This window comes from Haliotis cracherodii, unplaced genomic scaffold (genome assembly GCF_022045235.1).
Source record: "Haliotis cracherodii isolate W230 unplaced genomic scaffold, xgHalCrac1.p SCAF_3, whole genome shotgun sequence".
NCBI classification, from domain to species: domain Eukaryota; kingdom Metazoa; phylum Mollusca; class Gastropoda; order Lepetellida; family Haliotidae; genus Haliotis; species Haliotis cracherodii.
In genome coordinates, this window is record NW_027266286.1 from 58,869,187 (window position 1) to 59,445,902 (window position 576,716).

The window sequence follows — 576,716 nt, forward strand, 5'->3', positions numbered from 1 at the left end:
ATACTGATTTATACTTTGTCCCAAACAAACAAAGCTTCCTTAGGACCACATACTGCCAAAATGAAACTGTCAGTTCCCATTAACTAACATGGCTTATGCCTTGTATGCTATTTGAGTTGCTGTTTGCAAGGCCGCACTCAGCAATATTCCAGCTTTATGAGTTAATGACAATAGATCTGCGTAGACACGTATAGTTCGTTGTTAAGGCCGCATTCGGTATTATTGCACAGACAAGGCATAGGAGTTTTCCCGATTGATGGCCGTCCATGATTTCAACATAACCTGGCCAGGATGTGTTTTGTAGAACGCAAAGATATACAACTAGCACACGGGTTCCTAGAGTAGAGCAGTCAGGGCAAAGGATTCAAAGGCTGCAGATACAAAAGCTCGTGAGTTAAGAAACTAATATCCACATAAATACTTTAAAAAGTAAACTTAGAAATCAAGAATAAAACCAACGCTAAAAGAAATTCTTTTGTAAATTTCCATCTGAAAGAAACACTAAGATACCTATTGGTGTGTGTCTATTATGCTGAAAAGCAAATACAAACTTTACTTACATTTGCTTACAAGAGAAGAAAATAACGGAACACTAAAGGTATAATTCTGTTACACAGGAGAAACGTTTCACGTCAAAATATAAAAGTCACTGGTCAAATCTTAAGAACTGTTCACCATGATTTAGGAACTTTTAGCCTTTCCCTTGGCTTTTTAATTGGAATACAGCGATGACGACAATGGGCTGAGAGCGTTTGTCAGCTACTGGGAGAAATGTCTGGCATGTGAACGTTCAGCAAAATGATGTGCCTTACATCAGATCTCTTGAATAACCCTTACCGATAAAACATGCAACAGTATTAAAAAGGAAAACGGTATGGTATTGTACATGCTGCACGGTGTCTTTCTTTCTGTGTGTGCAGATAACCGTGAGCACCATGTCTAGCCCTCCATGTTGATCACTAGCTTGGCGTTGTCGTGAGTCGCGGGGGGCTGGTACGGAACATGGGCGTAGTTCGGAACATGGGCGTAGTTCGGAACATGGGCGTAGTTCGGAACATGGGCGTAGTTCGCCCCCGCCACCTGGTGGCTTTGGATCACGGTTGTCGTCACGGGGGTTCTTTGGATGATAACTCCTCCCACAGGCTGTGGAAAACAAAATAAATCTATGATTTGGAATTCTATTAATATCAAGAATAATATCAGCTGAGGTCATAAGGTCAGATGAAGAACACAGAACAATATCAAGTAAATTATCTCTAAAGAAAATAATAACAAAATACCTAATATCCAACTCTTATCTGTTCAATGCCACATACTACCAGGCAGGTGCTTTAGCACACCCATGAAGATGCCGGTAGAACAGGTCTTCAGCAACCCATGCTTGCCGTAAAAGGCGACTATGCTTGTCGTAAGAGGCGCCTAACGGGATCGGATGGTCAGGCTCGCTGACTTGGTTGATGCATGTCATCGATCCCAATTGCGTGGATCGATGCTCATGATATTAATCACTGGATTGTCTGGTCCAGACTCGATTATTTACTGACCGCCGTGATATAGCTCGAATATTGCTGAATGCAGTGTTAAACAACAAACCAACCAACTATAGCAGGGACTGATTGTCTGGTCAAGACTGTTTTCACACTGCCATCATTTGACTGGAGTATTGCCTTGTGCTGGGTTAAACAACAAACAAACAAACAATAGCAGAAACTACCAACAACTCAGACTGTCCATATCTCGCTCGTTTTTAAACTGCCTGTGCGCCTCAGTTGTGATTATTCCAGCACAGTCACAAGACACCAAAAAGTGGGCGTCAAACATTGGATCCATGTGGAGAATCAAATCATGGCTATACCCAGCGCCCCTCTCAGATTGCAACGGATATAGCTATAACTTCGCATGGGTTGTTTTGTAGGTTACGTGGGGCTCCCTGTAATTTAAAGCGACTTGGCTGATGTCCTCAATCACGACAAGGTGGGACGTGGCACATAAGGCCACACTTAACTAATTTTATGTTTCAGGGATTTATTCTTGCTTTTCCACACAATGTCGGTCAAAACTGGTTTGGTTTGTTTGTTGTTTGAAGCTGCACTCAGCAATATCCCAGCTATTTGACGGTGGTCTGTACATAATCGCATCTGGATCATACAATCTATTGATTGACATGAGCATCGAACCACACAATTGGGATACAATGACATGCTTGAACCAAGTCATCGACCCTGACCACACGATCCCGTTAGTCGCCTCTTACGACAAGCATAGTCGCCTTTTACGGCAAGTATGGGTGGCTGAAGACCTATTCTACGCCATATCTTCACCAGTAACGTCAAAACCGAACTGGTCCAGACACAATCATCTCTTTCTATACCTATTATTTTAGAGTGTGGACAAAAAGAAACAAAAATGACTGTGGGATGCAATTACCTCATGTCTGCAGGCGAGGATGCCTGACAGGATGGTGCAGACAAGGGTCAGGATCCAAGCGAAGACGAGGACGAGGACGAGGACAATAGCCATGGCGTAGATGCTGTTGATGTCGTCACAGGACATGTCAATGGGCGTTGGGGTAGTGAAGTCATCGGTTCTGCAATGTAAAACAACACAAGTCAGATGACCGGAAGCATCTTGGAGGCCGACCATTTGGAATTCTGGGTGGTGGTGGTGGTTGTTTTGAAGAGGAATGTTCTGTAAATAACTGGGGAAAAAATAATTTGTCCGCTGTACTTGCTGGATGTCCTTAGGAGTAACTACATTTTTCAGTTCCTCGTTTTTAAAAAAAAGTGACTTAAGCTCTCCTGTGTCTTAAAAAATCCTCAACTCCGCCAAATCACAAGGTTGTGTATAAGTCCTTCATTCCTAAACATATCATTTCAAGAAAAATCTTGGGCTTTTAAGTCCTCGCCAGTTGAAATAGAATAACGATATCGTGAAGATTAATTAAAGAATATGGCTGCATGTGTACTAACACTTATAAAGCAAAAAACAAGCCATTCCGCCGATAAGGAATGTTACTGATAGCAATAACAAAAATGTCAAGTGCACTTTTTACTTTCCTCCAGTGGTCAGAATGTGCTCGGATCTGAGCAGAGATTGTGAAGTTTCAAGTTACAAAATGACATTCTATTAACAGGCTCAGTGCTGGTCCTTATGCAGAGAGGGCTGGGGATAGCTTATCTTGAAGACATAACGGAGATCATATTACCAAACAAAACCCAGTGTGTATTGTGTTTAATCTGTCGATATCGAGTTTGAGTGAGTGAGTGAGTGAGTGAGTGAGTGGGTGGGTGGGTGGGTGAGTGAGTGAGTGAGTGAGTGGGTGGGTGGGTGAGTGAGTGAGTGAGTGAGTCAGTGGGGTTTAACGCCTCTTTTAAAAGTATTCCAGTTATATCACGGTGTGTCAGCTTAATGTGGGAGGAAAGTCCGAAGTGATGCAGGTCTCAGACGTTTACCACTCCGGTGAAACCCACGAGCACGACAAACCTAGAAACATAATCAGGGCGAACCGGATTCGAACCCACAATCATAGGTTTCTGGCGTGCCCAAGTGACGCAACTCTGCACAGCGAATCGCGGCGCCTTAGACGACTGGGCCAACCGTGCTCCCTAACAAGCTTGAATATAGCACATCCATCCATCCATCCATCCATCCGCCCGGCGACTTACGTGCACACACACTTGTCTCCTATCGGGGTACACTGGCTGGGGTGAGAGACGGCCATTCCTGCCATGGCCAGGATTCCAACGATGAAGAAGATGCCCATGACGAGAAGGGAGATGATGCTGAACACCATGTGTGTGATGTACTGAAGCACAGATCAGGACAATGTGAGCGTGACGTACTGGCGAGCAGAGAATATGATAATGTGAACGTGACGTACTGGCGAGCAGAGAATATGATAATGTGAACGTGACGTACTGGCGAGCAGAGAACATGACAATGTGAACGTGACGTACTGGCGAGCAGAGAATATGATAATGTGAACGTGACGTACTGGCGAGCAGAGAACATGACAATGTGAACGTGACGTACTGGCGAGCAGAGAACATGACAATGTGAACGTGACGTACTGGCGAGCAGAGAATATGATAATGTGAACGTGACGTACTGGCGAGCAGAGAATATGATAATGTGAACGTGACGTACTGGCGAGCAGAGAATATGATAATGTGAACGTGACGTACTGGCGAGCAGAGAACATGACAATGTGAACGTGACGTACTGGCGAGCAGAGAATATGATAATGTGAACGTGACGTACTGGCGAGCAGAGAATATGATAATGTGAACGTGACGTACTGGCGAGCAGAGAATATGATAATGTGAACGTGACGTACTGGCGAGCAGAGAATATGATAATGTGAACGTGACGTACTGGCGAGCAGAGAACATGAGAATATGTTCTGGGAGAGTGAGTTGGGCGAGTGAGTTGGGCGAGTTAGCCAGTAAAACACATCGGAAGTACTTCAGCCAAGTCGTGACCAGAGGGGTTAGTTTTTTTTTTAAATGACTGTTTTCAGCAATATGGTATTGTTGAAATCGAACCCGGGCATTCCAGCGAACACATTAACCACTAGGCTACCCAACCCCTACCAATGTACATTGAAGTAGAATACAATATATACTAAACGATGTTATAACGAACTCAAAGGGACCACTAGTTTTAGTTCGTTATAACCGTAGTTCATTAAAAGCATATGTACATCAACTGACCGGGACCTAAAAAACAGCACGTTATATCCGTCAGTTCGTAATAAGCGTGTTCGTTAGAAACATAGTTTACTGTACTGGACAAAGGCGTCAGCGAACAATGTGAGAACGTACCACTCCCTTCTGCTTGGTGAAGGCCGAGATGACGCCAATCAGGCCAGGGACGATGTACTGAAACAGTAAGAAACCTTGTAAGGGAAATGGCTTAGAAGTCATTTAATACGGTTGTACAATTGTTGAAATGTTTCAAATATTAGCTAGCTCACAGGGAAACAGAACAAATGTGTTCGTTTGTTGTTGTTGTTTAACGCCTCACTCAGCAATATTCCAGCTACATGACTGCGGACTGGAAATAATCGAGGCTGGACCAGACAATCCAATGATTGACATAAACATCGATCTACCCAGTTGGGATACGATGACATGCATCAACTACAGTAAGTCAGTGAGCCTGGCCATCCGATTCCGTTAGTCGCCTCTTACGACAAGCAGCATGGGTGGCTGATGACCCTATTCTCTACCGGAACTTCACGGGTCAGAAGCAATATTTTCCTACAGTAAAATATTTGTATTCCTATCTCAAGGATTGGTACACAGACGATACGGGGGCATTTCATTCAGTTGAAAATACCTGCACAGTTCCGGTGCACACAGTCCATTCACATAGATAATAGCAACAAAAACACTTTACATATACAAATATCTGGTAGAGGCAGAATACAATGTACGATTCCTTCCCTACCATCATGGGCACGTGTTTATATGAATGGCTATCAAATAGTGATGATACCAGGTGTTCGCAAAAAGGTGGCGTATCCTGCCCCACCAGTGGTAACTGTCACAAAATGTGGCCGCTTAAATACATGTGGTTTTACAAATACTTTAATGTGGTACTTCTGATGTTACATTGGAAAGCTAATCTGTTCACACAAAAAACTCCAAAGAAGGTAAGGATCACCCGATTATTTCATATTACCATACTTAATATGTCGTGGCATGATGAATAACTATGGTAATATGATAGAATCTGGAAAATTAAATTCGCATTTTGGGGGGATGAAGAGGAAATATATTTGGATTACTGAAGGTTGGTTTGGAAGTTGATTAATATTCAGATGCGACTCTGATAGACTTACAGCAAATCCAAGGGCCCATATGGGCGCATCGCCATAGCTGTTGGTGTTGTAATCGCTGTCCAAGCTGCTACTATGGAACTGGTTTCCAAAGTTGCTGTCGCTGTTGCTCATTTTGTTCAACTCTTTGGAGATGATCTTCTCCGCCCTTTTCAGCAACACACTCAGCACAACGCTGAGAATGATCCCTGGAAAGAAACAAGGTGGGTTAGACACCGCAAGATACTGGCTGATGGAGTGAGAATGGTTTTACGCCGCTTTTAGCAATATTCCAGCAATATAACGGCGGGTGGCTGATGGAAGGTGGGTGGGATGGGTAGGCCGTGTGACAGGGGCTGTAGGAAGGTGGGTTGGTGGTGTGGGGTGGTGTGGGGCGAGTAGGCCGTGCGATAGGGGCTGCAGGAAGGTGGGTGGTGTGGGACAGGTTGCTAGCTGTCATTCTTCATAACACTGAATGGCACTTGTGACAAAAACTAATGTAACGAACACTTATAACACTTTATTAATTTATATATAAAGTGTTTTGGTGTTTAATGCTCAGTAAATGTTGGCATATGTGGCATTGTATGAAGTCAACATGCTCACAGTATATTGCAAGTCGTCACTGCTTGGGTAAGGTTTTATAATCAGTGGGGATTTGCAATCTTATTAAATCAAATTTTAGTTTTCGACTGCAAAACAAAGATCTGGGGATATCTCATTACAGGTCACGTCAGAACGACCTTTCGCGATTAACTTGACATTAGCCTATAAGAAAGCAGCTTTCTCGAGCTAAACGGCACTGGTTCCAAAATTGCGACCAGGCTTTGAAAAACATTTTGACATTCTCGATTCAAAATTTAAAATCTGCACTAAAAGCACATTCTGGACTGTCTAACAGAAGGACGAGATTGTATGGGAGTACTTAAAGTCTTTTCCGTTCAAATCTTTATCCCATTGAAGCAACAGACTGAAGATGATTTTTATGGATTCAGTCGCCAAGACCGTAATTGTCGATCGGAATACCCCGTGATAAACCAATGATACCGTTATTAACTTTGATAAGTCTCATGTTGTACATTTTAGAAATCCTAGCGTCCCAAGAATCACAAAACAGTTTTCTGTCGGTAATTCGGCTTTAAGTATTGTTACCTGTTACAGCTACCTGGGTTTATAGTTGACCGAGAATATGGATTATAACGTAATGGCAAAGACTGCGGCCAAATCAGATATCAGATTACTTATTTCCAAGTTTAAGACAATCGGAGGTACGCATTTTAACCCTAAAATGACACTACGGTGAGTACGGTCCTTAGTTACGGCGCATCTGTACGGGGTAACCGTGATATATCTGCTGTTAATGCAGTACACCACAGGGCTTTCAGGGTTGGTTTTAGTCCTGCACCATGGCCGTAGAATATATTTATTTTAAGAAAAATAAATAAATCTAGAATTGCATACAAAAGCAAGTCTAGCCAGCTCAAGCTAGCTCTATCCTGAAATCAGCATAGAGAATATTTTTTATTTTTAGAGTCAAGAAGGATATTGTGTAACATAAGATTTCAGAGACTAAATCTTAGTCTAGGTTTGTTTGAGTGTGTTTTGGGGTGTGGGAAGATATGCACCTAATTTGAGTTTTAATGGGGATACTACCGATTGTCAGACAGTGGGTATGTATAGCTAGACAGTGGTGTCTTTTTAAAAATATGCCTAATCGATTTAACAAGAATGTCATTTTACGGGCGGAAAGACTTGCAGCCCATCACCAGAACTGGAAGGCACGTTTGTCGGCAAAATTGGCCGACCTAAAAAAACATACAGCATATATTCAACCTCACCACTGGTTTACATACGAAAGCTATATCCAGCAAAATACAAGATGTCCTCGTGGAAAAAATATCTGATATGATGGCAGGAACGTTTATGGAAAGATTATGTTCATACTGGCACAAGCAAACTCCTCACGTATATATTTTTTAAAGATAAGTTTTCACAGCAAAAAACCTTGTCAAGAGTTATAAACCCCGGAGTTGCCGATCTGTCTTTACAACACTTAGATGTATTATTGCACCTTTAAGAATCGAAACAGGCAGATATATTAATTTAAAGGTGGAAGAGAGTGCGCTTTAACTGTAATGATCATATTGAAGATGAAAAACATGTTTTATTCCAATGTTCCTTATACGATGATCAAAGATCTTCATCATTTACGAGTATAACGGCTAAAATTTCCAACTTTTCAAACCTGTCAAAAAATGAGAAATTGTGTGTCCTTTTTAAAAGATGAGGTATATGTCGCTGCCAAAACCTGCTTTTAATATTACAACGCAGAAAGCTATTTTCTGTATATATCATCCATTTAGTGTGTGCTGCTATATTATCATTTTTATGTATAAACGTCTATTTATGCATGTTTTTAAGGATGTACAGCGGCGAGACGAAAATAAAATATCTGTCAGATATTTTTTTCTAGGTTGCACGTTAGGAAAACGCATTCCGACTGTCACTTTCCGTATCTGGTAAGCGAAGCTCTGATTGGTCGTTCTGAAGCGACACCTAATGGGATGTCCTCAGGTCTTTGTATCGCGGTAGTGAGACCTAAGATTTGATTTTTAACGAGATTGTGGTGTTTGGGCAATAAAGACTGATCCCTCCACTGTGCCCGTGGCAAAACGCCCGACATACACATTCTTCACACGTTCCAGCCACTGAACACGACCCCATTATTTACAAGGGCTGGGACGGGGTCAAATATCCTACCCGGGTACCCGACACCCTAATATCCCACCCGGACCCTGGAAGTTTCTCAAACTATCGGGAGCAAAGCAACGAAGTGACGGCGGTCTGGTCCAGACAACCATGATTGACACGAGCATATCAACCAAGTCGATTGCCAGATCCCGTCAGTCGCCTGTAACGACAAGCCTATAGTCTCCTTTTCGTCAAGCATGTGTTGCTTTAGACCTGTTCTACCTGGATCTTCACGAGTGTTTAACACGGATATTACGTGCATTTGCTCTGACTCATTCTTCTATCTTTCTCTGTGATTGGCTGAAAGTTCGGAGGTGTGTCTGAATTAGCCAATCGCGGAGAAGATCATGACAATAGTGTCGATGGCAGATGGGCGTGGCAAGTTGAGACAACTAAAACTCCAATTTACTGCATCAAGATTAGCGTCTTGTAGTAAGAAAACTTGAACCTCGAACTAGAAATTCCTCTATATCAACTAGTAACGGTAATTGAAGCATACAAGTTAGAATAGAGCCTACGATAAGATTATGTCTCGGGCACAAACTGCTGACAAGAAACGATAAATCAAGCTCAACACAAGGCAAAACCCTTCAAAATAATTTAACGCCCGTGTATCAGCATTACCCTGTCCACACCCGGGTAGCCAGTGTCCTATGTGTAAGTATGTCATCTCATTGCAGTGTCACAGGAAAGTATTATAGGCAGAAATAACTACGTGGAGAATAAAAAAATCAATAAAAAAAATCACCTGTCATAACGGATAGTTAATTATAGAATAACCCACGAGGTACGAGTGATTACGGAAAATATGTCACGAGTGAAATTAATGTTTTAAGTTCCGAGCTTTAGCGAGGAACTTAAAACATTAATTTCACGAGTGACATATTTTCCGTAATCACTCGTACCGAGTGAGTTATTCTATTTATTACCCATATTCATATTAAAGACATGTTTCAAGAAAAAAACAATCAACTGTCGCCGATCAAGAATCAGCTGTTTTGTATCAATCCGCGTGTGAAAAAACACTGTCCACTCATTCCAACCGCATTACTCAATTAAAGTGTTGTTACGCTTGAAAAATATAGTTCTGTTAAAAAATTGTAAAGATCACATTATTGCAGTTATATTTCTGTCCGATTTACACAGCGTACACTATCTAGCATTAATAAAGAAGACAGGTTTCCAAAAAGGTTCATCAGGTTTTTTAATCAAAGCTTGTTTTGACAAGATCGCGTCACTGACAGACAGCCCCCGTCGTGCATCGGCAGATACATGCATTTCACATTGAGAAGAGGAAACACGGAAAACCTGTCAATTTTTTCATGTGTCATTTGACAAAAATGCCAAAACCTATAACAACAACATAGATGTAATGTACAGAAGTCTTGTTTGTTAGAGAAAAGTTACGAAAAGAAGCTAAACTTTGAAAAGTACGATTGCTGTCACAGTGTCGGAATGAATGACCCGACTTGACCCAGATATGAGACAGCCGAAACCAGGAATGACAAGAGAACCGGTTACAGTTTAATCCGGACAACAAGTTTAATTAACATCGTTTGTGATTTGAGACAAGTGTCACTGATGGGAAACATGGGCATGTGGGATTTCAGGAGGATTTGTCAAACGCGTAGTGGACACAGTCAGATGACGGGAGTTTGTTGATATTTTGATGTGATTCATAATGGTCGAATACCTGTTGATAGACAAACACGGTATCTGGAGATTTGGTGCTAAGCTGTCCGCATTCACGGAGTTCATTTAGTTCAATATCGGACATAGGATCAGCTCACTGGGGTAAGTTTTCCTTTCCTTGTATTTTTAATTATTTTTGTTTTGATTTCAAAACCTCCGAGTTCAGCAAAGTGCGTCGATTTTGCAACCAGATGCTGGTAATCATGTCGCTAAGGTAACACTCTATGCTACCCTTTATCTCCTTCAAAGTAGACAGTTCGAATTCTGAACTGTCTGATGTGCATGAGGAAAAAATAAATTTGCAAAAAATAATGTTGCACCTTTCCTGTGTCATTAACCCTCATAGTCATAATTATGGTCAGCGGACGTCAGTCAGCCTGCATACCGCTCAGCACCGTACTTTGCAGACGTCGCGGTTACGAAAAACGTATACATTGTATAAAAAAGTGTCACGTCCTCATTTCTTCACAGAACGTTACAAAATTGTACGAAATAGTGTATCTTTATGATGTCTTTCGGAAAGTGTAAATGTCGTTGCAAAATGAATTTGTTTTTATTCGCAGGCCATCGTTGAAAGTGTGAGAAGTCATATTTTTCAAGCTTTTCTTACCTTTGTACATTTGTGAACTAAGTTCATGTCAACTTGTCAAGTTTAGACTTTTTCATTGTGTTTTCATTTTCATTGGCAGTTATCGATGTCATCATCATTCACAAAGGCAAACCTGTCTATACAAAGTCCGGTTTTTTGGATTCGGGTGGTCGAAAAATTCATCACACAGCAAGCCCTCTAACACACGCCAACCAGGACTTGGTGGTGATGATCTTGGCGCCCTAGAAACAGTTTCTGGCAACATCACAATCTGAATCGTGGAACTTCAGTCTGGCCATATTCAGTTTTGACAACAAAGACATTAAATGTGTTCAGAGGTTGAATTATACGAATAACTTTTCATGTCAGTCAGATCTCCGTCCGCTTTAACGAGGTCATTTACTTTGACAGGTCTCAAATGGCCAGCCATGTTTGTTTACAAAAGGGGACGTAGTTTTGGTTTTTACTGTAAAATGAAAATCATGTGAAATAAAAGGAAAAATTGATAATGTGTAATCATGTTGTTAATATGAAACTATGTGTCTTGTCTTAAAAATCTCGAATCAGTGAGATTGTAGCACGTAAAACATCTGAAGGGAAAGGCGTGGATTTGTGAATGAATGGGATGAGAGAAAAAAAGTTCCGTTGTCCAATGAAAATTGATCTTTGTTCCACTGACCAATCAGCTTCGAGAATCACTAATTGCACACTGTGCAAATATCAAAAAGTTATTACACTGCATATTTGAGCCTATATGGGTAATAACTTGGTATATCGACCTGATAAAAATGCAAGTGAAGTCCCAAGGCAGGAACTATTTTAATCTCCACTCATCGATTCAATGTCTGATTTCCTAATGAACTATTGATTCACATTCCCAACAAGTGTAGACCCGGGTAATCAGACGTGTGGGTGATTACCTACATAAACATGGCTGCAAATCGTGTGGCTCTGAGGAAGTGAACCGCCCCATTTTTCATACAAACACTATATCCATACACTAGTTTTGATTGTGTGGTGTGTTGTTTACCGCCGCACTCAGCAATATTCCAGGTATATGACGGTGGTCTGTAAATAATCGAGTCTGGACCAGACAATCCAGTGATTGATATCATGAGCAATTGGGATACGATAACATGCATCAACCAAGTCAGCGAGCCAGCCCACCCGATCCCGTTAGTCGCCTCTTACGACAAGCATAGTCCCCTCTTACGACAAGCATAGTCGCCTTTTTCGTACACTATACTTCATTGAGCGAAATTACACCAGTACACGTCGCCTTTCTTAAGACTGACGGCTTATTTCCGAGTAAATATCAAACATTACACAACAAAAACAATGTTTTAGTCACCAAATGCCTGCATAATACGTTTCGTAATCCTATTGTACGATATGTATCATACGGAAACACATGACAATAATCCCTATGAAAAACGTGCCAATGAAAATGATATCTAAAAGCGCAGCGGGTCCACATTGGTAAATGTGGACTACTTAACCACGATCAATGTTTTCATACGGAGTCGAAATCCAACAGCAATTTATTTTTGTCACGTGATCATTCTTTCTTCTGGGTTCAAAGCGTCTTTCCTTTTAGTCCATTCGGCTTCGCTGACATAACAGCTCGGTTTACAGGATAACATGTTTGATAGGCATTACTTAGAAGTTGACGGATGACAAGATAGACACAATTTTTATGGATAACAACTTCTTTAATACTGTAAAAAGGCGACGTTTCGGTATAGATCCTTATACCGTTGTCAATCAAGACTGAATGAGGGACATAGTGCAGAATATATATAGCAAGTGGATGATTAACAATAGAGGATTAACAGTAACAACAAGGGCATACAAGAGTGGGATAACATAGGTAGGTGTGACAACAAAGGGATTATGCTATCACAACACGATGGGCAGAAAACACATAGCTAGAAGCCAATGGGGGCATGAAGCCAATAAACAGGTGATTATTGGTTGATGAGTTCATAGTAGGCGGATGGGATGAAATAGCCTTGATCTCTGTTGATTGATGGCTTGTGGCGGCGAATATGGACTGCTTCTGTTAGTTTTCTTTTGGTGAAGTCATGGAGGTTGTTGGCGAGGATTTGGACGTTGTCCCAGTTGATGATGTGGTTGGGACAGTTGATGATATGGTCCGAGATGGCTGATTTGCTGTCGGATTTGATGGTGGAGGTTTTATGCTCTTTGATTCTGGTGTTGATTGGGCGGGATGTTTCACCTACGTAAGATTGCCCACAGACCTGTAACCCTTAAACCCGAATCAGCGCCCTTCCGCATCGCCCTCCCGTTCATAGGAAAATCCTCCCACATCATCAGCCGCCTCCTCAAACAGCAAGCCAACATCGACACCCACTTCACCAGCTCCAACTCCCTCAACACCCTGCTAAGAGCCTACGGCAGGAACACATCTAAACCCCAAGAGGCTATAGGTGTAGTCTACAAAATTGACTGCAACTGTGGGCAATCTTACGTAGGTGAAACATCCCGCCCAATCAACACCAGAATCAAAGAGCATAAAACCTCCACCATCAAATCCGACAGCAAATCAGCCATCTCGGACCACATCATCAACTGTCCCAACCACATCATCAACTGGGACAACGTCCAAATCCTCGCCAACAACCTCCATGACTTCACCAAAAGAAAACTAACAGAAGCAGTCCATATTCGCCGCCACAAGCCATTAATCAACAGATCAAGGCTATTTCATCCCATCCGCCTACTATGAACTCATCAACCAATAATCACCTGTTTATTGGCTTCATGCCCCCATTGGCTTCTAGCTATGTGTTTTCTGTCCATCGTGTTGTGACAGCATAATCCCTTTGTTGTCACACCTACCTATGTTATCCCACTCTTGTATGCCCTTGTTGTTACTGTTAATCCTCTATTGTTAATCATCCACTTGCTATATATATTCTGCACTATGTCCCTCATTCAGTCTTGCTTGACAACGGTATAAGGATCTATACCGAAACGTCGCCTTTTTACAGTATTAAAGAAGTTGTTATCCATAAAAATTGTGTCTATCTTGTGTCTATCTTGTGTCTATCTCGGTTTACAGGACCTTCTGGATATGGTCGAAGCTATCTTGAACGATACTTGAGTCAGTCAGCCTTCATTATGCCACCCGGTTTTCCACGATTATTTTCCATTGAACACACAATCACGCCACAAAAATAGATATCGAGTAATCATTTACCTGTCGAAACATAAGTTTTGTGATATTCCATGTTCGAATAAAAATATTTTAGAATATGAAAATGATAGTTGAAGGACTAAAGTACAACAGGGATGGGAATTAACCTGGAAGGTGCACTAGCCCGAGTAGTGATAACGTATATAGCAATACCACTCATGATACCACTTCCTGCCCTTATTAAAACAGGCTATTGCTTATTTCCATCTCCGATTCCGCGAGTGGGTGACGTCGGTCAGAATGTATTGGTCAGTTCAGAAGAGGACCCGTGAAGATCCGGGGTAGAATAGGTCTTCGGCAACCCATACTTGTCGTAAGAGGCGACTAACAGGATCGGGTGGTCAGGCTCGCTGACTTGGTTGATGCATGTCATCGTATCCCAATTGCGTGGATCGATGCTCGTGATATCAATCACTGGATTGTATGGTCTAGAATCGATTATTTACAGACCGCCGTAAAATAGCTGGAATATTGCTGAGTGCGGCGTTAAACAACCAACGATCCAAACCAGTCCAGACGAGCAAAGTGACAATACGTCCATCACGACTGCCTATCGGTTACTTCAACCACGTGGTCAGTCTCGGGTCATAAAAGGATAAATACTATTCCTCATTTGCCAAGGATCGCACCTTTGACTAAAGAGTACTATTTTGGTGCTTAAGGAATAGTGAATAGTATACGAAACGTACGTGTTTCTGTATGGTCAGGCAGTAATATTTACAAAGTAAATTTGGTATACAAATTTAGGAAATTCTGATTGGTCGAGAGGTCCCGAAACCTATTCATATTCACTAAATGCACATAAACATGAATTTATATATCATGAAAGCATGTCTTCCCCTAAGTGACAGAACTACGCGATTTTATACAATTTGTGACCGTTCTTCTTAAAAAACGAAATAGAATTAGCTCATATATTACAGGCACGTAGTAATTTCCTAGTCCCAGATGTCGTGTAACGGTTCCCTTTCTCGTTTGTGAACATTGCGTGCCAAATTAACCTTATGTTTTAAAAATAATAAATATCGATAAAAGGGATTGTAAAGAAATTATCAATGACTTGACTATTCTATTGTCCAGGTCTGTATTGTGACGTATGGTAGCTTTACTGGACCGGTAAACCCAGACATACATGCAGGGCACTGTAGAGGATATTTACTTCGCCACCCTGAGAGCAAATAACAATTACGTCATTCTAGCCTGCGCGGTTAACCAACAAAGACATTTCCCAGACTGCCGAGACCGAGACCGAGACCGAGAGGCCGTGTGGGATGTGTTCAATAACATCGCTGGTATTTCAACACAAAACAGAAGACAAGGGCCCTTAAAAAATCCCCGAATGTTGCCCTCGGCCCCACTGGGTCACGACGGACAATATTTGATCGTTATTGTTCCGTTTCACCGGGCCGTGTTCAGCGAGCTCACGCAGAAGCGACGTGCTCCATCTCTGCTTCACAATTACGAAATCTAGCTCGTCTGTCACAACGTGCCTGAAATCTGGCTTTAAAGTAAACTTTAATTACAATGAATTAATGGATGCCACTTCTTAGGAACAAACTGTAAACATGTATCCGTGGTTTAAAAGCAACAAAACCATATGAATAAATATTTTCATGGAACTATTTCACCCCATTCCGTCCCTTCCACACTGCGTCTGGTATATTCCACATGGACCTAAATCAGGTCTGATTACACCATGGACGGCTGATACGATATTTAGCGTCCATTGTTGAAATATAGTTGAAAAGCTGTTTTTCTAGGAACTAACATCCATAAGAACCCTTGACAGATCAGGAAAATACTATTGTTACAGGAAATACAGACATACAACAGGGTTTAAGTAGTGTTTCGTGTGTGTAGGTGTGATAAGATATGCAAACAACAACCTCGGTTTTGAGAACCGGATGCCCATGCTTGTTGACACAAGCTCACCTATCCACTACCAGCTGTGTCGCTCAAGAATCCTTTCGTTCACAAAAACAGAAAAACGACATTCTTTCATAATACTCACCAAAAATTAGCACAATTGCGGAGATAATTCCGTTGGCGTTGTTATGTCCTTTGCTTGCCGCCATGGTTGAAAAGTGCAGTGTTAGCTCTCTATCAGACGTGACTTTTCCAAGAAGTAAGTCGTTGCCAGTGGGCCAGGGAGCTTTATACGCAGGCAGAAAAAGTGCAGCTCCTCACATCGACAGTGACTGGCACGGTGGTGCGGGGAGTTGTAGGAAGCCTGGCCTGCTGGGGCGGTGTGCGCGATGTTTCCGCGAAGTTCGTTGAAAATGTTTTAGCCTCGAGCGTAACTCAGTGCATAGCTTGATTTGCAGACATCAACACATTCATTTAATTAGACTTGCACAAGTCTCTAAGGCAATAACTATTAGTTTAAATCGTAAGTTCTAGATTATGTAAATAATAACAAATTGTCCCTATAAGAGACTGGAGTCTATACTGTCCACATATCTAGACTTGTCATTTAGGAGGATAGAATTACCACACATCCATGGACTTTTCTTTCAGTACAGCCTTGGAGCAAGGCTATGGTTTAATTAAAAAGGGATTTTTCGCTTTTGGACTTATACAAGGATTATAAGCCATGCCAAGAAGTGATGAGAATTATATGACAGACATATCAGTCGTAAATAAAAGTTTAAGAACGTGCATGAAAGTCTATTGGTGACGTGGCTCCATGACGTTATAGAATGGCTTTTTTTGTTTACTGGAGACCTATACAAGGTTGGTTTGTTGTTTAACGCCGCGCTCAGAAATATTCCAGCTGTATGACGGTGGTCTGTAAATAGGCGAGTCTGGACCAGACAATCCAGTGATTGATGTCATGAGCATCGATCCACGCAATTGGGACCGATGACATGCATCAACCAAGTCAGCTAGCCTGACCACCCGATCCCGTTATTCGCCTTTTACGACAAGCATAGTCACCTTTCACGGTAAGCATGGGTTGCTGAAGACCTATTCTACCCCGGAATCTTCACGGGTAACCTATACTAGGAATACTCTAGGGACACCACGTTGCGTGTATCTGTTACTGTCAATTTGTAAAATGCTTGATTCAGTTAGGAAATTTACAAAATGCCTAATTATTTCAGTCAGTTTACAAATTGACTGAGAAATCTTTACCTGGTTTCCAGTCCCAAAATAATAAGTCTATTGTAATGTCATTGGGTCCTTATGAACTTCTCAATACTTGTCAGTCAATCATTCAAATGTATGTAAAAGTCAGTTGGTGAATTGATTGAAATATTTAGTCTTTCGTGAATACCACACTATAGCTAGTCCTACACCATGACCGTATAATAATTTATTTATTTTATGAAAAAAATATTCTAGAAACGCATACAAAAGCAAGTCTAGCCAGCTCAAGCTAGCTCTATTCCACAAATCAGTATAGGGAAATATTTTTATATTTTTAGAGTCAAGAAGAATATTGTGTAATATAAGATTTCAGAGACTGAATGTTCGTCCACACTATAACATGCAGATGGGTTCCACAGCTGATCGCGCGCATGGCTTTGTTGACGTGGTCAGCTTTTCAATATTGCTATTACAGTTATGTATATTACAAGTATTTCATTTTTCATACTGAATATGAGGAGGTAAACACCAGTAGGCAAGTTGTGTGAACTCGTGTTTTGCACATGAATATGTTGGTATGAAGGTAAGAAATAGAATTTATGGATGTCAACTTCCTTGTAATGAGGAACACAACGTTTCGGAGTATGTACTGACTTCTTCATCAGGCAATGAAAAAAGATAATAAAGTTGACATATATAAATTCTCTTCCTTATGTATATCACTTCGTAATGTCTTTCAAAAACCTAAATGAAAGTAGCGTTTGTCAAGAAAGTACTTTGTGGCTAATTGTCAATTGTCAATCTTCATATTATGCAATTGAACAAACTGGTTTGGAACTTGTTCGACCGCTACTCGTTTGAAACAATGCCGGTCCTGAAAAGTATTACTCGTCCATGCGGAACAAGTTGAAAGTCTTTAACAAACTGCTTCAGGCATTTTTATCTTTTCCCCAGTATTTTTCTATAAAAAACACTTGGGATTTGATCATTCTTGCTCCACTTGTGATGTAAGCTGCCTTTGTTATCGCCATGGACCCCCACGTGTTATTGTTGTCACAACCGAGGTCCCAGGGATCTGGGTAGGAACAATGCTTGTACTTCTATTGCGCTCGACTCAAAACACAAGGTGTTCGACTCTATGCAAACAAGGCCGTACTTAACTTATTTTGACAGGGGTGGCTGGGGTGGCTGGGCTAATATTTTGTACAAGTATCACTTGTCACCAACTTGATTCAAATAAAACTGTTTTCTATAAAAAAATCTAGGGGGGCAACTGACCTCACTGCCCCCCGGCTTGCTACGGCACCGGCACAAGGTGTTCGACTCTATACACAATGTGTCCGACTCTATACACAATGTGTCCGACTCCATACACAAGGTGTCCGACTCTATACACAATGTGTCCGACTCTATACACAATGTGTTCGACTCTATACACAATGTGTTCGACTCTATACACAATGTGTTCGACTCTATACACAAGGTGTTCGACTCCATACACAATGTGTTCGACTCTATACACAATGTGTTCGACTCTATACACAAGGTGTCCGACTCCATACACAAGGTGTCCGACTCTATACACAATGTGTCCGACTCTATACACAATGTGTTCGACTCTATACACAATGTGTTCGACTCTATACACAAGGTGTCCGACTCTATACACAATGTGTCGGACTCTATACACAATGTGTCCGACTCCATACACAAGGTGTCCGACTCTATACACAATGTGCCCGACTCTATACACAATGTGTCCGACTATATACACAATGTGTCCGACTCCATACACAAGGTGTCCAACTCTATACACAATGTGTCCGACTCCATACACAAGGTGTTCGACTCTATACACAATGTGTCCGACTATATACACAATGTGTCCGACTCCATACACAAGGTGTCCAACTCTATACACAATGTGTCCGACTCCATACACAAGGTGTTCGACTCTATACACAATGTGTTCGACTCTATACACAAGGTGTCCGACTCCATACACAAGGTGTCCGACTCTATACACAATGTGTCCGACTCTATACACAATGTGTTCGACTCTATACACAAGGTGTCCGACGCTATACACAATGTGTCGGACTCTATACACAATGTGTCCGACTCCATACACAAGGTGTCCGACTCTATACACAATGTGCCCGACTCTATACACAAGGTGTCCGACTCTATACACAATGTGTCCAACTCTATACACAAAGTGTCCGACTCTATACACAATGTGTCCGACTCTATACACAATGTGTCCGACTCCATACACAAGGTGTCCGACTCCATACACAATGTGTCCGACTCCATACACAAGGTGTCCGACTCTATACACAATGTGTCCGACTCTATACACAAGGTGTCCGACTCTATACACAATGTGTTCGACTCCATACACAAGGTGTCCGACTCTATACACAAGGTGTCCGACTCTATACACAAGGTGTCCGACTCTATACACAATGTGTCCGACTCCATACACAAAGTGTCCGACTCCATACACAAGGTTTCCGACTCCATACACAAGGTGTCCGACTCTATACACAAGGTGTCCGACTCTATACACAAGGTGTCCGACTGTATACACAAGGTATTCGACTCTATACACAATGTGTCGGACTCTATACACAATGTGTCTGACTCTATACACAAGGTGTCCGACTCTATACACAATGTGTCCGACTCTATACACAATGTGTCCGACTCTATACACAAGGTGTCCGACTATATACACAAGGTGTCCGACTCTATACACAAGGTGTCCGACTCTATACACAAGGTGTTCGACTCTATACACAATGTGTCCGACTCTATACACAATGTGTCCGACTCCATACACAAGGTGTCCGACTCTATACACAATGTGTTCGACTCCATACACAAGGTGTCCGACTCTATACACAAGGTGTCCGACTCTATACACAAGGTGTCCGACTCTATACACAATGTGTCCGACTCTATACACAATGTGTCCGACTCCATACACAAGGTGTCCGACTCTATACACAATGTGTTCGACTCCATACACAAGGTGTCCGACTCTATACACAAGGTGTCCGACTCTATACACAATGTGTCCGACTCCATACACAAGGTGTCCGACTCTATACACAAGGTGTCCGACTCTATACACAATGTGTCCGACTCTATACACAATGTGTCCGACTCCATACACAAAGTGTCCGACTCCATACACAAGGTTTCCGACTCCATACACAAGGTGTCCGACTCTATACACAAGGTGTCCGACTCTATACACAAGGTGTCCGACTGTATACACAAGGTCTTCGACTCTATACACAATGTGTCGGACTCTATACACAATGTGTCCGACTCTATACACAAGGTGTCCGACTCTATACACAATGTGTCCGACTCTATACACAATGTGTCCGACTCTATACACAAGGTGTCCGACTATATACACAAGGTGTCCGACTCTATACACAAGGTGTCCGACTCTATACACAAGGTGTCCGACTCTATACACAATGTGTCCGACTCTATACACAATGTGTCCGACTCCATACACAAGGTGTCCGACTCTATACACAATGTGTTCGACTCCATACACAAGGTGTCCGACTCTATACACAAGGTGTCCGACTCTATACACAAGGTGTCCGACTCTATACACAATGTGTCCGACTCCATACACAAAGTGTCCGACTCTATACACAAGGTTTCCGACTCCATACACAAGGTTTCCGACTCCATACACAAGGTGTCCGACTCTATACACAAGGTGTCCGACTCTATATACAAGTTGCACGCTCTGAGAGCTAAAATAATACCCCGGGCAGTGGATTAGCGTGAACTCGATTTCCATTCTCTTCTTCCTGAGGAGTATAGAACCCACGCTACCTGTGAATAATCTTGAACGCGGAGTGCAATCCCATTTCACCTCACCTCACTACAACACAAATTACTACTAGTTTATGTCTAGAACTACGACTACTAGTTAATGTTCAGCTTCAGAACTACAGCTTTTGTAACTATACACAGTCTCCGTGGCCTAGTGGTAGAACGTCCGACCGGAGAGCGGAAGGTCCGGGGTTAGATCCCGGGTCGCGTCATACCAAAAGACGTTAAAAGATGGTACTTGTTGTTACCCTGACATTAAGGGGCTAAAACAAGGACTGGTCGGCCCGGAGTCAGTATACTGCGTCTGAGTGCGGTATTCATGTTAAACTACGACGTGGTATCTCATTGTGCTAGCACTATCAATCGGTATCAGTCCGGACCAGTACAAGCAGCCGAACACACACAGGTGCATGCACGTCGCTATGTAAGTGCAATAATTTTGGACGCGACATTAAACCCCATTTCACCTCACCTCACCTGTAACTATAACTGCCACTACTACTCCTATATATGTGGGTCAATTTGTCACGTCAGTATGGGTTTACGCAATGTCATACACAATACTACAGTACAGCCAATATTCGTTATAGTTAGAAGGTTTCTGGGCCAACTTGCACAAAACGACCTTAGCACTAAGACTATTGTAAGCCTATGTTGAAGTATGGGAGTTACGATCATCTTAGCGCTAAGATAGCTTTGAGCAAGTGGGCCTGGTCATATTCAAATATAACCCATTTCGATCTCACACAAATACCAATGCACAAACACAGACGTTCAGTGAGGTCTGTTGTGATTTGAGATCTCGACAACGGTGTTTGAATTGGTTGGTGGTCTCACAGCACAACATGTAAACAGTGAGTGTTCAAACAATCAACACCCGCTATTAATATTAATAGTATCATGTCAATAATGTATATTGATAGATATATGTATACATGTATATCATGAAAATAATTTATATTGATGTATATGTGTATAAATGTATATCATGTCAATAATTTAAATTAATGTATATATGTATATCATGTCAATAACTTATATTGATGTATATATGTATAAATGCATATAATGTCAAAAATGTATATTGATGTATATATGTATAAATGTATATCATGTCCATGATTTATATTAATGTATATATGTATATCATGTCAATAACTTATATTGATGTATATATGTATAAATGCATATAATGTCAAACATATATATTGATGTATATATGTATAAATGTATATCATGTCCATAATTTATATTAATGTATATATGTATATCATGTCAATAACTTATATTGATGTATATATGTATAAATGCATATAATGTCAAACATGTATATTGATGTATATATGTATAAATGTATATCATGTCCATGATTTATATTAATGTATATATGTATATCATGTCAATAACTTATATTGATGTATATATGTATAAATGCATATAATGTAAAACATGTATATTGATGTATATATGTATAAATGTATATCATGTCCATAATTTATATTAATGTATATATGTATATCATGTCAATAACTTATATTGATGTATATATGTATAAATGCATATAATGTCAAAAATGTATATTGATGTATATATGTATAAATGTATATCATGTCCATAATTTATATTAATGTATATATGTATATCATGTCAATAACTTATATTGATGTATGTATGTATAAATGCATATAATGTCAAAAATGTATATTGATGTATATATGTATAAATGTATATCATGTCCATAATTTATATTAATGTATATATGTATAAATGCATATAATGTCAAAAATGTATATTGATGTATATATGTATAAATGTATATCATGTCCATAATTTATATTAATGTATATATGAATATCATGTCAATAACTTATATTGATGTATATATGTATAAATGCATATAATGTCAAAAATGTATATTGATGTATATATGTATAAATGTATATCATGTCCATAATTTATATTAATGTATATATGTATAAATGCATATAATGTCAAAAATGTATATTGATGTATATATGTATAAATGTATATCATGTCCATAATTTATATTAATGTATATATGTATATCATGTCAATAACTTATATTGATGTATATATGTATAAATGCATATAATGTCAAAAATGTATATTGATGTATATATGTATAAATGTATATCATGTCCATAATTTATATTAATGTATATATGTATATCATGTCAATAACTTATATTGATGTATATATGTATAAATGCATATAATGTCAAAAATGTATATTGATGTATATATGTATAAATGTATATCATGTCCATAATTTATATTGATGTATATATGTATAAATGCATATAATGTCAAAAATGTATATTGATATATATATGTATAAATGTATATCATGTCCATAATTTATATTAATGTATATATGTATATCATGTCAATAACTTATATTGATGTATATATGTATAAATGCATATAATGTCAAAAATGTATATTGATGTATATATGTATAAATGTATATCATGTCCATAATTTATATTAATGTATATATGTATATCATGTCAATAACTTATATTGATGTATATATGTATAAATGCATATAATGTCAAACATGTATATTGATGTATATATGTATAAATGTATATCATGTCCATAATTTATATTAATGTATATATGTATAAATGCATATAATGTCAAAAATGTATATTGATGTATATATGTATAAATGTATATCATGTCCATAATTTATATTAATGTATATATGTATATCATGTCAATAACTTATATTGATGTATATATGTATAAATGCATATAATGTCAAAAATGTATATTGATGTATATATGTATAAATGTATATCATGTCCATAATTTATATTAATGTATATATGTATAAATGCATATAAAGTCAAAAATGTATATTGATGTATATATGTATAAATGTATATCATGTCCATAATTTATATTAATGTATATATGTATATCATGTCAATAACTTATATTGATGTATATATGTATAAATGCATATAATGTCAAAAATGTATATTGATGTATATATGTATAAATGTATATCATGTCCATAATTTATATTAATGTATATATGTATATCATGTCAATAACTTATATTGATGGATATATGTATAAATGCATATAATGTCAAAAATGTATATTGATGTATATATGTATAAATGTATATCATGTCCATAATTTATATTGATGTATATATGTATAAATGCATATAATGTCAAAAATGTATATTGATATATATATGTATAAATGTATATCATGTCCATAATTTATATTAATGTATATATGTATATCATGTCAATAACTTATATTGATGTATATATGTATAAATGCATATAATGTCAAAAATGTATATTGATGTATATATGTATAAATGTATATCATGTCCATAATTTATATTAATGTATATATGTATATCATGTCAATAACTTATATTGATGTATATATGTATAAATGCATATAATGTCAAACATGTATATTGATGTATATATGTATAAATGTATATCATGTCCATAATGTATATTAATGTATATATGTATAAATGCATATAATGTCAAAAATGTATATTGATGTATATATGTATAAATGTATATCATGTCCATAATTTATATTAATGTATATATGTATATCATGTCAATAACTTATATTGATGTATATATGTATAAATGCATATAATGTCAAACATGTATATTGATGTATATATGTATAAATGTATATCATGTCCATAATTTATATTAATGTATATATGTATAAATGCATATAATGTCAAAAATGTATATTGATGTATATATGTATAAATGTATATCATGTCCATAATTTATATTAATGTATATATGAATATCATGTCAATAACTTATATTGATGTATATATGTATAAATGCATATAATGTCAAAAATGTATATTGATGTATATATGTATAAATGTATATCATGTCCATAATTTATATTAATGTATATATGTATAAATGCATATAATGTCAAAAATGTATATTGATGTATATATGTATAAATGTATATCATGTCCATAATTTATATTAATGTATATATGTATATCATGTCAATAACTTATATTGATGTATATATGTATAAATGCATATAATGTCAAAAATGTATATTGATGTATATATGTATAAATGTATATAATGTCAATAATTTATATTGATGTATATATGTATAGATTTATATCATGTCAATAATGTATATTGATGTATATGTATATCATGTCAATAATGTATAGTAATGTATATTATGTCAATAATATATATTGATGTATGTATAAATGTGTATTATGACATTTATCTATATTGATGTATATGTGTATAAATGTATATTATGTCAATAATATATATTGATGTATATATGTATAAATGTATATCATGACAGTGATTTATATTGATATATATATGTATATTATGTCAAGAATTGGTATTGATGTATATATGGTTTAAGCATATTTTTATTTCATCACATACATGTAGAATTAAATGGGTATTGGTAAACAATCAACAATGTTTATATTACTACCGCTTCTGACGATTACATATATACATTGGCAGTTTTAATACATAAATAAAGATATATCAAAAATACAAATATCATGTAACAATGTAACAGAAAGGTATAATTGACGTACAGCTCATGTACCACCAACATGCCTGCCATTACGATAAAAGTATAATATTACTTCTTTAAACCCTTTCCCAGTTAACATACTAGTCTTGCATCATGACTGTGGAATATATTTATTTCATGAAAAAATATATCTAGAAACGCATACAAAAGCAAGTCTAGCCAGCTCTAGCTAGCTCTATTCCACATGCAATGATGTTATTGTTAGCCAGCTTCCCCAAATTTGGATTAACATTATGATCTGTTTCTAAATAATGTCCACTATAGTAAAAGAAATACATATCGTTCCTAATATTTGCATATTTGTTACACGTGAACACATAGTGAACAATCTGGTCTATCTGATGTATGTCTATTAACGTTTTACCTTGTCAGTGTTCAAGACACTACTTCCAAGCCTGAGGCGACAACGAATAACTTGGCACATACTAGTGCCAAGATTCATCTCGACGTGAATGTCGGAAACTATTGGGTCTGATATCAAAGTCTTAAATTCATTCAGAGAACGAGCACTGCTGTATTCATCTCGTAGCGAATTGACCGTGTCGGGTTAAAGGTATGTTTGTTTTTTTGTTTGTTGTTGTTTAACGCCGCACTCAGCAATATTCCAGCTATGTGACGGCGGTCTGTAAAATAATCGAGTCTGGACCAGACAATCCAATGAATGACATCATGAGCATCGATCCATGCAATTGCAATCGATGACATGCATCAACCAAGTCAGCGAGGCTGACCACCCGATCCCGTTTGTCGCCTTTTACGACAAGCATAGTCGCCTTTTACGGCAAGTACGGGTTGCTGAAGACCAATTCTATCCCGGAATCTTCACGGGTCCGGGTAAAAAGGATTTAGCATAGTTCTATGTTCTGCAATTAATGTTCTGCAAATTATTACAGTTCCTGAGACTATAAATACTAAAGCCAGACACTGTTCCAGGTATAAGTTCCGAAAGATATTCTGGTACAAGTTGATTATCCATTTTATAAACATTTACTAATTTTAAATACTTTCCTCTTTCTGCCAAAGGGGGCACGCCAGAAACCTATGGTTGTGGGTTTGAATCTCGGTTCGCCCCGATTATGTTTCTATGTTTGTCAGCGCCATACCCGTGCTCGTGGGTTTCACCGAAGTGGTAAACGTCTGAGACCTGCATCACTTCGGGCTTTCCTCCCACATTAAGCTGACACGCCGCGATATAACTGGAATACTGTAAAAAAAAGCGGTGTTAAACCCAACTCACTCACTCACTTTCTGCCAAAGGTCTGATACTGTTTATTTACGATTCGTACCGCAACAGGTACATGAGGTGATTACCGTTAGGATTACGTAGTGTTTATGAATGGCTGTCAAGAGACCAGACGTATCGTCTTAACAAATAATCTGTATACGGTAGGACCTTTCACATAATCTGAGTGATCGCAATAATATTGATTGTGTGTATGATACTTTGAACAAAATTACTTCATCATAACTAATAACGATGTCAATATAGCAGTGAATATTTAGAACTTTTTTTCTCTAAGTCAATATCAAAGCATTGTACAATCTCATTAAAATCAGATCTTAGTTCTCTCTGCCGCGAAACAAAGATCTGAGGATATCCCATTACGGGTCACGTCAAAACGACCTTTCGCGAACTTTGACCGACGACTAAAACGACTAACAAGAAGTCTACATCAGCCAATTAGAAAGCAGCTTTCTCGAGCTTTTCGACACTCGTTTCAACCAGGCGACTTCTATTTCAGACTACGCTTGAAAAATATGTTGACACAGTTCTCGATTACAATCTTGAAACGAACATTCCGGAATATCTAATATATGTTGCGATTGTATGGCAGTGCTTCCCACGTACTGTGCAACGCCCCCTCTGTTCAAATGTTTATCCCACGGAAGCGAGGGACAGACGATAGTTTTGACGGAATCAGTCGTACGGGCCGTAACTGTCGTTCGGGATAACCCGTGTTAACGTTTACGAGGTTGCATGATTAGAAAACACATTCGTACTGTCACTCTCATGATCTGGTAAGCGACGCTTTGAGTGGTCGGATGAAGGGTCGTTCTGACGTGGCCCGTAATGGGATGTCTTCAGATCTTTGTTAAGTGATAGTGAGAACTAAGATCTGATTTTAATCAGATTGCGCATTGTAGAAACCATTGTTCTAAAGATACCGCTGTTGTTATTTGTTTGTGTACTGTAGCAAAATCCACGTTTTCACTAAACTTAGGCTAAAATATTCTTAGAAAGTAAGTTTGATACTCGTCGTTAATGAGATTCACAGAGCGAGCAGACCATATGTCCTGACTGAGACAAAGAACCATTTTCATTCATGGGAAACAATGCTTTTAATGCCCGTGCTATTGTCCCTGCATGGAATAGCCCCTCAATTTCATTGTCTGCCTATAATCCGATTCAGGATAGACAATAAGGTGACAATGATCGAGCAACTATGTTCAGCCGCGTGTGCATGCAGCGTGCATACATGACCAGCACGAACTGAAAGAAAAACACGTGCAGATGTAGAATTTAAAGCCTATTGACAAGGTTACCTCTGAATATTACAGCCCCCCCCCCCCCCCCTGGGACTGTAACCACGTGATCAAAACTTAATGGTGATGTTTATCGCTAAGAAAACTGACATTAATTTTCTTGAGAAGCTCCCTTTGTAATTTCTGTCAGTACTGTAAGTAATATTCCTTATCGGCAGAATGGCTTGTTTTCACGTAGGCCAATCGCTCGGGCCAACCGGAAGTTGGTGTAAATCAGTTAATGTGTGGTAGCATCGATCAACGCGGGTTCACCTGGGTCTTCCAAGGTTTTGTAATGTAACGCAAGCAGTTATTGCAACACGATTTCGTGTTGAGACATGATGCAATGATTGGATTTCTTTGAAAGGTGGTTTTTCCGCGAAGCATAGGCTGTGAACACGTTGTGACATGTCGTGACTTGCCTACCATCCCGTTTCCTGTTTCATTCGAAGACCGGTATAGGTGTGAAGTAACAAAAATTATCTATAAAACATTTGTTACCTCAAACCTGTAAATGAGCATTATACATGCATATTAGTATAACAATTAAATTTTATGGTTTTATTTTTTTCATTAAAAGAGTTCTTATCATTGAGATGTCAAAACATGCGCTTCAAATAAGTAAGGGATGTAAGGGACATAACTCCATCTATTTCTATTTTTATAACAACTCGCTTTTAAGACAAAACGAAAACGGCCGAGTGTGTCACCGTATTAGTTCTATTTTTAGAATATGCACTGTTCAACGTAATCTAGCAGTATAACAGAATTAACACTTTGAGCTCTCTCCTTATAAGTTATGCTAGGCACGCCGTAACACTACCAATCCTGTTGTCGTTTCACTTCCTGGTTGAGGAAATGTGAGGTATAAGTGGGATAAAGTGAGTACACAGAACAAAAAGACCCATTCTAACCATTCCCTGTATCTTATATTTACTAACTAGAATGCTGAGAAATAGGGTCCTCTGCCTATAACACACGAACAGAAGGGTATATATATATATAATCCAGGTGTCGAGCGATGGTAGGCTTGTGAGGGAAGGGAAGTAACTCTCAGCTAATTTTCAGGGTTTCCTTTGGTACATTATACCACAGGACCATGTATAATACACGTTAAGGTTATGGCCTTTGACTTACGTACACCACGGTACCAAAGAGCTTATCACAGGAGCATAACGTTAAACCATGGTCTATAAAACCTCCTCCATTATCCCGTATTGCCCACACTTGGCGTTGTATACTGTGATAAACTCTCGCGTGATTCTCGACAGCGGGGAAGGGCGTCTCCCGTCCATCGATCTACCCAAGTCCATTGAACGACATTCTCAGTGAACAATAAACACTTGACACTGATGAAGATAAACATTTGAGTTTATTAAAGCAATATCATAGACTGCTGAAACTCCCAGGTCCCTTGAAATAGAAGCGATGTAATTTCAAATATTCACTGAACAAAAACATACAATTAAAGAAACACCAGTTGGTATGCTTGGAATGTTTATCTGAAAACAGTGAGTGAGTGAGTATGATTTTACGCCGCTTTTAGCAATATTCCATCAATATCACGGCGGAGGACACCAGAAATGGAACCCGAGTCCTCGGTGTGATATTTTATTTAACACTGATATCACGTGAAAGCTGAGCTTAACGGAGTACTGAGCTAAGCGCACATAAAATATATATTTCTACATTTCATCCTAATACAGTGTTGGTCCTGGGGACAAATTATCTCTGTGCAGTTGTTCAAATGTCCGCCGGTCTAGCAATACACCTCTCACGTTGCCCTACTGACAGGAGCTTGTGTGACTTCAGAAGAAGTTTCACAACTTCATAAATGGAACTGCAAAACTTTAAAAACACAAGTTCAAACCGAAGCAATGCTCTGCGCAGAAAGCCATATACGTCCACGACACAGCTTTTTGTGAAAGAAATGCGAAAACTACACGTCAGACATTAACACTGATAAAGAACTCCACAAAAATGCCACGACTGACCCCCGAGCGGGCCCTGGTAATGATAGAGATGGGAGCCTCCCGTGCCCACATTGATAAAACTTTTGGTTGCTCCCGTGTTGTTGTAACAACCTGATGCAACGTCACAGACAGGCCGGACATGCATCGGACAGACCAAGAACAGGCAGACCCAGGCTAACTACGTCCAATGAAGACATGTCCCCCCATAGATCACATCTGGGATGTCATGGATCGTCGTGTTCGACAGCGACCTCATCCTGTCAACGAGGTCCTGATCCAGGTCCTCCAAGAAGAATGGCCACGTATTCCACGTGACGTCATCAGACAAGTGCGCCGGAGAGTTTTTGCGTGTCTTTGATTGTCATACACGCTATTAATGTGACGTGTCATTGAACTTGAGCGAATTTAGATGGGTGCCCTTTGTCCATTACGCTGAAATCTTGGTTTTTCTACCCCACCTCAATTCAGTCAACAGTCATGTCAATTTCGGATGTTGTATGACAGTCATTAAAATGTTGGTTTCGTTGAGATTTGGATATTTCAAAATGTTTTACATCATGCATCTATCTTTTGGGGAGTTTAAACAAGAGTGATCTAAAACTTTCTTTTGAGTGAGTGAGGTTTTACGCCGCTTTTAGCAATATTCCAGCAATATCACGGCGGGGAACACCAGAAATGGGCTTCACACATTTTACCCATGTCGGGAATCGAACCCGGGTCTTCGGCGGGACGAGCCACGAGGCTACCCGACCGCCCCACTTTCTTTGACCGTCAGTTTAATTCAACAGAACTCCGAATGTGCGAATGAGCATGGAGAGTTAATGCTCACAGTGAACAGTATGTAAATGTTATTCCTCTTGTCATCAGGAATGCTACCTATTTATGGACACAACGCTTCCATGTCACAGCCTCACTATTAACAACGCAAACGGCATTCTGAAACTCCGACCTTATCGAGCGAATGTTTAGCATGCTTTTCATAAAAAGGTCCCCAAATCGCTGTACTATATACTAAAAAGGCTTAATGAGTGAGTGAGTGAGTTGGGTTTAACGCGGCTTTGAACATTATTCCAGTTATATCACGGCGTGTCAGCTTAATGTTGGAGGAAAGCCTGAAGTGATGCAGGTCTTAGACGTTTACCACTTGGGTGAAACCCACGAGCACGGGTATGGTGCTGACAAACCTAGAAACATAATCGGGGCGAACCAGGATTCGATCCCACAATCATAGGATTCTGGCGTGCCCAAGGGACGCAACTCTGCACAGCGCATGAAAAGGCTTAACAACAACAACACAGATACACAATATTACTCGACTTTCAGAGAGAAATTTAAACTTCCGGGCAAGAGATAGATTACACCCATGTTTGAAGCTGGCTAAAAATGAAATAAACAAAACATTGTTATTCGATGGAAATCTATGTGATGGCGATTGGCGATATTACATGCTTCATATCAATGGGTATCTCACAACAGGTGACTGTTTTCAACCTTGTAACGTCAAATCCAATTTTCAAATGTGTACTTTAGTTGCCCGGCAGTTTACCTCCGACTAATTCGCAGACCTAGCAAGTATCATATAAGTCAGTATAAAACGCCACAGTGAATGAATACGTGTAGAACGAGAGAAAACAACAACATTTGAATGTGGGAAAGCCACAGGTCACCCAAGATGCAGACGTTTAATTACCAGTTTGATGAAAGCCAAAAGCACGGTTGAGGTGTTGAAAAACCGAGGATCATAATCGGGACGAATTTTGAAGACGAATCCACGGCCGTGGATCCTGGCAGTTGAGGGACGTAACTTTTGACAGAAAGGTTGGGTATTTTGGACCCATGTTCATTTAAAGAGGAGTTTTATGAGGTGATCTGTAAGATCATATGCAAGATGTACAGACACGCTGATGATGTGACCAATATTATAATATTATATGTATATGCATGTCGACAAACACATTTGTTGCAGCATGATAGCGTGTATCAATTGTGTTGGTGTTGGAGATTTTACGAGCGCTTTAGGAGGGGCCGGATTTCGCACACGCAGTGTCAAGATGCAAGCGATATAGAATCAGCTGAGAAAAAAAGCCAGGTCACCTGGTCACATCTTCCCGACGCAAGGGGAAAGTCCAGTTCCCAACCCAGCTGAACTTGACTGCGATTGTGGAGTTATATTTTGGCTGGATTAACGAGACTATTCATAGTCCAATCGCGGAATCGACTTCCGGTTCATAAATAAATTGGATTTCAACGTGCAGATTTCAGTCGACTGCAGGATTTGAAAAAGATGTGTCGTCAACTTGGCGTTGACAGATATTTCACAAATCTTTTCATGTTATTAATCAAGGTGCTCACGTGATTTGATGTATTTTGCGAGGTGAGATCCGTTTTATTACAATATACATCTTGATCATCGATCAGATCGACTTCACTGGGCGCCGCCATTTTGCTTGAAAGAAACATGATTATTGCAAGTGATACGACAGGTGGAATCTGATTGGTCGATAGAAGGGACATAGATGGGACATAACCCGTAATAGCCATTGGTAGCGCTACGATCGAGCCCAGAAATTCAAGTCCAGTTCGGCAAGAGTGGAAACTGGACTTTAAGATAGATTTCGAAGATGCCTGGTCATTTCAAAACAAGCTTCTGACGAGAAACATCAGTTTTAGTGCTGGAGAGTAATCGACCACATCCTCAGGTGCACTAGAACATGTTGGTGACAAGGTTAGCGTTGTCGTTCGTCTGGGGTTGATACTCCACCTGGAGGGGAGTGTAGCCCATCGGGGCCGTCCGTATCATCCCCGGCTTCAAGCCGTGGACGACGGTGGTGGTCACTGGGGATCTCTGGATGATGATGCCCACGGGCTGTGAAGAAAGTGAAGTACAGAGTGAGTTTGGGTTAAAGCGTCGCTTAGGACAGTTACATCACGACGTGTCAGGCTGGAGACATTTAAGTGATGCAGGTGTTAGGTGTTTAAAACGTTGGTGAAACCAACGAGGCTGAGTATCGCGCGGACAAAGCTAGAAACATAATCAGGGCCAATCGGGATCTCACCCATAATATAACGTTTCTGGCACACCAGGGTCTTCGGCGTGACGAGCGAACCCTTAAACACTAGGCTACCCCACTGCCCAAACGCCTCTTAGAAGATATTCAATCAAACCATATTCCGATGTTTACAGCTGTTCTACTGATGTCGTCGTAGAAACGTGTAAAGGGACCGCTTACCTCGCGTCTGCAGCCGAGCATGCCGGACAGGATAGCGCCGATAAGGGAGAGAACCCATGCTACGACAAAGACGAGAGCGAGAACGATGGTCATGGTGTAGATGCTGCGCATGTCGTCACAAGTCATTGAAACGGGCCCAGAATTCCTGCAAAATTCCATATCACAATCTATCATAATGGACAGTGTATGAAGAGTCTTAAAATTGCCTGTCTCCACGATAATGGTTTGGAATATTATCCTTCTCCTGCAACGTTTTTACAACTAATCCCTACTTTACTCTGTATGAAGGCCAAAGTCCCATATACAAATAACAGTTTACAAGAATATCATTGGCAATATATAAAATTATAAACATTGTTTAACACATACTTTCTTCTTTCATACGCAGGATAAATATACAGGAATAGGGATTTCATTTGTTAAGGATCTTTTGTGGCAATTTTCTTTTTGAATATATGAATATTTATATGAGTGATACATGTCTTTGGTAATTACTAAGGTCATATAGAATGATAAGTAGCACATGCAAGTGAAAAATAACATTCTTCCTTTATACAACGATCACAAAAAGGACACTTTCTCATGCATTTGTCGATTTGTTGTGCCACCTACCTTCATTATTTCTCAATCGTAATGGTCCCCATCTAAACTTCACAATAATATTTTAAAATGTAAATCCCTTATTGCATAAAGATACTTTTCTGTTTCTAACAAACTTTTTTTACATTTTCTTGAGAGGTTATATATCAACCAAGAAATGAGAAGTAAACACAAATGTTTACAGATTAGACTTACGAGCACTGACATTTACTTCCCATGGAGACACACTCGCTGATGTCGGTGGTGGCGAGGCGCAAGAAAGCCAGCAGCCCAACCAGGGAGGACAGCCCCATGACGACGAGCGAAATGATGCTGAACACCATGTGAGCCATGTACTGTAGACAATAGAACACCATGTGAGTGATGTACTGTAAACACTCGAACACCATGTGAGCGGTGGACTGTAGACAGTAGAACACCATGTGAGTGATGTACTGTAGACAATAGAATACATTGTGAGTGATGTACTGTAGACAATAGAACACCATGTGAGCGATGTACTGTGGACACTAGAACACCATGTGAGTGATGTACTGTAGACACTAGAACACCATGTGAGTGATGTACTGTAGACACTAGAACACCATGTGAGTGATGTACTGTAGACAATAGAACACCATGTGAGTGATGTACTGTAGACGCTAGAACACCATGTGAGTGATGTACTGTAGACAATAGAACACCATGTGAGCGATGTACTGTAGACAATAGAACACCATGTGAGCGATGTACTGTAGACAATAGAACACCATGTGATTGATGTACTGTAGACAATAGAACACCATGTGAGCGATGTACTGTAGACAATAGAACACCATGTGAGTGATGTACTGTAGACAATAGAACACCATGTGAGCGATGTACTGTAGACACTAGAACACCATGTGAGTGATGTACTGTAGACAATAGAACACCATGTGAGTGATGTACTGTAGACACTAGAACACCATGTGAGTGATGTACTGTAGACAATAGAACACCATGTGAGCGATGTACTGTAGACAATAGAACACCATGTGATTGATGTACTGTAGACAATAGAACACCATGTGAGTGATGTACTGTAGACAATAGAACACCATGTGAGCGATGTACTGTAGACAATAGAACACCATGTGAGTGATGTACTGTAGACACTAGAACACCATGTGAGCGATGTACTGTAGACAATAGAACACCATGTGATTGATGTACTGTAGACAATAGAACATCATGTGAGTGATGTACTGTAGACAATAGAACACCATGTGAGTGATGTACTGTAGACAATAGAACACCATGTGAGCGATGTACTGTAGACAATAGAACACCATGTGAGTGATGTACTGTAGTATACAGGACACCATATGAATGATGTACTGGAGTATATAAGACACCACGTAAGTGATGTACAGGATTATATAGAATTCAATGTGAGTGATGTACCGTAGACAATAGAATACAATGTGAGCAATGTACTGTAGACAATAGAATACAATGTGAATTATGTACTGTAGACAATAGAATACATTGTGAGTGATGTACTGTAGACAATAGAATACAATGTGAGTGATGTACTGTAGACAATAGAATACAATGTGAGTGATGTACCGTAGACAATAGAATACAATGTGAGCGATGTACTGTAGACAATAGAACACCATGTGAGTGATGTACTGTAGACAATAGAATACAATGTGAGTGATGTACTGTAGACAATAGAATACATTGTGAGTGATGTACTGTAGACAATAGAATACAATGTGAGTGATGTACCGTAGACAATAGAATACAATGTGAGTGATGTACCGTAGACAATAGAATACAATGTTAGTGATGTACTGTTGACAATAGAAACAATGTGAGTGATGTACTGTAGACAATAGAATACATTGTGAGTGATGTACTGTAGACAATAGAATACAATGTGAGTGATGTACCGTAGACAATAGAATACAATGTTAGTGATGTACTGTAGACAATAGAATACAATGTGAGTGATGTACCGTAGACAATAGAATACAATGTTAGTGATGTACTGTAGACAATAGAATACATTGTGAGTGATATACTGTAGACAATAGAATACAATGTGAGTGATGTACTGTAGACAATAGAATACAAAGTTAGTGATGTACCGTAGTTAATAGAAAACAATGTGAGTGATTTACCATAGACAATAGACTATCATGTGAGTTAAGTACTTGGGGTATAGATAACTTTATCCACAGACCCCTGTTTATTTTTTTTAGATTTGTCACAGCGAAAAGTGCTCAGTTGACTCATGTTTCTTTGGATATACCTCAGTACATCATGTAATGTCACCTTTACACAATTCCTCCTTCATGAGTGAGTTGGGTTTAATGCCGCTTTTATCATTATTCCAGTTATATCACAGGTGTCAGCTTAATGTGGGAGGAAAGCCCGAAGTGATGCAGGTCTCAGACGTTTACCACCTCGGTGAAACCCAGGAGCACGGGTATGGTGCTGACAAACCTAGAAACATAATTGGGGCGAACCGGGATGCGAACCCACAATCATAGGTTTCTGGCGTGCCCAAGGGACGCAACTCTGCACAGCGAATCGCGGCGCCTTAGACGACTGGGCCACCCGTGCCCCCCCCCCCCCCCCCCGTGTCGGTTTGTTGTATCGCCCAATACCACCATTCATACACCAACATACACAGGACGGGAAGCAGCACGAGAGTAATCAAAGGTCCCAGAAAGTCGATTTTACATTGATCTGATGTCTAATTTCATAAAATGTTAACATTTCGACTATATCAGTTTGACTTGTATCTTGAACTTACTACTCCTTTCTGTTTGACGAAGGCGGAGATGAAACCAATCAGGCCTGGGACAACGTACTGAAATAGTTGAAGAGCGTGAATCATCAATCTTGCAGGTAACGCCAACCTTCCGTGAAACATCAACCTTCTAGAAACGTCAACATACCGTGAAACGTTAACGTCAACCTTCCGTGAAACATCAACATACCGTGAAACATCAGGGTCAGCCTTCCGTGAAACGTCATCCTACCGTGAAACGTCAACCTTCCGTGAAACATCAACATACCGTGAGGCATCAGGGTCAGCCTTCCGTGAAACGTCATCCTACCGTGAAACGTTAACGTCAACCTTCCGTTAATCACCAACATACCGTGAAGCATCAGGGTCATCCTACCGTGAAACGTCAACCTTCCGTGAAACAGCAACATACCGTAAAATGTCATCCTTCCGTGAAACGTCATCCTTTCCGTGTGATCAAGAATGTCATTACTATTTGTCCGTTTAACCATCGATCTCAGTTGATTGGCTGATTATACTAAGAGTTCGGAAAGACATATCACCTGGGCACAGAGTTGACAAATGACTGAAGGAAAAGGCCAAGGTGGAATTTTTACATTGATTTGTAAGTTTATAAATCCAAACAGAATTCGTGTTTGCATTTGGAGTGAATCTTGTTTAACGTCAGTCAACAATATTCCAGCTATGAAACGTCGGCCTATAATTTGTGTTTGTTTGTTTGTTTGTTTGTTTGTTGTTTAGGGCCGCACTCAGCAATATTCCAGCTATATGACGGTGGTCTGTAAATATTCGAATTTGGACCAGACAACCCAGTGATTGATATCTTGAGCATCGATCCACTCAATTCGGATACGATGACATGCATCAACCAAGTCAGCCAGCCTGACCACGCGATCCCGTTAGTGGCCTCTTACGACAAGCATAGTCACCTTTTACTGCAAGCATGGGTTGTTGAAGGCCTATAACTAATCAGTCTTGTTCAGATAAACCAGTGATCGGTATCATGAGCAATGTCCCATGTCGTCGGGGTATGATGACACGCAATAAAAAAAATTACAGAGTCTGACGACCCGTTCCATATCAATCATCTTTTAAAGCAGAAGATACTGGGGGTCGCTTCTATTCCCGAATCCCCACGGGGATGCGTATACCTTCGTCACAAAATTTACTGTCTATAACGTGGCCATGTTGAACTCACGTGAGCATATTCGATTAAATGTAATTCAAATATAAATACGTTCAGCTAATTTCAACTAACCCAGAACTCTATGACGTCATTGGTACTTATATAGGGCATCAAGAGCGTTTGTAGGAACCCGCAATGAAGGCTCGTAAAGATACGTTATTCCCCTGACACGAATATACAAATATTTGGGTATACGCATAGACTGTGCACTCTTAAACCCAAATGGAAAGTCCCAACATGGTTGTTTTGAACACCCCTAAACCAAATTGGAAATAAATAACGATTGCACAGTACTTACAAACAAGCCAAGCATCCATATCGGCGACGTTGCGTAGGGAGATACGCGTCGATGGCTGGTGGTGTCGACGATGTTGCTGACGTCTCCCTCGTCATTTCTGATGAACTTTCGAAGTAATGCACTCGTCACGCTGCTGATGATAACTCCTGAAGAACACACGGAGGTGCAAGGTCACAATCAACATGAGTGAGTGAGTGAGTTGGGTTTAACGCCGCTTTTAACAGTATATATCACGGCGTGTCAGCTTAATGTGGGAGGAAAGCCCGAAGTGATGCAGGTCTCAGATGTTTACCACTTCGGTGAAACCCAGGAGCACGGGTATGGTGCTGACAAACCTAGAAACCCACAATCATAGGTGTCTGGCGTGCCCAAGGGACGCAATATCGCGGCGGGGGACACCAGTAATGGGCTTCACACATTGTACCCATGTCGGGAATCGAACCCGGGTCTTCGGCGTGACGAGCGAACGCTTTAACCACTAGGCTACCCGACCGCCCCTCAGTAACAATTAGGCATACTGAACCTAAATAATGTAAATTCTTTCAATCTCTTGAGAGGTAAAGTAAGGATAAGATATATGGATGAACAGTTTCTTTATAACAATTAGGAGCAACGTTGCAGGGTAGGTTCTAACACCACACCACATCACTTGCTTGATAACGGTGTTAGAACGTACACCGAGACGCCTCTCCTAATTGTAATTAAGAGGTTGTTCATGAATATATCTCATCCTTGCTTAGTACTCCTACTTGTAAATGCCTCTCATAAACGTTCTGGAGAGGTTATTGGAAACATCTTCCATAGTTGTCATGTGCATGTTCCAGAACACCTCACTATTTCCGGTGTTGGTTGGTTTGTTTGTTTGTTTGTTTGTTTGTTTGTTTGTTTGTTTAACGCCGCACTTAGCAATATTCCAGCTTTATGATGGCGGTCTGAAAATAATCGAGTCTGGATCAGATAATCCAGAGATTGACATCATGAGCATCGATCCATGCATGCAATTTGAATACGATGACAGGCATCAACCAAGTCAGCGAACCAGACACCCGATCCCGTTAGTTGCCTCTTACGAAAAGCATAGTCGCCTTTTACGGAAAGCATGGGTTGCCAGCTCGTGAGTGAATATTGAATATTGCTCATGATATCAATCGCTGGTTTGCATATTCCAGATTAGATTATTGACAGGCCGCCGTCAAGTAGCTGGGATCCTTCTGAATGCGGCATAAAAACACAGTTGACCTTCAGTGCTGGCTGCGCTACAGTACCGGACCGTTTCGTATTCCCTCAAAGGGCAATGTATCTAGGTCACAGATGTGTTTTCCGGTTGCAACCACACAATGACAAGAGAATACTTCCGCAAAATGTCATGAAACATTACATAAGATTTGTTTGTTTGTTTGTTGTTTAACGCCGTACTCAGCAATATTCCTGGTATATGAGTGCGGTCTGTAAATAATCGAGTCTGGACCAGACAATCCAGTGATTGACATCATGAGCATCGACCTACGCGAGCCTGACCAACCGATCCCGAAAGTCACATCAAACGACGAGCATATTCGCCTTTTACGGCAAGCATGGGTTGCTGAAGACCTTTTCCAGCAATAACAGGATGGACTGTACTACACCGGGCCAACCAGGGACCATGGGGATACATTGACAAGAACATCCAGGTCATTGACCCTTGTCACATGGCCCGTTTTAGTCGACTCTTATGTCCAGTGTAGGTAACTGGGCACCCGCGGAGACGCTAGTCTTTCCATACACGTCTATCAGTCACGGATATGTACCGGACTGAGTTACTTTCATTAATCCGTGTCGGACACAGTGATGATTATCGTGTCTTCATTCAGCTGGTTTTAAATCATAATGTTGCCCTTCAAATACAAATAGCATTCAAGACAAGCTTGTGTTATTCCGGGACATTCGTGACCAACTCGTGTTATTCCGGGACAAACCTTGCAGGTTACGGAAAGGGGCGAGTTGTGACGAATGATATAGATATAAATAGGATACTCGTAAATATTTGCAACGTTAATAATGAAAAAAACGTTGAAAAAGGACAGACGCTTCTTTGATTCTCCATATATTACAATAAACACATGCAGAGAATATCATAGAGGTTACCGCATTCCACATTGTTGAAAATAGAAACACTGTGCTTCACGACTCATCCGATAAATATGCAAATGAGATGGTCCAGCATGTACACCTCTTAAGAACTCCATGCACTGATTCAGTGTCTACTTGCTCAATATACGGCTGCCTAACGTTCGCAATAAGTTTAGAAAGGAGTTTATCGATGCGTTTGTCTTTCTGTACATGGCTTCCAGTACTTAGGCACAACATGACAATGGGTGCTTCACTACAGCACTGTATCCATACGCGGTGACAAAAGTGAGTAGGTGAGTGAGTGATTTGGGTTTAGCGCCGCTTTTAACAGTATTCCGGTTATATCACGTGTGTCGGCTTAATGTGGGAGGAAAGCCCGAAGTGATGCAGGTCTCAGACGTTTACCACTTCGGTGAAACCCACGAGCACGGGTAGGGTACTGACAAACCTAGAAACATAATCGGGGCGAACCGGGATTCGAACCCACAATCATAGGTTTCTGGCGTGCCTAAGGGACGCAACTCTGCACAGCGAATCGCGGCGCCTTAACCGACTTGGCCACCCGTGTCCCCAGTACGTGGGTGACAATACGTCTTCAATGTCGATTATTTTATAATTCTGTTTATATGATAAAGAGATTGTTACCCTTGCATATGCTACAGTTACTCTACGGACATACACACTTGGCTAATCCCTACTTCTCTCGCTAGGTGGTGCTGGATTACCAGTGACACTAGGCTTCTTATAAAACACATTGCAAAATATTCCATACACTTCCATTCATGACAATATATTTGCTTTTTTTCCAAATTATATCCATACTTACAGAGGGCATCGCCCTTGAAGATCCGGGTTAGAATTGGTCTTCAGCAACCCATGCTTGTCGTAAGAGGCGACTAACGGGATCGTGTGGTTGGGGGATTTCATTTTATCCCATTTGCGTATATCGATGCTCATGAATCACTAGATTGTCTGGTCCAGAATCGCTTGCTAATAGACCGCCGTCATATAGCTGGAATATTGCTGAGTGTGGCGTTAAAACGAAAGAAACCAAAGAGAAGTACAGGGGCACTGGCGATACGGGCGGCACAGACGTACATTACGTCATACGTCGCTCGCAACAGGTGCGCTCTGACAACTACAGGGACCTTTGTAAAGTAATCAATTAATCGATAATCGAAGATGAGGTAATAAGATAATATTTGTAAATAAATAAAAGCGACAAAAACATATCCATTATCCTATGAAAATGTCCGATAAAAGCAGAAATGTGTTTTCTTTATGTTTTATTACTCATGATAAAAAAAAACAGAAAGAAAGCTTAACTTCCTGTTTCAATAAGGAAAATTACTTTCAACTTATAAGGAAGTTAATATTATCTCGACACTAAAATCTATTATTTAAAATACAGTTAAAATAACCCATTCTGGCATGGACGAGTCGCGATTCAACGGTATAACAGTCACTTTACAATGTAGAACAGTTTGCATTATGAGAAACGATCCCCCTAGATCATCGAAAGGTTAGATCATCGAAAGTGCATTAACATATAATACTGTACTGTTGCACTGTACGAGTGGCGCAGCGCCGTTTTGAAACCGTTTGTGTTTTCACTGTTGGCCTATTTTCTGAATAAAAACGTTCATTAACATCATAAAACTGGATTGCTGCCTCCAGCCTCCAAGTTTATTTAGCTGTCCTTGCAGACGGTAGCCCAGTCTCTGGTCACGCTCAGCTGCGTAGTGTATCATCCGGGTACTCACGGGGAAAAAAACAGTAACAAAGGCAACAACCAGTCCGGAGAATTGCGTTAGATCAGTGTCCCTTTAAAAACAAACAAATTAGTACGTTAAAAGTATACTTGAAAATTTTACTTGAATAATTCCTTTATTACATCCCAGTCGGGCTCCGACTTCGTGTGACACTCACACTGCGTTGTGAATCACCAACATGTTGCTGACGAGGATGTTCTCCATTTTAAAACAAAGCACGATGACGTTTTTCAAGTCTTTATACTCACCGAACACCAAGACTATTATTGATATGATTCCGTTTGCAGTATTTTGTCCATGTCTGGCTGCCATGGTAGGGTACTGCTATGTGTGAGTGGTGCTTCCGCCCGTCCTCCTGGCAAGCTGATCTGATCTGGAAACTGAACCCGGAAAAACAGGGACATACAACCTCACAAACGCCTCGTTATCGTTCGTTTCCGTAACTACGTATATCCCATTCGTCACCACTCGCTTCTTTCCGTAACAAACAAACAGAAAGAAAGAACCCGAGAAGATCTGGGTTAGAATAGGTCTTCAGCAACCCATGCTTGCTGTAAGAGGCGACTAACAGGATCGGTCGGTGAGGTTTGCTGACTTGGTTGTCATCGTATCATCAGTATACTAACGGAAAAAAGTAACGCCCCTACAGACATGGTAACAGGAGACAGAGGGGTGGTGTGGCAACTCAATAACACTGTAAATATCGGGAATGACCACCTTTTGCCTTAATGCGGCACATTCAGGGCACCAGATGCTTGAAAACAGCCTGGGGGTGTTCTTCCAAATCTTAACCAAAGATTGTCCCTACTGAGCTAGTCCGGCTAGTTCTGGTCCTGTCGTTGGCATCGTTGCATCTAACCCAAGACATATTCTATGGGGGAGAGGTCTGGAGAAACAGTCGGTCAGGGCAGTCCAGAAATGTTATGCTGCCTCAAAACGTCTGTTACAACACGTGCAACATGTGTGCGTGGATTTTCCTGCTGCAAACGTGAGGTTACGTCCCTGCATTTAGGTGGAAGGGTAGAACGTGATTTCGAACGATGTCGTCCCGGTAGCGTCACCATCGCCATTACCAACGATGATCCGTGTTCTCCCAAGAGATGTGATGTGTTTGAGTGCTGTTTAACGCCACACTCAGCAAAATTCCATCCACATGACGGCGGTCTGTAAATTATCGAGTCTGGGCCAGACAATCCATTGCCCCGTAACAAGTTTCCAACGGAAAATAACTGATGATAAAATATAACCTCTCGTCTTCTTTCATCCTTTGGCGACATGTGTGGCCAGGTCTTTTACCATATAGTTGCGTTGATGAGCTTGCCAGGATCTTGCCACGAGTTCGAATCCCGGAGCTTGCCACGAGTTCGAATCCCGGATTGGTACTGATTATGATGTCTGGTTTGTTAAGGGATTTGGGCTTTGTTCCTAGACTAAGCTGACAGGCTTGGAAATAATTTAATTTGTGAGGATAAACGGGCTTGATAGAGCGATTTGAGCTTATTAAATTTTCATATTTTCAAATATAAGTTGATAAATTTCAATACGAGAGCGATGACAAACTTTTGAGCTTTCCGTCCTTTATGATGACCATGGCAAGTTGAGTCGATACACGGGCAGCACGATTTGTCAATAAACAGCAGCATGCATTTAACACTTGCATGATAGCTTGTCGTCATATACAATACATTTCTCGTTATCAAAAAAGCTTTCACAAAAACCTTCAACATAAAAGAAGACCGGCACAATATTTACATCTATTCCTATACATGGTTCCCATGGCAATAACGCGTTTCAAGACTTGGTTTATAATAACAAGGGTTAACTGGGTGCTCAAAGGAACCGCTGAGCAGTTCCGTCCCTATTCAAGTTGTACCAGAACCGTTTGTGGTACCAGAACCCAATTATGATCGTGGCTGTGGTCAAGGATGGAATCTCTCAAGCACGCCGTATTCAACCCCAAACCGCACACTCCTGAAAGCCTGATGTATAAATAATTTGAATACTTCAATAACCGATATAATTAATCTCAGCAAACAAAAGTAAAATGGGGAGAGGAACTTTGGGAAGCGCTCATAAAATCCTTAAACAGGGTCAGCAAGACGAAGCTGGAAAGCTTGACGGCGAAATAAAAGCCATTTTATTTTGACAACGAAGGTTGAATTCTTTATACAATACACGATCCAGAGGCGCGCGCGTGCGTGCGTGTGTGTGTGTATGTGTGTGCGCGCGCACGCCTGCACGCACGAATGTGTGTCTACATTCTTTCCATCTTTCTTATATAATGAAATTACAGAGTATTACCTGTTCTAGTGTTCTGTCAGATGCTTTGCTCATCCCTGACATGTTCGTATGGGGGAGAGGTCTGGAGAAATAGGCGGCTGTGGAAGTACAGAAATGTAATACTGCCTTGAAACGTCGACTACAACACGTGCAACATGTGGGCGGGGATTATCCTGCTGCAAAGTGACGTTACGTCCCTGCATTTGCACAAAGGATGCGATCCCGAACGATGTCGTCCCGGTAGCGCACGCCATACTTCGAACGTCAAACGTGGACGACCGATCCGTGGCATGCTGTAGATATTGTGTTCCGATGAACATTAATTTTTTTCCTTTCCTGATCCGTGAAGATTCCGGGATAGAATAGGTCTTCAGCAACCCATACTTGCCGTAAAAGGTGACTAACGGGATCGGGTGGTCAGGATCGCTGACTTGGTTGATGCATGTCATCGATCCCAATTGCGTGGATCGATGGTCATGATATTAATCACTAGATTGTCTGGTCCAGACTCGATTATTTACAGACCGACGTCATATAGCTGGAATATTGCTGAGTGCGACGTAAACCAACCTTTCCTATTTGTAGCATACCCATGGCGCGAAGACGTTGATTTTAAGCAAGCCGTGGCATTGCGTAAGCGTTATTTACGTTCAAACAAAAGTGTTTTATGAGTAACCGATAGCTAAACAATCAGTGTGCGCTGTTCACATTCAAAAACAACGTGTGTGAGTTTCATGCTCCCAACAAACACGCAAACATCTAAATTCTGCGCCGTGCATTAACATGAACGTGCAAATTGTGTTTCACGACCTTTAGGTCGAGGACGTATCTTCATGAATATGTATTAAAAGACGCAATATTTGATATCAGAATAAATCTATTGTTATTGAACTTTATATGAAGCAAAGTGTCTTGTTTCCGTTAGTATTTAGAAGACATTTGTGGACGTCCACATCGCTTTCACGTTCTTCGTTAATTTAGTCTGTCATACACACCCTGAAACAAATATATCTAATACAGCCCTTGCAAGTCTATAATGTTTAGCAAGTCTAGATTACTGCAATATCTGAAAATGAAGTCTCTGGGCTCCTTTTCATTCGATTTGATAACTATAATTTAACATTTTTTCTGTAAAATATATTCATTTCAGGGACTAGATGTTAGTCAACATTACATTTTAAACCTTATTTTATTTAATATAGAATATTGTTTACTAAATGGGAAATACTGTTTATTATGTGTATAAATGTACCTCCTTACTGTACGTAACTTCAAGCCTATCAAGTGTAGTTATGAATATTTGAATATTTAGAGTTGATAGTATTATATAGGGGAGAGAGAGAGAGAGAGAGAGAGAGAGAGAGAGAGAGAGAGAGAGAGAGAGAGAGAGAGAGAGAGAGAGAGAGAGAGAGAGAGAGAGAGAGAGAGAGAGAGAGTTTGTGTTGTCCTATATTACGCATAATGGAAGGTTAATGTCCTTTACTGTGTTCAATATTAACTATGAAATATATTTACTGTAAATGAAACGAATTTGTGATTGTAATACATATATTGTTACAGTACATTTGAAATTAGTATTTGTGGAAAATGAACAGCTGTGTTTTAGTTCGAAACAGCTGTAATTGTGACAAGATAGACAGTCCCCGCAGCAAGTATGCAAGACCACACATCTCTATTCATGCTGGGCAGCGTGTCAGCTTCTGACACAATCGTGGATAATACCCTACATAATATAAGTTTTTCGCTATTTCAAACAGTTTGTAAGCAGTATAGGCTACAAGGCACGTGCGGATATCGTGAGCAACAAACGATATGGTCCTACCTCAAGCAACCCAAGTTAAACAAATATACCCGACGCAACGTGTCTGTGGATTCGGGAGTGGGCATGCTTGCATGTAATTTGAAACTACAGAAGTCTGAGAAAAAACACAGTTCTGATAATGCACCAAAGCGTAATTCATTGCCTAAATTACAATCTGGTAAGTTAACCTGATATCGCACGCACTGCACTCGGCTGATAGACAGGGAAGCCCTTTGTCAAACTGCACTTACAACATCATAATTGTACACTTTTTATTCTATATGTTTTGAATTCACTTCCGAGGTATTTGGAGCAAACATGTATAATTTGGTCGTTAATCATGTGTAAATGGGGACGTTTGAGAAGCAGCAGCAGGCTTTTGAACCAGGTCCCTTATCAAGCATGCATTTTACATTTCGGGTTCTGTTTAAATACCCTTTCATATTACAGTCGCACATTACGGCGCTCCATAGATTTAGGGAACAAAGCCTGGGGCGGATCAACGTATGATGACTTAATAAACCATCTGTACACGTGATGTATTTATCATGGAATGAAAACTTGAAGCAGTTGTACACATGATGTATTTATCATGGAATGAAAACTTGAAGCAGTTGTACACGCGATGTATTTATCATGGAATGAATACTTGGAGCAGTTGTACACACGATGTATTTATCAGGGAATGAAAACTTGAAGCAATTGTACACGCGATGTATTTATCACGGAATGAAAACTTGAAACAGTTGTACACGCGATGTATTTATCATGGAATGAATACTTGGAGCAGTTGTACACGCGATGTATTTATCACGGAATGAAAACTTGAAACAGTTGTACACGCGATGTATTTATCACTGATACTTGTATCATGAGGCCAAGTCTCAAACAGCAGTGAAACTTGAGTGCATCTTCACACTCTGGTGTCACATATTCTCTTTATAACACAAAACATGGAATAAAAACAATAACAGTTTATTTCCTATGATGGAGGGTGGCTATATCAACAATATGTAAACAATGGTATGGAAAACTACCAATACTGACCAGTAAATCACATTTGTCACGGACATCCTCTATCATGTAATGCTGTAGGATGGGTGATACACTAAGGACAAAGGAATGCATAGAACAGGATATATGGGATTACCTATGATATAAAAAAATATAACTGAAAAATATGTGACTAAAGTATGAATATTGTAAATCACAATACATATTTATTTACAACAGAACAAACCTACATTGTCTGTGACTTAATTCAAACATTATATTATGCCATGAAGCCGCGATTGTCTCTCTACACTGAATTGACATATTCGTGAATGAGTGAAACAAATTTTATATCATAGTCGGCAAATGTACATTAATATTATGAAAAATGGAATGAAATTCAGTTGGAGCAGTGGTCGATAGTATGAGCACCTATTCACTCTTCCAGGGTACAAAGACTTAAATTCAGCCTGTGAGTGAGTGAGTATGGTTTTTATGCAGCTTTTAGCAATATTCCAGCAATATCAAGGCTGGTGGCAGGCACCAGAAATGGGCTTCACACATTGTACCCATGTGGGGAATCGAATACTTCAGCACTAGGCTTCCCCACTTTACCTATCAGCAAGTGGCAGGCCAGAGTAGGCCTGTGATCTGCCCTTTCAAGTGTTATTCATATTTGGCAGTCAGTTCAACCAGACAGCGGAAACTTGACGGCTATAATGAAATGTTTGAATGCTATGGAGCTATTCTGCCCAGAATGCCAACATTCATCCCACATAGCAATATCTTCTCTGGCTGACCTTCTGATTTCATATATATATCTAGGAGAGATAACTCCCAGCAGCCTCATTCCTATGTAACTCTTAGGTTCGTGGAGAGTACAAAATGTTCCTACCCAAGATGTCTGCTTTCTAGAAGATCATGTGCTCATGGCCAGAAATAAACTACTTCCAGCTCCACTTCTAAATCCTATATACATCCATCGCTTTCAAATCAATCTCTAATTTTCTCAATTCTCAGGTTGTACTTTTGTTAAAGACAATAAAACAAATTTACAGATACGATACATGATGATCATCATTATGCTTAACAAGACATGGATCACTGTAAATAAACAATACAAATATGGATGTTTTTAGACATATTTAGACAATGAATGGCTATGAAAATTTCACGAAAATTATTCTACAAAAAAGCAATAAACAAATTATAAAGATATTGCATGACTACTTGGATTGCACAATTTACTTCCTGTTGTAATCCTGGACAATGAAACAGGGGAGTACAGCATTGCGAGTGAGTGAGTGTGTTGAGTTTAATGCTGCTTTCAACAGTATTTCAGTTATATCATGGCATGTCAGCTTGGTCTGGGGAGAACAGCGAAGTGATGTGCAGGTCTTAGATGTTTACCACTCTGTCAAAACCAATTAGAACAGAAACCTAATCAGCATCAATCTGGGAATTGAACCCACAACTAAAGGTTTCTGACATGCCTAAGGGATTCAGAGTGAGTGAGTGAGTTGGGTTTAACACAGTATTACAGTTATATCATGGCGTGTCAGCTTAATGTGGGAGGAAAGCCCGAAGTGGTGCAGGTCTCAGACTTTTAACACTTCGGTGAAACCCACGAGCACGGGTATGGTCCTGACAAACCTAGAAATTGGGGCGAACCGGGATTCGAACCCACAATCATAGGTTTCTGGGGTCCCCAAAGGACACAACTCTGCACAGCGAATCGCAGCGCCTTAGACGACTGGGCCACCTGTGCCCCCTAAGGGATTCAGAGAATTGGGGAGGTTCCTCAGACAACTGGACCACCCGTGCCCATGATTGTGTAACACAATAAGAACATCAACATTCTGGTTTTATCCACGTGTGTGTAGAAGTTTGAATACTTAAATTGAGCAACAGTTAAAGAAAGAAATTAAGAAATGATTCATTTTGATAGGCAGTTGTCACGTGCATACACAAATATTTTACTACCAATTATCTGGCCCCAGCGTCACATGATATGCACAAAATACATCACTTTGACGTTTTTGTCTGAAACAATAAAATCATGACACTTTGTCACACAACATGCACAAAGTACAATCAATTTCTCATTATTCATTGAGGAACTTTGCATATTAAAGAGGTTTAACAAGGCAGAAAAAACATGAACGATACATTAAAGTACAAAGACCATCAGGCTGTAGTTCAACATAGGCATTAAATATTTACAATAATTGCAACATTTTACTACAGTACATGAAAAATTAATTCAAGATATTCCAAACCCTGTCTTTATCACATAAACCCATCTAACAACTTAAGCCACAGATTTTTTATTTTTCATTTCACGGGCCCACAGCCCCAACTGAAAAGCAGCTGGAAAAGAAATAAATGAAACAATAAAATATTTATTTTTATTACGTCTCCCGCTAGTAATATAGACCCTATTATAAAATATATAATGTTATATATATATTCCATGTCTACATCACTATCAGTGATTCAAGAAGCCAGCTGCAGTTTTAACTCCACAGCAGATAAATAAATAAATGAATTTATTTTTATTTTTATTTCGACCAACATTGTGTGGAAACGCTTGAATAAATCCGTGAAACATAAAATTACAAAGCAATGGGATATAACAGGCATCTCCTAATTTCTAAACTGATCAAAACTTAAAATGAAATTCATCACAGTCTAAAAAATAAATAGGAACAAAGTCAAAAGAAGGATAGAATAGGTATTTTAGTTTGGCTTCAACTGAACACAGTGAACACTTCATATCTAGTTGAGTATTACCGGGTCACTGTAAGGAAGTTAGCCACACATATCTGTCTGTTCCTTATACCATAACACCACTATGCAGTATGTGATAACACTCTTATCATTCTAACAACCATTGACAAGACAATGTAACATTATACTTCAATAATATCTTTCCATAAGATAATGATTTTTTTATAAAAACTTTAAACAAAATAGTTTTGGCAAGCAAATTTGTACTTTTTTTCATATCTGGTATATATGGCCAACACAATCAGAAAGTAAGTTGGCATGTGTGTGAATGATGTAAATCCTTCTGAACTATCAACAGTACAAACATAAACAATTGAGAAGACTTGGAATATTGAAGACATCGGAGAGATTTTCCTGTTGAAATAGGATCTTAGTGAACTGAATATCCTTTGGCAATATTTATACACATATCTACTACAAGACTGTTATGTACATGAGTGAGTGAGTGAGTGGATTGGGTTATTTGCCTCTTTTACAGAATTCCAGTTATATCATGGCGTGTCAGCTGAATGTGGGAGGAAGCCCGAAGTGATGCAGGTCTCAGACGTTTACCACTTCGGTGAAACCCAGGAGCACGGGTATGGTGCTGACAAACCTAGAAACATACTCGGTGCGAACCTGGATTCGAACCCCCCACAAAAATCCTTCTGTTTTAGGTAACATGCCATTTTGAGATATTGTTACAATGTCTCTTCAATGTAAGTTTTGACAATTTTTTCTGACTAGTTAAATAAAACTGTCAAAAATGTAGGTAAAATGGGCTGGCTATGAGAAACAAAAGTATTCATATTTTGTCCTTTAATTTTTATACACTTATGTACAATTGTAGCACTATAATACTGCTCTTGAGGCGAATTAAATCTTGTTGCACATGCTGATACATGTATAAACAGAAAATCACATAATTGTTGTCACATTCGATGAAGACTTTCCATCAATCGTATGCACATGGCATTGACACGGTGCAGATGGAGAGGTTAGCATGTGGCAGATGGTGGTCACCGGAAGAACTGGATCACGGCTCAACGTTCTTCTCTACATAATATAAGATGCTGGAGTCGATGCACCGTGTTTGAATTGTATTGTTAAAATATAAAGTAACCCGGTGCTCAATAGTGTCAGTTCCTGAAGGCCTTATGGTCTTCAAAGAGACACCAGACCAGTCTCCTGCTCTGATGCCAGGCGCGCCGGACCTTCAAAGGGAGGTAATCCAGAGTGGAGGTACACACTTGTTCCCTGCACAACAAGCACCTGCTGCCCTACTGGGCCCATACTGATGCTGTGGAGGATGTTCAAGACGATATAGATGATGTGGAAGACCATCCGACATTCATATGTTTCAATCCTCATCTACTGTATCATTCCTGTCAGCGCTTGGTGTGGTTGACGTCTGCTTGTTGTTGCTCCAGTCGCCCGAGTTTCGCGAGATTCTGTTTCACCAGTTGGTCGTCAGGGTCCAGCTTCAGAACAGCTTCATAGTGGCGGCGGGCATTGGCAAACTGGCCCTGGGAAACAGACAAGACACTTGAGTTTGATTGAGGTCAACTTGCAGGTTCATGAAACTGGACAGTGAATACCATATTCAACGTAATAAGCACCCAGGGCGCTCTCAAAATAAGAATTAGGGGGCTCTTTTAAGAATATATTTTTGTTGAAAAAAACAGAGTTGAAAGATCGTAAATGTCATGGTTTATGCTGACAGCCTGAAATGATACAAAAGAAAAGTCTGTGCGTATCATACACCACAGATATATATTTCCAGAATTTAACTGCCCGTAATTAAGGGTGCATATAACACATGAGTGCGCACTATACATGAATAAAAAAGTCTTGTGTACATTGACGAATCAGAAGGGGTGCTAATTGGGATTGTTCACCAGCCAATATATTAGCAAATATCGCCGTGGACACGAGTAGTAATTTATTTCAGCAAGTGAATCGTCTTGTATCGAAACAGAGAAAAACGGATAGTGTATTGTATCTTTGAATGAAAACTTACGGTGCACCAATGTATCCTTTCAACCCTAATAACCACACAATTCTAACATTTCACACGTTTTCAAAGAAGTAAAGAAAACACAGCACTGAGACCAACACTAGTACTGTGTACCTACCTTCAGGTGATAGATAGCACCGAGATTCAGATGTGCCTTGGACTTGGAGGCATCAAACTGCAGGGTTTCCTCATAATACTGAAAACAGGATTACACTTGCCGGGTGAAAATGCCAACAATTCAGCAGAAATATGTAAGAATAAGGTGAGCGCAACACAAATGGGGTTCATTCTAAGAAAAGTCAAGTTGCTTACCTGTGCCGCTAGTTCCATCTCCTTCAGATCTTTGTACATGTTGCCAAGATCATAGCTCAACATTGCTCGATAGCCATTGTCCTTTTGGAGAAGAGCAGCTTGGGCCACCGCCTCACGTAGGTAATATACAGCCTGGAGAGAAAGCACTGACAGTTAGACACAAGGGAAGAGCAGTTTGGGCCTCCGTCTCATGTAGATAACAGGGACAGTTAGACACAAGGGAAGAGCAGCTTGGGCCTCCGTCTCATGTAGATAACAGGGACAGTTAGACACAAGGGAAGAGCAGCTTGGGCCACCACCTCATGTAGGTAACAGGGACAGTTAGACACAAGGGAAGAGCAGTTTGGGCCTCCGTCTCATGTAGATAACAGGGACAGTTAGACACAAGGGAAGAGCAGCTTGGGCCACCACCTCATGTAGGTAACAGGGACAGTTAGACACAAGGGAAGAGCAGTTTGGGCCACAGTCTCATGTAGATAACAGGGACAGTTAGACACAAGGGAAGAGCAGTTTGGGCCACAGTCTCATGTAGATAACAGGGACAGTTAGACAATGGGAAGAGCAACTTGGGCCACCACCTCACGTAGGTTACAGGGACAGTTAGACACAAGGGAAGAGCAGCTTGGGCCACCACTTCATGTAGGTAACAGGGACAGTTAGACACAAGGGAAGAGCAGCTTGGGCCACCACCTCACGTAGGTAACAGGGACAGTTAGACACAAGGGAAGAGCAGCTTGGGCCACCACCTCACATAGGTAACAGGGACAGTTAGACACAAGGGAAGAGCAGCTTGGGCCACCGCCTCACATAGGTAACAGGGACAGTTAGACACAAGGGAAGAGCAGCTTGGGCCACCACTTCATGTAGGTAACAGGGACAGTTAGACACAAGGGAAGAGCAGCTTGGGCCACCACCTCACGTAGGTAACAGGGACAGTTAGACACAAGGGAAGAGCAGCTTGGGCCACCACCTCACATAGGTAACAGGGACAGTTAGACACAAGGGAAGAGCAGTTTGGGCCACCACCTCACATAGGTAACAGGGACAGTTAGACACAAGGGAAGAGCAACTTGGGCCACCACCTCATGTAGGTAACAGGGACAGTTAGACACAAGGGAAGAGCAGCTTGGGCCACCACCTCACATAGGTAACAGGGACAGTTAGACACAAGGGAAGAGCAGCTTGGGCCACCACCTCACATAGGTAACAGGGACAGTTAGACACAAGGGAAGAGCAACTTGGGCCACCACCTCATGTAGGTAACAGGGACAGTTAGACACAAGGGAAGAGCAGCTTGGGCCACCACTTCATGTAGGTAACAGGGACAGTTAGACACAAGGGAAGAGCAGCTTGGGCCACCACCTCACATAGGTAACAGGGACAGTTAGACACAAGGGAAGAGCAGCTTGGGCCACCACCTCACGTAGGTAACAGGGACAGTTAGACACAAGGGAAGAGCAGCTTGGGCCACCACCTCACGTAGGTAACAGGGACAGTTAGACACAAGGGAAGACCAGCTTGGGCAACCACTTCATGTAGGTAACAGGGACAGTTAGACACAAGGGAAGAGCAGCTTGGGCCACCACCTCACATAGGTAACAGGGACAGTTAGACACAAGGGAAGACCAGCTTGGGCCACCACCTCACATAGGTAACAGGGACAGTTAGACACAAGAGAAGACCAGCTTGGGCCACCACCTCATGTAGGTAACAGGGACAGTTAGACACAAGAGAAGAGCAGTTTGGGCCACCACTTCATGTAGGTAACAGGGACAGTTAGACACAAGGGAAGAGCAGCTTGGGCCACCGCCTCACGTAGGTTACAGGGACAGTTAGACACAAGGGAAGAGCAGCTTGGGCCACCGCCTCACGTAGGTTACAGGGACAGTTAGACACAAGGGAAGAGCAGCTTGGGCCACCGCCTCACGTAGGTAACAGGGACAGTTAGACACAAGGGAAGAGCAGCTTGGGCCACCGCCTCACGTAGGTTACAGGGACAGTTAGACACAAGGGAAGAGCAGCTTGGGCCACCACTTCATGTAGGTAACAGGGACAGTTAGACACAAGGGAAGAGCAGCTTGGGCCACCACCTCACATAGGTAACAGGGACAGTTAGACACAAGGGAAGAGCAGCTTGGGCCACCACCTCACGTAGGTAACAGGGACAGTTAGACACAAGGGAAGACCAGCTTGGGCCACCACTTCATGTAGGTAACAGGGACAGTTAGACACAAGGGAAGACCAGCTTGGGCCACCACCTCACATAGGTAACAGGGACAGTTAGACACAAGGGAAGAGCAGCTTGGGCCACCACCTCATGTAGGTAACAGGGACAGTTAGACACAAGGGAAGAGCAGCTTGGGCCACCACCTCATGTAGGTAACAGGGACAGTTAGACACAAGGGAAGAGCAGCTTGGGCCACCACTTACCATAGGTAACAGGGACAGTTAGACACAAGGGAAGAGCAACTTGGGCCACCACCTCATGTAGGTAACAGGGACAGTTAGACACAAGGGAAGAGCAGCTTGGGCCACCACTTCATGTAGGTAACAGGGACAGTTAGACACAAGGGAAGAGCAGCTTGGGCCACCACCTCACATAGGTAACAGGGACAGTTAGACACGAGGGAAGAGCAGCTTGGGCCACCACCTCATGTAGGTAACATGGAAAGTTAGACACAAGGGAAGAGCAGCTTGGGCCACCACTTCATGTAGGTAACAGGGACAGTTAGACACAAGGGAAGAGCAGCTTGGGCCACCACCTCATGTAGGTAACAGGGACAGTTAGACACAAGGGAAGAGCAGCTTGGGCCACCACCTCACGTAGGTAACAGGGACAGTTAGACACAAGGGAAGAGCAGCTTGGGCCACCACTTCATGTAGGTAACAGGGACAGTTAGACACAAGGGAAGAGCAGCTTGGGCCACCACCTCACATAGGAAACAGGGACAATTGGACACAAGAGAAGAGCAGCTTGGGCCACCACCTCACATAGGTAACAGGGACAGTTAGACACAAGAGAAGAGCAGCTTGGGCCACCACCTCACATAGGTAACAGGGACAGTTAGACACAAGGGAAGAGCAGCTTGGGCCACCACCTCACATAGGTAACAGGGACAGTTAGACACAAGGGAAGAGCAGCTTGGGCCACCACCTCATGTAGGTAACAGGGACAGTTAGACACAAGGGAAGAGCAGCTTGGGCCACCACTTACCATAGGTAACAGGGACAGTTAGACACAAGGGAAGAGCAACTTGGGCCACCACCTCATGTAGGTAACAGGGACAGTTAGACACAAGGGAAGAGCAACTTGGGCCACCACCTCATGTAGGTAACAGGGACAGTTAGACACAAGGGAAGAGCAGTTTGGGCCACCACCTCATGTAGGTAACAGGGACAGTTAGACACAAGGGAAGAGCAGCTTGGGCCACCACCTCACATAGGTAACAGGGACAGTTAGACATGAGGGAAGAGCAGCTTGGGCCACCACCTCATGTAGGTAACAGGGACAGTTAGACACAAGGGAAGAGCAGCTTGGGCCACCACCTCATGTAGGTAACAGGGACAGTTAGACACAAGGGAAGAGCAGCTTGGGCCACCACCTCACGTAGGTAACAGGGACAGTTAGACACAAGGGAAGAGCAGCTTGGGCCACCACTTCATGTAGGTAACAGGGACAGTTAGACACAAGGGAAGAGCAGCTTGGGCCACCACCTCACATAGGTAACAGGGACAATTGGACACAAGAGAAGAGCAGCTTGGGCCACCACCTCACATAGGTAACAGGGACAGTTAGACACAAGAGAAGAGCAGCTTGGGCCACCACCTCACATAGGTAACAGGGACAGTTAGACACAAGGGAAGAGCAGCTTGGGCCATCACCTCACATCGGTAACAGGGACAGTTAGACACAAGGGAAGAGCAGCTTGGGCCACCACCTCATGTAGATAACAGGGACAGTTAGACACAAGGGAAGAGCAGCTTGGGCCACCACCTCACATAGGTAACAGGGACAGTTAGACACAAGGGAAGAGCAGCTTGGGCCACCACCTCACGTAGGTAACAGGGACAGTTAGACACAAGGGAAGAGCAGCTTGGGCCACCACCTCACATAGGTAACATGGACAGTTAGACACAAGGGAAGAGCAGCTTGGGCCACCACCTCATGTAGGTAACAGGGACAGTTAGACACAAGGGAAGAGCAGCTTGGGCCACCACCTCACATAGGTAACAGGGACAGTTAGACACAAGGGAAGAGCAGCTTGGGCCACCACCTCATGTAGGTAACAGGGACAGTTAGACACAAGGGAAGAGCAGCTTGGGCCACCACTTCATGTAGGTAACAGGGACAGTTAGACACAAGGGAAGAGCAGCTTGGGCCACCACCTCATGTAGGTAACAGGGACAGTTAGACACAAGGGAAGAGCAGCTTGGGCCACCACTTACCATAGGTAACAGGGACAGTTAGACACAAGGGAAGAGCAACTTGGGCCACCACCTCATGTAGGTAACAGGGACAGTTAGACACAAGGGAAGAGCAACTTGAGCCACCACCTCATGTAGGTAACAGGGACAGTTAGACACAAGGGAAGAGCAGTTTGGGCCACCACCTCATGTAGGTAACAGGGACAGTTAGACACAAGGGAAGAGCAGCTTGGGCCACCACCTCACATAGGTAACAGGGACAGTTAGACACAAGGGAAGAGCAGCTTGGGCCACCACCTCACATAGGTAACAGGGACAGTTAGACACAAGGGAAGAGCAGCTTGGGCCACCACCTCATGTAGGTAACAGGGACAGTTAGACACAAGGGAAGAGCAGCTTGGGCCACCACCTCACATAGGTAACAGGGACAGTTAGACACAAGGGAAGAGCAGCTTGGGCCACCACCTCACATAGGTAACAGGGACAGTTAGACACAAGGGAAGAGCAGCTTGGGCCACCACCTCATGTAGGTAACAGGGACAGTTAGACACAAGGGAAGAGCAACTTGGGCCACCACTTCATGTAGGTAACAGGGACAGTTAGACACAAGGGAAGAGCAGCTTGGGCCACCACCTCATGTAGGTAACAGGGACAGTTAGACACAAGGGAAGAGCAGCTTGGGCCACCACCTCATGTAGGTAACAGGGACAGTTAGACACAAGGGAAGAGCAACTTGGGCCACCACCTCATGTAGGTAACAGGGACAGTTAGACACAAGGGAAGAGCAGCTTGGGCCACCACCTCACATAGGTAACAGGGACAGTTAGACACAAGGGAAGAGCAGCTTGGGCCACCACCTCATGTAGGTAACAGGGACAGTTAGACACAAGGGAAGACCAGCTTGGGCCACCACCTCACATAGGTAACAGGGACAGTTAGACACAAGGGAAGAGCAGCTTGGGCCACCACCTCACATAGGTAACAGGGACAGTTAGACACAAGAGAAGAGCAGCTTGGGCCACCACCTCACATAGGTAACAGGGACAGTTAGACACAAGGGAAGAGCAGCTTGGGCCACCACCTCACATAGGTAACAGGGACAGTTAGACACAAGGGAAGAGCAGCTTGGGCCACCACCTTATGTAGGTAACAGGGACAGTTAGACACAAGGGAAGAGCAGCTTGGGCCACCACCTCACATAGGTAACAGGGACAGTTAGACACAAGGGAAGAGCAACTTGGGCCACCACCTCATGTAGGTAACAGGGACAGTTAGACACAAGGGAAGAGCAGCTTGGGCCACCACTTCATGTAGGTAACAGGGACAGTTAGACACAAGGGAAGAGCAGCTTGGGCCACCACCTCACATAGGTAACAGGGACAGTTAGACACGAGGGAAGAGCAGCTTGGGCCACCACCTCATGTAGGTAACATGGAAAGTTAGACACAAGGGAAGAGCAGCTTGGGCCACCACTTCATGTAGGTAACAGGGACAGTTAGACACAAGGGAAGAGCAGCTTGGGCCACCACCTCATGTAGGTAACAGGGACAGTTAGACACAAGGGAAGAGCAGCTTGGGCCACCACCTCACGTAGGTAACAGGGACAGTTAGACACAAGGGAAGAGCAGCTTGGGCCACCACTTCATGTAGGTAACAGGGACAGTTAGACACAAGGGAAGAGCAGCTTGGGCCACCACCTCACATAGGAAACAGGGACAATTGGACACAAGAGAAGAGCAGCTTGGGCCACCACCTCACATAGGTAACAGGGACAGTTAGACACAAGAGAAGAGCAGCTTGGGCCACCACCTCACATAGGTAACAGGGACAGTTAGACACAAGGGAAGAGCAGCTTGGGCCACCACCTCACATAGGTAACAGGGACAGTTAGACACAAGGGAAGAGCAGCTTGGGCCACCACCTCATGTAGGTAACAGGGACAGTTAGACACAAGGGAAGAGCAGCTTGGGCCACCACTTACCATAGGTAACAGGGACAGTTAGACACAAGGGAAGAGCAACTTGGGCCACCACCTCATGTAGGTAACAGGGACAGTTAGACACAAGGGAAGAGCAACTTGGGCCACCACCTCATGTAGGTAACAGGGACAGTTAGACACAAGGGAAGAGCAGTTTGGGCCACCACCTCATGTAGGTAACAGGGACAGTTAGACACAAGGGAAGAGCAGCTTGGGCCACCACCTCACATAGGTAACAGGGACAGTTAGACATGAGGGAAGAGCAGCTTGGGCCACCACCTCATGTAGGTAACAGGGACAGTTAGACACAAGGGAAGAGCAGCTTGGGCCACCACCTCATGTAGGTAACAGGGACAGTTAGACACAAGGGAAGAGCAGCTTGGGCCACCACCTCACGTAGGTAACAGGGACAGTTAGACACAAGGGAAGAGCAGCTTGGGCCACCACTTCATGTAGGTAACAGGGACAGTTAGACACAAGGGAAGAGCAGCTTGGGCCACCACCTCACATAGGTAACAGGGACAATTGGACACAAGAGAAGAGCAGCTTGGGCCACCACCTCACATAGGTAACAGGGACAGTTAGACACAAGAGAAGAGCAGCTTGGGCCACCACCTCACATAGGTAACAGGGACAGTTAGACACAAGGGAAGAGCAGCTTGGGCCATCACCTCACATCGGTAACAGGGACAGTTAGACACAAGGGAAGAGCAGCTTGGGCCACCACCTCATGTAGATAACAGGGACAGTTAGACACAAGGGAAGAGCAGCTTGGGCCACCACCTCACATAGGTAACAGGGACAGTTAGACACAAGGGAAGAGCAGCTTGGGCCACCACCTCATGTAGGTAACAGGGACAGTTAGACACAAGGGAAGAGCAGCTTGGGCCACCACCTCACATAGGTAACAGGGACAGTTAGACACAAGGGAAGAGCAGCTTGGGCCACCACCTCATGTAGGTAACAGGGACAGTTAGACACAAGGGAAGAGCAGCTTGGGCCACCACCTCACATAGGTAACAGGGACAGTTAGACACAAGGGAAGAGCAGCTTGGGCCACCACCTCATGTAGGTAACAGGGACAGTTAGACACAAGGGAAGAGCAGCTTGGGCCACCACTTCATGTAGGTAACAGGGACAGTTAGACACAAGGGAAGAGCAGCTTGGGCCACCACCTCATGTAGGTAACAGGGACAGTTAGACACAAGGGAAGAGCAGCTTGGGCCACCACTTACCATAGGTAACAGGGACAGTTAGACACAAGGGAAGAGCAACTTGGGCCACCACCTCATGTAGGTAACAGGGACAGTTAGACACAAGGGAAGAGCAACTTGAGCCACCACCTCATGTAGGTAACAGGGACAGTTAGACACAAGGGAAGAGCAGTTTGGGCCACCACCTCATGTAGGTAACAGGGACAGTTAGACACAAGGGAAGAGCAGCTTGGGCCACCACCTCACATAGGTAACAGGGACAGTTAGACACAAGGGAAGAGCAGCTTGGGCCACCACCTCACATAGGTAACAGGGACAGTTAGACACAAGGGAAGAGCAGCTTGGGCCACCACCTCATGTAGGTAACAGGGACAGTTAGACACAAGGGAAGAGCAGCTTGGGCCACCACCTCACATAGGTAACAGGGACAGTTAGACACAAGGGAAGAGCAGCTTGGGCCACCACCTCACATAGGTAACAGGGACAGTTAGACACAAGGGAAGAGCAGCTTGGGCCACCACCTCATGTAGGTAACAGGGACAGTTAGACACAAGGGAAGAGCAACTTGGGCCACCACTTCATGTAGGTAACAGGGACAGTTAGACACAAGGGAAGAGCAGCTTGGGCCACCACCTCATGTAAGTAACAGGGACAGTTAGACACAAGGGAAGAGCAGCTTGGGCCACCACCTCATGTAGGTAACAGGGACAGTTAGACACAAGGGAAGAGCAACTTGGGCCACCACCTCATGTAGGTAACAGGGACAGTTAGACACAAGGGAAGAGCAGCTTGGGCCACCACCTCACATAGGTAACAGGGACAGTTAGACACAAGGGAAGAGCAGCTTGGGCCACCACCTCATGTAGGTAACAGGGACAGTTAGACACAAGGGAAGACCAGCTTGGGCCACCACCTCACATAGGTAACAGGGACAGTTAGACACAAGGGAAGAGCAGCTTGGGCCACCACCTCACATAGGTAACAGGGACAGTTAGACACAAGAGAAGAGCAGCTTGGGCCACCACCTCACATAGGTAACAGGGACAGTTAGACACAAGGGAAGAGCAGCTTGGGCCACCACCTCACATAGGTAACAGGGACAGTTAGACACAAGGGAAGAGCAGCTTGGGCCACCACCTCATGTAGGTAACAGGGACAGTTAGACACAAGGGAAGAGCAGCTTGGGCCACCACCTCACATAGGTAACAGGGACAGTTAGACACAAGGGAAGAGCAACTTGGGCCACCACCTCATGTAGGTAACAGGGACAGTTAGACACAAGGGAAGAGCAGTTTGGGCCACCACCTCACATAGGTAACAGGGACAGTTAGACACAAGGGAAGAGCAGCTTGGGCCACCACCTCACATAGGTAACAGGGACAGTTAGACACAAGGGAAGAGCAACTTGGGCCACCACCTCATGTAGGTAACAGGGACAGTTAGACACAAGGGAAGAGCAGCTTGGGCCACCACTTACCATAGGTAACAGGGACAGTTAGACACAAGGGAAGAGCAGCTTGGGCCACCACCTCATGTAGGTAACAGGGACAGTTAGACACAAGGGAAGAGCAGCTTGGGCCACCACTTACCATATGTAACAGGGACAGTTAGACACAAGGGAAGAGCAGCTTGGGCCACCACCTCATGTAGGTAACAGGGACAGTTAGACACAAGAGAAGAGCAGTTTGGGCCACCACCTCACATAGGTAACAGGGACAGTTAGACACAAGGGAAGAGCAGCTTGGGCCACCACCTCACATAGGTAACAGGGACAGTTAGACACAAGGGAAGAGCAGCTTGGGCCTCCGTCTCATGTAGGTAACAGGGACAGTTAGACACAAGGGAAGAGCAGCTTGGGCCACCACCTCACATAGGTAACAGGGACAGTTAGACACAAGGGAAGAGCAGCTTGGGCCACCACCTCACATAGGTAACAGGGACAGTTAGACACAAGGGAAGAGCAACTTGGGCCACCACCTCACATAGGTAACAGGGACAGTTAGACACAAGGGAAGAGCAGCTTGGGCCACCACCTCATGTAGGTAACAGGGACAGTTAGACACAAGGGAAGAGCAACTTGGGCCACCACCTCACATAGGTAACAGGGACAGTTAGACACAAGAGAAGAGCAGCTTGGGCCACCACTTACCATAGGTAACAGGGACAGTTAGACACAAGGGAAGAGCAACTTGGGCCACCATCTCACGTAGGTAACAGGGACAGTTAGACACAAGGGAAGAGCAGCTTGGGCCACCACCTCACATAGGTAACAGGGACAGTTAGACACAAGGGAAGAGCAGCTTGGGCCACCACCTCACATAGGTAACAGGGACAGTTAGACACAAGGGAAGAGCAGCTTGGGCCACCACCTCACATAGGTAACAGGGACAGTTAGACACAAGGGAAGAGCAGCTTGGGCCACCACCTCACATAGGTAACAGGGACAGTTAGACACAAGGGAAGAGCAGCTTGGGCCACCGCTTCACGTAGGTAACAGGGACAGTTAGACACAAGGGAAGAGCAGCTTGGGCCACCACCTCACGTAGGTAACAGGGACAGTTAGACACAAGGGAAGAGCAGCTTGGGCCACCACCTCATGTAGGTAACAGGGACAGTTAGACACAAGGGAAGAGCAGCTTGGGCCACCACCTCATGTAGGTAACAGGGACAGTTAGACACAAGGGAAGAGCAGCTTGGGCCACCACCTCATGTAGGTAACAGGGACAGTTAGACACAAGGGAAGAGCAGCTTGGGCCACCACCTCACGTAGGTAACAGGGACAGTTAGACACAAGGGAAGAGCAGCTTGGGCCACCACCTCATGTAGGTAACAGGGACAGTTAGACACAAGGGAAGAGCAGCTTGGGCCACCACCTCATGTAGGTAACAGGGACAGTTAGACACAAGGGAAGAACGGCTTGGGCCACCACCTACCATAGGTAACAGGGACAGTTAGACACAAGGGAAGAACGGCTTGGGCCACCACCTACCATAGGTAACAGGGACAGTTAGACACAAGGGAAGAACGGCTTGGGCCACCACCTACCATAGGTAACAGGGACAGTTAGACACAAGGGAAGAACGGCTTGGGCCACCACCTACCATAGGTAACAGGGACAGTTAGACACAAGGGAAGAGACATGTACCTCTTTGTATCGTCTTTTGATCCCTGCGATGTTTGCTGCTGCTCGAAGTGCCTCCAAGTGTGAGGGATGATGGGATAGCACTCGCATCGCATACAGTTCCGCCTTGTTCAGCTCATTTTGTCGCATCAGCACATTTGCCTGAAGAAACAAGACACAGCATACAGCCTTGAGGAGGTCACAGGCATTCATTGTGCTGTACGATGTGTCTTCACATGTACCACGTAGTGAATGATAATGTATGTGCTGATCTCTTATGTACTCATGTAGTGTATGATAATGTATGTGCTGATCTCTTATGTACTCATGTAGTGTATGATAATGTATGTGCTGATCTCTCATGTACCACATAGTGCATGATAATGTATGTGCTGATCTCTTATGTACTCACGTAGTGTATGATAATGTATGTGCTGATCTCTCATGTACCACATAGTGTATGATAATGTATGTGCTGATCTCTCATGTACTCATGTAGTGTATGATAATGTATGTGCTGTTCTCTCATGTACCATGTAGTGTATGATAATGTATGTGCTGATCTCTCATGTACCACATAGTGTATGAAAATGTATGTGCTGATCTCTCATGTACCACATAGTGTATGATAATGTATGTGCTGTTCTCTTATGTACCACGTAGTGTATGATAATGTATGTGCTGATCTCTCATGTACCACATAGTGCATGATAATGTATGTGCTGTTCTCTCATGTACCACATAGTGCATGATAATGTATGTGCTGTTCTCTTATGTACTCACGTAGTGTATGATAATGTATGTGCTGATCTCTCATGTACCACATAGTGTATGATAATGTATGTGCTGATCTCTTATGTACCACATAGTGCATGATAATGTATGTGCTGATCTCTTATGTACTCATGTAGTGTATGATAATGTATGTGCTGATCTCTTATGTACTCACGTAGTGTATGATAATGTATGTGCTGATCTCTTATGTACTCACATAGTGTATGATAATGTATGTGCTGTTCTCTTATGTACTCACGTAGTGTATGATAATGTATGTGCTGATCTCTTATGTACTCATGTAGTGTATGATAATGTATGTGCTGATCTCTTATGTACCACATAGTGTATGATAATGTATGTGCTGATCTCTCATGTACCACATAGTGCATGATAATGTATGTGCTGATCTCTTATGTACCACGTAGTGTATGATAATGTATGTGCTGTTCTCTTATGTACTCACGTAGTGTATGATAATGTATGTGCTGATCTCTCATGTACCACGTAGTGTATGATAATGTATGTGCTGATCTCTCATGTACCATGTAGTGTATGATAATGTATGTGCTGATCTCTCATGTACCACATAGTGCATGATAATGTATGTGCTGATCTCTTATGTACCACATAGTGCATGATAATGTATGTGCTGTTCTCTTATGTACCACATAGTGCATGATAATGTATGTGCTGTTCTCTTATGTACCACATAGTGTATGATAATGTATGTGCTGATCTCTCATATACCACATAGTGTATGATAATGTATGTGCTGATCTCTTATGTACCACGTAGTGCATGATAATGTATGTGCTGATCTCTCATGTACCATGTAGTGTATGAAAATGTATGTGCTGATCTCTTATGTACCACGTAGTGTATGATAATGTATGTGCTGATCTCTCATGTACCACATAGTGCATGATAATGTATGTGCTGTTCTCTTATGTACTCACGTAGTGTATGATAATGTATGTGCTGATCTCTCATGTACCATGTAGTGTATGATAATGTATGTGCTGTTCTCTTATGTACTCACGTAGTGTATGATAATGTATGTGCTGATCTCTCATGTACCATGTAGTGTATGATAATGTATGTGCTGTTCTCTTATGTACTCACGTAGTGTATGATAATGTATGTGCTGTTCTCTTATGTACTCATGTAGTGTATGAAAATGTATGTGCTGATCTCTTATGTACCACATAGTGCATGATAATGTATGTGCTGTTCTCTTATGTACTCACGTAGTGTATGATAATGTATGTGCTGATCTCTCATGTACCACATAGTGTATGATAATGTATGTGCTGATCTCTCATGTACCACATAGTGTATGATAATGTATGTGCTGTTCTCTTATGTACTCACGTAGTGTATGATAATGTATGTGCTGATCTCTCATGTACCACATAGTGTATGATAATGTATGTGCTGATCTCTCATGTACCACGTAGTGTATGATAATGTATGTGCTGTTCTCTTATGTACTCACGTAGTGTATGATAATGTATGTGCTGATCTCTCATGTACCACATAGTGTATGATAATGTATGTGCTGTTCTCTTATGTACTCACGTAGTGTATGATAATGTATGTGCTGATCTCTCATGTACCACATAGTGCATGATAATGTATGTGCTGTTCTCTTATGTACCACATAGTGTATGATAATGTATGTGCTGATCTCTCATGTACCACATAGTGTATGAAAATGTATGTGCTGATCTCTCATGTACCACATAGTGCATGATAATGTATGTGCTGTTCTCTTATGTACTCACGTAGTGTATGATAATGTATGTGCTGATCTCTCATGTACCACGTAGTGTATGATAATGTATGTGCTGTTCTCTTATGTACTCACGTAGTGTATGATAATGTATGTGCTGATCTCTCATGTACCATGTAGTGTATGATAATGTATGTGCTGTTCTCTTATGTACTCACGTAGTGTATGATAATGTATGTGCTGATCTCTCATGTACCACATAGTGTATGATAATGTATGTGCTGATCTCTCATATACCACATAGTGTATGATAATGTATGTGCTGTTCTCTTATGTACTCACGTAGTGTATGAAAATGTATGTGCTGATCTCTCATGTACCACATAGTGTATGATAATGTATGTGCTGATCTCTCATGTACCACATAGTGCATGATAATGTATGTGCTGTTCTCTTATGTACTCACGTAGTGTATGATAATGTATGTGCTGTTCTCTCATGTACCATGTAGTGTATGATAATGTATGTGCTGTTCTCTTATGTACCACATAGTGTATGAAAATGTATGTGCTGATCTCTCATGTACCACATAGTGCATGATAATGTATGTGCTGATCTCTTATGTACCACATAGTGCATGATAATGTATGTGCTGTTCTCTTATGTACCACATAGTGCATGATAATGTATGTGCTGTTCTCTTATGTACCACATAGTGCATGATAATGTATGTGCTGATCTCTCATGTACCATGTAGTGTATGATAATGTATGTGCTGTTCTCTTATGTACTCATGTAGTGTATGATAATGTATGTACTGATCTCTTATGTACCACATAGTGCATGATAATGTATGTGCTGTTCTCTTATGTACCACGTAGTGTATGATAATGTATGTGCTGATCTCTCATGTACCATGTAGTGTATGATAATGTATGTGCTGATCTCTTATGTACCACATAGTGCATGATAATGTATGTGCTGATCTCTTATGTACCACGTAGTGTATGATAATGTATGTGCTGATCTCTCATGTACCACATAGTGTATGATAATGTATGTGCTGTTCTCTTATGTACTCATGTAGTGTATGATAATGTATGTGCTGATCTCTCATGTACCACATAGTGTATGATAATGTATGTGCTGATCTCTCATGTACCACGTAGTGTATGATAATGTATGTGCTGATCTCTCATGTACCACATAGTGTATGATAATGTATGTGCTGATCTCTCATGTACCACGTAGTGTATGATAATGTATGTGCTGATCTCTCATGTACCACATAGTGTATGAAAATGTATGTGCTGATCTCTCATGTACCACATAGTGCATGATAATGTATGTGCTGTTCTCTTATGTACTCACGTAGTGTATGATAATGTATGTGCTGATCTCTCATGTACCACGTAGTGTATGATAATGTATGTGCTGTTCTCTTATGTACTCACGTAGTGTATGATAATGTATGTGCTGATCTCTCATGTACCATGTAGTGTATGATAATGTATGTGCTGTTCTCTTATGTACTCACGTAGTGTATGATAATGTATGTGCTGATCTCTCATGTACCACATAGTGTATGATAATGTATGTGCTGTTCTCTTATGTACCACATAGTGTATGATAATGTATGTGCTGTTCTCTTATGTACCACGTAGTGTATGATAATGTATGTGCTGATCTCTTATGTACTCACGTAGTGTATGATAATGTATGTGCTGATCTCTCATGTACCACATAGTGTATGATAATGTATGTGCTGTTCTCTTATGTACCACGTAGTGTATGAAAATGTATGTGCTGATCTCTTATGTACTCACGTAGTGTATGATAATGTATGTGCTGATCTCTCATATACCACATAGTGTATGATAATGTATGTGCTGTTCTCTTATGTACTCACGTAGTGTATGAAAATGTATGTGCTGATCTCTCATGTACCACATAGTGTATGATAATGTATGTGCTGATCTCTCATGTACCACATAGTGCATGATAATGTATGTGCTGTTCTCTTATGTACTCACGTAGTGTATGATAATGTATGTGCTGATCTCTCATGTACCACATAGTGTATGATAATGTATGTGCTGATCTCTCATGTACCACATAGTGTATGATAATGTATGTGCTGATCTCTCATGTACCACATAGTGTATGATAATGTATGTGCTGATCTCTCATGTACCACATAGTGTATGATAATGTATGTGCTGATCTCTTATGTACCACGTAGTGTATGATAATGTATGTGCTGATCTCTCATGTACCACATAGTGTATGATAATGTATGTGCTGATCTCTCATGTACCACATAGTGTATGATAATGTATGTGCTGATCTCTTATGTACCACGTAGTGTATGATAATGTATGTGCTGATCTCTCATGTACCATGTAGTGTATGATAATGTATGTGCTGATCTCTCATGTACCACGTAGTGTATGATAATGTATGTGCTGATCTCTCATGTACCATGTAGTGTATGATAATGTATGTGCTGATCTCTCATGTACCATGTAGTGTATGATAATGTATGTGCTGATCTCTCATGTACCACATAGTGTATGAAAATGTATGTGCTGATCTCTCATGTACCATGTAGTGTATGATAATGTATGTGCTGATCTCTCATGTACCATGTAGTGTATGATAATGTATGTGCTGATCTCTCATGTACCACGTAGTGTATTAAAATGTATGTGCTGATCTCTCATGTACCATGTAGTGTATGAAAATGTATGTGCTGATCTCTCATGTACCACATAGTGTATGATAATGTATGTGCTGATCTCTCATGTACCATGTAGTGTATGATAATGTATGTGCTGATCTCTCATGTACCACATAGTGTATGATAATGTATGTGCTGATCTCTCATGTACCACATAGTGTATGATAATGTATGTGCTGATCTCTTATGTACCACGTAGTGTATGATAATGTATGTGCTGATCTCTCATGTACCATGTAGTGTATGATAATGTATGTGCTGATCTCTCATGTACCACGTAGTGTATGATAATGTATGTGCTGATCTCTCATGTACCATGTAGTGTATGATAATGTATGTGCTGATCTCTCATGTACCATGTAGTGTATGATAATGTATGTGCTGATCTCTCATGTACCACGTAGTGTATGATAATGTATGTGCTGATCTCTCATGTACCACATAGTGTATGAAAATGTATGTGCTGATCTCTCATGTACCACATAGTGTATGATAATGTATGTGCTGATCTCTCATGTACCATGTAGTGTATGATAATGTATGTGCTGATCTCTCATGTACCACGGAGTGTATGATAATGTATGTGCTGATCTCTCATGTACCACATAGTGCATGATAATGTATGTGCTGATCTCTCATGTACCATGTAGTGTATGAAAATGTATGTGCTGATCTCTCATGTACCATGTAGTGTATGAAAATGTATGTGCTGATCTCTCATGTACCACGTAGTGTATGATAATGTATGTGCTGATCTCTCATGTACCACGTAGTGTATGATAATGTATGTGCTGATCTCTTATGTACCACGTAGTGTATGATAATGTATGTGCTGATCTCTTATGTACCACGTAGTGTATGATAATGTATGTGCTGATCTCTTATGTACCACGTAGTGTATGATAATGTATGTGCTGATCTCTCATGTACCACGTAGTGTATGATAATGTATGTGCTGATCTCTCATGTACCACATAGTGTATGATAATGTATGTGCTGATCTCTTATGTACCACGTAGTGTATGATAATGTATGTGCTGATCTCTTATGTACCACGTAGTGTATGATAATGTATGTGCTGATCTCTTATGTACCACGTAGTGTATGATAATGTATGTGCTGATCTCTCATGTACCACGTAGTGTATGATAATGTATGTGCTGATCTCTTATGTACCACGTAGTGTATGATAATGTATGTGCTGATCTCTCATGTACCACGTAGTGTATGATTATTTGTGTGTTTATCTCAAATGTACTCAAGTAGTGTATGATGTCTGTGTTTATTTCATATAGTGTATGATGTCTGTGTTTCTCTTATGTGTACTAGTGTAATATATGATGTCTGTGTTTATTTCATGTAGTGTATGATGTCTGTGTTTATTTCATGTAGTGTATGATGTCTGTGTTTATTTCATGTAGTGTATGATGTCTGTGTTTATCTCACGTGTACTTGCGTAGTGTATGATGTCTGTGTTTATTTCATGTAGTGTATGATGTCTGTGTTTATCTCACGTGTACTTGCGTAGTGTATGATGTCTGTGTTTATTTCATGTAGTGTATGATGTCTGTGTTTATCTCACGTGTATATGCGTAGTGTATGATGTCTGTGTTTATTACATGTGTACTTTTGTAGTGTATGATGTCTGTGTTTATATTGAGTGTACTCGTGTAGTGTATGATGTCTGTGTTTATATCGCATGTAATCGTGTAGTGTATGATGTCTGTGTTTATTTCATGTAGTGTATGATGTCTGTGTTTATCTCACGTGTACTTGCGTAGTGTATGATGTCTGTGTTTATTTCATGTAGTGTATGATGTCTGTGTTTATCTCACGTGTATATGCGTAGTGTATGATGTCTGTGTTTATTACATGTGTACTTTTGTAGTGTATGATGTCTGTGTTTATATTGAGTGTACTCGTGTAGTGTATGATGTCTGTGTTTATTTCATGTAGTGTATGATGTCTGTGTTTATCTCACGTGTACATGCGTAGTGTATGATGTCTGTGTTTATTACATGTGTACTTTTGTAGTGTATGATGTCTGTGTTTATATTGAGTGTACTCGTGTAGTGTATGATGTCTGTGTTTATATCGCATGTAATCGTGTAGTGTATGATGTCTGTGTTTATCTCACGTTTACTTGCGTAGTGTATGTCTGTGTGTTTCATGTAGTGTATGATGTCGGTGTTTATCTCACGTGTACTCGTGTAGTGTCTGATGTCTGTGTTTATTACATGTGTACTCTTGTAGTGTCTGATGTCTCTGTTTATATCGCATGTACTCGTGTAGTGTATGATGTCTGTGTTTATCTCGTGTGTACTCACATAGCGTCTGATGTCTGTGTTTATATCATGTGTACTCTCGTAGTGTCTGATGTCTGTGTTTATTACATGTGTACTCACATAGTGTATGATGATGTCTGTGTCGTTGGGTGACTGGGCCATCAGCTCCTCGTACACGTGTTGGGCCTTTGACATTTGCCCTGAGCGGAAGTACAGCATCGCCAACTGGTCCAGGGTCTTCACGTCCGGCTTGATGGAATTGGAGCTGGACAAATGTATACAGACATTGAGTACATGCCTTAACTTGTTCTGTGATTATTTCTGTGACTAACAGAAACATTCTTTGAGATTCTCACATTAAAGCTGACACGACTCACTCACTCACTCAGTGCACCAGATAGATGCCTCATTGGCATAATGTAGTGATGAAAACTAATCAAATACAGATGGTTTGAAAATTACAACCATATCAAATATGCAGGTAAACAATAGTATACGCTCAGATTTATTGTTACAGTACCTTGTCTATATACTGTAAACAGGGATTTTTTTGCAACCGTTTTATTATTGCGAGTTGCGACTCAATCGCAAAAATTAAAAACGCAAAAATAAGTATAGATAATACATACATACTTTATTCATTGCAACACGTCATCAAATGTTGAAATCATCAACCAGAACTACAAGTTACTCAATAATCAGTATATCAAAAAATTTCTTCAAAACATTGTTAAAATTCTGTTTACTGTATCGGGGATTTCCTTCTGCTTAAATGGGATTATGTCATTTCGTGTTAGCAAAAAATGATTTCCTCCAAATCTTGTATTGTCATTGGCTAATAAAAATGCTCTCAAATTCTCTCATCTGGGTTATGTTTATGTTAGTGACCAAAATCCGAATGTACAACTCAAGGTCTTCAAATGATGGCGGTGCAATGTCATACCAGTACTCATCAATTCTACAGAACCGTGAAGATCTGGGGTAGAATAGGTCTTCAGCAACACATGCTTGCCATAAAAGGTGACTATGCTTGTTGTAAAAGGCGACTAACGGGATCGGGTGGTCAGGCTCGCTGAATTGGTTGATGCAGGTCATCGATCCGATTTGCGTGGATCGATGCTCATGATATCAATCACTGGATTGTCTGGTCCAGACTCGATTATTTTACAGACCGCCATCATATAGCTGGAATATTGCTGAGTGAGGCATTAAACAACAAACAAACAAAAAAACAATTCTACAAAACCGTACTTATAGGTTTGACGAAAATATGTCTTGTACTTGTCAGTCCTGGTAATGACCAGTACTGTACATATATTGTTGAAACATTATCTGGAGCACTGAATTAATATAAACTCATATATATAGAATCTCATCCAATTTGCAATATTAAGAGGTGCAGTGATATAGTTTGGTGGTTAAAGCGTCTGCTCATCATGTCGAAGACTCAGGTTCAATTCCCAAACATGTACAGTGTGCGAAGCCTCTTTCTGGTGTCACCTGGCCACACATTACAGGAAATGTGCTCAAAGCTGCTAAAGAGCCAACTCCCCAATACAGGAACACAATGTAAGAGGATGATAAGACTCACTGCCTCAGGAGCTGCTCTGCTTCGTCCAGTCTCCCGAGTTGTCGAAGACCATCTGCTGCATTGGACATTGCAATGGTGTCCAGCTCATCCAGCTTGTAGGCCTGCTGGTAGTACGACACCGCATCCTTCACCTGGCCTGTACAACAACACTGATTGGTCAGTTAGAGGTATCAAACCAACGGTAACACGGTAGGGCTGGGAAGGGTAACTCGGGTACCCGGGGCGGGTGGGTACTGAGTAGGACCCGGGTACCCACAGGACTACCCGGACCTGTGGTTAGTCACGTGATATATTGTTTAATGACCAAAATCATCTGGAACTCCATGGTTACACTACAAGTCATTAATGTTCGCTTTTCTTTCTGACTATGCACGCATACCTTCTGATTTTTCATATGGTTGAATAAAGATATGACTTAATTCAGCTTCAGTGTATACATGACCAGATTGTTTAATACATGTATCTAAATACGCTTTGGCTATGCTAAAAATGTTCCCAATCAGACATTTTGAGACATCTCCTGGGATCTACAGTGGGTACCCGGGTAGGGTCGTGTAATAGGAGGGGGGTTACCCGGGTAGTAAATTTGGACTCATCCCAGCCCTACTAAGCTGAGATCATGACTAATCTACAACAGGCTATAATATCCATCATGCATCATTATACATCCATGGATGACTATATCTGCAAGTTCAGGTTTATGTCTTGCTCTAAAGGATAAAAAAATGTTTACACTAATCCGGCAAACATTTCTCCTAACAGATCAAACATCAGCTCTATATAAGGCAGATATCAAAGAAATATTTAGCTTAAGAAGTATTTAAAAATTTACTGTAATAAGCACCCTTGGCACTTAGAAATTGACAAAGGGGGGCAATTATATAAAAAATATAACAATCAAATTTGTTGTCAGAGATCATCCGTTAGAGAATCCACTTCCAACACCCACAAAACTAAAATGTTTTCAATAATATTTACAAGTAGTTACATACCCTTTCTTAACTGCTGTATTTACTGTAAAAAGATCTGTAATGTGCACAAAAAAATATGGATTGCCATGTAAATCCTCGGGCTTAATAGTACCGTATAGTACCACAAAGTACTCATAGTATAAAGATGACTTACAGATTGGTCTAAAATTTGGTCAATGGGTGCTTATTGGTACAGGGTGCTTAATACGGCAAACATGGTTTATGCAAAGGTATGAAGCTCAAACTAAAAAAGCTTGTTCCATTTCAGTAAAGACTGATGCAGCAACACATGGCTGAGCATCGGGAGCAGTGCTCACCTTTCCTCAGTAGAAACACTCCATAGTAGTTGTAGGCCTTGGCGAATGATGGCTTCTCCACAATGGCCGTCTTGATGTAGTGTTCTGCCTCCGTCCATCTCTGTTCATCCATCATCATCTTGCCCATCGTCAGCAACGCCTCGATGTTGTGAGCGTCGATGTTCAGCGACTTCTGCACCATCAGCACACCCTCATCTCTCTGACCTCCATTGCTGGACAAATGACAAACACGGAGTTTAACACCGCTTGTAACAATATCTTAGTTATATCATAGTGTATATGCCTAACATCATCTTCTAATCTCCAGGGGTCGCATTTCGGTAAACCTACTCTAAACCCTGGATACACTTCTATGGTGCTTGCAATCTCAAATTACCCGCCATTGATTTTCATTAATATTTTACAGACCAATCAAACATCAAGATAAGGAAGAAGGAAATCAGCAAGGGAGGTAAATATTGTACGTTTTTCAAGATCTGCTCTGGAAAGGCGCACAACCGCCATTTTCAGTCTAAGTCAAAGTCGTTGCCATGGAAACTCAAGCATTATTTATTTTTTTTAAATCCCAAACTATCAAAAGGCACTAGTTCACCACTGGACCTATCTATATGCCAAGTTTGGGTAAGATATCTCTCATGTTTGTTTAGTTCTATTCCAGAAACGAAACATGATGGACTGACAGACAGACAGCACCCATTCCTATATCCCCCTTCCACTTCATGGCAGTGGATAATAATGAGCACCATCCATATCTTGTAAAAGGCCCTTGACAGGAGGGGGATGTAAAGATATTTCATGCTTGAAAGATAAAAAAAAATAATTTCTGTACATCCACCAGACAGCCATTAATCTCCACTGCGTACCCTTCTGAGCCATTAATCTTAAACATACACTTCTCTCGGCCCTGACTTGTCACATTAAGTGTTGTAGCAAGGAGATCTTGCCATATATTATTTTACACATGTATTAAGAAAGATGTTCACACAGTGACAGATGGCACACACTTATAGTCACTCATGACCTTTTACAACTAAGTATACCACAATCGAAGTTCAAATATGATAATAAACAAGGAAGAGAATTTATGGATGTCAATTTCTTTATTATGTAACAAAAATTATATTTTTTGGATAACACTTTCTTAGTTAAGTACAGATTCTCGTACATTTTTTGGTTGAGTCCCTCATTCTTTATTATGAGTGAGTGAGATTGGTTTTACGCCGCTTTTAGCAATATTCCAGCAATATCACGGCAGGGAACACCAGAAATGGGCTTCAGGCATTGTCCCCATGTTGGGATTCGAACCCGGGTCTTCGGCGTGACGAGCGAACACTTTAACCACTAGGCTCCCCGACATTTCACAACATTTCGGAGTATATACTTACTCCTTCATCAGGTGAAAGGATGAATAACCTATTGTTATGTTATTACCTTTGTTGTTCTTACATGTACACATATATGTTCTCTGGCTCATAGCATTCATTCACTTCATGAAGGAGTAAGCAGATACTCCGAACCGTGTCCCTCATAATAAAGAAGTTGACATCCATAAATTCTCTTCCTTATGTGTATCACTTCTAAATGCCTTTCAGAGACTTGATGCTAATGAATGTTTTATAATGTTTCAAACATTGGTAGATTAAAAAGTTATCAAAACAATCAATATACAATGCATGCTGTTATTGAAATGCTCTCTCTTCACTGACAGTACATGTCTTTCTATCATTCAATTACCTATCACTTCCTGGTTCGGCTTATCTATGGGTCATATCATTTTCTTTCGTATTTCAATGGTCAAGTTAATACCTTGGCTTATCTACGGGTTTGGCTTATCTGCGGTCATATACGGTAGGTTTCATTAAACTCTCCAATCAATTTTTTCATCCAAAATACTTCCAATCAAATTTTTGATGAGTCATATTAGATGCCAATTCTTTTGTCAGCACTACTTATGTGAAAGTCACTGTAACAAAATTTGTTTTATCAATAGAATATTCATGTTGCTATTTTATTTTATCAATATCTTGCAGACAATTAGTTAAATTAATGCATGACTCTCTAAATTGTGCTAAAGACTGAGGACAAATGTGGAGTCTGCCATGAGGACTCACTGTCTTCAGGGGCTTGGTGAAACCCAGTGGATCACGGCACCAACACAACAGGATGTGCCTGGTCCTCATCCTGACATGGCAACCCTACAAACTCTGTGTTTGTAACATACCAGGGACCAGTCACTTATAACAGGGGGTGGTTCAGAGGGGTTGCCTCATCCTGACACGGCAACCCTACAAACTCTGTGTTTGTAACATGCCAGGGACCAGTCACTTATCACAGGGGGTGGTTCAGAGGGGTTGCCTCATCCTGACACGGCAACCCTACAAACTCTGTGTTTGTAACATGCCAGGGACCAGTCACTTATCACAGGGGTTGGTTCAGAGGGGTTGCCTCATCCTGACACGGCAACCCTACAAACTCTTGTGTTTGTAACACGCCAGGGACCAGTCACATATCACAGGGGTGGTTGAGAGGGGTTGCCTCATCCTGACACGGCAACCCTACAAACTCTGTGTTTGTAACATGCCAGGGACCAGTCACTTATCACAGGGGTTGGTTCAGAGGGGTTTCATGCAGTAATGTACACAATCTCATTAAAATCAGATCTTAGTTTTCGCTACCGCTAAACAAAGATCTGAGGACATCCCATTACGGGTCACGTCAGAACGACCTTTCGCGAATTTTGAGTGACAAATGAAATGACTGACAAGAAATCGACATTAGCCAATCAGAAGGCAGCTTTCTCGAGCTTTCGACACTAGTTTCAAACTGGCGACTACGCTTCGAAACATATTTTGACGTATTCTCGATAAAAAAATTAAAACTAATAAAAACATTCTGGAATGGCTTATAGATGGCCTAGATTGTGCGGATATAATCATAAGAAGTGTAACTGTCGTTCGGAATACCCCGTGTTAAATATTTCGTGGTTGCATGATTAGAAAACACATTCCGACTGTCACTTTCATGATCTGGTAAGCAACGCTTTGATTGGTTGGATAAAAGGTCGTTCTGATGTGACCCATAAGGGGATGTCCTCAGATCTTTGTTTAGCGATAGCGAGAACTAAGATCTGATTTTAATGAGATTGTAATGTACTGAAAATAATGATCCTCCCCTTATGCTTGTCATATTTTTGGACAACCCTCCCTTTGTCTTTGTACATTTAGCTCTTGACCCTCCCGGAGCAGACAAGAGGAAAATCACTTTGTATTTTATTATAAAATGTCCATTTTTTCATGACCCTCCCCAAATATGTATATAATATTGTATGAGCATTCCCTTAGCGACTGCCACACGTTTTGTTTGTAGTAAGTAGACTCGGTAATCACACTTGACCACAGAGAAGAAACTGGGTTCACCATGGAAATAACTCCAAAGTATGAAACAGATCATTTAGCAGAATTTCTGCTAAAATCACACCGAAAAAATCAATCAGTTATCTCTCATGTATTTAATTAACACAAAAATTTCTCAATGTCATGCAAATTTCAACTTCCACAAACAAATATTGACATGTTTCTGTAAAATTTGATAATTATTTCACAGATTTCATTCAAAAACTCATCATTAACATCTGATACAAACACAAATGTATTCAGTGATCTTGAATGTGACAGTTGTTTACCACAAGATAATGTATGGCCTGGGTTCCTGAAAAGCAGGACTCTCATTAATTGAATCTGACCATTTTCCTGTATGTGGGAGACCACCGCCGGCAGACTCTCATTAAGGCAGGAATCACTGCATTATCATTGATTTGCCATTGGTTGAGTAATTTGTCATCCCTCCTCACAAAGGCAGAAGGCAGTAAGTATCCACCCTGGACACCTAGATCAATATTGGCATAAAGCTCTGGTTGTGGTTCAGTATTCAGGTATAATTGAAGCCAGACAGCACCCTTCGGGGATAGCCACATGACAACACTCACATACATCACATCTGCAGGAACAGGTATTAATACTGGCTAACTGAACCTCAGCAGGAACTGGTATTAATACCAATAAGTACCAGCTAACTGAACCTCAGCAGGAACTGGTATTAATACCAATAAATACCAGCTATCTGAACCTCACCAGGAACTGGTATTAATACCAATAAATACCAGCTATCTGAACATCACCAGGAACTGGTATTAATACCAATAAATACCAGCTATCTGAACATCACCAGGAACTGGTATTAATACCAATAAATACCAGCTATCTGAACATCACCAGGAACGGGTATTAATACCATATTTCAAATCCATATTTAACCAAACTATGACATTCTTCTGTAAATTAATTTTAATGACGATGCTACCATTAACACAAAATTGCTGCAAATGTTATTTGTCGCGAGGCATCACTGCCATAGATTCAATATTTAACCTGTAAATAAACTGACTTATTCCCAAACCCAACAATCAATGACCAGGCTCTAAGAAGACATGCAAGTCATATAACATCAACGCCTTTCTCATTCCCACTTTTACATCCAACCTTTGACCTAGAGTAAGAGACTCCCAGACATATGTTTGATCAAGCAAGGGTGTGAACTCTGATGGGTACAGCTACAACAATTTATAGGACATGCAGGGTCCCTCTCATAGATATGGGGTTTTATCTGAGATCAAAGATGTCAAACTCACAACAGAAGTTGCCCAAGGTTGATGTAAGCTCCTTTGTGATTGGGTAAAAGTTTGAGTGCCATCTTGTACAGGATCTCTGCCTCCGTCTGATTGGTCACCACTGTCCCCAAATTGTTGTAGACACTGGCATGGTAGGGGTAGAGTCTGGAGGAGAAACCAGCGGAGTGAACACAATCATACACACACATACACAGTCGACTTAACCCATTGATGTTTGTTCTTACAAATAACCACACACTGGGAGATCACACCTGGCCTCAATGAGTTTGCCTAATAGTGTACTGGGATAATCATTTTGGGAATGGCTGATTGATATATGCTAGATAATGGCCGTACATATATGTCATACATCCCCAACTCTTTTCATTGTCATACATCCCCAACTCTCTAATCATTGTCATACACCCCCAACTCTCTAATCATTGTCATACATCCCCAACTCTCTATTCATTGTCATACATCCCCAAATCTCTAATCATTGTCATACGTCCCCAACTCTCTAATCATTGTCATACATCCCCAAATCTCTAATCATTGTCATACATCCCCAACTCTCTATTCATTGTAATATGCCCCAACTCTCTAATCATTGTCATACGTCCCCAACTCTCTATTCATTGTCATACATCCCCAACTCTCTAATCATTGTCATACGTCCCCAACTCTCTATTCATTGTCATACATCCCCAACTCTCTAATCATTGTCATACATCCCCAACTCTCTAATCATTGTCATACATCCCCAACTCTCTATTCATTGTCATACATCCCCAACTCTCTAATCATTGTCATACATCCCCAACTCTCTATTCATTGTCATACATCCCCAAATCTCTAATCATTGTCATACGTCCCCAACTCTCTAATCATTGTCATACATCCCCAAATCTCTAATCATTGTCATACATCCCCAACTCTCTATTCATTGTAATATGCCCCAACTCTCTAATCATTGTCATACGTCCCTAACTCTCTATACATTGTCATACATCCCCAACTCTCTATTCATTGTCATACGTCCCCAACTCTCTATTCATTGTCATACACCCCCAACTCTCTAATCATTGTCATACGTCCCCAACTCTCTATTCATTGTCATACATCCCCAAATCTCTAATCATTGTCATACGTCCCCAACTCTCTAATCATTGTCATACATCCCCAACTCTCTATTCATTGTCATATGCCCCAACTCTCTAATCATTGTCATACGTCCCCAACTCTCTAATCATTGTCATACATCCCCAAATCTCTAATCATTGTCATACACCCCCAACTCTCTATTCATTGTCATATGCCCCAACTCTCTAATCATTGTCATACATCCCCAAATCTCTAATCATTGTCATACACCCCCAACTCTCTATTCATTGTCATATGCCCCAACTCTCTAATCATTGTCATACATCCCCAACTCTCTATTCATTGTCATACGTCCCCAACTCTCTAATCATTGTCATACATCCCCAACTCTCTATTCATTGTCATACGTCCCCAACTCTCTAATCATTGTCATACATCCCCAACTCTCTAATCATTGTCATACATCCCCAAATCTCTAATCATTGTCATACACCCCCAACTCTCTAATCATTGTCATACATCCCCAACTCTCTATTCATTGTCATATGCCCCAACTCTCTAATCATTGTCATACATCCCCAACTCTCTAATCATTGTCATACATCCCCAAATCTCTAATCATTGTCATACATCCCCAACTCTCTAATCATTGTCATACATCCCCAACTCTCTAATCATTGTCATACGTCCCCAACTCTCTATTCATTGTCATATGTCCCCAACTCTCTAATCATTGTCAAACGTCCCCAACTCTCTAATCATTGTCATACGTCCCCAACTCTCTATTCATTGTCATACGTCCACAAATCTCTAATCATTGTCATACATCCCCAACTCTCTAATCATTGTCATACATCCCCAACTCTCTAATCATTGTCATACGTCCCCAACTCTCTAATCATTGTCATACACCCCCAACTCTCTAATCATTGTCATACGTCCCCAACTCTCTATTCATTGTCATACATCCCCAACTCTCTAATCATTGTCAAACGTCCCCAACTCTCTAATCATTGTCATACATCCCCAACTCTCTAATCATTGTCATACATCCCCAACTCTCTAATCATTGTCATACATCCCCAACTCTCTAATCATTGTCATCACCCCCCAACTCTCTAATCATTGTCATACGTCCCCAACTCTCTAATCATTGTCATACGTCCCCAACTCTCTAATAATTGTCATACCCCCCAACTCTCTAATCATTGTCATACGTCCCCAACTCTCTAATCATTGTCATACGTCCCCAACTCTCTAATCATTGTCATACATCCCCAACTTTCTAATCATTGTCATACGTCCCCAACTCTCTATTCATTGTCATACATCCCCAACTCTCTAATCATTGTCATACATCCCCAAATCTCTAATCATTGTCATACGTCCCCAACTCTCTAATAATTGTCATACCCCCCAACTCTCTAATCATTGTCATACGTCCCCAACTCTCTAATCATTGTCATACGTCCCCAACTCTCTAATCATTGTCATACGTCCCCAACTCTCTAATCATTGTCATACGTCCCCAACTCTCTAATCATTGTCATACGTCCCCAACTTTCTATTCATTGTCATACGTCCCTAACTCTCTATTCATTGTCATCATCCCCAACTCTCTATTCTTTGTCATACATCCAAACAACATTAACTCATTCTTTGCAAATTTTTAGTTTGGGGATGTTTCTCATTTACTACAAAAACATTTTCTTTTTCTCAAAACTGTTTTTACAATATTTTTGTAACCTTCAGATTATGAAATAACAGTGAAATGCAAACCACTGACTGGAGAGACTTCTTGTAGTGTAGAACAGCTTCCTGGGAGTTGCCGATGTCTTTGAGGTAGTTGCCGTAGTTGTAGTGCACCTTGGCGTTGTCAGGGAGTGTCTTCACGCCAGACCTGTGGAGAGGCGCCGGGTACGTTAACAACATGAAACCAACACCAACAAACTATACTTTGGTTCTAATTCAAAAACAGCAGAATATTTGATGACATTATAAAAGAAAACTTTTGGGTGAGAATTAATATCAGTTGAAAGGAAGAGGTTTATATTTGCCAATGTGTGCCGTCCATGGATAGAGATATTTCATAGTTATTTAAAAGGGTGTTTTATTGCATGGGACAAAACTGTCAGTTCTTTCAATGGCACTGATATCCACTGAACTCTCACTCCTTGTCAATATCATGTCTTTCTCTGTTTCATTTCACTTAGGTTATTACCTCTTAGACAGACACAGCACTTTAACACTGTATTACTACAACGTGTCTCGAGAGTCTTACTCAGAACAGACACATAAAACTCTCAATCATGAACCACGCTGAGGTAATAAACAGCTGCAGGATAATAATACGACACAACGAAACCGGAATTGAAAACTATGTCACAAGCTAACCTGCCAGCTCTCTCCAACAATTTAAGTCATTCAATCATTTTATCAAAAACCGACATCCCAGCTTTTGAAACTATTATCATACAACTATCTCACATTAATAAGAAAATAATAATCATATTGAGTGAATTAAAAAGACATTTCTCTACTTCACATCTAAGTCTACTCAAGTCCAGTCACCGAGTGATGATTCTAGTAATTCTTCAAAATCGTACGTATAAATAAAATAACAAGCATAAGACGTCTTCAAATATTTTGACACGTTTTAAAAATGTGGAAATAATTTTTTCAATAACGTAAGGATTGAAGACAAATATTTTGCAAACAAACAGCCACTGAATCGGAAACTGCAACATCATCACCTGTCCCAATAGGCCTTCCCATCCCTGCACAAGTGCACAAGTGCCCTGCACCTCCACAGCACAAGGGCCCAGTGTTCTATTGTTGGTATAAAAACAAGACATTTTGAACCTTATTCACTTCCCAAACTCAGGTCTTACTGTGCACGTGTCTAAACTTTTTAGCAAATATGCAATTCACTAAGTAAATTGGTAACCATTTAGAAGAGTATTTGCTCACAAAAGTGGACAATGAAGGAGCCGTGTGTCTCAGCTTGTTATCAAGCGGTTGCTGCAGCAACACAACCAGCTGTGAGCCACACTTCACACATACAACCACCCAAAAGACTGGATTTTCATTTACAAAATCTGACAAGTTATACAAAGACATGCTTGAATTTCTTCATGGTCGACGCTAATCAAGGGAAGCAAATGCTTGTCACATCGAGAACAGGAATCTTATAAGCTGTGGCCCTGTACACTTAATCAAAACTGAGATTCTCTGGAGGCAACGCTGTCGTTATTGACACAGGGCATTTACAATGATACTCAGCCTCACCCCATCACAGCTCTGATAATATTTGCATGTTTACTTTCTACCAGTTTCTGTGAGATTGTCTGTGACTGTTTGGGTGGGAGGTGTGCTATGAGATCTGAGGGTACCTGTTACATCTAGCTGACTGTCAATTCAGGAGACAAAAACTGCACATGTACTTTGTACCAGTTTCTGTGAGATTGTCTGTGACTGTTTGGGTGGGAGGTGTGTAGATCTGAGGGTACCTGTTACATCTAGCTGATTGTCAATTCAGGAGACAAAAACTGCACATGTACTTTGTACCAGTTTCTGTGAGATTGTCTGTGACTGTTTGGGTGGGAGGTGTGCTAGTAGATCTGAGGATAACTGTTACATCTAGCTGACTGTCAATTCAGGAGACAAAAACTGCACATGTACTTTGTACCAGTTTCTGTGAGATTGTCTGTGACTGTTTGGGTGGGAGGTGTGTAGATCTGAGGATAACTGTGATAGCTAGCTGACTGTCAATTCAGGAGACAAAAACTGCACATGTACTTTGTACCAGTTTCTGTGAGATTGTCTGTTACTGTTTGGTGGGAGGTGTGCTATGAGATCTGAGGGTACCTGTTACATCTAGCTGACTGTCAATTCAGGAGACAAAAACTGCACATGTACTTTGTACCAGTTTCTGTGAGACTCTCTGTTACTGTTTGGGTGGGAGGTGTGCTATGAGATCTGAGGGTACCTGTTACATCTAGCTGACTGTCAATTCAGGAGACAAAAACTGCACATGTACTTTGTACCAGTTTCTGTGAGACTCTCTGTTACTGTTTGGGTGGGAGGTGTGCTATGAGATCTGAGGGTACCTGTTACATCTAGCTGACTGTCAATTCAGGAGACAAAAACTGCACATGTACTTTGTACCAGTTTCTGTGAGACTCTCTGTTACTGTTTGGGTGGGAGGTGTGCTATGAGATCTGAGGGTACCTGTTACATCTAGCTGACTGTCAATGTCAGGGGGACATACACTGCACATGTACTTTCTACCATTTTCTGTCAGACTGTCTGTGAATAACTGGGTGGCAGTTGTGAAGATCTAAGGGAACCTGTGCTAGCTAGCAGACAGTCTATGCCTTGAGGCGCAAGAACCACACTACACGCCCCACTACAGCTGTAATCACCCATGCATGTTATGTGATAATACCTAATGCCCAGTCTGGTAGTATGGAGGGCCCTTTAACCCCCTCTACACCAAGCAGAAAGACACTATTCTTTTTGTAGATCAATATTAGTTTAGAGTTTTACTTTCCTCTACAAGTCGATACGGAAATAATGGAGTCAAATCATGAGGAGGACTGAAAATACAGATTTTTTGGTCCAGTAAATATTCAGCTACTGTTAATCTGAACTGAAAATGTCAAGCACTGTATGCAATGTGTGATTATAAGAACGCTATATCAGTCTGTCCTTTTCATATACAGGTGAATATCAAAATAATGAAGAGTCAAGATGAAAGGGAAATTGTTAATTATGTACAATTTCTAAACATACAAAATATAGAAAAAGGAAACCAGCCCTATTCTAGTACACTCAAAATGGAAAAATTTGAAATATTTTTCTATAAATGCCAATGACTTAAAGTAGCCTTTTTTATACCTTTTTTCAGATAGGATCAAGCACATAATTACATATGGCTTAAATGAGAAAACAATTGATTTTTTCAACTTATGGCGCATTTCTTTACTGTGAACAAATAATGTAAAATTATTGTTCATATTCATAATGCACCAAATTCACACCCTAGAGCGTGCTCAAAATGCTACATTATTACCCCGTTCAATGGATCAGTGTGTATTCCATTTTCTTTCTCAGCTCCCTAGGGAGTATACAACCCAACCTGCCTGTGAGGTGCTAGAAGGTTAACAGCCACATTACCATGTCAACCTACCAAGTACCCATTCACTGCTGAGCAAACAGAGGCACATTTTGAACAAAGTCACTTGCCTAAGGTGACACCACATGTGCTCCATGTGCTCCATGTGCTCCAGTGTGGGGCAGGGCCAAAGACCTAGAAACTCCTAGGAGTCAAGCTGACGAACGCGGTCAGCCCTCACCAGATCAGTGACCCAAGATGAAACGTTCCCCGTTGTTTTGTACTATCCTTACACACTGCTTCTGTTTGTTGTTTAACGCCGCATTTGGCAATATTCCATCAAAATGACGGCGAGCTGTAAATATTCGAGTCTGAACCAGAAAATCCAGTGATTGATATCATGAGCATCTATCTATGCCATTGCGAAACAATAACATGCATCAACCAAGTTGGCAAGTCTGACCACCTAAGCTCATTAGTCGCCTCTTACGACAAACATAGTCGCCTCATACGACAAGCATAGTCGCCTTTTACGACAAGCATAGTCGCCTTTTACGGCAAGCATGAGTTGCTGAAAGGCTATTGTACCCCAGGTCTTACACACTTCTGAGAAAACTTAGACTAGTTCAATGAATTAGTCATGTGCAAAGAATTAGTCATGTGCATATTAAAATCCGTTTACAAAATCACGAGTTGCTGAAGAGCTATTCTAACCCGAGTCTTACATACTTCTGAGAAAAATCAGATTGGTTCAATGAATTAGTCATGTGCATATTAAAATCATTAATATTGACACATCTTCGCTGTAACACGAAATTTGTCAAGTCCCATTCTCATTTGTATGAACACATCAGAAATTCATTTCAATTACCATAATTAAAAAAGTCCTTGTTCAAATATATTTAATTCATACAACAGAGTTCTCCATTAATCATACAAAATTCCCTAATAGTTAAGCTGATATCAATCCACTTCTTCCGCATCTAATTGCACTACATCCAGGGTGGATGTCCTGTGAAAACACTTGTTCCGTCACCAAGTACCTGTTACCTGGATTACACCTCTACCTGCCCACAGACCCCCCATCCAGGTGTCGCCTTTGATCTATTCAGGTGTGACACTGGTCAACATCACAGTCACCATTACTTCAGGATTATACACAGAATGAGAATATACGGTCGACAAAGCTGGTTTAGTATTTGTCAAACCTTCTTGTGAAAATATTAGACTTGTATGAGAGGGGTTGAAGACCATATCATAATCTTTGGTCAAGAATAACTGTTGGGGTATACAGATGATAACATCACAAGGCAGGGAGGTTTGCCGACCAGTCCTTGTTTTAGCCCCTTAATGCGGACGCCAGACAGGGTGGCAACATGCAACATCTTTCAACATCTTATGGTATGACGCGGTCAGGGATCGAACCCCAGACCTTCTGCTCTCCGGGCGGATGCTCTACCACTAGACCACTATTAGAACACATGCTCATGATATAGTCGGAATCGTACAATCGACTCTGCTTTATGCAGAGATTTCTGTTGGATATGGAGAGGGTTTTGTAGCTTTGTTTATTTGACAATGATACCATAACACTCTTTTTTAACATATCTTAAAAAAGATTATTTACATCCTGGATTGTAAAGATTGTTTGGATAATGATTACACATCCTGTTTGCTGTGTGTCATATGTCAGTGTGTCAACTGAAGTAAGCTTTTGTGTTGCTAACATGCAATATAAATAGCAGTTGTACAAGGTCACCTGCGCAAGTGAAAACAACAATGCCAGTTGATTTCATAGTATGATACTATTCAGCCAGTGCCCCACTCTCTGGCTGATCAAACCAGCTGACTGATCAACACTGTGTTCTGTACAAGATCACCAGTGAGAAGATTTTATAGACAGTTCTCTGACACATTACCTAGAGCACCCAAACAGGGCCCCTGTAAAGTAGAACAGTGTTTTGCTACATGATCCAACTACCACACCTAACAGGGCCTCACGTATGGACAAAGGTCTACATGATCCAATAACCAACCGTAATCGGGCCTCTCAAGGTTCTGATACAACCCTAAAATTCACCCCATAAGGGCCTCTTGATTGACGCTTCTGTTTAAGGTCTTCTAACTCACCTAAACAGGGCCTCTCTAGACATCCAGACAGTGTTTTGCGTCCATGTCTTGGTGGCGAGAATGGCCAGGTATGCAAGCAGGGCCATCATCAGGTGCTTCCTGTTCTCTCGGCATCGTTGCAGCAACACCATCAACCCATACCCCACCAGTAGGCTGAACCCTAGGCTGCAACATCAACAACACGTTTGAGCAATCAAGTCTGACCAACTTCTAAATACACAAAAAATGTTATGGAAGAGCATGCTGTATATTTTATATTGAACATGCAGAAAATCGTAGATGTATTGACAGATGACATCAACACACCATGACATAAGCTCACCTGAACCTCCAGCTCAGTGTGGTACCTAGACTTGCACACATATCTAAGGCAACAATCATTAGTTTAAATAATAATTTCTAGATTATGTAAATAATAAGAACGAGTTATCCCAATAAGAGACTTGAGTCCTTAGATGTACTGTCCACATATCTAGACTTGCCTATTAGGAGGATAGTGGGTGAGTGAGTTGGGCTTAACGCCGCTTTTAACAGTATTCCAGTTATATCATGGTGTGTCAGCTTAATGTGAGAGGAAAGCCTGAAGTGATGCAGGTCTCAGACGTTTACCACTTTGGTGAAACCCACGAACACGGGTATGATGCTGACAAACCTAGAAACATAATCGGGACAAACCGGGATTCGAACCCACAATCATAGGTTTCTGGCGTGCCCAAGGGACGCAACTCTGCACAGCGAATCGCGGCGCCTAAGACAACAGGGCCATCCGTGCCTCCATAGGAGGATAGAATTACTACACATCCATGGCCTTCTCTTTCAGGACAGCCTTGGAGCAAGGCTGAGGGTACCATATATGCTGCGTTGTCTCCGGCAGAATGAAATTCTCTGTTAAAGATCATGTTTTACAAGCTGTGGCCGAAAACATTTCCATTGTTTATTTAAGTCATACATTTTTGACAAATTGCTAATTTTTTCGAAACTTTTGTTTTTGGTTAAACTGCTGAACAGATGAATTGACAACATTGCTCCTACCGGTGACATCAAACTTTGAAACTTTAATTCCTAAAAGTTTAACATTTGCTGTTCCAAATTCAATTTAGCTTGGTTAATCTACAGGTAACCCAGCTCAACATAGAAAACACAGTATGTTTAACTGCAAGACATTCATCATCTATACATATAGATTACACCTGCAGACAAACTATCTATTTCTAACCCGACCAGGCAGCGATGATATACTTTCTAAGGAGGGGACATTTGCTGTAACCAGCTATCAGCAGTGACTGCTAGTTACCCAACAAAGCTGCCCACCTCCAGTCAACATCTAAATGCTGTAATTAGTGTCTTCTTGGGATTTCTTGTCGATTGAGTCCAGATTACGGGATAGATTTTGTCGTTTTTTACCATGCGGAAGATACAAATCTGATCAGACTCGGATTGAAAACGGGAGAATCGTGACGAATTCGGCTGGAAGCAGCTGAATCGGGACCCTTTCTGAACAATATCTGATTGTTTGTGAATTTCCCGCCAGGATCACAGGATCTTGATCAGACTATTGACAAATTTTAATCGGGAATGATCCTATCAAGGACGGCAGTAAAAATCCTGAATGTGTGACTGAGCCCTAACCTATGTCTTGCAGACTGTCTAAAGCCTGAAGAGCCATTATATAAAATAGGTATAGAACCCTAGGATACACAAGTTTCCAAATGAGCAACTTGACTCAGACTGACATCGTAGTTTCGTTACAATACTCACCGCCAAAAGAAAGGTGAAGACCATATATGTTGGTTAATATATGAAGACTACTCACATTTAAGAGATATTAGATTGGTTCGATGCACAAATGAACGTACTGGTATGTTGTGTGAACAGATGCTCATGAATGCATCACATGTGACGTCATAGATCCATGACTCGAGATGCACCATTTGTCTCGTGCAGGATTAGCTTGTGAAGTATGGAAATCATGTGCAGCATATCATGATAAGAATAAAGACACTCTGTGGTACCACTTGACTGATTGTTAGTTTTGTTAATACACATTGGAAACATCTATTTTTAAGGTACAATTGGCGGTCAGGTAGCCTTGTGGTTAAAGCGTTTGCTCATCACGCCGAAGACCCGGGTTTGATTCCTGACATGGGTACAATGTCTGAAGACCGTTTCCGTGATATTGCTGGAATATTGCTAAAAGCGACATAAAACCAAACTCACTCACTCACATACTCTTAACGTACAAACTTCTCTATATGTTTCCATGGTTCACGTTTCTTTTGGTGGTGAGTATACATCAAACCAAGGCTGAAATAAGGCTACAAGCTTATACATAATTAATAAATCAGACCAATTCATTTACAAAATATGCGCATATAAATGTTTATCTTTAATATGAGATAAATGGTTTATCTTATTGGTAAATATATCATCACAACAAAGTAACGGGTTCAAACACATCCGTACACTGAGATTCCTTGGAGATAACAGGGTTTGATGGTCTACCATAAACAAATCAGTAAAGCTCTGATTTAGTCCCCACTCTTCACATAAACACTTAGAAGACCCTCCTGTCTAGTTGAAGTGATTATCCTTCCTTCATTGCCCGCCATATCTCTGATAAATGTTCAAGAATACACTAGCAGGAAATAAGTTTTGGCAAGACTGAGGATGCAGTATTATCCGTACGCGAATGACATCATTGCATCAGGAAACATGAAATGCGGCTGTCAAAATCTAATCTCCTAAACGCATGAGATAAGCATGTATCCTGTTTTTCGGCACACTATCCACTTTGAAAACCAATTGTCAGAATTTGCGTAAATTATCATCAATCTTGCTTTATGCAAGCTCTTTAGAAAAACCAGCACAACAAACAAACAAGCCAAGGGAACAGCCCTCATTATTTACACATAAAACACTCAGAACCAGCAGGTGCCCTTGTGGAGAAGTCAAGCCTATGACAGCTCTGGAAGACATCCTTCATCAATGCTGGACTTAACTGTGACTTTACAACTGATATTAAGGAGGTGTGAGAACTCTAAACAACCTTAATGTGACAAACATTATGGAATGTTTGAGCGCTGCATCCTGAGAGATTAGCAAGCTTACATGAACACACAAGAGGCTGTTTGTATCAACACGTCACACAATCTTGTTGATACTAAATAACATAAGTTAAACCATACAAATTTCACATAAAGACTGGTTAAAAGGCAATCAAATTGTCAACATGGGTGGGGGTGGGGGGGGTGGGGGGGGTGGGGGGGGGTGGGGGACCCACAATGAACACATTATCATGCAAATTGTTTGTAACATAATGTCAAAGGGTTGTATTCTGATTCAAAGGTTGCAACATATTGATTGCATCCCAAGCTAGGTGCCCTGTCAGGTATTCACAATGTTACTACCTGGGAAAGACTGGAGGGACCCAGGTTGAGCATGCAGATCAGTTACATGCTTAACTTATTCCTGTGTTCTGTTAATGTAATACTACAAGCATTAAACAGGTGTGACAAAAGATCAACCGTGCTGTTTTCACATGGTATTAGTTACAATTTGTCCATCAGGTCAGATACTTATACGGTAAATCTCCCATCAGAGACTTTTGTTATACATTATTCTAATGCTGCAGTGACAAAAACAGGCCAGTCTTGTTTTGTAACAACATGTTTCATTGCTAGAATTACAAAATATTAAACATTCTCATTAAAGTTGTTCATGGATCGCTTCCAAAAGGTTTAACATGACATAAGCCAGGGTCTATAAAGGCATGGAGAATAACAAGGCTATAAAAGAGGGTAATACATCCAGGAGTTACATTATGATAACAACCTCATGTTTGCTGAATTCTCTTGCCCCACCACACACACAATGGCCTGATCACCACAGTCCTTGACAGTACTGAGAGTGGTCAGCACTGGTGGACACAAGCTGAAGAGCCAAAGATGATTCTACTCCTCACAGCTCCCATCTAGCACCTGCCTCCCAACCCAGCTCTATCAAACACCTGCCTCCCAACCCAGCTCCATCAAACACCTACCTCCCAACCCAGCTCCCATCTAGCACCTGCCTTCCATCCCAGCTCCCATCAAGCACCTGCCTCCCAATCCAGCTCCATCAAACACTGCCTCCTAACCCAGCTCTATCAAGCACCTACCTCCCAACCCAGCTCTATCAAGCACCTACCTCCCAACCCAGCTCTATCAAGCACCTACCTCCCAACCCAGCTCCATCAAACACCTGCCTCCCATCCCAGCTCCCATCAAGCACCTGCCTCCCAATCCAGCTCCCATCAAGCACCTACCTCCCAACCCAGCTCTATCAAGCACCTACCTCCCAACCCAGCTCCATCAAACACCTGCCTCCCAACCCAGCTCCCATCAAACACCTGCCTCCCAACCCAGCTCTATCAAGCACCTACCTCCTAACCCAGCTCCATCAAACACCTGCCTCCTAACAAAGCTCCCATCAAGCACCTACCTCCCAATCCAGCTCCATCAAACACTGCCTCCTAACCCAGCTCCCATCAAGCACCTGCCTCCCAACCCAGCTCCCATCAAACACCTGCCTCCCAACCCAGCTCTATCAAGCACCTACCTCCCAACCCAGCTCTATCAAGCACCTGCCTCCCAACCCACCTCCCATCAAACACCTGCCTCCCAATCCAGCTCCATCAAACAACTGCCTCCCAACCAGCTCTATCAATCACCTACGTCCTAAACCAGCTCCCATCAAGCACCTGCCTCCCAATCCAGCTCCATCAAACACCTGCCTCCCAATCCAGCTTGAAAAAAACATCTGCCTCCCAACCCAGCTCCATCAAGCACCTACGTCCTAACCCAGCTCCCATCAAGCACCAACCTCCCAACCCAGCTCCCATCAAACACCTGCCTCCTAACAAAGCTCCCATCAAGCACCTGCCTCCCAACCCAGCTCCCATCAAACACCTGCCTCCTAACAAAGCTCCCATCAAGCACCTACCTCCCAATCCAGCTCCATCAAACACTGCCTCCTAACCCAGCTCTATCAAGCACCTACCTCCCAACCCAGCTCTATCAAGCACCTACCTCCCAACCCAGCTCCATCAAACACCTGCCTCCCAACCGATCTCCCATCAAACACCTGCCTCCCAACCCAGCTCTATCAAGCACCTACCTCCCAACCCAGCTCTATCAAGCACCTGCCTCCCAACCCACCTCCCATCAAACACCTGCCTCCCAATCCAGCTCCATCAAACAACTGCCTCCCAACCAGCTCTATCAATCACCTACGTCCTAAACCAGCTCCCATCAAGCACCTGCCTCCCAATCCAGCTCCATCAAACACCTGCCTCCCAATCCAGCTTGAAAAAAACATCTGCCTCCCAACCCAGCTCCATCAAGCACCTACGTCCTAACCCAGCTCCCATCAAGCACCAACCTCCCAACCCAGCTCCCATCAAGCACCTGCCTTCCAACCCAGCTCCCATCAAGCACCTGCCTCCCAACCCAAAATCAAATTCAAAGCATCAGTAAATCAAACTCCCTCTCTCACTCTCTTTAGTGAAAGGTTAATTCTTTCAAACAAATGATAGATCCATATAGATAAAACTAGCCATCACTAGACATAACCTTCATCATTCAACACATGGACACATTCATGTGCTATTCCCTGGGGCAGCACTTCTGACAGACATAGAGGCTCTCTGCTAAGTCTCCCGACACATGAATACCACAGAAATAATCTCCATTTTGTAATCTGATCTTTATATTTTGAGCAGTGGCTGAGTGTTGACAACTTGGGCAGATATCTATTTAGATGACAAGTCACTGGACCCCAGTGTAAGACTGGACACACCACCCCTGGGGCTCTATCAAAAACAAACATCAGCAGAAAAGTTTGTTGTAACTGTCGTCATGCAAAACAACCTTCAAGGTGAAGACATGTATCATGTTTAATTTTGGTTGTATTTAAGGACACCACACATGTGCATCAATAACTGGATATGGTCAAGATTGGTACCACAATATTTGGCTTTGATGGCTGTGTGAGTGGCACAAGTCCCCAAATCACTGTATAATATGTAATCAATGAGAAAATGCTGTGGACTTGGTGTGGGCTTGGTGATGTCAACATAGTCCTAACCTTTGGTTGGACTTTGGTTGGGCTGTATTACAGCTTACATTGCTCCCTAGGTAATCACTAGGTAATGCATAGGTAATCACTAAGTTAGAACCTGTAGCATGCCAAGTCTGCTCCCTAACCATGCATTAGTAATCACTAAGTTAGAACCAGTAGCATGCCAAGTCTGCTCCCTAACCAGGCATAAATAATCACTAAGTTAGTACCAGTAGCAGGCCAAGTCTACTCCCTAACCATGCATAAGTAATCACTAAGTTAGAACCAGTAGCATGCCAAGTCTACTCCCTAACCATGCATAAGTAATCACTAAGTTAGAACCTGTAGCATGCCAAGTCTGCTCCCTAACCATGCATAAGTAATCACTAAGTTAGAACCAGTAGCATGCCAAGTCTGCTCCCTAGCCATGCATTAGTAATCACCTAGTTAGAACCAGTAGCATGCCTAGTCTACTCCCTAACCATGCATAAGTAATCACTAAGTTAGAACCTGTAGCATGCCAAGTCTGCTCCCTAACCATGCATTAGTAATCACTAAGTTAGAACCAGTAGCATGCCAAGTCTGCTCCCTAACCAGGCATAAATAATCACTAAGTTAGTACCAGTAGCAGGCCAAGTCTACTCCCTAACCATGCATAAGTAATCACTAAGTTAGAACCAGTAGGATGCCAAGTCTACTCCCTAACCATGCATAAGTAATCACTAAGTTAGAACCTGTAGCATGCCAAGTCTGCTCCCTAACCATGCATAAGTAATCACTAAGTTAGAACCAGTCGCATGCCAAGTCTGCTCCCTACCCATGCATAAGTAATCACTAAGTGAGCCCCGTCCTCCTAACCATGAGCACATTTTTATGTAAATGTAAACAATAACATGAAAATAAAATCTCATATTACCCAAAACAAGCAAATAAACAAAATGCAATAAAAACATCAAATTTACAAAACTGAATGAAATTTTTTTTATATGCATTTGGAACAGATCAGGAAAGAAGACATTAAAGTTATTTGCATTTTTCTGTCTAGTTGATCTGTACGGTACTCGCCTTGTTCTCGTATTTATTTCCTATGAGTTGAAATTGGCTTTTTGAGTACTAATTGATATAAGGTATATCCCATCTCATACAAATACTCCAATCACTTACAGGTTATATTTTTCTTTTCACGTGTCTGCACCTGCAATCTCATTCTGTCACTGAAGCACTCTTTATAGCACTCTCTCCAGCACGCTCTCCGCCCCCCGGCCTGATCACACCCTGTACGGCTATGCATAGAAGCTTACAAGAAACAGTTTTGCCTCAATGGCTTTTGATAAATTTTCAAATACATCAAGATTGAAAAAGGTTTTGGAGTACAAATCATACAAAAAACTACATTGCCAGGTAGGATTGACAATATGTCTATTGAGGATCAAGTAGGTGCCTCCTGCCCTACATATGTGGGGGAATATGGACTTTATGCACCCACCACTGGCCACAGTTTAGGGCTCCTTACACCAAGGCAGGAACAACTTATTTGATGCCAAGATTTATGCCAAGAAGCAGAAAGCAAAGAACTGATTACAAAGTAGACACAATTTATTGATAACAACTTCTTTATTTACTGAAAAGCGACGTTTCGGTAAAGATCCTTATGCCGTTGTCAAGCTAGGACAATGGTGTAAGGATCTATACCCAAATGACGCCTTTACAGTAAATAAAGAAGTTGTTATCAATAAATTGTGTCTACTTCATCATCCATTACTTCTATGTAACACCTATCAAACAATTTAAGAACCGATAAGATAAATGTTTCTGGGTTGATCTAATGTTTATTTCCTAAAAAACACAGATTTGTTTTGATTTATTTTGTTTAAATTTTTTGCATTAGATTAAAATCAGTAAGGATAAGATCTATGGATGAACAACTTCTTTATTACAGTTAGGAGCGATGTTTCAGTGTAGGTTCTAACATCTTAGTACTCCAACATATAATGAATCCTAAAGAAGTTAGATTTAAATAGGCAAGTAGTGTTATTAAAACAAGAACATAAGCTGGTCTTTCCTACGATACAAGTAATCACTGGAAGTTTTCTATGTCTTAAACATTTGGCACCATACTGAAAACATTTAATAGCTGATAAATATAACGTCTTGACTGTGACATCAGGTGCTGGGAGAGTGGTAATCTCTATGTAGGTGAGGTGAAATGGGTTTTAACGTCGTGTCCAAGATTATTGCACTTATAAAGCGACATGCATGCACGTGTATGTGTGGCTGCTTGTACAAGTCCGGACTAATGCCGATTCATAGTGCAAGCACACTGAGATACCATGCCGCAGTTTAACATGAATACCCCACTCAGACACAGTATACTGACTCCGAGCCGACCAGTCCTTGTTTTAGCCCCTTAATGCCGAGCGCCAGACAGGATAACAACAAGTACCATCTTTTAATGTCTAGCCTCTGACCTTCCACTCTCCGGTCGGATGCTCTACCACTAGACCACGGAGGCGGTCGTAATCTCCATGTACCTGCATTAGGTTATATCATAGGTAATAGCTATGTACATGTGTTATCTTGTTCACTGAACCATGCTGTATTGTCCCAAAATTACAGCTGACAATAATTTACGGCAGCCATGAGAAATTCCTCGATGACAAAGCCGAATTTACAGATATGGGCATTTGATGGAGGGATCAGTACGTGATAACTTTGTAGACCATGCTGCAGGGTAAACACTGCTCTGTGCCTGGATACTTGTGGACAGGGACGACTCTGCTTCCTGTATTGAATACAGGGATTATCTACCCACATAATTTACAAATCAGATAACGCTATTATCATAGAAAACAGAATGTTTTTAGAATTTATTTAGCTGAAGTACCTGCTGTAGGATTTTCCACCTGAATAACATCTCTAACGCATCAGCTGATTTCGTAATTTCAATTCATGTGCTGATTCAATAAAGATATCCTGGTATTTTTTCATTCATTTTTATTCCGGTTTATTACTTTGGGAATAATAAATGTCAGGTGATTAGCCTTAAGTCAGACCTGAGGTGAGGGTTGGAAAGTGGTAGATCTGTGCCAGGTATATGGTACATTGTGAGATTGACAAGAGCTATACAACTGACAGTCACATGTCCCTCGAATAGATACTGCTTCACTAACCACTAATTGTGTATGACAAGGAGACCAATAACACGACTTGTTATCTTACATTTACCAATTCGGCTCTGCTGGCAAACCTATAAGGATGTCGTGTGTTGGCCACACAAAAGCAGTTTTTGTGGAATATATTCAGTACAAAACAACGACTCATTTAACAAGAAGTCAAGCACGTCTCATTCGAGTGTAAGTCAAAGGTAATCATAGGGTTCTCCTGAAAAGTATCTGTGATGGAAAGCGAGAGTAGGTATTAAAGCATGCTTCATCCTTGAATGGAGAGTCACGCAACAGGGGTCCATTACAACATCGGGGCGGTCGGGTAGCCTAGTGGTTAAAGCGTTCGCTCGTCATGCCGAAGACCTGGGTTTGATTCCCGACATGGGTACAATGTGTGAAGCCCATTTATGGTGTCCCCCGCCCTGATATTCCTTGAATATTGCTAAAAGCGGCGTAAAACCATACTCACTCACTCACTCACCATTACAACATCAACATGTTGCTTGCAACATTCAAATACAGATGCAAGGGTTACATAGCGTACACAAGCAGGTATACATTAAACAAATGTCATATTTCGGATAACACTTTCTTAGTAAAGTACAGATTCTCGTACTTTTTGGGGTTGAGTCCCATCCGGGATTCGAACCCACACTGCCAGAGTGAGGCACCTTATCGCCAGCACACAAAGTCAGTGATCTAACCCACTCAACCACCAAGGCTTCCACAAAAATGAAAGTCTGACAACTGGTAGTCCGGATGGGACTCAAACCAAAAAAGGTACTAGAAAGTACTTTACTAAGAAAGCGTTTACCCAAATATAACATTTGTTACATTTGACCACTTTCTAAATGGAATTATGTGTTCACAGGCATATATTTGTACAGGTAAACACATTGTGGTCATTTATGCATAGGCCTTGCAGAAACCTTTATCGATATTGAGTCTCTTGCATGAGTCCGCTTATCGCTAATTACGTCAAATACGATATTCAAAGACATTAACCCTTTAGCCTTGTATCACAAACCTTCAGCTACATGGGTCTTGTGTCTGAGAAGATGACTGAAAATTTGTATTTGTTTATAAATCTAAAAAAACCATCTTCCTCTACAGGTTAAAACAATATATTTACTTTCGGTAAATGGTTCTTCAGAAGAAGTCGAACTTAAAAAAGGAAATTGCAACAATGTCTCCATGTTCCTGCTCGATCCTTCCAGCCCACGGCGATATTTGCTAATATATTGGCAAGTGAACAATCCCAATTAGCACCCCTTCTGATTGATCAATGTACACTTATTTATTTGTGTATAAAACGCACTCATGTGTTATATGCACTCTTAATTATGGGCAATTAAATTCTGTAAAAACATATCTGTCGTATATAAACAGTCAGGCTGTCAGCATAAACAACGAAATTTATCTTTCAACTCTGTTTTTTCCACCAAAATAATATTCTAATAAGAGCCCCCTATTTGTAATTTTGAGAGCACCCTGGGCGCTTATTACGTAGAATACGGTACATATATTTAGACTAAATAAAAAGCTGTCAACGATGGAAATACACACAAGAAAATGTGGACTGTCATGCAGGAAGTGCTTATAAAGATTCCTTTCAAATTGGTCTAGAATTGAGTCAGGGGGCGGTTATTGCTGCAGGACCCTTAATACACCAAATACGGTACATGGTACTACCATAAATCATGAACATAGTCAATATGTGAGCTTTCAGTAACAGGTACAAAAAATGAGAGAAAAACGCCCTCAAAAAGAGTTTGTTAGAAACAGATTAATATTAAACTGGAGCAACTTCAACACATAATTTTTTTAATGAAATAAGCATGTAGTTAGAGGCAGTCATTGTTCACGGAATGTACGAGTTACAATCGATGATATGAAACCAGGTGGTAAAAAACATCCTAAAAGACATGCATGTGTTATCTACCCGTTATCACGGTCAATATAGTGTTTTATAACCAGGAGACTTGACAGGTGTCACATTGGTTGTGGGGGAAAGATAGTCTGACACTGGGTTACCTTAACAGAGTATGAATGCTGGTTAATTCAGCATAGATAACGCTTTCATCTTCGATAATAAATTATAGTTACCTGAGCATGACGGAAAAAGGAGGAGTACCTTCACCCCCAATAAACCCCCTATGGGGTATTCTTAACAGTAAGATCTTTGTAGTACATGTATGTTACATGATGAACTGACGTGGATCATTCAGTGACTTTGCCCCCTGGGGTTTCCCTGTATCCCCAACCCTACACCACTCTACATCTTCTTCATTCAGTGGATCTTACAAGTTTGTGCATAAGTATTAATCATTGTCAGGTGTTTTTAATTTGTATTTGGAGTAAATTGTTTCGGACTTGTAAAGATCATGTTGTGATACAGCTATTAACACTGCAGGATCTTGGTCTCTGTTATGAAGGGTAATACATCTTATATCAGACAACAGGGACTGAGACAATATGGCAATTACGAAGAACAGCGTCACAATGCCACAGCTTGAAGTCTGACTTCTCAAAAGAAAGAGTTTACATTGCATACCTATAACCCCACAAGGCCACACATTCTTAATTTTATGTTTCACAGATTGATTCCTTGTTATTTATTCATTCATTCATTCATTCATTCATTCATTCATTCATTCATTCATTCATTCATTCATTCATTCATTCATTCATTCATTCATTCATTTATTTATTTATTTATATGAAAGTCATTCTGCCATTGAGTTAAAACTGCAGGCGGCCTATTGAATTACTGATAGTGATGTAGACATGGAATTTATACATAACATTTTTTTATTGTATAAGAGGGACTATATTTCTAGCGGGAGACATAATAAAAATAAATACTTTTTTATTTTATTTATCACTTTTCCAGTTGCTTTTCAGTAGGGGGTGGGGCGGTGAGCCTGTGAAACAAAAAATAAAAAGTGTGTGGCCTAAAGAGTAAGTTCATAGAGAACGTCATCGGTGGGCTATATACGACATTATAGTTCTCTCAAGACAGCCTCCAACCAGGGCAACACACTATAATGGTCCAAACACGATTTTTAACCCTAAAACAATCAGGTCAAGAATTATTAAAGAATTCACTGTGAGGTCCTACTTCCCAAGTTACTGCTGTACAGCTTGTTGGAAATGGCACAAATCATGACGGGTGATCGTTTTGTAGTTAGTAGCGGTATTAGATGCCCATGTTATAAAACAATATCACAGGCCTTTTGCATACAGAGCCTGATAACTGTTACAACCTAGGTGCTATGACAGTCATATCGCCTACACTTCAACAAACACCTCTGACAGTCAACAGTACCAGCTAACTTCCTGTCTGGTCCTCAGTAGTTAGAATCATATATACCGGTAGTTACACTCTTGAAGCTACCAATGCTTGGCACTGCAGGTACAAAAAGCTTGTTTGTGTAAATGTTCAAAAGTATATTTTCAAGTCAATTTCATCAAAATTCATCTAAAGGGTATTGTGAGTTTTCTACATTTGAAACAGTCTTAAAAAAATATTTTGCATATATGTATGATTATTTCCATAGACTGTTCAAACATAAGTTCAATTTAGAATTGAAACTACAGTCGTGCCTCGTTTATACGGACACTTGCATCATTTCACAATTCGTCCGTATAAACGAATTTCCGTATAACTGAAACCAGCTTCTTACTGGAAGAGTTACTGATGGTTTCCAAACTTGCCGACTGGTGTTGTTCCTTAAACAGACAAATTTCCCTTTTTTCGTGTGCTGTAACTGCGTGTTGCTTACGTTTCGCTGGTTGACAGGCCACACTCAGTTTGAAATCACAACTTTGACCTCTGACCTCCACAGACGCCATATTTATCGAATGGGATTACATGTACAATAAACAAGCTCGTCTCAAACCTAACTCAGTGTCACTTGGTTAATTGACTCCTCACGAATCAAAGGATTACAACCAGCGGAAGGATTACCACCAGCAGAAGTGTATTGTCCGGGTAAGCGAGACAATTTTGTGGGCATTTCAGTGTTTTGTGTATGAAAATGACAATCCGGTTCCGGAAAATGAATTTTCGTACAAACGGGTAAATTTATATAGTAATTATTTCGTTTTGAACCGGGAACCGAGGTTTCTGGATATCTGAAGTCTGTATAAGCGGGGCATGACTGTATTTGGAATTTGATGTGAACACACTATAGTGTATAGGGAGAGAATATATCACAATGACTATATGACGTAATTGAGTAAAATGTGTAAGTAATATGACTACACTTCTAAATGATGAAGAATTATCTCACCTTGGTAGATACAGGATTCTTTCTGCGACTACAAAACCCACACGGAAGAAGAGATTGGATGCTGGCAGGAAGGGCAACACCAGGAGCACCAACGCCAGGAGCGTCACACTGGGAGAACTGTCATCCTGCAGGGGGAATATCTGCTATTATCACCCTGTCACATGATATCAAGAACTGTCATACTGCAGGGGGAATATCTGCTGTTATCACCCTGTCATGCCATATCAAGAACTGTCATCCTGCAGGGGGAATATCTGCTTTCATCACCCTGTCATGTCACATCAAGAACTGTCATCCTGCAGGGGGAATATCTGCTGTTATCACCCTGTCATGCCATATCAAGAACTGCCATCCTGCAGGGGGAATATCTGCTTTCATCACCCTGTCATGCCATATCAAGAACTGTCATCCTGCAGGGGGAATATCTGCTTTCATCACCCTGTCATGCCATATCAAGAACTGTCATCCTGCAGAGGGAATATCTGCTTTCATCACCCTGTCATGTCATATCAAGAACTGTCATCCTGCAGGGGGAATATCTGCTTTCATCACCCTGTCATGTCATATCAAGAACTGTCATCCTGCAGGGGGAATATCTGCTTTCATCACCCTGTCATGTCATATCAAGAACTGTCATCCTGCAGGGGGAATATCTGCTTTCATCACCCTGTCATGTCATATCAAGAACTGTCATCCTGCAGGGGGTATATCTGCTTTCATCACCCTGTCATGCCATATCAAGAACTGTCATCCTGCAGGGGGAATATCTGCTTTCATCACCCTGTCATGTCATATCAAGAACTGTCATCCTGCAGGGGGAATATCTGCTTTCATCACCCTGTCATGTCATATCAAGAACTGTCATCCTGCAGGGGGAATATCTGCTTTCATCACCCTGTCATGCCATATCAAGAACTGTCATCCTGCAGAGGGAATATCTGCTTTCATCACCCTGTCATGTCATATCAAGAACTGTCATCCTGCAGGGGGAATATCTGCTTTCATCACCCTGTCATGTCATATCAAGAACTGTCATCCTGCAGGGGGAATATCTGCTTTCATCACCCTGTCATGTCATATCAAGAACTGTCATCCTGCAGGGGGAATATCTGCTTTCATCACCCTGTCATGTCATATCAAGAACTGTCATCCTGCAGGGGGTATATCTGCTTTCATCACCCTGTCATGCCATATCAAGAACTGTCATCCTGCAGGGGGAATATCTGCTTTCATCACCCTGTCATGTCATATCAAGAACTGTCATCCTGCAGGGGGAATATCTGCTTTCATCACCCTGTCATGTCATATCAAGAACTGTCATCCTGCAGGGGGAATATCTGCTTTCATCACCCTGTCATGTCATATCAAGAACTGTCATCCTGCAGGGGGTATATCTGCTTTCATCACCCTGTCATGTCATATCAAGAACTGTCATCCTGCAGGGTGAATATCTGCTTTCATCACCCTGTCATGCCATATCAAGAACTGTCATCCTGCAGGGGGAATATCTGCTTTCATCACCCTGTCATGTCATATCAAGAACTGTCATCCTGCAGGGGGAATATCTGCTTTCATCACCCTGTCATGTCATATCAAGAACTGTCATCCTGCAGGGGGAATATCTGCTTTCATCACCCTGTCATGCCATATCAAGAACTGTCATCCTGCAGGGGGAATATCTGCTTTCATCACCCTGTCACGTCATATCAAGAACTGTCATCCTGCAGGGGGAATATCTGCTTTCATCACCCTGTCATGTCATATCAAGAACTGTCATCCTGCAGGGGGAATATATTTGGCATTATAAACCTGCCCTGTGTAGAAATATTTAATATCACGTCTTGTCATATATATATGTCATAGGTGGATCCAGCGAGGTGGTCCAGGGACTTGTACAATTATCTAGGAGAGGATTTTGATATTTTGGACCCCTCCCTTTTAAAAATCCATGATCCGCCCTTGTATATCCAGCATCAGGAGAGAAAATATCTAGCATTATCACCTTTAATTAGATATCTGATATCAAACATACCGGAGATTTAAAGTCTTGGAAGCACTTGTAGCCAATCATGATGAATGTAGCAAACAGCACCAGAGTTGCTAAGTTACGAGGGTCTGCAACTGACTCCACCAATGGGATACTGCCAAGTGTCCAGTCATAACACAGGGTGACCGGTGACAACAGAAGCCAGGAGTTGAAGGCAAACAGGTAGTTGTAGGTCAGAACTCTAAAACACACAGCCAACAGGGTACAGGACCTCAAACCAGTAGTATAATGACACGCATGTACATAACAGGAAGTAAGACTACAACCCTATCTCCTTGAGACGAACTTGAACCAAGAGAATATATGGCAGATACAGTATACAGAACATTAAATACTTAATATGAATTTTAGCTTCACCATACCAAGTTTCAACAAAAGTGAAAACTGAGCTTGTGTGTGGTAGCAAAGTATTCATGGTTTGTTTTAAAGACATATGCCAAATATTCAGCTAATCCTATTCTGAAGCCAGCTGGTACACCCACCGAGTGGTGAGTGAGTCAGAGAAGGATGCTGGGTTGTCTTGCTCCAGGAATTCTGGAAGTTCTCCTGCCATGATCCAGATTCGGAATATCAGGAGGCAGAGAAACTGAAATAAAAGAGCAAACATCAGTGACAGTGAACAAGTAATATCCTACTTTGCTGTCCTAACATCAGTGAACAAGTAATATCATACATTGCTGTCCTAACACAGCACAGACTTGAATAAATGGCGTCACAAAAAGAAACCATGAGGGGAATGAAACCCAAAATTTCAATGCAACCAGCAAACAGCTGGCTAATCCATGTCGTCAGTGTTGAGCAAAGAGGCTAATAACTTCTATATTGCCTTTCAACACACTCTACAGTGGGATCTATAAACTTTTAAACAGAACATGATCAACACGTATTTCCTCAATGTTGAAGATAGTGCCACTGTATCGGTACTTACAGTGGACGTAAGCACCAGGCACCTGACCATCAGGGGACTCATCCTCATCAGGGCTGCCTCACTCCTCTCACTCAGTACCCTGAAAATACATCATGCATTATAACTATATGCTCAGCAATATTCCAGCTATATGATGGCGGTCTGTAAATAATCGAGTCTGGACCAGACAATCCAGTGATTGATATCATGAGCATCGATCCACACAAGTGGGATCGATGACATGCTTCAACCAAGTCAGAGAGCCTGACCACCCGACCCCGTTAGTCGCCTCTTACAACAAGCATAGTCGCCTTTTAAGGCAAGCATGGGTTGCTGAATACCTATTCGACCCCGGATCTTCACGAGTCTATAACCATATGTTAAGTTGTACACATGTCAGATATATTTAAATCCCAAATATCCCTATCACAAGTGGAGCAGTTCTGAGTGGATTGACCATCACTGTAAAAATATAGAATTGAAAGTTTCGGTTTCCAACATTATTTTACTTAAGTTCACAATAACTCTAGCTCTGTATCAAAAATTGCTTTCTAGTTTAGTCATTTTCAGCATCTCTTAACTACCAACAACAATGTTTAGTGTGAGTGAGTGAGATGGGTTTAATGCTGCTTTGAAGAGTATTTCAGTGGTATCACAGAGTGTCTGTTTGATGTGGCAGGACAGCCTGAAGTGATGAAAGTCTTTACCAACACACAGGTTTCCAACATACGAATGTCAGGTCAACAAAGTTGAATATTGTTGCACATACAGAGAACAAAATTGTGTTACATTGTAATAGAAGTGTGATACATGCATGCTCTTATTCCTTCACAGTTTCAACCACACAGGTGAATTCAGCATTAGGCGTGACACAATTCTACACAGTCTTTATTATATGAAACATATTCCTTGTAACAAATGTTATATTTCGGATATCACTTTTTCAGTAAAGTACAGATTCTAGTATACAGATTCAAGTGTAGGTCAAAAGTAATCATATGGTATAACCTGAAAAGCATCTGTGATAGAAAGTGAGAGTAGGTATTAAAGCGTGTTTCATCCTTGCCTGGAGAGTCACACAACAGGGGTCCATTACAACATCAACATGTTGCTTGCAACATTCCAATACAGATGCAAGGGTTACATAGCGTACACAAGCAGGTATACATTAAACAAATGTTATATTTCGGATAACACTTTCTTAGTAAAGTACAGATTCTAGAACTTTTTGGAGTTGAGTCCCATCCGGGATTCAAACCCAGACTGCCAGAGTGTCTAAGGCACCTAATCGCCAGCACACAAAGTCAGCGATCTAATCAACACAGCCACTGAGGCTTTCACAAATAGAAAGTCCGACAACTGGTAGTCCAGATCACATACTTTGTGTACCCCTCTGACAAGTGTAAATGTGTGCTGGCGATTAGGTGCCTCACTCTGGCAGTGTGGGTTTGAATCACAGATGGGACTCAACCCCAAAACGTACTAGAGTCTGTACTTTACTAAGAAAGTGTTATCCCCAAATATAACATTTGTTACATTTGACCACTCTTAAATGGCAATGTGTGTTCATAACATATTCCTTGTTATCTAACCTGATGATTCCTTTCCTGCAGAAGACGGCGACATCTAGCAAGCCACACACACCAATCACCGTCACGCCATGTTCCTTGAACAACATGGCTGCCACTGTACATATCACCATGGCAACTAGCAGCACAGGATGCTTGGTAACTGGGAAATCAGGAGTTTCATAAGCATACTTGACATCAATTGATCTGAAAAATTAAGAAACAATATAGTAATTTTTGGCTTTTCAGTACTCAACATGTTTGATAAAATCATGGAATACATGTACAAGAAAACTAATTTGTAGATGTGATCAAGGGAGAGTGTTTATGGATGTCAACTTCTTTACAAGGAGGAACACAGAGTTTCGGAGTATTGCTTACTTCTTTCAAAGACTTGATAACTATATTAATAATATTCAAACATTTTTCATGAGGGGCAGTCAGGTAGCCTAGTGGTTAAAGCGTTTGCTCATCACGCCGAAGACCTGGGTTCGATTCCCGACATGGGCACAATGTGTGAGGCCCATTTCTGGTGTCCCCTGCTGTGATATTGCTGGAATATTGCTAGAAGGGTGTAAAACCTCACTCACTCACTTTTCATGTCTTCAAATAAGGAACGACATCCTTTACATAGTTGTCGAAATAAGAGTGAGTGAATGAGCTGGGTTTTAACGTCTCTTTTAACATTATTCCTGTTATATCATGGCGTGTCAGCTTAATGTGGGAGGAAAGCCCAGAGTGATGCAGGTCTCAGACGTTTACCACTTTGGATTCGAACCAAGAAAATCGTGGCACGACTGGGCCACCCGTGCCCTCTGCGACATAAGGCACATTTACATTGACAAATAGGAAACAAAGATCACTGGCATAGTAATTTTTTCCATAAATAATAATGTTTGGCATAATTGCAGAGTATGTTTGAACACCAGAACTAACAAGCTGCTCCCGGATTAGTTTAATTCAATGACAACAGAAACATTTGTATAAAATGACAAACAAACCTATTTATACTCATGTTCGTGAAATATATTTTTATCAGTCTTTTCATCAACAGTTCACACTATAGACTCTTTGCCTTTAAAACTCTTCTTATTTATACATTGTGTGCATCTTGTAAAGATGCTACCATGCTACAAAGGGGGCGGTCGGGTAGCCTAGTGGTTAAAGCATTCACTCGTCACGCCGAAGACCCGGGTTCGATTCCCGACATGGGTACAATGTGTGAACCCATTTGTGGTGTCCCCCGCCGTGATATTGCTGGAATATTGCTAAAAGCGGCGTTAAATCATACTTACTCACTTACCCCATGCTACAAAGCATAGTTTGATGAGAGATTACACTGAACGTTGCCAGATGTATGTTACACAAAGGTGCCCTGTGGGATTCAGGGTGAGAACTGTCCCCACCAGCTATGCTGGACATAAGTGTTGATCGGGGGGTCAGGCTTGGTGACTTGGTTCATTACATGTCATCGTACCCCAACAGCTGGGATAATTACCCCTAATATCAATCACTGGACTGTCTGGTTCAGACTCGACAATTTACAGGATGTGCTGATGCAGCTGGAATATCGCTGACTGAAGCATTAACCAAGAAACGTAATAACAGTGAGTTGTGAGATCTTCAGATCGCTTCACACACGATTTCGCAATACGATTTCAGAATGGATTTGTTGACATGGTATTTCTCGTGTTATGTGCACACTGTAATGTCTTTGTGTTGTGGGAAAAAACATCCAAACTCATTATGGGTGTATAATGTGCACCCCTTTCTACCCAACTGTGTTTTTGGGGAAAAACATTTGCATTATACACAAGAAAATATGATAATATAGTGGTTAGCCTAGTGGTTAAAGCGTTCGCTCGTCACGCCGAAGACCCGGGTTCGATTCCCGACATGGGTACAATGTGTGAAGCCCATTTCTGGTGTTCCCCGCCGTGATATTTCAGGAATATTGCTAAAAGCGGCGTAAAACCAAACTCACTCACTCACTGTTTTAAGTCCCCTGTCTATTTGGAAGGTCTTGTGAATTAATCTCTCCCTCAAGTGTCAGTATTACAACCTCTGGGATCATGTTCCCCACAGTTTTCTACTCACTGGCACCCTGTAAGTTCAGTAATTGAGATAATCCATAAACGCTTGACTAAACTTCAAACAAACTTTTCAAGCAGGTCATGTTAATTATATGAACCCATCAGGTAAAATAAATACTAGATTGCTACTATAGTCTGCATTTAATTCCCTCTACATTATGAAGGAGGTTTCCGCCTTTGTTCCTGCAGCCTGCGTACTTGACACTCTGACAGCTGGGATATACACACGGCGTGTAAACAAGTATATGACATAACACCTCCCCTGAACATGGACAGATAGCCCTCTCCAAACACCCTGTATTGTGATACACGGTATTTGACCGGTGTAGCAGCCATTTGAAGCTGTACACACAAGTAATTACATGGCAAAGTGAAAGAGGTTGCTTGTGACAATGTTGTACACTGCTGGTGGCAGTGATCAATCATAGTGTCAGTACCTGCCCCCTGGTATAACACTGTATTCCACCACAGGTGATACGCACAGCCACATGCAGGGCAGGTTAATCCGGCCATTATATACATATTGTTGTTGATGGAATGGGTTTCTGATAGGGGGTGTTCATTACAGAATCATCTGTGTGTTATTGAAAACTTCAGTCAGCTATAGATACACTTAATGATAATAGTTGTCATGGTTGATTTATACTGGTATGTCAATGATAGCCATACATCCAGATTCATAACAGTCTTTATAATCCTAATCAAAAATGAATTACTCGCTGTCTATATTCCATGCTTAGTGAGGTATAGAGGGAGTGCTGTGTGGTTCAGTGTTCCAGTCACAGCATGCTGTGGATGCCTGTGGACCAAGGGTCCTGTGACTTCGGACGTTTGAATAAACAATTAGCCGACACAATGCAGAACACAACCCTTCACAGCAAGTAGCAGCATCGTAGTCTCGTGTTTCACTCCTTACCTTGAACCCCAAGAGCATGGGCCAAATACAAATCAGAAGAAGCCTGTGTATCGTTAGAGGTGATGTGAGGTGAAATGGGATTCAACATCGCCTTCACGATTATGCATGCAGATGTTGTAATGGATCCTGTTTCGTTTACAGATACAAGTTTTACACGTATTGTTGATTTGAGATTGCCGGACCAAGTTTTTGTACTTATCGTCACATGGCCGAAGTAAAGCTGGCTCGTATTGAGCTCGAGTTTTGTCATTAATACAAAGGTATTGCAGATGTGCATGTGTGTGCAACAGTTTAACATGGATAACCCACTCACACAAAGTATACTGACTCCAAAATGACCAGTTCTTGTTTTTAATACTGAGGGACCAATGAAGATCTGGGGTAGAATAGGTCTTCAGCAACCCATAGACTTACGAAGTTGTAGCACAAAGGTGATCGTAACTCTCATACTTTAACATAGACTTACGACAATCGTAGTGCTAAGGTGATCGTAACTCTCATACTTTAACATAGACTTACGACAATCGTAGTGCTAAGGTGATCGGAACTCTCATACTTTAACCTAGACTTACGAAGTTGTAGCACAAAGGTGATCGTAACTCTCATACTTTAACATAGGCTTACAACAATCGTAGCGCTAAGGTGATCATACTTCGCATACTTTAACATAGACTTATGACAGTTGTAGCGCTAAGGTGATCGTATTTCTCATGCTTAAACATAGACTTACAACAGTAGTAGCGCTAAGATGATCGTAACTCTCATACTTTAACATAGACTTATGACAATCGTAGCGCTAAGGTGATCGTAACTCTCATACTTTAACATCGACTTATGACAGCCATAGCGCTAAGGTGATCGTAACTCTCATACTTTAACATAGACTTACAACAGTCGTAACGCTACCATAGCCTCGTGGAACGGGGCCCTGCAGACAAAAGTCATCATGGTCTCCCATCCCAGGTGTCTAATAAAGAACATCGATACCCTGGTACTATCTAATTACATTGATTATCTAAAAGCAATTGTCATTTGCAGAAGAGTCAGAGAATATAGATCACTTCATGTCAGACAGGTCCTTAAAACTTCCCCCATAATATGCTTTCAATCACTTAGAAAGAAATTAATGCAGGAGAACATACACATGCTTCCCAATCTGCATGATCAGAAACATATCTGTTATGAGTTGGGTGGATGGGTAGCCTTGTGGTTAAAGTGTTCACTTGTCACGGCGAAGGCCCTGGTTCAGTTCCCAACATGGATACATTGTGTGAAGCCCACTTCTGGAGTCACCCATCATGATATTACTCAATATTCCTAAAAGCGGCATAAAACCAAACTCACTCACTCACACACAACACACCCTACAGTGCACGATGCAGCTCTAAAGTCTCATGCAGGTGCCCCATGTAATAAATTTACATTTAACAGGGCCTACGTAAGAAGACATTAACTTTATTTGAGAGGCATTCATACGTTGCCTCGTGGTTCTACCTTTGTATCTTATCATACAGAACTCAAAATTGAACATCAATATTAAAGTGATACATACTCACAAGGACGGTTGCCTGGAAATGTTTACGCTTGAAACTCATAAACTACCTGACAGATAATGTATCTCATGTTGTCAGGGACTAGCTGGGCCACATTCCACAAAGCCATTTCAGTTCTAGAGCATCGTAATTATACACACAAAACTTAAGAAGACTGCAGTGTTAAGATCATTACGTACAACAACTGCTTATTCCTAAGAATGGTCTTCAGCACTATGACTTCTTAACTGTCCTACATTAGCACAGATCTGTGATAGTCCAAATGCTATTATTTCTTTGTTGAACAAGGCCCTTTCGTAACTCTGACAAATACGTATGATAGTCTTAGCACTGAGATTGCTTTGTACAATGAGGCCCTGACTTACGATGTCATTGCACAAAGTGTGGCCCTGTTTGTAACCCCCATACTTTAGCACAGGCTTACGATGTCATTGCTCAAAGTGTGGCCCTAATTGTAACCCCCATACTTTAGCACCGACTTCTGATGTCATTGCTCAAAGTGTGCTTACAGTAGAATGTGGCCCTGTTTGTAACTCCCATGCTTTAGCACCGACTTAAGATGCCATTGCTCAAAGTGTGCTTACAGTAGAATGTGGCCCTGTTTGTAACTCCCATACTTTAGCACTGACTTACGATGCCATTGCTCAAAGTGTGCTTACAGTAGAATGTGGCCCTGTTTGTAACTCCCATACTTTAGCACCGACTTACGATGTCATTGCTCAAAGTGTGCTTACAGTAGAATGTGGCCCTGTTTGTAACTCCCATACTTTAGCACAGACTTACAATGCCATTGCTCAAAGTGTGCTTACAGTAGAATGTGGCCCTGTTTGTAACTCCCATACTTTAGCACAGACTTACGATGTCATTGCTCAAAGTGTGCTTACAGCAGAATGTGGCCCTGTTTGTAACTCCCATACTTTAGCACAGACTTACGATGCCATTGCTCAAAGTGTGCTTACAGTAGAATGAGGCCCTGTTTGTAACTCCCATACTTTAGCACAGACTTACGATGCCATTGCTCAAAGTGTGCTTACAGTAGAATGTGGTTCTGTTTGTAACTCCCATACTCTAGCACAGACTTACGATGTCATTGCTCAAAGTGTGCTTACAGTAGAATGTGGTTCTGTTTGTAACTCCCATAATTTATCACCGACTTACGATGTCATTGCTCAAAGTGTGCTTACAGTAGAATGAGGCCCTGTTTGTAACTCCCATACTTTAGCACAGACTTACGATGTCATTGCTCAAAGTGTGCTTACAGTAGAATGTGGTTCTGTTTGTAACTCCCATACTCTAGCACAGACTTACGATGTCATTGCTCAAAGTGTGCTTACAGTAGAATGTGGCCCTGTTTGTAACTCCCATACTTTAGCACAGACTTACGATGTCATTGCTCAAAGAGTGCTTACAGTAGAATGAGGCCCTGTTTGTATTTCCTATATCTTAACACAGATTAACAATATCCACAGGGCCAACAGTGCTCATTAGAATTAGGCCCTGGTAATCTAACATGACTGGATGATGACTTGTAACCCTAAGTACTGTTGTTATGGTAAGAATATGACTTCAGTGATGATGTTAATCAACACTGAGTGTGCCTATAAACGCTCCGGTCTGTCCCTAATCTGGCCATTGTGTGCCTGTCTATAGGCGGGTTATTCAACACCGGGCTTACTGTGTGTCTGTATGGGTCAGTATACCAGGCTGGAAATCATATTGACTTTGTCATCAATAGAAAGTCTTGTCATACAGAAGCACAGGGACACCATAGTGTAGTCTGTCAAAGGATGTAGTGATTTCCATTGACACACGCAGTGTGGACTCATATGCAAGGACATAATATCACACTGGAGAGTGGAGAGAAAGGAATGAACCTAGCTTCATAGTGAAATCTGTTCCAGGGGTGTTTCACAACAAATTGTCGCTTTTAGCCGCTTTTAGACACTTTTAGCAATATTCCAGCAATATCATGGCGGGGAACACCAGAAATGGGCTTCACACATTGTGCCCATGTCTGGAATCGAACTCGGGTCTTTGGGGTGATTTCAGAATAACACTCATGACACAAAACACAGTTGAGAATTTCATCCATATATTTGTCTTTAATCATACGTAGATCAATCCTGATATCATAATCATTAGTGTTAACTGTCTCCTGGACAAATTTCTCACACAACAATCATGAATTTAGAGTTTTTATATCTCCTAAATGTGATGTTCTCCTTCAAGGTAAGATCTATTTGAAGATGGATATGTTCTCTAATTTATTTTAGAAAGACCACTAATGCCATATCTTAATTTGTTTCATTGGTCATTTATATAAAAACTGCTCGCTAAAGTCACATATTAATTGTACTAATTTTCTCCCAAATAAGTACATCCTCCATCAGACCATGAGATCAGAGAAACTGGAATTTTGGCACAGAGTAGAGATAGAGATGCTATCAGCTGGGTTTTTTCTAACTCAAATATTTCCCTCAATCTATCTTGCAGTTGGGACATCGAGATGTCTTATGATTGTACAAGACATCCGCCGATGGCGAGATAGACACAGGATAATGCTGATGATGAAGGTTATATATGTGTGTTAATGCTACTCAAAAGGAAGTTCATGTCACAGCCGGGTGAGTCTGCTGGCTTCTCCTTGATGTAAGACACAGGTGCATTGTCGTAGCTTAGAGCAGTGTTATCAATCATCTACCATTGTTTGCGTGGATTTTAACATTTTCATACTCGGGGGAGGTCCTCATCATGATGTCATGAGTCTTTTAAAGGAATAAAATGGAAATATTATGATTTGGTTATTTTAGGTTTAAAAAAATCAATATATTTCTTGTGTTTTATAATATTGTACAAGCAGAAAAATCAGGTCTGATGTAAAACTTCCAAAAATATTTCTCACTTAAACATGTGGCTCTGATATGTATTTGAAGGAGGCTCTGATATGTATTTGGAGGAGGCTGTGGTATGTATTTGAAGGAGGCTCTGATATGTATTTGGAGGAGGCTCTGATATGTATTTAGAGGAGGCTCTGGTGTGTAATTGAAGGAGGCTCTAATATGTAATTGAAGGAGGCTCTGATATGTATTTGGAGGAGGCTCTGGTATGTATTTGAAGGAGGCTCTGATGAGTATTTGAAGGAGGCTCTGAAGAGTATTTGAAGGAGGCTCTGGTATGTATTTGGAGGAGGCTCTGGTATGTATTTGAAGGAGGCTCTGATATGTATTTGAAGGAGGTTCTAATATGTATTTGGAAGAGGCTCCGACATGTATTTGGAGGAGGCTCCGATATGTATTTGAAGGAGGGTCTAATATGCATTTCGAGAAGGCTCTGATATGTATTGAGAGGAGGCTCTGAAATGTGCTCGGAAGGGAGCTCCAGGATGTATTGAGATGGGTCTGCACTTGAACCAAATAGATAGCCGGCAGGTTCAGACAATGATTGTGTGACAACCAAACACTTGAACAAGTTGGACCTATTTTTGACCCCGTCTCTGGGGCCCTATACAAACAACCCCTACAGAGATACCCTCTTAGCACCTCGATCACATTTCTCTTACAAAATTGGAAAAGATTTGCAAGATATTTTCCTGGTAGCCTTCAACTGGCAGACATCCTGTTTGCTTGACATAGGGGTGCGATATTTCATTAACTTCTGACACGACCTGGGGTTTGGGACAGTTAATGGTGAAACTCGACCCAGAAGGTGTGAGGAGGACGTATACAGGTATGTCACCTCCTCACCTCCCCGTGTTTGATCTTCTTATTACCATCTATTGTTGAAGTACAATGGCTCCTTGTTTACCTTGACTTCCCTCCCCAACTTCATCAGGTAGAACTGCCACATGGAGGCATGTGTTTCATTCACAGACCAACAGGATCTCTCTTCATACTGTATAGCTTATTAGTTATGCATATCTAAAATGAATGTTTTGAGCTGATAGTTTCTTCATCAGGACAGGATATTTCTGTTTGTTCCATATCTTCTTATACAGCCCTATATCTTAAATGTTTACTGGACCCGTGAAGATCCAGGGTATAATAGATCTTCAGCAACCCATGCATCCCGTAAAAGGCGAATATGCTTGTCTAAAGAGGCAACTAATGGGATCGGGTGGTCAGACTCGCTGACTTGGTTGATGCATGTCATCGTATCCCAATGACATGGATCAATGCTCATAATATCAATCACTGGATTGTCTAGTCCAGACTGGTTTATTTACAGACCGCCGTCATACAGCTGGAATATTGCTGAGTGCGGCGTTAAACAACAAACAAACAAATAAAAAATGCTTACTGCCCAGAATTACAATATTTTTACATTATTATTATGACATTATTGAGACATCAAGAAACTGCCACTGATAATACAGAAAGGCAAAGTAAAGTATGTTTTCTTAAACAAAACACATATACCCGCCTAACATACTCTCAAATGCATTTTCTAACTCACATAGAGCACAGATCAATATCATATTCGTTGTTTATTGTCCAATGAAGCTGAAATTCCTATAAAGGTCTGGACTAAACAAACCAGTGATTGATACTAAGAGCAATGTCCCATGCTGTCAGGGTGCGATGACACGTAAACCACCAAGACAAACCACCAACATAAAGTCACTTTGTGAGACAACCAGGTAACAGGCGACCTTTTCTGACAGGATTTGTGGTAGATTTTTCTGTGTGTTTAATGAAAAAATATTTAGCACCTTAAAACTTTTCGACCAGCTACCGGGTACTCACTTGACATAACAGATGAGAGCCAGGAGGAAGAAGATGGCCGCCAGCAGTTCTGCCCTTCCCACAATTCCTGCAACCTGCAACAGGAAACACACATTTGTAATAACGGAAAGCCTTAATAAAGTTTCACATACATAAGCCACTGGAGCTAGCTAGAAAATCAAGTGAAATCTAGATACAATATTTATCGTAACACCATCATCATAAACTATTTTGCAATAAAATTGGGAGAATGTTATCGAATTGCAACACGTTTAGCCTGGAGGATTGTGTGTGTTCATATCTGAACAATTCATAATGTCTCTTATGCTATCATGAGATAGAGGGGACCACAGCATCAACCAACAGTCACTCACTCACTATACGTTAACAAGTATATAATGTAATATTCTGTGTTCATGAATGTTGTTAACATGATGTGAGACCTCATCCTGTCTCCCCATCCCTCACGAACTGAAGCTAGGGGCAACTAAAGGACAAGGACCCCACTGTTTCAATTCTCAAAAGAATTCATGAATACCCCGTTTTTTTACGATCGGAATAAGCCAGCCTTGACCTTCATAAATCCCACAGGTGAGTGGCTCCCTCTACATAATCGGCCTTTAGAAAGGAGTCACAGATCACTGATCCGTGTGATCTGTGTCTGTCACGACGTGCTGTGAGTGAGCGTTGTCAGATCACACACACGGAACATGGGACAGGCGTCATTAGCATAATGTCATAAAGTTGGTTGTCTACATCCGTCAACCCTTCATGCAGTGGCTTAACGCATATCAAATTTCTCCCATTTTTGTGTAGTTTGAATAAATGTCTACAGTGTGATAGTTCAGTTTGATTGAAGCAGAATTATCTCTCACCAAGGAAAAGAAAAGGGCATTACAAATGATAGCAAGCAGTGTTACGTTGTATCATCTTATCTTGATTTTCTAACGGTGATGGGCAGAGATTTAATCTTACACCCATCCAACAGGAACTTGTTAATAGTTTAACCTGTCTACTATAGCTGATACTTCAACCTCGAGGCGAGGGGAGGTGAAATGGGGTTTAACCTGTCCACCATAGCTGATACTTTAACCTCAAGGTGAAGGGAGATGAAATGGGGTTTAACCTGTCCACCATAGCTGATACTTTAACCTCTAGGCGAGGGGAGGTGAAATGGGGTTTAACCTGTCCATCATAGCTGATACTTTAACCTCAAGGTGAAGGGAGGTGAAATGGGGTTTAACCTGTCCACCATAGCTGGTACTTCAACCTCGAGGTGAGGGGAGGTGAAACGGGTTTTAACCTGTCCACCATAGCTGATACTTCAACCTCGAGGTGAGGGGAGGTGAAATGGGGTTTAACCTGTCCACCATAGCTGATACTTTAACCTCAAGGTGAAGGGAGGTGAAATGGGGTTTAACCTGTCCACCAAAGCTGATACTTCAACCTCTAGGTGAAGGGAGGTGAAATGGGGTTTAACCTGTCCACCATAGCTGATACTTCAACCTCGAGGTGAGGGGAGGTGAAATTGGGTTTAACCTGTCCACCATAGCTGATACTTCAACCTCTAGGTGAGGGGAGGTGAAATGGGGTTTAACCTGTCCACTATAGCTGATACTTCAACCTCTAGGTGAGGGGAGGTGAAATGGGGTTTAACCTGTCCACTATAGCTGATACTTCAACCTCTAGGTGAGGGGAGGTGAAATGGGGTTTAACCTGTCCACTATAGCTGATACTTCAACCTCGAGTTGAGGGGAGGTGAAATAGGGTTTAACCTGTCCACTATAGCTGATACTTCAACCTCACCAGTAGAATGCTCTATCCACTAGACCACGGAGGCGATATATACTCAAAAGAACTTGAAGAGCAACTAAATTGTTCATATGAATATAGTTAAACTGTCATAAGCATTCTTTTAAAATTAGGTGTTCTTTTACATCTTTTGAATGGTATGCCGGAATAACGCACAAAATGATAACCACATGTTTGAAAAGGTGTCTTTCTGTTCACAGATGTCCACAGCTCCTACTGACCATGCTACTCGACAAAGTACACACAAAATGCAAGAAACCAATATGAATAAAATTAGTACATTTGCCATGCGAGAATAATCTGTTTATGGCTATAATGCATTTTGAATTGGCACTCTGGGGTGTACATCATGCTCTGATGCCTCTGTAGCGTGAATGAGAATCATTGCATTGTCACGCCCTGGTTCCTGACGACTGTGCACCGTGCTGCTTTCACACACAGGAGTTACTGGGTCAGGCCACGAAGTTTAGGATGCAGGCAAATAGATATTAAAGAGAGATTATTTACAAAAGGCCTTGTATTATTTAATAGGATATAAGAGCCGTATTGCCCGCATGGTGTCTCCTTACGTGACTTTGTTCAAAATATGCCACTGTTCATCTAGAAGGGAATGGGTACCTGGAAGGATAAGATGTATGTGACCGTTAACCTTCTAGCGCCTCACGGGCAGATTTGTTTGTATACTCCCCAGGGAGTTGAGAATGAAAATTGAGTACACTAATCCATTGACTGGCAGAATAATGTTGTGCTTTGAGCATGCTTTAGGGTGTGGAATTGGTGCATTATAGATATGCACATTATAATTAATATGCACATGCATAGGGATGCTGCCTTACTGTTGGCTAATCAGCTCCTACAGACGAAACATCAACAGATTTTCTAACGGTGATGGGCAGAGATTTATTCTTGAGACCATCCAACAGGAACTTGTTAATAGTTTAAACTGTCCACCATAGCTGATACTTTAACCTCGAGGTGAGGGGAGGTGAAATGGGGTTTAACCTGTCCACCATAGCTGATACTTTAACCTCGAGGTGAGGGGAGGTAAAATGGGGTTTAACCTGTCCACCATAGCTGATACTTCAACCTCAAGGTGAGGGGAGGTGAAATGGGGTTTAACCTGTCCACTATAGCTGATACTTCAACCTCTAGGTCAGGGGAGATGAAATGGGGTTTAACCTGTCCACCATAGCTGATACTTCAACCTCTAGGTGAGGGGAGATGAAATGGGGTTTAACGTTCCCATTGGTATACCATGCCACAGTTTAATAGTGTATACCATGAACACCCAACTCAGACACAGTATACTGACTCCGAGCCGACCAGTCCTTGTTTTACGCCTGCAATGCAGATCACCAGCCATGGGCACAACAAGTATCATCTTTTAACGTCTTTTAGTATGACATAGCCAGGGATCGAACCCCAGACCTTTAGCTCTCTGGGCAGACGCTCTACCACTGGATCAAGCCCAGTGGTAATCAGTCAGTAATGACAAGACCTGTTCTCTTACACTGCTGGATGGCTCCCTATATTGAAAGAAGTGAAGTTATCTATGCAACAGAATAGGGTCAATACGGTTACTCTCCAGTAGCCTTGCTCCAAGGCTGTACTAAAAGAAAAGTCCATGGGTGTGTAGTAATTCTATCCTCCTAATTGACAAGTCTAGATATGTGGACAGTACATCTAAGGACGCAAGTCTCTTATAGGGAGAACTTGTTATTATTTACATAATCCAGAAATTATGATTTAAACTAATAATTATTGACTTAGAGACTTATGCAAGTCTAACTCTCCAATTACATCAAGTTTTCCCATATATGAGCCTCTCCCAAGTCAGCTGCCTGCCACGCCCTCCCATCAATATCCTCTGAGAAGTAGTGCTGTCATTGCAAATACGGTCTTCAAGTGTCTATCTTACATCACTGTCATGCTTTATACCATTAGTATAACACAGTTTCTAAGTTGAAACATACAGATAATAATATGCATATGCAGATGTTGGTGATATCAAAATATAGCTTCAAAGTTATTTGAAAATAAAATTTAAGCTTAAATCTTATTGAACCTCTATATACACGTACTGTAGCTAGGCTAGGTGGGTGAGTGAGTTAGTGAGATGGCTGGGTGGATTAATTGGTTACTGGGTGGGTGGGATAGCGGAAACATTGTTGATGGAGGGATGATGGAGGGATGGGATGATTGATGGACGGTTGAATAGATGGATGGATGGTTGAATGGATGGATGGTTGGATGAATGGATAGATAGATGATGGATGGATGGATGGATGGATGGTTGGATGAATGGATAGATAGATGGATGGATGGATGAATGGATAGATAGATGGATGGATGGATGAATGGATAGATGGATGGATGGATGGATGGATGGATGGATGGTTGAATGGATGGATGGATGGATGGATGAATGGATAGATGGATGGATGGATGGATGGATGTTGGGCTAAGGGTTGGGTGGACTGAGGGCTGAACATGTGCATCACAGACTGGATCTGAATGACTGAAAACAACAATGTCACCACACTTGGGTTGAAAATTTATCGAAATTAGGCTATGTACCAGCCAGGTGAACACAGATAAACACCTCAATATTCAAGTCAAGTGGGAAACAAACAAACCCACTAATCATGAAGCCTCAAGTCTCTGTTTGCTCTGTAAGAAGGTGAGGCCCACACTTGACTGAGGCCCCCAGATCTTCACGGGTTTACACACAACTTTCAACAGTATAGAAACCCATATAACACTGATGCAACCTACCATCCATCCATCCATGGCCATCTTAGAATAACAATGATGTTTTAGATGTTGAGTAAACAAGAAATCAGATAAGGATATCTTATCAGAACTATTATTCTGCCAAAAATTACTGAAGATCAATCTTTCAAAACACATTTTGAACTGATATTTTTAGTTTTAAATATCAAATAATGTTAGTATGTCTGTATACTTAGTTTACAACACATCTTTAGGGGACATCTAGTTGATGCAGAGGTCATCCAATAAACTCACTCACTCACACATCCTTAAAAATAACAGCCAGTCCAGCCATGACCGGGAAACTGTCTAAAAGAAGCAGCAACATTCATACAATACAACAGAGATGAACTAGATCTATATCACATCCTACCATTCAACAAACAATCTGAATTCAATTGTAGGCTGAAAACATATTAAATGAACCATTCAGCATTGTCTGTGAAGTCTGCAATGTTTTCCGATGGGCTGTTTATCCCACACACTGAGGTCAGCAAACAACATGACAGAACATGAACATCAATCATATCTCCACAGTCTGTCAACAGTAAACAAACATCGCAGACAAGCGTTATGAATGTTATCACCCAAGATTACATAAAATGTTTAACAATCCTCAATCTACAATATGATGCCTGCTCAGAGTTTGAAGGAAATATTATCTTTGGTTCTCTTCAATTTATTAAAGTTTTTTTCACATTCTTACTTTAACCATGTCCTTTATTATGTTTTATTAGAATTATTTTATTATTCCTCAGTACCAGCTTTCAAACAAAATCCTTTCTCTTAAATGTTGTGTCAAATAGGCTTATTCTCACTAGAGTGAGTGAGTGAGTGAGTGAGTGAGTGAGTGAGTGAATGAGTGAGTGAGTGAGTGAGTGAGCGAGCGAGCGAGCGAGTTGGGTTTAACCCTGTTTTGAACTGCGGCATGTCAGCTTCATGTGGTTGGAAAGCCCGAAGTGATGTTTACCACTTTGGGCTTTTGGGTTGGTCGAATCATTTTACCATCTTCCAATAAAATGTCAAATAACGTTACAAAAATCCTGTGATTGCATGTAAAGAAAAAAACATTTATGAGGAGGGATAGAGCTGGCTTACTACACCATTACCACACAACCTAGTTTACACCCAGTCAGAGTCCCGTGGCCACGCTAATGGCAAGAAATCCCTTCTTTTAACCATCACCATGAAAAGCAATGAACCTTCACTAAGCCTTCAGACAAGGTGCTTCGACATTCTTAAGAGGAAAACCACATTGATACCATGGCTTAACCTTGAAACAGAATTATTACTTCTGGACTTTCAGTGGCCTCTCTCATTTGTTAGCTTACCCAATTGGGTCTTTGCTGTCTGTGTCAACAAAACCTTATCACCAAGTCTCTACAAGAAACATGAACTCATAAGAAAATTGATATGAGGGTATTTTGCCTGTACGAAGATGGTGTGGACAGCTGTGAATTGTGGAACCTTCGACTATCATTGACTGACCTAAGAATGTCCGAGGTGAAATTACAGGGTTGGCGACGGCACACAATGCCCGGTACAATATATGTCTACAACTAATATCATCCCCCATTGACCTCAGTGTGAGACCATCACTTGCCCGACAGCTCCCTACTTTGCTGGGCGCTCTCCGAAAATACCCATCCCCGTGAAAAAGCCATTCATCTTCATAACAAGGACTGGGGGTGGTGATGGATGGATGGATGATAACTGGAGTTTAAATGGTAATAGCTGACTGATCTGTTTCTCTGCCCCACAAGATGTGAAGAAAGGCTGGCTGACCCCTATTGAAGCCACTTGGCCTTGCAAGTATTTGCTGTTAAGATGCTGAGCCTAAGCCCTGGCTGGTATAATTCCCTTATTGTCACCATACTGCTGATGCTACTTGTCACTCAACTAATCCACTTCATGGCACTTGGAACGGTTCACTATAAGACCATCGAACGGACCATCTGTTATATTTATGGAAGAAATTAGAGGTCTTACGACATACATCTCAAAGTTCAAAACATAAGGTTTATTATCAAGGGCACTAAAGATGAACATAATTTTGTAATAATGCTTAATGCTATAACCATAATAACTGTTATTAAACCTTTACTGGTAGTTATTATAGTTTTAAGCACAAAGTATTATAACAAAACTTATGTTGATATTTAACGTACATGATATTATCTCCAAACATTAAGGATAATAAAGAATATATACTAAAGATGTATCATAACTTCTCACATTCACCTTTTTCATAGTTATGTTAAAAAACAGTTAATTTCATATTTTCAAATTTATTACTGATGATAGAGTTATAATAGAGCAGGAGCAGCCACAGATCCCTGGTCACAGATCCCCCATAGATCCCCCAGTCACGGATCCCCCTGTCACAGATCCCCCATGGATCCCCCAGTCACAGATCCCCCAGTCACGAATCCCCCTTTCATGAATCCCCCATGGATACCCCAGTCACGGATCCCCCTGTCACAGATCCCCCATGGATACCCTAGTCACGGATCCCCCAGTCACAGATCCCCTGGGCAGGGATCCCCCGGTCACATATCCTCCGGTCACGTATTTCCAAGTCACGTATCCCCCAGTCACGTATCTCCCAGTCACACATCCCCAGGTCACGGATGCCCCGGTCACATATCCTCCGGTCACGTATTTCCAAGTCACGTATCCCCCAGTCACGTATCCCCCAGTCACACATCCCCCGGTCACAGATGCCCCGGTCACATATCCTCCGGTCATGTATTCCCAAGTCACGTATCCCCCGGTCACAGATCCCCCGGTCATGGATCCCCCGGTCACATATCCTCCGGTCACGTATCCCCAAGTCACGTATCCCCCAGTTACGAATCCCCCAGTCATGAGTCCCCCAGTTGCCGATCCCCCGGTCACGTATCCCCTGGTCACAGTGCCCTCCTCTGTCTGCTTGACAAAGTTAATGTCCAGGCTGCAGACATACAGACACATACTGCAATACCTGCCCAACACAGCTGTCACTTACTCTATGTAACAGCTACTCACAATTGATACATTATTAACATTCCATGATAAAAGTTCTCTCTGAATTCTAGCTTTTTCTCCCAATTATTAGCGCACTGCATACTTCAGTGTATAGGGGCACCATGCATCCAAGTGTTACAATAGCCTTGCCAGCTCTCTGTATTCAGGATTCTGCAGCCGTTCTGTAGTAGCCAACCTATAGACTCTTACTGAATACTGAACATCCAGTGGAAATCGGACTACACATATTTTTAGATTGGGTTGAGTAAATATGTAGTTAAATATTACACTAAAGTCGACAAGGCGGGTCTTTTTATTTCCATAATACTTTCCAAGCTGAACAATGAGTGAGTGAGTGAGTTTTGGTTTTACGCCACTTTTAGCAATATTCCAGCAATATCACGGCAGGGTACACCAGAGTGAGTGAGTATGGTTTTACTCCGCTTTTAGCAATATTCCAGCAATATCACGGCAGGGTACACCAGAGTGAGTGAGTATGGTTTTACGCCGCTTTTAGCAATATTCCAGCAATATCACGGCAGGGAACACCATAAATGGGCTTCACACATTGTACCCATGTCGGGAATCAAACCCGGGTCTTCGGCGTGACGAGCCAACACAGGCTACCCGACCGCCCCTGGGTACACCAGAAATTGGCTTCACACATTGTACCCATGTAGGGAATCGAACCCAGGTCTTCGGCGTGACGATAAGGCAAGAGCCAAACAGCAAAGATAAAGGATAAGTATACAGATTTTGTAAAATATGTCTAGTGTGAGAAGCTAGGATCATTATGAGCAATACGACATCCATGACATTAAATATTTGCTATCTAATTGTGAAGCCAAACAACTATCTAGGTGATGGAAGTCTGATAAATTCTCAAATTGCTGATGTCTCATGTATATCCTTAAAGCTGATGAGGTGAGGTGAGGTGAAATGGGGTTAAACGTCTCGTCCAAGATTATTGCACTTATATAGCGACGTGCATGTAAGTGTGTGTGTGGCTGCTTGTACTAGTCCGGACTGATGCCGATTTATAGTGCTAGCTCACTGAGATACCATGCCGCAGTTTAACATGAATACCCTACTCACGACACAGTATACTGATTCCGAGCCGACCAGTCCTTGTTTTAGCCCCTTAATGCTGAGCGCCAGACAGGGTAACAACAAGTACCATCTTTTAACGTCTTTTGGTATGACGCGGCCAGGGATCGAACCCAGGACCTTCCGCTCTCTGGGCAGACACTCTACCACTAGACCACGGAGGCGGTCTTAAAGCTGAGGATGCAGATGAGACAGTCACATGACATCAGCATCATCAGCGTATTTCATCCATCACATGATCCTCATGTCCAGTAATTCTAAATAAATGTCTGTTAACATTCCCACCTCAATTGACAAATTGTGTGTTTGTTTGTTTGCTTGTTTGTTGTTTAACATGGCACTCAGCAATTCTTTTGCTATATGACAAGGACTAGTACATAATCAAGTCTGGATCAAACAATCCAGTGATTGATATTATGAGCAACGTACACTACCATCAGGTAAAAATGACACACAATCAACCTCGTCACCAAGCCTGACCCCCCGATCCATGTGATCACCTCATACGACCAGCATACGTTGCTGGAACTTGTTCTAACCCTGAATCCCCATAGGGTTCTCGGGTGCAGGGGTGGCCCAGTCATCTAAGGCGCCGCAATTCGCTGTGCAGAGTTGTGTCCCTTGGGCACGCCAGAAACCTATGATTGTGGGTTCGAATCACGGTTTGTCCTGATTATGTTTCTAGGTTTGTCAGCACCATACCTGTGCTCATGGGTTTCACCGAAAATGTAAATGTCTGAGACCTGCATCACTTCGGGCTTTCCTCCCACATTAGGCTGACACGCCATGATATCACTGGAATACTGTTAAAAGCGCCATTAAACCCAATTCACTCACTCACTCACTCCCATAGGGTTCTCAGTGGACAGAATAGAACAAGTACTACAACATCTTATTGATGACACCCACACATGTAATTCAGGAGCGCAGGTTGTACTTCTTGTAACATGCTTTAACGTGTTGACCATGATAGTATGAGCATGGGTGGATACAGCTTTTTTGAAAAGGGGGGTGAACAATTAAGATCTATTTATTGTCTTTGGAGGTAATTTATACAGAAATAAAGATTTTTTTCGAAATAAAAAAAGAGGGGTGGGGGCGCACCCCCGCAACCCCCCTCTGTATCCGCCCATGATGAGACACAACTAAACTAACACAAGGAAGAAGCTATCTTAGTCAGCTGTTATGATTCAGGATAAAAGTCTTATTTTTTACAGAACTCAAACAATTTGAGATGTAAATATTTTTAAAAATAAATCTATACCCATGAACCTCAATCCTGATAGTCACTTAGTCCTGACATATTATCTAGAGAAAGAAACATTATATCGAAACAAGTATCAAAACAAAATAATAACTGCAGGGCATCTTTAAAAGCTTTGTTCAAATTCACCCAAGTCTAAAGTTCTGTATCCTCACATCTATCTTTACTCAGTGCACGCCTTCAACCTATTCATCAATATCAGTGTTTGTCATAACTCATGACAACTTCCTTTTAGACCTGCTCTGTCAGAGAGATGTCGCCACAGTGGTTTGACAAATGGCAACAAAACATGCAGTTAGGATCAGGATCAGCGAACAATGTCTTTCTGTGTTGAAAGGAGACGTCATGTGCCCGAGTGCAGACACTGTCATCATGGCATGCATGGGCGGATACAGCTTTTTTTAAAAGGGAGGGTGCACAATTAAGATCTATTTATTGTCTTTGGTGGTAATTTATACAGAAATAATGATTTTTTTCAAAATAAAAAGGGGGGAGTGCGCACCCCGCTCTGTATCGGCCCATGGCATGGTCCAACACCCACTCCTGCCATTGCCAGCAACAGCGCGCATTTCAAATGATATTCTGATGACCTACAGTGCTAATTGAATGATTCTGTTCCAACAAATGTATTGACCTTTTCAATGAATATCTCTTTTCACCATTTAGCTATATGTACAGTCTATGTACACACCAGTAGTCTATTGAAGAAGAAATATATTGAGATCAGTATATCAGAGTATAAGACAAATTTAGTGTACCATATTTTCTTGAGTATAGAGCGCACCCAAGTATAATGCACACACCCCTCTATATGGGATTCAGTATTTTGGGGAAGAAAATCAAATATTATGTGCTAAAAACATTACACCGTAACCCTTTCAGCGAATTCTGGTAAATGAAAGGATGATAAGAAACATGGTCAGTACAATTTTGAAATTTGAGATAAAAATCACCAGACATGTTGATTTACAGTTTAAATTGTATTGTTTGTTCTGCTAGGCATTGTTTTACATCCAGGTATTGACTATTACTGATTTACTCACCTGAACTACTTCAGATCCTGAGTGGTGAGAACCAAGAAGATAGAAGTCATCAACATCTAATCAAATGTTGATTTTTTTTCAAACATAACACCAAATTGGTAAAATCTTTGACAGTAAGGGATTAAGATTTGAATCACATAGTTGAGTTTTGCAGACTATTCAATCAAGTTCTGAAGTTAATATATATTGTGAAACAGAATGCGTTTTAAGGAAGAGAATATGGATGTATCCTTATGTGTATCACTTCTAAATGCCTTTCAAAGACCATAATGTGTTTTGTTTGGAGGAAATAATATATACTTTTTCATGTTAAAACTGTCTCCTTGTCATTTTCAAAATGTCCACATGTTTTTTGTTTCATAGAGTACTCAATAGCAGCCATCATTCAGCAACGCTTCTCACTCGGTATCATGGCAGCTAGCATTTATAGACTCATCACACTAATAAACAGATACAACCGACCCATATGTAGTCTGTCTTCCAGCATCCAGAGAAAACATTAAATAAAGAATCCAACCCAAGTCTACAATCATTCGGAGTTCTGTTTTAATTTTTTTAATTTTGTAGAGTGAGTGAGTGAGTGAGTTTATGCCACTTTAAGCAATATTCCAGTAATATCATGGCAGGGGACACCAGAAAAGGGCTTCACACATTGTAGGTCGGGAATCGAACCCCGGGTCTTCAGCATGATGAACAGAGGCTTTAACCACTAGGCTACCTGACTGCCCACTATTTTGTAGATACATATTGATAAATCATATAACTGGGACGAAATGTTAGTCTAACCCATTTCTAGAAGAAGAAGAAATGTGTTTCAATCTCTGAATGAAGGATGTGACTTGAACAGTATCTGAGACAGAAGGGGTTTCTCACAACACCCTGTCTACGTGTGTTCTTTGTATGAAAGTCAGCTTATTCAATTCAAGGAATCTCATTTTGTTGTCTTTTTATCCAAATCGTGAACACTGATCTTTATATACATGGCATTATGTTGTAAATATTTCGTATTTCACACGAATAAAGAGTTGTCATTGCACGCACGATCAAAGCTCCTTTATGCCTTCTCATAAAAAAGATTCAACCATGTTTAAACTCTTAACAAATAAATCTACAGTATCTATCACCATTCAAATCAGTGTATGTGTATTTCAAATTTATATGAAAGGTTCCTTGTCAGGCAATCCCCGGCCGGCCGGCCATACTGTCATGCTTTCTGTACTGTTGTACTTTCCTCCGGTGTTGAATAACACTTCAACAACTTAAGAGCTCACATGGAATAAAAGAACAGAGCGTCAGCAAGTGCCGGTGAACATACCTTGACCTTATTTTTAATTCCACAAAGCGATTGTAGAGCTACGACTGTCATAAGTCTATGTTAAAGTATGGGAGTTATGATCATCTTAGCGCTAAGATCGCTTTGTGGAACAGGGCCCAAGGTATACCTGTATGCACACACATCCTCAAATAGTTTCTTGTGTTACTAATATTTATTTTATTAAAGTTTTCATTTTCCTGCAATAAAATGAATAAAACAGGAACAAAATAGTTTAACAAAATTGAAAATCAGGCGAATATATCTACTTTGAATGTGTGTGGAAAATCTGTACCAAACCCTCAATGCTGAGGGCGTTGACCTTCAATAACTGAGTGAGTGAGTACGATTTTACGCCGCTTGTAGCAATATTCCAGCAATATCACGGTGGGGGACACCAGGAATGGGGCTCACACATTGTACCCATGTGGGGAATCGAACCCGGGTCTTCGGTGTGACGGGCGAACGCTTTAACCACTAGGCTACCCGACCGCCCCCTTCAATAACTGTCCCACTACTACAAGAACACCCTTAGAGTTCAACCAATACCTTGTAAATTTATATGTACTTTAGTCCATGTAAGGACATGTCGATGTTCTACTGTCAGCAACATGCTTACCTTTTCAAGAGACACAGGCCACAAATATAAATTTTTACCAAGTAGCCATACGGCTACAAGTATTTTTTTCCAGGTAGCCAGTGGGAAAATCAAGAAGTCAAGCCAATATTGTAGGTAGCCCAATGCGTTTGAAATTATCTTTTATCATATGTACAAGTCATAGCACTAGTCTTGGAATTGGATATTAGTGGAAACTGTACTTGATTTTTGTTATGTATGACTCGAACAATGGTGCAATTTAGGTTACTAGATTATATAGGTATATCCTTGCTTATCCAATGAGTATTGTCAACTGAAATAAAACACTAATTACATTAATATTTCTGTATTTGGGTTCCTTGTCGACGTTCGGAGGAATTTATTGTGAGTATAATTATTAACAGACATCTCTTCCAAGATCAACTATTATTTATTTTTGTGTCTACATATGTGTAGCAATAGAATTTAGTCGCCACAAGATTTTGTTCAAGGTAGTCATTTGGCTACCTCTGAATTTTAGACAATAGACAGATTGAAATTTAGGTCGCATTGGCGACCATTTTAGTTGCAATTTGAGGCCTGAGATATGTTCATGTCTCAAAGTGAAATATTTAATACTCCGGGGGGTGAAATGCATGTCTTGCTCTGTAATATGTTTCTGAAAAAGCGACAAATAATGAATGACAGATTGTAAAAGTTTAACCTGTATCAATGACATGCATGTCTGATCTGCAAAAAGTTTCTGAAAGGGAGTATAAAATGACAGACTGTAAAAGTTTAATCTGTATTTAAATGGTAACAAACATTTTATTTCTTCAATACAATTGCAATTCATCATATTCAGAATGTCATATTCAATGTCTATTCTTCGTATTTAATGTTTGCATATGGTTCAACAAGTTTCAAATATCTTGTCATATTAGAACCAGACCGTGCAGTGGCTGAAAGACAAATTTCTATGGGATTTTGATGGCTTTGTCCACCGATTCAGAACAAGCCATATCCCTATGTGAATCCATGAATATGACCCTGAATATCTTCCAGTGTTAACAGGTAATAAAAATAGGAAAATTCTTTACTGTGTTCGTATATTTGTCAGGTGATCTGTTAATTCTATTCATTCAAGTGTTAACCAAAGACCATACAGATTGCCATTAAATATTGCCAAGTGTTCAGCTTAGTTTAACAGCGTTCATTGAAATCATGGTTTTCTCTGGAGAATGCTGAGAACCACCCAAGCATCAAATGGATTCAGTCCAAGATGCGATTAAACTAACACAATCTTTATGCCATTGAATACTAAAAGACATTCTTAAATGTATTATTATGTACAAAACCTTCCAAATGGCGTGCTGGTTTTCTTGGGGGAATTAGTCAGCAAAGAGATGGAGTAACAATTTTATTTACAAGAACAACAAGAGTTTGCCACTAACGTGGCTATATCCCCTGCCCCTGTTGCAGAATTTATGACATAATTAAATCTAAACAAACCCTAACCTTTTTTAACTGAGGTGGAACTTGTCATGGAAATTGTAGAAAAAAGAAGTCCATCTTGTTGCCAAAAATAAAAATTTCAAAAATTTCTTAATAGCAAAATGCACCAGTTCAACATGTACCTGACCAACCTGCAAAGTTTCAAACGAACCCTACTTTGTTGGGGGGGGGGGGGGGGTGGGGTGGGTGGGATAATAAACAATTTCTTAACTATAGCTGTGGATGCGGCAGAGAGTTGGTACAACCCTCTGGGCTGTGGGAGAGAGGCCTGCTTGATATGAGTGTCAAACCCCTCCTGCTTAACATTTTGCTTCAGTATGCATTTTACAAAAAAATTAGAACAATAAAAAGGAATATGATTGGTTGTTGATACACAATTGGGTGTGCCCTACGGTTAATGAATGGCCAGACAGAGGGGAATACTTAATCCTGTTGGACTGGCACTAACCTTGTTGACATATCTACTGGGTGCTTGGAAAGAGATTAAGGTATCACTATAGATGAGCTTGTATGGGGCTAATCCTTAATGAGTCTAAATTGAAGTATTCGATTGTTATTCTAATATAGATGATGATAGATTTACGTAAATAAAATAGTTAGAGCAAACTATAAAACTATGTAGATAAAACTTTTGTTTTATTGAATAGTATGTCTGGGAGATGGGATCTTGTTACCTAATAGGCTAGTATCTATTTAAAAGTTTTAAATCTATTAAACAATGTTGACATAACTTTTGTCTTATTGAATAGTTTCTCTGGGAGATGAGGTCTTATTACCTTAGGCTAGCATCCCTCTAAAAAGCTATAACTGAAACTACTAATATTTTGTATCTGCATTTTTCCTGGATTAATATGTTTTACTCGCTGTCCTATAATTATATGAAATTTTGTACAAATGTTAAAACATGATAACTTATAAAGCACTTGCTGTGGATCTAATTATTATATGAAAACTTAGTATAAATGTTATATCATGATACATGTCTGTCCATAGTACAATTTTATGAAAAATCCTTAATCTAAATAATTTAGGTGAGAATTTGAACCTGTAAAAGCTCTAACAAGCCTTTTCACTTATAGGATATTTATCATAAAGATTATAGTTTTAGACACCATCTATTTTGGGTCATGTCCAATTTACTGAACTCGAGAATGTATATTTGAATAAATGAGGGTGTCTAGTTTAACACTGAACATGCGGCTCTAAGCCGTTGATCACTGTGGTAAATCTAACAGGCCTGATGGTACATGGTACTGATAGTCACGGGTCATAAAGTGAGCCATTAGGGACTCTCATGCTCCGATCCACGGTGACACTCCCCCTGACTGTGGGACACTGAAGGGTCCAACACCATGGTAATCTGATAACATCCCACTATATGTAAATAGTGCTGACTGTGCCGTAAAACAACATTCACTGAAATAGTGCTGACTGCAGTCTGAAACAAAATTTACTGAAATAGTGCTGACTGTGCCGTAAAACAACATTCAGTGAAATAGTGCTGACTGTGCTGTAAAACAACATTCACTGAAATAGTGCTGACTGTGCCGTAAAACAACATTCACTGAAATAGTGCTGACTGTGCCGTAAAACAACATTCACTGAAATAGTGCTGACTGCAGTCTGAAACAACATTTACTGAAATAGTGCTGACTGTGCCGTAAAACAACATTCAGTGAAATAGTGCTGACTGTGCTGTAAAACAACATTCACTGAAATAGTGCTGACTGTGCCGTAAAACAACATTCACTGAAATAGTGCTGGCTGTGCCGTAAAACAACATTCACTGAAATAGTGCTGACTGTGCCGTAAAACAACATTCACTGAAATAGTGCTGACTGTGCCATAAAACAACATTCACTGAAATAGTGCTGACTGTGCCGTAAAACAACATTCACTGAAATAGTGCTGACTGTGCCATAAAACAACATTCACTGAAAAAGTGCTGACTGTGCTGTAAAACAACATTCACTGAAATAGTGCTGACTGTGCCGTATAACAACATTCACTGAAATAGTGCTGACTGTGCTGTTAAACAACATTCACTGAAATAGTGCTGACTGTGCCGTAAAACAACATTGACTGAAATAGTGCTGACTGTGCTGTTAAACACCATTCACTGAAATAGTGCTGACTGTGCCGTAAAACACCATTCACTGAAATAGTGCTGGCTGTGCCGTAAAACAACATTGACTGAAATAGTGCTGACTGTGCCGTAAAACACCATTCACTGAAATAGTGCTGACTGTGCCGTAAAACAACATTGACTGAAATAGTGCTGACTGTGCTGTTAAACACCATTCACTGAAATAGTGCTGACTGTGCCGTAAAACAACATTGACTGATATAGCGCTGACTGCGCTGTTAAACAACATTCACTTATATAGTGCTGACTGAGGTCTTAATCAATATTCACTGAAATAGTGCTGATTGTGGTCTAAAACAACATTCATTCAGTCTGATGTGCTGAAAGCTGTCTACCTGCATTAAGGTGTGATAACGACAAGGGGAGTATGAATGAGTACTTACTGCCTCGGAGTGTACCGGGTGCACAGCAAACAACAGCCCTGCGGTGATCGAGCACTCTCTTGGGATAGAGAACACGTTCCGACACATGTACGTGAAAAGCATGGAGACAATGGAATGAAGGACGACATTGACGACGTGAAACCATGATGCAGTGCCCTTGCTTAGGCTGTAATCCCATCTGAAACATAACCAAACGGGTTTAATACAACGAAGACATCACCAGGCCTGTCTTGGCCTGCAGGGTCTGTAGAATTAACAAAATGAGCAAATCTTTAAAAACTTGTTGTCAGAAATATCCATGAGATGTGGAATTCGTCGTTATTCATTACAGCTGCATGTTTTGAACTTATAACACTTACTGTTCATCTAAGACTGAAATGTGAAAATAAGGTGGTTTTAGAGGTTTCAGAAAGTGGTTTTCTTTGACCATAGCTATATGTCTTCGACGAGATAAAGACAGGACAAACATATATGATTTGCTTTAAAGATTGAGATTGTCAGCCTTTCACTTGTTTAAGTCTTACTGTATTTTATCCAAAACGTCCAAAACTAACTTGATATTCCCTAACTTTCCCCATTCCTAGAACCAAATCTGTTTGTAAAACTTTTTTATTAGCAGTGGAATGATACAGCGATACATTGTTGTATGTCAATATGAGGCTCTCAATACCAAACATTTATTCACAACCCCTGTATCGTGATACAAACGAAACATTACAAGTTACATTGGTGTAAAAATATTTGTGTATAATAACAGATTAATATACGAAACGAAACTGGTCAAACTACATTTTGCTGTTCAGTGAATATTCACAGTGTTCGCCAGATGACTAACTTGACAAGACTTTTGAAATTCGATCAATAAATCTTTTTCATTTTAATGTTCATTAGTGGGCAGTTGATCCGCTAGTTATTAAACAGTAAATCAGTGAGGGGCTTTGGTGATGTCTTCCCAACACATTTGTAATGAAAACGTTAAAGAGTGTGGTAGTGTTTGTCATGTAATAAGTCTTGACTCAGTAAAGGTCGTGATTCACCTGCAGAAAGAAACAATATTAACTAATGAAATAAAAATACTGTATCGGAATACAAATCATATCGCATTAAGTATCATATAGTGACCACATATATCCACAATATTTCATCTCACACGTCATGCTTGGTGACAGTTTCGAATAGGAGACTGTTGTAAAACAGGGACATTTTACGAAACAACCATAAATTTATATTTCAATCTGTTTTTCCTTGCTGCTGACAAAGTTCAAGTTTCAGTTTTGACAGTCCCCAACACCCTGCTGTGGCAGATTTATTGTTAAAGAGGTTCAGCGCTTCCTGAGGGTCTGCTTGTATTAAACTAGGCCTCAACTCAGCATGAGTCAATTACAAAAACATTTATTGAATCGAGGTGCGCCCAGGAGACGGGAATAAATATGAAAAAAATATTGTCACACACATCCTGACTGTACGTCAACTGAGAGCCTTTGACAGTGAACTGTCAGCGTACTTGGAGGAGCATGCATCCGACACTCAATATGTAGGCAGAGTAAATATATGCACGACTACAATAAGCCGCCCTGTCGGGACACTGGTAACTGGGGTCCCGCTGAGCTGCAACCTGGGAACAGAGGGGACCCTGGTGCTCACTTCAGTCCCCAGTTTGTGCAACACCAGCGGATGTTTCTGTACCTTATGTTGAAGCGAATAAAGGACAAACCAGATGAATAATGAGCAACAAATTGTCAAGAAATATGTTGGTCAGAGTTGTGAAAATTTTGCAATTGAAACCAGATGGTTATTTTACAGTAGTGAGTGAGTTGGGTTTAACGCCTCATTTAACATTATTCCAGTTATATCATGGCGTGTCAGCTTAATGTTGGAGGAAAGTCCGAAGTGATGCGGGCTTCAGACATTTACCACTTTGGTGAATCCCTAGATCACGGTGCTGACAAACCTAGAAACATAATCGGGGCGAACCGGGATTTGAACCCACAACCATAGGGATGCAACTCTGCACAAAAAGCTTTACAATGTATATAGCTGGAAGACATAGCATCTCTTGGGTGAAAAGTTTTACAAAATATATTGTTGGAGGGACATAGCATCTCTTGGGTGAACAGCTTACCGCCACACTCAGAAATATTCCAACTATATGACGGCAGCCAGTAAACAATCAAGCCTAGACAGGACAATCCAGTGACTGATATTATGAGCAACAATCAACACCCTCAGGGCACGTTCACACACCATCAACCAAGTCACCGAGTCTGACCACAGGATCCATTATGAATGTATTTTGTTGTTTAACGCTGCACTCAGCAATATTCCAGGTATATGACGGCGGTCTGTAAATAATCAAGTCTGGACCAGACAAACCATTGATTAATATCATGAGCATGGATCCACGCAATAGGGATCAATGACATGCATCAACCAGGTCAGACAGCGAGCCTGACCATCCGATCCCGTGAGTCGTCTTTTACGACAAGCATAGTCGCCTTTTACAGCAAGCATGTAAAATCTTCATGGGGCACATGGTCCATTAAGTCGCCTATAATGACCAGCATAGATCATAGATTACTGGGGGCCAAATCTATCCCGGAACCCCGGCTAACATCATGGTAGCCAGGAAAGATAGATATAGAGATACAGTATGACTATTCAACCTACTGAAGTATATGATGAATAAGGAATAAATGGTCAGAAAATAACTTGCGTCCACATTGATGAAAGTAATCAGGTGGCCACCATTCCACCATTACAATAGCTGCAGTGAAACTCGTTTCAGAAGAAGATGAGATGGGACTCACGTGTAATACAGGAGGGGGTCGCATTGTCCACTGAGACTGTGTATCTCTACTAGCATCTTGGAACACTTTGATACAATCTTGATGTATGCTCAAGCTTATTCAAACTATTGAAGATGTACAGAGCTGTCAAAGAGTTTCAAGAAGGCTTTGCAAAATATTATGACCTGCAGTGAAGGATAAGATACCTTCTTAAGGACAACAAAGTCTTCACAGCCAAGATTCATATTATGTAAAGACGTAAGATCAGACTATGATATAGGGCTGGGACAGGTAACTCGGGTACTTTGGTCGGGTGGGTTCTCAGTAGGACCCGGGTACCCACAGGACTATCTGGACCCGTGGTTAGTCATGTTATAATGGTTAAATGACAATAACAATAAAATTCCATGGTTACACTAGTACAAGTCGCTAATGTTTGCATTTCATTCTGATTATAGGCACATTCCTTCTGACTTTTATATGTTTGAATAAAGACAACGCTTCAGTCAACTTCAGCGTATACACAATCAGATCGTTTTATACTATATTTAAACACTTTTTGCCAGGGCTCTTGTAAAACAATTCCCAATTGAACATTTTATGACCTACAGCAGATACCCGGGTAGGGGCGGGTAATAGGGGGGCGGGTAGTAAATTTGGTAAAAACTCGTCCCAGCCCTACTACAATATTTTGTATTTTTCTAAGGACTGAACATATTTACATCTCCACATACGGTTTATTTTGTCTACATAGGTAGTTTTATTAAATTATTGTAAAATGTGTTTAATCTTATGCTGAGCAAACACATCCAGTCATTGATGTGTGCCACCGTTTGGTAGTCTAACACAGCTGGGCATAATGTTTAGTATTCATAGTAAGGACCACACAATACAACCACTCCTGGTTCATTTGGTCATGAACATGTGCTTAGTCAGATTTGAGTATGTGCTTTGTTTAAGGTCTTTAACAGGTGCTTAGTCAGGTCTTGAACATGTGCTTAGTCAGGTCTTGAGCATGTGCTTAGTTAGGTCTTGAACATGTGCTTAGTCAGGTACTGAACATGTGCTTGGTCAGGTACTGAACATGTGCTTAATCAGGTACTGAACACGTGCTTAGTCAGGTACTGAACATGTGCTTAATCAGGTACTGAACACGTGCTTAGTCAGGTATTGAACATGTGCTTAGTCAGGTACTGAACATGTGCTTAGTCAGGTACTGAACATGTGCTTAATCAGGTACTGAACATGTGCTTAGTCGGGTATTGAACATGTGCTTGGTCAGGTCTTGGAAATGTGCTTAGTCAGGTACTGAACATGTGCTTATTCAGGTACTGAACACATGCTTAATCAGGTCTGGGAATATGTGCTTAGTTAAGTCTTGGACATGTTCTTAGTTGGGTCTTGAACATATGCTTAGTTAGGTCTTAAACATGTGCTTAGTTAGGTCTTGAACATGTGCTTAGTTGGGTCTTGAACATGTGCTTAGAGAGGTCTTGAATATGTGCTTAGTTAGGTCTTGAATATGTGCTTAGTAAGGTCTTGAACATTTGCTTAGAGAGGTCTTGAATATGTGCTTAGGTAAGTCTTGGACATGTGCTTAGTAAGGTCTTGAACATTTGCTTAGAGAGGTCTTGAATATGTGCTTAGTTAGGTCTTGAACATGTGCTTAATTAGGTCTTGACTATGTGCTTAGAGATGTCTTGAACATGTGGTTAGTTTGGTCTTGAATATGTTTTTAGACTTTCTGTTTTTTTATTGAAAGCATTAACTTCACCTTGTGCTTACTGTGTGTAGGTCAGTTTATTCACATATAACTGTAAGACCACAGCCTCATAGTACAAACAAATTACAAGGTCTCATTTCTTAATAAGATGGCATGATATATACATAGAGACACTGTGTGCTTGATAAAACTTTAATTTTAGATAATGTCTTATTTCGTGTTTTGTGTTTCCAGACTAATAGAATTCAGGGTCTATAAACACAAAATCTGATGATGTACCTTTAAATGTAACGTAACCCCAGCAGCCACGGCAGAGATGGTGATCAATGATAACGTGGTCATGTCCTTTACAGAGATACACGCTATCTACCATTTGGCAGACACTGTTTATTTTCATTGCTGACCTACCCTACATAGTCACTGTTCCTGACAGGGGCTATACTTACCTATCTTCCTCACTTACCTGAAGCACTTTATTACCTATTGGTTGTGGGTGTTTTAATGGATTAGTGTATGTGTATGCACGTGTGTGTTGTTAAACGCAGCACTCAGCAATTGCCAGCATTATGAAAGCACCCTGAAAATAATTAAGCCTGTACCAGATAATGCAGTGATTGATATAATGAGCAGCATTTCACCTGGTTAGGATGATAAGCAATCATCCAAAGCAATAACTATGACAACCTGATCTACTGCTTGGGCCTATTTACCTGGAATCACCACAGGGGGATTAATTCAGTAATCTCCAACTAACCACCTTTTTCTTTACTTAAAACACATCTGTGTCGTCATTCTATTGTTCAAATGCTCCATTTTTTTATACATTATCTTCACCAAAACTGAATTAACTTTCACGGAACTATTTTTGGGACAAGTGAAAGATTTCAAATTTTGCTGGAAATTATCTGCCGCCAGCAGGGTTCCAACCCACATCGTATGATTTGAGGACGTCTAACAATCGACCACGGAAATAGGGACACATGACCATATGGTGTGAAATTAACTATTAAACAGTTTCAAATATTTTCTCAAACCTATTATGTACAAAATAATATGTGTATAATGTTGTCTTACAGCAAGGTACCCATAACAATGTTCACATTTATAGCAATTACATAAACCTTTGACGAGAAAATAAATCAGGTAAAAATATATAACTTTGTTTAGGGCTCTATATTTTTTATAATCCCTGTCAGAATGTATTTACAACACGCAAGCGATTTGTAAAATAGTAATTAAGGACCCCAAGAAATTTTGAAGAGCCGTGTTTTGTTTCATAACATTACAGAAATCTTACCATGTCCAATGAGTCATTTATCATATTCTCCTTATATAAAAAGTTAAAAAGTCAAAAATAACTTTTGAATTATCACCCTACTGTTTACGATCAGTGTAAAAGTGCATTTCTCCCAAGGCACCAGATCATCTGTATAAAGATGCTTGATGACCCAGCATCATTGCATAGGTGTGTCACCCCGGTTGTACGACCTGCGTAACTATTACCTTCCAACACATCAACTCTGACATTGTTGTGTAACTCCATGCTATCAGATCATAGTAGTGTCTGACCACCAACACACTAACTGCAATACATTTCCCATAACCTATGAAGTCCTATCTTATCTACAATCTTCATGACAACAAAGGCTTGTAACCTGACAGATACCTCCTATCTACACAGATGACCGGCAACACTAACTTATATATCAAACAAGGAAGTAATCCCAGCATAAATTCACTTCACCACACAGGTACGTTGACTTGATGGCAACAGACAACAGACCTTTTCCATTTTACAGTACATAGACTTTAGACTTTTGTCAAAATGAATACAGCTTTATGTCTGAATCATTTACCAGCCATGTTGTACAGTGAGGTCCATTTAAGAGGCATTTTTCTATATTTCAGTTTTACAGATCAACCAGCCCAGCGAAGATTTTTAGATTTCTCATAACATTTTTAGCATTAACACAAGGAGAGGACTCATTTGATCAAACTGGTGGTCCATATTTGACAGACAAGCCCAGTTTAGCTGATATCAATTACCTGAAATATGACGCAACTACAGTTCATAACATCCATTGTGGTTAACTCAGCATCCTACTACTTATAACGTACTGCCACTTTTGCCTATAGTATTGTGGGTGTCTTGCCTTCTCCTAGAAACCTTGAGAAAGGTAATACTTTCAAGTGAGAACTCGCAGCCGAGAGGTTTTACATTTTAATTCTAAGACCTAGGTTTTACACTTCAAAGTATAAAACAGCTACCTATGTAATATGCATCTAATGTTGATTTTTAACTTGTTAAATGTCACAATTGTTTTCACATGAAAGTTTCATGACATGAATCGAACCTGCAACCTCACATATCATGTTTAGTATTGTAACCCACTGTTTTTCCACTCAGCCACTGGGGCAGGTGATGAAAGGGTGTTCAATCTTACATGTCATGACTTCAGTTGTCTACATGCTGCATGTGGTCTTTCTCTCACCCACTGTCATTATCTTCAATTTATACTGTCACTTCTATGGTTTCTCTCATTAAATGGTATTTCTTGCATTTAGATAGTTCATAAGTTAGTTTAAACACTCCTTGTTCTATGCAAAAGGATTTTCCCTTGCTCAAAGGTTTAATTTTCTACCAAAACCTCGGAGTCATGTTTCAACTATAACAAATATCATGAGGTAATTGCCCTGCTGTATATCGTATGTTGTGAGATAGTAAGATGTACTTATCGGGTTAAATTAAACAGGATCTACTTTTAACAATGACATCACAATCATGAAAACGATGTCCTAGTTATAAATTCCACAACAGCTGTTGCACAACCAGCCAGAACGGTAAATCCTGTTCCGAATGTTTGTAATATTACTGTATGCACTGTGTGAATAGGTGTGACAGACAATGTGACAGTGCTTAATGGCAGACTCATCTGTCAGAGGGACGAAGGAGCGCCATTCCTGCTGTCACTCTCCTCAATCACACACAGACCTCTCTCTGCTCATCAAGGAGAAACATTACATTTCTAAAACATTTAGGATGTTTCGTCTTTCAGATTTAAGAGATGTTCACAGCAGATAAACAAAGCTGCGATCTGATGTCCTGAAGTCTTATTACTGTGTCTAAATCTTAGTTGTGTTTAATTCTTTCTACCTCATAGTGAGTGAGTGAGTGAGTGAGTATGGTTTTACGCCGCTTTTAGCAATATTCCAGCAATATCACGGCGGGGGACACCAGAAATGGACTTCACACATTGTACCCATGTCGGGAATCGAACCCAGGTCTTTAACCACTAGGCTACCCGACCGCCCCTTCTACCTCATAAGTAGTCCTAGGATTACACACTATAACAAACACCATTGTTTGAACTTAGGATATTTTAGTCTTGTAGATGATTCAGACATGTTAAGCTCACATCTTAGATGTTTATCCCTACAACTGTGAGGGTGATGGAGTAGCCAAGTGCTTACAGTAACAAATGGTACATTTGGGATGACACTCTCTTAGTAAAGTACAAATTCAAGAACATATATGGGTCGAGTCCCATCCAGGATTCGAACCCACATTCACAACAAGACATGCAACACAACGTTACATGTACTACGTGCCTACAATCGGTAACTTTTCTAAAGACTCTGTGACAAAAAGACCACCATTACCGAGGGTCTGATTTCGAGACGAGACTTAATGATGACGCTTGGAGGATGGAGGTACGATTATCTCCTCCTTTGACACTCACTCCTGATACAGAGTCAGTCAAGGGCACTGAGCAACAATGCTATCATGATGATATTGGTGATAGCTACAATTGGAACGCCTTTAAATCAGGATACCAAGAGCATTCGTTGTCTGATATATGTTGAATATAACAAATATTATATTTGTGATAACACTTTCTTAGTGAAGTAAAGTACAGTTCTTGTACTCTTTGGGTCGAGTCCTAACCAGGTTTCGAAACCACACTGCCAGAGTGAGGGACCTAGTCGCCAGCACACAAAGTCAGCGATCTAACCCACCCAGCCACCAAGGCTTCCACAAATTGAAATGCTGACAACTGGTAGTCTAGATCACATACTTTGTGTACCCTCTTTGGGTATGCTTACAGCATTTGTCGAACGTCTGGGTTCCATTACAGACAGGACTACAATGTCTGAAGCCCATATCTATTGATCCCCGCCGAAATATTCCTGGAATATTGCTTTAAAATGATGTAAAATCCAACTGACTCACTCTACAGTTATCAGAGTGCAAATATTCCAACTATATATCACGGAGAGACACTATGCAGTAAAGACCACCATATATAAAATTTCCAATCGAACTCACTGAAGTCTGAATAAGTTAACATTTTTTAATCTTTTTCTTTTTACACCTTTTAAATTGTTCACACAAGTAAACAAAACATGAATGATTTTCTGAACAATTATAAAATGTTCTCCTGAAATAGTTTGGAAGTTAATACCACGCCTTCATTTAATGAAAGGGATATAATGGATCACATCGTAGATTTACATAATCAAAACGGCTAATTCATCAACCTTGCCTTCTGAATCCACCACCACTTGACACATATCAATATGGGATACTTGTCATGCAAATATCCTTCTCACACACGATTACTTTTCAAATGTAGTATTGAAAGTTTGAAGGCATTTAATAAGGGAAATATAACAAATGCCTTCACTAAGTTGGGACGATTTGATGACTAAAGATGTTTTGCTTAAGCAACACTGCAAGCAAGTTATAATAGACTATATTACACCTTCAGTCAGAAGATATTGGACGTATTCCTGTTTGAAGTGTCAGGTTTATAATGACAACGTGATGTGAAAAGGTCTTGCTGACCAGCGTGGTATACAAACAGATATCGTGAAGAGGTCGTGTCACTTGCTTGGGAGACATGATAATGTGCTTAGTTTGGGTCGTGTTTCACGCGCTTTCTCTGTATACATCGGTCAAGGTCACACCTCATACTCAATTGTCATGCGACAATCAAGCAGGGATTTATCAAAGATTCCAAACCAGATGCCCTTGGCAGGCAAATTGGGAAACAACTGTTATTTGTTCAAAATTGGGATTTTTTATAGTTCAGAGGAATTTTAACACTGCATTCATGCAGTCATATGAATAAATTAAGCATTTACAGCCTCTCCAACTTTCCTGGACCTGTTATCACTGGACTACAAGTATCCTTGACCAAGCAATCACATTAGTTATTACTATAGGAACATGAATTAATACAAGGAACTTCATTGGCTGCAGGTTGGGGGCTGAATATTGGACTCTCTAGATAAATCCCCTTCAAGGACATCGCTACTGATTAGACAGTTGTGATTGGATGGGATAAATACTAAAATCTCAATGGTTACTACTTTGAAACGAAATATATTCAACTTTAAGTTTGTTCAATGTTACATTTATGATTTCATTCTTGTACATCCACCAATATTGTACTGTGGGTGAAAAGGCAAATACTGAAAGCTCAATGTTAATATCATAAGCTTTTAATTAATTTTCATGTTTACATTTATATGTTCTCACATGAATAATAGGGGCGGTTGGGTAGCCTAGTGGTTAAAGCGGTCATCACGCCAAAGACCCAGGTTCAATTCCTGATATTGGTACAATGTGTGAAGCCCATTTCTGGTGTCCCCCATTGTGATATTGCTGAAATATTGCTAAAAGCGGTGTAAAACCATACTCACTCACTCACTCGAATAATAACAGATTGTAGTTATAATGGCATCACCTTTTATCTTAATTTCTGCTAAACACAGAATAAACAAAGTAAGTGTTGGTGTTCTAATTCTTATATGGCCAACCTTTTATTTATTACTTGTATCACAGATTGCTCCAAGGTAACAAAGCCCTACCAAAAACATAAACTAGGTTTCATCATTCAACAGTTGTAGTCAAGCAATAGTTGCCAAGGCTCATTTGAAACTCTGGCAAACAAAAGCAAATAAAATACTGTATTCGACGTAATAAGCACCCAGGTCGCTCTCAAAATTAGAAATAGTTGGCTCTTATTAGAATATTGATTAGGTGAAAAAAACAGAGTTGAAAGATAAATTTCATGGTTTATGCTGACAGCCTGAAATGTTTATATACGAGATATATATTCTTCCAGAATTTAATTGCTCATAATTAAGGGTGCATATAACACACGAGTGGGTATTATACACAAATAAATAAGTCTTGTGTACATTGATCAATAGGAAGGGGTGCTAATTGGGATTGTTCACTAGCCAATATATTAGCAAATATCGCCGTGGGCGCTTATTAGAGCGGGGCGCTTATTACGTCGAATACGGTACTTATTAATACTGAAAATATTGTTTATTTCTGTCTTTGAACTGGGACACAGGTTATCACGATCTGCATGTAAAAATACAGCTGACAGCTTGGTGGTAGATATTACTGTTATTCCTATCAATGCTGGCAAGTGACGGTCATTATGAGATCAAACACACCACGTGGGCAGTACAGTGACAAAGAGCTAGCTCATTAAAGGGTAGTTAGCACTGGTTCCTGACAAACCATTGTAGACTGGTTACATAACACACCACAAGAGGTCTAATTGTTTCCCCTGATTAACAAACAGTAGGTAAAGCAGGTTTGTGTGAGCTAATTAACTGGTTTAATGCTACATTGTATTACCTGGAGGTGAAATTAATGTGTTTGATAGTTGTTCATTTATATTCTCTTTTGATCTACCGGGGTCCTCCATTGTGTGACAGTTCAAGTCACATGGTTTAGACATTCATGACATGGAAAAGTGTTTCTATAAACTGGAAGCAAATTTGACACTCACTATCAGATTCAATTCTCATTTAGGATATACTTTTGTCAGATATTTTTAGTCCCTTTTAATTTATATTCTTTTTTATTCATTTTACATATTACAGCATCATTTTTCTTGTTTCTTCTTCTCATAATGTGGTTGCATAGAAGATGGGTGAGGTAATCGCCACCCGTGTGTATCGCCGACACAGTGAAAGAATGATTAAAGAAGTTGTTGCAGGTACAATCAGAATGTTATTCCTTCATCTAAGCCTCAAACATCCATAAAACAACACTCAGTGGTCTGACCTCCCAAACAAGGTCTAATACTATGAACTGATAATATGAAGACAATGAAAGATTAAAGAAGTTGAAATCAATATGTCAAATCTGTCTTCATTGATAGTACAGTTTGTAAAATACCACTTCAAGAAACTGAGAATACTATCACTTGTCACTGATATGTTTTCATCCAGAAGAGAGTTACTCCTTAATGTAGTCCCCACCCCTGGCGTCCATGTTGGTCATACTTTCAAACTGAAAATGTACACAGAGCACCAGATACGCTGTTCATTTGTGTAAAATACACACAATACATCACCATAGCCCAATAACACACTGTGAGTAATAACCATTCATCTGGAGCCCTGGGACACACAGAGAACAGCTGTTACATGGACTCTTCAATTCCTGGCAATTTCAAGTCTATTGAACCCAAACAGTTTTTCAGTGTTAATCAATAAGGCTAGCCAAACAGATGCATAAGCTGGTGGATGAGGTAGTTGGTAGGTTCGTTGTTTAACGACGCACTAAGCAATATTGCAGCTATATGACGGCGGTCTGTAAATAATCGAATCTAGACCAGACAATCCAGTGATTAATATCACGAGCATCGATCCAAGTCCACGAGCCCGACCACCTGATCCCGTTAGTCGCCTCTTACAACAAGCATAGTTGTGGATGAACTGTGGCTTTATTGAGGATTACACCTTAGGCCTGCTACTGATAAAAAAAAACCTTTTTATTGCCAAACACTTATTTCACACTTATTTCTGTTACTGGTAACGTGAATGAAAGCGTTACATATGCAATCAACACGTTTTGCATGGTGCTTCAGTAACATGTGATGTTTACCAGATGTTCACATCAAGGTGAACTGGTGACCGCTTTGTCCACAGAATAACAATACTGTAACAAACGCAATCCGTTGAACTCTGAACGTATTGGAGAGTTTCCAAATATCACGATAATTAAACTGTCACTGTGATTGATGCGGATTGAATATCACATTGATGGATAGAGAATGCTAAACGTTTGCGTTTCGGATATTGTTTGATTCTCCTACTGTGGTATTTTCATCTCTGTCTCGCCATTATCCCGCCTATGAATTCACAGCAGGACTCGTGTGCACACAGACTTAACAAAAGTTACCCATCGCTTCTCTATTACGCGCGCCGTTGACTTACCTGAATGTCAGAACTGTTAGTGGTCTGTACGACTTATGGCTCGAGTTGTCCAACATTGGCCGGCCCCAAAAGTCATTGGTAAATATTTCCGTCCATTCCGACTGTCCATTAACATCAGGATTGTTTTTAATTGCATAGATATCATCATGCACAAAATCTCCATTCAAGCTATTAAGATAGCAACCGCCGGCGACTATGGCTGTCAAAACACACAGAAGAGCATCTATTTGCCCCGCCCATTTTGAAGATTTAACTGTCGGTTTCTTAACAACATTGTTGTTTAACACCATGATTAAACATCGGACATGAAATTACTCAGATAACTTCTCGTCTGAAATGCCTCTACTACATCCAAGAGGAGATTGCACACCATGACATCCAACTCAGTTTATATACACGCTGCCCCCGGCGAGTTCATGTTTTTCAGCCGCGAGCACATGTTGGGTGTTGTCATTGGGTCACGTGACTTTTACGTCACATTCAAAATGGCGACTACCATGCAACTGGCTGCTGCCGCCGCTAGCGGTGATATTTCGGTGAATATTCAATGGAAATAAGCATCTCAAGAAATATTATACTGGCACAATTTATCTCAAAGCTTTATGTGTTTGAAAAAGCGTCACAAATGGTTATGTGACATTTCGATAAGGCTTTATTATCACTCGAAAAATTCAGCTAACTTTTGGTTTCCATGGGAATTACTATGCAACATATGACCTATCTCTATTTTTAGAACGTCACATCGTGGATCAGTGCAGCTGTTTGTCCATCTCAATTTCAAGACTGCCACTACAGTCGGATTTGTTTACAGCGGTGTATTTCTTACTGTTTTGAGCGACGGCGACACAGTAAACAATAACTGATAACGTAAACAGAGCTGATTGATGGCGACAACCCCCTTTTGCTACGCCGAGCTATGTTATTAAAGTGGTACAGGCAATTTAGGATGCCATCAAAATATATATTCTCACCAGTGTATGTCAAACAATTAAATCTATTCTAAAAATACAAGATCTGATCTTAGGGCTTTTTGAAACTTATGTTTCTGGAGAAAGCTCATATATGAGTATTGTAAAACAGCCCAAATTACCGTCACGTTTATTTTGCTAATTTGTTTCCCAGATATCTTCACTCATAGTCTAACTAATGAAACACTTTGGTGACAGTCAGGCATTGAGCGAATTGTGTTAATTAATATTTTGTTTTTTTATAAATGCGAAACCTAGTATCAGTGGTTCATATTGGGAAAGGAGGTCAGGCTAATGTCAATCTGGAGTATCTCTGTTATTTTAGTATTTGTGAAAAATGGCATTTGTCACACAGCACATTGTTAGTCAAAATATATGGTACAGACCATGGAATATATTAATTTATGAAAAAAAATAATCTAGAAATGCATACAAAAGCAAGTCTAGCCAGCTCAAGCTAGCTCTATTCCAGTATTCATATTTACATCAAAGGTTTGAATATATTGTATTTTCATCTTTCCATCCGTAACTTGCAGCAAATCTAAATATAGCTCTTGCAAATGAAATTAAAAACTCAAGGGTATTTGTTTTCCCAAAAGGCCCACTTTTTTTCTGAATAGAGATGGCTGCAGGTGGGCCCACATTTAAGAAAGTCAGTAGTTGTATGATCATTGTGATACTACTAGTATGCAAATCCTCTTTAATACATTGGTTTACCGCTCATTATCATTTTCTAAAATGTTGGCTCACTGCTGCCCTGTCATATATGGTGATCAAAACAAGTGAGCCCACATTTGTATAACCCCAAGCTTTATCAGGTTTATCAAGCCTATGACTGATGACCTCCAACTTTTCCGGGAACTTGTTCCATTTTACAGAAAAACTCATGAATATTAATTAGCCTAGAACCCAATTTAGGGGCGGTGGGATAGCCTCGTGGTTGAAGCGTTTGCTTATCACCCCAAAAACCTGGGTTCATTTCCACACATGGGTACAATGTGTGAAGCCTATTTCTGGTGTCCTCCGAGGTGATATTGCTGGAATATTGCTAAAAGTGAGGTAAAACCATTCTCACTCACTTGTACCAAGTTTTGCAATGTTTGTAGAAGTGTGTTCTGCTTTAAATTTCCAATTTAAAGCCAGGAAACCTACTTTATATTGACAAAATATTAGTTGTTTTTTTAAGTGTTTTGGATGTAGTAAACCAGAGAGTTCAGTTTCGAATGATGGCTTACCTTGCACTTTCGATTAGGCAAGCAGAGTTAGCTCCCTTATCAAACCACTGATAATGCAGTTTTTGTGTTACGTAAACATAAAAACACTAAAACTATTGAGTTAATACAGATACATGTTTGGCATGTTTTATTTAAATAGTCAGATTTCTTTTGTACCACTGACAAGGGGGTAATCAGTTTTAGCGGTGGTATCATGGGATGTTACTGTTTGTATTTTCAGTCAGTTCGTCAGCTACTTGTGCAGGGTGCGGATGTTAACGGCCTGTCGTCCGACGGGATGAGTCCCCTGGCTGTTGCAGCATTCTGGGGCTATGCAGACATCGTGGAGGAACTACTCAAAGCTGGGTGAGGAACCAAGTTTCCAATTCACCTGTTTTGAGATAGACCAAGTATTGCCCAAAGCCAGGTGACATATACAGGGATTACAAAGTCAAGTGTGTGTGTGTGAGTACTGTGTGTGTGTGTGTGTGTGTGTGTCTGGCTGTGTGTGTGCATGCATGTGTGTGTCTGTCTGTTTGTGTATCTGAATGTGTGATGTGTGTGTTTGTCTGAATGTGTGTGTATGTATGTGTCTGTCTCTGTATATTTGGTTATGTTTGTGTGTTTATGTGTGTATGTCTGTGTTTGTTCATGTTTGTGTGTATGTGTGTCTGTCTCTGTGTGTTTGTTTATGTGTGTCAGTGTATATGTGTGTCTGTCTCTGTGTGTTTATTTTGTGTGTTTATGTGTATGTCTGTGTGTTTGTTCATGTTTGTGTGTGTCTGTCTTTGTGTGTGTGTTTATGTGTGTTTGTGTTTGTCTATGTGTGTGTGTTTGTGTGTGAATTTGTTGGTTACAATTTTCTTCACAATTAAACACAGTGTGGCCATACAATATGCAAGATATTACATTATATATCAATAAATCAAAGCATGTATGGATTGGATTAGATGCATTCATTCTGTACCTACTAGTAAATCACAACTGTTACAGTGTTTTGATTTCAAAGTTAGGTGGGTGGGGTTGGGGGATCAAATAGTGATTTATTTGAAATATAGGGTAAGATAGTATTAATCACAGGCCTTTCAAGACTGGGGTCACTCAGTTAGGTAATGTGATTCACAAAGGTCTGACAATTTGATGAACATGCTAATGATAATCACAGTGTGTGAATTGAGCCAGGAGTCGGGAACTGATAAGGTTTCCTTTCATCTAATCATTCTAATCATGACTTTATCAAATGCTGTCGCCACATATCTTATAGTTCAGACATGTTGTTTGTCATCCTAAGACTCAGGCTGTCAACAGTGAACACTACAATTCATGAATGAAAACATGGACCACAGACTACCTTGGAGAAATGGGAAATATCGTTTTGTGTCTTCATAACCAAAAGATATTTCAGCCCAGTTGAAAGTGTCAGTTTGTCAAGTTCTGCAACAGCTTGCCAGAGAGCACCACTTGTCTGCCAAGTTACAGCTGTGAATAATCAAATTAAGTTTGTCAACAAATTCAAATTATTGGAGACTTTTCATCTATTTTTTCTTGTGAGCTCACCAGTGTTTGTTGTTTAACGCCGCACTCAGCAATATTCCAGCTATATGTGGGCAGTCTGTAAATAATCTGACATTCCAGTGATTGACATCATGAGCATCATGAGCATCGATCCACACAATTGATATACAGTGACATGCTTCAACCAAGTCAGCAAGCCTGACCACCCAATCCCGTTCATCGCCTCTTACGACAAGCATGGTCGCCTTTTAAGGCAAGCATGGGTTGCTGAAGACCTAATCTACCCTGGATCTTCACGGGTCGAACTGACCAGTGACTCCCAGACCTCCATACATTGGTTCTGCACTCCCTTCCCTGATCATGTCGCCTTTGACAGTGTCAGGTTTCTGGTCATCCTTCACCATACATGAAGACAGATTCTTTCAGTGGATCTCTATTCACCAGAGCCTTTCTTTAAATACTTTATATCTTCACACAATGAAAAAAGTACATGTTATATACTGGCATTTTTTTTCCTGTCTGGATTAAAGAAGATGTACAAAATGTAAAAAAACATGGAGATCTTAAACCTTTGACATAGAACATGGTGGTCTAGTGGTAGAGCGTGCACCCGGAGAGCGGAAGGTCCGGGGTTCGATCCCTGGCCGCGTCATACCAAAACCCCATTTCACCTCACCTCACCTCATGTGAAAAGATTGTCTTGTCCAGACTCAATTATTTACAGACCTCCGTCATATAGCTGGAATATTGCTGAGTGCAGCATTAAACAACAAAGGAACAAACATATGAAAAGAGTACCAACAATGGTGGAGAAAGGTTGATGTTTGTTCACACTTCAGACAGAAATGTTTTAGACCACTGTGCATACTTGCCATACTGATCATATAAGCATGCAGGAGTTACTTCCCTTTAAGTGTATATCATATATATCAGGCAGTTGTCTGATAATGAAGACCAGTCTCATTGATTGGGGTGATTCATACACTCACATTGTGTCAACAAACCTAACTGAATTTAGATATGTGCCACTGTGGTGACATTTCAGTTTCATGTTGAGGTTTCAGTGTCAGTTTCTGTTGAACAAGTAGGGCAGAGGAACTGACTGTATTATGTGAATCATTTGTTTTGATATAATTTGTTTATTGAAACAATCCAGAAGCTCCCCTTGTGACCAGGATCAAATGCCTGGGCACAAATAAGGTTTATTTCAGTATGTGATACATTCATTGCGATAAAGAGTAACCAATCAGAGGTATTCGTGAACATTTAGTTTTTAATCTCTTTTATTGTAAATGAATAACAGTTCTGGGTATTTTGCTCAAGTGAGCATCGCGATTGCCGAGGTTTCTAATATATTCTGGACAATATCTGGCATGAATGTAGCACATACATTGAGAACTGAAAGAGATAATAAGTCCATTTGTAATGCGCCAAATTCCATTCACCAAGTGAATTATTATTATTATTATTATTATTATTATTACCTCAATCAATGGATCAGTGTGCACTCAATTTTCATTCTCAGCTCCCTGGGGAGTATACAACTTAAGATGCCTATGGGGCGTTAGAAGGCTAAGTCACATTCACATTCACAAATATACGTCTGTTCCAACAGAAATACAAGTTAGCACTAGCCCCAGTTTTGATGACATCAGATGAGACCATAGTCTTCTTTTCTACCTCAACTGCTTCAGATACTGTACAGCATGTGTCAGCCATGCTGTTATAGCCAACATTTCAGGGAATGGTCATTTATCCCCTCACAAAGATACTTGAAGCTCTGGTACACAGCCATTTAGTGGTGTTTGTCTACAACTTTCAGAGCAGACGTCAACCTCCTCAACAGGGGAACACTATGGACGCCACTTCACTGTGCCTCATTCCAAGCTCATGGCAAGGTCATCCTGAAACTGATGCCTTACGAACCAGACCTTTATACAACAGACAACCAGGGCAGGTGGGTTATCAGATCTGTATACAACAGACAACCAGGGCAGGTGGGTTATCAGACCTGTATACAACCAACAACCAGGGCAGGTGGGTTATCAGACCTGTATACAACCGACAACCAGGGCAGGTGGGTTAACAGATCTTTATACAACCGACAACCAGGGCAGGTGGGTTATCAGATCTGTATACAACCGACAACCAGGGCAGGTGGGTTATCAGATCTGTATACAACCGACAACCAGGGCATGTAGGTTATCAGTATACAACGGACAACCAGGGCAGGTGGGTTGTCAGATCTGTATACAACCGACAACCAGGACTGGTTGGTTGTCAGATCTGTATACAACAGACAACCAGGGCAGGTGGGTAATCATATCTGTATACAACAGACAACCAGAGGAGTTGAGTTATCAGATCTGTATACAACCGACAACCAGAGCAGGTGGGTTATCAGATCTGTATACAACGGACAACCAGGGCAGGTGGGTTATCAGATCTGTATACAACGGACAACAAGAGCAGGTGGGTTATCAGATCTGTATACAACGGACAACCAGAGCAGTAGGGTTTTCAGATCTGTGTAAAACAGACAACAATGCCAGGTGGGTAATCATATCTGTACACAACAGACAACCAGGGCAGGTGGGTGATCAGATCTGTATACGATGGACAACCAGAGCAGGTGGGTTATCAGATCTGTATACAACGGACAACCAGAGTGGGTGGGTTATCAGATCAGTATACAACGGACAACTAGGGAAGGTGGGTTATCAGATCTGTATACAACGGACAACAAGGGCAGGTGGGTTATCAGTATACAACCAGGGCAGGTGGGTTATCAGTATACAACGGACAACCAGGGCAGGTGGGTTATCAGATCTGTATACAACAGACAACCAGGGCAGGTGGGTTATCAGTATACAACGGACAACCAGAGCAGGTGGGTTATCAGTATACAACGGACAACCAGGGCAGGTAGGTTATCAGTATACAACAGACAACCAGGGCAGGTGGGTTATCAGATCTGTATACAACCGACAACCAGGACAGGTGGGTTATCAGTGTACAACCGACAACCAGGACAGGTGGGTTATCAGATCTGTATACAACCGACAACCAGGGTAGGTGGGTTATCAGTATACAACGGACAACCAGAGCGGGTTGGTTATCAGATCTGTATACAACGGACAACCAGGGCAGGTGGGTTATCAGATCTGTATACAACCGACAACCAGAGCAGGTGGGTTATCAGTATACAACGGACAACCAGAGCGGGTTGGTTATCAGATCTGTATTCAACGGACAACAAGGGCAGGTGGGTTATCAGTATACAATGGACAACCAGGGCAGGTGGGTTATCAGTATACAATGGACAACCAGGGCAGGTGGGTTATCAGTATACAACCGACAACCAGGGCAGGTGGGTTATCAGATCTGTATACAACGGACAACAAGGGCAGTTGGGTAATCAGTATACAACAGACAACCAGGGCAGGTGGGTTATCAGATCTGTATACAATGGACAACCAGGGCAGGTGGGTTATCAGTATACAACCGACAACCAGGGCAGGTGGGTTATCAGATCTGTATACAACGGACAACAAGGGCAGGTGGGTTATCAGTATACAACAGACAACCAGGGCAGGTGGGTTATCAGTATACAACAGACAACCAGGGCAGGTGGGTTATCAGATCTGTATACAACGGACAACCAGGGCAGGTGGGTTATCAGTATACAACGGACAACCAGGGCAGGTGGGTTATCAGTATACAACGGACAACCAGGGCAGGTGGGTTAACACCAGATTTGATCACACAGATATATTGTAGGTGTAGAGCTCCAACATTGCTAGAGTTAGGCATCAGCAGTTCCGATCACATGGAGATATTGTACATATAGAGCTCCAACAGTGCTAGAGTTAGGAATCAGCAGATCTGATCACATGGAGATATTGTACGTATAGAGTTCCAACAGTGCTAGAGTTAGGCATCAGCAGATCCAATCACATGAAGATATTGTAGGTGTAGAGCTCCAACAGTGCTAGAGTTAGGCATCAACAGATCCAATCACATGGAGATATTGTACATATAGAGCTCCAACAGTGCTAGAGTTAGGAATCAGCAGATCTGATCACATGGAGATATTGTGGCTTTGGAACTCCAACAGTGCTAGAGTTAGGCATCACCAGATCCAATCACATGGAGATATTATGGGTTTGGAACTCCAACAGTGCTGGAGTTAGGCATCACCAGATCCGATCACATGGAGATATTATGGGTTTGGAACTCCAACAGTGCTGGAGTTAGGCATTTGAGCATCAGTATGTAATTGCTTCAGTTAATGGAATGTAAATGAGAATCATTTAAGTGAAGAAATTATTCAAACTGTCTGACATGTTGCGTATTTCTCCTTACAGAACTGCAATAGACTTTGCATCAGCACTGGATTCCATATGGCCATTCTTCGCTGGTAAGGGGAGCCCATATACACTCTCCTTTAGAACAATGTAACAATCTGTGGTGATGTTGCCTTGTATGCCATGTTGTAACCACGACTCGTATCTCAGATTTTGTTTTGGCAAGTTGTATTTGCTGGGTTTAATAGTCAGTTTATAACATTTGCATGTCTACAGGCATCCCTACAATTTTCTTATTTAGTATTTTTCCAAATTTTGATGATATTACTGAAAAGTTGACCGAATGGTTGTTTCACCATATAAGAAAGTACCCAGGATAATTTGTCCTAATTAGGATATAAGTCCTAATTAGTCATATAAAATATGACTTATATTCTCTTTCCATTGGATTATTATAGCTCCTACCTTTAAGGGTAGGGGTATATAGTTATACCACGAAATTCCGTCCCTCTGTCTGTCTGTCCTTCCGAGGACATTTTATTCATGCGATCTCTAACTTGCAAACTACTACACTGATTCTTTTCAAATTTAGTCAACACTTTCTATACCAGTAAGAAAGGTGCAGTGCAACGTTTATTTTGATGTGCATTTTCTGAAAATAAATATGATTCTTTTCATTTTTTAACTTAGAATGTTTTTAATTCAACATTTGTGCGACCTATAACTTAAAAACTACTTCATGGATTCAATTGGGTGTGCAGTTTCATTAAGTGGATTTTCTGAAAATATTGCTTTTATCATGTTTTGAACTTAAGATATGTTGGAGCCAAAGTCAGGGGTATTAGTGAGCCCTGCTCACTTTTTGTCTTGTTTCATTTCATCATTGTACATTTCTGGTGTCTCCCTGACAGAATATTGCTAAAAGCAGGATAAAGCCATACTGACTGACTCATGTCATCATGTTGTATGTTGTGGGTTACAGACATTCATTTACTGTTTCAGCGGCTGGGTGTAAGAGAACTCCCAAGTCAGACCTGATTAGAATGGATGTAATCAAGAAGGTTAGCAGAGGCTATTTTGTCCTAACAGTTACACAGTTCTTATATCAGCAACAACAACGTGTCACTTTTGTACCTGAGAATTCAGAAGTTCATTAGACACTTGATTTCAAGATCTGCTGTAGAATGTATGACCCAGGGAGGAATGGGCATGCAGTGGATATTTTACTGGCGCTTCAATTTGCTGTGCTGTTTTGGTGGTTAATAATCTCCCATGTTATGGGTTTTCAGATGCTTCAGAAACAGTCATAGTTTTCTCTCTAATCACATTGTATTTACAATGTATGTGTGATGCAACACCCCCAGTTATAGTTAGAGTAATCGCGATAAAGGTGACCGTCCGAAAACGTATGACGTCCGAAAACCTCTGATCCGACGATGTAAAATGTTTCTAATAATGTATTAACCTTGCACTTAATTAACCTTTGTCTACAATTCATAAATGATTGTCGACCCGTGAACTGATAGGATTGGGTGGTCAGTCTCGATGACTTGGTTGATGCATGTCATCGTATCTCAATTGCATGGATCGATGCTCATGATATCATATCACTGGATTGTCTGGTCCAGACTCGATTATTTACAGACCGCTGTCATATAGCTGGAATATTGCTGAGTGCAGCGAAAACAACAATCAAACAAATATCTTTGTTTTTGTCATTTTAATGTGAAAACAACTTTAGTAACAAATTTGGGATATTACTCTGGTAGTCTAGACCACATACTTTGTGCCTTGGGAGCTGTGTCAATATACACTTGTCAGAGGGATACACAAAGTATGTGAGCTAGACTACCAGTTGTGAGACTTTCATTCTTCTGGAAGTCTCAGTGGCTGAGTGAGTTAGATCGCTGACTGTGTGGTGCCTCACTCTGTGAGTGTGTTAATTTATCCTTGATGGGACTCAACCCAAAAAGTACTAGAATTTGTACTTAACTGACAAAATGTTATCCCAAATAACATTTGTTACCTTTGACCCCTTTCTAAATGACAACCTTTTGGGGCTCATCCTTGCCCCTTCATCAGAAGTAGCCTGATGTCCTTGCAAACTATAAAGAACTTGTTATCCATAAACGTTTTAAGTCTTTGTGTTCTCCCAACATCACAATGCCTGTAGGCAATCAGAGATTAAGTATTGGAGAAAACACTTTCCCTCGGTTTTGGTAGACAGAGCATGCCCTGGGGAAAGCAGCGCCCTTGGTTTTTCCCTCTCCACAGGGCATGCTCTGTCTACCAAAACCGAGGGAAAGTGTTTTTCCATGCTTATAAACCGAAAAAAGAAACATTTTTATGTTTCGAACATACTTTCCATGAACCTTAGGAAACGCGCGTAAAATATCTGTTGCTGGCGTACGGATCTTGAAAAGGACATTCTAAAATCCAGTGAAGCTTATCAACACCTCTGTAGCCTCGTGGTACACTCACTGGGCTACAAATATGAAGGTTGCAAGTTCGATCCTCGGGAATATAAAGAAAACATTTGTCATTTGATTTTACATTTCAGTACATGTTACAATCTGAATGGAAGTTATATTAATAAAATACCCAGGACATTATATAAAATCCCTGGGATATTATATAAAATCCCAGGGACATTACAACGTCCCTGTTTATGAGATTTAACCCGACTGGAAAGTAAAACCTCACAATAGGTTTGAATGCCTATAGAAGAAAGAAGTCTCTTACTTAATAGCGATCCCAATGAATAGGTTTATAATAAGATGTTATGTTATTTTCTGTCACAGGTATCTCCAGTAGATAGTGGCTTCCCGGCAACTGACCACATCCGGTTCAAGTCCTCTCGACCAGGGTCCGCCTACGTCATGAACACGCAGTCCTTGGCAAACACACACTATACAGATGGGAGAATGGTGAGCTGCTACAAGATCAAGACATGAGACTTTTTATGGAAACAGTTTCATTATTTATTGTCACAATGTTTCAGTGCTACTTCTTGCCCCTTAGTTCACCTGAAGAAGAGTGAGTGAGTTGGGTTTAACGCCGCTTTTAACATTATTCTAGTTATATCACGGCGTGTCAGCTTTAATGTGGGAGGAAAGCCCGTAGTGATGCAGGTCTTAGACATTTACCACTTCGGTGAAACCCACGAGCACGGGTATGGTGCTGACAAACCTTGAAACAAAATCGGGGCGAACCGGGAATCGAACCCACAATCATAGGTTTCTGGTGTGACCAAGGGACGCAACTCTGAAGAAGAAGCAGGTAGTGGTCCAGAAACATCGTTGTAAACAATCAAGAAGTTGTTATCCATAAAAAGTTTCAAGTTTTCATGTTCTTCCAACTTCTAAATCCCTATCAAAACTTTGCTACAAGATGTCCATCAAACAGAAAAAGAAAATAAATAATATTATACTATAGTCACTGTTCATAAGCATCCCGAGTGCCTTTTAAAATCATAAATAGTTAGTTAAGTCTGAGAGTGAGCGGCAGTGCCCAAAATTAGTTGAAACATCCATGAAACTAAAACTGTTTTGATAATAGTTGCTAGGCAATTATATACACCTTCTACACAGCTGTTGTTTTTTAGACAAATCTGTAATATCAACAAGAAAATACAGACTGTCGTGTTAATATTTCTAGGAGGGGGTACTAACAGAATAGTCAAACCGTTTGCAAAGGGGCATTTATTGGAGTTTAGAACACAAGTTTCAAAACTAAGCGTGGCAAAAGATGGACATTGTATGCACTCAAGTCTCATGTCAGATTGAGAGTTGTGGTAATAGTAAAGTTATCTTATTTCAGGCATATGCATCAGTGACTGGGGACGTACTTGCAGGGACACCTGATGATGCATTCCGGGACAGGCGAATAAAGGGGTCTGTGTGGAATAACTGATGGTCAAGCGACTGGACAGCATCCAAGTCATCATCATCTTTGAATATATGCTTGAATATTTAGTCATACCTTCAAGTCAGGCTTCATGCTCACTTTGACTGGACTGCATTATGATATGTTGACAGTGCCCCACTACACATTAGTTATGTCATGAAAAAATGTTGATACCTCGGATGTGAGGTATCAGTCTTACATCACAGTAAAACGTTTCATTGAGAATACCAGACAGCATTTACAATCAGTATTATCTACATTTTCAGAGTTTTATTTATTACAGTGTATTTCCCATGTATTATTTTCGGAAGTATTAAAATATTTTATCACAGATTTATGAATGATTCAAGTTGTCTTTTCCTGGAGCGATTAACTTATCTTTATCTCATGGTGTGATTTTCACCAGCCAAATAGGGAAGCCCATTAGAAGACACTGAAATTTGTATACCTTAGATGTATTATCATTGATTTGCCCTGTCCATTTCCAGGTTTCTCAGTGCGATACAAAGTAGTTGTAGGTTTTACTGAAGTGGTTACTGTCTATTATCCATACCTGCGTCAGGGCGGCCGGGTAGCCCAGTGGTTAAAGCGTTCGCTCGTCACGCCGAAGACCCGGGTTCGATTCCCAACATGGGTACAATGTGTGAAGCCCATTTCTGGTGTCCCTAGCCGTGATATTGCTGGAATATTGCTAAAAGCGGCGTAAAACCATACTCACTCACTCACCCATACCTGCGTCGCTTTGAGCGTTTCTTCCAAATTAAGTAGACATGCTGGCATAAAACTGAAAACAAAGCAGAATCATAACCAGTCATTCACTCACGAGGCAGTTAGAGCAGCAGTTGGTTTTCATATTGTGTACGGGGTTTCAATAGTATCACAGAATGTTGATTTACGTAAGAGGAAAGACCCAAGCGAAACTCGTCGAATAGACCCAAGCGACACTTGTCAAATATTTATTGACCCGTGAAGACCCGGGGTAGAATAGGTCTTCAGCAGCCCATGCTTACCATAAGAGGCAACTAACGGGATCGGGTGGTCAGGCTCGCTGACTTGGTTGAAGCATGTCATTGATCCCAATTGCGTGGATCGATGTTCATGATGTCAATCACTGGATTGTCTGGTCCAGACTTGATTATTTACAGACTGCCGTCATATAGTTGTAATATTGCTGAGTGTGGCGTAAAACAACTAAATCAGATATTTATTGCTCCAGTGAAATCCACGAGTATGCGCAGATCTTCAATCTGAGGATTTGGGTTTAACATCGCTTTGAAAGTTTTCCAGATATATCACGGCATGTCAGCTTAATGTGGGAGGAAAGCTTGTGATGCAGTTCTCTGACGTATACCACTTTGCTGAAACCCATGATGTCTTCCATCCTTGCAAATATTACAAAAAACTGCCAGCCAGAAATGAATACAAACTTGAAACCCAAGTGGCGCAGGAACTTGGAAAAACAGAAACAGCCCTGTAACCACCATTTCCTTAAAAGCATAAAGTCGTAAATAGCACTCTTTACTTTTGAGTCCAAAAATGGTATTTAAGATCCAATATTTACAAAGTCTAAGGATTGTATAAACAAAAGCTGGCAATGAGCGAGTGAGTTGGGCTTGACACCGCTTTTAACAGTATTCCAGTTATATTGCAGCATGTCAGCTTCATGTGGGTGGGAAAGCCTGAAGCGACTGAAGTCGCCTTACACGACTGGGCCACCCGTGCCCCCAACTGACAATGAAGACCAGCCAAGTTTCATAACCACAAAGATGACCGACAAGTGGAAGGATTTGTCAAGATACATGAAACTAACTCAAAGGGCTTTTGGAAGTCCATAGAAGAATATCTAATGTCAATCTCATAATATGAAGTATTCAGGGGTCGTTAACCGAGTTTCGAGTAGTATATTTGTTGATGGGATGAAGGTAACAAGGACTGACAGAGCCTGTTTTTGCTTGCAGGCCACACAGCATATGTTCCTATTGAGAGATTAAGGTTTTTTTAAGAATTTGTTCTTGCCAATGACCTATGCATCCAACACGATTGTTTGAGTCACTGAGTTAGGTTTAACCCTGCTTTTGACAGTATTCCAGTTATATCATAGCGTGTCAGCTTAATGTGAGAGGAAAGCCCGAAGTTAAGGTCTCAGACTTTTACAACACTGGTTGTACCAATGAGCAGGTATATGTGCCCGCAAACCTAGAAACTAGGATCCACAAGGGATGCAACTATAAGGTAATTGCAGCTCCTTATGTGACGGAGACACTTAACACTGCTTTATTCTTTTAATTGTTAATTCTATTTCAACTTGGTCCCTCAGAAAAACAAACACTGTTTTTTTTCGCCTCAGTGACTTTATTAAAGTCAAATATACACGTTTAGTAGATTCTGAAGGAGGGTCCCATTGTACTCTTGATGTAGAGAGCACGGACGTTCTGCCAGTTCTTCTTGAGAAGGGACACCAGGAAGTTGACAGCCAAGTTGATGTTGGTGTACAGCTCTTCCTCCGACATGCTCACGTGGCCAATACACACGGACAAACACAGAACCTGGGCAAAGGGACAACATTCATAGTTAGAAACACTGGAAATGGAAAATCAACTCCCAAGGCCAGATTTTTTGTGTGAAAATCCTGGTCAGGAAGTGCAAAAAGACACTTTACATTACTCTTTCCCACATTTTAAGAGGTGACAGAATCAAATTAAATGTTTCGATGTCTTCACTTAATGAATCAAATGTTTTCATTTCCAAATAACCTCAGAAACTAAAGTTCCCCACATGTAGTGTAAGGTAATACATGCACAATATGTTCACATCATAGGCAACTGGAAATGAAAACAAACCACAACAATGAGCGAGTTGGGTTAAACATGGCTTTGAACAATAGTCCAGTATACCACAGCATGTCAGCTTGATATGAAGGGAGAGACCGAAGTGATGCAGGTCCCTGACATTCACCACACGAGCAAAGCGAACTCATGAGCACGGCTATGGAGAAGACTAGAAACCGATCGGTGCAAACTGGAACTCCCAACCGATGATCATAGATTTCTGGTGTGCCCAAGAGACAACTCTGGGCCACCCATGGCCCTCAATCACAACAAAGATTTCATGCAATGGATTAGTTACCTTCTTCATTTGGAACTTGATGGTGGAGCGGACCTCATCCAGTTTGGAGGGGATGGACTCCTGGTGAGTGAGAGCAGAGGGGAACTTGCCGGCCTTGTTCAGACCTGGGCCCAAGATCCTGGGGATCTGCTTAATCAGAGACTCTGAGGCCAGGAAGGCATCGTACTTCTTTGCTGGAACATTCAAATCAGGATTTAAACAAGACAGCTCAGCATGTTGTCCAAGATATGCTTCCTAGTATTTGAATCTAGGGAGTGACAGTCACTAAATCATTTAACTTATTGGGTTCCAAGGACGACCCCAGACTTCAATGTTTATTTCAGAACTGATTGCAAGATGTTTTGCAATACTTTTTGTGTTGATATTAGGCATTACTTGCAGATCCTTATATTCCTAGTTAAGTCATCATTTGTTACCTCAAATGAGATTTTCTACTGAGCGAGTTGGGTTCAACGCCGCTTTAACAGTATTCCAGTTATATCACGGCGTGTCAGATTAATGTGGGAGGAAAGCCTGAAGAGTGGCAGGTCTCAGACGTTTACCACTTGGGTGAAACCCGGGAGCATGGAAATGGTGCTGACAAACCTAGAAACAATCAAGGTGGACCCGGATTCGAACCCACAGTCATAGGTTTCTGGTGTGTCCAAGGGACGCAACTCTGCACAGCTAATTGCAGTGCCTTAGACAACTGGGCCACCCGTGCCCTTTCAACTATGAAACCACTCCGTCTCCTACATTTTACTATACCTGTACTGTACCTGTGCGAGGTACAGTATGCTCTTAGCACAGAACAGCTGTGTGCACTACAAGCAGTGTACCTGGTTTATCTTTACTACTGCATTTGGGTTTCGTTTTGAAGATATTTGTATCTTGTGACATACTGCTAACATCCTAAGTGATCCAACCTCTGCAACAATGATCACCTACCCAATTTCTTGACCAGTTTCTTGTCCTTGTTCAGCTTCTTCAGCTGGTCTGCGTCCATGCATGGGACTTCATTAGCCTTTGCTTGATCAACGTGGACCTGGTCACCAAGAATGCAGACCTTCATCTTGGGACGGGGCACATGACGTAGCCTTGACGTAAAGAGAGTACCCATGAACATCCACACACAAACAAAAAGGAAACTAACATTTTACTTGGAGATTACAATGTGAAGCACACTGAACAGTTGTCTCATGTTTTAATCCAGGGCTAACTGGGTGGAGAAACACAGCAATATGGACATTTGTCAACATTTACTACATGATATGTCTTTCATAGAGGGCATGGTCTTACACCTTTCAGCAAACTCAAGGTGCCCATGTCAGGGTACACTGAAGGGAATTCCCAAATTGGATGACATAGCTTGTGTCAGATAGACATGGAACGAATAATGGGTAAAGCAAGTTTTCAGAAAAAGATTAACTAGTCCATTTCTGAAATGCTCAAATGATTCAAAAGACTTCACACAATCTTACTTCAAACCAAAAAGATCGGTAACAAACAAACTTGATGAAGCTCTACCTGCACTGTTGACCAAGGAACGGGTAGTCAAGTGAAGCTAAGGACAATGATTGGTCGGCATCAGAGACAAGCTCTGGAGCCTACCCAATTATTTAAAGACCCTGGGTGGAGGTCCCGTCAGGTGGTCTACCCAACTACCCAGCAGTAACATCTGGCTCTTACAACTAATGAAGTATTAGAATGGTTCCTCTCACTTTTAGACATGTTATTTAGACAATTTTCAAATGCATTAATTTTTTTTTTAAATATCACAAGTTACGCCAAAAATGGTCAATGTTATGGCCGTTTCATCAGAATGGAAAATTATCACCGTAATCATCTGTTCTCAGGATAACTTGAGCTAGTTCTTAGGTAAAGGTTTCTCTGGACCAGTGCCAGACCAATCTTAAATGCAGCTATGATCACTGATTCCACCAAGAGCCAGATATCAAAAGTGGGTTACGGCAAACATGTTGCCCAAAGCATACTTGATGGTTCCAGAAAAACGCTTGTCCTTTTGGGGATCATAATTCTTCAATGAAATCTGAAGTTCCACAGATTCCAGAAACTTGCGTTTCTTGCTTTTCGACTTCTGGACCACAGTGCCAATGGATTCTCGCAAGTTGTCTCTGTTGATTTTACTGGAAAACAAAACACACAATATCATGTAGATTGCAACAAATAGCTAAGTCAGAAAATAAATCTCAAATAAGTCAAGGATGGCGATGGATTATGTGGGATCACTTTTTATATAGTCTTCGAAATAAGGAAAGTTTTGGGTCCCTGAGGTAGGCTGCTATAGTATTTGAATCTAGCAGTAGCATGTCTAGGGACATCCTAAAATTTGAACTTATTGATGACATGCAGGATGACAATGATCCCTTAATTTAATTTCACTGCTCATCTGATATGGTATGCTTTTTTTTTAAATTGCCTTGACTTGATCACCAAAACCTCATTCTACCAGTTGACATTATGACCACACGTTTATCACAGTTTAACTACTTTTTATTTCCACCTTATGATGATAGTCTCAAGGTTATACAAACAGTTCTGTTTATATCTTTCATCTGATACCATGACCAAGATCATAGCCTTATCATTGAGACCCGTGAAAATATGGGGTGGAATAGGTCTTCAGAAACCAATGCTTGCCATAAAAGGTGACTAGGCTTGTTGTTTGAGAGGACTAACGGGATCAGGTGGTCAGGCTCCCTGACTTGGTTGATGCATGTCATTGATCACAATTTCAAAGTACTAATTCCAAACCATGTTTGGTCATATGCTAATTCATGCGTTGAAGATCAATATATTGGCAAACAAGGCGCCCGAGGTTTATTTCTGTAGTACCTGTGCCCAAAACGACCTCAACATCAATACTTATCAAAATCCCCAAGTCAATTAATATTTTTCAAGTCTGGTAATCTGCATCTCTAGTATTAATAATTATTCTGAGATGACTTACAGAAATAAAAAATGCTCGAGACTATTAAATCTACTGAAAACGAGGTCAAAAGAAAAATTCTGATATAGATTCAAAGGTATTTTAACTATAGACCTATTAGCATCTATATTTCCTAGTATTGTGCAAGTCTTGGTTTAAACATGTGTTACACCAGATCTATATTTGACTTCCAAGATTGTATATACACTATATGCATGAAATACAGGGAACTACATCAAATTGCATGCCCTCCCGCTGTCAATATATATATGATTAGAATTTAACATCAGTAAAACTGAGACTTTGCGCTTTAATAAATATAAATCGTGTGACGCCTACATGTCACATCCCCAGAAATGCGTCAAATTCTAAGTGAACAAAAACAAATATTACGAACAATTGTAACACATATCGGTGTATAATTCGAATATTAATTTCATCATCTACAACCTTGAGTAAAGCCTAGTCAATAAGACATCAAATTTCTAAGGATGTTCGCAGATTTGTAGAGCCTGTGAAACACACCTCATCTTGACGGAATCCACGCGAGGAAAGAGAGAAGGTGAAGGACGTTACCGATGTCGAAACTTCCGGTTGTGACTTTGCGAGAGTTCCATCGGCCATAGTGTTCTGTGTAATGCACTGTTTCGAAACTATACGCAAAAGATCAACATAAAATGAGTGCTTATGGGTCTGTGGGATTACCTAAAGACTTGGTTAATCATGTATAAGGAGTAAATCTTACAAGAAATGGTAACTGGTGAAAACGACCTGACTCAAATTGTGCCAATGGAGGTAAGTCTATTCGGTGTTAGGCTGTTCACGAAAAACGAAATAACACACTTTCACTCTAATGATCATTTCTGTCATGCTATGAACTTAATGATATATATGGAATATATCAGTTGTAGTAAAATCTGACGAGTTCCGGATGTGATTTAGGTGACCTATTTTACCCTAAACAGATGGCCGTGTTATTTTAGTTTTCAAGGGGGAAGTTCGAGATCAGTACATTTCACAATATCTGACAGTATTTTTTTTATTTATGACCCTGGTCATCTATATTTATTAAAACTTTTTCTTTCATGTGCGTCCATTCTGTATTGGTTTTGTTAGACTAGTAGGTAATATTATTGGAGGACAAGCATCATGATGGTGATAACTGATAAACATGGTAGAATTATTAAAGGGCCAGTATGTCAACATTCAGTATGACAGTATGAAACAACAGCCAATGACCCCCAAGCCTATTCGGTTCTACTTGGTTTTTTTGTGAGTTAAGTTTCTGATATATTGACCGCATCGCAGGTGTACAGTCAATGGACATAGTATTCGTCAATTTAGAAAACTCTCGGCAAAACATGTGGTGAAACACTTCTTTGCTGCGAAGCCTGAAAAGCGAGTATATCCCAGCTGATTCATGTGTACTATATTTAGAATGTTCAAGTCATTTTACAGCCAGCTGATGTCATCTACTTGCCCTAGTTATTGCACAGTCAGCCGGGGGAGTTATGGATTGCAAATCAGCCGAATTGAGCAGCGGGTAACGAGAAACTATTGCAAATGCATCAAAACACTTTAGTAATCACATCGAGCTTCCAAGACTTTTCGCCATAGCCAGGACAACTATTAGCAGTATTATCAGAGAATATGGGTGAGTGGGTCAGTGGAAAATTTGGAACAAATTGGGTGGAAGTAATCATTTGGCATCACAGATGAGGTGGAACATTCACGGGTCATGAAAAAGAACATAAAGGCAACTTAACCAAAAATTACCAACATAATTAATGAGGAAAAGAGGTAATGTTTTGTGAAAAGACTGACCAGAGAAAACTGAAAAGAATTGGATATTGCAGACGAAGAATATGATGTTGGTGCATGATGTAAACTAACAAAAACTTGTAAAAGGATGTAGGGAAAGAAACTGATGGACGGTTATTGACCGCTGCGGAACGTTTATGTTTTCATTGAAGAAAGGACAATGAAATCAACAGTCCCAACATAGTGTGCCTACCCTTGAAAAGGAAGGTTTCTGTTGTGGTGCAGTCCAGGTAGGGGTGCATATGTTATAAAGGTGTCAGAATACTGACAGCGGTCAAAGGCAATATAAATGGTGTAATATATATATATTGACATGCTTGAAAATAATCTCTGGGCTGTTCTTGCATGGCATTTCATCAACAAAGCGCACACCTTCTAGTATAACAATGCTCCTGTTCATGGTTTAGAGTTTATTCGCAAATTGTATTCCACAATTCCAGGATTCATGATGTCATTTGTATGAAGGGCAATTTGACCAAGTTTAATGGAAGGTCATTAAAAATTTCTTTCAAAATTCAATTCTTCAAAGATGCGAAATTTTGTAAACAAACATCGTCCATTTAATATATATGTGTTCATCATGATGGTCCAACACTACCTACCTGAAGTACAATCTCAGCACTCATCATGGTGCTCCACCACTACCTGAAGTACAATCTCAGTTCTCATCATGATGCTCCACCACTACCTGAAGTACAATCTCAGCACTCATGCTGCTGCACCACTACCTACCTGAAGTACAATCTCAGCACTCATCATGATGCTCCCCAACTACCTGAAGTACAATCTCAGCACTCATCATGGTGCTCCACCACTACCTACCTGAAGTACAATCTCAGCTCTCATCATGCTGCTCCACCACTACCTGAAGTACAATCTCAGCACTCATCATGCTGCTCCACCACTACCTGAAGTACAATCTCAGCTCTCATCATGCTGCTCCACCACTACCTGAAGTACAATCTCAGCACTCATCATGATGCTCCACCACTACCTGAAGTACAATCTCAGCACTCATCATGATGCTCCACCACTACCTACCTGAAGTACAATCTCAGCACTCATCATGGTGCTCCACTACCTGAAGTACAATCTCAGCACTCATCATGGTGCTCCACTACCTGAAGTACAATCTCAGCACTCATCATGATGCTCCACTACCTACCTGAAGTACAATCTCAGCACTCATCATGGTGCTCCACCACTACCTACCTGAAGTACAATCTCAGCACTCATCATGATGCTCCACCACCTACCTGAAGTACAATCTCAGCACTCATCATGATGCTCCACCACTACCTGAAGTACAATCTCAGCACTCATCATGATGCTCCACCACTACCTACCTGAAGTACAATCTCAGCTCTCATCGTGCTGCTTCACCACTACCTGAAGTACAATCTCAGCACTCATCATGCTGCTCCACCACTACCTGAAGTACAATCTCAGCACTCATCATGCTGCTCCACCACTACCTGAAGTACAATCTCAGCACTCATCATGATGCTCCACCACTACCTACCTGAAGTACAATCTCAGCACTCATCATGATGCTCCACTACCTACCTGAAGTACAATCTCAGCACTCATCATGCTGCTCCACCACTACCTGAAGTACAATTTCAGCACTCATCGTGCTGCTCCACTACCTGAAGTACAATCTCAGCACTCATCATGATGCTCCACCACCTACCTGAAGTACAATCTCAGCACTCATCATGGTGCTCCACCATTACCTGAAGTACAATCTCAGCACTCATCGTGCTGCTCCACTACCTGAAGTACAATCTCAGCACTCATCATGATGCTCCACCACCTACCTGAAGTACAATCTCAGCACTCATCATGGTGCTCCACCATTACCTGAAGTACAATCTCAGCACTCATCATGATGCTCCACCACCTACCTGAAGTACAATCTCAGCACTCATCATGGTGCTCCACCATTACCTGAAGTACAATCTCAGCACTCATCGTGCTGCTCCACCACCTGAAGTACAATCTCAGCACTCATCATGATGCTCCACCACTACCTGAAGTACAATCTCAGCACTCATCATGATGCTCCGCTACCTGAAGTACAATCTCAGCACTCATCATGGTGCTCCACCACCTGAAGTACAATCTCAGCACTCATCATGATGCTCCACCACTACCTGAAGTACAATCTCAGTTCTCATCATGATGCTCCACTACCTGAAGTACAATCTCAGTTCTCATCATGATGCTCCACCACCTGAAGTACAATCTCAGCACTCATCATGGTGCTCCACTACCTGAAGTACAATCTCAGCACTCATCATGATGCTCCGCTACCTGAAGTACAATCTCAGCACTCATCATGGTGCTCCACCACCTGAAGTACAATCTCAGCACTCATCGTGCTGCTCCACTACCTGAAGTACAATCTCAGCACTCATCATGATGCTCCACCACCTACCTGAAGTACAATCTCAGCACTCATCATGGTGCTCCACCATTACCTGAAGTACAATCTCAGCACTCATCGTGCTGCTCCACCACCTGAAGTACAATCTCAGCACTCATCATGATGCTCCACCACTACCTGAAGTACAATCTCAGTTCTCATCATGATGCTCCACTACCTGAAGTACAATCTCAGTTCTCATCATGATGCTCCACCACCTGAAGTACAATCTCAGCACTCATCATGGTGCTCCACTACCTGAAGTACAATCTCAGCACTCATCATGATGCTCCGCTACCTGAAGTACAATCTCAGCACTCATCATGGTGCTCCACTACCTGAAGTACAATCTCAGCACTCATCAATGATGCTCCACCACTACCTGAAGTACAATCTCAGCACTCATCATGATGCTCCACTACCTGAAGTACAATCTCAGCACTCATCATGATGCTCCACCACTACCTGAAGTACACTCGTCACGATATGGCTGAAATATTGCCGATGTGACGTAAAGCATTACCTCACCTCATGAGATTTTAGGTTCTAGTAAGGGTTTCATTTTGTGGTTTAGTCATCTGTCATAATGTTGTACTCACAAACATTTTTGGTATTATACGGTACATGATTATACCTTGTTTGATTTTTCTCACATTTAAAAGAGCGAGGGATTTTGATGACTTTAACCGGTTCATTTTTCATCTGATAATGGTATACAATGACCATATACAATGGGGTTACATGTACGGCCTCAAACAAATCAAACATGTTTTTCTTAATATGACAGGTCTATTGACATGACATTATTACAAAGCATGATTGTTTATCACATGGATTTACCTAGACCTCCTCAGAGGCCAATATTCTACCTCAAGGTCGAGCAAATGTAGGTAACAATTCCAAAATTGGGATTAGTCATTTTATCATGTTTATTGCTTTGCACAGGTCACTTGCATTTGACTGATGACAGGACCAGCAAGGATGACAGTACAAATAGGCTGTAATGTTTAGTTTTACAATCTTGTATTGAATGAAATGTTAAATACCCCTGAATACTATCTATGCAAATAAGGACTTTTAGAAATTTCCAAATTTCGAACAACATTATCTACTTTTCACTTATCCTGCATTTTTCCTTAATGCATTTACTGCTTGGTGTGGACAGAGAAAGAACTGTATAAGGTCTAGCATAAGAAGTAGTTGTTTCAACTGCTTGAGTTTCAGCTCAAACCCATTTGAATCCTTTGCAGGTTTTGCAACACTATTATTCATTGTGATTGTATTTGTGCTTGTGGTTTGTGCATTAATATTTAACGCCTGGTGGTGGTGTTTACCACTGAAAGTTTCGGGCGTATTGTTGTTCCAATTAGACATCTTGAATTCATTGTGGCCACATGTTTTTGTGTCATGCATTCTGTATTCTTTGTATTGCTTGGTACATCAATTCATTGTCGTACCCTTGCGATATTAGCGTGGTGTTTCACGTTCTTCGTTGAAACTTATTTTTCATTAACCCACATGTCTGGGATTAATAATTATAGCATACTTAATCAGGTGGGAATGCCTTGTGATTACGCTCTGCCATCATTGCAGATACATGCCACGTTGTAGCAAGTGCCGGGGGCACGGGTGGCCCAGTCGTCTAAGGCGCCACGATTCGCTGTGCAGAGTTGCGTCCCTTGGGCACGCCAGAAACTATGATTGTGGGTTCGAATCCCGGTTCGCCCTGATTATGTTTCTAGGTTTGTCAGCACCATACCCATGCTTGTGGGTTTCACCGAAGTGGTAAACATCTGAAACCTGCATCACTTCGGGCTTTCCTCCCACATTAAGCTGACACGCCGCGATATGACTGGAATACTGTTAAAAGCGGTGTTAAACCCAACTCACTCACTCACTGTAGCAAGTGCCACGGAAATAAGTTTGGGTGGGACCCTCATCCATTGTGTCTCAATTGCACCTACCTCTGCACTCAGGCTACTAAGTGTAGATTTTGTCTGCCACTTTCCCCTACAGCTTTCTCGAAATACCACGGAAATACCAGGTATCACAGAAACGTCCGACACAGCAGGGCCAGAAATGTCTAAGTATGATGTCCGATTCGTGCGAGCCTACTACACCCCCACCAGACATGACCATCTCTTTATCAGGTGGAATACCTCCGGCGTCCATCACTATACCTGTCTCTTTCATCAGGGACCATGTCAACCTCCCATGTCAATCACCTATAAGTACCCGGTCCTTCATTGTTGATACGACTCTGAGGGTTATGTCCATCCCTGCTTTGTTGATTTACATGACCTCCTCTTAGACGATGACGCCTGGCATGGTGTGACAACCCTGAGCTCGTCTCTCCCCCAGTGATACCACCTATTCACGGTGTCAGCGGCGCCCCCATGCTACAGGCACCCCCTGGATTCAGACATCCATCCTTTCTCTCGGCGCCTCCCCTGACGCTTCAGCTGCTGTTCATGGATCCATCATGGCTTAAACTTATGCAATGATTTGGCAAGCGATTCTGCAATGCTCTCAGCTTCTACTGGCTCAGACGGCGCCTCCTGTGTATCTTGGTTTCAACTCTAGGTCCCATCTTCTTCGTCATACCTCTCCTGGCTCATCATCCAACAAGTCATCCTGTTCAGGACGCCGTTCCTGGAGCCGCTCTCCAGTCCCGCGCTCTAGAGACTACCACTCCAACTCCTACTCCTATGAGGGTCCCTTCGTCCCTGACTTTGACGATTCACTCTCAGATGTTGACTCCCACCTAGGCCTCAGCCAGGTCCCTGACCATGCTGACTGGCTTGCAGATTGCCTGGCTGCTGTCATTCAATCACTGGGTGCAGACGTGGATAAAAAAGACGTCTGGTCTCATCCAACATCCGTCCCTCCTGATCAGGTAATTAAAGACTTGATATCAGCATTGGACAAAGACTTTGCCCAGCTCCCACTTACCCTCTCTTTCAAGGCGCCTCTTTCACTGTCATGGTGTACTGCAGCTATTTACATATATCACCAAGCCGATTGCCACCTACCCCCATTTTAAGGAATGTCCAGTTTGAGGTGTCCGGTTCTTCCAACTAGTCGATCAACTGGAGCTCCAGTCATGAGTCCAACACATCCCAGGCTGCTGCAACATCCTTCGGATGCCCACTCCAGACCAGAGCTCCCAAGCTAGCTCCCACAGAGTGGAAACTCCATCTGGACATCTTTGATCTTGTCTGTCCATATCTCAGTTACCCCAACATCGACCTGTTTGCCACCAGCCAGAGCCTCCAGTTCCGGGCCTTCATATCTCTGGTGCTGAATCCACAAGCCTGGGCAGTCGACACCCTCAGCGTCCCCTGGGAAGGACTAAAAGCATACGCTTTTCCATCGCCAGTACTCCTTCAAAACTACCAGATTGGCCAAACCTTCATATATGGGACATCATATCCAAGAATCAACTCCCAGGACAGCCGGACAGATCCTTCACCATCCCTCCCCTATCTTTGATAGTGGGCGTTGAAGATGAACAGGAACTCCTACTATGCTTCAATCGACACTCCAAGAAACGTCAAGGATAATGTCACCGCCTTTTCGTCCCGGTATCTACAACATCGCAGGTGGAAGTCAGTTGCAACCGGATCGCCCTATGGCTTTGCACTATGAGGCTGTGGGACTGGATCCTCCGAGAGCCAAATACCCGCATGAGATACCATAAAGCCAACCTTTCAAGCCTACCGGTGTGTGTCACCCCAGACTAGAAGGTTACATGCTGCTCTCATTGGCTCGGTACGTCCGTTCTCTTAATTTCTATTACGGAAATGATATGTGGACATACCTGACTCTCTCCTTCCCTGCTGAGAGTCTATGGAGAGTTTATTGAAGATCACATCTGAAGATAAAGATGCATTAAGGAGTAATGCAGGACAAGTTAAAAAATTTAGCAAACTCTAGATCTTCTTATCCTGTGGTGTGCACATAATGATATTTGCAATAGTGCACACACGGATTTTATGAACTCAGTTATTTTCCACCCTGTGTGTGATGAACTCCCTGACGTACCATTCAACTGACATGAGGGGGCATAACTCAATAAAGATGCCATTTTGAGACTCATGAAGATCCGGGGTAGAATAGGTCTTCAGCAGCCCATACTTGCCATAAAAGGCGACTATGCTTGTCGTATCACTGAACTGATACAGGTAATTCATTCACAGGCGACTATGCTTGTCCTAAGAGGCGACTATGCTTGTCATAAGAGGCGACTAACGGGATCGGGTGGTCAGGCTCATTGACTTCGTTGATGCATGTCATCGATCCCAATTGCGTGGATCGATGCTCATGATATCAATCACTGGAATGTCTGGTCCAGACTCAATTATTTACCGACTGCCGTCATACAGCTGGAATATTGCTGAGTGCGGTGTTAAACAACAAACAAACCAAACCATTTTGAGATGTTCATGAATTCCACAAAACTAGAGTTGATGGGAGTGCTGGACAGATAGACTGCTGTAATAGGAAAGAATCGTGTAGTTCTTAACCTTTTGAGCAGTATAGGAACAAATCAGGTGTTCTTTAATGTCTTTTGAGTAGAATATTTCGTCGTTAGTCAAAATGTGATTTTTTCTGATTACGATCGTAAAATTTTATAGAACACGTTGTGTTTTCAGGGTGTGTGTGTTGCTGATGAGGAGAAGGTCCTCTGCATCATCAGTGACCTGGTGAACGTCACCAAGCCGGGATGCAAGCACACCCTGAATCTGCCAGCATCTACCTCCGTGAGGGAGACGCTGAAGGAGATGGTGAAGATTTGCAACTATGACCCCGAGACTGTCCTCATTCACTATGAAATTTCGCACGGAGGAGGGGATGATGATGTGAGTATACGTGTTGAATGTCAAGTGAATGAGGTGGTCGACTAGTGGTTGAGGAGTTTGCTCATTGTTCGATTCCAGGTTCAATTTCCCATATGGGTATTATGTGTGAAGCACATTTCTTGTGTCCCCGCTATGATATTACTGAAAGTGAGTAAAATCTCTCTCTCACTTCGGCTTTCCTCATGCATTAAATTGACAACTGGAATAATGTTAAAAGAGGAACTCACTCACTCACTCACGCACACACGCTAGCACGCACTCACTCACTCACTCACTCACTTCATTGTGCAAAGTTTGCATCCCTTGGGCACACCAGATACCTGTGATTGTGGCTTCGAATCCTGGCTCGCCTCGATTATGTTTCCAGGTTTGTCAGCAAACGTGGGTTTCACAAGATTGGTAAATGTCTAAGACCTGCATCACTTCGGCTTTCCTCCCGCATTAAGCTGACAACTGGAATAATGTTAAAAGAGGAACTCACTCACTCACTCACTCACTCACTCACTCACTCACTCACCCACCCACCCACCCACCCACCCACTCACTCACTCACTCACTCACTCACTCACTCACTCACTCACTCATAGTACACTCTGCAAAGAATGTTTGCTGATGTACACAACAAAACCTCTATATTGCCATACCGACAATCAGATGATCCTTAACTTCCTTCTATTTTCTATGTCATGGGGGTAGGATGGTCTATAGTGATCGACCACGAAGATCTGCATCACTTGTGGCTTTCCCCCCACATGAAGCTGACATGCCATGATGTATAGGATAAAGCACGCCTCCGAGGTTTGGGTTGAAAGTGTAAAACTAAGAGTGAGGGAAAGCCTGCTAAGACCAAAGGTTGGGCTAGTAGTTCCAAAAGCTTTGGCCAGCAGACCCAAAAGCTTTTGGCACAGACTTGGTGTATTCAAATTTGACCAGTCGATTCTAATGTTTACAAATGATTCTGGCTAGTGTTGGTCTTGTACAATCTTCAACCCCTGCAACAAGGGCTGGCTAAAAAGTTTGATAAGTGGAATTTTTGTCAATGGGAAGAAATATTAACGATTATTGATGTGAAATTGTTGTCATCTATAAGAACTTACTTAAGCTATTGTAATGATATAAAGTTTAGAACAAAACAGACTTGTTATTATCAATAATGTCAATTGTTGAAGATGGAAAGCAACTTTTTTTGTTACTTCTCAAATGTCCACAAAGTAATCCTTCCCTCAACAGGTTATACTGCTCACCAGTGGTGTGAAAAATGTTGATTTCTTCCTGGACTTTCTAGCACATTTGCTGATTGTTACTTCTCTGATATTTTATCGATAATTGATCGATATTTGGTTGGTGATTATCGATCTCTATTATCTATGTCGATAACCGGCCCTACCTACCACATTGCAATCCACAGGTCTACTCCTTCTTTCCCATGACAGGCTTCTCCTCTTGTTCCAGGTGATTCTCAGCAATGTACCAGATAAAGCACTTGGAGCTATCGTAGTTCCAAACATAAGAAAACACTCCTTTACTGTCCACGAGAAGGAAGGAGTGGCACCCAAAAAGATGGAAGTAAGCTGGAATCATCTTGATTCAGATCTAGATCTAGATTTACTTTGCTTTGGAGCTACAGATAGATTTTTGTTAGCTGGTGGCTGGACTGACGAGTGCAACATCTCTCGTCTGTTCATTGATGCTATTCACACACTCATTTAGGCTCAACAAAGTCTAGCTCAGTAAAGTCTAGCTTAACAAAGTCTTGCTCAACAAAGTCTTGCTCAACAAAGTCTTGCTCAACAAAGTCTTGCTCAACAAAGTCTAGCTCATGTGTAGTTAAGCAGACCCCTTTACATCAAAACATGACATTTATTAACAACACTTCGTTGATGTAGAAGAAAGATTGTTTAGAAAAATTGGGAAAAGAGGAATATGTTCATCATTCTTCAGAAGTAGGCACCAATAAATATGTTCTTCAGAAGAAGGCACCGATAAATATGTTCATTAGAAGTAGGCGCCGATAAATATGTTCATTAGAAGTAAGCACCAATAAATATGTTCATTAGAAGTAGGCACCGATAAATATGTTCATTAGTACTTGGCATCAATAAATATGTTCATTAGAAGTAGACACCGATAAATATGTTCATTAGAAGTAGGCACCGATAAATATGTTCATTAGAAGTAGGCACTGATAAATATTTTCATCAGAAGTAAGCACCGATAAATATGTTCATTAGAAGTAGGCACCGATAAATATGTTCATCAGAAGTAGGCACCGATAAATATGTTCATTAGAAGTAGGCACTGATTAATATGTTCATTAGAAGTAAGCACCGATAAATATGTTCATTAGAAGTAGGCACCGATAAATATGTTCACCAGAAGTAAGCACCGATAAAGCCCAACCCCTCACTTTGAAATCTGACAGGACGAGAGTATTGAGACCAGTTGTTCACTGAATATTAAGCAGTTTCATAGTCCTCAAGTCTGAGTGTGAATGATAACATGATAAATATTCAGCTCTGAAATTGAAGTATATTACATTGTGACCTGTATTAGGTTTATATAGCCGCAAGTGGTTTCGTCACCCTGAACATGTATGACCATGTGCTGTGTTTCCCCAGAGCGAGACGTCCACATCTGGCTATGAGAGTCAGGCGTCCAGTAGCACCTCGTACACCAGCGGCGACACCTACACCAGCTACTCATCCACGTCACACACAGACCCCTCCTACTCATATGCTTCAGCTCTCATCAAATCAGACACAGGTGAGAATGTCTCAGCTCTCATTGAATCTGAGACAGGTGAGAATGTCTCAGCTCTCATTGAATCTGAGACAGGTGAGAATGTCTCAGCTCTCATTGAATCTGAGACAGGTGAGAATGTCTCAGCTCTCATTGAATCTGAGACAGGTGAGAATGTCTCAGCTCTCATTGAATCTGACACAGGTAAGAATGTCTCAGCTGTCATTGAATCTGACACAGGTAAGAATGTATCAGCTCTCATTGAATCTGACACAGGTAAGAATGTCTCAGCTGTCATTGAATCTGACACAGGTGAGAATGTCGCAGCTGTCATTGAATCTGACACAGGTGAGAATGTCTCAGCTGTCATTGAATCTGACACAGGTGAGAATGTCTCAGCTGTCATTGAATCTGACACAGGTGAGAATGTCTCAGCTCTCATTGAATCTGACACAGGTAAGAATGTCTCAGCTGTCATTGAATCTGACACAGGTGAGAATGTCTCAGCTCTCATTGAATCTGACACAGGTAAGAATGTCTCAGCTGTCATTGAATCTGACACAGGTGAGAATGTCTCAGCTCTCATTGAATCTGACACAGGTAAGAATGTCTCAGCTGTCATTGAATCTGACACAGGTGAGAATGTCTCAGCTCTCATTGAATCTGACACAGGTAAGAATGTCTCAGCTGTCATTGAATCTGACACAGGTGAGAATGTCTCAGCTCTCATTGAATCTGACACAGGTAAGAATGTCTCAGCTGTCATTGAATCTGACACAGGTGAGAATGTCTCAGCTCTCATTGAATCTGACACAGGTAAGAATGTCTCAGCTGTCATTGAATCTGACACAGGTAAGAATGTCTCAGCTGTCATTGAATCTGACACAGGTGAGAACGCAACTTTTTTCACAGTATACACAGCTCAGGCCCAATATCTTCTTTTATAGCTAAAATGATACAATTATCATTAAACCACCCGCATGTTGTCAGAAATGAGCAAGCTACTGATAATGCCCATATATTGCTTGACGATGCCCGTTGTTAGGTGACGTCATGGGAATAGGGATATGTGACGTCACATTCAATAGTGATGTCATCTGGTTTGTTCTATGACGTTTCCATATTTGTAAAAGTGAACTTCCTGTTAATAGCAGTAAATGTTTCAAAAACGATATTGTTGTTTATTTTTATTTGATAACAAATTCTATCCATTTTAGCTTTAAGCCCTTGATCTTTTGTCATCCGCCCTCCTTCGTCGGGCAGTTAATGGAAGACCTCAAGCTTCTGAAAATGATAATGCCCTGAAAAATAGCGTGACCCTCATAATAATGATCCAGTTGTCGTCAGTAGTTGATATGCCAATAATGACTATTGGCCTGATGACCTGTGCACACAACACAGGCCACATGTCAGGGGAAGTTAAGTTTCTCGGTCTTTGGTCCTGCCCGTCAGAACTGACTAAATATATCACAAGTGATTCTGTGGCATTTTATTGGCTAACCAAGCAATGTATTTTGTATTATGTTTTCCAACTCCAAACAAATTAGGCCATGCCCACTAATGGATGAGAGTTTCCTGATTGGCTGATAATAGAAAGGGTGGGGTTTATATTTCATTATTACACTGATCGATGTCACCGATTGTCTAATTTTATTGACAGTTTTGTGATAATGGTTAAATAAGCAGTTATTGTTGACATATTTAAAGAATTGACTTCAATATCTTTTTGCACGTATTGAGTTATTAACATAAAACACACTTTTCATGCACACTTTGCGTAACTCTGCAGCTACTCAGGTTTACAAAGCCTGCTCACCATATTTTTTGTTTATACCTCAATAAACGCCAAAAATATTGAAGTCAGTTTTTATGTGTGTGTGTTGCAGGGTATGTTGGCCTCGTTAACCAGGCAATGACGTGCTACCTGAACAGCCTACTACAGACCCTGTACATGACGCCAGAGTTCAGGGATGCAATCTACAGGTGACTTACCATCCTTCTTACCACCTCAGGGGCGGTCAGGTAGCCTAGTGTTAAAGCGTTTACTCGTCTAGACGAAGACCAGGGTTCGATTCCCGACATGGGTACAATGTGTGAAGCACATTTCTAGTGTCCCCGCCGTGATATTACTGGAATATTGCTAAAAGCAGCGTAAAACCGTACTCACTCACCCACTCTTACCACTTCAAGTCTTCTCGGGCAGGTTCACAGCAGGCCCTGCTTGTCAACAGAGCCAAGTATAATGTGTCTTTGTACCGCAAGATGTGGATTGTTCATCATGCTTTCAACCACTAGTTTGCCTGACCAACATTTGATAAGTACAAGCCATGATGATATAGCTGGAATATTGCCTATTTCAGTGTAAAACACATTCATTCATTAATCTTTCAATGCTGATTAGTGGGTTCGAATCCCGGTTCGCCCTGATTATGTTTCTAGGTTTGTCAGCACCATACCCGTGCTTGTGGGTTTCACCGAAGTGGTAAACGTCTGAGACCTGCATCACTTCGGGCTTTCCCCCCACATTAAGCTGACACGCCGCGATATAACTGGAATACTGTTAAAAGTGGCGTAAAACCCAACTCACTCACTCAATGCTGATTAATTAACTTTAATCTATTTATGAACTTACTGTTTCAGGTGGGAGTTCAATGGGCGAGATGAGGAGGTTGTGAAGAGTATTCCCTTTCAGCTCCAGAATCTGTTTCTACAACTACAGGTAATGCTGAATGCTAAGTTTACCCTTCCCCAGGTAGAGTGCCCGCAACCACCTGCCTACTTGTTGCAACTTACCAATTATCTCCCCTGAACTCAATCACAGCGGTAGAAACTAACATCTTCAGTCCGCTAGTCCTTATGATGATAAAATATAGCAAAGCCCTTAAAAATAGCACATTTTTACTAGGTCTTATGATACCTTTACTACTGGGCAGTTTGGCAAGGACTATAGGACTAGTGGCAATTTCTATCCCTGCATCATTATGAATCCTAATCTACTAGTTGACCTTGGAGGTGTATCTGGTTAACTGGACACAGATGGACATGATGAACCAGGTCACCACAGTGGAGATGTTATTTCTGTACTTCTAACTTTGTCTGGAGCTGAAACCTGCTTTTTTTTTGTATCCTCAGCCGATCCATATGCCGTTACTAAGATCTATTGACAAGATGCTGACTTGATCTTGTTTTGTTGTAGACAAGTAAGAAGAAGTCGGTGGAGACGACGGACTTGACCCGCAGCTTTGGCTGGGACAGCAGTGAAGGTTAGTAATAGACACTTGACTGTTTGATGTGTATGGAAGTTTGACTGTTTGATGTGTATGGAAGTTTGACTGGTTTGATGTTTGACTGTTTGATGTGTATGGAAGTTTGACTGTTTGATCTGTACGGAGGTTTGACTGGTTTCATGTGTATGGAGGTTTGACTGGTTTCATGTGTATGGAAGTTTGACTGATGTGTATGGAGGGTTGATGTGTATAGAGGTTTGACTTGTTTGATGTCTATGGAGGTTTGACTTGTTTGATGTGTATGGAGGTTTGACTGTTTGATGTGTATGGAGGTTTGACTGTTTGATGTGTATGGCAGTTTGACTGGTTTGATGTGTATGGAGGTTTGACTGTTTGATGTGTATAGAGGTCTGACTGTTTGATGTGTATGGAAGTTTGACAGTTTGATGTGTATGGAAGTTTGACAGTTTGATGTGTATGGCGGTTTGACTGTTTGATGTGTATGGAGGTTTGACTATTTGATGTGTATGGAGGCTTGACTGGTTTGATGTGTATGAAGGTTTGACTGTTTGATGTGTGCAGAGGTTTGACTGTTTGATCTGTTCAGAGGTTTGACTGTTTGATGTGTATGGAGGTTTGACTGTTTGATCTGTACAGAGGTTTGACGGTTTGATATGTGCGGAGGTTTGACTGGTGTGATGTGTATGGAGGTTTGACTGATTTGATGTGTATGGAGGTTTGACTGGTTTGATGTGTATGGAGGTTTGACTGTCTTATGTGTATGGAGGTTTGACTGGTTTGATGTGTACAGAGCTTTGACTGGTTTGATGTGTACAGAGCTTTGCCTGGTTTGATGTGTATGACGGTTGACTGCGTTTGATGTTCCAGTGTGGCAGCAGCATGATGTACAGGAGCTGTGTCGAGTTATGTTTGATGCCCTGGAACACACGTGGAAGAATACAGACCAAGCCCATCTCATCAACCACCTCTACCAGGGCAAGCTCAAGGACTATGTCAAATGTCTCGAAGTAAGTCATACAACATTACCTATTGAGCATTCAGTTTAAAGTTACATGGTTTGCTAGACAGATATCTGAGAGTTTATTTTGAATACAGCATTACCAGCCTTCAGAATTGATTAAGTCAAGGGGGGCAGGGGTGGCCCAGTCATCTAAGGCGCCTCGATTCTTTTGATAACTCATCTTGAGCACCATTCCCTGCCTGTTGACATTGTGTATGTGCTTGATTTGATCACTTGATTTCAGTGTGGTTATGAAAGTGCTCGCACCGACGCCTACCTAGACATTCCCCTTGTTATCCGGCCATTTGGATCCAACCAGGTGCATGGAAGTGTGGTAAGTACCGCTTGGCAGTTCACTTAAAGAAAAGAAAATCATTTTCTTGAGATATGGTTTATGATGATATTTTTTAGTATGGCACTGCAACCAAACATTTGTTGCATATTACCAAACTGTCTGACAGTATATATGTATGGGTGACCATTTGTTTCATTCCAGGAACAAGCACTGGATGCGTTTGTTCAGCCCGAGATCCTGGATTGCAGCAATCAGTATTTCTGTGAACGTTGCAACAAGAAGTGCAATGCCCATAAGGTATTTCTCATTATTCAATCTGACTAATTTTTGTATATATTTTCTTTTGGATGACTCATTGTTCACTTCTGAAGTCCTTCCTTTGAAAGCATATCGTAATATGAAAAAGCCTGCGATAATTGCCACATGGCAAACATCTCTAAAACTAAGATTGTTGAAGCCGGAAGACACTACACCTGTAATAACAATGACCCCTTGCAAGGTAGTTATTTACAATACTTACAAGACATGAAGAGTTGACCGCCTCCGTGGTCTAGTGGTAGAGCGTCTGCCCAGAGAACGTAAGATCAAGGGTTCGATCCCCGGCTGCATCATACCAAAAGACGTTAAAAGATGGTACTTGTTGTTACCCTGTCTGGCACTCGGCATGAAGAGGCTAAAACAAGGACTGGTCAGCTCGAAGTCAGTATACTTTGTCTGAGTTGGGTACTCATGTTAAACTGCGGCATGGTATCTCAGTGTGCTAGCACTATAAATCCGCATCAGTCTGGATGCATCCACGTCGCTATATAAGTGCAATAATATTGGATGCGACATTACACCCCATTTCACCTCACCTCACATGAAGCGTCATTATATTACTACATTATATAACAAAAACTGGTTAGTGTGGGAGATCTGTCAGTCGGGATCACTCTCTTGGAGTGACAGAAGTGAATTCATTTGGCTCAGCTGCAACTATAGTGTTTCACGGGGTCACGTGGTACCTGCCATAATAGGTCACGTCAGTAGGTCAGTGCGTATATTCAATGATAATATAACTATGAGGTTTTTTTCTTTAATCTTTTTATTAATATCGCTACTAATACGGGTATGTCACAAGGAATGAATTTAAGGAGTTAAATGCAATGAGTCACCCCAGAGAATAATTATCCTCAATTACTTATAAATTACTGCTCAGTAATAAAAATGTATAAATGATTAGTGTGGTAGAAACGTCTGGATGATCGTAGCTCCTGTACCTTAATATAGGCTTATGATAGTTGTTGCGCTATGATCGTGGGGAATTGGACCCTTTTCACTTTAAGATCCAAGCCCCTCCTTCTAAATATCAAATGGTCAATCCTGAAGGACCCTGGATTGCATTGTGAGGGATGGTCAGTATTAGACTCAGAATTTATTATTGACATTAGATGAACTTTAGAAACTTAATATGTCCAAAGGGACATTGTGATAGAATGCTTCAATGAGATGATGTGTTTTGTTTCCAGGGTTTGAAGTTTGTGTCATTTCCCTACCTCCTAACACTACAGTTGAAAAGGTTTGACTTTGATTATGCAACAATGCACCGCATCAAACTCAACGACAGGTGAGTATTATCAACCATCGGATCAGTTTTGTGATGTGTGGTCTGTTAATTGATTCTCATACTCATGATGATTAATTATGTGGGCTCTCATCCATAATTTTCTCTGACGGTGAAGGTCCGGGTTAGAGTTGGTCTTCAGCAACCCATATTTGTTGTAAATAGTGACTGACGGGGTCGGGTGGTCAGGGTCGCTGACTTGGTATGATGCATGTCAGCATATTCCAATTTTGAAGATCGATGTTCATCCTGTCAATCACTGGATTGTCTGGTCCAGACTTGATTATTAACAGACTGCCGTCATATAGCTGGAATATTGCTTAGTGAGGCGTGAAACAACAAATAAACAAACAAAATCATCATAAGTTGGGGCTGTTGTTAAGTGGTTGTCTGCTTCCAGGATGACGTTTGCGGAAGTGTTGAACCTCAATCGGTTTGTGACCCCGGAGACTCCCTCCAAGGAGCAGAAGGTGGACGAGGCTGCTGAGGTTACCAAACCCAGCGCCGTCACCAGTAATGGTCCTACAGACAGCAGTGATGAGGGTAGGTTATCCATACCAATGATCAAATATGGAATTTATGACCAGTTCTGTTTACAGCAAGTTTGAATGGTTCTCATTGATTGTCTGACTAGTTAGAGACGGAACTGATTCAGGGATAATTCTAGGGTGAAGTCTTGTGCTTTTAGCCCCTAAATTTGAAAAAAAGGCCGACAATTTTAAATACAATGGGTCATTGTAACATTGTGTTGTATGGGCATACCTCATACAACTATATAAATATTTGTGGGCGGTCAGGTTGCCTCATGGTTGAAGCGTTCGCTCGTCCAGATCCAGATTCGTTTCCCAACATGGGTACAATGTGTAAAGCCCATTTCTGGTGTCCCCCGCTGTAATATTGCTGGAATATTGCTAAAAGCGGCGTAAAACCATACTTACTCACTCTGAAATATTTGAAATTTTCATTTCAAGGGCTCATGTCAGAAAATTTCTAGAGTGAACCCTGCTGATGTATTGGGATGTCATATTGAGTCGAGTTGAAATGTGCGACCAAGCCAATGTATGATCATGATAAAACTGACAAATCTGTATCGCCTCACTCACTCATTCTAGAACAGACATGAAGGTATGTGATACATGGTGGTGACTGTTCCCTCCCTGTCTGCAGGTATAGACGAGGGTATTGAGGTGGAGAATGGGCTGTCGGGGGCTTCCTCCAGCAGTGACTCATCTAGTCTCAGCAGTGAAGCTGCAACCAATGACAAGAATGCCAGGGAATCCGTGTGTCAGGTGAGTTACCCCCCCCTCACTCACCATGTCGCTGTTAGGTAGGGTTGGGTGGGTGGGGCTAGTCTCAGCAATGAAGCTGCAACCAATGACAAGAATGCCAGGGAATCCGTGTGTCAGGTGAGTTCCTGTTGCCATGTGTATCTGAGAAGCTAAATCTGCATTCACTGCATTCGCCTATTGTTTGTCATACTGGGCACGTGAGGTTACAATAGGTCCCCAGCAACCCCTGCTTGTTGTATGAGGCGCCTTGGATTGGCTAATCAACCTCATGGGCTTAGTTGATTGCCACTCATCATACCCAAACAGCATGGGTCAGTGCTAAACACATCACCAGATTTTCTTGTCCAGACTTGATTATTTACTGGCTGCTGTTATATGGCTGCAATATTGCTGGAATATTGCTGATCGTGGCGTTTAACAACAAAATTGTAATGGTGAAGACCTGTTTCATTTGCCCACCTTTCTGTTGTCCCTCCTGTGATATTGCTGTAGTGGCAACTAACAGTACCGACTGTCTCCCTTGCTGTGTTATCTGTGGTGAACCTGCCAGGTGATTGAGTCATGGTGAACCATATCTTTGAAACACCACTGGGTTAAAATTGGTCTTCAGAAACCCATGCTTGTCATAAAAGGCTAATGACGGGATCAGGTTGTCAGGCTCGCTGACTTGCTTGATGCATATCATCGTATCCCTGTAGAACAATGGTCATAATATCAATCATTGGATTGTCTTGTCCTGACTTTATTGTTTATAGACTGCTGTCATATACCGTATATCGCTGTGTCTAAGGCGACCCCACGTAATAGATGACCCCCCTGTACACGCCTTCGAATTCTACGATGACTGGTCGCATGTGTAACTCCAGCACATGTCGCCATTTTGTGTTTACACGGTCCGACACCAAATTGGTGCTGTAAAATAAAATTCATTTATGAAGTTACAACATAAGAACATATTTCAAGTTACGAGCCATTTATTTACGCACAGCCATTTTTCTTAATTTAATTAATTCACATCTTTGTTTACATACATAAATCCATTCATCATTCAGAATCATACATAAATACATACATCATTCAGAATCATACATAAATACGTACATCATTAAAAAAATCATACATAAAATCACAAAGGTATTTGGAATATTGCTGAGTGCAGCATTAAACAACAAAGAAACAAAAAACTTGAGATACCTGAGACATGTGTTTTTCTTGCAGGGCCCGTATGAGTATGAGTTATTTTCTATAATGATTCACTCCGGCAGTGCAGCAGGAGGGCACTACTATGCTTATATCAAGTAAGTGAGCCAGTTCCTTCAGTAGCATGTAGCAGGACTCGGATCTGTGGCAGATTGTCTCGTTCAGGGCAGGTTTAGTTGTATGGTGTAAGGTTGACATCATTTAGATATCTGGTGTCACATCAATTTTCCTGTTGACATCACTGAGAAGATGATGTTGAATATAGATGATGATGAATAAAGATTACGTCAAATATTAATCCTTTCCTAAATCTGTCCAGATTGAGACAATCTACCATGGATGAGAGACCTGCCGTTGTTCCTACACGTATATACAACTCAAAAGAAGTTTCTCATGACTGTAGTTAATCTGTCATGGCTGGTGGGTGTTGCGACACACAGCCTTCATAGTGTGGGTGTTCTTTGACATGTGTTGAGTAGACCCGTGAAGATCAGGGGTAGAACAGGTCTTCAGCAACCCATGCTTGACATAAAAGGTGACTAATGGGATCCGGTGGTCAGGCTCGCTGACTTGGTTGATGCATGTCTTTGATCCCAATTGCATGGATCGATGCTCACGAGGTCAATCACTGGATTGTCTGTCCCAGACTTGATTATTTACAGTCCGCCGTCATATATCCTGTGGTGCTGATTATAGACCCAATACAGTAGTGTTAGGTGTTAGTTGGTGTGATTGGAACCCCTGTAAGGATTCTAGTGAGGTCTCCAGTAGCCTTTAGTTGCTATTGCTGACTGCAGCATTTGTGACAAGATTCTTGACTCATGGAATAATTATTGGCTGTGACAGAGTCGACATGGATTTCAACTTATTCTTTATCAAGGATGTAATTAAATTGATTGATGTCTTTTCTCCAAGATGTCTGTATCATCTCCATGTGTATATATTGTTTATTCACAGGTCTTTCAAAGATGGTCAGTGGTATAGTTTCAATGATCAGCAAGTCACAAGGGTGAGTTGGCTAACCACAGTTACTAGCCACAATTACTAGCCACAGTTACTTAGCCACTGTTACTTAGCCACAGTTACTTAGCCACAATTACAAGCCACAGTTACAGGCCATAGTTACTAGCCACTGTAACTAGCGACAGTTACTAGCCACAGTTACTTAGCCACAGTTACAAGCCACAGTTACTTAGCCACAATTACAAGCCACTGTTACTTAGCCACAGTTACAAGCCACAGTTACACTGACATGGCAGATTTTGTGTCCCCATACCCTGATGTAGATGGTTGCAACCACAATTTAGAGGCCTCTGTGATTAGAATGGAGTAGTGCTGGCTTCAGCATCAAACAAAGGTCATTCTCTCTTGATGGAATATTGGTACAAAACAGCAGCTCCCTCACTTCACAAACTCCACAGTGATCCCACTTGCTCTTGATATATGTCAAAGTTAAAATAATAGTTGAGAAAGTTACATATTGATAAATATATATAAGTGATGGCCATGTTTCATAAAGCCATAGATGGAAGGTTGAAAAAAGATGAATTGATAATTGTTTATGCTGCTCCTGAATGTCCAGTGTTAATGCATCTTCCCAAGACAAGGGAGTTTACTGACTTTGGAACTCCAGTTTCCCCCCTTGCCCAATTAGGCTGAAATTCTGGAGTTATACTATGGCTGGGACCGCCTCCGTGGTCTAGTGGTAGAGCGTCCGCCCGGAGAGCGGGAGATCCGGGGTTCGATCCCCGACCGCATCATACCAAAAGACGTTAAAAGATAGTACTTGTTGTTACCTTGTCTGGCACTTGGCATTAACAAGTACTGGGGCTAAAACAAGACTGGTCGGCTCAGAGTCAGTATACTGTGTCTGAGTGGGGTATTCATGTTAAACTGCGGCATGGTATCTCAGTGAGCTAGCACTATAAATCGGCATCAGTCCGGACTAGTACAAGCAGCCACACAAACACACACGTACATGCACGTCGCTATATAAGTGCAATAATCTTGGACGTGACGTTGAACCCCATTTCACCTCACCTATACTATGGCTGGACTAACAAGTCTATGTATAGTCCAATCAAAATCCTGTAATGAAATCGATATCCGGTTCATAAACAACTTGGCAACTGTCGTGCCGATTTTGTTCAATTACAAGATTTTCAGAGCATGTGTCCCGTCAAATTTTTTCATGTTTTTAATGAAAGTGCTCAAGTGATTTGATGCACTTTGCGAGGTAAGACCCGTTTTAGGACAATATAGATCTTGATTATAGATCACATTATCTTGACTGGACACCTCCATTTATTAAAGAAAAATGCAAGTGAAATGCGAGGTGGAATCTGATTGGTCAGTTGGATGGAAAAGAAGGCACATAACTCATAATAGCCTTTGATGGCACTACGATCGAGCCCAGAAATTCCAGCCTAGTTCGGCAAGGGTGGAAACTGGACTTTTAAAGTCAGTAAACTCCCAACCCTTGGGAAGATGGTGTTTATGTCACACGGTGTTGTTCTTCCTGACATCCAGCAGTCGGTGATGCAGTGTTGATGGTGTTGATGGTGGTCCTTTGTTCCAGATAACATATGATGATATCCGGAAGACCTATGGAGGGTCCAGCCTGGGGAGGGGCTTCTACTCCTCTGCTTATGCAAGGTAATCTGCCAAGTCAGACCTCTCAGTACAGGGGAAGTCCAGGTAGAATACCAACATATGCTGGTCATAAGAGGCGACTTTATAATGTTAATAGACTCAATAATATGGAGGCCGTTGTCTCATTCGAATATTGCTGAGAGCAATGTTAAACAAACTCTCTTCAGTGAGTGAGTATTCCAGTTATATCATGGCATGTCAGCTTCGTGGGAGGACAGTTTGAAGTGATGCAGGTCTCAGACTTTGGTGAAACCAGCAAGCATGGGTATGGTGCTGACAAACCTAGAAACATAATTGGGACGACTAGGATTCCAACCCACAAGCATAGGGTTTTTTCCATGCCCAAGGGACATAAGTCTGTACAAGGACTCTTTTCAGTGATTGGGGACCCGTGAAGATCCGGAGTAGAATAGATCTTCAGGAACCCATGCCTGCCATAAAAGGCGACTATGCTTGTTGAAAGAGGCGACTAATGGGATCGGGTGGTCAGGCTTGCTAACTTGGTTGATGCATGTCATCGTATCCCAATTGCGTGGATCAATGCTCATAATGCCAATCACTGGATTGTCTGGTCCAGACTCAATTATTTACAGACCACTGTCATATAGCTGGAATATTGCTGAGTGGGGTGTTAAACAACAAACAAACAAACAGTGATTGGGGATACAACATTGAGCAGTGGTAGACATCACCAACCTGTTGCTTTTGTTGAAGTTGTTTTATATTTCTACAATCTATACTATTGGTATACACATGCATTTTGCAAATTTGTAAAACAGGGACTTGGTCAAAGAACATGACAAGTTTGTAGACTCGAAAACATTCCAAATAACATCTCATGAGAGTTTGGTCACAGATAGTGCTGCCTCATTGTCTTGTTAGGCGTTATTACTTCAGTGTTTGGAATATGCCAACATTGTTGGCATAGATAGCAAAATGTTACAAAAATTAGCATTCGTTGACATATTCTGGTTCTTATGGAGAAGAATACATGTTTTCGTAGATCTTTGTTCCTTTACGAGACAGCAATAACATTACAGTAATTCAGTAAGACAGTTGTCACATGTTAGGTTAGTATTGTGTTTAGCATGTTATCGCAATGTCCTATAGTTCTGTTCTGTTGAGGGGGCCCAGGTGGCCCAGTCGTCTAATGCGCTGCGATTTGCTGTGCAGAGTTGCGTCCCTTGGGAACGCCAGAAACCTATGATTGTGGGTTCAAATCCTTGTTCACCCTGATTATGTTTCTAGTTTTGTCAGCACCATACCCGTGCTCGTGGGTTTCACTGAAGTGGTAAACGTCTGAGGCCTGCATCACTTCGGGCTTTCCTCCCACATTCAGCTGACATGCCGTGATATAACTGGAATACTGTTAAAAGCGGCATTAAACCCAACTCACTCACTTACTCACTCTGTTCTGTTGTAGCTCCACAAATGCCTACATGCTCATGTACAGACAGATTGACAAGCTCAGAAATGCAGGTATGGATTGCAAGTTCTAAATTACCGTGTATACAGTGATATGTATTATTATAACTGTGAGATCAGATCCTATTTAAGTTCAACTTTGAAGCTGATCATTCCAAATACTTAGATCATGGATGCTGCCTCATGTGTGTGTGCATTAAACCATTCTGCATTCTCTTGACAGAGTGCATGATGCCGGATGATTTCCCCAAACACCTGAAGAGGGCGCTGCAGAAACAACAGGAGCAGGAAGAGGCAGAGAGAAAACAGCGGGAGATAGACAAGTCCACCTGCAAGGTGAGGAGGTGAAGGAGATAGACAGGTCCACCTGCAAGGTGAGGGGGTGAAGGCGGGAGACAGGTCCACCTGCAAGGTGAGGGGGTGAGAGAGATAGACAAGTCCACCTGCAAGGTGAGGGAGAGAGGGAGATAGACAGGTCCACCTGCAAGGTGAGGGGATGAGGGAGATAGACAAGTCCACCTGCAAGGTGAGGAGGTGAAGGAGATAGACAGGTCCACCTGCAAGGTGAGGGGGTGAGGGAGATAGACAGGTCCACCTGCAAGGTGAGGAGGTGAAGGAGATAGACAGGTCCACCTGCAAGGTGAGGGGGTGAGGGAGATAGACAGGTCCACCTGCAAGGTGAGGGGGTGAAGGCGGGAGACAGGTCCACCTGCAAGGTGAGGGGGTGAAGGCGGGAGACAGGTCCACCTTCCAGGTGAGGGGGTGAGGGAGATAGACAGGTCCACCTGCAAGGTGAGGAGGTGAAGGAGATAGACAGGTCCACCTGCAAGGTGAGGGGGTGAGGGAGATAGACAGGTCCACCTGCAAGGTGAGGGGGTGAAGGCGGGAGACAGGTCCACCTGCAAGGTGAGGGGGTGAAGGCGGGAGACAGGTCCACCTTCCAGGTGAGGGGGTGAGGGAGATAGACAGGTCCACCTGCAAGGTGAGGAGGTGAAGGAGATAGACAGGTCCACCTGCAAGGTGAGGGGGTGAGGGAGATAGACAGGTCCACCTGCAAGGTGAGGGGGTGAAGGCGGGAGACAGGTCCACCTGCAAGGTGAGGGGGTGAAGGCGGGAGACAGGTCCACCTTCCAGGTGAGGGGGTGAGGGAGATAGACAGGTCAACCTGCAAGGTGAGGGGATGAGGGAGATAGACAAGTCCACCTTCCAGGTGAGGGGGTGAAGGAGGGAGACAGGTCCACCTGCAAGGTGAGGGGGTGAGGGAGATAGACAGGTCCACCTGCAAGGTGAGGAGGTGAGGGAGATAGACAGGTCAACCTGCAAGGTGAGGGGGTGAGGGAGATAGACAGGTCCACCTGCAAGGTGAGGGGGTGAAGGCGGGAGACAGGTCCACCTGCAAGGTGAGGGGGTGAGGGAGATAGACAAGCCCACCTTCAAGATGTTGGTGGGTGAAATTTTAGACCAGTCCACCTGCAAAAGGTGGGTGGGAAAGCAAGATAGACAATTAATTTCTGTCTTTCCTATTTCGTGATGTATTGTACATGTCTTCCAGATCAAGCTGTACTGTTTTCACCCAAGCAATAAAAAGAAGATGGAGTCGAAGTTTGAAGTTCATAAAGACAAGACGTTGAAACAAGCCACAGAAATGGCCTTCAAGGTAATGGTAACTTCAGATACTGAAAGTCATGGGATATTTGATTTGTCAATATGTACCAACGGAAGAAAGTAACTGTGTTTCATATGAAGTTCAGTAAAAAATGATTTATTCTGAATTTTAAAAATGCATCTTTCAATGCATATTCATGAAGACCTTTCAACTTTGAGGTCATGATTCACAATGTGCATGTGCATGTTGCTGCACGGCACACAACTTTGATGTTTTTGCGTTATTGGGAGGATGATACTCATTCACATATTTTTGCTCATAAAAACATTTTGTTTAGCCATATGGAGCGCTTATGTAGACTTGTTATGATAAAACATTGATCAGACAAATGAACAAATATCATGTTCTTCTTTACAATAGCATAACATTTACACCACTTTCTCTGAAGCACAGCTACTTTTTCCACTGTCAACATTTTAGGGCATCAGCTAAGGTCTGCTACAGGATGATTACTGATTTGGTAGTGAAATGTCAGACACTACTGTTCAGTTTGAGGTTTTCCAGTTGCTATTATTTGGCAGACAAATTTCCATTGTTATATTGAAAACCTCTCATCTCACAATGTCCCACTTCTAGGCCTCAGTGTTTACTGCACTGGTTACCTCCCCTTTTTGGTATGAGATTAAGTTCCTTATGAATGCACAACTTTGTCCCCAGTCGTTCGAGATCGACAACGTAATAGCTCTGTCAGACTGCCGCCTAGTTAAGTATGATGAGTACTCGGACTCCCTGGAGAAGTCATTCGATGGCGAGGACGACAGCTCCATGGGCTGTCTTCTGGGAGGCGTCAAGTCCTGCTACAACTTCGACCTCCTGCTGGAGACCAAGCGACCAGACCAGAAGTTCCAGGAGTACAAGCCAGGAGGTACGTCTGCACGTTTGTGTGTGTGGTGTGTATGCTGTGTGTATACTGTGTGTATGTATGCTGTGTGTGGTGTGTGTGTGCTGATTACATATTGTTATCCACCTGTTTTTCAAGAACAGATGGAGGTATAGCGATCACCATGTCTGTCAGCCCGCCGACCCATCTGTCCTCCATCCGTTTTCCATTTCTGGAACAGAACTCCAAAACTGTTGAACATTGTTGGATGAAACTTGCTATACAGATCAATCTAGTGGGGAACTGGTGCCTCTAGCTGATTTGTGATATTGATTAATACTGAACACCATTCCACTGAACTGAAGGTATACAATGGCAATGACGTAGCCAAACTCCCAATTCCCAGTTGCACGAGATCAATGAGATGACGCCTGTGTTTGCCGTGTGTAGGTGTGACCGTGAAGGTGTATGTGGTGGACACCAAGCAGGGAGAGATCCACGCCCCGGTCAGCGTACGCGCCTACCATGTCCAGACTGTCAGCGAGTTCAAGAACCTCGTCACACAGGTGAGATGCTTTACACTTTCGTTCTATTGCATTCTCTGAGGCTGAAACGGGTGTTGTCATGTCCCAGCTACAGTTTGTTTACATATAGTGACAGTGGAATAGCAGACAGTGGCATAAGATAATATTCTCTTTCTCACTCAAAATTATATGAGTGTGTATTTTACAAATTTATTCTCTGTGTTTTATTCATGTAATTGCTGTGTCATACGTTGTCTATGTCTGGTAGGACAGATTTGACACATCACCTTTCAATGATCGGTAAATTGATCAAGGATGACTGAAACATGAACTGCCACAGGTTGATTAACAGCTTCAGAAATCTCTCCCATCACATTTATCGTGTTGGCCATTTTGTCATCTTGGTCTTGATGTAAATGTATTACAACGCGCTGTCGTTCACTCTAAGCAGGTTCATACTCCAATGAACTCACACAAAGTCCATTCTTAATTTTGCTCTGTCAAACGTGTCTATGTCTGGTTTGACAGACCTTGGAACTCGAGTCCACGGAGATGACCTGTGTCTTGGAAAGATTCCACAATGACCTAAGACCTCTCACAGTGCCAAACAAAACACTAAAAGCTGAAGGCTTTTTCAAAAGTAATAAGGTGAGTGGGAGTCACTTACGGAACATGAATACTTCATAACCTTTTCCAGTTTCTCTAATATCCTATTCCATGCATGAAAAAGTTTCACCCCGATTATGTTTCTAGGTTTGAGAGCACCATACCTGTGCTCATGGGTTTCACCGAAGTGGTAAACATCTAAGACCTGTTTCACTTTGGGCTTTCCTCCGCCGTGATATAACTGGAATACTGTTAAAAGCGACGATAAACCCAACTCACTCACTCACTCCTTCGACGTAGCATAGTATACTCTTCAAAGAATGTTTACAAATTCGGGAAATTCAATGGACACAACAAAACCTCTATATCGCTATCCTGGCACCAGTGAATCAAGTGATTCTTAACCATTTTAACTTCTTTATAGTAGTATATTTTCTATGTCATGGGGGTAGGGTGGTCTATAAGTTTCACCATAGTGATCAAAATCGAAGACCTGCATCACGTGTGGCTTTCCCCCTACATGAAGCTTACATGCCATGATATATAGGATAAAGCACGCCTCCGAGGTTTGGGTTGAAAGTGTAAAACTGCGAGCGACGGAAAGACTGAGGGCCGGAGTCCCAAGGGCTATTCCCAAGGTCAAGGTTTTCCATTTTCAACCCAAACCGAGGAGGCATGCTTTAGCCAACTTACGAACTGGCTCAATGCAAGAAATACCAGAAAAAATAAGAAAATATGGACATACCTTATAGTGAAACAATACAGTGTATCGCGGTATAAGAGGAATTCGCTCAAAGCGAAAAACCTGGTGCAAGCATGGACAAGCTTGAGTCATGACCTGATGAACTTAACTTCTCATCACCTGCTCCAGTTGCTCAGTATGAAAACAGTGGGTTACAAAACTTTACACAATATGTGAGGGTGCAGGTTCGATTCACATCATGGAATTTTCATGCTAAAAAAAATTATGACTTTTAACCAGTCTTCACAAACAACTGTGTTCACATCAAGAGTCAAGTTAATGAAGCGTTTATTGTAAAACCTAGGAATTACAACTGAAATGTATTCATCAGGTCACGGGCATTCCACCGGAACACCCCGGGCAAGGTTATTATTGCCTTCCTTGGAAGATTTAAGACTCACATTTAGAAGAACCTTCTGCTACTTTAGTGTTCTGTCATCAGAGGTTTCTAAGTGAAGTGTGAAACTCCCTCACTCACCTCTGTGGGGATGTGGTACAATGGCTGACATTTGTCTGTGTTTGTTGTCCAGGTGTACATCCAGTACCCACACGACGAGGACGACATGTACACCCCATTCCTCAAGACCAAGTTCTACCAGCTGCTGGACCGACATCAGAACACGATTCGCATAAACGTCACCATCCCCACTCCAGGTAGGTGGATTGTTTGAAAGTTATTACTTAGCAGTTGATGGAATTTATGGATAACTACTTCTTATTTACTGTAAAGGCGACGTTTCCGTACAGATCCTTATAGCCATGTCAAGCAAGGCTGAATAAACATGACAACGGTATAAGGATCTATAACGAAACATCACTAGGTTGGTGGAATCCTGATATACTCGGCACTAGAAGACGGCAGGAGCACTCCTAGAACAACACAGTGGAGCCAGGAGCTCCACACACAGGTTAACCATCAGGACATCTGGCAGGCAAAACAACCAGCCTCCCATTGCAACTCTGGATCAGAAAGGTCATGATAAGGGGCTAAACAAGATACGGTGATTGTGATGCCTGTTTGCATTTTTGTCACTATCACCGACTTGTTTCTTGGTCTAGATTTGAGCAAATTCCTGAAATATGCTGACTGCATTGTGGAAAGATTCATACACTGCATGGGCGAAGTCCACAGGCTAGCTGAAACACTAAAGAGGTCTTTCGTACCCAATAGGCAGGGATGAGAATTTTTTCCGGGAATTTGTGCGAATTTAGTGACCACATATATGTTAAAATCTGATGGGTTTCCCCCATAAACACCCCCAAATTATGAACCACAGGCTAGCTGAAATACTAAAGAGGTCCTTTGTACCCAATAGGCAGAGATGAGAATTTTTTCCGGGAATTTGTGCGAATTTTAGTGACCACATATATGTTAAAATCTTATGGGTTTCCCCCCAAAACACCCCCAAATGATGGAAAATTTCCATTCTCATCCCTGAATATGTCACATCCTTTCAGTTTTACGATAGATAATGTCTACCCACACTCCATTTCTGATAGTACTGAAATGCTCCTACATTACTTCATGTTCCCTGGTATTGCCTTTCCATTGCTGTTGCCTACTGTCAGGTATTAGTTACACATTATTGGATCAGCTTTTGAATGATGTGCCTCCCAAAGTGTGTGTAGTGTGTCACTAACCTCTCTTTCCACCCACAGAGGATGTGGAGGACTACGTCAAATCTATCCAGCAGAGTCTCCTGCGTCGACAGCAGCTGACACTACGGGCCGACCCCTCCTCCATGTGCAATGATGCCACAAGTGACTCTCCTGATATCGACGAGGGTATCAGTGACCCTGTGGATGGAATAGATCATAAAATGCGGGCCATGGCTATTCATGGTTGCCATAGTGACCCTTCTGTGTATCATAGTTGCCAAGACAACAGTGACATCTCTCCTCAGGAGTCTGGGTCCGAGGGTCGTAGTAGCAGCCCCGTTGGACCCAGTACAAGTAGTCAGGATACAAGCACAAGTGCGGAGTTCAGTCTCACCACGAACTACACAAACAATGACGGTCAGTCCACATCGCCAGACGACCTGCAGCAGTTCAGTGATAAGGGCTCCGGTGCTGTGGAGCACAGTTTCAGTGACCCCGAGCAGGTGTCGCCTCCGTGTCAGGTCTCGCCAAATGGCGACTCAGGTGACAAAGATAGTGACTTCAAGCGTGAAGAGAACTGGGACCTGGAGATCGGCGACACGGCAGACAGTGTGTGTTCCAGCATCACGTCCAGCATGTCGGGGAAGGAGGCCATAGAGGAGGAGGAGGCCGAACCTCCACGCTACTTCACCGCCATGCCCAGCGACCCACTGCCAGACACCAACCAAAGAAGTCAGTACTTCCATCTGCCCCTATCGTGTAACATATGTTTTATTTGGGATAAAACTTTCTTAGTAAAGTACAGATTCTAGTACTTTTTTGTTGGGGGGAGGGGAGGGGGGGATTGAATCCCATCTGGGATTCGAACCCACACTCCCAGAGTGAGGCACCTAATTGCCAGCGCACAAAGTTGGCGATCTAACCCACTCAACCAAGGCTTCCACACTCCTCACTCTGGCAGTGTGGGTTCGAATCCCAGATGGAACTCAACCCCAAAAAGTACTAAAATCTGTACTTTACTAAGAAAGTGTTATTCCAAATATAACATTTGTTTCATTTGACCACTTTCCAAATGGCATTGTGTATCATGTTTATTTTCAAAGCATTAAGTAAACACGTTCATCCTGTTGTTGGATTGCCAGACATGGATAAAAATTTATTCCTTGTCTGCCAAATTAACCTACCAATGTTAATTAACAACAGTAAAGGGGGACTTAAAATCCTTGTATGTTCTCATATGTAATTTAATCTCTAATTTAATCTCTACACAAGAAGCACATAGATCTTTATGTATTGACAGCCCCCCTTTTCAGGAATAATTATATACTACTCAAAAGAAGTTTAGGACCACCCGATTCTTTCATATTACTATAGTTAATCTGTCATGGCATGACAGATTAACTATAATCATTAAAGAAGTCCTTCTTAGATTTGTTTTGAGCAGTATATGACACATAATTATCAGACTACAAATGCAGTGAGAATTTTGGGTTGGAATAGGTCTATTCAATAGATATGCTTGTCGTAGTGGACTATGGGAACCAAGTTATCGAGGGGCGGTCGGGTAGCCTAGTGGTTAAAGCATTCGCTTGTCACGCGGAAGACCCGGGTTCGAATCCCGACATGGGTACAATGTGTGAAGCTCTGGTGTCCCCCGCCGTGATATTGCTGGAATATTGCTAAAAGCGGCGTAAAACCAAAATCACTCACTCACTCAAGTTATCAGGCCCAGTGACTGGGGTGATTGTGTCATCACGGCACAACATGGGGGGCATTGTTTGTTGTATCAATCACTACATTGTCTGGTTGATTATTTACAGGCCTCCTACATTCAGCTGGAATATGTCTGAGTGTGACATTAAACAACTAACCGTCTGCTAACAAATAATGTTCCTAAGAAGGCGTAACTGTATCTGCTACAGGTTTGACTGTGTTCGTGGACAAGAGAATCACTCTTGGTGCATTCAAGAAGGAGCTGGAGCCTTATGTGGGGACTATCATGGAAAACTTTAAGGTGTACCGTGTGTACTCCAACAATCAGGAGTTTGAGAGTATCCGGCTCACCGACACACTCTCATTCTTGGAGGATGGAAAGGTATTTACTTCCTGTCTGCCAAACCTCAATTGAATCGTAATGCTTATTCTGTTAAATATCCTATTTAGTCTTGCAGATTTGATTGTGAGATGAAACTGTTTGAACAATAATTCTTCAGTCAAGTGTTTGAATGGCATTTAGAAGGGAGAAGATCCACATAAGATAGGGAATTATATGGAATTTTCATCATTAGAAGTTTACATCCATCAATTCTGTCTTAATTCTTCAGTCAATACAATATTCCATTAGTGGAATTGACTAAAAGATTAAATTCATTTAAGAATCGTAATGTTTACACCGATAAGATATGCTTTAGTTTATATGTTTTTAATTTATCGTGAGATTTTGGTCTGCTTTTATTGCAATTAATCCTATACCTATTGCAGCTGAACATCAAACTTGGCCGTGCCCTCCGCCCCGGGGAACACAGGGTAAAGGTGTACCTCCTGTCTGTCAATGAAACAGAGGTGAGGGTTGTCACACGCAGGTGTAAAGAGGTAGTGGAGGTATCAGGGGGATCTGTTCATTCTACTTCCGGAATCAACTGATTTAAGTGATTTCTCCTGCTATATACTACTTAAAGACTGTAAAGAAGTGTGTAACTGTAGTAATATGAAAGGAATGGATGTTGTTTTACTTCTTTTGAGAAGTATATAATTTCTCTGTTATTTAGCATAATGACCTGTAGTTGCGTCACTTTTACTTGTTTGTATACACGTTAAAAATGGCCAAAATACACTGGCTCAGAATACACTTGCTCAGAATACACTGGCTTAGAATACTCTGGCTCAGAACACACTGGCTCAGAACACACTGGCTCAGAATACACTGACTCAGAATACACTGGCTCAGAATACACTGACTTAGAACACACTGGCTCAGAATACACTGGCTGGCTTAGAATACACTGGCTCAGAATCCACTGGCTCAGAATACACTGGCTCAGAACACACTGGCTCAGAATACACTGGCTCAGAACACACTGGCTCAGAACACACTGGCTTAGAATGCACTGGCTTAGAATACACTGGCTTAGAACACACTGGCTCAGAACACACTGGCTCAGAACACACTGGCTCAGAACACACTGGCTTAGAACGCACTGGCTCAGAACACACTGGCTCAGAACACACTGGCTCAGAATACATTGGCTCAGAATACACTGGCTCAGAATACACTGGCTCAAAATACACTCAGAATACACTGGCTCAGAATACACTGGCTCAGATTACACTGACTCAAAATACACTCAGAATACATTGGCTCAGAATACACTGGCTTAGAATACACTGGCTCAGAATACACTGGCTCAGAATACACTGGCTCAAAATACACTCAGAATACACTCTCAGAATACTCTCAGAATACACTGGCTTAGAATACACTGGCTCAGAATACACTGGCTCAGAATACTCTCTCAGAATACACTGGCTCAGAATGCACTGGCTCAGAATACACTGGCTCAGAACACACTGGCTCAGAATACACTGGCTCAGAATACACTGGCTCAGAATACTCTATCAGAATACACTGGCTCAGAATACACTGGCTCAGAATACACTGGCTCAGAACACACTGGCTCAGAACACACTGCAACAACATCATGATACCATCATCATGGTTGAAAATAGGAAAGAAATAATTGTATGGACTTCTTTGTGAATAAGTGAAAAACATCTGTTAAATGAATCCTTCATTGTGGGATCTCTGTGAGAAGTGAGTTACTTGATCTGCTGCTTGTGTCGCTTCCAGCCGTGTAAGTTCCTGGTGGAGACCATCCTAGCCAAGGGGATGACAGTGCTGGAGTCCAAGAAGCTGATCCTCCCGGAGATCAAGGAACAGTGTGAGATGGAGATACCGCTAGACAGGTAGGGAGGGACATGGGCTAGCCTACCTCTCTGGAGGCCACAAGTGGGCATTAAACAAACATTCCGAATTCTTCAAGGTATCATAATTGGCTGTCCACCTCTGTGTCCACTTTATAAGGTTTAAGCATCATAAAACTTTCTTCATTGTTCAGGTGAGTTTCAGAGCTTCTTGGCTCTATTTCTGTATTATATCATTGTGTATCAAGATCAATTTACATTTCTTTCCCTCTGGTGTTGTAGGTGTCGATTACGAAAGAAAACATGGAAGAATCCTGGCACAGTCTATATCGATTCTCAAATCTATGAGGATGAAATAGCCATTTTCCCCAACTGGGAGGTGTACCTAGAAATCCTGGATGGTGAGTGTTCATCAGTATAACAATGGGTCATGTCCACTGAATGTGTGGTTACTGTGCCTGTAGGTGGTGGACTGAGAGTGAGTGTTCAGTCTACAGAAACCGGCACGGAGATAAAGTAGCCCTACTTAGACTGGTCACTGTGGGCAAGTTAGCTGCAGGGATCTTGAGTGCTAGGGTACAGGTGTTATCTTCTACTTAGACTGTAACTTTAGGCAAGTTAGCTGCAGGGATCTTGTGTGCTAGGGTACAGGTGTTATCTTCTACTTAGACTGTAACTTTAGGCAAGTTAGCTGCAGGGATCTTGTGTGCTAGGGTACAGGTGTTATCTTCTACTTAGACTGTAACTTTAGGCAAGTTAGCTGCAGGGATCTTGTGTGCTAGGGTACAGGTGTTATCTTCTACTTAGACTGTAACTTTAGGCAAGTTAGCTGCAGAGATCTTGTGTGCTAGGGTACAGGTGTTATCTTCTACTTAGACTGTAACTTTAGGCAAGTTAGCTGCAGGGATCTTGTGTGCTAGGGTACAGGTGTTATCTTCTACTTAGACTGTAACTTTAGGCAAGTTAGCTGCAGGGATCTTGAGTGCTAGGGTACAGGTGTTATCTTCTACTTAGACTGTAACTTTAGGCAAGTTAGCTGCAGGGATCTTGTGTGCTAGGGTACAGGTGTTATCTTCTACTTAGACTGTAACTTTAGGCAAGTTAGCTGCAGGGATCTTGTGTGCTAGGGTACAGGTGTTATCTTCTACTTAGACTGTAACTTTAGGCAAGTTAGCTGCAGGGATCTTGTGTGCTAGGGTACAGGTGTTATCTTCTACTTAGACTGTAACTTTAGGCAAGTTAGCTGCAGGGATCTTGTGTGCTAGGGTACAGGTGTTATCTTCTACTTAGACTGTAACTTTAGGCAAGTTAGCTGCAGAGATCTTGTGTGCTAGGGTACAGGTGTTATCTTCTACTTAGACTGTAACTTTAGGCAAGTTAGCTGCAGGGATCTTGTGTGCTAGGGTACAGGTGTTATCTTCTACTTAGACTGTAACTTTAGGCAAGTTAGCTGCAGGGATCTTGTGTGCTAGGGTACAGGTGTTATCTTCTACTTAGACTGTAACTTTAGGCAAGTTAGCTGCAGGGATCTTGTGTGCTAGGGTACAGGTGTTATCTTCTACTTAGACTGTAACTTTAGGCAAGTTAGCTGCAGAGATCTTGTGTGCTAGGGTACAGGTGTTATCTTCTACTTAGACTGTAACTTTAGGCAAGTTAGCTGCAGGGATCTTGTGTGCTAGGGTACAGGTGTTATCTTCTACTTAGACTGTAACTTTAGGCAAGTTAGCTGCAGGGATCTTGTGTGCTAGGGTACAGGTGTTATCTTCTACTTAGACTGTAACTTTAGGCAAGTTAGCTGCAGGGATCTTGTGTGCTAGGGTACAGGTGTTATCTTCTACTTAGACTGTAACTTTAGGCAAGTTAGCTGCAGGGATCTTGTGTGCTAGGGTACAGGTGTTATCTTCTACTTAGACTGTAACTTTAGGCAAGTTAGCTGCAGGGATCTTGTGTGCTAGGGTACAGGTGTTATCTTCTACTTAGACTGTAACTTTAGGCAAGTTAGCTGCAGGGATCTTGTGTGCTAGGGTACAGGTGTTATCTTCTACTTAGACTGTAACTTTAGGCAAGTTAGCTGCAGGGATCTTGTGTGCTAGGGTACAGGTGTTATCTTCTACTTAGACTGTAACTTTAGGCAAGTTAGCTGCAGGGATCTTGTGTGCTAGGGTACAGGTGTTATCTTCTACTTAGACTGTAACTTTAGGCAAGTTAGCTGCAGGGATCTTGAGTGCTAGGGTACAGGTGTTATCTTCTACTTAGACTGTAACTTTAGGCAAGTTAGCTGCAGGGATCTTGTGTGCTAGGGTACAGGTGTTATCTTCTACTTAGACTGTAACTTTAGGCAAGTTAGCTGCAGGGATCTTGTGTGCTAGGGTACAGGTGTTATCTTCTACTTAGACTGTAACTTTAGGCAAGTTAGCTGCAGGGATCTTGTGTGCTAGGGTACAGGTGTTATCTTCTACTTAGACTGTAACTTTAGGCAAGTTAGCTGCAGAGATCTTGTGTGCTAGGGTACAGGTGTTATCTTCTACTTAGACTGTAACTTTAGGCAAGTTAGCTGCAGGGATCTTGTGTGCTAGGGTACAGGTGTTATCTTCTACTTAGACTGTAACTTTAGGCAAGTTAGCTGCAGGGATCTTGTGTGCTAGGGTACAGGTGTTATCTTCTACTTAGACTGTAACTTTAGGCAAGTTAGCTGCAGAGATCTTGTGTGCTAGGGTACAGGTGTTATCTTCTACTTAGACTGTAACTTTAGGCAAGTTAGCTGCAGAGATCTTGTGTGCTAGGGTACAGGTGTTATCTTCTACTTAGACTGTAACTTTAGGCAAGTTAGCTGCAGAGATCTTGTGTGCTAGGGTACAGGTGTTATCTTCTACTTAGACTGTAACTTTAGGCAAGGATGCTGTAGTATCGTGTGTACTGGGTACAGGTGCTGCAGAGATCTTGTGTACTGGGTACAGGTGCTGCAGAGATCTTGTGTACTGGGTACAGGTGCTGCAGAGATCTTGTGTGCTGGGTACTGGTGCTGTAGAGATCTTGTGTGCTGGGTACTGGTGCTACAGAGATCTTGTGTGCTGGGTACAGGTGCTGTAGAGATCTTGTGTGTTAGGTACAGGTGCTATAGAGATCTTGTGTGCTGGGTACAGGTGCTGCAGAGTTCTTGTGTATTGGTACAGGTGCTGCAGAGATCTTGTGTATTGGTACAGGTGCTATAGAGATCTTGTGTATTAGTACAGGTGCTATAGAGATCTTGTGTGTTAGGTACAGGTGCTATAGAGATCTTGTGTGCTGGGTACAGGTGCTATAGAGATCTTGTGTATTGGTACAGGTGCTATAGAGATCTTGTGTATTGGTACAGGTGCTGCAGAGATCTTGTGTGCTGGGTACAGGTGCTGCAGAGATCTTGTGTGCTGGGTACAGGTGTTATAGAGATCATGTGTGTTGGGTACATGTGCTATAGAGATCTTGTGTGCTGGGTACAGGTGCTGCAGAGATCTTGTGTGCTGGGTACAGGTGCTGCAGAGATCTTGTGTGCTGGGTACAGGTGCTGCAGAGATCTTGTGTATTGGTACAGGTGCTGCAGAGATCTTGTGTATTGGTACAGGTGCTGCAGAGATCTTGTGTGCTTGGTACAGGTGCTATAGAGATCTTGTGTATTGGTACATGTGCTATAGAGATCTTGTGTATTGGGTGCAGGTGTTTTCATAGCTGGCTAGAAATATAGTTTGATTCCAATAGTTGTAGCAGTCTTGTCACATTGGTTGGAGTGTGTGATGGTATGTGATAGGATGATTCACCCTGGTTGTTGTTGGTATGCCGGTATGTCCACACTGAAGATACACAGTTATATCTGTATCTGAACCTGTGTGTGTCACTACACTACTACAGTCCTCCGCCTGTTTAAGGATTGAAGTTTTGTTTTATCCTCCACTCCAGCTCCTGAGCTGATGACGTCCATGTCCCAGCTTGCTCTCTACATCAGGCGATGGCACCCATCAACGTACGAAATTGATCCATTCCAAGAAATAGTTCTCAACCAGCAGACAGTGGAGGAACTGAAACTTAGGGTAAATATCACTCACTCATTCACCCACCAACTCAATCGCTCACTCACTCACTCACTCACTCACTCACTCACTCACCAACTCGCTCACTCACTCACTCTCTATCTGACTCTCTCACTCACTCACTCCCTCACCCACCAACTCGCTCGCTTACTCACTCACTCACTCTCTCTATCTGACTCTCTCACTCACTCACTCCCTCACCCACTTGCTCGCTCAAACCACCCACCAACCCACTCATTCATTCACTCACTCGCCCACTCACTCGCAGGTCATACACTGAGCTTGCCATTTACCTTACATCCTTCCAACCACTCAAACCTCACTCAACCACCCATTCATTATATGCATATTTGGATAAAAAATTTTGTATCTTCACCATTCGGACATTGAAGATGTCGTGCGAGGTGAGTTAATGCCACCATCAACAGCCCCTTGGGCACGCCAGAAACCTATGATTGTGGGTTCGAATCTCAGTTTACTCCAATTATGTTTCTAGGTTTGTCAGCACCATACCCGTGCTCTTGGGTTTCACCGAAGTGGTAAACGTCTAAGACCTGCATCACTTCAGGCTTTCCTCCCACATAAAACTGACACGCTGCAATATAACTGGAATACTGTTTAAGGGGGCGTTAAACCCAACTCACACACTCACTCATAGTGTTGGTATAAGAATATTACTGAATCAAGTCTGTTGTACAAGCTTTTTGCTTCATGTTCCAGATAGCCGAGAAGAGTCTTGTCCCAGGAGAAAATGTGGACTTTGCCAAGGTAAGGACATTGCTTGTTACAAAATACCATCCCTCGTATCTTAATGTCACAGAACTCAGAGTGAGACTAGGTCGGCATATGTGTTGTATGAGCTGACTAAGATAGAATGTCAGTCATTGTTTGCCTTATCCAGACTGGCTTATTACAATGGCCGGGTTTAGCTGAATATTGCTGAGTAAGCAGTCTTTAACGTAGGCCTTTGTACCTGTTCTGTAACTTGCAGTTCAGAGTTCAATGCATAGTTTAAATGAACATTCTGCCATGAATTTGGAAATTACTCGATTACTGGTTAAATCACAATAAACCCCTTCTAACTGAAACAGCCCATTTGACAGCCACGTCACTGCATAAGCTAATATTCAAAGAATAGTTCCCTTTTTTACGCATTGTAGGCATATTTAAATAATTTTATCTACAATTATAGGTTACAAAATGCAAAGTTGCAGTTACTACAATATTCAAAGGATTTGTGACAATTTTGTCAGAAAACACTATAGAAACTGCAAAGAGAATGTATTTTAAGTTTTGGAGACAACAGAGAGCTTGGAATTTGGTGGTTTTCTATATATGACTGTGACGTCACATCTTTTGCATCACAATGAGCGATATGACGTCATAATGGTGACGTTCGGTGTTAGAACAAAAGCTTTGCAAAGCTTGCTCACGGTGAGCGTTCGGTTCCAAATTCAATTAAACACAGTTAAATCTACAGGTTACCTACCTGAAAACACATTATGTCTCCTAAGTAGAGCGACCCGTGAAGATTCGGGGGTAGAATAGGTTTTCAGCAACCCATGCTTGCCGTAAAAGGTGACTATGCTTGTCGTAAAAGGTGGCTAACAGGATCTGGTGGTCAGGATCGCTGGTTTGGTTGATGCATGTCATCGATCTCAATTGCGTGGATCAATGCTCATGATATTAATCACTAGATTGTCTGGTCCAGACTCGATTATTTACAGACCGCCGTCATATAGCTGGTATATTGCTGAGTGCAGCGTTAAACAACAAACCAACCAACCAACCTAAGTAGAACTGTGTTGGAGTCGGTGGGTAGAGCCTCTTTGTGGTCATCATATTGTTGATTAAGTCCGATGCTAGGCGTGGCCGTGGTGTGAGGTACTCATGCTGACTGTTGACAGGGCAAGGGCACGTTCCCGTGTGAGACATCGGTACTGGAGATACAACAAGATCTCGACTGGAACCCTCAGGTCTCCACCCTCAACGTGTGGCCTCTCTATATCTGTGATGATGGACATGTGATATTTTACAGGTGAGATAAGTAATTACAGGTGACATGGGATAAGTAATTACCGGTGAGATGGGATAAGTAATTACTGGTGAGATGGGATAAGTAATTACAGGTGAGATGGGATAAGTAATTACAGGTGAGATAGGGTAAGTAATTACAGGTGAGATGGGATAAGTAATTACAGGTGAGATGAGATAAGTAATTACCGGTGAGATGGGATAAGTAATTACAGGTGAGATGGGATAAGTAATTACAGGTGAGATGGGATAAGTAGAGGCATGTGATGTAATTTCAGATGAGATTAAATGATTACAGGTGAAACATATGATTCAATTACAGGTGTACCCGTGAAGATCCGGGGTAGAATAGGTCTTCAGCAACCCATGCCTGCCGTAAAAGGCAAATATGTTTGTCGTAAGAGGCGACTGACGGGATCGGGTGGTCAGGTTTGCTGACTTGGTTGATGCATGTCATCTTATCCCAATTGAGTGGATCAATGTGTGGATAAATAGAAGCATCGATATTAAGAATGGAAGTTAATGAATCCTTGACCTAACCCGAATGTATTGTTTAAAAATGTCTGACAATGTGGACATACAGGGTCTAAATACAAGTAAATCATGACTCTTTCTCTGCTGCCAAAAGGACTTCCCTTTAATGACACAAGCCCACTGTATAATGTGTTCTATACACACAAGGTTTAAACTCACCCCCCAACAGAATCACAAGTCCATCCTTGCTGCCCTTTCTTCACGCGGAAGTGAAACTCAGGTGCCATTCTCATAAGCTGTCATGACTTCCTGTTTCAGGGATAAAACTGAAGAAATAATGGAGCTCTCTGAAGAAAAGAAGAAGGAAATTCAGCAGAAAGAAAATATCAGGTATTATTATGTTGTGGTAAAATTTAAATATAACTGATCACACAATGTCATGTTATGAGATAAATACAACATGACTTGACAGATTAACTGTAGTCATAAAAATTAATTGTGTTTGAGTGGTATGTGTTATTTGACATGAAAGGACAATTATCCTCCATTATTAAAACTTTATGATCAAGATAAATGAAGCAAAAATGTCTCTTAAAGTATCTTCTGAAAAAAAAAAAATTACAACCAATCACTTGTTAATTGAATCTAACTTTGGTTTGTTCTTTTATAGAATATCTCGCTCCAGTCAAAGGCTGACTTACTCACCTCGTAAAGAGAAAGCTCTGAAGATCTACACAGGAGAAGATAACCCTCCTTCCAGCAGCAAGTCCTCGCCAGATCTTGACTGATTGTGTCCCCTTGATTCTCAGTAATAGTTCCTATAATCGACCGTTTGTGCCCTCCGTGTGTGTGGATGTTAGGTCTCCCTGTGGAACGTCCTTGTTATTCCTGTAAACCAACAAACTCCAGGCTTCAGAGGGTTCTGTCATCTTCACAATGATGGCATTTTTATGTAGTTATATGATTCAACCAAAAGTATGATGGCATCACAATATTGAATTAGATGTCAGAGTTCATTCAGCAAGTGTGAAGTTTCCCCAAGTTGTTCATTTGGAGATTTTAATTATGTTGATGAATTGTATTGCTGACCCGCACGGTTCAACTTATGACCTTGAGAATTTTCTGCTGCAGTGCCCTTCATGGAGGCATAAGTATCTATCAAGTTAGAAAAAAGTCTGAATTTTTTTTTATTTGTCCTTTCAAACATGAAATCATTTGTGTCTTGACTGTATTTCGCTATATGTTGCTTACCAGGGGGTTGGTTCTGAAGTTGATGAGCCAGCATCAGGCCAAATGCCCAATACACTGATGTAATAATACACTGATGTAAGGACAGGCATCATGGTAGGCAAGTCCACAGTGAAGCATCATCTGATGGCTGTGCTGAAACAGGAGGCAGGCCATGATGTGTGCTTACAGATGCCGTCTGTCTAAATGTTGATAGAAACATTGCAACAAGTTATCTCATAAGCAGCGAGTACCATTAACACTTGTGGAGGATCATTTCAAGGAAAGCTGATGGCTGACAGTCCTCGGGGAAGACAAAGGATCATCAGAGTCATTCTTCTTAGCCAGTTCTGAAGTGAAGCCAGGCACGTGGGGAGAAGTCTGCTAGCTATGTTGTCAGTCAGCCAGTTGTCAGGGAAGTGGTATGCCTACTGTGGCTGCCTTCTTGTCCAGATGTGAGGTGAGAAGTCTTCTGCTTGTGTTGTCAGATAGCAAGTTGTCAGGGAAGTGTTATACTGTGGCTGCCTTCTTGTCCAAATGTGAGGTGAGAAGTCTTCTGCTTTTGTTGTCAGATAGTAAGTTGTCAGGGAAGTGGTATACCTACAGTCTGACTCCTTGTCCAGATGTTGGGTGAAGCCAGGCACTTTGTGGAGAAATCTTCTGTCCGTGTTGTCAAGGAAGCAGTATAAGTCTTCAGACTGATTCTATGTAGCCAAGCACTCTGGAGAGGTCTTCTGCCCATATTGTCAAGAAAGAAGTACAAGTCTTCAGACTGATTCTATGTTGCCAAGCACTGATTCTGGTGTTGCCAAGTGTTTTGTGGAGAAGTCTTCTGCACATATTGTCGAGGAAGCAGTATAAGTCTTCAGACTGATTCTGGTGTTGCCAAGTGCTTTGTGGAGAAGTATTCTGCCCTATTGTCAATCAATAAGTTGTCAGGGAATCAGTATGAGTATTGAGGCTGACTTGTGAGGTTAAGCCAGGTACTAGGTGAAGAAGTCCTCCATATTTGTCGTCAGGGAAGCAGTATAAATGTGTGGGACTGGTCGAGATGTGTGGTGATTGAAGCCGGAGAAGTCTTCCCATGTGTTGTCTGTCAGCAGTTGTCAGGGAAGCAGTGTATCTGCCGATGTCTGAACACATGTGATAGATGGGCTTGTTGGTCACTTGGGCTCTGAAGGAACATGTTTAAGTCAAACAGTTGGAAGGATGCAAAGTATAACAAGACATTTTTTACAATGCTGTCATCATCACAGTGTATCGAAACTTGCGGAAGATACACACACGAAGCACTGCTGCTAACACTGGGATAGTATTGTTCAGTGGGGGTGTGGTAGTACCTGCCCGGGCCCACCTGCACAAAGAGATCGTAGCACTAAGACGCTTGTGATGCATATATACTTTAACATAGACTTACAATAGTAGTGTTCCAGGACCACTTTGTGCATGCAGACCCTGGACATGACTGAATATAGTATGGCTATACTTTTACAACAAATACTGATGTTGTTGCATCCTCAGCAGCAGCAACAACTACAACCACTGCTACTCCTTCTACAGCAACTGTTACTGCTACCATGACAGAGATGATGTCCACACACACAGGGTCAAGGCCAGGGCTCCGCCCTGAAGGTGGCAGCACGTACGAGTGTAGCTGGACGTCTCTGCCCTGGTGCAACTACCCCCGATCTCATGTGTGTCCTAGCTAGGTCTAGACATGTCTCTTGTTAATGTCCTTCTTATATCCATAATCATTATGATAAGCTGTGATGATGATGATGATGAAGAGGATGATGATGAGGATGAGGATGATGAGCTAGACTGGAGAGGGAAGTCATTGTCTTATAACAAATGATATACGTAATTCATACCGATGATCTGGTTGATTGTGATTTTGCATCTAACCCTTATAATGGTATCATCTGGGAAGTGTTATATAAGTCTTGGTACTAAAGTTCATCAAGTGATAACCACTGTTCTTTATCAAATTAGTTCTGAGATGATCTACTAAACTAAATAGTGTTAACAGCTGGATTCCTTAAAACAAATGCATTTTCATTTGTGCATTGCTGCGGAGGCAGTGTGAAATGTAATTTCTGTGTTTACATCACTATGTATTATTAATCAAGTTGTCCCTGTGATTGCTCAATACTTAACTTCTACTTATTAACCATCAGAAACCTGATTGCTTCATGCAGACTCCATAACCATTTACTCATTCTGGGGCTTCACACTTTGTTTGTATTTAGAATAAAAATGGTTAAATTTTAAGAAAGTGAACTTGTGGAAATATGAGGATAGGGAATCCCAGTCCAGCCATAAGCTTGATGGAATCCAGGTGGTATGTGATAATTGTCCTCTATGTACAGATGATGTGTGTGACCTTTGTACTCCAGGATGGGGAAACAGGCCACCAGGACTCACAGTCTGTGCACGTCTCGGTGGGTCTCCGACTGTGTACACCAGGACTCACAGCCTGTGCATGTCTCTGTGGGTCTCCGACTGTGTACACCAGGACTCACAGCCTGTGCACTTCTCGGTGGGTCTCCGGCTGTGTACACCAGGACTCACAGCCTGTGCATGTCTCTGTGGGTCTCCGACTGTGTACACCAGGACTCACACCCTGTGCACGTCTCGGTGGGTCTCCGACTGTGTACACCAGGACTCACAGCCTGTGCATGTCTCTGTGGGTCTCCGACTGTGTACACCAGGACTCACAACCTGTGCAGGTCTCTGTGGGTCTCTCCGACTGTGTACACCAGGACACACAGCCTGTGCATGTTTCTGTGGGTTTCTCCGACTGTGTACTGGACACCAACTGGTTCAAGGGTTAAAAATTCCATGTTGATTAAATCAAATAATTTTTGAGTGATTTGTGTGTTTGGATTTATTGTATGTACATACTGAAATATAACCACGGAGTCTGACTTCAGGTATTGATATTTGATATTGATGCTGTAGTGTTATGTTCTGAAGGAACTTTTTGTCTTTGGAAACAAACAAGCAGTATTTTGACCCAGGTAAAGAAATGTGTTGATTTCCTGAAGAGAATTGTTTCAATGAACACCCACTATTTTATGTTGTTTAGTTAAAAAGAAATTTCAGCCACTATATAAGGCCACACTCATTCATTTCATATTAAGGTCAAATTAAGGAGGTTACAGATAAGGTCAAGGCCAGATGCAGGTTAGGTCATGTTGTACAGACAGAACCTTTGTGAAAATAAGAAAATTATTTGAATGAAGATGATGTGTTTGATTGAAACTATACTTTATTTTTCACGTTTTTGTTTTTAGTTTTGTTAAGACTCTTACCAAATTCGCCGTATAAAGACCCTGACCAACTTCTAGACCAATCTGTAGATAATCTTTATACGCACCCTACAAAAACCAGAACTTTACATGAGTGTATTACAGATTTATTTACAGAAAACAGCAGGGGTGTGTCCTGCATATATTTGCCTTGTAACTATTATCAAAAATGTTTTGGCATCGATGTTTGAACTTAGTTCTTAACCACCTGAAATCAGATTTAACACGAGTATGGTTTAACACCCTCTTTGTTAACTTACAGTGAGTATGGTTTGGTATGTTTTTGGCATTTTGACCAAGGAAATCTTTAAAACAAGAAAATATATTGATCTGGCCTAAAAAGCAAGTTTTGAAATGAAACAGTCCCCTGAAGAAGTAATTTCTCACCACAGACCTAGACTGCATCTGTCCTTCCAACCATTGCCTATTAATGGCGGTGTTATGGAGAGGAGCGTCCTCCGTATTATACTCCGCTGTTTATGCCAGGGATGTACGTGATGGTGGATCTTGCTTCAGACAGAAATTTGTCTCATTCATGAAATCATCAACTAAATCTTCAAAAGAATGTTTTAGACCAAGTAGTAATTTCAGTAATCAAGTTGTCTTTTGTTTTGGAGTTTTTTAAGTGATTGGAATTTGTAAAATGTTTCTGATATGGATGCCTGTATACATATGCTGACACTGTTGGACACTGACGTTCCACTTCGACAAGTTTTGTATGGAACACAATAATGCTAGAACACTACACTGTCAGTTGCGTGGGTTTGTGTGCACCGACATCAAACAGGGCTTTCAGCAAAGGGACATAACTGCTGATGTTTTGATAATCCTAGTCTGAAACAAGCTTGACCACAATTTCAGTGCATTTTACCTGTTTTTGTGAAAAGAGTATCCTGTAGTGTAAAATACCATTGTTTATGCTTGAGATAAATTACGTTATGTCAACAAGAGTGCTATACCAAGTAAGTAGTCATGGTTGCAATATGTTTCCGATATCATGCTGTAATATCCATCAGGCTTGCCCTGATGTCACCCATTTTGTAGACACTGCATAGTGAGCTTGTCAATCATACATTTCCATCTTCCCCAGGCAAGAGAGTTAACTGACTATAAAAGTCCAGTTTCCACCCTGCTGAACTAGGCTGGTATTATAGGGTTACATTTTGGCTGGACTAACAAGGCTTTGCATAGTCCAATCAAATTCGCGCATCAAAATCTGTCGTGCAGATTTCAGTTGATTGCAGGATTTGTAAAGCAAGTGCACCGCCAACTTGTTGTCAGCAGATATTTTCCAAATCTTTTCCAAATCTTTTCATGTTTTTAATGAAGGTGCACATGTGATTTGATGCATTTCGCGATGTAAGACCCGTTTAATCACAATATAGATCTTGATTATCGATCAGATCCTCCTGACTGTGCGCCACCATTTTGTGTGAAGCAAACGCAAGTGATGGAATCTGATTGGTCCATAGGAGAGGCTTAAAAGGGACATAACTGGTAAAAGCCACTGCTGGCGCTACGATCGAGCCCAGTAATTCCAGCCTAGTTCGGCAAGGGTGGAAACTGGACTTTTGAAGTCAGTTAACTCTCTTGCCTCGGGAAGATGTACATTTCCTGTGTTTAAAGGTAGTTTGTAAATACACTACAAAGATGTGAAGTTTATTTTGTTGAAGACCCTGAAGTTGTTATTTTGTTGCTAAGATTTATAAGACTGTACATATGCCTGTGTACCAGCCTCTGTTACTCCGTGTTGAAATAAGTGCTAAGATGTACATGTAGAGCTGCCTCGTGTGACTCGGCTGCTTGCAACAAAACTAGTTAGCTGACAGTTGTCTATGGTGGGTGTCAGTCAGTCATTCACTCCCCTCACACCAATGTTGTCTGATGGACATGCAGATTAACAACAGAATATGATGACAGTGTATGAAAGTGTTTGTACAAGAGATCCGAGCTAGACTGACCGCTAAGGCTGTATTTATGAATTCCACTGTATCAATGGTGTCACTGGTGAATGTTGCAGGACAGGCATACATGATGCATGAAGGGTTAATTTTGTAAATGTTGCACAAAGTCTGGTGGCCCAGTTTTGTAGTTTGCCTACCCAGGGTGGATGATTGATATTGACATATCCCCCACCCAGGGTGGATGATCGATTTGACATGCCCCCCACCATGGGTGGATGATTGATATTGACATGCCCCCACCTAAGGTGGATGATTGATGTTGACATGCCCCCCCCCCCCCCCAACTAAAGTGGATGATTGATAATGACATGCCGCCCTCCTAAGGTGGATGATTGATAGAAGAGCTCCCTTCCCACCCAGGGTGGATGATTGACAGTGGCATGTTCGCCACCCAGAGTTGACAATTGACAGTGGCATGCCCTCCACCTCGGGTGGATTATTGACAGTGACACTGCCACTGCCACCCACCCAAGGTGGATTGATTGTAGTATGCTCTCTACTCAGGGTGGATGATAGATAGTGGAGATCCCTCCCCACCCAGGGTGGATGATTGATAGTAGCATGCCTTCCACCCAGGGTGGGTGATTGATAGTGGAGTTCCCTCCCCACCCAGGGTGGATGATTGATATTGGCATGCCCTCCTCCCAGGGTGGATGATTGACAGTGGTTCCTACCCCATCCAGGGTATATGATTGACAGTGGAGTTCCTACCCCACCCAGGGTGGATGATTGATAATGGCATGCCCTCCTCCCAGGGTGGATTATTGATATTTGCATGCCCTCCTCCCACGGTAGATGATTGACAGTGGAGTTCCCACCCCACCCAGGGTAGATGATTGACAGTGGAGTTCCTACCCCACCCAGGGTGGATGATTGATAGTGGCATGCCCTCCTCCCAGGGTGGATTATTGATATTGGATGATTGACAGTGGAATTCCCACCCCACCCAGGGTAGATGATTGACAGTGGAGTTCCTACCCCACCCAGGGTGGATGATTGATAGTGGCATGCCCTCCTCCCAGGGTGGATTATTGATATTGGCATGCCCTCCTCCCAGGGTGGATGATTGACTGCAGTTCCCACCCCACCCAGGGTAGATGATTGACAGTGGAGCTCTTACCCCACCCAGGGTGGATGATTGACAGTGGAGTTCCCTCCCCACCCAGGGTGGATGATTGATAGTGGCATGCCCTCCTCCCAGGGTGGATGATTGACAGTGGAGCTCCCACCCCACTCAGGGTGGATGATTGATAGTGGCTCGCCTCCGCCCAGGGTGGATCATGGATATTGACATGCCCTCCTACCAGGGTGGATGATTGATAGTGGAGCTCCCACCCCACTCAGGGTGGATGATTGATAGTGGCATGCCCTCCGCCCAGGGTGGATCATTGATATTGACATGCCCTCCTACCAGGGTGGATGATTGATAGTGGAGTTTCCCTCCACACCCAGGGTGGATGATTGGTAGTGGCATGCCCTCCTCCCAGGGTAGATGATTGATAGTGGCATGCCCTCCTCCCAGGGTGGATCATTGATATTGACATGCCCTCCTACCAGGGTGGATGATTGACAGTGGAGCTCCCACCCCACCAAGGGTGGATGATTGACAGTGGAGTTCCCTCCACACCCAGGGTTGATCATTGATAGTGGCATGCCCTCCTCCCAGGGTGGATGATTGATAGTGGCATGTTCCCCACCCAGAGTTGACAGTTGATCGTGGCATGCCCTCCACCCAGGGTGGATGACTGATAGATTGTATAAACTTTCATGTAATGTATATAGCCACAGTTGCCCTGCACTCACCATCACCATCAGGCGCAGGGCATAGAAACTGTCTTGTTTATACAAGCCAATAAAAATATTTGTGAAAATAGTGTTGTCTCCTTATGTCCATCCACATCTCTCAGCAGCATCAAGAGTTACAACCTTGGTATTATCCAGACCCGGCAGTCCAGTGACTGATATTATGGGCAAGATCCATGTTGTCAGGTATGATGACACTCTATCAACAAGAAAATCTTACAAGATACATCAGGGGGCATGGGTGGCCCGGTCGTCTAAGGCGACGTGATTTGCGGTGCAGAGTTGCATCCCTTGGGAACGCCAGAAACCTATGATTGTGGGTTTGAATCCCGGTTCGCCCCAATTATGTTTCTAGGTTTGTCAGCACCATACCCATGCTCGTGGGTTTCACCAAAGTGGTAAACATCTTAGACCTATATCACTTCGGGTTTTCCTCCCACATTAAGCTGACACGCTGGATATAACCGGAAAGCTGTTAAAGCGGCGTTAAACCCAACTCACTACAAGATCCATTGAGTGGCCTCTTATGACCAGCTCAGGATGCTGGGGTCATGAATCACCAGTCTGCAGTGACGAAGACTGAACATGTGGAAACCATCGTTACGTGTAGCTACGTCTCGCACCGAAACAAATTGTTTTGTTTGTTTATTGTTTAAAATCCACACTCAGCCATATTCCACCTATAAGACAGAGATCTGTAAATAATCAAGTCCGGACCAGACAATCTAGTGATTGATAGCATGAGCACTGATCTACGCAATCGGGATACGATGACAAGTCAACCAAGTCAGCGAGCCTGACCCCCCAATCCCGTTAGTCACCTCTTACGACAAGCATAGTTCCTTTTACGGCAAGCATGGTTGCTGATGACCTATTCTTCTAAACTGGATGTTCACAGGTGGAAACACACATTGTGCTGGAATTAAGAACTAACACAAACCTCTGAGACACAGTTTTATTTGAGTGAGACTTTGGTAGTAATTGATGCGGGATGCAGAACAGCAGTCAATCAGTCAGGATGATCACAGAGGAATTGTCATGGGGACTGCTATGTGGCCCCCAGTATCAAGGCAATGATAAATCCCCTCCCATCCTCATTCGGCATATTTTGTTTACAAATCTGCTTCTCATAAAGACATATCAACTTCAATGTGCAGTAGTGACCGGCAACAGAACCATGTATATAATTACAAAGATTAGGCTTAAGAAAATAATAGTCTTGGTTCCCAGGCACCACCCGCATCATCAAAGCTTGTTCGTTTTTATTTCCATTTGTAAAACAAACAAAAATTCCTTAAATGTTCCAAGTCTCAAACACAACTCATTGTATCTGTGTATTAAGCACACACAGGTCAAATACTGTATTCCTGTATTTTACTCATCAAAGAATACATTTATGAAGGGAGGCCCTTTCCGAGCTTGATTGTACACAACTGTTTATTTGGTTACATACTAGTTTGAACAACGAAAAAACACCGCCCGTCCTCACTTTATTTTCAAAAGCCATTGCCTGAGAACCAATTCTTTTATTTTTTTAATCCTTATGATGGTACTGGATACAGTGAGTGGTATTTACAAACAGGTGTACCATGGCGGCCATCTTTGTGTAGTGAGATTTGGTGACAACACCTCAGAAGATGCTGGTGATCATGTGAGTGAGTGAGTGAGTGAACATGGTTTTATGCTGCTTTAAGCAATACTCCAGCAATAAAACCCAGGCCTTGCAGCCACATCACAGCTGGAGGAGCAACAAGAATGGATTTACACATTGATCTGTATGGGGAATATTGCAGCTGGAGGGGCAACAAGAATGGGTTTACACATTGATCTGAATGAGGAATATCGCAGCTGGAGGGACAACAAGAATGGGTTTACACATTATTCTGAATGGGGAATATCACAGCTGGATGGACAACAAGAATGGGTTTACACGTTGATCTGAATGAGGAATATCTCAGCTGGAGGGACAACAAGAATGTGTTTACACATTGATCTGAATGGGGAATAAAACCCAGGTCTTGTTGCATCTTCAATATCGCCCCTGGGTTAACAAAGCGTAAATTTTGATGACTTGAAACATGATTGTCACAGTGGAAATGTAGTTTGCTCTCTGGTCGGCCCAGGTCTGCATGCATCCTCCTCTTTCATTACACAGTAATTAACACTATGACAGTACACGTGCAGTTTGACGCGCATTGTGATGCTGGTCACTACCTCTGTGCAGGTTGCTGATAATCCAGAGTCATGAGGCACTTTAGTTTTAGTCTTCTGCAAAGCTGGGGCAGTTACGCATGTATCATTGTGTGACATACCGGTAATTAACAAGCTGTGAGGATGTTTGTTTATTAGAGACTTCTGTTATTTCTTCTGGTTGTCCTTCGTAATTATCCTTGCATGACCTCTCTGATCTGTGAGATACAGCGCTCTATTCAAGGGAAGAAGTATGGGTTTTTCAATGTTAAGGGTGATTTGTATGGCACATGCATACATGTTGGCACTCCCTAGGTCAACTATACATCAAGAAACATTCCTAACACTGGCAACAGATTAGGTTTTTAATAAATAACATGATTTCATGAAGATTGGCCTGCAGACAGCTGAGAGATCGCATTCAATAATAAGACCAAGGTCCCCGACAAGGAGTGTGTTTGATTATCTACCCAACCACACCAGGGAACAGAATCTTCCTGTGACAAAAGATTGCACATCATTTCCAACCATGACATTTTCAATTACCTTTATTGTCAACAGGTCAAAATCTTGTCCCACTTCTGTGAGGAGTTACAGCCACCTGGACCCCGTTCCACAAAGCGATCTTAGCACTACGACTGTCGTAAATCTATGTTCAAGTATGGGAGTTACAATCATCTCAGTGATACGATTGCCTTGTGGAACGGGCCCTGGCTTATAGTGATCATGTTGCAGCATGAATGTCAACATAATTAAGTCTATTGGGTAAAGGTTATTCATTATGGCTTCTTTTTTATTATTATCCCTTCAGTTCCTGTGTTATTGCACATTCATCACACTTAATAAGGATTGACCAAATAAATGGTACTATGAACATGAATTAATGAGCCAAACTAATAATTCTTGTACTTCAGCATAACTTCAAGACAGACATTGACATGTGAAGTTTGAACATTATGGCATTGTTCTTTGGATCTTACAGGATAAAGATGTTGATATGGATTGGAACAAGATTGTAGCATGATTAAATGTCAAAATATGCACCAAACTGTTATTTCGTACACTTTATAATAAATAAGGATTGGGCAAAATAAATTTCGCACTGAACATAAATCAACGAGCCAGGGTAATAATTTCAATGATAATGTGATAATCAGTTAGGATTTCTCCCAAATCCTGCATTAATTATACAGATTCATAAAAGCCCTACAATGGACGGATTGGCAGAGGACTGATAGATGCCTTTGGGTGATGCAGGCGAAATGTTTTTTGAAGATGACATGCAAAGTTTTGTCACAGCCCTGATGTGGTCCACTACCATCCGCTCTCACACACAGAGTAAACAGTCAAAACATTTACAGGTGAAAATATACACATGTAATAAAGAGCTACAAAAGGTAACATTCTTAAAAGATATATAACGAAACATCTTCGCTCCTTTCCCAGAACATCCACCGTGTCAGCTGGTCTGATACTGCATCGCATAGGGCACCATTGGGAGCTTATATACCATCATCCATATCGCCGACATCAGCCCATACGTGGCTACGGTCCAGATGGTGTAAGTGGTCCCTACTAAGTACATGAAGCCATTCAATGGCATGGTGAAAACGACCATGTTCTCCGAGATGATTTCGTTCTTCCAGAGAACTCCCCACAGCACTATGTACACTGGGATTGTGGAAATGAGGAGAAGTATTTCCGAGCACCCCCACAAGATGTTGACGACATCCCCCTGCCACAAACCGCTTCTGTAGATGGAGGCGAGGATGAGGACTGCTATGGAGGAGAGGATTGTGGGAGTTCTGTGGTTGTGGTCTCGCAGACTGAGGAGGAACTGGAAGTCTCGTTGTAGGCAGAAGAATATAAGCGAGGCGCCGCAGCACTGAAACATACATTGGAACAGGACGTAGGAACGATGAAGCAAATTTGGTAGCTGGGGTACTTTGGAACTTGCCTAATCAGAAAAGCAGTATCGGAAGACCATCTAATTGAAAGTAGATACATGTATATTTTTCATTTCCTTATTTTATTCCTGTCATCTTCAGTGGGTCCTCAGAGGGCTCCTACTCACCCATATATCATGAGGAAGACCTTCAGAGGGCCCCTACTCACACCCATATCATGAGGAAAACCCTCAGAGGGCCTCTACTCACACACATATCATGTGGAAGACCTTCAGAGGGCCCCTACTCACCCACATCTCATGAAGAAAACCCTCAGAGGGCCCCTACTCCTACACATATCATGAAGAAAACCTTCAGAGAGCCTCTACTCAGCCACATATCATGAAGAAAACCCTCAGAGGGCCTCTACTTACCCACATATCATTAGGAAAACCCTCAGAGGGCCCCTACTCACCCACATATCATGAAGAGAACCCCAGAGGGCCTCTACTTAAACCCACATGTCATGAAGAAAACCCTCAGAGGGCCCCTAGTTACCCACATATCTAGAGGAAAACCCTCAGAGGGCCCCTACGCAACCACATATCATGAGGAAAACCCTCAGAGGGCCCCTACTCACCCACATATCATGAAGAAAACCCTCAGAGGGCCTCTACTCAGCCACATATCATGAAGAAAACCCTCAGAGGGCCTCTACTTACCCACATATCATTAGGAAAACCCTCAGAGGGCCCCTACTCACCCACATATCATGAAGAGAACCCCAGAGGGCCTCTACTTAAACCCACATGTCATGAAGAAAACCCTCAGAGGGCCCCTAGTTACCCACATATCTAGAGGAAAACCCTCAGAGGGCCCCTACGCAACCACATATCATGAGGAAAACCCTCAGAGGGCCCCTACTCACCAACATATCATGAAGAAAACCCTCAGAGGGCTCCTACTCACCCACATATCATGAGGAAGAACTTCAGAGGGTCCCTACTCACCCACATTTCAAGAAGAAAACCCCAGAGGGCCTCTACTCACCCACATATCATGAAGAAAACCCTCAGAGGGACCCTACTTACCCACATATCATGAAGAAAACCCTCAGAGGGCCCCTGCAGACAGAGCAGAAGGAAGGCGGCGACAGTGACCACGTTGCTCACCAGGGGCAGCAGTGGCTTTTCCTTGGTATCCTTTGTGTGTGTCGCCACTGGGATGAAGTCTGGACCCTGCAACAAACTCCCCACACTCAGTATCTACAGAACACATCATTACATCATCCATGTGTTTCAATAATGATGTGCATAGACTAACATCTAGTTTCTGAAATCTTATATTACACAATATCATTCTTGACTCTAAAAATAAAACAAGATCCTATGCTGATTCTGTGGAATAGAGCTAGCTTGAGCTGGCTAGACTTGCTTTTGTATGCATTTCTAGATTATTATTTTTTCATAAAATAAATATATTCCACGGTCATGGTGCAGGACTATGATGTGCACATCCTTTTAATTACTTACCTGCTTCGTGACCAGCAGCTTCATCAGAATACTGAGACTCACTGTTGTTCCCATCATGCCTTTCAACACAGGAAGTGAAGAGGTTGTGACCTTGGTTTGTAAGAGAGCAAGGTCAAGGCCAAGAAGTAAAGCCATGGCGACAGCAGACAGAATACAACTGGGGGAGAAACAGAAAAACATGAGTATTAATGTTTCATATCACTAAATATGGGTGAAATTTAGGGTCGGGTGGGTACTGAGTAGGACCCGGGTACCCACAGGACTACCCTGATCCGTGGTTAGTCACGTGATATATTGTTTAATGACAAATATTATCTGGAACTCTATGGTTACACTACAAGTCACTATTGTTCGCATTTCATTCTGACTGTGCACCCATTCCTTCCGATTTTTCATAGGGTTGAATAAAGATAAACTTTAATTCAACTTCAGTGTATGAATGACCAGATTGTTCTAAAAACGTTTTGCCAGGGCTAAGCTAAAGATGTTCCCAATCGGACATTTTGAGACATCTCCTGAGACCTACACTGGGTACTTGGGTAGGATCGGTAATAGGGAGGTGAGAACCCGGGTAGTAAATTTGGACTTGTCCCAGCCCTAGTGAAATTGTTTGCAAAAATTTATAATTTTTCATCTAGACCTGTTTGTTTGTTTGTTGTTTGCTGCACTGCACAATATTCCAGATATATGACAGCAGCTTGTACATATTTACGTCAGACAATCTTGAGGTGATATTGTGTGCAAGGATCCACATAGAGGTACGATGACATGCAATGAACAAAGTTACCGAGCCAGACAGCCCAATCCATTTGGTCGCCTCTTACGACCAGCATGGGTTGCTGGGGACCTGTTCTAACTCTGAGGTATTCTGGAATTATGAATGACACTGACCTGCCCATGACAGTGTTATCTGTTTGCTGGACAATAGTATCTGCCTTGCTGTAGAAGATGAGTACGGTGACGATGGAGGCAGACAGGACCAGGTAGAGCGGGACGTGCACGGCAGATGGAATGTCCCCATACAGCTGGAACACACAAAACAGTAGGCTTGGTTGGTTGGTTTGTTGTTTTACGCCGCACTCACCAATATTCCAGCTATATGACGGCGGTCTGTAAATAATCGAGTCTGGACCAGACAATCCAGTGATTAATATCATGAGCATAGATCCACGCAATTGGACGATTCAACCAATTCAGCGAGCCTGACCACCTGATCCCGTTAGTCGCCTTTTACGACAAGCATTGTCGCCTTTTACGGCAAGCATGAGTTGCTGAAGACCCATTCTACCCCGGATCTTCACGGGTCACAAAACAGTTGGCAGCCATGTCTCATACACGATACAATTAGCAGATAAAACGATCACTGGAATTATTCTCATGTTTAATCCTTAACAAAACTAAACTCACAAAGTCATGAAAGTTAATATTTGTGATAAATATTTGAGAGAAAAGGTGAGACAATTTATAGCGAGTGAGTATTGTTTTATGTCCCTTTTAGCAATATTCCAGCAATATCACAGAAATGGCTTCACATACTGTACCCAGGTCGGAATCAAACCCAGGTTTTCAGTGTGACAAGTGAACGCCTTACCCACTAGGCTACCCCACTGCTCCATAATTTATACACCTGAGCAAGTAGTGTCATCCTTCGATGACATATAATGAATCTCACCATGAACACAGTCCTGACGCTGGGCGACACGCCAGTGATGACAGCAATGATGACTGCTTGTCTGACAGTCACCCCACAGCTGGTTGTGAGGATCACCATGACAACCAAGATATTAACAATCTCGCTCCACTGGAACAGAGCATACCTGCAGGAGGAAGTGAAACTGGGGTCATCTGAGTGCGGGGGACAGTCCTCACATGATATCAGTGTTCAGCATCAGAGAGAGGAAGCATAATTCTGTCTACTCATGTAGTATACTAATCATGACAGATTAACTATAGCAACATGAAAGAATTACCTTTCCTTCAGTTGTAAATATTCGAAAAACCAAGACATTTGCAATTCGTTTTAAAATACAAGACCCACTCACAATAGCAAGTGACAAATGTGCCTCTGTTCACCCAATGGGTACCTGATATGTAACCATTAGGCAGCTTGGGTTGTATACTCCCCAGGAAGTTGAGAATGATAACTTTAATATAAACGGAACAACTGGTTTGGAAACAAATAAAACCGCATTTGAGCAGATACTAGTACCTGGATACCTGCAGTATATAAATGTTTAATATATAAAGTACCTGGATACCTGCGGTATGTAAATGTATAATATATAAAGTACCTGGATACCTGCGGAGTATAAATGTATAATATATAAAGTACCTGGATACCTGCAGTATATAAATGTATAATATATAAAGTACCTGGATACCTGCGGTATGTAAATGTATAATATATAAAGTACCTGGATACCTGTGGTATATAAATGTATAATATATAAAGTACCTGGATACCTGCAGTATATAAATGTATAATATATAAAGTACCTGGATACCTGCGGAGTATAAATGTATAATATATAAAGTACCTGGATACCTGTGGTATATAAATGTATAATATATAAAGTACCTGGATACCTGCATTATATAAATGTATAATATATAAAGTACCTGGATACCTGCGGAGTATAAATGTATAATATATAAAGTACCTGGATACCTGTGGTATATAAATGTATAGTATATATGGATGGATGGATGGATGAAATACAGGCCCCACTCACATTGACAGCTGGAACTGGGGTTGAAGTGTCAGGATGATACCGCCAACCATGGACATGAGGAGGCCGGTGAGGCGGATCTCGGACACCACCTCGCTGTGCACCTGGGCAAACAGCAGCACCAGCAGTCCGCCCACCAGCGCCCACATACCTACAACACAAGGACACACATACAGGGGGTGGATGGATGGATGTTGGTGTGTGAGTGGGGGTGTAAGTGGATGAGTGGATAGAAGAATTGATGTCAGACTGAGCGAGTATGGTTTTACGTTGGTTTTAGTAATATTTCAGCAATATCATGAAGCAGGACACCAGATGGGATGTATGGGGTAACAATTGATTGAACCACTGATGCACTGGCCTCACTCCAATACAATACATCAGAGGAGTGAGTGAGTGAGTTTGGTTTTACACCGCTTTTAGCAATATTCCGGCAATATCACGGCGGGGGACACCAGAAATGGGCTTCACACATTGTACCGTGTTGGGAATCAAACCCGGGTCTTCAGGATGACATGCAAACACATTAACCACTAGGCTCCCCCACCGCCCCAGTAGATGATGGAGTAGATCCATGGAGGGATGAAAGGATGAATGGAGTAGTGTGTGGATGGAGTGAGTGAGTGGGTTGGGTTTTGAAGTGTGGATGGATGGATGGACGGATGGATGGATGACAGGATGGATGGATGGACGGACGGACGGACGGACGGGTGTGTGAATGGAGGGATGGCTTTGTTGATGGGTAGATGGATGGATGAGTGGGCGTGGAAAAGAAAGGCTAGCTCTGTGGGTAGGTGGGTTTGAGAATGGATGGAAAGATGGAAAGCAGATGAATGGATAGGTGGTCACAGATGGATATGAAAATGCATCGATGGATGGGTAGTTGGGTGAACAGGTGGTTGAGTGAGGTTTGGGTGGGTGGAAGGATGTAAGGAAGAACGGCAAGCTCTGTGTATGACCTGTTGAAGAACCACTGGACAGTTGACGAACCGACTCACCTATGAGCTCTGTGTATGAAGGCATGTCCTGCCACAGGTTGTAGCACAGCACGGTGAGGACCGGGAATGTGTTCATGGCCAGAGACACCAGCAGGAACACCAGGTTCCTGGCAGCCTGGAACGACAAAACACCTTCAGTCTGCCGATGGGCAACACTCCAACACAGTATGCAAGTGCGACTGTGTATGTGGCTGTTTGTTCTAGTCCAGACCAAAGCCGATTTCATAGTGCTAGCCCAACAAGATACCATGCCATTTATCATGGATATGCCACTCCTACACAGGATACTGACTTTGAGCCATGGCCAGGCAGGGTAACAACAAGTATCATCTTTTAACGTCTTATAATATGATGCAGCCAGGGATCAAATGACAGACCTTCCGTTCTCCGAGCAGATACTCTATCCACTAGACCACTAAGGCGGTCGATTTTGGGTTGAACATACATGATTGCAAAATAATGAATTTTCAGTTTGGAGAATATTACTTTGCGATAAATCAGACACATCCGATTTGATATCACTCTAGAATTATTCTGTTTTCAATCCAGAGTGTTCACATATTGTACCTCATTTAGGGGAACTGCTTCTCGGGGTTCGTACACAAAACTTTGTAAGATGGCGAAGGTGAGCAGAAAGAGTCCGGCGTGGTTCAGCAGGCCCAGTTTGTCCTTGAGAACGAGTTCAGTCAGCAGACATGACACCCCCTTGGTGATGTGGACAGACGAACAGAACAGGACCGAGCCCAGCCACAGCTTGTCGGAGTGGTGCAGTCTGGGAAGAGACGACCATGACAACATGTACCTCGAACTAGGAGGGATGGGATGTATGGGGTAAAGATTGACTGAACCACTGATGCACTGGCCTCACTCCAATACAATACATCAGAGGAGTGAGTGAGTGAGTGTGGTTTTACGCCGCTTTTAGCAATATTCCAGCAATATCACGGCGGCGGACACCAGAAATGGGCTTCACACGTTGTACCCATGTTAGGGATTCGAACCCGGGTCTTCGGCGTGACAAGCGAACGCTTTAACCACTAGGCTCCCCCACCGCCCTTACATCAAAGGAAAATTAGAACATCAACAGGTAACACTGATGCAGTCCTACACTATTTTGAAAGATGTAACAAACCAGAAAAGAAGGAAAACATTACTTTACAGTGAGTGAGTGAGTGTGGTTTTATGTCGCTTTTAGCAATATTCCAGCAATATCACGGCGGGGGGACACCAGAAATGGGCTTCACACATTGTACCCATGTTAGGGAATCGAACCCGGGTCTTCGACGTGACGAGCAAATGCTTTAACCACTAGGCTACCCGACTGCCCCCACTTTACAGCTTGTTTACCCAATTATATTTTTAAAGAGACTTTTGAGAATCCATTCAGGTCAATTCAGAACTTTCTATCGCACAATAATTAGAACTATCTCTTCTAACTTCCTGACAACTTTCCATGGCAGCTTTAGGCTTTAGAGTCATGGAGCATGCTGGCACGAACCAGACATAAACTGAAGGTGGAGTAGCCCTGTACAGTGAGGGAGCGGGTATGGGTTTACACCACTTTCAGCAATGTTCCAGCAATATCAACCATGTCAATATCAATCAAACCTGACACTTTGTGTGTAGAGCGAACATACTATCCTCTAGACTACCCCAACTGCCCCATCCCAATACAGATGAACATTGATAATGCACACGGACATAAACTATTTAGAGAGTCCTGACTGATGGTCTATATATTATCATAAATATAAAACAGCTACGCGATATATTAAAAAGAACAATGAAGAACGAAGTGTGGTGTATTTCCTGATCAAACACTGTTCTGTTATGACGTCAGTTCTGGAGATTCAAACATGTTCTTGCAGCTTGATGAAGTTGTACATTGGATGACATTGTTTTTAAGCGAGGAGCCTCTAGTGAGTTGTTACCCATAGATGAAGCTGGGCAACGCAGATAAATGATGAATGCATCCAAAAGCAGCAGAGATATGACAAAGTTACAGGTTATCAAGGTGAGGATTGTGAGAATATGTGGAAAATGTCCACCTGTGCATAAAATGGACTTCTCCGACATTGCCAGAGGTCGGATTCTATTGAGGGAGTCATCATTATTAGAATACAGGTATCGGGTAAATATTGTTAAAGCTTGTACATCTTTGTAAAGGCTGTACAAAATGTTGATATCTCACATAAGAAATAAATGATGAGTGGTAGTTGTTAATCGTACAATAATTTGTGAGTTGTGTTTAACGCCGCTTTTAACAGTATTAAAAGTGATGCAGGTCTCAGACGTTTAACACTTCGGTGAAACCAGTGAGCAGGGGTATGGTGCTGACAAACCTAGAAACATTATCAGGAGGAACCCAGATTTGAACCCACAATCATAGGTTTCTGGCGTGTCCAAGGAAAGCAACTCTGTACAGCGAATAGTGTTGCCTTTAACGACTGGTCCACCCATGCCCCCAATTGTGAATATAACCTTATAATTATGATAACATGACATTTTTGTCTCCCCTGTTTGATCCAGCAGCCTCACCTCTGCAGCATGTAGGTAGCCAGCACTGTGGTCATCACACACAGGGAGAGGCTGTAGAGTCCGGCACCGTGGAGGGCAGTCTCACACACCGTCAGCACTGAAACACCAACACCACCGTCAGCACTGAAATACCAACACCACCGTCACTGTCTCACACACCGTCAGCACTGAAACACCAACACCACCATTACAACACACCATCACTGTCACAAAACTGTGAATACAAAGCGGGATATGTCTAGCTTGGATACTTACACACGGACTGAAGACACAGCAGGAAGCCAAACAACTCCTTGTTGCCATGGGAACCAATGTACATACACACAAGGCAGACAGCGAAGTTTCCACACAGGACCACGTAGAAGATGTTGAGATGAACGCTGTGTAGCAGATAGAAGCTGGACCCGTCAAGGAGAAACACAACGGGATGAGAATGACCTGAGGCAGTGATGAATAATACTGACTGATCTTCATGCTCATAGTTTTAACTCAAACTGTAATGTTGCAGAGAATTTTTCTGAATACTTTAGAGGATGATACACAGAACCTCCCCCCAGCGTCTTTTGAAATGATACACAGTTTCCCTTTAACTTAGACATAACAGTGTTTGAAATCTATCAACATGACCTAAAAAACTTTAAAACTCCCAGGTCACATCAGGTGAACTCAAAGGATGTACACTTCTGTTTTAGCCAATCAGATGTGAGCTATCTAAAATCATTCAGTTTCATTACAGTTTAAATAATGTCAACACAACTTGCCGTCAGTCCTGTCTGGTACATGAAGAAGTATTAAACAGATTCCAACGTTTTCAGTTTGTAAACAGTAATAAGCAGTGTCTTGTGTGTAAAATGTACAGCTTACCAACCTCAGTGGTGAGCGAGTAGTGATCTTATTTGATTGTGACGTCATGATAACCGATGACGTCACAATGGGCTACAAAGCATTGTAATGAAATTCATAGTGATATCACCTAGGAAATATTGCTTGATCTCATCCAAGCGATATGTCCTGTGGAGGATAGTTTTGTGTGATAAAATTTATTCTTGTGAATGAGAAAGACGAAGATGAGAATAGAAGTGTCTGTCTCCGTCAGAAGGATACGTGAGATGCCATGGTAGCACCATCATCCAGAAGCCCAGCAGGGAGGCAAGGCCGGCCATTAGAACCACGGCTGGAATCTGAAATGAATTACTTGTCATGAGCACATCTCATCAGTTCCTGAACGGCCGGAGGATAAACACTCGTTATCTTCCAGTTGGAACATCACGAAAATGATTCTTGAAAAAAAGAGGACATAATTAAATATATGTGCTATAAGTTTTCTTTAATATCAGAATTATTTAGTAAATGGTGTCCATTCCTTCCCTATTTACTCTCTCACTCACTGACTCCATCCCTCACACATTCCCTACCTTAATCCTTCAATTCATCACTCATTCCCCATCACTCACTCACTCACTCACTCACCCACTCACCTATGCATCAACTCATTCCAAAGTCACTCAATAGCCCAGTCAGTCATTCATGCACTTCAATATCTTACTCAATTCATTCCATCATTCGCTCATTTCACCTCTCACTCATTTCTCCTCTCACCCATTCCATCTCCTCTCACTTCCATCTACTCACCCATCATCTACTCATCCATCATCTCAACCATCCTTCTATCTACTCACCCATCCTTCCATCTACCTTCCATCTACTCATCCATCCTTCCATCTACTCACCCATCCTTCCATCTACTCACCCATCCTTCCATCTACCTTCCATCTACTCATCCATCCTTCCATCTACTCATCCATCCTTCCATCTACTCATCCATCCTTCCATCTACTCACCCATCCTTCCATCTACTCACCCATCCTTCCATCTACTCATCCATCCTTCCATCTACTCACCCATCCTTCCATCTACTCACCCATCCTTCCATCTACTCACCCATCCTTCCATCTACTCACCCATCCTTCCATCTATTCATCCATCTTTCCATCTACTCAACCATCCTTCCATCTACTCGCCCATCCTTTCATCTACTCATCAATCAACTCAACCGTCCTTCTATCTATTCACCCATCCTTCCATCTACTCACCCACCCATCCCTCCATCTACTCACCCATCCTTCCATCTACTCAACCATCCTTCCATCTGCTCACCCATCCTTCCATCTACTCATCCATCTTTCCATCTACTCACCCATCCTTCCATCTACTCAACCATCCTTCCATCTGCTCACCCATCCTTCCATCTACTCATCCATCTTTCCATCTACTCAACCATCCTTCCATCTACTCATCCATCTTTCCATCTACTCAACCATCCATCTACTCACCCATCCTTCCATCTACTCACCCATCCTTCCATCTACTCATCCATCAACTCAACCGTCCTTCTATCTACTCACCCATCCTTCCATCAACTCAACCATCCTTCCATCTACTCACCCATCCTTCCATCTACTCACCCATCCTTCCATCTACTCACCCATCAACTCAACCGTCCTTCTATCTACTCACCCATCCTTCCATCAACTCAACCATCCTTCCATCTACTCAACCATCCTTCCATCTACTCAACCATCCTTCCATCTACTCACCCATCCTTCCATCTACTCACCCATCCTTCCATCTGCTTACCCATCCTTCCATCTACTCACCCATCAACTCAACCATCCTTCCATCTACTCACCCATCCTTCCATCAACTCAACCATCCTTCCATCTACTCACCCATCAACTCAACCATCCTTCCATCTACTCACCCATCCTTCCATCTACTCAACCATCCTTCCATCTACTCACCAATCCTTCCATCTACTCACCCATCCTTCCATCTACTCAACCATCCTTCCATCTACTCACCCATCCTTCCATCTACTCATTCATCCTTCCATCTTTTGTCTGTTTATGTTGTTGTTTAACGCCGCAACAATATTCCAGCTATATGATGGCGGTCTGAAATAATTGAGTCTGGACCAGACAATCCAGTGATTGACATCATGAGCATTGATCCACGCAATTGGGGATACAATGACTTGCATCAACCAAGTCAACGAGTCTGACCACCTGAGCCTGTTAGTCGCCTTTTAAGGCAAGCTTGTGTTGCTGAAGACCTATTTTACCCCGGATCTTCACAGTTCTCCTTCCATCGAGGGAGTCCCTCCCTCACCCTCCCAGTCACCCTCACCTCCAATTTCCCACTGACTCCTACTCATTCCATCACTTACTCATCATTCCTTCTCCTCACTCACTCACTCACTCAACTATTCATGCTGTCAGCAATCTTTCAGCCCTATGAGATGCGCCACAGTAAAGTTGTCAGTTCCATGATGTGTCAACTACACTCACCCAATATTTCTTGACGCCCAGGAAAAGACCTAACACTGCAAATGCGACAATGGCGATGGGCAGCCATGGCAGGAAGTGGGACGAGAGTCGATACTGCTGCAGCACTGGGTAACAGAGCAACGTCGCCAACATCCCACACACCCAGCGAGCCCGCGTCACAATGGTATACGGATAGCCTAAGTCAAGAAATCATTCTCAAATTGGCAGCAGGATAACATTTGTCAAGAAATTACTAGGGCTGGGACGATACACCCACTGTGCGATCCGATACGTATCACAATACCTTACTCACGATACAATATGTAACACCATACATGCATGTGCTCGTATCTGTAGCGCGTAAGCCATCTTCGTCATAGTCAGGATGGTCAAATACCTGGCACACTGACGATTTACAGTTGGCAGTGTCAAGTATGGCGCAACAAATTCAAATATGTATGTTTTCACTATTAACTTGCACTACTGAGTAGTGTTTAGTGGAACAGTTATAAAAACAAACATTTAAGGTCAGAATCGATATTTTTTACTTACAGTATGCGACTGTGATCAATATTTGTATCAAGAAATAAAAAATCGCGATCCACCGATGTATTAGTGTATTGTTCCACCACTAGAAAGGACCACATATTTATAGCACAGGTTTTGTCTCAATCTTCCACCTGTGTAACAACCAATCAATATCTGACATCGCAAATGTCTGGGCAGGTCACATGATGTCCACAGAGAAACACGGGGGAGACCTCAACTTTGGAGAATCAGTGCTAACACCGAGACACAGGAGGAGCAGATATACACTCTGAATATCCAACATGAGAGCTGACCATGGGAAATGTGTCTGTACTAAATAATGAACATGACTAATCCTATAATCAAAGTCTGAATGAGTAACGCTCCAATATGTTAATCCTGCATCACTCATTACAACGTTTTGTGTTAACGTCACATTCAGTAATATTTCATCCTGTAAATAAGTCTGGACCAGACAATCTAGTGATCAATATTGTGAGCAACAATCCATGCTGTTGGAGGACAATGACACTATTATACACTAATACCCCGTTCATATGCACAACATTTACTAACGTAAGTCATTTTGCACATGTGTAACTATACATACGTGTTTATATGTAAATTTACTATGCGTTCACATGAAAATCAACTTAGGGGTGTAAATAAAGTATGTAAATTGTGTAAGGCACACATATTTGTCAGTCTGTTTACAACTTTCAACACAAAACAGGTTGTTTTCCAATCAAAGTTGTGTTACTTCACCCAAACATTTTTGCGTGAAGCAACATGTGTTTGATTAAATTAGTATACAAAGTTTTGAAACCAAAAGAAAACACTGTCCACTCAACTCTGTATATAGGCATAAAAGTTGACAACTGTTGACAATTTGTTTGGTGTTGGCAAAAGAACAGATATTAATTACATCCTCCTCTTACGTTGACATAAACGTTCACATTGCAATATAAACACACAGTGCAAATTTACATTTACATTTGCACCTGCTCCAGACATGATGTAAATGTGTTCCTGGTGTAAATACACACACTAGTAAACGCGTTCACATGACAAGTATACTCACGTATGTATTTCTACACACGTATGAACATATGCACACATATGTATAGAGGGGCATGTGAACGGGGTATTAGACAGGTGTGCTCCTGCTTACCTGCGTACTCAAACAGTTGCCGGACACTCAGCAGCGTGGCCAGGAACAGACTCAGTGACACCACCAGGCCTAGCTCCAGCTGGAACAAGCATCACCAGAATACAGAATGGAAATACACAAGTTAGTCGTCTCAGGCTAGAGTTTTCTTTGTTTGTTTGTTGTTTAATGCCGCACTCTCAGGCTGGTGGACGGGCGTGAACTTTGAAGGCCGTGTTCCAAGATAAAAGTGACGTCACTGAAATTAGTTAGTTACTAGAGTTACCTGCCCTTGGTATGAGCACCTTAGAGTAGCATAACACACATAATACATTTTTTACATAACTGTACATCAAGAATTCTATTTCGATGGTGAGGCTGACAGATAATTCTGTTGTTTGTTTTCATCCAGGCCTTCTTCCTGCCAGCATGCTCGACCTGTTTATGGAATTTTTGCATGCAACAATTTACACAAAGCTGAAGGAAGGGACTTACAAACTTAATTCACTCAGGACTGTGAGTGGGAGAGTGAGTACGGTTTTACACCACTGCTAGCAATGTTCCAGCAATATCAAGGTGGGGAACACCAGGATTGGGATTCATACATTGTACCCATATGAGGAATCCAACCCAGGTCTTGATGAGTGATTGCCTTATCCACTAAGCTAACCCACTGCCTCCATACTTTATAGACCCGAGTAAGCACTGTCATGTCGATGGATGCTTGAATGGTGATACGCTTTAACCACTAGGCTACCCCACTGCCTCCATACTTTATAGACTCGAGTAAGCAGTGTCATGTCGATGGATGCTTGGATGGTGATACGCTTTAACCACTAGGCTACCCCACTGCCTCCATACTTTATAGACTCAAGTAAGCAGTGTCATGTTTTGATGGATGCTTGAATGGTGATACGCTTTAACCACTAGGCTACCCCACCGCCTCCATACTTTATAGACTCAAGTAAGCAGTGTCATGTCGATGGATGCTTGGATGGTGATACGCTTAAACCACTAGGCTACCCCACCGCCTCCATACTTTATAGACACGAGTAAGCAGTGTCATGTCGATGGATGCTTGAATGGTGATACGCTTTAACCACTAGGCTACCCCACCGCCTCCATACTTTATAGACTCAAGTAAGCAGTGTCATGTCGATGGATGCTTGAATGGTGATACGCTTTAACCACTAGGCTACCCCACCGCCTCCATACTTTATAGACTCAAGTAAGCAGTGTCATGTCGATGGATGCTTGAATGGTGATACGCTTTAACCACTAGGCTACCCCACCGCCTCCATACTTTATAGACTCAAGTAAGCAGTGTCATGTCGATGGATGCTTGAATGGTGATACGCTTAAACCACTAGGCTACCCCACCACACTTACTGAGGACAGATACATGGACCTGCAAAAACAGTGATTATCTACTACTGTACCATACCAATATGGACGAATAAGAATTGGCCTAAACCACAGAACCACTTTTTCAGCCAATCATTGGACTGTGGTACTAAACTCTGTTGAACCACTTCATCAGAATATCTTACTGACACATATTCTATAAAAACATGACTGTATGAACTGAGGTGTTATATAGGAACAAGGTCAACCATAAAACAGAAACTAATACACATAAATAATACACATGTGGAGTTGTTCCCCAGCCATTGTTCCACTGACAACCAATGGTGTGTCAACTCTGTGGAGGAGGACTGACCAAGGCTGGGGATTCTATCAAGGATCTATGGCTGAAGATTCTATCAAGGATATCTATAATCTAGCTGAAGATGCTAACATGATTTCTGGCTGAAGATGCTATCAAGGATCTATGGCTGAAGATGATATCAAGGATATCTATAATCTAGCTGAAGATGCTAACATGATTTCTGGCTGAAGATGCTATCAAGGATCTTTGGCTGAAGATGCTAACAAAGATCTATGGCTGAAGATGCTAACAAGGATCTCTGGCTGAAGATGCTAACAAGGATCTCTGGCTGAAGATGCTAACAAGGATCTCTGGCTGAAGATGCTAACAAGGATCTATGGCTGAAGATGCTAACAAGGATCCCTGGCTGAAGATGCTAACAAGGATCTATGGCTGAAGATGCTAACAAGGATGTCTGGCTCAAGATGCTATCGGTGGTTGATGAAGCTGTATAGAGAATGACTTACCAAAGATCTCCGACTGAAGATGCTATCGGTGGTTGATGAAGCTATACAGCGAATGACTTACCAAAGATCTCTGGCTGAAGATGCTATCGGTGGTTGATGAAGCTGTATAGAGAATGACTTACCAAAGATCTCTGACTGAAGATGCTATCGGTGGTTGATGAAGCTATACAGCAAATGACTTACCAAAGATCTCTGACTGAAGATGCTATCGGCGGTTGATGAAGCTGTACAGAGAATGACTTACCAAAGATCTTTGACTGAAGATGCTATCGGTGGTTGATGAAGCTGTATAGAGAATGACTTACCAAAGATCTCTGGCTGAAAATGCTACTGGTGGTTGATGAAGCTATACAGAGAATGACTTACCAAAGATCTCTGGCTGAAGATGCTATCGGTGGTTGATGAAGCTATACAGAGAATGACTTACCAAAGATCTCTGGCTGAAGATGCTACTGGTGGTTGATGAGGCTATACAGAGAATGACTTACCAAAGATCTCTGGCTGAAGATGCTATCGGTGGTTGATGAAGCTATACAGAGAATGACTTACCAAAGATCTCTGGCTGAAGATGCTACTGGTGGTTGATGAAGCTATACAGAGAATGACTTACCAAAGATCTCTGGCTGTAGATGCTATCGGTGGTTGATGAAGCTATACAGAGAATGACTTACCAAAGATCTCTGACTGAAGATGCTACTGGTGGTTGATGAAGCTATACAGCGAATGACTTACCAAAGATCTCTGGCTGAAGATGCTACTGGTGGTTAATGAAGCTATACAGAGAATGACTTACCAAAGATCTCTGACTGAAGATGCTATCGGCGGTTGATGAAGCTATACAGAGAATGACTTACCAAAGATCTCTGGCTGAAGATGCTATCGGTGGTTGATGAAGCTATACAGAGAATGACTTACCAAAGATCTCTGGCTGAAGATGCTATCGGTGGTTGATGAAGCTATACAGAGAATGACTTACCAAAGATCTCTGGCTGAAGATGCTATCGGTGGTTGATGAAGCTATACAGAGAATGACTTACCAAAGATCTCTGGCTGAAGATGCTACTGGTGGTTGATGAGGCTATACAGAGAATGACTTACCAAAGATCTCTGGCTGAAGATGCTATCGGTGGTTGATGAAGCTATACAGAGAATGACTTACCAAAGATCTCTGGCTGAAGATGCTACTGGTGGTTGATGAAGCTATACAGAGAATGACTTACCAAAGATCTCTGGCTGTAGATGCTATCGGTGGTTGATGAAGCTATACAGAGAATGACTTACCAAAGATCTCTGACTGAAGATGCTACTGGTGGTTGATGAAGCTATACAGCGAATGACTTACCAAAGATCTCTGGCTGAAGATGCTACTGGTGGTTAATGAAGCTATACAGAGAATGACTTACCAAAGATCTCTGACTGAAGATGCTATCGGTGGTTGATGAAGCTATACAGAGAATGACTTACCAAAGATCTCTGGCTGAAGATGCTATCGGTGGTTGATGAAGCTATACAGAGAATGACTTACCAAAGATCTCTGGCTGAAGATGCTATCGGTGGTTGATGAAGCTATACAGAGAATGACTTACCAAAGATCTCTGGCTGAAGATGCTATCGGTGGTTGATGAAGCTATACAGAGGATGACATGGAGCATGGATGGCAGGAAGCAAAAGGACAGTGTCATGACCAACACAATGGGCTGTTGGAGGACATTGAGATCCTCGTCCGCTGACGTCTTCAGTTTGAAAGAGGACACAGCTGGTGTCAGGAAGACTTGAAGTAGCACAAACCTAATGATAAAGAAATATTTATGTCCACATTGTTGTAAAACACATCCTGCAGTTTTGCAATGATTGCCCACTATAAAAAGAATATTCATATGAGCAAAAAACACCCTGATTGAAAGCTAAATAGGCCTGTTGACACCCAAGGATGTCATACATGATTTCGTTCCTCCTCAAATTTTGACAATACATTGCATGTGATAAAAGATTATCTTATATGGAGTGAGTGAGTGAGTTGGGTTTGACACCGCTTTTTACAGTATTCCAGGTATATCACGGTGTGTCAGCTTAATGTCGGAGGAAAGCCCGAAGTGATGCAGGTCTCAGACGTTTACCACTTCGGTGAAACCCACAGGTATGGCGCTGACAAACCTAGAAACATAATTGGGGCGAACCGGGATTCGAACATACAATCATAGGTTTCTGGCGTGTTCAAGGGACGCAACTCTGCACAGCGAATCGCGGCGCCTTAGACGACTGGGCCACCCGTGCACCCTTATCTTGTATGGATAGAGACACATTCTGCATGTTAAATCAAATCTTAACATGTTATACAAAGGATCAGACACAGAGTAAAAGCAAAGCATCACATTCTCCACAACCTGACTGCCAGGTAAAATGGGTGTCTTGGAGGTCGAAGTAATTCCCCCCAACTTACGAGATAGCCATGATGATGAGTGGTGCCATGGAGACAGGTGTGATGGTGGTGAGGATCCAGGTGACGAGGACGCTGCACACAGCCGGGTACGCCGAGAACAACAGCTGCTCAATCATCTACAACATGGAGGACATCACATACACTCTCACGACGAGAGACAACAAACTTGATGCATCATCAGGAGTGAGATGTCCCGAGCATTGACCCCTATTACGACCCTACTGCCACTTTTGCCTATAGTATTGTAGGTATCTTGCAATCTCATAGAAACCTTGTGAGAGGTACTACTTCAAGTGAGACCTGCCGAGAGGCATTTGAATTGTTGGACCTGCTTGAAGGCTTTACATTTGAATTGTAAGACCTGCTTGAAGGCTTTACATTTGAACTGTAGGACCTGCTTGAAGGCTTTACATTTAAACTGTAGGACCTGCTTGAAGGCTTTACATTTGAACTGTAGGACCTGCTTGAAGGCTTTACATTTGAATTGTAAGACCTGCTTGAAGGCTTTACATTTGAACTGTAGGACCTGCTTGAAGGCTTTACATTTGAATTGTAAGACCTGCATGGAGGCTTTACATTTGAGTTTTAAGACCTGCTTGGAGGCTTTACATTTGAATTGTAAGACCTGCTTGAAGGCTTTACATTTGAACTGTAGGACCTGCTTGAAGGCTTTACATTTGAATTGTAAGACCTGCATGGAGGTTTTTACATTTGAGTTTTAAGACCTGCTTGGAGGCTTTACAATTGAATTGTAAGACCTGCTTGGAGGCTTTACACTTGAATTGTAAGACCTGCTTTGAGGCTTTACATTTGAACTATAAGACCTCTTTGGAGGCTTTACATTTGAATTGTGAAACCTGTTACAAGGCATTACATTTGAATTGTAAGAATTGTAAGATTTTACAGGTGAAATGTATAAACAGCCTTTTCAATCTGAATCAAATGGTGATTTGGGGCAAGTTAAAAGTCACAATTTTTTCACCTATATATTCCATGACGTGAGTGGAACCTCAAACCTCACATCATGTTCAGTATTGTAACCCAATGTTTTCCCATGCAGACACCAGGGCAGGTGATAAAAGGATGTTCAGTCTTACATGTCATGACTTCAGTTGTCTACATTCTGCATATGGTCTTTCTCTCGTCCACTTTCAATGCTATAACCGAGTTCGTTTTTATACTGCAACTACTGTGTTTTTTCACCATAAGGAATCCTGATGTGTTTTAATTCTTTCTCGTACGAGCTTGTATTTATTGTATTGAGACAGTTCATAAGTTGGTTATAAAAATCCTCCGAGGTTTTGGTTGGAAATGTTCAACCTCAAGTGAGGAAAAAAATCTTTACCCTCAATCCAAATCTCATTAAAATAAGACCTTAGTTCTTGCTACAGCTAAACAAAGATCTGAGGACATCAAATTACGAATCACGTCAGAACCTTTCATCTGACCAATCGAAACGTTGCTTACCAGATTGGGGAAGTGACAGTTGGAATGTGTTTTCGAATCATTCAACCTCAAAAAGATTAATACAAGATAATCCAAACGGCTGTACAACTGATACCTTCCAAGTCATCTGCTCTTGCTTTAATGGGATGAACAATTGAAACCGAAGAAACATTGCATAGCCAGTGGGAAGTACACCACCACAATCTCAGTCATCTGTTAGACATCCCAGAAACTTGTGTTCAGTTTTCATACCTTGAAACAAGAACATCGTCAAAATAGTCTGGAAGGGACATTACCAATTCTAAACTAGTCCTGTAAAGCTTGGGAAAGCAGCTTTCTGATTAGCTAATGCCGACTTCTTGAAGTCATTAAATTGCCAGTCAAAGTTCACGAAAGGATGTTCTGACGTGACCTGTGATGGGACGTCCTCAGATAGAGATCTATGTGTAGCGGTAGAACTACGATCTGATTTTAATGAGATTGCCCTCAATCCAGGATTTACATCTCCATGTTTAAGTATGGGCTACACTGACTTACATTTCTTTAACTACACCCATTGTTTCCATAGTTTAAAATAAAGCTCAGCTCTCGTTTATAAGTATCAGAAGGGGTATTTCCCTACCTGAGCAAGCAGTGGTTCTTCAGTGCGGAAGGCAGGAAACAGAAGAATGATCCAGCCTCCTGTCAGTATGACGTAAGCGTTGATAGCACCAATCAGGAAGACATTCCACAGTGATAACCTGGAACAAAGTGAACAGGTTTGTCTACAAGCTCATGTGGAAAGATTGAAATATGATTTGCTTTTTCAGTGACAATAAATTTGTTGCAGGAAGATAGCGAATAAACAGTGTTTTACTGCACAGACACTGTTTTAGTCCGTAATATTGCAGTAATGTCAGTAAAGTGGGTTTAGATCTGGAGCACACGAACCAATGGTCGATGGAGTGAGCAACGACAGGTTTAAAATGTTGGGGGTATGTTACAGGCTGTAACACACCACACCAGCCAAACAGGAAGGGTATTTGCTATTCATGGGTAGCCACTAGGTGTGTCAATCACTGGATTGTCGGGTCCAGACTTGATTACTTACAGACCGCCGTCACATAGCTGGAGTATTGCTAAGTGAGGCGTTAAACTAGCAAAAAACAAAACACTAGGTGTGTCACAAGGGATGCACTGCAAATTTACACCTGATATATACATATGCCTACCCATGTATTGATCTTATGTATTGTACTGATCTATGCGTGGGCAGGAAGGACAATGAATCGGTATCATCGAGGGTGTTTATTCAGCAGCCTTGCACACGGTTAGAAGTGTTACAAAACGTATACAAACATGTTATAGCAACTGTTATACATAAAGGTGAGGTGAGGTGAAATTGGGTTTAACGTCATTCCAAGATTATAGCACTTATATAGCAACGTGCATGCGTGCCTGCGTGTGTGTGCGCTAGTCCGGACTGATGCCGATTGAGATTCCATGCCGCAGTTTAACACAAATACCCCACTCAGACACAGTATACTGACTCTAAGCTGACGCTCTATCACTAGACCATGGAGGCGGTCTCGTCATCTAAAATGATTACATAATTACATAATCAGAGTATCATGTCTACTTTAGATACTTATCCAGCATTACATATTGCATATTGCTCTAAGTAACAAAGTCCTAACTGGAAATAATTAAATTTTTGTTGTGTTCATTGAAATTCCTGCACTCTGATTAACTGAATTGGCCCAGTCAGGACGATCTGATTGATAATCAAGGTCTATATTGTGATAAATCGGGTCTTACATCGCGAAATGCATCAAATCACATGTGCACCTTGATTAAAAACATGAAAAGATTTGTAAAATATCTGCTGACATCGAGTTGGTGGTGCACTTGCTTTGCAAATCCTGCAATCGACCGAAATCTGCACGACGGTTAACGAACCGGATTTCGATGCGCGATTTTGATTGGACTATGCATAGACTCATTAGTCCAGCCAAAATGTAACTCCATAATACCAGCCTAGTTCGGCAAGGGTGGAAACGACTTTTATAGTCAGTTAACTCTCTTGCCTCGGGAAGATGCACTTGGACTAGCGTTACCTTACCCTCTATCACACAACTAAACGTTAAATCTGATTGCCTGAATTAACCTGTGATGCAAGTAAAACACACACTGGTTGATAGTAACATCCTCCCTTTGGTTGGGTCACATGGAGCCTTTAAAAAGATGCATCGAATCGTATACTGACCATACGAGTGGAAGAACAGACACAAATACCAGGATGTGACATGTCTGTTGAACACAGCTATACTCACCAGATCAGAAGAAGAACGGACACGAACACCAGGATTTTGTTTGGTTGGTTTGTTGTTTAACGCCGCACTCAGCAATATTCCAGCTATATGACAGTGGTCTGTAAATAATCGAGTCATGAGCATCGATCCACGCAATTGGGATTAATGACATACATCAACCAAGTCAGTGAGCCTGACAACCCAATCCCGTCAGTCGCCTTTTACGACAAGCATAGTCTTGCCTTTTACAGCAAGCGTGGGTTGCTGAAGACCTATTTTACCCCGGATCTTCACGGGTCAACACCAGGATGTCTGTTGAACATAGCTATACTCACCAGATCAGAGGAAGAACGGACACAAACACCAGAATGTGACAAGGAATGAAGAACAGAGTGAAGATGATGACAGACCTGGAACAAGCAACAACAGCGATGCTGACATAATTTCATCAACACCTGATGACATCACTGATTTTCAGTCATCCATCTCCGTAATTGTCACTGCCATTTTGCCTTTACGATACGATGGGATACGATGACATGCATCAACCAAGTCAGCAAGTCTGACCACCCGATCCCGTCTGTCACCTTTTACGATAAGCATGGGTTCATCAGGGCATTATTAACTACTACACATAACAATCACAAAATTACAGAAGGCAAAGTCGATTTTGAATGAAGCTCCTATGACAGCCGACTCAAGTCTAGGAGTGAGTGATTATGGTTTTACGCCGCTTTTAGCAATATTCCAGCAATATCACCACGGGGGACACCAGAAATGGGCTTCACATATTGTACCCATGTCAGGAATCGAACCCGGGTCATCAGTGTGACAAGCGAACGCTTTAATGTGCATTATGGAAACACCAAACGAAGAGCCTTTGATTTAATAATGATCCTGGGGGGTTCCATCATCATACGTCACTTTGACACGCACTGAAAGTGTTTAGCACGGCTATTTCGTAGAGGAACATGGAGTGGACACCATTTATATAAAATGAACCAAGTCCTACAAGGTTCAGTTCACCAGCAAACACTACTACTATGATGTTACACCGCTCATTGTGACGCAAAAGATTCAACGTCACACTCAGATAAAGATACATCACATTCAGACATTGCAAAAGGCAAAATCTCACTGCTGTCCCTAAAAGAAATACTGTATTCAAAATAATAAGCGCCCCGCTCTAATAAGCGCCCACAGTGATATTCGCTAATATGTTGGCTAGTGAACAATCCCAATTAGTTTGATCAATGTACACCAGACTTATTTATTCGTGTATAATACGCACTCGTGTGTTATATGCACTCTTAATTATGGGCAATTAAATTCTGGAAAGATATATAAACATTTCAGGCTGTCAGCATAAACCACGAAATTTACAATCTTTCAACACCTTGGGTACTTATTACGTTGAATACGGTTCACTCACTTAGTTAATATCTTCTGTATTTCCAGCAAAACATGTTTTGCTACACACGTTATGAATTTTGTCGTAACCGCAATTCTGCATTTAGTAGCCTTTTATTGGACACATGATTTCAAAATGTCAACTGACTATGACCGAGAAAAAAATAGATTCTTTAAACTACATGTATTAGCTCCCCAGGTGATGTGGCCTTTGAAATCAGCCATTTCTATCAGAGGTAGTTATTGTGATTTGAAACCTATGATTTTCCAACCAAAGCCCTTGTAGAATTCCTCTAAGCCTCACCTCCTCCTCTCTCCCATCCGATCCAGCAGAATCAGCAGCACAGTGCCCACAGTCATCATTGTCAGCATGCTGCAACACACAACACATGCTGTAGAACTATCCAACAGAGTCTTCTCCAGACACAGACTGAATCTAAGGGGCATTGTCCGAAAAAAAACTGCCTGCCCTTGGCTGGTAACTTTTATGTCCGGCTGCATGAAATTTTCAGGCACCTGCCCGATTATCTGGCAGATAATTTTAAGACTACTTATGTATTCAGGCTTATCATTACTCCTCGTAGATTCTCAAGTGATTGATTGCAATATTTTAACTGAATCAAGACATGATTTGTCTCTCTTTTTTGCGATATTTCAATATTTATAATGTCTGAATGCAGGCAGGTAACTTTGAAGATGGGGAGGCAACACTTATGAGTCACCTGCCCATTTGTCTTTAAAATTATTTTATACACTGCTAAGGGGAAGAGTGCAAATGGTCCTCACAATTCTCCAACAAATCCGATGACAATGAGGAAGCAGGGGAGGGCGGCAGCACAGATCCGCTTGTGATATCGGAAAGGTCCAGGATCCACCAGCTTCTCCTCTTCCTCGGAAGAACTGTCCATAACCTGCCTCCTGTCATCTTCATCTTCGCTTTCCGAAACATCAGATTCTGTCTCGGTTGATACCTGGTGATGTACTCTTCGATGATGGAGTTGCTCCAGATCCAAGTCCATTTTACTTCTGAAATGCAACACAATAACTTTGCCCCTCTTTTCAGAAAGTGTCCTACCTCATACAATTGTCAGGATACAGTTGTGTAGAATGACCCGTCAGAGTTCTGAGTCAACCGGATGAAGGCCACAAAGACTTCAATCAGAGTATATCTCGATAACTTTTTTAAACAGCATTTAGAAGTTAGAATGATGAACAAGGGAGATTGTTCTATGGAAATACAACTTCTTTGTTACAATGACTGCGGTGTTTCAGTGAAGATACCAACACCAAAAGTTTGCATTCATTATAATAGGTGAGGTGAAATGGGGTTTAACGTCGCGTCCAAGATTATTGCGTTTATATAGCGACGTGCATGCACGTGTATGTGTTTGTGTGTGGCTGCTTGTACTAGTCGGGACTGATGCCGATTTATAGTACTAGTTCACTGAGATACCATGCCGCAGTTTAACATGAATACCCCACTCAGACACAGTATACTGACTCCGAGCCGACCAGTCCTTGTTTTAGCCCCTTAATGCCGAGCGCCAGACAGGGTAACAACAAGTACCTTCTTTTAACGTCTTTCGGTATGACGCGGCCAGGGATCGAACCCCGGATCTTCCGCTCTCTGGGCCGACGCTCTACCACTAGACCACGGAGGCCGTCGCATGCATTATAATAAAGAAGGTGTATATACATAAAGCTATCTCCCTTGGATATCTCAATACTTTATTTGGGTAACAGAAACGTGTACGGTGTAGAAATCATGACATATTCACATCAAAATAAACTGCCATTTAACTTTTAATCAACACGATTACATGGAAAATGTTTGATTGGTTTGATAGGCATTTCTGAGAGTAGTTGACAGATGACAAAGTAAACAAAAGTTTATGGAAAACAGCTTGTTTACTATACTGTAATAGCGACATTACGGTTAAGATCCTTAAACAGTTGTCAACAAGACATACCGCAGTTACACAAATCCAGTCTTGCTTGACAACAGTGTAAGGATCTTTACCAAAATGTTGCTATTACAGTATAATAACGATGTTTTTGTCCATAAACTTTTCTCTGCTTTGTGAAAATATTTCACTATGACCTCATAGATGTGTGTAAAACAGTAATACAAATAAAAGAATTGTTGAGACAATGTCTGTATTAACAGTACTAAAATAAATACAAGCTGTATTGGACCTGGTTGGATTTGGTCTTCAGCAAAACATGCTTTGAAAGAGGCTACTCATGGGATCGGATGGTCAGGGTTACTGACTTGATGCAGTTGTGTACATCAATGCTCATGATGTCAATCACTGGATTGTCTGCCCCAGACTTGATTTTTAACTGTCGGCAGGAATATTTGTGAGTGTGGCATTAACTAACAACAAAGTAACAGTAGGTACAGAAATATACTCCAATAACGAAACTGTTCACGCTATAATATGTCTAATCTCAATCTGCAGTTTAAAAAATGAATACGGGGATGTTGCAATGGTGTTGATTAATATCACCAAGCACTTCCCACTGCACAGAATAGTGTGCTTGCATAGGCCTATTCTTATTGACACACACAAGTAATATACAGAAGTAACACAAATACACTTTCAGAAATGTGTCCATATTAGTCTCATCCAAAGTGTCGAGTAAGTTATTTACTTGAGGGGTCCAACTGTTACGGCAATACACAGTGCACTTTGTTGGTCAGCAAAAAAAACTTAATTGCTACCTATCACTTGTCATCATAATAGATCAATATTAACAGGCAGCAATGAATATGTCTAGATTCCAAAGCAAGGATAAAGGGGGAAATCAGGTAACAATTAATGTAAGAGCAAATTGCCTTGGTGTAATATGGCATTTCAAAAAAAATAAGGGGGTCATTCTATTGATGCTTTCCGTTCTGGTGCACGCTGTTGTTTAATATCGATTCGAATGTCAAATTTGTTTTAAAAGTCCAGAGACTATGGGCTTGGTTGTTACCTGATCCACGATCAAACACTTACATGGTAATGAATTGTAAATCTTTTACATCCTCGAGACAACGTTAGTGCATGCTGCCATCTTGGAAAACCCCTTTGTCACGTGATTTGTGGAATTCCCTATATATATCAGTGACGTCACAATGGTTCGCGGGCTCTGAAGTGAAGTGACAGGTGCCCGAAAATAATGTTGGAAGAGTTTTTGAAATACAGGTTTTCACTTGTCATTATGAAATATATTGATTTACAAACTTTGAATATCTCCGAATAAACTACTTTCTATAAAGTTTTTAAATATATCTAATTGAAATGTAAACACTGGGAAACCCCTTACCGGCGCGTGAGGAAATCCACGCATGTTATGATGACGTCAGAGGGATGGTGGTGTTCAAGATGGCGGCGGTGTGCATGGGAGATAATGGTTCATTAGATAGTGAGGATTTAGCCGAAAGGAATACCGATCCTGTGTTGTTCGATATGGTGAAGAAAAATGGCATCAATCATAATTGTTTATTTGGAGATAAAAATTGTGACCCATTGGAATCTACCGTGTCAAAGCATGAAAAAATGCCTAAAATTAATGGGTGCAGCGTGAAGCCACAAGGCTTGCCTGCGTTTCCTAAACCATCCATCCCAACTTTACGATCAAGGAAAGACAAAATACCTCCAGAAATCCAAAAGAGGAAGAGGAGAGCATCTAAGCAAGATATTAGTGAACCTAAAGAAGAGTAAGTATTTGTCATTTATTCAGTGTTTATTCGTGTCATGGGCTGGGATGGGCGAGGTTTAGACGGACTCTCACACAAGGCTGTGGCTAAACACTCGGCGTGTGTTGCATTAGCATATGTATAGGGGGGGCTCGGTCCCTCTCTCCCTTGAGATCCATGTTGGCAGGGGTCAGCTCAAGTTCTTTCATCTGCATCAAATTCAGCTACTGCATTACATCTCTCAGACACAAGTCCAACTGATATACATTTATAAAACCAACGTGATGTTTTATTTGACATTCTTCATGGAAGACATCTAAGGTTTTCCCTCCGTGCTGGAACATGATTGGATCACTTACCATTTGTCAGTAGCCTATCATCTGATTTTGCTGATTAGGCAATTGTCTTTGTCTCAACATACATGTAACAAACAATTAAGACAAATTGCACCTGTAGCTGTGATTGGTGCTATTTGCCTTGTGGACCATTAAGCAGCTAGCAGTACACAAGAGATTACATGGTACTACCCATCTCCGCACATGCATTGGCTTTTTTGGCAATCTACATGTTTGAGGCTGAATATATTTGAATTGTTTTCCAATCATAAGAATAAATACATTTAAATCAAATTTTTATTCTGTAAGCTCTTCTTTTATATTGTTTTAGCCCCTGCTGTGGTTGGTAGCAGTGTCTGATGTGATTCTGTACTCAAGAGTTTGTTTTGCATCAAAATGACTTTGTTCAGTGTTTTTTGTTGACTGTAGAATAATATCTTTCAATATATTGCACTGAGCTTCTTCATATTTGAAAACAAACTTTTCAAATATTATTTGTGTCAGCTCTGCCTGTTTTCATTGAGCAGGTATTTTCTTGATTTATTTAGCTAGATTAGGCTTCTCTTATCTCTGAGGACGAAATAACGGTAAAAATGAAATTACTAATAATCCTGTCAAACTATTTCATCTTGCATAATAGATAACACCAAAGATTCTTTCGTGAAAAGAATTTCCTTTTTAAGGAGCCTAAAATGACAGTCTGGCCACTTTTAACTCTTGTTTTATGACTTTTGAATACATATTTACACGTGGAACCTAGTCTTTGGAAGCAGTAATATCTGATATTTACAAAAGCAGCGCTAATATTCTGTACATAGTTAATGCAAATTTAAGCAGGTATGGAATTGCCAGGTGTACGTTAATACCATAATTACTGTTAAGCCATAAAATCCAAGATACTTTAAGGTTTTTAAGAGTTATTCATATTGCTCTGTTAAACCCATTTTTGGATAGACAATATATTTGGAGTTAGTTGTAATAGATCACATATTGATAGCTATTAGATTTGTGAAATGATACTTTATCACATTTCCATTTTTGTAACGTCAAGTGTGCTAAACTATACCATCAAGTTGAGAAGAGGGAATAAATCAACAATATGTCAGCCAGTGCTGCTGTAATGTTTCATATTCTAAGGTATCCAGAGTAGTAACCCTCTCTGATTTTGAAAGAAAATTGCTAATGTTGCTTTCAATGAAACAATTTGGTTTCTTCCACTACCAGTCTGAGGACAAATACCTTGTGGGAAATCACCTGGTGCAAACTGTCAGATTGGGCTAAAAGTGATTAGGGCATTAATCTTTTACTTCTCCAATTGATTTCTTATCGTGAATCTAATTGAATCCTTGTTGCAGTTAAGCTGTTATCCATTTTATTGGGCTTGAAAAATTCTGTTACAACCAATCTCTGTAACTGCTTTCTCAAACAAAATACATGCAGTTGAAGTTAAATATTAATGCTCTTTCTGTGTTAGTAATTTCACTCACATACTTTATGGTGTAGACATATGTGTCAATTTGATTTTGCCTATGTTAACTTTATCAGTTTTGTTAGGTTTTGGACGTCAGTGTTTTTGTTAAAATAATTGTTCAAATATAAGGGGGTCTTTTAGGAAATATCCTATGGTATTTGAATCTAGGATCCCCATTAATCTTTAATTTTTAACATTAGGATTATGATAAGAAACCCTTGATTTTGATCCTTGATGTTGAACGCTTAATATGGCTTTGTTTCCTTGATAGTATTTCCCTTTTCAGCAGATTGTAACAAATTAATTATTTAAAAGTAGATATTTCCTGAAAAAAAGCTTGTGTAAATTCTTTTAAAAAGGCTTATTTAAAACTGTGAATATAATTACATTTAAATTATATAATATGATTACCAGAATATTTTGAATAGGTGTGCACAGTACAACTTCACTTTCAGAGTTATTGTACAAAGATAAAGGTTTTTCATATGCAGTAATCTTTTGTTTTTGATTTTTTGCTATGTACTTTTACGTTATCCATTATCTCTGCTATTTATATGTTAAATCTGCTATTTTTAAAATTCTTGAATGGTAAACAAGACAAGGGAGATATATGGAACCCTTAATCAACATGAAAGAAAGGAAGAGTATGTTTTCAGGTGTATTGTTTCCCACAGTGATTACTTCCATCCTCAACATGACAACATCCTCACATTAAAGCAGGAGACACTTGTGTAGTGGATTCTCCAGAGCTTCACATTGATTTGCTTGGGTCATAGGAAAAACTGCATCAATCGGGCAGCAAACTATGTTTTCCATTTTACTAGGAAAAGAGCTGAAAGCAGCCGGATTGAGAGAAGAGATCATTAGTGTGATCTTTTTGCCGCAATGAACAATGTCTGGTATCATGAATATTTAATTTGCTTTATCATGTTTTTTTGTTGTGATATGACATCAAGTGTAAACTGATATTAGATGAATGATTATATATATTTAAACTGTTTTGATACAGTGGGACATTTTAAAATTTGGGCTTGAAATGAAATATTAAACATTCAGGAAAAACAGTAGTTTCAAAGAAAATAATGTAATATTTAGTTTATACCATGAATGCAATTATATTCAAGTAATACAAACTTCTGTGAATGTGTTTTAGTGTAACTACAATATTTTCAGGTCATAATCAACCTGTAAATAGTACCTTCTTTTACAAAACATTAATGGAAAACATGCACAAGTGTTTTACTGCAATCTTCTTTCTTCTCTTTCATCAGTTTTAAATGTGCAATAAAATGTTCTTGGAGAAGTTAAATATTTCAACCTTTGTAAATGTTGAAAAAAATGTAAATCAACAAGAAATAAATAAAAAGTGTGGTAGAACTGCCATGGGCCGATTGGAAAGTGTGTGATCGGGACAACAGATGTGGGATGACAGATGATGGTTGTGGGGAGGTCAGTCTATTCATGATGGGGGACACTACCTTGTGCTGGACGAGTCTCACAGCCAGCGGGAAGAAAGGATTCTCCTCTCTATTGAGCTGTGGAGATTCTGAGCAATCACACCCGGCCTCCATTAATCATCCTGTCTGCACAGACATTGAACAACAGTCCTGGCTGGAGCATCAGTTTTTTCACATTTATGACGGGATATGAAATCTGATTTTTGTCAATGTGTACACACAGTCAGTGACAATTAGGAAGATTTTCAACTCTCCCTGTGAAATATTATTTTGTTAATTATTGTTAGTTCAAATATTTTGACCATATCCAGGATAGACACAATTGGCCATATATAGCTAGTCGACAGTTGACAAGTGGTTTAAGTAAAATAACTAGATTTTGGGGTAAAACAACTAGATTTTCACTAGTTTCAAACTTGTGGTCATGTCTATCCCTGAATTATCAATTCAATGAATATGTTTGAGGTAAAGCCTTTTGTCTAATGTCTTAGAATGTTGAATTAAAAGACATCTTTTGAGTGTCTTTTTAAAATGTTCATAATAATAATAATAATATGTTCTACCTGTATTTCTTTATCTAGAGCTAATCATGAGACACCCACTAAAATGTACTATTTTTAGCAGACATTATGTTTATACTGACAAATCGTAACTAGTTCTCAGTTGGTCAGGTAACTATACAGCTGTTTGTATCTTACAAGTAATACCATCCATACAATACCCATTATATTGAATATTATATACCGTATTCGACGTTATAAGCGCCGAGTGCGCTCTCAAAATTAGAAATAGGGGGCTGTTATAAGAATATAATTTTGGTGAGAGAAAAAACAGAGTTGAAAGAGTGTAAATTTCATGGTTTATGCTGACAGCCTGAATTGATACAAAAGAAAAGTCTGTGTGTATTATACACGACAGATGTATTTTCCAGAATTTAATTGCCCATAATTAAGGTTGCATATAACACATGAGTGCGTATTATACACAAATAAATAAGTGTACATTGATCAATCGGAAGGGGCGCTAATTGGGATTGTTCACTAGCCAATATATTAGCAAATATCGCCGTGGACGCTCATTACGTCTAATACGGTAGCTACATTTGTACTTTCTACCTTAGTATTTGTAACACAATGGGGTAAGTTTGGAACACTGGAGCTTCCTTGTAGTTTTTGTAAAAATTTGCATACTCTGTAAACCCTGCTGGATATTCCAGTCACCAAGTCTGGTTACGTGAACGTTGTGTTGGATCCAGTCCATCATTTAGCGCCACTAATTTGATAACAGCACATTTATACCGATTATCATTGTTAACCAGATTATCACAACCCTGTGATAGAAATCAGACTCTTGGCTCTAAAGTGTTTAAGGAACTTGCTACTCATCTTAAAAATAAGCATATAAAAATATTGTGTGAACATGCATCCATGTCGGTTTCAAAACAGTCTGCATCATTACAGACTCTGCTACTCTACCAACTGTCGTCTCGCAGACAGTATTCATATATTATGATTAAATGTAGATTGTCTATTCATCCGATCACACGTTTGTTACTTGCAGATATCACTCTCAGGTATTTGCAGACAGAATCTAACTGTGTAAAGATATATTAGATATATTATATACCATCCAAGGATAGGGTTTTACGCAACTCACAGACTCCGAAAAAGAATATACTGCATCCAAAGGGACACATATAATAATATTCATTGTACCTATAGCGTTACCATGGTTACAAGAGCAGTTATGGGTGTCTGTCATTTCATCCATCAATCATGACCACTGTTGGCATGATCGTTGATTCTTTCCAGGCTCTAATTGTCCAAACATACAGTAAATGACGCCATTTCATTACTTTACAGGAAACTCATATTGCATGCAAGTTTAAAATAATTATTGGGGGTCCCCAGCACCTGCACTTTTGTAAGTCAAAGAAAACCCTGCAAGCATATCTCTAATCCGACAGTAGCGAGTCAGAATGAGGAACTTGTTATCAAACTTTAAACTAACGGATTTATCTAACTGGTTATCGTTCATTCTCTGTCAGTCCGGTGATACGTGAACATGTTTATTTAGACAGTGTGCTGGCAGACATTAGGAGTCCGAGATGCCATCTTTGCTGAAGGTACAATCCTCTAACCCGTGTATCTGATCCAGAAATACTACACACTTATAATGCAAACTACTCACCTTTTACTTCCTGTTCAATTCGCAAGCCAGGTAGTGTTTCAAATGTTATTTCAGAATTGTTTACACAATGAATCAAAACTTAGAAACATGGTTCAATCTTATCTGGTGATGCAAGGAAACACTTGAGAAAGGAACGGAGAAGAGGTCAGATTCACACACATCTCCATATTTCAATATGGCATATTCTTTTCTTACCATGTCTATTAAATAGTTCTTATGACATTCAATATTCATTCTGTTATAACCGTCTTAATAATTTAACAAACATGTAAAAAAAATCTTTTAAAGATATTTTGTCTGTGTACAGACAAATTCCTTTGAAGTTGGAAAAAAAATAATTTTGATTTGTGGTAATGGGGTGAATGTTAATGGCAGCACATTTTGTTGAATGTCCTGTATGAATACAATGGTGGGACTCCAGGTTGGCAAAGTGTTACACAGTGGGGGTTGAATAATACTGAATATTGCTTAAGCTGCATCAGCTAGTCATGTGTATTTTCACAGTGCAAGAAATATATTTGTGTGCAGAAACTATGGCAACAGTTGTGGCCTGTGTATACATATCAATTTGGATAATGTATTGTAAACTGCAGTGTTAGCAGATGATGAATAAGAAAGTGAATTTTTCTTTTCTGTTTTGGAATCATCAACTGGCACCATTTAGGCACCTCCTGCTTAACAGAATCTCCAGATGCTTAGGAGGGATTTTCCTAGACCTCTAAAGAAATTCCATGTTAGGCATCCTGTTTTACTTTTGTTAACATAACTTTCATTAATTTACAGGATAATACTTGGCAAAAGCAATTTAAGTTTCATGCTTGAAAATATGATTGTACACTTTTCCCCACATCAGCATGTGACTTTGAAATCATTTCTTTTCTTTTTTATTATTACAGAAAATAGCCATTAGTTAATGCAGTCATTTTTTGCGTGATGTTGATTGTGAATTTTCGGGTTTAATATATTTTTGTCTTCTGGTTAAGTTTACAATGTATTTTGTTATACTTTAAAAAATGGCAATGACAATCTTTTAAGGAAGAGAATATATGGATGTCAACTTCTTTATTTTGAGGAACACAGTGTATTGCAGTATATGCTTACTCCTTCATCAGATAAAGGAATTGACATCCATAGATTCTCTTCCTTATGTTTATCACTTCTAAATGCCTTTCAAAGACCTGACAATCTTTTGTTCTTTAGACCAACATATCCATAAATCAAATACATATATTTTACTTACATATGATGCGCACAAGAAGCAAATCTATTTTAAGAGGTTCACCCAGAATTAAATGTGCCATTTTGCCAATATTTCTAACTTTCTGTGCAAATTTTATAATATATATTCAAACAAATCAATTCCAATCTTTAACCATCTAACAATATTTTTTTGCCATCGTATTTGCCATGTTTATAACATCTGTCATGTCTGTTGAGGTTTCTGTTTTGGGGAAATATAATGTTAAATGTTGATACTCTGTGATTGATCTTGATTGTCACATAATAACACTATCTATCATTACTGACAACTGAATATAGTGATATTTCTTGTGTCGGAAAGAATTCCACAATTAAGAGATAATCATAGAGTTGTTGTTTTTCCACACCTACTGTTTGAATGTTAATACATGCAGCATGTGATGAATAGTGCTGCTCATTACTGTTGTCCACACACAAAATGTATAAAATGTGCCGGCCACACAATGAGGGGGGTTGTTTGGTGTAGAGCAATGCTTGAATTTCTCCATTCTTAAAGAAAAAAACATGTTTCTTTTTTTAATCTTCATTTTAACAAAGACAGCATGTTTACTGTGGAGGAAAACTACGGAACTACTTGTCCCAACTGGTAGCTATAACTGGAGAGAAAAAGGTCTCATTTGGAAAGTGTTAGCTTGTATTTCTAGTAAAAATGCTTTGGGATTGACACTGGAAAAACTGTCTTGAAATGTTTGAAATTCAAGAACTGACTATTACAGTGTTGTTTCCTTGATGAAAAAAATATTGATTTTTATAATTTATTTTCCATATTTTGTTCCAGTCTCTAATCAGCTGATTTCTTGTAGTTGTAACCTAGTAATAGCTCTGATGGTGTAATTATATTGGTGCTTTTAACATAATCAGTGTTTTTTGTTACCAGTTTGTGGCCTTCGTCATATGGCATTAATTTTTAAATGGCTACCAGTACCGGTTTTTTTTAATGTCATCAAGTCTTTCAATGTTTCATGTATGTTAAGTGTTTTATATTCATTATTCATTGTTTGTGACACATGTTTTAGCTGTACACAAAGCAACTACGACATCTATTATATACAATACTGTACTATAGCAGGACCCATAGTTCCACAGTGATTCAAGTTTCAGGACTTTGTCGGAGATGAGTAGTCTTCACAATACCTAGATATAATATTTACAGAAATCTCAGATTTTTGTTGAGTTTTATGGAAAGTTCATCTGAAAATTTACACACTTAATGAAAACAGCTTCCTGAAAATAATATTTGGCCCCAGGTCTGCGGCCAGTTTCAGTAAGAAGTCCCAAATAAAAATGAATTATTTCCCAGTTCATGCTTATGAAGCTGTGATCACTTGGCTTGGAGGTTTGCTGATAACAGAATCATTACAGAGGGAGAGGCTAATATATTAAAATACATCTGAAATTAAGAAAATAAGAACTTTAAAAAATCACAATTTGGAGCAATATTACAAATAGTTCCTAGTTTGCCTGCCAAAGGTACTTAGTTTCGAATACTAGGTCGATTCTATTCTAGGTTGCTATTGTAAGTGAAATTTGATCACATAATGTCTTACATTGTTCTGTAAAGGTAAGGGAAAAAATCACCTGAACTTGATAAACAGTGTTCAGAATTAAGGATTTAGATTTAGAGGGGAACCATGGCTTTTTTTAAAAACTAAAGCAAAAATCCTCTTACCCTCAAGACTCTCTTCATTCTAACACAGTACTGTCATTCTTTGAAGCAGCCAGGGTGGTTTGGGGAAGGTTGTCTTGAAAATATGTTCTGTCACTATCTTTAAAGTGTTGAAAGAACCAGCGTAGGCCATTCAGTTTTGAATCTTGAAGTGTTGCTTTAAGATCGAATGCAAAGGTATGTCGTACTTTAAGGCATAACTATTTTTTATGTGTATTTGATGAAAGCCATGGTCATGAAAGCCAGCCAGAAAAAAAGATTGCCGTGTGCTGTTTATCTAGGACCCAATCAACACAGATAACCATATCAGGCCATTCCTCAAATGGCTTAAATTTCTTATTCCTCTGTTGCCATAGTTTCCAGTGCAATTAGAATCAGGAAATTGTAATTTTGCGTGAATTTGAGAAAGTGAAGAGTAAGTGAGTATGTCCAGGAAATGATAAAACAGCTAGATGACTCTTGTGATCTGCAGTCTTTGAGAAATTAGGGAACTGAGCAAGACCCGACTTCATTTTGTCTGACTGTCAGTTGAAGAAGTGGCTTAGATAATACTGTGTAAGGCAGACAGAAAGATCAACTCTTCCAATGTCAATTATCTATGTCTGTGAAAGCTTGGCTTAAGACAAGTATTTCAGCTATCTGGTAGCCTTTATTACCAGTAGTTTGTTTAGAATTGCAGTCACATGGCTTATTGGTTAAGGTCAGTGTATAATTTATTTTCAAGATGATATGATCGTTACACTAGCTGAGATTCTAGCTTTGGACAAGAGGCGATGTGTGAACTCTCCATCTGTTAGCATGGTTAGTAGGATTAGTTCAGTGGAGTTCAAACAACATGGCTTTCAATATGGTTTCACACTTCAGTTTCCAAACATTTATATCAGTGTATCTGTTGGTGTTGATTTGCCTGACTGCCTGATTTTCCTCCTTTTTAGGGCCATTTTTTTCTTGAAATTTACTAAAATGAAATTTCAAAATTATAATTTTTCATTTTCTTAAAATTTCAACTTAATATGTGTCTTGAAAATTCAGCTAAGTATCTTGAAAATTCAGCTAAATATCTTGAAATTTCAATATAACATCTTGATGTTTCAACTTAGTATCTTGAAATTTCAAGAAAAAACCAAATGGCCCTAAAAGTCTTCCGTGTGACTGTGATGGTGGAAGACGAGCCCTGACACACCAGTACTATGGTACAGCCAGCTTGTGGGAGGGAGATGTGCCCGTCAGTATCTGGGTTATGTTACCCCAACTGTGCCCATGTGGAGCCCCACTCTACACCTCACTCAGCCAGGACTCTTCTGGGGAATACTAGCGGGGGAGTTCAAATTTAATGTCGCATCAGCATTATTTCATAGTGACGTAGATACTAGAGGAACATTAAGTCCCAGAAATAAAATTATCATTTTCTTTTTTTATATTTATCTACAAAATACAAAATAAAATCCAAATGGAGCCCAGATGATACATACCGTATTCGACGTAATAAGCGCCCCGCTCTAATAAGCGCCCACGGCGATATTTGCTAATATATTGGCAAGTGAACAATCTCAATTAGCACCCCTTCCGATTGAGCAATGTACGCAAGACTTATTCATTCGTGTATAATACGCACTCGTGTGTTATATGCACCCTTAATAATTGGCAATTAAATTCTGGAAAAAATATATCTGTCGTATATAAACATTTCAGGCCGCCAGCATAAACCACGAAATTTATCTTTCAACCCTGTTTTTTCCACCAAAATAATATTCTAATAAGAGCCCTTTATTTCTAATTTTGAGAGCGCCCTGGGCGCTTATTACGTCGAATACGGTAATTCCTAGAGGTGAGGTAATCTAGACTTGCCAAATGGAGCCTAGATGATACATAATTCCTAGAGGTGAGGTAATCTAGACTTGCCAAATGGGGCCCAGATGATACATAATTCCTAGAGCTGAGGTAATCTAGACTTGCCAAATGGAGCCCAGATGATACATAATTCCTAGAGCTGAGGTAATCTAGACTTGCCAAATGGAGCCCAGATGATACATAATTCCTAGAGCTGAGGTAATCTAGACTTGCCAAATGGAGACCAGATGATACATAATTCCTAGAGCTGAGGTAATCTAGACTTGCCAAATGGAGACCAGATGATACATAATTGCTAGAGGTGAGGTAATCTAGACTGGCCAATCCATTCTGGACTTGAGGAGTTGGATTCATTTTTTTATTTATTTTCATGGGCCTGAGAAATAGACTAGATAAAAACCACATGGAATATATGCAGGTTTGTGTGAGTAGTGAAGGTATAATTTCCTTAGTGTGTTTAACATAATTTTATGAAGTATGGTTATGATTTGATATTAACTATAAGCCTGTGGCTCGTAATATTTTAAGAAGTGTTAGTAGTGAAATGACAATTGGTAAAGTAGCTTTTGTAGCAAAGCATTTTTTATCTGTTGAGTGGCAAGGGTTTCTAAGATCATTTTCTTCAGTTTAACATGATATTATTTAGGAATCACCACACTCATCAAAGACATGTATTTATGAGACCTTGACACCACCAAGATGAGAAACCTCCCTTAACAACCCTTATAAACTGTAATGTAAGGACTTATTCGAGTCCATAGGGGCTAGTAGAAGGGTTTGACTACACATGTTTAACAAAGCTTCCTGATAATTTCTATCACTGTGGATGCAAGTGATTACATGTATTTTGCCATCAGTGGAAAACTGATAAAAGTTGTTTGTTCAATTACATAGCCAAGGCAGAACCTGTTCTACAGGATATTTGTTTTTAGATTGCTAAACATGCAGGGTAAATAAGATATTTTGCATGGTTGTAAAGGAAGGTCAATCAAATGAGGTGGATATGACTTATTACGGACCCATGAAGATCCGGGATAGAATAGGTCTTCAGCAACCCATGCCTGTCGTAAAAAGCAACTATGCTCGTCGTAAGAGGCGACTAACAGGATCAGGTGGTCAGGCTCGCTGACTTGGTTGATGTATGTCATCGTATTCCACCTCGGTGGATCGATGCTCATGATATCAACAACTGAATTGTCTGGTCCAAAGTCGATTATTTACAGACCACCGTCATACAGCTGGAATATTACTGAGTGAGGCGTTAAACAACAAACAGACAAAAACAGACAGACTTATTACAAGGTCAGAAACATGATCCTGATCAGCCTCTTTCATGTTTAATACCAAAGGTGAGAATGACACAGATAAAACGAATACACTTGGGACTTTATTGACGTGTTAGGGTATTACACGATCACAAATGTGCGTCCAGTACTACAAATGTAGAGAATGGGCACAGAAAAACATACACTGCATAACGAGAGACGTGCAATAATATTCCTACAGCGCATCATAAGCAGTCATTGGTGTCTGTCATTTCATCCATCAATCATGACCACTGTCCACATGATCGTTGATTCATTCCAGGCTCTAAAGTAATAAACTAAACGTACAGTACACTATGCACTTTTATCACTTCACAGGACCCTCACATTGCCTACAAGGACCCTTAATATTAAGTCTATGGACCCTACTTTGGGAAGTCAAGGTTTAACCCTGCGTGTTCCACAGAGCTTCACATCTGCAGCATCAAACAGAACATTAGTTAGTAATAGTGAGATGACTCGCTCCCTGGTGTGATGTGAATATAAATTGTAGGTGAGAGTACAGAGATAGAAATAATTTAAACTCCTCACATTAGTTCTGAAAAACATGTAATGGCTTCTACATGTGGGGTATAAATCTCTTGGGGTATATGGTTAGAGGGTGGGGACAAAAACTGTGACATAATGTATAGATCATTTGCTGGTTGTGGCTAGATGGGTAGTGGAAAGTTGGGTGCTACATCGCCTTGATTAATCTTCCGGGCCTGCTCTCTTTTTTTGCTGGCGGAAAACCAACATGACTGACACAGGGGAGGGCCTTGAAAAGAAGGACAGTTATTTTATGGTCAGATATTATTGATATTGGTGGTATTTTCATGTGCTGTTCTGTCATGCAAGAAGTGGAAGGCTGCATTAGAAATCTGGTATTTTGGGAAATGTAGTTATTTACAAATGATTTATGTGACAATCTGAGAAGAACAATTTTGGTTTTTTTGGGGTTTTTTTAAATCCTGATGAAACATATTTGAATAGAGTTTTAATATTTTATGCTGTCAGATGGAAGAATTATGTTACAAATGATCAATATTTTTAAAGAGTTCAGGCCTGTGATAATTTAAAAAAAACCCACAATTTAGTTGTTAATTTGATTATTCAATGTTAGCTTTTCAAAAAAACTGCGCTGGTGAACATTAACAAGCGTTTAGCTGATTTTCTTTTTGTGGAAAATATTAAGAAGGGTTTGCTTTCTCTCTTCTTCTTTTTTAAATAATTATATTTCTCAAACAGCTATAATGTCAGAGTAAACTTCAATTCACCTCTTTACAATAACAAACTAGGTGTGGTTTGTTACTTGATAGTACAGTAATTATTGTAATATATCATGCAATAAACATGATAAAAGCATGGTAGATTGATGAGGCATTCAAAGTACTTTTTCATTTCAGCTTTATAATTTACTGTGAATAATTGGGTTTCAGCATGTATGTCAGGGGACTGTAAGTGACAGAGAGACTAGAATTTCATGAATTTTGAATAGTTACAGCTTGAGTATACTGACACTTTGTACATGATGTATGTTCTACTTTGAGGTGTTTGCATGTTGACCTGTTGATGGGGTATACATAGCTGGTATGGTTGGTAGTCTCGAATTAAGAATTTTCAGATTTATCTCACTGTAAAAATGATGTTAGACAGTTATTTCTTTCCTCCTGATATCTTATGATTTTTTTTTCATATTTATATCTATTTTAACAAATACTCTTTGAATTACAAATTACTATGTTTTTTAACTATCAGTCTGGGTTCGAATACCGGATGGGAGTACAAAAAGTACTAGAAGCTGTACTTTACTAAGAAAATGTTATCCCCAATATAACATTTGTTACATTTGACAACATTCTAAATCTCATTGTGTATATCATTTAGACTTGATGATATTGTCATTCAGGAAGCAATTCCGTTTTCTGAGATTGAACTTGACAGCTGGTACAGAACTGCCTCTCATTCCAAAGTCCTTTAGATTATTTTACAAGCCACAGACTAGTGGGCTAGCATTAATTTCTAATGCTGTTCAGTGTGTGTAAAGATGGGCCAAATAAGTTGATTGTGTTACTTTATGTTTAGACAAGTTTTCCTGTAAACGGCCTGCTATTCAGTGATGGGGACATTGAAGAGAAAGTATTTGTCAATCTGATGGAGTGACGGGACATATCAACACAGTTCAAGCCGTTTGATGTGTCATGCCAAACAAGTGGGGGAGGGTCACATGACCTGGTCAGGTGACCAGGCAGAATGTACAGAAAGGGCCAGGGTGGCCCCTTGTAGCCATGACAAAGCCCTCGTACTGCCAATGGCAGCATGAACAAAGATTACAGCCACAGGATGGGGTTGTGTTTGCTAATCCTGTGTTTTCACTTGGGCTAAAATTGGTGAAAAAGGTGCGACCTTTTGAATTTGTATAGGCCATAAATGGACCCAAGAGGTGTAACCCTACCCTCCCAACCCAAGAATTGACAGCAGATGGCATAGAAGACACATATAGCGCATATCTGCTTTTGTGGTTATTTTAAAGATTTATGAAGTCAATTTTCCTGTTGAATTTCAAAACACACACCACACAGTTGTCGGAATGAACAGATGAAAAAAAAGAAATATTGATGATTGTTTTTGCATGTTGACACATTCTAAGCTGCTAGGAAGGCCATGCGTTAATAGTTATTTGAAGAGATTAGTTTGTAAGCAAATAGGTTTTGTGCTTGGAACTGAAGGTGGTATTATCATTATGATATTTTCACTTGATTTTCAAAAAATAATTTCAAGTTATATGAATGAATAAATAGTTAAGAGTAAACATTTTGAAGAAAAGAAGATGATAAATCAGAAGTTGAAATTAAGTTACCATGGTTACGTTAGAGACAAACATAAACAGCATTTGGTAATGACAAAGAATTGCAATACGATATCTATCCCAGTACACTAACCAAAGAGAAAGTACATACTTATTGTTTATTGTTAGCCAAAACAAAGGTGAACCAGAGATATTTTTCCCAGGGAATACTGTTAGAATATCAGGTTGGTTCAATGGAAAAGGATCCTTAATCAGATAGAATATTGAATTTGTCAATATTAAACCCACAATGTCATTCCATACCAGTTTGTCGACAATTAAAAAGAACAGATACTATAACAAAAGTCTGATAAATGATGTGTGTATGTCATGATGGAGAACAAGGTACTGGATGTATTTATTGCACGATGACGTGATGCACTGGTGAATTGTTTCATCTCTACTGGGCATCTGTTCAATTGGAAGATGAATCGCGACATGGTCGCATGTCTATATCGAGTCCACAGAGATAATAGTCCTCTGCGTAAGATCTAGGCTGATGACCGCTGCTGACACAGATGAAACAGACATGTTTGTCTCCCGCTGCCAGTGTGTGGAGTTTAGTATTGATTCTACAACCTTACAGCTACCTACTAAACAAGCCTCACAGTGGTGCGAGCTCACAGTTATGTGGCTGCACCTACCTAGCCTATGGTATAGGACCACCTCAGACAATTGCATTACTTTTGCCATGTACCTAAATTACACATGGAAGTCAGGGGTCCTTGTCACAGTCCTTGTTAAAGACCGCTCTGCGTCTACCCAGAGAGCACAACGTTGGTGGTTCGATTTCTGGCCCTGTCATACCTGAAGATGTTAAAAGATGGTACAGGCGGTCGGGTAGCCTAGTGGTTTAAGCGTTCGCTCGTCACGCCGAAGACCCGTGTACGATTCCCAACATGGGTACAATGTATGAAGCCCATTTCTAGTGTCCTCCGTGTGATATTGCTGGAATATTGCTAAAAGCGGCGTAAAACCAAACTCACTCACTCAATGAAAGATGGTACTTGTTATGCTGGGTAGTGAGTCAGAAAATTTAACGTCACATCAGCATTATTTCAGCCATATTGTGCCTGTTACACTGGGCATTATGGATGTAAAAGAAGGTCTGGTCGGCTCAGTCAGTATGATGTATCTAAGTAGGGTATCCTCCGCAGCCTGGTTTCTCACTGGGCTAGCACTATTAAACCAGTTTTCCCAAAAAGGTGAGCAAATCCTCTCCCACTGGTGGCACCCATCACAAATACATGCAAAGGCAAGACAACACCTGAAAAAAACCATGGTAACCATGTGGTTCAATGGTTCAAAATAGGGTCACGGAAGCATCAAGATAACACTGTTTCAGATTATTCATTTTCCAGGACATTGACCGATCATCATCCAGAAAGTCTCAAATATTTTTCATATTTGGTAATTATATTGAAGAATATTCTATCAAAAGATGATATGAAAAAATGTCCTAATGACATTTGTGTCCATCAAAATCACTGCAGTTCGTTAGTGTATTGTAACCAATGTGTGAAGTGACTGAAAGTTGTGGCCAGCGCTCCAGGCCCCTCCCCTCATTGTCTTGCTGCTGAGAGAGCCAGCCAATAATCAGCCTGCCAGAGCAAGAACCACTATCCATAGACTTGCACAAGTCTCTTAGGCAATAATTATTAGTTTAAATCATAATTTTTTGATTATGTAAATAATAAGAATAAATTGTCTCTACAAGAGATGGTACTGTCCACATATCTAGACTTGCCTATTTGGAAGGTAAAATCAGTACACATCCATGGACTTTTCTTTCAGTACAGCCTTGGAGCAAGGCTACACCATCCAGTACAATGTCTTTCTGGCTTTTATAGTTTTAAGCTCAGCTAATTATAGTCAATACATCAACACCAAAGTCAACTCAAAAGGATGCCAAGAGACTGTTGATGTTGGTTGAAGTGGCACAGACTGAGAGGCTAGCAGTTGTATATCTACTTAAATTCCAAGGGAAAAGTCAGTCTGTAGTCATCTCTACTGTGGTGACACACGCTAACACAACTGTGGTAATAGGTTTTCCCTTTCCTCCCCTTACCTTTCACTCTCCCCCTACCTTTCACTCTCCCCTACCTTTCACTCTCCCCCTACCTTTCACTCTCCCCCTACCTTTCACTCTCCCCTACCTTTCACTCTCCCCTACCTTTCACTCTCCCTCTACCTTTCACTCTCCCCCTACCTTTCACTCTCCCCCTACCTTTCTCTCTCCCCCTACCTTTCACTCTCCCCCTACCTTTCACTCTCCCCCTACCTTTCACTCTCCCCCTACCTTTCACTCTCCTCTACCTTTCACTCTCCCTCTACCTTTCACTCTCCCCCTACCTTTCACTCTCCCCCTACCTTTCACTCTCCCCCTACCTTTCACTCTCCCCCTACCTTTCACTCTCCCCCTACCTTTCACTCTCCCCTACCTTTCACTCTCCCTCTACCTTTCACTCTCCCTCTACCTTTCACTCTCCCCTACCTTTCACTCTCCCCCTACCTTTCACTCTCCCCCTACCTTTCACTCTCCCCCTACCTTTCACTTTCACCCTACCTTTCACTCTCCCTCTACCTTTCACTCTCCCCCTACCTTTCACTCTCCCCCTTCCTTTCACTTTCCCCCTACCTTTCTCTCTCCCCCTACCTTTCACTTTCCCCCTTCCTTTCACTTTCCCCCTACCTTTCACTCTCCCCCTACCTTTCACTCTCCCCTACCATTCTCTCTCCCCCTACATTTCACTCTCCCCCTACCTTTCACTCTCCCCCTACCTTTCACTTTCACCCTACCTTTCACTCTCCCTCTACCTTTCACTCTCCCCCTACCTTTCACTCTCCCCCTTCCTTTCACTTTCCCCCTACCTTTCTCTCTCCCCCTACCTTTCACTTTCCCCCTACCTTTCACTCTCCCCCTACCTTTCACTCTACCCCTACCTTTCACTCTCCCCTACCATTCTCTCTCCCCCTACATTTCACTCTCCCCTTACCTTTCACTCTCCCTCTACCTTTCACTCTCCCCCTACCTTTCACTCTCCCCTACCTTTCACTCTCCCTCTACCTTTCACTCTCCCCCTACCTTTCACTCTCCCCTTACCTTTTACTCTCCCCTACCTTTTACTCTCCCCTACCTTTCACTCTCCCCCTACCTTTCACTCTCCCCTACCTTTCACTCTCCCCCTACCTTTCACTCTCCCCCTACCTTTCACTCTCCCCCTACCTTTCACTCTCCCCTACCTTTCACTCTCCCTCTACCTTTCACTCTCCCCCTACCTTTCACTCTCCCCCTACATTTCACTCTCCCCCTACCTTTCACTCTCCCCCTACCTTTCACTCTCCCCCTACCTTTCACTCTCCCCCTACCTTTCACTCTCCCCTACCTTTCACTCTCCCCCAGCAACCTATGCTTGTTGTAGTGAGTGAAATTTAACAGTCACATCAGCAATATTTTGCTTGTTGAGAGAGGCAACTTAATGGATTGGGTGGTCATGCTGTTGACTGGTAGGTTGAGCATTTGTTGAGTGTCATCGTTCCCCATCAACATGGGATGTTGCTCATAATATCAACCACTGGTTTGTCTGGTCCAGACTCAATTATTTATAAATCATGGCAACACAGATTAACTACAGTCATATGAAAGAATTGGGTGTTCTTTAACTTTTTCTGAGTAGTATACATTTATATTTAGATTTATCCTTTTTTTTACAATAAATGTTTATCTCTCTTTGGCAGAAGGTGTTACTGTTATCAGTCCCAGGTGATCTTTCTCAAATGGAGACCTTATCGTCACATTAAGTGCTGAATAGATCCAGGAAAGAACTTGAAAAGTGACCACCAAATTATCTCCCTTAGCTTTGACCTGGCTGATTGAGTATATCTGCTCAGAGCGTCAGCCACTGGTCCATCTTGTCCAGCTCAATAACTCGAAGAATGCTCAGATCAGTTTTGCTGATTGCATTAATACTCTTTCAATACATTTTTCAAATTTCTGGAAAAAAAGAACATTTTCATCAACACTTGTTCCAGTAAAGTCTTGCATCAAAGTTCAGAAAGTCACAACAAAGCGTGCTGAAATAATCCTTCATCTAAATGTAAATGTGATCCTAAAACATATACACTTTTTTATCTGAATGTTTTTAAGTGATAATGCATAGAAAACAACTTTAATTTGAGTCAGTTAACATTGATGAAATTTTTGGGTTTAAAATTGTCCTTTTATTCATTAGATCTTTGATTAGTTTTCAAAATAATCGAAATAGATAACAATGTTTTGATTTCCTTTTTATCATATGAGTTGTGATAAGGAGACAACTGAGAGGCAAGCCACAATGAAGATCTCGCATGTCATGACAGGGTTCACGGGACCTGGCTGTTTACACACAGCTGAGGAGTGGAGCATCTCCAGATTGCCTAATGAACATAAGAGGCCTGGGCAATGGGAATCCCCCAGCTGGTGATTATTAAAATTCGCAGCATACTTATCCCAAATTGGCCATGAGAGTCATGACCAGACTAAAATTAGCTGGATGGGCCAGACATGGAGAAAGTTTCACTGGATGGCTCAGGTTAGGGCGGCACATTCACAGCTTGCATCTTACAACCAGGAAATGAAAGCTAGGCTCCTAGTTCTCCTGCAGTACTAGGAACATGGTAAACAATGTGGAATTGGATGGGCCTGCTTTCTCCAGCAGAATGTGGCTGTAACATGCAGTCACTTCCATGTCGGTATGTGATAGAGGGCGGGTAACAATCTTGGTACCGGTACATGGAAAATTCCTCGTATTACTTTGTCGGTTCTTTGTTGATTTAGTAGTTCTCTTTTGTCAATATGTTATTATTGTTAGTTCTGTTGGGTTGCCAAAGGTGCTGCAGTTTGCAGCACAAAGTTACCTCCCTTATCAGTTACAGGTTCTGCTGATTTTGAATCTCATAATTTCACTTAACTAACATGCTGATGGCGACACGCACTCATAAATATTCGTAATGCAGCTCAAACTCAATTATCTCCATTAGAAAGCCGCCACCGAGATATGCAAATTATGATTATCTGTCCAAAGTGAATAATTGTTGTTTTTTTCTCTCTCTTTTTATGTTTTTATTTTCTATATTTTTAAGATGTAGAGATGTACATCGGCAGGTTATATATATGATATATTCATACTAGCATATTGGTACACAAGAAAGTTTATACATTGAACATTCCTAAGTATTATACTAGTGCAGATAGAATTAAATGTCACAAAATGGCTTTCCAGTTCATAACTTGTTCTTTTCAAGCCTGTTCATGCCTATTACATCAGGTTACAGACAATATGGTATACAGTATGGCGGCCATCTTTGTGTTCTTCCCAAGAGATAAATGAAGAAGACCATTTATACACGAGAGACAGATAATTCGTAGTTCCGAGTTCTGAGCAGGTTATTCTGTGTATTACTTATTGACATTTTAAGAGAGAAATTGAAGAAAAGGAGTTTGAAATGTCAACCTAGAGATAACCTTCTCTAAAGGCTGCCTATTGTTCAGAAGACCTGATGTAAACAATTTGTGACATCATGAACAATGGATGACATCATGTCATATTTTTCTCAACAAAGAAGTACATTGATGTCTTTTGGCTTCAGTTGACCAATCAGCATTGAGAATCACTAAATGCACATGTGCAAATATCGGGAAGTTATGTATGACGTAATCTTTCTACACTTGTATTCTGCTCATCTTAATGTATTGGTAATACTTCCAAAAATGCAAGGATATATTGAAGGTGATAAAAATAAATAAAAAAATAACTTCACAGACTGCATTTTTAATCAATCACAAAAAAACGATAAGAAATCAGTGACATTGTTCTGTGCTACACAACAAGCTCCCCCCACTTAATTATCTGCCATTCAGGAAACAGTATTCCTCTAGTGGGAGTGGCCTGTTTTAGTTAAGGTTTATGGAAACAAACGCCAAAAGATAGTGCTTGGTAAGCCAACCAAATGCCATGGAGTTAATTGCATTATAGTAATGTGTAAATGATTTATGTGCTTGATATAGTTAGCTTTATCTTTTTCGAGATAAGAGATAGGGATAAGATTTGGAAAATGATTAAATGACAATACAATGTAAGAAGAGCATGCGGTTTCTCTGTTGAATAAGAATCCTACTTCAGAGCCACCGCTTGAATAATGATGTCGGGAGAGACGAAGACGTGAGATGAAGTGTATTTTATTGACTTAAAGTGGCCGTGTTTCCACAGCATAAGCCATTTGATGTGTAATATAAATAACTTCAGATTGAGTCCAGGATCGATCAGCACATTTATGGGTCATCGTTGAAGTCAAATAAGCTCTAAATGGACAGTTGCAGCTATGATTGTAACAATATCTTAACAACCTCTTTGCTTTTCTTCACAATCTATTCAAGTAAAAATTCAATATCGCGTAAATACTGGCTTGTGACCTAAGGTGTAATGATACCACATGCGTCGGCACCGGCTGCCATTGTTGACTGTGTCGGGATCAATGACCTGTGAGTGAGTGATCCTCTGCCCCCTCTCTCTCTCTCTCTCCCCCCCCCCCCCCCGGTCTGCCAGATGTACTTCTCCCCCATACCATCTCAGACTTCCTCCAAACAAAGATGTGCTACAGTGCTGACTCTGCTGCAGTATGACTGGCCATGTTTGTCCTCTGGACAAACAGGAAGCAGACAGCCAACATTTAGTGAGTATTTGGTCCGAGCTTCATTACTAGATGTCAATACTTTGTGCAGCTATCCCTGTCCTCTATAACTGATCCTTGTAGAAACACCTGCTGCAGCCGCCGCGCGACCGCCCCCCCCCCCCCCCCCCCCCCCCCCAACCGAAGACACTCACTCACTAAAAATGGATTTGCAAATTATTTACAGAGAAATTGGAGTTCTGATTACTTGGTCTATGCTAATTGTAATTGTGCTGCCTAAGCATTTATGTCGATAACACACATAAATACCACATTAACTGGCACATGCAATAATGTTACGAATTTGCTCTTGCCCACAGATATCATTTTCAGTATGATTCAAGGTGGTGTCACAGTATCTTGTCCTGCCACAGATGATTTTAATTTCTGGAACAGATGGTAAATAAATATGTATGAATCATCTCACATGCCACTGAGGATTGCCTTTGGGATTTGGAAAAAGGTTATCTGTTATTTTGTCTTCTTCTTTGGGAAAATGATACAGGCAAATATCTGTGCAAGTTGTGATGGGATGATAATGTCCTTGTAAATAACAATCATCAAGGCAGTTTGTGTGTTTGTAAATGAATATTGTTTGATGCCACCGACAGCAACATTCTAGCAGCAGGATGCTGACACCATGACACACTAGAAACCAGCTCAGACATTGTATCTAGCCAATACTCATCTCCCAGAATCCCCTTCAGTGAGTGAGTGAGTGAGTTTGGTTTTAAGCCGCTTTTAGAAATATTCCAGCAATATCACGGCGGGGGACACCAGAAATAGGCTGGCTGCATCTTACCAAAAGACATTAAAAAATGGTACTTGTCGTTACCCTGCCTGGTGCTCGGCATTAAGGGGCTCAAACAAGTACTGGTTGGCTCTGTCAGTATACTGTGTCTGAGCGGACTATTCATGTTAAACTGCAACAATGTATCTCAGTGGGCTTGCACTATAAAATCAGCATTAGGCTAGACTAGTACAAGCAGAAGCACGCACATAAGCACGTCGTTATATGAGTGCAATAATCTTGGACGCGACGTTAAACCCAATTTTACCTCACCTCACCCTGTTAAAATAAGCAAATGTAAAGTGTCTCAGCTTGGATTCATTCTCCATTGTATTATTTACGAGGTGCAAGACCCAGGGTAGAATAGGTCTTCAGCAACCCATGCTTGCCGTAAAAGGCCACTATGCTTGTCGTAAGAGGCGACTAACGGTATCGGGTGGTCAGGCTTGCTGACTTGGTTGATGCATGTCATCGTATCCCAATTGTCTGGATCGATGTCCATGATGTCAATCACTGGATTATCTGGTCCAGATTCAATTATTTACAGACCGCCATCATATCGCTGGAATATTGCTGAGTGCGGCGTTCAACAATTTAAAAAACCCAGCAACTTTGGGGTGATTGAAGGTTCATCGATAGACCCTTCATGGGTTGAGTCCCTGGGGCGTGATCAGTGTCGGGCGATGGATGGCTCCAGTCAGGTGAAGCTTCAGGCTCCTTGCAGTGCAGCCTCAACACAACTACCTGCATACCCTGCCAGGGAGTAATTACACACTTACAATTACCGCAAAGGTTTCATTTCAGGGATCTGTTCATTGTAGCTTGGGGCGAAACAATTCATTCATGTACTAATGCTGTCGTCTACTCAACCTTGCACAATACAAACTATTCCCTATTGAATCGTCAAATGTAAGGAGAGTGATATTCATTGAAACATGGCATCCAACCGTACGTAAGCAGTAGGCAGTCTAATACCTCACTCACAGGCTACTGTTTACACAAGTGTGCACATACACTTGTCCTGCCTGCACATTTACATATATAGGTATGTTTGTTTTAGAAGTATTACAATGTCTATAGGTAGTGTATATATCATTTTGTGAACAGTTTATAGCACGCAAGTAAAAGTCTGCTTTTGTGTGCAGAGGACATATTGCTTAAAAATGTTTCTCGAGGGCATGAGCGTCACTTAATTTGCTGCATGTTGGTCATTTTATTTATTACCAATCAGAATAAATATTTTTCAAATTTCCCATTTCATATGAAGCAGATCCAGTCGTCCATGCTTGACAAGTGAAATGTATCACACACACACACACACACACATACACACACACACAGAGTTCCCCCAAACAGTTTGCTTCTGTACCATTGTATCCCAATTGCGTGGATCGATGCTCATGATGTCAATCACTGGATTGTCTGGTCTAGAGTCGATTATTTACAGATCGACGTCATATACTATAATGGCTATAGCTTGAATATTGCTGAGTGCGGCGTTAAACAAAGAAACAGACTTGAGTAGCAGCCTGAACCTGTTACTTGACATCGTTTTCAGTAGATCCTAGCCTTAATGTATGGGCTAATATAAGCAAAGCATACTGGACCAAAATTTAATTCACCAGACTTTGGCTTTGGGTGAGTAAGTGAGTGGGTATGGTTTTATGCCGCCTTTAGCAATATTTCTGCAATATCTCGGCAGGCAACACCAGAAATGGGCTTCACACATTGTACCCATGTGAGGAATCGAACCCAGACCTTCAGCGTGATGACTGAACACTTTAACCACTAGGTTGGGCTTTGGACTGTCAATGCCACCAGATCTTTACTAAGAGATTCTGTTGATCAGGAACCAAGTCCATCCGGCTCAGTAAAACAAATGATATATTTCTGGGGATATTATAAGGGAATTTGAGACAGAAGAAGTAATGAAGGCAGCCGAAAGATTGAACATGTTGAAATAGGATTGCCAGCAGGAGTATCAGTGAGGCATGTTAATGTCAGGGGCTATGCATCATGCTAATGAAACATCCCCTTCCTGTCCGAGACGTTAATTAACCAGGTACAGCAGATAAGGCCAGGTGTTGATGGAGGTGAAAAGGTTCCACATATATGTGCAGCATTAGAAATTGGCACTAGTCCTATAGTCCTTACCAAACTGCCCAATAGTAAACGTATCCTAAGGACGAGTAGAAATTTGCCCATTTTAAGGGTTTTGCTATATGCTATCATTATAAGGACTAGTGGACTGAAACTGTTAGTTTCTAACCCTGATGTGTAGTCACAACCTACATCAGCGTTAGAAATTGGCACTAGTCCTGTAGTCCTGACCAAACTGCCCAATAGTAAAGATATCCTAAGGACTAGTAGAAATTGGCCCATTTTAAGGGTTTTGCTATATGTTATCATTATAAGGACTAGTGGACAAAAACTGTTAGTTTCTAACCCTGCTACATTCTTGCTATATGGACATTCTTTGTTATACACTGTTATACTTGTGTTACTACATTCTTGGAAAATAAAAATCGTTTTGAGAAATGTTGAATATAAGATGGAGGAAAAGTTTATGAATTCATTCAATGGAGCATAAATTTCCTTTCAAAATGAAAGACATTATGTTAAGAAAATGTGTCTAAGCTGTGCATGACTGATCACACATGTACAAATGTTTCTCTGATGAAAATGGAGTCATCATTTTTCTTTTCATTTAATCTTCTTAACCCTTTCATCATGTTCTTAAGAGAAAATATGTAAAATCAAGAGAACTATCAATCCTAATGTCGCCTAGTTTTCCATATTGGTGACTGTCTCTGTGGTCTTGTAGATACAGCAGTGGTTCTGTCCTGAACGGCGTCATACCAAAAGACGTTAAACGATGCTTGTTGTTACCCAGCCTGGCGCTCAGCATCTAGGGGCTTAAACAAGGACTGGTCAGCTCAGAGTCAGTATACTGTGTCTGAGTGAGGTATTCATGTTAACCTACGACATGGTATCTCACTTTGCTAGCACTATAAAACCGGCATCATCTGCTCTAGTACAAGCAGTAGTCTGTCTTACAGACCCTGATACATTTATATCAACTACAGCCCATTCAAGTCTATAATGTTTAGCAAGTCTAGATTACTGCAGTATCTGAAAATGAAGAGAATCACTGGGCTCCCTTTTTATTAGATTTTTATTAAGATAACTGAACAACTGTTTTTTTCTGTATGATATGTTCATTTCAGAGACTATATGTTAGTCTATACAAGCAGGGACACTAACACGTGCATCTTCATCTCTATATAAGTTCAATAACCTTGAACATGACATTAGACCTCACCTCACCTCACCTCACCTCACCTCACCTCACCCCATTATTATCACTATTTTTTTGGTCATAATTGATGTTCTATTTCTGAATCCCTGCTACAGATAATACCAGACACCCAGGGTAGTGCCTGACCCAAGATACAGACAACTTTAGAAAACACAGGCAAAGTTATTAAACAAGTTCCAGAAGCTATTGTTGTGCACAATGTAAGATTCGTACTGGAGGTGATGGATATTATGGACTCTGATATTATAATCATTTCGCGTGGCCACAGGTGGCCAAGTCGTCTAAGGCGCCGCGATTCGCTGTACAGAGTTGTGTCCTTTGGGCACGCCAGAAACCTATGATTCTGGGTTCGAATCCCGGTTCGCCCCAATTATGTTTCTAGGTTTGTCAGCACCATACCCGTGCTCGTGGGTTTCACTGAAGTGGTAAACATCTGAGACCTGTATCACTTCAGGCTTTTCTCCCACATTAAGCTGACAGTGACACACCGTGATATAACTGGAATACTGTTAAAAGCGGCGTTAAACCCAACTCACTCACTAACTCACTATAGTCATTTCGTCTATACATATGACATATAAATGACACGAAGATATGGTACTGAACATTTTAGGCAAGCATAACAACTTCCATGTTGAACAAGCAAACCTGTGAAGCAGTATATCTGTGGCGTGTGTGCAGGACTCGGTGAAGCGTGAAAGTAGCGGCTTATCGGTGTCAGTGGTCATCGATGGCGTGACCAAGCGACAGGCGCCATTGATCCAGCAAGTCATCTATAAATGTTTGTACAAACAACAGCTCTTTGGATGATGGATATATGCCAGGTATGAAAGAATAGGAGGTGTCAGTTGAGCAGGGTTGAGACAGGTCAAAGGAGACAAGTTAATCCTTACCTCTTGATGGGAAGTAATTATACCTGTTGTTTATCATGTTCATCTGCAGTTCACTCAAGAGATGCTGTACATAAATAATGGCTATCTTTACCAGCAGCTGCAGGGTTAAGTCACATTTTTTAACTTTGTGTTTTCTGTATATTTGGAATTCAACATTTCTAGAAATATGAATACATAGTACGCATGGTGGTTTTTGTTAGATATTTTTGTAGAATTGTAAAACAATATTATCACCTTAATACAAAAATTCTGAATTGAGTTATTCTGTGTGATGATTGTAGCAACGGAATTTTCTTGTCTTTGTCATGAAATATACATGACATTCATTTAAATAAGACACAGAACATTGCTATATATACAAACAGCCTTAGAAATTCATTTTTAAGACTAGTCCGGAAGACAAGAAGAGTTTGTAGATTGTCAAAGATGTTTACTATGTTTACATTTTCTGTCAGTTGTATACAGTCCAAATTTGTTTCAAAATTAAAGCATTAATTAATTAAATTATAGCTCTTAGATGCTACTTGTCATGAGGACTTCCATCATTGGATTTTTACTTTCAGCACAATTTAGGTGTCTCGGACTAACGGACGACCATGAATTGCAAAGGCTGTACATATCTCTGTCAAACAGGATTTATTTTGCAACTGTTGTGAATGTTGGTTGGTTGGTTTGTTGTTTAACGCCTCACTCAGCAGTATTTCAGCTATATGACGGCGGTCTGTTAATAATCGAGTCTGGACCAGACAATCCAGTGATTAACATCATGAGCATCGATCCACGCAATTGAGATCGATGACATGCATCAACCAAGTCAGCAAGCCTGACCACCCGATCCCGTTAGTCGCCTCTTAGGACAAGCATAGTTGCCTGTGAATGAATTACCTGTATCAGTTCAGTGTTTCAGAAATTGTCGCTTTTGTCAACTCTCATCAAGCATCACCTTGAGCGGTCGTTCTGCACAAACATGAGATGGCATCAGGCATTTCTTTTCATTATTCTACTCCGGGATTATCCTGGAAATTTTTATCTATGAGAGAAAATCACCCCTGGTCCGAAAGCAAAGAGATTTTTGTGATGGATTTTGCTAATTATCAGATATTTCGTCTTGAAACAGAGGAAACTGTTTGTTTTTTGTTATTTGTGACTTGAATTATGTTGCAATTAGTGCTACTCTATTATATCCATATATCCTTGCATATCCTGTTTTCGAACATAAATTGTTCCACTGCGAATTTTTAAGAATATGTGTATATTGCTGGATTATGCACATTGTCAAGTGAAATAAAATTCCAATTACATTAATATTTATTTGTTTCTGTGCATTGTCTAGTTTAGGAGAAAATGCATAAATATTTATGTGTTTCTGATCATTGTCGACTTATGAGGAATTATATGCAAGCACAATTTTAGGTCGTTTAGCTGAAGTGCTTACCACGATCAGCTGTTCAATTCATTGGCATGCAGGAGACAACAATCTCCGGTTATCAAATTTCTGGTTGTTCAGCAATGTGTGTGTAAATCGTAACTTGAGCTATTCAGAGTTATGACATGAAATAGCGATTGTTGTAAATGATATTACAGTTTGTTGGCAAGAAATATATTACCGGGATTTTCATTCCAGAATGAGATGAAACAGTGCTTTCGTCAATTACGCTGTCTCTTTCCATCTGTAGTGTTTAACATATCGAAGGAAATATTATAGAATTTCCAATTAAACAGAAGTGTCATTTCATCAAATGTTCATAATGCAATAAATATTGCAGCGATGTAGGAATCGGTTATGCACAGTAAGAAATTCCATGCAGTATTACGAGTATCCAACTTGCTGTTTTGATTGACAACTTTTGACGATAAAATATAACCTATCTTGTAAGTTTATATTGACAATTTTAGGTACGATAGATAATTTTATTCAAGCAATACAACATTGCGATTTTTGTAGGAAAAATGAGAGTGTCAATGCAGATGAAACTATTGAAAGTGCACTCAGCAATATTCCAGCTATATGACGGCGGTCTGTAAATAATCGAGTCTGGACCAAACAATCTAGTGATTGATGTCATGAACATCGATCCGTGCAATTGGGATCGATGACATGCATCAACCAAGTCAGCGAGCCTGGCTACCCGATCCAGTTAGTCGCCTCTTACGACAAGCATAGTCAAATTTTACGTCAAGCATGGGTTGCTGAAGACCTATTCTACCCTGGATCTTCATGGGTCAAGTAAGCATGAAGTCAAGGGGTGCTTATCATTATCATAATGGTAGAAGTTCAAAGTGTTCCTACATTTACATACAATGCCAGCAAACGTCAAGGTCGGCAGGTTTCCTCGTCATTGGAACACCATGTTCCATCATGTCCACAGTAGCAGATTGTGATAGTAAGACTAGGGATCACTTAGTACATAATAACGGTACTGGGAAGTTTGGAGGCCAGTTGGATGAGACCAATTTAATTTCTTGTTTTGTGCATTTTATTGGTCAGCATATCATGTTGTTAGGGTCAATTTTCAGTTAATTCTTAAAATAAACTCTTTTGAAAATATAGACAAAATGATTTTTAAATTTTAAAAAGTCTTCAATCGAACACAGGTCTTTTGGGGGCAAAAGTAGTTATCTGTAAATATTAAAAGAGTTATAAATCGAAAAAGGGAAAAATTATGAGGTGTGGGCACTACAAAATATTCCTGTTTTATAGTAGTTTTTGTTGTTGCTAAATTCATTTTCATGATCTATAACTATGCTGTTGTTCCATGCTGTAGTCATGCTCTGTATTCAATTCCACAAGAACTCATAGGTGATAGTCGTGAATTTATCCTTCTGAAAATTATTTTTAGTGTTGTAATTTTTCAGAGTTTGTATGCACGACAAGTATGATTTTTCATAAACGGCATCTCCATATGTTGAAGACTGTTTTAAGACAAGAACCCATGTTTTTGATGATTCTGCTCAAGATTGTTCAAGATGACAAGCAGATTTTTCTACGAATCATTTGTGTGGTATGTTTATAAACACTGAGAGTTATTTTGTTTGTCGGTGTTAGATTATAGCCCAGTTGTTTCAATCAGATACAACCTGGTTGAAAGGTGAAAGAATGCACAAAATAATCTCGTTTTATTGTTGCCATGGTAATAAACATAGTTCACCTACACTGAAGTATGGAATACCTGTAAGATTTATGAGGCCACCACATGAAGCAGCCTATTTATAGAAAAAGTATACATTATCCCTGTGAACATATCGTAATGTGGGAATCATGTGGAATATTCAGTGTATGGAGGTCTGTGTTTTGCTGTCTATAGCCAGTATTGATATCTGCACAAGTAGTCTGGATTTGTTTGTGTGCTGTATGACAAAAGTAAACACGTTTACTTCACATGGTGATCATGTAAACAAAAAGAACATCAGCAAATATTCCTACACAATGCACAGATGTATGAATAATGCATGCATAATAGCCATGGACAGGTATGCATTTGGAAACTCTCTGCACATATATTAGCTGCTGTTGCTATCTGGCTGCAGTATAACTAGTTATACCATGACATGTCCATACAGGTGCAAGCAGCCATTGATTGTCATAGGTCACTCTGACCCCTGCACTAGGTCAATATGACCTATATCATCACAGCTCATGGATCATATCATTTTCATAGAGATTTAACATTATTAAAATGACATGAATTGTTATCATCTTAGATTCCATTTGTTATTCGTAATGAATGTTTTGAAAGGTTAGTTATTCAATGCAGTAAATTCACGGATATTTCAAATTTGTTGATTTTTTTTTCAAATGACTTTTTCTTTCAACAGGTGGTATGTTTAAAAAATATCCCTGAAGTGTGAAATTGGAGTATAGTTTTGAAAATGTAGAATAGATTGCATTCTGCATGATTGAATAAAATCAGTTAAGTGTGCGCTTGTGCTCTGCCATTATGAAAACTGAATGTCAGATAAGAAGATATTAATGTCACTGTTTAAGCTCGATGGGAAAATTCTATGCAGCACTGTTGGCTCCACAATAGAAATGTCGGCCACCTGGTCCATGGAAACTGATAGGAGTAATTATGACATGAAACAATGCGCTTTCATATCCCCACAGAAACATAACATTAGATCGTGTGTTATCATGTCCATTGGAAATAGGATAGGGAACCTTTTGGGTGCTTCCTGATAATATCTGTTTTGAAAGGAGGTTCTAGAAAAACTAGCCATCTTGTGTCGTGCGCTCCAGGGGAGATTTGTGGTGTTTAAAGTGTGAAGAGTGCTGACAAAGGGAGGGAATGTGGACTCTGGAATACCTATATTGGTAGTCAGGGACCTCTTCAGCTCTTTGTTAACTTACTTCATTTTTTTCATGTTTTGTTTCTATGTAAGCAGATAATGAAATGAGAAGAACATTTTCATATTTTAGCAGCTTTTGGAAAGACGTTCTGTGTAATTACCCACATGTTAAACGATCTGTAGGACATTTTGGATGACAGTCCAGGTCCTAGCACATCTGAAACCCTGCAATTAGATTTGATATATTTTCTTTTAGATGGGGTTCAATTACGAGAAAAACACTTTGCAAAACTAATGACAACTTTGAAAGCCCTCTTTCAGATATTTATCATTATGATCAATTGCAGTGTAAGTGTCCATGAGGAAGATTGGAGGAAGGGTGTGTATGTCACACAACTGAAGAGCTCGCTCAAATCTTCGGAAGGAGCATATCCGTTCCGACAGATATTTATTGCCAATATATTAAGCACATGTTGAAAGTAATCTCCACAATTCTTTAGATGCCTTATGATTCCAGCAGTGGGTATGACACGTAACTATTACTTCATTCATTTCGTCTGGAAGGTGTTGGTATTGATTAAATCAAAATGTACATTGTATCATTCTGTTATCATTTAAAGGGGCTAACTTGATCTGCACGATTCATACATAACCTTGTTCGGTATCAGTGTTTCAGTGTGTAAATTCAGGGTTTCTTCTTCAATTACAAAAGTGGGGGACCCCCAACAATTACTTTTAAGGGTCTTTGCAGGCATGAGGGTCCTGTAAAGTAATGAAATGGTGTCGTGTACTGTACGTAGAGGGGAATGTCCGAGTTACTACTCGCCGAGGCCCATTATTTTTAAGGAATGGAGAGTTACGAGGATATTCCCCTACTTAAAACTCATCCCTACTTTTACACTTTGACAAAATATTCTGTAGTTGAAAATATTTGAAAAATTCAAATGCTGCTTCAAGGTAATGTACAGTTGACAAGCAACTCTCCATTCAGGAAAAATAATGGAGCGTTCAAACAATAGAATGATGTCACAGATGTGTTTTAAGTTTTGATAATTAGTTTAGAGCCTGGAATGAATTAAGGATCATATCGACAGTGCTTATGATTGAAGGATGAAATAACAGGCACCCATGAACTGCTCTTGATGCGCTATAGGTACAATGAAAGTTGTTGTGTGTCCATCAGGACACAGTATATTCTGTTTCTGTGTCCTTTAACATTGGTGTGTACTGGAGGCACATTTGTACGTCACGTAACACCCTGTACATGCTACAGCAATAAATAACTCACTTCTTTCATATCATGTTTATGAATGTATATGAATGTTGTATCGTGTATATTAATGATGTTGAATCGTGTATATGAATGTTTAATCGTGTATATGAATGACGTTGAATCATGTGTATGAATGTTTAATCATGTATATGACGTTGAATCATGTATGTGAATGTTTAATCATGTATATGACGTTGTATCATGTGTATGAATGTTGTATTGTGTATATTAATGATGTTGAATCGTGTATATGAATGTTTAATCGTGTATATGAATGACGTTGAATCATGTGTATGAATGTTTAATCATGTATGTGACGTTGAATCATGTATGTGAATGTTTAATCATGTATATGACGTTGTATCATGTGTATGAATGTTGTATCGTGTAAATGACGTTGAATCGTGTATATGAATGTTGTATCATATACATGACGTTGAATCGTGTATATGAATGTTGTATATTGTGTATATGAATGTTGTATCATGTATATGAATATTGCATCATGTATATGAATAATGTATCATGTATATGAATATTGTATCATGTATATGACTGTTGTATCGTGTATATGAATGTGTATATGAATGTTGTAAGGAACACTTCCGGAGTAGAATAGGTTTTCAGCAACCCATGCTTGCTGTAAAAGGTGACTATGCTTGTCGTAAAAGGCGACTAACGGGATAGGGTGGTCAGGCTCGCTGACTTGATTGATACATGTCATCGATCCCAATTGCGTGGATTGATGATCATGATATTAATCACTGGATTGTCTGGTCTAGACTCGATTATTTACAGACAGCCATCATATAGCTGGGATATTGCTGAGTGCGGCGTAAAACAACAAACCAACCAATGTAAGGAACACAGTTAGATCAGACAAGTTCTGCCTGAATTCCTCTTTCAAATGTTGGATGCCTCTTTGATGCTGATACTAGTATGTTTATTGGATGACTTTGTGTTACTGCCTTTATCATGTGTTTATTCTATACCTCTGTATGTTGGCTTTTTATAATGTGTTTATGCTATCTATATGTTTATTGGCAGTTGCTAGTGTTAGTCTGTCCATCTGTTTTATGATAGTTCCTGGTGTGTTTATTCCATGGCTCTGTTCTCTAGCTCTGCTGAGCGTTGCGATTCTGTCAATAGTTCCAGATGGTTGCTACACTCTATACTACACTTCCTGGTGGGATATACGGGAGTTATTGGCTAACTTCCTAATACCCTGTACAACCAGTATTGTTCTCTTAGGCAATATACACACGATTAGGACCTGTTGCTATCCCTACCAGGTAGATGGCAAGTAAATCAACATCATTGCATGTTTATTACTTTGTTTATCATGTTTATGTATGCATTTCTATTCAGAATAAGTCAGCACAGACAGAATGATGATCTAAACGTGTATGGAGGCACAGGAATAGGTTCTTTGCAAACTGACACAAGATGATATATCCTCGGCTAATGCTAAGTCTGAACATGTATGATTTTGATAGAAACAAGCAACTACATTGAAAACTAAATTGAAAAGGAGACCAGTGAGATTGGAATTTGAGAACCTGAACCTAAAAAACTAGACTTGCTTCATTTAGGGCTGTAGCATTGCAGTAAGGGCTTGGCGGAAGGGAAAATATTATGGTTTGTGGACTGAAATGTGTCCATGACATAGGCAGTAGTGGATCCAGGCACCATGTCCTGAATGACTGAGTAAATGGAGGGTGCTATCAGTACTATCTCAACACTAGCGCCTACTCTCAGTCTCATCACTCAGCAAGGAAGAAACCATCAAATACTGGTCAGGGTTTGTTAGTGTGGCCCTCCTTACCATTAATTGTAGATGTGTGGTTACAGTGCATTGGAGACCTTTACTCCTAGCACAGCAATTTTCTGTGCAGAGTTGCGTCCCTTGGGCATGCCAGAAATCTATGATTGTGGGTTCGAATCCCGTTTTGACCAATGTTTCTAGGTTTGTCAGCGCAATACCCTTGCTTGTGGGTTTCACCAAAAAGGTAAGCGTCTAAGACCTGCATCATTTCGGGCTTTCCTACCACATCAAGCCGACATGCCATGATACAACTGCAATAATGTTCAAAGTGGTGTTAAACTCAACTCACCCACCCACTCACTCACCCTTATCACAGTAGCAGTGGTGGAATCAAGGAATCAATTGTTCAAGGCATATCTGGAAGGGGAGTCTATTGTACTTGTATTTGGAGCGAATTTCAGTTGAATTCCCATCTTCCCGAGGCAAGAGGTGGAAACTGGACTTTTAAAGTCAGTTAACTCTCTTGCCTCGGGAAGATGTTGGATTCCACACTTGAATCCATCCTTAGTTATCCAGGGTATTATATCTCCATTCTGTTAGGATAAATACCCTGGACCATCCACCATCAAGGCTTTGTTTCAGAAGTGATGTCACAATCTCCATCTCTTTTGTCACTGTCATAGCACAGAATGTCTCTTGCTCATGAATGTAACTTGATGGATCCATGGCTGTTTTTAGCATCATGTCTTTTGAATCCAGTTCGAAACGAAGCTGTGGAACCAAATTATTCCAGGGATTTTGTCATTGGAGATACTGTTAATTGTGAATTTTGGATAATATATGGCCAATTTAATTTTCATTATTTATATGACATATTCATTTGGATGTCCTGCTGTAGTTGCTGGATGACACGGGCAGCAGACCAGCAGGGAACTTAGTAGCGGTTGACTTGACATTGTGGTGATATGTTGTGAACAAACTCCAACGGTGTATTCATTTCTTTTTTGTGGAGCCTTTAAATAATTTGACAACTGTTTCAACATGACCTGACTTGTGATAGCAGATCCTGAAGTTACACAAGAACTGTTTATTGAGTAGCTGGAAAGAAAAGAAAAACCTAATTGTTTCCATTTTTCAAGTCAGACAAATCAATTCCTTGATCCAAGTATTAAAGATATAGTTTCCCTAAACATGTAACAAAGCTCACTTAATACTGATGTTGTGAATGCAGTTAAAAGAACTGTGTTAGGAAATTAAGCAGCCTTATTAAGTGTTGATTAATTTTGAGAAATTAATAAATGAAGGTTTAGGGAATTCTGTCATCATTCCCCTCTTTACGTTTGTTATACAATTAGCAATTGTATTGCTTATAGTTCAGAATCAATTAGACATGTTGTAAAGACTTTGTAATTCTGATGCATCTTAAATTATCAGCAACTTAATTAAAACGAAAAGGAAAGAATGCAATGTAGACATTTATGTATATCATGTATATCACATGGAGACAGTTGTAGTGGTCTAGGTGGGGATGCTCTTGTTATTATGTAATGTTGTTGGGTGTATATCATGTTTATCACATGGAGACAGTTGTAGTGGTCTAGGTGGGGATGCTCTTGTTATTATGTAATGTTGTTGGGTGTATATCATGTTTATTACATGGAGACAGTTGTTGTGGTCTAGGTGGGGATGCTCTTGTTATTATGTAATGTTGTTTGGTGTATATCATGTTTATTACATGGAGACAGTTGTTGTGGTCTAGGTGGGGATGCTCTTGTTATTATGTAATGTTGTTGGGTGTATATCATGTTTATTACATGGAGATAGTTGTAGTGGTCTACGTGGGGATGGTTTCGTTATTATGTAATGTTGTTGGGTGTATATCATGTTTATTACATGGAGACAGTTGTAGTGGTCTACGTGGGGATGGTCTCGTTATTATGTAATGTTGTTGGGTGTATATCATGTTTATTACATAGAGACAGTTGTAATGGTCTATGTGGGGATGCTCTTGTTATTATGTAATGTTGTTGGGTGTATTTCATGTTTATCACATGGAGATAGTTGTAGTGGTCTACGTGGGGATGCTCTTGTTATTATGTAATGTTGTTTGGTGTATATCATGTTTATTACATCAATATACTCTTTAGCATGTTGTGAATGTGTTCCAAAGCTTTATGAATGATCTTTTTGTATCCTCTCAGAAGTTTTGGTTGTGACATTGCGCCAAGGTAATGTTGAGTTGCTCAGGTAAGAAGATATGTCCATAAAATTCCGATCAATCAGAGTAAATAAAGAGTGGTTGGGTCCTTTAAATCCCAAGTTGCAATTATCGTAATAAAACTGTCGTTAGTTGTTATAATTATAATGCCCTGACCTGACCATGTCTCCAGGCTATCATTGCCATAGTAGAAGCAGCAGACAAAGCCATGCCTCCCTGGTTTACATTGATATGACCTATGACCTTCCCCAGGTCAGACAGGGGTCATCGAAAGATGACTGTCTTTATGCCAAGTTTATTGGGCAATTTGTCAGGAAAGATATTGGGATTGAAATATCTTGTTGCTGTCAAAACACTCTAGGATTTCACTTGCCTCAGATGTTAATTTTTTCTCCAAGGTGTGAAACAGTTTGAGGAGACAGAATGAAAGAAGATAGGTTAGAAGTTGTCATTGTTTATCAGTGTTTATCATTGTTTACAATAATCTGTTCTTGGAATCTTGACATAAGAGAAATTTCCTGCTAAGATGCGTGAAATAATAAAATTCACTTTACAATGTTTAGTTTTCCATTGATTAATTGAAAGAAGGAGAAATGAAACATTGTTTGTGCAAATATTTCCCCATAGATTTGTTGTGGCTTTGTTATTTTACACATGAGTGGGGCCTGGGCTTAGTGAGATGATTGCTTTCACTCGTAACTTGGGGGCACAAGTAGCTCAGTGGTCTAAGGTGTTGGAATTCAGTGTGCAGAGTTTTGTCCCTTGGTCACACCAGAAACCTTTGATTGATTGTTCGAATCTCGGTTCTAGGTTTGTCAGGGCCATACCCGTACTCATGGGTTTCACTTCGGGTTTTCCTCCCACATCAAGCTGACACACTGTGATATAACTGGAATACTGTTCAAAATGGCATTAAACCTATCTCACTAACTCCCTCATCTGCAACTTAAACTTTCTTCTGAAGTCCCATGTCTCTTATGCAGTGAACACCTTGGCCCACTCGCATAAAGCGATCTTAGCGCCAGGACTATTGTAATCCCATGTTTAAGTATGGGAGTTACGATCATCTTAGCACTAAGATTGTTTTGTGCAAGTGGGCCCTGGCTCTGGAGCAGCAGGAGTAGACTCATTGGTACCATGATTAGTTTCCCACTGTTGAGACCTACATTTGCGCTGCAATTCTCTGTGCAGAGTTGCGTCCCTTGGGCACGCCAGAAACCTATGATCGTGGGTTCGAATCCCGGTTCGCCCCGATTATGTTTCTAGGTTTGTCAGCACCATCCCCGTGCTCGTGGGTTTCACCAAAGTGGTAAACATCTGAGACCTGCATCACTTCGGGCTTTCCTCCCACATTAAGCTGACACGCAGTGATATAACTGGAATACTGTTAAAAGCGGCGTTAAACCCAACTCACTCACTCACTCACTCCCATGTATGATGCAGTTGCTGCCCATGGGGAGTCTGGGTTGGAAGAGGTCACCAGCAACTAATAGGGGTTGTAAGAGATCACTTCATGGACAGGTGGTCGGGCCCAGTGACTTGTTTGATTGTGGGTCATTATAATGGGATGAATCGTTGTTGGTCATGTTGGAGTATTTTTTATTCTTGCTTGTTGCTTAACGCCACACTGAGCAATATTCCAGCCATATGACAGCGGTCTGTAAATTATTGAGTCTGGGCAAGACAATCCAGTGATTGACATCATGAGCATAGATCCATGTTGTTGATTGTTGTTGATTTGTTGTTTAACACCGCTCTCAGCAATATTCCAACTATATGACGGCGGTTTGTAAATAATGAAGTCTTGACCAGACAATCCAGTGATTAATATAAGCATCGATCCACGCAATTGAGATCGATGACATGCATCAACCAAGTCAGTGAGCCTGACCACCCGATCCCGTTAGTCGCCTTGTACGACAAGCATAGTCACCTTTTACGGCAAGCATGGGTTGCTGAAAACCTATTCTACCCCGGAATCTTCACGGGTCGCATCGACGCAACTGGGATATGATGACAGGCATCAACCAGGTTTGCAAGCCTGAACCCCCATCCCGTTAGTCGCCCCTTACAACAAGAATGGTCGCGATTTACGGCAAGCATGGGTTGCTGAAGATCAATTCTACCCCGGATCTTCACTGGTCGCTGGTCATGTCAGTCAGTGGATTGTCTGGTCTAGACTCCATTATGTACAGACTGCGGTCATATACATGTAGCTGGAATATTGCCGAGTGCAGCGTTAAACAACTGAACAGTTGCTATAGTTGTGCTTATTAATACAGAAATGTCACAATACACCTACCGAGTACCATTAGTATTGATACATGATACAAATCCTGACATGATACATGATTTATTGCATACCTTGTACAATATTGCAGGGTTTCTCATGATGCAGAAATGTGCGTCCAGTACTCACGAATGTATAGAATGGACGCAGACACAAAAATGTATTGTGTCCCAAGGGACGCTCAGTAATATTCGTTGTACCATATTCTTGACAATAAATTTTACGTTGAAGTAATTATCAAATCTTACAGGCCACAGTAAGCTAAATCATTTCATTACTCTACAAGACCCTCATATTTCCTGTAAAGGACCCTTGGAATAAGTAATTAGGGGTCCTGTTGACCCCTAGTCTTGGAGGTCGATTGTCATGTTTAAGATCATGATACATCAGTGAGACCCCTACAAAGCTCAATTGAGTGAGTAAGTGAGTATGTTTTTTTGGAATAGTCATTTTTATTGTCGCCTAAATCTTGCAAGTGGCACCTGAAATGTATTAAACAGGGAAAACACTCCCATTTCATGTGAGTAATACTATATGTGATATCGTCACGACTGTGACATACAATTGTGTGTTGTAACAGACAATGTTTAAACATAATCAATGCCAAGTATGAAACTGTTGGCAGCAAAAAACTGATATGAGTGCAACATTGTGTATGTTGGTGATGTTGTGACAGATGATGTTGGGTGTGCTGGGTGGTGTAAAAATGGCGATGACAGCTGGTAGCACCACACAGCACACACACCTTGACTTGGTGACACCCGCTGATAGCCGCCATAACCGACTGATTTGAGACTGTGTACCCAACAACTGGTGTTCTCTTGAGTTTTGTGAGATTGGTTGGCAGGTCTAAGGGTTAAACTCAGTCTTATTTTAATGATTCATGAAAATGACAGCCTGTCGTACAAAGACAATGGCAAATGGCCTGATGACGTAACTTTATTTTTATAATTCATGGTTTAGAGTTAATGAAATATATACACTGCTGTTTATCTGCATTGGTTTGGGCTGAAGTTTAGTCATCATAGTAAATTAGATAACCATTCTTTGACCTAAGCAGATTAAATTCAGTTTTATTTTCATGCAGGTTTCTATCTAGGATTTTCAAGTTAACACCTTTGGCAGGCAAATTTGGAAAAAAATTATTCTTGGTCCTTAACTTCAGATCTAGGCATGTTAACATTGCATACAATGACGTCATGTTAAACTGAGGGAAGTTAAGTGCTCTTATTAAGTGGTTTCAACTGTTCATATGTGTACTTTATTTCAGTGATATGCATTTAATTAACATACCGTATTATAGAAATATTCATGTTTGCATGAAATGAAAGGGCAGTAGATTTGACTCCTACAGATTATGACCCAGTACGTTTTCGGTTTGTCCCATCACAGGCAAATGTATAATATATTTGAGATTTCAACCTTTTAAAGTTAATTTTCTATATTTTTAGCCGAATGAAAACGAAAAATTCATCTTGGTTTCAGTTTAAACGAGATGTAGTTGGAGAAAGTGGAGGTTTTATAAAACTATTTCTTGAGATTAATAAGAGTAACTTGATAATAATGTCTAATATTAAGAACCTATTTGAAACAGGACAGATTGGAAATTGTAGAATATTTTAGTTTGCAAACACTACTTTGTGTTCACATTCAAAGGAGAAGGTTTTTGAAAGAATCCCATTTTTTATTATTGTTCATGTTGTACAAACACTGGAGTAAGAGGGAGTAGTGAGCTAGCTAGACCTTGTTATTCACAAGAGCCATTTGGTAAAAGCCATCTATATTTGCTCATCATGAAAAAATCCTCAAATCAGTTGTGTCAGAGGGATGGGCAAACACGATTCCGAAAACAGGTGGAAGGTTTAACTGTAGGTGCAGGACATGCAGAGACAGTGTTTGCGGCATCAGTACACACAGTTGTTAACTTTGGCAACATCAGTACACACAGTTGTTAACTTTGGCAACATCAGTACACACAGTTGTTAACTTTGGCAACATCAGTACACACAGTTGTTAACTTTGGCAACATCAGTACACACAGTTGTTAACTTTGGCAACATCAGTACACACAGTTGTTAACTTTGGCAACATCAGTACACACAGTTGTTAACTTTGGCAACATCAGTACACACTGTTGTTAACTTTGGCAACATAAGTACACACAGTTGTTAACTTTGGCAACATCAGTACACACACTTGTTAACTTTGGCAACATAAGTACACACAGTTGTTAACTTTGGCAACATCAGTACACACACTTGTTAACTTTGGCAACATCAGTACACACAGTTGTTAACTTTGGCAACATCAGTACACACTGTTGTTAACTTTGGCAACATAAGTACACACAGTTGTTAACTTTGGCAACATCAGTACACACACTTGTTAACTTTGGCAACATCAGTACACACACTTGTTAACTTTGGCAACATCAGTACACACACTTGTTAACTTTGGCAACATCAGTACACACACTTGTTAACTTTGGCAACATCAGTACACACACTTGTTAACTTTGGCAACATCAGTACACACAGTTAACATTGGCAACATCAGTACACACTGTTGTTAACTTTGGCAACATCAGTACCCACAGTTAACATTGGCAACATCAGTACCCACTGTTGTTAACTTTGACAACAGAGATACACAGTTGTTAACTTTGGCCACACTAGTACACAATTAACACTGGCAACAATAGTGCACAGTTATTAACATTGTCCAAAACATTAGACAGTTGGCAGCAACAGTTCACAGTTGACAGCATTTGCAACAACAGTTATAACCCACACGTTGACAGTTACATCATATATGTTGATGGTTGACATCAGATGCAATCAGCATACAACCCCTTCTGGGTTCTAGATAGGCATAATTTTATGTGACACGGGGTATTTCATTTACAAAATTAACACATTATTTACTGCATTTATACCATTTCACATAGGTATAAATTTACGTGACACAGGGTATTTCATTTACAAAATTAACACATTATTTACTGCATTTATACCATTTCACATAGGTATAAATTTACGTGACACGCGGTATTTCATTTACAAAATTAACACATTATTTACTGCATTTATACCATTTCACATAGGTATAACTTTATGTGACAAGGGGTTTTTTATTTACAAATTTAACACATTTTTTTCTTCATTTATATCTCTTCATGTCAAATTACGGACAGACTTGTTTTGTCGTTAGACAGGTTTTATGCACGCTTGAAAAGACCTTGAATTTGAATGCCCATCTTAAGTCCGGAAGTGTAACAACCTTGAATAATAACTCTGGCCTTGAAGGCAATGAACTTTGTATTTATGATTTATTCCCAAGCATATGTCGAAATTAAACATGTATATCTGTTAAGTACACAAACACTGAGCAGTTTAGCAAACTGTGTAGAAACTGTTTGATTTGGTAAATAAATTTCTTGCATATGTTTTTAGTTTAAATCCCCCCAACTATGTATGAGTTTCAGTGTCTGTCTTATACTCATGTTATTCATGGAGTTTCATTTTGACCTTCAAAAAACTCTGAATGGTGGTGGACAATACTTGTTACTGGGCCAATGCTGTGTTAGGCATGGTTTACCTGTTATGCAAAGTTTATGCGTACAAGATGAAAATATATTTCTGCTGTAATATATTTATCTTGGGATTTCAGATATCTTTGATTTTCAACGATAGGGTTATGACAAAAAAAACTTGACTTTTGTCCTTATTCATGAATACTGATATCTATACAGTGATTATTATGGAAAATCTTCTTTTGGAGAAACTCCCATATAGGGACATGTGGCTTTATAAATGAGCTGAAAACTCAGGCTGTATAACAACAAACCTGAATCAAATTGCAATTTTCTTAATGTTTAAAAAGTTAGGATTAAAAGTTTGGTTGAGATTAGTGAGAAGACATAGTGACGAACATAGGCACCTCAGGACTCATTGTTCGTGATTTAGTAGATCTTGATGGTTGTATACTGATGCTCTGGCTGTCAGCCTCCGCATCTACTGCCTCACAATAATGTAGAGTACGCAAGATGAAGGAGGAAGTAGAGCTACGATTCTACTGCAGCAGCCGACCACAAAGGTAATTATGGCTGGAGAGTTTTGTAATCAGGCAACTGCTTCCAGTATGGTCGGTCTGATGTGAGAGGGCTGGCATATGGACAGATATCTAGGACAGACAGTAATCAGGGTATAAATGTCGTAACATGCTAGGCCAACACACAGTCTGACTAGGAGGTAAAAACCTTATGTCTCCGTGTCATCACATGACCCAGTTTGTCTGTAGGTAATTGTATATATAGCCATGACACACTTCAGGGCTCTAGATAAGCTGCAAGGAGAAAAAGCTGGTAAAAAGCATAAAGTGAAGCTTGGAAGAGAATCGCTACAAATCTCCGTACATTATATTGACAGGTTTTGGCATTACCGCCAGAAAACAGTCTCCAATCTGATTACACTATGTTCAGACTGGAGACTCGCCTCCTCGCTTAGGCATTGTTCAGATTAGCCCTGCAAGTAGCTTAAAGGGCCCACCCTGCTATGAGAGGCAGCTTGAGAGGTGCCAACCCTTTCTGACCCCGCATTTTGTTATGCTGTGTGAGGAATCAAACAAGGAAATGCTCACTGGCTACAGGCAGGGCTTTGTCGGGCAACTTCTAGGAAGTGAAGAGGGAGTTTTTTTCTGTTCACATATTAGATGAACAAAAACGATGATGTGTTGAAATTAAATACATTTGTTAGAAATGATGCAGATTATTTGAGCAGTGTTCCCATCACAGAATTTAGAGATGTGAACTGCATGTAAGCACTTAATTGTTTCTATCAGTGAGCTTGTCATAACTCTTGTCGTTGGGTCGGGCAGGCATGCTGGTACACATGTGGGTGCTGATCTTACCAGACTTACGTTGTCGAATGCAGCGGCGGTGGCGGCGGCAGACACATATGTTTATGCTGCACATTCTCCAGGATAGAAAAAATGTCACATATGGTTCCTTATTTTTTAAAGTTTAATGTTATTGACCGATGTAATGTTCAGACGAAATTGCAGCATATCACTTTAATTTGGTTCAAAGAGTGATTTAGTTTTTATGTGGTTGTTAGAGATGTGTACAAATCAGTTGGGTCAGAACAAGTTTGGTCTTCGCCTCAATTCTAGTGATTGTTACCCCTAATGCTTGCTTTAAAAAGATAGGAATCAGGTTTTTTTAGAATATTTATTAGTTTCTCAAGGTAACAGTTTCTTACAACTTTTAATGTCCTTTCATAATTTATTTAATTAGTAGTTGGATCTAAAATACATGAACGAATGGTACTCACACATCATTGAGATTTCACTGGCATTTTTTGTCAAACTTCTTTTCTCCATCCTGATGTGAAAAAGGTGAGTTATACTGCTAGAATTTATATTCTTGTTTATGAGCAACATATATTTAACTCTATTTACCTTTATTCATATTTGAGGTGACTGTCCTCATTGCTGCTGCCAAATAGGTCAGTAGGAAAAGGGGTTGTCTCATAGGTTTCTTGGGGTATTACCTGGCTAAGGTCAGTGGCTTTATGTGGCTTACTTATTCAGACTGTCTCTTTCAAAACAATAAGAACAGATCCCTTGGCAAATAGCCCTTATCAAGAAAATGAAATGGTTCATATGTTCAATGTGGTCCCTGGAGTAGTGATTGGGACTGTGTAGTCCCCAGGCCTGGCAAGTCATGTTATTGACCAGTATAGTTATATACCTGCACATAACACTCGCACGACACTCATACAACACTTGCGCAACACTTGCACGACACTCGCATGACACTCGCATGATACTCGCATGGCCATGGCTTTATCCTGTATAATGATATCAATCTGTGATATAACAATAATTCTCATGACACTCACACAATGTTCACACATCTCTCACGCATCGCTCACACATCTCTCACACATCTCTCACGCATCGCTCACACATCTCTCACGCATCGCTCACACATCTCTCAAACATCGCTTACACATCTCTCACGCATCGCTCACACATCTCTCACACATCGCTCACACAACACTGGGAAACTGGAATTATTAATAAATTCACTTTTCCCTCTTCAACATATCCCCAAATCATGTAGACAATGGTAGAAGTGATTAGATTTGGGTAGTATTTCCTGTTATTTTCTGTGAAACTTTGGTAAATCAAAGCCGTTAGGACCATTGAGCGTCACAGCGTCAATATTAGAGCACCGATATGGATTCTGTTGTGACAGTGTCTCGTTGTCTCCAAAGTTATTTCAGTGTATGACTTTCGTTGTAAATAAGGATCAATGGTATATTATTACAAATGTATTGTACGCATCAAGATCGGGGTTAGAATCAGTTTTAAGCAAACCATGCTTGTTGTAAGAGACAACTAACGGGATCAGGTGGTCAGACTTGCAAACTTGGTTGATGCATGTCATCATATTCCAACTGCGTGGATCAATACTCATGATGTCAGTCACTGGATTGTCTGATCCAGACTTAATTATTTACAGACTGCCATCATATAGCTGGAACATGGCGGAGTCAGGCATTAGATAACAAAAATACAAAACAGCACACTTACCATCATGATTTGCCTGAATTTCTGTTACTAAATTTCCAGGTTACCAAAAAAAACACCTTCCATTTCCACACCCAAGAACCAAATGATTTCTCAAACAGACTTTTATCATGAAAATAAAGAAATGTATAGAATTATTAAAAAAAACAATTCTAACCTATTGGTGATAGTATAACATTTTAATGTTATTTTGTGAAAAACATCCTTTTCATAATGTTGTCAAAAATTAATTTCACTTACGTAAATAGTTGCAAGGGTAACAGGTTTGACACAGTCATTAATGAACAATTTCCTGGAAGTTTGTGCGCAGGGTAGTGTTTCCATCAGTGGTGTATTGCATGTAATGGCGAGTTTGTCTCAATCTTAACACAGGGATCATTGTCTTGTCACAGCCTGGATCTATTATTCATGTGTATTGTGATTGGCACAGTCAGTATGTCCCTGAGTCCCAAGTCGATGTGACCTGAATTCATCTTCACTACCATTGCCATGCATGTCGGTGGCATATTCTACCTTCACGCAAGACGCTGACTTCGGACTTGGGTCAGAAAAAACAAGGAACATTCAGTCTGATGATGCTAGTTGTGTGGTTTGATGTCCAGGTAGAATCACACCGAAATCTATTCTGCACTGTATTGACGTTGAAGCTGTTTTTACTGCTCAAAACAATTGATTAAAAAATATGAAGTTGTCGAAAAAGTGTGCCTTATTTGTCATGGACAAACAGAGCGATCTTAACAGTAGCGTAACTCGTTAAAGTAACATACTTTGATATAGACATAGGACAGTGTTGAGATCACTGGGTAGAATGGGCCTAGCCAAGGCCTAAGTCAAAGTCCATTCGTATGTTTTATTTTACCAGTTCTCTTGGCAAATATGTAAAGAAACAGAAGAATGAAAGAATGCTAAATCTGACTTGACAATTTCACTTGCAACCAGATGATGTTGATCACTTGTTTAACTTTGTCAAGAAAATCATCCTATCATTTGTCTTCCTGCTCTGAATTGTTAGCTCACCTTACCTTTCAGTTAATGTGAGGTTATGTTGTGTACATTGTCAGTCATTGCTCATTATTGTGTGTAAGGTGAGCTTCAGTACCTAGGGACTACTTTTCTGAAAAGATAATTCCTCAAAAGGTAATGTTACAATCCCTTTATTCATGCATATATATTATGTAAATATTATTTGTGTACATTATTTTATGATATATTCTGAACAAAAACAGTTAGTGAGCATGTATATTTCTTTGGGATATTTTCATGAAATTGTGTGCTCACTGTTCACTACAAAATAATATCCCCCAAATGTTCATGATCCCTAACTTATTTTGTTCAGTATATTTCAAAACAAAATATTTCTTGATTGTCACTAGCAACTCAGGATTGTCTCTGTCCATTCAACTCTTGACCTGCCAATCAGGATTGAACACCAAGCAGTTTATGGGTAGCTTTTGTCTGGAGTTAGATTACATTGATCTGTGGAGGGGGATCTTTTGTCCATCCCATCAGTGATGTTGATTGTGATGTTGATTGCCCCCAGTAAACTGCTGGAGTTCTTGACCAGGATAACTGACCCAACTCATCACTGTAGCCCCAGGCTGGTGGTGACGGTAGTGTTTTGGATGACAAGGAAAGGTCAGAGGTCCTTGATTGCTGTTATTAAACTATAAATAGAAGGCTTCTTTGTTCTTGTAATTTACTATTGTAGTCCTTGAGGTGTTTTACCCTGGTGTCCTTGTGTCTGTCGCCATTGGTGCAGGGCGACATGATCAATCCTTGAAATAGATTTTGCCCACCTGGTCCACACAAGAATGTTGCAAGATCCAGGTTGTTTGTTTTCTGGTGTTGACGTTTTGTATATACCTCACATTGCTGTTATTTCATCTCTGATATCAATATGTAAAAGAATCTCAGGGATAGAAATTAATTTTTATTTTCACTAGTAGGGATTATTGATCTGGCAACAGAGTTTCAGTCTATCTAAGTCAACAAGGCAATATCACTAGTCCTTCTAGAGAGTAGCCATGTACCTAATGGAAGAAGGTGTGGTCCACAAGATAATGTCACTAGTTCTTCCTGAACTTTACAGGGCGGTCGGGTAGCCTAGTGGTTAAAGCGTTTGCTCGTTACGCCGAAGACCCGGGTTCGATTCCCGACATGGGTACAATGTGTGAAGCCCATTTCTGGTGTCCCCCGCCATGATGTTGCTGGAATATTGCTAAAAGCGGCGTAAAACCATACTTACTCACTCACTCACTCACTCACTCCTGAACTTTACTCGCCTCAGACTAGTGGACTTGTATTACAAACCTCCTGCATCCACCATCCTCCCTCCCTCCCTCCACTCCTCTTCTTCCTCTTCCTTCTCCCTTCTGTCACTCGTGTTTCAATCCTCAAACTGACCCATGAAGATCCGGGGTAGAATAGGTCTTTATCAACCCATGCTTGCAGTGAAAGGCAACTATGCTTGTCGTAAGAGATGTCTAACGTGATCGAGTGGTCAGGTTTGCTGACTTGGTTGATGCATGTCATCGTATCCCAATTGAGTGGATCGATGCTCATGATGTCAATCACAATATTGTCTGGTCCATACTTGATTTACAGACTGCCTTCATATAGCTGGAATATTGTTGAGTGCATCATTAAACAACAAACAAACAGTCCCCAAACCATGTCATTCTGAAAGACGTTAAAAGATCGTGCTTATTGTTTCCCTGTCTGGCGCTCAGCATTGAGTGCTTAAACATGGACTGATCTCTGAGAGTCAGTATACTGACAGGGATATCCATGTGAAACTGCAGCATGGTATTTCAGTGGGCTTTCACCACCTCACTAACTCTGCTGTGATTGCACGAAGCATTATAAGATGATGTTTACCAGGCCTTTATTGCTCCAGGCACAGTTGACAACAGATTCTTGCTCTCAAGGTGTTCATCATTAGAGGCAGAAGACCTCTAATCATTACGTTATCTGAAGTATCACCTTACTCTCGAGGGATGGGATGGTCCTTTGATGTAATCAACAGTCACAGGCACAAGGTGTCTCCAGTGGCTGAATTGCACTTCAGGAAAATAAAGACAAATCCGACCATCTTCAATTATTTTAGCTTGTTAGACATCTGTAGGAATAATTCCATAAGTTATTTCAATGATGGTGTTGGACACAACATGCTATTTTAATGATCCAACTGTTTGTTTCATTATTCTTATATTGTAATTTCCTGTATTTCCAGAATTAAGGATATAGAAGAGATCAAACTAGCTCACCTTGAGTTAGACACATCCAGCCTTAAACATGAAGTGCCAAGTCCCAGTGAACCGCCGTCTGCTCCGTGCTCAGAGCAGGTCACGCCCGACACCTCAAGATCATGTACGCCAAATCCGTTCCTTGCACCATCAGCAATCACCATCCCAAGCAATAAAGACTCACTAAACTGCAAAAACTGTAAAACAAAGGTTGAAGAAAAACAAATTCCATGCCGATGGAGAAACTGCTCAGTGAAAATAGACCCTAGTATAAATATGTTGGAACATATACGACAGGTCCATGTAGATCCTCAACAACAGAGTGAGACTTTTGTGTGCCTGTGGGATGGATGCAAGGTGTATAACAAGTCCTCCTGTTCCATGTCGTGGCTGTCGAGACATATCGTGTGCCACAGCGGACACAAGCCCTTCAAGTGTATTGTGGAGGGGTGTGGGCAGAGGTTCACCACTCACGCGGGACTGGAGAGACACGTCAATAGTCACTTTAATACACTACCACAAGCCAATCAGAAGACGCAGAAACTTCGGGAAGACACGCCAACCAAATTACTGCGGAAACGAAAGATAAAGAGAAGGCGGCCTCAAGGAAGTAAGTATACACACAGAAACATGACCTTCACCTTGTCTCAGAGAAGTGAGTATACACACAGAAACATGACCTTCACCTTGTCTCAGAGAAGTCTGTATATGCACAAGAAAATGACCTTCACATTGATTCACGGTAGTAAGTGCACACTATAGGATTATTATCAATTATATACTCATGAAGATCTGGGTCTTCAGCAACCCATACTTGTCTCCCCCTGTGAAGATCCAGGTTTTGAATAAGTCATCAGCAACCCATGCTTGTCTCCCCTTTGAAGATCCAGGTTTTGAATAGGCCTTCAGCAACCCATGCTTGTCTCCCCTTTGAAGATCCAGGTTTTGAATAGGCCTTCAACAACTCATGCTTGTCTCCCCCTGTGAAGATCCAGGTTAGAATAGGCCTTCAGCAACCCATGCTTGTCTACACCCGTGAAAATCCAGGTTAGAATAGGCCTTCAGCAACTCATGGTTGTATCCCCCCCCCCCCATGAAAATCTGGTTTAGAATAGGTCTTTAGCAACTCATGGTTGTATCCCCCCCCCATGAAAATCTGGTTTAGAATAGGTCTTTAGCAACTCATGGTTGTATCCTCCCCCCATGAAAATCTGGTTTAGAATAGGTCTTTAGCAACTCATGGTTGTATCCCCCCCCATGAAAATCTGGTTTAGAATAGGTCTTTAGCAACTCATGGTTGTATCCCCCCCATGAAAATCTGGTTTAGAATAGGTCTTTAGCAACTCATGGTTGTATCCCCCCCCCCATGAAAATCTGGTTTAGAATAGGTCTTTAGCAACTCATGGTTGTATCCCCCCCCATGAAAATCTGGTTTAGAATAGGTCTTTAGCAACTCATGGTTGTATCCCCCCCCCATGAAAATCTGGTTTAGAATAGGTCTTTAGCAACTCATGGTTGTATCCCCCCCCATGAAAATCTGGTTTAGAATAGGTCTTTAGCAACTCATGGTTGTATCCCCCCCCATGAAAATCTGGTTTAGAATAGGTCTTTAGCAACTCATGGTTGTATCCCCCCCCATGAAAATCTGGTTTAGAATAGGTCTTTAGCAACTCATGGTTGTATCCCCCCCCATGAAAATCTGGTTTAGAATAGGTCTTTAGCAACTCATGGTTGTATCCCCCCCCATGAAAATCTGGTTTAGAATAGGCCTTCAGCAACTCATGGTTGTATCCCCCCCCCATGAAAATCTGGCTTAGAATAGGTCTTTAGCAACTCATGGTTGTATCCTCCCCCCATGAAAATCTGGTTTAGAATAGGTCTTTAGCAACTCATGGTTGTATCCCCCCCCATGAAAATCTGGTTTAGAATAGGTCTTTAGCAACTCATGGTTGTATCCCCCCCATGAAAATCTGGTTTAGAATAGGTCTTTAGCAACTCATGGTTGTATCCCCCCCCATGAAAATCTGGTTTAGAATAGGTCTTTAGCAACTCATGGTTGTATCCCCCCCCCATGAAAATCTGGTTTAGAATAGGTCTTTAGCAACTCATGGTTGTATCCCCCCCATGAAAATCTGGTTTAGAATAGGTCTTTAGCAACTCATGGTTGTATCCCCCCCCATGAAAATCTGGTTTAGAATAGGCCTTCAGCAACTCATGGTTGTATCCCCCCCCCATGAAAATCTGGCTTAGAATAGGTCTTTAGCAACTCATGGTTGTATCCTCCCCCCATGAAAATCTGGTTTAGAATAGGTCTTTAGCAACTCATGGTTGTATCCCCCCCCATGAAAATCTGGTTTAGAATAGGTCTTTAGCAACTCATGGTTGTATCCCCCCCCATGAAAATCTGGTTTAGAATAGGCCTTCAGCAACTCATGGTTGTATCCCCCCCCCATGAAAATCTGGCTTAGAATAGGTCTTTAGCAACTCATGGTTGTATCCTCCCCCCATGAAAATCTGGTTTAGAATAGGTCTTTAGCAACTCATGGTTGTATCCCCCCCCATGAAAATCTGGTTTAGAATAGGTCTTTAGCAACTCATGGTTGTATCCCCCCCATGAAAATCTGGTTTAGAATAGGTCTTTAGCAACTCATGGTTGTATCCCCCCCCATGAAAATCTGGTTTAGAATAGGTCTTTAGCAACTCATGGTTGTATCCCCCCCCCATGAAAATCTGGTTTAGAATAGGTCTTTAGCAACTCATGGTTGTATCCCCCCCATGAAAATCTGGTTTAGAATAGGTCTTTAGCAACTCATGGTTGTATCCCCCCCCATGAAAATCTGGTTTAGAATAGGTCTTTAGCAACTCATGGTTGTATCCCCCCCATGAAAATCTGGTTTAGAATAGGTCTTTAGCAACTCATGGTTGTATCCCCCCCCATGAAAATCTGGTTTAGAATAGGTCTTTAGCAACTCATGGTTGTATCCCCCCCCCCATGAAAATCTGGTTTAGAATAGGTCTTTAGCAACTCATGGTTGTATCCCCCCCCATGAAAATCTGGTTTAGAATAGGTCTTTAGCAAATCATGGTTGTATACCCCCCCATGAAAATCTGGTTTAGAATAGGTCTTTAGCAACTCATGGTTGTATCCCCCCCCATGAAAATCTGGTTTAGAATAGGTCTTTAGCAACTCATGGTTGTATCCCCCCCCATGAAAATCTGGTTTAGAATAGGTCTTTAGCAACTCATGGTTGTATCCCCCCCCCATGAAAATCTGGTTTAGAATAGGCCTTCAGCAACTCATGGTTGTATCCCCCCCCATGAAAATCTGGTTTAGAATAGGTCTTTAGCAACTCATGGTTGTATCCCCCCCCCCCCATGAAAATCTGGTTTAGAATAGGTCTTTAGCAACTCATGGTTGTATCCCCCCCCCATGAAAATCTGGTTTAGAATAGGTCTTTAGCAACTCATGGTTGTATCCCCCCCCCATGAAAATCTGGTTTAGAATAGGTCTTAAGCAACTCATGGTTGTATTCCCCCCCATGAAAATCTGGTTTAGAATAGGTCTTTAGCAACTCATGGTTGTATCCCCCCCCATGAAAATCTGGTTTAGAATAGGTCTTTAGCAACTCATGGTTGTATCCCCCCCCCCCATGAAAATCTGGTTTAGAATAGGTCTTTAGCAACTCATGGTTGTATCCCCCCCATGAAAATCTGGTTTAGAATAGGTCTTTAGCAACTCATGGTTGTATCCCCCCCATGAAAATCTGGTTTAGAATAGGTCTTTAGCAACTCATGGTTGTATCCCCCCCCCCATGAAAATCTGGTTTAGAATAGGTCTTTAGCAACTCATGGTTGTATCCCCCCCCATGAAAATCTGGTTTAGAATAGGTCTTTAGCAACTCATGGTTGTATCCCCCCCCATGAAAATCTGGTTTAGAATAGGTCTTTAGCAACTCATGGTTGTATCCCCCCCCATGAAAATCTGGTTTAGAATAGGTCTTTAGCAACTCATGGTTGTATCTCCCCCCCCCCCCCCCCCCCCCCCCCCCCCATGAAAATCTGGTTTAGAATAGGTCTTTAGCAACTCATGGTTGTATCCCCCCCCCATGAAAATCTGGTTTAGAATAGGTCTTTAGCAACTCATGGTTGTGTCCCCCCCCCCCCATGAAAATCTGGTTTAGAATAGGTCTTTAGCAACTCATGGTTGTATCCCCCCCCCATGAAAATCTGGTTTAGAATAGGTCTTTAGCAACTCATGGTTGTATCCCCCCCCATGAAAATCTGGTTTAGAATAGGTCTTTAGCAACTCATGGTTGTATCCCCCCCCATGAAAATCTGGTTTAGAATAGGCCTTCAGCAACTCATGGTTGTATCCCCCCCCCATGAAAATCTGGTTTAGAATAGGTCTTTAGCAACTCATGGTTGTATCCCCCCCCATGAAAATCTGGTTTAGAATAGGTCTTTAGCAACTCATGGTTGTATCCCCCCCCATGAAAATCTGGTTTAGAATAGGTCTTTAGCAACTCATGGTTGTATCCCCCCCCCATGAAAATCTGGTTTAGAATAGGTCTTTAGCAACTCATGGTTGTATCCTCCCCCCATGAAAATCTGGTTTAGAATAGGCCTTCAGCAACTCATGGTTGTATCCCCCCCCCCCCCATGAAAATCTGGTTTAGAATAGGTCTTTAGCAACTCATGGTTGTATCCCCCCCCATGAAAATCTGGTTTAGAATAGGTCTTTAGCAACTCATGGTTGTATCCCCCCCATGAAAATCTGGTTTAGAATAGGTCTTTAGCAACTCATGGTTGTATCCCCCCCCCCCCCATGAAAATCTGGTTTAGAATAGGTCTTTTGCAACTCATGGTTGTATCCCCCCCCCCATGAAAATCTGGTTTAGAATAGGTCTTTAGCAACTCATGGTTGTATCCCCCCCCATGAAAATCTGGTTTAGAATAGGTCTTTAGCAACTCATGGTTGTATCCCCCCCCATGAAAATCTGGTTTAGAATAGGTCTTTAGCAACTCATGGTTGTATCCCCCCCCCCCCCATGAAAATCTGGTTTAGAATAGGTCTTTAGCAACTCATGGTTGTATCCCCCCCCCATGAAAATCTGGTTTAGAATAGGTCTTTAGCAACTCATGGTTGTATCCCCCCCCATGAAAATCTGGTTTAGAATAGGTCTTTAGCAACTCATGGTTGTATCCCCCCCCATGAAAATCTGGTTTAGAATAGGTCTTTAGCAACTCATGGTTGTATCCCCCCCCCATGAAAATCTGGTTTAGAATAGGTCTTTAGCAACTCATGGTTGTATCCCCCCCCATGAAAATCTGGTTTAGAATAGGTCTTTAGCAACTCATGGTTGTATCCCCCCCCATGAAAATCTGGTTTAGAATAGGCCTTCAGCAACTCATGGTTGTATCCCCCCCCCCATGAAAATCTGGTTTAGAATAGGTCTTTAGCAACTCATGGTTGTATCCTCCCCCCATGAAAATCTGGTTTAGAATAGGTCTTTAGCAACTCATGGTTGTATCCCCCCCCATGAAAATCTGGTTTAGAATAGGACTTTAGCAACTCATGGTTGTATCCCCCCCATGAAAATCTGGTTTAGAATAGGTCTTTAGCAACTCATGGTTGTATCCCCCCCCATGAAAATCTGGTTTAGAATAGGTCTTTAGCAACTCATGGTTGTATCCCCCCCCCCCATGAAAATCTGGTTTAGAATAGGTCTTTAGCAACTCATGGTTGTATCCCCCCCCCATGAAAATCTGGTTTAGAATAGGTCTTTAGCAACTCATGGTTGTATCCCCCCCCATGAAAATCTGGTTTAGAATAGGTCTTTAGCAACTCATGGTTGTATCCCCCCCCATGAAAATCTGGTTTAGAATAGGTCTTTAGCAACTCATGGTTGTATCCCCCCCCATGAAAATCTGGTTTAGAATAGGTCTTTAGCAACTCATGGTTGTATCCCCCCCCATGAAAATCTGGTTTAGAATAGGTCTTTAGCAACTCATGGTTGTATCCCCCCCCCCCCATGAAAATCTGGTTTAGAATAGGTCTTTAGCAACTCATGGTTGTATCCCCCCCCATGAAAATCTGGTTTAGAATAGGTCTTTAGCAACTCATGGTTGTATCCCCCCCCCCCATGAAAATCTGGTTTAGAATAGGTCTTAAGCAACTCATGGTTGTATTCCCCCCCATGAAAATCTGGTTTAGAATAGGTCTTTAGCAACTCATGGTTGTATCCCCCCCCATGAAAATCTGGTTTAGAATAGGTCTTTAGCAACTCATGGTTGTATCCCCCCCCCCATGAAAATCTGGTTTAGAATAGGTCTTTAGCAACTCATGGTTGTATCCCCCCCCATGAAAATCTGGTTTAGAATAGGTCTTTAGCAACTCATGGTTGTATCCCCCCCATGAAAATCTGGTTTAGAATAGGTCTTTAGCAACTCATGGTTGTATCCCCCCCCCCATGAAAATCTGGTTTAGAATAGGTCTTTAGCAACTCATGGTTGTATCCCCCCCCCCCCCCCCATGAAAATCTGGTTTAGAATAGGTCTTTAGCAACTCATGGTTGTATCCCCCCCCATGAAAATCTGGTTTAGAATAGGTCTTTAGCAACTCATGGTTGTATCCCCCCCCCCCCCCCCCCCCCCCATGAAAATCTGGTTTAGAATAGGTCTTTAGCAACTCATGGTTGTATCCCCCCCCCATGAAAATCTGGTTTAGAATAGGTCTTTAGCAACTCATGGTTGTATCCCCCCCCCATGAAAATCTGGTTTAGAATAGGTCTTTAGCAACTCATGGTTGTATCCCCCCCCATGAAAATCTGGTTTAGAATAGGTCTTTAGCAACTCATGGTTGTATCCCCCCCCATGAAAATCTGGTTTAGAATAGGTCTTTAGCAACTCATGGTTGTATCCCCCCCCATGAAAATCTGGTTTAGAATAGGTCTTTAGCAACTCATGGTTGTATCCCCCCCCATGAAAATCTGGTTTAGAATAGGTCTTTAGCAACTCATGGTTGTATCCCCCCCCCCCCCATGAAAATCTGGTTTAGAATAGGTCTTTAGCAACTCATGGTTGTATCCTCCCCCTATGAAAATCTGGTTTAGAATAGGCCTTCAGCAACTCATGGTTGTATCCCCCCCCCCCCCCCCCCCATGAAAATCTGGTTTAGAATAGGTCTTTAGCAACTCATGGTTGTATCCCCCCCCATGAAAATCTGGTTTAGAATAGGTCTTTAGCAACTCATGGTTGTATCCCCCCCATGAAAATCTGGTTTAGAATAGGTCTTTAGCAACTCATGGTTGTATCCCCCCCCCATGAAAATCTGGTTTAGAATAGGTCTTTAGCAACTCATGGTTGTATCCCCCCCCCATGAAAATCTGGTTTAGAATAGGTCTTTAGCAACTCATGGTTGTATCCCCCCCCATGAAAATCTGGTTTAGAATAGGTCTTTAGCAACTCATGGTTGTATCCCCCCCCATGAAAATCTGGTTTAGAATAGGTCTTTAGCAACTCATGGTTGTATCCCCCCCCCCCATGAAAATCTGGTTTAGAATAGGTCTTTAGCAACTCATGGTTGTATCCCCCCCCCATGAAAATCTGGTTTAGAATAGGTCTTTAGCAACTCATGGTTGTATCCCCCCCCCATGAAAATCTGGTTTAGAATAGGTCTTTAGCAACTCATGGTTGTATCCCCCCCCATGAAAATCTGGTTTAGAATAGGTCTTTAGCAACTCATGGTTGTATCCCCCCCCATGAAAATCTGGTTTAGAATAGGTCTTTAGCAACTCATGGTTGTATCCCCCCCCATGAAAATCTGGTTTAGAATAGGCCTTCAGCAACTCATGGTTGTATCCCCCCCCATGAAAATCTGGTTTAGAATAGGTCTTTAGCAACTCATGGTTGTATCCCCCCCCCCCCATGAAAATCTGGTTTAGAATAGGTCTTTAGCAACTCATGGTTGTATCCCCCCCAATGAAAATCTGGTTTAGAATAGGTCTTTAGCAACTCATGGTTGTATCCCCCCCCCCCCCCCATGAAAATCTTGTTTAGAATAGGTCTTTAGCAACTCATGGTTGTATTCCCCCCCATGAAAATCTGGTTTAGAATAGGTCTTTAGCAACTCATGGTTGTATCCCCCCCCCATGAAAATCTGGTTTAGAATAGGTCTTTAGCAACTCATGGTTGTATCCCCCCCTCCCATGAAAATCTGGTTTAGAATAGGTCTTTAGCAACTCATGGTTGTATCCCCCCCCCCATGAAAATCTGGTTTAGAATAGGTCTTTAGCAACTCATGGTTGTGTCCCCCCCCCCCATGAAAATCTGGTTTAGAATAGGTCTTTAGCAACTCATGGTTGTATCCCCCCCCCATGAAAATCTGGTTTAGAATAGGTCTTTAGCAACTCATGGTTGTATCCCCCCCCCATGAAAATCTGGTTTAGAATAGGTCTTTAGCAACTCATGGTTGTATCCCCCCATGAAAATCTGGTTTAGAATAGGCCTTCAGCAACTCATGGTTGTATCCCCCCCCCCCATGAAAATCTGGTTTAGAATAGGTCTTTAGCAACTCATGGTTGTATCCCCCCCCATGAAAATCTGGTTTAGAATAGGTCTTTAGCAACTCATGGTTGTATCCCCCCCCCATGAAAATCTGGTTTAGAATAGGTCTTTAGCAACTCATGGTTGTATCCCCCCCCCCATGAAAATCTGGTTTAGAATAGGTCTTTAGCAACTCATGGTTGTATCCCCCCCCCCATGAAAATCTGGTTTAGAATAGGTCTTTAGCAACTCATGGTTGTATCCCCCCCCCATGAAAATCTGGTTTAGAATAGGTCTTTAGCAACTCATGGTTGTATCCCCCCCCCATGAAAATCTGGTTTAGAATAGGTCTTTAGCAACTCATGGTTGTATCCCCCCCCATGAAAATCTGGTTTAGAATAGGTCTTTAGCAACTCATGGTTGTATCCCCCCCCATGAAAATCTGGTTTAGAATAGGTCTTTAGCAACTCATGGTTGTATCCCCCCCCATGAAAATCTGGTTTAGAATAGGTCTTTAGCAACTCATGGTTGTATCCCCCCCCCCCATGAAAATCTGGTTTAGAATAGGTCTTAAGCAACTCATGGTTGTATCCCCCCCCATGAAAATCTGGTTTAGAATAGGTCTTGAACAAGCCATGCTTGTCTCCCTCTCTGAAGATCTGGGTTAAAATTGGTCTTCAGCAACCCATACTTGTTGTAAGAGGGACAAACAGCCACACACACACACGACTAGACTAACATTTAGTCTCTGAAATCTTATATTACACAATATCCTTCTTGACTTTAAAAACAAAAAAATTCCCTATGCTGTGGAATAGAGCTAGCTTGAGCTGGCTAGACTTGATTTTGTATGCATTTCTAGATTATTATTTTTTCATAAAATAAATATATTCCACGGTCATGGTGCAGGACTAACACATGACATTAGACCCCATTTAACCTCATTTTTAGGTTCTGCTTTTGAAATGTCCTTGTAACTTCTGTTGAAGTAGGATAAATGTTTGGTGCAGCTGAAAGGTTTTCAAGAACATTATACAATATTTTTGCTTTCTCGAGCAGAAATTCTATTTCCAACATATTTAGTGAGAAACTCTCAGTTAGAGGAAAGAAAAAATTGTGTTAAGCAAAAGTTGCTTTTGCAAGTGTGTAAGTGACAGCGATGAAGAGTCTGTTGTCAGTGGAAACATACACCTGTCATGTTTCCATGGTTAAAGCATTTTTCAGCTGGCGTTACCGTGGAGACAAACACTGAATGAATGTACATGAAACCTTCTTTAGCCAAGTGGCATGGATGGCCAAGCTTCATCTGACACGAATATCGAGGACTGTCATTGACAATCATCCTAAATGTGTGACTTTATCCACTAGCCTGAAGCCCAAGTCTAGTACAATTCTGTGCAGTCTAAGCTCAGCTAATGATAGCTCATATTATGGAAGATATAAAATTATGGAAGATGATGCTTGGAGCCAAGTTTGGGCTATAGACGACTTAAAACATTTTGACCACATACACAAAATGAGAAGATCAAGAAAAGTAGGATCCTTACACCTGACCGCTGTATACTAACCTATGCTGACTTCGTTGAAGTTGTTTTTCTGGTGGTAAATTATACAACAGTGTCTGTAAGGTCATAAGGTAGTAGTAGGGGCAGTCGGGTAGCCTAGTGGTTAAAGCGTTAGCTCGTCATGCCGAAGACCCGGGTTCGATTCCCGACATGGGTACAATGTGTGAACCCCATTTCTTGTGTCCCCCGCCGTGATATTGCTGGAATATTGCTAAAAGCGGCGTAAAACCATACTCACTCACTCACTCACTCATAAGGTAGTACTCATGATAGCCATGGCTTACTGTCAATAAAGAACGATTCGTATCACAAACTGACGATACTACTGGTATCATGATACACTACATCAAATAGTAAGAAATGATGAAATATCTGAAATATCTACAGCTCTAAAACATCTTTCTTTGTGCGTCTATTTATTTTTAACAAATAAATTTTAACAAAGAAAACAACAAGAACAAAACAGGTTTAAATGAAGGGATGGTTATTAAATGTAACAGTTAGTCGGCACGTCCTCAGCCTCCACATCCTTGTGTTCTGCCATGCTTACAAGTGGCGTTATTCTACTTCTGCATAACGGAAGGTAACACTATTAGTTCCTGTTCTTTTTATAGCGTATTGCGATGTCACAAACTGACAATTGGAGTGTCGTGTGTACCTAAGTATTGATGATTTGGTAGGTATTGGTGCCCTAGTGGCCGCTGTATCATGCAGCCCGCTCTTGTTGTTGGAATGAGGGGCGGTCGGGTAGCCTAGTGGTTAAAGTGTTCGCTTGTCACGCCAAGGTTTGATTCCCCACATGTGTACAATATGTAAAGCCTATTTCTGGTGTCCCTGCTGTGATATTGCTGGAATATTGCTAAAAGCGGCATAAAACCATACTCACTCACTCACTGTTGTTGGAATGGATCCCCCGATACCTAGGTTTGTTGTAAGAGTTGACTAAATGGATCAGACAATCATATTTATCGGTCACTATTTACCTGGTTCCCCTGTTATTCCAATACATCGATACTTATCTGTTTCTCTTGATTTTCTGGTTCATAAATTTACCTGTCCATCTGTTAATCCATAACCCTTTTGTTACAATTCCTTTCTTTGCATGGAATGGTTGCCTCTAATCATTGATTCACCTGGTATCATGGTCCACGGCACTTGAGTTACACAGGTGACAACACAGGTGAGGTAGGTGTGTCATTGTCCGACACAGAGGAGGCTGCCTCATCCCCCTGGCTGCAACCCTGCTGAGAGTATCAATACCTGTGATGCTATCAGCTGGTGTCAATCACTGACACACCTGCCTAAATGGGGGATGGATGGTCACTGATACAATTTTGAAGGAAGAAGTTGTATTTTGAAAATTTTGCTCCAGATTTTTGTAATTACTGTAACTATTAATTTACGGACACCCCCTATTCCTTATAATTTACATATTTATCATCTGATAAAGATCCATTCTGTTCCTAATATCCAGTTATCAATAAACAAGGAGCTTTCTGACATGTTATTGTTCAATGAACCTTGATATCACTATCTGCAAATACACACTATTACAAAGGTTATACCTTAAGGGCGTTATAATGAGGTAATTACCATGTGGGTGTTATAATGAGGTCATCTGTCACCAGGTGATACTTCTGGTCAAAGTAGGTAGACAAAAAAATAGATATAAATAGCATCGAGTGGGTCTGTGTTAAATACAGCGTAGAGGACACAGACTTATTGGCAAGACTTACTGAAGCACATTACGAGGTAACGAGAGGCTGTTTGCTGAGAGAGTCTCCACTGTCCTAAAGCAGTATCCAGTGTAAGGTTGACAAACATGTCATTATGTCTGATTGGTTTATGATGCACACCTGGCTGCCAGCTTATCTCATATGAGTGGTGATGACTGAACATATCTTCATATGATAGGGGCTGGGCTAAGACAGAAGGATAAATGATATCTTTGGAAGAGTCAGCTCCATTGTGACATTCCAGTTAAGGTGTGCTGATACTAGGATCTGGAAGTTGCTTTTCTTACAGGGATTAGTGGGCTGGGTTTAAAGTTAATGGCAGTCTTGGAGTTGGAAATATATCGTACGATTGTATGGCAAATTAGGAAGAGAATTTATCGATGTCAACTTCTTTGTTATGAGGAACACAAGGTTTCAGAGTATATACTTACTCCTTCATCAGGTGATGTCAACTTCTTTGTTATGAGGAACACAAGGTTTCAGAGTATATACTTACTCCTTCATCAGGTGATGTCAACTTCTTTGTTATGAGGAACACAAGGTTTCAGAGTATATACTTACTCCTTCATCAGGTGATGTCAACTTCTTTGTAACATTTCTGAGTACAGTCAAGTCTCGTTAAACTGACACTCGGTAATCCGACAATCGGCTTTATCCAACACAAATGATGGGAACCGATTAAATCAGTGCTATTTAGAGCCGTTAATCCGACAGTCTTGCACTCCGACTCCGACACACATAATTTGCAATGAATTACTGTAATCACTCATTAATCGGTCTCGTTAATCTGACAGTGATCTGCGTACTCCATTGTCATCTGCCCGCGAGTACACAGCCCGTGTTTTGATGTGAGGCGAGTCGGCTGGTAGCAGCATATTACAACAGAAGCTGAGATAAACTTGCTTAACAATAAACAATTACTGCTTTAAATAAACCAAACAGAATTAATCACATGCCTAGATTACCTCAATCTCATTAAAATCGGATACAAGCTCATGCTACCTCTGAGGACATCCCAAAACAGGTCATGTCAGAACGACCATTCGCGAACTTTGACCGACCAATGAAATTACTAACAGGAAGTTGACATTAGCCACTAAGAAAGCAGCTTCTTAAGCATTTTGACACTAGTTTCAAATTGGCGACTTCCATTCCAGAATATGCTTTAAAAAGTATTTTAAATCAGTCATAGAGTCTGTAACAGTAGTTTTGTTTAAAACTTTAGAGGTTATCCTCATGATAAAGAAGTTGACATCCATAAATTCTCTCCCTTATGTGTATCTTTTCTAAATGCCATTTAAAGACTTGTATGGCAAATGTTTCGAAGACTTTTTTCAATATATGGTTTAGGCAAAATGCTTCAGAAGCTGCTTGGGGCACAGGTGGCCCAGTCGTCTAAGGCGCTGCGATTCGCTGTGCAGAGTTGAAACCTATGGTTGTGGGTTCGAATCCCGGTTCGCCCCGATTATGTTTCTAGGTTTGTCAGCACCATACCCGTACTCGTAGGTTTCACCAAAGTGGTAAACATCTGAGACCTGCATCACTTTGGGCATTCCTCCCATATTAAGCTGACACGCCGCGATATAACTGGAATATTGTTTAAAGCGGCGTTTAACCCAACTCACTCAGAAGCTGCTGCTTTTTTTTCTTTTATCCATCAACTTGTCAACTGTCTGCTAAAAAATAATTTGTTTTGTTCCCATCCAATGTTTAGTAGCAATCGTGTTAGCAGTCAGTAAGAATAGAAACTGATTTAATAAAAGTATATTCAAAAGTATGTTTCCACTTGACAGCAATAATTCAAGAGCTCTTTGATTTCAACATCTTATCCCCAAAGCAACTGTTTGTTTCACTTCCAAGTACCTGCAGAAGTGGTGTTATGAAGTTAGACGTAAGTGTGACACTTGATTATGGTGTGCCGCCACATGTTGGTCAAGTGGGCCCCACCAGTGTAGACGATCCTGGAAATATAAACAACCTGACTTCGATCAAGCATTATGAGCACAGGCAATTATGTCAGCTTTATCACACTGTTCAGGGTTTAAGGACAATATCATATTCGGAAAAATGTTTTTTTTTAAATAAATTATTCCTTTGGGGTTTTATTTGTGTGAGAAGACTTTTGGTCCAATTGTAGCATATTCCAGGCAAAGGACTCCAGAAATGGGCTTCAAACATTGTACGTAATCGAACCCTGTTCCCAGTTTGACAGGAAAGCGCTTTTACTTTAAGGGTACTGACACCATGCAATCGAGATATTGTCATGTAATATTCATGTAGATGGCAACAGCTGGCGAAGATCATGAATAATTCATAAGATATGTAAAAATGTGTACCTATTTCACTGAACAGTGGTTCAGTTGAAAATCATTCAAGTGTTCTGCGTGTTGGTTAGATGTCTAGATGTCTAGTACTCCAGACCTTTATAGGTGAATAACACGAGATGTCTAGTCTCCCAGACGTTTATAGGTGAATAACACTACATGTCTTTTCCCCAGACCTTTATAGGTGAATAACACTAGATGTCTAGTCCCCCAGACCTTTATAGGTGAATAACACTAGATGTCTAGTCCCCCAGACCTTTATAGGTGAATAACACTAGATGTCTAGTCTCCCAGACGTTTATAGGTGAATAACACTACATGTCTTTTCCCCAGACCTTTATAGGTGAATAACACTAGATGTCTAGTCCCCCAGACCTTTATAGGTGAATAACACATCAACAAATCAAAAGAAAAGATGTTCTAGTATTTTTAGGGAGTTTATTTTTTGTAGTTTCTACAATGAGATTAGAAAGGATGCTGACTAAGGTGTGAAGCTGTGTTCTAGTTCGGAAGCATCCGTGGGTGAAGTGTTAATGGAACATTGATTTTCTGAAATATGACAAGTGACATCCTATACTAGTGATAATGAACAAGGCAATCCTGGACAGTGAAGCAGACCAGGCATCAGCAGCCTCTCTCCACATCCTCACTCAGGACCGACTTTGTAGTACTTTGTTGTGTGTTATGAACATTGTACCGACACTCCTCAGGTTCCTACTGGCTGTTTGTATTTCCTATAAGCCGGTTATTCCCCAGAGGATACGTTGCGTATCACTACCCTTCTTAGGTCAGGATGACCTGGCATTGTATTGATCATGTGGCATATGGAATATTGATGTTATCATACAATGTGAGAGGGTGTTATCACTATGGGGCTTGAGCTATAATCCCTGCTGTTCATTATGAGTCCGAGTCCTGCAGAACCAGTAAACCAGCAGCAGTTACATGGAGAGCTACGTCCTATTTTACCATGCTCGCCGGTGTATGTTTTGTCCAGAGACATCGGAATAAACCTTTCTTAGTTCACACACTTCCTGTTCTCAGACACAATATAGCAAAAAATGAATGTTGAAATAATGATAATATAACAATTACTTCAATTTTTTATTATTATATTTCATCTGAAGGTTCTTTTTGGAAAGGTTATATGTGATGTATTTTTTTCTGCATAATCACAATTAGCCTGTCCTTATTTAGATACTTTTTCTTTTATGCAGGTTTATATATTGATTTTGTAACAGGGAATTAGTTGATTTTAAATCCTACGTTTTGTCACCAATTCAATCATGTTATGCCTTGGGGCACGGGTGGTGCTGTGGAGAGTTGCATCCCTTTGGTATGCCAAGAAGCTATGGTTGTGGTTTCGATATCCCAGATTCATCAACGTTAGAAACTAACAGTTTTAGTTCACTAGTCCTTTCAATGATAACATGTATGAAAACCCTTAAAAAGGGCAAATTTCTACTAATCCTTATTGTACTTTAACTATGGTATATATTATTTGTCAAGGACTGTAGGACTAATGCCAAATTCTAACAGTGTTCATCCTGATATTGATTCTAGGTTTATCAGCACCATATCCTTGTTTGTGACTTTTACCAAAATAGTAAACGTCCAACACCTGCATCACTCTGGGCTTTAATCCCACGTCAAGCTGACACCCCCAGGATATAATGGAAATACATATCAAAGCTTCATTAAACCAAACTCACTCACTCACTCACTCACTCACTCACTCACTCACTCACTCACTCACTCGGTCACTCACTCACTCACTCACTCACCCTCTCACTCACTCACTCACTCACTCACTCACTCACCCTCTCACTCACTCACTCACCCTCTCACTCACTCACTCACTCCACCCACCCACCCTCTCACTCACTCACTCACTCACCCTCTCACTCACTCACTCACTCACTCACTCACTCACTCACCCACCCACCCACCCACCCACCCACCCACCCACCCACCCACCCACCCACCCACCCACCCACTCACTCACTCACTCACTCACTCACTCACTCACTCACTCACTCACTCACTCACTCACTCACTCACTCACTCACTCACTCACTCACCCACCCACCCACCCACCCACAGCTGAAGAGTTCAGCTAACATTCAACTCACACTGAAGTATTTGATGAGCAGTATTGAATGTAGTGAGCAGCAGTGCCTTGTTGCTGCTGTCAACTTAGAGGTGTCAGATCTGAGATGAAGTAGTAATGAAGAGTTAACCTTGACACACTAAAGGTGGATGTTTGTGGAAAGCGTGTTATTTGTGACACTCTCAGACTGTACTGTTCTTCATTCCTTTAATTCCTCCTGTATTAACCAGTGGGTCTATGTGGGAGGCGAGTGATGCGTCATCCTGATGCTGCCGCCACTAGGACGTCCCATTCGTCTTGTTCATAGGGTTATACACAAACTTATACAAGACTGTAACACCGTGATACACTATCTAATGTACTCCTTGATTTGAACAATGATGACTTATTTATTGCTTCTTTTTTCAGCTCGAACAGGCGATTTCTTTGACAACTGCATCATGGCTAGATTGCAGCAAGAGTTAGAAGATCTCACCCAGCGCACACAGCTAGACGTCCTGGGACCGCCGCACTCTGTCACATTCCACAGTGCTGTAAGTCAGGGGACATGGGATGGCATGGGTTAGGGAATAGAGCGGTGGACCAGTGGGGTATCGAGGGGCTGGGATGGGAGAGGGAGTGGAGAGGTGGAACAGTGGGGTGTCGAGGGGCTGGGGTGGGAGAGGGAGTTGAGTGGTGGACCAGTGGGGTATCGAGGGGCCGGGATGGGAGAGGGAGTGGAGAGGTGGAACAGTGGGGTATCGAGGGGCTGGGATGGGAGAGGGAGTGGAGAGGTGGACCAGTGGGGTATCGAGGGGCTGGGATGGGAGAGGGAGTGGAGAGGTGGAACAGTGGGGTGTCGAGGGGCTGGGGTGGGAGAGGGAGTTGAGTGGTGGACCAGTGGGGTATCGAGGGGCCGGGATGGGAGAGGGAGTGGAGAGGTGGAACAGTGGGGTATCGAGGGGCTGGGATGGGAGAGGGAGTGGAGAGGTGGACCAGTGGGGTATCGAGGGGCTGGGGTGGGAGAGGGAGTTGAGTGGTGGACCAGTGGGGTATCGAGGGGCCGGGATGGGAGAGGGAGTGGAGTGGTGGACCAGTGGGGTATCGAGGGGCCGGGATGGGAGAGGGAGTGGAGTGGTGGACCAGTGGGGTATCGAGGGGCCGGGATGGGAGAGGGAGTGGAGTGGTGGACCGGTGGGGTGTCAGGGGGGCTGGGATGGGAGAGGGAGTGGAGAGGTGGACCAGTGGGGTATCGAGGGGCCGGGATGGGAGAGGGAGTGGAGTGGTGGATCAGTGGGGTATCGAGGGGCTGGGATGGGAGAGGGAGTGGAGTGGTGGATCAGTGGGGTATCGAGGGACTGGGATGGGAGAGGGAGTGGAGTGGTGGACCGGTGGGGTATCGAGGGGCTCGGATGGGAGAGGGAGTGGAGTGGTGGACCGGTGGGGTATCAAGGGGCTGGGGTGGGACAGGGGTCAAGGTGAAGGGCAGGGAGTGTTGAGGGGACCACCGCACTGTCACATTCCACAGTGCTGTAAGTCAGGGGACATACTGGGGTTGGAGAGGGAGTGGAGAGGTGGACGGGTGGGGTATCGAGATGCTGGGATGGGAGAGGGAGTGGAGTGGTGGACCAGTGGGGTATCGAGGGGCTGGGAGTGGAGAGGTGAATCGGTGGGGTATCGAGGGGCTGGGGTGGGAGAGAGAGCGGAGTGGTTGATCGGTGGGGTGTCGAGGGGCTGGGATGGGGGAGGGAGCAGAGTGGTGGACCAGCGGGATGTCGAGGGGCTGGGGATGTTGAGGGTGTCGAAGGTCAGGGGTAGGGGGTGTTGAATCGGTAGAATCATTCCTTGTCTGTTGACACTGACTTATGCCTGTTGCAGGTCATCGCAAAGCGAACTGAAGAATCAGGAAAAATCAAAGTATTACTCCACTGGACCCCAGAGGACATGTGAGTATATGTTATATAGACTGGGTAGTGAGGACATGTGAGTATATATTATATAGACTGGGTAGAGAGGACATGTGAGTATATATTATATAGGCTGGGTAGAGAGGACATTTGAGTATATATTATATAGACTGGGTAGAGAGGACATGTGAGTATATATTATATAGACTGTATAGAGAGGACGTGAGGGTATACATTATATAGACTGTTTAGAGAGGACATGTAAGTATATGTTATATAGACTGGGTAGAGTGAACATGTAAGTATATGTTATATAGACTTGGTAGAGAGGACATGTGAGTATATGTTATATAGACTGGGTAGAGTGAACATGTAAGTATATGTTATATAGACTGGGTAGAGTGAACATGTGAGTATATGTTATATAGACTATAGAGAGGATGTGAGGGTGTACATTATATTAGACTGGGTAGAGAGGACATGTAAGTATATGTTATATAGACTGGGTAGAGTGAACATGTGAGTATATGTTATATAGACTGTATAGAGAGGATGTGAGGGTGTACATTATATTAGACTGGGTAGAGAGGACATGTAAGTATATGTTATATAGACTGGGTAGAGTGAACATGTAAGTATATGTTATATAGACTGGGTAGAGTGAACATGTGAGTATATGTTATATAGACTGTATAGAGAGGACGTGAGGGTATATGTTATATAGACTGTTTAGAGAGGATGTGAGGGTGTACATTATATAGACTGGGTAGAGAGGACATGTGAGTATATGTTACATAGACTGGGTAGAGAGGACACGTAAGTATATGTTATATAGACTGGGTAGAGTGAACATGTGAGTATATGTTATATAGACTGTATAGAGAGGACGTGAGGGTATATGTTATATAGACTGTTTAGAGAGGATGTGAGGGTGTACATTATATAGACTGGGTAGAGAGGACATGTGAGTATATGTTACATAGACTGGGTAGAGAGGACATGTAAGTATGTGTCATATAGACTGGGTAGAGTGAACATGTGAGTATATGTTATATAGACTGGGTGGAGAGGACATGTGAGTATATATTATATAGACTGGGTAGAGAGGACATGTGAGTATATGTTACATAGACTGGGTAGAGTGAACATGTAAGTATATGTTACATAGACTGGGTAGAGAGGACATGTGAGTATATGTTATATAGAGTGAAGAGGATGCCTGAATATATGTTATAGAGAATAGTTCAAAGAGGCGTTCAATAAATTCATTCACTCAATTCATTATGTGGTGATAAGACAAACCTATTTTAATGTAGACTTGTGGATGTGTAGGTTGACCTGCATGGCAGAGTTATCTCCCCTGATAAGCCTCAAGCCTGAAGGAGCATAGGTTGTTTACCAGTTGGTCTGAAAACACTCACATATTTCCATCCAAATCTATCCTTTGAAGTGTATGGGATAATTTTGCAAATTTAATTTCGAAAAATGGTAGTTATCTTGATGAATTACCTACGAGGTCATTCAGGATGTTTTCAACAATTCAACATATGCTTGCCGTTTTAGTGTTGAATGTTAATTGCTATTCTACTTCATGAGGGAGGGTATCACCCTTCGTTATAAAGCATTGTTATTTAACCCATTCAATAGCCATGTAATGTTACTCATAACAGATTTGTTCAGTTTGAAAAAATTAAGAAATTGAGAATCATCGGCAGCAGGCTTTTGTTAACGTTTAGCCTTAACATCCCCTGTCTCTCGTTTCCAGTTTGCCGGATGTATGGGTGCCTGAATCTCAAGTCAGCGAACAGTCACAAAGAGTCATTCCACTTACCCAGCTACCTCGAGACTCTACCGCAAACCTCCATCCCTCCCTCTACAGGCACCATAGGTTCCGCAAACATCGCCGAAAATAATACCTTCCCAGCATGCAACAGTGCAATTACCCAACTACGTACATGTGTGAAAGAGTGTGTGAGCCTGTATGGAGACTGTTTGTCTTGTTATTGTTGTCCTTGACATAGGATTGTGTTGCAGATACTGTAGCGAGTGTTCCCTGTGTTTTCATGTCATTGTTTAGTGCTTTTAGCTTTTTGCAATGTTTAGTTGTTAAAGTCTTGTGTTATGAATGTTTTACCAACAGTTTTCCAGAAGTCCATTTCACTGGTTCAGGAGTTCAGTGTTGGATCTATTGTCAGTGCATTGTTAGTTGATTTTTAAATTCATTTTAATCAACTTGTATATTAATTGATGGAGTCCTTATGTACTATTTATTATTTTAGAATTTGAATTATTGAATATAGCAGTTTAGGAATATCCTCTCTTATGAGCCCTTAATGTCGAACAAAATACCATCTGTATCATATTGAATTTCTTTTGATTTGTAAACACCATCTTTTCCATTTTATTTTCTATTCATTTACTGAAGCAGTAATATTGACTCTTAATGAAACCAGTCTCAAAATGTCAAAACCGATTTGTGGTAAGGTTTACATGCAACACAATAAAACCATGTGAAAGTTAAACCTTGGACAAATAATGTTAACATATGAGGAAATCTCTTTATTAGGCCAGACCAATTTCTGTACTGTAACCTTTTTCAATGCCCTCTCTTCCGCCCAAATACTGTGAATTCCATTTGATTCCATGCATTTTTCGAACACCTTTGTTGTGTCCGAAATTCATCGTCTTTGTTGAAGATGAAACAACACACAACTAGTCTTGTGGAAAGCATGAGATGATGATTGTTACTTTTTCGCTTAGTAACTCACCTCCTGTCAACCACAAAAACAATTTCATTTTTTGCCTCCTGAGTCAGTGACTTTTGCCTAGAAAATCCATAATCACACGAAACAAACTGGTCTGGCCAAATGTTATCCTTGAAATGAGAATGTACTGTGGGTATTTTGTTGTGTAGTACTGTATAGCACGTGTTCTCTACTGTATGACGATCTGTAGGATGAACTGCTGGTTCTCAGGCCGTGTGACACCCCTTGTGACAAGTCTTCCTTTGGCAGCATTTAAAAAACAATTAAGTTTCAAAGTTTTATCCAAACCCACCAGAACCATGAGGTGAACTCTATCTAGACAGTCCTGCAGTGTTTTTTACTCAAGTCTGTTGAAATGTCTCCATTTATATAGTTTCCATGGGAACATTTTTTAAACAGTATCCTTTATACTCCAACAGAGAAACATAGAGCAAACCAAAGTTAAGGACCACACAATTCTTTCATATTACAATAGTTGCTCTGTCATGCCATGACGTACGTAAAAGTAGGTATGTTGTATTTTCCATTTTTCTGTGAAAGAACAAGTTATAGCTGAATCCTGGTCACCATTTATATAAATTTGTTTTACTTTCTTTTTATTATATTATTTTTTTATATTTTTTTTATTATTATTATTTTAATTATTATTATTTTTATTATTTTTTTATTTTTGAAGTTACTTAGTCAGGTCAGCCACGGTGACCTAGGCTCTATAAAAGTTATTAAAAATTGATCACGGCAGGTAAACTGTTTTGATGCAGTGTAAATAAGTGTGCTGCTCAGGTCTAAGAATGTTCATTGTCTTAATTACGAAGAAATACACTGTCATCAAGTTGGGCTGTCGTGCTGATCCACACAGTGCCTGAGAACTCAGAATATTTATTTTTAGCCTTACGTTATGTCAACCGGTATCACAAGGCCACGTGTCCTTGCTTGTAGGCGTCTCAATGTAGAACTATCACAATGGTAGGTCCAGGGTGTCTTTGATCAAGTGTACATTGAAACAATCCTTGATGAGTTTCATGTAAATACGAAAACTATATTTGTGTACAGATAATCTGGTTTTATTTTAAAAAAGTAAATAGATGTTGTCATCAGTGCCTCCGGTGTCGGAACAGAACATGTCTTAAGCTGAAAATCATTTTGCACATCAATTGTAAAATTGGTCATAAACCGATGATTTACCATGTTAGCTTTAAATCAGTCTTGGACTGGATAGAAAATATATTACTAGGTACCTATGATCTGATTTTTCATCTTAATTGATGTTCTGTGGGGACACCTATTCTCCAGCTATATTGAGTATAGCCTACTTGTACATACCTAGGCCACGTTGGCCACGTTGATGGAGGTCTGCAGTGTTTGTGGACTTCTTTGTGTCCGTCATAATTTGAGCATCACAGCTAAAATGATAAATACTGACAAAGTATTAAGTGGGTCAAGTTAAGGATGTTATCACAAATGTTTTCATTTATTTTTTCAAACATATATCCAACCGTGTTGTAAGAGATTTTTTTTTTTCTGTAGATTTAATTATACAAACTGTTCTGTATCTTCTCCAAGTGTGCATGTAACTTATCTCACATTCTGAGGGGTCTTTTGCTGTTTCGCTATTTCTGTTCGTCTAGCTGATTAGAACTGCTGCGATGCTGATGTTGCTGAGAGGGCAGTTTGCTACTTTCCGCTGTCAACCAAAGTTCCCCCGTAGTCTGATGATATCCTCAGGGGTCCGGGGTATTTATCATAATAGAATGGAGATAAAGTACCCTAGATGACAGAGGATGTCAACCCCACTCACCCAGATCTGTCCAGAATGGGAACGTTATTTCTTGTCTTTCATCTGTGGGTATAGGGACCAACTATTGTAGGGGGACCGTCTATTGTAGGGGGACCGTCTATTGTAGGGGGATCGTCTATTGTAGGGGGACCGTCTATTGTTGGGGGATCGTCTATTGTAGGGGGACCGTCTATTGTTGGGGGACCGTCTATTGTAGGGGGACCGTCTATTGTAGGGGGACCGTCTATTGTAGGGGGACCGTCTATTGTAGGGTGGATCATCTGTTGTAGGGTGGATCATCCATTGTAGGGGGGACCATCTATTGTAAGGTAGACTGTCTATTGTAGAAGTGATCATCTATTGTAGGGGGGGATCGTTTATTGTAGGGTGGGTGTGCATGATTTTGTTGATCATGCAACTTTTTCAGACATGAATGAAATATAAAAATAGTTCATTTTAATAACTAAGCAATGTTTTTTTTTTCAATATTTTAACTTCTCCACCGGAGGATGACCTAGTAAGTCCCGAAATGTATCTCGCCATGTTATTCTCTTAAAGTAGTAGTAACATTTCCCGAGCAACAGATTTTTCACACCAGAGACTTTCAAGGCATGCTTCAGTTTTACCGGCAGGGTGCATGGGTTTGGTTTGCCCTGATTATGTTGCTAGGTTTGATAGTACAATACACATGTCCGTGGGATTCACCAAATATCTAGGGCCTGCATCAGTTCACTTGAAATGCAGTTGAAAGCATCATAAAAGCAAATTTATTCACTCAGTTAGGTTTACTGGCCTGATTCAACAGTGCAGTACCATGTGACTTGGTGTTGCTGACTTTCCTATGGGTGTTTTGTAACCATTCGTTGAAATGTTGGGTTAGAAGCAACACATAAAACAAATAGTGATGTTAGATCAAACATTTCCACACCACATTAAAACATTTCCACATAGTAGTCAAACATTTCCACATTGACGGGATTCGCAGTATGGATGAAGATTTGAAATAGAAAATGTTTTATTTGTGTTGGTAGGTGAAACGATGTGTTGATATATTAAAAAAACACCATATCCCCATGTGGAAAGAGGCTGTGAGATCTGATGACAGTTTCAGTCAATAAAACCACACTTTGGTACTGCTAAGTCGATGACATGTTTCCATGACGATGTAGCTGTGCAATCATTACATTGTTGCTGAGTGAAGAACAAGACTAACATCACGTGTGTAGGCAATGAAGAAGCAGCCAGTCTTCATGCATCGTAGCTCGTTAGGTTGGACAGTGATGATATTTCCCTTGAAACCAAAAATAATAAATGATATTCACTTGCAGACTTCAGTTGGCAGATTTCCATTTAAGAGAATGATTTCATGCTTATGTGATTCTTTTCTTTTTTTTAACTTGCTGCTGCTGCAGAATATGAAATTAAGCAGTTTGTTGGTGGCTGTTGAATGAATACCAACTTGGGTTTGTATATTGCGCCATGACATAGATCACTAGCTGCCATTACATCAGTGAAGAATTATTTTTCTCAGTTATGGATGAAATGATACCAAAACGCACGACAAATTGGATAACAATTGTCCACATCGTTCTATCTATGCAAATTGTCGTTTAAGGATATTGTGTCATGGTGATAATCCCTTCTACGTTACTGTTCAGTATTAAAGGTTGTGGTAGTCTCATGGGAGCCAGATTGCTTAATCGGAGTCCAGTAAAACTTACTGGTCCTCTTAGACGAGGAGAGAACTGTAAAACATCATCTAGAAACCACCTGCACCAGCTTTTCTGTCAAGGACGTTAAGAGATGTGCAGATGTTTTTAGCTGTACTCTTCCCTATTTCCTCATATTGCTGTTAGTCACACCGAGCTGAACAAGATTTATACATGGTATATTAGGATGGTATAAATATTCATATGTCATGCAAGGTATTGGACCTAGATTGGAAGGAGCATCCCTGTGTAATTTGTCTGCATAATGTTACGGGACATAATTGATACACGGCTACCTGTGAGTGGATAGCATTAATGTGTGGCTGTGGGGCTGTCACTGCAACACCGCAATAATCTCCTCAAACTTCATTTGCTATGCCAGTTTAGTGTTAAACAGTTTTGTATAATGATTCTTTGTGTAGTAGTACTGTGTTTTGAAGAGGATCTTTGTTGTTTCAAGCGTTTCAATAAATGCCTAGTCTTTTTCGTAACAAAATCTTGTCCATTTTTCAAAAGAGTTTAATGGACACAATAAGCAATTGATAAAGTTTGTTGAATATTGTCTGAATATTGTCTTCTCCTTTTGTCAGTGGCTTGATATTGTTAATACACAAATACTTATTACTACTCCCAAGAATATTTCTTTTCTATTACTGCTTTTATTTGAAACGCATTTACTCAATAAGTTCTGTTATCAAATGCGTAGAGAAGAGTGCTTACCTCTGCCAGGTGAGGGAGCACTGGTTGGTCTGTGCCCCGTTCCTCAAAGCGATCTTAGCACTACGATGATCGTAAGCCTATGTTAAAGTATGGGACTTACGATCACCTTAGCACTAAGATCGCGTTGAGGAATGGGGCCCTGGGCACTGTTCCACAAAGCGATCTTAGCACTATGACTATCGTAAGTCAGTGTTAAAGAATAGGAGTTACGACCGACTTAACGCTAAGATCGCTTTGTGGAACGGGGCCCTGGACTACATATGACTTACAGACCCGTAATAGGTTGAACTTTCTGTTGTATATTAGTTGTGATGGTCTTGTGATCAATTTACAGACATGATGTGTCGTGAATGAACTGTGCTGTGGCAGGAGAAACTTCACCCACAAAACATTGAAGAGAAGGGAGATCACTGACTGTAATTCTTCATGGAGTTCGATTGCAAGTCACTTATCAAAAATAATTTTCAAAACATTCTCCTCCCCATCATGTGGGTGTGTTCACAGAACGATAACAATTATAGACATGTCAGCATGTTTACAAAACGATATTAATCATGGTCATGGTCACAGGGCAATATTAATTATGGTCTCGTTGGTATGTTCACAGAACGATATCAGTTATAGACATGTCAGCATGTTCGCAAAACGGTATTAATCATGGTCATGTTTGAATGTTCACAAAACGATATTAATTATTGACATGTGGGTATGTTCACAGTTCGTATCACATCACCTTATTTGAAACAAATGCTGCGACTTGTAAAGTAATGAAACTTTCTGTTTTTGCTTTACTGACTTGAAGTAAAACCCAGTGGAGAATTACATTTTGGGAACTTGCCTGTACTTGTGGGCAATGGCCACTGACTGTAGAAACGTGATCAAGCCGAGTGTGTACAGTATAGTAAACTTGGGGTTGTTTTTTTTGTTTGTCAGATATTTCATTGTATTCACTGATCAAAATACCCTCCTGTTCTTCTGTCCTAAGTTTTTTCTGGAAGTTTATAAAAAAAATGAAATAATTAATGGTATTTTTTTATGTTACATAATATAAATGTCTGGGTTTTCAATTGTTGCACAAACTGAGTTGGTAGCAATCCTGGCCTCGCTGTAATGTTACCATGTTTTTGTACAGATCTGTTGGATGTCATGTTTTTGTAAACACCTCATTCAGATATTATCTCTATGAGTGAAATATTTTAAGTGGATTTTTAACAAAACAAGGATATACTTTATGCTGTTTTTCATAGAATTGTAAAATCAACTATTACCTGTATGCTCAACAGTGCAAATTAATATTCTATAACTGCCAAATAGTGTTACAGCTATAGTGTCCATGACATTGTGTAAGCTTTAATATGCAACTTTGAGGTATTAAAGCGGGGTGTTTTTCTGAAGGGAGTTATTTAGCTAATGGATTTATTAACTGCAAAACCACAGCCATATTGTAAGTTTGAAGTTCATTTTGAAAAATATATTGGTTTAATTCCAAGTTGGTGAACTAATAGTATATAAGGCTGCTGAGAGAAATGTTCGACCAACTATAATACCGTCATGACAGCAAACACCAGGTCAACACTGTTGATGTGTACATTGCCTGGTGGTGTAAAATAATTAATTGTCCATGAGGAAATTTCCAAAATGATGTTCTCCAAAGGGTTTATTGTAATGCAAAAATTATCAAAAATCATTTTAAGATTTGGTTTGTAATAAAATTTCGCTAATTTTTGCAAGAACATTGACAATAAATTGTATCATCATTATTACTAATATTTCTTTCGTAGAAAAATTGCAAATTGCATGTCTTATTTTTCTCCATACTGCTCAAGGCACTGTAGTGAATTTGCTCAAAATAATGTTTTCAGGGAAGAAGAAAATGTATAAACATAACATGTAGCCTCATGTGACAAAATTGAATCAAATCCTTAAAGAAGTACCAGTAAAATAAAGTGAAAGTTGTATTACGCCAGTGACGCAGAACCCTTTGGATGATCACTTTTGGTAAACGTCCTTGTGGCCAATAGCTGTAGTTTCATCTGAATGTGTTGCTGGGGAACATTGTTTTATTACGTACCTAGTGAGGTATATGACATACCCAGTGGGGGTTATCACACACCTAGTGAGGTATATGACATACCCAGTGGGGGTTATCACATACCTAGTGAGGTATATGACATACCCAGTGGGGGTGATCACATACCTAGTGAGGTATATGACATACCCAGTGGGGGTTATCACATACCTAGTGAGGTATATGACATACCCAGTGGGGGTTATCACATACCTAGTGAGGTATATGACATACCCAGTGGAGGTTATCACACACCTAGTGAGGTATATGACATACCCAGTGGGGGTTATCACATACCTAGTGAGATATATGACATACCCAGTGGGGGTTGTCACATACCTAGTGAGATATATGACATACCCAGTGGGGGTTATCACATACCTAGTTGGGTATATGACATACCCAGTGGGGGTTGTCACATACCTAGTGAGGTATACTAGGGGTTATCACATACCTAGTGTGGGGTATGTCACGTACCTAGTGGGGGTATACGACATGTTATCAGTCTCTGTTGACTCAGGTTATCCGTGCTAGTGACTGATTAGAGGTGTTATCACTCCTTGGGACAGATGACATCAGTAGCTTCACTTGGAATCAGACTAAGGAAGTGTTGTGTAGCCTTCCATTAAATATAATCACAGTGTGCAATAGACATGTTCATTCTGGCTGCTCATCAGCAGCTTGTCCCAATAAGGCTGTAACAATTAATGGAGATCAAATCCAAATTTAAATCATAAGTCAATATGACACCCATTATGTATGAGTACGTAGCTTTTTACAAAATGTTATAAATTTCTGAACATCAAATGGTTAACAAACGGATACTCATCAACAGTTTTAGTTCTGTCGAAGTTTATTGTTCAATCTGATCATGTATTCGTTTTGTCGTAAAATAACAACATTGAAAAGTGTTGTTTTCAGTAATCAACTTTTCTTATCTTTTTTTTCTTCCCAAATATACAATGTTACCTGAAATAGGTTATTAAAATATGTACATGAGTCTCATGAACAAACAACTGTAGAGCTTTTGGAAAAAGGGGTACGTTTTGGGATTTGGACATTTTCATTTTGTAACTCTGTAAATTTTGTTGAACGTAATCATGAAAAGAGTTACAAAGGTGTAATATGTTTTGGTATGAACACACCCCTACACCTCTGGGTCCGCATATGAGGAACCATTTTGTAAGGACTTCAGTGCGCAGCCTTTTTGATATTTACGCTAATCTGCTATACCCAGACTTCTAAATTGTGCTGGACAAATAATAATCCAATAATAGTTGTACTCATAGACTAGTAGCATCATTCTGAGCCAGTCTCAATGCTTCAATTTTGCCACAAATTGGAACGGAATAATGTAAACAGGAAGAATTATGGTTTGTTCAAGGAACTAGCTGCAAACTCTGAGGATGAGTGAAATAAAGTTTCCACTAGTCTTCTGGGGCCTGTTCCACAAAGCGATCTTAGTGCAAGGATTGTCGTAAGCCTGTGTAAAAGAATGGGAGTTACGATCATCTTGGCGCTAAGATCGCTTTGTGGAACGGACCCCTGAACATGTCCTGAAAGAAAAACAAATGTCTAAGGCTGAGTGCAGTGATTCAGCCATACATTGTGCTTCTAAATGAAACATACAAGGTATTTGGCAGGCTGGAGTCCAATGTGATGAGAAAGAATGACAAGATGGCTTTTATTCTGTACTAATATCGAGTCTGTCATAGACACGGAACCATGTCTAGATGTTATACAGGTTATTGGTTAACGACCCTCCTGGATGGGTTCCTTGTACAGTGGGTGACCAGACCTTCAGGACAATGTCACAACGACATCTATAGACAAAGATTCTTGTATGGGCCCTGTGAAGTTTACTAATTGCTTTGAGAAAATGAAGAGTTGATTGAGGAGTATTGGTTAAGAATCATGCTAACCGGTATATTCTTTTTGAAACTTAGTTTTAGTCATACAGTATTTGTAATTGGGTCTGATAAATTATTTTTTTTAAGTTTCAAAATCTCAAGCAGTCATTTTGAAGTATGTTGATGAGACAATGTTATATCTTGACAATGTCGTTCAGGGAGGTACCACACGCGCAGATGCTGCCACCTAGTGGGGGATCTGCACAACAGGTAGGATGAGACACTGGTACAACTCCCAAGATACCAACCGCACAATAGGTACCGTTGGGGCGAAACACAGGTACTCAACTACAAAAATACCAACCACACAATAGGTAGGATTAAACACTCAACTAATATACCACAGATAAACCAAATTGTTCTTGTTTGTTGTTTTTTTTTGTTAGCATTTTCTTTCTTTTCACCCTCCGTTCCTAAAGTGAGAAGCTCCCATAATGATGGAACTGTTTTTGGTATTGGTGTTTCAGTGCCTGTGGGATGTATGCGAAGCATGGATGAACACCATTAGCATCTCGATCTCATTGTAGATAGTACACACTACCATGACTGGGAGTGCCTGTCTTGTCACACCTTGTTTCCTATATTGAGTATGTCAGTGTCGTCCTCATAATGCCATGGCAACGCAACAACTTGCACTGGGGAACCACGCCTCCGTCACAGCCAGGCGGCCAAACGAGTTCTGATAATAATGAAGTAGTAAGGCCAATGTTTTGTTGATCAAAATCAGCTGCTTGTCTAGTATTTCTTTATTGCAAACTTGCTGTTTGCATGCGAAGTAATGTCCCATAAGTTCAGGATTATTCCAAGCTTCTAATAGAGAGCTGGAATGAATCTTTTGGTAACTCCCAAATTGGATATTAGATACATTCTAAGAACCTTAAAGGTCATTACAGCAAATGAGTAGGTTTTACATGATGGGGAACACAAGAAATGGGCTTCAGACGTTGTACTCATGTGGGAATGGAACCAGTGATATCGGTGTGATGAACCAACGCTTTTACCACTGGACCACTCCACTCCCCTTCATTAAGCTTTATTGTAGTTGGTTTTCTGCAGGAGTAGTCTCTGGCTGTCTTGCGTAACTAGGATGGTAGAGCGACTCCCCGGAGCAACGTTGTTGTGTAGGTCATGTGACCATGCATCATACACAAATCCACCAATCGTGTGACACCATATCCATCAGGTTGCACTTCCATATTTATTTTTTCATTGCTGTGTACGTATCAATTTGGTGAAGACTTGGAAACATATTCTCTTGTTTCAAGTTATTTATAAAGCAACGGTAGCTAGCGTTGTATAGATAGTTTTGTAAAAATAAACACTTACAGTTGAAATTGTTTGTTTTGTGTTTATTGTGTGCCCAGTGTTGCTAAATGCTTGGGCTCAGTTGCTCACAATTTTAATTATTTGTCTGCAAAAGTGAGGACCGCCACCACGTTGATGAAAATTGTCCTGCACCACATCAGTTTACAGCTGTGAAATATACACTCATATGGTAGTGTGTAGGAGTGAGTGAGTGAGTTGTGTTTAACCCCGCCTTTAACAGTATTCCAGTTATATGACAGCGTGTCAGCTTAATGAGGGAGGAAAGCCCGAAGTGAAGCAGGTCTCGGACGTTTACCACTTAGGTTGAACCCACGAGCATGGGTATGGTGCTGACAAACCTAGAAACATAAATGGGTTGAACCGGGATTCAAACCCACAATCACAGGTTTCTGGCGTGCCGAAGGGATGCAACTCTGCACAGCAATATCTTACACCTGAAGTATGCACTCACCTGATATGGAGGAAACCAATACTCCTGACAGCAGGATGAAGTGGGAGATAAACATGCTGTGTTTTCAATGTAGGTTACCTAATTGTTTGTTGTTTTACGCCACACTCAGCAATACTCCAACTGTATGATGGCGGCCTGTATCAAGTTTGGACCAGACAATCCAGTGATAGACATGATGAGCATCGATCAACACAATGGGGATACGATGACATGCATCAACCAAGTCAGCGAACCTGACCATCCGATCCCATTAGTTGCCTCTTACGACAAGCATAGTCACCTTTCACAGTAAACATAGGTTGCTGAAGACCTATTCTAACCCGGATCTTCATGGACAAGGTTACCTGTAGATTTAACTGCGCTAAATTGAATTTGGGACACATAGCTTGGTTAAATCTACAGGTAACCTCGCTCTACACTGAAAACACGGCATGTGTATCTACACCATACCATAAAATTAAACGCGAACTTGTAGGTGTTGGTGAAGATAGAGATCGGCATTAGAAGAGTTCTAAACATTGACTTGGTTTTCGATCTGAATAATGGACATGCTGATAATAGGCTGTTAAAGTACAGCGCTGTATACGCTCAAACATTGTTATGTAACATTTTCTTTACTGGCAAAGAAATTGTGTAGCATAGATACTTTGTAAGCTGACAAAGTCGTCACCCCTGAAGAAAATGCAAGCCTTTCAAATGCCTACCAAAAATGATTGAGAAAAAAGCCTTATTCTAAAAATATTATCTTCCATTGTAATTGGGAAGTTGATTGCTTCAATCAGAGGTGGTTATTGTGATTTGAAACCTCTGATTGACCAAACAGAATTGACTACGCCGAAGACCCGGGTTCGATTCCCAACATGGGTACAATGTGTAAAGCCCATTTCTGGTGTCCCCCTACCATGATATTGCTGGAATATTGCTAAAAGAGGCGTAAAATGAAACTCACTCAATCACTCACTCACTCATTATGACCTGGTAAATGTAGGGCCCTCCACTGAACAACAAGTAAAGAAAAGATCTCTATTTTCTGATTGTATTTTGAAACATGATTTTTATTACACATTCACACATATGTTAAAAAGTGTTAAAAAGATGTACAAAATCTACATTGTGGCGCTTTGGGACCACAACAGACGGGACTTTGGCTGCAGCTGCCAGGGTGCATCATGAAGACTTCATTGCGATACTTCGGAGAGCCCTGGTTTCTTTGGTTGTTAGACCCAGCGGACATTATGAAGATTCGATTAAAGGAATATTCAGATCAGCATCATCAATAATATTTCAATAAAAAGTGATTTCGGCTTGATGGGAAGCATGGGCATGCTGAGGAGGGGCAACTAAGGGACACAACTCTGCATTGGCATGCTGAGGAGGGGCAACTAAGGGACACAACTCTGCATGGGCATACTGTTGAGGGACACAACTCTGCATGGGAATACTGTTGAGGGTCCACTAAGGGACACAACTCTGCTGTGGTATACTGACGAGGAGCTTATAAGGGACACAACTCTGCATGGGAATATGTTGAGGGGCAACTAAGGGACACAACTCTGCATTAGCATGCTGAGGAGAGGCACCAAAGGGACACAATTCTGCATGGGCATGCTGAGGAGGGGCAACTAAGGGACACAACTCTGCATGGGCATACTGTTGAGGGTCACAACTCTGCATGGGAATACTGCTGAGGGACACAACTCTGCATGGGAATACTGTTGAGGGTCACAACTCTGCATGGGAATACTGTTGAGGGTCACAACTCTGCATGGGAATACTGTTGAGGGTCACAACTCTGCATGGGAATACTGTTGAGGGACACAACTCTGCATGGGAATACTGTTGAGGGACACACCTCTGCATGGGAATACTGTTGAGGGTCACAACTCTGCATGGGAATACTGTTGAGGGTCACAACTCTGCATGGGAATACTGTTGAGGGTCACAACTCTGCATGGGAATACAGTTGAGGGTCCACTAAGGGACACAACTCTGCCGTGGTATACTGACGAGGAGCTTATAAGGGACACAACTCTGCATGGGAATATGTTGAGGGGCAACTAAGGGACACAACTCAGAACAGTAGCAGGGCCTTTAAAGTAAGGTCCAACATATCACTTGTAATTACATGAATGGGTACATTCAAGGCTATGTTCTCACCAACACTCCTCAGTAGTTCATCAGCACAACCATGTTACTCACAAACCAACAACACCTCAATTCCTCTCAATATGAAGCACTGGGTTTACATTTTGGCAGGAGTGAAAGAGGAAGAAAATGGACTTTGAATACTGATCCCATCATGCAGCATCAGCCCTGGAAACTGTAGATAGGGGCTAAAAGAGGATCAATATGACAGTTCTTATTAACAATACCACTCAACATTTGCTAAGAGTTTGTGTTTTTGAACATGTCCATAGGTTCATCATGGACAAACTCCTCCTCAGCTCCATAAAACATCTCTGACAGTCCTGCAGGTACATATTGGTATGTGTGGACTGCACACCACCCGTCCTCAACATAGCCTCTCCTTCAATGGAAGCTTATGAGACCTAAAATGGTGAACCTTACACTCTTTTCTTGATATACAAAAACATGAAGCCGATTTTAAAACAAATTTGAATATACAATAATGAAGCTTTAGCGGTTATCAAATCCTCTGCAGCAAATGTTGAGGAGTATTTTTGTCCAGAGAGGTAGTACAACAGATATGGAGGCATGTGGTATCAATTGCTTATTATCACAGGTATGTCCATCTGGTCCGACAAACGGTGAACACCTGGAAATGTCCTATTGCTGGTTATTGAACCTCAACTCCCAACTTCCTGTTCTGGCATGCTGGGATTGCCCTGGGGAGTGTGCGGAGGGGCATCAAGCCCCGAGTCTGACAGTTGGGAGTCCTGGGTGAGATAGTTGGGTGCAGCTTTGTTGGATGTTGTTGCTGAGGGGTTGAAGGCTTCGTTGGAGGCAGGCCGTTGTTGCTGGATGTAGCGCTCCACAAACCAACTCGGACTCCTCGACGAAAAGTTGCTGCTCAGCTCGAACAGGTTCACCACAGACAATTTCTGCTGAGCACATTAAGGAAATGAAAACATTTGTCCTGCAACTCTAGCATCAAACTTCCTCTGAAATTATCGTTTAGACATAATTAATTTTGCATGGACAAAAAATCATGTCAATGAAGCTCTTCTGTAAGAGATAATTCAAACTTTGCACTATCGTAGCAGTATATGGTCTCTGGCAATACCTATCACAGATTACTGGCCGCTTACAATTACAGGAAGACAGGAGTCATTGATATCCCCCGCCCTTTTAAATATGTGCATAAAATAACGTATGTCATATACCGCACTAAACCTGAATGGTATGGACTGACCATACCATTTTGTTTGTTTGTTGTTTAACGCTGCACTCAGCAATATTCCAGCTATATGACAGCGGTCTGTAAATTATCGAGTCTGGACCAGACAATTCAGTAATTGACATCATGAGCACTGACCCACGCAATTGAGATACGATACCATTTATCACCCAATACAAGTCAGTGAGTCTGACCACCCAATCCCGTTAGTCGCCTCTTACGGCAAGCATAGTCGCCTTTTATGGCAGACTGACCATACCAAAGGATGACCTCAATCCATTAATGCTTGCAATATCTTTATCCAAGAATGTGAATTAGTAATGATACTTTTTTTAAAGATTTTTTCATTGATAGCAATGTTAAATATATCAATATTTTCAAAACTGTAAATCATAATTCCATAACAAAATAACAAACACGTAACAATTCCTGAACCGATGTTTGATGCTGTGCTTGTTATAGAAACTTATGAGTAGTGTCCTGCTCTGTCAGAGCACAATGTCCCACAATCAGACAAGTCACCAAATCTGACCACCGCAAACTTAGAAATGCAAAATCTACCGTATATCGCTGTGTATAAGGCGACCCCACGTATAAGACGACCCCCCTGTACACGCCTTCAAAATTGACCCAAAATCCTATACTCCGTTTATAAGGCAACCTGACAAGACACACATCACAAGTGCGCACACAAACCTTATATTTGCAATAAAAATACATTTATCTTGCATTGTTTTTTCTGCGATGATTGGACGACCCCCCTTCTTAACCCCCTCATTCTAGGTACTAAAAACTTGCCTTATACACAGCGATATACGGTATAATTAAAAACACCTGAACATTTGAAGGCACCAGTTTAGCACATGTCTGATGTGTATACAAAGTTTCACATAGAAATGAGAAACTATCGAGTTATATTATGAGAACGATCCTACCGCCATTTGAACCTAAGTCAAACTTATTGCCTTGGAAACATAAATTTTTTTTACAAACATTCTTCATTAATAAAAGGATCCAGTTCAGCACTTGTATATAAGCTTGAACAATAAAGAGGTTATTGCACTAATATTTGTATCCTACTGATTATACAAAACAAGCATCAGAATGAACATGCTCTCTATTCACAGCTAGACCACAGAAGGATACATTGTGTTTGGTGAGTGGCGGCAGTTGGAACATGGAGGGCGGCTGAGTCAGACGAAGGTCCGTGGAACCTGGCAACACAGAATAAATATACAAGGTATCAGACACAGGAATACCCACATAGTTACGCAAGGTCATCAACACAGGAATACCCACATAGTTACACAAGGTCATCAACACAGGAATACCCACATAGTTATACAAGGTCATCAACACAGGAATACCCACATAGTTACACAAGGTCATCAACACAGGAATACCCACATAGTTACACAAGGTCATCAACACAGGAATACCCACATAGTTACACAAGGTCATCAACACAGGAATACACACATAGTTACACAAGGTCATCAACACAGGAATACCCACATAGTTACACAAGATCATCAACACAGGAATACCCACATAGTTACACAAGGTCATCAACACAGGAATACCCACATAGTTACACAAGGTCATCAACACAGGAATACCCACATAGTTACACAAGGTCATCAACACAGGAATACCCACATAGTTACACAAGGTCATCAGACACAGGAATACCCACATAGTTACACAAGGTCATCAACACAGGAATACCCACATAGTTACACAAGGTCATCAACGCAGAAATACCCACATAGTTACACAAGATCACAGACACAGGAATACCCACATAGTTACACAAGATCACAGACACAGGAATACCCACATAGTTACACAAGATCACAGACACAGGAATACCCACATAGTTACACAAGGTCATCAACACAGGAATACCCACATAGTTACACAAGGTCATCAACACAGGAAAAGCCACATAGTTACACAAGGTCAACAACACGGGAATACCCACATAGTTACACAAGGTCATCAGACACAGGAATACCCACATAGTTACACAAGATCATCAACACAGGAATACCCACATAGTTACACAAGGTCATCAGACACAGGAATACCCACATAGTTACACAAGGTCATCAACACAGGAATACCCACATAGTTACACAAGGTCATCAACGCAGAAATACCCACATAGTTACACAAGATCACAGACACAGGAATACCCACATAGTTACACAAGATCACAGACACAGGAATACCCACATAGTTACACAAGATCACAGACACAGGAATACCCACATAGTTACACAAGGTCATCAACACAGGAATACCCACATAGTTACACAAGGTCACAGACACAGAAATACCCACATAGTTACACAAGATCACAGACACAGGAAAAGCCACAGAAACATGGTTACACAACATGTACCAGGTCAACTACAAAAACAGCTTTTTAATACACAAAAACAATATGACTTGACTGATGAATAATGATGCCCCTCACCTGTTGGGTGGAGGTACTGATGAATAATGCCCCTCACCTGTTGGGTGGAGGTATTGATGAATAATGCCCCTCACCTGTTGGGTGGAGGTAATGATGAATAATGTCCCTCACCTGTTGGGCGGAAGTACTGATGAATAATGCCCCTCACCTGTTGGGTGGAAGTACTGATGAATAATGCCCCTCACCTGTTGGGTGGAAGTACTGATGAATAATGCCCCTCACCTGTTGGGTGGAAGTACTGATGAATAATGCCCCTCACCTCTTGGGTGGAAGTACTGATGAATAATGCCCCTCACCTGTTGGGTGGAAGTACTGATGAATAATGCCCCTCACCTGTTGGGTGGAAGTACTGATGAATAATGCCCTCACCTTTTGGGTGGAAGTACTGATGAATAATGCCCCTCACCTGTTGGGTGGAAGTACTGATGAATAATGCCCCTCACCTGTTGGGTGGAAATACTGATGAATAATGCGCCTCACCTCTTGGGTGGAAGTACTGATGAATAATGCCCCTCACCTGTTGGGTGGAAATACTGATGAATAATGTCCCTCACCTGTTGGGTGGAAGTACTGATGAATAATGTGCCTTCACCTGTTGGGTGGAAGTACTGATGAATAATATCCCTCACCTGTTGGGTGGAGGTAATGATGAATAATGCCCCTGCCTGTTGGGTGGAAGTACTGATGAATAATGTCCCTCACCTGTTGGGTGGAAGTACTGATGAATAATGCCCCTCACCTGTTGGATGGAAGTACTGATGAATAATGCCCCTCACCTGTTGGGTGGAAGTACTGATGAATAATGCCCCTCACCTGTTGGATGGAAGCACTGATGAATAATGCCCCTCACCTGTTGGGTGGAAGTACTGATGAGCCCGGGGGTTGAACACTGTCCCACTCCGGAATGGCATAAACAGCGCCGGCAGGCTGACGTCTACAACAGGAAAACTTCAGTAAGGCATCTTACTTTCCAGAACCCTGGTACCTCCCTCCTACACTGGCTTCCACCCACCAAAAACACACTCACTCAATTACTCTATCTCACTCACTCACTCACTCACTCTCCCACCCACCCACCCACCCACTCACTCACTCACTCACTCACTCACTCACTCACTCACACACCAACCCACCCACCCACCCACTCACTCACTCACTCACTCACACTCACCCACCAACCCACTCACTAACTCACCAACCCTTCCACACACTCATCCACTCACTCATCACCCTACCACTCACGCACTCACCCACCCAAACCACACACTCATTCACTCACAATGGAGGAGACCAGATCAACAACACAAACAATGGCAGCTGTACCTTTCAGAGCATCATACATGGCTTCCTCTCGTTTGCTGAGTCGATGTTGTCCGGCCAACTTCTTCTCCAAGTTGTCACGAATGTCGCGGAGTGTTCGTTCATTCAGCTCGGCCATGTGCTGTTTACTCTCCTCTTCATACAACCGAAGTCGCTCCAAGAACTACAATGACATGTTGTGTTAGTGGCTTCCTTTGTCATTGTACACATATACTACATATATACTCCTTATTTTCATTTTGTGTATCATACTTAAGCTGAACCAAAATATTTTTGTTTACCTAACAAACCTACAGTAAATTTAATAAAACTCTTTTAAAAACATTGTGCTTTCACAGAAACATATTTTAGATTCTTCTATTCTTCACATGTTTTTTAACAGGGAATATATGAACTGATAATCAACTCTGACAACATGTTTATTTCTTGCTGCGGCGATTAAGTTTTTAAATGATATTTATTGAGATGTCAACATGAAAAATAGTGAAATGAAAATAGGATTAAAATGACTTTTCTGACATTGTTTTCAATACAGACAACTCTAATGGTATTAAAAAAAATTAAGATAATAAGTTAACATAAAATATCAATCAAATTAGTTTGTGTTGAAAAGAGGATTCCTGGCAAAATTCGAAAATCATAGTGAAGTGTTTACTACAAAGTTTTAAGCAATTTAGATCTATAACAGTTACAGCCTTTATCCGGTTGTGCAGTTGTTTAGGCATGATTGCCATTGAGCGGAATAAATTCAGGAAGTTCAGACATGTTCATTTGAAAACAATTTCTCTTGTTCTTTGAGCACCGAAATTGTAAAAACAAAGTAAAATTCTGTAAACCAACTGAAAAAAAATGAATTGCCAAAGATCACTTTGTGGAACGAGACCCTGGCCTATTGAGCAAAAACTGTAAAACAAGGGAAAAGATTGATCTGGCTTCAAGGAAAGGAGGCTTGCAGATTCACATTTGTGATCATGGCTGAACGGCTTGCCATTTTAAAAAGTGCCTCAAGTTTCAATATAGATAGCTACCCTCATATCAAAGTCCAATAAACTCACGTCTTGTGGCAAAGCCTCTCCCCACTTCGGTAGAGGGCGACCTACGCGGAAGTTCTTCCTCGGCTTGTGTGTGGCAGGAGGTGCTGGTCTACAAGGGAAACAACTCTGTCACTGTCATGTTCGTAACTGATGAGAGTACACTGTTCTGGACAACGTAGTCATCACTACCTGATGTCTGTATACAATTGCTTGTTATATCTGTGGTGTGAAAATGCTCTTTCAGCATTTCGGTGCAACTTAATGATATTCCTTGTATTACACTGACATGCAATCTCACTCCAATCCGATCTTGTACTCTGATACGACACTGTGTGGTTGACCACCTGACCTCCATAGGTCACATGAGGTGACCTCTGCATGAACTTTGACCTGACACTCTAAATGAAGGATGTGTATGCTCTAGAGCCAATGAGATGTCAGCTTTCGAAAATGATTCTCATTTGTTTCTTTACCCCCTCAATTCAAAATTGTTTTTTGCATAAGAGAAAACCCATACAGAACACAACTATTCCTTACTTGGTACTCCCTTCCAGGTGAAGATCCTGTGGCACAGAACATGATGTACCCCCAACAATATAATGGCACTGCCTTTATTACCTACATTTGGAACTGGTTGATTAAAGGGGAAGTGTACACGCAAAAATCACTTTCTTTCTTTTTCTAAACAAAACGCAATTTTAGAATTAGTTAGTATCTGTGTTTGAAAATATACACTCATTTTTTTTCACAGTGAAAGTAGGAAGCTCACAATAGTGTGAAAGTGATATGCCGTTATGAGGCCTTCGTTTTACGAGCGAAATAGGCCTGAGTTATCCCTCTTAGATTATGACGTAATTGGTGCCAATTCAACTGGGTCCCTGTCTATTCTCAACGCAAAAGATATCAAGGACCAGTTTGCGGTCAAACAACATGGTCTACGACACACTCCTGCGCAGTGGTGTCTCAGCATAACACAATTCTGGCTGGCATCTGAGATGCTAGAATCACAAAACTGTACCTACCCCATGTGAAGCGGCTCTAACAAAGCATGATGACGTCATAATGTTTATCAATTGGCACCAATGACGTCATATTGCAAGGGGCATAAGCCATGGTGTTTTTGTTATGGAAATAGAACACTTGGTAAATGTGAAAAATATGAATCGTTTTAGTGCCAAAAATATGTTAATTAAATATGATGTTTTTATATTTTTGTCTATGACACTTCTATGTTAACACTTTTAATGTGGAAAAAGTACAAGAAAAAATGGTTCATTTCCGTGTGAACTTGCCCTTTAAGTTTGTTTTCGAGATACAGAAATCAGACATACTGGCCTGAATGCTTCACTGACTTCTCGCACTGAGTAATGGTAAGCCTTAATAGATATCATCCTGACACGACGACCTCCTGTAGTGGAGTTATCAGATCTTCACACAGAGAGGTATCGTATGAGAATAACAACCTGAGATTGAGTCTGACGACTCCTACCACACACCTGTATTTGGTGCCTGGAGACACGGGGATGGTAAGCGACACCTTCTCCGATTCTGCCAGGTCCTTGTCTGGACTGTGAGCGGGAGTCCGTCGTGTGCTGGCTCCCCGGGACATGCTGCGTGGCGGAGAGGTGCTAGTTCTGCTGCGGGCCGACAGGGGGCGCATGTTTTGTTGCTGCTCCTGAAGTAGTTTCCGCTCTTCCTCCAGATGCGAGATGTTCTCCAGCAGAGCCTTCAGCTGCTTCCTGGGAACAGTGAGTGAGTGAGTGAGTGAGTGAGTGAGTGAGCAGGCGTGTGGGCGGGCGTATGTGTGAGTGAGTGAGTGAGTGAGTGAGAGAGTGAGCGGTCATGTGGGTGGGCGTAGAGGTGTGAGTGAGTGAGTGAGCGAGCGAGCGAGCGGGCGGGCGGGCATGTGGGTGGGCGTATAGTATAGGTGTGTGTGGGTGGGTGAGTGAGTGAAGGAGAGGGTGAGTGGGTAGATATACTGTCTTATTTGTACGATAACACCGATATCTTCTGAAAGGTTGGTACCAGAACATTACATGTTCTTCCAGGTGTGCTAGGTATTATCATACCTTGTAACGACGAAGAGGAAGCAAAAGGAAAGGTACTCAAAGAACTGTCATGGAACAGGTACACAACATATGGACAATATATAGTTATTGTTTCTGCATGTATTTCACTTTGAGTCAAAAACAAATCTGTTTTGAAACAAAATTACAGGATTGATTTTCTTAACACAGATACACGTGGAAATATACAGAAGGAGGTGCTCAGCTTGATGTGTAAAGTACAAGGTATGACAACAAGGAACACAACTCACTCGTACGAGTCCTTCATGCCCGTCATCTCCTTCGTGTGCTTCTTCTGCAGCTCCTCCACCTCAGTCAGGGCAATGGTTTCCTGTGGAAGAAAACAGAATAGCATACATATACCACATGGAACTGGTGATAACTATTACAGACAGATCTATCCCTTTCCCTGGTCACCTCCCCTCCCCTCCCGTCACCTCCTGGGGCTCTGGTGTGACCTCTATTGCTGACAGATCCTGCCCCAACCCCCTCCCCTCACCTCTTGGGGCTCTGGTGTGAACTCTATTGCTGACAGAGCCTGCCTCAACCCCCTCCCCTTACCTCCTTGGGCTCTGGTGTGAACTCTATTGCTGACAGAGCCTGCCCCAACCCCCTCCCCTCACCTCTTGGGGCTCTGGTGTGAACTCTATTGCTGACAGATCCTGCCCCAACCCCCTCCCCTCACCACTTGGGGCTCTGGTGTGAACTCTATTGCTGACAGAGCCTGCCTCAACCCCCTCCCCTTACCTCCTTGGGCTCTGGTGTGAACTCTATTGCTGACAGAGCCTGCCCCAACCCCCTCCCCTCACCTCTTGGGGCTCTGGTGTGAACTCTATTGCTGACAGAGCCTGCCCCAACCCCCTCCCCTCACCTCTTGGGGCTCTGGTGTGAACTCTATTGCTGACAGATCCTGCCCCAACCCCCTCCCCTCACCACTTGGGGCTCTGGTGTGAACTCTATTGCTGACAGAGCCTGCCTCAACCCCCTCCCCTTACCTCCTTGGGCTCTGGTGTGAACTCTATTGCTGACAGAGCCTGCCCCAACCCCCTCCCCTTACCTCCTTGGGCTCTGGTGTAAACTCTATTGCTGACAGAGCCTGGTCCCTCCCCTCACCTCCTGGGGCTCTGGTGTGACCTCTATTACTGACAGAGCCTATCCCCTTCCCTCACCTCCTGGGGCTCTGGTGTGACCTCTATTGCTGACAGAGCCTGCCCCAACCCCCTCCCCTCACTTCCTGGGGCTCTGGTGTGACCTCTATTGCTGACAGAGCCTGCCCCAACCCCCTCCCCTCACCTCCTGGGGCTCTGGTGTGACCTCTATTGCTGACAGAGCCTGCCCCAACTCCCTCCCCTCACCTCCTGGGGCTCTGGTGTGACCTCTATTGCTGACAGATCCTGCCCCAACCCCCTCCCCTCACCTCCTGGGGCTCTGGTGTGAACTCTATTGCTGACAGAGCCTGCCCCAACCCCCTCCCCTCACCTCCTGGGGCTCTGGTGTGACCTCTATTGCTGACAGAGCCTGCCCCATCCCCCTCCCCTCACCTCCTGGGGCTCTGGTGTGAACTCTATTGCTGACAGAGCCTGCCCCAACCCCCTCCCCTCACCTCCTGGGGCTCTGGTGTGAACTCTATTGCTGACAGAGCCTGCCCCAACCCCCTCCCCTCACCTCCTGGGGCTCTGGTGTGAACTCTATTGCTGACAGAGCCTGCCTCAACCCCCTCCCCTCACCTCTTGGGGCTCTGGTGTGAACTCTATTGCTGACAGAGCCTGCCTCAACCCCCTCACCTCACCTCACCTCCTGGGGCTCTGGTGTGAACTCTATTGCTGACAGAGCCTGCCTCAACCCCCTCACCTCACCTCACCTCCTGGGGCTCTGGTGTGAACTCTATTGCTGACAGAGCCTGCCCCAACCCCCTCCCCTCACCTCCTGGGGCTCTGGTGTGAACTCTATTGCTGACAGAGCCTGCCTCAACCCCCTCACCTCACCTCACCTCCTGGGGCTCTGGTGTGAACTCTATTGCTGACAGAGCCTGCCCCAACCCCCTCCCCTCACCTCCTGGGGCTCTGGTGTGAACTCTATTCCTGACAGAGCCTGCCCCAACTCCCTCCCCTCACCTCCTGGGGCTCTGGTGTGAACTCTATTGCTGACAGAGCCTGCCCCAACCCCCTCCCCTCACCTCCTGGGGCTCTGGTGTGAACTCTATTGCTGACAGAGCCTGCCCCAACCCCCTCCCCTCACCTCCTGGGGCTCTGGTGTGACCTCTATTGCTGACAGAGCCTGCCCCAACCCCCTCCCCTCACCTCCTGGGGCTCTGGTGTGACCTCTATTGCTGACAGAGCCTGCCCCATCCCCCTCCTCTCACCTCCTGGGGCTCTGGTGTGACCTCTATTGCTGACAGAGCCTGCCCCAACCCCCTCCCCTCACCTCCTGGGGCTCTGGTGTGACCTCTATTGCTGACAGAGCCTGCCCCAACCCCCTCCCCTCACCTCCTGGGGCTCTGGTGTGAACTCTATTGCTGACAGAGCCTGCCCCAACTCCCTCCCCTCACCTCCTGGGGCTCTGGTGTGACCTCTATTGCTGACAGAGCCTGCCCCAACCCCCTCCCCTCCCCTCACCTGAGGCTCTGGTGTGACCTCTATTGCTGACAGAGCCTGCCCCAACCCCCTCCCCTCACCTCTTGGGGCTCTGGTGTGACCTCTATCGCTGACAGAGCCTGCCCCAACCCCCTCCCCTCACCTCCTGGGGCTCTGGTGTGACCTCTATTGCTGACAGAGCCTGCCCCAACCCCCTCCCCTCACCTCCTGGGGCTCTGGTGTAAACTCTATTGCTGACAGAGCCTGCCCCAACCCCCTCCCCTCACCTCCTGGGGCTCTGGTGTGAACTCTATTGCTGACAGATCCTGCCCCAACCCCCTCCCCTCACCTCCTGGGGCTCTGGTGTGAACTCTATTGCTGACAGAGCCTGGTCCCTCATGTCTTTATGGAGGTCTTCCTTCGTGGTTGTGTTCAGGTCGATCCCCGTCAGCTCAAACACGACCTCATTGATGCCAAGGGTTCCTGCACACCATCATGACAGAGTTCAAGAAATGCATAATATATGAACGGCAGAATACCCAACTTGGTACACAAAGTACAACTTTCTTTTCCCCCAGAAGTTTCTCAGAGATTTCAATAAAAACATAACTAGCAAACAAGATCTTGCACTTAGTTCAAAGAATCCAAGTAAACAAAGTATGAAAAGTATCTTGAGTTTTCACAATTATTTGTAGACTGACTGAGAAGTGTTTGGTTTACATTTGATGTCTACATATTCCAGAGGCAAGGGAGTTAACTGTCTGTAAAAGTCCAGTTTCCCCCCTTGCCGAACTCGGCTGGAATAACTGGGCTTGATCGTTGCACCATCAGGGATTATTATGACTTATGTCCCTTATATGTCCCTTCTATTCACCAATCAGATTCCACCTCTGATATCACTTGCATTTGCTTCAAATAATATGGCGTCACCTAGTGAAGACGATAATCAAGATCTATGTTGTAATAAAACAGATCTTACTTCACGATGTGTATCAAATCACATGAGCACCTTGACCAAAAACATGAAAAGATGTGGAAAATATCTGTTGATGCTAAGTTGATGGTAACACGTGCTTTGCAAATCCTGCAATTGACTGAAATCTGCATGCCAATTGAATGCCGATTTTTGTTAAGAGATTTTGATTGGACTATGCATATACTCGTTAGTCAAGCTAAAATATAAATAATGGTAGCAGAGTTTGGCAAGGGTGGAAACTAGACTTTTATAGTCAGTTGACTCCCTTGCCGCAGGAAGATGTGATACCTGACATAGGCTTCAGTGACTCAAGGCCCACCTGTTTGTCTGTTGAAGACCGGCGGCCTCCTCTTCCTGCCCCAGTAGAGTATGAGGGGCTGGTTGCCAACGGGCATGTGGACAGCGTCAGACCGACCGCTGACCTGTAAAGAGTACAGGGGGAAAGGCAGAGGATCCACGTCCTTCACTGGGTCTTCTCGAGGCTTGGGGGTGCCATGCTCGGACTCGTCATCACCAAACGACAAGTCAATGGAGTCAGACAAGGACAGGAGGTCATCATCACGTCCTGCACTGCTACGGGGGACGTCGTCATCCCCTTTAGGTGGTGGGTGGTACACTGTCCGCAGGTCCTGGCATAAGAACATAGGTGACGGAGTGAGTACAGAAATGACCCTCCCAAATGCTTGTCATGCTTTTGTGATGTATGTTCAAATGTAAAAAAAAACATGAATAAACATAACATCCAGACATCATTGTTAATTTCATTTGATCAATCCAACAAAAAAATTAAATTATCAAGAAAAAAGAAATACAAATATTGCCATTGTCCCTTATCTGCCAAACACCCAACATTACATGACTATAATTTTACCAATTTACATAATTATTTTTTTTGAAAACCGGAACACTCAACATCCCACCCCATGTTATCACTAAATACCAGATTATTAGATAATGAAAAGCAATTGAAACTTAGAATAATTAACAGAGGATAAGGCCATCTTCCTAATGTGGATGAACTGTCATCTGTCTGTAACTTGATAAATCCACATGCTTACCAGTTCCTTTAAGTCCTCTAGGTCTAAAGTTGCCATGGCGATCATTTCCTCAAACTGCCCATGATGGACTGCTATCTGCACATTGTTGGGTGTGTCGGACTTGGCCTTGTCAGTGATTAGCACCCCACGGGGAACCTCATCTGGTAGTCTCACCATGAACTCCTCGTACCTACAACACCATGAACTATGTACTACAACACCCTGAACTATGTACTACACCATGAACTATGTACTACAACACCATGAACTATGTACTACAACACCCTGAACTATGTACTACAACACCCTGAACTATGTACTACAACACCATGAACTATGTACTACAACACCCTGAACTATGTACTACACCATGAACTATGTACTACAACACCATGAACTATGTACTACAACACCCTGAACTATGTACTACAACACCCTGAACTATGTACTACAACACCCTGAACTATGTACAACACCATGAACTATGTACTACAACACCATGAACTATGTACTACACCATGAACTATGTAATACAACACCATGAACTATGTAATACACCATGAACTATGTACTACAACACCCTGAACTATGTAATACACCATGAACTATGTACTATAATACCATGAACTATGTACTTCAACACCCTGAACTATGTACAACACCCTGAACTATGTACTACAATATCATGAACTATGTACTACAACACCATGAACTATGTACTACAACACCATGAACTATGTACTACACCATGAACTATGTACTACAATACCATGAACTATGTACTACAATACCATGAACTGTGTACTACACCATGAACTATGTAGTACACCATGAACTATGTACTACAACACCATGAACTATGTACTACAACACCATGAACTATGTAATACAACACCATGCACATGTGCTACAATACCATGAACTCCTTGCACCTACAACACCATAAACTCCTCATGCCACATCACCATGAAATCTTTGTACCTACAACACCATAAACTCCTTGTACTACATCATGAACTCCTTGTACTACATCATGAACTCCTTGCACCACAACATCATCACCATAAACTCCTTGTACCTACAACACCATAAACTCAACGTACCACACCATGAACTATGTACCACAGGGGCGGTCGGGTAGCCTAGTGGTTAAAGCGTTCGCTCGTCACGCAGAAGACCCGGGTTCGATTCCCGACATGGGTACAATGTGTGAAGCCCATTTCTGGTGTCCCCCGCCGTGATATTGCTGGAATATTGCTAAAAGCGGCGTAAAACCATACTCACTCACTCACTATGTACCACAGCACCATAACTCCTCATACCACAACACCATAAACTCCTTGTACCACACCATGAACTCCTTGTACCACACCATGAACTCCTTGTACCACAACATCATCCCCATGAACTCTTCTTAAAAAACATCATGAACTTCTTGTACAACTACAATTGTTTCTATTTCCCTTAAATATGAAGTCTGGTACCTACTTTTTGTTCGTTGACCCATCCTCTTCAACCGCTGCTTTTGAACCTTGGAAGATAGAAGTTGTCGTTTTATAAACATTATAAATGGTTTGTCTGCACCATGCACCCATCCAAGTGCATCACTTCAGCATTTCCACCCGAATGAAGCTGACATGTGATTTAACTGAAATAATGTTTATATAAATTCAATTATGGCATTGATTACTTAGACAGTGCAACAGCAGTTGGTGGTAGGTAAGTATGCCTGTTATTCTACACACAACAGTTGCCATGGGGACAGTACAAGATGGTGCTCCTCACCTGGGCTAGTTCTGCCTCCACTGGCTGCAGGGGGTCTCTTTTCTGACTTGGCCATCTCAGCCGCCTGCTCTGGCTGGAACACAGGAAGATACGGAAAATGATTACCATTATCAACATCCACTAACTTCCCTCTTCTCCCCTACAACTTCCTCCCTTCTCCACCCCACCCTAGTCTTCTGTCCACCTCTTTCCTTCCACCTACAAGCACCTCCCTTCTCCACCCCTAACCCTACTCTCTCCCCTCCCCTCCTTCCTCTCCCCTGCAAGCACCATCCTTCTCCACCCCCACCCTACTCTCTCCCCTACGCTCCTTCCTCTCCCCTGCAAGCACCTCCCTTCTCCACCCCACCCTAGTCTCCTCTCCACCTCCCCCCTGCATGCACCTCCCTTCTCCACCCTACCCTACTTTCTCCCCTCCCTTCTTCCCTCTCTCCTGCAAGCACCTCCCTTCTCCACCCCACCCTAGTCTCTCCTCTCCACCTCCCCCCTGCATGCACCTCCCTTCTCCACCCTACCCTACTTTCTCCCCTCCCTTCTTCCCTCTCTCCTGCAAGCACCTCCCTTCTCCACCCCACCCTAGTCTCTCCTCTCCACCTCCCCCCTGCATGCACCTCCCTTCTCCACCCTACCCTACTTACTCCCCTCCCTTCTTCCCTCTCTCCTGCAAGCACCTATTAACCACCCTCAACCCATCTTTCTCTCCCCACAGGCACCTCCCTCCTCCCATCTCCCCCCCCCAACCACCCACCTCCTTGTCCTCCTCCACATCCAGAACACCAGTCTTGTACATCTGATCTCCGTACGTCACCGAACACTTGAGACCCTGATGGTTGAGGTCCTCGGGAGCAAACATCCGCACATGGAGGTAAAGGTCATACTCTGGCTCTCCCGTGTCGATGCTCATGTCTCGCATCTGAGGTTTCACCACAGGGGGCGGTACAGTCTCACCAAACCGAACTTTCTGCGAAGAAAATTTTGCAGGTAACACAATATTCTATTATCATACAATTCATGCATATTGTATTTTCCACTATTACCTAGATAAAGCAGATTTCAGGGGGAAATGTAGCAGGGGGTTCACTCAAGTATAAGTGGTTTCTCATCAACCGATTGACTAAGATGGCCTTACTTTGGTGAGGCAGGACAACTGAGAGCTGACCAGACAGAGCTCACATACCTTTGGTGAGTGAGTAGGATTTAAAGGCGCTTTGAACAGTACTTCTCTCATATCATGGCATTAAAGCATGATGTCGGAGGAAAGCCCAAAATGATGTAGGTCTCATACATTTACCACTTGATGATCATGTACCTTTGGTGAGGCAGAATGACCGAGCTGATTGGCTACAGATCACGTACCTTTGGTGAGGTAGAACGACCAAGCTGATTGGCTACAGATCACGTAACTTTGGTGAGGCAGAACGACCAAGCTGATTGGCTACAGATCACTGACCTTTGGTGAGGCAGAACAACCGAGCTGATTGGCTACAGATCACGTACCTTTGGTGAGGTTGAACGACTGAGCTGATCAGATGATTCTTCATCCTCACTCTCCTGCGTCAGGTTGATGGTGACGGTGGGCACAGCTCCCTCCTCAGGGTCTTCACTCTCTGCTTCAGACTCCTCTTCTTCTTCTTCTCCTTCTTCGTCCTCCTTCTCTCCCCGGCTCTCCGTGGTGTCTTCCTGTACACATCAATATCTTGGTCACCAGACATTAATCAAGGTGTTCTTAAAGATCTTTTAACTTATGCAAAAGCACAAAGAGCTTATTATATAAATCATTATTGAACAATAATCATAACCAATATTTCTTAATGTTCTGTTGGGTTATTTATTGAAGAATAACAATCCTTTAAAATTTATCATTATTTAGTCAAAACGAATCATTTTTAACTTCAGAAATAATAACTATCCACCAGCATTCCAATTTATACAGAAGGAGCTCACTGAATTTTATAAGTTAACAAAATATATTCCCATCATTAATTGTAATAGAGATTGCTTTTATAAGCTTTGGTCAAGCTGTCATGCTTTATTTCTTTGAAAATATTGTTATGCAAAACAGTGTAAATGCTCTAGAAAACTTAAAAATTTAAAAAAGATATATATATTTCATTACTGTTTTCTCGCTGACAACATCAATGGCCTCTGGTGAGGACTCGGTGGCCTTGGTGGTGTCCACAACCTCCTCCTCCCCGTCCTCCGAGTCTGAAGCCTGCTCCAGGGCCTTCGTGTACTCCTGCACATGCTCCAGACTGCAACATCATCCACAACATCATTAACAACATCACCACAGCACACCCCTTAAAATAACCACATGGTACCCCTTCAAAATAGCCACATGTACCATCTTAACATGGAATATAGCCCTAACATCACCACAATTCAAGGAGGTATACTCACCCAACCCCCGCACCTGCATACATCCCTCCCTCCCTGAAGAGTACTCACCCCCATCTGCAACCCCCCACCCCCCATGCACCTGCATACCTCCCTCCCTGAGGAATACTCACCCCATCTGCACCCCTCACCCCATGTACCTGTATACCTCCCTCCCCGAGGAGTATTTACCCCATCTCCACCCCCCACCCTTGCACCTGCATACCTCCCTCCCTGAGGAGTACTAACCCCATCAGCACTCCCCCCCACCCCCCCCACCCCCATCCCTTGCACCTGTTTATATCCCTCCCTCCCTGAGGAATACTCACCCCATCTGCACCCCCCACCCCATGCACCTGTATACCTCCCTCCCCGAGGAGTATTTACCCCATCTCCACCCCCCACCCTTGCACCTGCATACCTCCCTCCCCGAGGAGTATTTACCCCATCTCCACCCCCCACCCTTGCACCTGCATACCTCCCTCCCTGAGGAGTACTAACCCCATCAGCACTCCCCCCCACCCCCCCCACCCCCATCCCTTGCACCTGTTTATATCCCTCCCTCCCTGAGGAATACTCACCCCATCTGCACCCCCCACCCCATGCACCTGTATACCTCCCTCCCCGAGGAGTATTTACCCCATCTCCACCCCCCACCCTTGCACCTGCATACCTCCCTCCCTGAGGAGTAGTAACCCCATCTGCGTCCCGCACCCCCACCCCCATCCCGTGCACCTGTTTACATCCCTCCCTTCCTGAGGAATACTCACCCCATCTGCACCCCCCACCCCATGCACCTGTATACCTCCCTCCCCGAGGAGTATTTACCCCATCTCCACCCCCCACCCTTGCACCTGCATACCTCCCTCCCTGAGGAGTAGTAACCCCATCTGCAAACCCCCACCCCCACCCCGTGCACCTGTATACATCCCTCCCTCCCTGAAGAGTACTCACCCCATCTGCACCCCCCCCCCACCCCGACCCGAGCACCTGTATACATCCCTCCCTCCCTGAAGAGTACTCACCTCACCCCATCTGCAACCCCCCCCACCCCACCCCGTGCACCTGTATACATCCCTCCCTCCCTGAAGAGTACTCACCCCATCTGCACCCCACCCACCTCCCCCAACACACACACACACACACACACACACACACACCTGCATACCTCCCTCCCCCTGGGTGAGGAGTACTCACCCCATCTTCGCCTTCTGTTTGATTGTCTCGATGAGGAATTTCCATCTGCGGCCATGACCTTTTGTTGATGTGACTTTTGAAAAGAGCTTCTCCCAGTTCATGATGCGCTTCTCCTTGGCTATTCTCTTGGACTGCAAACAGCAGGATTAGCATCAACACAACAGTCATTGTTTCAGAATCAACAATTGGGCATCACCAACTACAAATGAAACAACTTGTATTACATAAGAGCTAATGTTGATAGATAAATAAGGGAAATTATTTAATTCTGTCGTTTTGACAGTAAGTGAGTGAGTATGGTTTTACGCCACTTTAAGCAATATTCCAGTAATATCACGGCGGCGGACACCAGAAATGGGCTTCACACATTGTACCCATGTCGGGAATCGAACCAGGGTCTTCGGCGTGAGGAGCGAACGCTTTAACCACTAGGCTACCCGACCGCCCCGGTTTTGACAGTAACTTTAAGTTGTGGCATAGTTGGTGGCCATGCAAATGTTGGTCAAACTTTTGTCAGTTTGTAGATGACACAAGTGCCTGTTTTGTTACATCAATGAAATAAAGGTTGGGCTTATATAGGATGGAATGCAGTCATCATTAGAGATGATAGTTACAGCATACTCTGTGTCACACAACATTTTTACCATCAATTCGGAACATGTTGGCAGAATTTCTGTAAAATCCAAAATGCTTATCTCCTAGACTGTACCAACAAAGGGATCAACAAACACTTTTTCTTTAACTCATCTCCTGAAATATGGCTGCATACCTTATCTTGTCAAGCAAAGCAATTACTTTGTCCACATGGTAATGTCGACATGAGTGTCTTGTACAAGAGCCAGATTTACTGCTTACATGTGGATCTTTTTACCCCAAAATAAAAAAAAAAAGTTAAAAAATGAAAAATAGCTGTATTTTTTCCAAGAAATCCAAATATTGAAATCAAACATGGCACTGCACCTCTCCTGTTGATATAGAAAGTGTTCCCAAAGTTTGAAAAGAATCTATGAAGTAGTTTTCAAGGCATAGGTTGGAAGGACGGACAGACAGAAGGGCTGATGGAAGGATGGGACTGAAGGATGGACGGAATTCCTAGGTATAACTATATAACCCTGCCCTTTAAGGTCGGGGTGTAATTAAATCTAGTCATTAACACTCCATCAATTCATGCAGTGTTAAAGTATGCTTGGGTCAGTTGGCAGTCCCTGCAACTTGGCTTCAAGTCATTCAGAAATTACGTGGTTGTCTGAAACTCAAGTTTGATGATGCATTTCCATCTGGTATTTCCTGACCCTATGACAAATAGACAATGTCTCAGTCTCAGAAATAGGGGGCTCTTATTAGAATATTATTTTGGTGATAAAAAACAGATTTGAAAGACAAATTTCGTGGTTTATGCTGACAGCCTGAAATGTTAATATACAACAGATATATTTTTCCAGAATTTAATTGCCCATAATTAAGGGTGCATATAACACCCCAGTGCGTAGTATACGCGAATAAATATGTCTATTGTACATTGATCAATTGGAAGAGGTGCTAATTGGGATTGTTCACTAGCCAATATATTAGCAAATGTCGCCGTGGGCACTTATTAGAGCGGGGCGCTTATTACGTCGAATACAGTAACTGAAGCAGTGGGATCTAGACTCAACATGGTCACAAGCACATGAAGTTCCCCTTCAACAGCAGCTAAGGCTTAAAGAAATAACAGAAATGGTTCTCAGACAATGGCTTTTAAAACATAGAGCTGGAAGGCATGTGTTTTTATTTTATTTTTATTTTTTGGGGTTGTTCAAACTAGTATGTAACCAAATAAACAGTTGTTAACCAAATAAACAGTTTTGTAACCAAATAAACAGTTGTGTACAATCAACCTGGGAAAGGGCCTACCTACATAAATGTATTCCTTGATGAGTAAAAATACTGGAATAAAGTATTTGACTACCGTTGGAGTTTTATATTTTAGTATTTTTGGGTTGTTTTTTCAAAATAGAGATAAAAATGATGCAGGCGGTGCCTGAGAACCAAAACTATTATTCTTTTTAGCCTATACGAGAGAAAAAAATTCAATGAATTTAAAAAATCATATTGTGTCCATGGGAGACCAAACTATCAATTTTACATTCCCTAGTACTCACATGAGCATCAACAAGCTGCAGTCTCTTGATGGCGATGTTGAGCTGCCGTTGTTTGCTCTCATAGTCTTCATGCAACTTCTTGAGGGCAGCGCTCTTCTCCTCCCACGGCGTGGAGTACACACGCACCAGGCGTACCAGCTCGTTCATGGGCATGTTCATGTCGCTGATGCTGCAGTAGAAGAAACAGTCACCGCGGACCACATGTATTACCTGCACGGTAGGGATGACTATCTGAACCTGGATCGTTATTTTAATATCTGTTATGTTATCTTCTCTTTTAGGATTCCTTGGTACACATAGAAAGATGTCTAGAGCCAAGAAAGTAAGAAAAACAGTAAAGTTTGGCCTAATTTCAGGAAATAAATATACAGCCAATAACACAAACAAAAATGTGTATTTCCAATTAGAAATAACACAAGGGTAAAACAAAAAGTTCAAAGGTCTGATTATAGGCACTCAGTTAGAAATTAGAGGAATGACTTTATCAAAAATTGGGTAGTATTTGTTACCTGCGGAAGACTTTGGCTGTGGTGAGGGCGAGTTTGACGAGGAGTGTTGGCGGGAGGGCGTGGCCTAGAAGCTCATCTTTCAACTCCAAAAGCTGCAAAAAACAACACTATACCTGTATGCCTCGTTACACATTGGACCCGTGAAGATCCGGGGTAGAATAGGTCTTCAGCAACCCATGCTTGCCGTGAAAGGCGACTATGCTTGTAAAAGGCGACTAACGGGATCAGGTGGTCAGGCTCGCTGACTTGGTTGATGCATATCATCGATCCCAATTGCAGGGCTCGATGCTCATGATGTCAATCACTGGATTGTCTGGTCCAGACTCAATTATTTACAGGCCGCCGTAATATAGCTGGAATATTGCTGAGTGAGGCAGCCACATATGAGACAGCCACATATGAGTTGCTGTCGGCATTGATATTCAACTATTTCCTGCATGAACACTGAGGACTAAAGTCTGACACTAAATTCTAAAGATTTGAACAAAATATGATGTCACCAAAAGAAGAAACAATCATGTCAAACTTTGCCAGTCTGGCAGTTATAGAGATGTTACAGAGACAAAACTGCCTTTTGAGAGAATTAAAGAGCATGGTCAAATCACAAAGGTCAAAACACAATCAAACTTTAAAATGTCATTAAAAATGGAACATATTGGTCGAGACCAGTTAATACCAAATGTCATTACATTTTGAACACGAATGGCTGAATAAATGGCTGTCATGGGAGCCATATTGAAAACTGGATTTATAGCTCTTGAACAAATTCAGGGGACATCATTGGTGGGAACAAGTATATGAAGTCTCAGCTTCATTGGTTCACTGGTTTCTGAGACGGTATTGACAGTGCGAGGAATTACATTTTGAGAGAATCTAGAAAGTGCTAAGGTCAAAGTGCAGAGGTCAAATAAAGGATAAATTTTAAAATAATAAAACATGGAACAGATGTGTTGAGCCCCACTACTGACCATGAAACAGCTTCATTATATATTGACTATGTGTTTAGTTACCTCCAGCAGGGACACCTGTACTAGTGCTGTGGAGTTGAGCACCCCGTCACACAGCCCTTCAAACTTGTTAGGTTCTCCTCGTATAGCACCAGGGTCTCCGTCTTCATCTTCTGAGTCTGACTCTGAGTCCGAGTCCACTTCGCTCTAGTTGGAGGAGAGAGGACAACATGCAGCAGCTTGTTACAGGTTGGCAACGGAGCATGCATTGGAAACAACAAATACGCAGTCTCACGTGAGAAAAGTTTTCTCAAAGTAGAAACGCCAGTTATTTATGAGGGAAAGTTTGTCTTACTAAAGTCTACTAAAACTGACAATCCTGTAGCAGGGTTTGCTGTGCCTACATATATTTCCAAGCATAGTACTGCCAACCTAAGCACTAATGATGCTTACCTCTGCTCCCTCCGACCGTCCTGTATCTGGTCTCTATATCCTAGTACAGTACACGTACTACCAACCTAAGCACTACTCATGCTTACCTCTGCTCCCTCCGACCGTCCTGTATCTGGTCTCTATATCCTAGTGCAGTACATGTACTACCAACCTAAGCACTAATGATGCTTACCTCTGCTCCCTCCGACCGTCCTGTATCTGGTCTCTATATCCTAGCACAGTACAAGTACTACCAACCTGAGCACTAATGATGCTTACCTCTGCTCCCTCCGACCGTCCTGTATCTGGTCTCTATATCCTAGCACAGTACAAGTACTACCAACCTAAGCACTAATGATGCTTACCTCTGCTCCCTCCGACCGTCCAGTATCTGGTCTCTATATCCTAGTACAGTACATGTACTATCATCCTAAGCACTAATGATGCTTACCCTGCTCCCTCTGACCGTCCTGTATCTGGTCTCTATATCCTAGCAAAGTACATGTACTGCCAACCTAAGCACTAATGATGCTTACCTCTGCTCCCTCCGACCGTCCTGTATCTGGTCTCTATATCCTAGCACAGTACAAGTACTACCAACCTAAGCACTACTCATGCTTACCTCTGCTCCCTCCGACCGTCCTGTATCTGGTCTCTATATCCTAGCACAGTACATGTACCGCCAACCTAAGCACTTATGATGCTTACCTCTGCTCCCTCCGACCGTCCTGTATCTGGTCTCTATATCCTAGCACAGTACATGTACTACCAACCTAAGCACTAATGATGCTTACCTCTGCTCCCTCTGAGCGTCCCGTGGCTTCTTCCTCCTCCTCTTCATCATCTTCCTCCGCAAGTGACTCCAAGTTCTTCCCTAAAGCTGAAGCAAACTCGTCCAAATGAGCATATAGGTCCTACATACTGCCTGGAATCTTAGAGCATTACTATGAGGTACATGCACATATCAAAGCACACTGGCAAAATGAAAATTAATTACAAGGAATCAAAAATTCAGCGTCATGTATCACTTTCTTGTAAATATTTACATTTTACAACTTTTGTGAGTTTAGTTCTTCGTATGATTCCTGTTTTAAATTTACACCAAAATGTATTTCTGGCCAGTGATAATACATCTAATTTTTCATACTTCAGTGAAGAAAAGTTAAAATAGCCATAAACTGGCTGTACGGCCTTATGCTGTGAATTAATGATTGCTATTGTTTATTGTATTTCTACATGACAGATTTTATTTAGAATTCTTTCAATAGATGTTTTAGGACTTAAATGTATATTGGTTCACACAAAGAATAAACTAGTTTAAGTTCTGCCTTGATATAGCTGGATTAATACAGAGTGTGGCATAAAACAACATTTACTCATTGTATGTCATCAACTCATATAAACATTGTCGTCTATTCTAGTGTGAACTATGTGATATATGCGATATTACTAAATGTCAGTCAACTCTCATAACACTGACTCTGTTTTTCTATAAAGAAATATAATATTACAAATACTATCAGGTGGTCCCACGAATTGCTAACTGATACATATGCTCTCTGTAAATCAATGTTTGAACTATTAATAACATTTATTAAAATGTACAATCATCAAGAATATTTATTATATCATTTCCCCTCATGGCTGTAATAAAAATGTTGTAATCACTTGAGTTGGATATACCTGCATATATTCCCCTATATATTTTGACACTGACAAAACCGATGAATCTGACAAAAAAATAACTACAAATTAAAGTAGGTAGATTGGTTTGTTGCATAACGCTGCACGAAGCAATATTCCAGCTATATGACGGTGGTCTGTAAATAATCCAGTCTGGACCAGACAGTCCAGTGATTGATATCATGACCTTCGATCCACGCAATTGGATTGATGACATGTAACAACCATGTCAGGCGGCCTGACCATCTGATCGCGTTAGTCGCCTCTTTCCACAAGCATAGTCACCTTTTATGGCAAGCATGGGTTGCTGAAGACCTAGTCTACTCCGGAACTTCACAGGTCTACAAATTAAAGCATCCATAATTGACGTAATAGTAACAAAGAGAAGTTCAAGACAACATATGAGACCCATCTGCTTTCGTCACCCATGAATAGGTCTCCCCAACACATGCTTGCCGTAAAGGCGACTATGTTTTCAGGTGGCAAATAACGGGACTGTGTGTTCAGGCTTGCTGACTTGGTTGATACATGTCATCGTATCCCAATTGCGTGGATCGATGCTCATGATATCAATCATTGGATTGTCTGGTCCAGATTAAATTATTCACAGACTGCCGTCATATAACTGGAATATTCCTGAGTGCGGCATTAAACAACTAACAAACATCTGCTTTCGTAGTATTGATTATTATAACATCATTCATGTGAGTGAACATATTCCTAAGAATGTTGAATTCAAATGAATCCTAACTGTATCTGTGCTCATATGACCGTGTCCAATACTAAACACAACGGGCACCTGCAGAAGATCAAGGAGGAGTATGCGTACTTATACTGCTATACGTATTCATCAATACATACAATCGACACAGACGACAATATACACACTATGGAGCTAGACCGGTTGACATTTCGTATTTCTGGCATGAAATATATTACAAATATACCTCTGTCCATTATGAAAGTCTTGCGGAGTAAACGTGCTCAGAACTGGAGATATTCAGCGATAACCCGCCTCACACACAATCAATCACAACACTGGCCGCCATATTGTATTAGGTGTTGCCATGTAGTTAGTCACGTGACTGCCCGTCAGATTTCGTTTTGATACGGATAATGACTTATAAACTGTATGATAAAGTAATTATTTCACAATACCTTTCACGCATATCCGTGTATTAATTACTACGTATCAGTTTTCACAATAGATCGTGACGTTATTATATAATCATTTCATGACCAAGCATGGGTTCATTTCTAACCCGAATATTTGTCCAAGTCTGATACTAAAAGTTATTTTTCTAAATTTTCCTGAAATCAGTTGTTGACACCATTGATAACCCTGACAGAATTTGCTCTTCTGCACCATCTCGCGCTTTGCTGCGATCTCTCACCCTCATCTGCTTCGACACCTGAAGATCCGGGATAGAATAGATCTTCAGCAACCCCCGATCTTCACGTAAAAGGCGACTATGCTTGTCGTAAGAGGCGTTGAACTGGATCGGGTGGTCAGGCTTGCTGACTTGACTTGAATGTCTCAATCTCAATTGCGTGGATCGATGCTCATGATGTCAATCACTGGATTGTCTGGTCCAAACTAGATTATTTTACAGACCGCCGTCATAAAGTTACCCCTGGACCAGACCATTCAGAGCAACACATTGGCTTACAAGATTTCTCAAGGAACTCCATATAGAGCTCCCATGATTTATAGTGCAAGAAAAAAGAATGTGAAATAGCTTGGGTTGTCCGTCTGTGGGACTCTAATGCTGAAGAGTAGTACATAAGTGAGTGCGTGAGTTGGGTTTAACGCCGCTTTTAACATTCCAGTTATATCACGGCGTGTCAGCTTAATGTGGGAGGAAAGCCCGAAGTGATGCAGGTCTCATATGTTTACCACTTCGGTGAAACCCACGAGCACGGGTATGGTACGTGCTGACTAATCTAGAAACATAATCGGGGCGAACAGGGATTCGAACCCACAATCATAGGTTTCTGGCGTGCCAAAGAGACGCAACTCTGCACAGCGAATCGTGGCGCCTTTGACGACTGGGCCATCCGTGCCCCCACTTCATAAGTCCACATCTGTTTACAGGGAAGGATTGACTTGGTTTTGTCGTGAGGAAGGAACGAATGTATTCTCCAAGTAAAATAGCCGCGAATAGCTGGAATATTGCTGATGCGGCTTAAAGCAACAGTTACTCACTCACTCAAAGTACAGGGACACCATCAAGTCGATTTAAAACCTCTTCACATTCTTTCCAACCAGTCCTTCACATTATGTCATCTTCAAGGATAATTGACGGGGCTTATATGTCCCCTCATCAGTCAAATTTTCACATTTCTGAAGTATTGTAGAGGCAGAATTGGATCTTTAGAATTTTCGCATGCTCTATGCGTTTATATTTTATAATCAGGCTTAAATATACGACACATTTCAGCATCTCTAAACCTGACTTCATTGTTACTGACGCTGACTCCTGGTCCAGCATCTGTCAGATCTCACCATCCAGCTTTAACTTGTGGCAAGCCAATCATGTCAATATGTATTTTTTAAATACTCATGGGGACAGATGTGGATCACTGATTTTGCACAAGAGTTTTCAGGAAAAACTCCACCAACCCCCTTTGCAATACAATATTGACCGTGCCTAAGAATAAAGATCCCCAGCAACCTATGAGGCTGCCAACCCTCTTTTTGTACGCGGGTTAGGGGGTCTATTTAGTGGGTGTATGTAAAATAATATTAAATGATGTACTTTAAAAAAATCCTTTATGTATTTTTGATATTTTCAGGTAATTTAACTTAAAATCGCACCTTTACAGTACCTAGGAATGTTTTATTTTCGTTCAGCCTTTGTAGAGTTAATTCTGACATGTGCTTTTTAGATTTTTCGCCGTGGTATTTATTAATACTATACCCCTTATGTATGTGAAGCGTATTTCAGCATTAACAATCTGTGGAGATATTGTTTGTTTGTTGTTTAACGCCACACTCAGTAGTATTCAAGATACATGACGGCGGTCTGTAAATAATCGAGTATCGTAGACAATCCAGTGATTGATATCATGAGCATCAAGTCAGCGAGACTGGCCACCCGATTCTGTTGCTGGAGACCCATTCTAAACCGGAGCTTCAAGGGTTGTGGGGATATAATTGGACTATTGTCAGTTGTGTCATTTAACAACAATGTAAATATGTTGTTGTAAATACAGACAAATCTAATTGTGTTTGCAAGTTTGTCAGTTCGTTTATGACAGACATAGAACCTACAGGCAATCAGAAAACTTATCAAGCAGGAGCTAGTGTTGATATTTTACGGACGCTTCAACGAGTAGATCTAGCGCTTCATTTTCAAAAGTGAGGCATATTATTTGTACCATGTCAGTTGTTCGTCGGGAGTTTTGTAGTGTAGACAGTGAGCTCGATATGTCTGAGATATTTCAGATACAATTAAGATTTTCTCGTGTCAAGTAATAGTTTATTATGAAATAATATTATGTATTGTTATTGACAATTTTGTGCACAATGCATTACACATGGCCAACAGTAGTCAAGCATCTGCTGCAGTTGTTACAGAACTGTCCATAATCAGTTTTGTCTGCAGTGAACTGTTTTGAATTTTCTGACATAGCGTGGTATCTGAATAACTTATCAACACTCTCTTGTCCTACCATGTACATATATATGTTCTCTGCCTCATAGCATTCATTCAGCTGATGAAAGAGTAAACATATACTCAGAAACTCTGTGTTTCGTCATAATGCCAATCAATGATATTTAAGGGCTGGCTTCCAGTTATCAGTAACCATGAGCTCTAATTACTGTAAAGTGTTGGCATCTGTTGTCTTTTGCTAATCACCCTCTTTGGCAAATATCTGTTGGACTCCCTTGTTAGTTTCCACCATTTGTTATCTTATTAATTTTGTTGTCCTTACCTGAACATGTATTTGCTCTCTGCCTCATGGCATTCGTTCACCTGATGAAGGGGGCAGTCGGGTAGCCTAGTGGTTAAAGCGTTCGCTCGTCACGCCGAAGACCCGGGTTCGATTCCCGACATGGGTACAATGTGTGAAGCCCATTTCTGGTGACCCCCGCCGTGATATTGCTGGAATATTGCTAAAAGCGGCATAAAACCATACTCACTCACTCACTCACCTGATGAAGGAGTAAGCATATACTCTGGAACGTTGTGTTCCTCATAATAAAGAAGTTGACATCCATAAATTCTCTTCCTTATGTGTATCACTTCTAAATGCCATTCAAAGACTGAATCCTGAATCTCTTAACAAAATATTTTGTGTGTACCCAGTTGCCAAATCACTGAAGTCTGAAGTCCCCACCTTCCAGGAATTACTGCGTAATACATCTATATGACACAAGTATTATGTAGCTATGATTCTCAAACCCAGGCAATTTAACTTGAATTAAATCATAAATCCCTGGTAAAAGGTTAATGAAGGTAAATGACTTCTTGCAGAATATGGAGTATGAGTCTTGTGTATTCAAGTCAACATTGCTCTTCCACCACCTTCCTATACTACTGAAAAGAGTGAGTGAGTGAGTGAGTATGGTTTTACTCCGCTTTTAGCAATATTCCAGCAATATCACGGCGGGGGACACCAGAAATGGGCTTCACACTCAGCAATATTCCAGCAATATGACTACGGCCTGTAAATAATCGAGTCTGGACCAGGCTATCCAGGGATTGATATTATCGATCCTGTAGGGTACAATGTAATGTAATCAACCAAGTCACCCAGCCTGAGCACCGTCTATGTAACAGTCCCTTACATAGGTCTCTGGGCACCAATTCTAACCTGGATTCCATGACAGTGGACAGACGTACACCCAGAGTCTTGGTTCCCCACAGCAATACATACTGCAGGTGAGGTCTTCATACTGAACACTCGGATACTCCAGAAACAACAATACACAGATTGACTTTATTAAAAGTGGTTATTATTATGAAACATTAAATTGCAATGCACATAGAAGTATAAAAAAGGGGCTCTCAGGAATAGGTATCAAATCAGAAGTCAGGTGTCACAACACGAAGAATTCACAGCGAAACAATTTCACAAAGCTGAAGCATCCATACACCTCTTGTAACTTATGGTTAGCATCAGTGCCAAGTCACCTGACTCTCACTTGCACACTGTGATACACAAAACCAAACCTATAAGGCAAAGTTATTAAATCAACATATCCTGACCTTACTCTAACATCAAACAAATTGCGAATAAGAATAACAATAAACAAATAAGAATCCAATGAAGGCTGTCCTCATTGACTGGTAGCATTTGAGGGCTATAGTTCTGAACCAGCTGTCAATGTTTCCATTTTGCTACAAAATACAACTGAATAAAACAGGCTGAAAATGTAAACATAGAAAACTTATTTGTCTTGTTCAAGTAGAACTCACTACTAAGTCGGAGGACCAGTGTAATTAGGTTTACACTGGTCTTCTGGATTAGTCTTTGAAAAAAATAAATTCTAAGGCTGTTAATACAGTACGGAGTTGTTTGGGTAGCCTAGTGGTTAAAGCGTTCACTCGTCTCGCAGAAGACCCGTGTTCGATTCCCGACATGGGTACAATGTGTGAAGCCCATTTCTGGTGTCCCCCGCCGTGATATTGCTGGAATATTGCTAAAAGCGGTGTAAAACCAAACTCACTCACTGTTTATACAGTACCAGCTATGTTCCTATGAAATATCAAAATCACTGTATCAGTATTGAATGCTTTTAACATGTTTAAGTTGAACAGACACATGTTTTCTCATTGTCATCAGATCCATACAAGGAGGCCACAATGAATCAGCTACCCCCTATCATCTTTCAGATAACCGGTACGTCTGGCATGAAGCATACACTTCATTAAGCCCTACTTCCCTTGGAGAGAACTGCTATTCTGGGACCTGCCATCTTGCTGATGGAGGAAATCTGCATGACAACGAATGACAAGTCATGTGGTTCATCTGATCTACTGAGGCAGGGGTGTTTAAAGTGAGGCAGATGGAACTTCCAACCAATTCATGAAGGCCGTTTTAGGTACAACATGGTAATCTTCCATAATGGGGACAAGAAGCACATACTGATCAGAAACAGCCAATTTGTGGATCATCTTGGTGAGAAAATATTGAACAACAAAAAGGGGCTTAAAAGGTTTAATGTTTGAATATTTGTATATACAAATCAGCATATATACATAATGACATATAACCATGTAAAGATGAATAGATCAGACATGAACATTACATGTTCACTTCAATATTGACATCTGATATAGGATAAAAAATTGTATATTTCTTACCATGCTAATTGGTACAATGTACATGATGTACATGGTTTAGTTATTGTGAAAAGGGTAACAAAAAGTGGGCCAACATATTCCTTTCTCAATTCATATTCTCTTATAAACACTTAACAGTTCTAAATTATCCACAAAGATCAAATTAACTCAACTTCAGACAAGAGAACTATGACTATCCAATGACTGACATACATACATTTGTATCAATACAAATAACAGTAATATCTTCAACAGGGGCCAAAATGACTGTAACAGGATTGTCTAGCAGTAGTGAAAAATAATACATAGCTTTCTGTACTGACCAGTTGATACATCAATAGCTTTATCATAATGTTTTCTAGATGTGAGTTACAAACAGATGAATAAAAATGACACATACTGCTATAGATCTCAACATGGGAATTATACACGCTGTTCAGTAAAGACAAACTGACTGACAGTGGCACTATTTCTTCTTCTTAAGGGCTTCAAACCTCTTGGTTAGGTCATCGAAGTCGACATCCTCTCCTCCAGCCGTTCCGGACCCGACCGTGTTACCCAGGTCAGGCAGGGTATTGGTGGGCACTGCGGGCAGATCGGGGATATTAAAACCCGGGTTGGGGGGCATGGCTGGCTTGACGTTGTCATAAATCTGGTCCTGACTAGGGTATGGGGGGTAGGCCCCACTTGGCTCTGGGTAGCCAGGGGTGTTGTATGATGGGGGTGGCGACATACTGGGGTTACCAGCAGGGGGTGCATCAGGCAGTGCAGGGGGGACTTTACCAGCGGGGTAAGGTTGCTGAAAAAAGAAGGATGATAGGATAAGTTTCTGCTGCAGTATGATATCGATTGCGTACAAAAACATGGTAATTGTATTGTTAATTTCATATAAAACAAAAGACATGTCTCATGTGTAAAATAGGACAGCACGAAGCACATGGCTGTACATAGATAGGTTAATGTAAACTAAACTATGTAACAAGTATACAAATGTAGGTGTAATTTACATTTCAAACAGGAAAAGAAAATAGCGTTTAATATTTGATAACAATGCTGGAAATGAAGTCAGACCATGAGTCTAAATTTTTTAACTTTGAACGATTGGTAACCGGTAACTATTTCTAAATTAACATTATTCTTAAAACAAAAATATTCCTCTTGTGACTTGTAAAATGTTTTTAACATTGTGGTCAATATAGAACTATAACCTGATGAAATTTAATATATTATGTAACAGATACAAATCAACTTTACAGAAAGTCTACTTGCACAATAAGTGATGGCCATAAACCATAAAATGTCAAAACTTTTACTGCAGCCCTTGGAATACCTTTGACATGTTTAACATTAAGGAAATTGGCTAGCAGGTGAGTGGATTTCTATCCATGTAACAATAACACTGTATCTACTGCCATCGCACCTGTGGGGGGTAGGAGAAGTTGTTGGCTGGGTAAGGAGCTGATGAGGCAGCGGGTGCAGGTTGAAGTGCCCCCATACCTCCACTTGGGCCGGATCCTCCTCCCCTGCCTTTCCTGTCTTCATTTCCAAAATCTATCAGCATGTTCTCTGCCAACAGTATCTCATCATTTGCCATGACTGATGCATCCGGTTCAAAGGGGACATTGTAAGACCTCGCAATCTCAGCCATATATCTTTCCACCAAAGTTTTGGGTGGTGCTTGAACACTGAGTTTGTGCATCACTTTCTCACTGACATTGTTCAGAGAATTTGATCGACATGCCATGCCAAATTCCTTTCCATATTTGGAAGTAAATTCATCGGCAACTGGTTTCAGTTCTTGGACATCGGCTTGGAGTCTGGGTGTTGCCCATATTAGGCTTGCAATAGATTCCTCTAATCCAGGATCAAGTTCTCTGAAGAAAATGAATAAGTAATGTTATAGAATGATTTTAACATGTTCATGTATAACCAATTCTTACCCTGAAGACATGAAACTCGTGGGCAGAGAGGGGGATAACATCTTCATCATGTTCATTATCTTCATTACCATTTGTAACAAGGCAGGGCTACTCACTTAATCAGATAATTAAAATGATCACTAAATGATTAAGCCGCAAAACAGAGTGATGAGACTTGGTGTGATAACAGAGACCTCACTAGGGTAACAATATGGCAATATAACGATCAAGGGGTCTATCCTTGGGTAATGATTGTCCTTTAGCTCAGTAGACCATGCTGGGTAGGTAGGTGCTGTGATCCTTGTTAATGGCTGGATTGTTTTTGTATATTTCTATAGGCCAAGTTTCTTGAAGCTTCCCTGTTTTTGTTGATTGATGTTGGTGTGGATTAAACTTTGTTCTTTCCAGGAAGTCTGAAATATCTTTTAGTCATAACACATCTATCAATTTCTCACTTAATGATTAATTAAACTTCGTAACAGACTCAACATGGTCAAAACGTCAGAAATTGCCTTCAAGATATCTTACTTTTGTGTCTGAATCAGTCCAAACCGTGCCAACAGCAAGTCACAGTACATCTCCAGCAGCTCCATAGCTTCTACCAGATAATCTTCTCGAATGATGTGTTCCACCCTGATTCTGGCTCGATCTTCCTTTCCAGCTGTAATATAGTCGGCGATTTCCTTTCTTGATTTCAAAGCTATTTCCGTCTTTTTCTTTTCTAACAACTTCAGACGGTTTATCACCAGTCTCAGGTTGGTTTTGAGTTTAGTGTAATTAGGCCCGCTCTTGAACATGGCGAAAGTTTACAGTTAACTTTCAACGACAGATAAATCCAAATGTCACCTGAACTAAACGTGGGTATGAATCAAAACACTGTTTATATAGAACCAAGTGATCACAAGACTCTTAGGTCAGACATGTTGTGACGTCACTTCCTAGGCTCCGGTACAGCGCACTCTACACCGACGCTTCATGTTCATTGAATATTCATCTGTTTGAGGAACGGCTTTATCGCTGTTTGGAGCTAATCTATATTTATAAAATGATGGATTGAAATATCTAGATTATTGTTCCGCAATCATGCCCACATTCCAGATGCAAAGCTCGTTTGCCAAACAAAGTGTACCGTTAGATATAAATCTTGTGTAAAAACAAAACCCGACATAGTTCTCCAAGCACTTATATAAGCTGAGTAGAGTTTCTTCAAGGAATTAACAAAATATAATGAAACAGAAAAAAACCCCTGTGTTTTATTTTTCTCTTTATTTATTATATTATTTACATCTATATTAATAGTTTTCAACAAGAACTAATTACATATTCATTCAGCCTTCAGAATGAAATGGATCGAACTATGCGTTTGCGATGATTGCAACACTCGCAGGAGGGGACACAACTCTGTGTGACAGCATAAGTCAGAGTTCAAAGGTCTCAGGTCAACGAGCTGTGATATCTCTTGACAGATTTGTGTTATAAGCCTACATCCAAGGTAAGAACTTTTCATCGAGCATACATTTATTTCACTTTTATCGCAAGTGTCACATAAAAGCAATATTCAGGAGTAAATGTTCATGTCATCGTCCAAAATACAAACTATGTGCAGCAAGAACACCCCATCACTGCTCTCGTGAGCAAGTAAACCAGGTGATATCAGTAACCTGTAGGCCCAGAAAGTTGACCTACTTTGCTTTAAAGCCCTATATGCAAATAATGAAATAAGAGTCTTTTTAATAGCAATAATCTCTTTAAATCTCAGCTGTTGAATGTCTCAATGTACCCTTTTAAATTATATCAATAATAGTACATATTCATAAGCTAATTAAAGGTGGGTTTTATGCCTTTACACTGGATTTATATCACCTGATATAAACTCTGCTTGCAAAAGAAAATTTCAAAATCAGATTTTGCAAGGATTTGATATTTTCTGTTACTATGTTTTCAATGATAAATCGGCAAAGAAAAGATTTCTTCTACAGCTTCTAGACTCATTTATTTAGGAGACACTTTATCTAATTTGAAGGCTCATTCACTGACATGCCCCAATGACATCACTATTTTCTATGGATCAGTTCTCTAGTGGCTCGATCTCTGTATATTAGGTCAACTGTATGCTAGGGCTGGGACAGGTCCAAATTTACAACCCGGGTACCCACCACCCTATTACCCGACCCTACCTGGTACAAACTGTCCGATTTGGAAACATTTAACCTCAGCCCTGGTAAAATGTATTTAGATTCATGTGTAAAACGATCTGGTCATGCATACATTGAAGTTTACTGCATGAAGTTTTATCTTTATTCAAACATATAAAAGTCAGAAGGAATGGGTGCATTGTCAGAAAGAAATGGGAACATTAGTGACTTATAGTGTAACCATAGAGTTTTAGATAATTTTTGCCATTAAACAATATATCATATGACTAATCACAGGTCCTATTCAGGACCCACTCGACCCGAGTACCCAAATTACCCGTCTTAGTCCTACTGTATGCTATCATAGCTTTGGAGGCAGTTAAATTTCTTTAGTAAATGTATGTAAATATGTTTCATGATTTTGATAGGATGATATCTTTCTGATCAGACTGAAATATAAATTGCATGGAATAATCCATAATCAATATAAGTATAGACAATATGATGTGTGCATAATTAAAACAATTTATAAAACTGATGTTGTGTCAGTGAATTAAACACCACAGCACCAGTGTATATATACACAAGTACACCAGCTTAGATGAATGAGCCATGCATGCAGCTATGCCACACATCCTGTTCTGTACCCCTGGCCTTTGTGTATGTATGTGTTAGCAGAATTTATTTTTATCAAGGGTCTGTGAATGGTTAAAATACTCTAACACAAGTTTAGATACTTAATTTATTATCTTTTTTTGTAAACAATTAGCTAGTTAGATCTTGTTTGTAGAGGTAAGGATGTCCCTTACATCTGGTGTTTATAGTTACAGCCAGAAAACAAGTAAGTGAGCCTGGTTTTGATTATTGTTATGTGACTGTTATTAGGCTGTCCAGCCTAAAATGCCTGGGAAGACATACCTCTGCTGTTGTGGTAGCATGCTGATTTTATGAGTGCTTCAAACTGACTTCACACTTTGTTTTTTAACCTTCTCAACATAATAAATTTTAAACCACCTATCCTCCACGATCATTGAATGAACTCCTCCACCATACACATAATATTGATATGTTTTTGTGATTTTCGATGGATTAGTCCATTTTCGGAACATGGAACAGGGAAGTAAATAATTTATTATTTCATCTGCTTATTTGTTGGTGTACACCAAGACTATATTTTGATGTATGGTATCTGGTTTACAGTAGTTGCTCAAGTACGAAATGTGATACTCTAAAGATAGCAACTACCTGACAGATTCTGTCCTGTGTAAAGATTATTCCAAGTTTCTCTTTAAACAGGGGTGGAGTGGGCAAGCAGTCTAAAGCACCAGGCTAGCAAATGCCATGAGCTGAGATCGTATCGCGCTAGTGACCAGGTTTTTATTCATCTTGTGGACCAACAATGTTCACAGGTCTATACAGTGTTGTCACTACCCCTTGTGTACTGTCCATTCACCCTGTGCACTCAAAAGAACCTACTCATCCGATGGTAGATGACCAGATGGTGGAAACATGAATACGTTCATTCACCCGAAACACAAGTGTCAAAACGTGTAGTGTCACCCAGGGCATGTGACTTAGTTCAAATGTGCCTCTGTTCACCCAGCACGGAATGGGTACTCTATACGTGAGGTGGATGTAAAATACCTATAGCGCCTGTATGCAGCTTGGTTTGTATACTCCTCAGGGAGTTGAGGACAATAACTCGAATGCATAAGGATCCACTGGTCGGGGAACAAATAAACTGCATTTGAGCAGACACGTGTACCTGAATAAGCATGGTATATAAATGTATATTCATCGATCAAAATAAGTGCGTGTGGCTGGTGGATCCTGTGTGGACCTGTAGTTTCAAACTTGTATGTGTCCTTGTGGCCTGCAGTAACTTATGTGTTCAATTTTTCTGTCACAATAAGCTGCAGTTTCTAAAATGAGGGCCTGAAGAGTTTTGTCAGGGCCTGCAGATTCCAAAGTCTTTGGGTCCTGATGGCAGCCTAGCTGGTAATTGTTTTATTTCAAACACTGTGTATTAAATCATAAAAATGATATTGCACCCAAGTTCACCACACAGCAACACGATTGACTTTCCGGCTTTAGGCAATTATCAAATTGTTATGTGAATAAGGAAGATAGCCTTGCTTACACATTGACACAATCACGTAACTGTCAAATATGAATATGTTCCAGTAAAATAAATAATATAGAAATAAAATCATCATCATGTGGCACATGTTCACAAATAAATAAATGAATGAATGAATGAATGAATGAATGAATGAATGAATGAATGAATGAATAAATAAATAAATAAATAAATAAATAAATAAATAAATAAATAAATAAATAAATAAATAAATAAATAAATAAATAAATAAAAATAATAATAAATAAATAAATAAATAAAAAATAATAAAAAATAATAAAAATAAATAAATAAATAAATAATAATTAAAAAAATGAGTGAGTGAGTGAATGAATGAATGAATGAATGAATGAATGAATTAAATAGATAGATAGATAGATAGATAGATAGATAGATAGATAGATAGATAGATAGATAGATAGATAAATAAATAAACAAAGATTACCTAACTGTTGGGCACACTGAACTGTTACGTTATTGCTTTGACTTGACAACAGCTGATCAACAGCTGACAAACCCAGATATCTATTGCCAATGCAAGAGACAATGCAGTGACTGGTCACCCCCACTTCGCGTTGTTGGTGATCAATACTCTGTGGTGTTTCAGATCTCCCCCTCAGCTGCTGCTTGTGTGTTAGGTGTTCATACAGACATGGGTCGTGTGGATGGGAAAGTTGTCATTGTGACTGCGGCAGCCCAGGGCATCGGCAGAGCATCAGCTGAGGTGGGTCCACGGCTTCTATCTAGAACTCTTGTTTCTAAGATGTTTACATCTCATGTTCATAACATGCATTGTCCGCACAGTTTGAAGAAAATGTGAAAGGCGGTGGTCTCGAACATATGTATTCTGCCATGAAACAGCTGCAATGTGGTTGATGTTGTACCACTAGGTTACAGATGTGCTGATAAATCACAGTGCTTTTATAACATTCAGTCACTCACCATCATATAACATTCAGTCACTCACCATCTTATAAGATTCAGTCACTCTCCATCATATAACATTCAGTCACATACCATCTTATAACATTCAGTCACTCTCCATCATATAACATTCAGTCACTCTCCATCATATAACATTCAGTCACTCTCCATCATATAACATTCAGTCACTCACCATCTTATAACATTCAGTCACTCTCCATCTTATAACATTCAGTCACGCTCCATCATATAAGATTCAGTCACTCTCCATCATACAACATTCAGTCACGCTCCATCATATAACATTCAGTCACTCTCCATCATATAACATTCAGTCACTCTCCATCTTATAAGATTCTGTCACTCTCCATCATATAACATTCAGTCACATACCATCTTATAACATTCAGTCACGCTCCATCATATAACATTCAGTCACTCTCCATCATATAACATTCAGTCACTCTCCATCATATAACATTCAGTCACTCTCCATCATATAACATTCAGTCACTCTCCATCATATAACATTCAGTCACTCTCCATCATATAACATTCAGTCACTCTCCATCTTATAACATTCAGTCACGCTCCATCATATAACATTCAGTCACTCTCCATCTTATAACATTCAGTCACTCAACATCATATAACATTCAGTCACTCAACATCTTATAACATTGAGTCACTCACCATCTTATAAGATTCTGTCACTCTCCATCATATAAGATTCAGTCACGCTCCATCATATAACATTGCGTCACTCTCCATCATACAACATTCAGTCACTCTCCATCATATAACATTCAGTCACGCTCCATCATATAACATTCAGTCACTCTCCATCATACAACATTCAGTCACTCTCCATCATATAACATTCAGTCACTCTCCATCATACAACATTCAGTCACTCACCATCATAAAACATTCAGTCACTCTCCATCATATAACATTCAGTCACTCTCCATCATATAACATTCAGTCACTCTCCATCATATAACATTCAGTCACTCTCCATCTTATAACATTCAGTCACTCAACATCATATAACATTCAGTCACTCAACATCTTATAACATTGAGTCACTCACCATCTTATAAGATTCTGTCACTCTCCATCATATAAGATTCAGTCACTCTCCATCATATAACATTGCGTCACTCTCCATCATACAACATTCAGTCACTCTCCATCATATAACATTCAGTCACGCTCCATCATATAACATTCAGTCACTCTCCATCATACAACATTCAGTCACGCTCCATCATATAACATTCAGTCACTCTCCATGATATAACATTCAGTCACTCTCCATGATATAACATTCAGTCACTCTCCATGATATAACATTCAGTCACTCTCCATCATACAACATTCAGTCACTCACCATCATAAAACATTCAGTCACTCTCCATCATATAACATTCAGTCACTCTCCATCATACAACATTCAGTCACGCTCCATCATATAACATTCAGTCACTCTCCATGATATAACATTCAGTCACTCTCCATGATATAACATTCAGTCACTCTCCATCATATAACATTCAGTCACTCTCCATCATATAACATTCAGTCACTCTCCATCATATAACATTCAGTCACTCTCCATCATACAACATTCAGTCACGCTCCATCTTATAACATTCAGTCACTCTCCATCATACAACATTCAGTCACTCTCCATCATATAACATTCAGTCACTCTCCATCATACAACATTCAGTCACTCTCCATGATATAACATTCAGTCACTCTCCATCATATAACATTCAGTCACTCTCCATCATATAACATTCAGTCACTCTCCATCATATAACATTCAGTCACTCTCCATCATATAACATTCAGTCACTCTCCATCTTATAACATTCAGTCACGCTCCATCATATAACATTCAGTCACTCTCCATGATATAACATTCAGTCACTCTCCATCATACAACATTCAGTCACTCTCCATCATATAACATTCAGTCACTCTCCATCATATAACATTGAGTCACGCTCCATCATATAACATTCAGTCACTCTCCATCATACAACATTCAGTCACGCTCCATCATATAACATTCAGTCACTCTCCATGATATAACATTCAGTCACTCTCCATGATATAACATTCAGTCACTCTCCATCATATAACATTCAGTCACTCTCCATCATACAACATTCAGTCACTCACCATCATAAAACATTCAGTCACTCTCCATCATATAACATTCAGTCACTCTCCATCATACAACATTCAGTCACGCTCCATCATATAACATTCAGTCACTCTCCATGATATAACATTCAGTCACTCTCCATGATATAACATTCAGTCACTCTCCATCATATAACATTCAGTCACTCTCCATCATATAACATTCAGTCACTCTCCATGATATAACATTCAGTCACTCTCCATCATACAACATTCAGTCACGCTCCATCTTATAACATTCAGTCACTCTCCATCATACAACATTCAGTCACTCTCCATCATATAACATTCAGTCACTCTCCATCATACAACATTCAGTCACTCTCCATGATATAACATTCAGTCACTCTCCATCATATAACATTCAGTCACTCTCCATCATATAACATTCAGTCACTCTCCATCATATAACATTCAGTCACTCTCCATCTTATAACATTCAGTCACGCTCCATCATATAACATTCAGTCACTCTCCATGATATAACATTCAGTCACTCTCCATCATACAACATTCAGTCACTCTCCATCATATAACATTCAGTCACTCTCCATCATATAACATTGAGTCACGCTCCATCATATAACATTCAGTCACTCTCCATCATACAACATTCAGTCACGCTCCATCATATAACATTCAGTCACTCTCCATCATACAACATTCAGTCACGCTCCATCTTATAACATTCAGTCACGCTCCATCTTATAACATTCAGTCACGCTCCATCTTATAACATTCAGTCACGCTCCATCTTATAACATTCAGTCACGCTCCATCTTATAACATTCAGACACTCTCCATCATATAAGATTCAGTCACTCTCCATCTTATAACATTCAGTCACTCTCCATCTTATAACATTCAGTCACTCTCCATCATATAAGATTCAGTCACTCTCCATCTTATAACATTCAGTCACGCTCCATCTTATAACATTCAGTCACTCACCATCATATGTAAACAAACCTAACACAAACACACTGACACTTAGTTTTATTGTAGGCGCTAGCGAGGGAGGGAGCCCGCGTGATTGCAACTGACATCAATGCTGACAAGCTGAAGGAGCTGGAATCGGTGAAAGGTATTTCATGCTTGTATGGAAGATTTAAACACCGTATTTACAGAAGTTCAATACGACTTTTGAAAATATGTGTGTTTGTGTGTGTGATTAAAATCAGATATTTTATATCTCTTTGTGATACGATACCTCACTGCTTGAAGATCTGAACGTCGCTTCAGGTGAAGTTTTTAATCAACCAATCAGATGCAAGGCTTCTACATTCTCGGGATGACTGAGCAGCTGCATTCAGAGAAGCATATCTGATCATGAGCTCTGTACATGCTGTATCTAAAAAAATGAACATAAATGTCCAGTTCCAAATGGGGATAGTAAAGACTGCTGTTATGTTGCTGTGAATGTTTCATACATTCTGTTGCTTTCTTTGAGGGTTTTCTGTTGTATAAACTGAATTTCTGAATCGAGGTTGTAAACCTTTTGCGGCTGAATTGTTTTAGTAAGTTGACAACTACTTGGCTCAAGAATCTTTCACTATCTTTCATTTCAAATTGGTGCTCTATGTTAAGTCAGGGTTGATCTGAAGGGATTTTCAGATCTCAACTCAGAGGGATGTCAAATGAGAGTGAAAGATCACATTTAATGAGATCGGTGTGCATACCACGCAAGTCTTGGAGTGATGTGAAGACACTGGGGCTGGGACGGGTAACTCGGGTACCCGGGTCGGGTGGGCACTGAGTAGGACCCAGGTACCCACAGGACTACCTGGACAGGTTAGTCATGTGATATATTGTTTAATGACAAAAATTATCTAGAACTCTATGGTTACACCACACGTCGCTAATGTTCGCATTTCTTTCTGACTATGCACCCATTCCTTCTGACTTTTCATATGGTTGAGTCAACTTCAGTGAATGCATGGCCATATTGTTTAATACATGTATCTAAATACGTTTTGCCAGGGCTATGCTTAAACTGTTCCAAATCGGACATTTTGAGACATCTCCCGAGACTTACAATGGGTACCCAGGTAGGGTTGGGTAATAGGGGGTTGGGTACCCGTGTAGTAAATTTGGACTCGTCCCAGCCCTAGAAGACACAGATGTTTGACAAAAGGGGACTATCACTCCAAATCATCATAGACCCGTGAAGGTCCAGGATAGAATTGGTCTTAAACAACCCATGATTCTTGTAATACTCGATTATTTACAGTCCACCATGATATAGCTGGAATATAGCTGAGTGTGGAATTAAACAACACACAAACAAACTTTATCGCCACGACAACATTAAGAATAGTATAGCAGTATACGAATACGTATAGCAGTATAAGTACGCATACTCCTCCTTGATCTTCTGCAGGTGCCCGTTGTGTTTAGTATTGGACACGGTCATATGAGCACGGATACAGTTAGGATTCATTTGAATTCAACATTCTTAGGAATATGAATGATGTTATAATAATCAATACAACAAAAGCAGATGTTTGTTAGTTGTTTATGGCGCAGTCAGGAATATTCCAGTTATATGACGGCAGTCTGTGAATAATCGAGTCTGGACCAGACAATCCAGTGATTTACATCATGAACACTGATCCACGCAATTTGGATACGATGACATGTATCAACCAAGTCAGTGATTCTGAACACACAATCCCGTTAGTTGCCTCTTGCAAGCATAGTCGCCTTTACGTCAAGCATGTGTTGGGGAGACCTATTCACGGTTGACGAAATCAGATGGCTCTCATATGTTGTCTTGAACTTCTCTATGTTACTATTACGTCAATTAAGGATGCTTTAATTTGTAGACCTGTGAAGATTCCGGGGTAGAATAGGTCTTCAGCAACCCATGCTTGCCGTAAAAGGCGACTATGCTTGTCATAAGAGGCGACTAATGGGATCGGATGGTCAGACTCGCTGACTTGGTTGAAGCATATCATCGTATCCCAATTGCGTTGTCAATGCTCATGATATCAATCACTGAATTGTGAGGTCCAGATTTGATTATTTACAGACCGCCATCATATAGCTGGAATATTGCTGAATGCGGCATAAAACAACCAACCAACCAACCAACATTTTGAGTAGATATTCTGAAGGAGTGTACTATCTTCATTTAGCTGATGTTGACGGACTGTTGATCACTCGTGATACCTAGACTCTGACGTGTGTGTATTTTGAACAGGTGTTGTTCTGAAGCATCCAGGAACAAGTGTCATTTTCCTGGACACAGTGGTTGGTTCATAGGTACACAATAGCTTCGCGCAAAGCGTTAAAGTAGGCATGCAGCACATGCTTCTTGCTTAATGAGCGTAAAATGCGCATGCTCTGCAAACAGGGAATTTCAGTTGGCTTCTGGTGTTAATATGTGCAAGTAGTAAATGGATATCTCTCTTTAAGTTACAAAATAGTGAATTAGAATAGTACAGAAATAGAATAGAATAGAATAAATATAGTTGAGAGAGTTACCAATTTACATTGTTAACATACGCTAATCAAATGGAAACTTCATTTTAAGTTTCAAATCCATTTCATTTTATCTTATTACATTTTCATTGTTTAGTTGATTACAAGGGGATTTCACTTTTAGTTGATTACAAGGGGATTTCATGTTTAGTTGATTGCAAGGGGATTTCACATTTAGTTGATTACAAGGGGATTTCACGTTTAGTTGATTGCAAGGTAGGTTCATGTTTAGTTGATTACAAGGGGATTTCACATTTAGTTGATTACAAGGGGATTTCACATTTAGTTGATTACAAGGGGATTTCACGTTTAGTTGATTGCAAGGTAAGTTCAATCTGAGTTTAGTCTTCCACTGCAAACCAGGTGTACAGGAACAGGTTCGAGATGCCTTCAGTAAAGTTGACTAAACTGAAGCACTCGCGAGATTTACAAAAATGAGAGCTAGTGAGCAGTCGAGAGGGCGCTCATTTCAACATGGCGTCCACCTTTCGCGATACGGTGCATTGTCATCACAAATAGCAATAATTCCACATCTGGCCCCCTTCCTCCTCAGAATGCGTGGAAACGCTCGTTCATTAGGAAATATACAGACACGCTTACTGGCTTATCGGCACACTGTGGCTTAATGAACGCGCAGCTGGATATTCTGTTCATAGAAATTAGCTGCTAATACAAGCCCAGATTATATATTTATGCTCAGTCGTATTATGAAGCTTTTTAGAATAGAAATTTGTTACATAAATGCAAGGAATATGGTTGTTTTTAAGTCAATATAATTGACAATGATTCATTCTGGTTTGACATAAAAATATGCATAATTTTCAAGTGAGATCTCTCAAAAGTGGATAAACATTTAAATTGATGGTAAAATATCCTTTGGCCAGCATGAGTTGAAACAATACCTTATTTCTCTGATTGTGAGGTTGTGAACACAGTCTTCCATCTTTGACTGTTACAGGCATCGAGACACAGCTCTTGGACGTCACATCCACAGCGGATGTTGAAGCATTTGTGGCCAAGTTTGACAAGATTGACGTCGTATTCAACTGTGCTGGGTGAGAGGTTTCTCAGAATGAATTAATTAGGTTACTTAGTTTTTATCACTGCCTGCTTCACATTTTTCCACAATGACCACTCATTCTCATCATTCTGTAAAAATGATGTTGGACTTCTTTAATGCATTTGAGAAAAAAAACAAACAAATCAGCTCATGCTTTTTGTATAGTTTTAGTATACTTGCATACGCTTGCACCCCAAGTACCAAGTTGTCCGACTCCCCATTGTTCTCGGTGCCTTAGGTTTGGTACCTCCCAATCTGTTGACTGACATTAGGAGAGTTGACTGATAATGCAGAAGGCTGCAGTGTTGGGGAGTCTTCACATTCTACGAAAAGTTTTTGGTGGGTTTGACTAGGCAGCGCTTCCTGGGAGAAGTCCCATTCGCTGTCTAGGCTGTGTGTAGAGGGGGCAAGGGCCCTGAGCTGATGATGAGCCTAACCAGCCTGACTGTGCCAGGATCATCCAAACTATCTTTACTGCATTTTTTAAATGTTAATCTGTAAATAATAATGATAACAACAACAACAATACAAATAATAATAATTATAACAACAACAACAACAACAACAACAACAACAACATCAACAACAACAACAACAACATCAACAACAACATCAACAACAACAATGCCAGCAATGGGGTTGAAAGCATACAGTATATGATATCATGTTATGTGATATACCCAACTTGCTGTGGTATGTTTAGTTTTGACTTTCTGATATTTCCTTCTCTGACAACAGGTTTGTTCATAATGGCACCATATTGGACTGTGATGAAAAGTCGTGGGATTTCGCCTTCGACATCAATGTGAAGAGCATGTACAGGATGTGCAAACAGGTCATTCCCAAGGTGAGTCGTGGAGGTCACAGTCAGGGGGAGATAATCAGGGCCAACATGGCTTCACTGTCATAGACATGTAAACTGTCTTCATCGTCTGAGCCTGAAGTTGGTGGGGTTTGATGTGGTTGTGGTTGATGTGGTCTCACTGTGATGTCATCAATGTTATGTTATGTTACTGGTGACCGCATCCGTGGTGTGGAGGGTGGAGTGTCTGCCTGAAGAAGGCTGGTAGTTCAATCCCCGGCCTTCTCATATCAAAACGTTTATAGATGGCAGTTATTATACCCCCGACCTAAAAGGTTATACCAAGGTTCCGTCCGTCTGTCTGTCCGTCAACTTTGTCCGTGTGATTTCTGTTAAACTGTTCAGTGGATTCATCTCAAACTTAGTACATATAATCTGTGTCATATGGAAGGGTGCAGTCAAAAGAAAAAAATAGTTTTTATTAATTTTCCATTTTTTATGAATTTTTCAAACCCTAACCCTATCCATTATTTAATTTGAAACTACTGACACACTAGGCGGGTTGGGGGTATTAGTGACCCACGCTCACTTTTGCCCTTGTTGTTGCACTGTTTTGCTATGGGCATTCAGGTTATAAGACGAGGATTGGATATACAGGGTCTGAGTTGGTATACATGTTATCCTACGGCATGGTATGCCGCTGGACTAGCACTATAAAGGCGGCATAAATCGGGACCTGGTACAAACAGAAACATTCAGTCACACTAACACTCACATGCACACTCACAGGTGCATGCACATCGCTATATAAGTGCAATAATCTTGGAACGCAGTGTATGAATTTGTTGTCACAGTTCACCGGATGACTTGTCAACATAAAGTTTTGCAAGCCCTCGTCATATTTTACTAGCCCTACTTTATGGCTGCAGCCTACATACTTTGTATTAACTTAAATGTATTTTGTGTGTTTTGAGACCATTGCGGCCAACAACAGTTCATGAGGCTGCTTGGCCGCTTGGTTCAATACGTTTGTCTGACATTTATGGTGGTTCTTAGACTTTCACACACATCACTAATAATGGATGTACAGGTATTTTTTTTAAAACAAATTGACAACAGACTTCGACATTAAATGATGACTCAACTGCAGTGTTCGCAATAAGCGCCTGCCCACAGGCCTGTTGCAGGTGGATCCTGTGTTTGACTCATAGTGACAAACTTGTATGGTTTCTGATAGCCTGCAGTAAATTACGTGTTGATTTATCTGTCACAATAAGCTGCAGTTTTATAAAAAAAAAGGTCCTGAAGAGTTTTGTCAGGACCTTGATGATTCATAGAAATAAATGTGTATTGACTGTAATTTTCAACTAGACAGTTGGGCCAGCTTCATGGAAATGTTACAAGACCAATTTAAATATCACTAGCATTTGGCTTGCAGGCAGGCAGCTGTTTCCAACACGGATTAAACGCAACATTAAGCCCCATTTCATCGTCATGGTCTACTTGATTTCAGATGGTGGCCGAGAAGAGGGGCAGCATAATCAACATGTCCTCCGTGGCTTCCAGTATCAAAGGTAGAGAAGTTTTTGTATGTTGGTAGAGAAGTTTTTGTATGTTGGTAGAGAAGTTTTTGTATGCTGGTAGAGAAGATTTTGTATGTTGGTAGAGAAGTTTGGTAGAGAAGTTTTGTATGCTGGTAGAGAAGTTTTTGTATGTTGGTAGAGAAGTTTTTGTATGTTGGTAGAGAAGTTTTAGTATGTTGGTAGAGAAGTTTTTGTATGTTGGTAAAGAAGTTTGGTAGAGAAGTTTTTGTATGTTGGTAGAGAAGTTTTTGTATGTTGGTAAAGAAGATTTTGCATGTTGGTAGAGATGTTTTTGTATGTTGGTAGAGAGGTTTTTGTATGTTGGTAGAGAAGTTTTGGTATAAAGGTGAAACTTTTTTGTATGTTGGTAGATTTTTCTTTGTATGTTGGTAGATAAGATTTTGTATGTTGTAGAAAAGTTTTTGTATGTTGGTAGATAAGTTTTGGTATATTGATAGAGAAATTTTGCGAGGGAAATATTGGCTCTGTCTGTCTGTCACATTTTGTTTCCGGAGTTCAATATTTCCTCATGAAACTTTGTGTACACATCAGTCAAGTTCTGAACTGGTACCATGTGCTTATTATTCAGTCTATGTAGTCATGAATCAAATGATAACAAGTTGGTGTACATGACAGGTGCCCCCAACAGATTTGTGTACGGTACTACCAAGGCTGCTGTCATTGGGCTGACGAAGGCCATGGCTGCCGACTTCTGCTCCCAGCAAATCAGACTCAACTGCATCTGTCCAGGTATGATCTAACTGTTGCTAGGAGACATAGGTAAGTATACAAGCTCATCCTAGAGGACTATAATAATTGTGATAAGTAACCAGGGGGATGTCGTCTGGCAATCATCTAATATATAATGGTTGATATTCATGATTGTATTTTACACCATTGTTGTCTGTTGTGGTACCCACGGCGTGAATATGACCCGTGGTATGCCATGCTTGACCTGTGAGTTGACTCCATGCTTGACCTGTGAGTGGACCAAACTTAGTGTCAGGGAAATACAATGTGTCATCTTGCTGACTGTGTGGTATCCTATCCTCATGTCATGGATATTGCTCATGCTGTCAAACACATGTTTGCATCACCCAGATTTGATTACCAGTTTTTGTTGAGAATAATATGCATCCAAGCATAATGCAAATCCTGCTCTTGGAGATGCTTTTTTTTTTTAGTACTATGCACAGTAAAAACCCATATACGTATCAATGATATAATAGAGACAACATTGAGGTGGTCATATCACAAGGTGTGTAATAACCAAACTCGTATTACACCCCCTGCCGGGATGATATGGCTTGTCAATGTATTTTCAACAGGCGATTGATATGAGCCGAGGTGGGAAGAAATTGGATTTACGTCCCTTGGTTCGTTATCTGCTCAGCCAAAGACGTATAGAGATATATGTCTATGGCTCAGCTTACTCTCCTGTGACAATGTCTTCCAAACAAGGTGGAAATGTATTGCATTCACTTGAAATAGATATGTATGATAAAAAGGATATTATAAGGCACTTTTCATATCATACCCATATCATACCCAAGCCCTTTGGGCTGATATGGGGGTCTTGGTTGATATGGGGTATGATATGTCCCATCAGGTGAATGAACAGGTGATAACAAACTTGTACAGTATGTAAATGCTGCCATCATATAGGTGCAACATAAAACAACATTCACTCACTGACTGTGTTGTGTTATAGGCACTGTGGACACGCCTTCGCTCAGGGACAGGATCAACGCCCTCCCGGACCCAGAACAGGTCGGTATGGCAGGGACATGCCTTGTCTAGGTGATCATGTTGTTTGGTTTATTGATCAGCCATCCAAGGTTTCACAAAAAAATTGATTGTACAAACATTTTCAATATGTCAGGTCAGTATCGATGCTTGAGTGTCAGCAAACACATTGATGATTGCGGAAACGGGAAATTTAGTATTTTTCCGTTTTATAAATTGTATACCAGTAACAAGCAGCAGAGACTGGAAAAAACCCAAATGTTTATCCAATTGATGAAACCCAAAATGAACTTAATACATTTGTCATTTCAATCATAAACTTTACACTGCTACTTTACAAATACTGTATATTTTAATTCAGATGTCTCCCTACAATTGTTAAATTACTTGGTGTCGTCGCTGGAGTGTGTAAATACATTATGACGTCACAGTTGTAATTTATGACGTCATCATAACTATGATGTCATTCATATGTCATTGTTAGTTACACTGAAGAGCTGTCATGAGACAGTGAAAGTACTATGTCTGAAACTGATATTACGAAGATGTTGGACTAACGTGGACTTTATTATATATATGTCTCTTGGCAACTTGTATTGTGATGTGTAATACAACACATATCATTCGGCTGAGTATCACAATGTGTTTACATGCATAGGATTGTAATGATTTGGGTGTCTCTGTTCAGCCAGGCTTAGGATTAATAAATAAAAGAATTGGTTCTCAGGCAATGACTTTTGAAAATACAGTCAGGCAGCAGTGATTTGGTTGTTCAAACGAGAATGTAACCATATAAACAGTTGTGTACAATCAAACTCGGAATGGGCCTCCCTACATAAATGTATTCTTTGATGAGTGAAGTACTGGAATACAGTATTTGACCGTTGGACTACCAGTGTGTATAATACACGCATACAATCAGTTTTGTGTTCGAGACAGGGAATATTTAAGGATTTTTTGTTTGTTTTGAAAATAGAAACCCAAATGAAATTTGTGGCGGACTTTATGATGATGAGGGTGGTGCCTGAGAACCAAGACTATTATTTTTTTAAGCTTTATGTGTAAATACATGTAATTATTTTATTCTTTGCAAATATTAAACTAAAGAACTCCTTATTTTAGGGTATGAAAGATTTCATTGCTCGTCAGAAGTTTGGCCGTCTGGGAACAGCGGGAGAGATTGCTAGCCTGGTGGTGTATCTAGCGTCAGATGAGGTATGTGTGAGTGCCGAGGTGTTGCACCTGTCCCTCTGGAGGGGTCCTGGGAAGGTATAGGTTCCAGGTTCAGCTTGTGGTTAGAGCTGACAGTATGCATCTTCCCGAGGCAAGAGAGTTAACTGACTTTAAAAGTCCAGTTTCCACCCTTGCCAAATTTGGCTGGAATTACTGGGCTCGATCGTAGCGCCACCAGTGGCTATTACCAGTTATGTCCCTTCTAAGCCTCTTCTATGGACCAATCCGATTCCACCTCTCGTATCACTTGCGTTTGCTTCACACAAAATGTTGGCATCGAGTCATGACGATCTGATTTGTAATCTAGATCTATATTGTGATAAAACGGGTCTTACATCGCGAAATGCATCAAATCACATGAGCACCTTGATTAAAAACATGAAAAGATTTGGAAAATATCTGCTGACAACGAGTTAGCGGTGCACATGCTTTGCAAATCCTGCAATCGACCGAAATCTGCACGACCGTTTACGAACTAGATTTTGATTTCGGCGCATGATTTTGATTGTACTATGTATAGACTCGTTAGTCCAGCCAAAATGTACCTCCATGATAGCAGCCTAGTTCGGGAATGGTGGAAACTGGACTTTTATAGTCAGTTAACTCCCTTGCCTAGTGAAGATGACAGTGTGAGGTTTGTGTGGTTACAATGTTTGACCTGGGGTGGGGATGTATGATCATACAGTCAACCTTTAGTTTGCCTGACCCAGACTAATATAACTGAAACACTGATGAGGGGCATAAAGCAATATATGTGAGTTAACTTCGAGTTTCGGCTCATGTAAAATGAATGTCATGTGTGCTTATGCCATGTCGTGATTGTCTGGCGTCCCTCGGCATTGTTAGCATCAGCGTGGCCTGTAAACATCTGCTCCAAAACCACTGGACCAATGAAGCTGAGATTTCACATGCTTGTTTCCACCATTGATGACACCTGAAATTGGTCAAGAGGTTTGAATCAGATTTCCAATATGTCCGCCACTGCAGCCATATTGAGACACCCGTTTATGGCCAGTATTCAGCATTTTCACTTTAGCTCAGCATGAAACTTGGTTGACCTTAATTCATAGTGGAGCACAACACCTATGTGGACTTTTTTACAATATTATAAATTTTGACCTTTATTTGATCTTTGCATATTGAACCAAGCTGTGTACAGTCAAGTCTCGTTAATCCGACACTCGTTAATCCGACACCCGGCTTTATCCTACCCAAATGATGGGAACCAATTGATTCAGTGCTATTTAGTCCCGTTAATCCGACATTCTCGCATTCCGACTCCGACACACCTAATTTGCAACGAATTACCGAAATCACTCATTAATCAGTCTCGTTAATCCGACACAGTGGTCAGCGTAGTCCGTGGTCATCTGCTCGGGAGTACACAACCCCGTATTTTGACACGCATATTTCGTTTTTAATGATTTTATTACAAGGTCGTGAAGACGTCCAATTTTCGATCACAAATCACTTAATTTCGTTAATCCGACATACTCGTTAATCCGACACAATCATGTGCAACCAACGATGTCGGATTAACGAGACTTGACTGTATGTTGTGTCAAGGATATATTGTTTGTTTCAGTCCTCGTATGTAACCGGACAGGAGTTCATCATTGATGGTGGCTGGAGTCTGTAATACACTGGCTCCTCACAGCTTGTGCCGGAGGATTCCTCTGTGCCCCCCAAAGTGGGCCTTTGTGTCAAACCACCCCACCTGACCCCACCCCAAGTAGAATGTCCCCTGTGTCCCCAGGTCTCCTCCACTCTCACCTCCACTTGGCTTGACCTGGCATCTAGATATACCTATTCAGAGTGACGTGATTGTGACGAAAGGGAAGGAAATGAACGACCCACAAGTGTCCTTGACATTATGAGGGTGCCACGCACAAGGATTAGAGATATGTGCCTTACTTTCGTATTCCAGAGACGATGATCATGATGATGATGATGATGATGATGATGTTTATACACATTGATTTCTTACTTATTAATACAACTGATATATTTTACTCAAGATTCCATAAGAGATTAACTGTGGTCATATGAAAAATCTGTGTTCTTGAACTTGTTTTGTGTACTGGTAGTATCATTCTCCACTCCCTGGGGTGTATACACATTTTTGTGAACACATCCGCAAATCGCAACATTATCGTTTGTTTGTTTGTTGTTAAACTCCGCACTCAAGAATATTCCTGCTATATTCCGGTCTGTAAATAATCAAGTCTGGACCAGACAATCCAGTGATTGATGTCATGACCATCATTCCACGCAATTGGGATACAATGACTTGCATCAACCAAGTCAGCGAGCCTGACCACCCGATCCCGTTAGTCATCTCTTACAACACATATAATGAGAAAAGTAGGTGAGAATTAATGAAAACATCAAAAGGTGTAGGTAGAACAATATTTCTACTATCTTCTGAATGTAGCATTTAAGGTTGTTGTTAAACTTAAATTCACATAAGAGTTTAAAGATGTAGATTTGCTTTAGGTCAGGTTTATGATGTAATATGTTAAGGTTTCATAAAGTTTGCCCAAACTTGAACTGTTTTGTTTTATGTTGTTGTATTTCTTGGTCTTGGGTTGTCTGCACAAGATGCAACCATGTAACTTTGTCTGCACCAGAACAGATTTCTGTGGGTTTGTCTGCACCAGAAGCAACCATGCAAGTTTGTCTGCACCAGAACAGATCATTGGGGTTAGTTTGCACCAGATGCAACCGTGTGACTTTGTCTGCACCAGATGCAACCATGTAACTTTGTCTGCACCAGATGCAACCACGTAAGCTCCAGAACAGATCATTGGGTTTTGTCTGTACCAGAACAGACCCAGTTGTGGGTTTGTCTGCACCAGAACAGATCATGTCAGTGTGTCTGCTCTAGAACAGATCATTGGGGTTTGTCTGCACCAGAATAGATCATGTGGTTTTGTCTGCACCAGAACAGATCATGGGGGTTTGTCTGCACCAGAACAGACCATAGGGGTTTGTCTGCACCAGAACAGACCATAGGGGTTTGTCTGCACCAGAGCAGACCATAGGGGTTTTTCTGCACCAGAACAGACCCAGTTATTGATTTGTATGCACCAGAACAGATCATGTAAGTGTGTCTGCTCCAGAAAAGATCATGTTGGTTTGTCTGCACCAGATGCAACCATGTAACTTTGTCTGCACCAGAACAGATTTCTGTGGGTTCGTCTGCACCAGAACCGACCATGCAAGTTTGTCTGTACCAGAACAGGTCCAGTTGTTGGATTTGTCTGCTCCAGAACAGATCTATAAGTGTGTCTGCACCAGAACAAATTTCTTTGGGTTTGTCTGCACCAGAAGCGACCTTGCAATGTTGCTGCACCAGAACAGATCATGTAAATATGTCTGCTGCAGAACAGATCATTGGGGTTTGTCTGCACCAGAACTGATCATGTAAGTGTGTCTGCTCTAGAACAGATCATTGGGGTTTGTCTGCACCAGAATAGATCATGTGGGTTTGTCTTCACCATAACAGACCATGGGGGTTTGTCTGGTCCAGAACAGATCATGTGGGTTTGTCTGCACCAGAACAGATCATGTAAGTGTGTCTTTTCCATAACAGATCATGTGTGTTTGTCTGCACCAGAATAGATTATGGGGGTTTGTCTTCACCAGGACAGACCATGTGGGTTTGTCTGCACCAGAACAGATCATGTAAGTGTGTCTTTTCCAGAACAGATCATGTGGGTTTGTCTGCACCAGAACAGATCATGTAAGTGTGTCTTTTCCAGAACAGATCATGTGTGTTTGTCTGCACCAGAATAGATTATGGGGGTTTGTCTTCACCAGGACAGACCATGGGGCTGTGTCTTCAGGGTACAACCAGACAAGGGTTTGTCACCACCAAATTGATCAAGTGGGTAAATTGTGATGAGAACAGATTTTGTGGGTTTTTTCTTCTTCAGATCTCTTAGGTTGGTCTCCACCAGAGTGATCCTGTTGGTTTTGAATTCTTCAAACGATTGCTTCAATTCAAATGTTCTCACACACACAGCTAAAACAGCAGATTATTTCCATGCTCCAACCAAACAGTGGAAGCAGGATCATATAAATGTTGATTGTATGTAAGGATTCCACTGTCGGGACTGATTTATAGAAAACTTGTCGGCCATCTTGAAATTGGTGGCCATCTTGAATTTGTGAAAATCTGTTAATTGTTGAAAACATTTAGTAGGGTATGAATAGCTGAATATCGTTTTAGGTCTTTGGGACCTTGTAGAAATGCATTGTGGTAAAATAAATTCTGTTGCAATTTGTTCAAAGTGAAACCTTATTTTGCCTGGACTACACCTGTATATGAACAACATAAGAGGGTGCTAGGCTAGCTTAGTGTGTGGCTCCTTATATACAAATTCTGGGTTTGACTCCCCACGTTGGCATGAAGCTCAATCGTTGTCTCTCTAACTGTGATGGCAGGAATAATGTTAAACCAGAATAAAACCATACTCACTCACTCAAAATAAAAACAAACACCAACAGGATGTACAAAATAATAGGTTTATTTCTAATAAATAAAAACAGTGATCAAAGATTGCTTGATAAAGATAAAGTGATGTGTATAACTGTCAAATACATTGTGATGTTCAAGATAAAGTCTCTCACCCTACTCACACACACAAACACAACAACGCTCGTTCTCACTGACCAATCTCATACTTGGGGAAACTAGCCTCTCTCTGGCCAGTCACTGGGCAATAACACCTGATATCAGCCCCTCAGGATATACTCCCAAGGTGCTATACTGTAGCAGGTTCATGGATTTCTAAGGTTTTCACAGCCCATGAAGACGGCATTCACATTACTGCCACAGCCTTCAGTGCAGGTGTTGAATAACAGTATCTTATATTTTATTGTATTTATCTTTAAAGAACTAGGTTAAGTACAAAAATTAACCGGTTTAACATATTTATTAAATATGTAAACTTCATAGTTATTTCTTGGAAGAAGACACAGAAAGTAATAGTGACATGGTTATAAATTTATATGACCAGATCTTTACTATTTACGACCCCATATTGATAAAAACCTTAAACAAATTGTCTCAGTTGTTCAAATGAGTCTTCCCTTAAAATCTCTTTTTCTTCGAACCACTTTTTTGGGTGGAAAATAAGCAGTCATGATGAATATGATGTTCATTATAATAATCCCGAATTCTTAAATCACAAATTGTATATCTGATGTTTTTCTACTTTAATTATCGCTATATAAGTGCAATAATCTTGGACGCGACGTTAAACCCAATTTCACCTCACCTCTACTTTAATTGACACTGAACCCTGACAAAATAAATTATTTCTTTATTTCACCTCCTGCATCATTGCCAAGAAATAAAAAAGAAAAAGATTTATGATAACTAGGCCATTGATAAAAACTACCCCAAAACTCCAAATGGCTTCCTCTGGACTTGTCGAGTGGCTTGGATCCAGCCATCTCACTGATGTGTCCATTGGCCCAAGTGAGACAAATATTTGAAATAAAATACTCAAAGGAAAATTGAAAGTGGATGAATCAAGTGCACATATAAACTATCAAAACTAGCATCAAGCAATGCAAGTCTGACATACGTGCAAATAAATACTGGTACATTGCACAGACAACTAAGCATGGAGGAGAGACACAATGCCCCCATGTGAGAGATGTAGCTGCCATAGTGTACTTTATATATTACAAGGGATAGGCCCAATACAACAGCCCATTAGTGCCGACCTGGGACTTGTCCTGCAGAGTGATCTCAGTGTTACGACTGTCGTAACTGCAATGCTCTTTTTAGACTTTCGATGGTCGTAATGTTATTAGCACTCTGTGGATGAGGTCCTGGCATGTGTTAAAGAGGCTGGAGATTTATTGGGGAGAATCGAAAAGTCTGATTCAGGGTGAGGCTATGACGAAGTACATAATTTCAACAAAAACATAAATAGTTATTTCCTGGTTGAAATATGTATAAATAATGTGTGGTTTAACCTATATCACTTTGTTTTCGTACACTCATGTTTATAATCTGATTTTAATGATATTGTTTCATTTTCAACAAACAAAACAAAGCTTTTCACTTTTTATACAATGATTGACTTAAATGAATAGGTTGAATTTTTTTAGGTAATACATGCTAGAAAGCGGTGAACTTTTAAAGCTTTTTTCGGCTCATATTACTGACATTAAAGTTATCAAATTGTATACAAAATACATAACAAGATATCAATTCTGTCTTTACTGATATTAATTCTCTGCATATGCTTAACAAAAGGATCACCATGGTCACAACTGAATACACTGTGAGGCTTTGCCCTTCTACAGTAAAATAATAACGGCTTGACTTATAACTGAAAATAATTAATCAAATATCACTGTTAAAGTCTCACTGAATTGGATTATCATGCTGAAACATCATTTTAATCTGGCACAGAACCAGTATATCTTTGCATATTTGAAAAGTATCACATGAACACTCATGCATATATTCATCCTAAAATTATTTACCTGTTAAACATTGATGTGTAAGAGGCATATAATCTATACTGCTCAAAAGAAGTTAGAGAACACTTGATTTTTTCATATAACTATAGATAAACTGTCATGGCTGGTGGGTCAGATGGAGCCGTAGGTTAAATGCATCAACTAGTAAATGCAGTTTCTGCCATATACTTCAATACTGGTGCCCCAACACATCACCCTCATACACAATCACACAATGCAAGTGGAGGAAGGTTTCAATGGGTAGAAAACCCAGGACGTTGTCTTCAAGTTTACAATTCATGTTTGGTGTACCATTATACGTATAATAGTGACCCCCAATGTGAGATTTAATGGAGAATCACAACCAATGCCATGATTTGCCTAAAAACAGCAATCATTGTCCTACATCAGCTGAAAGCCCTAGAAATAAGGTATTTAAATGCCAGTGAATTGCAATACTCATTCCAAAATATTTTAAAGAATTATATTTTTTTTATTCTTCGTTGATACCCAATTGAATTATGCCAAACATTTGTTTCCTACGAGCTTATAAGTGGTAAAAAAATTGCCTGCTCAGATTGGCTGCTACAAATGGAAGCAAGTGAGCCGCCGTAAGACCACTTGCTTAGTGTGGCACTTCCCAACTGGGCACAGTAACTGTACAGACAGGCACTATCAGAACAGAAACATGTAAACCAACAACAAGTGTAACAAGACTTCAAGGCTGTAGGTTCCCTATCCCCCTGGACTGCGTCCATTCCTTTACTTTGATACCAGGGCCAGGTTCCAGAGAGCAATCGTAGAGCTAAGGCAATCATAACACAAACTTTACCACAAACATATGACAGTTGTAGTGCTACGATGATCGTAAGTCCCAAACGTTAACACAAGCATACACCTGTCATAGCGCTTAGACGGTCTCAACTCATATACTTAAACATAGACTTATGACAGTCATAGCGCTAAGATGATCATAAGTCCCGAACTTTGACACACACTTATGACAGTCGTGGCGAAAAGACAATCTCAACTCCCATACTTTAACACAGACTTTTGACTGTCATAAAACAAAGATGATCTTAATTCCCAAACTTTAACACAGACTTACGACAGTCATAGCAATAAGACAATCTTAACTGTCATGCATTAACACAGACTTACGACAGTCGTAGCGCTACAATGGCTTCCTGGAACAGGGCCCAGCACTGCAGTTACCCAACTCTATCGGGGTACCTGTTTTGTGTGTATTCATCATTTGTTTCACCCAATCTTGGAAACCAATAATAATACATGTACTCTATTAGCTGATTCGGTTCCAACAAGCATGAGGTATTCCCTGTATTGTGTTACAACTTATACACCTGTCTATACATAGTACGCCAGGTGAAACGAGGAACCATGACCAGATTCTGTCCCATAATTACACAAAGATAGATATCAATGTAACACTTTCTTAAAATAACATCTGATACATTCTTTGGATAAAATAATATCAGTCTTGTACTTCGTTTGCTGTAGGACTATAAGGCTTACAAAAATAAAAGATTTGGTTCTCAGGCATTTGCTTAGTGCGAGCGGGCAGTGTTTTTTTTGTTTTTTGGGGGGTGGGTGGGGGGATAGTGTTCGAACTAGTATGTAACCAAATAAACAGTTGTGTAACCAAATAAACGATTGTGTACAATCAACCTGGGAAAGGGCCTCCCTACATTAATGTATTCCTTGATGAGTAAAATACTGGAATGCAGTATTTGACTACCATTGGACTTGGAATATTTAAGGATTTTTGTGTTTTTTAAAAAAAAATGGAAATAAAAACGAAACATGCGGCGAACTTTATGATGATGCAGGCAGTGCCTGAGAACCAAGACTATTATCTTTTTTAGCCTAACACAATATATAAGAATATCTGCATATGATTAAACAGTGTACCATTTTTGCCATTCCTGGGCCTAATTGCATTTACTCATCTTAGCATTTTGCCTCTTGAATCTCTTATGCTTGTGCTGGTGCTAAGATGACGGTGAGGAATGGTTCTAACATACACATACAGGACAGCCATGTCACGTGAGCTCCAAGCGGAGGATATGGTGTGACGATAATAAAACCTCCGTGATAAGTACCAATGAATATTGCAAACAGGGGTGCTGAAAAGTGTTATAAATGTAATAAAAACTTGCATGACATTCTGACATAGTTCTGAAGTGTGGGATGATTCCTATAAGTCCCTGCCAGTCAGAGTTGTCTCCCTTGGACTGTAACTCATTTGTGGATCACTGCTTCAGAAGGACTACCAATCATTTGATACACACTTATTGTTTAAGTTATAATTTAGGCAGACTCTTTCATGCTATCTAAGAGTGGTAAAGTAACGTATACTTGTGTCAATATACTGGCAAATGACTTTCTCCAAATGCTACCAATTTCTTGACAAGATCTGTAATATCGGTGTGTTACAAGTAATACTGACATCGTAAGCTGGAACTTCACGGGCATTGTATTTGTGGAGCATGTGGGTCATCCTTGCTGCAATTAACCAGTAAATAGGGACATATCATAGTATTTTCTAAAATAACTTTTATACGATCATCAAGTCTTTTTAAGTCACTAAGATGCTGGAACAACATGAAGACATGACACTTCAATGGACAACAACTTCTCTTTTATAGAAGCTACTTCTTGTCCATTCACTGGTGAATGTCGAGGTGAATGTTCACAAGATGAAAGGGCAAGAAATAACCTGGAAACTTTGGAGACCACCCCTGTGGTCTTATATAAATGGTAGACTGGTTTCGATACAGACCGTGTGATACCAAAAGATGCTAAGAGATGTTACGTGTTACCCTGCCTGGCGCGCGGCATTAAGGGGCTAGAACAAGGACTGGTTGGCTCGGAGTCAGTACACTGTGTCTGAGTGGGGTATTCATGTTAAACTGTGGCATGGTATCTCAGTGGGCTAGCACTATAAAATCGGCATTAGTCCGGACTAGTACAAGCAGCCACGCACACACACGTGCATGCATGTTGCAATATAAGTGCAATTATCTTGAACGCGACGTTAAACCCCATTTCTCCTCAACTGAAACATTGTTACAAACAATGAAGTTGTTGTTATTCATGAGCGTTTCATGTCGTCATGTCTTCCTACAGTTAGGATTAGAAAACCCTGAATGCATAAAAGGCTGCCTTGTCTTACAGATTTTCTTGGTCAATGTCGCAAGATGGCAAATTGATTAAATATAGTTAATTTATTTTTTCCTTAAATACACTAAAGAAAACGACAATACAAACAATGTTTTTCTCAAAATGTGCATATTTTCAATCAATACACCATTTTGATATTTTAGGGCAATTTCATCCATAAAACAAGACAAACTATATTATAATATAATGACAATTAGAATTTTTTTTTCTTGGAGGGTTCAACTTTTAAGAATAGTTACAGTAGTTTTATCGTTTGTTTGATAATTGATATATGTGCAATTATTTCCTGAGAGAGAAACACACACTCATATATATATATATATATATATATATATATATATCATTTAAATGCAGTCAAACTCTGTTGTGGCCAACTTTGATGTGTCGAACTTATGATTGTCTTGAAGTAAAAGCTTTTTCCCTGCGTATTCCTTCTTTATTCGTCATTTTTGGTTGTGTTCGAACCTCGGATAACTTAAAATATTTATGTAGGTCCCTTCGATTTTGAAAACAACGGTGTTTGACTGTATGTCTTTGAAGGACTTCTTTTACAGGTCAAGTATTTTGAATTTGGAAGTACTTCCTTCTAAGGAATCATAGGTAGTTGTAAGATAATATTACATGAGAAAAGATAACATGATATATTTGATATTGCCATTAAATTTGTGACCTTAAAACAACCTTGATGAAGTGGATGTGGTTTCACCGATCATGGAATGCATGTCACGAGCAATGAGAATAGGAGTATGTCCGCAGGTCGATGATCATCGTTACATCTTCCCACGATTCCAGGAATGTTAAATGCTGGCCGGAGAACCTTGCATGATCATGGAATGTCAAAAATGTTTGCACCTTCTTGGTTAGTTCAGTTTCCAGATGCCCATTCACTAAATGCCCTTTCACCCAAGCAGTTATATGTGGGTTGTTACTATACATAAATCGGCTTTGAATCAGAAAGTGTATCCATGCTAGCTACGCATCCAGACACTTTGTACCACGCTAGCTACACGCTTCGTACAGTCACATTGCATCAAGGATCTTTACCTCGCGGTCCATGTTGTGTGAAAGTGGCCCTCACGGTACTGTATGGAGGTTCCACTGACTGTTACCATGGTTACTACATATCTGGGTACAGCATATCCCGGTATTGTTCATAAGGTCAGATATTTTAAGGACCAGTCCATCTGATATTTGATTCTACACATCATGGTACCAGTCACTAAAGTGAGATATTTTTGAAGGACTAGTTCATACGATATCCGATACTTCCTATCCGATATTTTAAAGGGACAGTACGTCGATGGGTCTGTGTGTTTTTAAATCATTTGTGAAATAATTTCCGAGTGTGATGTCACATGCCTGACTCAATTTTGAAACCAAAACAATAAAGCTCCACACAGTGACGCCGACAACACAAGCTATATGCAGAGTAAAATGGCATCAGTAATGTTTTTTTCAATTCATGTGTTTTTCATCTGTTCATTTTGGACTAGTCTAGATATTTGGATGAACAGAACTTTTATTGAAAAAATATCCTAAAACATAAAAAAATGTTTTCAGTTGCGTTTTAATCCTCCTTGTGCTGTCACCAAAGTTCTACGGGGAGCTAGCGATATGGTCACTTTGAAGTGTAAAGCTATATTGTCATGCACCTCACCGTCGCAGTTGTTATAGTATGCCTATATAATTATGCCAAACAATGTAAAGCACACCGAAAGGCTTACATTAGGCCTGTCTGTTCACATTTCATTTCATTACAAAACAAGAGAAAACTAATACTGTGTTAAACCTACACACATGGTATACAAGGTCATTGGAGCAGAACATTCTGTCTCGGAATAAGGCGAGCAGAGCAGAGTAAGCTCGGGTTTTATTGGCTATTGTTTACAAAGAAAGCTTCAGAACCGTCAACGTCCTGTCCCTTAAGGACCAGGGCACCGTTGTACAAGGCGATCTTTGCGCTAAGGTGATCGTAACTCCCATATCTTACATAGACTTACGACAGTCATAGCAACATAGACTTACGACAGTCATAGCGCTAAGGCTGCTTGTACAATGGTGCCATGTTCAGCTGATATCTGATACTGCATATCAAAGTACTGGTCGAGTACTCTTTGAGCACCGCAGTACTAAGACGACAAAAATTAATCAAATATTAGACTAGAAGCTACATAGTTTCAATGCTGGCAATAGCTGGAATTTAAAACCTTACTTTTTCATGAAATGCACCATCGTTTAGGACAAGATGAAGGTGATTAGAGATGGCTTGCTGGGAAGATGGGACTTTGAAGTACATCAGGGCGACACTCACCTTCTCCTCACGGTGTAAGTGACAAAGTAAGGTACTTTGAGTCTGTTAGCATACACATTTGTAACCCATAACAAGCAACACGAACCATGTCTGTGTATCTGGTTACTGTGTATAGGTAACTGCATATACTTCGAGTGAGTCTAGTATGTACCATGGTACAATGTATCCTCTAACCAGGGACAATGTATCCTCTAACCAGGGACAATGTATCCTCTAACCAAGGACAATGTATCCTCTAACCAGGGACAATGTATCCTCTAACCAAGGACAATGTATCCTCTAACCAGGGATAATGTATCCTCTAACCAGGGATAATGTATCCTCTAACCAGGGACAATGTATCCTCTAACCAGGGACAATGTATCCTCTAACCAGGGACAATGTATCCTCCCACCAGGGACAATGTATCCTCTAACCAGGGATAATGTATCCTCTAACCACGGACAATGTATCCTCTAACCAGGGACAATGTATCCTCTAACCAGGGACAATGTATCCTCTAACCAGGGACTGTGCCTCCCTTTACACACTACACTCTGGGGTTCCTAAAGGAAGACGTCTGCTTCTGTGTGCCAGGCATGTGTGTTGATTCTTCTCCCGCCACTGAATGTCCTGCCACTGGCCTAATACTGTACAACACTGTACATCTTGTGTCAGACTTTCACACTTCGGTTATTTGCTGGTTCTGTCTCCGTACAAAATGTGAATGTATGATGGTAATCACTGTAGCTTTTCTCAGTGACTGTCAGCCATGTTCGTCCTGAATGACCTTGAACTCTGACCTTGTCTCCTATTGGCCAACGTCAGCCTGCTCTAGGTGCGTTGGTTGTGCAAGTCAGCAGGGGTCACGCCCTGGCACTGACATGTGCATGTGCATATGGTGCCTGCATACCGGCACCTGATTGGTGTGGATGTACGGATCGGAGTCAATGCTAGGAATTGTCCTCTTTACTGGAATCTTTTCCTTCTGTCATTTTGACTAGCTTATTCATTAATGTTAACATCTGGTCCATCTTTGTATCCAAACGGTTTACCTGGAAACATAAACTTTTAACATCAAACCTATCATCAGGGAGGGTCACATGTTCGGTACAATGCTAAGAAGAAGATCCAAATATAGTGTTAAACAATCTTTACCTTCTTTGAAGTGTAAAATTAATTGACATGTTACACAAATCAAAACGCCTTTGCCGTCAACTGCTCCGATTATGATCCTGGCATTCCTACAGGTGTTCATCAGTTTCATCTGTCAAGGCTCCATTCATTATGGCCGTACTCCAGGATTTATTGATGTAAAGGAAATATTATATTGCTCATGCAGTGTTGAACCTCAACTTACTCACTAGCTTCAGCTGTGGTCTGCCTGCTCTAGGTCTGTGTATTGAGTACTGCAGTCATGATATCCCTAATCAGCCCATGCATCCACACAATGCACCCAGACACACACCCACACAATCAACTCTCACCCACCCACACATACACCCTCTCTCACACACACACACACACGCACACACACACCCATACACACAACTCTCGCACCCTCACACACACACCCTCACCCACCCACCCACACACACACACACACTTCAGTGGTCTGCCTGCTACAAGTCTGACAATAAAGTGACATGCCAGTCAACACATGCATACACACATACACACTCTCACACACATGCACGCATGCACACACACTCACTCACTCTCTCACTCTCACACACTCATTCACCTGCCTATTCCAGGTCTGTCAATACAGAACTGCAGCCATGACATCGCCAGTCAGTCAGCCCATGCTTCCACCCACTTGACCCTTGTGACTACAGTACCTGAACACACACTCACTCACTCACACACACACACACACACACACACACACACACACACACACACACACACACACACACACACACACACACACACACACACACACACACACACACACACACACACACACACACACACACACACACACACACACACACACACACACACACCTGCCTATTCAAGGTCTGTCTATACAGAACTGCAGCCATGACATCGCCAGTCAGTCAGCCCATGCTTCCACCCTCTTCACCCTTGTGACTACAGTACCTACCTGATTTTCTACCCTTGTGACTCGTGCACATAGCGTGGACTTTTCCCTGTCCTTGTTGTTGGCACCGAAGTAGACTGGCTTGCCCAGAGTCTGGTCCAGCCTGGAGAACAATCAGACACTGAGTCAAACACAACTCACAGCCCATCTGTAGCCAGGTACTCCACACCACACGGCATGCTGAGTGACTGCATGCCACTATTTAAGTTCATAATAATCTCAACTCATCTCTGGAACAAAGGTCTTAACAACCTGTATGGGATATCATCAAAGCCCTAGAACTCTCTCTGTGTGTGAGTAGGGTACACATATCTATTGTGAGTTTGGTATTCACATAATTTCTGTTTTTGTATTGATATGATTTCTATTTTCTTATATTGATATGATTTAATTTTTATCCTTGGTTGCTCTGTTTATATACGTTCGAGTAGCTGTCCATCTCTCAGAAATAGAGTTAGTTTGGCCTTGGCTCTTGGCTTTAGGAGATCTATGACAGATAGCCCTTCTACAATAGACCGGACCATATACCCTGACAAATACAAGCTCCGTTCACACCTCCATACAGTACATTGCTGACCAATCAGGTGTCAAAGAAGAGTCACTTATTACCATACACCCAACTGTGACAAGACATCACATGGCTTGTACATATGAAAACATTCCTATCTTAATTGCAATCAACATTCCATTTTTGTAAAGAGAAATCTCACAATTTTGTAGATACAATTTTCCAGACTCATTTCTATAATATTTACAGTTCCAAGGTCACAATGGCCCTTGACCTTGATTGACCTTGACCTGCTCACCTCCTCTGTAGCTCTTTGATTCTGACCATCATGTTGAGATGTCCCTGAGAATACTGCTCTATCACATCACGTACATCGTACGGCTTGCGAGCTTGCTGCAAACGACAACATTACGTTTGTTATGAGGGAAGCTGATGATATTTGTATGTCTTCCTTCAGTTGGCAAATTTCCAGAAAAGGCGGAAACAAATTGTCTGAAGTTTCTTTTCTAGGTTTTCCCAATTTACAAACTCCACTAGATTTAAGAATATGTAATGAATTACCTGTCCATTATGTATATCTTAAAATTACTGGCAATGGCATGGTTTGAACAAACAAGCATTGAGTGGCATGGTTTGAACAGACAAACATTGAGTGGCATGGTTTGAACAAACAAGCATTGAGTGGCATGGTTTGAACAAACAAACCTCACATAGCATTGTTTGAACAGACAAATCTTGAGCAGCGTTGTTTGAACAGACAAACCTTGAGTGGAATTGTTTGAACAGACAAATCTTGAGTGGCATTGTTTGAACAGACAAACCTTGAGTGGCATTGTTTTAACAGACAAACCTTGAGTGGCATTGTTTGAACAGACAAACCTTGAGAGGCATTGTTTAAACAGACAAATCTTGAGTGGCATTGTTTGAACAGACAAACCTCACATAGCATTGTTTGAACAGACAAATCTTGAGCAGCGTTGTTTGAACAGACAAACCTTGAGTGGAATTGTTTGAACAGATAAACCTTGAGAGGCATTGTTTAAACAGACAAACCTTGAGAGGCATTGTTTGAACAGACAAACCTTGAGTGGAATTGTTTGAACAGATAAACATTGAAAGTCAGTGGTTGAATAGACAAACACTGATCTAGGTTACCAATATGGAAGCCTTGGTGGCTGAGGGGTTTAGATCGCTGACTTTGTGTGCTGGCGATTTGGTGCCTCACCTTGGCATTGTAGGTTTGAATCCAAGAGAGGACTCAACCCCAAAAAGAACTAGAATCTGTTCTTTCCTGAGAAAGAGTTATCCCAAATATAACATTTGTTACACTGAGAGGCATTGTTCAGATGTTCAGATGTCTGACCAAAATGTACTCACTGAGAATTTTCTTCTTGCTACAAAGAACTTGATCTTGCGAATCACCCTGATCATGACCTTGTGCGACTCCGTCAACCTGGAAACCACATGGGCTGTAACATGACAGGTGCTCTAGTATGTGTGTGGATGCCACCTTGCTGAGAGTATGAATATCCACATTCTGACATGGCCACTGTAAGTGTTAACTGAGTGAGTGAGTGAGTGAGTGAGTGAGTGAGTGAGTGAGTGAGTGAGTGAGAGTGAGTGAGTGAGTGAGTGAGTGAGTGAGTGAGTGAGTGAGTGAGTGAGTGAGTGAGTGAGTGAGTGAGTGAGTGAGGACACCAGAACACATTGTACCAATGTCGGAAATTGAACCCGGGTCTTTGGCGAACGCTTTAACCACTAGGCTACCCGACCGACCCTAACTTATTAAGTCTTTGAAAGGCATTTAGAAGTGATACACATAAGGAAGAGGAGTAAGGATATATACTCCGAAACATTGTGTTCATAATAAAGAAGTTGACATCCATAAATTTTCCTTCTTACGTTAACTTATTATTTTTAAGAATTGACTTCAATATTTTGGGGGTTAGTGTTGTCAATACATGTATGTGAAGCAACAGTTTGTCATTTATACACTTCATGGAGTGCCAAATAATTTCCCCAAAACGTGACGGTTAAAACTCATCATCATTAAAATTCTATTTCAGTAAATTAGCCTGATAGTCTGTTTATTCAGCTTACACAGACACTGTACACCTTGCTCTATTACCCAATTATTTATGAAATCAACATGTTTCCCACAGAGGTACTTAATTGCTAACAGCAATGATTACGAAACAGAAGGAGCATCATTTAAACACTATGTAACATAACAGCATGTTTTTATCAAGTACACGTTCTCTCTCAAGGACAGACAATTATTGAAGAATCAATGTAATTATTTTTGTCATTAGTGTATTAAAAATCTGCCCCACTGAAGGTGTCTCTTGTACTTACTTCAACAGCTCAAAATATCGACAAACCTAGCTCATGGATTTCAGTATAATTATTTTCACATCAGGATTCAATGGTGATTTTAGATTAGATAAGGATGTAAAGATTTTTCTATCAACAAAAAGACGAGAAACTTCTAACATTAATTGCTAAAATCGTTACATGTAGGTCATGCAGTACATAGAAACATTTTCTCGTGGTACAACAATCACATAGGAAAGAGTTGTCTCCCCTTTGCAAGAAATTTGCATAATGAAATTTGCATTATGAGTTGATAGATTATGTAGGTTTTATATGAAAAAATGAATGTGCTAAAAAGGGAGCTGAGCTAACTGGTATACCAAATACCAAATTTACCTTCAGTGTCTGCATGTGTGAAATAACCCTTATACAGCTGAACCTCGCTAACTGGACACTTGTGTTTTCTCAAAGAATTGCCGAATACATTAGTTTCAGCATATCTGACTACCTTGTTAATTGATCTGGGTTTCCGACCTCACCCCAATTCTATCGAGGCATTAAACCAATTGCACCAACAAAAAAGCTTTAGGATTAGTGTAATATTGACAGATCACCTTCCTTTCCCAAGCTGCACTGATCCGGAAAACAGATTTCCGAAAATAAAACAAGCATTTTATTTGGTCTTTATTTTCTTTTTGCTTAAGTATCCCAGGTAAGTGTTCCCGGTCTCTTGGGTCTGGATAAGCAGGGTTCCACTGTATATCCTAAAACAGCCAATCTGCAAGATGCTGCTAGGTTGGGAGAAGAAAACAGCTAGCTATCAACTAAAACTATTTTGATAAGGGACAGACTCTAAAACATGGACAATGTTTGATGTTTGAGAGCTTGACCCTGGGATATGACCTACTGCTCTGGCTTTATGATGCAATCACCATCCATCTCATCCTCCAGCGATACGTCAGCATCGGAGCCGCGACCATACGACCCACAGCGGGTCGGGGTACCTGGAATGACAGTGAGTGCCGTTTGGTTCATTGAACACACAGGTGGTATTGCTAATGTGGTGTGTGCCCAAATTGATGAATTTCAATATTTTCTCGTACTTTGATCAACACTCAGGTTTAGAATAAATCGGCTATGTGATTAATCTTGTCAAATAGTCATTCTAATCTCGTGGCTTTACGAGTCACTAAATATCTGTCACTTGATGAGAAACACAGTGTTAGATGAGCCAAACTACCTGTGTGGGATCTGCTTGCGCGTGTCTACATTTCCCCAGCAGTGATCTAGTGGAACTGTCTCATTAAGGGACAGTTTAATAGCTGTCAGTGAAGTGATACATTGTTTCATAAAGGTTCTAGCATCTGTACCATCGCGTCACATTGCAGGAATAAAGACTTTGAAAGCCATATCAGCTTATGCCTAACTCAGCCATACTTAAGCTATATGACTGCAGCCTGTAAATAATTGGGTCTGGACCGGACAATCCAGTGATTGACATCAAGAGCATCGATCTACGCAATCTAGATAAAATGGCACACATCATCCAAGTCAGCAAGCCTGACCACCCGATCCCGTTACTTGCATCTTATGACCAGCATGGGTTGATTAAGCTTAATTCTAACCCCAAGGGGAGAGGGGGCAAGCATGGGTTGTTAAAAAACAATTTTGTACAAAACAACTTTAGCACTACGACTGTTGTGCGTCTAGTTAAGGTATGGGAGTTACGGTCACCTTAGCGCAAAGATCGCTTTCTGCAACGGCACCCTGGAGTGTTTCTTTGTTCGTTATTTAAAGCCGCACTCAGCAATATTCCAGCTATATGACGGTGGTCGGTAAATAATCGAGTCTGGGCCACACAATCCAGTGATTGATATCATGAGCATTGACCACGCATTTGGGATACGATGACATGCATCAACCAAGTCAGCAAGCCTGACCACCTGATACCGTTAGTCCCCTCTTACGACAAGCATAGTCGCCTTTTACGGCAAGCATGGGTTGCTGACGACCTATTCTACCCCGGATCTTTGCGGGCGCCCTAGTCTGTACCTGGTTTAATGGCATCCAGCTGGTAGTTGGACAACGAGGAGCAACTCTCCTGTCTCTCCAGCATGTTGGTCCCGCGAAACGACCGCTTCTTCTTTAGAAGACTGGCTCGGCGGGCCATGCGCGTGAGAGCCGAGGGATTGGCGTTGAGCCCGTACTGCTTGCTACCATAGAAATGGTGGTGGCCGTTCTCCTGCACATGCACCTTCCATGTAGCGTTGGAGTTGAAGGACGACTCGGCAGCATGGCACCGCCACAAGCACTGCGAGACAGAACACAAGGAGGGAGGTTATTCATCTGTAGAGCAGAGTTGCTATGAAGGGCATTACTCCTTTTGCAATAGTACTGCTAGGGTGAAACACACTATTGGGAAACTGATTGCAATGCTATTGCCCTAGAAGTACAAAACTTGCTATTGTTAACACTATTGGGAAACTGATTGCAATACTATTGCCCTAGAAGTACAAAACTTGCTATTGTTAACACTATTGGGAAACTGATTGCAATACTATTGCCATAGAAGTACAAAACTTGTTATTGTTAACACTATTGGGAAACTTATTGCAATGCTACTGCCATAGAAGGACAAAACTTGTTATTGTTAACACTATTGGGAAACTGATTGCAATGCTATTGCCCTAGAAGTACAAAACTTGTTATTGTTAACACTATTGGGAAACTGATCGCAATGCTATTGCCCTAGAAGTACAAGACTTGCTATTGTTAACACTATTGGGAAACTGATTGCAATACTATTGCCATAGAAGTACAAAACTTGCTATTGTTAACACTATTGGGAAACTGATTGCAATTCTATTGCCATAGAAGTACAAAACTTGCTATTGTTAACACTATTGGGAAACTGATTGCAATGCTATTGCCATAGAAGTACAAAACTTGCTATTGTTAACACTATTGGGAAACTGATTGCAATACTATTGCCCTAGAAGTACAAAACCTTCTATTGTTAACACTATTGGGAAACTGATTGCAATGCTATTGCCATAGAAGTACAAAACTTGCTATTGTTAACACTATTGGGAAACTGTTTCGATGTAAGGACAACTATTGCAATAGTACTGCAATAGATAAAGACACTATAGCAGAACTACTGCAGTATAGCTACAAATAGCTAGCAATAGTATTGCTATCATTAAACACACTATTATGAAAGAATTGCAACTATTTCAATATACATACAATAATGAGTGAGTGAGTTGGGCTTGGTGACGCTTTTAACAGCAATCCAGTTATGTCAGGCTGTGTCATCTTAATGTGGGAGGAAAGCCCGAAGTCCAAGGTCTCCGACGTGGACCACTTTGGTGAAACCCATAATCACAGGTACTGTGCTGACAAACCTAGAAACATAATCGGGGCGAACAGGGATTCAAACCCACGATCATAGGTTCCTGGATCGCTAAGGGACGCAACTCTGCACAGCGAATTAAGGCGCCTTAGATGACTGGGCCATCCGTGACCCCGAGACATACAATAGTTTTATAAGTACCTGTACTCCCTTACAACACAGATTAACCTGCACTACATGACATGATGACTAAGCCCCACACATGTGCCAGATTTAGCTGACGGCAGTGGGAGAAAGGGAGATGCTCTACATCGATATGGTCTGGTGTAAAGTAAGGAATGGTTTCTAAGTGGATACCCATGTTATTCATGAAGCATGGTGTAGTTTGGACAAAAATAAATTGAGTACTAGTATTTTTTTGGCATTGTATTACATCTGTCAATACTATCAATAGTGTAAGGAAGCATCAGCATTAACTTTTGATATTTTAAGTTGTCACGGATGTATTGTCATCGTGTCATTCATAATTCTAATGCATAGTTTGATCAATTTTTAAACCTCATGTGTGATAGCTTCTGCTATATGTAGCTCACCTATATGAGAGATGTGGCTGTATATAACTCTCATGTATGAGATATGCTGCTGTATATAGCTCACCTACATGAGAGATACTGCTGTATATAGCTCACCTACATGAGAGATGCTGCTGTATATAGCTCACCTACATGAGAGATGCTGCTGTATATAGCTCACCTACATGAGAGATGCTGCAGCATATAGCTCACCTATATATGGGATGCTGCTGTTTATAGCTCAGCATAAGAGACGCTTCTGTATAAAGGTCACCTGTATCAGACATTCTGCTGTGTAGAGCTCAGAATGAGTGCTGCTGCTGTATATAGCTCACCTGTATCAGAGATTCTGCTGGGTATAGCTCAAAATGAGAGAGGTAGCTGTATATAGTTCACCTGTATGGGGGATGCTGCTGTACATAGCTCACCTGCATGAGAGATGCTGCTGTACATAGCTCACCTGTATGAGAGATGCTGCTGTACATAGCTCACCTGTATGAGAGATGCTGCTGTGGGAATCTGTCTGTTAAAATGCTTTTGCCTTTGCTTTTGCTGAACCTTCAAGGCAAACCCAGACCCCAAGATACCCTGGAAAACAATAATGAAAGTCAAACCCAGACAATGAGACACACTGGAACACTCCAATAGCAGTCAGACCAGGCTCCAAGATACTGTGGGACTAAATCAGTAATGCTTCACACACGTACATTCCCAGAAGGCTACACGGAGAGTAGTCTATCTGACCCTAGTCATGCAGCATTGGGGAACTTGATGACTCCCACCATATTGATTCAGTGTGGCGCAACATCCTGACGACATTCACCAATAATTCACTGGGGATCGATATTCCCGTTTTTTATACTCAAGACTTAATACTTAATTAATTTACCCGTTACCAAAATATTTCCAAATAGTATGTCTTGATGTACTCTAAAACGTCAAATCAGGATTCCGTTAAAGACTTAAATAGTACCATCGGTTCACTCGACTATGTATTGTAAAGCTTTATAAAAGGTCAACTTCGCATTATGGTTGTTGTAATAGGTTCAATCTTACTTGCATGGTTCAGCTGTGTAAAACATTTAGTCAAAGTCAATTCACGATTCTGGTAAAGATTTTAATGATACCATGGGTTCAACACTCCATGAACGGTTGACCTTCATGAAACATTTACCTTAAGTTCACCTTCAGTTTAAACTGCCATGGATTGTTCAGTTTTATAAAACATCAGGTGAAGGTCAACTTATGATTTTGTTTAATATTTTAAATACACAATCGGTTCAATAGTCCATGCATTTTCAGCACCATCAACCATACAGCCTCATGGGTATCCCGGAGTAGGTGGAAGAGTGCCACAATCTGGTCTACACTTTCACAGTGTTTTCTCATCCATTTAAGTTTGATAAATGTCATTCCATTTAATTTTGCAAACATTAATTGCATGGCAAAGCCAAACAGAAGGGTCTTCACAGACAGCCCTTCTGAAACCTCATCAAGTGACAGTTTCTTGAATCACTGTGGACTTAACAAAGTCCACCAGAATACAAATGTCAACCGTACAAAACGATCGATACTCATCAGGCATTTTTTCCTGCTTCTTCTTAAGTATATAGGAGGCAGTCTGCCTATTTCCTATTGATGTGGCACACCTATGACAGCATCACTTTAGGTCATGCCTATGGCAAAAGCAAACACCAGCTCCAATAGCATAACCCTTCCAGGATGGCTGTGAACTTTAATATAATATTGCCTATTTGTATACAGTTTTAAATGGTGACCTACGAGGCTTGCTTCTGATGAATAGATATAACCCTAGGGTTTAAACAGTTATGTGACAATTAATTTCTTTTGGAAATAACTTAATTTCGCTCCTTGATCTTAGAACAGATTAAATAGTTTTTCAAAAACATAATTAACATGTTTAAGATTTTTTCAAATTAAACTGCATCAGTACTTGTTTACAAAGGCCTTTGTTGCCGAGTCCTTGAATTCATTACAGTCGTTGCTATTACCCTCTCACACTTTGATGTAATTGTAGCCAATCAGCTGGTATAGATTCAGGGTGAATTAATTACCACAATTTTCAATCTGAAATTACTTGGAATATGTTTTTTTAATCTGTAGTTATTCTTCTCACTAACATGGTACATGTTCACATTTCCCTCAATAATCGCACATGATCTTGGCAAACAATTTTTTTCACCAATCGCATGGCTAAAACCGGTATTTCACAAACAAACACTGTTTTCTGCCACTGAGTTGTATAACATGAAGCAAGCAGTGTTATTTCCTCCTGGCATTATGGGTATGAAGTGCACGCAATGAAACAAAGATTTTGATGAGCTGCGTGTCAATCTGGCTCACTAATGTTTAATATTGATCGACGACTCCCAATCATTGCCCCAACATGCTAATCTGTCAGCCGTTTGTGTCAGTGCCACTGATTGCGATACACCCACCAACGTTAAGTAAACACACTTCGGCCTTTCTGTCTTCAAGGGGAGGAACATTTTTATATCATCGTCCTGTCTCGCGTCTCTTTATCTCAACCAATCAGCTGATTACTCTATTTGATAAACCGTTTAAAACATCATTGCTTTCCTCTTTTAGCTTTTTCTTGTTTGTCTAATTCTTTTCCCCATCAAGGAATGTTTTTTAACAGCCTGTTTAGTAGACCTGTGTCTATTCCCCTGCAATCTCCAGTGCAATGCAAAGTAACGCTTGGCACAAAAAACAAATCAAATCAACATATTTTTTTTCAAGAAGCTTCAGAACACCAGATGAGGAGATTCCTTCCTGAGCTAAGAAATATTGATAAAAGCTCATGTTTCAGAAGGTAGAAAAATTAACTTTATAGAATACTGTGGACTAAAATTAGCTAACTTGAATCTTTCCTTTTTTATGATTTTGTAAATCTGCCTTGAAATCAATGTATTCTCGACACTATTTGCCTCATGGGACCGCTGTGGAATAAATGGAATACCAGTATTTTTTTCAGATTCCATTTTTTTGTCTGTGCCTGTACTGGTCTAATTTTTAAGCATCTTGTAGGGACCTAACATCGACTTTTCACTACACCAAATTCCTACTTTTTTCTCACAAGTCATAAAAATTTCAATTTTAGTTTTTGCCTCTCAGTTATAACTTTGGTTACACCACAGTCGCATTTGGTGGAAATTAAAAATAATGAAGCCAATTCCAGCTCCCCTTGAAGGTAAGGGTGTTGTTTAAGTTAAAATTCTTGTTCCTCGGGCGCCGACAGCATCAACAAGACGTCACAGCTGGATGTCATTCTCTATATAACCACAACAGACCTGCTAATATCAATGTTTGTAAGACTTATGCTTGCGAGCAAGCAGTTCAAGTTAATTGCTGTTTCTGTAAGTAATAAATCTAAAGCTTTTTTGGAGGTCCTGCTGCAACAAGGCTGAAGCCTGTTTAAGCCTGAATTGTGCCCGACTAGTTAAGTTTACTGACAACAAATAGAACGACAAAACACAGATATAACACCTACTGTCAGTCCAATATCATATATATATATATAGGGAGTTTGAGAAAGTTAATTATTTGCTAGACACATAAGTTGCTACCTTTAAAAAAAAAAAAGCTTTATTTTAAGTTGTGTTTTATTAAGTTGTAAAATCAGGCTACAAAATTCCCCCCTTTGAAAGAAAGCATCCCCGCCAAGCAAACTTCCAAATGCTATCAGCCCAATGTATATATCGGCAATGCATTGTTAAATAAACTACTACGGCAAAACATATAATACATATATCTCAAGAGATATCTTAATTTTACATTTCATACTTAAAGAATTCTTATTACTCAACAAAGATTTTCTCAAGGTATTGCTGCCATGCAGTTCTTTAATTTTAACTTTACTAATCAATGACAGATTGTTTGCTATCTGTGATAAAAAACAATCATCAAATGCTAGTATATACCTTCAATGAAAGCATTCTGCCATGTAAGCAGTTTTAATTTTTGTTTTAATATTACACATCACAAAATAAAATGTGATTACCCCCCCCCCCCCCCCTAACACACACACACACAACCCATCCCCACCGTCAGTATTAACAGAACTATACATACTGCAGGTAAGGCGAAGAATGAGATAGCAAACACGGAGAAACAGGAAGCAACGATACGTCCCATCCAGGTCTGCGGAACTGTGTCGCCGTAGCCTATAGTGGTAACCGTTATCTGAAACACATCAAGCAGATCAATTAGCGCCTCACTGAACAAAGCTATTAAATGCTGCTACCAGCCGTTTCAGTCACTGAAGGCTTTCATACCATCGAGGATCAATCCTTCATTATACATTCCAAAACAACTTGAAACTATTTGATTCTTAGCCTTCTTTCACTTGGCACTGACAACTATTATTGATTAAGGTTGTTGACCTATATTCAAATATTAATGAAATGTCAATCACAGTATGCTATTTTTTTATCACTTTTATTTGCGGGAACATGTCTCTACTGCAGCACTCATCTATATTATACGTACTGCTCCCCAAAACTTAAGGATCACCCAATTGTCTTATCCAACTACAGTTAATCTGTCATGGCATGGCACATGAACAATAGTAACATGAAAGAAATGGATGGTCCCTAACGTTTTGACGATTCTATGTCAACATGAAATTCTCGCACTCACGTGATCACGTGCGCGTGAGCCTTGACGGTGACTGGTCAGACATGTTCCATGTAAAAAATAATACCCGGGAATAGCGATCAGCTGCTTCGCTTAGGGTTATTATTATTTCAAATATGTTAAGTAAAGGCTGCATATAATTAAGAAAATAATGGAATATATTATTCCTGATAAATAAAATAGTTTCAGATACAATTGTTGCCGATCCTTGCATTAAAAATCCTATAAAGTTATATCATTGGGTGTGTCTTGACCGAATCACCGGTCAATTCCAAGAAAGCGTGTGTACAGCTGATTGCTGTTTCCGGCTTAGTTTACGAGAAAATACACAAGGTAATCTTAATCCCTAGATATAAAACAATGCCTAGCAGAACAATAAATACTATTTAAACGGTAAATAAACATGTCTGGTGATTTTTTATCTCAAATTTCAAATTTGTACCGACGAAGTTTCACCCGCTAGAGGGGGGTGCGCATTATACATGGGTGCGCACTATACTGAAGAAAATACGGTAGTGCCTGATCACCTTCACGTACATTTGACTGAGTGCGTGGGCTTGATTTTATGCCACTTTTAACTCACTCACTCACTCACAAAATGACACAGCTTGGCTCAATCTCATGAGCAGGGCATGGTGCTGACTAACCAAGAATCATAACCAGGGTAAATCTGGGCTTCGAACCAACAATCACTGGATCCTGGCATGTTTAGGGGACATAACTCTCCCCAATGAATACATATATAAGGTAAAATACAGAGGTTATATGTGTAGGAACAACCTATAGGTGTGTCAGATAATGAAAGCACTCACCACACCCCACCAGAGGGCGTCTGCATAGCTGGTGAAATCTGTCGTACCATCCTCGCCTACAGCGTCTTTCTCCGCCAGATACACAAAGTAGGAAGAGAAGATGAGTCCAAGAAACCCTATATACAGTGTTGTTATTAATTCCTGCAAAGAAACGGACAGCCTATATACAGCATTTTTATTAATTCCTGCAAGGAAACAGACAGTTTATATACAGCGTAGTTATTTATTCCTGCAAGGAATCGGACACCCAGTAAAAAATGGTTAATAATTCCTGCAAGGAATCGGACACCCAATGTACAATATGGTAATTAGTTCCTGCAAGGAATCGGACACCCAATATACAAAATGGTAATTAGTTTCTGAAAGGAATCGGACACCCAATGTACAATATGGTACTTAGTTCCTGCAAGGTCTCGGACACCCAATGTACAATATGATAATTAGTTTCTGCAAGGAATCGACACCCAATATACAAAATGGTAATAAGTTCCTGCAAGGAATCAGACACCCAATGTACAATATGATAATTAGTTCCTGCAAGGAATCGGGCACCCAATATACAAAATGGTAATTAGTTTCTGCCAGGAATCGACACCCAATATACAAAATGGTAATTAGTTCCTGAAAGGAATTGGACACCCAATGTACAATATGGTACTTAGTTCCTGCAAGGTCTTGGACACCCAATATACAAAATGGTAATTAGTTTCTCAAGGAATCGACACCCAATATACAAAATGGTAATAAGTTCCTGCAAGGAATCGGACACCCAATGTTCAATATGATAATTAGTTCCTGCAAGGAATCGGGCACCCAATATACAAAATGGTAATTAGTTCCCACAAGGAATCAGACACCCAATATACCCAAAAAAAATTGAAGTCCTTAACATAAAAAGAAAGCCATTATCCTTTGATTGAATATAACCTTATGTTACATTTCACCAATGGTATACTTGTCAAAACGCTTGTTCTAATTTTTAAAGCAAGCAAATTATCAAGTGAACTTTGACATTCATACCACAAAACAGGAAACCAGACTGGCCTACATGTCACACATACAACTGAAGTCAGGGCTGTCTACCCACTAGATCTGCCCACTAGATCTCTAGGCTACATTCACTTAAACCCTGCATCACACAGCTCAAGGCGGTCTTGAAACTGTGTTACCAAATGTTCACCTGTCAAACATAAAGATTAAATTTGCATACAAGTGTGTCCAAATCTACTTGGGTATCACATTGAAACTCAGTTCCTGCAACATCTGATATTATGACCTTTAATATGATCTTGGTGTCAGTATAACAATGTTATAAACTGAAGTAACAGAGGCAAAGACTTCAATTATAAAAAAGTCAGTTTTACCCACATCTGAGCTTGACGAAGCAAGAAAATAATCACTGCTGGAAATGATTTTTTTTTTCACTTCCACAAATCTCAACATTCGCGACGCTTAATCTGAAAAAGCTACAGCAGCCACACACTGGGGGAAATGAGTCCGTTCATGCCCGAGATTCCATAACATATTTCTATTTCCTGCATGTTATTAAATCTAAAATGCTTCCTTCCCACTGGGCAAATTAGTTGAAGACCTCTTGAAAATATGGCACCAAACCAAATACGGCTCTTTTGAGGAGACATGTTTTTCATGTTGCGTTTTGAGGGCTGTCGTGCTAGGAACAACACAGCCTCTACAAATACCATTCTACACGAAATCTAATTCCGAACAATATCCCAATTCCATTATTTTCCCCGAGGAAAACCACACGGGCAAAACAAGAGCGATCATGATGACAATAAAAGCACTCTACCAGGACGACGACTTCAAGGATAGTACTGAATAAAAGAAATCTCTGTACAGAGGAAAATGATGGTTGCTAACCATCCTCTCGAACAAACACATCAGTCTGCTACAAGATAAACAGAATTCACTACACGAGTGTGGTGTATCTTATTTTCCTTCAAAACTTCTCTTCGTCAATATGTTTCCATTCAATCAGTTCATTCATAATGTACAAGTCTCACAGCTTCTAGGATTGTCCCTTGTTGGGAAGCTATATTAGTTCTGACATCAACTTTTACTCTGTTTGTATAATGAAGAAAGATGTCAGTTTTTTCATTGCCTCATGCAAAACACCAAGCCAAAGTATTTCCATTCACGATTTTATAGGGTAAAATGCCACTGTGGGAAGTGTGCAAAGAAACGAAAAGTCGTTTGGATTGATTTGAAAATAACTGCAACAACAAATTGATGTTGATAAACTTTAAATTATGGTTATATTTCTAATAATGCCTACGAATTGTAATGTTTAATAATTGTGAAGATAAGGTGTTTGAGACATCACAGGGAGCTTTTCAGAATCTGTATTAGTTTTATTCAGTTCTGATGGTCACAGGGGGCACAGGTAGCCCAGTCGTCTAAGGCGCCGCGATTCGCTGTGCAGAGTTGCGTCCCTTGGGCACGCCAGAAATCTATGATTGTGGGTTCGGATCCCGGTTCGCCTCGATTATGTTTCTAGGTTTGTCAGCACCATACCCGTGCTCGTGGGTTTCACCGAAGTGGTAAACATCTCAGACCTGCATCACTTCGGGCTTTCCTCCCACATTAAGCTGACACGCCATGATATAACTGGAATACTGTTAAAAGCAGCGTTAAACCCAAATCACTCACTCACTCTGATGGTCTCCCAACACAGCTTAGATTACACCTGAGCACTGAACAATGCTGGCTGGAGATAGTTTCTGAATCCAATGTTAGCTCACCTGACAAAGTGAGCCAATGTCATGATACGTTTCCGGTTGTCCATCCATTGTGAACATTTTGACATTCTCATTGATTACATTCTCTGAAGCTACAAACCCATTAGAAAGTAATTATGGCCATACAGTCATTTCTGAAATATATTCTGAAATATGACATGCTGTAAGTGTGTGATGTGCAGAATAACATATGATATGATTTTTAGCCTCTTTTGACTTTGATCAAGCTATGACCTTTGACCTTCACATACACCTGTTTTCTAGCGTTCGGCAGTTTGAACATCTCAGGAACTTCAAGGTCGGTGGAGGTGAAACTGCGTAGAAATAATCCCATCTATGATTGTTTCTTCAAACTTAAAGTGAGCTACAGAGCCTTGTGCCTCTATTTTAACAATACACTTCAACAGGTTTGATAAGATTTATGCTAATAAAGTAGGGGGCACGGGTGGCCCAGTCGTCTAAGGCGCCGCGATTCGCTGTGCAGAGTTTGCTGTGCAGGGTTGCGTCCATTCGGCATGCCAGAAACCTATGATTGTGGGTTCGAATCCCAGTTCGCCCCGATTATGTTTCTAGGTTTGTCAGCACCATACCTGTGCTCGTGGGTTTCACCAAAGTGGTAAACGTCTCAGACCTGCATCACTTCGGGCTTTCCTCCCACATTCAGCAGACACACCGTGATATAACTAGAATAATGTTAAAAGCGGCATTAAACCCAACTCACCCACTCACCCTAATAAAGTAATGAAACATCATCCACTGTCTATTCTAACTTGTGTGTTAACAACCTCGATCGTCTACACAAAAGATGCACCAAAGCAGCCTATTACAGAGCATCCTGTACGGGCTTCCAATATGGATAACTTCCTTCTGCTGGTATTTATCAGTTGTTGAAATAAGTACGCTGACAATCTAGCCGAGTTTTCTCTAACATCATGTCATTCAATACGATAACATAACCACAAATTTCATGTTTGTTTTCTTCTTCCTTATGTATCTATTATTAACTTAGTTTGTCTGAAATCTGATTGACATATTGAACCTAAATGTTCCTTTAACATGAAGTAGGATTTTGAGACACAATCAATTTGTTCAGGGTCAAGACAATCCAATTTGTTAGCGATGATGAGACTCAGATGTGCTGACTGAGTCGCCCTGACAGAAAGTGGACATTCACACAGAAATTCTGCCAAACTGAACAGAAAACAGTCAGGTAATGTTGTTTTTGTTTGTTGTACGTTGTTTAACGCTGCACTCATTAATATTCCAGCTATATGATGGTGGTCTGTAAATAATCAAGTCTGGATCACACATACAAGTGATTGATATCATGAGCACCGGTCACACTGAGTTGGGATATGATGACATGCATCAACCAAGTCAGGGATGGGTTATGTGAGTGAATTGAACAGACGCAGTGACGCCGGTCATTGAAACCCAAAGGTGTGGTGCAGAGAAACCAAAGATCATGGATTTAAACCCCTGATCAGCAGATCTTGGCATGTCAAGGGAGGCAACTCTTCACATTGACTTTCTGAACCACCTGCGTTGCCTCAAGATGACATAAGTCATTAGGCAGTGATGGTTATCGGTTGGGTTTTCACCTTTTAGTTGTTGCTCATTCCTAGGACTCTTTTGTTTCCAAAAGATAATTCAAGGACTGTAACTGAATATTTTGCATATTTTTAAGCAACCACATGTTAATCAATTCACAGGTCTTTATTTAAGGAACTTGATTTAACTTGCACCAGGTGCATGTTAATATGAAAACTTAGTTGCACCAGAGAAAACCAGGTTGTTGTGTAGGTAAGGCCCTGTCAGATGCAAATAGGAATTCCACCACCATGCACTTGGTGCAAGTAGACATAAATATCCGGTTGCACTTTTCAATAACAGATTGCACTGGTGCAGTTTGACATGGTTAAATCAAGCCCTGGATGACCTGTTCACTTGGCATGATGTGGAGGACCGGTCCACCTGAACGTCTCTCATGACGTTTTTATTTGAACAAATGATTCTTGACTCTTTCAACCAATCATTGCATGTGTACAGGATAATAGTCAATCCTTGATTACAATTAATCTCTGCATGTGTACAGGATAATAGGTCAATTCCTGATTACAATCAGTCATTGCATCTGTAGATGATTACAGGTCAATCATTGATTACAACCAATCATTGCATGTGTACAGGATAGTAGTCAATCCCTGATTACAATCAGTCATTGCATCTGTAGATGATTATAGGTCAATCATTGATTACAACCAATCATTGCATGTGTACAGGATAATAGTCAATCCCTGATTACAATCAATCATTGCATCTGTAGATGATTACAGGTCAATCATTGATTACAACCAATCATTGCATGTGTTCAGGGCAAAAGGTCAATCATTACTTTCAACCAATTAATGCATGTGTACAGGGTCATAGGTCAATCCTTGATTTCAACCAATCATTGCATGTGTTCAGGATAATAGGTCAATCCTTGATCACAACCAATTAATGCATGTGTATAGGGTGATAGGTCAGTCCTTGATCACAACCAATCATTGCATGTGTATAGGGTAATAGGTTAATCCTTGATCACAACCAATCATTGCATGTGTACAGGATAATAGTTCAATCCTTGATCACAACCAGTCGTTGCATTTGTACTTGGTAATAGGTCAATCCTTGATCACAACCAATCACTGCATTTGTACGTGGTATTAGTCCATCAATTTCAATCAATTTTAAGAAAACAACGGTGAAGTTTGCTTCATGGAAAGAAACTTATTTTGAAAGCTTTGTTCTAACTACCACGATCTGAGGTTCATTTCCAGCGATTGAGTTCTACTTTATATATCAGACATTAAGCCAAAAGGGCTGTCCTAACATAGGTATTGGCTAAAAACAGATTGCAAAGACTGATTTGAATAAGATTAATCAAAACTTCATGCCTCTTCACCACCAAACACAAGGAAACATGGGTGCATGAGTATTGCTATTAACTACCAGACCGCCTCCGTGGTCTAGTGGTAGAGCGTCTGCCCGGAGTGCGGAAGGTCTGGGGTTTGATCCCCGTCCGAGTCATACCAAAAGATGTCAAAAGATGGTACTTGTTGTTACCCTGTCTGGCGCTTGGCATTAAGGGGCTAAAACAAGGACTGGTTTGAAAATTGATACAAGTGGCGTAAAACCATACTCACTCACTTAACAAAAAAAAAAAAAATGATTCAATTTTACGAAAATATTACCTTATCAGAATACTGCCATGCAAACTTCCCATTGGCCTCACAGAAAGATAGCTTTCTGAATACACTTTAAAGCGAACACAATTCCCAGATTGCAGTATTGACCATGAAGAAACATAAGCTTCACCTCAGCTTAAACAGAGAATGAAAGAACGCTGCCCGGAACAATTTATGGTTCCAATACGCATGGTATAACATTGTTGTAATAAAAGAAAAAAGTTTTAATATGCAATTTGTGGACTGGTGCATGCCTCGGTGACCTTTAGGAAATATGGTATTTCTTAAAAGCAGGCATTAATCAAGTCACATGTAAGGTTTATGTTAGTAAACGTACAGGTCTTGGTGCTGGCTGGAGTGCGAGGCATACTACATGGGACGGAGGTCGGGATAAATAAATAGTCACCCTAACAAAAGGCCAGTTCAAGGGGGAACGACATACCAAAATATTCATTATGAAAATGATAGACAATATCTTGTTTTCTACTGAGAAATTCTTGATAATGTTTGTTTGATTTGGGAATAAGGATGAGTGTCATCAAAATACAGAAAATCATAAAGAGGATGACCCCTCTCCCTCCCCCTAAAAAACATTTGAAAAGCGAGTATGGTGTTACGTCGCTTTTAGCAATATTTCAGCAATATCACGGCAGGGGACACCAGAAATGGACTTCACGCATTGTACTCATGTAGGGAATAGAACCCGGGCCTTTCAGCGTGTGCATTGAATGCTTTAACCACTAGGCTAACCCTCTACCCCTTGAAAAGAGTAACATGCAATCACAAAATGTATTCGACCAGGTTTGCATTTTCTCAGAGAAACATGGCCTTGTTCTTCAAAGCACAAAGTCATTCATTGTGATTAGATTGCAAGTCAATGTAAAAGTTGAGAAAGTCGTTTCATAAAATTAATTTGGTGGAAAAAGCTCTAGTCACAAAATCTATTGAAAAATGTAGTTTTTCAACTAGACAGTCAAGCCAGCTTTACGGAAATGTAACTAGCCGTATTTATAAGCCACTGGCATTTGGCTCTCAGGCAGGCAGCTAGCTAACACTTGTGTGAATGACGTACCTGTGTATGTATGACGTACCTGTCTATGTATGTACACTACTGAACCTAGAAGACGCCAGGTGCCTCCCTGTCGGTCCACGTGCAACATACGCAGAATCTGCAGGAATCTCACTCCTCTGTAAACAACACAGCAAGTTTCAATACATTACACAAGGTCGTCATACAAAGAGTTAAATAGGTAAATCATTTACTGAGATGAACCTGCTGCCCCAGTGTAAGGCAATTGTAGGAAGGAACAAAGTAGAAAGCCTGTTCTCATTAAAACATGATGGAAAAATGTCTAGACTACACGTGTAATAAAAACTAAATTAGGTATACAGAACACCTAGAACAGGTCCTCATTCACTCGAGTCTGTAGACAGTGGTATGTCCAACACTGGTGCCATGGTGGCCAATGGGGGGTGGAGGGGTTGGGGTTGTGGAGTGGAGTGGAGTGGAGTGGAGTGGAGTGGAGTGGAGCGGAGTGGAGTGGAGTGGAGTGGAGTGGAGTGGAGTGAGTGGTGGGGTTTGGGGTTGGGGGCTTTTGCTGGGGAGTGGAGTGGAGTGGAGTGGAGTGGAGTGGAGTGAGTGGGTGGTGGGTGGTGGGGTTGGGGGTTGGGGGCTTTTGCTGGGGAGTGGAGTGGAGTGGAGCGGAGTGGAGTGGATGGAGTGGGTGGTGGGATTGGGGGCGTTTGTTAGGCTGTGGAGTGGAGTGGAGTGGAGTGGAGTGGAGTGGAGTGAGTGGGTGGTGGGGTTGGGGGTTGGGGGCTTTTGCTGGGGAGTGGAGTGGAGTGGAGTGGGTGGTGGGGTTGGGGATTAGGGGCGTTTGTTGGGCTGTGGAGTGAAGTGGAGTGGAGTGGAGCGGAGCGGAGTGGAGCGGAGTGGAGTGGAGTGGAGTGAGTGGGTGGTGGGGTTGGGGATTGGGGGCGTTTGTTGGGCTGTGGAGTGAAGTGGAGTGGAGTGGAGTGGAGTGGAGTGGAGTGGAGTGGAGCGGAGAGGAGTGGGGTGGAGTGAATGGGTGGTGGGGTTGGGGGTTGGGGGCTTTTGCTGTGGAGTGGAGTGGAGTGGAGTGGAGTGGTGGGGTTGGGGATTGGGGGCGTTTGTTGGGCTGTGGAGTGGAGTGGAGTGGAGTGGAGTGGAGTGGGTGATGGGGTTGGGGGTTGGGGGCGTTTGTTGGGGAGCGGATCGGAGTGGAGCGGAGAGGATTGGAGTGGGTGGTTGTGTTGTGTTGTGTTGGGTTTGGTGAATGTGTGAGTGAGTGAGTTTGTGTGTGTGTGAGAGAATGTGAGTGAGTGAGTGGGTGGGTTAGGAGGCAGGTGAGGGAATGGGTTGGCGAGTGAGAGATTGGGTGAGTGAGTGATTGGGTGAGTAAGTGAGCGAGTGAGGTGAGAGTGGGTGAGAGAGGGGAGTGAGTGAGTGAGTGGGTGAGTGGGTTGGTGGGAGAGAGGGTGAGTGTGTGAGTGAGTGAGTCGGTTGGTGAATGAGAGGGGAGGGAGTGGGTGAGTGAGTGAGTGATAGAGTGAGTGGGTGGTTTGGTGACAGGATGAGTGGATGAGTGGGTGGATGGGTGGGAGTACGAGTCATAACAATCCACTTTGTTGATACTTAATACAGTTGATACTTTCTATACCTGTATTGTTTTGTATCAGACACAAAGTATTGCGAAGCATTGAACCTCTCTCATGACACTACGCCATGTCCACAAGGATACAGCTGTTTCTAAAGCAATGGGTACATCTTGTGATTGTTAGTTAACATACAGGTGTGTCTTGTGGTTATTTCTCACCTGATTGCAGAGGTAGCGAACACCTGGCCATTTGAGCCTACTGAGAGAACCACTATAGATGCGATAACTACAAGGAAATCTGAAAAAAGAAAACCAAACAAACAATCATTTGTGTCTTGATTGAACAGGTATATCATAAATCTCCCATTAAACTGTTTATGATGTTGTTTGATGCAACAGTAATCAATATTAACTTTATATCTTGGTGTCCTGTTAATTAACAAATCTGAACCATAATAGCATGTGGTTGATAGTATGATGTCAGAATCAAATTTGAGACAGATTTTTACTGCAAAAGATTAATGTCAAATGTAAAAAAAAAAAATGCTCGGCATAAATTGATGCTTTGCTGAAATCTAATGTATGAAACTACATCTTACGATACAATGAAACAAGCCATTGGACACAATCACTACTCAGAATATGACACTGCCCCAGTACATGACACTGCCCCAGTACAAGACACTGTCTGCCTCACTACATGACACTGTCTGCCCCAGTACATGACACTGCCCCAGTACAAGACACTGTCTGCCTCACTACATGACACTGTCTGCCCCAGTACAAGACACTGCCTGCCTCACTACATGACACTGTCTGCCCCAGTACGACACTGTCTGCCCGAGTACAAGACACTGCCTGCCTCACTACATGACACTGTCTGCCCCAGTACAAGACACTGTCTGCCCCAGTACATGACACTGTCTGCCCCAGTACATGACACTGTCTGCCTCACTACATGACACTGTCTGCCCCAGTACATGACACTGCCTGCCCCAGTACATGACACTGTCTGCCCCAGTACATGACACTGTCTGCCCCAGTACATGACACTGTCTGCTGCAGTACATGACACTGCCCCAGTACATGACACTGTCTGCCTCACTACATGGCACTGTCTGCCCCATTACATGACACTGTCTGCCCCATTACATGACACTGTCTGCTCCAGTACATGACACTGTCTACCTCACTACATGACACTGTCTGCCCCATTACATGACACTGTCTGCCCGAGTACATGACACTGCCTGCCCCAGTACATGACACTGTCTGCCCGAGTACATGACACTGCCTGCCCGAGTACATGACACTGCCTGCCCCAGTACATGACACTGTCTGCCCGAGTACATGACACTGCCTGCCCCAGTACATGACACTGCCTTCCCCAGTACATGACACTGTCTGCCCCAGTACATGACACTGTCTGCCCCAGAACAAGACACTGTCTGCCCCAGTACATGACACTGTCTGCCCCAGTACATGACACTACCTTCCCCAGTACATGACATTGTCTGCCCCAGTACATTACACTACCTTCCCCAGTACATAACACTGTCTGCTCCAGTACATTACAGTACCTTCCCCGGTACATGACACTGCCTTCCCCAGTACATGACACTGCCTTCCCCAGTACATGACACTGTCTGCCCCAGTACATGACACTGTCTGCCCCAGTACATGACACTGTCTGCCCCAGTACATGACACTACCTTCCCCAGTACTTGACATTGTCTGCCCCAGTACATGACACTACCTACCCCAGTACATGACACTGTCTGCCCCAGTACAAGACACTGTCTGCCTCACTACATGACACTGTCTGCCCCAGTACATGACACTGCCTGCCCCAGTACATGACACTATCTGCCCCAGTACATGACACTGTCTGCCCCAGTACATGACACTACCTTCCCTAGTACATGACACTGTCTGCCCAAGTACATGACACTGTCTGCCCGAGAACAAGACACTGCCTTCCTCAGTATATGACACTGTCTGCTCCAGTACATTACACTACCTTCCCCAGTACATGACACTGTCTGCCCCAGTACATGACACTGTCTGCCCTAGAACAAGACACAGTCTGCCCCAGTACATGACACTACCTTCCCCAGTACAAGACACTGTCTGCCCCAGTACATGACACTACCTTTCCCAGTAAATGACACTGCCTTCCCCGGTACATGACACTGTCTGCCCCAGTACAAGACACTGCCTTCCCCAGTACATGACACTGCCTTCCCCACTACATGACATTGTCTGCCCCAGTACATGACATTGTCTGCCCCAGTACATGACACTACCTTTCCCGGTACATGACACTGCCTTCCCCACTACATGACATTGTCTGCCCCAGTACATGACATTGTCTGCCCCAGTACATGGCACTACCTTTCCCGGTACATGACACTGTCTGCCCCAGAAGCATACGAAGCATGGTAGCCATGTATCCTCCGTGTTGTGGAGTGACACCTTGACTCTGCCCTGAACATGACGTAGTGCCACGGATGTCTCTCACGCTGCACCTGACATTGAGCCCACTATTTTCTTAGGATAAACCGCACTTCTTTACAAGTAAGTTTGGCTTCAATGTGGTAGGGCTTGTCTCTGGCTAATGGTGGAAGCAGACAGTCTCATTCCAATCCAAGTCTGCATTTAGGTCTTCGGATCAAACTTCCTCGGAAGCTGTAGCACTGCATGGCCATGATAATTAAAGTTCGGCATGCACCAGTCTTTCTAAGCCAAAATATATCATTGTCCATTTAGTCACCGTCAGAGTCAGCATGGTGCTTATCTCGCCTTGAAATGACAGCGTCTGACTTGACAAATATACTACCCACTAGGGCTTTCCCCGTCGGATCAAGTCTTGTGAAGGAAAACTTAACCTACAAAACCGTGTCCTAATGATGTACTATTGTGTTCATGACAAGGAGTACTATGCATAACAACTTCTTTAATATACACACGTCATACCTACACAAGGTTTCAGGGCTCCGTCTTGCCCCATCATCACCTCCGATCCATAGCACTCCTCGTCATGATTACACCCTACTTCCATATGCCGATAAACACTCTCAGTATTGTGCTACAATCACATTACCGGGACGGGGGCCCCTCTCACCTGACACTCACAACTGGCAAATCCCCACTGAATCGGTCAGCTGCTATTTCTATGTTAAAAGTAAATGTTCTGGATCTCCTAGTGAAACAATAGAAAGCTGATGTTTGAAAACGCCAAAAAGATTCCTTTTATCTCCTTGAGATCCTTTCATTAGTACCCCCCCGACACACACACAAATACATAAGAGAATCCCTTTTCTACTATTTAACTACAGTTTCTCTCTCTCAGTGTTTGATTGATTGAATAAGTTCACTTAGATGTCTGAACATGGCTGTCAGACATTAGCTTCTCAGTGGTGTCATTTATTGAAGATTTATTAATGTTTATTTTTATTTTCTCAAAATATTAAAAAAACAACTAAATATGATCAGGTGCTCAAAATGAAACTAATTTCCTTCTCATCCTTTTCAGTCTCTCAGACTGATCTATATATTTCCACAGATCAGCCTTGGTTATACTTCATTAGTGGATCTTAAACTTCGATTATTAGAAAAGTGCTGTGTTGATGAAAAATACATTTTTTAATCATTTTACAATAACTTGAAATCAACCCCAACAGCATTTATTACTTTGAAATTTTGCTTGTTTCTTGGCATATTGAGCAGACGTCAAGTTGTAATCCATTACGAAGTCTAGCCTACTTATATACCTGACCCTTAGCAATTTATATCGATAACCAGGATGGATAAATAGTGCCAGTGGATGCTTCTTTTAAAACTAAATCATCCAATAATAAGTTGTCAAGGAAATAGTATGCTGACATGAACTCTTACAAAAAACTGTCTGGCATCACTGGCTCCGTCTATGAAGACGCAGAGATGACTCAAACAGGCGAGAGATTTGACTGTTATATCACCAACGGTATGTTTACTCAAGTACCAGCAAATAGCCATTGATTTCGCCACTTTCTCAGCTTTCTACGTCAAGTGAAATCTAATCGCGCGTCACATCCACGCATGGAATTCAATTACTTTGTGGTGAGAGATGCTGAGAGTAAACAAGGCACTTCCACCATCAAAAGAACCTACACCCTTCAAGGAGGAATCTACAGCAAATCAGTTTGAAAATCAAATATCAATTAGCTATGTGTCAACAAAACTAATATACACACAAATACTTCCTAGTGGCATGAAAGTTTAGCAATGTAATGATCATTAGTCCCCACTCTCCAAGGTTCACGTATTGCAATCGCCAAGGTAAATGTTTAAGATTGTGATTGGGCGCAATTAATCAGGAGTCGGACCGATCTTGTGAAGAGAGAACATGGACATTGATATGAAACATGGTGGTCGATGCTCTCTGAATCATGCATCAAGGCTAATTTCCACATGCATTTAAAGTGGGTGGCAGTATGCTTTCTTCATCAAGACCAGCTAAAGCTGTTGTGCTAAATGATCCCCTTCCCTAGAGATTCCCTCTTCAGTAGCGGTTTGCCATACACCAACACCACAGCCAGCAAGTGCAGGGGCTTCAGTGTCGATCTCCTCAATTCCACACAGGCACTCTGGTAATAGGTTCCTGACGACTGCAATGTTCACTTTCATCATATATCATTCCAATGGGGCTACAGAGTATAGAATCTAAACAAGGCCAATCACAGCTATTCTCTATCAAATAGACTCTCAGATACTGGAGTGGCTGGTCTCGGAGTTTCCAAAGTTCGTTGTGCTGCTTGGAAGACCTGCAAAGGGCACTGTTTTTCCCAACGCAGGTACTCACCTATAACTGAAATGGGTTTTCGTGCAAATCGTAATCGTCCCCGAGCTCCCATGTACTTGCTCCGGCATCCGGCGGACCACAACCGGATTGCATACTCCAACCCAAAGAACACAACCAGGACAATTTCCTGAAATTGATCAAAGAAAAACTCTTAACGACAAGTAAAATCATTCAAACTTTCCAAAACACACTTCCCCTATTGGAAAGTTTGGTCAGGGATAATAATACCCTTTGAAACTTTGACCTTTGCTGTCATTATTTGGGGGTAGAATAATTTCACCACGTAGATTTTTTCCTGCGACTGCACATACTCTGGTAAAACTTTGGCCTTTCTGGTAAAACTGTTGGCAAAAGTGGGACTACTTTGCCTTGTAAATTTGGCCTACCACTACATTTGCTGGAAGGACTTTGAGCAAGAACAATTTTTCCAGGTAAAACTTTGACCAAGGTCTATTTTCTTTGGCAACACTATAGTGAGTGAGTGAGTATGGTTTTACACCGCTTTTAGCAATATTCCAGCAATATCACGACTGGGCAACACTATAGCCTAGAGTATCCTAGACTTAACCATTATGATGACCTGCTTTTGTTGCAGCTAATTCTGACCCAAGAATTCAATGGCCATTCAGAACCGACATTATAAGAAGTAAAAGTGATGCAACTATTGCTCATTATGCAAAATTCTAGAGAAATTAGATATCAACAACATTGTTAAAGTAAAAAATCATGAATCTGTTGATTCCAGAAGTAGAACCAACTTGCCCCTCTGGGGTTATTGATTCTACATCTGGAATCAGGCGCCTATGCTTGTTGTAAAAGGCGCCTATGCTTGTCGTAAAAGGCGCCTATGCTTGTCGTAAAAGGCACCTATGCTTGCCGTAAAAGGTGCCTATGCTTGCCGTAAAAGGCTCCTATGCTTGCCATAAAAGGTGCCTATGCTTGCCGTAAAATGCGCCTATGCTTGTCGTAAAAGGCGCCTATGCTTGTCGTAAAAGGCGACTGCTTGTCGTAAAAGGCGCCTATGCTTGTAGTAAAAGGTGGCTGCTTGTCGTAAAAGGTGCCTATGCTTGTAGTAAAAGGCGCCTATGCTTGTCGTAAAAGGCGCCTATGCTTGTCGTAAAAGGCGCCTATGCTTGTCGTAAAAGGCAACTACTGGGATCAGGTGGTCAGGCTCACTGATTTAGTTGATGCCTTTCATTGTATCCCAATTGTGTGGATCGATGCTCATGATGTGAATCACTGGATGTTCTGGTCCAAACCCGATTACCATAATATAGCTGGAATATTGCTGAGTGCTACGTTAAACAAGAAACTTCTGGAATCATTGTTCTCATGATTTCTCCATTACACAAGTCCTTACCCTGCATGGGCCTCTGTCTGGTCTGATGCAGCCACCTACAGTCAAGTGAGGCTGACACTTGGGTGTGCAAGACGCCAGATTACAGATAGATCTGTGGTCCAGCGTGACACCTTCATTTGTTTCCCAACCTACAGTAATACACGGTTGCCCAGATAAATTGTTTCTTCAGCTGACCAGGTCCACTCAGACAAACAAAGACCATGATTGCAGCAGTTACCCTGCAGGTTGGGCAGCCTGGTTGTGGCATCCATGTCACTTCACAGACACATACATTCTACAGACGTGGGTCAAGAACGTCTTCAAGGAGAATGTACCAAGACAAAATTCCAAAGCTCCAGCAGTGTGTGTGGGGTGGGGTTATTTTTTTTGGTGAAATTAGGGATGGGTGGTTGTATGGTTTTGTGCTTGGGAGATTCTCTGTAAGTCATCAGGGTCCTTAAAAAGGTAAAAAAACCTCTCAATTGCCTAAGGAAAAGTTTTTAAATGCATTGGAGTGCCCCATAATGACAAAATAATGCTTAAATCACTTTTCCCTATTTTAACTGATATGATGATGTCACACTATTTTTGTTGCAGTTTATTCTGAGCCAGGAATTCACTGGCCATTCTAAACGTGCATTTTAACAAATACATACGACGCAACTCTAAATTCTAACAGGAAACATTATAGAGAAAATACATATCAACCACACACGGTGTAAGTCAGAGAAATTACTCGATTCTGTTAATTGTGGAAAAGAATCATCAAGACCCAAACCAAAGAGGCTTATTGATTAAAGTGATTCTCCATATGAGTGAGTGAGTGAGTTGGGTTTAACGCTGCTTTTATCCAGTTATATCACAGTGTGTCAGCTTAATGTGGGAGGAAAGCCTGAAGTGATGCAGGTCTGAGACGTTTACCACTTAGGTGAAACCCACTAGCACAGGTATGGTGCTGACAAACCTAGAAACATAATCAGGGCAAACTGGGATTCAAACCCACAATCATAGGTTTCTGGCATGCCGAAGGGACGCAACTCTGCACAGCGAACTCTGCACAGTGAATCGCGGCACCTTAGACAACTGGGCCATCCGTGCTCTCATATATGAAAATAGGTAAATTTATTATGAACTTTATTCAAGGAAAAGAGATACAAATCATGTTTATGTATGGAAATAGTTATTGGAACAGTTATTTAGGACGAAATGCGAAGTTTTATAGTCAAATGTTGGGCTGGCTATCGGATGCCGGTTGACATCGCCAGTGGAAAAAAATGTGAGATCTTCGACTCCGTGTATAAGACGACCCCCCTTCTTAACCCCCTCATTTTAGGTATGAAAAACTCCCCTTATACACAGCGATATACGGTAACCAAATATATTGCAAATTATGTCCGGAACAGAATTTTTTTGAAGTTATAGTAAAAACATCTACTCTAAAAGAAGAAGCAGTTTGTTCCCAACAGCTCAGCACAGTCATCCAACTACCCATCTGGGTAAATGAGACAACAGTTTATCTGCATGTTGAGAAGACAATGATCGTGTCCGGACGAAGTTGTCGTGTAACGATGCAAGAACTGAGGCCAAACAGTTCACTCAACTGCTTTACTACCATCAAGTCTAGCACTAAAGGTCAACTCTAACATAAAAACTTACATAAAATGTCTGTTTATACATCCAAATCAGAGAGAGTCTAAACAGACAATTACAACATCGATTGGCCCTAATTTGGTCGCCAGGAAATGAAGCTTTCTGGGGGAAATGGAAGCTGTCTTTACTTGCCATCTTTGGCACAATAGCTGGGTACACATGAACTCATGAGTTGATTCGTGGGACACTGTGTAGTTAGTTACATTGGGCAAACCGGTATTGACATAATGTGTCTGTTTGGCATAAAGGAAACGGTTATATTTGTACAGTCATGAAAGAATAATTAATTATATTGATATCTCCTGTGAGTGCTGTACCAAATACATGTGAGATTTGTGACGAAATGGATGAAGTTATGATAATGAGGTGGACACGTGGTTCATCATCTGAATGGTTCACATGATTCATTTTGGTTCACTTTTTACTTGCAATCTTATAATTCTATGAATTCTTCAATTCGGTGTACCTGGCAGGGATCAATATTGTGATCGATAACTTTCTTATGGACTACTTTCTTGGTATCCTTGATAGCGCTATGCGACAATCATATCAGGTTATTGGTGTATATTCTTATGATCTACTTTCTTGGTATTGAGCTATGGGACAATCATATCAGAGAAATGATAAATATTCTTATGATCTACTTTCTTGGTATTGAGCTATGGGACAATCATATCAGACAATTGATCAATATTCTTATAATCTACCTCCTTGGTATCATTGATGGCGCTATGGAACAATCATATTAGGTTATCAATGAATATTCTTATGGTCTAATTTTTTGTATCCTTGGTGCTGTTTCGGACAATCATATCAGACAATTGATCAATATTCTTATAATCTACTTCATTGGTATCCTTGATAGCGCTATGGGACAATCATATTGGGTTATTGATGAATATTCTTATTGTCTAATTTATTGTATCCTTGGTGCTGTCATGGGACAATCATATCAGACAATTGATCAATATTCTTATGATCTACTTCCTTGGTATCATTGATAGCGCTATGGGACAATCATATTGGGTTATTGATGAATATTCTTATTGTCTACTTTTTTTGCATCCTTGGTGCTGTCATGGGACAATCATATCAGACAATTGATCAATATTCTTATGATCTACTTCCTTGGTATCATTGATAGCGCTATGGGACAATCATATTAGGTTATCTGTGAATATTCTTATTGTCTACTTTCTTGTATCCTTGGTGCTGTCATGGGACAATCATATCAGACAATTGATCAATATTCTTATGATCTACTTCCTTGGTATCATTGATAGCGCTATGGGACAATCATATTAGGTTATCAATGAATATTCTTATTGTCTAATTTATTGTATCCTTGGTGCTGTCATGGGACAATCATATCAGACAATTGATCAATATTCTTAAATCTACTTCCTTGGTATCATTGATAGCGCTATGGGACAATCATATTAGGTTATCTGTGAATATTCTTATTGTCTACTTTCTTGTATCCTTGGTGCTGTCATGGGACAATCATATCAGACAATTGATCAATATTCTTATGATCTACTTCCTTGGTATCATTGATAGCGCTATGGTACAATCATATTGGGTTATCTGTGAATATTCTTATCGTCTACTTTTTTGTATCCTTGGTGTTGTCATGGGACAATCATATCAGACAATTGATCAACATTCTAAGACACACTCATGTTGACAACACGGTGGCTTGTATCAGGTAATAGATCAAAATAATATGCACCAAGTTTTGTTTTAATGTGAACATACCATCCAGAAGAGTGTTTCGTTGGCGAAGGCTGTGTACTGCTCTATGGTAGATAAGACACTGAAGATGAGGCAGATGAGCACCATCATGAAGCTGCAACAGAAAACACAACAGTCAGTACTGGGACTCACACGCTGGACAGTTGGGTATTGCAGGTACACAGAGGTCAGTATAGGGCCAGACAGGTACACAGAGGTAAGTTTTGGGCCAGACAGGTACACACAGGTCAGTATAGGACCAGACAGGTAGACACAGGTCAGTATAGGGTCAGGCAGGTACACACAGGTCAGTATAGGGCCAGACAGGTACACACAGGTCAGTATAGGGCCAGACAGGTAGACACAGGTCAGTATAGGGTCAGGCAGGTACACACAGGTCAGTATAGGGCCAGACAGGTAGACACAGATCAGTATATGATCAGACAGGTACACACAGGTCAGTATAGGACCAGACAGGTACACACAGGTCAGTATAGGGCCAGACAGGTACACACAGGTCAGTATAGGACCAGACAGGTAGACACAGGTCAGTATAGGGCCAGACAGGTACACACAGGTCAGTGTAGGACCAGGCAGGTAGACACAGGTCAGTATAGGGCCAGACAGGTACACACACATCAGTATAGGACCAGACAGGTAGACACAGATCAGTATAGGGCCAGACAGGTACACACAGGTCAGTATAGGGCCAGGCAGGTACACACAGGTCAGTATAGGGCCAGACAGGTAGACACAGGTCAGTATAGGACCAGACAGGAACACACAGGTCAGTATAGGACCAGGCAGGTAGACACAGGTCAGTATAGGGCCAGACAGGTACACAGAGGTCAGTATAGGACCAGGCAGGTAGACACAGGTCAGTATAGGACCAGACAGGTACACAGAGGTCAGTATAGGACCAGGCAGGTAGACACAGGTCAGTATAGGGCCAGACAGGTACACAGAGGTCAGTATAGGACCAGACAGGTACACAGAGGTCAGTACAGGGCCAGACAGGTACACACAGGTCAGTATAGGGCCAGACAGGTACACACAGGTCAGTATAGGACCAGGCAGGTACACACAGGTCAGTGTAGGACCAGGCAGGTAGACACAGGTCAGTATAGGGCCAGACAGGTACACACACATCAGTATAGGACCAGGCAGGTACACACAGGTCAGTATATGATCAGACAGGTACACAGAGGTCAGTATAGGACCAGACAGGTACACACAGGTCAGTATAGGGCCAGACAGGTAGACACAGGTCAGTATAGGGCCAGACAGGTACACACAGGTCAGTTTAGGGCCAGACAGGTACACAGAGGTCAGTATAGGGCCAGGCAGGTAGACACAGGTCAGTATAGGGCCAAACAGGTACACAAAGGTCAGTATAGGACCAGGCAGGTACACACAGGTCAGTATAGGGCCAGACAGGTACACACAAGTCACATGGGACAGAATAGAAACTTGCTGCAAATCTGCTTGAAGCTAATACATCAATAAAAGTCATATGAATACACATTGTGAACCTGTTTGCACTAAATGTCATTTAATTGGCACAATATTCAATTCAAAGTCACCCCACAATTGCAGCTTCAACCCAAAGTGATGGAAAACGGCACATGAACTGAAGTCATGAATAGACACACATTGCTAATGTGTGTAACAATAATGCAGGCTATTAAGTAGATAACAAGTCAGTATGGATGTTAACTACCTAGCAGCAGCAGTCTCACCCAACCACATCCAAGCTGCCGGAGCTGCTGTTTCAGCACTAATGGACCTTAAATGGAACAGTGTGTTGATAAAGTTAGTGGACCAAATGGACCTGCCAATACTTGACCATGCTCTGCGTAGTACTTCTGTGACTGCCCCGGGGTCTAGTGCATAGTGGCACTATTATTTTGGTAAATCTAGTTTATAACGGTGTTGCACGAGACATTGTCTATCGTTCAGGACACAGTCACAGTGAGAATGTGGAGACTCATCAGATGTCAGACAATTGCAGGGCTTGGTCATCTCTGCATCTGGATTTAGTCAGCATTTCCAAGGATGTCTTCTTCCACATTTTGAATTCAAGACTAGATGTTGAAGATGTGTGTATGATGAATGTTACTTCTTGGGACCTAGCTTTATCTAATATACTTCAACCAGAGTGAGCGCAAAACTAAATGTCCAATGTAAAAGGAGTGATTTCACTACCCACAATAGTGAGTGTGTGAGTTAAGATTTATAGTCACATGGGCAGTGGTCCAGCCTTATCACTACCCACAATAGTGAGTGTGTGAGTTAAGATTTATAGTCACATGGGCAGTGTTCCAGCCTTATATCACTACCCACAATAGTGAGTGTGTGAGTTAAGATTTATAGTCACATCAGCAGTGGTCCAGCCTTATATCACTACCCACAATAGTGAGTGTGTGAGTTTAGATTTATAGTCACATGGGCAGTGTTCCAGCCTTATATCACTACCCACAATAGTGAGTGTGTGAGTTAAGATTTATAGTCACATGGGCAGTGTTCCAGCCTTATATCACTACCCACAATAGTGAGTGTGTGAGTTAAGATTTATAGTCACATCAGCAGTGTTCCAGCCTTATCACTACCCACAATAGTGAGTGTGTGAGTTAAGATTTATAGTCACATCAGCAGTGTTCCAGCCTTATCACTACCCACAATAGTGAGTGTGTGAGTTAAGATTTATAGTCACATCAGCAGTGGTCCAGCCTTATCACTACCCACAATAGTGAGTGTGTGAGTTAAGATTTATAGTCACATCCGCAGTGTTCCAGCTTTATCACTACCCACAATAGTGAGTGTGTGAGTTAAGATTTATAGTCACATCGGCAGTGTTCCAGCCTTATCACTACCCACAATAGTGAGTGTGTGAGTTAAGATTTATAGTCACATCGGCAGTGGTCCAGCCTTATCACTACCCACAATAGTGAGTGTGTGAGTTAAGATTTATAGTCACATCGGCAGTGTTCCAGCTTTATCACTACCCACAATAGTGAGTGTGTGAGTTAAGATTTATAGTCACATCGGCAGTGTTCCAGCCTTATCACTACCCACAATAGTGAGTGTGTGAGTTAAGATTTATAGTCACATCGGCAGTGGTCCAGCCTTATCACTACCCACAATAGTGAGTGTGTGAGTTAAGATTTATAGTCACATCGGCAGTGGTCCAGCCTTATATCACTACCCACAATAGTGAGTGTGTGAGTTTAGATTTATAGTCACATGGGCAGTGTTCCAGCCTTATCACTACCCACAATAGTGAGTGTGTGAGTTAAGATTTATAGTCACATCGGCAGTGGTCCAGCCTTATCACTACCCACAATAGTGAGTGTGTGAGTTAAGATTTATAGTCACATCGGCAGTGGTCCAGCCTTATATCACTACCCACAATAGTGAGTGTGTGAGTTTAGATTTATAGTCACATGGGCAGTGGTCCAGCCTTATATCACTACCCACAATAGTGAGTGTGTGAGTTTAGATTTATAGTCACATGGGCAGTGGTCCAGCCTTATCACTACCCACAATAGTGAGTGTGTGAGTTAAGATTTATAGTCACATGGGCAGTGTTCCAGCCTTATATCACTACCCACAATAGTGAGTGTGTGAGTTAAGATTTATAGTCACATCAGCAGTGGTCCAGCCTTATATCACTACCCACAATAGTGAGTGTGTGAGTTTAGATTTATAGTCACATGGGCAGTGTTCCAGCCTTATATCACTACCCACAATAGTGAGTGTGTGAGTTAAGATTTATAGTCACATGGGCAGTGTTCCAGCCTTATATCACTACCCACAATAGTGAGTGTGTGAGTTAAGATTTATAGTCACATCAGCAGTGTTCCAGCCTTATCACTACCCACAATAGTGAGTGTGTGAGTTAAGATTTATAGTCACATCAGCAGTGTTCCAGCCTTATCACTACCCACAATAGTGAGTGTGTGAGTTAAGATTTATAGTCACATCAGCAGTGGTCCAGCCTTATCACTACCCACAATAGTGAGTGTGTGAGTTAAGATTTATAGTCACATCCGCAGTGTTCCAGCTTTATCACTACCCACAATAGTGAGTGTGTGAGTTAAGATTTATAGTCACATCGGCAGTGTTCCAGCCTTATCACTACCCACAATAGTGAGTGTGTGAGTTAAGATTTATAGTCACATCGGCAGTGGTCCAGCCTTATCACTACCCACAATAGTGAGTGTGTGAGTTAAGATTTATAGTCACATCGGCAGTGTTCCAGCTTTATCACTACCCACAATAGTGAGTGTGTGAGTTAAGATTTATAGTCACATCGGCAGTGTTCCAGCCTTATCACTACCCACAATAGTGAGTGTGTGAGTTAAGATTTATAGTCACATCGGCAGTGGTCCAGCCTTATCACTACCCACAATAGTGAGTGTGTGAGTTAAGATTTATAGTCACATCGGCAGTGGTCCAGCCTTATATCACTACCCACAATAGTGAGTGTGTGAGTTTAGATTTATAGTCACATGGGCAGTGGTCCAGCCTTATATCACTACCCACAATAGTGAGTGTGTGAGTTTAGATTTATAGTCACATCGGCAGTGGTCCAGCCTTATCACTACCCACAATAGTGAGTGTGTGAGTTAAGATTTATAGTCACATCGGCAGTGGTCCAGCCTTATATCACTACCCACAATAGTGAGTGTGTGAGTTTAGATTTATAGTCACATAGGCAGTGTTCCAGCCTTATCACTACCCACAATAGTGAGTGTGTGAGTTTAGATTTATAGTCACATAGGCAGTGTTCCAGCCTTATATCACTACCCACAATAGTGAGTGTGTGAGTTTAGATTTATAGTCACATCGGCAGTGTTCCAGCCTTATCACTAGCCACAATAGTGAGTGTGTGAGTCAAGATTTATAGTCACATCGGCAGTGGTCCAGCCTTATCACTACCCACAATGGACTCCTTGGAGCATTAAGGTTACTCATCAAAGATTCATCATCAGCTGACAGGAATGTTTCAAGGCCAAAAGGCTACTCTAAAATCAGTATGTACATTAACACAAAAAAGAGCAAATTCTTCACACCATTCCAACACTTTCTAATGTCCTTATGCACTCAAATACAGGATCAATATTTAAAAACATATTTACATAACTCTCTACATCACAGTTTGCACCAGAAACACATTACCTAAAAAATGTTAAGTATTGCTGTTTCAATAAAACTGATGTTAGTACAATCTCTGTTTCATTCAGAACTAGAAGATAAAACATGTTATGACAAAATAACGTAGCTTTTAGAGTGTGTGGCAAAAAACTCGAGTGCTGCAATCCAGAAATCTGGCGGCCAATGCCTCCTAACATTGGTATGGGTCTCCCAGGAACTCATTTCTCATAACACATACACCTATCAACTCATTCAATACTAAAACTTTGATGATGAGAATCGAACCATGGACCTATCATCTGAGGTTGGATGCCATGGACCTGTCATCAGAGGGTGGTCACCATGGACCTATCATCTGAGGTCGGTTGCCATGGACCTATCATCTGAGGTTAGTCACCATGGACCTATCATATGAGGTCGGTCACCATGGACCTGTCATCAGAGGGTTGTCGCCATGGACCTATCATATGAGGTCAGTCACCATGGACCTATCATCTGAGGTCGGTCACCATGGACCTATCATCTGAGGTCAGTTGCCATGGACCTATCATATGAGGTCAGTCGCCATGGAACTATCATCTGAGGTCTGTCGCCATGGACCTATCATATGAGGTCGGTCGCCATGGAACTATCATCTGAGGTCAGTCACCATGGACCTATCATCTGAGGTCAGTCACCATGGACCTATCATATGAGGTCGGTCGCCATGGACCTATCATCTGAGGTCAGTTGCCATGGACCTATCATATGAGGTCGGTCACCATGGAACTATCATCTGAGGTCGGTCACCATGGACCTATCATCTGAGGTCAGTTGCCATGGACCTATCATATGAGATCGGTCGCCATGGAACTATCATCTGAGGTCAGTCGCCATGGACCTATCATATGAGGTCAGTCACCATGGACCTATCATCTGAGGTCAGTTGCCATGGACCTATCATATGAGGTCAGTCACCATGGACCTATCATCTGAGGTCGGTCACCATGGACCTATCATCTGAGGTCAGTTGCCATGGACCTATCATATGAGGTCGGTCACCATGGACCTATCATATGAGGTCGGTCGCCATGGAACTATCATTTGAGGTCGGTCGCCACAGACCTGTCATATGAGGTCGGTCGCCATGGACCTATCATCCAAGGTTGGTCACTATGTTCAAATGACCGCAGAGGTTAACTCTGTCAGCAAGTGATATGGTAAGGATGTCATCTGCTGTACATATACTGCTCAAAGTTTGATTGGGATATCCCTATGCTTCCACATACACCAAACCTGTATGTATTTGTCAATCTGAATAAAATGAAATAGCTCAGCGCCACAATCAAAAGTTGCATGTGTATGCTTGTTCATCAATCCTTATAGAGGAATGGTTGGCCCAGTCATCTATGCAGAGTTGCACCAGGAACCTACAATCATGAGTTGCATCCCGGTTCGCCCCCATTATATTTCTAGGTTTGTCAGCACCATACCTGCGCTCGTGGGTTTCACCGAAGTGGTAAATGTCTGAGACCTGCATCACTTGGGGATTTCCTCCCACATCAAGCTGACATGCCATGATATAACTGGAGTACTGTTAAAATCAGCGTTAAACCCAACTCACTCACTCCATTCCTCATACATCTCTTTATCCTGTCATTGAATGAATGTCATCATATCAGTTATTCCAAAATCAATAGAATAAAAAAAAAGGAAAATGGAGAGTTCCCCATTGAATCACAGCACGTGACACCACTCCTAACCACATACACAGCAATCCCAGGAAATGCAAATCTTAAGCAAATAAACTAACATAATCTTGTCCAACATACTTCAAAAGTAACACGTCAATGTGATATTTTGATGTCTTAATTCGTCAATATGAAACAAACATGAAAAGGGAAGTTTCCTTTGGAGGTAGTGTGACCATGAATGAAACATTTCCACAATAATCAACTAATAGTTCTGCTGATCTTCTCCCCATTCCAGATCACAGAATGTCTTGTCCTTCTGTCCACACCACGGGCTCCACACAGGGTTTCATGATTGGAGCCCCAGGAAGAACGTGTTTGCTGGCGGGTGGGAGTCCTCGACCCTGGTCACCTAGCGACAGGATAGAAGGAAAGTGCTAGCCGGAACTCTTTCAGGGAAATTACAGTTACTGGCCATACTGTAAAGTGACCACAGATGAGCCCCGATCCTCCTCAGCATCACGCCTCGCAGGCCTTGCCAAGGAGGAACAACTGGCGAAAGACATGCACACAACTTGATGGGATGTGTGCTGTATCATTAAGATAGTGCTGAGCTTTGCTTGGACAATAAGATCAGGATGTAGCATATTAATGTGATTGCTGAGTAATGTGAATGATGTCTTTGGCTACAGCATTTTCTCAACTCTTGGGTTAGATTCTCACATTGCACCCACTTTATCTTCTGATTATCAAATGAATGAATACCGGGATGTTATTTGACAAAACATAAGCAATACAACCATATGACAGAAGTCTGTAAAGAGTTAAGTCTTGGACAGGCAAACCAGTGTTTGACAGAGAGAGCATGACTCCACAGCATCAGGGTATGGTGACAATATACTGTGCTGTAGACCACCTCAGTTTATCTGCTGTTAATACAAACATTGGGTGATGTAGACGTGTGGAAGACCTCAGTTTGTCTGCAATACAGTTTAGAGGACTTGCCAGGAATTCTTTTTTAAGCGTCTGCATGCATTCACTTGCTTGTTTAAGACATTGACTCCGAAGTGTAATCCCATAAAGTTATGGCTACCTGGACGAGAGGGGCTGAATACCACTGATGACACAGGGAGTTTTGAAGGAAGGAAGAACCTTGACACTACACTGCTCACAAAAGTAAAATAACACACCTGGAACTGTGCATCTTGAAGAAACCCTTTTAGTTCAACATTAATAAGATCAACTTGACCACTGAAGTCAGTTTGAAGTTGCCTCCTGGTGTAGCGAGTGAGTGGGTTTGTCAGACACAGCCGTTACCCGGACCAGACAACCTGGTGGTTTGAGAAAATATCAGTGCCATTGGGTACATTGACACACAATCAGCCTGGTCACAAGGGCCTGTTGGTCTTTCTTGGTAGCCACCCATCTAAATATTATTTGAAGTCTCCAATCACATTAGTCAGCTGTTGTGATTAGCCCACAGGACAATAACCCCTTACTGGAGACTTACTGTAAAGATGTGTCGCTGATGAAGGCAATGTGGATGACACTGAAGCTGTGCATGAATATAGATGTCAGAGCTTTGTTTGCCTACTAGGAGTCTAAGACACATTCTATGATGATCAAAAGTACCTAATCGCTGAGAGTACCTAATCCTTATCCTTATCCTGCAATAAAGCACACTTTGGGCATTATGTCATAATGGGCTGACGTCATGATGCTGTTCAAATTACCTCCCCTGTAATCTAACGTATCCTTGACGACATTGTTGTATCATTCCAGTCCGTCAAGATGGTGCATCCACATCAAATATCTATCGGCTAAATAGTTCCATGGGGCTTTTCTTACAAAACGTGGTGACCACAGATACAGTTACGCATCTATCTTTAGAGGTTCAGGCCAATTTGTAAAAAATGAAAGTTTACTGAGAAAACAATATTACAAATGCTGGACTTCCTCATTGATAACATCTATGTACAAATTGGGGGTAAGACATTTAGTCAAAAAGTAGGCATCCCCATGGGCAACTGTTGTGCTCCCTGGCTTCCTGCTGATCTGTTTCTTTATGCATATGAATCAGAATTTCTGCTCAGATTGGCAAAATCAAAACAAGATAATTTGGCCAAGAATTTCAATGTAAGCTTCAGGTATATCGATGATATCGTTCAATAAGCATCAAATAGCCAATTCCTTCCACTGATTTACCCACTTGAACTAGAAATAATGGAGACCAGTGAGACCCTTTGCATGGCAATTAGGCCTACAGTCTGACAAAACCCAAACACAGATCGGTAATGGTTGAGTGTGAACAGAATGGCAGACCTTCAATCTGTAGTTCTATAGATATGACTGATTCACCACAAACAGACAAGGAAATGGTCCATTTTACAGCAATCCTTCAATTCCTGATCGTTCATCTGCCCTGGAGTCAGATCAGTGACTTAATGAAAAACAAAACTTAGATCACAGATAATCTGAACACATTCATAGCTGCCAATATCAATCAATGCAGTGAGATCTATCCATTTCGGGTGTCTGGAAAGTTACATAACGTTAAAGTTTTCTACTTCTTTGAAAAGTTGCAAAAAACTAATGACAATACCGGCGAGATGCGTGATAATGTCACCGTGGCCCGTACTGATTTCAAACATCATGAACCTCAAGCGTTTGTATCTATAACCAAATTACCTACTTTTATTTGTTTCCTTTCACATGGTATGAGTACAGCTTCTGCAAGCCATGCCTTGATGTGACGCAATCAGGCAGCAACGACTTTCACAATAGAGGAAGCAACTGTCTCTGAACACCAGCCTGAACGCACACATGTCAATGTAATTACTACACTGCAAATCCCTAAGAAACAGACAACAATAAACTATTTTTGTGACCATACTCCCCTATAAGAAAATCCTGTAGAAAAAGGATCCTCCATCAATTAAATTCTAAAAATGCATTAAAATATTTTCCCTCACTGCACGTCTGTGGATGATTGGAAAGATAAAAGTTGTTTAACAACTGTCTCCCGACACAATCTCCACCACTGCCCGGTGTGCAGTGATTCAGGAGGCAGGGAGTAGATGTGAAGATGTCTTCATTCATGTAGCAAGACACTGATGCTCAGTGATGCCATCTCATGATCCCCAAGATCGACCACTAGTCCTTCAACATCAAAATGTCACTTCAAAGCTATTTCCCTTCACACTCATGATCATAACAGTCATGTTGTCTACTGACACCAGAGGGAATTTAAAATGTAAATTATACATATAATGTCCTCCTAAAACCACTCAGATTGTCTCGTAATCCTTCTCTGTCTTTTATTTGTTGTCAGGAAAGCAGTAGCAGAATGGCAGATATTGAAATAAAAGTTGGGATAAAGAAAGATTGTCTCATTACGCCACACTTGCATGATCAACAAACCGGGGATGCCTCATTTAACAAAACATGTTTAGATCAATATTGATTAAAAACTTGAGTTAATTCTATCCCATCATAGAACATTTAAAAAATTGAAACATTATCTTCACAGATGGTATTGGCCTACGCAAGCGCCTTTCAGAGTTTTCTTCATATTAGGAAAGATGGCCAATACTGGAAATTGAAAATATCTTGAAATATTCAATAACAACAAAAGAAATGCCAAGGTAAAATAGTATGTACACACTGCACCAGAAAAAAGGGAGTCTTGAGAAAGATGAAACCACAAAGCTTCTTTGAAAGCTGATAGAAAAATATTGACATAATGTAAATATCATACAGATCTACGTATTTCTTTCTTTATAGTTTCAGCTGTTAGTACCAAAAAGAACATGACCAATATTTTTTAAATTCCTTTTCAACAAAGGAAGAATATGTTATTCATGTACAGCATATATGCTTTGATGAATGATTTGAATATTATTTATTGACTGTTTGAATTGCAGGTAAAGACAGAGGAAGTGCCAGTTCATGTTGCAGCAGGGCGGTGCAGTAGCCCAGAGGTCAAAGTGTTCACTTACCGTGACAAAAGCTGAGTTTTAGTCCCCACGTGGGTACAATGTGTGAAGTCCCAGGATTTCTGGTATCCCCCACTGGGATATTACTAGATACGGTGAACACCTTGTCAAAATACTCGAGAACTCAAACAGGCACATCTACTTTGCAATCACTCTAATGAAAGGGTCATGGGCAACCAATTTCTAACCAATAATCCCATGTTACAGACATGGGGGAGGTTACCGCCATATTTGTGATACTATAAGCTTTCTAATGATACCAAACATCAAACGAATGGACGCATTCATATTTATACAAAGCTTCGAAAACAGAGGTATTTCCCGGTATTTCTCATGTTACTGAGTGCAAAGCCTCTGTTATTGGGTAATGGGTAATGACAGATAATATTTAAAATCCTTTTTAAAATAATTTTCCGATTACGTAAATAATGAAAATAAAAAAGAAATAGGTATATGGATATTATGACATCTTACAATAGCAGAAAATAGTCAAGTTTTCACTTCCTTTTTGCTTAATCTGGAAATTATGAATATGTTAGCTCACATTTTGTATTTAAAATGAGTTCAATTAAGTTAAATGCATAATTTACATAATATAAATAGAATTTTAAAAGGGTGTATAACATGTAGTAGCAAAGATGTTTTACAAGCAGATCATTTTCTTGATAAATGTACAAAGTAGACAAAATTTATGGATAACAACTTCTTTAATACTGTAAAGGCGACGTTCTGGTATAGATCCTTATACTGTTGTCAAGCAAGAAAGAGTTAACAGTTTGTCTTCCGTCAACTTCTAAGTAATGCCTATCAAACAATTGATAAATGTAGGCTTCATCTATCACCCGAGAGTCTCTTGGAACTAAGAGCTTCTGGTTGACTGCCATTGAAAAAATTAACAGTATTCCAATTACATCACGGCGTGTCAGCTTAATGTAGGAGGAAAGCCTGAAGTGATGCAGGTCTCGGACGTTTACCACTTCAGTGAAAACCACGAGTACAGACATGGTGTTGACAAATCTAGAAACATAATCGGGGAGAACCGGGGTTTGAACCCAAAATCATAGGTTTCTGGCATGCCAAAGGGAGGCAACTCTGTACAGTGAATTGCAGCACCTTAGATGACTGGGCGACCCGTGCCCCCCTAAGTCCAGAAAGAGAAGAAGGGCACAAACAGGATAACCAACTTAAAGAAGGACATTAATGGTGACCTTGCCCTTACATGGATGGCAGAAAGAAAAATACCAGTTACGGGGTCACACCTTAAAGGTAAACTACGATGTTTCATGACATCTATCAAGTTTTCATGACCTTGTTTGTGTTTGGAGTAAAAGCTTTGATTATTGCTAGTCTGATAATTAGAAAGTCAAAAAGTTGATCAACCAAATATTCTATTGATGCCCATGTTTTGTTTTTATAGTGATTCATAAAGACATGCTCATGATAGAGTCCGAAGTGTACAATCAGCTTGGCACAGATGTCCTTATGATTATGGTGTGAGTGAGTGAGTGAGTGAGTGAGTGAGTGAGAGTGTGGCATTGGGTCAAGTGAGTGAATTGAGTGAGTGAGGCATTAGGTCAAGTGAGTGAAGTGAGTGAGTGAGTGAGTGAGTGAGTGAGTTGAGTTTAACACTGCTTTGAACAGTAATCCAGTGATATTAGAGTGTCTCAGCTTGATGTGGAAGGAAAGCCTGGGGGGATGCAGGTCTCAGACGTTAACCACTTTGGTAAACCCATGAGCACAGGTATGGTGCTGACAAACCTAGAAACATAATCGCGCACAAGGGATGCAATTCTGCACAGCAAATTGCAGTGTCTTAGACAACTGGGCCACCTTTGACATGAATAAAGTAATTTACATAATAATAAAGCAGTTTTCCAGAACACATACGTAGGGCATATCCCTACATGTAAACTATCTGGTAGACAAAGCACGGTGCACAAACCAGCACACAGAAAGTACTGTGCCTTCAGAGTGACCTTGACCTTCAACAAGGTTAAACCTTTTTTTGTTCAAATGTCACATACATATTTACTAATGTCTTAACTGGGCTGCTTTATTAACAAGGTAACGTAAGAATTTTTTTTTTTTTGAAACTACTGATGTGACGTAACTTTTGACACACATAGATGTATTTAGTGTGTTTTTGTCATCAGAAATAGTACAGTGTTTCCACAATGACAACAAAAATGTCACCCTCCTGAGTATCATGGCCTCAGTCCGCTTTCAGGAGGTTGTGAAGTATGGGATGATGGCATGTCAAGTTGTTTTCCCCCTTCCCGGGAGTTGCAATATTTATAAATAACTACATGAAGTATGCCTCTCTCTGCTCAACTACTGGGAGCCATGGTGTAATCATACTCCTCGTTTCTGAGGGGCTTAGCGTTTTCTTAGAGCAACATCTTGATAACAAAGCAAGTCAACACCTTTGTCTGGGCCTGTAGACAGTTGTCAGGAAACAAGCTTCAAACATAGAAACACAGGAAACACCTCAGAACATGGAGATGGAGTGGTCGTCGAGACAACCCCATTTATTTTTGTGCATGGGAAGCAAAGGCTTCACCGGGGTTTGGTGAGACAATGTGTCACCTGTGTTTTGTCGAGTGAGTGAGTGAGTGGGAGATGGGTGAGTATGAGCGAGAGTGAGTGAGGGGTAGGACGAGTGAGTGTGTGAGTGAGAGAGAGTGAGTGAGGGGTGGGTAGAGTGAATGAGTGTGTGAGAGATAGAGGGATGGGACGAGTCAGTGAGTGAGTCAGAGATAGAGGGTGAGTGTGAGAGAGAGTGAGTGAGGGGGTGGATCGTGTGAGTGTGTGAGTGAGAGAGAGTGAGTGAGGGGGTGGGTAGAGTGAGTGTATGAGTGAGAGATAGAGGGGTGGGACGAGTCAGTGAGTGAGTCAGTGATAGAGGGGGAGTGTGAGAGAGAGTGAGTGAGGGGGTGGGTCGAGTGAGTGAGGATGAGTAAGTGAGTGAGTGAGGTGAGTGAGTGTGTCAAGTGAGTAAATGAATAAGTGAGGGGGTGGGTCAAGTGAGTGAGTGAGTGAGGCAGTGGGTCGAGTGAGTGAGGACGAGTAAGTGAGTGAATGAGGTGAGTGAGTGGCTCAAGTGAGTGAATGAACTCAACTACTTTAGTCTCAAACTACCCCCTGTAACTCTACCTTGGTAAACCACTGATCATCTATAACACTCATCAATCATCTGGACCCCACAGGTAGCCTTGTAGTGAGGGATCGCTGTATAAACATTTGCATTTTTCTTGATTATTTACAACATCATACTTCAAAGGTCATAACGTAAAAGGGCTGAATAATTGGCAAATATGATAAATCTATATGTTCATAATCAGATTCCAGTCCTATGATCCCTCTTTCAGAGACAACATAGCTGGGGTCATCAATATACATCTTCATCGTCACCGACATTTCAGGGATGGCAAAAGTGGGAAAGTTTACAAGACAACCACCAGACAAGGTGCCATGACAAAACCTCACTCCAATCTTCAGTCCAGCTGAGCAATGAAAGAAAAAACTTCTCTGGCATTGAGGAAGTGTCACTAGCCTGGCTTCACGTGAATTTCTTCAAGACAAGGGTCACGGTTACACCATTCACATAATTTTCAGCTTGAATGACTAAACTGGACATAAATTCTTCTTCAATTAATGTTCTGAAAGTGTTCCGGAGAATCTGCTTTTGGATCAATAACTTTTAATAACTCATTCATGGCTATATAGACAAAGTGTTAAAAGGCCCCTCTTGGTCTCTACTTCAAATACCAAAGAACTCCTTCCGCACATGCATCAAACTGGTCCTCCTTAGCAGCTGCCATTTCTTAAAAATAAGAACTTTGCTAAGATAAAAAGGCTTCACAGATGTGCCATGCACTTCCAAGAGATCTGGGTTAAGGATAAGAAATGATCACCATCAAACCCAACAAACCGAACACGACAGCTTCTCCTAAAGGTCATAAGAGTCCTGAATGGACACCACAGAGAGCTTGTGCTTAAAGAGTGAGAGAGTGAGTTGGGTTTACTGCCTCTTTGAACTTTATTCCAGTTGTATCACAATGTCAGCATGTCAGCTTAATTCGCAAGGAAACCCCAAGGGAGGTGAGGTGAAATAGGGTTTAAAGTTGCGGTTAAGATTGTTGCACTGTTGCACTGATGCATGCACGTGTGAGTGTGTGTGTGTGTGTGTGTGGCTGCTTGTACCAGTCTGGACTAATGTCAATTTTATAGTGTTAGTCCATTTAGCTCTGAGCCAATCAGTCCTTATTTAAGCCCTTTGATGGCAAGCTCCAGACAGGGTAACAACAAGTACCATTTTTTAACATCTTTTGGTATGACACGGGAAAGACTGAACTGCCGATCTTCCGCTCTCTGGGCAAATGCTCTACCACTAGACCATGGAGGTGGTTGAAAGTCCAAATCGATTTTAAACACCCCTTTTAGTCATCTCAGTGAGTGAGTGAGTGAGTGAGTGAGTGAGTGAGTGAGTGAGCACCGCAGGACTTATATATATTAATGGAGCCCAATTTTGGATCTCATGCCAACACACTGAAACAACAACACCAAAATCTGATTCACGTTTCTAATGGTCAACACATCAAGACACAAGGTCACTTAACAACAGCATCCATTGGAACATAACCTATAAAACCCATATTTCTTGTCCTCTCTGTTTCATGTAAGTATGACCCACAATGCACTGTGGTTGTCTTCATGGACCCGTGTTCCCAATGCAATGATTACCCCACCAAGGCAGGTCCAGCCCACTGGAAATCAATGTGGGTTCATCTGGTACAGTTCAATACTTCCGCTCTTTACTTTACCGAATGTTTACACAGCAGGTAAGTTTTCTATGACGTATGGATTCTGCTGCATATGACAGCTTCAGGTCATGGCGTTCTTACAAAATTTCCGCCTTCTACCGCATGTCTAGTTACTCAGCGCCTGTGGACCTTATTACAAGGTAACTACTACTATGTAATAACAATCAGTAGCCAGCCTACCACCAGCTCCAGTGTTGGTTAGCTGTCAATACTCTGTCCACAGTCTGTTGGTGCTGACATATAGACTGTACAGGTCTCCACATTATCAGCTGTTGTAAGACCTGACTTGTCACATGATGTGCTGGCAGATAGACTGTATACAGGTCTCCACATTATCAGCTGTTGTAAGACCTGACTTGTCACATGATGTGCTGGCAGATACACTGTATACAGGTCTCCACATTATCAGCTGTTGTAAGACCTGGCTTGTTGTGCTGACACAGACTGTATACAAGTCTGACCCGACTTGTCATATGATGTGCTGGCAGATAGACTGTATACAAGTCTCCACATTATCAGCTGTTGTAAGACCTGACTTGTCACATGATGTGCTGGCAGATAGACTGTATACAGGTCTCCACATTATCAGCTGTTGTAAGACCTGGCTTGTTGTGCTGACACAGACTGTATACAAGTCTGACCTGACTTGTCATATGATGTGCTGGCAGATAGACTGTATACAGGTCTCCACATTATCAGCTGTTGTAAGACCTGACTTGTCATATGATGTGCTGGCAGATAGACTGTATACAGGTCTCCACATTATCAGCTGTTTTAAGACCTGGGTTGTGTCATGTTGTGCTGACACACAGACTGTATACAAGTCTGACCTGTCTTGTCACATGTTGTGCTGACACAGACTGTATACAAGTCTGTTAATTATCAAGTCTGGACCAGACAATCCAGTGATTGATATCATGAGCATCGCTCCACGCAATTAGGACACGATGACATACATCAACCAAGCATGAAGTCAGTAACAGCAAGCATGGGTTGCTGAAGACCTATTCTACACCGGATCTTCACGGTTTCTCTACTAAATGGGAATACATGTCATGGTGACTGATTTACGACACCCATTGTCTGAAGAACATTTGATTGCAAAGGCTCATTACCCTGGAGCCATGACATCTATATGCCTCGAAACATTTAATTGCTGTTATTTATAAGATGCTAATCCTATTTGTTAATCCCCATTTTTGTGTACATCGACCGTCTGCCATCCTGAACAGGATGTGCAAGTATGTCACTGATGATTTACTGTTTACATTTATATTTATTACTACTAAATGTCAGGTGACCTTGGCTATATAAGCCTTGGTCCAGGAGAAAAAAAAAAGAAAGGCCTTACCCTCAGCCTAACTAGGGTTAGGCTGGGTGCTCCGGGGCACCAAGACAACAAGCACTACCACTATGTGCTGACTTGGCACATAGTGTCATTTGTATGTATATATCGACATGTATAAAGTAAAACTGTATATACTGCAAGCCATCGTCTCCAAGTTGTCACTTCCTACAGAAACCATACGTCGGCCCCTTGCATATACGAGTATGCAAATTGTTCATTAATCAACGCCAGACCCACACGCGTTGTTAATTTGGTGGAGCTATCGGGTATGACAGACTTCTTAGTCTGTCCTTTCCTGTACCTCTTTGCAGCATGGCATATGATTCACAAAACTGTAGGAAGTGACAGTCTCTTATTAAAAGGATATACTACCTTCCTGGGGGCCAATCACCAAGAACGAAGAAATGGCCTTTAACAAGATTGAAGAAAGAACAAGAACCTCTCCAATCAAGAACAAGTTCTCCGATCCCAAACCTTCCCTGCTGGAATATCTTAGCAACACTGCTAAGACTTCCCTTTCAAGATGTCGTTCCTGCACATGACCTAAGAAAAGAAGTATACACGCCTATCCCACAGAGACCCGACCACAGCCATCTTCATGCAGACCCTGCACAATACAGAAACCGCCTCACGGGCACCTACAAGATGGACACTGTGTACAAGATATCTCATTGGGACTTACTAATTTGTGTTTACTTACATGGACTCAATCAAGGATATGTATTGTGTGACTGTTGAATAGTGCAACCAGGTATGTTTAATCAAAGCCAGTATATTAATGCCAAAATGTGTCTTTCCAAAATTCAGTTTTGTATGTGTGCAATATATTCCAAATTACATCTTTAGTCAAGCTAGATCTTTGAAGTTATTGTGTAGGGAATCTTTGAAATGTCTCCAGGCCACGCCAGACATATAGTTGCAGCTAGGGCCCAGACAAACCTAAGCTGTAGGGTTATCGAGTCACACCTCTAAGCTCGACTCGTAATTTCAAAGATCTAAACGACAAAATTTGTCATTTGTTACAAGTAATTAATGTGCACAGTTTGGTACAAAATTGAATGTATTGTCTAGGACTTTGAATTCAGATTAGGGATATTCTTGGGTGAGCCACCCCCACACAAATGTTTATTGCATGTCAGTATTAAGTAATTAACAGCACAGCAGTATTCAGCATTTCAGAGTTTTGATGTCGGAATTAAGGATTTTTTTTCTTGGGCATCGCACCCACAATATATGGGCAAGCTCCGTCAAAGACACGGGAAGAGCACCCATTGTACTTAAAAGGGCAATAGTACCCACAAGTACCGTTTGAGTCACGCGGTAAAGCTAGACTCCTGGTTTCAAATTTCTTTATGCGAAATATTTGCTGAGATGTTTAATTTGTACTTTTTATGACATAACTCATTATCATTATTCAGTACTGAGTCGCACCGCCAAGCCAGACTCCTGAATTCAAAGAACCTTCAGTGATATTTATTGAATCTGTGAAAAGCAGTAATTACCTTGTAGGGAAATTGCACATTATAAAGATCACTTGGTTAGTTTTCAAACTGGCATTAATTCAAATTGGCTAGATGATCACTTTCATACCGTCATTGCATAGATATATTTGTTGCATAAGGATTTCATGTAACTGATTTTGTTCACATTTGCATGGTTGTTTTTGGTGAAAAAACTCACACATATCAATTTGGACTCATATAAGCTTGGGGTCCAAGCTTCACGTAACGGAGGGAAGTTGTCATGGTGACTGATTTACGACACCCATTGTCTGAAGAACATTTGATTGCAAAGGCTCATTACCCTGGAGCCATGACATCTATATGCCTCGAAACATTTAATTGCTGTTATTTATAAGATGCTAATCCTATTTGTTAATCCCCATTTTTGTGTACATCGACCGTCTGCCATCCTGAACAGGATGTGCAAGTATGTCACTGATGATTTACTGTTTACATTTATATTTATTACTACTAAATGTCAGGTGACCTTGGCTATATAAGCCTTGGTCCAGGAGAAAAAAAAAAGAAAGGCCTTACCCTCAGCCTAACTAGGGTTAGGCTGGGTGCTCCGGGGCACCAAGACAACAAGCACTACCACTATGTGCTGACTTGGCACATAGTGTCATTTGTATGTATATATCGACATGTATAAAGTAAAACTGTATATACTGCAAGCCATCGTCTCCAAGTTGTCACTTCCTACAGAAACCATACGTCGGCCCCTTGCATATACGAGTATGCAAATTGTTCATTAATCAACGTCGGACTGACACGCGTTGTTATACACATGCACCATGAGACTCCTGTATATCATAGTCTCAGTATTTTTCCAAGTGTTACAAGAGTTTGAGTGGGGATGCACCTTACACTCTGTGTCTCAGTACATGATTTCTCCTGAAATATTCTTCCTAAATTATTAATCATATAATCCCATATACATATACTACAAATTAGTTCTTGACTTTGATGTTTATTGTGTAAGTGTTATGAACAGATCAAATAAATGGTATCAGCCAGGCCATCAATAATGTATTTGTTGCCACATTTAACAAGGCAATTAAGGACCAGTACTGGAGCTCATTACCCTGAGCTCCCAGTCAGCCAGTGGTGCCATCCTGGTGCCAGTACTCTCATGCTGGTATTCCATTTCCACTCCTTAATTCTGCCCTTACACAACTGTGGAAGTATGTTCGCGAGTTCAATGGTTCAAATAGTTCAAGCTGGACATCTCTTTAATATAGCTTTGTTTCATCACAAGGACCCGATGAACACATGTAAACAGGTGTCCTGACAAGTTACAGGTATCTTGGACAACATTTACAGGTATCTTGGACAACACACGTAAACAGGTGTCCTGACAAGTTACAGGTATCTTGGTGAACATCAGTAAACAGGTGTCCTGACAAGTTACAGGTATCTTGGACAACATTAACAGGTATCTTGGACAACACATGTAAACAGGTGTGCTGACAAACTGATACACTACATGTATTTAAGCACAATTCTATCAATATCAGTTCCAGTGAAGCAAACATCCCTTCCAAAGCGTTGCCCCCCTCCCCCCTACCCAACCTTGCCCCTCCTCAACTGCTTCGACCCCAAACACACACCTTTCCCCACCCTCCATAGAACTCTCCCCATGACGTATGGCAGACCTCCTCTAGAATGACTTGTCTCTACTGAATCCTGGCTCATTGCTCTCTAATGACTACAGATGTCTTTGTGAGGGAACAAATTGACTCTCGGTGTAGACATGCCCCATTCATTAAGTCGTAACCATCTGTATTCCTCTTGTCTAAAGTTGTGGCCAACCAAACTGACTTCATAAAAGCCATAAATATGGTCTATTGCATGGAAGTGACACAGGATCAGCAAAAATCTTTTAAATACACTTAAAAACTTATTTGCACTCTCCTCAATCATACTTCTTTTATAGAACCCCAAAATGAAATGTCGTGAATTACGTTTCAATGATTTTCATCGATACATTTTACAATAAAATTGAAACAGCGGAAAGGGGATCCAAGTGTGGAAGAATAATTAAGTTTTATAAGGTCTGTTACAAAAGAAAAATAGCAATCCCATTACATTTCAAATCTCCAGAATATTTGAAGACAAAATACATTACAGCATCCTAAGAAATCCTCTCTCATCATCAGCAGTCAGTGCTTCAGCAAAAACACAATATATTGCTAAATGCAGAATAGCTTGAAGAAGTGAACTTTAAATAATAGCCCTATTGATTCCGCCCTTCTGTATTCACTAGATCCCTGCAGCCTGATCTGGAGTTGCTGAGACATTCAACAATCATCAAATCTGCTAATGGGAAACATACCGTAATCAATTTTGACTACTTTGACAGAAAATATGCCCATCAATTTAAGTTGGAGATTTGATCAGTATTAACTGTATACCACTAATACACCCTCTTGACCTCATTCCCACAGCACCCCTGGCTACAGGTCACAGGTCACAGGTCACAGTGACATGAAGTGGGGTGTCACAGATACAGTCACCTACATGCCAGATCTCTTAAAATTCATTTTTAACTTTAAACTTAAAAAATAATTTTTAAAATTTAAAATTCATTTTTAAAGTATAAATTCATTTTAAACTTAAAAAATAATTTCAAAAATGTAACATTTAAAATTCATTTTTAACCAAAATTATCTTGGATGCCTTTGACAAAGATTGCCTAATAGACGCAAGATAACTAAATACATTGTCCTTGATATAAAGGTATATCAATTAAGATGTTAAAAGCATGTGCACAATTACCAGGTAACTACATTATGCTGTTTTGAGTTCATAGATAAAGATGCTGCAGTGAAGGTACATCCACCATGGTATTGAGGCATACATCCTAACATTTACACCATGTAACTCAAATTCATCCAATATTCTTCTAATGGTAGCCTTTTACATGTGATTGTCATGGAAACCAAACCTCAAGAGCTCCATACAAGGCTTCTTCATGTTTATGGGAGAAGGTTTTGAAATATTTTATCAAATTTGAATTTTGAGTTCTGCTGCCTGGAACAAACATAAGCCTCCTCAAACCAAGGGACCCTGCAGGAACATTTCGATTCAATCCATAAGCCTCCTCATAGCCTAGGAATCCTACAAGAACATTCCAACTTAATCCACAAACTCCTTTATAGACGAACCCCCTACATAAACATATCTGAACCTAATGAGCTAATAAAACCATGACAAGTACAGGATTTAAAAAAGGAATTACTTAATACCAGCAGTTGGGAGATCAGAACAGCAGTTCTCTCCCTGGACTTGTTACCATGTGTTGTCAGGCAGAGAGAAACACCCTCATTCATTGAACTACACCATCACTGTGTTACTTTCATATTCTAGCCTAGTGGTTAAAGCGTTCGCTGATCACGGCAAAGACCTGGGTTTGATTCCCCACATGGGTACAATGTGCGAAGCCCATTTCTGGTGTCCCCTCGGCATGATATTGCTGGAATATTGCTAAAAGCGGCGTAAAACCATACTCACTCACTCACTCCAACTCAAGCTCTCTACAGCCACATTCCATTTCCCCCAAAAATTAAAAGCTTACCAAATCTGTTGCTAGCAGCCCTTCTTAGGATACCATAAATTACCATATCATAAATTTGAAATATAGAAGAAAACTGAGGTTTCAGGTATTATAATTTTTTAACTTTCATTGACTACTGATGTGATTCCAATGTAGAATCAATGTTTGGTAGGATATGGTTGAGGATGCACACAGAGTATTTCTTTTTGTCTGTGAAGTGTTTGCTGGTCAGGTGGGTGGGGCCACAAATCTAAGCAGGAGTTATAGCTAGACAAACTTCTTGTTGCAGCTTCTATTAATGCTCCCCAGATTCTGTTCACAGAGCGAGTATTTCGAGGAATCTATCTGAGCCAATGGTCTACTTGGGATTGTTTAACTATCCACACAGGGACGAGTAATGTTAGGTTATACTTTCAATGGTGAAGCACACCACAGCAAACATAATGGTGAAAAACTGCTTTTGAATTTTAACCCTTATTGATGCAGAAGCAGAGAGAGAGAGAGAGAGACAGAGAGAGAGAGAGAGACAGAGAGAGAGAGAGAGAGAGAGTTAAGCAACACAATCGGGGACACCAGAAATGGGCTTCACATATTGTACCCATGTGGGAGATCGAACCCAGGTCATCCGCATAGGCTACCCCACCACCAGATGACTGTGTGAGCCTTGTCTGACCACTGATGAACCTTGTCTGACAAGTGATAAACCTTGTCTGACCACTGATGAACCTTGTCTGACCAGTGATGAACCTTGTCTGACCAGTGATGATCCTTGTCTGACCAGTGATCAACCTTGTCTGACCACTGATGAACCTTGTCTGACCAGTGATGAACCTTGTCTGACAAGTGATAAACCTTGTCTGACCAGTGATGATCCTTGTCTGACCAGTGATCAACCTTGTCTGACCAATGATGAACCTTGTCTGACCAATGATGAACCTTGTCTGACCAGTGATGAACCTTGTTTGACCAATGATGAACCTTGTCTGACCAGTGATGAACCTTGTCTGACCAATGATGAACCTTGTCTGACCAATGATGAACCTTGTCTGACCAGTGATGATCACACAGGAGTTGAAACTCTTCCATTTTGGTAAACACTACCAAGGCAGCCAGAAACAATTTGTCCCCAAACATATCTGTTCACCCTATAACAGGACCTACAGAGCTTTGGTCGATCAGAGCAAACGTCTTCTATCTTTAACTGCTGATGACGGAATACCAGAGATGCGGCTTTGATCTGTGTTTCCTCCTCGATCTTGTGGACATGGAGGCTTCACGTCGCCTGTATGATGCGGAAGCTGATCACTTGCATCTCCCCATGCCACTCATACCAGATGCACCATCACCCAGTGTATATTGTGTATATCCTCCCACTAGTTCATATGTGTTGGATATCATTGGTTGACTCTGTCATGGCAATGCCAGCATGTGCAATCTGTGAGATTTGTACAGGTTTTACTTAACAGACTGGAGGCTTGGGGAGACTAGGCCTTGACAGACTTAATTGACATGAGTGGGGAATAATTGAGCAGGGATTGCATAGAGACTGGGATTACATACTTGGAGAAGGTTCTCACCCGGACAAGGCATCATCAACGTCAGGAGGACAAATAGCTTGGGAGATGCCTGGCTGACAAATCAGACTGTATGTTTGGTGTCAGGGAAGGAATAATGCTGTAGGGTTTGGTGCGAGGACTAAAAGCTTCAGTGATGGAGCTGGCAGACAGCGGTGGTGTTGTTGTAGCATCAAGTCTGTCTTGGAGTGTCAAGACGTTAACTTATGTGTGAGCTTCAAGTAGAGCCAAGATGTAAACAGCAGGAAGAGAGAGCTAGACAGAAAAGGCTTGAACATGTAATACAGTGAATCTGGGGGAAGAGTTACGCCATGCATCAGGGTAGAGATTTAAGAAATAAACAACGACTATGAGCTGTTTATTTCTTATATGAGATATCAACAATATGTACAGCAATAAGGATGATGATAAAATTTTCAAGCTTTAAGAATATAGACCCGTATTTATATAATAGTGACTCCTTCAATAGAATCCGACCTCGGCAATGTCGGACAAGTCCATTTTATCCACAGGTGGGTATTTCCTGCATATTCTCACAATCCTCACGTAGATTACCAGTACCTTTTCTCCCAATGCCGATTGTGACATCTCTCCTTCTTTTGGATACGATCATTCGGCCACCGCGTTTATCTGCTTTGCCCAGCTACATCTATTGGGAACATTTCTCTAGACACTCCCCTCTCAAAAATAACGTTGCCAATATATGACATCATCAAGTTGCGAGTGCATGTTCGAATCTCCTGTCTGCATTATTGACATTGTGGATTTAGACCAGAGAGTGAAAATAGGTCACCAATAGATTCAACAACTATGAAAGTCAAAGAATGTAAGAAAATTGAATATTGCAGACACCAATATATCAGCACAGCCAGACATCAAAATATTGTTTGTTTGTTTGTTGTTTAATTGTTCACTTAGCAATATTCCAGCTATATGATGGCGGTATGTAAATAATCGAGTTTGGAACAGACATCACAGTGATTGATATCATGAGTATCGATCCACGCAATTGGGATACAATGACATGCATCAACCAAGTCAGGACCACCCGATCCTGTTTGTTGCCTCTTACGTCAAGCATAGTCATCTTTGCTGAAGACCTTTTCTACCCCAGACTTACACGGGTCACATCAACATAGGACTCCGTCATGCGTAAAGATAGCATCAGGATGTATTGTAATAAAGTGTCATGTTTTAGAGACACCATTGCCAGGCACATCAATCAAGTTGTAAAATAGAGTTACAATAGGCACTGTGTCATGACATCAGAAAAATGGTGCCACAATACGGCAGCCCATCCAGCGTCATCTTACAACAAAATAATAAAGTCAATTATTCATTGCCCTGGTGACAGACAAGCAGCTGTCTTGCTCCATCGGGATCAGTACATCTGTATCAATGAAAATGAATATGGTTCAAGTCCAGGTCATCAACATCCCCTGATAGTCACATGTTGGTCACAGCCAGAGGATTAAACAGAAGAATACAACTAACAACCTAGTTTCATCTCACATCATTTCCATCTAAATAATACAGCAGCCATTTAAAATTCACTCGGTTGACAGTAAATCTCATTAATTCGCATCAAAATTACCATTTCAAATCAAAAGATAATTGTATGGAAATCCAACTGACCAATTATGACAAACGTCTGTTTATACAACACCTGGAATCGGAAGCATCAGCCAATCAGCTGGCTACAGACGTTTGTGTGCATTACTACGCATGCATGTCATTAATATATATGTCGACATTAACACATAAAGGCCACAAACAGGTTTAATGGTATTCTGGAACTATTTAACACAGATCAATGGTCACATGCTGATGTGGTGAAGCTCACCATACAAATGCAATGGTGAAAAAGTGCCTTTGAATTTTATACCTCATTGGTGACTGAGTGTGTGAGTGTGTAAGGTTTTATGCTGCTTTTTGCAATATTCCAGCAATATCAACGCGAGGTATACCAGAAATGGGGTTCTCACATTGTTCCAATGTGGGGAATCAAACCCGGATCTTCAGCGTGACGAGCAAAATCTTTAATCACTAGGCTACCCACCGCCTTGCAGAAGCAGAGAACATCTTGGAAATATGAGGAAAATCTATCATATATACTGAGGAAGGAAATAAGGGAACATAACAATATTGCAAAATATTATTAGGCTAAAAATAGAATCTCAACAAAGCAGCTATGAGAGTTTAGACAAAGTATTAAAATATAAATGTTTATAAAAATGAGCCAATAACTTCAAAGAAACGGATAAGTTATGAATGAACACTTATATGCACCTTGCAAAACCAAATATATTCTTCCCCAAAAGCCCATTACTTGAATAGCTTGATTAACATGCCAATACTATTCCACCTTCCAATGGTTTCAGAGCTGCTTCTTGAATTAGCTACCAAAGTCAATTACAACTCTTAATTACAATCAACAGGATATACAAGAGTTACATCCCCTTTCCCCATGATGGTGCCTTAGCCTGGAACAAGAAATTATCACAGCTCATAGCACGGCCAGCTCAAGAATTAACTGTACTATCTTTAGTCCCAAATGTCATGTGTGTGCTGTCGTGGGTTCTGCTAACACCTGGGTCATGTTAAGTTGGCGTTTCAAAATGTCATGAGGTAACATTCCGTGAAGCTGGCTCCCACTGATTAGGCCTGCCATTGACAAGTAATCCCCAGGTGCCAGCAAGAGGCTACAGCATAGCCTTACAATATCTTGGACTCATGAAAAGTAGGATCTCTTCAATAATGGATCAAATTGAAGGGACATCATCAAAAGAACAGAGTATAATGATATACCGTATTTGATGTATTAAGCGCCACGCTCTAATAAGCACCCACTGCGATATTTGCTAATATATTGGCTAGTGAACAATCCCAATTAGCACCCCTTCTGATTGATCAATGTACACATGAGTGCGTATTATACGCGAATAAATAAGTCATGTGTTATTTATTCATGTATAATACGCACTCATATGTCATATGCACCCTTAATTATGGGCATTTAAATTCTGGAAAAATATATCTGTCATATATAAACATTTCAGGCTGTCAGCATAAACCACGAAATTTACGATCTTTCAAATCGTTCTTTTTCACCAAAATAATATTCTAATAAGAGTCCCCTATTTCTAAATTTTGAGAGCGCCTTGGGCGCTTATTACGTCAAATACGGTATGCGATATAATCCTTTGAAATAAGATGAGAGAAATACCATGCGATCATAATCTGGTTGTAAGAGAGAGCCACTTCTAGTCTTTCTGATGATGCTTTGAGACGTTATTGGATACAATAGTATAGATATAGCCACATAGCAAATTGTCTACTTAAAAACACCATGACAAAGAGTCTTCGGCTATTAATGTCTCCTTTGATCAACTACTAGTCAATAAAACTGCATCAGGCCACAATCAATCATTATAACATTTTCAGTCATATTTGTTCAAACTATGATGCTGTGCTTTATTTCGTACACAATCTGTTCAAATTATCATTCTGGATCTTTTAAATCAGATCTTTAACTCTGATATGTGACCTCCCCGCGTGAAGATCTCACGACACCTCCATAGGATCTCACACCAGGTGAACCTTCTGAACAGCCAATCAGCATTGAGGTCTTCTAAAAGTCTCGATACAAGTGTACTCAACATTTAGACCTGCATAATTTATTAATGTATCTTGAAAATAAAGTTAATCAGCTTGTTCCAAATGGTAACGACACAGCCCCACCATAATATCGTTGTGGATATTTTATTCACCCTATTGAATCTTTTCAAGGAGAATTTAACCAAATCACTCCCTCATCACAAGTACTTCCATGCATACCATGAACTACTATGACAAAGTATTGTCACTTGCTATGTACTCACTGACTGTTTTTAGCTAATTGGATCATTGGCTCAATAAGGTACAACTCAAATTTTAACAATATTAAAATAAAATCATCAACTACCAGTTAAATTGTTATGCTAACTGCACACGGAAAGAAAAAACACCAACAAACATACTGTAACTACCAATAGTCAACAGCTATAGTTTTCCACTGTTGCTCAAAAGTTATTTGATCATGGTTGCAATATATATTGCCTCAGCAGAGATTTCCAAAGGTTTCATGGTAAAGATAATAAGACATTTAAATCAGTGACGAAAATGATGTCTGTGACGTGTACATTTGTTTGCTGTCTTTTCAGGTGAACAATTGACTTGCCTTTGCATGTGTTTGTGACAGTTGCCACCAGCTGGCTCAGGTTTTTGCAAACACCTGGTAGTACCTCTATTTGATATAGTTTGAATCTAACAATGAACCTCTGCTTTTAGCAGAGATTTCATATGATTATGGAATTAATTTTGTCGCTTTTACTTTGATGACGATGTACAAAACCTGGCTCCTAGTTGAAACAAGAGCAGTATGGTCAACGAAAACAGAAGAACCCCCAACTCATTTGTTCTTGACCAAAACTTGATCCGCTGACCTAAGTAATAAAAACATGTTGGTTTATGAAGTATTAAAATTTCATCTGCAGATTGTCTATGGGTCATCAAGTAGAGTCTGGAATGTGATCAGTTACAAGCTGATGCCTGTAACAGAAGGTTACAATGTTGCATAGCAACAGATGCAATATTATACTCGGGAAAGGTGATATGTTCACCCCTCTGCACCTCCACGTGGTGTGTTATTAACACAGAACTAGTTCATGATCGGCCATGGCAGACAGGTATGCTGTTACCAGCAGGATAGGAAACAGGGTATCTCCATGCAGGCATTAACTCACTTCAGGCTCTGTAGCTCACCTGCATTTACTTTGATATACAACAAAATATTAAAAAGTCAATGCCAGAGAATAACCAGTCTTGATTATCTGTTGAACACAGGTTCCATTGGGCATAAGGGAAAAATAGGGGTGAGAATTATGTGAATGGATCACTGAAAATCATTGATGACACCAGCTGTTCACAAAAAGTCATGTCACCAAAGGCTAGCATGATACTTTTATTTCTATTATTTGATATTTATAATACGAAAACACTCGGCTAAAAATCACTATTTATCATCCAAAGTCATTCTTCCAAGAGTAATAAGCAGTGTCCTATGTGTAACATATACAGCTAACCAGCCCCAGTGGCAGAGAGATTAGTGATGTCATTTGATTGTGATGTCACGGTAACGGATGACATAATACAGGTCTCCATGGTATTCTGATTCAATTTCCGAGATATCCTTTGATCTAAGCCAAGCCAGTAGAAGCCAGTGGAAGCCAGTTTGGGATGACAAAATAAAATCATCCTTCATTACTTGCTTTTAGAAAATTTGAATCATAAATGCATTTTTAGCTGGCTTGACAAAGTATGCTAATCCTCATGTCATTTTTACAACTCAAAAGAAGTTAAACAAAACCCCATTCTTTCAAATTACTATTATCATTGCATGACAGATTAACTATAGTAATATGAAAGAATCAGTGTTCCTTAACTTCTTTTGAGTAGTATATATACCAGAAGTAAGTCAAGCCACCAGGAGCAGCAACAATGCATGCTAGAAGCCGTGATGTTCATCTACAGAAATAAATCAATGGTTCATTGGCTGAAGGAGTAGTATATGTTGCCGTGATTTAATTTGCAGGATACCAAGTAATACCCTAATGTTATAGTTATGGCGCATGTGGCTCAGTAATTGACATGGAGTTATTGTACAGATAAAGGTGTTTATTCTGCGCCGACCTGTGACACTGGTAACTGTCCACAAACAAACGGCGGATCACGAGCCTCCATCCAGAGGGATGCCCAATTGGAAATCGTCTTCTCAAAGGATGGTTTTGACATTTAAACAACAGGGCACGATCAGGAATGGAGCCATAAGCTGACAGCTTTACACAAATTGAGAAGGGACAATGATTTATGAAATTACAGAAATCAATATCAACAGTGGTGTGATGGTGCAGAAGTACTTTGACTGACCAATACCACTGCCCTCTAACACCATCACTGAGATGTGAACAACAGGCATATACTCAGACAACATATAGATGTATTGCAGGGTGTTGCCAGTTCACCATTTACCATATATTGGATAGCAGCGATTTATCTAGGAATCCAAACAATCTGTCAATCTAAAGTACATATGCTATAATCTTATCCAACAGTTGAAAGACTCTTGAAAAAGACTGATGTATCTTTAAGAATTGATAAGAATATTGACATTACTTTTTTCATTTATGGAGGTATAAACGTAAACATTGGTGTGCATACTGTGTAAATCTGCATTGTGTTTATAGCTCCATAAACAGATGCAACAAAAGTAAATTCTTATATATAGATGTCAACAATAACAACTCCACAGATTGCCTATGTAATCATTAACACATGAGTGAGTGAGTTGGGTTTAATGCCGCACAGGTATTGTGCTGACAAACCTAGAAACATAATCGGGACGAACCAGGATTCAAACCCACAATCACAGGTTACTGGTGTGCCCAAGGGATGCAACTCTCCACAGCGAATTGCGGCACCTTAGACAACTGGGCCACCCGTGTGCCGCCCCATTAACACATGAAATCTGTAGACAACAAAACCAGTGAAATCATTCACAGGCAATATTGCATTACAAGTCCTACCCATTCCATTATCAGACAATCAGTACACAGTAATCCATTTGAGGGCATGGCCTAAGTTTTGTTGAATGGAAACAGAGTCGGCAAAAATATATTTCCTAAATTTATTTATTTGTATATAGACAAATTGAAATGGTTATGAGCTTCTGTGATGTAAATAAAGTCATAGGTACCAAGGTTCTTTTATACTCCCTCCTCAGTGTTATTTGTTTGCTTTACATAAAACTGTTTCTGAAAGCTGAAGATTCTAGGTTACAAACAAAAGTTGCTGATTTTGGTCCGTTAATCCTCCTTATCCTTGATCCTACTGATTTCCAAGTTGTTTGTTTGTTGTTTAATGCCGCACTCAGCAATATTCCAGCCATATGACGGCGGTCTGTAAATAATCAAGTCTGCACCAGACAATCCCGTGATTGACATCATGAGCATCAATCCATGCAATTGGGATATGATGACATACATCAACCAAGTCAGCGAGCCTGGCCACCCGATCCCGTTAGTCGCCTCTTATGACAAGCAGTCAGCTTTTATGTCAAGCATGGGTTGCTGAAGACCTATTCTACTCCGGATTCGTCACAGGTCTCCTGTGACACTGTGTTCATGCAATATATCTTTCCTACACAACCATCATATCAAAATGAAAAATACAACCCCAAAAACAACTATAATAATCACGAGTTTCTGTCAGAGTACATCTGTCAATGAAATCATGTATACAACTCAAAAGAAGTTAAAGAACACAAAATATTTTCATAAATCATGCCATGACAGATTAACAAGAGTGACATGAAAGATTCAGGTGTTCCTGAACTTCTTTTGAGTAGTATACATCATAAACAATGCTATTCCAGACAGAAATAAATCAAAATCCCCAAGTGCAGTTTATTTCAGGTAAGATGAATCTGAACCGACTGCAACTTTTCCCCGGAATGGTCCGAGTCAATGTTCACAAGGTACGACAGTGCTATTGATTCCGTTCCTTCCCTGACATGTTTATCAAATTATAGACATCAAACGAAGAAGAATCTTTAGCGTTGAATGAGGATAAAAGGACAGCCGAAACCAATCAAACCCAATCCATGGTAATTACAAAAAGTAGGAATCCTCTTACTTGTCACTTTTATGGATAATAGTCATTATCAGTGTGAGAAATGATGGCCAAATGTCAATATCTCTGTTTTTCCTCACAGAACAAGACCTGGCAATTTTCTCTCAATGTGGTGTTGGGAGTCTGTTGCTTCCAGATGTTCCATGGCTGATAAGGACATTCGTTAAGTAGATTACTCGTGATGAAATCACCCATGTTGCTCAAACCAAAAAATACTGTACTGTTGTCAGCTAGGCATAAATACTGAATGGTTCATGGAAACAGATTGATCTAAATATAGGAAAATTAAAAATAATTGTCAAGATTCAAAAATATGTTTTTCTAGGTCAATAAGGACAGGAGTGAACCCTCACAAAATACATGAAATATTAGCAAAATGATTGGAGGCTAGTTTATAGATAATAGATATAGATAATATTTTGTGTCAAACATCAAACAGCTGATTGCTCGTGTTATGTTTTGTTACAATTGAAAGCTTAAAAGAACAAAACAGTTTATGGAAAATATACAAAATATTGATGACCCAGAAACAAACTTGGTCAAGGTGAACTAAGAATTATTGTTGTTGTTCATGATCCCAACATAAAATTATTCTCAAATATGTTTCAGTACAAACATTTCCATAACCTTTCTGTAAAGTGCAACTGAAATATTAGAAATGACAATCAATAAATATGGTACGGTTTTGGAAACCATATCTTCATCAAGCTGACAGAATGATTGATAAAATCAACACTTATGAGAATACTTCACACGATCAAGGATCGAGCCAGTTATACTTGGCAGCATGGCCAGTTATACTTGGAGCATGGCTAGTTATACTTGGGAGCATGGCAGTTATACTTGGGAGCATGGCTAGTTTAGTTGGGAGCATGGCAGTTATACTTGGGAGCATGGCTAGTTTAGTTGGGAGCATGGCTAGTTATACTTGGAGCATGGCTAGTTATACCTGGGAGCATGGCTAGTTATACTTGGGAGCATGGCCAGTTATACTTGGAGCATGGCTAGTTATACTTGGGAGCATGGCTAGTTATACTTGGGAGCATGGCAGTTATACTTGGGAGCATGGCTAGTTATACTTGGGAGCATGGCCAGTTATACTTGGGAGCATGGCTAGTTATACTTGGGAGCATGGCCAGTTATACATCGGAGCATGGCAAGTTATACTTGGGAGCATGGCCAGTTATACTTGGGAGCATGGCCAGTTATACATCGGAGTATGGCAAGTTATACATCGGAGCATGGCCTGTTATACTTGGGAGCATGGCTGGTTATGCTTGGGAGTATGGCCAGTTATACTTGGGAGCATGGCAGTTATACATCGGAGTATGGCCAGTTATACATCGGAGCATGGCAGTTATACTTGGGAGCATGGCAGTTATACTTGGGAGCATGGCCAGTTATACTTGGGAGTATGGCCAGTTATACATCGGAGTATGGCAAGTTATACATCGGAGCATGGCAGTTATACTTGGGAGCATGGCTAGTTATACTTGGGAGCATGGCCAGTTATACTTGGGAGCATGGCAGTTATACTTGGGAGCATGGCTAGTTATACTTGGGAGCATGGCCAGTTATTCTTGGGAGCATGGCCAGTTATACATCAGAGCATGGCTAATTATACTTGGGAGCATGGCTAGTTATACTTGGGAGTATGGCCAGTTATACATCGGAGCATGGCTAGTTATACTTGGCAGCATGGCCAGTTATACTTGGGAGCATGGCTGGTTATACTTGGGAGCATGGCTAGTTTTACTTGGGAGCATGGCAGTTATACTTGGGAGCATGGCTGGTTATGCTTGGGAGCATGGCTAGTTATACTTGGGAGCATGGCGGTTATATTTGGGAGCATGGCCAGTTATACATCGGAGCATGGCCAGTTATACTTGGGAGCATGGCTGGATATGCTTGGGAGTATGGCCAGTTATACATTGGAGTATGGCCAGTTATACATCGGAGTATGGCCAGTTATACATCGGAGCATGGCCAGTTATACATCGGAGCACATACAGGTTTCAACACAAAAGCTTGTTGCGTCAAAACAAACATCCCAAGAACTCCTAAATCTTCAAAAATCATCATTTATCAATAAGAGTGCTGAAAAGCCATGTGGCTTATTGTGCCGGTAGTGAATTAAATGGTAAAAAAGTCTTGCAAGCATTGGAATCTCCATATTTTTACTCCATTTAACATTAAATGAGATGGTTTGGATTATGTGAAACAACTGCATACACTATTGTAAGATATAGCTATCATGTATTTCCGCTGCGACAAACTCTATCACATACAAAAACTGATGAGTTTAGAAAGATCTTATTGTGAATTTCAACCTAACTACAATGATTAACAGCAACCTTTCACATTAATTTCACAATTATTATCAATTCCAAGACAGCAAACATTTGTTTTTGTTGCCCTCAAGATTACTAATACCGTATTCGACGTAATAAGCGCCCCGCTCTAATAAGCGCCCACGGCGATATTTGCTAATATATTGGCTAGTGAACAATCCTATTAGAACCCCGTCCGATTGATCCATGTACACAAGACCTATTTATTCATGTGTAATATGCACCCTCAATTATGGGCACTTAAATTCTGGAAAAATATATCTGTCGTATTTAAACATTTCAGGCTGTCAGCATAAACCACGAAATTTATCTTTCAACTCAAAAATATTTTTCACCAAAATAATATTCTAATAAGAATGCCCTATTTTGAGAGCGCCCTGGGCGCTTATTACGTCGAATATGGTATGTTAAATGGAGACAACAGTAATTTCCCTACATGGGTCTATGATGTGACTGTATATCTAGTGATACAACCTTTGTCATGGCGCCTATGGGAAGGCCGGGTGTGGTGGCCGCTGTCCATAACTTCATTTCTTCTTTGTTTGGCGCCAGGAATCAATGACTAGTCGAAGATGTTTGCCTAGGTTTTATCTTTTAGTACAAATGATTAACAGACGTCATGGCAAGGTTGTGTTTGACAACTCATTAGTGTATTGAGGTGTATTGTAAAGCGGATAAACTATTATAGCTGAGGTTAGAACCATATACAAACAAAGTCTTTGTGAGAGTAAGTGAGTCAGGTTCAATGCCACTTTGGACAGAATATCAATAATATCAATTATATCAAAGCAAGTCAGCTCACTGATTGGAGGAAACTTCAACTGAGGTAGCTCGTAAAAATGTTTACCACCTTAGTAAAACCCACAAGTAGTCTTAGAAATTGTTGTGGTTTTTAAGACTAGTCCAGAATTAGCTCGTTAAGATTGGTTTCAATATATTTTGTTTTTATGGATGTATAAACTTAAAAAACAGTGTGTAAATCTGCATAGCATAGCATAGCATAATTATGCAAAGGTTTTTAAATTTATTTAAAAATCGATTTAAGAATTGGAGTATGAACCTTTACAGACTGAGGGCCAGGGAGACAAGCGCTGACGGTCATGGTCATACCATTTGGCCCTGACTCTATGAAGGTTCATACTCCCATTAACTCACACAAAGTGGAAGCCAATTCTTAAAATTTTTTATATCACTATTTTATACCTTGAAGGATGTATTACACGATGTCATTCAGTATGTGTCTGACAGCCCTACAACACCCAACTGTAACGTGGAATAAAATAGTTCCTCAAAAGAAGGTGGTTGCACGAGTGTATGGAGGCACAACATGCTCTACAGGAACATCTTTTGTTGCTTGTTTACACCAAATAGATTCAAATAATACATCAAGAAATGAAGAAGGTGTCTTACGAAAAACCACTGTCAAATACTGGACGTCAGAATGGCCAACATGACAGAGATTTCCTAAGTTGTTCATAAACCTGTGCCGATAAAAGTGTTAGCCATCACTGATCAATTGTCCGATCATTGAAAGGTGATTGTGAAGATGTGTCAAATAAATACTAAGGTCAATTCATAGATTGCTGTAGACTGTCTGTCTGGACATGGATCGAGTCCTTACTCTGATAAAACACACAAGGTAAGATTCTATTTATCAAACAAAATCATTCTTTCCAACTTGCAGTAAACAGTGATCAGTGACTTCTTTTCTTTCTTAAACAGTCAGCCTATTTGCTATTTAAATTTCTTATCACACTAAGCAGATGGTTGATCAAAATATACTTGTTGCCATTTAGATTTATTTTGACTTCAAGTCAGTGTCAGAGTTGTATTTTCATGAAATATAATTATTCAGTTTATCAGAATATTGAATATTTGTTTTCTTTTCTATCGACATATCAGCAGGATTCATTCATATTTTTGTGTATACAAAAGAATCAGCTGGTGATAAATACTTTTTTTCTTAAATGTCATTTATATTTTCCCAGATGCAGTCTTTTGACATGGGCAGTGATCCATGACGCTAAATAGACACAAATGTTGCATTTATCGGGAGACTACCGGTACTAGAACTACATACATCAAATAACGTATGCTGGAATGCCTAGTTGATGTATATAGAAAATGTCAACGGCAGAGGAGGTGGTCGGGTAGCCTAGTGGTTAAAGTGTTCGCTCGTCACGCTGAAGACCCGGGTTCGATTCCAGACATGGGTACAAAGTGTGAAGCCAATTTCTGGTGTCCCCCACCGCTGGAAAATTGCTAAAAGCGGCGTAAAACCATAGTCACTCACTCACTCACTCAACGGCAGAGAATAACCAGTCTCGATTACCTGACAAAACAGATTCCATTGGGTGTAAAAGCAAAATAGGGTGAAAATTATATGAATGGATCACTGAAAAGCAGATGACACCAGCTGTTTGCAAAAAAGGAATGAACATTTCCCTAGAGTTTGTACTTTAAATGTGCAACTGTCTCATAAAATCTCCTACTTTTGTCCTGAAATGCATACTTAAAACCATAAAAAGGAAAATGTATAATGGAATGAATAAAAAAATAAAAAAAATAAAAAGATATAGTTATATTTACCAAGTGGGATTACTGTGTTTACACAGACACTTGTCATTATTCTGTAGTTACAAGCATTGCTTGTTCATTTATGTTCAACACCTGTTTCATAACAAAGAGATTCTAATTATTTCCCAGAAAGATGAAATTACAGACATTTTAGTGCTCTATCTAAATGACATCTAAATCAATGATGACAAACTACCTATTGAACAGAATTGATTAATAACATGTTGGTATAGGCCCCACCTGCTGGGTGCTGGAAACTTATCAACCATTTGTAACTATTTCTCAAAGTTTATCTTTACTTTCCATCATTAACGAGTGAGTGAGTGAGTGAGTGAGTGAGTGAGTAACTATTTCTCAAAATTTATCTTTACTTTCCATCATTAACGAGTGAGTGAGTGAGTGAGTGAGTGAGTAACTATTTCTCAAAATTTATCTTTACTTTCCATCATTAACGAGTGAGTGAGTGAGTGAGTGAGTGAGTGAGTAACTATTTCTCAAAATTTATCTTTACTTTCCATCATTAACGAGTGAGTGAGTGAGTGAGTGAGTGAGTGCCTGTGTCCGTGCGTGCGTGCGTGCGTGCGTGAGTGAGTGCGTGCGTGAGTGAGTGCATGAGTGAGTGAGCGAACGTCGCTTTTAACACTATTCCAATTGTATCACAGCCTGTCAGCTTAATGTGGGAGGAAAGCCCAAAGTAGTGCAGGTCTCAGTCGTTTACCACTTGGGTGAAACCCACGAGCACCATTAAGTTGAGAAAGTTCTTCTCAGGCATACTACACCATGGCCCACTTGGACAAAGCGATCTTAGCGCTAAGATGATCGTAACTCCCATACTTTAACATAGGCTTACAATAGTCTTAGCGCTAAGATCGCTTTGTGCAAGTGGGCCCATGAGCTTCATACAATGCCACAGTCAACTGTATGTTCTCACATATAAAACATTAAACAGAATGTCTTAATCATATACACTGTCATTCCTAATCAACAAGTGAAAAAATATATAATTTTCTTTCGTATATTAATAGATTGCGTACAGCTGCATGACTTGAAGTTGAAATTACTCATATGGCAAGATTACTGTGGAAGCATAGCCAATCTGGATCCGTGGGAGTAGTGACGTCCACGATGGCTGAATTTCTGCACTTATCAGCCAGGATGGCCTTGGCATCACCCAGTCTCTGACCCTGAAACTCAATAAGCTGTCATCCTTCAAAGGTTTCTGCCAAATCCAATAACAATGTGGGCAGTTCTTGACATGAGTAATATCTGTGTTGGACGAGACAACCTGGGTGCCATGTATTCTGGGACTCTGATCCCTGCTCGCGAAGAAGACCCTACAATACACCAGCTGATCAACTCCCTCATAAGAAAAATGAAGCTAGAATGAACATGTGTTCTTTCTTCACAAGACATCAAACTATAATGATGACTCAGCCTTCAACACAACCCGACTCCAGAGACTCCAGTCACCCATCATATTCGCGAGGCAAGCGTGTCCACTACCCTTTATCAAAGCCTACCCTTGCCACATCAAGGCCACTTTTCTTGCCCTTTTCGACCCTGGTGACACCTCCTGTAGATTACTAGTTGTGCCAGATCGCTGTTCTTATCTTGTATAGATTAACAAAGATGGCGACTACCATAGGCGATGACCTAGTCGATCAGATAACGAAAACATTCGTGATTTCATCCCTGACACAAAAGCATAGGCAATCGTTGTGGGGTTAAAAGATGAAAAAGATATATTCTTGTCAACAAAGACAGGCAGTGGTAAATCACTTTCACATGAAGGTGTACCAGTCGTGGATGATGATTTTGGGAAACGTTCTCTGATTGGACTATCGATATGTGAGATAGTCCAATCATATTTAGCACAGGAAAGTGGGCTTGATGTGCCAAGGGTGGAAACAAGACTTTGATAAGAAAGGCTAGTGGACACTCTTGCCTCGGGAAGATGATCTCCCATCAGCTCAGGCCGGGTATCCCCTGGGTGACATCCCATGATGCCCCCTGCTACAGCAGGACAAGAGGACCGTCCCTGCTGGCTTCAGTCTCCCCGTCAACTACCATGCTGGTTGGATCTCCAGTCTGTGCATAGACCGCCTCTGTGGTTTAGTGGTAGAGCGTCCACCCGGAGAGCGGAAGGTCCAGGGTTCGATCCCCGACCGTGTCAAACCAAAAGATGTTAAAAGATGGTACTTGATGTTACCCTGTCTGGCGTTCAGCATTAAGGGGCTAAGGCATTAAGGACTGGTCGGCTCAGAGTCAGTATACTGTGTCTGAGTGGGGTATTCATGTTAAACTGCAGCATGGTATCTCAGTGAGCTAGCACTATAAATCGTCATCAGTCCAGACTAGTACAAGCAGCCACACAAACACAAACGTACATGCACGCTGCTATATAAGTGCAATAATCTTAAACGCGACGTTAAACCCCATTTCGCCTCACCTCACCTCACCTCACCTCACCAGTTTGTGCATGGCTCAACACTCCCCTAAATAGGACATACAGTCATCATACACCTCAATTTTCAACACATGCCATAAACAAATATCAGTACTTTATTATATGTCAATCCTTCACATTGAGTTAAACAATGCAAAACTTTAAATGTGTTCAACCGATGTTCAATAATAATATTCTCTGCAAGGATACTAAATCCTAGCCCTATATATTACAAATGTTATATCTGGGAAAACACTTTCTTAGTAAAGAACAAATTCTGGTATTTTGGCTAGAATCCCATTCTGGATTCGGACCCACACTGTCAGAGTGAGGCATCTAATCGCCAGCACACAAAGTCAGCAATCTAACCCTTAGCAACCAAGTCTTCCACACATCCAAACCCTATTTCTGTCAAAAATGTTTCTAAACTTATTTATGATATATTCTCCCAAACATCTGCGTTTATTAACACGTCAATTTGTTTATCTGAACTTCAGATTTTGTACCCTGCCTCTTGAGGTTGTTTTGTAGAAGAAAATATATTGTAAACATACATCAATGCATCATAATCCATTGATTGTAAAATTGTGCTATTTCAGATTTCAACGCTCCATCAAAGTGACACAGCAGATATATTAAATCATCACCTACAGCGTGATCTCCCATGGAGGAGCACGAGGAAGGAACAAAGCTAGTGTGAAGCTTCTCTGAGTGGAGCAGTCGAGTGTCAGTTCAAAGTCAATAACTGTCAATGAAACCAAAAAGGAGGAGGAGAAAAAATGGCTTATTGTGAGCTAGGGGAGCTAAACAGCTTGTCTGTGGGCTGATCTTGTAATCTTAAGTAATCCAATAGGAATGCTTCATCAAACACCATCTGTATTCCACTGCCATATGGGTCTCCCCACAGTCAGGCCGCTGCCCAATATTGGTAATTGCAAGCCTCAGTCCAGAGTCAGTTGACCCTAACATATACCATTCCAATCAATTATATTGCCCTGGGCGGGAAGGCTAACAGATCGGCATGTTTGTCTCTGTTTGGAGAAGGGAAGAATGAACTACAGAGTGAGTGAGTGAGTGAGGTTTTACGCCGCTTTTAGCAATATTCCAGCAATATCACGGAGGGGGACACCAGAAATGAGCTTCACACATTGTACCCATGTCGAGAATCGAACCCGGGTCTTCAGCGTGACGAGCCAACGCTTAAACCACTAGGCTACCAGACCGCCCCAATGAACTACAGAAAGAAACAATATTGACTTATCTAAAGCCATATGAAGCGACACATTAGGTACAGGTTGGGCCGCTCATACAACACATTAGGTACAGGTTGGGCCGCTCATACAACACATTAGGTACAGGTTGGGCCTCTCATACAACACATTAGGTACAGGTTGGGCCACTCATACAACACATTAGGTACAGGTTGGGCCGCTCATACAACACATTAGGTACAGGTTGGGCCGCTCATACAACACATTAGGTACAGGTTGGGCCGCTCATACAACACATTAGGTACAGGTTGGGCCTCTCATACAACACATTAGGTACAGGTTGGGCCGCTCATACAACACATTAGGTACAGGTTGGGCCGCTCATACAACACATTAGGTACAGGTTGGGCCGCTCATACAACACATTAGGTACAGGTTGGGCCTCTCATACAACATATTAGGTACAGGTTGGGCCTCTCATACAACACATTAGGTACAGGTTGGGCTTCTCATACCAGGTGGGGATGGGGCTTTATTGTGGGTGTCACAAAGGGGGCTCGGGGTGCTGGGGTAGCCTAGTGGTTTAAGCATTCCCTTGTCATGCCGAAGACCTGGGTTCAATTCCCCCCATGGGAACAATGCATGAAGCCCATTTCTGATGTCCCCTACCGTGAGATTGCTGAAATATTGTTAAAAGCAGCATAAAACCATCACTCATTCAGGGGCTCATTCAGTTGTGTGGGCTGATAAACCTGAAGAAGCTCATGCAGAAACTGTTGTAGTTGATTTAGTTTATTTTTCGTGCCATTACAAAGAGCTTGATACCTTCTCCACTGGTGCATGGGGAACTCTCCTGTTGGGACGGTCCTAGGGACGTAGTGGTCTCTGACCTATTACCATGGTAATGCAGTTTGTAGTGCACAGCTCTGATAAGTGTTCCAAGTTGAACTGATAACAAAACATGTTCCTTCAGGAATATGGGAAAGGGCAAGACCAGTCCTCGTGTGAAGTGAGCCCAAATGATGAGCAGTGTACTGTGAGTGGCTGTGAGCAGGTAGCAAGGGAGCAGTGCTATTGGTTTTACAGCCATGTTTCATGGTGTTTTAGTCACTGCAGCAAGTGTTAATGTGGACATCCAAACACGAGACAAGGCAGACATTCACCACTCGGTGAAACAAACACGAAGTCTGCCAATGGCATGTTCTACAAGCTATATCTCAGCATTAGGATTACCATTACTTCCAAACGTTGACATCAACCTAAGATAGTCATTGCACTACATCTGCCTTGTGGAACAGGGCCTTTGTACATTCAAATGGACTAATGATTCCCTGGGCACCGCTGTGTCCTCCTGTGACATTTGAGTCCTTGGAGACAGACAGACTGGCAGATGGACAGAGGGATGACAGAGTGAGTTGGGTTTAATGCTGCTTTTAACAGTATTCCAGTTATATCGCGGCGTGTCAGCTTAATGTGGGACGAATGCCCGAAGTGATGCAGGTCTCCGACATATAGCACTTTGATGAAACCCACAAGCATGGGTATCATGCTAACAAACCTAGAAACATAATCGGGGCAAACCGGAATTTGAACCCACAAGCATAGGTTTCTGGCGTGCCTAAGGGACGCAACTCGCGGCACGTTGCACACATATCCAAACAGGAACATCAAAATTGCTCTTCCAACATATAATCAATACAGAAAAACAAACTCAGTACTCAGCACTACCCACTGGGCTAACATGCATGGTCCACAAGATGCAAATGCACTTGCAAAATCTATATTGCTAGTTCATAAAATCCTTGGTGAAACCAGAGACTAGTTTGTCACAGAGAACATACCAAATTGATTAAGTGATCAGACAGACAAAGATGATAAAATATTCCTCTGAACTTTCAGTACAGGATAATTATTTTGAAAAAAAGAAATGCCACCAAAACATCAATTTGCTGCTACAGTAACAAAGTGGACCAAATCTGTGATTCCGAAGCTAAAAGGCCCACATTATCCTGAAGTCTGACATCTTCCTGGCTTCACAGACACAGTAATTACATAGTTACACAACTCAAAGATTTAAGGTGAAATCCCTGTCAGCACACCAGGCAACTGGCTCAATTCTGGGGACATCCAGTTACTTCCCACCATGAATAAAACATGAATGTAGGGTCGTTCTGACCCAGTTGATAAATAGCGTATACAATGAATATGTGTCAGTGTGAAGGTATATACATCATCAGTGGTGATTAACATTGCTTATACCTCTCGAAGTATGGTGATTGATCAATATGTAGGGAACATATTTATTATTGACCATCAACTACTGTAATTCTCGAAATTAACCCGAGCATGAATTCTAGCGAAAAAAGCGAGTGGTATTGGCTGGCATTTATGTCTCCAAAATGACCATCAACAATAAGACGGCCTCACTGCACACTTTGGATAGTGGAAATACCAACTTGAATATAAACACAAACACAGTTTATTGAGCAGCAGTTGTAACAAGTATTTAACAATGTCAATCAAAGAATAGGAATTACACAATGGGCATCGGGTGAGTTATCACTGCTGGGGTCAAGAGTTCTACCCACTCGTGAATAGCTTGTTAACACCTTCTCTACATACCAATCAGTGAACTGTTGTTGGTTCAAGTATTTTATTGCCTTGAACTTCCTTAATGCCACTCAACAGAGAAAACATATAAACTGTGTGTTGTTTTAAGGAAAACACTTTATTGTTTTTACGGAAGTTCTCTACTTGAATAAGCGAATTCGCCGTGCTATTTGCTGTGAGATTGAATTAAGATAACGTTGGATTAAGGTAAGGATATGTATTATTCCACTGGGGATGGGGTGGGTGGAGTCACATTGATATTGAGTCGCATTTTTGGCAAGGGGTCTGCAGTCGTATTAATTTGAAGACGCATTAACTTCCAGATTTACAGTATATATCATGCAGGTGACAGTTAGGGCTGGCCACAGTTAGCTCAGTGGTCTCACACATGTTTACTGTGAGGAGTTGTGCCTCCTTAACACTGCCATCATCTGCTCATGGGTTTGAATCCCAGATTGGTCCTGGTCGCGGTGAGACCTTGGAGGGGTGACCGGTTTGGGCAGCTTGGCTCCTGAGAGCTTCAGTCTTGTCCCACATTCTAACACATGCATCCCATGTGGTGTCTCCTTGGGCAAGTGACTATTTACTTCAGCCAATCAAATTTAGGAACAATATTGTGAACACTGTAATGGAACAACATGAGGTGCTACAGTATAACATGGAAACCCCATTTAGACACCTAACGCTGACTCCTAGCTGACCAACCGTTGTTTTATCACCTTAATGCCGAGTACCAGGCATGGTAACAACAAGTACCATCTTTTAACGTCTGTTAGTATGAGGGGACAACTATCAGCATTTTAATTGTTGTATTATTGTATGTTCTACAAAAAAGAAGCTTCTTATTAAGGTTCCACATAGAGCAGTCCGGACTGCCAACCCTTGGCGCTTGCACACACTTAGAGTTGACTCAGTTATTTACATTATACCAAAGCTCCAGATAAGCTGAGTATTGGCATACACTACACAGAATATATCACCATCACCCAATTTATTTTGAGTTCAAAAAGCCCAAAGTATAACAACACCCTGCACAATGAATCCTCTCTACCTTGCGGAGCTGTATTTCTTTACAGGTGTTAATGTACTGGTCAGATGGAGACATCACACATACATGAGTGTATCTATACTGTATACTTGTATATAAGTAAAGTTTCAATGAACGTCATCATATTTCTTCAGTGTCATCAATAATTCACTTAGGGGCATGGGTGGCCCAGTTGGCTAAGACGTCGAGATTCGCTGTGCAGAGTTGCGTCCCTTGGGAACGCCAGAAATCTATGATTGTGGGTTCGAATCCCGTTTTTCCCCGATTATGTTTCTAGGTTTGTCAACACCATACCCATGATCGTGGGTTTCACCGAAGTGGTAAACATCTGAGACCTGCATCACTTTGGGCTTTGCTCCCACATTAAGCTGACACGCTATGATATAAGTGGAACACTGTTAAAAACGGCGTTAAACCCAACTCACTCACTCACTAATTGACACAAACCTAGTGGTGACCTTGTCATCCACAAGGACAATATAATAGAGTGAGTGAGTGAGTGAGTGGAGTGAGTTGAGGTGAGTGAGTGAGTGAGTGAGTGAGTGAGTGAGTGAGTGAGTGAGTGAGTTGAGTTTAATTGTAAACACCTTCAAGCTACAAATGAAAGCAATGAGGTTGTTATGCATGGGCCCGACTCATGTGTAGGTCTTTCTGTAAGATGGTTCCAATAGTTAGAAACCCAGTGGAGATCTTGTCATCAACAGGGACAATACCACCGCGAATTGAATATCGTGCTTCCTGATACATCTCTTGTGAGAATTCCCCCATGATGACAGACTACTATGTCCACACACAAGTGCTCTCTCCACACCCACATGTGTTATGGATGTCTACCACGGCCACAGACGTATGCCCACTGTTTCATCAGATGACCTTGACCTGTCCTCCATAACCATCTATCAGTCGCATGTCTCTAAGCTGGCATTTGCGGCTAATGCTTTGCAAAAGAACAATGTATATTGTTGTGAGTATTCCTTGGCTGCTCTGTACAAAACAATGGGCATGTACATATACATTATACATACCACCATGCATTCATTGCCCAGCTGTGCAGAAAGTCTTAATAAATGAGTGGCATGAAAAGGCCTTTTGGTCATATCAATAAAACATTTCACTTTGTTAGGTTGTCATAGCTCATAGCTGAAAAGTTACGAATCAATTTTAGTTGGTAGACAAAAGAAACAGGTTTTTCAAATTGAGACTATGAATAACTACCTGGCATATTATCAACAATTTGGTCTTCGGTTTGAGGTTTATTTTGAGTCTGAGAGTTGGCTCCATTGCCTGCAGTTTATAGTGTTTGACTTCCATGTGACCCATATTCAGTTTCAATGTATTCATGTCTGGCAAAAGCGGGGGCACGGGTGGTCCAGTCGTCTAAGGCGCCGCAATTCGCTGTGCAGAGTTGCATCCCTTGGACAAGCGTTGTGGGTTCGAATCCCGGTTTGTCAGCACCGTACCCGTGCTTGTGGGTTTCACTGAAGAGGTAAACATCTGAGATCTGCATCACTTTGAGCTTTCCTCCCACATTAAGCTGACACGTCATGATATAACTGGAATACTGTTAAAAACGGTGTTTAACCCAACTCACTCACTCATTTGGCACAAGAGAGACCAAGGCAGGTCTAGGAGGTAGAGTTTTCATGTTATTCCAAAGGCCCGGGCTTGAACCCCACTTGGGTGCAGTGTGCAGTGTACCGTTCTGGTGTGCCCTGCCATGATATTATTGCATAAATAAAGAGGCAAAAAAGTCACACTCTGACTGAGATGAATGAAAAATAGGTTTTTAAATAGATAACAGCTTCGCACTGTGAAAATTTTGAACCAATCGGACCAGAACTTGACCTAACTGAGCAAGCATCAATGGGAACTGGATGCCTGATGGCAGATTTCAAAACTGTAAATAAAAAACCCTGGACTGGACAAACCTGTACATAGCAGATCCTGGACTGGACAAACTTATAAATAACAGGCCCTGGACTGGACAAACCACCTGTAAATAAAACACCCTGGACTGGACAAACCTGTACATAGCAGATCCTGGACTGGACAAACCTATAAATAACAGGCCCTGGACTGGACAAACCACCTGTAAATAAAACACCCTGGACTGGACAAACCTGTACATAGCAGATACTGGACTGGTCAAACCTATAAATAACAGGCCCTGGACTGGACCAACCACCTGTAAATAACACACCCTGGACTGGACAAACCTGTACATAGCAGATACAGGACTGGTCAAACCTATAAATAACAGGCCCTGGACTGGACAAACCACCTGTAAATAACACACCCTTCACTGGACAAACACCCGTAAATAACACACCCTGGACTGGACAAACCACCTGTAAATAACACACCCTTCACTGGACAAACACCCGTAAATAACACACCCTGGACTGGACAAACCACCCGTAAATAACACACCCTGGACTGGACAAACCACCCACCTGTAAATAACAGACCCTGGACTGGACACACCACCTGTAAATAACAGACCCTGGACTGGACAAACCACCCGTAAATAACAGACCCTGGACTGGACACACCACCTGTAAATAACAGACCCTGGACTGGACACACCACCTGTAAATAACAGACCCTGGACTTGACAAACCAGTGACTGAAAGCATGAACAACATCTCATTCCACAGGGGCATGATGACATGCATTCAGTCTCGGACCACCAAATCCTCTTTATACAACTATTATTTGTTTGTTGTTTAATGTAGTACTTAGCAATAATTGAATCTGGACCAGACAATCCAATGACTGAGCATCATGAGCATTGATCTACACAATTTGGTACAATGACATGCTTCAACCAAGTCAGCGAATCTGACCATCCGATCCCATTTGATATTCTGACAAGTGTGGGTTACTTGGGACTTTTCTGATTCTAAAAGTCTTTTCTATTTTATCTTTTTCCATTTTGCCAACCATTTTCTTTGTTAAAAGGAATCTGTAAACAATTAAGAAGCAACAACATCTAGCATCACTTAAATGTAATACTTCATATTGCACAACTAAATTGATCACCTAATCTGGAAGTCTTTTCATTTTCCCCCCATCTACCGACCAAGATTTTTTAAAACAGAATCTGTAAAACAACAACAAGAAATGTCGGGTGCAACTTAAATCTAATACTACATAAAACTTCCCTAGGTTAATTATGCAGGCAGCACCAGATATTGGAACAAAGATCCAGAGCACAGTGTCCCAACTTGAAAAAACTCATTGAATGATCTGAGCCCATATGTTGGCGACAAGTTAAAAATAAAATACTTTCAATGATTTCCATCCAGCTGATGTGTTGAAAATGTCACTACAAGAGGGAACAAGGTTTGGAGAATTTGAGCATACAAACACGGCCGGTAATGAAGATGGTTGGAGTTCTAAATTCAATCACATTATTTCAAAGGCAATCCAATTTTGAAGGACGACTACACCTGTGAAAATCCAGTGAAAAACATGATTATTTTCGCTGATAAAAGCTTAGCTCAGATTTAGAATCAGGGGGAACACTCCTGAGGATTCCTTGTATCAAAGATTTCATTTTTTTCACAACTTCCCGATAGGTCGGGAAAGGTTTCCCGTCCGCCTGGCAAATCCAATTAGGTGCAGAGAGGTGACATTGTCGGCACCCCATCAGGGCAGGAACTGTAAACTAAATACAGAAAAACACCATTTTCCCATTTTAATGCTCATTCACAATTTCAACAAATTTTGCACATCTTTTGGTCCTGAGAGCTAGAGGGTTATTGTCTGTATGTAGAATGCCGGGAGACTCTAAACAAATTCCCCAGGATTGATGTGGAGATTGTGAGTTAACTAGCCTGTCAAAAGAATTCACACATTATCAGCTTTAGAAGCAATACTATTATCCTACAATGTCTACATTTAGTTCAGGCTTTTTAATGAAAGCTGACTTTTCAGTTTTGTAGTGAGATTGAAGTATCAATTAAAGGCATGAACATGTAGTTTGTCGTGACTCTGAGTATCTATTATGCTGCAGTGGATCTCATTTAAAGTTATAGATCTACTTTGTTAGGATCAGTTTTGCGAAAAGTATGATAGAGACTTCTTAGTTGACTCTGAACCCTCTACATTTGAGATGTTCCTGCCTACATGGAGCCAGGCATATCAGAACCCTCTAGACCTGAGATGTTCTTGCTGACTACATGGAGCCAGGCTTATCAGAACCCTTTCTAGATCTCAGATGTTCTTGTTGCTTACATGGAGCCATGATGATCAGAACCCTCTGGACCTGAGATGTTCTTGCTGACTACATGGAGCCATGCTGATCAGAACCCTCTAGATCTCAGATGTTCTTGCTGACTACATGGAGCCATGCTGATCAGAACCCTCTCCAGATCTGAGATGTTCTTGCTGACTACATGGAGCCATGCTGATCAGAACCCTCTAGATCTCAGATGTTCTTGTGTCTACATGGAGCCAAGCTTATCAGAACCCTCTAGACCTGAGATGTTCTTGCTGCCTACATGGAGCCAGGCTGATCAGAACCCTCTAGATCTGAGATGTTCTTGCTGACTACATGGAGCCAGGCTTATCAGAACCCTCTCTAGATCTGAGATGTTCTTGCTGCCTACATGGAGCCAGGCTTATCAGAACCCTCTCTAGATCTGAGATGTTCTTGTGTCTACATGGAGCTAGGCTTATGAGAACCCTCTCGACCTGAGATGTTCTTGCTGCCTACATGGAGCCATGCTTATCAGAACCCTCTAGACCTGAGATGTTCTTGTGTCTACATGGAACCAGGCTTATCAGAACCCTCTAGACCTGAGATGTCCCTGCTGCCTGCACTATCAGTCATTTTAGATGTATTCTTTCACCATACAGTTTGAAGCAAATCAGTGTGACAGCTTCTGAGAATCACCTTGTCAGTGGTGAGGATGACATGGTGATGCAGGAGAAGGGGTTTTGTTTTTCTTGTTTGGATCTGTAATGGTGATATTATGCAACAATTATCGTGAAATGATTTTGAAGTGGATGCTGGTTTGCTTCTTTCCTGTTTAACGCAGCACTCAGCAATATCCCAGCCATATGACGGCGGTCTGTAAATAATCGAGTCTGGACCAGACAATCCAGTGATTGACATCATGAGCTTCGATCCAGGCAATTGGGATACAATGACACCAAGACTGACCACCCGATCCTGTAAGTTGCCTCCAACGACAGGCAAGGGTTGCTGAAGATCAATGCTAACCCGGATCTTCACGGGTAGTGGATGATGTTGCTGATGCAGTATTGATAATGATGATGGTGCATGGGTTGGTGATGATGATGCAGACACGTGCTGGTGTTGGTGTCTGTGACGATGATGCGAGGCTGATAGTTATCAAGGTGACACTGGTGGTGAAGGGGATGTTGAGGGGGATCAGGACGATGACGACGACGATGATGATGATGTAGTTTCTAATGCGACGTTGATGCTGCTGCTGCTGCTGATGATGATGCTGACAACAATGATAGTGGTGGCAGATATGAGGACAGTGAGTCGGATGTTGCAACTGAAGTGACACACATCCAACTGCAACTCCATTATGTGAAGCTGGGGAGTTGACTTTATCAGCATACATAATTGATACTTAATTCCTACTGTCGTATGAGGGGCATTGTCAGGTGGTGCTCATGCCCCCTGGCAGATGACCGGTCTATCAGCTTATCACCAGCACACAGCCACAGCATGGCTCCACACACAGAAAGGGCATTACTTATTTATAACAAGTCACCAACTAAAGCTAGCAATAGATCTCATCAATACGGGAATTGTATGTGGCAATAAAGATATAAAATTAATACAATACTGTCGGTGGAATTTGCTCACAGGACATCAAGCTGCAGATGTCTTGTATTCGTAATGTAACCATAATCTAGACAGCATGGAGAAATTGAATCTGAGTTTTGGTAAGATAAATATGTCAGTTAGGATTGACTGATGTTGACTGCACGGCTGAGACACACTCACACCAACTCACCCACCCTGCTACACCCGACCACACCCGGCCACACCCAGCCCCCAGATTAATTTACTCCAAGATTTTACTCTTAACTGTTATACTACCTGAGTAGAATTTTATAAACTTTGTGTTTGTGAATATGAGTGTGTGTGTTTCTGTGTGTTTCTCTGTGTGAGTGTTTGTGTGTGTGTGTGTGAATGTGTTTGTGTGTGTGTATATGAGTGTGTGTGCATGAGTGTGTGTATGTGTGAGTGTGTGTGTGTGTGTGTGAGTTTGTGAGTTTGTGTGTGTGTGTGTGTGTGTGTGTGTGTGTGTGTGTGTGTGTGTGTGTGAGAGAGACAGAGTGAGTGTGTGTGAGTTTGTCCGTTTAATTCACTCAAAGGTTTTAATTATATCTGTATACTACCTGAGAGAAAAAGTTTATAAACGTGTGCAGTTCTTTCTTTCTGTATGTATGTATGTCGGTCTGTGGTGTGTGTGTGTGTGCGTGTGCGTGTGCGTGTGCGTGTGCGTGTGCGTGTGCAGTGTGCGTGCGTGCGTGCATGTGCGTGCATGCATGTGTATGTAAAATGTACATAATTTGCACGGTGTGTACATATTAAATAGAAAAAACAAAGTAAGAGGGTCTTTTGTATATGAAGTACTTTTGCTCCTTCACAGAGTCCATCAGCTCAAAACTGTTACAATGTGACGTCACCATAATAAATGACGTCACAACCAGGAATAACCATGTGGGTGGGGAACGTAAGTCCCCCGGCCTGAGTCCCACAGGAAGATAGACGTTATGACTGCAAGGAGGCCTGAAGAACTGCTCCAGCATCAGTACAACTACCATTTTACTGATGCAAACAATCTATACACACACGAAATATTGAATGGACTGTTTAACTCATAATGTACAAACAATTACAGCTAACCTTTCATCTTGGGCTGGGACAAGGCCAAATTGACTACCCGGGTACCCAACCCCCTATTACCCGACCCTACCCGGGTACCCACTGTAGGTCTCTGCAGATGTCTCAAAATGTCTGATTGGGAATATTTTTAGCATAGCCCTGGCAAAACGTATTTAGATACATGTATTAAACAATCTGGTCATGTATACACTGAAGCTGAATTAAGTTATATCTTTATTCAACCATATGAAAAATCAGAAGGAATGGATGCATAGTCAGAAAGAAATGTGAACATTAGTGACTTGTAGTGTAACCATAGTGTTCTAGATCATTTTTGTCATTAAACAATATATACCGTGACTAACCACGGGTCCGGGTAGTCCTGTGGGTACCCGGGTCCTACTCAGTACCCACCCGACCCGGGTACCCGAGTTACCCGTCCCAGCCCTACTTTCATCACCATTTTTGTATTTTAAGGAAGATGAATTAAGATTCAAAAGGTAGATGAAATGTACATTAATTAGAAAACATTTGGCCATTCTTTGGAATATTATGCAATCTGCCTAGCTATCAATAATGGACATGCAATCGTTAGCCGTAGTCTGCTGGCACAAAGGTGAAGTACTCTGCCATCATGGTGTTTATGGACGTTGCAATCAAACAGCTACCACTGTCAGGCTTAAGTTTGCCAACAGCAACTACATTCAGGTCAGTTCAACAATATTAATAATTAACACACTCACTAACTGTATGTTGGCTGTTGTGTGTCCCTCCCCAAGGCAAGGTATGGTTTCTTACAACCCATTTTGTTCTAATACAGCACTACCATGGGCAATTTCACAACTAATGTTCATGATAAAGAGTGAGTGAGTATGGTTTTATGCCGCTTTTAGCAATATCCCAGCAATGTCACAGCGGGAGACACCAGAAATGGACTTCACACAATGTAACCATGTCGGAAATGGAACCCGGGTCTTCGGCGTGACGAGCGAACGCTTTTACCACAAGGCTACCCAACCGCCCCTCATGATAAAGAAGTGTCTTCTGTATTGGCTAGTTTATTTGTTGATAAAGTATTAATATTTCATGTTTAATTTAATTTCTGAACAGTCAAATGACGATATATGAACACAAAAGAATGACACATGTCCACAGCAGGTTTTCACACATGAATACCTCCACCACATGTTGCAGTGATTGTATCATCATGTATATTTTATGCATGTTTGTTGTTTAACGGCACACCCAGCAATATTCCAGCTACTGTATTCGACGTAATAAGCGCCCCACTCTAATAAGTGCCCACGGCGATATTTGCTGATATATTGGCTAGTGAACAATCCCAATTAGCACCCCTTACGATTGATCAATGTACACAAGACTTATTTATTCACATATAACACACACTCGTGTGTTACATGCACCCTTAATTTTGGGCAATTAAATTCTGGAAAAATATATCTGTCGTACATAAACATTTTAGGCTGTCACCATAAACCCCAAATTTATCTTTCAACTCTGTTTTTTTTTCACCAAAGTAATATTCTAATAAGAGCCCCCTATTTCTAATTTTGAGAGCGCCCTGGGCGCTTATTACGTCAAATACAATATATGACGTTGGTCTGTAAATAATGAAATCTGGACCAGACAATCCAGTAATTGACTTCATGAGCATCAATCCATGCAATTGGGACAGATGACATGCATCAACCAAGACAACAAGCCTGACCACCCGATCCCGGTAGTCATCTCGTACGACAAGCATAGTCGCCTTAAACACTGCCATGTCGGCTTGGCTTTCAATCACTCTAGAGTTTGACAAATAATTGCACGCAAATAGTAATGGTTATAGCTGAGATTGTGATTTGCCATCAGCATTGAAGTAGCTACAGGAATCACAAATCTAAACAACACAAGAGCACTGCGCAGAATTTGTAAAAGGAATACTCATAACAATTACATTGCCATCAAAATATCATTTTGACTGATGTTCAGATAAGGTTTGTTTTTAATGAAATGTTGAAAAGAGAGTAAAAAATCATTTAAATTTAAGTAAATAAGCCTCCGGATATGGCTCATATGCTAAACTAATACTTTCAAACTGCATTATAAGCTGTGTTAGAATGTAGTTATAATGTCAAACACAAGGGGAGTCTCCATAGGGCAAGTTGTTGCAAACCTTCAATTTCATTACAGAAAGAAAGTAATGTATATTAATTCCCGCTGGACATGAAGCGGATATTAAACTGAATCCAATCAAACTTTATAGTCTGCATGATCTTTTGGTCAGCTAGAATAGGAAGGAAATGTGGGAATTGATCCTGTAGAGGAAACTAACACCTGCACCACTGTGCCAGGCTACCTGAGAGTGTCGCAGGGTTAATAAGCTCATTAGGGAAATTGGCGGATCGCTCAGTCATGCATCAAGGCAAATATAGTATGTCCTCAAGAAATAAAGTGATTCTGAAAATGTTTTTGAAAATAAATACATAGAAACATAAGTTTACATTTTGCATAACAAATATACTTACTACTCAAAAGAAGATAAAGAACACCTGATTCTTTCATATTACTGTAGTTAATCTGTCATGCCAAATAACATGAGACAATCTGTGTTCTTTAACTTCTTTTGAGTAGTTTATATTTTCATGACACCGGAAGGGGTATGGGTGGACCAGTCGTCTAAGGCGCTGCGATTTGCTTTGCAGAGTTGCATCCCTTGGGCACACCAGAAACCTATGATCCTGGTTCACCCTGATTATGTTTCTAGGTTTGTAAGCACAGTACATGTGCTCGTGGGTTTCACTGAAGTGGTAAACGTCTGAGACCTGCATCACTTCGGGCTTTCCTCCCACATTAAGCTGACACGCCACGATATAACTGGAATACTGTATAAAGCAGCGTTAAACCCAACTCACTCATGACACTGGATGTAGTTCATCATCCTCTTTCAAAGCAAAGCATTTCCATCCTGGTCTAAATGCATCATGAAAGTTACACCTGACACAGATGCTTTTAACCAACATCACTCCCCAAGCAATTAATAAAAAAATAACTTCAATAATCATCTTCCTCTACCATGGCTAAATACTCCGGCCACTGTTGACATATTGATAGAACTGATGGGCTTATTTGCATGCAAATATACCCAGGTAAAGGCCAACATGCCCAGTGCATATAAATACCATACCTTTTAACAGACATATCATGGGTCCAGGGAATCAATAACAGCATGTTCTAAATGTGTAAAGTGTGTACTGGACTCGGTACAAAACCGTTTGGTGGCAGTTCGGCCTACCGTTGGCATTGTTCAATAGACCCAACAATTAATCAATGGTAATTATTATTAATTAATTAGAATAAGTTGGTATTGATTAATTATTACCAATAGAAAATACACAATCAAGAAACTCATGCAACCACTTCAAACAAGCTAGCTAAGAATTTCTGTATAAAATCATTAAAAAAATATAAAAAATAGATGGTGCAGGAGTTCTGTGTAAACAATGTATTTTTTCCTATCAACACTCATCAAGACTGGTGCATGCAACTATCTGACGAGCCCTGCCCAGGTAGCATGCCTCTTGTCTCACTGTAATTATTCAGTGATAGGTGGGAGAAATACTGTGAACACTCCCCCAACAAACAGTGCGTTAACAAGGTATACTCACACTGTGAAGTGATATATGAAGCACTTCCATCCTGTCGGCCTCTCCAGAAAGTTATACACTTTAGCTTGCAGGCTAGCAGTAACGTTACTTTTTAACTTGGCCCGGTACCGTTCATCCAACAGGCGATCCATTTGTGAAAGCACAGGTTTGTACTCAACCCAAGCTGTCTGCGACTCACACGTGGAGTGTGCAGACTCCGGACCATAAGTGACTTCCTCTGTCGGCGCCACTGGTACCACTGCCAGCTGCCCCAACTCTCTTTGGCGAGTCCCCATCTCTGTAAGTTCCATATCATCAACTCCAGGATATTAACATACACACGTTAATTGCCCGCGTGCTGATCTTTGTTCCCTAAGGTCACTGGAACGTGCATCTCGCTGCAGGTGGTGTTATCGGAATGGCTCGGTATCCATACATATTGACACTACCAAGGTAATGTATTGGGAAAGGAGGTAAAAAGTTGAATAAGTTGCTCGATCATCAATAACTCGGCCGAGCACCTGGTTAGACGAGGATGACAATAAGTGGACAGCAATTGATGGCAGCAGGGTGCTCACACTTCTTATTCAACACTTACCACTTCAGTCCCACGACCAGTACTATATCCTCATCTCCACACTTAACACACTCCTTTTACTTATCACTCAGTGAATGACTTCCAAGCTCCAAGGGTGAGATGCTTTAGATGATATCCATGATGACAAGTAGGTAGGGGTGTAAGTAATAAGTGCCACTTATTGCTACATTGTTCCAGCCCTGTCACTGTCCCCATACAGAGATATGGAGAGTTGGATGTACTACGAGCTGGGAGACGTAGCGCTGTATTGATCTGGAGGGGAACTAGAAGGCTGGCACTTGCCTCGGTGACACTGGACCAGTAGGGGACAACGTCAACCACGACCACTTCACCGCATCACTGCTTGCATCAGGTAACCTGCAACAGAAGCAACCATGTAAGAAGGGAGGCATTGAAACAATAAGATGAAAGCCTGGCAACCAGAAGTGGTACTACACTGACAAGGAAGCTATATCTCCTAGTTGGGGTATATAGTGTGATGGTTGAGTCCTGTACACAATAAAACCTAGGCTATGTGTTGGGATGAATGGATCTCACTACTGGTATATAAGGCCATGTGGGGTGGTGATAGTGGCCAGTGGTTATGATACTGATCCACAACTGTCTAGAACCGAGCCATGTGGCCAGCTCACACATCAGGTGGTATTGGACAGAGCGGTGATATTGAACATATTGCCCAGGAGTGAGATTAACACTCATATCAGCCTTCCTCCAACTTGACACAAGGACATGACAAAATACTTGAAACAGTTTGGACATAATTGCCCCCGGCTGATGTTGCTGGCATCCGATGCTCGCTTTCTGTTCAGTTGCGCTGGAAGGAATCGGCAAAGTACCTAAATCAATCACAGATTCTCTGTGATTTCTACTGCCATGAAGCCATCGGCACACACTGTCTAAAGGGCTAAAGACAAAATTATATTGGTGATCAGGCCAAATATCTTCAGAATCTTAAATGAAAGTTTCTAAGAAGGAGGTCTGTGATTCAAGTCGGTAAGTGAAGCTCTCCCAACACGTACATCCTACCACCATTCACATTATCATCAGCAACTGCCAAGAGTGAGGGCTTTAAATGACTGATATGTTGCTTTGTACTGATGAACCATACAAAACATACAGCCTGTGGGTAGCCCTGGTCTCCTTAACCTACTCTCCCCAGTTACAATACTTCGTGATGAGGCAGTGTCTACAAGCTGTCTGCACTCTTATACCTAGAACATCATTATCCTCCAGCATATGATGACTGGACATCTCTATACCAAACCCAATAAAATGAATAATTCTATTTCAGCCGAGAGGAGGTTATGTAACTCTCCTGATGCACTGTCCATGTCAAGACTGCACTGTCCATGTCAAGACTGCACTGTCCATGTCAAGACTGCACTGTCCATGTCAAGACTGCACTGTCTTTGTCAAGACTGCACTGTCCATGTCAAAACTGCACTGTCCATGTCAAGACTGCACTGTCCATGTCAAAACTGCACTGTCCATGTCAAGACTGCACTGTCCATGTCAAGACTGCACTGTCTTTGTCAAGACTGCACTGTCCATGTCAAAACTGCACTGTCCATGTCAAGACTGCACTGTCTTTGTCAAGACTGCACTGTCCATGTCAAGACTGCACTGTCCATGTCAAAACTGCACTGTCTTTGTCAAGACTGCACTGTCCATGTCAAAACTGCACTGTCCATGTCAAGACTGCACTGTCCATGTCAAGACTGCACTGTCCATGTCAAAACTGCACTGTCCATGTCAAAACTGCACTGTCCATGTCAAGACTGCACTGTCCATGTCAAAACTGCACTGTCCATGTCAAGACTGCACTGTCCATGTCAAAACTGCACTGTCCATGTCAAGACTGCACTGTCTTTGTCAAGACTGCACTGTCCATGTCAAAACTGCACTGTCCATGTCAAGACTGCACTGTCCATGTCAAGACTGCACTGTCCATGACAAAACTGCACTGTCCATGTCAAGATTGCACTGTCCATGTCAAGACTGCACTGTCCATCTCAAAACTGCACTGTCCATCTCAAAACTGCACTGTTAATATCAAGACTGCGTTGGCAAAGTAGCCTCATTATTCTAGACTCAATATTCAAAGAGACACTCGCTCCAGGATGATTTCTGAGGCTTGAAAATGATAAATATTAAGACATGAAAATGTATGTTTCCAACAATGCACAGTAGCATGAGACCTTACCCACATTCTGATTGCTTTCTAGTAAAATACATATTTAACAAGAACAGATATTCATTCCAAGATGTATCATTCTTTTCAAATGTTATATTGTAAACATGACAGATATTCAAGCCTTAGGTAATAAAGAAACTTGCTGAAGTGTTTCATTCACTCAAAAAATGTAGGGATTATGCAGGATTGTTGTTCCTACCACACAGCTAACACCGGTACTACCTATGGTGCTCAAACCCCATGGCTAAGACTAGATACACCGGTACTACCTATGGCGATCAAACCCCATGGCTAAGACTAGATACACCGGTACTACCTATGGTGCTCAAACCCCATGGCTAAGACTAGATACACCGGTACTACCTATGGCGCTCAAACCCCATGGCTAAGACTAGATACACCGGTACTACCTATGGCGCTCAAACCCCATGGCTAAGACTAGATACACCGGTACTACCTATGGCGCTCAAACCCCATGGCTAAGACTAGATACACCGGTACTACCTATGGTGCTCAAACCCCATGGCTAAGACTAGATACACCGGTACTACCTATGGTGCTCAAACCCCATGGCTAAGACTAGATACACCGGTACTACCTATGGCGCTCAAACCCCATGGCTAAGACTAGATACACCGGTACTACCTATGGCGCTCAAACCCCATGGCTAAGACTAGATACACCGGTACTACCTATGGTGCTCAAACCCCATGGCTAAGACTAGATACACCGGTACTACCTATGGCGCTCAAACCCCATGGCTAAGACTAGATACACCGGTACTACCTATGGCGCTCAAACCCCATGGCTAAGACTAGATACACCGGTACTACCTACGGCGCTCAAACCCCATGGCTAAGACTAGATACACTGGTACTACCTACGGCGCTCAAACCCAATGGCTAAGACTAGATACACCGGTACTACCTAGGGTGCTCAAACCCCATGGCTAAGACTAGATACACCGGTACTACCTATGGTGCTCAAACCCCATGGCTAAGACTAGATACACCGGTACTACCTATGGTGCTCAAACCCCATGGCTAAGACTAGATACACCGGTACTACCTATGGTGCTCAAACCCCATGGCTAAGACTAGATACACCGGTACTACCTATGGTGCTCAAACCCCATGGCTAAGACTAGATACACTGGTACTACCTATGGTGCTCAAACCCCATGGCTAAGACTAGATACACCGGTACTACCTATGGTGCTCAAACCCCATGGCTAAGACTAGATACACCGGTACTACCTATGGTGCTCAAACCCCATGGCTAAGTCTAGATACACCGGTACTACCTATGGTGCTCAAACCCCATGGCTAAGACTAGATACACCGGTACTACCTATGGTGCTCAAACCCCATGGCTAAGACTAGATACACTGGTACTACCTATGGTGCTCAAACCCCATGGCTAAGACTAGATACACCGGTACTACCTATGGTGCTCAAACCCCATGGCTAAGTCTAGATACACCGGTACTACCTATGGTGCTCAAACCCCATGGCTAAGTCTAGATACACCGGTACTACCTATGGTGCTCAAACCCCATGGCTAAGACTAGATACACCGGTACTACCTATGGTGCTCAAACCCCATGGCTAAGACTAGATACACCGGTACTACCTATGGTGCTCAAACCCCATGGCTAAGACTAGATACACTGGTACTACCTATGGTGCTCAAACCCCATGGCTAAGACTAGATACACCGGTACTACCTATGGTGCTCAAACCCCATGGCTAAGACTAGATACACCGGTACTACCTATGGTGCTCAAACCCCATGGCTAAGACTAGATACACCGGTACTACCTATGGTGCTCAAACCCCATGGCTAAGACTAGATACACCGGTACTACCTATGGTGCTCAAACCCCATGGCTAAGACTAGATACACCGGTACTACCTATGGTGCTCAAACCCCATGGCTAAGACTAGATACACCGGTACTACCTATGGTGCTCAAACCCCATGGCTAAGACTAGATACACCGGTACTACCTATGGTGCTCAAACCCCATGGCTAAGACTAGATACACCGGTACTACCTATGGTGCTCAAACCCCATGGCTAAGACTAGATACACCGGTACTACCTATGCACACAAACCCCATGGCTAAGACTAGTATCTCCTATGGTGCTCCGACCCTCAGCTAACACCAGTACTACCTATGGTGCTCCGACCCTCAGCTAACACCGGTACTACCTATGGTGCTCCGACCCTCAGCTAACACCGGTACTACCTATGGTGCTCCGACCCTCAGCTAACACTGGTACTACCTATGGTGCTCCGACCCTCAGCTAACACCAGTACTACCTATGGTGCTCAAACCCCATGGCTAAGTCTAGATACACCGGTACTACCTATGGTGCTCAAACCCCATGGCTAAGACTAGATACACCGGTACTACCTATGGTGCTCAAACCCCATGGCTAAGACTAGATACACTGGTACTACCTATGGTGCTCAAACCCCATGGCTAAGACTAGATACACCGGTACTACCTATGGTGCTCAAACCCCATGGCTAAGTCTAGATACACCGGTACTACCTATGGTGCTCAAACCCCATGGCTAAGTCTAGATACACCGGTACTACCTATGGTGCTCAAACCCCATGGCTAAGACTAGATACACCGGTACTACCTATGGTGCTCAAACCCCATGGCTAAGACTAGATACACTGGTACTACCTATGGTGCTCAAACCCCATGGCTAAGTCTAGATACACCGGTACTACCTATGGTGCTCAAACCCCATGGCTAAGTCTAGATACACCGGTACTACCTATGGTGCTCAAACCCCATGGCTAAGACTAGATACACCGGTACTACCTATGGTGCTCAAACCCCATGGCTAAGACTAGATACACTGGTACTACCTATGGTGCTCAAACCCCATGGCTAAGACTAGATACACCGGTACTACCTATGGTGCTCAAACCCCATGGCTAAGACTAGATACACCGGTACTACCTATGGTGCTCAAACCCCATGGCTAAGACAAGATACACCGGTACTACCTATGGTGCTCAAACCCCATGGCTAAGACTAGATACACCGGTACTACCTATGGTACTCAAACCCCATGGCTAAGACTAGATACACCGGTACTACCTATGGTGCTCAAACCCCATGGCTAAGACTAGATACACCGGTACTACCTATGGTGCTCAAACCCCATGGCTAAGACTAGATACACCGGTACTACCTATGGTGCTCAAACCCCATGGCTAAGACTAGATACACCGGTACTACCTATGGTGCTCAAACCCCATGGCTAAGACTAGATACACCGGTACTACCTATGGTGCTCAAACCCCATGGCTAAGACTAGATACACCGGTACTACCTATGCACACAAACCCCATGGCTAAGACTAGTATCTCCTATGGTGCTCCGACCCTCAGCTAACACCAGTACTACCTATGGTGCTCCGACCCTCAGCTAACACCGGTACTACCTATGGTGCTCCGACCCTCAGCTAACACCGGTACTACCTATGGTGCTCCGACCCTCAGCTAACACTGGTACTACCTATGGTGCTCCGACCCTCAGCTAACACCGGTACTACCTATGGTGCTCCGACCCTCAGCTAACACCGGTACTACCTATGGTGCTCCGACCCTCAGCTAACACCAGTACTACCTATGGCGCTCAAACCCTCAGCTAACACCAGTACTACCTATGGTGCTCCGACCCTCAGCTAACACCGGTACTACCTATGGTGCTCCGACCCTCAGCTAACACCGGTACTACCTATGGTGCTCCGACCCTCAGCTAACACTGGTACTACCTATGGTGCTCCGACCCTCAGCTAACACCAGTACTACCTATGGTGCTCAAACCCCATGGCTAAGTCTAGATACACCGGTACTACCTATGGTGCTCAAACCCCATGGCTAAGACTAGATACACCGGTACTACCTATGGTGCTCAAACCCCATGGCTAAGACTAGATACACTGGTACTACCTATGGTGCTCAAACCCCATGGCTAAGACTAGATACACCGGTACTACCTATGGTGCTCAAACCCCATGGCTAAGTCTAGATACACCGGTACTACCTATGGTGCTCAAACCCCATGGCTAAGTCTAGATACACCGGTACTACCTATGGTGCTCAAACCCCATGGCTAAGACTAGATACACCGGTACTACCTATGGTGCTCAAACCCCATGGCTAAGACTAGATACACTGGTACTACCTATGGTGCTCAAACCCCATGGCTAAGTCTAGATACACCGGTACTACCTATGGTGCTCAAACCCCATGGCTAAGTCTAGATACACCGGTACTACCTATGGTGCTCAAACCCCATGGCTAAGACTAGATACACCGGTACTACCTATGGTGCTCAAACCCCATGGCTAAGACTAGATACACTGGTACTACCTATGGTGCTCAAACCCCATGGCTAAGACTAGATACACCGGTACTACCTATGGTGCTCAAACCCCATGGCTAAGACTAGATACACCGGTACTACCTATGGTGCTCAAACCCCATGGCTAAGACAAGATACACCGGTACTACCTATGGTGCTCAAACCCCATGGCTAAGACTAGATACACCGGTACTACCTATGGTACTCAAACCCCATGGCTAAGACTAGATACACCGGTACTACCTATGGTGCTCAAACCCCATGGCTAAGACTAGATACACCGGTACTACCTATGGTGCTCAAACCCCATGGCTAAGACTAGATACACCGGTACTACCTATGGTGCTCAAACCCCATGGCTAAGACTAGATACACCGGTACTACCTATGGTGCTCAAACCCCATGGCTAAGACTAGATACACCGGTACTACCTATGGTGCTCAAACCCCATGGCTAAGACTAGATACACCGGTACTACCTATGCACACAAACCCCATGGCTAAGACTAGTATCTCCTATGGTGCTCCGACCCTCAGCTAACACCAGTACTACCTATGGTGCTCCGACCCTCAGCTAACACCGGTACTACCTATGGTGCTCCGACCCTCAGCTAACACCGGTACTACCTATGGTGCTCCGACCCTCAGCTAACACTGGTACTACCTATGGTGCTCCGACCCTCAGCTAACACCGGTACTACCTATGGTGCTCCGACCCTCAGCTAACACCGGTACTACCTATGGTGCTCCGACCCTCAGCTAACACCAGTACTACCTATGGCGCTCAAACCCTCAGCTAACACCAGTACTACCTATGGTGCTCCGACCCTCAGCTAACACCGGTACTACCTATGGTGCTCCGACCCTCAGCTAACACCGGTACTACCTATGGTGCTCCGACCCTCAGCTAACACCGGTACTACCTATGGCGTTCCAACCCCATGGCTAAGACTAGAATTTACCTATGGTGCTCCGACCCTCAGCTAACACCGGTACTACCTATGGTGCTCCGACCCTCAGCTAACACCGGTACTACCTATGGTGCTCCGAACCTCAGCTAACACCAGAAATGGGCTTCACACATTGTACCCATGTCAGGAAAAGAACCTGGGTCTTCGGCGTGACGAGCGAACGCTTTAACCACTAGGCTACCTAGTCCTTATCCAATGAAGTGATATAATGTATGTTTGACAAGAGTGGTAGTGATATCAACTACTTGCAATAGGTGTATTGTCTATAGACAATTACAATACATTAATAGTTTAATTCATTCACCTCCAGTACTCTATAGAGACTCTTGATTTCAAGTAAGGTTTTCCCTAATCATTTTAAATCTTTAAATCTCATAGCTTAGATTGTTCATTACTTTCAAACATTATTTGAGGAGTCAAAACACAACAGTGACAAAACTCGGATGTCTGTGGCCAAGCAGTCTAGTAATGAAAGGTGTGGAAAGAGTGACGCAGTTTACAAAGTTATACAAGTGGGTTTTCAAAGTTGTAAAGAAATCAAATGACAAGATTACATCCACTTGCCCTTTCATCACTGCCTTCAATTTTTAATGGAAAACCGTTTTTGCTGCTATTGATTTGGCGGAGGTGCTAAGTAATTAAGACAGGGGTGATTAAGACAAGGTGACTCTCAAGGAAACGTTCAATTACATTTACACAGCGGCTGACAAACGTGGCTCTGCTATTTGTCTGCAGTGAAGAAATACAAACTGTGTATGGATATGCTGGTAAGACCAGCAAAATATTACAAACACCTTAATAATGCAAATTCAATAACTGTGATGATTCTTTGTAGTATGACAGGCTATTTGTTGAGAGAACTGATTTTCGGGTGATCGCCAATAGACTGAACAGCAGGATTGACTGACATAGTGAAGGACTCAAAGGAAATGTCAATGACGTCACTGACGACCCTCGTGTTGCGGTAGTTGCTGAAGCTCAAAGTCATGTGACCGCCATGTCTTCAGCACAGGCCTGTTGTTGTGTAGACATTGACAGATTTGAGAAATGATAGCCGGAAGGACATTAAACAGGTGTCAAGAAGCCATCATGGCAACCAAGCGTTCAGGAGTTCAACTGCCTGCATCCCCACAGAGCCTTGTCAGTCATCGTAGTCTGCAGGTGTGAAGCCAAAGAAAGAGTGAGTTAGGTTTTAACACTGTTTTTAACATTATTCCATTATCATTCTTGTCTGCTTCATGTGAGAGGACCGCCTCCGTGGTCTAGTGGTAGAGCGTCCGCCCAGAGAGCGGAAGGTCCGGGGTTCGATCCCCAGCCGCGTCATACAAAAAGACGTTAAAAGATGGTACTTGTCGTTACCCTGTCTGGCGCTTGGCATTAAGGGGCTAAAACAAGGACTGGTCGGCTCGGAGTCAGTATACTGTGTCTGAGTGGGGTATTCATGTTAAACTGCGGCATGGTATCTCAGTGTGCTAGCACTATAAATTGGCATCAGTCCGGACTAGTACAAGCAGCCACACACAGACACATACACGTACATGCACATCACTATATAAGTGCAATAATCTTGGACGCGACGTTAAACCCCATTTCACCTCAACTAATGTGGGAGGATTGAAGCCTGAACTGATGCAGGTCTCCTATGTTCAGCACTTTGGTCAGAGTAAACACCTGTGAAGATCCGGGCTAGAATAGTTCTTCAGCAACCCATGCTTGTTGTTAGAGGAGACTAACGGGATTAGGTGGTCAGGCTCACCGACTTGGTTGAGTGCAGCATTAAACAACAAACAAACAAAAACAAAAACTTTTTTGAAACCCATGAACACAGGTATAGTGATAACAAAACCTAGCAACATAATCAGGATGAACAGTGATTTGAACCCACAACCATAGGTTTCTGGCATGCCTAAGACACTGAACTCTGCACAGCATATTGTGTCGGATTAGGCAACTGGGCCACCCGTGCTCCCTGTTTTTTTCATACAAACTCATTGGCTTAATGATAACAAGTCAAAACTGTAACTAGCTATCATTGTACCATCAGCGCCAGAGTGGAAAACTATGTGGAAACTATGAGTCGATAGTGAGTGAAAGTCAGCCCATACTTCAACAGTGAACACTGGTCGCAGAGTGGAGGCAATTAGCACAAACCTTCAACACAAGAGTAAATCAAACAGTCAGCTACCAATATGAAAACCATCCGTACTACCGGTAGATCAAATGTAGACATCTCTACTTTCTTGTCAACCGTTTTGTGCGTGATGTCGCTATGATTTTACATCCACAATCAAGGGCTTGAGCTGTATTGATCATCTTAAAACATAGGGGATGTTGTACTCAGCAATCGACACTCCTCTGTACAGGAAGAAGCTACATGCCAGCGTCTTTGTCCTGTCATTATGTGTAATCTCATACTTTCATGAAACTTTCTCCTCTCTGAGAACATGCCTCGTGGCATATCCAAACATTATCCTCTTTTTCTTCAGACATACAAATCCATCCTTTCATTTCTCAGGCAAACCCTTCCATCCATCATCCTCTCTTGACTCAGGCAAACCCATCCATCCATCATCCTCTCTTGACTCAGGCAAACCCATCTATCATCCTCTCTTGACTCAGGCAAACCCATCCATCCATCATCCTCTCTTGACTCAGGCAAACCCATCAATCTCTTCTCCTCTCTTGACTCAGGCAAACCCATCAATCCCTTCTCCTCTCTTGACTCAGGCAAACCCATCCATCCATCATCCTCTCTTGACTCAGGCAAACCCATCCATCCATCATCCTCTCTTGACTCAGGCAAACCCATCAATCCCTTCTCCTCTCTTGACTCAGGCAAACCCATCAATCCCTTCTCCTCTCTTGACTCAGGCAAACCCATCCATCCATCATCCTCTCTTGACTCAGGTAAACCCATCAATCCATCATCCTCTCTTGACTCAGGTAAACCCATCCATCCATCATCCTCTCTTGACTCAGGCAAACCCATCAATCCCTTCTCCTCTCTTGACTCAGGCAAACCCATCCATCCATCATCCTCTCTTGACTCAGGCTTACCCATCAATCCATCATCCTCTCTTGACTCAGGCAAACCCATCCATCCATCATCCTCTCTTGACTCAGGCAAACCCATCCATCCATCATCCTCTCTTGACTCAGGCAAACCCATCAATCTCTTCTCCTCTCTTGACTCAGGCAAACCCATCCATCCATCATCCTCTCTTGACTCAGGCAAACCCATCCATCCATCATCCTCTCTTGACTCAGGCAAACCCATCAATCCCTTCTCCTCTCTTGACTCAGGCAAACCCATCAATCCCTTCTCCTCTCTTGACTCAGGCAAACCCATCCATCCATCATCCTCTCTTGACTCAGGCTTATCTATCCAGGCAGATCTATCCATCAATCCATCCATCATCCTTGCTTTACTCAGGCATATCCATCCATCCAACAATTCATTTCAGTACCTATCCGTCATTTAAAAAAAACAGTGAAACAAAAAGACTATCAATGCAAATCCTAATCGCGACACATTCCACAATTTGTAATCTCAACATAAACATGTGATAATCGCATGACTCCATTCACTTCTGCGCGTGGTGTTGATCAAATGACCTGTTAATCCCTGACAGACACATCAATTAAACGTTTCTTTGAAGTTAGGTATCACTGAGTGTAACTAAGAAGACAATTGGCCTTTGACACGCTGAACTCAATGCAGAGCAGATTCCCGGCTTGTTAAGCCTTGTTAATTGAACCATGCTGACCAATGAGTCATGCCGAGATCGTCTTATCAGAGTAAATTTGTGCTGGGAGTACATGTTTGGGACTGGAAAATGACTTCAAGACTAGCGTTACTTTGACACATCCGATTCAACACAGAGGTTAAATAATGAAGAAAAAAGAAGGAATATGCATGGACCAAGCTTTCACTTCAAGACAACCATTAAGTTTGACATATCAAAGTTCATCACAACAGGGTTTGACTGTATATTGTATGTAGCTTACTACGTCAATCTGTATGGTAATCACTACTTACATCCATATACTGATTATTAAATCCATAAACATGTTGGTTATTTATTTCATCCATTATTCATTGATAAATGCATCCATTTATAAGTTAACCAGTGGTATCTATCTATTTGATTATTGAGTGAGTGACTATGGTTTTACGCTGCTTTTAGCAATATTCCAGCAATATCACAGCGGGGAACACCAGAAATGGGCTTCACACATTGTACCCATGTCGGGAATCGATGCCTGGTCTTTGGCGTGACAAGCGGATGCTTTAACCACTAGGCTACCCGACCGCCCCTATTTGATTATTGCATCCATTTAATTGTTTATCATTTTGGAGAGACTTGAGTACATGGTAGGGATGCAACTAATACACTATAAGGTGAATACAATGCATATCACGAATATAGGGTAACGAATACACTGTAAGGTGAATACAATGCATATCACGAATATAGGGTAACGAATACACTATAAGGTGAATACAATGCATATCACGAATATAGGGTAACGAATACACTATAAGGTGAATACAATGCATATCACGCATATAGGGTAACAGTTACACTATAAGGTGAATACAATGCATATCACGCATATAGGGTAACAGATACACTATAAGGTGAATACAATGCATATCACGCATATAGGGTAACGAATACACTATAAGGTGAATACAATGCATATCACGCATATAGGGTAACAGATACACTATAAGGTGAATACAATGCATATCACGCATATAGGGTAACAGATACACTATAAGGTGAATACAATGCATATCACGCATATAGGGTAACGAATACACTATAAGGTGAATACAATGCATATCACGCATATAGGGTAACGAATACATTATAAGGTGAATACAATGCATATCATGCATATAGGGTAACAAATACACTATAAGGTGAATACAATGCATATCACGAATATAGGGTAACGAATACACGATAAGGTGAATACAATGCATATCACGAATATAGGGTTACGGATACACTTTAAGGTGAATACAATGCATATCACGCATATAGGGTAACGAATACACTATAAGGTGAATACAATGCATATCACGAATATAGGGTAACAGATACACTATAAGGTGAACACAATGCATATCAGGCATATAGGGTAACGAATACACTATAAGGTAAATACAATGCATATCACGTAATAGGGTAACGAATACACTATAAAGTGAATACAATGCATATCACAAATATAGGGTAACAAATACACTATAAGGTGAATACAATGCATATCACGAATATAGGGTAACGAATACACTATAAGGTGAATACAATGCATATCATGAATATAGGGTAACGAATACACTATAAGGTGAATACAATGCATATCATGAATATAGGGTAACGGATACACTATAAGGTGAATACAATGCATATCATGAACATAGGGTAACGAATACACTATCAGGTGAATACAGTGCATATCACGAATATAGGGTAACGAATACACTATAAGGTGAATACAATGCATATCACGAATATAGGGTAACGAATACACTATCAGGTGAATACAGTGCATATCAGGAATATAGGGTAACAAACACACTATAAGGTGAATACAGTGCATATCACGAATATAGGGTAACGAATACACTATAAGGTGAATACAGTGCATATCACGCATATAGGGTAACAAACACACTATAAGGTGAATACAGTGCATATCACGAATATAGGGTAACAAACACACTATAAGGTGAATACAGTGCATATCACGAATATAGGGTAACGAATACACTATAAGGTAAATACAATGCATATCACGCATATAGGGTAACGAATACACTATAAGGTAAATACAATGCATATCACGAATATAGGGTAACGAACACACTATAAGGTGAATACAATGCATATCACGAATATAGGGTAATGAATACACTATAAGGTGAATACAGTGCATATCACGAATATAGGGTAACGGATACACTATAAGGTGAATACAATGCATATCACGAATATAGGGTAACGAATACAAATATTCATTCATGAATAAGATAAAAAGTCAGCAGTTGATGTCTTATTTTTTGTATTCAGTGAAACAATAACAAAATCAACTATTTGACATGGTTTGACCATGTTGGCAGTGTGAATTATTATTATTATATAATACATTTATATACCGCACTTATCAAGGTACTAATATTTGCTCAAATGTGACAATGACCAGTGACCACATTACTGTCTAATGAAATATACAAGAGTTGTATTTTTTAAGAAATGCTCAAAGTGCTACATTATTACCTCGGTCAATGGATCAGTGAGCACTCGATTTTCATTCTCAGCTCCTTGGGGAGTATACAACCAAAGCTGCCTATGAGAGCTAGAAGGTTCACAGCCACATTACCATCTCGCCCTACCGAGTTCAAGTGAAAAACACTTTAAATTTGTAAATATTCGATTCTAGTGACCGCGAATAACGAATACGAATAACAGGATACGGTTCACTTCACCAAATACGCGAGTGAATTGTAACAGCCCTTGTACATGGAGCTGACAAACCAAGCATCACACTCAGGGTGAGCCTGAGATTCGAACCCATGACCACAGTATTCCAGTATCCTAGATACAACTCTACACAGCAAATTGTAATCTCATTAAAATCAGACCTCAGTTCTCGCTACCGCTAAACAAAGATATGAAGACATCCCATCAGGGGTCACGTCAGAACGACCTTTCATCCGACCAATCAGAGCATCGCTTACCAGATTATGAAAGTGACAGTCGGAATGTGATTTCTTATCATGCAGCCTCGAAAACTTTAACTCTGAACGATAATTACCGGTTTAACGACTGAATCCATACCATCTAGACCATCTATTAGCCATTCCAGAATGTTCTTTTGTTCAGATTTCAAATTTTTAATCGAGAATTTGTCAAAATATGTTTCGAAGCGTAGTTGCCAATTTGAAATTAGTGCCGTAAAGCACGAGAAAGCTGCCTTCTGATTGGTCATTCCATTGGTCGGTCAAAGTTCGCGCAAGGTTGGTCTGACATGACCCGTAATGGGATGTCCTCAGATCTTTGTTTAGCGGTAGCGAGAAGTAAGATCTGATTATAATAAGATTGAGCAAATTGTAGCATTTGTCCGGTGACAGGGTCACCAGTGTCCCACACCGAACACCTCAACACCAAACCACTGCTGGTTATATATGCTGGGTTTAGTTATAAATCCTTATTGAACTTTAACAAGAAGGCAATCAGTCCATCAGCTAAAAGGTCATCAAGCTAGATTGCCAAAAGAATCTGTCGCTCCACACGAGAGGAATGATACAATGCAAATACTGAGGGATGAACTGGGGTAGTCATGCAGGGCTTCATTGCGGCATGTGACACATTCCTCATACGCTCTTCAGAAGAAAAAGGGAAATCATATCGATCAAAGTCAAATTTGTGTAAAATGGTGATGTCAGCAAGTGGCAGTGATTAAAGGGTTGTGGAGTTCAGCGGTGTAAAAACACAGCAGCTATTTAGTGTGTGCTCAACAGAATATGCCAAAAAAACCATGGCTACACTCTCACCTTACTGTAGTTGAATATGTGTGACATTTTCATAAATTTAAGAATCAAAATTAAATGTCTGTATGTTGGTGTGATAATTCTTTAGCAAGAGGCTTAAATTTGCATTTACAAAAACACATTCTAACATGCATCAAATTCCATTGATGATCTCTCACAGCGCTATGGCATCAGGCAGTGAGGTGACAATACAGTGACATTTGACAGTGATATTTGACAGTGACATCTGACAGTGACATCCGACAGTGACATCTGACAGTGACATCTCGCAACACTATGGCATCTGAGAGTGACATCTGAGAGTGACATCTGACAGTGACATCTCACAACACTATGACATCAGGCAGTGAGGTGACAATACAGTGACATCTCACAGTGACATTTGACAGTGACATCTCACAGCACTATGACATCAGGCAGTGATGTGACAATACAGTGACATCTCACAGTGACATCTCACAGCACTATGACATCAGGCAGTGAGGTGACAATACAGTGACATTTGACAGTGACATCTCACAGCACTATGACATCAGGCAGTGAGGTGACAATACAGTGACATCTGACAGTGACATTTGACAGTGACATCTCACAGCACTATGACATCAGGCAGTGAGGTGACAATACAGTGATATCTGACAGTGACATCTCACAGCACTGTGGCATCAGGCAGTGTGGTGACAATACAGTGACATCTGACAGCACTATGACATCAGGCAGTGAGGTGACAATACAGTGATATCTCACAGTGACATCTGACAGCACTATGGCGTCAGACAGGGAGGTGACAATACAGTGACATCTGACAGTGACACCTGACAGCACTATGACATCAGGCAGTGATGTGCCAATACAGTGACATCTCATAGCACTATGGCATCTGGCAATTAGGTGACAATACAATGACATCTGACAGTGACATTTGACAGTGACATCTCACAGCACTATGACATCAGGCAGTGAGGTGCCAATACAGTGACATTTGACAGCACTGTGGCATCAGGCAGTGTGGTGACAATACAGTGACATCTGACAGTGACATTTGACAGTGACATCTCACATTGACATTTCACAGCACTATGACATCAGGCAGTGAGGTGACAATACAGTGACATCTCACAGTGACATTTGACAGTGACATCTCACAGCACTATGACATCAGGCAGTGATGTGACAATACAGTGACATCTCACAGTGACATCTCACAGCACTATGACATCAGGCAGTGAGGTGTCAATACAGTGACATTTGACAGTGACATCTCACAGCACTATGACATCAGGCAGTGTGGTGACAATACAGTGATATCTGACAGTGACATCTCACAGCACTGTGGCATCAGGCAGTGTGGTGACAATACAGTGACATCTGACAGCACTATGACATCAGGCAGTGTGGTGACAATACAGTGATATCTGACAGTGACACCTGACAGCACTATGACATCAGGTAGTGAGGTGACAATACAGTGACATCTGACAGTGACATCTCACAGCACCGTGACATCAGGAAGTGAGGTGACAATAGAGTGACATCTCATATAGCACTATGGCATCAATGCTGAACAAAATGTTGGAAACAGTATTTCTAATTATCCAAAAACCTAAACTTCTTCACAACAATGAAACTCTTCCCAACAGATGTGACTGACCTCCATCTACTCGGCAGCACCTTATTAACTAGCCTTCTGCCATGCAGCACAGAGTCAGACAGGAACAGACCCTCAATCCACACCATGGTGTCGTCCACACATAACTGGATTACACAGTACAGGCACTACTGTTAGGTAACTACAGGGAAATACTCATTCAGGCCGTTCTGGCAGAACTTGTACCAGGGGCGTTACCTGCAAGAACTCCAGTAATCTGTCTGGCATGGTGTACACAAAACCCTAGGAAGGACATTATTAATCAACTTGGTGATCTGGCAGCCTGCCGATTGTCTGCTAATGATGCAAATGTCATGCATATCTGTGCTTACAAACACAATCATTATTACAGTAAACAGGTGAAGACGAGCTGGAACATACAAACATAATCAAAGCTGCTATAAACAGGTGAAATATCTTTGTTTTCATTGTTATTGTCATACTTGTAACAATCATTGTTCTCATTGCTATTGTCATACTTGTAACAATCATGGTTTTCATTGTTATTGTCATACTTGTAACATTCATGGTTTTCATCGTTATTGTCATACTTGCAACAATCATTGTTCTCATTGTTATTTTAACCTTGTAACATCCATGGTTTTCATTGCTATTGTCATACTTGTAACAATCATGGTTTTTATTGTTATTGTCATACTTGCAACAATCATTGTTCTCATTGTTATTGTAAACCTTGTAACATCCATGGTTCTCACTGCTATTGTCATACTTGTAACAATCATGGTTTTCATTGTTATTGTCATACTTGCAACAATCATTGTTCTCATTGTTAGTGTCATACTTGTAACAATCATTGTTCTCATTGTTATTGTCATACTTGTAACAATCATGGTTTTCATTGTTAGTGTCATACTTGTAAGAATCATGGTTTTCATCGTTATTGTCAAACTTGTAACAATCATTGTTCTCATTCTTATTGTCATACTTGTAACAACTATTTTTTTTATTGTTATTGTCATACTTGTAACAATCATTGTTCTCATTCTTATTGTCATACTTGTAACAATATTTTTTTTTATTGTTATTGTCATACTTGTAACATTCATTGTTCTCATTGTTATTGTCATACTTGTAACAATCATTTTTTCCATTGTTATTGTCATACTTGTGAGAATAATTGTCCTCATTGTCATTGTTATACTTGTAAGAGTCATGGTTTTCATTGTTATTGTCATACTTGTGAGAATCATTGTACTCATTGTTATTGTCATACTTGTAATAATCATGGTTTTCATTGTTATTGTCATACTTGTAACAATCATTGTACTCATTGTTATTGTCATACTTGTAACAATCATGGTTTTCATTGTTAGTGTCAAACATCTAACAATCATGGTTTTCATTGTCAGTGTAATATTTGTGGTACAGACAAAATTGCCAAAATTGACTTTTAATCAGGAGGGCTGATAATTTGAACCATCTACTCCCAGCTGTTCTGCTAATGACTTACAAACAACTGTAGAAAGGGGTTGTAGAATATAACACCCCTTCCAACCCCCCCCCCCCCCCCCAATTTAATCCTGATTGTCACTTTCCCTCAAGAAACAAAATGGCTGCTCTCTGATTTCCATCTAGTCTCTATTCGTTCCACGTCTATGTAACTGCACGGTACACCGAGGACATAACTGGCACACATACATCCACCTGACCACTGGACCCATACTGGCGACATTTGTTTTACCTGCTTTGATGAACCGACCGTCAGCTGTTGTCAAATCCAGGTGATTGCACCCAGATGGTGATGGGTGGAAGAAGATATAGATCTGATAAAATGATCTTTCATCAATACAAAATGAACACATGCTACCAATCAATGGTTGTATCGGGGACTGATGGCTTGTACTGGAGCAGATGTTTCTGATGGCTGATTAGCCCTGTACATAGGAAACGTACATCTAATAATCTGCAAGTAATATTAGAAATTGCTTGTAATTTTAAACTCAACAAAAAAATACAGAGTGGACCTGTTTCACAGTCCGTTTTTTCAATCGATTCAAACGAAAGTATTATTTTCCAAACAAAGGAAATTATAGAAAAGCAGAGATAATTTGGGTATAAAACAGAGGAAATTGAAGAAAAATAATCTGTAAGAAAGAACAAACTAAATTGGCAAAAACAAAGACTTGTATCTTCTCACGGATACACAGCCACTGTACCTACTGTAATACATCCCTTAAATATCTACCAGGGGATATAATACATCCCTTAAACATCTACCAGGGGATATAATACATCCCTTAAACATCTACCAGGGGATATAATACATCCCTTAAACATCTACACGGGGATATAATACATCCCTTAAATATCTACCAGGGGATATAATACATCCCTTAAACATCTACACGGGGATATAATACATCCCTTAAATATCTACCATGGGATATAATACATCCTTTAAACATCTACCATTGAATATAATACATCCTTTAAACATCTACCATGGAATATAATACATCCCTTAAACATCTACCATGGAATATAATACATCCCTTAAACATCTACCATGGAATATAATACATCCTTTAAACATCTACCATGGGATATAATACAGTACAGCGAGTTGCTAGTACCTGTCAGACAGTTCTGTTATTCAGTGCAGCGAGGTACTGGTACTTGCCAAACAGTTCTGTCATTCAGTGCAGCTAGTTGCTGGCACTTGCCAGACAGTTCTGTCATTCAGTGCAGCGAGTTGCTGGTACTTGCCAGACAGTTCTTTCATTCAGTAAAGCTTGTTGCTGGTACCTGCCAAACAGTTCTGTCATTCAGTGCAGCAAGTTGCTGGTACTTGCCAGACAGTTCTCTTATTCAGTGCAGCAAGTTGCTGGTACTTGCCAGACAGTTCTGTCATTCAGTGCAGCTAGTTGCCATTATTTGCCAGACAGTTTTGTCATTCAGTGCAGCGAGTTACTGGTACTTGCCAGACAGTTCTGTCATTCAGTGCAGCTAGTTGCTGGCACTTGCCAGACAGTTCTGTCATTCAGTGCAGCGAGTTGCTGGTACTTGCCAGACAGTTCTTTCATTCAGTAAAGCTTGTTGCTGGTACCTGCCAAACAGTTCTGTCATTCAGTGCAGCAAGTTGCTGGTACTTGCCAGACAGTTCTCTTATTCAGTGCAGCAAGTTGCTGGTACTTGCCAGACAGTTCTGTCATTCAGTGCAGCTAGTTGCCATTATTTGCCAGACAGTTTTGTCATTCAGTGCAGCGAGTTACTGGTACTTGCCAGACAGTTCTGTCATTCAGTGCAGCCAGTTGCTGGTACTTGCCAGACAGTTCTGTTATTCAGTGCAGCCAGTTGCTGGTACTTGCCAGACAGTTCTGTTATTCAGTGCAGCCAGTTGCTGGTACTTGCCAGACAGTTCTGTTATTCAGTGCAGCCAGTTGCTGGTACTTGCCAGACAGTTCTGTTATTCAGTGCAGCCAGTTGCTGGTACTTGCCAGACAGTTCTGTTATTCAGTGCAGCCAGTTGCTGGTACTTGCCAGACAGTTCTGTTATTCAGTGCAGCCAGTTGCTGGTACTTGGCAGACAGTTCTGTTATTCAGTGCAGCCAGTTGCTGGTACTTGCCAGACAGTTCTGTTATTCAGTGCAGCCAGTTGCTGGTACTTGCCAGACAGTTCTGTCATTCAGTGCAGCCAGTTGCTGGTACTTGCCAGACAGTTCTGTTATTCAGTGCAGCCAGTTGCTGGTACTTGCCAGACAGTTCTGTTATTCAGTGCAGCCAGTTGCTGGTACTTGCCAGACAGTTCTGTTATTCAGTGCAGCCAGTTGCTGGTACTTGCCAGACAGTTCTGTTATTCAGTGCAGCCAGTTGCTGGTACTTGCCAGACAGTTCTGTTATTCAGTGCAGCCAGTTGCTGGTACTTGCCAGACAGTTCTGTTATTCAGTGCAGCCAGTTGCTGGTACTTGCCAGACAGTTCTGTTATTCAGTGCAGCCAGTTGCTGGTACTTGCCAGACAGTTCTGTTATTCAGTGCAGCCAGTTGCTGGTACTTGCCAGACAGTTCTGTTATTCAGTGCAGCCAGTTGCTGGTACTTGCCAGACAGTTCTGTTATTCAGTGCAGCCAGTTGCTGGTACTTGCCAGACAGTTCTGTTATTCAGTGCAGCCAGTTGCTGGTACTTGCCAGACAGTTCTGTTATTCAGTGCAGCCAGTTGCTGGTACTTGCCAGACAGTTCTGTTATTCAGTGCAGCGAGTTGCTGGTACTTGCCAGACAGTATGGTCATTCAGTGCAGCCAGTTGCTGGTACTTGCCAGACAGTTCTGTCATTCAGTGCAGCTAGTTACCATTATTTGCCAGACAGTTCTGTCATTCAGTGCAGCGAGTTGCTGGTACTTGCCAGACAGTTCTGTCATTCAGTGCAGCAAGTTTAGTGCCTAGCAGGTCATACAGTATCAACAACGTTCAACAACAGTTGAAGACCAGCCTGTCAGAAACAGAAACAATCAATTAGCCATACTGTCCTCCACAGAGAGTAATGAGGAGTCACTGGACCATAGCTCACAATGTCTCCATGGCTCAAGGGAAAGCATTAATGGAGACCTCACTACATGCTTTAGTCAATGTGTAATGTTGGCCTCTGCTGGTGTATATATGATTTATCACATGGGCTGGCACGGCTGCTGTCAACTCATCCTCTTCACGGTGATCATTATCCAGGAATACATCCTGAAGGTCACAGCTGTCACCCTCCTGTTCAGATTAGGCTGTGGTGGCAAATACTGCACTTAAAGCATTATCTTGCAGTTTACATCATGAAACTTGAAACAGAGATCAAACTGAATATTTTTTCAAGTATGTTCCAGGCACTCACATACATGTTCAGGTTTCACAGACACTCACATGGATGTTTAGATGTTTCACAGACACTCACATAGATGTTTAGGTGTGTCACAGACACTCACATAGATGTTTAGGTGTTGGAGACACTCACATGGATGTTTAGGTGTCACAGACATTCACATAGATGTTTAGGTGTCACAGACACTCACACAGATGTTGAGGTGTTGGAGACACTCACATAGATGTTTAGGTGTCACAGACATTCACATAGATGTTTAGATGTGTCACAGACACTTGCATAGATGTTTAGGTGTCACAGACACTCACACAGATGTTGAGGTGTTGGAGACACTCACATGGATGTTGAGGTGTTGGAGACACTCACATGGATGTTTAGGTGTCACAGACATTCACATAGATGTTTAGATGTGTCACAGACACTCACATAGATGTTTAGGTGTCACAGACATTCACATAGATGTTTAAGTGTCACAGACACTCACATAGATGTTTAGATGTGTCACAGACACTCACATGGATGTTTAGGTGTCACAGACATTCACATAGATGTTTAGATGTGTCACAGACACTCACATAGATGTTTAGGTGTCACAGACATTCACATAGATGTTTAAGTGACACAGACACTCACATAAATGTTTAGGTGTGTCACAGACACTCACACAGATGTTGAGGTGTTGAGACACTCACATGGATGTTTAGGTATCACAGACATTCACATAGATGTTTAAGTGACACAGACACTCACATAAATGTTTAGGTGTGTCACAGACACTCACACAGATGTTGAGGTGTTGAGACACTCACATGGATGTTTAGGTGTCACAGACACTCACATAGATGTTTAGGTGTGTCACAGACACTCACATAGATGTTTAGGTGTTGGAGACACTCACATAGATGTTTAGGTGTCACAGACATTCACATAGATGTTTAGGTGTCACAGACATTCACATAGATGTTTAAGTGTCACAGACACTCACATAGATGTTTAGATGTGTCACAGACACTCACATGGATGTTTAGGTGTCACAGACATTCACATGGATGTTTAGGTGTCACAGACATTCACATAGATGTTTAGATGTGTCACAGACACTCACATAGATGTTTAGGTGTCACAGACATTCACATAGATGTTTAAGTGACACAGACACTCACATAAATGTTTAGGTGTCACAGACACTCACATAGATGTTTAGGTGTGTCACAGACACTCACATAGATGTTTAGATGTGTCACAGACACTCACATAGATGTTTAGGTGTTGGAGACACTCACATGGATGTTTAGGTGTCACAGACATTCACATGGATGTTTAGGTGTCACAGACACTCACATAGATGTTGAGGTGTTGGAGACACTCACATAGATGTTTAGGTGTCACAGACATTCACATAGATGTTTAGGTGTCACAGACAGTCACATGGATGTTTAGGTGTCACAGACACTCACATGGATGTTGAGGTGTTGGAGACACTCACATGGATGTTTAGGTGTCACAGACATTCACATAGATGTTTAGGTGTCACAGACAGTCACATGGATGTTTAGGTGTCACAGACACTCACATGGATGTTGAGGTGTTGGAGACACTCACATGGATGTTTAGGTGTCACAGACATTCACATAGATGTTTAGGTGTCACAGACAGTCACATGGATGTTTAGGTGTCACAGACACTCACATGGATGTTTACGTGTCACAGACACTCACATGGATGTTAAGGTGTGTCACAGACACTCACATAGATGTTTAGGTGTCACAGACACTCACATGGATGTTTAGGTGTCACAGACACTCACATGGATGTTTAGATGTGTCACAGACACTCACATAGATGTTTAGATGTGTCACAGACATTCACATAGATGTTTAGATGTGTCACAGACATTCACATAGATGTTTAGATGTGTCACAGACACTCACATAGATGTTTAGATGTGTCACAGACACTCACATAGATGTTTAGGTGTCACAGACACTCACATAGATGTTTAGATGTGTCACAGACACTCACATAGATGTTTAGATGTGTCACAGACACTTGCATAGATGTTTAGGTGTCACAGATTTATTTCTTAAGTAATCATTAAATTTCCTTAAATTTTTTAGTAAACATGCAGATTGCCCGAAACGTAATGCAATGGAGCAAATCGCCCAAACACAGTTGCAATGCCATAATCATGCAGCATGCAGTTTTCTGAACTGTAGTTACAAGGCAAGGACAATGACTGCTGACACACACATCAGAAAATCAGAAAACGAACAATTACAAAGACTGACATATAGGACTGATACAAAGAACTGACACAGGAATGACCAGATACAAGTAGCACATGTTTAAGTTCCTTTGCGATTGCAAAAACAACATACATGAATAAATGCAAGAATAAGACTGAAAGAAGAAAATTTATACATTTAAAGTCATCTCATTTTCACCCATATTCATGTGTTTTTAAATGCATTTTGCAGTTGAAGTGTGCAATATACTGCATGACCAACAATAATTTCACAGTCTGAAGACTTAATAACATTCTCTTCTCTGAGGTTATAAAAGCATCTTAATCGTATTCCAAAGCAGATCACCATGAAGGCAGGGCTACTGATGTCAATGTCCTCCTGTCAATGTGAACCTGACAAATCTCTACATACATACTTCTAAAGCATCAATAAAACTTGACATACTGTAGGCATATGACACAATCCTTGTATTAACCAAGCTTACCAAGTATATGAATTACTTACAACTGGTAGGCCATATTATGTACTCAGCGGAAGGGTACGAGAGACGCGTTATTCACGGCATATGTACCTGTCATAGTTCAACCCTCAAGTACAAGCCCAGACAACTTCTCATGCACACTACTGACTGAATTAGTTTATTTGTGGTACTGGACTGAGGCCAGAAGTCACAAGGTTTAGCTGCGTGAATATTTATGCCTATACATCGACTAAAATACCCTATAACCCTCACACATAAAGCATAGTAGAGTCATTCTAGTATTGTGCTGCCATTTAAATATAGGCCATTTGCTGAAAGGCAGGGTCTGGCATGTAAAAAGATGGCCTCTTAAGACACTCACTCTCAATAAAAGCTATGGGTCTTTTGTAGTGAATAGCGAAAGGGATTCAATAACCGATCACATACTGCAGCTCCTTGCAACTTGAAACAACTTGTCCCAGCTGACATGGAATAAGGTTTGGGGTGTTGATTTGAAAATATCAACATAAACATGTACAACTCTAAAGTGTACAAGATTTTACCTATTCAGGAGTGAGTGAGTAGAGGTTAACACACCTTTGAACACTATTCCAGATATATCACGGTGTTTCAGCTTGATGTGGGAGGAAAGCCGAAAGTGATGGGTTTTAGATATTTACCACTTTGGTGAAACCCATGAGCACGGGTATGGTGTTAACAATCCTAGAAGCATTAATTGGGGCAAACCGTAAATCGAAACCAAGATCATAGTTTCCTGGTGTTCCCAAGGGACATAACTCTGCATAGCGAATTGCAGCACCTGAAATGACTGGGCCACCCGTGCCCCCTCTAGTCACAGGATCGTGTGGTGTGACACTGAATGAAAGTAAATCTGATAACGTACAACAATCTCAATACCCTGATGGTCTGTGCTTCCCATGGTTGATATTGATTCCAGGATTTGAGAGTTCCATATGCATAGAAAGACCATGAAGACTTCCAGATGAGAAGATCTTCAGAGAAACAGATCTAAAAGACTTCATTATCAATCACTTGTCATCATGATTATTTCATCAAAAATGTTTCTAGGGAGATGAAAATATGATATTAGATCACTTCTCTTGACATATGTTAATATCTCATAAACTTGTTGAATGTTCGTAAATGGATTTTTTGGTCTCTTAACTTGAGTAGGTGATCAAGCAGGTAGTAGCACCTGATATCTTTCCCTTCAAAATCACTGTTTTGTTTTTGGTTTTTGTTTGTTTGTTGTTTTATGCAGCACTCAGCAATATTCAAGCTATATGACAGCAGTCGGTAAATAATTGAGTCTGGACCAGACAATCCAGTGATTGACATCATGAGCATCGATCTATGCAATTGGGATACGATGACATACATCAACCAAGTCAACAAGTCTGGCTACTCAATCCCGTTAGTTGCCCCGTTGTGTGCATAATGTAGCATGTCACTTACGATGTATGACCATCATGTCTGACCACCCGTTCCCATTTGTCGCCTCTGACGACAAGCATAGTCGCCATTCGGTGAAAACCTATTCTAACCTGGATCTTCATGAGTCTAATCCTCATCCAAGTCAGCTCTTAAGATAAGCATAATGCAGAGGTACCGGGGACCTGTTGTCTCCCAGAATCACCCGGGGACAAAAACATGAAGCGAAATTCAATGTCTAATCACAAATGATAATATTTTGTCCTATCACAAAATCAATAAAGGATAATGGATTATGCCCCTTCAATTCTAAGTAACAAAGCTTCACACATGATCTGAGTGACCAGGTTTGACATAAAGCAACCCAAGGGATCAGTATATAAATGGTCTACAGTATATAAATGGTCTAATTCACGGTTAGATTCCACGTTGGGCTAGATATTCCCTGCCACTTCCACTGCGTCTTACTGAACTATATCAAGCAAATAATTCCAAATAATGACATCAGTTTCAGTAGGACAAATGAATAGGTTTGCTCTGGCTGTAGGCATGTCTATTCCTAATACAGCTTCTAAACCAAATTGGTTGATTGCATTTACAGTCAATGCTATCATAAATGAACCGTGTCACAACCTGTGTTGACATGATTCATCATTAGATAAGAAAAAATAATAACCATTTTAGAATTAGTTTCCATTCCGAACAATGTAATATACACGATTAATACAATTATACCTGGGTAGACTAGGTAAGCTGTGTGATGCTGTATTTGATCTTCACCAGCTGATAATGAAAGTTCTCGGGGCTATGTATGGAAGTGAAGCCACCCAGGGGCACACAGATAAACAGAATATTCCGGTATGGGGGATCAATATTACCCTGAAGGTAAGACCCAAGTAGCTTCCCTACAACTCCTTAATGTTGCCAGTGCAAAGATAGAAGGGGGAAGGGGAGAAGGGGTGACACCTTCAAATCAAGAAGCTTCAGCTCTTTGCGTGCCTTAAACAATCGCTAGATGAATCTTTAATTGTTTGTTTGTGGTTTATCCCCCCTCCTCCCCCACAGTCAGCAGGGGAGAGGGGAGGGGAGAGAGAGGATGGGAGGGGGAACGAGGAGGGGGAGGGAGATACGGGTGAGGGGAGAGGAGTAAAAAATCTGACTTACTTGGAGAAGAAAACAACAATGTTTGAGAAACATCTGTGCAAACAAAACATGCTGATGACAGGATTGTGTGTGCATAATGTTTGTTTGTTGTTTAACGCCTCACTCAGCAATATTCCAGCTACATGACGGTGGTCTGTAAAAAGTCGGTTTGGACCAGACAATCCAGTGATTGACATCATGAGCATCAATCTACGTAACTGGGATACAATGACATGCATCAACCAAGCCAGCAGGTCTGACTACCCGATCCCGTTAGTTGCCTCTTACGACAATGACATGCATCAACCAAGCCAGCAGGTCTGACTACCCGATCCCGTTAGTTGCCTCTTACGACAAGCATGTGTACATAATGTAGCATGTCAGTTAAGACGTATGACCAAGAGTGTAATAACTCATAGGCAGTAATAATGTGTTAGGTCATTTGTTTGGCTAAGTACAAGTAATCTTGGAATGATTGGAAGACTTGCATGGCTTGGACTGTTTCCATGGACAAGAGGACTATATGCTTTGGACTGTTTCCATGGGACAGAGGAATTCACCTTGAACTGTTTTCATGGAACAGAGGACAATATACCTTAAACTGTTTCCATGGGTCTGAGGACTATATGCCTTGAACAGTTTCCATGGACAAGAGGACTATATGCCTTGGACTGTTTCCATGGACAAGAGAACTATATGCCTTGAACAGTTTCCATGGACAAGAGAACTATATGCCTTGAACAGTTTCCATGGACAAGAGGATGATATGCCTTGAACAGTTTCCATGGACAAGAGGATGATATGCCTTGAACAGTTTCCATGGACAAGAGGACGATATGCCTTGGACTGTTTCCATGGATGGACAAGAGGACTATATGCCTTGAACAGTTTCCATTGACAAGAGGACAATATGCCTTGGACTGTTTCAATGGGACAAAGGACGATATGCCTTGAACAGTTTCCATGGACAAGAGGACTATATGCCTTGAACAGTTTCCATGGAACAGAGCAATACACCTTGAACCCTTTCCATGGAACAGAGGACAATATAACTTGAATTGTTTATACCAGTGCATTGCTACCTGTTTGATGTCGCTCAATTTCAGTTGCAAATACAGAATCCTTTCAATCCTACAACAATTACTAAAACATGAGAATGATATAGCAGTAGTAGATAGCTTCCTGAGCCAGCAAGGATGAGACACAAATGTCCATTGTGGTGTTCCATAAGCTGGATGCAATAGCATTGTATCCCTCACCCTCTAGAGACCAGGGGAAACAAACCCACTAGATCACTGCTTTGTTTGCCTGCCTTTGGTGTCCAACAGGCATGTCTCATTCTTCCGTACCTCATCAATTTGCTGTCTGCATCACGCCATTAGGACACAGATATGAAATATTAGACCAAAATGTACCACAAAGGCTCGCCCTGAAAACTTGCATGCTTGTCTAAATTCAATTACTATGACAGTCACATAACATTGACTGTTCTCCTCTGATAGATATAGACAAGAGAGACTTTCTTTCAAGGTTGTAATGGCTCTATTGACATTTAAAGTGTTCATTTCCGTTTCACAAACAATGTCAATAAACCCTATAATAAGTAATAACACTATTTGGATTAGCCTGAGGGTATTGAGTCAATCCTTTGCCCTAATTTCACACAATGTTACACAACACATAAATCTGTTCACAGATTTTGGTATTGAGTCAATCCGTTTATCTGATTCCTTGCTAATCTTCTGACAGAAACCTGGAAATAATGTAATGAAGAGTTCCAACTGGGAGTCCACCAGAACCCATTTCACATGACATTAATTGATTAATTATTCACGTTCCCAATTAACTTCAACAAAGATGGCATGACACAGGAACAAGAGAGGCATCAATAAGTTCAACGAGGACACAAGCTTCGTGAAGCTTCCCACAAAATCAGCCCGATTGAACAGCTGGCAATCATGATGTGTTACCCTATGTGTCCTCCGACGTGGTTCTCAAACAAACATACTTCTAAATAATTCATCAAATTTATCAAATATAATTTCATTTCGGGCATGACTAGAACCACTAATTATATTTCCATTATTGATGTGACAATAGCAGCTACAGCTCTGCCTGCCTTGAACAATCGCCAGATGAATTGTTTAATTGTTTGCTTGTGCTTTATGCCGTAGTCAGCAATACTCCAACCATATTATGGTGGCCTGTAAATGGTGAAGTCCTGGCCAGGCAAACCAGTTGATGTCATGACCTACATCAACCAAGCCACGAGCCTGACTACCAGTGCTTGTAACAATTCCCTACAAGACTTTCACTTCTGTTTTTAACAAACACCTGACAAACTTTCACAACAGCCTTTAACAAACCCAAGATACATTTTTACTGTAGCCTTTAAAAATCACCTGATCAACTTTCACTACTGATTTTAACAATCAACAAATAAACCATCAATACTTTCTTGAACAATTCTAGAAAATTCATATGCCGAAACATACTCTCAAAGTTTTCCTTCCCCCAAACATTCAGAAATAATCCTAGATAATTACCACAATGCATGACCCTCACAACCAACAAGCACTACTTTGTGATCTTCCGCTTTAAATTACTGTACACTTTCACATTGAATTCTTTTCACCATTACCCTTAAAATGAAATGATGTATTTCACCATCTGACTTTTTATTTGATTATTGCTATCATCAATCAGATATATTTCAACATTTAACTTTGTATCATTATTTCTATCATCAATCGACCATTGACTGTTTCTTCAAACAATGATGACTTTTAACCAATTCCCTACAATATTTGTGGTCTATATTTACTGTAGGCATATGATTGCTTCCAGCAACTCCCATTCAACGTTTGCCACAAAAAATTCTCTGAATTGCCCAAAGGTTTAGCATATATCCCTTGTATTCTTTGCAGACTGCACAGAGAATTGATGACAAAAAGAGGTAGTGTCTGCTCATTGATTCCTGTTCCTCGCCAAATGGATGTCAGAGGTTACAATTAAGAACACATCTCCTTGATTTCCATTAATTGATGCCTGCGTCAGCCACTGCAGGCCTGTAGACTACGGGGAATAAATGTGACTACAATTGTCTATCTTCATGTACCATATTGATTCTCTATACCAACACTACCACTGAAAGACCATTTTCGATGACAGATACAAAATAATTCCATGGGCCATCACTCAGCATGTCATCAGCCGCGGTCCGTGGGGAGATCGTGCAGTACAAGCAGCAGCAGAAGCCATGGAACACCAGGTACCGCGGCTCTATCGGTTATGCAACGGCGGTTCTAGGCCAAGCATCGTCTACTCCCTCAGGATAAATGCCGCAGGGTAATGGAACTGTTATGAAACACTTCATTATAATGCTCACGCTCCAAATGTAAGCCTACCGAATCTGGGGGACAATAGGTTATGAAGCACTGTCAGCTAAAGATAATCAATTCCCCTTAAATACCCTTGCTAATACCTTTTACAGACATTTCTAAATCACAAGCAATATGGCTTTATCCATCTATAATAAATTTAAGCAAATCCAATATCAGCTTTTGCTAATGTGAAGTTAGCATATAATGTGTAGGCCAATTTTTAATCCTTTTTGGATGGAAGAAAGCTAGCATCAATCACCTACTACAATTGCCTTAAAGATGGGCTTGGCTTCTGAAAAATTATTGTCAGAGGTATGTAGAATTTTTTTTATATTCTTGATGGAGCTGGTAGTATCTATACATCAACACACCCAATAACTGCAAAATACTTTGTGACGCAGAGTACTTCCGTACCTAGCATTACTGTCAATATGATTGTAACTCCTATAAACACAAACAATTCAAACCAACAGCTGTAGGATGCCAAAGTGCTATGGTGGGGACAACTAATTGTATAGTTGACAGTGAAAAGGACCCCAGTTGAAAATCGGAAAGTTTAGTAAGGTGTGTTAACAGCCAGTGTGTTGACAGTAATGTAACAGAGGTAGAATGTTTGCAAGAATTTAACAGCTCTAGTGAATATTGTGAGCATAACACTCAAACAAATGATTGTGGTGATGAACACTCACAACTTTAGCATCTTCACTGTATCAATGCAAAACCCGGGGTGGTCCTGTGATTGAAAGCGCTGCAGTTTGCTGTTCCAAGAGGTTCTGAGAGGTTCCACAGTATCCTATCCATCAAACTGATCCTCACTGTGTCAGCACAATACTTATAAAATGCTTTCCCCCGTGAAGATGTGGAACAGAATTGGTCTTCAGCACCAATGTGAACCTCATGAACATCCGTGTTAGAAATAGTCTTCAACAACCTTTGCTTTTTGGGTTAGGATTGTCCAAAAATCGAGAATCCCCCCCCCGCCCCCTCCCCCACCCCAGAATTATTAAAAATAACAAAATGCCTCCTTTTCAGTACATAAAGAAGTCGTTATCCACAAATTGTGTCCGCTTCATCCGTCAACTTCTAAGTAATGCCTCTCAAACAAAATACCACCAGTTGTAATATGAATTTGATAAAAATCTTTGGCCACATGTAGACATATTCTGTGCTGCATACAACAAAGGATTAGCCTGAGGCGTGATCAATCTGTACAGTTCATGTGGACACAACCAGACCACACGTCTCGATGATACTGGAGGATATGATCAACAACCCCATAGCACTTGATCAGATAAATATCCTATTAAATTTACTCAAGCGTGAAGCTGTGTATTTTGAGAGCAAGCCACAGACAGATTGTGTAGTAGTACAACTACTGAAATCTGTCGACTCACTCAGGCGATGCAGCCCAATTGACTCCAACTTTTATGATTTACTCATATTTCTCACACATGATCAACTTCAATCAGGGTTATAAAACCTGGTATCAACCAATCAACCCATATTACCCTTTTATATCTGAATCAAATAATAACAGTTGTTATAACGCTTCAAATATAAGGACAGCATGACATTAAATATGCATTTCCTGCAAAAACATTCTCTTACAGAGATGAGGTAGAATACATGATTCTTAAAAGAACATGCATTATCTGATGATTGGCATGATACCGTTTTCCATCAAATCTTTCAGTTTCCTTGCTGAACGCTAGCAATCAGGCTTCTCACACAAGATCAATTCTTCCACATATCCTGTGCAAATCTGGTACACAAGCCTTCTATTCATTTCAAATGCTGTTAGATCTCAAGGAGACAAAAGAAATATGAAACAATTTATTGATGCCATGGTACAGACTAGCAGAGCTGGCACTTTATGATTACGCACAACATGAAGTCAACCTGTCACATTTACGTCCGCTTTTGGACAAAAAAATCTTAAACTACTCCCTTCAAACAAGTCCTTGTGAAAAAAACTGAAGACGAAGCTGAAGACGTGTATTGTATACTTTTTTCAAAATCACTGTATGTGAGGGGTATAATAACATTAGGCATGAAACTTGTCATCAAATTCCTATAAATATTCCTCAAACATCAAATTTTATATTGAAATGTAGAGACTGCATATCGAGCACAGGCAACAGGGAAACATAAAGCATGACTATGTCCAGATTGGTCTGTTCTTGTGGGACGTGTCATGTTTCATAATATAGAGGTGTAACTCTTTGACTGTCAAAACCTTAGCAATACATCCAGTAGTGAGTGAGTGAGTGAGATGGGTTTAACGCCGCTTTTAACAGTATTCCAGTCTTATCACCGCATGTCAGCTTAATGTGGGAGGAAAGCCCGAAGTGATGCAGGTCTCAGACGTTTACCACTTCGATGAAACCCACGAGCACGGGTATGGTGCTGACAAACCTAGAAACATAATCGGGGCGAACCAGGTTTAGAACCCACAATCATAGGTTTCTGGCGTGCCCAAGGGACGCAACTCTACACAGCGAATCGCGGCGCCTTAGACGACTGGGCCACTCGTGCCCCCACACCCAGTAGTGCAATGACCAAACGGTAAATTATTCAGTAGTGAGGCTTCCAATAGCAGGACACCAACTGGTGAGATATTTAATCCAGCAGTGAGTTGCCTAGAATAAGATATCAAACAGTTAGGTGTCCTAAGAGGGAGATATACAAAAGTGATGAATCAAATAGTGTGACACCCAAGAGTGAGATATTAAACATTCAGGTGTCTTACAGTAAGACACCCAAGAGTGAGCTATCCAAAAGTGATGTGTCAAATAGTTAAACACCCAAAGTGATATTCAACAGTGAGGTGTCCCTATAGTAAGACACCTAAGGGTGACACACAATTAAGTGTCAAATAATGAAACAGTATCTCAACTTCGGTTATCAAATTATGAAAAAAACAAAAGTTAGGTTCCAGTATGTGTCAGGGAGTGGGCTTAGTGTCCCTGTGAACAGTAATAATTCCATGCAGGTGATGCAGATGACCCACGAGCACGGGTATGGTGCTGACAAACCTAGAAACATAATCGGGGCGAACCAGGATTCAAACCCACAATCATAGGTTTCTGGCGAATTGCCGCGACTGGGTGAAACCCACGAGCATGGGGATGGTGCTGACAAAACAAGAAACATAATCAAGGTGAATAGGGATTTCAACTGATCACAGTTTCTGGCAAGCCAAGGGATGCAACTCATCACAGTGAATTCAGTGCCGTAGATGACTGGGCCACCCGTGCCCCTACACAGTGTATGTCCAATATGAACACGGGAGGGTGACCATAGGTATATATCTGAATAAATTAAGTAAATAATTAATTCCCACCTGACCTGCATCACACCCTCTCACCCACCCTCATCACATCAAGCCTTTGTTGACATTTATGAATGCTTCAGGAGGAGCCTGATTTTGCACTTGGATAATCTCATTAAAATCAGATCTTAGTTCTCGCTATCACTTAACAAAGATCTGAGGACATCCCATTATGGGTCACATCAGAACGACCTTTCATCCAACCAATCAAAGCGTCTATCTCTCACTTCTGTGTGATAAACATTTGAATGGAGAAGGCGTTGCACACTAGTGGGAAGCACTACCAAACAATCTCAACCATATATTAGACATTTCGGAATGTTCGCTTACAGTATTCAAAATTTCAATCGAGAACTGTATCAACATATTTTTCATGTGTCATCTGAAATGGGAGTCGCCCGGTTGAAAAGCCCGAGAAAAGTGCTTTCTAATTGGCTGATGTTGACTTCTTGTTATTCATTTCAGTGGTTGGTCAAAGTTCGCGAAAATTCGTTTTGACGTGACCCATAATGGGATGTCCTCAGATCTTTGTTTAGCGGCAGCGAGAACTTAGATCTGATTTGAATGAAATTGGCACTTGGATGACCATCATCTGCTTCCTGCCATTCTGAGGAGCAGTGTGATAGCAACAAAACATGGAAACAATGTTACACCATGTCATCAAACATGGGAACTATCAGATGCCTGTAGAATATGAAGGATTATCGCCTATTGATATCCTAGTTATTGGGCAATGATATTATTTTCAGTAGACACCCTAAAACTGCCATTCCAAGGACATGTTCTCTGTCGTGATGCACCTCATCGCTATTTATTCATCAAGATTTAGCATGCTTCTGTAATGTTGGTTCAGCCATTATTCACATCCGTTTATGGTTATTCTATAAGGGAGTTACAGCAGAACCTGCCCGTAGACAGGAATGGGTGATTACTTACTACATCAAGCAATGTCGATCCTTCCGGTCAGAAACACCGGCTTGTCAGAGTATCAATACTGATCAATAGTCTCTGCTGTTCAGATACTATATCCTCAGGTAGAAGCTTGTCCCATGGACGTAGGTCAGTCCCCTTCAGGACAAACGAGCTTTCACAATAGCAGGCAACTATTTGTAGTAGGCTGTACAGGTGTACTAACGAGAGAATGTAATTCAATCTAAAGCATTATGAATGCTTGAAGAAACATTCTATTCAAGAGGATTAGCCAATATATTGTGTGTAATATATGCATTGTTATTGCATATTACAGGCAGTGTGTGTATATGAAACCACACAATGAAGTACTTTAAGAGGACGTGACTCTATCTATATAGGAACCATATCATGACACATAACAGGTAGATTACAAGATTCTGGTTTATTATATATATACATCAGTGTGAAAGACTGAGTTTTCTGAAGTTGAGAAAAGTGATATTTTCATTGCAGTGAATATCACACATGATATTTCACTGCAGTGTGAACATGACACTTAATAGTTCACTGCAGTGAACATGACACTTAATAGTTCACTGCAGTGTGAACATGACACTTAATAGTTCACTGCAGTGAACATAACACTTAATAGTTCACTGCAGTGAACATAACACTTAATAGTTCACTGCAGTGTGAACATAACACTTAATAGTTCACTGCAGTGAACATGACACTTAATAGTTCACTGCAGTGTGAACATGACACTTAATAGTTCACTGCAGTGTGAACATAACACTTAATAGTTCACTGCAGTGTGAACATAACACTTAATAGTTCACTGCAGTGAACATGACACGTAATAGTTCACTGCAGTGAACATGACACTTAATAGTTCACTGCAGTGTGAACATGACACGTAATAGTTCACTGCAGTGAACATGACACGTAATAGTTCACTGCAGTGTGAACATGACACTTAATAGTTCACTGCAGTAAACATGACACGTAATAGTTCACTGCAGTGAACATGACACGTAATAGTTCACTGCAGTGTGAACATGACACTTAATAGTTCACTGCAGTGTGAACATGACACGTAATAGTTCACTGCAGTGAACATAACACTTAATAGTTCACTGCAGTGTGAACATAACACTTAATAGTTCACTGCAGTGTGAACATGACACTTAATAGTTCACTGCAGTGTGAACATGACACGTAATAGTTCACTGCAGTGAACATAACACTTAATAGTTCACTGCAGTGTGAACATAACACTTAATAGTTCACTGCAGTGTGAACATGACACTTAATAGTTCACTGCAGTAAACATGACACGTAATAGTTCACTGCAGTGTGAACATGACACTTAATAGTTCACTGCAGTGAACATGACACTTAATAGTTCACTGCAGTGTGAACATGACACGTAATAGTTCACTGCAGTGAACATGACACGTAATAGTTCACTGCAGTGTGAACATGACACTTAATAGTTCACTGCAGTAAACATGACACGTAATAGTTCACTGCAGTAAACATGACACGTAATAGTTCACTGCAGTGTGAACATGACACTTAATAGTTCACTGCAGTAAACATGACACGTAATAGTTCACTGCAGTGTGAACATGACACTTAATAGTTCACTGCAGTGAACATGACACGTAATAGTTCACTGCAGTGTGAACATGACACTTAATAGTTCACTGCAGTGAACATGACACTTAATAGTTCACTGCAGTGTGAACATGACACGTAATAGTTCACTGCAGTGAACATGACACGTAATAGTTCACTGCAGTGTGAACATGACACTTAATAGTTCACTGCAGTAAACATGACACGTAATAGTTCACTGCAGTAAACATGACACGTAATAGTTCACTGCAGTGTGAACATGACACTTAATAGTTCACTGCAGTGAACATGACACTTAATAGTTCACTGCAGTGTGAACATGACACTTAATAGTTCACTGCAGTGTGAACATGACACTTAATAGTTCACTGCAGTGTGAACATGACACTTAATAGTTCACTGCAGTGTGAACATGACACTTAATAGTTCACTGCAGTGAACATGACACTTAATAGTTCACTGCAGTGAACATAACACTTAATAGTTCACTGCAGTGTGAACAAAACACTTTGATGGAACTATTGTCATACAAGAGCTACCTCCCCACAAATTTTCTCCCTTTATCATAAGAGATAGTCTGGCCCAAACACAAACTTGTTGACTTCCTTTTTACTTCAAGGCATAATAATTACAGATGGTGGATCATTTATGGAGTTAATATTGCTTCTTGTCGTTTGTTATTCTCTTGAAAATATTTTGTTATAAACTGTAATTTTCTCATTTAACTTGTCAATCGAGACTGTTCGTTTTGCAAAGTGCCATTTTTGTTACTTGACTAGCATCTATTCTTTCACTCCCAACAGCAGTCTCATAGATAGAATATTTTTGATTATTAGTTGAATATTAGTTGATTTTGTATATACTCATATCTAAATGTATGATAAAGAATTTTTGTGACCCTAAATATTTTTTGTTACTTTAATTTTGTTTATATTTGTTACGATTTTGCAAGCACAGAACTACTGTTTAAGTGCCAATTACAAGGGGTGGTGAAACGTCCCTGGGTGTTAGGTGGGGAGAATTTACATTTCAAGATTTTACATTTGTAATGAAATAAATTTATTTTCCGGTAGGCAACCACACAAAAAATATATACTAAATAAGATATTCTATGTGTCTCTCACCAACTTCTTCTGAAAAAAATACAGCTTTTTAGAGGGGGATGCGCATAATTCACGTATACAATGAGATTTGATTTTTTTCACCTACACAATGAAATTACTGTGAGCACATAACACAAGAATACGATGTCAAAAAAATTGTACTGAACAGCCCAAATTAATTCGGTTAATACATATCTGGTTGTGTAAAGTGTTCGTTGTATGTTTGGACTTATCTTTTTTATTATTTTTATTAAAAATCTCATTCAATATTGTTTACATTAATTTTGTCAAAATCGTGTGTCAACTGATATGCAGACTGCACCCACTCACCATTATTTAGAGCAACAATGATCAGAATACTGCCTCACTTTGACTCGTTAAAAGTCATACTCGTAATTTGACGATGATCTGTCAACAGAATGTTTTTCGCCATCGAAATAGTGAGATCGGTGGCTGATGAAACTGTTACACGGGTAAAAAGTATCGAAACAGCAATCAGCTGTATCAAAGTGCTACGTTTATGGTAAATAGTATTATTGTAATAGCTGCAATTTAAAAGGGATGAGCATTACATGCTTGGGAGCACACCATGGTCACGAAAATACAATGTATGACAACATACCATGAAACACTTCAAAATAACAGGATTCAGGTGGATATAGAAAACATACCATGGATTTATAATTCCTGAAAACAGGCCTCCGTCCACTGGATATGAAAACCATGACAGACTAATGCCACATCCAGCTCCAATCATATCCTGCTATGTATATGATTTGAAAGCTTCCATTATATTGCTTAACAAATGAATCATTCTGCATATATACTGGGAGTCAAGCATAACAGATGTTACACTGACAGGTATCAAATGAAAACCAACACCTAGTCAGTCTGATCTTATCAGGTACGTTGCAGAGAATTATATCCTACATACAGCCAGGTGTGTTCCTGGGACAAGCTGCACAAACAGGTACAGGCCTGGGACTAGCCACACAAACAGGTCATGCCTGGAACTAGCCACACAAACAGGTACAGGCCTGAAACCAGCTGCTCAAATAGGTACAGGCCTGGGACCAGCTGCACAAACAGGTACAGGCCTGAAACCAGCTGCTCAAACAGGTACAGGCCTGGGACTAGCCACACAAACAAGTACAGGCCTGGGACTAGCCACACAAACAGGTACAGGCCTGGAACCAGCTGCACAAACAGGTACAAGCCTGGGACCAGCTGCTCAAATAGGTACAGGCCTGGTACCAGCTGCACAAACAGGTACAGGCCTGGTACCAGCTGCACAAACAGGTACAGGCCTGGTACCAGCTGCACAAACAGGTACAGGCCTGGTACCAGCTGCACAAACAGGTACAGGCCTGAGACCAGCTGCACAAACAGGTACAGGCCTGGTACCAGCTGCACAAACAGGTACAGGCCTGGGACCAGCTGCACAAACAGGTACAGGCCTGGGACCAGCTGCACAAACAGGTACAGGCCTGAGACCAGCTGCACAAACAGGTACAGGCCTGGTACCAGCTGCACAAACAGGTACAGGCCTGGGACCAGCTGCACAAACAGGTACAGGCCTGGGACCAGCTGCACAAACAGGTACAGGCCTGGGACTAGACACACAAACAGGTACAGGCCAGGTTCTTATTGTTACCCTGCCTGGTGCTCAGAATTAAGGGGTTATTACTAGGACTGGTCAGCTTAGAGTCAGTATACTGTGTCTGAGTGGGGAATCCATGTTAAACTGCAGCCTGGTTTGTTTGTTGTTTAACATCACACTCAGCAATATTCCAGCTACATGACAACGATCTGTAAATAATCAGGTCTGAATCAGACAATCAAGTGATTGATATCATGAGCATCGATCCATCAACTCCTCACATCAGGAATGGGATCCCTTGAACCAGTGTGTAGATGTTACTACCAGTGTCAACATCTTTGTACACGTTGCTAGTTAAGTGCACTGATCAAAATCACAGGCATTCTGCGGCAGATGAGGCACATCACGAGACAGTTAGATGACGACAGAGAAATTGTCTCCATGCTGGCAATCACCCCCATACAGCAATATCCTGCCGTTAGGCCCATGTTCAACAGACGGTATCTGCTGTCTGCTCCCGACCATCCCTTATTCCCCGAGGTATCACAACCCGACTTGCATCATCGAAACAGATGATACCGACTACACTAATCATCGTCTATAATTGCCACCACCAAGCGACGTATCCTCATATCATTTCCGTGATGGCCGAGCTGCTGATTGCCAACATGGGACATGCTCATTGACTTTATGACTTCTGTGTGATGATTCCCGCTATCATTTCCATTAGATACACGCAGTCCACAGAGACTTGGAAATCTTTGGGCATGTGCACCCAATGGGTCAAGTACAGGGCCGTGATTTCTAATGGTAGTCAAAAGCTTAAAAAAGCCATTATTGAGACCTTGTTACATCCACATCATGACTGAGTTAGTGCTCTGTATGGAGGACCAGATCAAACATACAAGTCCCTTCAACATACGACTACCTTCATCAACAAACTGGGGTGGTTGGGTAGCCTAGTTGTTAAAGCGTTTGCTCGTCACGCCAAAGACCTGGGTTCAATTCCCGACATGGGTACAATGTGTGAAGCCCATTTCAGGTGTCCTCTGCCGTGATATTGCTGGAATATTATTAAAAGCAGCTTAAAAACACACTCACTCACTCACTCACTCACAAACTTACAGACCCTGGGCCCTGTTCCACAAAGCCGTCTAAGTACTAGGACTATTGTAAGCCTATGCTAAAGAGTGGGAGGTTGCAATCACCTTAGTGCTGTGATTGCTTTGGGGAATGCGGCCCTGATCCTTAATTTACTTTAGTTCCCGCCAGGTAACTTAATTATATGTAAAAGGCTGAGAATAAAAAAGGTAATCACTCACAGAGCGGGCCATGGAATTCCAGCCACACAAAAATAAACGTCCTTGAAATCTTTCAAATCTGTCCATAGATTTAAACTATATACTACTTAAAGTAGTATAAGATCACAGTCGTAAGCCAATGTTAAAGAATGGGAGTTACGATCGTTTTAGTGCTACGATCGCTTTGTGGAACAGGGCCCTGGAGTTTAAATTGTAAGTGTTCTTTAACTTGTTTTGAGTAGTATCTATAGATTCTTAGCTGTTCCCTCGTGAAATCAGTGATGTGTGGCAGTGTTCGAAATAAGTTTGAACTTCAACAAGACAGTCGGGCAGGTGACCAATAAGTGTTGCCTTCCCATTTTCAAAGTTATGTCCCTGCATTCAGACATTATAAATATTGAAAAATCACACAAAAATATGAGACAAATCATGTCTTGATTCAGTTGAAATATTGCAAACAGTTACCAGAGAATCTGCAAGGAGTTATAATAAAACTGAATACATAAGTCTTAAAATTATCTGCAAAATTGTCAGGCAGGTGAAGGAAATTTCCATGCAGCCTGACAGAAACATTACCAGTGAGTGAGTGAGTGATCGGTTTTACGCCGCTTTTAGCAATATTCCAGCAATATCACGGCGGCGGACACCAGAAATAGCCTTCACACATTGTACCCATGTCGGAAATCGAACCCGGGTCTTCGGCGTGACGAGCAAACGCTTTAACCACTAGCCTACCCAACCACCCCGAAACATTACCAGTCAGACGGGCAGGCAGTTTTTTCGGACAATGTTGTGTGGTGGTCACAGGAGCATGGGATGCTACATACAAGCACCAGATTTGACACTCACACACAATTTAAGCTGGCATGGAAGGCATCTTCAAAGACGATTCAAACATTTGGACCAAACTTATAGTCATATCCTGTGGAAAGACTATGAACATTGAACTGGTTCTTACAAACAATGAATAGGAAACTGACAACCCAAGAGAAATAACACACCTGGAAAGCACAAAATGTTTCTTGGCCCAAATAAGTCTCCTTTTCCCAGTTTCCATTAAATCCAGTAGCTGCTACTGTTAACACCACAACATTTCCATAAAGTCTGCATTTATTGCAATGGATTTCAGACAGATGTCATGTACGATGTTAGAAGTCAATGGAGTTCAGACAGATGTCATGTACGATGTTAGAAGTCAATGGAGTTCAGACAGATGTCATGTACGATGTTAGAAGTCAATGGAGTTCAGACAGATGTCATGTACGATGTTAAAAGTCAATGGAGTTCAGACAGATGTCATGTACGATGTTAGAAGTCAATGGAGTTCAGACAGATGCCATGTACGATGTTAAAAGTCAATGGATTTCAGACAGATGCCATGTACGATGTTAACAGTAAATGCTATTCAGTAGTCATGATCACAAGGTCTTCAAATTTCCACATATAATACAGATTCCATTATAATAATTATTTCATAATAACACCAAGTGGACATTTTCTCACCAATAACTAAAAAATATAAATCTTCATTGAAACCTTCGGAAAAAGTTGACTTGCATCCCTTGGGTATGCCATAAACCTAAGAATGAGGTTTGAATCTCGGTTCGTTCTGATTATGTTTCTGTTTGTCAGCACCATACCCGTGTTCGTGGGTTTCACCAAAGTGATAAATGTCTGAGACCTGCATCACTTCGGGCTTTCCTCCCACTTCAAGCTGACATGCCGTGAAATAACTGGAGTACTGTTCAAAGCGGTGTTAAACCCAACTCACTCACTCACTCCAGGTACATATACACTATTCATGTCATTTACATCTACGTTTCAACTTTCTCCTCTGCAAGAGTTTATCTGATTCCCTGCGGAACCCGTTCCAGCGTCCAGCAAACTCCAGGAAGTTCAAGTGACTCCCATGGTAGTAACTGATCAGAAGACGAAGTTGACGATAGAAATGGAAGCCCAAATGGCGCCCCTGAGAGCCAATCAAGTGGTGTGACGAGTAGGGCATCCCCTGGACAATATTCCCTAGTACTTAATGGACCCTTAGCTTGGTTTCATATCAAATTAGGAGGGTATTATTGATATATAATATGTTCACAGCCGACATGAACTAGATACACAGATTACTTTTCATGATATCATTTCACTGGAGACATCAGAGTTGGCATGGAAACGAAAATCATTTAAAACAATCGTGAAGATCATCAGTGTTATGACCTCTTGAATTATGAAGTATACATACTATATGAACAATTCATCCAACATTAAATGGGTTCTTCAGGTTCTGGCCACGGAGTCCATTACTACATCACCCCGGAGAAATGTGAGTCCTCAAAGCAAGGCTATTACAGAGGCTATTGCTGGTTGTCAGAGGTCAAATGCATGCCCATTGGAAGGTCATCACATGCCCAACACCTATTTTGTTTCCCATAAAAAAATAGCCATAATTTGCAAGACAAATTTCTATGCTGAAAGCAGCCTCAATGTAAGTTTTTACAGTGAATAGTTTGATGATGATTTCTCAATATTTAGCAGTTATAAGTACTTAATTATACAGGGGTGTTCAATTAGTATGCAAGACTTGCCTGACCTGTGAAAATAAAGTGCCAGGCAAGTGGGAAAATGTAATTTAGTAATGAAAGTCAGTGGTATTAACTTTGAAACTGAGAAGATGCATCGTGTATTTGTCAACTGCAGATGAAGTACCTGACTAATATTTTTTCTATTCTGCACATTGTCCATTAGGTGTTACTTCAGATAATGAAGTTTTGTTGTTGAATAAAAGTTTACTTCTTTTCTCTGATTTAGAAGGGCAAGTTGAAAGCTGGGCAAATAGAATATTTAAGTTTATTTGCCTTTGGGCAAGGAGGACATTTTGGTATTTGAACATCCCTGCCTAATACTCTTTTACAATTGCAATTCTAAGAGAACAGCCATGCTTGATATTGTTCAAGATCACATACTTCACGAATAAAATTTAAAAAGCTGTAATTTGACCAGCATTCTCAATATTTCATTACAAAAAACACAACACTGCGTAATACAGGTTTAATTAGCATCACTGGTTTTCAATAGGGTAACTGTGCTGCATGTTCAGATATTTTAGTAGTGTAGTGAAAATTTGATTTTAACTTTAGGCATTTCTATTTCACAAAGTTCTGTCATTTGCATTTTTTATTTTGAAATATACATTTTATAAATTCTAATTTTATAAAACAGTAATTGTCATTGTAATTATTGTTTCCTCTTTAATAATACATTGAGCAAAGTACATGCAAAATGGCATTTAAACTGAAATGTCCTTGATGATACCCACATACCGTATTCGACGTAATAAGCGACCAGGGTGCTCCAAAAATAAGAAATAGGGGGTTCTTATTAGAATATTATTTTGAGTTGAAAGATCGTAAATTTCGTGGTTTATGCTGACATCCTGAAATGTTTATATATGACAGATATATTTTTCCAGGATTTAATTGCCCATAATTAAGGGTGCATATAATATACGAGTGCGTATATGATTACACAAATAAATAAGTCTTGTGTACATTAATCAATTGGAAGGGGTGCTAATTGAGATTGTTCACTAGCCAACATATTAGCAAATATTGCCGTGGGTGCTCATTAGAGCAGGGCACTTATTACGTCGAATACGGTATACCAAGTCAGAGGTAGACACCATAGTCTGTCTCACAGTCCCTGAACCATATTATTTTCCCTTTCGCCCAGCCCTTACTGTAATGTTATAGCCCTAAATAATTTTTCACAGGTCACTGGGACTCAATGGGGCTCAATTCCAATTGAAACACATCATTTGTTTCTTTTAAAATTTAATATTTTCAGAGACTAAGCATTGTCTAGTAGACACTATTACAGGCAAAAGACGTATGGGAGATTGTAACGACAATTACAGAAGCCTGACGGGGAGGTCCATCTGGGGGGAGATATGGAGTCAAATGGATGACGGTAATTTCACACCTCATTCCACTCTACCATCTGGTGTTATAGTCCTCTAGTGAATCAGATCAAGACAAGTCTTGCTGTTTAGTCCCGAGAGACCTTCATCTTCGGCCTTCCCATGATGCTTCTGGGAAAGCTTCTTAGACTTTTCAAAACACTTTAAGGCTGAAGCTGATATTTAACTGTTTTTTTTATTGTTTGTTTAAGAACTTGGTGTGTAGAATTACCTTCAACTATTGATAATTAGAAAGTTGCACTCCTTCTGAACTTCCTGTATTTCCGTACACACTGAACGTGCTCAGCGGGACAGGAAGAAGTATCAACGTTCCATTGCAATATCCAGAAAGGAATCCTGTGTCATTAGAGATCGAAGGAAACCAAAAAAAATCTTTCTACATTGTTGATTTCATATTTTCTTGCAGAACTGAATTTGGAGGCTGTATATCTACTAACTGCCTCCCATATATATCTGGATCGGTAGACATTGAAGGCCTAAAATACTCTCCCCCATGTACCAGTTCAGTACAGTCAATAAACTGTAGTCTAATGATCTTTGTAGGAAATAGTACTACTATTTTAGTAGTTTCGATAGCTTCCCATACCCCTGGTTGAGAGAATATTCTTTAACTCTTGATATCCTCTATCCTCTGACTACATGCTTCAGTCCTCACTGTCTAAATGCTTCAGTCCTCAGTGTCTACAAGCTTCAATCCTCAGTCTATAAGCTTCAATCCTCACTGTCTACATGCTTCAGTCCTCACTGTCTAAATGCTTTAGTCCTCTGTCTACATGCTTCAGTCCTCACTGTCTAAATGCTTTAGTCTTCTCTGTCTACATGCTTCAGTCCTCACTGTATACATGCTTCAGTCCTCACTGTCTACATGCTTCAATCCTCAGTCTATAAGCTTCAGTCCTCACTGTATACATGCTTCAATCCTCAGTCTATAAGCTTCAGTCCTCACTGTCTACATGCTTCAGCCCTCCCTGTCTACATGCTTCAGTCCTCACTGTCTACATGCTTCAGCCCTCCCTGTCTACATGCTTCAGTCCTCTCTGTCTACATGCTTCAATCCTCAGTCTTTAAGCTTAAGTCTTCTGTCTACATGCTTCAGTCCTCACTGTCTACATGCTTCAGTCCTCACTGTCTACATGCTTCAGTCCTCACTGTCTACATGCTTCAATCCTCAGTCTTTAAGCTTAAGTCTTCTGTCTACATGCTTCAGTCCTCACTGTCTACATGCTTCAGTCCTCACTGTCTACATGCTTCAGTCCTCACTGTCTACATGCTTCAATCATCAGTCTATAAGCTTCAGTCCTCTCTGTCTACATGCTTCAGTCCTCACTGTCTACATGCTTCAGTCCTCACTGTCTACATGCTTCAATCATCAGTCTATAAGCTTCAGTCCTCTCTGTCTACATGCTTCAGTCCTCACTGTCTACATGCTTCAGTCCTCACTGTCTACATGCTTCAATCATCAGTCTATAAGCTTCAGTCCTCTCTGTCTACATGCTTCAATCATCAGTCTATAAGCTTCAGTCCTCTCTGTCTACATGCTTCAGACCTCACTGTTTACATGCTTCAATCCTCAGTCTATAAGCTTCAGTCCTCTCTGTCTACATGCTTCAGTCCTCACTGTCTACATGCTTCAGTCCTCACTGTCTACATGCTTCAATCATCAGTCTATAAGCTTCAGTCCTCTCTGTCTACATGCTTCAATCCTCAGTCTTTAAGCTTAAGTCTTCTGTCTACATGCTTCAGTCCTCACTGTCTACATGCTTCAGTCCTCACTGTCTACATGCTTCAATCCTCAGACTATAAGCTTCAGTCCTCTCTGTCTACATGCTTCAATCCTCAGTCTTTAAGCTTAAGTCTTCTGTCTACATGCTTCAGTCCTCACTGTCTACATGCTTCAGTCCTCACTGTTTACATGCTTCAATCCTCAGACTATAAGCTTCAGTCCTCACTGTCTACATGCTTCAGTCCTCACTGTTTACATGCTTCAGACCTCACTGTTTACATGCTTCAATCCTCAGACTATAAGCTTCAGCGAAATGTGCCTGAGGAGCTGATGAGCCACATTACGAAGTAAGCAACATATTTTCACGGTTTTGTTGTTTAATGCCACACTCAGCAATAATCCAGCCATATGTTAATAATTAAGTCTGGACTGGCACAATCCAGTGATTGACATTATGAGCATCGGTCCATGCAATTGGGAAACGATGACATGCATCAATTAAGTCAGCGAGCCTGACCACCCGATCCCGTTAGTTGCCTCTTACATCAAGCATTAGTTGCTGGAGAAATACTCTTACTAATATTGTGTCAAATAAAGTATTTTGTAGTGATGAACTATTAAACATTTGAAATGAGATTTAAATGAATATTTTCATCCAACTGAAGAATGCATGATCACAAGGCTTAACACCAATCACATTTCAAGGACTGCAGTTTAAAAAGAGCTAAAGAAAGTTTTTCAAGATCAAAAAGCACTACAGCAGGATCCCTGACTATCTGCACGCACATGTATTGCTAAATACAGCTATAACCTCCTCAGAGGACAGGCAAGCACCAGCTAGTCCAGCAGTTTACCAAGCAGACTGGGAAAATCTCCCTGAACTCCTTCTTCTCATGGCCAAGTGGCTGGCTCCAATCACAGAGTAGACATAGCCTCTAGCCAGAAGGAGGAACATGCTCCTCGCCGTCATCATCTCCACCGACAAGATTAAATGGCTTTAAATGAGACAGGTCAAGTAGCCATCGTCAAACGTCCGGATGTCCAACATGTCCGACATATGACCAACTAGAGCCTGGTCAACGTGCCACTGACCAACACACTGAACTATAGGAGCTGTGTCAAACGCAACAGATTGGTTGACCAATAATTCTCATCCTTTGTGATTTTGAGTTTGGCCTGCAATGGTATCGGGCCTGAACCAGCAAACCAGTGGTTGAGAGTATGAACATCATACCTTACACGATGACACACAATCAGCTGTGTGTTTTCCATACCTGTCACTGCTTCTTGTTTTCTTCACTCTCAGAAGCAAGTGCAACCACCTGGTGCCCTAGGTCTTGGTTACATCTGATGACATGCAAAGATCATCTTTGCCCTAGGACACCAACATCCATCAAGCAGCACGCAAAGAGCGTCTATATTGCCTCACAACACCGACAAGACGTGTCTGTCTGGGTCTATATCATAACCCTATACACAACATTAAAGTGACATTATCATGAGATCTGTCTGTCACAGTATATGACCCATATTCAAGATGTGCTGTAGTGATCTGACAGTAGGGTATATAACCCATATTCAACATGTGCTGCAGTGATCTGACAGTAGGGTATACAACCCTATATTCAACATGTGCTGGAGTGATCTGACAGTAGGGTATATAACCCATATTCAACATGTGCAGAAGTGATCTGACAGTAGGGTATATAACCCATATTTAACATGCGCTGCAGTGATCTGACAGTAGGGTATATAACCCATATTCAACATGTGCTGTAGTGATCTGACAGTAGGGTATACAACCCTATATTCAACATGTGCAGAAGTGATCTGACAGTAGGGTATATAACCCATATTTAACATGCGCTGCAGTGATCTGACAGTAGGGTATACAACCCTATATTCAACATGTGCTGGAGTGATCTGACAGTAGGGTATACAACCCATATTTAACATGTGCTGGAGTGATCTGACAGTAGGGTATACAAACCATATTTAACATGCGCTGCAGTGATCTGACAGTAGGGTATATAACCCATATTTAACATGTGCTGGAGTGATCTGACAGTAGGGTATACAAACCATATTCAACATGTGCTGGAGTGATCTGACAGTAGGGTATACAACCCTATATTCAACATGTGCTGGAGTGATCTGACAGTAGGGTATATAACCCATATTTAACATGTGCTGGAGTGATCTGACAGTAGGGTATACAAACCATATTCAACATGTGCTGGAGTGATCTGACAGTAGGGTATACAACCCTATATTCAACATGTGCTGGAGTGATCTGACAGTAGGGTATACAACCCTATATTCAACATGTGCAGAAGTGATCTGACAGTAGGGTATACAACCCATATTCAACATGTGCTGGAGTGATCTGGCAGTAGGGTATATAACCTATATTTAACATGTGCAGAAGTGATCTGACAGTAGGGTATATAACCCATATTCAACATGTGCTGGAGTGATCTGACAGTAGGGTATATAACCTATATTTAACATGTGCTGCAGTGATCTGACAGTAGGGTATACAACCCTATATTCAACATGTGCTGTAGTGATCTGACAGTAGGGTATATAACCCATATTTAACATGTGCTGCAATGATCTGACAGTAGGGTATATAACCCTATATTTAACATGTGCTGCAGTGATCTGACAGTAGGGTATACAACCCTATATTCAACATGTGCTGTAGTGATCTGACAGTAGGGTATACAACCCTATATTCAACATGTGCAGAAGTGATCTGACAGTAGGGTATATAACCCATATTCAACATGTGCAGAAGTGATCTGACATTAGGGTATACAACCCTATATTCAACATGTGCTGGAGTGATCTGACAGTAGGGTATACAACCCTATATTCAACATGTGCTGCAGTGATCTGACAGTAGGGTATACAACAATATATTCAACATGTGCTGTAGTGATCTGACAATAGGGTATACAACAATATATTCAACATGTGCTGTAGTGATCTGAAAGTAGGGTATACAACCCTATATTCAACATGTGCTGGAGTGATCTGACAGTAGGGTATATAACCCATATTCAACATGTGCAGAAGTGATCTGACAGTAGGGTATATAACCCATATTTAACATGTGCTGCAGTGATCTGACAGTAGGGTATACAACCCTATATTCAACATGTGCTGGAGTGATCTGACAGTAGGGTATATAACCCATATTCAACATGTGCAGAAGTGATCTGACAGTAGGGTATACAACCCTATATTCAACATGTGCTGGAGTGATCTGACAGTAGGGTATATAACCCATATTCAACATGTGCAGAAGTGATCTGACAGTAGGGTATTCAACCCTATATTCAACATGTGCTGGAGTGATCTGACAGTAGGGTATATAACCCATATTCAACATGTGCAGAAGTGATCTGACAGTAGGGTATATAACCCATATTTAACATGTGCTGCAGTGATCTGACAGTAGGGTATACAACCCTATATTCAACATGTGCTGGAGTGATCTGACAGTAGGGTATGTAACCCATATTCAACATGTGCAGAAGTGATCTGACAGTAGGGTATATAACCCATATTTAACATGCGCTGCAGTGATCTGACAGTAGGGTATACAACCCTATATTCAACATGTGCTGTAGTGATCTGACATTAGGGTATATAACCCTATATTCAACATGTGCTGTAGTGATCTGACAGTAGGGTATACAACCCATATTCAACATGTGCTGTAGTGATCTGACAGTAGGGTATATAACCCATATTCAACAAGTGCAGAAGTGATCTGACAGTAGGGTATATAACCCATATTTAACATGTGCTGTAGTGATCTGACATTAGGGTATATAACCCTATATTTAACATGTGCTGCAGTGATCTGACATTAGGGTATACAACCCATATTCAACATGTGCTGTAGTGATCTGACAGTAGGGTATACAACCCTATGTTCAACTCTGGGAGTTCCCTATGTTTCCCCTATGATAAATAGAGCTAGCTAGAGCTGGCTAGACTTGCTTTTGTATACGGTTATATGGTCAATTGCTGATTAAGTTTACATAAATGCCTATTCAGTACACATCTAATTAGTTTTAAAACATTCATATCCGGTTAATTAAATTGAGAAGACAAAGGTGATAGCACCATTTTTTCCGAACAGTATTTATTACACCCATCTGACTATATTGAGAAGAATAAGAATGTAAACTGACAAATAATGAGATGCTGTTAATGATGTGATGTCTTCTATAGTCAGAATATATTCTTGATACTGTGATACATGCCTCTCCAAACAAAGGTACTTACCGATATAAGTGCATACTTAAAATTGGTTTCAAAATTATTCTATATGCAATCAAAAGTAGTTAGGTCTATTCACAAAGCATGTATTAAAGCTTATTGAGTGTAAGACATTTCCTCACACAATTCTCAACCAACTTTCGAACTTACAAATTGATGATGACTACAATGAGTTAAAGTCAATGAGATTTGTAAGATATTTTTTATTAGTTTAAACAATATTTATTTCTTCTTTGCATGTATAAAACAACATTTTGAATTTTTGGATTTGATAACAATATATTTTTATCTACACCGGGGTACATTCTGGGAACTCCAAGATTATACGCCCTGGGGGTAGATTCTGGGAAAGAGGGGTAGATTCTGGAAAGTCCCCAAAATCTACCCCGGGTATACTCTGAAGGGGGTAGATTTTGGCAGCTTACACTGGCTATAGCACATGACTTGCACCAGACACAACTGACCTGGAATAGCAGCTGTGTTATTTGATTTTCACCACTGCTTTTAAGAATAGAGATTCCTATAAAACATGCACTATCAATAGCTGATCCTTTTCATGCAATCAATAATAATAATCATACAATGATGGCTTGACTTTAATGCACGAACACATCCTTTGTTTGAAGCACATTCACTGTTAAACATCCTGTCATGAATTGACCAAGTCATAAACGTGTTCACAAAGACTTTCAATGGCCAGAGATTCAAGGCCATCCTGTGTGATGGTGGCCTAGGATAATATTAGCTGGGATATAAGATTAGGATCACAATCATGGGGATATGATAAAGAATTTATTCACTATCTGACAGTGCTATTCACATGAACATGACGTACAACATGAATAATGGAGAAAAACAACCATATTTTACCAAAAATACAGTGCTGGAAGGAATTACCAGGGAAGCACCTCTTACTAAACAAATTTAATTTCGATATTTTTTCTCATATTGCTGACCAACGGCTTCCCCTACCTGAAGACATATTGCCTGATAAGCAGAATCTTGATAAAATATGAAGATTGAAAAAGTATCGAAAGGCAGCCACTAGGCAGCAAATTCTTACACATGAATCATATATTGACCATGAAACATACAAAGGTAATAAGTTTGGTCCAGGCTGGCATATCCTTATACAAACTTAACATCCAGTCTATTTACATCTTGAATCATTCAAGAACATACAAGCTTTGAAACTTTGAGAACCTGATTTTAAATTCTGATTTGACAAATGTATTACACGTGCATCCATAAAACAAAATGAACCCCAAATAAAACATTCAACTCAAAATGCAGTGATGATCATTGCTGATTTTACTGACTAAGGCTGGGACGAGTCCAAATTTACTATCCGGGTACTCAACCCCCTATAACCCGACCCTACCGGTGTCATGCCGGGTTAGCAAAAATCTAATTTTCCCTAGTATCAGTAAAGCGAAAACCCAAGTTGGGGTATTTGTCCTACGAAAGCGAAAAATGAATAATTGCTATAAAAACACCGGATTATCGTAGTTTAGATTAGCCCCCGTGCTGTTCAAACAGAGGAGAGGAAAGGAGAGGAGATTTACTAGAGAGTCGTTCCGTAAAAAAATAATAAATACAGTTGGATGTTTAAACACAGGAGAAGAGATGATCAGTTTCTCAATTGAACAAACAATTAGTTTCTTAGTTGATATGGGTTATGATACCGATGGGTTTAGAGGAGAGTATTTTTTATTTATGTATTTACCATTATATTTTAAGATATAAGTTATTGTTGTTTTTGTAGAAATTATAATGTACATCTATGAAATAATAAAGTATTAGAGTTATTAAATTTGTTAAATGTAAAGTACTTTTGTGCAACTATACTATACTTCAGCATCTAATAAATTACTACTGTAATTACGGTATACGCATTTCTGTGTTTTTCTTGTAATTTGAGAGTCCCGGTACAGCAATATCCCGTGTTTACTGTAGCGTGACCAGTCTTACTGTAGCTTCACGAAAGCGAAGAGATTTTAGAGTTCATTATGGCTAGGTTTCACTCTCCCGGCCCAGAACTAAATGTCTGATTGGGAAATGTTTGACCGTACTCCTGTCAAAATAAGTTTAGATACACGTATACTCCGATCTGGTCATGCATACACTGAAGTTGACTGAAGTTATATAATTATGCAAACATATAAAGTCAGAAGGAATGTGTGTATAGTCAGAAAGATATTTGTCACATATTGTGTAACCATAGTGTTCTAAATATGTTTTGGCATTAAACAATATAATCACGTGACTTACTACGGGTCCGGGTAGTCCTGTGGGTGCCCGGGTCCTACTCAGTACCCACCTGACTCGGGTACCCGAGTTACCTGTCCCAGCCCTATTACTGACCCATGAAACATGGCTTTCATGGTCTATGTTATTAAAAATCATGTCAGCATATTTTTGTTCACCCAAATTTAGTTCTGACCTGGAAAAAATATCAGAATGAAACACATAAAATTGAAAATGTTCCGAAACTGTAGTGACAAGTTCCAGTTGACTGGAACAAATGCTTGGGTGTGTTCCCTATAGTGAATTTAATGATAAAGACAAACGTGATAACATGTAATAATGACAGACAGGGATGGAATGCAGAGACCAAAACTCAACCGAAATCGGAATACTGCTGCACAAAAATTCCATGAAATGACTGTGTTTATTATATCAAATAAATTAAACAAGAACACAGTGGACAGTGAAGGATGAAGTCGGGATGAAGTCTCCTGAAAACTTCACAGAAATTGAGAAAAGGAGAATGTGTTTTACCATGGTAACAGAGTTACATACATAAAAATTATTTTTTTTAATGAATTGTTGTTTATGTTGCTCTAATGTTAACGGAAATGTTAAATGTAGTTTTTACACATAGAGCATTTGTTCCGGCCAGAAAAAATATATTGCAAGTATTTACTTTATGTTTAAAATTCCTGTATCCTACCTCTCTTCCCCCTCCCCACCCCTCTAAAAAAACAACAAAATAAAACCCAAAACAAATCAACCAAGACCCATTTTTTTAATATAGCCTTCTTTTAGACACCTGACAGTTTCACAAGGTAGAACATATGTGTGTGACAGTTCCTGTATGACCAGAACAAATGTCAGTGTGATGGGAACCGAATCTTGATGTGATATACACCTCCAAAAAAACAAATGTTGGTCGTAAAAGTTCCACCTGAACTTATATCAAATCCTGGTTACATAAATTTATAAAATGCATATCTGTGATATGTGCAGATCATAAATATTAGTAATTCCAGTAATATTCTCTTTCATTACTCCCCTGTTGATTTACAACTATTTAATAAACAGACAGTTGATCCTATGTATGGCATCAGAAGCGGACGGGACTATTTTGGTCATCAGCTGGTTATTGGAATGGAAGTGCCGGTAGCACTGTGTAACTGTAAAAAGCAACACCTCTGCTGCCAGACACATTACCTACTCCCAAGGGATCTCCCACCAAACATTATCACAACATTCATTGCTGCACTCTACATGGCTTTTCTACATGACCATTTGTGGTGTCCCCACCGTGATATTGCTGGAATATTGCTAAAAGTGGCGTTAAACCATACTCACTCACTCACTCTTTGGGACCACTTATAATTTGATGAGTGAACAAAATAATGACAATGGCAATCAACATACAACTTCATCTTATACCAGTCAAGTACAGCATTCAATCAACTATATCCTTCTCAAAAGAAGATAAAGAACATCCGATTCTTCCACATCTATAGCTACAATGTCATGACAATATGAAAATTGAATGAGTTCCAGTGAATTTTTTATCACATTCACTTAACAAGTGAAAATTTGTCCAACATCAACCAGTCCTGATACCTGATTGACGAAGCCCATCGAAGGTAGAAAATTTGTTTGTAATCACCGCAAACCTATTATTACATTCCACAGTGAACTTAGCCATTTGTACTTGACTGGAGATTTCTCTCACAGTTGCTAATTATAAGATCAAAAGTGAATGTATTTGGAAATTAATATTACCATAATGTAAGTCTGTGATAAAAGCAAACCAAATTAAAGTCAAACGTAAATTTCGGACAGCATTCGACACAAATTTTTATATTTTGTTTTGTCTAATTCAAAGCCTCTTCCTGTAATCTGCCATTTAGAAGAATCAATTCTTTTCCTTAAAATGAATTGTATGGATCACACTCTTATTTTTCACGACTAGCATGAACGAACAAGAAAGCTGATCGAGCTGATTAAAATATTTCTGATTATAAGAGTCCATATAATGTTGAGTCATCAAAACAGGCCTCCCCAGTCACCTTGGCATACATACACTTGCCATTACAGGTAATCAATGCTCTCATTAGGGCCTTGCATCAGCAGCAAAGTTCCATATTGACCTCACTACCAGCCTTTGTTGCTCCCATAACAGTTGGGATGACTCATGTTTTTTTGCTTCAAAATTTTTAATACACACTACACTCCTTTACAAATGCTGCATGGCCTGTGGAAAATACAGAGAGAACGATGCTTGATGCGTGATGCAACACACAACAGCCGTTCTGACTGTTCTCGACATTTCGGTATATTGTCCATCAGTCATGTGACTATGTTTTCATGTTCTTGCATCAAAAGCTGCAGAATTACCTGCAGTTGGGTTAATCTATCCTCAAGGCAGTTAATCCAAATCTGTCCGATTTATGAACTGATTTGATTATTAAGAAATGTTACAATACTGTGTACAACATTGGACTGAATCAATAGTGTCCTCTCCGTATATTCACAGCTGATCAACTCTCCCACGCTGCAGGACAGCTTGCATAGAAATCACATGCCTCGATCTCAGTCAAAACACAGCTGTGAGCCTGTTGCTTAATTGTTTTAATGTAAAACAAAAATAACATGGTTGAGAAATCCCATTGATTTTGTTGTTATTCACCCAAGATTAACATCTGAACATGTACAGCATGTGTGAGCGTATTGATCACTGCATGTTGTTACACAGGGGAAACTTGTATGGTCGTGACTGAGGGAGTTCCAATGCTGTAGGGAGATATGACAGTTATCAACCAACAGTGCTAAAACTCACCTTGTGACGAGAGCAGTCGACGCGAATAAGTCCCACACCACCTCATGTGTTGAACGTAGACTACACGTATCCACATGTGTTTACCATGACACAGAACCGTGAGCTAATACACTGCTTTTCAAATACAAGTTCAATAAATTGTTGCCTAGTGGAGCGAATCATGTGTGTGGCCGTTCTATAAGACCATCAAACAATGACATGCCTCAAGCCTGGCTTGCTTATTAAAGTACACTCCATGTTGGACTTAACGGAGTGTAACAGCTGGCCTTAACAGGACAACAAGCAGTGATCAGGTTTACCTGCTCAGGTTAACGACAGGTAATTATACAGGTGTTAACCTGCAATTAGGATCTAATGCCTAGCGGTCAAAACATCCATATTACCTCCAATAATGGATCATGTACATACTGGTCAAATGATATTGTACATCGTCGTAGATATTTATTTCAAAACCAATGTGGATCTCGTTACCTACATTACAGCGTTCATGGTTGGGTGATTGCAACTGAGACCAGCACAGGATACTGCAAGACACAGCTGATTCTATTTCTATCACATATTCTTATATTCACATTCGGAGAACATGGATTTGTGCTGTAGGGTGCAGTAAGCTCCTCATCTGTGATTGGTCTTCCATCCACGATCAATGGTAGCTCTCATGAACACAATTCTATACATAAAGCTACACAATTGATTTTCATGCTATTTTGAGATTTATTTTTTAGGTTTTTCAAAAGGAATTTATGGCAAAATTGGGAATTTCGCACATTAAGAATAATTATGTTACCCTCTGTGTAAATATAGTTATTTGGGTATTGTTTTGTGATATTTGGAAGGATCCTCTTATAGTAATGACAATTGTTAGCGATCATCACAATTGGTACATGGAAATGGTGCTGCAGTCAACAGTTGCCACTACTCTTCATGGGATAGTGAAGCGCTATCCTAGAGATGAATCAGGCCAAGTTCATTGTTGTTTTCATGGAGATTTGAAAGTATTCATCAGTTTCATCTGACTGAAAGAAGCATTTTTATTATTTTAGCACTAAGATATTCCAATATCCATGAAACATTTGAGATTTTATAGAAACTTTTTTCAAACATATTTTACCATCAGCTATTTTATTTGTTGACTTACACTCTATACTTGATGTTTTGAGTCTTTGAAAGTTAAATCTAGATGTCAGACATAGGTCTACTTTCCATCATTTCCATAACAAGATCAGTTTTAGTGCCTCGTCCCCAGCTGAGACCCTTATCCAAACAAAGGCAAAAAGTGAGCAGGGCTCACTAATACCCCCGACTGAGAATCCAACATGTGAGTAAGTTCCAAACATAAAAAAGCATTATTTTCTCAGAAATCCACTTATCATAATCAAACTTTGCACTGCACCTCCCCTGTTAATATAGAAACTGTGCCAACAATTGGAAAAGAATCTATGAAGTAGTTTGAGTGAGTTGGGTTTAACGCCGCTTTTAACAGTAGTCCAGTCAGGGGTATAATAATTGACTCACACAATGGATCCTTAATTCCAGCAAAGCAGCCTCAGGCCTCAAAGTTATGACTAAAATGGTCGCCAATGCGACCTAAATTTCAATTTGTCTACTGGCGACTAACTTTTTGTGGACACAAAAATAAACATGTCTGCTACTAATTGTACTCACAAATAATTCCTCTTAAAGTCAACAATGAACCGAAATACATAAATATTAACGCAATTAGCATTTTATTTTAGTTTATAGTTTATTGGATAAGCAAGGATATACCTATATAATCTAGTAACATAAATTGCATCATTGCTCGAGTCACAAATAACAAAACTGATGATCTGATGTAATTGTGGCATAAGACAATGTGTAACACAGTTTCAGAACATCTGCGGAATACAGTCCATATCCAACGTCAACTCAATCTGCAGTTCGTCATAAGCCTCATCCAGCTCAGACCGACTGTTCTAACACTGCGCTGTACGCCAGGCATATTTCCCACGTATTCTTAGTCTGACCCTGGCATGATGTCCCTATTAAACACTGAGTCGAAACTGATCACCAATTTCACTGAAAATGGGAACTGCATGTTTACGCAGGGAGGAATCAACTAGCAATATGCGGCCATGACTCAACATGCACTAGATTCATGAATGTTTACACCATGCCGCCTGCTTTGTTAAGAATTTCACTTTGTTTGTGTGTCACAGTATACATATTTTATGATGCATTTAATGATCTTTTCTCGATAATCCTTTTTACGTCCGAACATTTTCTTCCTGACAACACAAACTTCCTCAGCAATCAATAGAGCCATCATCCTCGACCATTCAATTGGTATCTTCTTAACATAAGTCTTGATCTCAAAAGAGTATTCCTCAAGCACAACAAATCCAAATACATGTTTAATGTCAGCGCAAGCCATTTAGTTTCTCGCTCTCAGAATCACAACTCTTAATGGGCATCATACTCTTGACACAAGAACATCGGCGAATACTAATGGCTATGAAAAATACTGAAAACATTTACCAATGTAAAAAGAAAAAGTTAAATGCTGTACTTTTTTGCAGTTTATAAAGGCCAATCATCCTCGCTCCAGTGTCCTGTATGAAATGCTCTATTGTTTTCTTAAGGACATAAACCAATAATCAGTTTTGGTATCATGGAGACTCCAATTAAAGACTTGGTTAAAAACACAGACAAGAAAGTTGTGCAGACATGGGATGAGTACATACATTCAACACAAATGATCTTTGTCTTACTGTTTCTGAGTGAGTGAGTGAGTGAGTGAGTGAGTGAGTGAGTGAGTGAGTGAGTGAGTGAGTGAACTAAAAAATAATCCAGAAGTCAGTGAGCATTATACATCCCGACATGGTCCCAGCAATCTTTGAGCCATTACAAACTCCAAGTTGGGACACTCACAGACAAGGCAACCACACACAGGTGAATTAACAAATAAACAATGTCTGATATTATCCGTTTTAATGTTTTGGCAAGTCAAAACTGGTGACAATAAAAACACTGCTCTGTGCCAAGTAGACAACATGGAGGACACGTGTCAATCTGCTTGGACCGTGGAAGAATGGATGCCTTACATTTACAACACAGCAGTAGGGAAAGTGCAACATGTTCCATAATACCCAGGATGCACTGGGTAGGGGCCGTACCGTTCCCCTGATTACCTGACTGCAAGAATAACTAGGAAAGAGTTGAATACATGACAGAACACACCCTCTGTTGTTTTTGCACAGCCGATCAATCAGTACTAAATTAATCACGGCCTAATAACTTACACGCCCACAAAGTACAAACATTGTGACAATAGTGACACACCTACTTTCAGTTGCAGTACATATTCATAAAAAAATGTCATATGAATAATTATCATCTTCAAATACAGCTATGAAAACCTGTCCCAATTCTGACCTTTGTTGGAGTTGGCTTGTGAAATATTCATCTAGCCAATACACAGGTGTTATAGCAGGACAACTTACAATAGCACAATAATAAATGTTTGATAATTTATCTATATTTTTATAAGCAAACTAATTAATTTTGACTTTATTTTCATTATTAATCAATATTTAAGAATATTTTGATAAACATTGGCTTTTGGTTAAATGTAGGTTATGTCAGTAAAGCCAATGTTATCAGCACTGTCTTTTTAAAAATACATAAGGTTATTTTTAATTCTCAAAGAGATCAGTGCATAAAAATATAAGATTCAAGATAAAATAATATTCAGGAAAATGAAACCCTAATATGGTTTGCGGTCTAACTTAGATGGGGGAAAACATTGTGTCATGAGTTTATTAAAAATGTTAGTAAATTTTGGGAGCTTATATATGCTTTACCGCGCGTTATAACCGAAGCACAATAACGAGGGAACACTGTACGTAACAACTTGTATAACAAATGTGTGTGAAAAGTCGTACAAAAATACGCTAATTTAAGGGGGCGTGGCCTAAATGCAAATGTCCGATTGGGATTTTAAATTTTCCGGACCCCTGGGTCTAAGTCTATATGATGCAGGTATAAAACACTAGTACACCGTATCCACTCGTACAAGGGTTAATTGAGCCTCATTGAAGGAATTGCGTAAAAGTGAATTCTTTTGTTGTGGACATAGAGGTATATTCACAAAAACTTGAGTCAGTTGAGTAAAGTGTTTCAGTAAAATAAACAGGGGTCTGTTGGGCTGTGGAAAATGGACAAAGTTAAAGAAGGTGCTGGGCTGACAAGCACCTGTGGAGAAAGGGCTTAACACCAGAAGCCATCCATCAAGATATGTGTACAACACTAGGGATGGATGCCCCTATCTATACCTTCATAATGAGGTGGGTATCATCAAGTGTGACAGGGGAAGCAACGGAGACGAGTCAACATCATAAAACGATCCAGAGAATTCCCGACATGATGATGACCCACGGCAAATAACTGAGCAGAGAGTATCTTCCATCACCACAGAATGAAGAAAGTATCAGCTTGTGCTGTTCCAAAGCTTCTGACATCTAATCAAAAACACACCAGGGACATGTCTCGGGATAATCTAGCTGTTTGAACCTGATCCAGAAAGGTTCTTGCAACAAATTTTGAATTGGATGAAACCTGGGTTCACCAAGTCTAAAAAGTAACTTGTAAGTATCTGATCACAGCACATACCTCATGTTCGTCCATTTTAAAAAAAACTCACAGACCTCGCCATATTTTTCTGACTTGTCACAGCAAAACAATTTGTTTCCATGGCTATACCTCTGTTATCATGTAATGTTGACAACAAAAGATTTCACCATTATGCCATTCTTTCTATTTGAGACTCAGAACTTATCAATATACCTTGTATATGACTAACAGTGTATACGGACAATATCAACCAACCATGAGGCCTTCTCTGCCAATCCCTCCTTTGTGTAGACGGAACATACCGTTCTTCCACACTGACTAATCGTTACCAATGTTGGTACCCCAGGACCTTAGAAATTTTAAACAATAACATGCAGCAGCTAGGCCTGACTCAAAGTTGAATTGCATGAAAATCCATGCTTCTGAAAAGTATTATCACCCACTTGATAATCAATGTAATGCCGAATGCAACATCAATTTCTCACAAGTAACTGAATCATAGATTTGAAGGCTGTGCTCACCTCTCCTCAACAAACACCACTCCGACATGTCATGAATGTGATGGTTCTGGGTGTCGTGACAGGCTTATCGCTGAGGGAGTCTGAAAACTGTATGGTGCAGTCACTAAGCTACATCAAACAGTGGGCTTCATTAATCAGCGGTAGAAAATGTCCCAACATTCACGGACAGTTTTAGTCTGTGTGAAAGCAGAAGTATCAAAGCCTATTTTACCTACCTGAGATGGTACCGTGGGCAGGTGATAACATCCGACGGGTTGTGATAACATCTGACGGGTCACGACAGCGTGCTCATCAATCAATAGTCGTCAATTGATCGGGATATACATACACTACAACATACATGATACAAGGAGGACAGGCTGCAGGGGCACGTTTTCCCTCTCACAGTTCTCCAATAGTTTTCACATCAATTTCACAGTGCCATGGCTCTCACATCAATTCATAGTCCAATAGTTCTCTCTTTAATTCATAGTCCCATACTTTTCACATCAATCTCAGAGTTCTCACATCAGTCTCACAGTTCTCACATCAATCTTACAGTTCCACAGTTCTCACATCAGTCTCACAGTCCAAAAGTTCTCACATCAGTCTCACAGTCCCAAAGTTCTCACATCAGTCTCACAGTCCCAAAGTTCTCACATCAGTCTCACAGTCCCATAGTTCTCACATCAGTCTCACAGTCCCATAGTTCTCACATCAGTCTCACAGTCCCAAAGTTCTCACATCAGTCTCACAGTCCCAAAGTTCTCACATCAGTCTCACAGTCCCAAAGTTCTCACATCAGTCTCACAGTCCCAAAGTTCTCACATCAGTCTCACAGTCCCAAAGTTCTCACATCAGTCTCACAGTCCCAAAGTTCTCACATCAGTCTCAGTCCCATGAATCGTCAGCGTGTAAGTGACAGCCAACTTTAATTTACCTGATGTGGTGTGTCATCAGGAACATTCATGTTATACCAAAACTACCAGTACCCCTGTAATGTCAATCCTCTGAAAAAATAAACGCAAATGGTTTATGAATAATTACTATTTCTAAATTATTTTATTTTTTATCTTTTATCAATAGTTTCTGACAGAAGGGACATCTATAAATATGAAACATTAATAAATGAAAACTGATTAATTTTTTAAAACACATTTCAATTTTCCATTTTTCAAAAAGAAAATCATTTATTTATTTCCACTGGTTTTTGCACTCATTGACCCTAGATGCCATAAATACTCATTCCCCATATGGTTGATGACAGGAGGTGCTGATAGTTGCCATGGCAACAGATTCAATTTTCCACTAATACTTTTCTCCATACAACTGTAATTCCCCACACATTGGTGTGATGTGAAGTTACAGGACTGTTTATCACCAAAGCACAGCTGTGGTACCGAGGCTCCGGAGCACATGTGTCACATAGTCTACCAACATACATCCACACAAACTACCACCTATAACATACCATCCAAACTGTCACATATTGCTTCTACAAACAGAAACTAAGCTTCACGCAACATTTGTTGTTGAATAATGAATAAATTATCAATATTGATATTGATAAATTGAAAATACATGGGATAACAAAATTAATGCATTTGCATGATTCCATTAAAACAACACAGAAATTTAAGTTTTTCAAATTTGTATTTCATTGCAATGTCAAGACAGAGATATCAGCATGTCTGAAATTATACTAGCAAAAAACTGATAAAATAATACTGAAGCTGTAATGACTATAAATGCATGTAAAATTAATTTCGGTTGTGTAGCTCAATATCTAGTGTGTCCACCATGTTGGGTGATACATGCCTGACACCTTGATGGCATACTGTTGATAAGCTTGCATACAGTTAGTTGCCCTTGGTATTGCCTGCCCATCTACCTGAAGAGCTGGGCCATGCTAGTGGGTGTTGAGTCTCTGGCATACACTTTCAGCCTGAACACATCCCACAGATGCTCTATTGGGGACATGTCAGGGGACTTAGAGGACCAGTCCAATGTCCTATGCCTGCTCATTGGAGATAATCGGTGAAGTGGTCTCTTGAGAGTTAAAAAACGTTTGTCAAATATCTAGAGAATGGAACAATGACAGGATGCAAAATTTTGTCAACATACCACTTGCCAGTCAAATGTCTATACACAATAACCAAATCAGTTCACCTGTTATGTGTGATACCGCCCCACATCATGACACTTCTTCTCCCATACCGATCATGGTCAAGAATTGTGGCCCTGGCATACTTCACAGGGCCAAATTGCCAAAAACATTTTCTGCCATCTGTGATTTGTTTGGTTGTTGTTCAACACTGCACTCACGAATATCCCAGCTATATGACGGCAATCTGTAAATAATCAAGTCTGGACCAGACAATCCAGTGATTGACATCATGAGCATCGATCCACGCAATTGGGATACGATGACATGCATCAACCAAGTCAGCGAGCCTGACCACCTGATCCCGTTAGTCGCCTCTTACAACAAGCATGGGTTGCTGAAACCTATTGTAAGCCATCCGTGAAGTGGAGGCAAAAGCTATATTTGTCTGTAAGTTAATGGTGTAATGCCATTGGCGCACAACCCTTCTCTGGTGTTGCCCTGCCCACCTTAATCTTTGATGCCTACGGTAAGCTGTCGACATTCCAAGCTTCAAAGGATGCCTTGCTTTCAGACAGGCTGCATAGAGACATTTCTCTATTGATGACAGAGGCAGATTGCACAGAGGTTTCTCTCTATTGATGACAGGGGATTGCACAGAGCCGTTTCTCTATTGATGACAGGGGATTGCACAGAGCTGTCTCTCTATTGATGACAGAGACAGATTGCACAGAGCAGTCTCTCTATTGATGACAGGGGCAGATTGCACAGAGCTGTCTCTCCATTGATGACAGAGGCAGATTACACAGAGCCGTTTCTCTATAAATGACAGGGGATTACACAGAGCCGTTTCTCTATAAATGACAGGGGATTACACAGAGCCGTTTCTCTATTGATGACAGGGGCAGATTGCACAGAGCTGTCTCTCTATTGATGACAGAGGCAGATTACACAGAGCCGTTTCTCTATAAATGACGGGATTACACAGAGCCGTTTCTCTATTGATGACAGAGGCAGATTGCACAGAGGTGTCTCTCTATTGATGACAGGGGATTGCACAGAGCCGTTTCTCTATTGATGACAGGGGATTGCACAGAGCTGTCTCTCTATTGATGACAGAGGCAGATTGCACAGAGCCGTTTCTCTATTGATGACAGGGGATCGCACAGAGCCGTTTCTCAATGGATGACAGGGGATCGCACAGAGCCGTTTCTCAATGGATGTCAGGGGATCGCACTGAGCCGTCTCTCTATTGATGACAGGGGCAGATTGCACAGAACCGTTTCTCTATTGATGACAGGGGATCGCACAGAGCCGTTTCTCAATGGATGACAGGGGATCGCACAGAGCCGTTTCTCAATGGATGTCAGGGGATCGCACAGAGGTGTCTCTCTATTGATGACAGGGGATTGCACAGAGCTGTCTCTCTATTGATGACAGGGGCAGATTTCACAGAGGTGTCTCTCTATTGATGACAGGGGATTGCACAGAGCTGTCTCTCTAATGATGACAGGGGATTGCACAGAGCTGTCTCTCTATTGATGACAGGGGCAGATTGCACAGAGGTGTCTCTCTATTGATGACAGGGGATTGCACAGAGCAGTCTCTCTATTGATGACAGGGGATTGCACAGAGCAGTCTCTCTATTGATGACAGGGGATCGCACAGAGCTGTCTCTCTATTGATGACAGGGGATCGCACAGAGCCGTTTCTCTATTGATGACAGGGGATTGCACAGAGCAGTCTCTCTATTGATGACAGGGGATTGCACAGAGCTGTCTCTCTATTGATGACTGGGGATCGCACACTACAGGTAATGTAATGAGATGATCTTGCCTTGGGAGTATTTGTCCCAGTCAAGAAATTACACTTTTTATTTTACCAAGCATTTGGGACACATTGGACATTGATGTCCCCTCTCTCTTGTACCTATACAATTCACCATTTTGTCTCTTCGTCTAGATACAGTTTAGGCATTTTTAATCGTGTGCTTATCTCAATTCCATGAGTGATTGTAAGTTCCCCGATAGGTGCACACACTTTAGCTTCTGTGTGCATTGCATGCTGTCCATGCATGATGGGAAATGATGTGATTAGATGTTGTGTTCAGATGCAACGTCACAGTATTGTAAATGTTCACCTCAATGATGGCTACATTCAAATCAAACACACCCTAATTGATGTTAACAATTAAGGGGTTCTAGAAATGCAAGAAATGTATTCCCTAAAATCAGGGGTGGAAACATAAACACCATTTGATTTGACAAAAATAATCTTTTTTAGAAATATATGCAAGGAAAAACAGGCAAATATTACTATGCATCCCAGTGGGGAATCTGAGAAGCACTGATACTGGATGAGTTCAGGTTCCCGACGCCTACTAGTTGACTAACCTGGGCACCTGTTGTAGGTCTCAAGAGGGTACAAAATGTTCGTTTGGGAGGAGCCCTGGGAAAAAGAAATTAGAAACATGAATAAAACAAATTGATCATGCATACACTGAAATTGACTGAAGTTTTATCTTTATTCAAACTCAGAAGAAACATGGTCAGAGAGAAATGCTAAAATTAATGACTTGTAGTGAAACCATTTAGTATTATTGTTATTGTCATTAAATTGTCATTTGTTTGTTTGTTTATTGTTTAAGCCGCACAATATTACAGCTTTATGTCGGTGGTCTGTAAATAATCAAGTCTGGACAAGACAATCCAGTGATTGACATCATGAGCATCGATCCACGCAATTGGGATATGATGACATGCATCAACCGAGTCAGCGAGCCTGACCATCCAATCCCGTTAGTTGCCTCTTATGACAAGCATAGACGCTATTTACGGCAAGCATGGGTTGCTGAAGACCTATCCCCTCCCGGATCTTCACAGGTCCAGGTAGTCCTGTGGGTCATCAAGTCCTACTGAGGTCCCAACCAACAGAGGACCAGAGTTACCCGTCCCAGCCCAAATCGGGTTGTTACGATGTGTAACAAGGTTGATTATGTTCATGGTACTCATGGATAATTGCTCACACTATCAACCAACAGTCTACCTAACCTACACTTGATTATTTACAGATTGCCTTGATATATCCAGAATGTTTGGGATGGCATAAAACACTCACTCACTCACTCACTACAGTCAAAGCCCAGTGACCAGGGCCAAAGAGGCAGCCTTCCAACTGAATGCAACGAGGAAGCAAAATGATTTACATATTCGAAACTAAAAAACATGCATCTGCTGGTCGAGTGCCATCATGTCGCCAGCAGACGTTGAGATATTCTCTTCCTGCTGTGAACTCCAGACAGGGCTTAGTGATAAGATGCACTTTTTTCAAACTCTTCTCCGACCCGCACTCATAAGTCTAGCCATTCACTTTATACTTGTGTATGTTTTATAAATCAATAGTTTCTCTTATTTTTCAAGATTTTAATCAATATTCTTTGTCAGTTCAGTCTTGGCTTGTAACAATCCCAATATCAGGTACCGTCCTTTATAGATGCTCCCGCCTTGAAATCCATGTACCATATTTCATTGGAGATCAGAAAAATAAATCTCTGGGATTTCGTAACTCATCTGGAATTGCGGCAATATTACCATTATCTTTATTTATCACATCAAATAATTTACATGAACTCCAAACAAACACCAATCATTAATCAATCAATTCTAATACAACTATAATAGGAATCAAAATATTTAATATATGTTTTAATAACACCAATGCTTGAATTATCTATTCAAAATTTCAGCATCCTGGAACGAAATCCAGTCAAGAAGGGAACTAAACATCTGCTGCTGAATAGCACAGAAACTCGGGTAAAATGTTAGCCATGACAAAAATCAGATTTCAGTGACATGTCCATGGTATCAATTACAAGCAGTTTATTTTAGCCAACTTCCTTAAGCGTGACCTTGACTGTTGTCACGGTAACAATTCATTTAAGCCAACTTCCGGTTCTACTACACCATGGACCCTAAATACAGATTTACAGATCGTATTAAGTGTCCATGACTACGCCTAATCAGTATCAGTCGTTCCACAAGCCGTTATCGTAGAGGGCATTCAGTGCAGACTGAATCAGCTGGAAGCTGTGATTGGATGATTTTGTGGAAGATTTTTATGTTTTTCTAAAGTACAACCTTCCAGTAATTAAACCTGTCCATGTTTTTCTATATTTAGTGCTGTCTTCTTTAACCTGATAACTTATGCTGAATGTGCATGTGACCACAGATATTTTCTAGCAAGTGGCATTTGGTGTGGAACATGGGGTGGTGTGTTTAGCTTCCTGTACTCCGGAAAGGAGCATGCTAGGCTAGCCAATTGTGTTGTTTTTATTGCTGCTTTAAGGCCAGGCTGTGCACACATGTACAAACTTGAGTTTATTGAAAATGTTAGTAAATTTGGGGAGCCATGTTTTACTGCGCTCTGTAACCGAGTTAGCGCTATATTGAAGGGCGCAATAACGAGGGAACACTGTACATGTAATAGCTGTTGAATGCTTTGTTATTATAAAATAAATATATATAATGTTACTGTAGAAGCCTATGGGACAACATTTGGTTATGTGTAACCTTTAGTGACAGAGACCTTTATCATCACCATAGTAACAGTTTAGCCAACTTTATTAACAGTTACCTTGACTTTTCCCATGGTAACAGTTTATGTAAGCCAATTTCATTAACAGTTATCTACAACTTTGTAACCAATTACAACATATAAACGTGTGCCTTAGTTGTGATCTGATTTGTCATGGTAACCTACTTACTTATATGATCAATACCGTATATGACCGCGGATAAGCCGACCCCGTAGATAAGCCGAGGTGCTAACTTGACCATTGAAATACGAGAGAAAATGATATGACCCGCCGATAAGCCGAACCAGGAATTGAAAGGCAAAAAACACTGCGAAGTCGGACTGCAAGACATGTGCCGGTACTCGCAGATATTCAAAAATATAAGATGAAAAACGTTGTAATTATATTGAAAAAGTCATTATTATTTCTAATAAAGATTTAACAAACCAGTCATCCACTTTCATAATGTGGGAAGCTGTTTCTCGTTGGTTTTTTTAATCTCATAATGATCGTTATATGTTGCCATCAACAACAAGCGCCATTTTGTGAATCGGTGTATATAGAATTATGAACCCGTGAGAAAATATATCAGCTAGAGCGAGTTTGAATTCAGCATCGTAAGCATGGCGTATTCGTTTCAAACTCATGATGAGAATGTCAGTCAGTAAAAATATACTAACTTTTATAACCCCCTTTACACCACTATTGTATGTTAATCCAATTGAATTAAATAAACTATCATACTATGAACACATTGAATGACCATCACTTACTCACAGGCTTCTCCAGTTTATTAAACTAATCTCTCGAAAACAAAGGAATTAAGCCCCTACTCCCAACACGATCGCTAAGCACCCACAACTTGAAAATGTTTGTGTAAACAACATGACAATACCAATCGGCCCGTTATTATCAATGCTCATTTCCTTGTGTACCGTGTTGCTTTTTAAACAACAGGAAGCAATCACAGTGATCACCGTTTGTGACGTCACAGGAAACAGCTGATCACATGTTTTTGCAAATGGCGAACGGAATAACTCGCCGATACAGTTGTTTATTTGCCTCTTTCAATAAAGGTAGACACTTGTTCATTATCAATTTATGAACTTTGCAAAACGTACGTAATAGCTATTGGCGATTTCATCTGGGGATTATATATTATAGCTGTGAATTACATATATTGTTACATGTAAAAATTGTAGAGTTTACGAAGAACGATAAACTTTGAACATTCAATTGAAAACTTATTATCGGAAGTAGTAACATGTATAACATTTTTTTAATAATGACAACATTGGTGTATAATAATAACTTTATTGATAATTTATAACAATAATGGCTCTAGTCGTGGCAACTTCCAAACTTTCGGGAAGTTGTGATCTATCGGACCGTCATTCAGGCGATGTTTCTGACAGATTACGATCTGAAAAATACTATCATGAAAGTGTATCCCGTGGATAAGCCGACCCCTTTCTACAGAATCTTTTTTCTGGTCCTCAAAATTCGGCTTATACGCGGTCATATACGGTATGTAGGATATTAACATTTCATGGTACCGTATTCGATGTAATAAGCGCCCAGGGCACTCTCAAAATTAGGAATAGGGGGCTCTTATTAGAATATTATTTTGGTGAAAAAAAACAGAGTTGAAAGATAAATTTTATGGTTTAAGCTGACAACCTGAAATGTTTATGTATGACAGATATATTTTTCCAGAATTAAATTGCCCATGATTAAGGATGCATATAACACACGAGTGTGTATCATACGCGAATAAATAAGTCTTGTGTACATTGATCAGTTGGAAGGGGTGCTAATTGGGATTGTTCACTTGCCAATATATTAACAAATATCGCCCCGGGTGTTTATTGGAGCGGGGCGCTTATTATGTCGAATACGGTAATTGTTAGCACATGGCAAATATTTCTGGGACATTATATTTGAGCAATGATTGAAACCTACCAAAAAACATTCATTCATAAGTTTGGTAACGTCTGGCCCAGTAATCTAAGGCAGCACAACTAGCTTTGCAGAGTTGCATCCCTTAGCCATACCAGGATCTGCTGATCATCTCAGATTGTCCCATTATGTTCCTTGGTTGTTCCCAACAACATCTCTTGGGATTCCCCAAAATGCTAAACCCCTGGGTACAGTTGTACAAAACAACCTTAGCGCTACGGCTGTCGTAAGTCTATGTTAAGGTATGGGAGTTACGATCACCTTAGCGCTAAGATAGCTTTGTACAATAATACACTGCACAAAACAGGTCTGACACACTCAACAGTGATTAACAGTACCCTAACAGTACCGTAACAGTACCGAAACAGTACTGTAACAGTACAGTAACAGATCCGTAACAGTACCGTACAGTTCCGTAACAGTACCGTAACAGTACCGAAACATTACCGTAACAGTACAGTAACAGTTCTGTAACAGTACCGTAACAGTACCGAAACAGTACCTTAACAGTTCCGTAACAGTACCCTAACAGTACCGTAACAGTTCCGTAACAGTACGGAAACAGTACCGTAACAGTACAGTAACAGTTCCGTAACAGTACCGTAACAGTTCCGCAACAGTACCGTAACAGTTCCGTAACAGTACCGTAACAGTTCCGTAAAAGTACCGTACAGGTCCGTAACAGTACTGTAACAGTACAGTACTGTAACAGTACCTAAACAGTACCGAAACAGTACCGTAACAGTACCGAAACAGTACCGTAACAGTTCCGTAACAGTACCGTAACAGTTCCGTAACAGTACCGTAACAGTTCCGTAACAGTACTGAAACAGTGCTGTAACAGTTCCATAACAGTATCGTAACAGTACCGTAACAGTACCGTAACAGTACCGTAACAGTACTGAAACAGTTCCGTAACAGTCAAAATGACTAAATGGCTGCATCAGCAGCTGGAGAAGAAAACTTTCATTCCACAATACAACAGGATGGGTACTGTGCACTTGGATACATTCCAATATTAGCCGGGAGCATAGAGGTTTAGTCACACAGTGTTGGTTCTGATTCTTCTCCCGGGATCCATACTTACATACTTGGTAGAAGCACTCAGGGGCAGCACTATGCTTCAATTACAGCACTCTCAAACAACAAAGCAGCCTATAAATTAGTTAGGCAAACACATAAAGAACAGTTCAAGTCTTTTATGTATTAAGTTCAGGAGTATAATCTCCCTGATGTGCATGAACTCAGTTGTCTGTTCAAAGCTACATGAAGACAACTCCCCCATGGCCTGGCTGGAAGCCATGGTTGCCTTTCTGTGGTGTCAGATTAAACGTTAAATATAACAAATTAAATCTAAATTGTGATCACTGTGTTGACAGACATTTAAGTTATAAAGTGAGCGCATGTCATTCAGCCTCACAGCTGCTTGCATCCCACCATCTTCCTGAGGCAAGGGAAATAACGGACTGTGAAAGTCTGGTTTCCACCCTTGCCGAACTAGGCTGGAATTTCTAGGTATCAATCGTAGCGCCACCAGTGGCTATTATGATTCATGTCCCTACTATGTCCCTCCTACTGACCAATCAGTTTCTACCTCTCATATCACTTGCATTTGCCTCAAACAAAAAGGCGGCAGCCAGTGCAGACAATCTGATCGATAATCAAGATCTATATTGTTATAAAACGGGTTTACCTTTGCGAAGTGCATCAAATCATATGACAACCTCAACTAAAAATATGAAAAGATTTGGAAAAGTTCTTTTGACGGCATGACGGTACAATCAACAGAAATCTGTAGGGTTTACAAACCAGTTGACGATTTCGTTACGCGATTTTGATTGAACTATTGCATAGACTCTTAGTCCAGCCAAAATATAACTCCATAATTCCAGCCTAGTTTGGCAAGGGTTGAAACTGGACTTTTGTAATCAGTTAACTCCTTTGCCTCGGGAAGATGACATCCCACCGATACTGATACTGAGTATTGATAACTGAATGTGGACCTTTAACTGAAAACATAAACAACAATCCACAACATCAGATCAAGATCCGTTGGTCGCTAAATCCATTCAAGTCTTTGTCATAAAACGTAATATGTAGTCAGATAGGCCAGTATTATAAAACCTACCACACATATATTTGTTTGTTTGTTTGTTTGTTGTTTAATGCTGCACTCTGCAATATTCCAGCTATATGACGGCGGTCTGTAAATAATCGAATCTGGACAAGACAATCCAGTGATTGACATCATGAGCATTGATCAACACAATTGGAATACGATGACATACATCAACCAAGTCAGCGAGCCTGCCCATCTGATCCCGTTAGTCGCATCTTACGACAAGCATAGTCGCCTTTTACGTCAAGCTTGGATTGCTGAAGACCTATTCTACCGGGGATCTTCACGGGTCTACTACACTTATAAGTGAGATGCAGACATGTGCTGACTGGAACAGGACACTTCTCACTGAGCATGTCATGACTTATTGAAACCTATTTTATTGTCAACACAACACAGGATCTTACAATTTACATAGTCGTCACCATTGTCACAACTAAGACTCATATTGATCCATGTGATGATCACCCATGGGGATTCATGTGATCATCAGTATTCTCTTGTCTCTCCTTTGGGATTCTGGGGCAGAATAGGTCATCAGTATTCTCTTGTTTCTCCTTTGGGATTCTGGGGCAGATTAGATCACCAGTATTACATACTTGTCTCTCCGTGGGGATTCTGGGGCAGATTAGATCACCAGTATTGCATACTTGTCTCTCGGTGGGGATTCTGGGGCAGAATAGGTCACCAGTATTACATACTTGTCTCTCCATGTTATTCTGGGGCAGAATAGGTCACCAGTATTACATACTTGTCTCTCCATGTTATTCTGGGGCAGAATAGGTCACCAGTATTACATACTTATCTCTCGGTGGGGATTCTGGGGCAGAATAGGTCACCAGTATTACATACTTATCTCTCGGTGGGGATTCTGGGACAGAATAGGTCACCAGTATTACATACCATATTTTCTTGAGTATAGTGCGCACTTTCTTTCCAAAAAGCACAGCTGTGTAGAAGGGGGTGCACATTATACACGCAATAATGAGTTTTGATGTTTTTTCCCTCCAACGGAAAGACATTACCGTGAGCATGCATGTAACACCGAAAATACCATGTCAACAAATCCATACTGAAGTACACAAACTAATCATGTAATTACACAGTCTAGCTATAAAAAGAGTTCTATGTATATCTGGACTTATGTTTGCAACTTATTTCACAAATTTTATAAAAAATTCGGCTAAATTGTGTGTGAAGCGATCGGAAGATAAAAAAACTCACCGTTATTAACAGCAACCATGGTCAGGTTACCGCTATTGACGCCTTCAAACAAACTTTAGTTGACAGAGAATGGATTCCAATATCATAAATGCCATACTTTGACTCGTTAAAATTCATATTCGTTATAGTTTGACGATTCCATGTCAACACTCGCGATCACGTTCCATGTGAAAAATAATAACAGGCAATAGCGATCAGCTGCTTCGCTTAGGGTTATAATTATTTTAAATATATAAGTAAAAGCTGCAACTAAAATAACAAGATATTGGAATTTATTATTCCTGATAAAAAAATAGTTTCAGATACAATTTTTGCCGATCCTTCCAATAAAATCCTGTAAAGTTATATCATTGGGTGTGTCTTGACCGAAATCACCGGTAGATTCCAAGAAAACATGTGTACAGCTGATTGCTGTTTCCGGCTCAGTTTACGAGAAAATACACAAGGTAATCCCTGGATGTAAAACAATGCCTAGCAGAATAAAAAATACAATTTAAATGGTAAATCAACATGTCTGATGATTTTTTATCTCAAATTTCAAATTTGTACTGACCAAGTTTCTCATCACCCGTTCGTTTACTGGAATTTGCTGAAGGGGTACGGTGTAATTTTTTCTGCACATAATATTCGTTGTTTTGTTTTTTTCCAAAATACTGAATCCGCTATAAGGGGGTGCGCATTATACTCTGCTTTCCCCAAAACTCAAGAAAATACAGAACATGTCCCTCCACAAGGGACCCCCCCCAGGGACCCAGTGACTCTCCAGAAAGAATTGACTTCACTGGGGATCAGGTGGTTAGGATGTGTGACATTGCTGACAGTGTGTGGATAGATTCACACACTGGCTCCAGTTCACGACACGCTTCCAAGATGGAGCTGGATAATGGTGCTGGGTCATGAAACAGTCAGACATTGTTAATCATCAGATTCAGCTCATTTGAAGAAATCCAAAATCATTGGATCATTGAGGTTCAGACTTCAGGCTTCTAGCTGCAGTCAAAAACATGTATTGCTAATGTAAGATGTTGCAGGAAGTATTACATTTAAACATATCCCTGAAGCTGTTATCCACACAACTTTATTTACTTTAATATTTCAGTAACATGAGCATGCAAAATATCTCCCAGTAAGTAGCATCCCTGTGTTATACTCGTAGCTTTTTGGACGCTTAAGAAAATTACGTAGTTTTCTCGCTAGTCACAAGCACAACAGTAAAATATCTCACTCACTTATAAAAGACAACTTTGTCTTTAAATGAAGCCATCTACATATTTACATTACATTTTTACAATGTCTGCGTGACGCCACAACCCTCGTTATAGCGGGAGTACTCTTGATAAATATGGTATCCGAAAACATATGATATCCGAAAACATATGATCTGATATTCTCTTTTAATTAATATAATATCCTTAACATTGAACCATATCTCCCCCGTCAGTTGGCGCCATGCTATCTCCATGCTGAAGCAGTGATATAATAGAGCTGGAGGAATGCTGGACTGTTGTTATCATCGCTCATCAAGGGCTATCACTGTACACAACCTCCACTAGTGTCTGTCCTGACTGGTCATGATGACCCTTATAGAAACAGTCATGCACTGAAACACAGTCCAGACAATGTCTCCTCCAGACTAGAACAAGTTTGAGTGTTTTTGTCTGGCCATCTGCTTTGACATATTCTCAAGGCAAGTGAGTTAACTGACTATAAAAGTCCAGTTTCCACCCTTGCCGAACTAGGCTGGTATTATGGAGTTACATTTTGGCTGGACTAACGAGTCTATGCATAGTCCAATCAAAATCTCGTACTGAAATCGAAATCCGGTTCATAAAGTGTCATGCAGATTTCGGTAGACTGCAGGATTTGCAAAGCATGTGCACCGCTAACTCGTTGTCAACAGATATTTTCTAAATCTTTTCATGCTTTTAATCAAGGAGCTGACGTGATTTGATGCACTTTGCGATGTAAGACTCGTTTTATCATAATATAGATCTTGACTATCAATCAGATCGTCTTGAATGGGCGCCACCATTTTGTTTGAAGCAAATGCAAGTGATACAAGAGGTTGAATCTGATTGGTCAATAGGAGAGGCATAGAAAGGATATAACTCGTAATAGCCACTGGTGGCGCTACGATCGAACCCAGGAATTCCAGCCTAGTTCAGCATGGGTGAAAACTGGACTTTTAAAGTCAGTTAACTCTCTTGCCTCGGGAAGATGATGTTTTGACAATGAAGTATGTCCCTCAGTTCACAATCATTCTTCACCTTAATAATTTTTATACAACATCTGATGACTAAATTTGCACACGCAGATTTTCTTCAATTTTAAATGGATCTGTCCTTTAAAACTAAATGTATATTATACATCTTTATGTTCCAAACATTTGAAAACAGGATTACAGTGATCCCTCGTTACAACGCCACCTTCAGGGTCCAAATAATTGATGAACGTTATAGATAATCAGCGGTTTAACGAAGGTCGAGTCGTAGGTGGTAGATGACCAACAAAACAGTATACATGCTCTGCCTACCTAACACGATCCACGTAGCACTTTTCAGAGTTTAAAAAAAGATTAGACTAGACGTTATTTCTGATTCGTAGTGTAAAAAAAGATTTATCGAAAAATAAGCAGGTAGATCTATAACAAACATGGTCAATAAAAGTATGAAGTATGATATGAAACATCACTAGACATGATGATTTACCATTTAAAATGTATTTCCTGCTCTCCAAGGCATTGTTTTATATGCAGAGATTAAGATTACCATGTGTATCTTCTCGTAAACTAAGCCGGAAATAGCAATCAGCTGTGCACACATTTCCTCCCAATCTACCGGTGATTCAGTTAAAACATACCCAGTGGTACCACTTTAAAGAAATTTGATGCAATGGTCGGAAGAAATTGTATCTGAAATTATTATTTTATCAGGAATAATATATTCCAACATCTTGTTATTTTAATTGAAGTTTCCACCATATATACTTAAAATTTAAAAATGGTACAGATTGTATGCAGGATATTTTTTGATGTATGGAATGCTTTTGACCAGTTACCGTAGGGACTTCCCACGCTACATGTATTTCAATTGTGAAAACGTTATGTTGACATTTAATAGTCAAACTGCCTCAAATATGACTTTTAGCGAGTCATGGTGCAGCATTTATGATATGTGTATCCATTCTCTTGCAACTAAAGTTCGTTTCAAGGCGTCAATAGCGGTAATCTGACCGTGGTTGCTGTTAATAACGGTGAGCGATGCGATCTACCGATCACTTCGCATATGATTTCGCCGAAATTATTGTAAAAATTATTATAAATATTGAATGACATTTTGAATATAATTAAAAAAATAAATTGCAAACATTAGTCCAGATAAACAATGAACATTCACCAGATATTATAGTAATAGGATTAAATTGCGTACTTCAGTTCGGATTTGTTGACTGGTATTTCCGGTGTTACGTGATCACAGTGATCAGCTGATAATGTTTTCTGTGATGGGGAAAACATCATGTTTTTGGAAAACTTGAGTTTATTGAAAATGTTAGTAAAATTTGGGAGCCATGCTTTACCGCGTGCTATATCTGAGTTAGCGCTATATTGAAGGGTGCAATAACGAGGAAACACTGAACTAAGAACTTATATCATTGTAAAATTGCTTGTCTTCCATCTGTTTTGATTGAACATCTCTAAGAATCCATGAACCTGCTGAAGATGAGATGTTTTGGCAACAATCCACACCATCGGGGCATGATGACACACAATCAGCCAGGTTACAGAATCTGATCAACGATCCACACCATCAGGGGCATGATGACACACAATCAGCCAGGTTACAGAGTCTGATCAATGATCCACACCATGGGGGCATGATGACACACAATCAGCCAGGTCACAGAGCCTGATCAATGATCTACACCATGGGGGCATGATGACACACAATCAGCCAGGTCACAGAGCATGAGCAACGATCCACACCATCAGGGCATGATGACACACAATCAGCCAGGTCACAGAGCCTGAGCAACGATCCACACCATGGGGGCATGATGACACACAATCAGCCAGGTCACAGAGCCTGAGCAACGATCTACACCATGGGGGCATGATGACACACAATCAGCCAGGTTACAGAATCTGATCAACGATCTACACCATCAGGGCATGATGACACACAATCAGCCAGGTTACAGAATCTGAGCAATGATCTACACCATCAGGGGCATGATGACACACAATCAGCCAGGTTACAGAATCTGAGCAACGATCTACACCATCAGGGGCATGATGACACACAATCAGCCAGGTTACAGAATCTGAGCAATGATCTACACCATCAGGGGCATGATGACACACAATCAGCCAGGTCACAGAGCCTGAGCAATGATCCACACAATCGGGGCATGATGACACACAATCAGCCAGGTCACAGAGCCTGAGCAATGATCTACACCATGGGGGCATGATGATACACAATCAGCCAGGTCACAGAGCCTGATCAATGATCCACACCATGGGGGCATGATGATACACAATCAGCCAGGTCACAGAGCCTGAGCAACGATCCACACCATCAGGGCATGATGACACACAATCAGCCAGGTCACAGAGCCTGATCAATGATCTACACCATGGGGGCATGATGACACACAATCAGCCAGGTTACAGAATCTGATCAATGATCTACACCATCAGGGGCATGATGACACACAATTAGCCAGGTCACAGAATCTGATCAATGATCTACACCATGGGGGCATGATGACACACAATCAGCCAGGTCACAGAGCCTGAGCAACAATCCACACCATGGGGGCATGATGACACACAATCAGCCAGGTCACAGAGCCTGAGTAACGATCCACACCATCAGGGCATGATGACACACAATCAGCCAGGTCACAGAGCCTGAGCAATGATCCACACCATGGGGGCATGATGATACACAATCAGCCAGGTCACAGAGCCTGAGCAACGATCTACACCATCAGGGCATGATGACACACAATCAGCCAGGTCACAGAGTCTGATCAATGATCTACACCATGGGGGCATGATGACACACAATCAGCCAGGTTACAGAATCTGAGCAACGATCCACACCATCAGGGCATGATGACACACAATCAGCCAGATCACAGAATCTGAGCAATGATCCACACCATCAGGGCATGATGACACACAATCAGCCAGATCACAGAATCTGAGCAATGATCCACACCATCAGGGCATGATGAAACACAATCAGCCAGATCACAGAATCTGAGCAACGATCCACACCATCAGGGCATGATGACACACAATCAGCCAGATCACAGAATCTGAGCAATGATCCACACCATCAGGGCATGATGACACACAATCAGCCAGATCACAGAATCTGAGCAATGATCCACACCATCAGGGCATGATGACACACAATCAGCCAGATCACAGAATCTGAGCAATGATCCACACCATGGGGGCATGATGACACACAATCAGCCAGATCACAGAGCCTGAGCAATGATCCACACCATGGGGGCATGATGATACACAATCAGCCAGATCACAGAATCTGAGCAATGATCCACACCATGGGGGCATGATGATACACAATCAGCCAGGTTACAAAGCCTGATCAATGATCTACACCATGGGGGCATGATGACACACAATTAGCCAGGTTACAGAGCCTGATCAATGATCTACACCATGGGGGCATGATGACACACAGTCAGCCAGGTCACAGAATCTGAGCAACGATCCACACCATCAGGGCATGATGACACACAATCAGCCAGATCACAGAATCTGAGCAATGATCCACACCATCAGGGCATGATGACACACAATCAGCCAGATCACAGAATCTGAGCAATGATCCACACCATGGGGGCATGATGACACACAATCAGCCAGGTTACAGAATCTGAGCAACGATCCACACCATCAGGGCATGATGATACACAATCAGCCAGGTTACAAAGCCTGATCAATGATCTACACCATGGGGGCATGATGACACACAATTAGCCAGGTTACAGAGCCTGATCAATGATCTACACCATGGGGGCATGATGATACACAATCAGCCAGGTTACAAAGCCTGATCAATGATCTACACCATGGGGGCATGATGACACATAATCAACAAGGTTACAGAATCTGACCAATGATCCACACCATAGGGGTATGATGACACACAATCAGCCAGGTCACAGAGCCTGAGCAACAATCTACACCATGGGGGCATGATGACACACAATCAGCCAGGTCACAGAGCCTGAGCAATGATCCACACCATCAGGGCATGATGACACACAACCAGAGCCTCACCAGCTGATTCAATATAACTTTCTAAGGACTGTTTTATGCTGATATGAAGTATCGAGATAACTCTGAAAGTCTGAAATAACTCATGCTATATTTATACATTGTATATTCCACTTCTGCATGGATCATTTTACCCAAGGTGCTTTTATTTAGAAAGAAAATATGGACAAGGATCGCAAGACTCTGTCTAACACATCAACAGGGAACGCTTCGGAGCAAACTAGAGTGCCCTATTCCTACATTGTCTTTGATCCTGTTTTACCAACGTAAAAGGGGAGTTACGAAGTTATCACTTAATAAATAGACCAAACAAGGATTGTCTCCCCTGGTGTCTGATAGCCATTAGTAGTGAAGCCAGAACTCTCAGTCAGCCATTAAAGTGGCTGAGATCTACTTAAAGCGTTCTCTGCTGCCTGAAGTGTCTGCCTCAATGAAGACCATATCATCTTCCTTCATTGGCCATGTAAGAGCAGAGCCTTGCCGCCACAAGTTTGTGTGTGATCTTTAAAGCCATCAACCAAGGTGCTTCTTACCATCAACTCTCTAGATTGGCTAAATTGTAAAGCAGATTTCTTTCACTGATGTGCTGTCAATTCTTCTCATCCATCCAATGAAAGTTTTGCATTCAGAAAATCCAATTACTCTAAGGTGTAACTTATATCCCCAAAACAGTGTGTATCGTTCCTATTGAGGGTCATGATTGAATGCTCATAAAACTAAGTGTCTTACAATGGAATTGTGAATGTTTTCTCCGAAGTATTCCAATCACATCACAGTCTGTAAATAATCAAGTCTGGGTCAGGAAAACTTCAGCAACCACCCATGCCATTAGGTCACAATGATACAGGGGCGGTCGGGTAGCCTAGTGGTTAAAGCGTTCGCTCGTCACGCCGAAGACCCGGGTTCGATTCCCGACATGGGTACAATGTGTGAAGCCCATTTCTGGTGTCCCCCGCCGTGATATTACTGGAATATTGCTAAAAGCGGCGTAAAACAATACTCACCGACTCACTCACTCACAATGATACAGACAGGTTATCCATCTTACTACACTAAATAAGAGTAGAGCGTTCTCCTATCCAGAGTTCCATGTGGCCAGCATATTACCTCTGCCACAGACCAGCACCGTCTGACAACTTGTCACATCTTACACAGCCCATTCAAGATATTGCATATGTTTTCATCTGTTTCATTTTGTACAAGTCCATATTTAGATAAGCAAATGTCTTAGAATGGTTAACTTTTATTGAGAAAATATCCTAAAACATGAAAAACTATTTCCATTTGTTTACATCGGTTGTACAGCTCCACATGCTGTCATCGAAGCTGTATGGAGAACTAGCTATGTGGTCACTGTGATTCATGCACCTTACTGTCGCAGTTGTTGTAGCATATCCATATAATTATGAAAAACAAAATGTAAAGCGCACCGAAAGGCTTGCATTAGGCCAGACTGTTCTGATTTCAGAATAAGCATGTTCCTTTACAAACAAGAGAAAAGTCTGGTCACATGATATGCAAATTAATCTTTGGCAGTGGTATTATGCTAAGTCCCCTCTGTGCCGGAATGTGAGCATAGAGAAGATTGAATGCAGATACAGAATTTATATGTTTTTCAAATGTACACCTAACCAGTAACAAAACTAACCATGTTTCAATACTTAGAGCTGTCTCTTTTATCATCATGACTAATGCTGAATCTGACCACACCTTTTTTCAAGTGACATTTAGTGCGGAACTGGGGGTGGTGTGTTAAGCTTCCTGTACTCGGAAAAGGAACTGGCTAAGCTCAATTTTTGTTGTTTTTATTGCTGCTTTAAGACCAGGCTGTACATGTAATAGCTGTTGAATGTCTAGTTATTTTTCATTTTTAAAAAATAACATCACTATAGAAGTCTATGGGAAAACATTTGGTTTTGTGTAACCCTAATGGTTTCCCTGATCACCTAGAAATGCCTGAGTTTTGTCCCAGATGCTCTATAGGTTGATATCATTCAGGCATACATTCATTACGACAGCTCTGGGTTTTATATAGACTTGCACAGATGCCGACATGTGGAAACCTTTTGAAAACATTTGTCATGTCATAATAGGAATAGCTAATGTTATGGCTCTGCAGATGTGACTTGCATTTCACTGATAACAGGACCAATAAATGTTTTACATTGTGGCATTGAATGGAATATTAAACTACCTCTGAATTGAAGAGTAAGTGAGTGAATGAGTTGGGTTGAAAGCTGCTTTCAACAGTATTCCAGTTATATCATGGCGTGTCAGCTTAATGTGGGAGGAAAGGGATTTGAACCCGGGATTTGAACCCACAATCATAGGTTTCTGGCGTGCCCATGGGACACAACTCTGCACAGCGAATCGCGGCGCCTTAGACGACTGGGCCATCCTCCCCACCTCTGAATTCAAGACTTTCAAGAAGATCCCAATTTTGAATAACATAAGGTTTTTTCACAATTATCTGCCTTGGGTACTTGGTTTGGAATTCTGACTAATCTCAGTAGTTCCTAATTAAGGCTGAATAGGGGTGACTAGGTTTGAAATTTTTAATGTTCCTTATTCAGATTAATTATGTTGACTGTAGAAACAGGTATGGTATGGTATGGTATGGTATGGTATGGTATGCAGCAGTCTGTAACAGAGTAAGTTCAGAATCGATACTGCACTTTGGTAGGTGGGGGTCACACACTATGTTACAAAAGCTGCATACCTGCAAACATTTAAATCGTCCAATAATACAAGAACAGTATTCTTCCTCTTAATTCGTGTTTTCAGCATGATTGGTGGGGTCCAGCTCCCTGGACCTGGTTTAGGCAGCACCTACAGGACAGTGACTTCAGTATCCCGGGGGGATGTCTCTGGTTGGCAAGGGGTGGCATGAGGTGGGAAGAGCTGGTAGATGCCCAGGTCAAGTCAATGTGTACACCACCAAAGGCGGTGGTTATTCACCTTGATATATCATGAAATCAAGCTGGCACTCCTGAGGATACACCTCCTCCTCCCTGGTGCTGTCATTCTGTGGTCAGACATGCTGCCATGGAGGTACTGGCATGTAGCCAGCTGTGCCCTCTGCCTGGAAGGGACCAGGCAGAAGCTGAACAGTAAGATGGGGAACAGAGCCCGTGATAACATTATTTTTCAGGACATAATATTTTGCAGAAGTCCTCAGTCTCTTCAACCTCCCTCTGTCGTCAATTGCTCTTCAAATTTTATTAATAAATTCACAAACATGACTTCTTTAAAAATCAATGTCCTTGCACATCACACTAAATCTATATAAAAACACAAAACAGTGTCGAATAACAAATTTCTGTACCAGAATTTTCATGTGAAATATGTGAGGTGGGAGTTGGAAAATCCAAGATGGCATATGGTCTCATATTAGCTAGGTCAGTAACAACCATCTTGGATTCTTACTGATGGTATACAGGCTCATGTGGGGTCAGTAGTTCTGCGCTCTGATTGGTCGATCTCACTTTGAGGCACAATAAAGACAGGTGCGGTGCAGTACGGTGTGGTATGGTATGGCATGGCATGGTGCTGACGAACTGACAATCGTCATCAGGGAGAATCTGGGATTCATACCCACAATTATCGGATTCTGACATGTCTAAGGGTCTTAACTCTGCAAGGCAAACTGAAGTTCTAAAGAAGACTTCCTCATCTATGGTCATCAGTAGGTTAAAGGTCAAAGAACCATGATGCAGTCTGTGCCAAAAGGTTTTGAAGATACTTGCCCAAACTTCGCCCTAAGAATAATTTATTGTACATTTCAGTGTTATCATATGGACTTTTTTAGGCGACACACTTTTTATTTTTCATTTTCACGAGTCTGCCACCCCTACAAAAAAGCAACTGGAATAAAAAAAAATGAAACGACTTTCATATAAATAAATAAATAAATAAATGATTGATTGACATAGGTATTTATTTCTATTTATATTTCAACCAACCTTATGTGAAGAAAGCTGGAATAAATTTGTGAAACATAAAATCAAAATCTGTGGCCTTACTAGATAGAACAGAAACTTACTAGATTGAACCTTGGACTAGTGGCTAAAGTAAGACTCCAGATATTATTGATGATAGTATTGAGTATAATGTCCTGTTGGTCATCCATGATAACACCTAAAAGTTTATCAAATTTACTTTGAACGGAAAATTAACAGATGAAACAGGTATGAACTCTCCTTAGCCTCACAAGACATTCACAGAGCACACAAAAGACTCATTATTCTCAAATTAGGGGGATTACATATTCTGTTAGAAGCGCTACATCACAAGTTTATCTGACATAAGTCTACAGACTCATTTTTCCTAAAATAAACTTTCTCCTATGTTGCTCAACTTCAAAAGGCATAATGAAATCTCTCACATGTAAGTGACTTTCACGTCTCTCAAAGACGGCCATTACTATAGGTCTCAATAAAAACAGCAATATTTAAGGGGCTGTTTTCTAATTATTACTTTTAATAAATCCAAAGGACTTAGATATGCTACAAGCTGGAAATCGCATATGTCAAGTTCTGTGGTAAAAAATGAATTTCATACTCTTTTCTGGTCTTTGAAATGCTCAGTGCACAGTCACTATCTGAGAGGCCAGGTCACTGACGTCAGATTTTCAGTCAGATAAAAATTTCATGAGAGATGTTTGATGTGCATTTCCCATCAACAAGGACGTCCTCAACATCAGATGCAACTGACTATGATGCCAATTTTAGCATAACCTTGAATGAAGGGTATTTCAGAAACAGCACATACTTTTTGCATTTGTGTTTTCTTTCAACTTGATGATGGAAGACCTCTATTTTCAATGTAATAAGAGTAGGAAATAAGTACTCTCCATCAACATGCAGAGAAGGTAAACACTCTCAAAAGTTCAAACAGTTAATAAACGAGAAAAACATGTTTTTGTAACTTTAGATTTAAGAATTTACAGTAATTCTGCAACATGCTTGACCTTTGTATCTCATGGGGCTGCCTGTAAAGAGTTATCTCCCTTGTCCTGATCATATTTGTTTGTTTGCATGTTGTGTAATGGCAAACTCAGAAACATTCCAGCTATATGACAGCTGTCTGTAAATAATTGAGTCTGGACCAGACAATCCAGTGATTGATGTCATAAGCATTGATCCACATAAATGCAATACAATGACATGCAGCAACCAAGTCAGCGAGCTTGACCACATGATCCAGTTGGTCGCGTCTTACGACAATGTGGTTACACTGACTTGGTTGATGCATGTCATCATAACCCAGGGCAACACCAGAGAAGGGTTGTGTGCCAATGGCATTACACCATTAACTTACCATCTTCCCGAGGCAAGAGAGTTAACTGACTTTAAAAGTCCAGTTTCCATCCTTGCCGAACTAGGTTGGAATTACTGGGCTCGATTGTTGCGCCACCGGTGACTATTACCAATTATGTCCCTTCTAAGCCTCTCCTATGGACCAATCAGATTCCACCTCTCATATCACTTGCGTTTGCTTCACACAAAATGGTGGCGCCCAGTCAGGACGATCTGATCGATAATCAAGATCTATATTGCGATAAAACGGGTCTTACATCGCGAAATGCATCAAATCACGTGAGCACCTTGATTAATAACATGAAAGGATTTGGAAAATATCTGCTGACAACAAATTGGCGATGCACATGCTTTGCAAACCCTGCAATCGATCGAAATCTGCACGACAGTTTACGAACCAGATTTTGATTTCGGTGCGCAATTTTGATTGGACTATGCATGGACTCGTTAGTCCAGACAAAACGTAACTCCATTATACCAGCCTAGTTCGGCAAGGATGGAAACTGGGCTTTTATAGTCAGTTAACTCCTTTGCCTCGGGAAGATGTTAACTTACAGACAAATGTAGCTTTTGCCTCCAATTCACGGATGGCTTACAATAGGTTTCAGCAACCCATGCTTGTCGTAAGAGGCGACTAACGGGATCAGGTGGTCAGGCTCGCTGACTTGGTTGATGCATGTCATCGTATCCAAATTGCGTGGATCGATGCTCATGATGTCAATCACTGAATAACTGGTCCAGACTCAATTGTTTAAAGACCGCTGTCATAGCTGGAATATTGGGTAGTGTGGCATTAAACAATAACAACCAACCAAACAAATAACAATAATGTTTGGATTGTTGGATACAGATGTCACTATGATGCTTCAGGTGATTTTTGGATACAGATGTCGCTATGATGCTTCAGGTGATTGTTGGATACAGATGTCACTATGATGCTTCAGGTGATTGTTGGATACAGATGTCAACACAACGCTTCAGGTGATTGTTGGATACAGATGTCAACACAACGCTTCAGGTGATTGTTGGATACAGATGTCAACACAACGCTTCAGGTGATTGTTGGATACAGATGTCAACACAACGCTTCAGGTGATTGTTGGATACAGATGTCAACACAACGCTTCAGGTGATTGTTGGATACAGATGTCAACACAACGCTTCAGGTGATTTTTGGATACAGATGTCGCTATGATGCTTCAGGTGATTGTTGGATACAGATGTCACTATGATGCTTCAGGTGATTGTTGGATACAGATGTCACTATGATGCTTCAGGTGATTGTTGGATACAGATGTCACTATGATGCTTCAGGTGATTGTTGGATGCAGATGTTGCTATGATGCTTCAGGTGATTGTTGGATACAGATGTCACTATGATGCTTCAGGTGATTGTTGGATACAGATGTCACTTTGACGCTTCAGGTGATTTTTGGATACAGATGTCGCTACGATGCTTGAGGTGATTTATGGATACAGATGTCAATATGATGCTTCAGGTGATTGTTGGATTCAGATGTCGCTATGATGCTTCAGGTGATTGTTGGATACAGATGTCACTATGATGCTTCAGGTGATTTTTGGATATAGATGTCACTATGATGCTTCAGGTGATTTTTGGATACAGATGTCACTTTGATGCTTTAGGTGATTTTTGGATACAGATGTCACTATGGTGCTTCAGGTGATTTTTGGATACAGATGTCACTATGATGCTTCAGGTGATTGTTGGATACAGATGTCGCTATGATGCTTCAGGTGATGTTTGGATACAGATGTCACTTTGATGCTTTAGGTGATTTTTGGATACAGATGTCACTATGATGCTTCAGGTGATTGTTGGATACAGATGTCACTTTGATGCTTCAGGTGATTGTTGGATACAGATGTCACTATGATGCTTCAGGTGATTTTTGGATACAGATGTCACTATGATGCTTCAGGTGATTTTTGGATATAGATGTCACTATGGTGCTTCAGGTGATTTTTGGATACAGATGTCACCATGACGCTTCAGGCGATTTTTGGATACAGACGTCACTATGATGTTTCAGGTGATTGTTGGATACAGATGTCACTATGATGCTTCAGGTGATTTTTGGATACAGATGCCACTTTGATGCTTCAGGTGATGTTTGGATACAGATGTCACCATGAGGCTTCAGGTGATTGTTGGATACAGATGTCACTATGATGCTTCAGGTGATTGTTGGATACAGATGTCACTATGATGCTTCAGGTGATTGTTGGATACAGATGTCACTATGATGCTTCAGGTGATTGTTGGATACAGATGTCCCCATGAGGCTTCAGATCATGTTAAATACAGATGTCAACCCAGCTCTTCAGGTCATGTTAAATACAGATGTCAACCCAGCTCTTCAGGTCATGTTAAGATATCGTTACAGATGTCACCATCATTGATTGTTGTGAATTGTCCTTTGGCAGGTTAATTTGATTGTGTCACAGCTGACAGGGACAGTAACAACAACAGCTCCTGGGGGTAACATCTCCATGGCTGTTGATGAGGTCCTGTGCCTCTCTCGAGTTGAGCAGCTTGTCAGAGGTGCCCCCTGCCTCCACGCATCATCATTAGTTGGTGCTGGTGGTGGCCCCATGATGATCGAGCTGCCCCTGCCGAGGGAGCTCAGGCCGCTAATGACCCCAACCTTCTGACAGGTTTACACAGTGCTAGACACATTCAAGCCTCTCCTACAGACTTCAACTTCTGGAAAATCTATGTAAACAGAGACGCAAGTCTATGTAGAAAACATCAGTAGGAATTGACCACCGGATTTCAAGAAAATTGGCAATTATTGAGAAAATAATTCTGATGTACTGACAGTTTTATGGGAAATAATATATAGATTTTCATGAAAACATTGACAATTCTGTGAATGTGACTAATTACTTGTCAGTATAGAAAGATGTGTTTACTAGTATATAAATGACAGCCTGGATCTTTAGACCATGGTGAGAAAACGGTTCTCAAGCTATAGTGTGGTGATTAAATATATAGTCGCTCATTTTGTTTCCTCTCAACAAACAGAGTTTTCCCTGACATAGAAATAAACAGTGATGTAAAACAAGAATGATGCCAGAGTATGTGCTGTGTATTTCAGAAGAAATTGGTTGCTTAACTCAACAGAATGTTTCTTTCCGCAAAGCACTGAAATTGAACAAATCAGAATCTTCATCATATAGTGTAATTTTGTGTGGTCAGTTCTCAAGAGATGCTCCTTGTGTGTTTAACAATACTGTGTTCCTGTCAATACAGAATGTAGGTTCAAAATGAAGACTATCAGACTGTGAGGTCAACATGAATGACATGTCTACATCGACAGGGTTGGATTCTGTGTTCAAGTTCATCTGTTCAACTGGCTTTGATATTATGTTTGTTTGTTAATTGTTTTGCATCGTACTCAGTAAAATTACCGCTATATGACAGTGGTCTGTAAATAATTGAGTCTGAACCAGACAATCCAGTGATTGACATCAATCCACCCAGTTCGGATTCGATAACATGCATCAACCAAGTCAGCGAGCCTGACCATCCGATCCTGTTAGTTGCCTCTTACGACAAGCAGTCGTCTTTTACAGCAAGCATGGATTGCTGAAGACCGATTCTGACCTGGATCTTCACAGGTCTAAACTGTAATGATAGTCTTAGAATGGTGTATAGAATACACATACTTATTTACTTAACTAACATCTGAAATTACTTGCATGATTCAGAACCTTTCCTAAATTACATAACTGTTGTACATTCTGTAGCTTTAGTAACTGAACAAGATTGAAGGTTTTTTCCCAATAGAATGGTCTGATATAAAATGAATTTCTAAATTCTAAATATAATGGACATTTCAGTATGAAATGGAACTCATCTTCAACATCAAAACAAATACTACATTTTCTTTCAGTTATATCTAAATATCGCCTCTTACGACAAGCACAGTCACCTTTTATGGCAAGCATGGGTTGATGAAGATCTGTTCTACATCAGATCTTCAAGGGTGCCTCACCAAACTGTGATGTCATCAGAAGTCACTACAGGATATAACCAATCACTGCATGAACTGATTATATAACACAATGACGGAGGAGGCTAGTTGACCTGATAACAAGGTAATAGCACTTCTTCTACATCACTGACTTGACACGCCAGGAACAGCATGGTCAGGAACATTCAGTCGTCTAAGGCTCCACGATTCGCTATGCAGAGTTGAATCCCTTTGGCACACCAGAAACCTATGATTGTGGGTTCGAATCCCGGTTCGCCCCGATTATGTTTCTAGTTTTGTCAGCACCATACCCATGCTTGTGGGTTTCACCGAAGTGGTAAACATCGGAGACCTGCATCACTTTTACGCCATACTCAGCAATATTTAAGCCACGTGACGCCGGTCGGTAAATAATCGAGTCTGGGCCAGACAATCCTGTGACTGGAAATATGAGCATCAATTCACGCAATTGGAAAATGATGACATGCATCAACCAAGTCAGGGAGCCTGACCACCTGAGCCCGTTAGTTGCCTCTTATGACCAGCGTAGTGGCCTCTTACAAGGATACTTGCCTCATCAAAAGCGGATGAAAAATCAACTAACAATATTCTGACACATCATTTACTGTTATCCAGATGGCAATAGATATTAAGTAGAAGAGTCTGTGTTGTGTCCTTGACACCTCTGTTGGTCTATGCAATTTGCAAAAGGTCGAGAAAATGTTGAACTTCAGAAATAATAATATCTTGATAATGAGTTCAAAGCATTTCCTAGTTGTTGAAGGTAAAGCCCAGGGTGATAGTCATTGTGTACAGTTGGGTTTTGCGTTTTGGGAAGAGGTACAGTTTTAGAACTTTTCTATAAAGAGAGCAACGTGATGGGAATCTAATGAAGCTTGAAATTTTTTATTGAAATATGCCCCAATGCATTCTTTAAATACTATACCATATAAAGTATCCAGGCTGCTTGCCTTGTGAAAAGTTACTGCAATAAGATCATCATCATTAGACATGACTAAGTAATCATCCTGCTGGAGAAAACGAGCATACAAAGAGTTCAACTCATTGGCAATAGACCAGCCATCATGTGCACTTATGCGATTGTGTTTTTTGTTAGTCCCAGTGATAGTCTTAATGCCATTCCGGGCAGAACATAGATTAGCTGGAGAATTGTTTTCAATTTTGTCTTTGTAAAGTGATTTGCATTCCCTAGTAACACATGTGATTTGATTTTCAATGGAATTAACTTTTGTCATGTCACCTGCACAAAAAAGTTCGCTGCTTTTCGCTGAGCACAGGCTTGAGCTCTTCGGATACCTAGAGTGTTTTGTTCGGGTGCATCAGCTGGTTCATCTAGGTCAGCACTTGATTCCTCAAACACTTCCCATGTGGTACAGTCAAAACTCCTTAATTGGTCCAGTGAATCTTTTGTCCATGATTTGACAGATTTTACAATAGGGTTTTCACTTTTGGGCTTTTGTCAAAGTCAAAGTCAAAGTCAAAGATATTTATTGCACATAAGGCCTCCGGCCCATATACAAGAGAGTTACAAATAAGTAGTTTTACATATCTGGATATATACTCATGTTTAACAAATTGTTTCTGAGGGAAATTGCATTTTTAACATATATGGCCAGTTTTAATATGACAGCATCATCTTTTGAAGAAAGAAGAGAAATAAAAGCAGGTACAGGATAATTTCACAGATAACGTTCTGGTATAGACTTTCTTATTAGGTCACAATAATAACAGACAAAAGTAAAATGAATTTCATTTTCTACAGCTGAACGACATAACAGCACCAGCCTCTTCGACTTTTCAGTGGACATTTTCTTCCTTCATTTATCATGAGGTCTAACAATCCAAGCCTAAATTGAATAAATTGACGTTGAAGGGTTCTTGATGTTAATGTTGATACGTATTTTTCTAGTTGAATAAGACTCTTAAACATTCTGTACAAGTCATACCTTGAACTGTTTTTTAGAATTTAACTGATCACAATATGATCAGATTTTCCAATTGGGGTTTCATGAACAATTTGTAGGCATCCCACACTGAAGCACATGTACCACATGTGGTGTCTCCTTAGGCAAATGACTTTCTTCAAAATGTGCCTCTGTTCACCCAGCAGTGAGTGGGTACCCGGTAGGATGAGATGGTAATGTGGCTCACAGGCAGCTTGGGTTGTATACTCCCCAGGGAGCTGAGAATGAAAATTGAGTGATCACTGATCCGTTGACAAGGGTAATAATAGTGTATCGCTATGAGCATCCACTTGGAGAATGGAATCTGGTGCATTATAAATGCACTTATTATTATTATTATTATTATTATTATTAATATTATCCTTCACATTCCCTAAACATAGATACAAGGCAGCAGTAGCTGCATTGGGGTCGCTTAACAGGAGTTAGGATCACATTCTGCAGTCGACTAGTACTTCCACATCCGCGACCATTTCATCCAAATAACATAATTGTCTTATTGTCAAGTTACGCTATCACGCAGGATAGTGGAGCCTGTCCTAATGGAGCCATGTCCTTATATAAAACTTAGTAAGAATCCAACCTCTGAATATTAGTCAACGATCTGGATTCCATTCCCAGGTCTAGACACTGTGATTATGTGTGAAACTCGGACATTGTCTCAGTGTATGGCAATCATCAACTTTAGTTTGATTTGATCATAGGATTGGAATTAGTTGACAAACAAAGTGATGTTTGAACAACTTGAATCCAACTTGCTGGGACGGACAAGACTCGTCCCTCTTTAGCATCTCGTCTTCCTGTACTTATTTCCCTACTATGGCTGGTGAAAATCATGTTATGTGTAAGTTGTGTTATCCATTAATTGAAGCTGACCAAATCCCTGTATGGTCAGTAAAATTACAGTGAAAATGTTCTGACCCTGTAGTAAGTGAATTTGGTTTTAGCCATGTTCCAGCTACACCATGGCGGGCGACACAAGAAATGGGCTTCAAACATTGTACCCCTGTCGGGAATTGATCCTCGGCGTGACAAGCAAACGCCTTAACCACTAGGCTACCCAACCGCCCCTGACCTTGTAGTGAAAAGTTCCAGTTGACAGGAACAATTGTTTATGAACAATGTTGCTGTATACTGTTAATGTGCAACATGAAAAACAGGAAAACAAAGACAAGATCACAATACAAAAAAAACATAATCTAAAAGAAAAACAAAAGAATTTGATGAAAAAGGGAAGCATGAAACAAATCCTGATAGTTAATAAATATTTTAAAGGCAAATGTGAGAACGTAATTATGACAAACGGATAGAACACCCAAAATGCACTGTACTGCTGCATGAGAATTCCATGAAGTGACTGTGTTTATGTCCAGTAAATTACACAAAAAGGCAGTCGCCAGTGAATACTATAGCTGTCAGGATGAAGTCTCCTAAAGACTTAGATATCTCACAAAAAATGAGAAAAGGTAAATTCTTTGCACCATAGTAACAAATATGTTTCGTTTTTTTAAAAATGTTAACGGAAATGTCAAATTGTTTGCACAGAGCATTTGTTCGGACCGGACCAAATATATTGCAAGCATTTGTTCTATGCTTTAAATTCATGTCTCCTTTTCCTCTTCCACCATTTTCATCTGGGTGGTGTCTCCAGTGACCCTGATAGATGCCAGACTGCTATTAGGATAGGTGAAATTTATCCCTACCTGCCAGACTGTCCAGCACTTATTATTGTGTTTATGTTTTGACAGTCAGTGTAGATTTGCAGTGTTAAGCAAACATTTGTTTTACTGCAAATCGCAACTGAATTTCACTGTGTGTTAGCATTGCCTGGTTCTCAGTTGCCGTGTTTATAACTTTAAAGTTTGTGTTGGTTCATCCGGGAAGAGTGAGTGAGTGAGTGAGTGAGTGAGTGTGATTTTATGCTGCTTGTAGCAATATTCAAGCAATATCACGGCGGTGGACACCAGAAATGGGCTTCACACATTGTACCCATGTGGAGAATCTAACCCGGGTCTTCAGCGTGACGAGCAAATGCTTCAACCACTTCTCCACGCCACTGCCCAATCTCAAAAAGCGGAACACATTGTAGAAGTAAAGACAATGATACCTTGATGGGTCATCAACTCTAGCATGTATTTCAGTATGATTCAATAACTCAAGTTGGGTGAGGCATGGTAGGTTGACTCTTCGACTCTGACGAAAACCTGGACATTTCCAAATTTGTCTGATGACCAAAATGATGTCTGATGCAATTCCCTACTTCGACTTGTACCATATGTTCCCGTGTTTTAACAGGTGAACTATTGACTTGCCTTTGCATGTGTTAGTGATGGGTAGCACTGGTGGGGCAGTATATGCTCACATTTTCGCAAACACCTGGTATCATCACTATTTGATAATGATTCATAAACACATGCTCATGATATAGTCGGAATCGTAAAATGGACGTCTGTAGAGGTTTTGGATGATTATGGACATGGCTTTTTGTTGCTTTACCAATTTGAAGCCTCAAGGTTATATGTTCATTTTCAAATGAAATATCAAGGTGTCAAATCTACATTTTGGAGTAAACCTATGAAAGTGGAATTGCCTCATCAGTTGAAGTCCACAAGATTGATCAACTAATATTGTTTCCAGTCAGCAGTAAATATATGGTAGGTAGGGCAATAACTAATACTACGTTAAAGGAAAATATTAATTGAAATATAAACAACATAATCAAATCATTTATTGCTATCAAATAATATTATCTCTATTTTTTCTCTGGATGCAAGTTTGAGTTTTCTGAATGACACTGCCAACAAATGACTTTAAAACAGTGAGCCTGAAACTATTCACTGTGTTAAGGTTGACACCTCACAAACAATCTCCTGTCTTGGTTTGTTTGTTTGTTGTTTAACGCTGCACTCAGCCATATTCCAGCTATATCACAGCGGTCTGTAAATAATAGAGTCTGGACAAGACAATCCAGTGATTGACATCATGAGCATCAATCCTCCCAGTTCGGATTTGATGACATGCATCAACCAAGTCAGCGAGTCTGACCACCCGATCCTGTTAATCATCTCTTACGACAAGCATAGTCGGCTTTTACAGCAAGCATGGGTCGCTGAAGACCTTCTACCCTGGATCTCCGCAGGTCTATTCCTCATGTAGTACACACGGAGTGTTCCACACTGTAAACAGTCCAAGGTGTGATCATGTCACCTATAACAGGCTGACTGGGGTTGCCAAGATCTAAATTGTTCCTGTACTAATCAACTGACCACTCTGTTTATGTAGGTTTTGCATTTCACCAGGAACAGTTATAGTCAAGGACCAACCTGTAGGTCCCATGACCAAATCATGGAAACAAAGGTTTGAAAGTGGTTTTGAGTTTCCTCATTTAAGGTCGGAAGTATAACAAACTATATATTTCTAGGTTTCTTATGACTGGACGAGTAATTTGATATGCATATCGAGTCTATCGACACAATTTTGATTTTTGACCCCATTGTGACCTTTGTTGACCCTTCCCCAAAATGCCCGGGATTTTCAACCGGGCAGCCCAAGTCAAAATTGTTCAGTATACATCAGGAAACTCAAAAACACTTTCAAACCTTTGTTTCCATGATTTGGTCACGGGACCTACAGGTTGGTCTTCTAGTATTATATCCAATTACACAACTCAAAAGAAGTTAAAGACACTGGACTCTTTCATATTACTACAGTTAATCTGTCACAGCATCAAATACGAGGGATGATTGATAAGTTCTGAGTCAGACATGAAAGGTATTGCATCTTAGTGAAAACTTATGGTGTAGACATTACATGATGTTTAGCCACAAAAACTTGAGTCAACTGAGTAAATTGTTCTCTCCCTCGGTTGCTTTCTTCTCTGTCTACCCATAGAGAAAATGGTAATAACAATTCAATAAAGAGATTTGACACTTCCGTATTGTTGTATGGATAAAGATCAAGTTTAGAGAATAGGAATTATTCAGTTCCTGGATAAAGGCAAGGAGCACAATAGAGTTGGATTACAAACGTGACATTACTGTAGGTTCTTTCTGAACATTCGTTCTGAACAGTTATGAAAATTAGATACAATTTTCAAGAATATTAAATAATAATATCTCATTTTCTGAAATAATTATACTTATGTGAGCACTATGATATCTCTATAATAGGGAGATGGTCTAGACTCTCATTATCATATCCACAATATTCTACAGTTACTGTACATGTACAATAACTTCTCGTATTCCATCTCAGACTTTATACACGCTATCAACAATATTGTGACAATCTCATTCCGATCTCCTCCAAATGTCAAATCTTATACACTGGTTTGCCATCTATATTAATCAATACATTCCCAATGCCACATGAGGACGATTGCTGCTTCAGGAGGTGTTTATTTACACCATGATGTATTATGTAATATTATCACAAAAAGCATAAAGAATCAGACCAGAATTTCCTTTAACCTATGAAAGAGATAATTTTTGTATATGCCAGACCAGCGGTTCGTACAAAATGTAATAACCTGTTTTTGATGTATGATGTAAATGGTGAAAGAAATTGGCCACCTAAAGTTAAACATGTTTTATCAGAGCATGGATTCGGATTTGTATGGCAAAAGTTAGTGAGAAATGTAGAGATTGTTTTGAAAGAATATGAAGATAGACAGAAATTATCACATGAGAAAGATATGTAGTTGTCTCCTTCAAACGGCTCGAAAACATTTGGCTCCACCATGTTCAATGTTCTAACATCAACATCAACATCAACGTAACATCATAAAAAAATATAACCATAGATAAACCCTTGTCAATTTCAGATGTATATCACACAGAGTCAGCACAAAGACTGGCAGATACATTGGGGAAAATAAGAATGATATTGTTATATGGCAGTGTATTTTAGTGTTGAACAATGATTGTAACTGTTACATTGTTTCTGTTGAGATTCTGTAGAAGCTAATTGCATTGTATTTGGGCATTGATTGGTCGTCAGGAATGTAGTACTATTGAGTGTAAGCAGTCATCATGAAGTTACCATTTTTAGATGCTAGAGTGGTGTGGTATTTTCTGGAAATGGGGAGACTCATCCACCATTGAATAGAGCCTTACAGCAATGTCTGAAAAAGTTCTGGAAGCTAGTTAGTATATATGGGAACAAGAGCATGCCTCTTGCATCTCTCACACATTTCATCGCTTTGGAACCAGCTTTCATGTGAGGATTGGTCATCATCCCTGATATGCCTAGCCCATCCTGACTACCACAAAAAAGAAACACAAGTCGATTATGCACATGTTATTTATTTTCAACAGTAAAGACAAGAAATACTAATAGGGCAAGATTGATAAAAATTTGACTAAAGACAGTTTAATGAATTAAAAGGCAGATGACATAATTGTTTTTTTCAAATGTTAAGGGCTTACACAGTTTCGGGTCCATACCCAAAATGTCAGTCAATACCTGGTGTGACCACCATTAGCATTGGTCACTGCCACACATTTCCTGTACATTGAGTGGATCAGACGATTTGTGAAGGCCCTAGGGATCCTCCTACACACATCCAGATCAGATGGGCGTAGTTCATCGGCAGTTGTAGGGACTGGGCGCACATTGTGCAGACGCCTTTGAACCTCATCCAACAAGTGTTTGATGGGGTTCAGATCAGGGCTGAGGGCTGGCCATGGTAGAACAAGGATGTTGTGTTGTTGCAGAAAGGCCATGGTAGCTCTGGCAACATGGGGACGAGCGTTGTCCTGCTGGAAATTGTGTTGTTGATGGTGTGCAAAAAATGGAACAACGTGGGGTCTGATCACTTGGTCGATATACCGCTGAGCAGTGATGCCGTGTCCCTGACCTTGACCAAAATTCAGAAAGCACATGAGTCCAAGTCTCGCATTAAGTCCAATTCCTGCCCATATCATGAAGCTAGGTCCACCCCATGGATCCCTTTCCACATCGTTTCTGTCAGTGAAACGATCACCTCGACGCAGCCAAATTCTGACTCTTCCGTCTGCATGGGAGACACAAAAGCAACTTTCATCAGAGAAGATAACACGCCTCCACTCACGATGATGCCAGTTGTGATGACCCTGTGCCCACTGAAGTCGTGCTTGTCGATGCCGTGGTTGGAGACAAGGACGACGTGCTGGTCGGCGACATCTGAGGTTGTTGGAACGGAGACGTCGGATCACAGTGGTCATCTGTGGTCTGTGTAGCATTATATCGATGCAGGAGACGGTAAATTGTGGTTATGTTAAGGCTGAAATGACGGGCAACATCTTGGACAGACTCTCCAGCTTCCAAATATCCGATAGCCTGGTTTCTCTGAATTTGAGTTAGGCGTGGCATTGTTGACCAAGGAGTGGTAGGTCCAAGTATCAGCGACAGTTTTATACCCGATACAGTTCATGACAGTTCGGGCATTTTCGATTTTGCGAGAAATGGGTGCATGATACCCACATATTCATTGAAATGGTGGGTTTTGGCGATTCGTTTTTTAAGTTGCGTTTTTACTCGGGGCTTCCAAAATGCAACCAAAAATATTGATAACACCATCAGGCTTCACTACATGCTAAAACTCGTATCAATTTATGGTTCTGTGTTTGTTACCTATTTGCTTAAAACCACTTGCGTTTCTTTTGCATGTGAATATAGATCATTATCACTGACTTTTGCTATCACCACTGTATTTGATACTGACCACTGCCATCATATCATATATTGCCAATGAATGTTTGACTGCCACTCTATTGTGCTGCCATTAATATGTAATTCCTGTGCAGTAATTTGTATAGACTTGTAAATTTATTTAATTTTGTAATACATTTGTTGATAGTATACCACTGGTTGGTTGTTTGTTGGTTTATGTTCTTTTATGTACAGATTTCAGGGTTTCAATTTGGGAATCGACACATAACATTAGACTGTGTCTTTTATGTATGAAAGCAAATGTTGAAATCGAATATAATGTTTTACTTATTTGTGATATCTATAATTCATTGAGGTGTTTGTATACTCCAGACAATCTTTTATTAGGTGACTGGATAAATATTGATTAGTACATGAGTACTTCAGTCTTAATGCATGTTTTTTCTACTGGAACTGTGTTTTCAGTTTGTATGTACCTGTCCCAAACAAGGATGCATCCAGGTAGAAACAAGTGTCCAGTGTGTATTCTATTAGAGGAGGAAACTTCATTGTCAGACATGTATACAATTTGAAGAGACCATGATTGTGTCATCAACCAGTATGACTGCAACTGGGCAAGTTTTCAAATCATCAAGGTGTGTTGTTCCACCAGGACAACACAACTGTGCAGAAGTCGCCATTGCTGCAATGCAAACTTAGACCATGGAACTCATTGACATCCTCCATTTTACAAATATGGTGCTGTTAGATTTCCATCCCTTCCCAAAACTTGAAGAAGAACTGTCAATGCAATGGATCAGAGTTAGGCTCAGAACCTTTTAGTAATACCCTGTTCATGAAAAGGTTTATAAGTTATGCTCCTGAAAAGAACCCTACCTCAATTCAGGAAACACAAAATAAACAACGAAAAACAAGGGCCATAACTCTGCAAAATAAGAATTCTTGATGATGATTTTCAATCTTGATAACATATTCATCACTTAATGATGTATACAAAATGTCATTCTTGTATCCATGGTGGTTTCCAAGAAAACTCGTCACCATTGGAGGTCGCGTGCACAATGTACAAAACATAAAACAAGAGCCATAACTCCTTGTATCCACAGCAGTGCCTGAAAACATGGAGGGCGGAGGACAAGGGAATGGATGGACAGACAGAATACAAACCTACTAGGCTAACCTCACTTCATAGCAGGGCATAATAAAAATATAAAAATATTAAGCACCAAAAAATTATTTTAAATTTTATTTTGACATACCATATTCAACGTAATAAGTACCCCGCTCTCATAAGCGTGCATAGTGATAATCGCTAATATATTGTCTAGTGAACAATCCCAATTTAGTACCCCTTCCTATTGATCAATGTACAAAAGACTTATTTATTCATTTATAATACGCACTCGTGTACTATTGATCAATGTACAAAAGACTTATTCATTCATGTTTAATACGCACTCGTGTGTTATGTGCACCCTTAATTGTAGGCAATTAAATTCTGGAAAAATATATCTGTTGTATGTAAATATTTCAGTCTGTCAGCATAAACCACGAAATTACCAATCTTGCAACTCTGTTTTTTTCATCAAAATAATATTCTAATAAGAGCCCCCTATTTCTAATTTTGAGAGCGCCTTGGGCGTTTAATACGTCGAATACAGTATCCCAATACTGTCCTGTAAACAAGACAGACGTACAGAAATGACATGAAAAAAATATATGCCCTTTTGAATAGAATTCAACAACAAAAGTAGTTTTTTAACACATGGATATTTGTCACACATCACCGAATCATTTTCATATATTTTTCCAATACAGTTTTGACTTATTTGGTATGCATCAGTTCCCCTTATTGTTTAAAGGAATACAATTTACTGCTGAAAAAACAACCCATATTGCTCATCATGCCAATCCCTAATAACTTTTCAACCATAATCAATATTCATCAGCATCCATAATGGCTAGAGTAAACATTATTGACATAAAATATCAACTGGAAAATGTAGTGCATTCATCATTGTCTCCCCAGTATTGCTATGCTTATGTGCTTGTGATGTGATATCAGTGCCCCGAGGGAAATCTCTGCCTATATCAGATTGGCACAGAAGAATGAAACTCCCTAAAGGATGCTAAACACAAACTCAAATTAATTGCATTTTTGTGATCTAACCTGTCTCTTTGTATGTCAGGACTGTAGCGTTTGTGAGGACCCAGATCCTAAAATAATAAAATATTCACAACTTAGGACAAAGTTTGACATCACAACAGATAGAAGACTTTCAAATTTAACAGACAAGCCTACATATGTTTTGTAAAGAAAAAGGAAAAAAGTGTCAAAAGCTGAAAGGTTTGCTTGTTAGTAGCAAACTGCTTTGCAAAACTTGTCCTATTTTGATAACTGATCCTGAATTAAATCTAACTATATAGCTACAACCTACTGCTCAAAACCTTTTTGGGGGCATGGGGGGCCCAGTAATCTAAGGCGCCGCGATTCGCTGTGCAGAGTTGCATCCCTTGGGCATGCCAGAAACCTATGATTGTGGGTTCGAATTCCGGTTCGCCCCAATTATGTTTCTAGGTTTAAAATTATCAGCACCATACCCGTGCTCGTGGGTTTCACCGAAGTGGTAAACGTTTGAGACCTGCATCACTTCGGACTTTCCTCCCACATTAGGCTGACACACTGTGATATAACTGGAATAATGTTAAAAGCTGCGTCAAACCCAACTCACTCACACTCAAAACCTTTTGAAGACCAGTAATGTCACACTTACAACACGATCTACTGTATTAAATGTACCACCTTTGTGGATTGATTGTTGGGGAGACACAACAGAAATGATCGAAAAGAGTCAGCCTGCAAAGATCAGGCATCAGCATAAATATCAGCACAAATATGAAACTGTTCCTTTTGTGAAGATTCGGATGATCTGCATCCCTCATGGCTGGTATAGACCGGCCTGTCAACTACCACTGCTGACCCGTGAAGATCCGGGGTAGAATAGGTCTTCAGCAACCCAAGCTTGCTGTAAAAGGCGACTTTGCTAAAAAGGTGTTTGTGGCGTTAAAGAAACAAACAAACAAACTACTGCTATGTCATTAATAACCTTTGCTCAAGAGCATCCCCAAAAGTGAGCCAAGACAATGAGGAGACCCGACAGGAAATATGCAACTCAAAAGAAGTTAAGGACCACCCATTTCACTCCTACTATTGTTAATAGCCACAATATGCCATGACAGTATAAGTTAAGTGATTTGAAAGAAGCATGTGATCCTTAACTTCTTTTGAGTAGTATATTTGCAACATGTGGGTTTCATACCATGGGAATTCTCAAAAACTCAAAGGATTTGCTTGAAGTTTTGCAATATCAGAAAAGGAACCAAGGTCAATTCTGTCAATCTATTTGATTTTTCAACTTTGTACACTGCTATGCACATGGGAAATTTGAGGAAAACTTCATTCCTTGATTCATGTGACCATAGATATAGTTACATCTCTGTCATCAAAGATTCAGGACAACTTGTCCAAAATGAATGTAAAAGTCATCTGACATGTAATGAGAAAACAACGTGAAAAGCTGGATTCCTCACAGACAGCATCAATGACACATTTGGAGACAGGACATTTACGCAGGAAGTCGGTATCCTTATTGGTACCAATCGTCCTCAACTTCCAGTTTAGTTGATCTCTTTCCTTAAACATATGAATCAGAATTTCTGCTGAATTGCCAAAATCAAAACAAGAGAATATGGCCTAAAAGTTTAACTTAATATTCATGATTAATATTATTAATGGCATGACCTTGTTCTAGAATGGTTAATAAACCATTCCACTGATTTACTGAAAATTGAAGAGACCAGTGAAACGGTGTCGTCTGTTTCAAGATTCAGAGAGTGACAAAAAACTATTCACTAGGAAGAGGACGGCTTCATGTCGAGCAAGATTCCAGCAGCTCCAGCCTTTGGTGTCTACACAATTCACCACTCTGAGTGACTCTAGGCTTATGGTTCTTACTACTTAATGTATACATGTATGTAAAAACTAAAATAACACAATATTTAAATATGTATCTTAATCAATGCATTAAAATTTATACACATAATTGATATCATTAGTTATTTTTTAAATAAATCACCAGTAGTCCTTGAAGAAAATGTTTGTACAGCTGATTGAAACTTAGACTTAGTTTCATCTTCCTGAGGCAAGGTGTTAACTTACAAAAGTTCAGTTTCCACCCTTGCTGAAATACTCCAGGATTTTGTAACTCATTTGTAATATATGCCACCAGTGGCTTTTACAAGTTCTATGACTTCTATATCCCTCCTATTGACCAATCAGATTCTACATCTCATATCACCTGAATTTGCTATATACAAAATGGCGGCATCATTTCTGGTGATATTTTATCCTAAATTTCACATTTTCATTGACCAAGTTTGTTATCTCCTGTTTGTTGACCTGAAGCGATATAATAATTACATTTTAACTGCACATAATACTCCCAAAAATTTTCTCCAAAATACTGCATCCCCTAAAAGAATTGAGCATTATTCTTGCATGCTTCTGTCTTTATTTTATATACACTCAAGAAAAAAGGGTTATTATATCCAGCTTAACTTGGGTGCAGCTATAAATAGAATTTGCCTCAACTCAATAGGCTCACCCCCTGACCTAAAGCGTTTGAATGTTTTCTGGGTCACAGCGAGTTCATCTTTTATTCACAGGCATGAAAACAATTAGTGATATATTTTATTGCTAAATAGGGTTTTCCTACTCGGCTGCAATGAAAACAAATGACGATTTTCTTTCTACTTTCTTGATTTTTACGGAACCGTAAACCAACTCATAAAAAACCCAAATCTGCCTCAAGTTAATTATCAATGTTATTGGAAACACAGTATTTATTTATTCATTATGTGTTGATACACAGAGTTGACCTGGGTATAATCATTCATTGTAGGGGAGTCAAAGGGCAAGACCCTCACCCCACATTCTAGGACGTAATGTAGCATCTTTAATAACCAGGATATGAAAACAGTAAACCTAGAAATTAAAAAGTGCACACTGATTAACAAGTCCAATGAAGCTTTGACTGTCGTCTTGGTTTTATTTTTATTTTGGTGTCAAAAGTAATATCCAACAGCATAAAAATACATGCCTCAGACACTTCAAGGCATTATAGACTGTTTTTCTAGGTCATGTGACACCTTATAAACTCAAAGGCTGAATACAGATCATTTCGCGCAACTGGTCTTTGTCCGTGGAATACTCTTCCTATTCATATCCGACTTTCTGAAACTAAAATCTTTTAAATCACTCAAAAAACATCTTTTTTTGTGAAGCTTATGACTTGCATGAGGCAGTTACTAAGGTAAAGAAACTGTTTTGGGGCAGTGTCTCTCGTCAGTACCACTAATGTTTCTGTAAATGCTTTTTGTGCAGTCTAGCTGCAACTCATCACTATATAAATTGATTGTTATTGTTCTACTGTAGCGCTCTGAGCATGCACTGAGTGTATGGAGGCTAGGGCAATATAAGCACACATTATTATTTACACCCAATCGGATAACATAGTTTATGTCCTAGCGAAGATGAATGAGGGGGAAACAGGGTTCATCATGGACATCAGTTTCATGGGGGACACATCTTTGGCTGAGCACTGACAAAATTCCCAGGGGGGACCATTTGTCATGTGAGTCTATCTACGTCACATGACTCTGCTATTAAAGTCACATGAGAAAGTGTTTTGTTAGCAACAAAATATTTTCCGTCACTACTTCAAGACAGGCAATTTCTTTCTCTCTAAGCGGGGCGGTTGGGTAGCCTAGTGGTTAAAGCATTCGCTCGTCACGCCGAAGACCTGGGTTCAATGGGTACAATGTATGAAGGCCATTTCTGGTGTCCCCCGCCGTGATATTGCTGGAATATTGCTAAAAGCGGCGTAAAACCATACTCACTCACTCAAAGCAACATGGAAATGAATCCTGAAGACCATTGATGTAGCTTTTGTAATATTTATATATAGTCTGCTGGTACATGTGATATGTCTTTCCTTACCACACCTGCATGTTTCCTAGCCTGTCTTACAGTCCTGAACCATATTATTTTCCCTTCCGCCCAGCCCTTTCTGTAATGCAAAAGCCCTAAATGAAGCAAATCTAGGTTTTCCTCAGGTTCTGGATCTCCCATATCACTGGGGCTCCTTTTCAATATAAATGGTGTTATTTGTCTCCATCAAAATTATATATTTTCTGAGACTAAGCCGTAGTCTATATGTTCCCCAAGTTGGGGTCCGGAAAATTTCAAATCCCAATCGGACATTTGCATTTAGGCCACGCCCCCTTCAAATAGCGTATTTTAGTACGACTTTTCACACACATTACAGTTCCAGACTTCTTTTTCAGTAGCCCTAAGATATCACTCATCGATGTACTGGAACATCGTTACAGAGAGAGTTCACACAAACCAGACACACGTGGTTCTCATGACAAAATACTGTTCCCTTCAGCCCTGTGAAACACCTAAATCCAGTAATGATGGCCCTTTAAACTACAGACAGAGCAAGACATAGACTTACTTGAACATGCCTGGACTCCAATGAAATACTTCATCTCACAGCAGGAGCACTTTCCTTGCTTCCTCGAACAAAGACTGGTCTCATTCATGAGCATAGTGGACATATAACCAATAAATCTCTTAACGAGCTGGCCAATTCAATCATGAAATTCATAAATGGTACAATCGTGTTTGTGAGAAAATTGTGGTTGTGGCAGTGTGTCACCTGAGGCTGTTACTACGGATGAGCTGTTTAAATACTCCTCAACGATTCTCCAATAAGGTTGTGTTGCTATTCAGCCACAGTGCCTACAGGGTCAGATGAAATTCAATAGGACGCAAATTATTCTTTAAATAGACAAATATATTGCTTCCTTTCTAAAACATAATCATCAAATAATGCAGATAAAGGCAATGTGACAGTTATTGAATGAGTGTGTGTGTTCACGAGTGTGTGTGCTCACGAGTGTGTGTGTTCACGAGTGTGTGTGTTCATGAGTGAGTGAGTGAGTGAGTGAGTGAGTGACCAGCAAAACCAACATTCAGGGCACATTAAGTTATAAACACCAAGAATTCATAAATGTTTTTTCATCATGGCATGAAAAGTCAAGAGAATTCATTTGAAGAACCTACTCCTACAAAAGTTTTGGTATTCAATATGCATGATCTATCCATGGTCAGGGCCGTGTCAGTTGAAACATATAACTCCTTAATCAGATTACAGGCACAAAAACAAAACCATTGTACAGCTAGACCATCAGGCATTAGTCAACCTTCTCATATTATTATAACTTTAGGATTAAAAAGTATGATTTTTCTAGAATTTGATCAGATATTCTTTTTCATGCTGCAGCAGTCATTATTAGTAAAGCTATACGATGGTTCCTCTAAATTACCTATTAGGGACCTGAAAATTCAGTGATTGAAAGTATGAGCAATGACTCATATCGGGTATAATGTTATGCCTCTTATGAACGACAAGCAATAGAGTACTGGGGACCTATTCCATCCGGGTACCCATGGCTCCTAGAAATGCGATACCAAAATCATTTGCTCCGACGTTTGGCTGGTTTAATATAGGTAATGTTTACTAAGTAAATATTTTCAAAACAAGTCCGAAAATTACAGATTTTTCTGGTCAGAAACGATCATTTTTGCCTCTGTAAGCTATATATGTGGATTATGTAGCACCAAAATTGTTGTTATTACGACCGGTAAGGGCGCCGGTATGTATGGCTGCAGATTCCAGAAAATATTTTAGAAACCATAAACATATTATGGAGAATTTATTCCATTCCGCAAACCTAATTTAGGGGAACATGTAATAACCAGCGACCATATAGGTGTATTTAGCGACATAACTAAAACATGTATACGCTGGAATAATCCAAACAACCCACCTGTACTCGTCCACCGCCTTGTCTGAAGTTTCTGAATGATGACCTCATGGCAACACCTTCGAGAACAACTTCCGGTACTGTAAGCGCATGCGTGGAATGTCAATAACATAATCACCGGTATTTTGTTATATTAATTTCTAAACAAGCACTTTTTCATGGAGGAATTAAGCTACGTTCTACTAAAAAAACTTCGAAATAATTTATCAAATGATTTGTAACTGTAAGAAGCGCACGTTAATTACCTGTATTTCAGAGGAAGCGGGCGAGCAAATCGAAAATGCTTAGGGCACCATTTTGGAAACGATTTTTATAAATTCGAACATACAGAATGCTGATACAACTTTGAAAGTAGCTAAAGTGTTGTTAGCAAAAGCCAGCGTCAGATAACTTATCAATTGTGTCATTTCTGAATGTCCGTGCGGTAATAGTGACACCGCAGCTTACACAAATACGAAGATGATAGTGCTTATTTGCCTGTCCATGCGGTTTGATCAGGTTGAACATGTTCACACAAAACCTATCTTTCTCGGTGTCCTCGAGTTTAAAATATCGGTAACGGGAATGCACACTGACACACAACAACTGTGGTTGTCATCCAATATCTTACAGCATGTTACCTGCAACATTTAATAATTCTACATACCTTGTCACGGCTTGCGTGATCTACGCAGTCGGGTGACATCTACGTATACAGTAAACTACGGTTATAACGAACTCAAAGGGACCTTTAATTTTAGTTCGTTATAACCGTAGTTCGTTATAAGCATATATATAGCATATCTACAGCAAATAGTCGGGACAAAAAAGTAAGTTCGTTATATCCGTCAGTTCGTTATAAGCATGTTCGTTATAAACGTAGTTTGCTGTATATTGTTGTCAATGTGTTTGCGGTGTGCTTATGTTCACATTCGTAATACACATAGGGTAACTCGTTAAAAATATAGGACCACCTATACTTGTCGTAGAGACAACTAAATGGTTCGGGTGGTCAGACTCGGTGACTTGGTTGATTTCATGTCTTCGCATCCCAGTTGTGTGGATTGTCTGGCCCGGACACGATGTTTTAGTAAGGACATTGCTTAGTGCCCGCCTTAAACAACACACATCGTGTATATATGGAGTGGATCGCCGTCAACACTATCCATTGCTAGTTTGACTGATTAAGGTGTGACATGAGTTTATGAGTTTGAATGGTGTTTAACATCGCGTTCAAGATTATTCTATAGCGACGCGCATGTATGTTTGTGTGTGTGTGTGTGTGTGTGTGTGTGTGTGTGTGTGTGTGTATGTGTGTGTGTGTGTGTGTGTGAATGCCGGTTAATAGTGCCAGCCCACTGAGATACCATGCCACACTTTACCATGGTTGCCTAATTCAGACCCACTTTACCGATTCCGAGCCGACCAGCCCTGGTTTTATCCGAACACCAAGCAGGATACGTTACAACCTACTTTGATATGACGGCCAGGGATCGAACCAGCCACTCCCAGCTCTCCGGGCAGACGCTCTATCCACTAGACCACACAGTCGGTGGACTGATTCAGGACGGCGATACATACATATTGATGACCAATTCACCATGTATAGATACAGCCTGACTGTGGTGCCAGTAATATGAGAAATAACTGGTGGCCTGTCCTTGTCCCATATATACACTTCCTGGACGGGCAACGTAATCACGTCTTGTGCACATCCGCCTTTGTAATCTATTAACGAGTCTA

At 41.0% G+C, this 576,716-nt stretch overlaps 13 protein-coding genes and 2 pseudogenes across 16 annotated transcripts in view; 4 read left to right on the plus strand and 11 right to left on the minus strand.

Annotated features, from left to right (window-relative positions):
* The window catches only part of LOC139473888 (uncharacterized), a 16,873-nt gene extending 601 nt beyond the window's left edge, over window positions 1–16,272 (minus strand). Inside the window, exons 1-7 of one of the 2 annotated variants that reach the window (XM_071256683.1) lie at window positions 16,085–16,272; window positions 5,846–6,030; window positions 4,824–4,880; window positions 3,666–3,805; window positions 2,428–2,587; window positions 1,033–1,143; window positions 1–996 (exon numbers count right to left, since the gene is read on the minus strand). The exon at window positions 1–996 is cut by the window's left edge and continues 601 nt beyond it. In XM_071256683.1, coding sequence (XP_071112784.1) covers window positions 940–996; window positions 1,033–1,143; window positions 2,428–2,587; window positions 3,666–3,805; window positions 4,824–4,880; window positions 5,846–6,030; window positions 16,085–16,148 — 774 coding nt within the window. In that variant the 5' untranslated portion in view covers window positions 16,149–16,272 and the 3' untranslated portion in view covers window positions 1–939. Of the gene's footprint in view, window positions 1,144–2,427; window positions 2,588–3,665; window positions 3,806–4,823; window positions 4,881–5,845; window positions 6,031–16,084 lie in introns of both variants that reach the window. The other variant, XM_071256682.1, reaches the window with a different exon arrangement.
* A 2,760-nt stretch (window positions 16,273–19,032) lies between these two features.
* LOC139475576 (zonadhesin-like) lies at window positions 19,033–20,886 on the minus strand (annotated as a pseudogene).
* Window positions 20,887–32,859: 11,973 nt separating this feature from the next.
* Window positions 32,860–42,544, minus strand: LOC139475578 (uncharacterized). The gene is made up of 6 exons (XM_071258767.1): window positions 42,384–42,544; window positions 38,255–38,400; window positions 36,774–36,830; window positions 34,181–34,320; window positions 33,386–33,530; window positions 32,860–33,021 (listed from the first exon to the last, which is right to left on the minus strand). Exons 1-6 carry the CDS (start codon window positions 42,445–42,447, stop codon window positions 32,860–32,862), a joined length of 714 nt encoding a protein of 237 aa, XP_071114868.1. The 5' UTR covers window positions 42,448–42,544.
* Window positions 34,858–36,736, minus strand: LOC139474032 (dynein heavy chain-like; annotated as a pseudogene).
* A 4,631-nt stretch (window positions 42,545–47,175) lies between the features above and the next one.
* LOC139474583 (protein O-mannosyl-transferase TMTC1-like) lies at window positions 47,176–143,900 on the minus strand. The gene is made up of 18 exons (XM_071257652.1): window positions 143,531–143,900; window positions 130,772–130,949; window positions 113,856–113,929; window positions 104,576–104,758; window positions 103,005–103,083; window positions 102,559–102,662; window positions 102,062–102,257; window positions 100,030–100,154; window positions 86,475–86,639; window positions 81,015–81,128; window positions 78,146–78,289; window positions 73,459–73,670; window positions 72,171–72,306; window positions 70,700–70,844; window positions 63,070–63,207; window positions 52,308–52,439; window positions 52,114–52,191; window positions 47,176–51,504 (listed from the first exon to the last, which is right to left on the minus strand). The coding sequence occupies exons 1-18, from the start codon at window positions 143,818–143,820 to the stop codon at window positions 51,367–51,369; spliced, it is 2,631 nt and encodes an 876-aa protein (XP_071113753.1). The 5' UTR covers window positions 143,821–143,900; the 3' UTR covers window positions 47,176–51,366.
* Window positions 143,901–144,015: 115 nt separating this feature from the next.
* Window positions 144,016–155,740, plus strand: LOC139475149 (ankyrin repeat domain-containing protein 49-like). Its single transcript, XM_071258404.1, has 7 exons — window positions 144,016–144,066; window positions 145,954–146,078; window positions 149,050–149,184; window positions 151,595–151,647; window positions 152,537–152,595; window positions 154,336–154,461; window positions 155,354–155,740. Exons 1-7 carry the CDS (start codon window positions 144,016–144,018, stop codon window positions 155,444–155,446), a joined length of 642 nt encoding a protein of 213 aa, XP_071114505.1. The 3' UTR covers window positions 155,447–155,740.
* A 2,031-nt stretch (window positions 155,741–157,771) lies between these two features.
* LOC139473890 (large ribosomal subunit protein uL1-like) lies at window positions 157,772–162,061 on the minus strand. Its single transcript, XM_071256684.1, has 5 exons — window positions 162,021–162,061; window positions 160,540–160,692; window positions 159,494–159,642; window positions 158,567–158,739; window positions 157,772–157,986 (listed from the first exon to the last, which is right to left on the minus strand). The coding sequence occupies exons 1-5, from the start codon at window positions 162,023–162,025 to the stop codon at window positions 157,816–157,818; spliced, it is 651 nt and encodes a 216-aa protein (XP_071112785.1). The 5' UTR covers window positions 162,026–162,061; the 3' UTR covers window positions 157,772–157,815.
* A 40-nt stretch (window positions 162,062–162,101) lies between these two features.
* LOC139473891 (ubiquitin carboxyl-terminal hydrolase 47-like) lies at window positions 162,102–210,854 on the plus strand. The gene is made up of 33 exons (XM_071256685.1): window positions 162,102–162,290; window positions 170,400–170,606; window positions 172,059–172,172; window positions 173,225–173,369; window positions 175,232–175,328; window positions 175,986–176,064; window positions 176,542–176,608; window positions 177,461–177,600; window positions 177,838–177,927; window positions 178,090–178,185; window positions 179,397–179,494; window positions 179,892–180,034; window positions 180,659–180,780; window positions 181,999–182,078; window positions 182,938–182,989; window positions 184,559–184,635; window positions 186,056–186,111; window positions 186,281–186,393; window positions 187,610–187,714; window positions 188,381–188,588; window positions 188,994–189,109; window positions 189,596–189,715; window positions 190,946–191,069; window positions 192,075–192,746; window positions 193,937–194,109; window positions 194,496–194,576; window positions 195,862–195,977; window positions 196,218–196,336; window positions 199,869–199,999; window positions 200,720–200,767; window positions 201,907–202,037; window positions 202,826–202,897; window positions 203,178–210,854. Exons 1-33 carry the CDS (start codon window positions 162,246–162,248, stop codon window positions 203,293–203,295), a joined length of 4,155 nt encoding a protein of 1,384 aa, XP_071112786.1. The 5' UTR covers window positions 162,102–162,245; the 3' UTR covers window positions 203,296–210,854.
* A 912-nt stretch (window positions 210,855–211,766) lies between these two features.
* On the minus strand, window positions 211,767–240,523 carry LOC139474610 (uncharacterized). The gene is made up of 20 exons (XM_071257688.1): window positions 240,451–240,523; window positions 238,235–238,474; window positions 237,753–237,821; window positions 236,374–236,448; window positions 234,370–234,487; window positions 232,302–232,417; window positions 231,448–231,649; window positions 227,711–227,789; window positions 226,033–226,208; window positions 223,790–223,866; window positions 222,941–223,083; window positions 222,686–222,782; window positions 220,715–220,919; window positions 220,148–220,262; window positions 219,153–219,300; window positions 218,093–218,237; window positions 217,312–217,445; window positions 216,421–216,577; window positions 215,980–216,126; window positions 211,767–214,887 (listed from the first exon to the last, which is right to left on the minus strand). The coding sequence occupies exons 2-20, from the start codon at window positions 238,465–238,467 to the stop codon at window positions 214,462–214,464; spliced, it is 2,862 nt and encodes a 953-aa protein (XP_071113789.1). The 5' UTR covers window positions 238,468–238,474; window positions 240,451–240,523; the 3' UTR covers window positions 211,767–214,461.
* A 295-nt stretch (window positions 240,524–240,818) lies between these two features.
* LOC139474285 (zinc finger protein aebp2-like) lies at window positions 240,819–310,384 on the plus strand. Its single transcript, XM_071257235.1, has 5 exons — window positions 240,819–241,154; window positions 288,885–289,507; window positions 305,585–305,709; window positions 307,034–307,101; window positions 308,828–310,384. Exons 1-5 carry the CDS (start codon window positions 240,820–240,822, stop codon window positions 308,973–308,975), a joined length of 1,299 nt encoding a protein of 432 aa, XP_071113336.1. The 5' UTR covers window position 240,819; the 3' UTR covers window positions 308,976–310,384.
* Window positions 310,385–320,892: 10,508 nt separating this feature from the next.
* LOC139474908 (uncharacterized) lies at window positions 320,893–346,748 on the minus strand. The gene is made up of 21 exons (XM_071258101.1): window positions 346,652–346,748; window positions 344,816–344,901; window positions 343,653–343,796; window positions 342,643–342,734; window positions 342,134–342,302; window positions 339,993–340,123; window positions 338,536–338,671; window positions 337,917–338,099; window positions 337,168–337,380; window positions 336,420–336,492; window positions 336,123–336,165; window positions 334,656–334,824; window positions 333,917–334,226; window positions 332,971–333,104; window positions 330,300–330,379; window positions 329,479–329,721; window positions 328,004–328,091; window positions 326,952–327,111; window positions 326,479–326,562; window positions 324,293–324,360; window positions 320,893–322,853 (listed from the first exon to the last, which is right to left on the minus strand). Exons 1-21 carry the CDS (start codon window positions 346,659–346,661, stop codon window positions 322,596–322,598), a joined length of 2,874 nt encoding a protein of 957 aa, XP_071114202.1. The 5' UTR covers window positions 346,662–346,748; the 3' UTR covers window positions 320,893–322,595.
* Window positions 346,749–350,651: 3,903 nt separating this feature from the next.
* LOC139474618 (IST1 homolog) lies at window positions 350,652–354,859 on the minus strand. Its single transcript, XM_071257702.1, has 3 exons — window positions 354,445–354,859; window positions 353,418–353,871; window positions 350,652–352,796 (listed from the first exon to the last, which is right to left on the minus strand). Exons 1-3 carry the CDS (start codon window positions 354,711–354,713, stop codon window positions 352,464–352,466), a joined length of 1,056 nt encoding a protein of 351 aa, XP_071113803.1. The 5' UTR covers window positions 354,714–354,859; the 3' UTR covers window positions 350,652–352,463.
* Window positions 354,860–355,345: 486 nt separating this feature from the next.
* LOC139474093 (dehydrogenase/reductase SDR family member 6-like) lies at window positions 355,346–373,755 on the plus strand. The gene is made up of 10 exons (XM_071256959.1): window positions 355,346–355,408; window positions 358,799–358,915; window positions 362,338–362,416; window positions 365,774–365,870; window positions 366,614–366,722; window positions 368,191–368,251; window positions 368,897–369,010; window positions 369,972–370,030; window positions 371,129–371,221; window positions 372,825–373,755. The coding sequence occupies exons 2-10, from the start codon at window positions 358,844–358,846 to the stop codon at window positions 372,876–372,878; spliced, it is 738 nt and encodes a 245-aa protein (XP_071113060.1). The 5' UTR covers window positions 355,346–355,408; window positions 358,799–358,843; the 3' UTR covers window positions 372,879–373,755.
* Window positions 373,756–383,735: 9,980 nt separating this feature from the next.
* On the minus strand, window positions 383,736–531,057 carry LOC139473834 (potassium voltage-gated channel subfamily KQT member 1-like). 3 transcript variants are annotated; one of them, XM_071256599.1, is made up of 15 exons: window positions 531,025–531,057; window positions 469,863–470,796; window positions 415,740–415,830; window positions 410,993–411,119; window positions 406,369–406,447; window positions 404,623–404,719; window positions 397,543–397,683; window positions 396,167–396,277; window positions 392,564–392,659; window positions 390,197–390,455; window positions 389,052–389,148; window positions 387,209–387,284; window positions 386,130–386,224; window positions 385,327–385,426; window positions 383,736–384,271 (listed from the first exon to the last, which is right to left on the minus strand). In XM_071256599.1, the coding sequence occupies exons 2-15, from the start codon at window positions 470,150–470,152 to the stop codon at window positions 384,170–384,172; spliced, it is 1,761 nt and encodes a 586-aa protein (XP_071112700.1). In that variant the 5' UTR covers window positions 470,153–470,796; window positions 531,025–531,057; the 3' UTR covers window positions 383,736–384,169. The 3 variants fall into 3 exon arrangements, with proteins under 3 accessions (XP_071112700.1, XP_071112702.1, XP_071112701.1); XM_071256601.1 differs by lacking the exon at window positions 531,025–531,057 and adding an exon at window positions 525,678–525,723; XM_071256600.1 differs by lacking the exon at window positions 531,025–531,057 and adding an exon at window positions 508,379–508,427.
* LOC139475579 (collagen alpha-2(IV) chain-like) lies at window positions 480,481–481,416 on the minus strand. Its single transcript, XM_071258768.1, has one exon. The coding sequence runs from the start codon at window positions 481,414–481,416 to the stop codon at window positions 480,481–480,483; it is 936 nt and encodes a 311-aa protein (XP_071114869.1).
* Window positions 531,058–576,716: the final 45,659 nt, after the last annotated feature.

Excerpts from the sequence above, each read along its gene's own strand:
- LOC139475578 (XM_071258767.1), bottom strand. The coding sequence starts at position 42,447 with ATGGCAGCCAGACATGGACAAAATACTGCAAACGGAATCATATCAATA. Across the intron at positions 33,531-34,180 it reads GGAAGTAAATGTCAGTGCTC|GAATTCTGGGCCCGTTTCAA; the intron begins GTAAGTCTAATC and ends GGAATTTTGCAG. Across the intron at positions 33,022-33,385 it reads TGCTCGGCTGCAGACGCGAG|CCCGTGGGCATCATCATCCA; the intron begins GTAAGCGGTCCC and ends CTTTCTTCACAG.
- LOC139474583 (XM_071257652.1), bottom strand. The coding sequence starts at position 143,820 with ATGGTGTTAAACAACAATGTTGTTAAGAAACCGACAGTTAAATCTTCA. Across the intron at positions 104,759-113,855 it reads GCTCTCATCTGTTATGTCAA|ATCAATTGATGTCAAGTATG; the intron begins GTGAGTACCCGG and ends TTAATTTTTCAG. Across the intron at positions 70,845-72,170 it reads GCAGAGCAGCTCCTGAGGCA|CTCCAATTCCATCAAGCCGG; the intron begins GTGAGTCTTATC and ends ACATTTGTCCAG.
- LOC139475149 (XM_071258404.1), top strand. The coding sequence starts at position 144,016 with ATGGCGACTACCATGCAACTGGCTGCTGCCGCCGCTAGCGGTGATATT. Across the intron at positions 151,648-152,536 it reads CATATGGCCATTCTTCGCTG|CGGCTGGGTGTAAGAGAACT; the intron begins GTAAGGGGAGCC and ends TTACTGTTTCAG. Across the intron at positions 152,596-154,335 it reads GAATGGATGTAATCAAGAAG|GTATCTCCAGTAGATAGTGG; the intron begins GTTAGCAGAGGC and ends TTTCTGTCACAG.
- LOC139473890 (XM_071256684.1), bottom strand. Across the intron at positions 158,740-159,493 it reads GAAACTGGTCAAGAAATTGG|CAAAGAAGTACGATGCCTTC; the intron begins GTAGGTGATCAT and ends TGAATGTTCCAG. Across the intron at positions 157,987-158,566 it reads TCAAGTTCCAAATGAAGAAG|GTTCTGTGTTTGTCCGTGTG; the intron begins GTAACTAATCCA and ends CCCTTTGCCCAG.
- LOC139473891 (XM_071256685.1), top strand. The coding sequence starts at position 162,246 with ATGGTAACTGGTGAAAACGACCTGACTCAAATTGTGCCAATGGAG. Across the intron at positions 200,768-201,906 it reads AAAATGTGGACTTTGCCAAG|GGCAAGGGCACGTTCCCGTG; the intron begins GTAAGGACATTG and ends GACTGTTGACAG. Across the intron at positions 202,038-202,825 it reads GGACATGTGATATTTTACAG|GGATAAAACTGAAGAAATAA; the intron begins GTGAGATAAGTA and ends TTCCTGTTTCAG.
- LOC139474610 (XM_071257688.1), bottom strand. The coding sequence starts at position 238,467 with ATGGACTTGGATCTGGAGCAACTCCATCATCGAAGAGTACATCACCAG. Across the intron at positions 217,446-218,092 it reads GCGTCAGGACTGTGTTCATG|CTGTATGGGGACATTCCATC; the intron begins GTGAGATTCATT and ends TGTGTGTTCCAG. Across the intron at positions 214,888-215,979 it reads GTTTTCTTCATGATATGTGG|TGCTGCGGCGCCTCGCTTAT; the intron begins GTAAGTAGGGTC and ends TGTATGTTTCAG.
- LOC139474285 (XM_071257235.1), top strand. The coding sequence starts at position 240,820 with ATGGCGGCGGTGTGCATGGGAGATAATGGTTCATTAGATAGTGAGGAT. Across the intron at positions 241,155-288,884 it reads ATTAGTGAACCTAAAGAAGA|AATTAAGGATATAGAAGAGA; the intron begins GTAAGTATTTGT and ends CTGTATTTCCAG. Across the intron at positions 289,508-305,584 it reads GAGAAGGCGGCCTCAAGGAA|CTCGAACAGGCGATTTCTTT; the intron begins GTAAGTATACAC and ends TTCTTTTTTCAG.
- LOC139474908 (XM_071258101.1), bottom strand. Across the intron at positions 343,797-344,815 it reads GACGCTCAGAGGGAGCAGAG|AGCGAAGTGGACTCGGACTC; the intron begins GTAAGCATCATT and ends TCCTCCAACTAG. Across the intron at positions 334,227-334,655 it reads TAGAGGACTTAAAGGAACTG|GACCTGCGGACAGTGTACCA; the intron begins GTAAGCATGTGG and ends TTCTTATGCCAG.
- LOC139474618 (XM_071257702.1), bottom strand. The coding sequence starts at position 354,713 with ATGTTCAAGAGCGGGCCTAATTACACTAAACTCAAAACCAACCTGAGA. Across the intron at positions 353,872-354,444 it reads GGACTGATTCAGACACAAAA|AGAACTTGATCCTGGATTAG; the intron begins GTAAGATATCTT and ends CATTTTCTTCAG. Across the intron at positions 352,797-353,417 it reads ACTTCTCCTACCCCCCACAG|CAACCTTACCCCGCTGGTAA; the intron begins GTGCGATGGCAG and ends TTCTTTTTTCAG.
- LOC139474093 (XM_071256959.1), top strand. The coding sequence starts at position 358,844 with ATGGGTCGTGTGGATGGGAAAGTTGTCATTGTGACTGCGGCAGCCCAG. Across the intron at positions 358,916-362,337 it reads TCGGCAGAGCATCAGCTGAG|GCGCTAGCGAGGGAGGGAGC; the intron begins GTGGGTCCACGG and ends GTTTTATTGTAG. Across the intron at positions 366,723-368,190 it reads GCAAACAGGTCATTCCCAAG|ATGGTGGCCGAGAAGAGGGG; the intron begins GTGAGTCGTGGA and ends ACTTGATTTCAG.
- LOC139473834 (XM_071256599.1), bottom strand. The coding sequence starts at position 470,152 with ATGGAACTTACAGAGATGGGGACTCGCCAAAGAGAGTTGGGGCAGCTG. Across the intron at positions 404,720-406,368 it reads TTCGCTACCTCTGCAATCAG|AGGAGTGAGATTCCTGCAGA; the intron begins GTGAGAAATAAC and ends TGTTGTTTACAG. Across the intron at positions 392,660-396,166 it reads CATTCTTCGCCTTACCTGCA|GGTATCTTGGGGTCTGGGTT; the intron begins GTATGTATAGTT and ends ATTGTTTTCCAG.
- LOC139475579 (XM_071258768.1), bottom strand. The coding sequence starts at position 481,416 with ATGATGGATGGATTGATGGATAGATCTGCCTGGATAGATAAGCCTGAG.